The sequence below is a fragment of the Thermobia domestica genome, chromosome 2, assembly GCF_964235325.1.
Source record: "Thermobia domestica chromosome 2, izTheDome1.hap1.1, whole genome shotgun sequence".
Lineage (NCBI taxonomy): Eukaryota > Metazoa > Arthropoda > Insecta > Zygentoma > Lepismatidae > Thermobia > Thermobia domestica.
The window spans coordinates 24,413,700-24,990,415 of NC_137455.1; the positions used below are offsets into that span (position 1 = coordinate 24,413,700).

Sequence of the window (576,716 nt, forward strand, 5' to 3'; positions counted from 1 at the left end):
TTGACACATTCAGTTGATCACAATAATGTTTAAAATTGTCCTCACTATTTGGGGCCACGGTAACTCAGTGGTAGAGAATACACTTCTGGTGCATGGGGTCCATGGTTCAATCCCAGCTCGGGCCAGATGAGCTTAATGGTGTACAAACACCGTGTGTGTGGTATTTCTCCGGGTTTACCCGTTTCCTCCCACTCTCTTCATTCCAGCATGTCATTCATTTTTCATCACCACCGTCTCCTTTTAGCCCAGCCGGCATAACAATGACGGACGATAAAACTTCAAGATTTCATTACGTTTCATTTCTCCTCACTACGAAAGTTGACAGAGTTGTGTCTGGCAAGTCTTTACACGTGTTTGAAGTTTCATTTTTAATCTTGATTGATACAAGAAAAAAATCATGCATTGAAGGGTCAATTATTATTTAATTATATCTGATAAATAGCTTAATCATATCTACGTAGAATACTGTGAAATACAAGTATGAATATAGAGGATGTCCATCAAACTTCATAATATTTAATGTATGTCTTTCATAAAAGCTGGTAGACACACTTTATTCTGTATTTTCAGTATCTATATCTATATCTATATCTATATCTATATCTATATCTATATCTATATCTATATCTATATCTATATCTATATCTATGTCTATATCTATATCAATGTATACTACTGTACATACATAGATAAAACATATAAGAGGTTTGAGAATCACATTCTTGAGTTTAACGTCCCACGTTATGCGCGTTTGGCTAAGGGAGATGGATGATTAGGACCAGTAATTGATGATGGAATAATTGGTGGAATGAGAAAGTGGAAGAAAACGGGAATACCCAGAGAAAACCCACAATTACAACATTGTCCACTTACTGGACTAGGGATCGAACCAGGGACCTCAACTACCAAAGGTAAGCGCTTTACCAGTGAGCCACCGTGCCCTCCAATATCAGAAGTTTGATAATTTTTAAGGCTTATATGTGTATACACTCGTTGCGTAAAGAAGATATTTCAGCGCTGGAATACTTCCTTATATCTAGAAACCTTGACTCAATGAAAGGTGTGAAGTTCTTAGAAGCAATGCGAGGAATAATACAGGTTTGGCTATAACTTCATCCATATTGCCTCTGGAACTATTTTTACTTAAATAATTAATACTTTTCTGACCAGAGTACATACTTATTTATTGAAATTAAAATAAGTCGTAACAGTTTCAGCAAATTAACGATATCTTCATCAGACGTTAATTTTAATAAATAAGTATGTACTCTGGTCAGAAAAGTATTAATTATTTAAGGCTTGGTTGATGTGAAATGCAAACATCTAATCTGATTATGATGAAAACATGGCAACATTGCAAAAGTATAATGTTGACACTAATTCAATAATATTCCATTTATTTAATATGTAGATATGTGTAACGCAGAGAGAACTCAGAGAGAAAATACTGGAAGTGTTTTTTTTTTTTTTAAATTAATGAAATTAAAAAAAAAGAACCATTCATTTTAGTGAAAGAAAACTGCCACTGATTATAGTAAATAAAATTAGATAAAGTTCTAATACGCAAATCTCAGAAGTTCTTTCTTATTTCAAATGCGCCTTTAAATATATAAAAATCCAACAACTCTAAAGAAAATTAATTATTCCTTCCACCAACTAGCTACTGAACAGCTTCCTCTTGTCTATATGATTAGCGTACACGATATTAGTGCCGGAGATCTGGGTTTGATTCCCGGCGGAAGCTCACGTGGTTCGGATCTCGTCTTAAGCTCTAGATTCACACCTCATACAGCCTTGCTGCTGAAAAGAACCTAAATTCAATCCCAATTTGATCTAATTAGCTACATACTAGAAATGTTGCTAATCCCTAACGATATAAAATATATATTAATACAGTAACACATGTGATTTGTAACACCAGTTCAAGTGACACTCACCAACTGTTCAGAATACATTGGTTCGACACAATAACAATGTAGAAATCACGGACTTCGATAAGGACATTATTTTTTTATATATAAAAATGTAATCACTATTGCTTATCTAGCAAGTCGAAAGCAGCAAAACTTTATTTACAATCGTTCCAATCAAGGTAGATTGAGTAGCGTCTCATAGGAGAGCAACTGGTACAGTCTTGCTCAAAAAAATCTTGGCCACCAATGTTGCTTTAGAAGGTCAACCGCGCTTAGGAAATTTTAATACGTTGGCTCTAAACATATGTACCAATTAGCAAAGTAATGCCCAGATTTATTTAATTTAATTCCACACAAAGGAAAAAGTATGTAGAGTACGTAGAAACGTAGGTTACATGCGTAAATCCTGTAGTTTTTAGACTTGATATAACATCCTGCATCAAACGTATAACTGAGAACATATGTTTTATAATAGTGTCTTGTAAGTGTTCGATCTATACGTACTTTCCTTATGAATGTATATAGGTGGTCAGATTTCACATACAGATGGACGTACATAACATAGCTGGCGTATGTAACACAAATATACGTATATAATATGCGGAAGACTTAAGTTTTAGACATCCTGCTCAAGCATGATGTAACATCTAAGCGGGAAAAAACAGCATGTACCTAACATATAGATGATGTGCTCCGTACAGATTTCCTAGTAAACATATGGATTCCGTATACTTGTACTACTCACTACTGCCCGAATAACGGATTTTTCTCAGCGGAACTGTACCTAAAATTGCACAAATTTTCAAGGATAGGTGGTTATCCATATTTTTTAAAACAGTATTGTACTTAAGTTTCTTGCGCGAATCATGAAATACTATAGCGAATTACAGTCTTAATATTTTGCTATATTTACTTGCTTTGGCGTGGTGTTGTATTATCTAAACTCCATTAAATGGTTAAGTTCACAAGTCAACTAAATTTGAACTTAGCCAACCGATTAAAATAGAATATAAATATTAAAAGCTACAACAAGTAACAGTGTCAATTTAAGCCTACCTGAAGGAATTTGCTCAGTATGACGTATTTTTCTCAATTAATATTGAAATCGGAAGTTGCTGACTTTTACCACTTGCAGTTTTAGTACAGAGATTAGAATGGGAATCGAAAATTTTCTTGGAATGCTTAATTGGTTTCAACAATCCGCTTCTCGCTATCTGTTAATGCTTTTCTGAACTACAGTGATCAATGTAGGTACTAAGCATGGCATTCTTATCACTTTCATTAATATCTTTTTTTAGTTAGTCTTCGAGTACGTTAATGGAAGTGATAAGAATAAGTCATTCCTAGTATTTATGTTGATCACTATATACAGGGTGTTTCAAAACAACACCGACAACGTTTGGGAGGTGATTCCTGACACCAAGATTTAAAAAAGTATAGACTGACCTGAATGCACAAATGCTTCCTTTCGGTGTCATAGGCTGCCGAAAACATGAAAAAAATAACTGTAAAAGTACATAGCTCCAAAACTATAGGACATACCGTAGTCGGGTCAAAACTTCACTTAGGAACTAATATGTTCTCTATCCAAAAATCCATGTTTCAGAATCCTGCGGTACTTCCGTAACAATTTTTATAGAGGTAGTTGGTTAGTACTTAACCAAACTTCCTCTACATTTTTTTAAATATACCTATTGCGTAGGTCTCCCGATGTCCATCTCTTTCTATCATAGTAGAATTTATTTCTTTTATATAGTGGATACAGTAACTTCCCTACAAACGAATAGATTAAAACCAAATCTTTTGAGTTCATTCATATTACCAATATCGAATCCGATCTGTCATGCTATTTCAAAATGGAGGCTGTTTGAAAATTTAAAATTTCGTAATTCCCTTTATTTTGGGTCATATGATAAAAAAAAGTGATGAAGTGAGTGATGATTTCTAATTTTGGTTAAAAAGAACTTGGACAGTTGTTAAAAAGATATTGAGTATTTTATATGACTTAATAATGTGCGTTACGAATGTTGAACCAGACATTACTGCACTAGTAAAATCACGCAATGCTCAAGTATCTCATTAGCTTACAATTTTAATTGTTCTTCAATATGTAGGTTTTGTTGCATTTGTATTTTTCTAGTATTTCAATATGCAGTTCTCATTAGTTTCATATCGTACCTCTTTCATTTAAATTGATTTTTTAAACAACTCTGCACCTGTTGAAAATGTTTAGTAAACCTATTTTTTGTTGTTCTTAACAGAATGTATAAAAATAAAAATATGACTATCAGAACAAAATTTAAAATAATATTTAAAAAAAAATATATATTTTCTGATATTAGACTCTAATTATGTTTATCTCTTCAGCTGATCTTCGCGACCTCCAATGAAACTCTCTCGCAACCCCTCTAGGGGACCCACAGGTTGAGAAACCCTGTTCTAGGGGAGGCGTTACCTTCCTTGAAGCTACCATTTTCAAACGGGAATAAACTGCATTTTTTAATACAAATGCATGACACTGTACAAATGTCTGTTGGAGTGTGTATGTATTATTACAATCTACTTTAAAACGCCACGACAGGAACTAAATATCAAAGAGATTACGCAAGATCTTGAAGACAGTTGGAAAAGAAAACAAACGAAGAAATTCAAAGCGATGTAAGTAAAGATCAATTGGGACAGTAGTCACTCAACTATAGTGATGAATTTTGTCTTGAGGAAATACATGACAGTGACGATGTGGAAATAGGAGATAACAGTTATTTTCGTTCCAGTTTAAAATTGCATGTCTGTATTTAAAAACGACAAAGAAAGAAAAAAAAAAGCAAAAGTAAATTCATCATTTTCTACGTGAAAAAAAAAAACCTTATCTAGTCTCGTATTTCTCAACATGAAACTAGTAACTTCTTAGCAGATTTGCATTTAATCGTTCAACGAGTTCAGATACAGGGTGTTACAAAAGTTTGGGAATAGATTCCTGAGATAAAAATAAGGAAAAAAATGTTCATATGAATCTGTAATCGGAAGTTTCATAGTTACAGGGTGTCGAAAATATGAAAAAATGAATTTTAAAGGTCCATAGCTCCATACTATAGGACAGATCGTAGTCTGGACAAAACATCAGTGAGGAACTAAACCCTGTTCGGGCTAAGCTCTAAAATGCGATAAACAAAGCCACGTGAAACTAAATCTCGCTGATTTGCTGTTGTCCTAACGACACTTGTACTCCTCCGCAAAATAGTTCATATGATTTGATTATTACTTTTTACTATGAAGCTTCATATAAAACTCCTACATTATTATAAATGACAAAAATTATAATACGGATTATCTAATAAAACTGCAATCGAATGTAGTTATTGAAACGATAGAAATAAACACTAAGCATGCGCAGATATTATGGCGCCAATTCAACTGGGAAGGCGTATTCTGCTTTTAAAGTCTGAAAGATGGCTGGCATGAATCCCGGTTCCGCGAGTGTTGTGCTGAAACACACAAGGTAAACCTTTAGGTACTCACTAAGCAAACATTGGTTTACTAGCGAAATTCATTTTTTTAAAAATCTTTCGACTTTTTTCTTTCTTTTTCTGCTGCTGCTGTAAGTATCTGAACAACATGAGACAGTATTGTCAAAATGCACGTGTATAATTTGCTCCTCCCTGTGGGGAGTGGGAGTGATACATCACTAGCCAATCGTATTTGTGGCAAGCGGAAAGATACAAATATTTTGTTTATCGGAGTTTAGAGCTTACGCTGAACAGGGATAATAGTATGGGAACTATCCAAATATTCACCTTTCAGAGCTCCCGGTTCTTCCACAATAATTTTTTAGAGAGGCTGTTCGGGGAGTACTCGGTCACTCTCCATCTACCTGTCTAAAAGGTGTACAAATACTGGAGCATTCCTGAACATGGATATTTGAATAGCTCACATACCAGTTCCTCAGTGATGTCTTGACCCGACTACGATAGGTCCCATAGTAGTGGACCTATGAACTTTCAAAATTCAATGCTTTCACGTTTTCTGCATCCTATAACTCCGAAACTATGCACATTTGAGCACAGGTCGATATGAACATTTTTTCTTATCTTGATGCGAGGAATCTGTTCTTACAATATTGTAACACATTTTTTTATAACACCCTGTATATATATATATTGTTACCTTTTTGACACAAGAAACAAACAAAATATTGACTTGAACTGTGGAACTTAAAAAAAATAACAAAACCAATATTCGCGGATTAAACAATTGGGGTCTGTCAGACTCCACCTAAATGTAACTTATTTTCACTAGAGTAGTTAAGGGTTAAAACCGCCCATACTCTTCAGTGGGAGTCGAACAGACGACCTTTTTCGTGCTTCACTGCGCCGTCACTCCATTCATCCACGGAGGCTCCGGACTAGAGAGCAGAGCTCTAGAGAGGCCAGTTTTTGCTCAAGATAAAGTCAGATATAGGAACTAATTGCAGTGAATAATAATAATAATAATAATAATAATAATAATAATAATAATAATAATAATAATAATAATAATAATAATAATAATAATAATAATATCAATAATAGTAATAACGAGTCTGACAGGAGTGGCAGAATATTAGTATGGCTAAAACAACGATAATGATGGAAAATGAACTATACTACATTATATATATAAGTGAATAATAAATTAATCGTATAGGGGTCCAGAAAAGAAGAAAACGCCGAAGAAATATTGCCTATAAATTCAATTAAGAACTATTTAATTAATGAAGCAAACAGTACAGTTCCAAAATCCCTGTTCGCCTACTTGGAACATTACTCGATCTGGGAACGTTTGATAAGAAAGAAATATGGCGCTCGCCAGTCAAAAAGGAGTACGTGATATAAAAACCGGTTGACAGCAATAAAAAAAGGAAAGAAAAATGGACCAATCAGAAAATAGCGATGCTCAACAGCTGCTTAAATTAAAAACAAAGAACCTCCTGTCTATCTGGTACATTCTTCAGACCCATTCCAAACATATAGAGTGCATATACTCTTTTTTTTTTATCTCTTAAAAAAAAAAAAAGGAACCGGAGACAAGTACAGCCTGTTGCAGCAATTAATTTATGCCATCCTGTTGAAAAGCAGCATCCAGTTTAGTTCATCGTTTCACGGATGGAGAAATGGGGGGGAAATTGGGAGAAGGGGGCGGATAACGTTTAAATGTGTTGGTGCTCCATAGGGTAAATAAGCTTTTAATACGCATGCGTGCACATCAAGTGACATACATACATATATAAACGATAAAATTAAAATACAAAAAAAAAAAAAAAAAAAAATCCTTGACCACCACTGAAGTAGTTAATACAGCAATTATTGTAATGCACTTTTGTAATTTGTCTGGAGAATTGGTTTCTATTGGTGCGTAGATTCAATTTTCGAGGTTTTCTAGATCCATTGTACTTAGCTAGAGTGGTTATTTGATTCCAACATTGTTTTCATTAAGGTTGTATTATTATTATTGTTATATGAACACATATGTTGTGACTGAATTATTTATTACTTTTGTCAAATGAGGTTTTCAAAATAATTATTTAGTTCTTCCTCTTCAAACGTTTCAATTTTGAACTCGCATGAGATTTCTCTTTAACCAGAGAGAATGACAGTGACTCAGTGGTAAAAGGCATATTTTTAGTATAACCTTATGGGATACAGTTATAATTAAAAACGTGCTTCTATAATTTCATTTGTCAATAAGCTCGACAAGTACAGACTTCATCCATTTTGGCTCTGGAACTATTACTTAAATAATTAATACTTCTCTATCCACTGGCGCAAATCCCGAGAGAGATGAGGGGACATGTCTCCTCCAATCTTGGAACTGGGAAGGACTGCCCCACCTCAATAATCGGATTTAAAATGTGTTTTTGGGTGAGAAATATGATGAATTGTGTCCGATTGCCACAAAAGAAAGTGAGATGAAATTGATGTCCCCCCGCCCCCAAATCTACTCGCCTCCCAATGTTAAAGACAACTCTGCTCCCCTGATCCTCCATAGCATTGCTTTTCAACTTCATAAATATTATGAACATCGCTTAAAAAAAAAAAAAAATGTTATGAGAACGGTCTTACCTGTACCCCCAATGTTGCGCCGCTGTTTCTAACCAGAATATATGCTTATTTATTAAAATTGAAGTAAGCCGTTACACTTTCAATAACTTAACGTTGTCTTCATCAGACGTTAACTAGCAGAAATATCTTCATACAGGCACGAAAGCCAGGATTTCGTAAAAGGGGGGCGGGGGTCCGTGACATGAAATACTGTGGTCATCACACCAGGGGATTGGTCATTTAAAACTATTTTACTGGAACATATATTGGTTTGTTTAACCAGGATTTCGTAATGCGGAGGGGGGAGGGCGTGGCATAAAATACTGTGGTTTTCTCACACGGGCTCGATTATTCTAAACTATTTTACTGACAACATTAGTTTGATAGGACAATAAAATGAAGATACGTTAGTAAGTATTTTAATAACAAACATTGAAGAAATCTCGAGTAGGAGAATGTACGAGGGTCATTTAACTCGAAGTGGCAACATAGTTGTGAAATGGAATGTAGTGAATCACTCACCTCAAGAAGCTTACAGTCCTTCGATGTAGTCTCCGCCAGTCTGTTAAACCCTTCCCCAGATGTCTAGTAACCGTTGAATACCTGTCAAAGCCCCACGTTGTGAGAGGGTGTTGACAGTCCGCCCTAAGGCACGAACAATGGTGGGAATGTCTCTGAAACTGTTTGCCTCTGGGAGGTGCTTTCATTTTTGGGAAAAGATCAAAATCGCAGGGGCTCATATTCTGAGAGTATGGCGGATGCTCCAGTATGGCATCTGGCATTGTCGTGTAGGAGAATTGGTCCAGAATCCAGACGTTTGCGCCGCAATGCTGGTCGCAAATGGTGACTGAGGTATGAAGCATAGTATGCAGCATTGACGGTAACGCCCGGTGGAACTTGATGTGACAGGATAATGCCTTTCAGCTCGTATGATATTATCATCACCACCTTCATATTTGCTGTCTTTTGCTTTAGCTTTTTCGGTCGTGGAGGTTCTGGGTGGCACCATACACTCGACTGACGTTTCAATTCAGGCTCGTAGGATCTTCCCCACATTTCGTCACTTGCAATATTGAGGTGCAAGAAGTCATCACCTTCCTCACTGTAACGTTGAAAGTGGAAGCGCGCACATTCTCACCTATGTCATTTTTGAATCTCGCTCAAAGCATGGGGTACCCATCTGCAGGGGTGCCCACAAGGGGGGGCTATGACGCAAACTGCGTCATTGAAATATTTGGGGGGGGGTTAAAATCTATATAAATATGTTTGATGAGGGGGGGTAACATTAATCGAAAAAAAGATTTTTTCATGGAAGAACACCTACGGATAGACAATTGGGGGGGGTGCGTCATAGACATAAGGGGGGGTGGGCACCACTGCCATCTGGCTGCAATTATCCGCATGCTAAGATCTTATGTTAGCATTCGGAATACTGATCCGGAAGAAATGTTCAGTTCCTACGCCAATTCACTACAAGTCCAGCGCCGATCACCGTCAAACAGTGTTCGTAATCTTGCAAGATGAATTTCGTCCGTAGCCGTTCACATATGCCCTCCACTGTGCATTTTGTCTGTTGACTGTCGTCCCGCCTGAAATGCTGCAACCCATCTCGCCAGTGTCCGATACGGTAGTGCAGCCTGACCACAGGCCACTACCCATCCTCTGTGAATCGTCCTAGCATTTCGCCTTCGTGTCATCTGGAATTTGATAAACACACGCTGTTCTGCACGCGTGAACATTGCGTTAGGGCGGTATTTCACACAACAATCACTTTAACAATGTCTACTCGCCGCACACACCGTAATATGGGACTGCAGCACCGTTGAACTGACTCGTACACATCCACGGAACACACTACATTCGTCATTTGTTTCCTGCCCACACGACACTCCAATTGTAGCAGTGTTGCCAGTAAGAGTTAAATGATCCTCTTAAAAAAGGTATTTAAAAATATTTTTCAATATTTACGTTCCTTCCTCTGCTCGTTCAAATATAACAATTTTCCTTTCATTATGACCTCAACTATTATAAAAGAGTACATATTCAATAATGTCTTGCAAAATATTTTACAATATCTGCGTTCTTTTCTCTGTTGGATCAAATGTTAACATAAATTTGTTTCCACATAACTTTTTTTGATTACATAATTCTATCAACCACTGTCTGCTCCAAATGACAGGTTAAAGGAGCAGTAGAAATCTGTTTCTCAAATTATATGTCTGATACTGCAGAGAAGGAATGAAAAAAAGTTACAACAAATGTCCACGCTGCTACAGAACGGTACTATGATTTCGAAAGGTTGAAATTTCCCTGACTAGTAGCAGAAATTCTGAGAATTCCCTAACTTTTCTAGAAATTTCAGATTCCCTGAATTTTCCAGGATATCCCGCTCATTCGCCACCATATATTGCAAGTAATACAAATCTCCTCATAAGAAAGAGTAACCAAAAGCTTACTGTAGCTTTTTATTTTTAAGGCTGATTCTTCTTTTTCTCGCTTCTTTTTGTTTCATCCTTTCTTAATTTTTTCATTTCTGGTTTCGAGGGGGGGGGGGGGTTCGGACTCCCTGTACCATCCTTGCTTACGTCCCTGTCTTCATAACATTGATATTGTTATAAAATTGTAGTAAATTTTATTCGTCTAGTATTTCTAATTTGTGATAAAACAAGCTTCCGGTTATATATATATTACATTTAATGTTGTTGTATATTATAAATATTGTTGTATAATTCCAGTTATAAACAAACTTATTAATTTCTGTATTAACAATTAGTTATAAACAATACAAACAACTTACAGAATTTAAATTTTGAATTTCAATATTTCCAGTTAACAATGACTGGGATTTTTAAAATAATAAAAATGATTCAAGAAGAGAACGATGACATAAATATCATCAAAATACTTTGAAAAGCAGTTAAACTGTTGATAGGTCTATCAACTCCGCTTTTCCCGGAACGGGGTTAAATTCCAAAGTTGGGCGTCCGTTTCCAGCGAAATTTTTAAAATTTACAGTAAATATATGGATAATTTGATCGTTTGTGTGCTTGATAATATATAAGAGTCTCGAAAAATCTGTTTATTTGTTATATATAAGCGGTTATAAACATGGGACTATACGGCGAGCGGAGGGAACTACTTGGCGCAAGGTAACCGAACAGTTGCATTGTGGGAAAGAAACGAGCATTTATGTTATCAACATGGCGAATGTATTAATACCAGGGCAATGAACTAACAAATTTAACATTTGTGAAGCAATACGTTGATAACGAGCAAAATCTTTTAAAAGTTTGTGAAGAGCACGGATTAATGAACCTAATAACAAATTGCAGAAAATGTGGAAAAAACTTGACGAAAGCGGACGCCCAACTTCGGAATAAATGCCCCGGAGGGTCTTCTGCCTTCGAGATCTCCAAAGCCATACTACTTTCCTCTACAAGTTCATATCTGCAATAGGACATTACATTTGACCTGCCGTACTCTCCGTGGACAATTGGAAAACCAGAATTGGTTTTCTTCCGGTTAACATCAATACTGTTCAATGAATTGGCTAACGCTTTAACTCCCAGAAGAATTGGGACGCAGATGTATGTTATATTTCTCTAATTTTCTTTCCAAAATTTCAAATGTTGTTAGATAGAAATTCCAAAATTCCAATTGTTTCAATTTATAATTTTAATTTCTTAATATGTAAGAATCAGGTATTTTTATAATTTACTGTTTCATTTTAAATCTTTACTATAATTGCTTTTTTAATTTTTTATATTCATTATTATTCTCACTTTTCTCCTTTTATTATTATTATTATTATTGTTGTTGTTGTTGTTATTATTATTATTTTAACAAATTATTCCAAGTAGCAGTTAATTTTTAAGCTTCCTCGCAACTCAATGTTTTATCACATAATTTTATTATTATTGCTTCTCTTAATAATTTTTCACATCAATTATTATCCTTCCATTCGTTATAACAATCCATCCCATAATTCATGTATTTGAAGTTCATCTGTCCCGTTTATTAATCTTTCATTTCTTTCCCCCTTAATTCTTAGTGCTTCTTTCCATTTTCCTATTGTTCTAATCTCTTTTTCTAGACCTTGGACCTCTTCCCAGTCTGTAGCATGTCTTGTTTCTTTTATGTGTTCGTATAGATCTACAGTGTTATGCTCTCTTTTAAGTCTCACATGGTCCCTATGTTGTTGTACTCTTTCTCCTTCCTTGTTTCTCCATCGTGAACAGGGAATTGAAACAATACAACATATTACTTTAATGTTATGAAGATATTTCTGCCAGTTAACGTCTGATGAAGATAAGTTAAGTTATTAGAAACGACTTATTTTAATTTTTGTAAACAAGTATATATTCTGGTTAGAAAAGTATTAATTAAGTGCACACCAGTGGAAGCTATTATTTATATATTTTTGAACGTTTATCCTCTATACCTATCATAGTCTGGGTACTGGCTGCTCCCCCAGTTTTTCCTTCTAGATCCCCCACTAGTGCAGACTAATTTGAATGAGTTTATTGTGCAAATCTGGCTTCATATAATATTTAACACATCTGCAAGGAATTCAAATTTCTAATAGCAAAGTAATTTTGTCCCGCAATATTAGGCCTACTATTTTAATCAGCCTACTTTTGAAATTTAATTCATTATTACTGCATCATTTCACGTATACTAGATTCCCGTTTAATCGAATTTGATAGGACCAACGGTAACGAGATTCAGGTACGTACGTAGAGGTGGGTCCTCCCACGAAATGAAAACTTTCTCTGTAAATTTAGTCATTTTAGGGATAATTTTACAATTTTTATTATGATTTATCCTCATTCTGAATTTGGATCCCGAGAAAATCTTTAGACCCCCTAAAGTAAATTCATGTGTACGGTTAACTGGGATAAAGGATTCTTGACATACAATACATTATACTTGTTTACAAATCTGAACCATCAAATATATGTTGACCTCTTCAATACTCTACTGTGGCCCCGCGTAGCGTTGTTGCTCCCGCTCTCCATTTTGATGCGAGCGAGCGATATCCTGGGTTTGATTCCCGGTGGGGGACACTCGGTTGAAAAAGTGTAAAAGCTTCCTCAGGGAATCTTATTCTGAGTGAGGTTTTCCTGGATTTTTCCTCATTCATATCAGGCAAATACCGGGATGGTACCTAACAAGGATATCCCAGGCCGCTTTCTTCCTTCCCTTTTCTTGGGTAGTGTGGAATCACCGAGTGACGTCATCCCTCATACGTGACAGGCTAGTATCGTCATGTATGTCGAAAGCTCAGAATTGTAATTCCCAATATTAATACTCTACAGTATCTGTGCTAAAGAATCGACTGAGAAAGGGGAACGTGTAAGTACAGCCAAAGCTTCATAACACTGAATTTACTCTTTGATAAATAATTGTGGGACCAAAACAAATATTGTAATCGTTTTTGGTATTTTTAAATAAAAGCCTCACGCGAGTAAAGTTTTCATTTTGTTTTATTTTTAGCGATTCGGTTAACCCTGAAATTTTGTTAATCGGAAGTCGGTTAAACGGGAGAGTAATGTCTGTATAATCAATTACATTATTTATTAACCACGAAATTCCTCTATCCACCAACATTGCATTATTTATAGTCATAAATAATTATGTTATGTTCAATCACTCATAATCATCACGTCATACATGTATTAACCAAATTAACATCATTTATATTATATTACATTATATTATATTATAATCATTTATATTATAAGTTCATCTTTACATATACAGGGTGATAAGAAACTATTTGAACAAACTTCGGGAGCTGATTGCTGACATCAAAACAAGCAAAAAAGTCCTCTGGAACTTTGATCAATGAATGATAGTTTCGGCGATATAAGGTACACTCATGTCCAAAATTATTGTCGCATATCTATAACAGTCTTCTCGTAAGAATGTAATTTGATAATGATTTTGCAGGGTACTTTTAATACTGATACTATTTGTATAATCGGGTAATGTATATTTGTGGTAAATTTCATAGAACAAGAATTATAAATACGAAAATTAAAATGAGTAAAATAAAATCTTGCTAAATAGACAAGAAAATTTTATTTTCGTTTTATTGTTCTTATTTACTGTTATTTTGACATAAAATTTGACACATAGATACATGTCTGCCGATTATACACGTACTAACATTATAAGAAATACTGGGCGAATCCGTTATAAAATTATATAGCTAGAACAACATATTTATAGACATGCGACAGAAATTTTGGACATGAGTGTACCTCAATCGTGGGAAAATGAACTTCAGAGGGCTGTAATTCAAAAACAACACAACGTAGAAAGTGCGGTTTAGATCATGCCACTCGAAGTCATACCTGCTCGATTGAAAAATGAATGTTTCAAACCTCCGCAAGATGTGTGCGAGGGATTCTACAAATGAACGTAGAGATTACTTGCTAGGTTAGAGATAGTGCTCTCAAACGGGTCGGGTCAGGTCAACTCTTGTCGGGTTGTCGGGTCAGCTCGGGTCGGGTTGTCAGGTCAGGCTACTCAGGTCGGGTTGTCGGGTCGGGTCAGTCGGGTCAGCTCGGGTCGGGTTGTCGGGTCGGGTTATTCGTGACGGGTTGTCGGATCGGGTCAATCGAGTCAGCTCGGAACGGGTCAACCGGGTCAGCTCGGGTCGGGTTATCGGGTCAGGTCAATCAGATCGGATCACGGTTCGGGTCGGGTCGGGTCGGTCTTCAACCCGACCCGTTGAGAGCACTAGTTAGAGATCCCTCACACACACCTTGCGGAGGTTTGAAACATACATTTTTCAATCGAGCAGGTATGACTTCGAGTGTCATGTTCTAAACCACACTCTCTACGAATCGTTGGTTTAGAATTACAGCCCTCTGAAGTTCATTTTCCCACACTTTCGGCACCTTATATCACCTAAACTATCCCTCAGTGACCAAAGTTCCAGAGGACTTTTTTGCTTGTTTCGGTGTCAGCAATTAGCTCCCGAATTTTGTTCAATTAGTTTCTTACCACCCTGTATATTCATTTTCATTACCTCAATTACTATTCATTATCGGTACACTGTATATGGACCAATTCATCAGCAGTATACGGTACCATTTAATTCATTCAATTACGTAATAAGTAGCATTTCCAACGAGATGAGACTATAAATAAGGATTTTTTTTTATCTTGTAAATTTTGCAGAAGTCTCGTCTCTTTTCGTTTAGTAATATTACGCACAAAACTTATGTACTGATTGTTTTTATCATTTTCATCTACAAAGTTATCAGAATCCATCCACTTCATGAGAGGTCACGAAGGGCGTGATATAACAACATATAAACCTTATTTATTATTGCAGTATATTGTTTAATTTGCGTATCTTTATAAACAATGATAAATACTCTTCATTATGTTCCTACAATATTTTTATCAATTTATAATTTTGATAATATAAATTCAACATTAAAACAGTGTTTGAGATCTTGCATGAGGTACTGTTACCCACTAAACTCATAGAATTTGTTGTCTCCAAAACTTCACGATGATTGTACAGGCAATGTTGCCCACGAAACTCATAGAATTTGTTGTCTCCAAAACTTCACGATGATTGTACAGGCAATGTTGCCCACGAAACTCATAGAATTTGTTGTCTCCAAAACTTCACGATGATTGTACAGGCAATGTTGCCCACGAAACTCATAGAATTTGTTGTCTCCAAAACTTCACGATGATTGTACAGGCAATGTTGCCCACGAAACTCATAGAATTTGTTGTCTCCAAAACTTCACGATGATTGTACAGGCAATGTTGCCCACGAAACTCATAGAATTTGTTGTCTCCAAAACTTCACGATGATTGTACAGGCAATGTTGCCCACGAAACTCATAGAATTTGTTGTCTCCAAAACTTCACGATGATTGTACAGGCAATCTTGTAATTCTTCCCTCAAGGGCGCCCGAACAAAATTTTCTAGGTGGAGAGGCATGTCCATGGTTGCAATATTACGTCTGGTATTTTTGATATTTAATATACGTAGTTTGCTGTATTACGTATACATGTTGTTGCCCCCTTCCTTCGGGCGCCCATGCACGTACTTACTCCATGTTTGTCCAGTCATCTATCTTCTGCATACTGTCTAAATTTGATTGTTGAGTACCATTTCCATGCTGGTGATAAACATTATCTATTCTAGGGGGCTGCAGTGGCTCAGTAGTAGACCTCTGGTGTTTGGGGTCCCGGGTTCAAACCCTGCTCCCACCAGGTGAACTTTGTGGTGGACAAACACCGTGAGCATGAGTTTTCTCTGGGTTCTTCCGTTTCCTGCCACTTTCTTCATTCCACCATTTCATTCATCTTTCATCATCACCGTCTCCTTTAGCCTAACGGGCTAACCGTGGGACGTAAAACTCAAAAATTTCATTTCATTTCATTTTTACTATCTATTCTACACACACACACACACACACAAAGTATTGTGTGTTTTACGCTCTACCTATTCTAGTGGCTATATCTTCCTTGGAATATAGAACTGGTTCCTTATCTTCCTGAAACAGGTCTCAAAAACTCAGTTTTGAGTAGTGGTGGCCACAAAACCGGGTTTTCGGTTTCCGGTTTTTAGAAAAAACGAAATCGGGTTTTGAAAATTAAAAACCTTAACTGGTTTGTTTTCTTCAATACCGGTTCAATCCGAACCGCTTTCTTGAGAAAACAGAACCCATTTTGGAGAAAACTAAAATTTCGTTTTTTCTGGAAACCGGTTTTCGGTTTTTATACAAACCGGTTTTGCCCCTCTCTAGTTTTGTCTATAGCTAAATGCTGTAGATGCTGATCTCTGAACTTCAACCAGTCCTGAAAATGGCCAAATATTGTAGATAGTGTGTTTGTCCTTTTGATTTCAGTAAGTGCAATTTCCTTATCTTTGCTCCCTTTAGTTTCTACAGAATAAGTAATGAAGACAACCCAAATCACTACAATAACATCTATATGTTTCCCTTTCTCCTCTAGAGTTAAGTCAGTTTCTAGGCGGTAGAGTAAGTTAAGTGTTTATTTTTCGGATAGTTTAATGTGCTTTAGTTTATCAGTAATCAAGGGGAACGCATTGTCTCCTGACTTAACGGACTTTTTATTTTTAAACACGAAACTCTGGAGCAGTTTGTCAGTTTTGGTATTTTTATATATAAATAACCCGTCTGGCCTTCTTGCATTATTGAATTCTTTGTTTCTGAAACACGCATATTTTGGACTTTTCTTTCTACCTTTTCTTACTGCCAGGACTCTGGAGTCTGTTTTAAAAATCCTGTATTCTCCAACTTTGTCATTTCAGCATTATTTGCATTCTGTCTGTATCACTGTGTTCTTTTGTTCTTGATACAAATAACCTTTATAGTGCTTAAGATGATTATATTTAGGAATAAAAATTATATAATTTTGTTTTACCCCAGTAAAATTTTGTTCAAGATTATGGTTTCGCTTTTAGAGATACGAATTATAGTTGTGAACGATGTCGTCATTTTACTGTTATATCGTTAACGTTTCATAACTTCGAATTATAACCTACAGTAAATCTATAGTTACTGTAAAAGTATCACCTAAATGAACTAATAATCATAAAATGCTAATGGGAAAAAGAAGGAAGAAATATCGGAAAAAGAATCAGCAGAATATAGCAGTCGACGGAGGTTATTTAAAAATTGACGCGTAACTTTATACTATTTTCGGGGAAGAACACGCGGTAAGTTTAAAATAAGCAGTATCGTTAAGGTTAAAGAGATCACCAACCAGAATGTCAATCTCGTACGCAATACAGGGAGACATATAACAGTAATGAAAACATTTCTTGAGCACATAGATTGCATATAACACAAATATATAAAAAAAATGCTATTGTCTAACGCAGTGCTATTCAACCGGGGCGTTCCCCTAGGAGTACGGGAAGATGCTCTTGGGGTACGTAATCCTAAAAGAAGCATATTTCCAATATTTATTGAATTGTTATATAATTGGAGAAAATTTCTTTCCAATGGACGATTTTCGAGATTATGTCAAGCGCGTCTCATATTTCCAAATAGTCGGTTAATATTTATTGCATACAGTCTCAGATTCCCCCCCCCCACACACACATGAATTCATTTTTTACACCTCTGTAAATGATACCACAATTTACTCCAAAAGGGGGGGGGGTCTTTATTTGCCCCCTTTTTAATTAACAGAACATGTGCATTAAGTTTAATAAGTTAATTTCAATTTAATTTTTTTTAAACAGCTTGAGGGGTACATAATAGGATGGCAAACAGTGTCTAGGGGTACGCGAGAACAAAAAAAGATTGAATAGCACTGGCCTAACGTACACATAAAATACATACGAAAAGAAAGGAAGAAAAGGTAGAATTGACGTAGGGGAAAAAGCATGTTGTACAAGAAAGGAAAATCGTTAGCGAGAAGGGCATTTGAGGTAATGGGGCTTTCTACTACTCTTCAACCTTAGCCAAACAGAAAAGAAATTGAAAGGAAAAAGTGATAATACGGGGATCGAACCAGGTTTTTGAAGGTAGGGTAAGTAGAAGGAAAGTACTCTTGAAGCAAGAAATGGTCTTTGATAATACTTGAGAAAATTAGTAAAAAGACAATATTTCACGAAATCAAGGGACAAAGTTTCCACTAGAAAATTAGAAACAAAGGTGAAAAATCATAAAGAGTAATCTTAGTCAACGCTAAAAAATAGTCCGCTTTATGCAGAGTCGTTTTGACGTTATGATTAGCGTCATACTAAAAGCCTGACTACTGGAGGGAACATATGTTAGTCGAACTCTTTAGTATACCACTAATCACGCATCAAAATGACTCTGCATAAGGCCCAGTATCTCCACCATAAATAGTAAGGTAAGAGTTAGAGAGAATACGGAGCTCTCTCGGACAGGAAAATGTAGAATCTCCAGCTCAATCTAAACGGTGTCAGTTTCAAGATCGGTGATTAAATCACAAGAATGTCCACCAGGATCGGGACTGCATTCCCTTCAGATTTTCGAACTGCAAACAGCAGAATGATCTGTAGACATGAAATGAAAATGGTAGACGATATTTCTTGAGAAAGATAGACAGGTTGGAGGTTAGGAAAAAATTAAAATTCAGATTCCCTTGGAAGTTACCTTAGCCACTCCAATGGGTTACGTAGACTTCTCGACGTCTTCAAGTCTCGTTGATATTCCGTCGACTAGCTAATAGGTGTATCCAGGGCTGTGCCGTGGAAAATCAGCGCCCGGGGCGAGAGTATACAACGGCGCCCCCATACATATATTCCAAGCAATTTTTCTTATCTTTTTTCCTTTTTTCTCCCGAACTTTTCTCCCCCTTACTTCGACGCCCGGGGACGTCGCCCCGCTCGCTCCCCCCCACGGCACGGCCCTGGGTGTATCTACCAAAAATCAAACTGTGTCACTCCAGGGCCTCAGTACGAGTATCACAGGCTCACCATCCACTTCAGCCCAATTTATTCGATAGAGAATGATTCTGACAGGTCCTAGACTCTGCAGAAAACTCTCAAGTCCGGAAGTAATCATGATCATTTCAAGGATCCATCTAGACTAGATGAATAGCCCTTCTCGTTGAAAAGTGGCGAAGGTGAGAAAATGATTGGGTACAAGTGAGTAGAATAACTGGAGGTCTCTAGCTTTATTACAGATTATAAAACAATGTTACAATATATTATATAAAAGAAAAGAAAAGCCGGGAATCAGTTTTATTTAGTTTAATCGGTTACAACTCTTTTGGAAAGGAAGTTCCTTACTTGATTTAATCTTCGTAAATAGAGAAACACATACATTTCCAGTATGTTGACGATACGCCTCCATTCAGCATATCAATAATGTTCTCCAGCTTGCATCGATTGATTCTGTACCTGTGTAGTCGCTGGACACTCACCATTAACGCAGCAAAAACACAGACCATTACTGGTCCAAATCCTGGGGGGATGAGGGGAAGATGTCTCCTCCAATCTTGGAACTGGCAGGAATTGTCCTTTCCAATAATCCAAATCGAATTTTTTTGAAGGGGGGGGGGGGAGATGTGATGATTTTTGTCCGATTGCCATAAAGGAAAGTGAGATGAAATTGGTCTCCCAAGAATAAGCCTCAAATCTGCCCGCCTCCCAATGCTGAAAACAGTTCTGTCCCCTGATCCTCCACAGCATTGTTTTTCAACTTCATAAATATTTTGAATATCGCTTTTTTACAAAAAAGAAGAGAAAGGAAAAAGAAAAGATTATGGGAACGGTCTTACTCGTCTTCCCCCCCCCCCCCCAATGTTGAAAACAGATTTGCACCGCTGCAGACCATGGTATTCTTACTACCACGACCAGTGTGCGAATTGAAAAATTTTCCCAGGGGGGGATGAATTTCACCCATATGCGCACCCAGTCCCTCCCCCATATATATATATATATATATATATGTATATACCTACAAGTACAAAACAGTTGAGATGTGAGATCTTTCATAAATTTTCACTCAAGTAGTATTTAGGTTAGCTACGTAAAGTAAGAATTGGTCCCTTTTTCTATCTTATCTTTATGTCCATTTAAAAATACTTCAGAGGGGGAAAAAGTTATCCCTGCCAGGGATAAAATTTTTCTTCTCCAGGGTGGGAAAGATTTTTGTCAGGGAAGAAATCCCTGGCATCCCCCCCGCCAATTCGCACCCTGACCACGACGAAATGCCAGAGTCCTCAGAAATTCACGTCCCATGTCTCTCCACGTTGAACACGTGCTCCTTCAAACCAGGAATATAGTAACTAATCTGGAAATCATTTTTGATCGCCATCTTACTTGGTCGCAACATCTGGAAACGGTCACCACTAAAGCATATAATTGTCTCAATCGTTCAAAACGACTAATTGGTACCACCTGGAGTCTCAAGCCGCACACAATCCCCAACACCTGCATAGTTTTCCTTTGACTTACCTTAACATATGATTTCACTGTCTGGATAGTGCCAAACTTCAGTATGATCATAAACTCCTCATTCTTAAACGCCATGTTTTCCGTATAGCTTACTGCATTAAACTTCCTAGCCCTACGCAAGAACTGTACCGCAATATTTGCATTTCATAATACAGATGTACCCCCAAAATTTTACCTCTTAAGTGAGCCATACATTGACGTATTTTTCCGACGTAGCCATAAAATTTCATGCGCTAGTCTTGTTAGCAGCTGTCAATACGTTAAATTACTTACTAGTAGTATCGTACTCTTAACGACCTTGATAATTATTTTAGTGTTTGTATTGATTAAGGAGCCTGGGTGATGTGTATGCTTTTCTAAAAACTTTAACAGTTATTCATCTACTTTCTTAATAAATAAAAGACATTGTTTGCACTAGTTCCAGAAATCAAGCGCATAAAAATACGAAACGATAAAAACTTTTACAGAATCGAAACGAGAAGAGAAATAAACCTTCGAAAATCGAAACGAGACGAGAAAAATGCTTAGAAAATCGAGACGAGATAAGACTTAAGCAAATTATGAGACGAAGCAGAAAACCTTCTTTCTTGTCTCGTCTCATGGCCTATACTATAATCAATTGTATATTTCTTGCACCAAAAACATGTGTGCTTACCCAAATAACCACAAAAATATATATTGCTTTTCAGGGGCACCCGAAGAAAATTTTCTAGGGAGGGGCCCATCTCTATGATTGCTATATTATCTGGTATTATGGGTATTTAATATACGTGGTTTGCTATATTAAGTATGCAGTTTCGTGAGCCAGAGGGGGGCCCGGGTCCCACCCTGCCCTCCCTTTCGGGCGCCCATGTTGTTTTTGTAATCTCCAGTTCTTCCACAACTGATCAGAGTTTCCATCATCTGAATCTTCGACCCTATCATCTTTTGAAACATCTATTTTAATCTCACATTATTTTCGTCGCACTGTCTTTTTTTCTTTTGTCAACAATGGGGAAAAGAAAAAAAATACATTTTATAAATTGACTTCAGGACGTGACCAATAAAGAAAAATCGAAAGGAAATAACTGCAACAACGTCAAACAAAATAGCAAAAAATCATTTCCTTCACACGTGACAATGTGCAAAACGAAAATTCTTTTCTTTGCACAAGAAGACACTAATAATAATAATAATAAAAACGGGAAATTTTCTGAGGAAATTGGATGTCACAGAAAGTGTATCCAAACGGTGAATAAAAGAGAATATATATATGTATGTATACGGAAATTTCAATACGAAATAAAAATTATATGGAAATTGAAGACAATCATTTTGCGTGTTTACACCACTCCACCTCAGACCGGAAGAGAAACAAGTATATTAAAATGAAAGGAATAACGAAGTATGAAAAGAAAAATGATAAAAAGATTAAGAAAAGTTTTAAAAAATAAGAAAAAAAGGGTGAGAGAGAAAGGGAGAATGTTGAGGAAACGTGACGTGTGATGAGAAACAAAAGGGTTGGTCCTTGATTTAACGGTGGAATGAGAGAGAGAAGATTTTGGTATTGATCCATGAAACGGATTCGTCGTCCCCGTTGCTGACTCGAAAACCACAGCTGCCCTCTGCAAAGCGCGCGATTACGCCGGAGTAACTTTTTTTTTCATTTTTCCTTCGTTTTTTGCAACTCACACATACAGGCACAATCAGCGGGTAAGTAAAAAAAATAAATAAAAAAAGACGGAAAAGGATTCAGCATCCCTATCTCTCTCTCTCTCATGTGAGTGTGTGTGTGTGTGTCCTCTGAAAGCTGTACCATGCCATACTCATACTCCTAGCATTCTGGCAACACTGTATAATACCAATTCGTACTCTTGAGTCCCGACTGCCGAAAATTTTCCAACTTCTGAAATTCCTTTGTCACCAACTGTGATTCTCTCTCTCCAACACACAAACGCACACAGAAACACACTTTTACTTCTCGCACATTACTATTACTACTTCTTGGCTAGATGGTATATATATATATATATATATATATATATATATATATATATATATATATATATATATATATATATATATATATATATATATATATATATATATGCACCATTTAGGCAAGAAGTAGCAATAGCATGTGTGAAGACAACCTGGTGCCTCACGAACTTACGGAGACTATGTGATAAGGTGGAAATGCACCCAAAATGCTTTTCCTTACTACAGGAGATATCACTGATTTCATTTTTTAATATTTTTTAACTTTTGGATTTCCATTTTTAACAAAACTTTCTTAGAATCTCTCTCTTTGTCTCTCATTTAGACACCGGTTACAAACATAGAAAATTATGATTTAATTTCTAACTTTTCCAAAACTTTTAATGTTTTGTATGTGTAATCTTTTCTTTCTTTCTTTCTTTCTTTATTTTTGTTTCCGGTATGAAAGAGAATGATCAAAATTAGTTACGTGAGAGGAAAACGGAATGAGAAAGTTTTTTTTTTTTTTTTGCAAAATATATTTAAAAACGGAAAAGTCTAAGAAAGAATAATAATTTTGAAATTAGGTTAAAAATAGAAACTTGTTTAGTATATTCTGTGGGAAGAAACTGTATTTCTGAGAGATTGTGACTGATAGTATGATTATAAAAATATAGGATTGGGTTTATGTTTAGAATTAGGTTTATTTTTTCTGAGCTTTCGGTACCTATGGCCATGTTAGCCCGTCACGTATGAGTGATGACACATTCCGACGAGCACACTATGCAGGAAAAGGGAATGGCGAAAGGATTGGGGGAAGGAAGGAAGCTGGCTGGGACCTATATGTGAGCTACTATCCCGGCATTTGCCTTGTGTAAACGAGGAAAATCCAGGAAACATCACTCAGGAAGGATGGGCTGAAAAAACTTTTACATTTTTTCGACCGAGTGTCCCCACCGGTAATCGAAGTCAGGAGCGCTCACACCAAAGACGAAAGTATTCGCGACCAAAAGAAATAGGAGAGAAGGACAACACCATTACATCTTCCAATTTTCCAAGAATAAAAAAGGGAAAAAGAAAAAAAATATTAACGCACCGACAAATATATTGGGTTCATTTTACTGGTATGGCCAAACGACTTTCGCGTGTATCTTTTATTCATGTAGTTCCGGGTTTGATCCTCGATGAAGTTGCTTGGTTTGGATATAAATCTGATTAGTGATTCGTATCTTGCTTTCGTATTGAACTAATAGGTTCAGTCTCACATAAACTCAAAGCTAAAAATGGACATTATAGGCAGTCAAGAAATGAATCATTTATAAATAGTACTTTGTGGATTGATAAAGATATAAAATACGCGTACTAGCAGAATACCCGTTCTTCACACGGGGAGAATACGATTCACTTTAGACACAAAGGGCACCAAAATTGTCACCAATCATGTTTGGGATCTTCAAAACTACGATTGGACACTAACACCGAAAAATTTTAATTATTTTACATGTCAACATTCCTCCTTAGGAGTACTAATGGGGATTGAATATGGATTTAAACTTTATCGGAAGTGCCACTATTCATCTCAGCGACCTCAGTGTGTGTGTGTGTGTGTGTGTGTATGTATGTATGTATGTATATAAAGAGGATGTTAAAGAACTATACCGACAAACTGTAAGAGGTGATTCCTCACATCAAAATAAGATAAAAAGTTCAGATGGACCTATGGCGAAAAGTGCATAGTTTCAGAGCTAGGGCTCTCCAAAATCGTGAAAAAGCCTAATTTCAATAGGCCCCATTTTGAATTCCAGAAACTGTGGATGGTGGTTCTTATCGGCGTAAAGGAAGCCACACATACACATTCCAAAAGTGCATAACTAACTAACTCTATGGCCTATGAAACTCGAAGGTTCAATGCCGCGTTCACAAAAGCTCTCCACTGACTTCTATTCTTAGCCGATTGGATCCAGTTTCTACTTTGTATTCCTATCTCTGCGAGATCCATCTTATTATTGTCTTCCCATCTGCGCCTAGGTCTTCCGATTGGTCTTCCAGTCAAGACATTGAAAGCGTTTCTACTTTCTTCCATTCTAGCTACATGACCCGCCCAACTAAATCTCCTAGACTTGACGACCCTAACAACGTTGGGTAAACCGTATAAATTATATAGTTCCTTGTTATGAAGTTTCCGCCATTCCGCATTCCCGTTCTTGGTTGCTAATCTTTAGTTTTCCTTATAGCGTATTCCAGGACAAACTTAAATAATAATGGCGACAACACATCTCTTTGTTTCAGTGTTTCATTATTATTTAAGTGTTACTCTTACTCGAAAGTGTTAGTCTTCGCTATTTTTTTTATTTCACCGAAACTGGAAGTTGTAACGCGGAAGGCATATAACATAATACATATAGAAATAGAAATTTTACCGATATAACTTTCCCTAAAAGCAACCACAGAGAAGGTTAGGCGAAAATCTTTAACCGTTAGGAACTTTTAAAATGTGGAATAAACTCTCTCTCTATATATATATATTGCAATACTTCATATTTTTCTATGTAAATTGTTTATTTCGACTGAGAGCAGGGAATTCGTGTCAGTATTCGTTCTTTAAAAATAAAATCCTGAAACAAATATTCGAACTTAAGGGACAGGAACGGGGAATGGCAGGGAAACTCCATAACGACGAACTGCATAGTTTATACCGTTTACTAAACAACGTTCAGGTCATCAACTCAGGAAGGCTCAAACGAGCAGCTCATGTAGCCAGAATGGAAGAAAGTAAGAACGCTTTCAAAATTTTAACTGAATACCGAATCGAAAAAAAGGAACAATAGGAAGAACTTGACGGAAATGGGGGCACAGTTTAAGATTAATCTCGCAGGAATATGAATACAAAGTAGAAAAAATGATAAATGAAATAGGGTCTTTGGGCGGTATTCAGAGAGAATTCGTTAATCGAAGGTTAGTGATAGACTAGATAGTAAGCATACTAACTTCATACTAAGGAAGGTGCATTTTTTGACATTCAGACTCTACTTTGAGTACAACTAAAATGATGATTTGGGTATGATTAACTTATAGAACCTCAATGCATCGGTGAGTAAAATAAATGTGGCAACTACGCAAAAGTAGAAGAGCGCATGCGTAGTCTGTAAAAATGAAAACACATGAATTACGAAATACGAAATGTTGTGTCGCACGCTAAACCGTGGGTAAAAGATTAGACTCTGCTCTGGATTAATTAGTCGCATGTGATTAACTTCATCCAATACTACGACCTAATCAGCGACTCTGAATACAATTTTGATAAGCATCCGTTAGTCAACCCCGTAGTAAGGTGTTAATCAGACGTCAAAATAACTCTGCATAAGGGCCTTTGAGTTTAACTTCCCACCATTACGCCCGTTAGGCTAAGGGAGACGGATGATTAAAGTAATGGAATGACGATGGAAGATTTGGTGGAATGATAATGTGGGAGGAAACTGGCGTTACCCCGAGAAAACCCACGGACACGATGTTGTCCATCACAAACTTACTTGACCGAGGATCGAACCAGGAATCCCACGCATTAGAGGCGAGCGTTCTACCAGTGAACCACCGTGACCTCCGAATAGAAAGTAGAAACTGTGACCAGTTGGCTAAGGACAGAAGTCAATGGAAAGCTCTTGTAAATCTGGTATTGAACTTTCAAAATCCATAGGGTTAACTAGGGTTAACTAGTTAGCTTAACTAGGGATACGTAGGGCTAACTAGTTAGTTTAACTAGGGATACGTAGCGCTAACTAGTTAGTTTAACTAGGGATACCTAGGGTTAACTAGTTAGCTTAACTAGGGATACCTAGAATTAACTAGGGTTAATTAGTTAGTTTAACTAGGGATACCTAGGGTTAACTAGTTAGCTTAACTAGGGTTAACTAGTTAGTTTAAATAGGGAACCCTAGGGTTAACTAGTTAGCTTAAGTAGGGATACTTAGGGTTAACTAGTTAGCTTAACTAGGGTTAATTAGTTTAACTAGGAAACCCTAGGGTTAACTAGTTAGTTTAACTAGGGATACCTAGGGTTAATTAGTTAGTTTAACTAGGAAACCCTAGGGTTAACTAGTTAGCTTAACTAGGGTTAACTAGTTAGTTTAAGTAGAGATACCTAGGGTTAACTAGTTAGCTTAACTAGGGTTAACTAGTTAGTTTAACTAGGGATTCCTAGGGTTAACTAGTTAGTTTAACTAGGGATACCTAGGGTTAACTAGTTAGCCTAAGTAGGGATACCTAGGGTTAACTAGTTAACTAGTTAGCTTAATTAGGAATACCTAGGGTTAACTAGTTAGCTTAACTAGGGTTACCTAGGGTTAACTAGTTAGCTTAACTAGTGATACCTAGGGTTAACCAGTTAGCTTAAGAAGTGGTTTAATTGTGTAAAAGCTAAAATAATTAACACAACTAAACACATAATTTCAAATTGTTACTTCAGAGACATCATTCAAGGGGAACAATCGTTCCCTCTTGAGTTTGTGATATACCATATGTATTTATTTTAATCTACTCCAATAATATACTAATGAAAAAGTTAAATTATATTAGTGGACAATCTTCTTTTCCTGCACTTCGTAAACCGAATCTGAAATGACGTTCCTGGTTATATTGATGTGATCTTAGGAGGCAATGTTATTCTGCCATTAAGCAAACAGATTGGGCTACAAAACTATATAACCTACTATATGTGCTAGTTAATTCCGTGTATGAGTTAATCTGCACGCATTATCTCGCTAATGCGGATTTCCACAGTCTCCACCCACTGGTACAGAAATGACAATTAAAGCTGAAACAGCTAGGATTATTATAGAGACAGTTACTAATAAATGACTGGCTAACAATTTAGGCTATACTGTAGTAAACAGAAAAAAAATAAGCATAAACAAAAACACAATTTTTTGAAAGAAGTAAAAAGATCTTATGATCGAAATAGTAAACATGAGGGTAACTAATAGTACATTTTGGACGATTGAAAATTTATATGTTGCAATTCTATGACCATCATCTAACGTGTTTACCATATTTTTCAATTCGAAAGCAACGGGGGTAAAAAAAAAAAAATAAATGAAATTATTAAGTTTTACCTTCTATAGTTATGCCAGCTAGGCTAAATGAGACGGTGATGATGAGAAATGATGAAAGTCGGAGAAGCCCGAGAAAATCCACGCACACGGAGTTTGTTTTGTCTACCACAAAGTTCATTTGGTGCGAGCTGGGATCGAACCAAGGACCTCATGCATTAAAGGTGAGCGCTCTACCACTGAGACACCGCGGCCCGACGAGGGAATGGGGGGCGTGAAGGAGATTCAAATGAATAGTGAAAAACGTCAAATGATCCGATTTTAGGAATCGCGTACACATGTCAATCTTCTGTAAAAATGAAAAATTACATTTTCGTTAAATTAACGTACATACATTTGTATTGTAGGCTATACAAACAGTCTTTTATGTTTAGTAATAAAATTCACAAAACGAATTGATATATTGGCTCATTTCATACTTGATTCACTTCATAATAAAATTCATAAAACGAATTGATATATTGGCTCATTTCATACTTGATTCACTTCATAATAAAATTCACAAAACGAATTGATATATTGGCTCATTTCATACTTGATTCACTTCATAATAAAATTCACAAAACGAATTGATATATTGGCTCATTTCATACTTGATTCACTTCATAATAAAATTCACAAAACGAATTGATATATTGGCTCATTTCATACTTGATTCACTTCATAATAAAATTCACAAAACGAATTGATATATTGGCTCATTTCATACTTGATTCACTTCATAATAAAATTCACAAAACGAATTGATATATTGGCTCATTTCATACTTGATTCACTTCATAATAAAATTCACAAAACGAATTGATATATTGGCTCATTTCATACTTGATTCACTTCATAATAAAATTCACAAAACGAATTGATATATTGGTTCATTTCATACTTGATTCACTTCATAATAAAATTCACAAAACGAATTGATATATTGGCTCATTTCATACTTGATTCACTTCATAATAAAATTCACAAAACGAATTGATATATTGGCTCATTTCATACTTGATTCACTTCATAATAAAATTCACAAAACGAATTGATATATTGGCTCATTTCATACTTGATTCACTTCATAATAAAATTCACAAAACGAATTGATATATTGGCTCATTTCATACTTGATTCACTTCATAATAAAATTCACAAAACGAATTGATATATTGGCTCATTTCATACTTGATTCACTTCATAATAAAATTCACAAAACGAATTGATATATTGGCTCATTTCATACTTGATTCACTTCATAATAAAATTCACAAAACGAATTGATATATTGGCTTATTTCATACTTGATTCGCTTCATAATAAAATTCACAAAACGAATTGATATATTGGCTCATTTCATACTTGATTCACTTCATAATAAAATTCACAAAACGAATTGATATATTGGCTCATTTCATACTTGATTCACTTCATAATAAAATTCACAAAACGAATTGATATATTGGCTTATTTCATACTTGATTCGCTTCATAATAAAATTCACAAAACGAATTGATATATTGGCTCATTTCATACTTGATTCACTTCATGATTATTGATCTAAAATCCGCCAGTAATTTCTAGACATTTTAAAAGCTAAAAAAGAAGGAAAACTTAGGCCGAAAGTTTGTAAACCAACAGCATGACATACATACGTTGTAGATCTAAAGTTTTCAGCTTACAGGTGGGTTAGGTTCAGCGTATTTTCATTCTGAGTTTTGGTTAAGGTGTTTAATTTCATTTTGTAGCATTGAATTTGCTAAATAAATTTTGCCCTTCAACCAAAACAGCGGAAAGGTAAATGAAACTTGTTACAAAGTACACCAAAAAAAAAAAAAAAAAAAAATATGTGAGAACAAGATACAGAGATTGTTATATTAGAGGATCATTGCACTCTTCGATGCCTAAATACGACCGGAAATCTAATTTCAAAATCAGGCGTTTGACTGATAATATTAAAACAACATAATGTGATATGCTCTAAATGGTTGGATGATTGTGTAGGGTGTGGATGAGGCTCGAATTTCAGCTACCTCCACGTGGTGAGATTCTGGGTCATTTTAGCAAAAGTAATTTTGCAAAATGAGCGAAGACCTGCAAGATACTTTTTTGTCTCCAATCTGAAAATATAAATTCACTCTCTGGAGCAAAGCACCAAATAAAATGGCCATGTTATACTTTTAGTACAAAAGTGCGTCTGTTTGTAGGGTTATTATAAATGATGGACCCATTTTTAAAAATTTGTACAAATCCAAAATGAACAATCTTTATACCAATGGAAAGAGGAAGGTTGAAAGTTTCGGTGGGCAATGATGTTATCCGAAGCGGCTGGTAGAGTTTGCGCGGCAATAGGCCGCTATTCGTTTCCCTCTCAGTTATGAATGAGATGGCTACCGTGGAGCACAAGGTTTACTGCGTTCTTGAGTTCGCAGGAAGTGAGTCACAAATTGTAGTGCAGCGGGCATTTCGTACAAAATTCGGTATTGAACCACCAACTCTACCAATAACTCTGGACGATCTGCGGAACCGTATCAGAGCTGCCGTGCACTCATTAACAGTAGATACACTTGCTTGTGTGTGGGACGAGTTCAGCTAACGCATAGATGTTTACCGTGCAGCAGACGGTAGACACATTGAACATTTATAATGTATTGTAAAATGTAAAAAAAAAAAAAAAAAAAAAAAATGGTATAAAGATTGTTTATTTTGGATTTGTAGTTTAGTATATACACATCTTTAAAAATAGGTCCATCATTTATAATAACCCTGTATTATTAGAAAATCAATTTCTCATTCTCACCAAAATTTACTACTTTAGACCATATGCGCGAACTCGAAATCCAATACTGTAATTTTAAAAATATTTTTACCATTATCAAACAGCTAAAATAAACCAACTTTATGCTATTAGAAGTCATAAAGCTTAATGTTAAAATTTAAGCGTTAAAACAATTGTTCGTGATTTTGATGGTACTTTTGAAACTTTAGGCCCTTCAGCACGAATTGAAGGTAAAATAGAGAATTTTTTTCATACTTCTTCATTAGCATCCGAATAAGCTACTTTCCCGAACCTTTAGAATTCGATATTCAAAAATTCACTTTTTTCCGATTCACCCTAATGTATGTACAAGCCCATCATCAACTATTTGTCCCGGAATGGCTCAACCTATAGTTGGGAACCCTAGTGTTATTATATTTGTCAAAGGATTTAATACAATTTCTTGGTATCATAAAAATTCATATTAAATGCTTTATGAATAATGCTATTTACATGTTTGTTCTCTGCAGCAGACGTTGAATACTAGAAAATCTAACTTGCAATGTTCAAAATGCAAATACATGAGAACACAGAAAAGTTCAGTGACAACGTAAGTAAACCCATGCAATTGGTGTAATAAGTGCTTCTTCTCCAATAGTTGTACCAAGTTACACGTCTATGTGACGAACTGAACGTTCACTTATTTTGAGGAGGGTTAACCGTTTTGGACTCGACAATCCGGTTCTACCCTTCCTTTTCCTACAGCTTACATAGCATACTAAAACAGTATAGGACCACCTTTAACGCATAATAGTAGCAGAATTAAAGTATATAACTCTTGATTGTTTCCAAAGGAATAGTGGACTATACAATATGTATTACAGCAATTAATTAAATCGGTACACAGCAAAAAATAAGGTGTTGAAACAACACGAAATGACTACCCCTTTAGCTTGTTACTTCTGTCAATTTAACACCAACACGTTCACGGTCAAGGTCACGGTCACGGTAATGTTGTAGTTTTGTACAGAGTATCGGGCCGGAGCCCCTGACTCCATAAGTAGGGTAATATAAAGAATATATAGAGATGTGCTGGTAGTTCGTTGGATATTACTATTGTTTTGTTATGGACGGAAATCTACGTCTGCAACTGTCGCAGAGCAGCTGATTATGATTTTATTACGAGTTCTAGGGAGATATTAAAGACGTGGCGTGCGATAGACGTTCCGGAGTGCGCATTAAGAATCGATGTTAGCTATGGCTGGATTAATATGTCTGGTTAAAATACGCCAGAACTTACTGTTGAGATGCAGTAGAACTTCTCTAACAGTAGGTAGCTCTAAATCTTCCAGAATCTGACTGCTTCGTGTGTATCTGTAGTGACCAGTCCGAGTTTGTACATTTTCGAGTATTTTTATATGATTGTGTGAAGCATGTTGCCAGGCAGAGCATGCATAAGAGATCGTAGAAAGGACTATCACCTTGAACGTGAACTTGGACCTCATGGGAAAGTGAACTGCAGCGAAAGATGGGATATAACGCTGAAAGTTTTCGTAATACTCTTTGTTTTATGTCCCTGACGTGAGTGGCGAACGTTAGACCATGGTCTAAAGTCATAGCCAAGCACAGCGTGAGGAATGCGAGCATTCCCATAGGTTAAATTTCGCGGAGCACGGATGTGGCTTCTACTGTGAATGAAAGCACAGCTTTTGTCTGCATTGATTTTAATTCTCCAACGTCTTATCCATTCCTGAAAACCGTTTAGTTGTCGTTGCATGTAGATGTAACACTGCAAGTGAGCTACTGGTCGTGAAAAAGGCAGTATCGTCAGCATATGTTGCGAAAAAGCAATGTGGTAAGATCCGGAGATCTGCCGTGTACATATTATATAAGGGCGGTGAAAGTTCAGCGCCCTGTGGAACACCTGCTTTGGTAGATCTAGACGTAGATTTGACACCGTCAACAGGTATATGAAATTTTCTGTAAATGAGGTATGAACAAAGTAAATGTAGAAGACGATCTGCGAAACCTTGGGCGTATAATTTATATAATAGCCCTGATAACCAGACTTCATCGAATGCTTTTGAGACATGCAGGTATACTCCAAGGGTGTGTTGTTTCCTGTTGAAAGTCGCTGTTAAGTGATCCACTACTCGTAGGAGTTGCGTAGTAGTGTTATGTTGGGCACGAAACCCAAACTGGTGGAAAGGTAGAAGGTCTTTATTAACTACATGCTGTTTCAGCCTCTAGAGAAAAACACAAGTTCAAAGAATTTACTCAAGTGCAACAGAAGAGTTATCGGTCTAGAGTTTTTCGGGAGAAGTGGATTCATCCCAGGTTTGGGGATGGTGATGACACGAGCTTCCTTCCAGGTCTTGGGGAAGTAGCATAATTAAAAGATGCCATTGAATAAATAGGTTAAATAGACCCGTAGCTTTCTAGTTGGATGTTTTAGGATTTCAGATCGAAACCTATCGAGTCCAGATGCTGTCTTTCCCGGCAGACATTTTAGGTGTCTTTATCTCCCGAGGTTTTACTATGGTGATGTCATGTGTAGGATTTTGTGCCTTATGTTATATAATGTGGTTAGGATGTGCTGTTTGAGATAGGAATCGAGGCGTGCTCTATTAGGCTGGAACTGTTCTTCCAGAGGGTCAGCAAGAATGTCCGCTTGCAACTGACGATCTTGTGTCAGTCCTTGAGGTCCTTGTATGACTCTAACTTTGGAAGCATTTTAGCACGTTGGAACGATTTGGAATACGTCCAAATTTTAGGTCATTTACTGTGACATTTCGAAAAGTGTCTTCCCAGTATTGTTGATTTTGTCGCGAAGTCAGCATCTTGAGCTTTGCACGCAGTTTGTTTCACAGTGTCTTATATGCTGGATGTAGTGTCTGCTGCTATCGACGTCTAGCCCAACGTTTCAGATGAATATAGAGTTGTAGATTAAAACTGTCACATTGACTGGTTTGCGTTGGATTGATTGTAGTAGTGGAGTTTGCTGTTTCTGCCGTACGAAGTGCTAACGTGATGTGAGAAACCCCTTGATCGATGTCCTCAATGGTGGCGGGCCGATCTCGTAGATCGATCATAGTGTTTAGTTCTTGTTTAAAAAGATGCCATTCAGTTTGTATTTGCTTGAAGATAGGGGCAGAATGAGCGATAGTGCGGTGCGAGGCGTGGTCAGAATCTAAATGCGAAATGACATAAGGATGGACAGCAAATACATCTTTGCAAAGAGCGACGTCAACCGTATCGGGTTGTCCGCCGAATTTTGGATGATGAGTTGGGTCAGGTGGGGTTCTGATGATGAAGCTAGGGGTAAGTAGATATTGATGTAAAGCATCTCCAGCAGTGTTTGGATTAATGGAGTTCCATTCTCCATTTAGCATTAAGATCTCCAGCTCAGATGACTTTTGGACCTAAATTAGCAATGGCATCAAAGTATGTGGGCTCTAGTTGTGTGGCAAGGGACCTGTACCCGGTAACCAATATTAATGGAACGCCTGCGGTTATTAGTTGAACAGCAAGTGCCTCCAAAGTAAGTAGGGGTGGTATTATAATCAAACTGACTGGAAATGCCTTTTTGATTATAAGTAGTAATCCTCCTTTCTGTCTGCCCACTCTATCCTGTCGGCACACAAAGTAATTGATAGTCGGCAAGTAGTGATCCGAGCAGCAAAGTGTGTTTCTTGTATAAACATGACATCTACTCTATGATGTGTGAGAAATCGAATAAGCATTTGTTTATGACCCTCGAGACTATCTGCATTCCACGTAGCAAGGAGAAGTGTGTGATGTAGGACGTTTAATTTAGAAACAGTCATCGTCAACCATTTCCACTATTGTTTCTATTACTGCTGCAGTCTTGGAAGCTGAGTCTGCTGCTTGTCGTAAACGGGTAATACCACGTTTAATATGTGTTATTGTATTGCAGAAATTGAAGCACTTCAGGAATGAAATAACGAGCTTTATGTCCAGGTCTTCTTTAGGGACTTCTTGTTGTTGAACAGAAGTTAATTTGGTGTGGGAAGAAGTGGTAGCTTCAGCGTCTTCACCATCCGTAGTCACAGGTTGGATATTGACAGTAGCACTAGTCAACAAATTTGAACTTTTTTTTCTGTCACACGAGAGAAAACACCTGATTTTACAGGAACTTTGGACGCTGAATTCGAATCTGCAATCCGTTTTTCTCTATCACGCACAGTTTTCCCGTGACAGAGGGATTTTCGGGAAATTTCCCCCAAAATTTCCCTTTCTCTTCATTTTTGTACTTCTAGCTCGGTACCCTATTCTAGGATAGCTTGATTTATACTTAGTAAACCCTGTAAGTTTCATCTGAGTCGCATCATTCTTCATTGAGAAATAAATATATTTCTATAAATATATGCTATGTGTACTGTCCATTTTACCATATACAATAGGTGCAGAAAAATCACATGTAACTTCCACGGGAATTACAATATAAGCAAGGTTTATACTTCATTGGATTTGTAATGAAACATACTTTACAATGATGTATACACCATGTCCGCCATTTTTATAAGAGGGAACTTCTAGAGGGATTTTTCGGGAAATTCCCTAAAAAAGTAGATATTTTGTCTCATGTCACTGTTCATTTAGTGATACAGAAGCGGGAATTGCGCCAGAATATAGATTTATATCAATTCAATAAATCAATAGCTCACCAGTAAACAAGGTTTTTGCCACATGAAAGAAAACGTCTGATCTAAAGGAACTTTGGTCGCTGAATTCGAAAGTGCAATCCGTTTTTCTCCATCACCCACAGTTTTTTGCGTGACAAGGGGAGGGGGCTGAGAAATTCCCTCAAAATATATCTTTTATCCAAATTTTCGTACCACTGGGTCTTGAAATATAAATACAAAAATGACACCATATAAAACTTTGATTTATACTTAAGAAACCTCGCAAGTTTCAGAACAATCGCATTATTATTTCTAGAGAAATAAATATAGCTGCATGTATGTTGTTTGTACTACTTATGTTAAGACGTGATGTTGCGTTCTTTGCACCGAAGGAAAAAAACACAATTTCATTTACCCATACAGGCACAAATACGAAAAATGAGAGTATACGACATGGAGTATACGACATGGGTCTGTGGTTTTCTACCACCTGGCATGTGATTGCATTGATACAGCTGTACAACAACACGTGTTTAGCTGATGCAATAAAGCTGCGGAAAATCGGACTCTACTGATAAATTGTCAGGTCCATGGCAAATAGATAAGGAAGTGTTGTATAACTGCATGCATATTGTAGGTTTAGTTTTAATTTGGATTTACCTGTGACAAGTGGTCGTAAGTGCGTGTGCGTGTTTGTTTTCTTTCTCCGCTATGAAGAGATCGCGGCCTGCGTGTATAAACTCACCGAACCCCTTCTGTTACGTGTGTGGAAAATATATTGTGAAAAGTCAGCGCCGTGCATTAACAGAAACGTTAAAACAAGCTTATTATAGCTATTTTAGATGTCATGTGGGTGATCAAGACAAAGTGTGGGCTCCCCATGTGTGCTGTGTAACATGCTATTCTACTCTTATTAAGTGGAAAAGTGGCGATAAAACTCGAGCTATGCCTTTTGCGGTGCCAATGGTCTGGCGAGAACCAACCAGTCATGCTGAAGACTGTTATTTCTGTCTAACAAAAATTTGGGATCATTCTAAACGAACAAAATCTAATATTGAGTACCCAAATGTTCCATCCGCTCTAAAACCCATGCCACATGGACCTTAACTCCCAATCCCTGATCCATACGCACAGTCAGAAGAATCTTCTCCAGGCAGAAGAGCAGGTAGATGAGTTGCCCGAACCATCAACTTCCTTTGATCCAAACTATAGCCCAACCAAAAACACACCTCTTCTTGTTAACCAGTGCAGACTGAATGACTTAATGATTGATCTAAATCTGAGTAAGCAAGAAGCTGAGTTGCTCGGATCGAGACTTCAAGAATGGAACTTATTGGCTCCTACCACCAGAATTTCAATTTTCAGAAACCGACATGAACAATTTTCAGATTACTATATAATGCGAAATTTCCTCTGTGCATGTACAAATATAGATGGTTTAATGGATGCACTAGGTTTCCAACACATCCCTGAAGAATGGAGGTTATTTATCGAATCCTCTAAAACAAGCCTTAAGGCTGTTTTGCTACATAATGGGAACACTAAACCATCAATTCCAATGGCATTTTCCGTAGAGATGAAGGAAACTTATGAAAGTTTGTCTGTGTTGTTAGCTGTGATACATTATAACAAGTACTGTTGGCAAATTTGTGGTGATTTAACCCTTTGGGGATCCTATGGTACAATTTGTACCATACGCGTTTTTCATGGTACATTGCGTTATTTCTCTTCTATTTGAGCTTTTTTGTCCGTTTTTTTTCAAGTCCAGAGGCCTTGCAGAAGACATTACGTATGGTTTCAGACCGTCCTGCGTCCAGACATAGGAGGTGATGACGTCATAAGTCAAAAATTTCTTTTCTCATTTTCTAAGCCTATGTTCAATATTTTTTGGCGGGCTTATTTTTCCACGTAGAAGATTGAAATTTTGCACACACATTCAGTCCACCGAGTAGTATTTACCAGAGGTTTTGTTCCGATGTCAGTGCTAAAACAGGGGGGAAACCAGAGGGGCAAAGGGGTAAAAAAGGGATTTTTTACCCCCAAAATCCCGTTTTTCGTCATTTTCCCGCCTTACATACATGATAGGACCACGTGAATCATACCGTCTGAAAGGCAGTTCCATTCTGAAGAGAACGACGGTAGAATTATTATTCTAGGGTAATTAGGGTCTTCTCAGTGAATTTTTATCCAAATATACTTTTGTATAGGGTAAAAGTGGGGCATGGTAGGGAAATTTTTTCTGGCGGGCCTATTTTTTCACGTAGAAGATTGAAATTTTGCACAAACATTCAGTCCACCGAGTAGTATTTACCAGAAGTTTTTTTTCCGATTTCTGCGTAAAAACAGGGGGAGTCCAGAGGGGCAAAAGTTGAAAAAAGGGAACTTTTGCCCCCAAAAATCCCTTTTTTCAGGAATTTCCCGCCTTAGATACATGATGGTGACATGTGAATGGTACCGCCTGAAAGACAGTTCTATTCTGAAGAGAATGATTGGCGGATTATAGTCCTAGGGTAATTAGGGATGTCTCAGGAATTTTTTTACCCTGAGATCATAGTGTTTTATGGTAATTTGGGGCATTGTGGGAATTTTTGATGAAAATTCTCCCGCCCTTACTATTCAAGATAGAAACTTGAAATTTGGCACACACATTCAGGGGGGGCCAAAGTTCGAGAAAAAATTTTCCCTCCGAAATTTTCACTTTGACATTTTTTCCCGCTTCTGGTATATGATATGAGCATGTAAGTGATACCATTTGAAAGCCAGCTCTATTCTGAAGAGAATGAGATATGAACCATGATCCTAGGATAAATAGTGACGATACAGTAGCTGCTTGACTGAAAGTCTAAAAAATAGCCCAAAAAGCCAGGATCCTTTAAGGGTTAAAGGTCGTTGCTATATTACTGGGGCTTCAGGGAGGATTTACAAAATACTATTGTTTTCTTTGCTTGTGGGACAGTAGGGCAACTGAATCACACTACATTCAAAAAGAATGGTCCCCAAGAGAAACATATATGCCAGGGAAACACAATGTTAAGTATTCTCCTTAGTTAATTCAGAAAAAATTCTGCTGCCGCCTTTACATATAAAATTAGGCTTAATGAAAAACTTTGTTAAGGCCATGGACAAGAATGGAGAAGGTTTTGCGTACCTTAGAAGTCAGTTTCCAAAACTTAATGACGCGAAAGTAAAAGAGGGGATATTCGTCGGGCCCCAAATTCGGAAACTATTAAAGGACAACATCTTTGAGACAAAGTTAAATAATGATGAATTATCCGCCTGGAGAGCTTTCAGTAAAGTGGTGTATGGATTTTTGGGAAATCATAAGGCAGAAAATTACCGTCAATTGGTTCAAGAGCTTTTGGATAGCTATCAAAGGTTAGGATGTAGAATGTCCCTGAAAATTCACTTTCTTCATTCCCACTTGGAATTTTCCCCCTAGAATTTAGGAGCTGTAAGTGATGAACAAGGGGATCAATTCCATCAGGACATTCAAAAAATGGAGCAACGTTATCAAGGTAAATGGGATCCTCATATGATGGGCGACTACTGCTGGTTTTTAGTTAGAGAAAGTGACTGGCAATACAAAAGGAACAATTAATTGTAAGTACAAATGTTTTATTTTCATACTTTGTAAAGCAGTTGTGCATTTGATCCATTGTGAATTATTGATATTTATTTTTGTAGGTCAATATTATTTTTTTTTTTGTTTACTATCTTGAATAACGTTTAAAAGGCGTGGAAACTAAGAATTTTGTTGTATACTTTTGGAGTTAAAGATCAGTTTTTCAATAGGATTAATCTGGCGTAATTCCCGTTTCTGTATCACTATATGAACAGTGACATAAGACAAAAAATCTACTTTTTTAGAGAATTTCCCGAAAAATCCCTCTAGAAGTTCCCTCTTATAAAAATGGCGGACATGGTGTATACATCATTGTAAAGTATGTTTCATTACAAATCCAATGAAGTATAAACCTTGCTTATATTGTAATTCCCGTGGAAGTTATATGTGATTTTTCTGCACCTATTGTATATGGTAAAATGGACAGTAAACATAGCATATATTTATAGAAATATATTTATTTCTCAATGAAGAATGATGCGACTCAGATGAAACTTACAGGGTTTACTAAGTATAAATCAAGCTAACCTAGAATATAATTTGTATGTTTATATGCCTAAGGGTACCCGAGCTAGAAGTACAAAAATGAAGAGAAAGGGAAATTTTGGGGAAAATTTCCCGAAAATCCCTCTGTCAGGGAAAACTGTGCGTGATAGAGAAAAACGGATTGCAGATTCGAATTCAGCGGCCAAAGTTCCTTAAAGATCAGCATTCTTTTTTCGTGTGGCAATAACCTTGTTGACTAGTGTAGTGGGAATGGAAATTGTCTCTTAGTGTAAACTTTTCCTGGTTTTATCTGGGTGCTGTGCCGGCTATTTTAGAGCCTCGGAGTAAGATTTAAATATCGGACAACCGCGGTAATTTGCCGGATGATTTGCAGGAAAATTTGCACAAGTGGCGGGTGTGGAAGTATCTGGTTTACTGTAACACTGTGTGAAATGCAGTTACCAACATTTGAGACCCGCGGGTGGGCTTGGCAGATATCTTGGGAATGCCTGAAGCGTTGACACCTGTAACATTGTAGCACTGAGGTAGGGTTATAGCGTTCGATTTGGACCTTGTAATGTAGCAAGGTATTAATTGCATAGATCTCTTTAACAGCTGCAGTTCTCTCCAAAGCAACCAAGAGCAGTGGCAGCAATATTTTCTTGTCATTCGTCTTGCTTTTGCGTGACATTTGATGGATGCTTGTCGGTTTGTAGCCCAACCTTATAAGTTCTTCTTTCAGGTCGCCTAAGTCGGTGTCAATAGGCAGTTTTCGGACAACTACCTTAATGGGCCTTTCAGTTTTTGCTACTCCTGTGGCATATTCAGTCTTCGTTTGTTCACACTAAGTTTTGATAAATTTCACTTACTCATCCTGAATGACAAAGTTACTTCTACTGAAAATTACACCACTACTATAGTTGTTATGTGAGTTTCCTAACGATCTTTAGGAGAGAACAAATCAGTAATCAAACAGATTGAATTTTCTCAGTAAACCTCCAAACCACTGATTGTAATTAACCATTAGAAATGATTCTGTCTTTTTGCTCGTTGTATTTTTTACAAAAAAAGTAAAATGAGAAAACAACAACAACAAATGAAGGGGAGAGATAAAAGAGAGGGAATAAATGTTGGTGCCAAGGGAAAAGAATAAAGAGAGAGAAAGAGAGATTTGCAAAGCCATTTTCTACGTACATTATCTACTCTCTCTCCTCTCTCGACGTTCCATTTCCAAGGTACGTGGTAGAATTCAATTTGCAATTTCAGGTCAACCGAAAACCTTCCTCAGGATACTGGCGGATCACTAATGAATACAAATGGAATTACACTTTACGCATAGACACACACACACACACACACACACACATACACGCACGAGCACACACATGTAAGTGCGCAGTGAGTATTTCCTTTATATACACTAATAAACTATTCCAGTTGTTATATGTTTACGATAATATAATGTTTTGTTTAATTAGGCTACAAAACATTTTAACCATTTCTTCCAGAACTTCTAAGAACTTTGTTAGTAAACTAATTGTAAACTTGTTTACTTCTGAAAATTGTGGATTCTAATCACTAAGTAGAGTCGTTTCTTAATTTAAAATTTGTTTTAAATAACTAGGAAGTTCAGCGCAGAAAAAACGAGGTCCACTTTGCCATTGCTCAGATCTCAAATTAGGACGTAGATGCAGGTATAATCGTTTTGGAGACCAAAAGAAGCAAACTCAATTAATTTTTTGTAGCTACATTATATGATACCAATTACCGTACCAAGCCCAACAGCAAAACATCTGGTCCAAGCAAGTATTAAAAACATATTTGTTTGGTAATATTTAGTACCTTCTACTTTATTTGTAAAAAGTAAGTATGATATAGTAGCCTCATTTGAGGTTTTGTTTGGCGGGGGCGGGGGGGGGGGCGGTGAAGAGTGGAAAAGATTCTCCAGCAACATAAGCATACTTTTCAGCAAATGCCCTCGGTGTGCGACTGCGGGCAACATTTTGCGTTCCTTTTGTGTCTTTCGTATAAAATTCGTCTGACTTCGAAATCTCTCATAAAAATTTGAACACTTCGTATTGGTATCATAGTAAACCACTACAACCTTTTTTCTTCCCATCTCGGTGAAATATCAAAAGAGGTCGAAATAAGCGTAAAGTTATTTTAAATAATAAGTCCAAATCCCAAATTCCATGTCTGAATCTTAAGGGGATCGAAGATAAAATTATATCTTTGTATCAATTGCAACTCCTATTACACCCCTCCCGCATCTAATTTCCAAACTTTTCTCTCCCTTTTAGATCAAATACAAAAAATAAATAAAATAAAAAAAAATAAAATAAATAAAAATAAAAAATAACTACATGTTAAGTTATTTTATGTAAGGAGTCTCAATACTACATTTCAAGTCTCTAAACTGAACAGATTCCCAGATATGAAGTTCTTAATATAATAATTATAACTGCACCTCATCTCGTGAACAACTATTTTGGGGACTGGCTCAGGAGAATAATGCTCTCGGAAGTAGGAACGAAAAACAGTTCTGATTGGCTGGCGTTATCAATTTCTTGCAACGTTGCATTCAAATAGCAGAAATCAAACGTTTGTTATTGTCGGTCTTCGTGGCCGAGTGGACTAGCGCTATATGCTAGTAACAACAATCTCTTTTGGCGTGAGTTCAAACCCGGAACGAGGAAAGTTTATTTTTTACATTTCTATAACACTTTTTAAATTAAAATAGCATGAAAATAATACTCAAAAAAGTGATTTACTTACTTTTGTGTAGATAAGTAATAGTAGTAGTAGGAACGGGTTGGAAGCCCGCAGGACTCGTTTTGTTTCCCTTGTACTCCATGATATAGAGTCGTTTTATTCTCCTTGTGCTCCATGATATAAATTTTGTGACCAACTTAAAACATCTGGCTAGGAAAGCGCGTAAAACAGCTGGCTAGAGTAGCGCGCGAAAAGACGTACTTCCGGGAGCATTACCCTCCCGAGCGGGTCGTCTATTTTGAACTGTTCATACTGCATTCCTTTTGAGCAAGCTCACACCGCATTTCAGTAATGTCGCCGTCATGGCACTACTTGCCTCGAAAGGTTCTTCCTACTCTTTCAGAGCCATCTAACTTCTTAATTCAACCGTTTTCGGCGTTTTGATATGGCTTATATAGCCTTTTTCCCATATCAATGACAATGTTTTGGCCGTAACTTGTGGATAGTGGTAGAGTTCTCACCTCTGGTGTAAGAGATCCCTGGTTTTATATCAGTCCAACCAAGTTGGTGAACTACATTGGGTTGCTTTTCTTCGGAGAATTTCTTTGTTTTCTTTCAAATTCTCACCAATTTCCCATAATTATAATCGTTCATTGTCATTAACAGTTTCACTTTCAGGAACAAGTATTTACACGTTCGTGCTAAGTTTGTGGTTCGTTCCATCACTCATGGCAATGATTATTACTTACTGGTACGTCGTTCCAAACGTTAAGAGGCCTCATCCCGGCGAAATTAAAATACCGCTAATTTTACAGTAATTATGTGATATCTTCAAATAGATAAAATATAATTGAAATGTGGAACAAGAGCGCCCTAGACAATATTATTTTGCATGAGGTACCGTTATCACAAGTTACCTAGTGTTTTTCCATTTTAAGCCATTTACAAACGCGAAAATGAATGCCGATTTTCAAAATGGCTCGAAATCGAAAGCAGATAAGTGAGTCATGATACGGTATCTCATGTAAAATGATATTGTCTCGGGCGGTGTTGTTCCACATTTCGCTTATCTTTTATCTATTTCAAGATATCACATAATTACTGTAAAATTAGCGGTATTTTAGTTTCACCGGGATGAGGCCTCTTAACCATCTTCACTTCCTTCGACAAATTTCTTGTGCCGCCGTTAATTTATTCTTAATCATTCGTTATCACATAGAGCAGATTATAACGCTGAATAGATAACATAACGCCTCAGCTCTGTGGCGAGCAGCAATGGGATATTCTGCTGCCATGTTTATTTACTCACGCTTTCGGTAATCTGTCCGAGCCTTTCCAATAAAATATTTATTGAATTTTGTCCTTTTTCTATGAATATAATCAGTTTCCAAGCCCTATAAACGATTTTTAGAAACACTTCTCATATATTCTGAATATTTCCACTCTTTGTCAGGAGAAGCAGTATATAGCATTATCCCCAAGGTTTAAAGTGAAATTTGAATCTCTAGTGCGTTAGTTTCTTTCCCACCAAAAATTGAACACGAGACATCACAAAGGTACACAATTTAGCTAGTACGCCAGGAGCAAGGGTAGGACCAGGAGGCAAACTACGCACAGAGAAAAAAAAAAACGTACGTCCGTAGCGTATGTAAAAATGCGTAAATCCTGTAGTTTTCGGACTTAACACACGGCTATATGTAACTTTCTGCAGCAAACTGAAAGAGTATGTTTTATAATATTTTACGTATAAGTGTTCCATCTGCAAGTACTTTCCGTATAAGTGTTCCATCTATAAGTACTTTCCATATAAGTGTTCCATCTGTAAGTACTTTCCGTATAAGTGTTCTATCTATAAGTACTTTCCGTATAAGTGTTCCATCTATAAGTACTTTCCGTATAAGTGTTCCATCTGTAAGTACTTTCCGTATAAGTGTTCCATCTATAAGTACTTTCCGTATAAGTGTTCCATCTGTAAGTACTTTCCGTATAAGTGTTCCATCTATAAGAACTTTCCGTATAAGTGTTGCATCTAAAACTACTTTCCGTATAAGCGTTACATCTATACGTACTTTCCATATGAAAGAAAGAAATGTATATTGACGGAAAGGATATCACATACAGATGGAGGTATGTAACATATAGCTGAAGTGTATAACATAAGTACACTTATGTAATACACGAAAAATTGTTAAACATTGCAGCGGCATGATGTAACATCTATGCGGAAAAACGGCTGTACGTATGTAGAATATGGATAACGTATGCTCCGTACAGATTTCCGTAGTAAATATATGAGTCCCATATATTTGTACAATATACCGCTGTCCAGATAACGGATTTTTCTCAGTGCAGATGGTGTTCAAAGGGTTCGGAACTCACTTGTGTTTTGGTTATACTAAAGGTGCTCACGAGGGTACATCTAGTCCTGAGTTCTCCAGTCTTACTAACTCAACACATATTCTTAATAAAACTATACTTACTTTAGCATATAAATGGTGTATAGCCTAATATATGATGAAAAATATGAAAGTTTTGAGTTTTACGTCCAACGCTTATGCCGGCTAGGCTAAAGGAGACGGTGATGATGAGAAATGAATGAAATAGTGGAATGAAAAAAGTGGGAGGAAACGGGAGAGCCCCGATGAAACTCACACACACAGTGTTTGTTCACCACAAAGTTCACTTTACGGGAGCAAAGTTTGAACCCGGGACTCCATGCACCAGAGGGGAACACTCTACCACTGAGCCACTGCGGTTCCCCTAATATATGATCTTACATTATAGCTGTTCTATTTCTTTTCTTGAGCTCCATCATGTTGTTATGGTTAGTGTACGCGTCCTCGGCACGGGAGACTCGAGTTCGATTTCTGATGGGAGTTCATGTGGATCGAATTCCATGTTAAGCTGTAGGTCCACATCTCATACGGCCTCAATCCTGAAAGGGGCGTAAACTCTAATCTTACCTATCTACCTTTCTTTTCTTCAAGAAATGATCAGTCAAGAAATATAATTTTTCCTGATAATAAATAGAAGTACTCGACAATTAGTAATTTTGTTTTGAGTCGAGTTGATCTTGAGTTTAATAACGTCCCTTTCAGCAGCAAGGCTATATGAGACGGAACCTACTGATTAATGTGGAATCCGAACTACATGAGCTCCTGCCAGGAATCGAACCCGGGTCTCCCATGGTAAAGGCGCGTACGCTAACCGCTTAGCCACAAAGGAGCTCAGTACTTTCGTTTTCTTGGGTGTAGAAAAGCATCCGCTCAATAATACATAGACGTGGTGTCTTACAGTATTGGACCACTTCCAACTTTGGACCCAATCCAATACAATACAATCTGGGTGCGCAACTGCTTAAAACTAAATGTAGATTATCTTTGTGCAGCAGGAGATCTTTGTGCTAGATTCTAACTGATCAATCTTATAATTTTATTTAATTTAGCACATCTAGAGTTATTACTAAATCGTTTCTTGTTTACGCAGGTAGATAAAACATAGCAGCTAACACCAGTAAACAAAAGAAAAAAATAAAGTGGAAGCAAGAACATCTGCAAGTATGCATTATGTCTCTTAAAACATACATTCTAATGGTTCTTAAATTAGAAGTAAGCCAGAATTGGTAAGCTTAATTTCTTCTCACTTTTAGTCTGTGTGATGAGAAAATTTAGCTATACATGAAACTTATATCTTGGTGCGAGCAGTCCCGGGTTCGATTCCTAGTGGGGTCACTAGGTCGTAAAAGTGTAGGGGGGTCTAATAACTTTTTTTAGGCCAGCTATCCTGAGGGAAAGTTTCCTGGGTTTTACTCATTCACACCCAGCAAGTGCCTAACATACAGGCCCAAGGCCACTTCCTTCCTTTTACACCCTTTTCTATTTTCTCTTTCCCCGGATAGATTGATCGCCGAGGGACGTCATCCCTCATACGTGATGGGCTAACATGGCCATAGATGCCGAAAGACCAGAAATCTAATTCCTAATCCTAATCCTAGTGACGGGCTAACATGGCCATAGATGCCGAAAGCCCAGAAATCTAACTCCTAATCCTAATCCTAGTGACGGGCAAACATGGCCATAGATGCCGAAAACCCAGAAATCTAATTCCTAATCCTAATCCTAGTAACGGGCTAACATGGCCATAGGTGCCGAAAGCCCAGAAATGTAATTCCTAATTCTAATCCAAGTGACGGGCTAACATGGCCATAGATGCCGAGAGCCCAGAAATCTAATTCCTAATGCTAATCCTAGTGACGGTCGAACATGGCCATAGATGCCGAAAGCCCAGAAATCTAATTCCTAGTTCTTTGAAACCGATATGTGACTGATTTTTACAGACAAATACGAGGACCCTTTTTTACGTACAAAAGAGAGCAATGATATTTATGCAACTACCATTCCTTCCTTACTTCCTCCGGGAATTCCTCATTGTATAATTGATGGAGATTTCAATGCAATTGTTGATCCCCGAGATTCTCTGACGCCTATCACGCCTTGTCCTACTTTGTCGGAGCTTGTTTGTGTCCTAAAGTTAAAAGATGCTTTAGTTGTGTCAAATTCAAAGCATGTATTCACCCACTGCACTACTACGACAAAGAGTAGTAGAATCGACCGAGCATGCATTTCAGAGAGTTTATGCACTGCGGTGATACAACAAATTACAATTCCAGTGGCACTGTCAGATCATGCCGCAATTGAAGTAGCTTTTAAAATGCCTTTCTTGCCCGCTCGGGGCCCTTCCGAAATTAAAATACCGCTAATTATACAGTAATTATGTGATATCTTCAAATAGATAAAAGATAATTGAAATATGGAACAAGAGCGCCCTAGACAATATTATTTTGCGTGAGGTAGTTACCATAAGTCACCTAGTAGCTTTCCGTTTTCAGCCGTGTAGAAACGCGAAAATAAATGCCGATTTTCAAAATGGCTCGAAATCGAAAGCAGATAAGTGAGTCGTGATAATGGTTTCTCATGTAAAATAATATTGTCTAGGGCGCTCTTGTTCCACATTTCGATTATTTTTTTTATCTATTTGAAGATATCACATAATTACTGTAAAATTAGCGGTATTTTAATTTCGCCGGGATGAAGACTCTTAATACTGAAATCATGTCTCGCCCTCAGGTTCTAGCGGAATTCTCGCATCGATTACCTTATTGGTGCAGCATGCAGCGGTACTACCCCTCTGTTATTTCCTGGTGGAATTTATATTGTAAACCTAAACTATGCAGTTTTTTTTTTTTTTTGCAATGGCTAGGGCGAGTCGCGAGGGAAGACGACCACCATTTACAAGCATATTTATATCAAGCTCTCTGCGAATTTTGGAATGTTCCACCTTCTTTGGAATACCTGGCTTGTATTAACGGTTTCAAACAACGAATGAAATCGATTTACTCCCATACTTCGATCAGTGCGTATTTGTCGGAATACTTTTATCATCGTTTTCCGGTGGAGACTATAACTATTCATAATGTTGATTGGATTTTGCGACAACAGCGTTCCACCGCCATTCACTCTCTCATTTTGGAAGACGGTACTACCACTACTAATTGTTCGCAGATTTTACAATACTCCACTATTATACAGACTTTGCACGTACGCGTCCCATAGACTACACATATGCCCCGGAGTATTTGTCCACGTTATCTCACCATCTCACGGATGAGGAGTGTCAGACATTGATCAATCCCATTAGTGCGGAGGAAATTTACGCAGTCCTCAGGCTAACAAAGGGCCGCAGTGTCCCCGGAGAAGATGGATTAAATATCCAGTTTTATAAACAGTATTGGTCTCACCTCAGTCCCTCTCTTACCGCTTTATTCAATGCTTTGTTACGAGGCAAAGCAGTGGGTTGTAATACCGCCATCATAGTCCTCATTCCGAAATCCCGCGCCGCGCATTATGTTCAGGACTATCGACCTATTTCTGTATTCCCCGTCGATCTTAAGTTGTTCACCAAAGTGCTTACAGCCCGACTTCGACCAATCAACCGTCACTACATTAGTCCTTATCAGGCAACACTCCAAGCTACACATAATCTTTCATATACTCTCCGCTCTTTGCGCGATATTTTTTCTTATTTTCATTTTCGGCAGGTTATATTTGATCGAGTCAACCTATATTATAAAATTAAAAGTGACTGTGACTTATAACCTCTTGAACCACCCGATTGATCTCGATCAAATATTCAACATTGATAATGTTCGGACCTGAGAGTATTTCTATCTATTCGTTTTGATAGTGTTACTTAGGGGAGGAGAGGAGGGGAAACTATAAAAAATAAAGACAACTCAATAAGTCTTGAATCAAACGATCAATCTGGATGAAATTTTCAACATAGATTGCGTTTGTGGATGGAGTGCTTTTAACCATTTCAATTTGATGGTGGACTGTAGGGAAGGGGGAGGACGGGGAGATATACAAAAATCAATGTGAATAAAAATAAAAGTGAATATGCTAATGAGCTAATAAGTCTTGAACGACCGGACAGATCTGAATCAAATTTTCAATATGGATGAAGTTCGAGACTGGAGTGGTTTTCATCATATCACTTTGACGGCAAAACTTAGGGGAGGAGAGGGAAGGGAAAGATATCTAAAAATAATTAAAACTTAATAACTCTTGAACCACGTAACCTAGCTACATCAAATTGTTAACATAGATGACGTTCGGCCCTGATGATTTTTTATTATTTCACTTTGACGTTACAACTTAGAGAAGGGGGAACGGGAAAGGGATATATAAATATAAATAAAACTTAATAAGTCTTGAACCACCGTACCAATCTCAATCAAATTTCCAACCTAGATGAAATTCGAACCTGAGATGGTTTTCGTCGTATCACTGTGATGGTGTAACTAAAGGAAGGGGGAAGGAAAGCAACATTTAAAAGAGAACAAAAATGATCGATATTAATATCGAATCTATAATTTTTGGAGTCTCTGAGATGAACAGTGACACATCTGATGCCCTTTAAATCCAAATTCAGCCCCGCAGCATGGAGGAGGGGGAGACATATAAAAATGATCAAAATAACCAATATCATTGTTGAATTCATAGTTTTTTGGGTCATTGAGATGATCAATAACACTGAAGATGCCGTGCTACGCGATATGGGAAGGGGAGGGAATATAGAAAACTCATCGAGAATGACCGATATCAAAGAGCGCTTTAGTAATAGTAAAACATGACGGAATAACGGATATATTATTATATTTTCTCAATTTAGCCCAGCGAAGCGGGCAATTGATGCTAATAATAATAATAATAATAATAATAATCGCACTTGTAACAACAAAAGCTATGGAAAGGGTGCAGGGGGGAAGGAGGAAGAATGTATGTACCACAGAAAACAGCTTGGGTCAAAGGATATGATGATGATGATGATGATGATGATGATTATTATTATTATTATTATTATTATTATTATTATTATTATTATTATTATTATTATTATTATTCGCGTACTTCTGAACTTGCACGGCGAAATTACTGTGGGCACTAATTTCTCTCTAGGTCGTCCAATAAATTAATTTCGTTGTGCACTTAAGTGCAAATGACCTTACAGAAAGAAGCTTGATCGTTCCAAAGATCAAGACTAAAGTACATGTAAGTAATATTTTCCTTCTAGTTTCAGATGGCATGATAGTGTAGCGGTAACATAATGGAGTTATGATTAATACAGCTGTCCAGCATTGGTCAAATCCTGTTCACGACAAAGCTGCTTTTTTACAAAGTAATAGTGAAGAATCGATTTCTCATACTAGACGTACGTACAATGCTTAAGAATGTGGAAGCAAACACCTTTATCATGATAGAGACAATTTACGAATGTTGGTAGGGAAAGGGCAAGGGAGTTACCAGGACATTCGAAACACCTCATTGATCTGCAGTAAACACTTTTCGTGTTATCGTTCTCAGAAAGAAATATTACAGCATTTTTTGAAGAAAGTTTAGGTAAAGCAGTCGGTGGTGTAGTGGTAAACTTTTTTGCATAAAAGAATGGCTGCAAACAGAGATTCATCTTCTGTTGGATAACTTACAAAACATCAGTGCCGAGGATTCGAATAAACATTGTGTGCGTTCTTCATCATACACTGTAATGATAAGTAAGTTTCATATTTATATTCGTCCCTCTCTCTCTCTCTCTCTCTCTCTCTTTCTTGACGTTTCTCTATCCTGTTTTTGCATCTTTCACTTGTTTCCCTCTCTCTCATGCACACACGCATTTCATGTGCGATGTGAGTGTTCCGAAGTTAAAACGGAGCAAGAGACCGATAGACCTGGTCTGGAAAATGTAATTAACTGGCGACTTCAGCGTCGATTTTTTCGTGCTTTGAAGATAACATCTCCAGTCCTGGTCATGTCTGAAAGAAATACTGTTTAAACGCAAGGGAATAAGCAAAATATCTTTTTTATCTTCTGGGTTACCGAGTCTCAGTCGAATTACCGGGTCACTACGGGTTTGGATTCTCGACCCAGTGATGGTCCATAAGCTAACCAACATCATCCGACTGACACTGTGATTCGTTAGAGCTACAGCGTGTTCAATCTGCGTGCAAATTATAACGTTATATCCGCAAGAGATAAAAGTGATGCTGAATGTTCGGAACAGATACATCATCGGAAAAGAGTAGAAAATGGCAACCTCTTTGGTTATTTGAAAACAAAATTTTATTTATACTAGTTCGACACAAAATTTATTTCCATCCTATAATTCAATGTGTTTTATTCACGTTGAAATTTGAAACATGCAAGGTATGCTACATCTATAAGGAACACCCAATTTTCCATTTGAACATTTGTAACTTTTCATTATGATACGGTTTGGACTTTTAATATAAAATATTTCTGATAATAATTTAGCAGTAAAAAAGCACTCATTCAATTTTATCTTTCTTTCTTTCTTTCTTTTTCTTTTAGTTTTTTTTCTTTTTTGTTCACATTGCATTAGTAGTCTGGAACGGAAGATATGATGTACGCTACCTACTGGGTTTATTAGAATGTATTTTGAATCAGTACGTCGGATGAACACTACCGAATTCACAACCGAACCACGCGGAAATAAAGCATGTGTTAAACTTTTCACTTTATGTTAGATGTGTCTGAGATCTACAGTTTTACTGGAAATTGAATATGCAATCCTTTTTGAAAGTGACTTAATGAATGTTTCAAACATCCTCTATATATATTCGAATAGTCCTGAAAAAATATATAAAAGCAAACGTTATTTCTATATTACTGTTGCATTTCTGATAACGGAACTTCATAATGTTAGTGTTTTTTTCTTACTACGTTTAAAATTTCACATTTTTATCTGTTCTCCCTTTATTTTTTTCTTCTCTCGCTTTCTCTCTCTCTCTCTCTCTCTCTCACTCCCTGCCTCATTTTTGAACCTCTGTGACATCCATTGGTTTCAAGTTTTCATTGTGTGTGTTCCAGTTTCTTCCTACATGAATTTATGAATCTTGTTTTGTCTCGGTTTTGATATTTCAATTTATCGATACTAATACATGTGTAGTTTGAAATTAGAATTGCGCTCATGTTATTAGCTAATTTTAGTATGGGAGAGAAGAAAGGAGAGGAGAGAGGGGACCTCTTTTCCAGACACGATTGTGCGATAAGGTGTATATATTGGGTGACCTAGTTGCACGGCGTTAGCTGTCGCAATTTTTTTGATGGGCGATGTACCAGCCGCATCTCACTCGCCATATTTTCTCTTATCAAATACTTCATGCGGCAATTCAGTAAAATCACTTGTAAATAAAAAATCTGGAGGAAACAGCACTTTTCGCACTTGTAACAACAAAAGCTATGGAAAGGGTGCAGGGGGGAGGAAGGAGGAAGAATGTATGTACCACAGAAAATAGCTTGGGTCAAAGGATTTTGACAAATGAAAGAATGCCGAGGAAGGATTTCTCATTCCCTTTTTACCTTTTCGAATCACCTATTGTGTCAAAGAAGATTTTCGTTTGAAAATATTTTACAGCACGTACATTAATACTACTTTTGGCTCTGTCAGAAAAAAAAAAAGTTGGAGTATATAGGCAACTTGTCGTAGGTCTACGCAAATTGACTTGTTATTATTATTATTATTATTATTATTATTATTATTATTATTATTATTATTATTATTATTATTATTATTAATTCGATCATTTAACTTAAAATGGTGTATTTCTCACCACTGTGTATGCCTTTCTCAGATTGGCTTACGGACCCTTTGATATAGTCTTGCGGAGCCCAGGTTGGGAAAGGCTGCTCTAGAAGATAGGTAAGTTACGTATGTCAAGAAGAGGCGGATTTCAACTATCACAAGAGTAACAACGTAAGTGCATTTTCATATTAACCTTTCTGATAGTTTCAGATTCCTTGCTTCGTATCTCAAGCACAGCCTTTATACATGTTATAAGAGCAAGTAATGACATTAAAACCTCTTTGTCACCCAATTATCAGTTTCCTATTCTCTTCAATCCATCCTATGTCTCGCAACATTCTGTGAGAAGATTTAGATAGACTGAGAACTTACAATCAAGGGTTCGATTCTCAGTTTGCACCACAGTATTTAGTATTCTTCACAGAATGCCACATTAACGCTAGGCGTCCTGTTCTTTTCTGAAAGAAATAAACCAATGTTACTCGATTTGACAACTTTAGATTTAGCTACCAGCAGAAAGCAAGAGGAGTCACTCCCTGTATCACCCTTATCTATTGTCATGCGTAAAGCCATAATTCCTTTAATTGCTTATTACTATTGCAAGCCAGAAAAAAAAAAAAAAAAAAAACAGGACATGGAAAAATGAAAATACCAAAGTGATCGATAAAATTATTTATTATCGATTATTTTAGAAAACATTCATATATGTATTTGTATATATATATTTGTATAACATAAGTAGTAAATAACACATATTTACAATACTTAAATTTGTCATAAATATTGTTTATTATGAATAATAATAAGTTATTTGTCATTATATGTTTTTCATTAACATTCATAACTTTCAGTTCATTCACCTAGACTTCATATTTTTCATTAAAATTATTTTAAGAGGCCTCATCACGGCGAAATTAAAATACCGATAATTTTGCAGTAATTACGTAATATCTTCAAATAGATAAAAAAATAATCGAAAAGTGGAACAACAGCTCCCTAGACAATATTATCTTAGATGAGATACCGTTATCACGACTTATTTATCTGCCCACTTACCGATTTGCAGCCATTTGGAAAATCGGCATTTATTTTCGCATTTTTAAATTGCTGCAAACGGAACCCTAGGTAACTCGTGATAACGTTACCTCATGCAAAATAATATTGTCTAGCGCGCTCTTGTTCCACATTGCGATTAACTTTTATCTATTTGAAGATACCACAAATTATTGTAAAATTAGCGGTATGTTAATTTCGCAGTTGTAAGACCTCTTAATAAAACTACGTATCTCATGTTTTCTTTTTTTAAACTAAAACTATATAAATAATTTGTTTAAAATCTTTTTGCTTAAGAATATGATTGTAAAGACAGGTAGTTGAGCACCAAATTATTCGATTCGCCATTTCGGCAGTTCTAAAACATTTTTCGTTTCGTCTTCTTGCTATTTGCACCTTCTTTTTGCACACGAATCTTGGCAGTGTCAACAGGGTAAATAACATTTATACATACTCGTGCCACTAGAGTTCACACATGGGTGCTGCCTGTCACGTGATAGGATAACGACAATATGTTTTGCCATACATGTCCTCTTCTGGTATTATATCTTCCAATGGCGTCACGTTCGCCTTTTTCCACTCGTCTCTAACCTTAAAAGCAAGACAATAAAAATTTTAATTTTCTATGATTTACATTCGGCATTAAAAATTGAAATTGTTAGTTAGTGGTGTTATAGGATCGGTACACACCCGTCTGCCCAAACCATTTCTTAAAATTCTCTCTTCACCTGTACAGATTCAGTATTTACGAAAGAAAATTGATTTCCCAGTAATAATACTGAAAATTGATATTCAAAATAGCAACATTAAAATGCTATATGATATAATTTTAGTCATCGTTAGGCCTATTAATATCATTAGTATATACAGGGTGTTTGAAAATGAAATGAAATAAAATATTTGAGTTTTACGTCGCACTTTTATGGCGGCTAGGCTAAAGGAGACGATGATGATGGAGTAATGAATGAAATACTGCACTGTTAAAAATGGTTTCTTAAATTCGAGAAAAAAATCCTCGTATTTGAGAACGTCCGTTTCTTACCTGTGCACCGAGTAATACATTCTTAAAAGTGAGATTTCGATTTTCTCAAATCATTTTGAGAAATAATGACTCAAATGTGAGGAATTATGTCTCATTTCTGAGGGTACAAATGCTTTCTCAAATTTGAGAAAATATGTATTTCTTCTTAAAATTGAGAAAGTAACATTTCAGGAAATGAGATGTATAACCCCAATTTTGAGAAATACATTTCTCAAAAAGATTTGAGAAATATCTTCCTCAAAAGCGAGAAACAGTGCACAGAAACGGGGTTCTCAAATACGAGAAGACGTAAAAGGATATAAACTAAATATAAACATGCAAAAAATTCAAACTATTAGTACACCCAGAATTTATATTAAATAAACACCTATAGTTATAGATATTGTTTAAAACATAATACATTTAAATCTTCAGTTCAACTCAAGAAAATTCCACGAATACCACGACGACTTGTACTTTAGGTGCGTTACTTATTGATACTGCATCAGACAGTTGAACATTTTCCTTTTTATCACTGTCCACTTTCTCAAGAGTTTTATTTTTCATCGACGTGGTTTACTCAAGATTCTCCCGTTCCCTCCAGCATTATACCAACTTCTTGATAATTCAGATTCAAGAATTATCCGTCTACTTCAGAATATGTAAAATTGTTCCTAAAATTAGATAAAGTTTACATAAAAGTAGGGATTTCGGGGAAGATCCGGAAGATGACTCAGCCCCTACTTTCCACCTTCTTCATTACGGCAGGGGAATGTGACAGTTTCTGCCCCTCATAAATGTGCTGAAACTCTACTGCTAAGGATTCAATTCAGATTGGAAACAAGGTCACAAACCCATGCAAAAATAGCCAAGAAACGTACGTCCACATTTTCATTACACCATCATTATCCATTTCTATCACTATCTCTCTTAGCCTTGAAGCACAATCGTGGGACGTTTGATTAAAAAATAAATGAAATCTTTGAGTTTTACTTCCCACAGTTGTGTTGGGTAGGATAAAGGAGACGATGATGATGAGAATGAAAAAAGATAGTGAATGAAGAAATTGGAAAGAAATGGGAGAACCCCGAGAAAACCCATGTACACTGTGTTTATCCACCAGAAAGCCCACTTGCCGCGAGCTGAGAATCCTGGGATCAAAGCAAGGGCCTCATCGCACCAGAGGTGAACGCTCTACCACTGAGCTACCGCAGCCTCTACGTTAAATTAAGAGCAAATGCGTATAGTATTATGCCACAAATAACCTGCAAACGTGTGTCATTAAAACGATTACTGGTGGTGAAAGAAAGGAAGCGCCAATCTATGCTCGGTGATCAGTACAAAGTACCTTTGTATTACAATTCTAATAATAAATCGTACGCTGTTTTGTAACGCTGTTTCTAACTACACAGATGACTTATGTATTCTTTATTTCCGTACATAAGCTATTTTGCACATTATAACGAATGGCGAAGGATGTAAAACATTGACATGCCTCCCCGTTCTATTGTAATATAGAAAACAGCGTGCCTTACGGAGTTTTAACCCGCCTTCACTTGTTATTGCTGCACTTGTTATTATGTCAATTGAGTACTGAGCTTTGATACATAAAGGAGCCAACCTGACTGCTATAGTCTATATAACCTGTATGAGGGGGGGTCAGCGTTCTACACCCCAACGAAAGTACTACAGTAACTTTTAGTCTATGGTAGTATGTTTGCAATTCACCCAAACTTACGTTCGAATGTTGATATGTATGCTGCTCCTCGCCGGTGTCACATGGCATGTATCCATACGCCACCTCAGCTGCATCACCTACTGCGTACTCATATCCATTCGCACTCTGCTACAGCTTAAAAATCCTTTATCTTGTTTAGTTAATAGTAATTGAGCCCTAGCAATATTACTCCTTAGTAAAACATAGTAATATTATTTTGGTAAGATTGTTAACGTTATTTTTTAATCATCTATGATATTCCAAATCATGCACTATTCCATTCTCATTTTTAAGAAGTGAGAAAATCTCATAAATGGGAACCTGAAAATTTGCCTTGAGCTCACAAATGAAAACACATTTGGAAATAATGAGACATTTTCCCTCAAATATGAGTAAACATTACTTATTTTGTTTTGAACATGCATTTTTCTCATTTCTGAGCAAGGAAATTTTTAAGAGTGTGGACTGAAGAAAGTGGACGGAAACGGGAGAACTTCGAGAAAATCCACGCACACGGTGTTTGTCCACCACAAAGTTCACTTGGCGCGAGCTGGAATCGAAGTAGGGACCCCAAGCATAAGAGGTGAACGCTCTACCACTGAGCCACCGCGGCCCCCAGGGTGTTTCAAAACCACACTGACAACTTTTGGGAAATGATTCCTGACACCAAGATAAGACAAAAAGTACAGACCAACCTGAGTGCACAAATGCTTCGTTTTACAGTTACAGGCTACCGAAAACATGAAAAAAAAATGAGTTTTAAAGGTCCATAGCTCAAAAAATATGGGACCTACCGTAGTCGAGTCAAGACTTCACTTAAGAACTAATATTGCCCTATCCAAAAATCCATGTTTCAGAATCCTAAGGTACTCACGCAACAATTTTTATAGACGGAGTTTGGCTGTGGGCATATAATTTGAAGTACTCACCAACTACCTCTATAAAAATTGTTGCAGAAGTACCGCAGGATTCTGAAACTTGGATATTTGGATAGGGCACATATTAGTTCTTAAGTGAAACCTTGACCTGACTAAGCATTAGTGCACCCAGGTTGGTCTATACTTTTTGACTTATTTTGGTGTCAAGGATCACCTCCCAAATGTTATCGTACAGTATACCATTATACATGGTGGCCCAAATGTAGGTATACAGTAGCATATTGAGCGGTCAATGGCATTTTCTGTAATTTTCTTATTGTTATCTATACAGATTTGGACTAGTTTAGTTTATTATTTATTTTTAATTTCTTTTCAGTCATTCATTGAAACAGGAAATAGACTGAAGCAAATAAACTCATTATGTTAGTAAACTAAAATGTCATACTTGATCAATACAGGACTGTATACCTACTTTTGGGCCACTCTACATATTTAAAATGAGCATATTCCGTAAAAAACTTTCTCCACTTTGCACAAGTCTGTTCAGATCATACCAAGGAAAAGGAACTAAAATGATGTATAATAAAAAAATGTAATAGTTTACATCTGTATTATACATCAGTTTTATTGTTGAATAGTCGTACTTGTAAAGAACGATGAGAAATCAAAGGTAAGAGGGCAATAAAAAAAACTCCTTTTGCGGGAGAAATCAAAGGAAATGGCGCAATTCGAAATAATACGCCGTTTGCGGGAGAAATTAAAGATAAGAGGAAAATTGAAAAAAAAAAACTCCGTTTGCGGAAGAAATCAAAGGTAAGAGGGCAATTCGAAAGAAACTCCGTTTGCGGGAGAAATCAAAGTTAAGAGGGCAATTCGAAAAAAAAAAACTCCGTTTGCGCTTGTGAGAGAAATGGCTGAGCGACTTCAGTCTTGTGGCGATGTGTGCAGTAGTTCAGTAGACAATGAGCAGGGAAGGAAAAGGTCATGGTGCAGTTTATTCGTCCGCTATAATAATCGAAAATGAACGCTCCAATAGAAAAACCCGCCAAATGTGAAATGTGTGCGGTAATACGATTTCTGACTGCGAAAAAGAAAAAAACTTTCGGCAGCTACGATTCATCGCGAACTGTGGTGTTTACGGACCAAACGTGATGGATATCGTACGTGAATGATGTTACGTGTTTTAAGATGGACTACTGCGTGCACGATGCGGCAAGAAGCGGGCACCCACTTGTAGTCAGTAATGAACTCGGCTGGAGTTTCTGAGGCATTTGAAGCAGTGACTTGTGTTGCACCGCTTGGACAATGGCAATCCGCTTCAAGTTTCATTCCCACGCGGGAGATTGTTTTATAGAAGGAATTTCAAACAAGTACCACAATTTGAATGGTAAATATGTTGAAAAGTAATGTAATATTGTAATAAACGTTCTGTATCTCCGAGCACATGTTATTTGTAACAAAACGAGGTTTTCTCCAGAATTGCCCTAGTATTTATTTTGTTTTAATCTTACTTTGCCCTACCATCGTACAAACTTCAAGCATTCACCTTTATGCAAACTTCAACTCTCACGTTTCCTTATTTATCACCTTCGCAAATCCCAATTTCTAATTTTCATCTTAATTCGTCTCATCTGATTTGTCACGTCAACTATAGTCCTTCAACTAATCTTGATCATACGAAAATTTGTTCCTCTCATTTCCACGTAATCTTTTGTCATCTCATTCTTATGCAAACTTATACAGCCTCATCTATAATCATCCTTGTACTAACATCCTTGTCTCTACCCATTCTTCTCCCAAATTCCTATTCTTCATATCACTTTACCATTACGCAAATTATAATCTCTCACCCACATTTCACTTGACTTTGTCCCTCAAACAATGGCTGGTTATACACTTCACCTCTCTTGTGAATATAGAAACGTGATAATAACCGTTAAACAACTTACACAGAGCATAACTGTCTAAGGATTAGTTTTTTTTACCTTTTCAACTTCCCTGAAGACACGAAGCAAGTTTTTCCCTGCTAATTTCTTAATGTCATCTTCTGACCATTTTTCTTCTAGGAGCAATTCTGCTAATAAGTAAGGGTATCTGGATACATCTTCTAATCCATTTGGTGTGCTGTCGAAATAAAATTAAAAAAAAAATAGATAATATGCAATTATTTCTTTCCTTATATACGTGTTCCGTTTCAACATAAATAAACATAACATGAAGATACGAAATATTAATTTTATGTTTTCATATTATATTTATTGCTTTGTATTTATTAGTTTTATGTTTTTTTTTCTGACAAGGGAAAGTTTGAGGGACGTCCACAAAGTTATCTACCTAGAAAGGAAGGAATGCTCACCTGGTCATTACTGTTTTTCGATGTAGTCCTCATGGAGGTGTATGCACCGCCGTTACTTCGTGGACAGTGAAGAAATCCCAGAGAAAAAATAGTCTTTGTCATAGCCTGCAAATAACCGAGAAACAATCTGTTCGAGTTCTTTGTCCGACAAACAACGTTGTCCCCGCATTTGTTTCTTCAGGTCTCGGAAGAGGAAATAGTCACTAGGGGTCATGTCCGGACTGTAAGGAAGATGATTCAACACTTGGAAATCACAGTCAGCAATGGCAGCCTCATCCTTCTGCGGCGTAATACAAATACTCTACTCTCGACTACTGCGTTGCTCGAACTGACTTCAATTTGCGCAGCGGGGTTCCCCACAGTGGCCTTGGTGTGCGTGTCAGGCGTGATTTATGCTCTGCTCCTCCTTTCCTGTCTAGGTAAATAACTTATTGGATGCTCCTTGTATCTTTAGGAACCAGAAAGAGTGAAAAAAGAGGATAAGAAATATGTGCAAACGTATTTGAAGAGAAATATGTAGAAAAGTTATAGAATATTGTTGTCTTTCTCATGAATATGCTAAAATAAATAAGGGATATATATATATATATATATATATATATATATATATATATATATATATATATATATATATATATATATATATATATATATATATATATATATATATATAGTGATTCTGATTGGAGATTAAAGAAACGTAGTGTCAAGAGGGTCCTTAACCTTTCGTCCACAGGCATTACAGCTACTAAGAATGTTTAGTAAAGAAACTAGGAAGGATTTACCGTATGTTGATGTCGTTATCAACTTAAGCTGATATCGATCCACTGTTTGAAACCTTGCTTTTTGGTGTATCTCTTTGTATGATGCAATAATCTATTCACCATGTATAGAGTGTTTCAAAGCAACACCGATAACGTTTGGAAGGTGATTCCTAACACCAAGGTAAGTCAAAAAGTATAGACCAACATGGGTGCAGAAATACGTCATTTTGGAGTTATAGGCTGCCGAAAACATGAAAAATAACTTTATAGGTGCACAGCTCCTATACTATGAGACCTACCGTAGTCGGGTCAAGATTTCACTTAGGAACTGGTATATGCCCTATTCGAATATCCATATTTCAGAATCCTGCAGTACTTCCACAAGATTTTTTATTGAAGTAGTTCGTGAGTACTTCAAATTATATGCCGGTAGACAAACTAGCTCCATAAAAATTGCCGTGTGAGTACATTAGGATTCTCAAACATGTATTTTTGCATAGCGCACGTATTAGTTCCTCAGTGAAGTCTTGATCCGACTATGGTGGGTCCCATAATATTGGAGATATGGACATTTAAACTTCATTTCTTCATGTTTTCGGCACCTATAACTCCGAAATGAGACTTATGCATTTAGGTTGGTCTAAACTTTTTGTCTTATCTTGGTGTAAGGAATCACCTCTCAAACCTTGTCGGTGTTGTTTCGAAACACCCTGTGCAATGACCTTTTACACTATTTGGCAGGTGATTTCTTCAACCAGAAAAGATGTTAATTATTACCATTAAATCTTTTAGGAAAAACACTTAAATTAATAAGGAACAATCTTAATATTACGGATCATCTGACCAATGTTATGAGTCGACTGCGCATAAACTGGCTTTGTAAAGTTTGTCGTCTGAAAGAAGACTGTGCGTAAGACAGTTGGAAACCACGGAGTATGTTACAGAATGGCACATAACATTGGCATCGTGAGGGTACGGTGGCTTAGCGCTTTTCTCTGGTACCTGGGGTCCTTGACTCAATCCCCCGGCCAAGTAAGTCTGTCGTGTACAAAATCGTGCTCGTGTATTTTCTCGGGTACTCCCGTTTCCTCCGTTTTATCATTCCACCAATTCCTCCATCATCATTTTCTTGCTTTAATCATAGCTTCCTTTAGCCTAAAGGACATAATCGTGGGACGTTTAATAAAAAAATTTCATTTCATAACTTTGGCACCATTGTATTAATTTTGAAGGAAAATTCAAAAACAAGTAGCTACGAGTACTACACCTTTCCAATGAGATAAACATATGTTGGTTGTTATACACCAAACAAGTCATTCATCTTTCTGCACTACGTTTTGCTTTATCCAATAGTATTCAATTAATTAATTTCGGGATGAAGGTAATTCCTAAACATGATTTTCCAACTAATTACCCTTAATTACCAATTATTTCTCTTCTAAATTACAAGTTGACTTAACACCTTAGAGATTAAACACAAGAGAGAGGCAGAGAGAGAGCGACTGATAGTAACTTTTAGATGGATTTCTGCTTGATTGTGGCTTTAATAAGAGGGTCAGCATTAAGGCTAATTGGCCCATTAATTTTCCTTACTTTAATATTCCTTTTCATCACCATAGATGTTCAACCATAATTACCGTGTCTAGGGGAGAAGAAGAGGATTTAGTGTATCACCAACCAAGCGCCTTTCAATTGTATATCCATATTGTAAAAGAAAAAGTCAATTCTGTCTTTTTTATCAGTTTCTTTGTTAATTGATATGAAGAAACTAAGAAAGCATTATCCATACTGGAAAGGGAAAATCAATTGTCTTTTCTGCCAGTTTTTTATTAACATGAGGAAACTAAGAAAGCATTATCGATGTTGGAAAAGAAAAATCAAATCAGTCTTTTCTGGCAATTTTTTGTTGATTAACATGAGGAGACTAAGAAAGCATTATCCATACTGGAAAAGAAAAGTCAATTCTATCTTTTCTGGCAGTATTTTGTTGATTAACATGAGGAGACTAAGAAAGCATTATCGATGTTGGAAAACAAAAATCAAATCAGTCTTTTCTGGCAATTTTTTGTTGATTAACATGAGGAGAATAAGAAAGCATTATCCATACTGGAAAAGAAAAATCAAATTAGTCTTTTCTGGCATTTTTTTGTTGATTAACGTGAGGAGACTAAGAAAGCATTATCCATACTGGAAAAGAAAAATCAATTCTATCTTTTCTGGTAGTTTTTTGTTGATTAACATGAGGAGACTAAGAAAGCATTATCCATACTGGAAAAGAAAAATCAATTTTGTCTTTTCCGGCAGTTTCTTTGTTAATTGATATGAAGAAACTAAGAAAGCATTATTCTACTGGAAAAGAAAAGATCAATTCTGTCTTTTCTGTTAGTTTTTTGTTGATTAACATGAGGAGACTAAGAATCCATTATTCATACTGGAAAAGAAAAATCAATTCTATCTTTTCTGTCAGTTTCTTTGTTAACTGACATGATTAAACTAAGAAAGCAGTATTTTTCTCTTAATGTTAGTGCACTCATTGTTGCTGTAAAGAGTTTCTGGATCGGTCTCAGGAAACCTTTAAAGATGAAAGAAATCCTGAGTGAATGACCGACTGATCAGTACCCAGGCTAAATCACTTAAGTAGGAACTTGAAATTTGGACAATATACAAACTTTGTGCGGTAGTATACGGTGGGTTACGAACTTTCGAAAAAAAAAAAAAACTTGAAGCGTGAAGAAGGGTCCTTCAAGAAAACGACACACAATTCAAACTTCAGGGAATATTGAGGGGACCTCCAAGATAATAACCCATGGTTCAAACTCCAAAGAATATTGAGGGAATCATCTTTAAAGAATTATTACTTTAAGAAGGTACAGATGGTAGGTTTTCTAATTGTTATAAAGAAAACACCGAGTTATAGTTCAATTGAGAAAAAAAGATCATACATGAGAGTAATCAATCTAGTTGCAATTTCAACTTGAAAACTCCCAAGATTCTCTGCCGGACGAAAATGATATATTAATATTGTAGATTCACTCACATTTACTTAATACCTATTGTAAGGTTCCACGTTTTTCAATACCACTTGCATGACAGCCATGAAGAAGACGTCATCCACCATCGCCAACGATCGACAAGTGACGAAGATCAACGGAGTCAGCCAATGTTTCAGGATAAAAGAAGACAGCACACGACAGAAGGCATCAATCCCCACAAATTGACCAAACCACCAACTTCCTAAGACGGCTGGTCATTGAGAGCTCCACAACTCCCTAAAACGCATGGTCATTGGGCTCCTATAATTCACCAACATATTACCAAATTATTTAGAGGAACTTATACTTATTTTGTAATACTTATTGTATGCAACAGGAAACGTTTACAATAAAAGATGATGAGAAAGTCTATCTCCCGTGTACCATCTTTTAGCTCTACCATAAAAGACATAAATCTTTACATTATCCAATACAAAATAACACTTTAATTTTGTTAAAATCATTTTTAAAAAAACAGAAAATATAATACAAATAGTTGTTACTTACAAATTTATTCCATCGTATCCGGCTCCAATTCCCACATGGTCAACACCAGCAACTTCTCGAATATGATTGATATGATCTATGAATAGTAGAAAAGAAGAACATGTACAGTCATGGCTAAAATAATTGTTGTCTTCTCTCACACATACACAAACTCTAAGTAGGATACATAAGATTGTAGCAAATAACATGATATCTGATTAGTATTACAAATTTCATTTTAAATCTTTGGTCTGAAACAAGAAACCCATCGCTTAGGAGTAGAAAGTTTTCACATACGTTATTCTCAAGTTTTCTAATTTTGTTTTCTTTACTGTAAGAGATAGTTATTTAAATTAAAACCAATCCAAATATTTAAAAAGTACATTCTGCAATGTTAATTGAATTTTTTATTTTATTTTCTGATGATAACAGTGGAGGGTGTACTAATCAGTAAGAAACTAGATGCGGAAGAAAATAATAATGCACATAGTTATTTAAATAAATAATACTATTTACAAAATATTAATTTCTAACACGAGATGTACACGGTTCTTTGCATGGAATCTGGGGTCAACCTATATATGTTCAGAAAGTACGAGTCATGTAATGGAAGAACCCGCTTGCAAAAGTTCCGTCGCACCTAACCCAGACCACCCCAAAATAGGGGGTCGGACAAAAAAATTCAGCTACCCTGTTGATTTATACAGCAAATTACTTGTAGCGACCCCTAGCGACCTCTTGTAGCGAATTGTTCAGGTGGGTTTGATACGATTCTCACGGAATGACACAAATAATTAGTGTAAAAACATATTTCAGCCATTTTGTCCTATACCGAGACCTATAAGAAAACCAATCATGAATGGTTGAATCTATCCCCAAGACGAGAGGTGCAATATGTCGCATGCTATACCCTGACAGACACCTCTATGATCTGTCTTTAGCTCGTTTCAAGTATATCGCCATTGATGCGAAATGTACAAGCAAGAAATTTCATGCTGTGGTATGTATCCAAGATATTATCTGAGGCTAGTAGATGTATATTGTGTGAGGATCACATAACTCACACATCACGAGTCATTTAATCTAAATCATTATAATGAGGCTCCAGGTGTGCTCCATGTTGGCTCCAGGTTGACCGTTGTTGCACAGGCAGTGGAATTGAAAACACCAGCTGCACATGATGAATGTTCCTTGCATACAATGCTTGTCATGCGATTTGTGACACGTCATATTCTCACTGGTTTTGCCAAAACTCAAGCACAAGTCGTAAGCTGATATAACCAATCTTTCCGAACTCGTACGTGATCACGTTTCTGAATCTTGGTGACTGCAACTGCTTGCGTATCAAGCCAATCATGTGGTCGGCGAAGAAACGATTGCACATGACGAGCCTCTCATTCAATCCATGGTCTCGGATATACTTGTGGATCCTCTTCGAGGTGTACTTAACTTGAAGGATAAAGAAAAAGTCAAAGGGCTGAAATTTTGCTGTCATCCCTTCAATGATAATTTCAACATCCATCCTCTCATTTATTTATTTATTTATTTATGGTTACATGTAGATCACAACAGGTATATTACCTAATGATAGTGACCTAGTCAGTTTGTATATAGTTAGAGCATACATGAATTCACTTACATAATTACAAATACACAGTTATAGATATTTCCATTTTAATTAATGAATCTTCAATAGGATTGCACAATAGTTCTTAGAGAACGGTCATTTACGGTAAATATATCAAGTTCAGGATTACTTTCAGCATAGGAGTTAAAAATATAACACATTCTCCTAACAGGTGACATGTATAGCGTATTTGTTCTAGCAGTAGGTAAATGAAAAGTAATATTTCTAGGGCGCGTGCGTTTACATGGAACATGTAATTCTAACTGGGATAGTAAATACTCAGAGTCTATATTATTTTGCAATAATTTCATTAAGAAAATCAAATGTTGGGTGGTGCGTCTATCTTCGAGAGATGAGATATCGTGCTTACGAAGGAGGTCGGTATATTTTTCGAATTTTGGATATAGTCCGGTTTCCTTATAAGTTAAGTACCTCATAAAACGAGATTGAATCGCTTCAAGACGTGTTTTGTTCTTCTGACTGTTGGGATGCCATATGATTGAAGAGTACTCAAGTTTGGATCTAACGTAACTTTGAACAGGGTTTTAAGAACATTAATATTTGAAAAGTCAAAGCCAAGTCTGATTACGAAGCCGAGGTTTCTGTAGGCTTCACTAACAATGCGATTGATATGCTTATTGAAGGAAAAGTTGGAGCTAATAGTGACCCCTAAATCAGTTACAGTGTCCACTCTTTGTACAGGAGTGTTGTTTATACTGTAATTAAATTTGAGATTATTAGTTTTCTTAGTGAATGTAATAACGTTACATTTTTTAATGTTAAGATTAAGTTTGTTCGATATACATCAAGTATGTAGTGCGATTAGATCTTCTTGTAGTGCGAGAGCATCGGAGGGCTGGGAAATTCTTCGATAGAGTTTTACATCATCAGCAAATAATAATTTAGTACAATTTGGTAGCACATTTGGGAAATCATTTATAAAGATTAAGAATAATAATGGACCAAGGTTTGAGCCCTGAGGGACCCCTGACGTTACAATGAAACTTGGAGTTGTTATATTTTTATAAATTATATGTTGTCTGCGATGAAAGAGGTATGACATTAGGAATTGTCTAGCTTCGAGAGTGAAGTTGAATGAAATAAGCTTGTTCAATAAAATATCATGATCCAGTGTATCAAAAGCTTTACTGAAATCCGTATATATTGCATCAACTTGATTTCTACTGTCAATTTGCTCCGCAATGAAGTGTATGAATTCAACGAGATTAGTTGTTGTAGATCTCTTCGGCAGAAAACCATACTGATATGAGGATATTAAAGGACGAATATAGTTAAAAATTCTTTGATAAACGATAGATTCAAATATCTTAGCTGGGGCAGATATTAAGGCAATGGGCCGAAATTTTGAACGTCATGGTTGTTGCAGTTGCTTTCTGGTATTGGTAAAATATTCGAAATTTTCCACTTAGATGGAAACAGGGATGATGATAGCGATTTATTAAATATAGCTAGTAGTGGATATTTTAGGATTTCAGCGCATCCTTTTATTGCATATGGAGGTACATCGTCCGGGCCAGGGGACCTTCTAGGCTTGAGATTTTCAATTGCATTTTCTACTTTGGTCAGGTGTATGGGATGAAAATTTAGGTTGTCAATTATTTCAGAGGTTTCAAGATTTGAAGTGTTTTGTATGTTATAGGTAGGTGATGAGTTGCTGACGATTTTTTGAAAATGCTGCTTAAAAGCATTTGCAATTTCTAAGTTATCTTTTAAAATATTGTTTTCAAATCGAAGAGTGTTATGATCTGATTTTCTAGTTTTGTTTTTTACATACGACCAGAAAGCTTTTGGATTTTCTAGTATATTTTGTTCACAATCGTGTACATAGTTTTTATAAGCTTCGTTGATTTCTCTATTAAGGCAAGCTCTACACTGAGAAAAAAAATTGTAGGTGGCGTACTTAAAAAGATAGGTTACATGCGTAATTCCTGTAGTTTTTGGACTTAACGTACAACAGACGTATAACTGAAACCGCATGTTTTATAATACTTTCCGTATAAGTGTTCCATTTATACGTACTTTCCATATGAAACAATACAGGCGGTCAGGATCTCTCATACAAATGGATGTATATAACATATAGCTGGCGAAGGTAACATAAGTATAAGCATGTGATATACGGAAAACTGTTAGATGCCATACATCCTGCAACGGCATGATATAACATCTAAGGGCAGTGCCTATATTGCATACGGATAACGTATGCTCCGTACTGATTTCTATAGTAAGCAAGAGGATACCGTATGTTTGTACAATATACCGCTGTCCGGAGAACGGATTTTTCTCTGTGTAATACTACAAAATTTTTCGTGATGATATTCTGAAAAAACTCCTCCACGTTTCCATTTTTTATGGTGGTATTTCTTACTTTTCACAAGTTTAATTATATTACTAGTGAACCATATGGGATAGTTACGAGAATATCTTTTTGATGGAACACATTTATCAAAGATTGAGTATAAAATGTTATAGAACTCTTCTACCGCTAGGTCAACATTAGCACAATCATTTATCCGTTTCCAGTCAGCATGCGAAAGTTCATTATACAAGTCAAAAAAATTTGCTTTGGAAAAATTATAACGCGGTTTTATTTCAGAAGTTGAAGATTTGGGCTGTTGTGCCTGTCTAAATTCTATTAAGAGGGAAGGATGGTGAGGGTCTTCTGGGACTAAGGGGGGTTGTTCGTGAGAAACAGTGGCATTAGAGATATTGGTATGCACTAAGTCTAGTGTCTTGCCATAGAAGTTGATGATGTTATTAATACTATTCAAGTTGAGAATGCACATAATATTATAGAAGTCATTGTAGGTACCAGTAGCAGTATCAAATTCAAAACTCGAGCCTTGTATTTCCGGTAAGTTCCAGTCACCTATTAAGAGAAGGTTGTCATTTGGGTTTACAATAGCACATAGAAAATCAATGAATGATAAATACACTGAGGCTTTAGTGGCAGGGGGAAAATATACTAAACACAGGGTTAATGACATGTAATTATTAATAGCGATCTTAGTTATGACAGAGTCCACACCTAATTCTGGGGAAGGAATTTCGTATGTACGGAAGTTCTTTTCTACAGCCAGAAGTACACCGCCGCCAGACTTTTTGCCAGACAGAATTAAATTACGGTCAGATCTAAATATTAAATATCTTTCGTCTACAATTTCCGAATCAGTGTGGGTATTTGTAAGCCACGTCTCGCTTAGTGCTATAATATGATAATTATTACTCAGTATGTTATTATATATGTTGTTGAGTTTTGTGCGCAGACCACGAGTGTTTTGATAATAGACACTTATGCACTTGTGTTTACGATGCACTGAAGAGTCACTTATATTAAATGATGATTCTATATTTACACTTTCTTGGTCTTCCACCGGAGCCTTGTCACAGTTATAGCTCATAAATTTCATAGAGCTCTGGATCCGATATAAATTAGGCCCGACGGAATTTTTCAAAGCGGACTCTTCCATCACATGACGCGTACTTTCTGGACATATATAGTTTGATCCAAGAATCCATGTTTAGAACATTGTTCACTCATGTCCAAAATTATTGTCGCATGTCTATAAATATGTCGTTGTAGGAATATAATTTGATAACGAATTCATCCGGTATTTCTTATAATGTTAGTGTGTGTATAATCGGCAAAGACATGTATGTGGAAAATTTCATGTCAAAAGAGCAGTAAATAAGAACAATAAAACGAAAATTAAACTTTCTTGTCCATTTAGAAACATTTTGTTTTACTCATTCTAATTTTCGTATTTATAATTCTTTTCCTATGAAATTTACCAGAAATATACATTTCTCGATTATACACATAGTATGAGTATTATTAAAAGTACCCTGCAAAATCATTATCAAATTATATTCTTACAAGATATGCAACAATAATTTTGGACATGAGTGTACATCCTGTGTAAGTCGAGCTGATCGGTATTGTGTTGTATGTTAAAAAAAAAAGTCAAACAAATGTTATTAAAGTAGAAGTATTGGTAACACTGATATATTGGTAACTATGCCATCTAGTGAGAGTTTTGAACGTGAAATTCTATAGATACGGTTTACGTCAGAATTCAGGGAAAATTGAAACTGGTCGGACCTTTTGACCAAGTGTTGTTAAAGTTATAATAATGGTGTATAATATTCATCTGTTATTAACGACTAATTATTGTGATTTCCGGAATATAACTTTGAGTTAAACATCTAAGATTGGGTGAGTTTGTTCCATGATTTTGCTACTTTGAGTTAAATATATCTTTAGAATCTGTTATAGACCGTCATTCAATTAATTTGTTAACTGTAACCTGAAGGTTAAATTGCTAAACAGTCAACTTGTAAATTCAGCTTTTGTCTTAAAATTTAATTATATATATATTTCATAATTTCGATATTTCATGAGCCAAAAATTAATATTAGAAATTGTTATAATTATTAATACTTGAAATTTCATGAATTATAGTTTGAGCTCTTGGGGTAGTTGACTACTGGAACCATAATTGAAGGTTACATTTTTTGAAAGTTGTTGTACCTATTTCTTGTTCAATTCGAAAATAATAATTATTTACATTAAATTCAGAAACTTGTTATTCAACCTAATTGATTATGGATATTTGAACACTCCTTACTATTTTTGGTACGTGGAATTGAGAAGTTGAAATTAACTAACTTGATATTGTCTATGCAGATTAATAGCGTAAATTAAAAGCTGAGTGCTTATACATGCTTATATACTTATTTAAACGATTTAATGCTGATTACTCTCTACTATAATTTTTGGGGGTGGCGTATTGTGACCCTGACCAGTGACGATGCGATATTATTGTTTCAATTCTTTATCCTTTTTATAAAACGCACGTTACACATGATTTTCCCTGAATTCTCTCCTGCCAAAAAGTTGCATTTGTTGAAAATTAAAATTTTGTCTATGGTTGTAGTTAATTATTTGATATGTTTGAAATTGTGAATGGTAGGATTATCTAAGTAGGGAGTATCAGTGTGGAACTACGACTCACCATATTAGATTTATAGGTTTTGACTGGAAATATTACTAATCAAAAGCGATTCATTTTGGCATAAGTTGTATCTTATAACTTATTATATTATCTAAATTGTAAGAATGCAGGTTAACCGAGATTATCCGATTAGGCAGCAATTGCATTTAAATTCTTTCCCAAATGGCGATGGAGGGATAGTGGAACCTTATAATCCCCTTGATTGGGATTTATCATTTCTTGAAAATAGAGGAAATGTTTCCGTAAACGCTACCTTGCATAGCACAAACCCATTTTTATCTTCAACTTCGTATCAAGAAATACGAAGAGAAAGACATTCGTCCTTGACTGATAATGCCAATAGATTACGTGTCGTTGATAACCATTTGGTTGGTCAAGGTCAGTTACCTGTGCAAACAGGTGTTCAGGGCGAATACTCAAACCCGTTCTTCGATACTCACGAAGAAAAAGAAAGCAAAGGTGCTTTTGTTCTACCAGCTGGTTGTGCTGGATTAACTTTACGTACAAGTCTTTCAAATGTGACTCAGTCAGCTGCAAATGTTAGCTTTTTAGAAGCAATAAAAAGTATTCCGCAGTGTGATGGTTCACGTTATGAAGAATTATTTAAATTTTTGAAGGCAATATATTATATTAAATCCACTGAGTTATATCCCGACGAGGCCTTATATTTTTCTGCTCTATCTCGGACTTCGGGTAAGTTGCATTCGAAGTTGATAAGCGAGTTTTCAATTACAAACGATTGGTTGGTTATTGGTGTTCATATACTTAATGACATGGTTTCGGTGCTGGGTAAACGAGAATTACGAAATAAGTTTATTGATCGGCTACAATATCCTAATGAAAGTGCTTCTGAATATATTAGGGAAATACGCCTTTGTTATGAGTTGCTGGAGGGTAAATGTGCAATGGATAATATAGCTATTCTTCGGCAAGTTTATTATGGTTTAAATCCGCAACTTAGGTACGATCTATTTCGCGATAAAGAACCGGAAAGTTGGCAAACATTATTGAGTGCAGTAAATCAATATGAACTTTACAAAAACGATTTGTTGGTTTATAAAGGACTGACATCCACTTCGAGTGTTAAAGAAAAGAGGCAGTTACAGTGCTATGTTTGTGGTGGTGCGCATTCGTATAAATATTGTAATGTAAGGCGGACAGTTGGCGTGAAAACAAACATGGGCGTGAGTGATCGGCATCGCTCCTCTACTCGTAATGTACATTCCTCAAATCAATCCCGGCCTACTAATAGTGATCTGATGTGTGAAACTGGTTCTGTTAATAGTGGTCGTGGGGAAGGAACTTCTACTATAAACTGTTCTACCAAAATAAAAACTTCAAAAAAGGGGCAATTTATGTCTGAGCATAACACGGAAAAACAACGTAATATGATATGTATGGGGCGCACGAAGGTGAAATCCCGGTGTGATTCAAGTGTTGAGGAATTTATGAAACCTTCAAGTTCTGAAATTAATAAACAGTATCCAGATACCACTTTACGTCAAAAACACATCGTTGCTGTTTTTGTTCAGGCTTTTGTTATGGGACAAAAATATTACGGTGGTTTAGATAGTTGCAGTACTATTTCAATGGTAAATAAAGAGCAATTTGAACGTTGGAACTCATGCATAACAAAACCTATAACTGTGAAAAGTGAAACTTTTACTGGTGTTGGTGTGGATAATAAAACTTTGACATTAAATTCATATGTGGTGTTACCTATAACTTTCCGTAGAAGGGTCTATAATTTGAAGTTTTTTCTTGTGCCTAATTTGAGTCCAGTTTTTATTGTGGGCATAAGGGAACTTAAGCAAATTCAGGCAAACTTGGATTTGGTTGCTAACAAACTGTGGTTGAAATTAGAAGGACAATTTGCGCCTTTAACTTATTCGCCGGTAGATTCAATGAGAGGTGGGGGGTCAGAAATTTCTCCTACTTATCCAAGGAAAGACAACGGTGATGCTGGTGATTGTTTTGGTTTTTCCAGCCAATTTCCGAAGGGGTCCTTGTCCAGATGGTTTATTGGAGAATCAACATCCAATGTGAGTGGCCCAATGAGTAGCAGAGTTGCCAACTGTACGGAAGGAAAAGTACCAAATTCTTTACTGCAGAGCGGTCTTGGGGAGAATAGCTGTACAAATCCTCTGATGGTAGATCCAGTATTATTGGAACAAGACAATACATTGCAAGGGTATGTAGATGAACTTGTTAATAATTATTCTGACGTGTTTTGTAAGAAAATAGGGAAGGTGAAAGGTGTAGAATATCAAATACGTGTTAATAATGAAACACCAATTAGGAAAAAGGCGTATCCATTAAGCAAACAAGATCAGAAGCATATGGATATTATTCTAGATGAATTGTTAAAAGAGGGCGTGATTGAAAAATCAGATAGTGAATGGTGTTTTCCAAGTTTTTTGGTTAATAATAAATCGGGGGACAAAAGATTAATAGTTAATTATCAGGATTTAAATTCCCGGTTGTATTTAAATCCTCAATACACTCCTAGGATGGAGGATATATTAGCTGAGATATCTAAAGGTAAAATAAGATCAAATCTTGATGTCCGGAGGGCGTATCTACAAATTCCACTCACTGAAAATTCTAGCAAATACACTGCTTTCATGACTCATAGGGGGCTGTTTCAGTGGCGTGTTTTGCCATTTGGTTTGGCAGCAGGTTCCCATATGTTATCAAAAATTATGACAGAAATATTGTATCCAATAAAACACCTAGGAATTGAGTGGTTCTTCGATGATATAATAATTTTTCAAGATACTATAGATGAACATAAGCGTGTATTAGAATTGGTATTGCAGAAATTCAGAGAAGCAGGGATAACGTTATCTTTAAGTAAGTCAACCTTATTTCAGACTAAGGTATCGTACCTTGGATATATTATTGACGGAAATGATTTGTATCTAGATCCCTCTAGACTTGAAATTATTAAAAATTTGCCTCCTCCCAAAAATCGAAGAGGTTTATTAGCTTTAACAGCGTTTTTACAGTATTATTCCAAATTTATTCCACATTTTCAGGAAGTTCTGGAACCCATTAACCGATTAAGGTCAGCAAAAGTTGAGTTTGTATGGGGTCCTGAGCAGCAAGCGGCACTTGATAAATTAAAAGAATTATTCGAGACTCATATTGTATTATGTTTACCTAATTTAAATGGTAAGTTTGTAATTAGTTCAGATGCATCAACAAAATCCTTAGGGGGATGTCTCGAAGAATATGATAGTAATGGGGTGTTACGGCCTATTGCTTATTTTAGTCGAAAACTCCGTCCTTATGATTTAAATAAGCCTATATATTTATTGGAATTAATGGCCTTGGTTGAATGTATGGAACGTTTTAAAACATATTTACATAATAAATTTGAGGTACGAGTTGATCACCAAGGATTAGCATATGCCATACGAAATTTAAAGAAAGTAAAGAACTATGGAAGCTTATTATATCGGCTGTTAGGGTTTGATTTTGAAGTCAAACATGTACCTAGTGTGTTAAACACGCCTTCAGATTTTATTTCCAGGGTCCATGACACGCAGATGTTCGAGTCAGTTGATTTAGAACCTACTTGGAAAGATGAGGTAACAAATATGTGTAAAATTAACTTGTGGTTAATGCCATTTGCGTCTCAGGCTGTGTTTACACACCAAAGAAGGGATGAAGAGTTGATGAAAATAATTGAACAATTAGAAAATAATGTAAACGTAGATGGATATAAATTGGTAAAAGGGATATTATGTAAAAAGACGAAAGCTATTAAAAATCCCTTTAAGATTTGTATTCCTAAGAGTTTGATAACATCTATAATTGATTATTATCATAATAATATATTACCGGGTGCTCATGCTGGAACGCAGAGAAGTATCTCTAAAATATGTGCAAGATACACGTGGAATGGAATAATTAGGGACATTAGGGATTATGTTTCAAGGTGCAAGGAATGCCAAATAAATAAAAGTACTAATAGACAGCCTATGGGACAACTCATTTCTCAATATGAGAAAATTCCGAACGCCCTATGGTATTTTGATGTATGTGGGCCACTATGTGAATCAAAATCTGGCAAATACTGTCTCATTGTTGTAGATTCTTGTACTAAATTTATGTGGTTAGAGCCTTTTAGAACTTTAAATGCTAAAACGGTACGAGATAAGCTGTATAAAATTATGTGCCGATTCGGATTTCCCCATTCGGTTTCCCATGATAATTCAAGTCTCTTTGTTTCATCTTTATTTAAAGATTTTCTGTACGGACAAGGAATTAGGGATATTTGTATATCTCCGTACCACGCTGCTTCGAACGCATCGGAGCGTTATTTGCGTGTTTTGAAGGATTGTCTGAAAATTTATTTCCGGAATAAACAAACTAAGTGGGATCAGGGTATCCATGAAATTGAATTTTCTATAAACTCAGCAGAACATACTGAATCAAAATGTTCACCAATGGAGCTAGTGTATAATTATAATGTATGTGATCCCCTAGATGTGAAATGGGAAATTGATAACTATGAAATCAGACAAAAGGACAAAAATTTATTGGTAACAGCTTTAGAGAATTTGGAAAAAGCGTGGCACCGTAAGAAGAGAGAATATGACAGGAAAAGATCTCCTGTAACATATCAAGTTAATGATAAGGTTTTAATAAAGTCCCAATTTAAATCTAGTCTAGCTGATAAGGTGACTAAATCATTATGTCCTAGGTGGCTTGGCCCATTCCAGATTTTGAGATTACTTACAAAAAATACATTACAAGTTAGATCAATTGAGAATCCTAATGATGTAAGAAAAGTACATGTTTCAATGACAAAAATTTATCGTGAACCTAGATTATCTGTTAATAATTAAGATCAAACCAACTGTAATTTCGTTTCTTGGATCAACTGTTTCTAGTCAGAATCTTAAATTAAGTAAATTAAATTAAATATAGAATTATACAAATAAACAACTTGGTCAGCATATATTTTAAATATTGTATGTATGTGATGTTAACATATTTTTTGTATTCCAGGCCTGGAATGAATGTCGTGTGACTGTCCTTTTCACTTTGTACTTCGTGTATTCAATTTGGATTGTAACCTGTTTGCTGTACGCAAGTTTTGTTATCCTGTAAATTATTCATTTTGATGTTCTGAAACTACCCGAGCTAATGTAATGTAAGTTAATTTTTTCATTTTTATTATAAAATTCTGTTATTACTTCAGGAAATTTATAATTATATTGAAGGTCTCCTATTAATGGAAATTATTTAAAATTGGAAATATAATATTGTGGAAATCAGTGTTTCGATCTTATTGGAATTGTTATTATAAATTATTTTCGATTATTTACTCATGACCTTATATTACTAATACGGGGATATGCTAGGTCGGGCGAGTCAGATGGATGCATGCTAATTAAATGAGATTTTGGGGGAAAATATTTTTTTTTTTTTTTGCTTTTAGTTTTTACTTTTATTTGGTGGTGCATGAGAGAATGAGTCTGGTATTAGTAGTTGGTGGTGGAGTAGGTGTTGATATTCTAACCAAATTGACACAAGACTGCTATAATCAAAATAATTTATAAAATAAAAGTACCACTTTTATTTTATGGGGGCCTCTCGATGTTGTTGTATGTTAAAAAAAAAAGTCAAACAAATGTTATTAAAGTAGAAGTATTGGTAACACTGATATATTGGTAACTATGCCATCTAGTGAGAGTTTTGAACGTGAAATTCTATAGATACGGTTTACGTCAGAATTCAGGGAAAATTGAAACTGGTCGGACCTTTTGACCAAGTGTTGTTAAAGTTATAATAATGGTGTATAATATTCATCTGTTATTAACGACTAATTATTGTGATTTCCGGAATATAACTTTGAGTTAAACATCTAAGATTGGGTGAGTTTGTTCCATGATTTTGCTACTTTGAGTTAAATATATCTTTAGAATCTGTTATAGACCGTCATTCAATTAATTTGTTAACTGTAACCTGAAGGTTAAATTGCTTAACAGTCAACTTGTAAATTCAGCTTTTGTCTTAAAATTTAATTATATATATATTTCATAATTTCGATATTTCATGAGCCAAAAATTAATATTAGAAATTGTTATAATTATTAATACTTGAAATTTCATGAATTATAGTTTGAGCTCTTGGGGTAGTTGACTACTGGAACCATAATTGAAGGTTACATTTTTTGAAAGTTGTTGTACCTATTTCTTGTTCAATTCGAAAATAATAATTATTTACATTAAATTCAGAAACTTGTTATTCAACCTAATTGATTATGGATATTTGAACACTCCTTACTATTTTTGGTACGTGGAATTGAGAAGTTGAAATTAACTAACTTGATATTGTCTATGCAGATTAATAGCGTAAATTAAAAGCTGAGTGCTTATACATGCTTATATACTTATTTAAACGATTTAATGCTGATTACTCTCTACTATAATTTTTGGGGGTGGCGTATTGTGACCCTGACCAGTGACGATGCGATATTATTGTTTCAATTCTTTATCCTTTTTATAAAACGCACGTTACAATTGGTATGATGAAAAGTTATTACTTGGACTTTTCTTCTACGATTTTGATTTTTCTTATTTTAAAATAATTACAATTTCATCTTTTGTTGGAAATCCTTGGACAGGATGAAATTTACTAAGCTGTGGTTCTTGTTATACAGAATACAAATATCTCACTAGCTTGCAGAGATTTTGGATATCCTACTATCTATATACAGTATCTAAAATACTTTATATAGATAGATGAGCCGAAATTGGAAACGTTTTAATTTTACTTTTTTTTACCATACTTTAAATCGGTTTATCTTAAATTCCACGTAAGACTATTCATATATACATATTTAAATGTTTGGCCTGAATCTTATTCCACATTTATTCAACTTTAATGTGACAATGTTAGAATTTAAAATGTATCTTCGTGTTCTCAGAAGGGAAGATCTCTCAAATTCAAAATGTAGAATGTTTTAATATCAACGGTTCAACAGAAATGTCTCATAATAAACTTATATGTTCGCTATCGAACACAGGATGTCTAGAATTCCTGAAAGTTAGTGACATATAGTAGGCCTATTCTCTAAAACAAGAGAATTGTGAATATAAAATGATTCACGCCTTACGTCTAGTGATTCAAAAGTAATAAGTAATGATATTAAAAGTACCCTCTTCTTCTGACTGAAATATGTATGTACAGGATGTTCATGAACTCAGTACTATACATTTAAGAGGTGATTTCTTACATGAAATGAAAAAAAAAAAAAACTTGTAATAAACGTTGGTTGGAAACGCCTTTTTTCAGAGTTATAAACTTCCAAAAATACGAAACATGACGTTAAGAAACGCTCTGGTTTGAAAAATGTGGGACATCTCGGAACGGTTCAAAGAGTTGCACAGGAATTTAGTATGCGCTCTATCTAAATACCAATGTTTGATAATCTTGTGGTATACTGAGGACTCATATAAGTATTTAAAAGTGTATCCTCCTCGTCCCCCAACTTTATACAATTCGAGATGCCGGTACCGGAGAATTGTGAAACATGGATATTAAGATAGAGTGCATGCTAGTTCCTGCGTAATTCCTTGAACCGCTTCCGAGAAGTACCACAATTTTAAAACTAGTGTCATATTTCGCAATGTTTGGCAGTTTACAATTATGTTTATTAGAAGTATCCCCCCCCTGCACTTGATATAAGGAACATATAGAAGGAAAGAAAAGAAAATTGTATTGCTATAAGTGATGATTCTCAAAATACTAGAAATAACATCTTTTGAAATAAAACACCTTTCAAACAATATTATATAAGACATTTACAATACCAAATTGTGTGGTTTAATATGGTTTAATAGTACACTCGTATTTTGTGTATCAAAAATTTCTACATAATTACCAGATACCAGTTACCAGAAAAGTCCTAATGACCAGATAAATGTCCAGGTGGTGTTATTAGTAAAGATATGAAGTGTGAACGGGAAATTAAATAAAGGATACGAACAGTAAAACAGGTTCTTAAGAAGAAGATAAGAGCATGTTTAAGTCATTGAACGAAGAGCTAATGAGAGAAGTATTTAATGTTCCATATACATAATATTTTATGAAGTGAATATAATAAGAATGATGTGAAAGCGATGTGAAATTACTAAAATACTCTGAAAATTGGCTATGAAGAAGAGTGGAGAATAGTAGGTGGATAAATAGAAAGACAATGACGAAATGATGAGAAAAGTCGAGATTTAGAATATTAGAAATAAATAACAAGTGAAATAAACCGGTTAGGAAGCTAATTGGGAAGAATTGTGTTATGAAGAGCGAAATAAAAGGTATGATGAAACACAAAGAAAAAGAAAGAAAATTTGATTGGTTGATTTGAAGGCTAATATTCCTTTGAGAATCGGGGCTATATGAAACGTGTGTCTGCAGCTGAACTCTCAAATTGTGTTCTGGGATGTTTTTACGCACCATCAAATATTAAAGGCAATATGCGTAAATTATATTATGATTAGAAGCATTGATAATCTCTGTACCTTCAAATCAGTTCAAGACCAATGTGCAAAGAGAATGGTTGCACGGTGGAGTCAGTACGTCGCTCAAGAATATAAACTTTTTTTTTTTTTTTTTTTTTTTTTTTTTGTACTGGTGCCAGAAATGACCCCACATCATAGCTGCCGTTCACCTTTCGGTAATAAGACACTTTTTAGTGTTGCCTTTTGTTTAGAATTAGCTTTTTGTTTCTATTCTGTTATGAAATGTGTTACAATGGCTTTCACTTTTAGAAAACAGTTAAATGTTGATCACTCGCAGTTAGAAAACTTTGTAACTTCCGGTCTAGAGGAAATAAGTAATGGAAATGAACCGAATGACACGGATCCGGAATTTAATTCGGAATGTGATACTGGGAGTGAGCAAATATATAATAATGATTTAGATTGTGTAGGCAACAATCTAATGGATAGTAAAGAAGGTCAACTGTTGTTTTATGGGCATAATAGATTCAAGTGGTCTTCGACAGAATGTGTATGGAATATTATAACATCGAGTCACAATAGCTCTTATGGCAGAAAATGACTACCAGTGACTTTAAAAGTTATGATCTTGATGATCTAGAAAAAAAAAAGAGTATGAACATTAAACTAACATTTTCAGTGAAACAATTTGTAATAATTTCCATTATTAACGTTAGACCTCAAAATTTATAGTTTCTCTTATTGAGTTGGCAACATTGATTTGAGCGTTTCAGGAATGCCCAGTGCGGTGACCGATGACTGCTACTGTTGGTCTTCTGCTTCTTCTTCTTCTTTTTTGTTTTCTTTTTCCTTTTTTTGGAAAATGCCACATCGTGTGTGTAGATATAGATAAAGGAATGAAGGACGGGAAAGGGAGACGTGGGGATGACGGAGGACGGTGTTTCTGGTAACTTCAAAGTTCTGTATGCTTAGCTTCGTCTCTCGTATCAAATATTTCGCTTCCAGCTTTAACAGCCTTTTCCTTCTTAGTCTCTCTCTCTCTCTTGAACGTTGTCAAATGACCGCAATGAGAGTTTTCGGCAAACTGCCTTCGACGTCATCCGGCTGCTACTTAAAGAACGTTCGTTTGTGAAACGTTAACGTTTCCTAGTTTTTCGTCCAATCACACAGAACTTTTACACACTGGCACACACAAACATAATAGGACACATTCTCAGACAGAAACCCAATAGATCGACAAATGGTACTGATTGTTTTGGTTGTGAAACAGTTTGCGACGTTCTGTCGTCCGTTTCAATACATTCGAACCTTTTGTTTGAACATGCTTACAGCTTGTTTCCAGAACGTATATATGTATGCTAATAAGAGCAAACACACATTCACAATTACGAAAGGCAAAGTGTATATTTACCACTGATGAACGTTGTCCTTCAGAATGTCAATAACTATAAACACACGCGTACTTCTCTCTAGAATCGGTCATATGCACCAAAAGCTTTTGTTTCTGAAGAAGTTTTTCTTTTTTCTTTTTTTGCTATTTTATCTTTCCTCCTCACAAAAATGTGAGATGAGTTACTACTGTTAACAAATCTCTTTAAAAATGAAATGAAATCTTTGAGTTTTACGTCCCACGCTTATGCCGGTTAGGCTAAAGGAGACGGTGAGTAATGGATGAAATGGTGGAATGAAGAAAGTGGGAGGAAACGGGAGAACCCCGAGAAAACCCACGCACACGGTGTTTGTCCACCACAAAGTTCACTTGACGGAGGCTCGGATCGAACCCGGGATCCCTAGCACCAGAGGTGAACGCTGTACCACTGAGCCACCGCGGCCCCTACTGTTAACAAAGTATCACAGAGCACCGAGCACTGTGACAAGAAATACCACTGGAAATCAGGCCTAAGTACTTCTTTAGGCTATTTTTTCACAAACGATAACTTCTTTCAATGCCTCTAGGGCAACTTTATAAACTGTTTTTTGAGTTAAATACTGTCCGAGTCCATACAATAACTTTCTATTATTACTTTTATGTTTTTATTTTATTTTTTCGAAACTTTTAGTATTAATGCTTTTATTACCACTATGCTATTTTTTTCTCAATCGTCTTCGATAATCTATTTTGTAAGGCACGGTTCCTATTACGTACCGGAATATTTTTTTTTCTAAAAGCTAAGCAAACTTTCAGTTTATTGTGTATCCATAGGCTAAATTTCTTTCAAATCCGTTATCTATCTATCTATCGATATATATATATATATATATTAGGGATGGCCAAAATTTTCCGGAATCCGGATTCCGGAAATTTTGTTTTCCGGAATCGGAAAATTTACTTTCCGGAATTCGGAAAAATTCCGGATTTCGGAAAAAATCCGGAATTCGGAAAAATTCCGGAATTCGGAAAAATTCCGGATTTCGGAAAAATTCCGGAATTCAGAAAAATTCCGGAATTCGGAAAAATTCCGGAATTCAGAAAAAATCCGGAATTCGGAAAAAATCCGGAATTCGGAAAAATTCCGGAATTCAGAAAAAATCCGGATTTCGGAAAAATTCCGGAATTCAGTAAAATTCCGGATTTCGGAAAAATTCCGGAATTCAGTAAAATTCCGGAATTCAGAAAAAATCCGGAATTCGGAAAAATTCCGGATTTCGGAAAAATTCCGACGTTCGGAAAAAATCCGGAATTTAGAAAAAATCGGAATTTTTCCGAGATCCGGAATTTTTCCGATTTTACTTTCCGGATTCCGGAAAGTAAAAACTCTGGAATTATCCATCCTTAGCTAATAGCTGTTAAAAGAGAAACACAATAATGAATAGGCTATATATACTGTATTAATTTCTTGTAGTTGGATATGTCTTTATCATTTACGTAGACAATTGCTACTGCATCCTGGATCTGCCCCTGAGGTTTGCTATCTTTCTCAAAGACTTACCCTTCTTATGCACTTTAATAATTACTTTTCTTGTCTCCTCATTTGTTTCTGTTCGGTTGCTTCCCATTTCGACAGCCCACCGTGCAGTTTCTTCACTCCTATTCACAACTAAACTCATTCTGTTACTCGTCATGCTATACAGAGGTGTATACTCAGGTGAACACTAGTGAACCCCAGTTGTGGTATCTTTGTTTCGTATTCGTACGTCAGGTGTACGATCACTTTTTGCGTCTACTCTATACATTTTCTACGGAATTTATTTACTTTCTGACCATTAAACTTGTCTTTGTGGTTCTTTATTGATATATTCATAAAGCTTAGTTTTCATTATTCATATTGTGTGTGTTATTACACTTCTTAAATTTTCTGTTTCTTTTTCGCAGGCATTCTCGTTTCAATAGCATAGGTGTACGAACACTTTCTGCGCTCATTGTATGTACAGTAAATACAAATTTATAATTTTTGACTTTACGAAGTATACAATGTAATTGTTCAATAATTAACATAAGCAGGCATTCATTAATTTATATTAATATAATAGTTAACAAAACTAATAAGCGGGTGATTGATGACTCAGTGGTAGAGTTTTCATCTATGGTATTCTAACCCAGGACATGTGGGTTTTCGATGGCTAATTTTGTGTTCGAAAATTTTCCCGGTGGTACTCTTGGTTCCCTTTCTTATATTTGTTCCATCATCACTCATTAACGAATTTAGTTTATCAAAACTCTATAGCCATATATTCATTCTGTCCGTCAGTGAAACAAACAGTCTCAAGAACTATCTGATGGATTACCAATCAATTTTGGCCATGATGTACAGAGTCAATAGTTAAGAATCGAGTTCCCTGATGAATGTAATATTCAAACCGGAAGCGGTACAAATCAACCATTTCCGGTTTTAACGTTAATCATTATATAGTAAATATGGTAATAGATAGCGAGAAGCGGTTTCCAGTAATCGACATATATAACATTCATGTAGATAGAATGTTACCCAGTTTGTGCATCTGCTGAAAATAATGAGCTTAGGTATTTAGAGAGCATTTTCCGCTTTAGAAAATGTGTGCTTGGTAAAGAATGTAGAGAATTAGCTGAGTCAGGCACGTAGCTAGAATATGGTAATAGGAAGGGGGGGTCTGTCACGAAATACTGTGGTTATTTACCAGGGGCTCAATCATTCTAAACTATTTTATTGGCAATATATATTGGTTCGTTTAGCCAAGATTTCTAATGGGGGCATGATATGAAATACTGTGGTTACACACCAGAGGCTCGATCAATCTAAATATTTTACTGACAACATACCCATATTGATTGGTTAGGACAATAAAATGAGGATATATTAGTAAGTATTTTAGTAAGAAGCTATGAAGAAATCTCGAGTAAAAGAATATAAAAAAAGTATTGAAAAAGATATCGTCTTCCGAGGTCATTCGAACGATGTCGAGAATTTTGCGTCTGGGAAATTTGCGCCCTACCTCAAGAACAGGGAAAATTGCGCCTGCGATGTACCTCCACCGGGAAGTTTGAGCCCTGCGAAATAAAAGAACCTACTGGAGCTTACGCATTTCCTCGGAGGGGCTGACATTACAGCATAAACAATCCTCCCCCCACAACCATGCCATTTGTGATTTATTTTCATTGTGGCTATATAAGGGGAGAATAAATTTCAATATAAGCCAAAAGAACACAACGGATCAACGCAATCACTGCTTCTTCCAGAGATGATTTTGGGGGAACACTGGCCTCCCCAGAGCTCTCAGAGTGCCCCCTCGGAGGAGACCAAAATAATACGTCTATAATATAATAATAAATAGAATAGTACCAGCAGTGACCCCCCTCCGGAATACTAAATGTGCCCCCCGGAACATTTTTCCTGAAAGAACGACTGAACGCAATTGTGTGTTTGAAGTGTAATTCCAGCAAGTAAACACACTGTACATAGTTTTCTTGATAATATTACTGAACTGATTTTACATTCACTTTACATTTTCTTTTCTATATTTTGTGTCCTGAAAAGCCAAACAACTCGCAAGGATTGTGAACAGAGATATCTGGGTAGAGCCAAACAGCCTTTTGTAGATTAAATTATACTCTTTGATTATATTAATAAATAATTATATATCAGTCATTTATACGTTTATTGTAAATTTTGTAGTATAATGAAAAATTGTATTTGTATGGATTGCCCTTTAGTGAACGAAAATTGTATTTTTTTTTCATTTGTTCGGAATATTATAACGGATGGAGTAACTCACTGAGACGATGAGAGGCAAGCCTAGTTCAAGTGCGAGTGGAAGTTACTTTACACAATACAATAAGAAGTTGAATTGTAGGGCGCTAACATCCCAGTGCAAATATATAGCCGGCGCATTTTCCCCTCTTTTTGGGGTAGGGCGCAAACATCCTAGTGCAAATATATTGCGAGCGCATTTTTTCCTATTTTTGTGGTAGGGCGCAAATTTCCCGGGCGCAAAATTCTCGCATTCAAGGAAAATATAATGTCCGTGAAATTGACAAGCCACTTATGTCAGACTCCAATTTCGACTTTAAACGTCGCTAGTGCTACGTTAGTGTTCGATAGTGACGCAAATCGTTAGTACTCCAACTGCATGCCAACACGCCCACTTCTAAGAATCATCTCAAAAATGAGGTTAACCATTAGAGCAAGTAAGTGCTCATTGGTGCCATTAACATTAACGTTAAAGCCTCCATCGTACGGCCCTTTGAGTAATAATAACACCACGTTTTTTGCTAGTCTCAATGCGTCCCTATATTCTCGCGAACATTCTGACGTGCCCAAGTTAGTTACTTTTTTTTGGGGGGGGGACTATTGTTTATCTGTTATTGTTTATTGTTTATTGCTAGTCTGCAGAGTAGTCCTTACATTAATATGCCATTGTCCTTGATAATCATTGCGTATTTACAAACAATTTGTTATTACTGTTAGAAGATATCAAAAAACAACAGATAAAATCTACTACTTAACGGTTCATATTTTTCTTTTACAGTACATAAACGATTAATAATAATAATAATAATAATAATAATAACAATAAGACTATTCCAGCATAAAAGTTATCAATTGCATCACACTGGCAACAAGCGACGCATATTTTAACTTCATAAAAAATCGTTTCTCACGATTTTCTGGAAAACTACGTATGATAACATCTTCATTATGTCAAGTTGTTTATCTCAGTGTGATATATGTCTTACCTCTGGACAATATCACAGTAAAACAAAAATTAAATATTAGGAGTACATCGTACTTTTGGACTACATATCATTAACCATGGGAAGATTGAGTAGTGTATACTTTAGGATGTAAGTTTCAGCTTAACTTGCATCATACATTCTTAGGATTACAAAAAGGAAATTTGTTCGTTTGCATTTGAACAAAATTCTTAGGATTACAAAAAGAAAAAATAATTTTTCCGAAATCCGGATTTTTTCCGAATTCCGGAATTTTTCCGAATTCCGGATTTTTTCCGAAATCCGGATTTTTTCCGAAATCCGGAATTTTCCCGAATTCCGGATTTTTTCCGAATTCCGGATTTTTTCCGAATCCCGGATTTTTTCCGAATTCCGGATTTTTTCCGAATCCCGGAATTTTTCCGAATTCCGGAATTTTTCCGAAATCCGGAATTTTCCCTAATTCCGGAATTTTTCCGAATTCCGGATTTTTCTGAATTCCGGATTTTTTCCGAAATCCGGAATTTTTCCGAATTCCGGAATTTTTCCGAATTCCGGATTTTTTCTGAATTCCGGATTTTTTCCGAAATCCGGAATTTTTCCGAATTCCGGAATTTTTCTGAATTACGGATTTTTTCCGAAATCCGGAATTTTTCCGAAATCCGGAATTTTTCCGAAATCCGGAATTTTTCCGAATTCCGGAATTTTCCGATTTTACTTTCCGGATTCCGGAAAGTAAAAATTCCGGAATTGGCCATCCCTAATATATATATATATATATATATATATATATATATATATTTCATATCTAATTGTATTTTAGAAAGAGCTACACTGGACAAATGTTTAGTTTTTAATATTTTGAATTATCTTATCATTTGTGGCTTTTAGCTACTGACGTGTGAGTAAGAACCAGCCGTTGACGTACAATTTTTAATTGTGTAAGAATTTGGTTACTTACTTGAATGTCAAAAGGTTATAGAGGGCAAGTCAAAATGATGGACCTGATTTCAGAAATTTCTTCTTTGAAATAAAAATAAATAAATAAATAAATAAAAACATGTTTTGAGAACATGTGCTTCGAAAGGTTAACTTTTTAGTTTCCATGCAGTATTTCCACTTTCTACCGCTAAGAGTCAGGAGCAAATAGTTAAGGAAAATGGCGTTGAATCTTTCTGTATGCTTGATTATCATGTAAACTAGTCTGTGATTAGTGTGCAACGGTATTTCCGTACCAAACTTTGGAGACATCCACCTACGAGGAAGGCCATTTGTAAAGGGTATGAACATTAAAGAGATTCAGCTTGCATCTGTAAACAAAACTCGACTGGTCGTCCGTCTACCCAGGAGAAATACTATCAGCTTGATATGTGCCATGTTACATGAGATGTTCACACAGAAAACTTCTGATATGTTTGAAGAAAACTTTGACAGTCTACCTTTCTCAGCATATATCTCAGAATAACATATGATTACAATTAGATTTATGAACTAACTATCTCTATGGCCTATGGAACTCGGAGGTTCAATGCTGGGTTCACAAAAGCTCTCCACTGACCTATCCTTAGTCAACTGAATCCAGTTTCTACTTTGTATCCACATTTCTGCTAGATCCACCTTAATATTGTCCTCCTATCTGCGCCTAGGTCTTCCTAATGGTTGTTTTCCGATTTGATTTCCAGTTAAGATTTTGAAAGTGTTCCTATTTTCCTTCATTTTGGTTACATGACCTACCCACCTGAGCCTCTTGGATTTGATGATCCTAACTATGTTTGGTAAACGATATAGATTTTGTAGTTTTTCGTTATGAAGTTTCTGCCTTTTCCCATTCCCGTTCCTGTTGGATCCGAATATTCTTGTTAGGATCTTATTCTCAAATACAATGGATTTCACAGAATAAATTTCTGAAATCAGGTCTATCGTTTTGATTTACTGTGTATAACAGCGCGCACACCTGTAAGTCTCAGGCAGCTAGAAGTTTGATCAACAAACCAAATTTGTTAATTGATGCTGAGAAATTGTGCAACCACGATCAAACTATTTCTAGCGAATATTATCATGTAAATCTTACCAAATAAGAGTCCAAACAGTTTGTTTAGACAGGTAGTGCTTCGCCGTGTTATACTTAGTGTTACATGTGCAACAACTTTAAATATTTAAGCGTTAAGAATATATGCGCACTTAACAACGAGAACTTGGGTAGATCATAAGACACTGTGATACAGGTTTAGTACTTTTAATTTATTGATGATGACGATGATTTTGCTTATTTATAAATATACCTATAATAAGAAAATATGTTGTTTGTGAAGGATTACGTGGATACTTTAAGCAAACAGTAAGAGAAGTACGGCTTACAAATATATTTGGTAGTTTTCTTGTCATAATAGACTCAAAAATAGAAATTATAAATTTAAACACGTTGTAAAGAAAAAATATTAAAAGTATGATACTAATTTTCTCTCTCTCTCTCTCTACCTCACTCTCCCTTCCTCTCTCTCTTAGGAGGAGAGGAAAGCATTCCTCCTTACGGTCAGAACCGTACTTGTTACTACTGTCAATCACGTGATCATTTACAAGACCAATGTTCTCAGCGTCAGAAACGGGCCGTTGTTTCAACAACCTTAGAACACACTGACAGTGCTAAGGAATGCTCTCAAAATGTAAGGAAAATTTTCTATATTTTAAAAATAACAGTTACGAAGATATTTGCTGATATTTTAGACTACACGTATATGTTTCTCTACCTTCTCCATATCTATATTTTTATAGGATACAAGTCCTTTTCCATTGTACTTTTATCGAATCCAAGTTTCTGCTCTGTACATTAATTCCAATATTTCACTAGTTGATCCAGAAGAGTAGTTTAGAGGGGCGGATAACCTCCTGGACAATTAATGTAGCCTTAAAATATGATTTTACATAAAATCAAAATAAAATAATGCAATAATCCCTACAACGCTGTAATCTTTGAGGGGCGGATGTCCCCATCGCCCTCTCGGTGGATCTGCCAGTGCAATATTCTAAACGAAACAATTGACAACACTCCTTATTCAACTCTCACAAACTACATTTATTGTATTTTTAAATACCTTCTTTGCTTAAACACCTTGAGAGCGTAAAAGTCTCAGATGAAATTTATGACGATACCCATATTTATAAAGTTAGATATGGACGAAAGATTGTGATTATGTACACAATCACAATCCTATACCGTCATTAATTGATATTCATAACCAAAGGTTTCTCGTAACTCATTACGGTCAGGACAGTACTTGTTACTACTGTCAATCACGTGATCATTTACAAGACCAATGTTCTCATCGTCAGAAACGGGCTGTTGTTTCAACAACCTTAGAACACACTGAAAGTGCTAAGGGACGCTCTCGAGATTCGCTAAGCCGAGAGATTACTGTGGTCAAACCTGCTAATTTGCCTGCTTTGACTTCAGATAAGGACTTTCCAAAGTTAATGACTGCTCTTGTTGCCCCTGTGATACAAGGTCGTCGTGTAGCTATTGCTCCGATAGTGCTTAATAGTTCCTAACCAATCATGTTCCGGAAAAATTGCTGACAATTTCCATGCCCAGGATGTTAGTGATAATCAGAACAGGGTCTCATCTTCAGCCCCTCCAACTTTACATGGTGCTTCTCAACTGACTGAGTTAGATCTTCCACGGAAACCACACGTCTCAGTGAGCAGGATACAAAGAAGGTCTTGATAGAAAGCGTTTCCTCCCTTCCTAGTGTTGTTGATGGTAATCACAATCCAGAGTGCATCTCTAGTGTATCAGAAGCTGCCTCTGTAAGTCCCATGTTCACAGTTCAGTGCAAAGAAAAAGATCCCATTTCCTCTCTTGTAAGTGGTCCTAGTGGGAGAAAAGGAACCGATGCCCGGAATTCTCAGGGAACCTCACAAGACAAGAAACGGAAAAAGTAAGAATGGTTATAGCTTAAGTCAAACAACCTAAAAAGACTGATCACGGACTTTAAGAAGTATCACCTAGACTCACCCGGTCGTCTGTAGCGAAAATAGTGAGTACTTATACATGATACAGCAGTTCCTACTTCAGGGGAATCATCAACAGTTTCTAATCCTACCTAAACATTCAGCAGATCACTTCTTGTAGATAAACAGTAGTGCTTTTTAATGAAGTGCGTTACTAAATTTCGACACCTTTTACTACTATACTTATGTGTAACATCTTAAAATTAGCAACTATAAATATTAACGACATCCAATCGCCAGTAAAAATTGAAGCTTTCAATGACTTTCTAGTTAAATCTGAAATAAATGTGGCTTTTTCCCAAGAAGTTGCTTTACAATTGTAAACGTACATCCATCGTATTTGTATATAATAATTGTACATATAATAGTCTTGGTACTGCACTTTGAAAGAAGGCACCCCCTTTCAAATGTAGAATTGCATCCTAATGGTAAAATTGTAAAAAGTCAAGTTAATAATACCACGCTTATCAATGTTTATGACCCCAGTGGAAGTAATAATAGAAAAGAAAGAAATACCTTTTATGCAAATGAGGTAGCATCGTATTTTAATGACACAAATAATGTTATATTTGGAGGTGATTATAATTCAATCATAGCTCACGAAACGGAACCGACTTACAATTATTGTCCTACATTAAATGAATCAGTAGAGAATTGATAAAGGATAGGATGAATTAGTAAAGGATAAATTTTAAAAATGGATAAGAACTTCACCTCAGGTGCATGGGGTCTTTGGTTCGATCCCAGCTTGCTCCAAGTGAACATTGTGGTGGACAAATACCGTGTGCGTAGGTTTCCTCGGGGTTCTCCTGTTAGCTCCCACTTTCAAAAAAGATGGTAGAGTGTTCACCTCTAGTGAATGTGGATGCTGGTTCGATCCCAGTTTGCGCTAAGTGAACTTTGTGGTTGTCAAACACCGTGTGCGTCGGTTTTCTAGGGGTTCTTCCGTTTCTTCCAACTTTATTCATTCCACTGTAGGAAATGAAATGGTTGGCAACGAGAAACACAAGTTTTTAACGCCAAGTATGTGATGTTTAAAATAAGAAGAACTATGTTAGCATGTTGTTTGTGGATAATTAAGAATGTAATGGCTAATAAGCTAAGGTGTTAGGAGCTAAGTAATTTATAATAAGATGACGGAATAAGTGCTCCTCAATTTAAGAGAGAGTTTAGTGCTTGTATAAGTGTTGTTGGTAATAATAAACGCGGGATATGATCAAAGATTGAATTGTAATTAGAGATCTATAATTTAGTAATTGTCCATTGTACAAGTTAAGCCTAACCAGCACTATAGTTGAATTTTCGTCATTATCAATTTGGCGACGAGGTAATTGGAACCTACAAAGGCAAGTGAAAATGCAGTGCAATTCGGAAGAAGGAAATTTTAAAACTGAACGATCACAGAGTTATGTGGAAAATTGTTGGTTGTCAGAGCTTAAGAAACGTGATCTGTTAATTCGATATTTGGTTCGAGATGTGTGTTACCTTAAGAGAATAATCATGTATCAGGAGGCACAACCATATGAATGCTTTAGATGTTATCAAAAATCATACATATCAGCTCAGCGTTGTAAATTTTGCTTATTAAGCCATGCTGATGATGCGTGTCCTGCAAGAAATAAATTATGCTTCAAATGTCGACAGCCGGGACATTTTGCGTATGTGTGTTTATTCATTCAGAATTCACATCAAGTTCCAAACTTACCATCGAAAGTTTGTAAGAATGCTCCATCCTATACAGAAGCACAATTTCATCTAAAGAATAATCTGAAGGAGGCGAAAGAGCAGGTTGAAACAAAAGAAATTTCTGAAAAGAGAGTTATTGGAATCCACTCACTCCAATTTAACACACCAATTGAAGTGCAAATGAAACCAAAACGAATTCCACCGACATACGTACGAATACAAAAGCACAACCAGCAACAACAACAGGGAAGCGCTCAATCTATAAAATCAAAAGAAAATGATCAGACCAATGCTACTGTAAACAGACTGAATGAAGAAACTTTTGTACAACCTCAACTACGACAATTTCAGACAGAAAATAGTGCTCGGAAGGATCAGGATGAAAAGAACTTAAACCTGGCTAATCGGGAAGAAAGATTCAAATCAAAAGAGCTGAAACCAACTCAGAAATGTGCCACTTCGATCAATCTGCTTCCACCGTCAGAAGAAACAATAAATGGTGGCAAAGTACATAACCGAAGAGATCTCGGACATTCAGCGTTACGGAACAAACGTAAAAAATGTAAAAAGAAGAAGAAGGATTCTTGGTGAAGACTTGATAAGTGAAGAAAGGAGAGAAAAAAAGAAAAAAGAAAGAAGGAGAATGTTGTAGGAAATGAAATGGTTGGCAACGAGAAACACAAGTTTTTAACGCCAAGTATGTGATGTTTAAAAGAAGAAGAACTATGTTAGCATGTTGTTTGTGGATAAATTAAGAATGTAATGGCTAATAAGCTAAGGTGTTAGGAGCTAAGTAATTTATAATAAGATGACGGAATAAGTGCTCCTCAATTTAAGAGAGAGTTTAGTGCTTGTATAAGTGTTGTTGGTAATAATAAACGCGGGATATGATCAAAGATTGAATTGTAATTAGAGATCTATAATTTAGTAATTGTCCATTGTACAAGTTAAGCCTAACCAGCACTATAGTTGAATTTTCATCGTTATCATCCACCATTGCCTTATCTATCGCCACCGTCTCCTTTAGCCTAGCCGGCATAATCGTGGAACGTAAAACTTAAAGATTTTGTTTTATTTCAATTTCTATTACCTGACATTAACATTTGACATCTTTGTTAGAGCTGGAACGAGAAATTTATGAATTTGGAAAAGGCTCATTCAAATATATAATAGTAGGCTATATAAAGTAATTGTGTCATGTAATATCCACCATTACAGAATATAGTTACTTACCGATAACATCCGTGACTGTAGCAGTATCTTTGCAAGTAACAAAATACGTATAAAAGGCTACCATTACAATTCCGCCATTTTGTGCCTGAAAAGATACAAAGAATTACATATAGGAATCTTACATATAATGTATGATAAACTCACATTAACAGACCAACAATGTTTCTTCTAAATATGTTATTTCCTTTCCTCTGTTAAAATTATAACTATTCCCTGTTCAACGTAAGCTCTAAACTCCGATAAACAAAATATTTGTATCCTTCCGCTTGTCACAAATACGATTGGCTAGTGATGTATCACTCCCACTCCCCACGGGGAGGAGCAAATTATACGCATGCATTTTGACAATACTGTCTCGTGTTGTCTAGATACTTACAGCAGCAGCAGAAAAGAAAGAAAAGAAACTCGAAAGATTTAAAAAAAAAAGTATTTGAATTTCGCTGGTAAACAATTGTTACTGAGTGAGTAAAGGTTTTACCTTGTTGGTATTTCAGCACAATACTCGCGGAACCGGGATTCATGCCAGCCATCTTTCAGACTTTAAAAGCAAAACACCCGTCCACAGTTGAGTTGGCGCCATAATTACTGCGCATGCTCAGTGTTTATTTCTATTGTTTCATTAGCCACACTCGATTGCAGTATTATTAGATAATACGTATTATATTTGTGTCATTTATAATAATATAGCAGTTTTATATGAAGCTTCATAGTAAAAGTAATAATCCAATCACATGAACTATTTATATTTTGCGGAGGAGTACAAGTGTAGGAGTGGGACAACAGCAAATTAGCGAGATTTAGTTTCACGTGGCTTTGCTTATCGCAGTTTAGAGCTTACGCCGATCAATGTTTAGTATGTGCGTTACTGTTATAAGTATATACGTGACGTCAGAAAACTAATACCAATAAGTACAATCTACTAAGATATGATACTTAATCGGTGGTGTATGATTGAAGCGAATGAAACGAAACCTTAGACGCGATGTTGTCATATGACCTAAGGAAATGAAAAGAAACCTGTCAAGAGACGATGCCATGTAAGCGAAGAAGATGAAACGAAGGTTGTGACGCGATGTCATCATGTGACCTAAGCCAATGAAACGAAGCCTGTGACGCGACATTGCCACGTGACCTAAGTGAATGAGACGAAGGCTGTGATTCGACGTTATCACGTGACCCAAGCGAATGAAACGAAGGCTGTGGCACAACGTTGCCATGTAGCCGAAGCGAATGAAACGGGCATGGACGCGACGTACCCATGTGACCGAAGTGAATGAAATTAAGGTTGTGACACGATGTTGATATGTAACCTAAGCGAATGAAACGACGGTTGTGATGCGATGTTTCCATGTGACCTACGGGAAAGAAACGAAGCTTGTGATCCGAGGTAATGAAACAATGATTGACGCGACGTTGTCATGTAACCTAAACAAATGAAACGAAGGCTGTGACCTAAGTGAATGAAACAAACGCTGTGACGCAACGGTGCCATGTGACCTGAGGAAATAGAATGAATGATGTGACGCGACGTTGCAATGTAGTAAAAGAGTGTGGCTAAGCAGACACACTACAGCGCGAGCAGGGTACAGATACAGCTTCTTTCTTGCATGGATTGACGTGAATGTATGCAAAGATGTTTCAATGCCGCAATCATCTCAATTGCTAACAGTGTTTGAATAATCAAATATTCATACATTTACAATTTTTTTAAGGCCTGTTTACGATTGTTTAACGAGTAAATTAAGCTGAGATGAACCCTACACATTTATGTTCGCACTATTGTGCATCATTAGTTCAGCAGCTGCGCCACCTATTCAGTGTAGTTTGCCGGTTTCACATCTTACTCCCGTCGAAAAGGTATTCGTACATCGTAGTTTGGTTCGCAGTAAAGATACTTGCCAAGCACTTAGAGGTATGCACGGGCTCTCTATCAACACGGGCTCTCGGGCAACAAAGTATGTATCACTTCTGGCCCGTCAAGGGCGCGGGCCATAAATAATTAAATATACAACCATATTTCTCGGGCTTTTTCAAGTCTAACTTTGTAATTTTACTGTAGAACGATATTTATTGCACATGCTGGAGGATCTATCTTATTTGGTGGTCAATGAGTGCTACTGGTGTCAACAATTTGTGTTTTGTAGAGAGAACGATGGACGAAAATAACTATATCAATATTTTAAATAGAATCTTCGGCAAAGAACTGCAAAATTAGGTCCCAATAATGTCTTCATATTTTTGCACGATAAGGCTCCGAAAGATACCACATACAATACTAGGATGTAGGCACTAATAATGTACCCAAACAAGTTCATACACACATATAGCGACCTGATATCAATTCCATAGAGTATTTGTGGGAAGTTTTTGACAAAAAATAAGATACAGGGTTATTTCTAACAAAGCAGTTCTCAAAAATGATTTATTGGAAGAATGTGACAATATTTCGCAACAACTACGAACTTAGTCATTCCCATTTACAGAAGATTTCAGGCAAGTACAGCTGCTAAAATAAACCGTACAAAGTATTATTCAGATAAAAAGTGATATTATTACTATTATTTGCTTCAATGTCAGCTGTACGAATACTTTATTTCACGTACAATTTTAGAATTATTTTGTTCTTATTTTTGTTATAAAGAGAAAATAGCTTTTATTTGAAAGTCACTTAGACATAAACCATAGCCGTCTTCAGGAAGGCCCCGGCCTTCGGTGTGGCAACGCTGTTCCCCACAACACTCGACGTCCATCGCGAGCAATACGAGGACAAATCTTTTCTGCAGGTTGTTTTTCTTTCTTTTTTTCACTTCCTTTTGTCAACTTTTTGTGATTGTTTTGTCCAATAAACAAATGGAATATTCTTGTTGAATGTAATAAGCAAGAGACTAATATAGCGAAGGCTACCTAAGTTAATAATAAGTAATCAAAGAGTGTTTGACTAATACAATATAATTAGTAAGATACGTTTAAAGTACAAGGATCATGACAAGAAATGACTAAAATGATATAAAATCCATTCATAAAATAAGATTACAAAATATATTGAAAGATTAAGTCAAAGGAATAAAGGGTAAACGAACAGTAGGATAGGCTTATATAACTAAATTGACAATTAAATTGAAGTTTAGCGTCCTTTTCAGCACTGAGGCTATCCGTATGAGTGACGATGATATATGCATAAATTCCTATTCTAGTTTTATATATATTTACATAAGTATTCATAAAACATACGCGCACGAAGGTGGGGGCAAGGAGCCCGGTGCCCCCTGGTTCACGAAAATTTGTATTATAACAACAACTTCAATTTCTTAAGGGGCCGCGGTAGCTCAGTGGTAGAGCGTTCATCTATTGTGTTTGGGGTCCCAGGTTCGATAGTAGCTCGCACCAAGTGAACTTTGTAGTGGGCAAACACCGTATGCGTGGGTTTCCTTGGGGTTCTCCCGTTTTCTCCTATTTTCTTCATTCCACCATTTCACTCATTTCTCATCATCACCGTTTCCTTTAGCCTAACCGGCATTACCGTGGGACGTAAAACTGAAAGATTTCATTTTAAATTTCTTAAGGTTTTCTTAATATAAATTTTAAAAATACCAAACTAATATAACAATCAGGGAGATGTCCCCCTAGAAAATTTTCTTCGGGCACCCATGTTCTTAAGTATTGTAGATAATACATATACAGTACATTTACAAATTTGGCAGAATGGTCACAATTTTAGGTCTATTAAAGGCCGTTCTCATGCTGAAAAGATGTCTAACTTCTTCTATTCCTTTCTTTTACAACAGATTGCTTCATTAATTTTGAATAGTTATTTAAAAGAATATTACACAAACAATGTTTCCTACCAATTTTTCACTGTCGTGGTGGCATGGATTTACAATATTATTATACAATCAAGTAAGTTGTCTTATGTTATTGTCTCTACTTATCCCTAATACACTTAAGACTAATTTCTGATTATTGTTTGAAATTAACTTGTTTTCATATTCTTTAGATATTAACACTTGCATAATTGCAAATACATGTTTGCATACTCTTACAATAAAATCTGACGGTACCGACAATTTGCTTCGATTTATGTTAGTGAAATATTCATCTTTTGATTCCTCTTTATGTATCAAAATATCATTACACGCATCACAGTCAAGTTTGTGTGCTGTCTTGAAACACATATATACAGCCACATACGTACAGAAATGCAGAATCATCTAATATAACACTGCTAAAATAGTCTTTGTTTAGAATTTCAAGAAACAAACTATTAATAGATAATCTTTACTGTTTACAAATTCGTAATGATCATCCAATATTTCGCTTGAGAATGAAACGCTTTGGAAATGGGAAACTCTTTACATATTCTTCTTTCTTAATTGTTTTAGTGTAATTACGTTGATACCCAGGCATAATACATTCTGTCCGCTAACTAACTAACTCTATGGCCTATGGAACCCGGAGATTCAATACCGCGTTCACAAAAGCTCTCCACTGACTTCTATCCTTAGCTAACTGCATCCAGTTTCTACTTTGTATTCCAATCTCTGCGAGATCCATCTTAATATTGTCCTCCCATCTGCGCCTTGGTCTTCCTAATGGTCGTTTTCCGATTGGTCTTCCAGTCAAGACTTTCAAAGCGTTTCTCCTTTCTTCCATTCTAGCTACATGACCCGCCCACCTAATCCTCCTAGACTTGACGACCCTAACAATGTTGGGTAAACCATATAAATTATGTAGTTCCTCGTTATGAAGTTTTCGCCATTCCCCATTCCCGTTCCTCTTGGGTCCGAATATGCGTCTCAGGACTTTGTTCTCAAATACTTTCAGTCTATGTTCTTCCCTCAGAGTAAGCGACCATGTTTCGCAACCATACAGAACAACAGACATGATTATCGTTTTGTATATTTTAAGTTTCAAATTCCTCGACAGAATTCGCGACGACAAGAGATTTTGAACGGAATAGTAACACGAATTCCCTGCTTTTAGTCGACATTTAATTTCTCCGTGAATATGATTTTCCTCTGTTAATATTGGTCCTAGATATTTGAAAGTATCCACTTTATCAAAAGTATAATTTAATATTTTAACGCATCCATAATTTGCCGTATTACGGTCCCGACGCACTTCCATGTATTTAGTTTTCTCTGCATTTACTTCTAAACCCATGTCCCTGCAAACGTTTAATAAGATCTCTGCATTTCTCTCTATTGTATTCCTATCATCCCCTATTAAATTTACATCATCAGCATATCCCATAACCTGGTGAATACCGTTCAACTCTAGGCCCTGGTTGCTATCTTTGATTTTCCTTATAGCGTATTCCAGAACGAAGTTAAATAATAATGGCGACAACGCATCTCCTTGTTTCAGGCCGTTTTCGACGTGAAAACTCGTGGACAAAAAGTTTCCTATTCGGACTTTACTTTGGGATTCATTTAAACATATCTTAATTAATCTAATTAGCTTTCTCGGTATTCCAAGTTCTGTAAGAACGTTGTATAATGTTTCCCTCCTAACTGAATCGTACGCCTTTCTAAAATCAATAAATAGTTGATGTACCGGGGTATTGTATTCCCACTTTTTTTCGAGTATTTGGCGAATGGTAAATATTTGGTCGATAGTTGATCGATTTCGTCTAAATCCGCACTGATAATCTCCAATAATTTCATCTGCGTATGGGGTCAGTCTTGCTAACAGAATATTTGAAAGGATTTTATAAGATGTTGACAGAAGAGAAATGCCTCGATAATTATTACAGTTAGTTTTGTCGCCTTTCTTGTGAATTGGAACAATGATTGATTCTTTAAACTCTTGTGGCAATTCTTCCTTGTTCCAGATAAGGAGAATGAGTTTGTGCATCTTGTTCCACAATCTTTCGCCTCCAGCTAAAATTAACTCAGCCGGAATTTCATCTACACCCGGAGATTTGTGTTTCTTTAATTTCTTTATAGCGGTTTCTACTTCTATTCGGTTGGGTTCTGGAGTATACGGTTCTGCGGTGTGTATCTCCTTTTCTCCACACACTAGTTTTTGGTTGCGTGTTAAGCAAATCATCAAAGAAATCTTTCCATATATTTAAGATGCTATCCGTGTCAGTGAGAACTGTACCGTCAGATTTCTTTAATATATAAGCACGAGGTTGATAGCCTTTCTTAAATTCGTTGATTCCCTTATACATGTCCCGGATGTTTTCATTTTTACTATTATCTTCAAGTTCCTTAATTTTAGCTTTCAGAAAATCACGTTTCTTTGTTCTAAAAGTTTTGGAGGTTTCCCCGCCTGATATCTGCGAAATTTTGTGTAGTTATTTCATTCGGATTTTGTAGCCTGCGTAATTTCGCCTGTTTTCTCTTCTCTGCTAGTTTTGTGCATTCCTGGTAGAACCATGGTTTGTTCCTACGAATTTCCGCGTGTCCCAATTTTTCTTTTGCTGAAATTTTAATGCTATCTCTAATTTCAATCCAGGTATCTTCAACACTAGTGCACTCCGAATCTTCTAAAGCCGAGAATCTATTCGAAACTTCAATCTGGTATTTCTCTCTTACCTGGTTCTCTTCTAATTTCTTTAAATTAAATCTCTCCATTTTCGGACAATGAATATTACCTTTATTCAAAGATAACCTCTCTCGTATTATCGCTACTACCAGGTAGTGGTCAGTGTCACAATCATCCCCTCTAAACGACCGGACATCAATTATGCTAGATTGCCTTCTTCTATCTACTAAAACGTGATCAATTTGATTATGTGTTTTCCCGTCTGGTGATGTCCAAGTGTATTTATGAACGTAGCGATGTGGGAATATTGTACCCTTCACGATTAGGTTTTTGGATGTTGCAAAGTTCACGAGTCTAACACCGTTGTCATTACTTTCTTTATGTAGACTTTCGTTCCCTATAATCGGTTTGAAAATATCCTCTCGTCCTACCTTCGCATTGAAATCCCCTAATAGAATTTTCATATGGTATCGCGCGAGTTGGTCAAATATCCGTTCCACTTCTTCGTAAAAACTTTCTTTTATATCGTTATCCTTATCTTCAGTTGGGGCATGTACATTTAAAACAATAATATCACACCACCGTCCCTTAAGAGTAATAAAAGAAAGTCTGTCAGTAACAAATTCAACCCGTTTAATTGCTGGTAATATACGTTTATGAACGAAAAACCCTGTTCCTAACTGGTGATTTTTATTTCCTTCCCCGTAAAAGAACGTAAAATTTCCGGAATTCTCAGATCCATTTCCTTCCCACCTAACTTCCTGAACTCCTACTAGGTCCATCCTGTATTTCTCTAACTCACTCGTTACGGATTTTAACGCACCTGCCCCATAAAGACTTCTAATATTCTATGTTCCAAATCTCATGTCCATTTTCTTTTGCTGAGGTCGTGCCAAGTTATCAGTCCTTGTCCGAGGCTTTTGTGAATATTTCTGAACAAGTGCTTTTTTTTTTTTTTCAGGACCTCAGGACGCGCCATGCTGTGGTGACAGGAGTGACACTTTACACTATTTAAATACCAACGCCTTTTACTGACAACGTGCGACTTTCACCATTTACTGAAAGGCAAATGTTCCAGCCAATAGGACGTTCGCGCTGCGTTGCCAAGTTTCTATGGCGGGGCCTTCCTAGAGATAGCTATGCATAAACACTTACACACGTAATTTTATTACCATTTTTGCATGTTTGGTATGAATAGTACCATTGAGATTATTCGAAACCTGGGTCTGTACGAATACTTTTGGAGTCATTGTATATCGAGAAGTGGCTTGTTGCAATTGATTCAGTGTCCCAAAAATAGGTTCAATCTCTTTCATTAACCTTCTAGAACTAGTAGAAATGAGACAGTTCTAGTTTAACCGTTTTTTGCAGTTAAATGAAAAAAAGTAACAGATGATTAGAACCTGTTTCTTTCAATCGATTCAACGTCCAAAAGATGATTTCCTCTCCTTCATTCCTCTATTGAAACCGGAAGTGGTAGAAAGCAACTCTTTCCGGTTTCAGTGTTTGTTGCCACAGACAAAAACCGTAATAGGTGGCAAAAACCTTTTTTTTTGCAATCGATTCGCCAACAGCGACAACACAGTACTAGAACCGAAAGTTTTTGAAATTTATTAGCACTTCCGGTTTTAATACTTATTTTCATAGAACAAAAACTATAAGATATATTCGAAAATGATTTCTTGGCAGAGATCTGCGTTATAAGAATGAGTTTTGTCTCAAATCTTATCTGTATCTTCAAATCGGAAGTAGCGAAAATTTACGACTTCCGGTTATAACACTGACCACATAATTGATAAAACGGAAATAGATAACGGTAAGCAGTTTTTGATATGAATTTAGTACCGCAAAAATTTCTTTCACCTCTAATTTTACTCCTCTATTGCAATTGGAAGTAATTGACATGAATTAGCACTCCCGGTTTCAATATTAATCTCCATAGAGGAAAAGCAGTGAAAAATAGGGAGTAATGGATTTTTGATATGAATTCAGATTCCGAGGAATAGATTCTATCTTCGATGATAATCCTCTATTACAACAAGTAGATATGGATGAGCTTCGATAATAATGAAGTTTCAATATTCAATGCGCTTGGTAGTATTTGAGACAGTTAAGGAAACTTTCGTGTCCCTGTGTCAATGGCTAAAGGATCATTTAAAGAAATGGACCAATGTACCCCTCCCAAAAATGTAGAGAACGACATCAATGTAGAACTGTCTTACAAAAGAGAATGGATTCCTATACCCATTCACATATTCATACAAGATAAAACTGTCAAACAGGGTAAAACAGAACAAAAACCTCCAAAATTTTAAATATTTGGCCATTTTTTTACTCATGTAAGGGAACGAGGTGGACCGCTCAACTTACAGTAGAATATATTATGTTCCTAGGGAACATTTACTAATTATTGCTTAGAGTACTTACTTCTGGTGTGTGGGGTCCCTGATTCGATCCCCAGCCATGTAAGTTTGTGGTGGACAACATCGTGTCTGTGTGTTTCTTCAGGGGTACTCCAGTTTCCCCCCACACGCTCATTCCATCACTTCTTTCATCATTCAGTTGCCTAATTCATCCGTCTCCCTTAGCATAATACGCATAGTCGTTGGATACTAGACTGAAAGATTTCCTTTTCATTTACCATTACTGCTTTTTTAAACAATTCCCAAACTTAAGGGGTGGCCCTACGTACCTCTCCCAATATTTAAGAGGGATGCATTAATGTATCCATATCTTATGAAAGGGAATCGATCCCTATCCTCACCCATGTAACCACATAAGGTAATAAAATAATAAATTGAAACTTGAAACTTAAATAAACAAATTAAGAGATTAATTTATTTAATGTTCAGTGAAACAGGAAATACCATTGGGAATTCGTTTGTGTCGTCTGTATAGTATGTGTATTGTGAATTTAATATATATTCCATTTTTTTTTAACTTTTAAGTGCGACTTGATTAGGTAATAAAACCTTATGGAAGAACATAAAATATGTGAAAAACCTCCGAAATTTACATTTTTTGCCACTTTCTACCCATAACAGGCAACGAGATAGACCAGTCAAATCTACAGCAGTACACACTCCTGTTTTACACTACTATAAAAAAATTTGAAATTGACAATTTCCAAAATTGAAGCGGGTTGTCTTATGTACCCCTTCCAAAATTTACGGGGCGGGTCAAAGTACCCCTGCGAAAATCAAGAGGGTATTGACTATTATGATGTAATACCACGTGATCATTTCATATGACGTTTCTCAGCCAATGAGAGAAAAGTTAGGCCAAGTCACTCCAATACTATTAGCATAGGTTTAAAGTAAATCATAGTTTCACGGTGTAAAACGAAACTTATTTATTATTGTTATCTCGAAAACCACGCATAAGAATTGATCTTTAAAGATATAATTTTGTGAAGCTTGGAGTGACTTCTTCATTCATACATTTCTCATGTTTTGAGAATATTGTAGTTAAACAAATAGCACAGTTCAAGAGTCAATCTAATTTTGGGCGTATATATATACGCCCAAAATTAGATTGACTCTTGAACTGTGCTATTTGTTTAACTACAATATTACTATTATGTAGTAATATTGTTACTGTTACTGTATGTTACTGTTATATATCAGTAACTATACTGTGCTGCCCTTTAGGCTAAGGGAGACGGGTGATTAGGGCAAGTGAATGATGATGGAAAAATGGGTGAAATGTGAATGAGGGAGTCCAGAGAAAACCCACGGACAGGATGTTGTCCACCACAACCTTACTCGGCCAGGGAGTCGAACGAAGGGTTCCATGCACCAGAGCAAGCGCTCTACCACTGAGCTACCACACCCGACTACTCTCCTCATAGTGAGAACTTTGATAAGATTACACTTCAATATCAGTTTCACTTTAATAGATGGCGTTGTTAGTAACATCAATTTTTATGTTTACGGAAAAATCAATTTTTGTCGATTGTCTCAAAAACTACGCATAAGGATGCCCGTATCATTTTGTTATTCATCTCAATGAACAACACTGAACACTTTAGTTTCTGTGATACGCTTAAATGGTATTGTAAAAATAATGAATACTCACCACCAGCTTAAGCACATCATCAGGAACATTCCTTGAGCTGTTGCACAAGGCGTGCGCTGAAGAATGTGAGAATATTACTGGAGCTCTCGTGACCTCAAGGGCATCCCTCATTGTATGAACCGACACATGAGAAAGATCGACCAGCATCCCCAAGCGATTCATCTCTTCCACTACAGTCTGCAAAAGAAAGAGACAAAATAAATTAATCTTTCACTGGATGAGAAATTGCATTTATAGTTCTACGCAAAAATAGTATGTGTTCTTCTAGAACCTCAGGGAAACTCCAATTGAAACGAAACTTCTTTTATTCGACATGGCATTCAAATATATATATATATATATATATATATATATATATATATATATATATATATATATATATATATATATATATATATGTGTGTGTGTGTGTGTGTGTGTGTGAGAGAGAGAGAGAAAGAGAGAGGACGTGTTTGCATGTGCGCTGGTGAAAAAGACCCGCTCAGAAAGTTTACGTTAACATGAATAGCAAATGAGTAGCTCATTTTTCTAAAGGAGAACAGCCCTCCGAGGAAATTCTAGAATAGACCAGTGGTTCTCAACGTGAGCGTTAACGCTCCCCAGGGGGTGCTGGAATAACAAATGGGTGATAAACTATTTAGCGGGCTTTCCAGATTTCATAACCTGTTAGACATTTTTCTCATTATTGGTCGAAAGTCATTACAAATTTTACAAATTGACAAAAGTTTAGACTATTTTACAAATTGTAGTGATTATTACTACTGTTCAATCAGCATTAATCATCAAGATTTAATGATTTTTGGGAATAGACACTTAATAAAACTTGAGTTCATATGAATGTCGTAATGATGGAAGGTGTGCAATCAATATAAAAAAATACGGTTATTATAGCTTTTAATACTTTCGATATTAAGTCCGAGTCAGACTCGGATTGGCTGTTTATTCGAAAACGTCGAAGTCCGAGTCCAACTCGTTTTTTACGTAATAGCCCCTAAGTAACTTATTATGGGTTCCGGTCGGTTGTTGGCCGTATTAAATATTTACTGAACCTGACATCCAGCGAAGAGTAAACGACATTTTGCAGTTTGATTGTTGTGATTAACTTTCTTCGTTTGACTGCAACACGCTCGATAATATAGTGGAATATTTTGTTTAGAATACTACTAAATTTTATAGAAGTTGTCTTGTTTGAAGCAAGCAAAATGAATATAGAAGAAATATCAAAGATTTTATTAGAAGAGAACAATTTAGGTCCCGTTCGAAAGGTGAAATTGACGATTCAGATTTGATTCTGATTTGGAAATTTAAAAAGCAGGTGAGTACATGAGCAATTCCGTGCTGTGGAAATTCAGCGCGCCGGGGCGGGAGTATACGACGGCACCCTCCTCCCCGTACATATGAGTGAAGTCGACTGACCAGTCGCAAAGCGCCACCATAGCTGGCGGGAAGCGAGAAAATTTTCAAAAATAAACACTGCTTTTCCTTGATTTTGAGCACTTTTTATTACTTTTTCCTTCCATCTTTATACAAAGATCTTTCCTTTTTCCTCCCGAATCTTCACAATAACGGAACTCAGCGGTCAGTTCCCGTAGATTTCCAGCTCCTTATTACACACCATCGTTACTGTTCGCACTTCATACGCAGTGGGAGTGTGATTTTTCCATTGTAAATTTTTTTTTCGTCTGTTCAAAAAGTACATATTTCAAACAGCAGTGTAACGAACTACCTCTTCTTACATCACCAAATTATATATTTATAATAAAATCTAAAGTCCAAAAAACTTGTTTGCAATTTTTTTAGTGCGTCTATTATTATTTAGCAATGCGCTGTATTTTTTTAAAGACATAAAACCCCAGGATACTGGAACAAACAAGGTCAGATTAGGCTTGAAAGTGTTAAAAATGGCAGTCAAAGAAATACTCGTCCGACCCTTTCTTTTGACGAGTGAGGAGGCAAGCTATGTCAAAATAAAATAATTTCGTTTTATAAACATGCCTTTCAGTAGCGGAGGGGGGAGAGTGTATAGGAAAAGATGGCTAACGTAAGACAAATTATACTGTATAAAAAATTCCTCCATATATATACACAGAGCGTTTCAAACCAATACCGACAATGTTTATTAGGTGATTCCACACACCAAGATAAGAAAAAAAGGTTAGACCAACTAGGGCGCACAAATGCTTCCTTTCGGAGATATAGGCTGCCGAAAATACGAAAAAAAAGAACTTTAAAAGGCCCGGGTCACGACTTCACTTAGGAACTAATTTGTGCCCTATCTAAAAATCCATGTTTCAGTATCCTGCAATGCTCACACAACATTTTTTATAGAGGGAGTTAGTGAGTACTTCAAATTATAAGTCTGTAACCGAACTTCATCTATAAATTTGTTATGAGTACCATAAGATTCTGAAACATGTACTTTTGGATAGCGCACATATTAGTTCCTAAGTGCAGTCTTGACCCGACTACGGTAGGATCCATAGTATTGGAGCTGTGGTCCTTTAAAGTTCATTTTTTTTAATGTTTTCGGCAACCTATAACCCCGAAAGGAAGCATTTGTGCATCCAGGTTGGTCTATGTTTTTTTTGTCTTATCTTGGTGTGAGGAATCACCTCCCAGACGTTGTCGGTGTTGTTTTGAAACACCCTGCAAATATTGTGGTTAGCGTACAGTAGCCTACATTACCAGCGGAAGCTTATGTGGTTCCGATTCCATGTTAAACTGTAGGTCCATGTATAGCCTCGTGCTGAAAGAGATGCTAAACTAAAAATGAAGTTAAATATCTAGAATTAGTAGTATTGTCCATAGACAAGAAATACAACAAGGTGTCTCGTCTCGTCTCGTAGAGTTTTAAAGAAGTTTTGTCTCTTCGTTGTGATTCTCGAAAAGTACCGGTATTGCACGTCTCGTCTCTAAAATTGCCTCGTCTCGTTCTGTAAAGTTACATACATAATTTAAGCTCTCATTGTTTTCTTAATTTCGTCTTGAAGTATTCAGAAACCTTGCGCGTATCAAGAGGTCCACGAGAGGTGTGTTATAAAAACATTCAAATAAAATTCATTACAATTGGAGTATATTTTGTAACGAATTACGAATTTTTAAACATTGACAAATATTCTACATTGTGTTCGTATAATTACTTTATGAATTTATACTTTTTATACAATAAACCATGTAACATACAATAAACCATTTTTAATCTATGACTTGGATGAACTAGTGATGCCTACGTGTCTCCAAAAAAGTCTTATTTCGATTCTCGACTCGAAAACAAGACAATAATTATCACGTTTTCACCTCGTCTCAAATTTTAAAAGGTCGCTTCCTTGACTCTCGTCTCGTTTCCGATCAGAGGCGTGAAATTACTTGTCACGTGGGCAACACTACTCAGCAGTCCGGAGAATTGAAGGTTCACTGTACTTTACAATCTTTATTGTCATTGAGTTGTTACCAACAAAGGGACAACATTGAAGCTTCAAGAATTACGTATAACTTACTCTATTTTATTATTATTATTATTATTATTATTATTATTATTATTATTATTATTATTATTATTATTATTATTATTATTAATATCCTATTGTAAAATTACATTGATAAGATAGTAAATAGAGCAACTTATCACATGGGATTCGGTTTTCTCCCACAACCTTTTGTTATAAAATTCTTGATATACACAAATATAACCCATCCCGCTAAGTGAACTTTGTGGTGGACAAACACCGTGTGCATGAGTTTTCTCGGGGTTCTCCCGTTTCCTCCCACTTTCTTCATTCCACCATGTCATTCATCTCTCATCATCTCTGAGATCCCCTTTAGCCTAATCGGCATAATCGTGGAACGTAAAACTCAAAAATAACCTTTTTTTTTTTTTTACATATATAACACGCAAAATTACGATAATTGTAGTCCGAAAACCAATACAAAGTTCTCTATGTAAGCACAGATGTCCTACGGCCCAGGTAGCGAAGAGAAGGATACCCAAGAGCTCCATGCATTCTAAGTGGTAATGGTTTAGTAATGCACACTACTCGAGGCAAGCAAAGAGAGGTTGAGTTCTAGCAGAGCTGCAGGCAAGTTAAGCGGGCAAGAAAAAGGCAGTGATCCAAGCAAGCTATGTGCTTATTGTTAGGATTTCTCAGAGCTCCATGCAAGCTAAGAGACCAAGGATGACCAGCCAAAACTTATGTCAATGAAGGTCTTAATCGTGTTTTATACTTCCTTGTGAATAGTGGTGATGCTAGTGTTCCTCTTGATAATGATGATGATGTCTGTCGTTCGCTTGCTTCTAGCAGTTGTACTAAGAAAACACGTGTTGCTGTTTACAAACATATACCATGTGTAGAATATTACACTGTATATAATCGACACACATTTCTTAATAGTGAACGATCACGCTAATAGTTGTCGCTACATGCACTATCCCTTGTAAGCTGATAGATGTCTCTAGTTAGCAGGCAAAATAATTAGCATATTTTAAACTATTGTGACTATTTAATTGCAAAACAAAATGTGTTCTGTTTGAATTTGATTATTTCAAAATACCGTAACCATATTAGTATTTCTATAACTGCTTGTTACTTAGTGAGTAGATTCAAAAGATAAATAAAACAAAGTAAATATTAACTAAAACTAAGCAAATAAATAGGCATAACTTTCATGAATGTAAACAATAGTCCCAAGCTTTTAATTAAACGTGAATTTGATCTAAGTATGGCGTATGTGTTTCTTCTGCGTGACACATGACACCACAAAGTAAACTAAAAATAGGAGAAGAAAGGTATAAAGACTGATCTAGTTTCAACAGGACTAGTAATGTGCAAAATGATTCATTTTGGTGAATTGATTCATTTACTCTAATTCACTAAAATGATTCGATCACTTGATTCGTTCATATGAATTGTTTAGGCGTCAACGGATTCCTTTCGCGCACGTGCATTTGCAGAAGCAACACTTACCAATTCTCTCATTCCCACACAAGCTGGCAGTTTGTGATGTGATTCATAATTCATTTCGATCATGGCAAGTAATTCAGTGAAAAGTACAAATGATTCATTAGAAGAATCGATTCATTTGTGGAAAGAATCACAATTTATTTCATTCTCGTCATGATTCGTTCATAACGATTGAATCGTTCATGATCGACACTGCACTAAATAGGACAGTTACAGAATCTAATAAAATAGGGAAAATTGAGTATGGTTGCCATATTTAAAAAATGAAAATCCTTGACGCTACTAAATTACGAAAACGTTTGTAACACTTAAAATGAAAAGAAGTGCTATATACTAATTTACTTTCTTCCATTAGATAGAGTTGTTCAAGTATTACGTAATAACATTTTTAGTCATTTTAGTAGAGCTTTTCCCAGTGGTGGATCTAGAAGGTGAAAACTGGGCGGGGGCAACCGAATCCCAGACAATGGTACGTGAATCATGAGTTTACTATAAACTTCCAAGAATTTATAAATAATAGGCTTTAATTATTTTTGTCACTCAAAAAACTGGTGGGGCCGGGCTAAATCCGCCCGTCCCCGGGCTAAATCCGCCACTGGCTTTTCCTCCCTAGTTAAGCAAACGTAAGCAGATGATTTACCACCTCCTCTGGTAAGCAATATTTTAGTTCCTCAGGGTGTTATATTTCGTGGCTTCCAGTCTGTTTTAGTTCATACAAGTGGAGTCCCAGAAGTGGCAACGGAAGCGCGTAACCATTGTTGCGAAAAAGAAGGGAAATAATTCAAATAATTCAAAAAATACGTTTTCTCCTATCTCATAAGCTATTTTTTAAACAAATACTCCAAATATTTTCTCTTGTTGTCTGTTCAGCTTTATTAATTAAAACAATATATTTTTCTTCTTGAATAATCAGCAGAAAATTACCAAAAATAACTGTCAGGGATTATCGATTAAAATATTTCAGAAACAAGATGCAGATTGAAACAGAGTACTAAGGACAACAATAACATTGAGCAGTAAAACCTTTTGTCCCTGGCCCAATGAAACGAATGCTTCGTTTATGTCAAAATAGTTAAACAGTGAAATTAATTAAATCCATGTTTTATGAATTCAAGTTTTTTTTTTCAACTTTTGAATTGCCATACTCGGGAGTTGAAGAGAACTATTATATAACTAATCCTGTGACAAAAACAAACTTTAAAATTCCCTTCCTTTCTTCGCTCAAATTCGGGACATATAAGTGTCCCGGAAAATATTTTCGGGACGCAGATACCGATTCCGTAACAGTCCCGGATTTTGCGGGACGAATGGCAACTCTAAAATAGAGACAGTCTTGTAGTAAGATGTGTCATAGGGGATTGAACCCTGGTCTTTCGCAGCAAAAAGCAAAAATGAGTAACCATTTCCAGAGAAGAGACTTCATTCCTGTAATAACAAATCTATAATGGTATTTTCTTTTCCATATCGCTGGAGATATACCAAAACTATAATTACACTTTTCGTTTCTATATCATTAAAGAAAGCGTAACATTGTTTTGCAAGCATGACACTTCGACAACGCTGATGTCAGAGAGAATAGAGAATTGGATATAAAGACAAGGGATTTGTTTCAGTTAATTAGCAAATCATCCGTCTAATTGTAGCGAAACCTTCGCCTGCTGCGCTAGTAATACGTTAGCTTAATCTCAATGGTTATCGATTCCCTGTCAACAGCACACCTTCCTATCAACATTTGTTTATCCTCTTTCTCAGCTTCCCTTTTGTAGCTCTGTATTTAATGACGGATAATTCCCCAGCTAAGGGATACAGCATAATGGGATTCCCTTATCATAATGAGTTGAAACTTTATAACAAACTGTGATCATTAGAAGTAATATGCTATTTTTATGTTCTCCAAAATATTGAATGTTCTCCCATGGGGATCTTTTTGACGGATGTGTGTCACAGTAGTTCTTTGAATATTATACGTTGATGCGCTTTTCAAATTAGGTAAAAAAAATCAATACGCACTACAAATTTGTTAGATATTAATGACTTGTGATGTAGGTCGGGTAAATTAACAGTGGCTTGGTAGATAAAAAGTGGGTATTTATCTCTTCTCTATTTAACCATTTAAAAAGTATGTAACGAAAATGTAATATTTATAAAGTTGTTTTCATTGTTAGTCATTCTGGTGGTTTCTTCTTTATTTTATTTGTTTTATGAAATACAGTAAACTCTCGATTATCCGGCTTGTGAATATCCTGCTCAGGAATAGGAATCTAATCTATTAATATTGAGTAATTTTTTAAATACTAAAAAAAAAAGATGTAAGTTTTGACTTTTTAAATACTATTATGAACTTTGATGTTTTTTATTTATATATATAAAATAAGAAAGTTTTCTCCCCACTGTATCCGCCACTGTTATGAAGACACCTCTTGATGATGACTTCTGCGCACGTAGTCTATAAAATAAATAAAATAGCCATTTTGTAACTCGAAGTGGATTTCGTTATTTGTTTCGAGTTAAATGAGCCCCAGATAAACACCGTTCTCTCAAAATTCCAGAATCTTTCAGTATTTCGGACAAAACGTACGAAAACAGAACAATGGATAAAGGCTGATTTACAGCAAGGGTATGACAAACATTGTTAACAATGTTTACAACAAAATTTCAAATTCATGTTTCAAAATGTTAACAACATCAACATTTCTTGAAAATACACCTATCTGTTATTAACATTTGTAATGAACATTATTACACTTCTTCAAAAAAATGTTAGTAACAGTTTTGTTATTGACAAACGTTAGTAACATTTGTTATCACCATTGTTAACTTTATCGGTAAATTAATATTAACATTGTTAATAACGAGAATTTTGCGATCGCTCTGGTCCGGATCAAAGGATGTTGATAACATTTTTATTTTGCCTGGTTTGGATTGCTGGTTTTCCAGTGACAATAAATAAATAAATAAATGAAATAAAATAAAAAATAAAAAATAAAATTAAAAAAAATAAAATAAAAAATAAAGATAATGTTTTTCCGGAATATATGCACAATTTAGGTATTCTGATTTATTTTAAAGATAATGACGTACAAAAAACGAAATTAGAAGTTAATTAGGATACGAGGAAAATCTTGTTCTGTTTTTAAAATTTATATATAAATTATGGTTTGAAAATATTTTCTTTTTTTCTTTTTAAATCATACCATATAACAAAAGTTGGCAAACAAATACCCTAAGACATGTAACATTTCCTTTCAAGATAAATTTCGTGGATATATTTCAGCCTGATGCCCCTAGTGTGGGTACCAAAATTAGAAAATAAAAGACCTTGGCAAATTTTCCCTAATTCCCTGTGATTTTATGGATTGAGACACATGAGAATGACGCCATTGCAAAATCTGATTCATGCTAAGAACAATGTTGAACATACTTACCATGAATCTAAGATAACTATCATTGGATCAGCAGCTTTCTGAAGTGGAAGTCTATAATTTCTTTTTTAAAAAAGAAAAGTTACATCAAAAGTGTCAGTTTCAATTAACGAGTCTATTTGTATTATAAAGAAAATTGGGGGGGGGGGGAGAGCGCGATTGCTCAGTGGTAGAGCGTTCACCTCCGGTGCTTGGGGTCCCTGGTTCGATCCCAGCTCGCGCCGTGTGGACTTTGTAGTGGACAAACACCGTGCTCGTGGGTTTTCTCGGGGTTCTCCTGTTTCCTCCCACTTTCTTCATTCCGCCATTTCACTCATTTCTCATAATCACCGTCTCCTTTAGCCTAAACGGCATAACCGTGGGACGTAAAACTCAAAGATTTCATTTCTAAAGAAAATTGATAGGTTTTATTTTCTACACGAGTGTGTATGTAAAGATATGATGATATTCGTAATTACCTCAGAAATTATTAAGCTGATTTTGTTTAAACGTTTACTGATTTTTTTTAAAAAAAAGAATGTGTTGAAAAAGGTTTTAGGTAGAATATTCTCATTGTAGACTCTATTACGTTGATGTTTTCTGCCTTCAAATTTTTTGGTAATTACAACTACGATATAGACCTGGATAAAATTTAGCAGATTTCTTCATAATAAATTAGATAATGTTTTACGCATTACAATTCTATATTTTAGAAAGACTGGAATAGTAAATTAATAAGTTTTATTAGTTTTCTTTTAAGAAGAATTGGAAACATAATAACATTTTCATGTTAATTTGTTATGCTGTCCTGTTTTATGAATTTTATTAAATTGTTTATTTTTATTACAAAGGTTTCTCCTACTCTTAAGATTTTTATTAACTATATTTATCATTTTCCCCTTCGTGTACAGTCAGCGCCAAAAGCTCTTTACGTTTGGTAAAATTTATTTTGGGGATAAGGGTGGTATGGCTTGAAGGTACAGAAAATTACATTTTTCTTTTTTTTAATTTACTGAAAACTACTCAAATTGTCCTTCCATTCTGAAGCTATTTACGAAACTAATTTCATCAAACGGAAGGGATTTTTGTCATTGACTGTACAATGATAAGAATGAAGTAAGTGAAGGAAATATATATCTAACCCAGGGAGAAATAACCACTCGTCCACTCGCCCGGGGCGAGTGGTTTATCGGTGCGGGCGAGTATTGTATATAATACCGAAGATAACTAAATGATTTCTATTGTGGGATGTGGGCTAGTAGCTTTTTTCTTGGGCTAGTGGCTTTTTTCTTGGGCTAGTAAAATTTTGTTGCTTATTTGCATCCCTGATCTAACCCAAATCTCGAACACAGCAAATAGAGGTAACACAATATATTTCGCTATATTTTTCTTGGGAAGTTTCAGTAAATTATTCCTGAGGTTCCAATAATAATAATAATAATAATAATAATAATAATAATAATAATAATAATAATAATAATAATAATAATAATAATAATAATATGTAGTAGTAGTAGTACTAGTAGTACAGTGTATTTGTTCGTTAAGCTTATGTGTCGAGTCAAACATGTTTGATCTCCCTGAAGGAAAAATTCTGTATACGCCCCTGGAAGTGACAATCCTGTTGAAAGCCAAATTTTATTAAGCATGTTAGAGAGCTCTGTTAAAGAGTAAGTTTTCCTTATTCAGCTAACTCACTGAAATTTCGTACACCAGCTCGTTCTGGCAATTACATGAATTAATTTTCTGCGTAATTTTCTCTAAACTTTCCCTTCTCTTCCTTTTGCCGCGTCAATTATTGCTGCACAAGCTGCAGCGAGAGCTGTCTTCCACGTTGAATCCATCAATTACACGTTATACACCTGAATAGATTAATATGTTGTTATTAACATGTTACTAGCAATTTCAAGTGGATTTTGTAAAATGTTAATAAGGAAAATTGTTACCAACAACATTGTTGTCAAAAATACATATATTTTAAAATTCCTCGTTAGAAGTTACCAACATTTTTGTTAGTAACATTTCACAAAATCCACATGAAAATGTTGGAAACATTTCTGTTGTTAACAACGGTTTTGTAACTTTTGGATGTAAATCAGCCTCGTGCTCAAGTGGTAGAGCGTAGCTTCGCATTTGGGGAGATCGTGGGTTCGATTCCCACTGCTGACCATCCTGACTGTGTTTTTTCAGGGTTTTCCTCAGTTCTGAGGTAAATGCCGGGATGATACCTACTAAACAAGCTCTGGCTGATACCTTCCCAAATCCTTTCCATTGTTATTGGTGTTGTTAAATATTCAGTACAAAAAATGTCCTCTGAGCTGTATCTGATGATTGTTAAATAAATAAATAGATAGAAGGAAGTGGATTCGGCTTGCGACCAATTCATCTGCCCGCACATCTCTTTCAATCCCACTTTACATGAGGACAGCACAGTGGCTCAGTAGTAGAGCGCTTACCTCTGGTGAATGATGCCCCTGGTTCGATCCCAAGTAAGTTTATGGTGGACAACATCGTGCTCGTGGATTTTCCTTTCAATTTTTCATTCCACCAATTCTTCCGTTTTCATTTACTTGTTTTACTCATCGTCTCCGTCAGCCTAACGGCCATAATATTGGCACATTAAACTCAAATATTTCATTTCATTTTCCCACTTCACATGACTGGAAACTTATCATTAAAGATTTGCTTGATGGTGTAAATTCCATTTTTTAAAGTTTGTTGAACTTTGTTCTTCACATTTCGAGTCATTGAACTTTGTTCTACTGAGAGCACATTTCGAGTCATTGAACTTTGTTCTACTGAGAGCACATTTCGAGTCGTTGAACTTTGTTCTACTGAGAGCACATTTCGAGTCATTGAACTTTGTTCTACTGAGAACACATTTCGAGTCATTGAACTTTGTTCTACTGAGAGCACATTTCGAGTCATTGAACTTTGTTCTACTGACAGCACATTTCGAGTCATTGAACTTTGTTCTACTGACAGCACATTCCGAGTCATTGAACTTTGTTCTACTGAGAGCACATTTCGAGTCGTTGAACTTTGTTCTACTGAGAGCACATTTCGAGTCATTGAACTTTGTTCTACTGAGAGCACATTTCGAGTCATTGAACTTTGTTCTACTGAGAGCACATTTCGAGTCATTGAACTTTGTTCTACTGACAAGGGAACCTTCCGAAAATGATAGTTGCAGTGAAAGATGCGGCCTATGCCAATAGAAAGAGCTGTAACAGAGATGTTTGTTCCTAAAATATTAGCTGCCCATAGCAATAGGTTCAAGAAATATAAGTGGTGGAAGTTCGGGAAGCAGCAAGGTTGGACAAGGGGGAAAAGTGCAAATTCCGCAACAAAAAAAAGGGGGGCACGGCAAAATACAATGCTGACAAGTGATGTATAGAAAGATACTTGCCACAATAGGGAACAAATGAAGGCCACCAGTGGGGTTAACAGTGTTGCCAACTGCAATGAAAAGTACATGTTTTGCAAAGAGCACTATATGAAGTGAGTACAATATTCAGTGTCAACCTGTCATGTAGAACATAAGATATGGCGTGTATAATCAGTGGTACAATCTAACAAAAGAAAATAGAAAAAAACAGAAGTACGAAAAATACGGAAAAGACGAAGTTGGCCATAATGCGCCACATTTGATCACAAACTGTGCATATTAGAATGAACAAAACAAGAAAGCACCAACTATGTAGGAAACCGACGTACCTAGAGTCGAAAAGAAAAACTAGTTCCAAAGTTGGCAACACTGGCCATAAAAATCCAGACAATTCTAATATAGTTAGGACACTCGCTTCAAAAGAAGAAAATTCCGGCAAGAGGCATTAGCTTTCGCATCATTTGTGCATGCTCGTCAACATTGTACCGAGCTCGTCGACACTGTTCGATGAGACAATGGTCCAAACAGAAGATACATTTGCAGTGAGCACAGCGGAATACTGCCAATCCGTCACACATGGTAGAATGATCGCCTGTGAATGTCTCGAAACAGTATTCTAGCGGTGTCGGAACCTTTGGTGTTCTTTCTATCACATATCCACACCTGTAGAAAGCAAACATAATCAAAGGCTTGATCTGCTGTATGTTGCTGTCTGCAGTACTATCACCGCCTATATGATATATCCAGTGTGTCCTACCTAACTCTGCGACTGAAATAGTTTCAAAGCGAAAAAAAATGTGACACATCCAGTTGTGCAGGAATGTACCTATGTCAGCGGGCGACAAACTTCTGTGAGACGCAAGTATCCCCAAGTCCCCCATCATAGGGTCCCAGGGGCCAACTTCAAAATTTCAAATAGCACCATCGGTCGAGTTATATTTCTTTCGATAAATCTTGGAATATGCAACAACGCATATCAGAAATATTTACTATATGGGATTTCAAAATGGCCACCAAAAATATCTGCTCGGTGACAAGAACTACGTGCATTTTTGGCGGCCATTTTGAAACCTGTACTTCATATAGCAAACGTTTCTTATAGGCGGTGTTGTATCTATCCAGAGAAATATCATCTACCCCCTTTTCCCATTTGAAATGTTGCGGTTGACCCCTCGAGCCTTATGATGGGGGCCCTGGGGGACTTGCTTCTTACAAAGTTTTCTTGGCCCTGGACATGAGTACATTATTGTGCAATTGGATTTGCGACATCTCTTTTCGCTTCGCAGCAATTTGAGATTACAATGTTCGATGCCATGTTAAGACACAAGCCATTTTGAAAAACATGCTTCATATAGCAAATGTTTCCTATATGTGTTGTTGCACATTCCATGATCTATCGAGAGAGGTACCACTTGGTCCCTGTTGCCATTTGAAAGTTTGAAGTTGGTTCCTGGGGGCCTATGATGGGGATCCAGGGGGCACTTGCTTCTCACAGACTTTTATCACCCCCTGACATTGGTACATTCCTGCACCACTGGATCCGTCACATTTTTGTTCGTTTTGCAAATCTTTCAGGTCACAAAGTTTGGTGTGACACCCTGCATATTCCCACATAGGACCCAACCATGACATAATGCTTACTTCTATTATCGGTTGTTGGCTCAACCCAACCATTTCATGTTCCCCTACTTGACATTGCCTCAACCACTCTAGCATTGATGCATTCCGAGTGATGCCTGTTGCCGGAATTTTCTTTTCGTGAAGCGAGTGGCCTAACTATATTAGACTTGCCTGGATGTTCACGGCCAGTGTTGCCAACTTTGGAACTCGTTTTTCTTTTCGACTTTAGGTACGTCGGTTTCCTGCATAGTCGATGCTTCCTGTTTTGCTCATTCTAATATGCACAGCTCGTGATGAAATGTGGCGCATTATGGCCAACTTCGCCTTTTCCGTATTTTTCGTACTTGTTTTTTCTATTTTCTTTTGTTACATTATAACACTGATTATACACACCATATCTTATGTTCTACATGACAGGTTGACACTGCACATTGCACTCAGTTCATATAGTGCTCTTTGCAAAACATGTACTTTTCATTGCAGTTGGCAACACTGTTAACCCCACTGGTGGCCTTCATTTGTTCCCTATTGTGGCAAGTCTCTTTCTATACATCACTTGTCAGCATTATATATTGCCATGCCCCCCTTTTTTTTGTTGCGGAATTTGCACTTTTCCCCCTTGTCCAACCTTGCTCTTTCCCGAACTTCCACCCCTTATATTTCTTGAACCTATTGATATGGGCAGCTAGTTTTTTGGGAATGCTCATCTCTGTTACAGCTCTTTCAATTGGTATAGGCCACATCTTTCACTGCAACTATCATTTTCGGAAGGTTCCCTTGTGAGAGCACATTTCGAGTCATTGAACTTTGTTCTACTGAGAGCACATTTCGAGTCATTGAACTTTGTCCTACTGAGAGCACATTTCGAGTCATTATAGTAACGAGGGGCGTCCAAGAAGTTATCTACCTAAAGAAGAAGGGAGGGGCGGAACACAATGACGTCTGACACGCCCGCCAAGGCCACTGTAAGGAACACCACCGCCCAATTTGAGGCCAGTCAGAGCAACGCAATGGACGTGAGCGGAGTGTTTGTATTATGTGAAGAAGACTTGTTGGACTTCTTTAACGATCAGGAAAAATTCCTGGCTCAACAGGTGACAGGGGCGAAACCAGGATCCACAATCGGGATCCTAAGAGCAAGCAGGAGTCCATGCCCTGGAAACACCACGATCACCGCCACTGATGAAGTTCAGCACACAGCTTTCTGAGTGGAAGATTATGGAGAAAGCCTATTTTTTTGGGGGGGGATTTCCCCGCTGCCCACAAAGTGCCGACGGTGCATAGACCTACATCGAAAACCAGTGATGAACAAGTGAACCTATCTGCATTCCTTCCTGTCTTGGTAGATAACTTATTGGACGCTTCTCGAAACAAGGAAAGAATGGGCAAGTTTTTTTTTTTTTTTCACCTTGGCATACAACAAATTAGCGCACTTGCCCTTCCCGCTTGTGTATGGCTAGCAGGAACGCCTGGGTTTAATTCCGAATGAAAGAACATTGAAATCTGAACGTGTTACGGTAGTTCGAGTACTACGTTAAACTGTATATCCACGTCTCATATAGCCTCGGAGCTGTAACACAACGGTAAACTTCAACAAACCACGAAACAACAAATAAGGTTATTACTTTCTTGGCAAGAGATTCGACGAATCGTTGAATTATTTGTCGCCATTAGAATTCTTCGTACTCAAGGTATATCTGCTGGTACATACAGTCAGTGATGTCAACCCGTGGAAAAAAAACCCATTCTGTGGGAATTTTTGACATTATTTTTTTGAATAAGGATAAAGGGAATTTTCGCTAAAATTATACGGAATTTTACATATATTTATTTCATCAACGACAACAAAATTCTCTATGAGCTAGAAGTAGGCTAATGATGTTTGAATAAACGCGAAATCAATGCTAATTGTTAAATTTTGCCATTGGAAAGTGCAGTAGCAGGTCTTGAACATAGTCAGTAGCAGGTCTTGAACATAGTCAGTAGCAGGTCTTGAACATAGTCAGTAGCAGGTCTTGAACATAGTCAGTAGCAGGTCTTGAACATAGTCAGTAGCAGGTCTTGAACATAAAACTGGGAGGCAACCAGAAGCCAGACTATGATGGGTATATCATAAGTTTACTACAAACTTTCAAAAATATAAAAATAGTAGCTTAAATTAGTTTTGTTACTCAAAAACTGGGGGGCTGAGGCCAGGGACGTACGCATGAATTTATTTCGGGAGGGGTCCAAACACAATTTCAGGCTGAATTATATTAAAAATTGTAAAATTGCCCCTAAAATTAGAGTAAATTTACAAAAAGTCCGGATTTCGGGGGGGGGGGGTCCGGACCTCCAGGACCCACCCCCTGCGTACGTCCCTGGCTGAGGCTCCCCTGGGCCAGGCTAGATCTGCCCCTGATGCTAATGTCGAAGTGGTTTATTGAAGAACTTGCAAATTAAAAAGAGCAACAATAGATATACATGGTACTCTGGAATTTAATAATAATAATAATAATAATAATAATAATAATAATAATAATATAATAATAATAATAATAATAATAATAATAATAATAATAATAATAATAATAATAATAATAATAATAATAATAATAATAATGTTTAAATGTTTAAATGTTTATTAGGGACAAACAGCTACAGCAATAATAATAATAATAATAATAAACGGAAGAAAGCAAATTACCAAACAAGTAATATCTAATTACCAAAACGTTACACACATGGAATAAACGAGCGTCTCTGGCGGGGCGAGGACGAGGGGGACACGTTCCACTAATATTTTGACGTTCAAAATATTCAATATTTTATTCTAATTTAATTATTTACTAACGATATAATAACATATAAATAATTATAATTTTTTATTTGGAATATAATATTTAGGCTGTGATACGATTATAATAGAGTTCTTGATAAACCTCAGGGGATCCGTGAAGGTAAGCAGAAGGGTAAAAATGGAATCGAAGATAATAAACAGGTTGAACTAGGTAGTACCATTTAAATCAATTTCTTTGATGTCCCCTCCCGAATTTTACATACCAGAGACGCAGTGCATGGAATAATTGGAGAACGAAGTTTTCTAGTTTCGTTATGTTCACTAGAATACCATGACACCAAAGCGTGTTGAAAGCACTAGATTCTGACAACAAAATGTGCTTGTTTTCAACAATGTCAATAGTCTCATTCAACTAAGGAAAATACTTATTAGAAATTTAGAAGGTCGGAAGTCACGAATAATTCACTCAAATATTGGAAAAAGTAAATGACATACCGTAATTCCAATTTTCAAATTTAACAAGTCTTACAAACTTTATAATTAGTATAACATGTTGAAAATTTTGGAGTAAAAGGGTGATTTCTGCCTTTCAAGATGGGATTTTAGAAGATACCAGGTTTAGGTTAGGTTAGGTTAGACGTTCGAAACAGATGTGTGAACTTTTCTAGGAAATCGAAAAAAAAAAAAAAACCTTCACCACCAATTCACTTGGTAGTCACTCTGGCTCAAGTACCGGCTTCGGAGCCGTCGAGGGTGCGTTGATTTGCATTTAACAGTGCAGATGTACTTTAGGAGGACTTCAGTGTACGTACGCGATAAAAACTATTCTACAAAAGACACTAATCAACTTGTGCTAGGTGAGCACTAAGAGAACGAATGCTATTTATCCGAGTCAGGCCAGAAGCGCAGGAGGGCGACCCGGACAGTAGCAAGGAGCTCCGTCTGAGGGAGCAGGCGCATCAGCGAAGGTGCGTATTCTCATAAATGTTAATAGCACAAAACATAGTACGTAGCATAAAACACTTACTTTATGTGTGGTTTTGGTGGGGATACTAAATGCCACCAAACAAGTATCAAAATGTACTGGCTTATTAGGTTAGACCTTTAACCAAAGACGTGTAAACTTTTACAATTTCGAGTAGAAAATCGTGTAGAATCGTGTAGAAATGTACGTGCCATTTCCACACTGCCTTCCCCGCGACTAGATCATAACAAATGTATCTCTCTGCCAAACAGCCACTTACAATATCAAAAACATCCAACAACAAGAACCACTTTCTTAACTTTAGCTATTCCCCTCACTTGACTTTCACTCTCTCTTCCTCACAAACCAAAATAAACTCTCCAATTGTCCCGGTAAATTTTCTAAAATTGGTTCGGTGATACAGCACTTAACTCGAAGTGAGTGCTAGTTATGTTGATACAAAATATTATATGATAATTATTTCTGCTCTTTTACTATTGCTTCTGAGTAGGACACGAACGGTATAATTTGTGGTGTAATATTTCGTTTATAGATGGTGCATACAGTATGTTGCTATATTCCTAGGTTCTTCTTTTAGGACGTTTATCAAAGTTGTAATATTTCGGTTTGGTTTTTGTCTTAATGAAAGTGGAAACTGTCAACACGTACCTCATATGTGTACTTTTTCGATTCTACAAATTTATTTACTTTTTACATACTGCTCGTTGCTATTGAAATAACAAAAGTATAATAAAGTATTGCAAATGTATAATAAAGTATTGGAAACCAGGTCAGCATTAATTAGTTCAAGTTTAGAGACTTAACTTTATTATGCAGTGATTTGGAAGTGACATGTCAAAATCGTCGAATAAGTTCATGTTCAATGCTACTAGATGAACATGATGGAAATTGTTTTTGTTCACAGCGCCGAATTGGGGAACACAAAACTGTGTAAATATTTATTTTACTATAAGGCAAAGCAAGGAGTTTTAGCAAACTACAGATCATAAATAAAATTACCTCAGGAACTTGGCAACTTTCACCACTCACCAAGCTTAGGATAATATCCATAAAGCATAAATTAGCTTCAAAGTTATCTTTTCAGGACATTGTAAAAACCTTTGCTGTCAAAAGAGTCCGCAAATTTAAATTTTAGTTCCAGCTTTTTTGTTTTCATTTAACTTACATCGATTTAAGAGATTTGTAAAATGTCCGAGTATAATACTCGAGACAACAGCTTTACTGTTTATCATAATTAAGTATTTTATTCTAAAGTAACAAACTGTTGATTCATTCTGCATATGTGCACATGCCAATATAATTCCTAAAACACTGTGATTTTTAGTTATTATGGTAAGACTATAAGAATATTTCAAGCATGCTATTTTCATATTATTTGACAGTCAAGTACTAATTAGTTTGGTGTTTTTCTTGAGCTGAAAATTAAATTATGTACTGCAATTTTGAAATCAACCGTTACCAGTTGAAGAAAAGATGGATTAGGAAGATTACTGTATGCGATGACAATATCAGGTGTATGATCTTGAAGCTTTGCTGGCGTCTACTATTAATCCAATGTTCTCGGGATTGCTGCCAGAGTGAGTGTTGCTGTGCTGAGCTTTCGTTACCATACAGCGGCAACATCTCGTTAGCATATAGCTCTGAAGATGTTGCCGCTGTATGGTAACGAAAGCTCAGCACAGCAACACTCACTCTGGCAGCAATCCCGAGAACATTGGATTAATATCAGGTGTAGTCGGGGAGGGGGAAGCTGACGCAAGTTTTTGCCCCGAGAGACAAATAGCTAGTTGCGTCGCTGTTTCTTTACCGAAAGAAATTGTATTGCCTAAAAATTATTCCTAAAGAAGAAATATATGGTCGACATATGAACATATCAATATGTACTATATATATGTATATACTTAAAGAGTTAGCATTCCAAAGGTTGGTTTGCCTTTCTGTTGGAATCCTAGTGAATAAGCATAATAATTGGACGCCGTTAATACAAAACTTACTGAAGAATCCATGACGGTAGAATGGCCAATCCGCTTCCTTCCCCTAGAAGGGGGATGGAGTAAACAACAACAACAACAACAACAAAAAAGAAAAAAAGAAAAAAAGAAAAAGAAAAAAGAAAAAGTGATGATGAATATAGATAGCAGGGCAATCAATATGTTTCTTATTAATACATCGAAGACAATTTATTAGAGAGAAATAATCTGTTTGATGGGTTTTCAGTGCTCCTGCTTTCAGAAATCTTTCAGTTTAACGTCCCACGATTATGTCCATTGGGCTAAGGGAGACGGATGATTAAGACAAGTGAATGATGATGGAAGAATTAGTGAAATGTGAATGCGGAAGGAAACGGGAGTACCCGAGAAAATCCACGGATACAATGTTGTCCACTACAAACTTATTTGCCGGTAATTATAATCGAATCAGGGATCCCACGCAAGAGCGCTGACTCAACGTAGTCACTTACTGTAAAATTCAGCAGTAATGCTGTAGAATTGATATTATATCAGATACCCCCCCCCCCACCTGGGACAGCGTAACTGTCCGTGTTACCAGGCCTCAAAGTGATACCCAGATCAGGATGGCTGGACAAAAAGTTTGATTTTAGTATCTAACCCTAGTGATCCGTGTTAGGACTGCTCCGAACTTACAGAACTTATTATGACCACGTTATACTTCAAGAATATTATCGTCACACTCTTCAAACTGAAGAACACGATCGCTCATCTCTATTGGAAGGAATCTCTGGTTCGATTCCAGACCATATATTAGAATGTATCAGGTCTATAGTTTTAAAGGAGATTCGTTTATCAAAACTTCTTTATATGCTTACCTTAATTGTCCGTGTGTCGGTCCGTAAGTCCGGAAGAAAAAAAGGAATCTCAATAACTACTTCATGGATAAAAAAAAATCGACAGAATGTGGAAGATCAAGAGATAGGAATCGAGATCATTGGTGGAGGTTATCCATCCACCGAAATTTTAGAGATAAACAGTTTCCAGTCTCAATATTAATCAATATAGAACAGAAACAATGATACATAGGAAGGACAGATTTCGGTGCAATCGATTATTCATCCCCAAAATACATTTCACCTTCATCCTTAACTCTCTACTAAAACCGAAAGTGACATAAGTTTACTACAACTTCTGGTTTCAATATTAATGTACAAAAAATCAAAAATAATAAGCCTCACCGAAAAGCGTTTTTTTTTAAAAAAAAAATCAATTTAGTGTTCTAAGCATAAGTAACATCTTATCTCTCAATCATCTATTCAAACCGGAAATGAAAGAAATCTACTACTTCCGGTTTTAACGTTGATCAGTATAGATAGAAAGCGAGAAGTAATTTCTGTAATAAATTAAGAGATCTAAGAATATACTCCAACTCCTCTCTAATGTCTCTACTAAACCGGAAGTTACAGAAATCTCTATCACTTTTAATTGAGAAAGTAGCATAATAAAATAACGAAACTCCCTTACATTGTGTACACGTGACACAGCCACTTGTTTATATTCATAATCATTCATTTCTTATTGTTATTACTTACGTTTAGCGTAAAATAAATAATCATACAATGTTAAACTAAAGATTTTATTTTATTTTACACTATGTACGGCATACATTTTTCTCATGTACGTACTTTCACCATTTACAATAGTATCAACATTCTCGACAACATTAATTTACGTAATTGATTTGCTCAAGAACAGACACAATATCAGCTGCTCATCATACTTGCAACAACTTACAATAGATATGTATATTTCTTGCTCTTTGTGTACGTATCCCATCTGTGTCTAATACCACTTCAAGTGTTGCTGTTACGTCAAACAGCTATACATTACCACTCGTCCTCTGATGGTCATCTACTTAATTGTCAGTGATAGTACCCAATGGATCTTAAATGACAACAGTTATTCCGCTTATTCACGTCTATTACTTGCATCTAGATTAACATCCACGCTTGGACAACTCTCAACCGGTAATTACGGCTCCCATCTCACTACTGAATTTAACAATAATTAAGTATTCTCTATTGGCGAAGATCTTTTGAGTAATATCAACGCAGTAACCACTACTATCAACAAGATTAGTATGTACAGAGTGTTTCGTGGCTACCTTAGAATATTCTGTTGATGTTGTATGGTAAGTGAAAAGAAACAATTTTGTGTAAGAACACTTGGAACAAAATTCATGATTAGACCGTATTCACGTCGCCCTCGGTCTTAGTTTCCAAAATTATTCCTACATGTTCTTTTATCGCTATAGCCGTAGTTAGAGGAGGCCAGGGGGAATGAAAACCTATTTGAACACTGTTGGTCTTCCTAGAATCCCGCTGGACTATATGTAAGGTTCTTTCAATTCTCAGGGATAGTGGGCCATGGCCCACTAGTCACATACCATACTTATGCCAATATTTATCCTCTTGTTTATAGTAATACTATACTCTGTTACATATTCTCTTCATACTTGATCACTATCTCCTGCTTTTTAACCCACCCACCCTCAATTAAAAACATAGTTGATTAAACACTTTCATTGTCGGGTTGATACGTTTCCATGCTATAGTGAAATTTTAGCTACCGCTGGTGAAATTTTAGCTACCAGGAAAACCACTCTGCCCAATCACTCGAAATACTGTATCCGGGCAAAGCATTTCTTAGGAGAAAGATAATTTCTTCCCGTAGTCAAGATGCCAGAAATTACAGTGATTGTTACAGCTCCTTTGATATAGTTTCAAGTGCAGCTCTTGTAACTTCAATGGCTGTGACACTATGATGCGGAAAGCAAAGGAAAACTACATCATTTTTTCTAATTTGCTGAAAGGAGGGATTAGCTTATAACCATAATTTGTTGAAAGTTTCTCAACTTAAAGGTAAGTGACCTGGCAGTAATTTGTAATGACCACATTCTAAACACCTTAATTTTAATATTCTAGAGGAGTATAGTTTAGACACGTATCTACAACACATATTTCCATCATATAATAGGTGTCACCTTTGAGATAACTGTTAGGAACTTTCTCCAGGTTAAATTAGAAACTTTCATACCATCTACATATTCTTCTGGTTTCATCACTTTTCGTATAGTATCTGTTTCCTGAAAGAGGGTGTTTCCCTTTAACTGGTCGATTCTCTTAGAACGAAATTTTCAAATAAAAAGGAGAATTTTTAAGTAAACGCCCAACAGCCAGGATCCTTAAAGGATCTCTAGTTACCTAACTCATATTTCTACAAAAAAGATTAAATTTCTGCATTTGAAGTGTTAAATTCAGTGGTCGAAGTGAGACTGTATGCGGTGGTATGCCATACCGCCTCTGGTTTTTCTGTAATCAGGACATACCGTCTCTGGTTTTTCAGTGATCAAGACAATATCTAAATAGCCGGTATGTTGAGTCAAAATCCTAATAAAAAATACCGCCTCTGCTTTTTTTTCACTTCGAACACTGGTCAAATTCATGATGAACTGAAGCTTGTATATAGTGATGATCGCCCATCCTACAATATTGTCATCAGGTGGAAGACGAATTTCTAAACAGGCCCCTTACAGATGAGTCAAGACATGAACATCAATCAGTCACGAACGACGACGCTACAGTGAAGAAAATCGAAGAGCTGATTCTGCAAGATCTACGAATAACCGTTTATAACAGCATGCAGCAAAATGGACTCCGTTGTGGTAGCATGCGGAAAATAATACATAAATACAAGGTTGTCGAACGTGTATAACATGTCAGCACGTTGGGTTCCGTGTTTGTTCAAACCTCTTCAGAGACAAACATGGCGAGACATGTAGACTCACTCGAATTTTCTCGAGCAAGATGAAGAGGATTTTTTGCCTGTTTTTCGCCTGTTCGTGGCCTATGGACGAATGTTGGACCTCTCTATATGGTTCTGAGAAAAAGAGATGGGCAGGTAGCACTCTTTCCCATCTCCTTTGAAAACGCAAAGATGGAAAGCCGGTAAGGTCATGCTTTCTGTTTTTGGGGACTATCGTGGGTTTATTTTTACAATCCATGTTCAGAAAGATAGCACTAACACTGTCCCATGCTACTGTTGATTTCTGAGTAAGTTACGAGATGCTTCAAAGCAAAAGAGATCCGTCTCCATAAGAACAATGTATCCGCTGCTGGACAAGAATGGAGAGAATTAGTCGTGTCCAGGGGAAAACAAATGAGAGGGTTTCAGAAATGGTGGGGGAGAAAAGAACAGTTTTAGAAATTGAAAAGAGGAAGAGAAGGTAGCAAAATTAACATGAAGGACGTGCTAGAGGATGTGGTAGTAGAAACGAGTGGGAGGGGATGAAGAAAGCTACAGTTGATGGACAGTATCGGAACAGAAAAATCTACATGAAGACGAAGATGTTACCTGGAGACCGTACAGCATGGAAGCTTTCCAGTTGCGACAGAATACCTATAATGATGATAATTTTGCTCTTTGAAAAGAGATGGAATAATCTTAATTAATTCTTCATTTGCCATACAGAACCACAATAACCATAGTCTTCTATGGAGCATCATTAAGAGAAACAAATTTAACGTGATTGTGACATGTTTAAAGAAATGAATTTTTCTCTATCTTCTTAAATACTACTAGCGCCATGAGCTTGTAGCGGAGTTCTGAATAGCTATTAAACATATGTTTACGGAGACATGTGGTAGAGACCTGCACGGGCCGAATTTTTCGACCCGAGCCCAATCCAGCCCGAATGTATCTAGGCCCGGCCCAACCCGAGCCCGAAAAGTTTTGGAGATTTTCGGCCCGGCCCGATAAGATTTTAAAAATTCTTGGCCTAAGCCCGGCCCGGGTCTGATAAATTTTAAAAGTTTCATTTTGTAACATTTTTCACGGACACACTTCTTCAACGTTTGCCTTTATTCTAATTATCGTTTAACGAAAGTCAATAATTATTAAAGAATTGCAATTAATCGGCCCCAGCCCGGCCCGACCTGAAGAGAAATCAGTGTCGGCCTGCCCAAGCCCGGCCCGCCCCAAAGAAATAACAGAGTTGACCCGGCCCACCCCGGCCCGTGCAGGTCTCTTAACATGTGGCCGGAAAGACAAAGATAGGTCTTTTAATGTTGAAGGAAAAGGAATGGTCCTTCCGTATTGAAACGGTGCTAAAGTTGGTTTCGTTAAAATGGTTATTGAGTGTTACGTGAATCGAAGTGAATTTCGTGATCTGTAAGTGGTTATAGCTAATAACAATTGAAGCGCTTGGAGGATAAAGGTCTTTATGTTACATTTTTCGAAATATTTCATTCTGGCTGTTCATGCACGTGTTATATGCTACTCATGCTACCTGACACATTATTTGGTGAGTCCTCGTCCTAGTACAGATATTTAGAAACGATGAAGGTGGTACGTTAATGGGAAAAGTTGCGAAAGTCAATTTTCCCATCATATTCAATTTGTTACATACCATCTTTATCCTCCAAGCGCTTCAATTATTTCTGTGTTATAATAAGAAAAGTAGTATTTCGAAGATTACAATTTAAAGCATAAAATTCGACAAAATAGAAACTTTGCTCTACTCTAGAAGGTCACGTGACACCTTCTTGTTGGAAGTCAAGTGGAATTTTCTGTGGGAAGCATTTCTTAAGTTTCTGACAAATCAAGGTATTCACCCAATACTATGGATTTTATGGTAAGCAAACTTTATTATATTTAATATGGTTAAATACAAGCTATTTCGAAAAGAAATATTACAAGAACTGTTGTTATCAGTGAAAATAGACTATTTGACTTCTATTTCTAATGGTTAATATTTTCGTGTTTTGTGGAGGACTATGATTCACAGTTCAATTTTCAAGAACTATCAAATTAAATGTAAGTTGATGTTTTAATACAATTTTTCTCATCTAAATTACTGTTAAGGTGCACAGTGATATTTAAGAGCCAACATTTCATTTGGAAGAACCATTTAAATCGAATTATTAGTGACTTTACAGTGTCTCGTGCTTATTTATTAATTTACACCACATATTTTAATGTCACTCAAATGCTTTATATTTAATTACTTTGTGTTGGTACATCTTACTCGGCATCGGACGTACCCAATGTATGGAAGACGTTACATGATAAAAACACTCTTTTCCTTTAACGAACTATGTTCGCACTTAAATTGATTGATCGTCTCTCATTTGCATCCTTTGTTACCTCCAGGGCAATACAGAACTAAGGTTACAGTAAACTGGGATCTGAACTACTCTATTGCCTTCGATGGTGCTCTCCACCGAGGAATCCGGGGATCTCATACACAGGCACGTTAATATTCTTTGGTGCACAAAGCCCCAGGTTTGATAGCATTGTAGTGATTCACGTTAAAGTCCTTTGGTGTACAAAGCCCCAGGTGCGATAGCATTGTAGTGGTTCGGATTCCACGTTAAACTATAAGCCGGTATCTTATATAGTCTCAGTGCTCAAAGGAAACTACCGGTATATTAGCATACCAACTTGGGTCAAATTAACTGAAAATTCAAAATTACACCTGAACAAACACAATACTAAAAAGTTGAATGGCTTTTATCCTTAACAAGTACTGAACTAATTTTAATCTAAAGTAAAGTAATCTATCTGAGGAAGCTATTCAAACCAGGAATTACTTAAACTAACTTCAGCTTATGAAACATAATACGAACAGTTTTGACACTACAGAATGTATAACCTTCTTTCTGTGTTACTTCTGAACGATTTTATAATTAAACCATGACGAAATGTAGGTTAGAGTTGTAAAAATAGTTTGAGCGCCATATAGGTAGTTATCACAATACTAATTACCTAATAATTTACATGAATAGTACGATGTTGAACCCTCCTGACCATGCAATACAACTTACTTTTGTCGTGGGATTTGGGTATTTAGATTTTACCGGAGGAAAAGCAATATCAGTGGCGTATTTAGGGGGGGATTCCGGGCTTAAGCCCCCCCGAAATCTTACTATAGTAAAGTATATGAAATATCTTGCAAAATGTTCACATTTTCAGGCAAATCCCCCCCGAAAGTTAACAAAGCCCCCGAAACAAAATCGTAAATACGCCACTGAGCAATATATATATATATATATATATATATATATATATATATATATATATATATTAATGTAATGGAGTATAAGCTGCTTTAGCAATAATGAGGGATTGAAATATACGCCAGTCTGTTTTTAAACTAAGAATAGATATTGAATAATGCTTAAGTAGAGGGTTTGAACGAGCCAGGGTTATTATTGAAATTCATTCTGATGTACTTCAAAGCACACTAGAATATATATGACAGTGTGTCAATGGCGTAGTTACAAGGATGATCGATAATATGAAAGGGTGGCAAAATTGGGGTCAAATGTAATTTTAAAAAAATAGACCCTAATATTGGCAGAATCTATTCTCAATATTGTTTTTCTCTCTATGATTCAAAATTTTATGGCTCAACGAAAGTAAACATTGGTACATTCGTTAGTATTCATGTTAGCCTACATCTAGTTTAGTACAACTAATTCCTGCAAGTAAATCTCACTTGTCAATTTAGAACCCAGTTTCAGCTCTAATGGTGATTGTAGTTGAATGTTGTAAGTATTGAGCGTTAAACGTGAATTTGCAGTTATTTATATTTGTACAGGGTGCATCAGAAAGAACTTTACAATTTTGGGACACTCATTTGATTTATTCATTTATCCTACAGACATGGTTTTTGTGTCATTTTGTAGCAAAATACATCACGTTTTGACTCACGTAGTATACTCTTTCAGAAACAAGTAGCCACAAGCGACAGCGGCAGAGGCAACAAAGATGGTCTTTACTGGTCCCGAGCGTGCTAGCTGAGTGTTTTAGTTTGAAGAATCCAAGTCTGCGACAACTATGCAACGTAATTTTCGTACAAAATATGGTAAAGATCCTCCCAAGTAGGCCTACTATTTATCAGTGGCTTAAGTGTTTTATTGAAACTGACTGTTCGGTAGGGATGGCCAGAACCGGTTCCTGGTGGAACAGGTTTTCGGGTCTGAACAGACCCAGTTCTAGAAGATCCGGTTTTTCGGATCCATTTCTGGAACCGGTTCTTTGGATCCATGTCTGGAACCGGTTCCCAAGATCCGGTTCTGAAACCGGTTCCCAAGATCCGGTTCTGAAACCGGGTTTTCGGATCCAGATCTGGAACCGGTTCCTAAGATCCGGTTCTAGGACCGGGTTTTCGGATCCAAGTTTGGATCCGGTTCTGGGACCGGGTTTTCGGATCCAAGTCCGGAACCGGTTCCAGAACCGGTTCTGAAAACCGAATCTACGAGAACCGTCGGAACCGGAACTTTGTGGCCATCCCTACTGTTCGGTAAGACAAAACAAATCTTCAGGTTCTCCCTGTACATCTGAAGATGTTGTAGAACAAGTGAGGCTTTAGATGGGATGTATATCACATCACGAATGGAAACCACATTGAACGTCTTTAGGTATAAGTAAAAAAATATACATTTTGCTACAAAATGACGCCAAAGCCATGTCTATAAGCTAATTAAATAAATCAATATAAGTTTCCAAAGTTGTTAAGTCCTTTTGATACACTCCGTAGTTATTAAATTCATGGTTATTAATAAAACAACTGAATAACTTGAGTAATGACATTTACACATTTGATGGAGTGTAAAAGTGATCACTCGCATTTACCCTTCAACCAAAACTACATTTACTTACGTTATTCAATCTTAAGCTAGGAAACAGTAATGTCTTAATTAAATAATTACGAACTTATAGCCTATGTAACATTAATGATATTGCTATATTTTTTAGTTAAAACGAATGCTAGAAATTAGAACTCATTACCGAAAGGAACAGAAGGAAAAGCAGAAAAGTAAAAAGCTTAACCAAGGTGCATTACTGAAGTATTTTTCTTTAAAACTGGTAGTAGTCAAAGCAATGCCGGATTTAAGTATAAGCTAAACAGGCTACAGCTTAGGGCCCCGCTCTCTTGGGGGCCCCAAAATCTAAAGAAGGAACTGGATATACGTTTCCAAAGTATAAGAAATTTAAAAAATAAAATTTATATATACGTAGCAACAGTGTTTCCTGCTGTGTAATTAATGGGGCTCATTCTGCAAGTCTGCTTCCTAAATTATCTCTAGTTTCTTCATTTCTGTATGTAGGATGCCTATGTTGATCTGGACACATAGAGGGCCCAATTACTTTCAACAGCTTGAGGCCTCACTAAACCTAAATCCGACTCTGAGTCAAAGCCAGCGTCCTACCTTCCTAGTGCTAGTGGGAGTGCTGACGTGACTACTGACAATAAACGTGCGACCGATGTTGAGAATTTGGGAGGTGAAATTCGTGCTAGTGAAGAAAAAAATCTGAATGTTCAAGTGACGTTTTAATGAATCTGAAAGAAAGTCGATATCAGAAGAAATTACTGTTTCTAAAGAACTAACATTTCAAGAAAACCGTTCACGCTCAGATGACTCAGAAAGTGAACTTACTCAAAAACCTATCGTTCATTTAAGGGATGTGGCTGAATGGGCAACTGCAATTGACGATAACTTGTAAGTACCCCGGGAAATTAGATAGACCCAGAGGATGTTTCCTTCTTCTTCTATGAATAGAATAAAAGGTTACATTCACTACTAAATTTATGTGTGTATCATATCACATAAGATTCACCCGTCTGCAAATTGTTGCCATTAAAACTGCAATCAGTGTATTTTTAGCTTCAACTAGTCTCAACCTTTTTTTTTTTTTTCAGGTAAAAACGTACTCAGATAAAACTGAATATTTTGATTTTTACCTGAAATGAAATCAGTTAAGTTGAAATGAGATTACAAATATTCAACGTATGTTTGCAGGAGCTTTCATTTCAAATTTCTGAGATCTTGCACCGACATACGAGTTTCACGGTTTTTTTCCTAGTATATTAGTTGACAATCAATTAAAATATATTTAATTCTTAAACTCAGGGGGGCAATTGCCCCATGCTTCCCTGTGTTGTGCATAGCCCCTCGAAACAAAATCCTAAATACGCTACTGTAAGTATTCTTGGAATCGTTGTTAGGTCTCACAAGGAACGGACACGAACCTGTCATCCATACATTGAAATCAAATCTAGTCCATTCGATAAACGTAACAAAGATATGTTCATGCACAAAAAATTAGATATCATAGAGAACGGAGTAAGTCCCTGGAGCCCACTAATCCTGTTAGCATAAAGAAAATTGTAGTCTCGCAGTGAAATAGCTATTGCATCAACACTGTCCATTGGAAAGTTGAGGATTATAGTTCATTCTCTTCAGCATGAAACAAGCTTTCTAGTGGTGCTATTTAATGGGGCCCATAATGTACTTGAAAAAGCGAAAACTTGGAGAATATCGGGAAAAGTTTCTCCAGAAATCCCTCCTATCAGCCTTGGACCCCTCTGGAGTGGCCCCGGGTAAAAGCACACATTCCAAATATATCTCGGAAAATACTATGGGGGATAAGAAACTTGTGTACCAATTTTTGTATTGATAGACGGAATAGATATGAGGGAAAAGCTTGTATACCAATACACCTATTCCGTCCATTAATACGAAACTTGGTACACATATTTTCTATCCCCTGTAGTATTTTCCGAAATACATTTGGATTGTGTGCTTTTACCCGTGGCCACTCCAGAGCTGTACTAAGTTGATGGCATTGATTTCTGGAAGGAATTTTTTCGATATTCTCCCATTTTCCCTTTTCAAATATGTTATGTGCCACACTAAATAACACCTCTCGAAAGCTTGTTTCATGCTGAAGAGAATAAACTATAAACTTCGATTTTCCAATGAACAGTGTTGATGCAATAGCTATTTCACTGCAAGGTTACGTTTTTCTTTATAGTAACAGGATTAATGGGCCCCAGGGACTTACTCCATTGTCCATGGTACCTAATTTTTTGTGCATGAACATATCTTTGTTACGTTTATCGAATGGATTAGGTTTGATTTGGATGTCCGGATGACACGTTCATGTCCGTTCCTTGTCAGTAATTTTTTTCAGAATTGTATCGTCTAATACTCAAAACCTACATACTTATTGTAACGTTATTTATTTCCCCATATTTCGGTAACCATTAAGTGCAGACTAGCAGTTTTAGGTAAACACACACCTGTAACTTTTTTTAAAATTTCCTAAAGACATAGAAGACATATTCGAAATAGATAGAAAGATATGCTTGTGTGTGTGTGTGTGTGTGTTTCGGATTGAAATTACTTTTGAGGTTGTTATTAGACCTCAGTAATTATTTTTTCGAAATTGTATCATCTAGTACGCAAACACCATACCATTATGGTGTCGATCTTTATTTCCCCATATTTCGGTAACCACAAGGCGTACCCTGTTGCTGTTTGCGGTAAATATATATCTGTAACAAAGTTTACAATATTTTAGAGATGTATAAAGTATTTAAAATATTCAAAAATGCAAAAATTAGGTATTCCATGTACCGTCAGCCCCACTGGGGTACCCACCTACTTTTGCGTAGTAACATACTTTCAGTTGTTAAGCTCAGGGGTAAAAGGCAAAACGTCACTGAAAAGGTAGGAGGACTGTAGGTAGCGGCAAGACATCACGCCGTCCTCCTGCCTATTTTTGCCCATTGTAATTTTTTAGCAGTTGGGGGACATATTGGATATTTTTGAAGGTGAGGGGACGGGGCCTCCCCCACTTTTATCCCTTGTTAAGCCTCAATGAATACGTTTCCGAAATTTATTGTACTTCTACACGACCAAACATTCGAATACAAAATTGGAATATCAGAAACTGGAAATGATGATGATGAAATATAATACTGACTTAATATGCTTTGTTTTTTGCTATACTTGCGCACGATCCTAAACATTACAAGAAGTTTTTTATTGTTTATCTACCAGAAATTTCTCTACTTCCATTAGAATAGCAATAATTGCAATAAAACATTTTGACCATAAAATATGCAATATTATCGACAAAGCAATCTCATGAACAAATGAAGAAAGTTTAGAATTTCTTTGTTTTAAGACCAAGCATTTACCGTTGCCCTCTATTTCGAAACTTTATCAATATTATATGATACATGTGAAATTATCTGAATATTTCGACGACGCTGTCTTCTTTCTAACTATTGGCGAAATTTTGTTTATGAACACATTTGTCCTTCCTCATAACGTCATAGGTATTTTGCCATTGTTGATAGTTTATTTGCCTCAACTGAGAAGCTTGCATGCTCCACGGTCTTCCTCTAACCTCTTCGTCTTCACATATCCGTACGAATCTTCTGTTTTTTATATCGTCCACAATTGTAGCAGTCTTCGATCCCTCCATCTCTTTCTTGCCACCATACCCTCTAGCACGTTCCTCATAATACGGTTCCTTCTTAACTAATGTCTCAACCACTTTCTCTTCCTCCTCTTAATAATATCTAAAAGCGTTCTTTTATCAGCCACCACTTCTAACACCTTCTCATTCCTCTTCTGCCCAAGCTAATTTCCTCCATTCTTCTCCACACCTACATTTCGAAAGCTTCCATTCGTTTTAAATCATTTTTGCTTAATGCTCATGTTTCTGCCTCTTACAGTATAATACTCCATACGAAGTATTTTATGAGTTTTTTTTTATGAACTCATTATTCAAGGTCATGCGAAATGTTACTAGACGATAACAATAATGGATTTGGTGCTTACAGTTACACATTCTGTAAGAATGAAAGAAGAAAATCAATTTTAGTCCTATAAAATATAACTACAGTAGACTGTAATGGTCACCTAGAGTGGGAGGTAAGGCGGCAGTTGCCCCTTCCTGCACTGGATTTTCGTTGGGTGTTCAGTTTTTGGAAGTAAAACGTAACCGAAAAAGTTCTTGCCGTTTTATATGTTCCATTATTAATTATGCGCACACAGACGGGAAGTGAGATGAAGCACGTACACTCATGTCCAAAATGATTGTCGCATATCTATAACAGTCTTCTTGTAAGAATATAATTTGATTATGTTTTTGCAGAATACTTTTAATACTGATACTATGTGTATAATCGGGAAATGTATATTTGTGATAAATTGCATAGGAAAAGAATTATAAATACGGGAATTAGAATGAGTTTAACAAAATGTTGCTAAATGGACAAGAAAGTTTTATTTTCGTTTTAATGTTCTTATTTACTGCTCTTTTGACATGAAATTTGCCACATACATGTCTTTACCGATTATACACATACTAACATTGTAAGAAATAGCGGGCGAAATCGTTATCAAATTATATTCCTATAACGACATATTTATAGACATGCGACAATAATTTTGGACATGTGTGTACATGTCAAACGGTCGTGAGTTAGGCTGACAATCGTCCTTCACACAGAGCAGTCATAGCTCGTCCAGTGTCGAAGTGAAATCTAGGCATGGAAGCAGCTTCTTCACGTGTGTTTGTTTTATGACTTTGAAGTGAGCCTGTCAGTGGCCATATCAAGTCGCTGCACATGCAATGCATTTCGGAACAATGCCATGAACGAATGAACTGAGAGGTATTGGTTCCAAAAATTCTATTAGGGAGATGTGCGCCTTTCGGATGAACGTCACAGTGGACGACCACATGCCTTGGAAGATGCCCTGAAAGCAGCTATCGACGAGAGATTGCTCTAACGTGTGATGAACTTGCAGAAAGTTCCATGTTTCCGCTGAAACACTCAGACAGTACCTGTATGCGATAAGGAAGTAATAAAGTTAAACAATTGGGCGCCCAGCACATTGTCCCCTGCCAACAAACTACAATGAGTGACAGCCTGTTGGTTCTTGCTCACTAAGCAATTCAACACAGCCATCTTTGATCGTTTACTCACTAGTAACGAAAACTAGGCCCTACATCGGTTGTTGCCATGCTATCCTCTACCTCACACCTCAAAAACACATCTGCAATCACGAAAGGTTTTGTTCTCTTATGGTGAAGTTGTCGTCAAACGGTGCATTACGAACTTCTTCCAGCTGTCAGACCATCACTGGTGACCTCGACTTTCAGCAGTTGCAAAGGGTGCCTCGTGCATTGCGGCAGAAGGACCGGCATTGGTGAATCTTACAGTTGTGCTGTTTTTGATAGACAATGCCGTGCCATATGTGGCAAAGAGGACCCGGAAGACCCTTTACCAGACCGTTTGCCAACAGATTATCACCTTTTCCATTCCTCGACAACCACCTCCGTGGAAAACGCTTCGCAAATGAGTAGTACCTGCGGAACGCACTCACCGGTTATTTTTGCATCCACAACCACTGAGTTTTATCACCAGGGTATTGTGAAGCTGCAGGAATGTTAGCCAAAAGGTGTTGGATGCTGATGGAGATTACTTCGAAACCTAAAGGTGCGTACCGTTCACTGTATTACTCTTTGTTTATCACTGCCCTAGAACAGCAAGAACATTTTTGATTATCTTGTAGATGGCATGAAAGAGGATGTGTATTTGCAACTGCCCTTCTGTGTCCGTCTTATCCACCTGAGTCCCTGACTGCAATTATCACCATTACCATCAGGCATACTACTATTACCTACTATTAACAGGTCGTTTGATTGAATCAGAGAAGCTTCTATGATCACAATCTTCAGATAACACCTACGTCTTTACTTAGCTGTTTTCCTTCGCTTGTAGAATCTTCCGCACCTTTTATAACGTCTCTCATCATACAATCTCCCTAGTCAGGCATTGTGTCAACCAATACTTATTCCTCTTTTTAATTACATCTAAAATGGTTCCTTTTCTTCCCCTACCATTCCCAACACTTCCTCATATATTTCCCGTTCGACTCAGCTGTTTTTTTTTGTTCTAATCCATACACACACACTTCAAAAGCCATCAGTTTCTTTTTAAATAAAGTTAACACTAGGAACACCAAGGTATTTTTGGGTTACGTGGAACACCAACGAGGGGGCCTTCGAGGCCCACAGCATAAAAGTCATTATTTCTCACGGAAAATAATTCATCTTGTCTGATATGAACTTGGGATGTCCAAGACATCATATATTTTTATTCTATATTATTACTAGGTTTCTAAGTACAGTGTTGCAACTATATGTGTGTAATTGTTTAAGTTACCATTTTTTTTATTTATGTCAGTAACTATGATCTATTTATTTTATTTGTTTGTGTAGAAAAACTATCAAACAGATCAATATCAACCTAGTATAGTGCAGTATGTGTACAAAGGCGGTTTCTAAAAGCATTTTGGTGGTGGTGCAGTAAAGTGGGGTAAATGGGGAAGAGTGGGTTACACTTCAGTATTTCAATGAATTCAGGATTAATCTTATAATTCCATCCCGGTTATCCTTGGAATGGGGAAATTCTTTCAAATTTTGTTTCCGCGAAAAGATACACAGTGTGAGAGAGTTTATCGGACACTATACGGGATGTTACCAAAGAAGCAGTGTTGCTAACACAACGTAAGTTACAATTTTTCTAGTAGCACAACGTAAGGTTTTTGCACCTATGGAACGAACATGTAAGACGCCACCAAACAAGCTCCGACTTGGCGGTCAGTTTTCTAAACTAACACCACTACAACATCATGAATATTACAATGGATACATTGCAACATACGTACCACTTGTTACATTTGTTCCGTTGGCATTATCAAACAAAATGTTCAAATCACTATCTTTTGCATCAAAATCCGAGAGGGTTATTTCCAACTTGCTATATTCGAGCTCACTACCTTCTATGTCGGATTCATTTAAAATTTCCTTAAGTTCTTTCTCAATTGAATTTTGGCGAAGAGCACGATTTGCCATTATTCCAATGCTGCTGCAGATTCCCACATATAATTACAGTCACAGAATAACGAACTGACTATTTCCTATGAAATATGCGTCTTCAGTCAGTGTTCCAGGCTGCTGCTTGTCGATTCTATGATTAAAAATACTTGATAACACCAGTGGTGCAGCAGCACAGTTCTTTCCAGTCACAATTGGAACTTGATTCTCTCTCTTTCTTTATATATAGGTGACATATTTAGGTGTTAGCAGGTATGAAGGAATAAACTAATAGAAAATAAAATATTTAGGTGTGAAAAAATAATCAGAAAATATGTACCCAGGTATATACTAAATTTTTATAATGTGCAGTTGGCAACACTGCACCAGAATAACAGTTGAGAGTACCCCTGCATGTTGTAATACCAAAATTGTTTCGAAGGAAATTAAAATAAAAGCCAAAACACTAGAATATAACTGCGTATGCAGTGAATAGCCCCTTAGGACTACCAATATACATTTCAACATTATCAATCTGCGCCCAACAGAGTATGAGCCTTGACCAGGATTGTTATCAGCTGTTTTCTTAGGGAGTTCTTCGTGAGCCAGCACCCAAGGGAAACGGTAGGTAGCAAGTTCTATCGTATCTGTAATATATCTTACTTCTATATATCTTTTTGCATATTCGGCATAAATAAAGTATTTGCAGATGAGGAAAACTGCAAGTTATTAGTGTACAATAGAAAAAAATAATGGACCTAGGTTTGATCCTTTAGGTACTCTCGAGATAGCTCAATATTCTCATGATTTTTACTTATAGATTGCGCACAAGATTTTCTTCTGGGTATGTACAACTCAATTAATTTATTACAACAATAAAACAAAATTAAACATTTTTCATGATTTACAATTTTACTAACATCAAGAACGCTTAAACTCTTCTCTGTCTCTTTACTTTCTTATTCGCCTGTTCTACGTGCCTCTTGTTTCGCTTTGCTGGCCTCAGAAAGCTTCGTAACATACATAATTCCTTGAATTGCTACCCCTTCTGCATGATCGGAGATATTTTCCAAGAAACCACAGCTCGCATACACACCTTTGTTCCCATACTGTTTGGCAGGTAATACTAACTGCTTTCAATGGCTCCAACGTGTCATGTTATGTCACTGTCTTGACGTAGGGTAGTTTCGGTGGAATAGGGCCACCGGATGAATAGGGCCACTCGTTATGTTATTCACCTTACTTGTTTATAGAACAGAAGCAGCGAAGGGAGTGCCACGCCGTGTCTTCACTGTGAGTCTCTACAAGTTTATTGTGCAGTTAGATTGAGTGAATGCTGGACGCTGATTGTATTACAGAGCAACTTTCATAATCAATTGAAGGCAAGTGTTAAGAAAAATAGCGTATTTTTAATACTTCTGTCATGTATTCTTTCTTGTTACGCTATGTAGTTTTGTTGGAAGTGCAGAAATTTCATTTTCTTATCTTCAACAAGGTTGACTCAAGTTGTTATGACTAGCATGATAATCGTGAAGAAACTTAAACAGGGTTGCCAACTTATTTTTCTATATATTACCAATTAGGGTGAATAGGACCATATCCAGTTAGGGTGAACAGGGCCATACTTTTTGATTAGGAAGCTGCGATGGCTTAATGGCAGAACGTTCACCTCCGGTGTGTGGGGTCCCTTCATGGATCCTAGCTCGCGCCAAGTGGTGGACAAACACCGTGTAGAAGGTTTTCTCGGGGTTTTCTCGTTTACTCCCACTTTTTTCATTCCACCATTTCATTCATTCTCATCATCACCGTCTCCTTTAGCCTACCCAACATAACCTTGGGAAGTAAAAGATTTTTCCCCACTTTAATTTTGTACGAATGCATGCATCAACCACACCCCACCCATTCATCGTATCTATCGTCTTATACATAATGGTGATATAAGAATTCGATATTTTTGTCTCTCTTTCTTATTTCAGATGGGAAAATATAAGCGTTAAACACAGATGACGTACAAGAAGCAGTACAAGTTTTTGTCCTGTTGCACAATTGAAATATCTAATAAGGAAGCAGAAATTAACGCTAATAACTCAAGGTCAGCATCAGCAGAGTAAGAAACATCAGCAACTACATGTGTGATAAAAAAAAAGAGTTGAGTGTATGCCTATGTCCAAGAAGGCAAGCATTTCTTTCCATGATTTAATACCAACTCCCAAAGGGATTGTTAAAAATATATCCAGTAAATCTAGAGCTATGCAGCGTGATGAGCTACTAACATCTCCAGAATCTGTTCTAAAAGCATTATTTAAAAGGGATCGGCAACATAGAACGTCAGTAGTATGTCAAGAAGGCCTGGCAGAAGAAAAAGAATATGATGAAGATGAAGTAACAAAAAATACAAATAAAAATGAAATGATCGTGTGTTGGTTTTGCAGCATTTCCTATTACTACCCTTTGTTTTCATCCTTTGGGTACTGGATATGTTGCTACAAATGCAAAGCGTGGTATCATACGCGATGTATCGAAGGAGAACAAAAGAAAATGTTTACTTGTGGACGTTGTCTCAACAATCCAGCAACAGAACGAAATAAAAGTTAAAAATGAAAAGTTGACTGTTTTTGCAAGCAAACTGAAGTTTTATTTTTTGTACTCTTTTCTATATGATAGACTAGGCCTATAGATACGAGTTAATTAACGATTTTTTTGCTGATTAGAAAAAAGAGATCGTTCGTCTTATTATTAACACACTGTACAAGAATTTTTAGTTGTAATGTGATTATTGTGATACAAAAAGAAGGTATTAGAGACTACTTATTTGTGTTGTGTTTTCTTAAAATACATTGGAGAGAAACTTGTTCCCACCCATATATAAATATATGACTTTATGAGCAAGTAAATGTACCGCTTACATCTTCTATTATTCTAAAATATTATGTATACGAATTCTACTCTATGTTTTAGTACGACTTTACAATTGTGTGTGGTTTCAATCCACTTAATACATGTGGCCCTATTCACCTTACGAATGGCCCTATTCACCCAGATATGTTAGGATGAATAGGGCCATTCGAGGCGAGTATATATATACATTTTTATAGTATTATACAATTTTTGAAGAACATTATTTTTTGTGAATTTTGTAGTAGAGATATGGCATATTATAATTCTGTAAAAAGTTCTTTAATAAAGCACTAATTGTAGCAGTACAAGGTAATTTTCGTGAAAGTGGCCCTATTCACCCCAATCTACTATACGGTACAGCATTCTGCCGTAATTTTTCATATAAACTTATGGACTGTGAGCTGTCTCTCCCTACTCCTTGCTCGGTTGTTACATAAATTGTTGCACAAATGATGTGTTTTTACTCAAAACCTTCCTGCTCTGCAATCACAAAACTTAATTAAACTTTTAAAAAATCGTTGAGTTAATCCATATGTTGATAATTTAATTAAAACAAACTGTGATTTATTTTGTCAAATTTTTTACTAACTTCCAAGTAAATTATATGTATATCAGTCTTGTTTGAACATGAATTGTGTATATCTTGGCCGAAATTAATTAAGTTCCTAGTTGTAGATCGACCAGGGTAAAATCCACGTTGATTGACATCTCTAAAGCATTTTGCATGAATAAAAATTCCAAAACAAAGGATGTGTTCCAAAATCTTAGCCGGAGCACAAATTACAAAAGTTCTGTAATTTTCAATATTACACTTATCACCCAATTTAAATACTTTACAGAATCGTGTTATTTTCTAATCTTCACTTCACTTCACTTCACCTGAATTTGACGGATTTATTATTGCTACAGAGTCCCGGGATGGGAATCCCCTGTCTTCAATGTGTCGTGATATGTCATCATGTATTATACAAAGAACAGAGTACTATACCTAGGTAAATGGTCGGAGATCGAGGCCGATGCATTATAGAATTTGAGTGTTTTTCATAGGGTGCCGTAGATATGGAATAGATGAGGTGGGTCCACAATACATGAGTCTTGCAGTAATGGATCGTAGGATTGATGTACATGTCTAAAATATCTTCGGGACTGTTTTAAGATAACTTCTTGCAGGAATGGGAGATCCAGATCGTGTAGCTGTTGAAGTCGGGTGTAGCGGTCATTGCCAGAGATTATCATGGCAGTTTTGTTTTGGACTACTTGCAGTCTTTTACGAGGTGTTGGGGCGACGATAATCCATACCGGGGGGTCGTAGAATATGGCAGAGCAAATGTACATTTTGTGCACGAATTCTGGTACAAATACATAGTAGATGGGAATGGAGTAGGCTGTAGATGGCCAATAGGCATTGTTGAGCTTTGTGAGCTATATTGCTGAGATGTTTCTTGAATGTGAGTTTCCTATCTACGTATAAACCGAGATATTTAACTCCTGGGCGAGGTAGCAATCTATGGTTGTTGAACGTGAGATAGAAGTGATGATGATTACGGCCTCCAGAGAAACGAACCAATTCGGTCTTGGTGGCATTAATTTTTATTCTTCATTTAGATGTCCATTCTGAGATCTGATCAAGGTGACGTTGCATCTGGATTTACTCATACCGGATATTTCGACTGTAAATAAAGATGGCCGTGTCATTGGCAAATGGAGCCAACAAGGTATGTCCAGTAGTAGGAATATCCGCTGTATATAGAGTATACAAGCTTGGTGCTAGCCGTGAGCCTTGAGGAACACCCGCAGAAATTTTTCTTGAGGTGAAAGTGCCCGTGGAGAGTGTTACTTTAAAGGTGTATCCAATGAGGTATAAGTCCAACAGTTTCATATACTGTGAAGAAAATTGTTGAAGGCAGAGTGTGTAATAGGCCAGGGTACCAGATTTTATCGAACGCCTTTTCGACATCTAAGAAGAAGAAATGAAAATGAAATGTTTAAGTTTTACGTCCCATGATTATGTCGGTTAGACTAAAGAAGACGGTGATAATGAGAAATGCATGAAATGGTGCAATGAAGAAAGTGGGAGGAAACGGGACAACCCCGAGAAAACCTACGAGCACGGTGTTTGTCCCCCACAAAGTCCACACGGCGCGAGCTGGGATCGAATCTGGGATCCCAAGCACCGGAGGTGAACGCCCTACCACTGAGCCACCGCGCCCCCTGACGTCTAAGAAGAGTCCAAGGCTGTGCTGTATCGTTGAAATTGAAGGCAATGCGCTCTACTATACGTAAAAGTTGTGAAATAGTGCTGTAGCCATGTCGAAAACCAAATTGGTGAAGTGGGAGGAGTGAATAATCCTGGATATAGTTCTGTACACGCGAATAAATTAATCTTTCAGTGACTTTACTGAGGTGCGATAATAGACTGATAGGCCTGTAATTTTGGGCAAATTTGTGATCTTTACCTGGTTTTCGTATCATTATTGTTGTAACTTCCTTCCACGTAATGGGGAAATAACCAGTGTGAATAATGGCATTACGGATGCGACATTATTGAACAGCGACTTTCCCAGGAGCCTATTGAAGTGCTGACAATGAGATGGCATCAGGGCCTGCAGCTTTGTGCAGATTCAAGGCACGTAGTATGCGACTGATTTCAGCTGGAGTGGTGAGTTGATCTGCTTCCATGGAGAAGTTTGGGAGCTCGTGTCTTTTAGCTCTGTGGACTTGGCGAATGATATCCTCATTGTAGATGTCTGGATGAAGTTGAAATTGAAGCTCCAAAGGATCTGCAAGGGCGTCGGCTTTTCATGCAGGCTGAAAGAGTAGTCTTTGCGGTGAGTGGAATGGAATGTTACGTGAAGTGGGTGTCCTGCTAAGTGAGTGAGCTAACCGCCAGAATGCTGGACCTCCTTTTGGAAGTGAGACCACTTCGTTTCCCAGGTCTGAATGGTGGTTCGTTGGAGTCGTTTAATATCTCGCGGCTTGAGTTTGTTGACGAGATGTTTAAACTGCGGGTGGCGCGTGAGTTGCCACTGCTTGAGTATCCAAACTTTTAAAGAGATGAGAAATTTGGTGCGTGTGTCGTCTCCTGGGGTAGGGATAGAGTCCCCATGGCGTGAGGTAGTAGAGAGCTTAATGGCATTGGCAATGCGTTGTGAAATTAGCAACGGTTTCATCAATGTTAGATACTGTGCTAAGCGGTGAGTGCAAGTCCACAAGCTGAGAGAGCAGTTGGTGATAGGCATCTCAATCAGTAATTTTTTATGCTGACGGTCGATATAAATGGATGGTATTCAGATGGCTGAGCTTAATGTAATCTGGTTGCTACCGAAACACAGGGCGTTGATAAATTCTAATAGTCGGAGGACTCTAACATTATCAAAGAGCATGATGTCCAAAACATCTGGTAAGCCACCATTGCGAGGAAAGTGGCTTGGTTCGTATGGTGTCAAAGATGTTAGATGAAGATTTGGTAGCGCCTCTTCCAATATCCATAATGATTGTGAACTTTGAAATTGTATCGGTGGCTGATTTGAATTTTTCAAATCCGGTCTTGAGTTACTCAATAGTGCCTTGAAAATTGAGTCCTCTGAACAGATTCATTAGCTCTCCAAACGATGAAGCCAAATTACTAGTCGTAGAGGTGGTACTAGGTGCAGAAGGAGTCATGGATGGTTGATTGACACGTTGTGTGTAGGTTGCAGTCGATGGTGGAGTTATTGGAGTGGAGGCAGGTACTGTTCGAGTCAGTGGAGTTGATTTCTTGGCGGTGAGAGAATTCTTGGCTTTGGCCCGTCTTTCCTTTTAACATTGAAAGATAATGCACAATCTGTAGTTCGCCAGGTGATCCTCACCACCAGCAGGTGGCAGTATCTCTATCCTTTTTAGGGCATATGGATGTAAGATGTTGTTTGCATTTGAGACAACGTGATTTACCATGATAGCTTTTTTGTGTGTGACCAAGACGCTCGCATTTAAAGCATTGGAAGAATTCTTGTGGTTTATATGGTTCAATGGTAACTCGATATTAAAGACTGGAACACAGTTGTAAATCTTGGTAGTCGCCGGAGATTTGTCAAGCGTCACCAGAAACAGTGGTAATTGGATGCGAGAATTATCAATTTTACTACTGATTTAATCTGTGTGACCGTTTGTACTGGTAAGTCTCTGGCGAGTAGATCTGTCTTGATATCATTGGGATTTGTTTCCTCTGGAAGTTAACAAATGACTACTTTAGTCGGTTGATCCTTCTTCCGGAGTTGCAGGGCGTATTCATAGTTGTTTGTTTCACAATAAGCAATGATTTTGTCATAGTCAGCTGCAGTTTTATAAGTAAATTTCACAAAATCTTTTGCTTGGAAAAGTGTAGGCGATTGTGCACAAGTTTGAGCAATGTTGTAGGTAAAATTGAACTTGCGTTTGACATCAGAGACATATAGCCCCTTTGGTAGTGATGTTGGCTGCCTTTGGTGCTAGGCCGGGCTAGCATAATCAGCCAGCTGTTGATTGTCACTCGTAGTAGGCGGATAAGTGACGTGAGTAACAGTAGAGCGATCATTGTATGTATTTAGAACTACAAATTTGTTTGCTGTTTTAAAGCTGACACGGGAGTGCGCTCCCGTATTTTGGGTTAATTTCGAGCACTTGCAGACCTTCTTTGGTCCTAATGACATGTCTTCTGATGAGAAATCCATTTGGTCTGAGAGCAATTCTTGAGTAGGAGTAGCCAAAGGCTCATCAGTTGTCGAATTTGTTGATCCTAGCTACTGGGAGATGAGTTGGTTTAGTGAAGACATTTGAAGTTTCAGTTTAGATTCTGCAATCAGGGCTGATGCAGGTAATTTTGGCATAAGTTGGGCTGAAAAGGACGTATTTGTGGTATTAGATGCTGATATTTCCAACTTGTGTGCTGCTGAGATCCTATGTTTCGTTTATTAGAAGAATGTTAGCTTTTTCAATGTTTTAACAAAAGCGCTAGAAAACTTCGTAGTGATTGACACAGATCATGTGTTTAGTACTACTCGGCTCGTCTGTCTCTAACCTTCAGGAAGCACTTGAGCTTTTTATTATAAGATTCAAAATTGTATCTTATGTATAACATGCTTTTAATAAGTATGGAGGTTTTCCATCTGGACCACATGAGCGTTTCAGTTTCAGTTTTCTTAGAGCAGTTTTATACCCAACATCAGTAATTAGACCTATTAATAACGATTTCGGTGTTAATGAAGAATGTATATTGTTCAGAGTTATCTGTGGATACAGACTGAAAATATCTAGCAAATCCTTCCGCAAAATCACTTGTAGCATCAAGGGAAATGTCTTGAAACCTTTTTGAATAGTTCCTTACATTACGTTCTACATTTTTATTATTTAGGAAATTCAAGAGCGAATTTGGATCGGGTTTTATATTTTCTATTTCTCTTTAGTAACTTGAGTATACTCTATTACTCACAGGTTTTACCTTTATCCTTGCACGCCTAAATAATTCCTTATATTTCTAAGCTGTCTTGACATGTTTTCAATAGTCATCTTTAATTTTAGCATCTTAATAATTTCTTCCGTAAACCAACATAAATATCTTCTATTTGTTCCTTTTCGTATATTCTAAACAGTGGCGGTTCTAGCGGGTAGCCCGGATAGACGCATATCTACTCCAAATTTTGAAAAATATATAAACGCTAAAAAATACAATAAAGAGTAAATATATTTACTACTATTTATATTAATGGTAGATAATTATTTAACAAATATCATCAACCACTACTATAAAAGTAATTCCTTATTGTAATTAATAAACCAACTGTATATATATATGTATCCATAAGCGAGGGAGCGGTCCTACCCAACATTAAAATCCTAAAGCCGCCTCTCATTCGAAACCGCACCAGAGAAATCATATATTTTATTTTAAAATATACTGTTTTCTACTTCTACACAATCTACATTATGCAAGGCAGACCAATTTGTACCGTGAAACATTTTATACAATTGAAAAGAAGAGTGCTCTTCGAAAATTGTTATACAGAATAGTTTCATTCTTGACCTTACTTGTACTACTTCTTATCGGCAGAGTCGGATTTAGGTTTGGTGGGGTCCTAAGCTACAGAAGGTAATGGGGCTGTTTAGGTATCAAGATGAACATATGAATCATTATATAGAAATGAAGGAACTAGTGATATTTTATGAAGCAGGCTAGCAGAAGGGGACCCCATTCCTTACATCATAGGAATATACATGACACGAAGCACTATTGCTATATGTACATTTTATTTTATTTATTATTCTTCTTATATTTTGGAATTGTACATTCAGTTGTTTCCTTTAATTTTTGGGCGCCAAAAGAGTGGGGCCCTAAGCTATAGCTTGTTTAGCTTATACGTAAATCCGGCACTGCTTATTAGTATTTCTAAAACGAAATTTTGCTTGTCTTTAGATACCATTGGGATTAATTCTGTAGTTACTACGGTGTTTAGAACATTAGTTAAAGATACATGTAGCGTTTTGTTATTACTATTCCTAATGTCATTCAAGAAGAATAAATTAGCAAATGTTTAGCAAATTTTTGCAGGTGCTTTATCTGTCGTTTGTAGGTTATATTTCGAATTGATTAATTAGAGGTAAATTAAAATCGTCAATAAGTAGTATATTATGATATTGAAAATCCAGATGCAACCAAACATGTTAAAGACATGCTTGTCAATGGGAGAGGCAGGTATAAAATATAGTCATAATACAGTGATATTTTAGGAAGCAGACTAGCAGAAGGGGACCCATTCCTTACATCATAGGAATACAGTAGAGCGTCGATTATCCGAACGTCGGTCAACCGAACGACCGCTTAACCGAACTGTGTACTCGCTCCCTTAAAGGATTTTTTTAAACGTTAATTTTGTGTACTGTGTGTATTGTTCATGCAAAATGCGTATGTAATATGTACATATTTTTGTTTAATAAACTGTACCACATACTATATATTCCTACTAAAGTTGCCTTTGTACGTTACTTTCTAATACTTAAAGAGATGCCTGTTTTTATGAATAAATTTACTGTACAGTACTTCTTTTTCGCAAATAAACATGTACAGTTCGATTATCCGAACAAATCAGTTTTCCGAACACCCATGTCCCCCAATTACTTCGGATAATCGACGCTCTACTGTATACATAACACGAAGCACTATTGCTATATGTAGGTTGTATTTTATTTATTTTATAATACAGTATGATACATTATGTACAACTAATTTTCCAACTAAAGATTCAGTTTTACTTTAAGTGAATAAATTTGGAATCGTTTTCATCCCTTATAGCAATCAACACTCTATCACCACCATGTTTGTTTCAATTTCTATCGCATCGATATACTTTGTATTTATCATAAAATAATTCAATATTATAAAAGCTACATGCAACTAAGTTTCAGTAAGAACAAGTACATCAAAATTTTTACTTTATGTATTCAAATAAAAATTCTGACTCTTTGTACTCAAACCTCTAACATTTTGGTAGTAAATTTTCAATCCTTGCATCTTTAACCAAGTTACGTGGTAACTAGATTGTTAATGTTCTGGAGCGTTCTCAAAGCATACACATACCTGTATGTATCTTCCTTTCTCTTTTTCAATTTACATTCCCTGAATAATCAATCCATAGGTAAGGACAGTTATTTTTCCATTTTATCTTTCAAGTTTGACTAAAGATATGTTTCCTGTATGACGTGAGAGATTGATTAACATAAACTACCTGATTGTATTTGTAACCTAAACGTACTGTATTTAGATTTCCTATTACCTTTCTTTCTTTGATAAACATTTCCTTATCTGTACGCCTTAAAAATCGTACAATAATACCACTACCAGTACCAGAGAGTGAATTAGGTAATCTGTGGCAATTGTTTGTTAATTCCATGAATTTCCAGTGTATTGCGTCTATTATACAGGGTGACCTAAAAGTAGGTATACACCCCTGCATTGATCAAATATAAAATTCTAGTTTATAGATTTATTTGCTTCGACTCTCCCGGGCTTAAGTTATAAGTAAAAAGACGTTAAGAACAAATAATAAAGAAACTAAGTCTACCTGTTTAATAACAATAAGAAATGATATAAAATACAGTGAGCTCATCAGTACGGGACTGTATAACTACTTTTGCGCTACCCTGTGTTGATCTACCTCATTAACACGTAATTCTAGTTCCGCGATTGTTTAGTTTAATATCACATTTTCTTGTGTTAATTGTTTTGCAGTGGTTAAACAAGTCTATATTGTTTCAGCTTGTCTTCTAATTAACTCGGCATTCTCATCTAACGTTTTATGCGCCAGCTCTAACGGGTTTTCAAGTTCCCGTTTCGTTTCAATATTCGATTTCTTTAAATCTGACACTTCCTGCTTTAACTCGTGTAACAACTTAAACATTTCAGGGGGGAACGATGGCTCAAGGAAGAACGTTTACCTCTGGTACGTGGGGTCCCTAGTTCAATCTCCGGTCAAGTAAGGTTGTGGTGGACAACATCGTGCTCTCGGGTTTTCTCGGAGTATTCCTGTTTCCTACCACTTTCTCATTCACCCAATTCTTTCATCATCATTCACTTGCTTTAGTCATCGTCTCCGTTAGCCAAAAGGGCAAAAACGTGGGACATTAAACTCAAAGATTTCATTTAATTTAAACACATCAGAAAGAGTTGGCAGTTCTGTCTCTTGTAAAGAACCGGAGTTTAAATCCAAGCTATGGCTTCTTATTTGATCACATAATTTGCATTGCCAAGGTTGTTACATTGATTTCATGAAATCTAAATCCGCTTCTTCTAATTTAGCACATTTGAGGTAACATAACTTCAAACAGTCCGAGCACTGTAATTTAGATGGTGTTTCCGGTCTTACAATAATCTTACTACATTGAATGCAGAAACTCATTGTGAATCGATTTAAAGAAACTAACGAAACCCAATAGTTTGTAGATCAGTGTTGGTTGACAATACTGTTTGTTTACATTAAAGCCTAGTATGCAGCAAGGAAAATTGACGAATAAGGTCTTTTATTCTAATTTACCGTAGTTATACATACAGGACAATAACTAACTAACTATCTCTATGGAACCCGAAGGTTCAATGCTGTGTTCACCAAAGCTCTCCACTGACTTCTATCCTTAGCCAACTGGATCTAGTTTCTACTTTATATTCCTATTTCTGCGAGATCCAACTGCGAGATATTCCTATTTCTGCGAGGTCTTCCCATCCGCCCCTAAGTCTTCCTAATGGTTGTTTTCCGATTGGTCTTCCGGTTAAGACTTTGAAAGCGTTCCTGGTTTCTTCGATTCTGACTACATGACCTGCCCACCTGAGCCTCCTAGACTTGACGATCCTAACAATAGTTGGTAAACCGTCTAAATTATGTAGTTCCTCGTTATGGTTTCCGCCATTTCTCATTTCCGTTCCAGTTGAGTCCGAATTTTAGTCTCACAAGAGAACGTCTTATATTGATAGTAGCATTGCCAACCAAATGATGCGCAATCGATAGAGGAGTAAAGAAAAGTGAGAAATCCAAAGTTTTACGGGCCGACACCCAGAAATACAGAAGATACAGAGGAAAAGGGATCTAGAATCATGTGAAAACAGCAATGCAAAAGATTCGCTGACACAAAAAGAACTTCAAAATGATTAAAGTAATCAAAATGACATTTACACAACAGTATAGTAAGCAAACATTATACCCACAAACATACTCAATAACATCATATGTAATCCAGTGTTGCCAACTGAGCACAAAAAGTTTTGTTAAATGGCACGGAACCCAAATTATAACATCTAGCAAATCTAATTATGAGTAGAACCATACCTGTGAAGTCCTGATGTACAGTGTCGCCAAAATTTGAAGATAGGACTATATGAATTCCTTTATGAAGTTTTGTGTGTTGTGTTTGATACTATTCTTATTTTCCACTTGGACAAAATTGTTTTGACACTGTGCTTCGTCCCTTATTTTCGTACTTCAGTAATTATATTCTTGTTTGTGGTCTCATATTTTGGTTTTAACTAGTTCGAATCATGTACTGTATGTACTCTTCTACATCCAAAATTCATATAGGAATTCATATAGGCCTATCCTCAAACGTTGGCAACACTACATCAAGACGTCACATATATTGTTCTACTCATAATTAGATTTGATAGATGTTATAATTTGTGTTCCGTGCCATTTAACAAAACTTTTTGTGCTCAGTTGGCAACACTGGATTTTATATGATGTTATTGAGTATGTTTGTGGGTACAATATTTGCTTACTATACTGTTGTGTAAATGTCATTTTGATTACTTTAATCATTTTGAAGTTGTTTCTGTGTCAGTGTATCTTTTGCATTGCTATTTTCACATAACTCTAAATCCTTCTTTCCTCTGTATCTCCTGTGTTTCTGGGTGTCTGCCCGGAAAAAATTGGATTTCTCACTTTTTTTCATTCCTCTATCGATTGCGCATTATTTGATTGGCCAATGCTACTATCAATATAACATGTTCCCTTGTCAGGATCTTGTTCCTAAATACTTTGAGTCTACGTTCTTTCCTCACAGAATAAGACAGGACAATAATCTGCAATACTTAATGTGTTAAATATATTCAACAAACCCACTTACACTGTAAATGATTATCTTTTTCACGTTACACAATGATGTGTTGGAAACAGAGAAATAGCGTTCACTAACCACTCATCACAGTTGTCAGAATCTACAGAATATTGAATTAACCCTTGTAAAAAAAAATTCTGTGCTACAATAATGCTTCAAAAGACAACCTTTGTCTTGAACAATTTATAGCATATGATTAAAAAAATTCTTCTGTACATCACTTTACAACAGGCGTATACCCATAAATTTTTCTTCGCGGAGAAGTCTAACGCCGACAGATTAAACATAGTGTGGATATGGTGGAACCAGTATGACTTCACCCACGGCACAAATGGCGCTTAAACACGAATTTTCTTTAAAGTTAATCTATTCTATCTATTTTACTACTTTTCTGTTTCAGATTTCCAACTGTGCTATGCATAAGTGTCGGAAGTCTTACAGAACAGTAATGCCCGTCTGTTCGTCTGTCCAAACGTATCAGGGTAATAACGGTAGGGAATTATCAGGCGGTTTTTCGCAATCGAATCAGTGTCCGAAAAATAGATTCCATCTCCTCCGTTAGCCCTGTATTCAAAATTAAAAGATTGAAATTTATAATTACTGGTTTCAACGTTTATCTTCCATAGAGCAAAAGAAACGGTAAAAGATAGCGAAAAGCTGTTTTCTTCTTTTGCAAACGATTAAGCATTTTTAGATAACACATCATGACTGTCCATAACACTCTACCTGTATCAACTGTATTTTAAATTCACTATTACTTCCGGTCTTAATACTGATTTCTATAGAGGAAAAAAGAAAGATCAAGAGAAGTCGTTTTTGCAATCGTTTCAGCTACTATGGATAAGTTCCATCTGCTTCGTTAATCTTCTTTCAAGCTAGATGTAGTAGATGTCAACGGTTTTCTCTTTCAATGTTGATCACTGTAGAACAAAACCGGTAGTAGATAACGATAAACGGTTTATTGCAATCGATTGACCGTCTGAAGAAGACACACTACCGTAATTCCTAACAGTTTATCAAAACTGGAAACGGTTTATATTTACTATTGCTTCCGGGTTCAATACTTATTTTTGCTGAGTAAAATCGTTAAGATATATCGAAAAGTTATTGTTTTAAAACATAAATTCAGTGCACCGAGAATGAGTATTGTCTGTAGTTTTACTTGTTTGTTTAAACGGAAAGTGTTAAAAATTTACAGTTTCCGGTTACTGCTGATCACATTATGAATCAAACGGACTAGAAAACAGCAAGCAGTTTTGTTTAATTGAGTTAGTACCACAAGAATATATTTTATCTCTAATTTTATTTCTCTGTAACACCCAATACTTATAGCTGTGTTTGGATAATGAATTCACATAGTTTGAGGTCTACCGTTGTTTCAATTCTGAAACAAAACTCATTTAGTTTTTTAAGTGTTTTTTCTTCTATTGTGTATAGTTGCATTCCATCTGCTTTCCATCTTTCTATTGTGTATATTCACCCTTGCTATGGTATTCTATCTACTGTGTGTATTTGCAGATGGAATGCCATTTCAAACATATTGTTTTAAGGGTTAAGCCTAAAAATAAAAATGGCTGATCTTAGGTTTAGATACATCTTTTCTTTATCACTTTAAAATGTATACAGACTTCGTCAAAAAAACCGTATATAGACTTCTACAAATGGCATCTGTTGACGTTTTCCGAAGTTGGATCGATTGTCCGTCTCCTCAATTCCAAAAAAAATACATACCGCATCCTCAGTTCTTAAAACAATACAATGGGAAAAGATGGGCAGGGGGATGGCGTGACTTCATGCCGCTACCTCCGCCCCCCTTACCTTTTCAGATACAGTTTTGTACCCTGCGTACAACTTGACCTGTTACATAAACGTGAGAAACATTATGTTTATGCTGTGTTGAGTTTTAATTGAGAGTCTTATTTTCAAGGGGGAAAAATAGCACTGGATGTACCTGATTGTGCTGAAATATGATAGTAGACATTGATTTTGAATATAAGCGTCTGAAATATGTTGTGCGGGCTCTCATTACTGAGCCACATTTTCGAACACGACAAACCACACACCGAACTTGAACCAGGGGCGGATCCACGATTGACTTCTGGGGGTGGGGTGGAGGTGAGTTATGTAATACTGCTACTTAAAGTTACATTTAAGAGCTCCAAACTCTGGGATGGGTTTTATTTAACACACAAACATAGTCATACATCTTGCAAATAAAATCAGAAAAATAAACACACTGCTGAACAAGACTGCACTTATTTAATAAAAACACATTTACACTTGACGTTTCGATCTTCTAGCCAAGATCCTCGTCAGACGTACACTTCGCTAGAAGATCGAAACGTCAAGTGTAAATGTGTTTTTATTGAATAAATGCAGTCTTGTTCAGCAGTGTTTTTATTTTTCGGGTTTTATTTATGTATAAAATAAGAGAGTTTTCTCTTCGCGCGGGGGGGGGATCGCGGTCGCCCCCCTGAATCCGTCCCTGACTTGAACTTATTCAATCGAAATCAAACTTGTGATAGTGGGAGACTTTGACCTGCTTTGTAACAATCATGTGGATATTATGTTGTGAGGGTTTTGTTTCCGAAGTAATGAATGGTCAAATTTTAGAGCCAGATTTTCGAAAACCAAACCAAACAAAATATAAACCAAACTCAACTTTTTTTTATCAATCTTTCCATATTAGGTGACCTTGATCTGCTACACAAACGTGTGAAATATTATGATCTGCAGACTTTTGGTTCTAAATGAGTGTACTATCAAATTTCTAAATTAATCAATTAATGATAATGAAATAATAAATACGAAGTGCATTCAAGTTATAACACTTCCATTTTTTTTCTCAGCACTGGTTTAATAATAATACAATGAAACAAATTAGACATAAATATTTTACTACAGAGACACAAGAAAACAAATCCACATAAATTTAACGTAATTGTAGTCCTTCGACAGCACTTATTCGATCCGGATCTCAATTTTCATATTGAAATTCACGTATGTGACTCATAGCTTATCTTAATTCGCCGTAATGCAGTTTGTTTTAATTGGGCGTGATCGGGTGGGGAAGGTGAATTATCACATTATTTGCGCTTTGCAATAAACATATGGGGCCTTTCAGAGTCGTTCTGACCTGCGATTAGTGCCACACTAAAGAGCTCCGCTAACATATGTTTCCTGCAGTAGTCAGGCCTTTAGTATGACGTAAATCATATCTCAAAATTACTCTGCATAGAACCCATGTTGTTTAGTCTATGACTGAAACAAACCCTGCTTGTAAAATTTCGTCGTTAATTACATTCTTCAAAACACATGACAAGCATTAAATCAAGCTATTTTGTGTGTCACTTAATTCCCCTTCAAAAGTAGAATCATACTTAAATATTTTTTCATACGTTGCTCTTTATATGTCAACAACCCCAAATATTTTTTGTACCAATGCATGCAGAACTCTCTTGCCCTCTGTTATATTTTCAACACAGGCCCGTCTTCGTTCCTTAATAACACATGAATCTTCATAAGACCACTGATATAGAAGATTCTTTAATAGGAATTATATTATGTTCATGTTCTCCACTTACTGACATTTTTCTCATTCACTTTTGCGAATGTAAGAAAAAAAATGTCACTCACAATATCTCAAAAACAAACACACCCTACTCAATGTTAATGAACTCAACGAGTCTGATTTCGTACAGGCTTGCGCCAACGTAACGTAATAAAGGGGCATTAGTTTGCGATAATAGGCGTAGCACCTTTAGAATAGCTTGCTCCTGCTTTTGCGTTTCGTTAGAGTCCGCAAAATTAAGCAAAGTTGGTACGGAATGTGGCCCTACATTCTCTTGCTCATTATTTGTTTGACATATCGAATCGAAATCGAAGGTCTCGAAAGAAACGCTTTTTGTAGAAACGAAAATCGATAAGCGCAGAGGCCGGTCTCTTTCGCAGGTTAGTACCAACACGTTCTCTCGCGGGATTTTCTGAGTAGCTTGGCGGTAGTTTTACTGCTGCCTGAGACACTGCTCGGTGAGGCTCCTAGCAGTAGTGCTAACCACGATTTCTTTATCAAACAATATTTTTTTCAACTTTGAAAACTATCATACATTCTGTACAAAGAAAATGGATTAATTATAAATTATAATTTCTGAAAGTAAATGGGTAGGCCGGGCCTCAGGGCCTCTTACGACTCTTCGCCACTGAATGCTGCACCTGAAAAACGATAAGTAATTGTAAAATGTTTTCACCTATATTTTCAGAGAACAAATGATAGAATTAGATTGTTTTTATAAGAGGAAGAGTACAGTTAAAAGGAAGTTACCGTGACCCTGTATTTTTTAACTTTTTTTGGGGGGGATTTAAAATGTAGATTACGATGAACTACATCCAACGGCACCACTTTTGGTTTCTGAAACCGACCGCTTCAAGTTCAAATTAAGGGTCGAAAATAAGAAGTGGAACCATTTTGGGCAATGCGGACCAGTGACCAACTGGAACTAAATGAGTGTCATTCGATTCGTATTCACACGTACATGAATAATTGATATACCATTTTCACGAAAATTCTATTTTAACGCCGAGAATTAACCAAAATCCGGGATTTTGGGTAATTCGGACCTATGACAGACTGGGGTAAAACGGATGTCATTCGATTCGTATTCACGGATAATTGATACGCCGCATTGATGAAGTGTAAGATCAAATTTTCATGCTACATTAATCATTTACCTCTCAAATAAGCATAGTTTTATTGCGATAGTTTACAAATGTATGTTCAGGTAGGAAGTTTGGGGAAGTACGCACCGTGTGATCTCCCCCTCTCTTCACAGAAGGTGCTTCCATAGACAGACCTACACGTACACAACCACACAAATTCCAATCGAAATGAAGGCATAGAAGATTCACGAACATTCGCTTTAACTACATATTACTTACATCATCCAGACCAGCTTTGATAAATTTGCACAGATGTCATCACGTAACGTAAGCATACATTGCTAGACGGACTCTGTATATCTAACAAAGACTCAAACATTATATTAATGAAAATTAGGAAAAATAAAGAAAAAAGAAAAGAAAATCAGAGCACGTCCTTTCATACTGGCAGAAGATGGAAAGCACATATTTGTTATGAAACATAAAAGCAAGAAGAGTAGTTACGTGGACTCTGTTGCAGGAAGATTTCCTTTTTGCAATCCTTTCTACGAGGTCATAAAAAAAGCTTGTAGTTCACACACTCATAACACAAAGAGAGACATGAATTTTGGGCGTAAATTGAAACTAAGGGGAAAAAAGAGGGGAAAAATGAGTGCAGAGTTTATATGTAGCATTTTCTTTAAGGGTTTTTGGTAGCAATATTCTTGAGGTCATAAAACGGAATTTTCTGGCTAGGGTCACACTGAAATATAAAATAATCTTACAGAAAGAGAGAGAGAGAAGAAAGAAGGAAAAAAGAGAGGACGGAAGTCTTTCTGCAAGATAATGTAATATAAAAGAACAAAGGAGAATCAAGTAAAGAAGAAAAATCTGCAACAAAAAAGAAAGAAAAAATCGCATTCTGGGTCGGTGAAAAGGGACCATAGCCACTCAAGAGTGCTGAGTAGAATTTTAATATCTGCATTTCATTTTTTTAATGTAATTCTATTTGCCTGTTCTCAAATATCTTCACGATGCAACATCTTAGTTCCTTTACGAACCTCTGCTTTTCATTAATTTCTTCCTGTTTACTTTAACAAAAAACTTCACAGACTGAAAGCATCTACTGCAAAATACATAACATTATTCGAAATCTCATATCAGACTTCCTTCGTTATGTACAAGTGAAGGAGATCTTATGAAATTGTCTATATCCGTTCACCTTGGTTCATCCGCATCAGACAGATGAACAGATTTAGCAAGAACTATTTTTTCAATTGACTCTGTTCTAAAAGAGTAGATTCTTTCTCCTTGCTTAAAATCCTTGATTCAAATCTCAAGATGTTGAAGATGCTTCTCACAGTAGGGGGCTAATCACAGAAAAAGTGGATGATATTCTGCAAAAGTTGAGCAAGTCTGGCTTAAAAGCAATCATGATATCGGCAAATGATCTTGACATCCATCATCAAACCGTGTTAAATCATTGGAAAAAAGCTGGCTACAAAGATGTTCCCAATGCAACTCAAGTTACTTTGTTGATTATCTGGTTGCTGCACAATTTAGATTACTTTTCATGTTTTTTTGTTAAAATAATTAGTCAATTATTAATTTTAGAACAAACTTACATGTAACAACTTTCCTTGGGAATGGCTTATTTGATTAGGTCCTAGTTCAGGCCCCAGAGAAGAACACATCTAGTGGGAGTAGGAGGAGTGATACATAAAAATGATCGAAAATGGACGCGATTATTGTGCAAACCGTAGTTTTCGGGGTCGCTGAGATGAAAAGTGATGCTTCTGATGTCTTTCTTACATTCAAATTCAGCCCTCTTAGAACTCTTACGGAAGACTGGGAGGGAAGACATTATAGTTACTTTTAAAAATACCGATATTAGTGTCGAATTCGTAGTTTTCAAGTTTGCTTAGATAAAGAGTGACACTTCAGATATCATTTAAGTTTAAGCTCACTCTTCATTAGTGCCCGGGGAAGGGGTTAAAATTGTGACATGTAAAATAATTGAAAATGTCGAGGATATTAGTTTTCGGGGTCCCTAAGTTGATTGGTGGCACTTTTGGTGATCTTCAAGATCAGCCTTTAGTAGGAGTAACACCCAATAGCGCACTTAGGGGGAGTGGAAAGGGGTAACACATAAAATGATCGAAAATGTCTGAATTTATTGTAGGGTGGGTCCATAGTTTTCGTGGTCGCGGAAATGAACACCTGATACTCGCGATTGCGTTTAAATCCAAGTTCAGCTCCATTAGTACCACTACGGGAAAGGGGAGAAAGAGATGGAGACATGAAAATAATAATAAAAAAATGATTGATATTAGCATCGAATACATAGTTTCGGGGTTCGTAAGTTGATTGGCGAAACTCCCTATTTCATTTAAGGTTACGTTTAAACCCCATTACTATCCCTAGGGTAGTGGAAAGAAGTTGACATGTAAAAGTAATCGAAAACGACCGGTCAAATCTATAGTTCTCGGTGTCGCTGTGGTTGCTAATTACACTTCCGATAGAGTTAAATTTGAAGTTCAGCCCCCATTGACATGGAGATTGAGACTGGGTTAAAAAAAAAAATAAATGTCTCAAATGACTGAGATTAGTGTCGAATTTATAGTTTGGGTTCATCAAGCTATTAGGTTACAATCACACTGACATTTAATTCCAAGTTTAAGCATGAACGGGCATGTCCGCTGGAGTGGAAATTTACAGCAGGAACGCCAAGGACGTTGCTAGCACACATATATGATAGTGGCGTATTTAGGATTTTGTATTGGGGGCTATGCACAACACGTGAATAAGCATTTATATTTTTCTTTATCAGTGAAGACAAATTTTAATGAAGTTAAGCATATAACACATTTATTATTTCGTGGGGAGGAGGGGCTTGAGCCCGATAGAAATCCACCTAAATACGCCACTGTATATATATAAGTTATATATACATGTATATATATATATATATATATATATATATATATATATATATATATACATATGGATGTTGTATGGATGTATATTTCAGTGTAACTCCGAAACGTATTGAGTAATTTTAAACAAACTTGGTAGACGTACGAGGAACGGTTTTAAAGTAATATCCCTTTATAATACAAAAAATGTTTTAAAGTAGAAATAATTTCTGTTTTACAATAGAAAAAGCAATTTTAAAGTAATTACAGTTTTACAATAATAAAAAAGAAATAACTACTAAACATTTAATTATATTTACGGATACTAAACATTTTTTTTGGAAATTCTACACACTGTGAGCTACTTTTCAACATTTCTCGTATCAGAACAATTTTTTGTAGGTTCATATTATACAAGTTTTCCCAATGAGAGGTCCTTTCTTCCGGAATTTTGTAGAGAACAGAACGTTAAGCTTGCGGAAAATTCTCTGACAACATGGAAATTACGAATCGTCTGTTTTTACGAACCTTAATCTCAATCGTACACATACATAAGATCGTTAGTGATTACAGAAGGCTGACCCAATCGTGGTTCATCATGAACATGCTCCTACCCTTTCTTAAACAATCTCACTCAATTGCAAAGTTTGCTATTACTCTTGCCGTCTCGACCATACACTCCACAGATTTTACGATGAATTTCTGCTGGTGTTAGAGTTCTTGAGGTCAGGAATAGTATTACAGATCGCAGTGGGCCGCTCGATCTTCTTGAACTTTTCCATCACACATCACAAAACTTTTACGGTCCCGACGCTATTCCAAAGGAGTATACTTATATTCAAAGTACCCCGATACATTGAGTGATAATTACGAGCGCTCGCGCTTTACTTAGATATTGCCAAATAGATCTTACTTTTAAAGTGTTCCTCGTGTAGATACTTTTGCAGTTAGTTGATGTGATTTTCAATTGCATTTGGATAACGTTTGGCTTTTGTTTTAAAAAAATGCGTGTGTGAGTATAGCGAGGGCCTGAGAATGTCTAATCTTGTTCTCTGGAATTCGTGGAAAGACAATTTAATAATAAGTTGTAGGTGTCTTCAAGTTTTTGTGTAATTAGTAGAAATAAATATTTATTCACTTATCATAATCATCTGTTTCTGTGCGTTGTTTATTGACCCAAAAAAAGAAGAAAAAAAGAAAGAAACACCTAGTACAATCTTCAATCTAAAAAGAAAGTATTTTGAGAGTAAGACACTCCAAGGATGGAAGTTAGAAGGTGTGGTAAAAATAATGCAAAACGACTGTTTGTTCCAAGGTTGTTGTATGATATATTGAATACCGTAATTGCTACTGCGGAATTTGCTTCTCCATTCAATATGATAATTGATATTGACCATGTAAATGAAAACAATGAGTTGATTTTGAGTTTTACGTCCCGTTCAGCAGCGAGGCTATATGAGATGTGGACCTACTGATTAACGTGGGATCCGAACCACATGAGCTCCCACCGGGAATCGAACCCGGGTCTCCCACGCCAAAGGCGCGTACGCTAACCGCTTAGCGTAAATGAAAACAAATTTGTAATCAAAACCCACATAATACAAATGAAACAAAAAATTATTCCACATTGAAACGAAGGTGTGGCAAATTTTAATTAAATACAAATATTTCTCGATAAATACTTCGTGTGCCACTTAAAATCAACCAATTTACCTGAAAGCTTCCACAGTTCGAAATAAAATGAAAAATAAATCACCAAACCACAACACAAGTCACATTCTGTTTCCAATTATGTCGTCGAAAAGTCAGTTCAAATAATTATATAAATTCACTGTTTTTCGAAGAAATATTTGTTTTATTTTATACCGACCAGTTGCTCCTTTTATGTTGAATTTTGACTATAATAAAGTTCAAACACTAACAACGTGTATATCCATTCGACAGTCCATATTGTGAGATTTACGTTATAAGTTTGAAGAATAGAATTTAGTTGGATCTAGCCGTTAACTTGTTCCTCTCTCCTATGAAGGTTCGTTGCGTATTTTTCGTGATCATATATTATAGATGTCAGCACCTGTCAGCCTGCTAATACACACCCACCTGACCGCCAGGAGGCCAAGGTCAAGATTTGTTACCATCACATCTGAAACTAGCCTTACAAGTAAATTCAATTTCTTTCAACATTTCTTTTTCCTAAGGATATTAAATAAAATCGCGCAACATGGTATTAGTGTGCAATCTGTTGTTTTTGGGATCGCTCAAATGAAAAGTGACGCCCCTCAGTGCCAAGTTCATCCCCATCGGCATAGAGTGGGTGGAAGGTGAAAAATAAAAACTGAGATTTGTGTCGAATTCATAGTTTTGGGGGTCGGAAAACGTTTTACCCATTTGAAATAACTTTTAGAAGATAGTTTGTGCCTACTTTAATCTCTTCTCTTTTTTTTTTTAAATAAACAAAATCACTTTGATTAAATGTGTATTCTGACGGGATAGCATGTTTCATTATTACAGTTTAATTGTTATTGTTATGATTCATTGTTGCAGTTTAATTGAAATACAAGCTTTCAAAGAGAGGGAAGGGGATTCAAAGTTTTTGCATTAACCTATTTTCTCCCGATGCAAAGAAAGAGCATTTCAGCTAATATATATATATATATATATATATATATATATATATATATATATATATATATATATATATATATATATATATATATATATATATATATATATATATATATATATATATATATATATATATATATATATATATATATATATGTATATATATATCGGGTGTTCTTAAAATGGCGCCCACAGAGCACTATTCTACACGTCAAAATAAAACGAAAATGTTATGTGATGGAGTGGTGTTCTCCGAGGCCACTTTCAGTCGCTAAGGGGAATCAAAATTTCGCTAAGGGGCAACATCGCATATTAACTTGGAACCCCTAGCATACCCCTATTAATCCATCAAACGGTTATATCGATTGTTAATGTAATAAATGGTACTAGTGTCAACGTCTATCGACTTTGTCAAAGTTTATCAACTTTAACTGTCGTCGGGCAAGAATCGATGCAATTATTTGATAGATTGGTTGATCTAATCTATGGTTCTCTTATCTCTGACAATGCCACATAGTGCAATTCGCGTCTCCAGATGAGGATCCGAAAGGTATACAAATATATATATATATATATATATATATATATATTTGGTTTCAATCCTGCTTTACACTGGATAAAACTACAAACTATGGTTTATTCCCCCCCTTGATCATATCCAGGATCCGCCACTATATATATATATATATATATATATATATATATATATATATATATATATATATATATGTGTGTGTGTGTGTGTGTGTGTGTGTGTCATGGGTGTGTGTGTTTCAGGATATTATTTATTGTAGGCATAAAAATATTGGTTTCAATATTCTTGAAGATCTGCGTGACCTTTCTTTTGTTATCTCTTCTCTGGTGGTCTTCGAGATCCTTCACTCATGGTCCAGAAATTCTTGGTAGTTGATGGAAAAAGTTTATAAAGAGAACTGAACGCTGTAGGGCACCCGCACCGCACCGTGCTGCTGCGTATTGGAAATGGCTTTCTCTCACGTGACCCCCCCCTTCCACGAAATAACCCGAGAGAGTCTTCAACAAGGAAACCGTGGAAAACCGACTGAAAAATCTCGAAAGAGATACGGTGAAGTGTAGAAGAAAGAAGGAAGAAAGGAGGGGGGGAAGAGATTTCTGCTCGAAGAAACTAGCTCTTGTCCTCTTGCCCCCCCTGCCCCCTCCCCTTCTAGGTAGAAACAGTTAATCGAAGTACCTTCTTGGGATATTGAAAATAAATTGAGTTTGAAGACCTGAGAATGCCTTCGAGAGTTCTTCACAGTACATACAAAAGTAACGCTATATACAAGACAGACCTGACAAAAGTAATAAAAATAAAATGTGAAGCCAGTTTTTTTTTTTTCATATGCGTATTGTACTCACAACAAAGCCATCCCTTCTTACTCTCTACTTTTCATATACATACAGAAGTATTTATTTTAGAAATGTGTAAACAAGATGATTGGAAAAGAATGCTGACTTGTTTATTGTGGATATCCTACCGACGTATAAAGCTGACACAATCACAAATTCTTTCTTGGTATAACGTCTTATAATAAATCACGATTTCTCCAGGACAATCTCGGCTTTTGACTCTCTTAATACCACTCAATTCTTATCGAGGACCTTGTCGTTACTATTTTGTTCAGCGTATTAATTTTTGGCGTTCAGCGTTTTTGGAAGACATACTTCATACGAAAAGGAAATTACAATTTTCAGTTTAACGTCCCGCGATTATGCTCTTTAGCCAAGAGAGACGATGATTAAGGCAAGTTAATGATGATGGAAGAATTTGTGAAATGGGAATGTGGGAGAAAACCGGAGTACTCCGGGAAAAACCCATGGACACAATATTGCCCAAGACAAATTTACTTCGGCGGGGATCGAACCGTGGACCCCACACACCAGAGGTAAGCATTCTATCACTGAGCCACTTTGCTCCCTTACTTAAAAAGATGCCGTAGTCTATATAAAAGAGGATGTTCCAAAAGGTAAGAGCAAATTTACATTTAACATAACGGGTATATCACAGACATTTAGTTGAATCATAATGTCGAGCAGTGAGCATGCCAGAGCGAGTAATGAGGTGGAAGCCCTTGGTGACTAAGTCTGTCCCCGAGTGCCGCCTAGACATGTCGTATTGTTATAGGGCTCAAGTAGTATAAAAATATATCTCATTTGAAATAAATAGAGGGTTCTTTTATATATAAAAATTCGATATAGACTACAAAAGGATAAGAAATCTTTACCCGTACCTTGCTCCCCCATACAATTAAAGCTGGAGTTTTCACTAATATCCAAACAAGGAAAATCAACCAGATTTTTGACAGAGGGTTTAAAGCAGTGGTGGTTCTTAAGGGAAATCATATCAAAGTAAGTTAACCTAAATCAAACATAAGTAACCGAAAATAAACTAACCTTTAAGCTACACTTAGTTTAACTAAGCTAATTTAAACTAAAGTGAACTAATGAAAACTATTCTGAACTTTACTAGACTTACACACTTAGTCTAACTAGAAATGAACTAAACCATATCTATGAAAGCTAAAAGGAAGCTCAGAAATTTACTATAAAAGGCCCAAAGAAAATCGCAATAAAAATTGCTTTATCAGAGAGAAAATGTTAAAACTGAAGCTAATATAATACCAGCTTCACTTAGTTAAGTTAGCCTAAAGGGAGCTAAAATAAGCTACACTTGTTGAAGATAATGTAACCTAACCAAAAGTTTGCTAACTAAAGTTAATATAAATTAATTATAACTAAACTACGTCAAGTTTAACTGAACTGTATAACTTACCTTAAGCTACACTTACCCGACCTAACTTTAGCTAAACCTTACCAAACCGAATATAAACTAACTCTATTTTAAGCTAAAATAAAGTAACGGAAGGTACTTACTACAATTATCTAAATTAGTCTAACTGGGAATACTTACCAGAGTAAAGCTAAGCTAAGCTATAAAGTTGACATCCAGTTTTTCTTAGTAAAAATATCTTTATGTTCTGCAAACAAACTTTTTTTTTCGAAATATTCAATAACAAATAAAGAACAAACGATTAATTTAGGTATTTAATGAAAATTTGTATTTTTAGAGACCAGGGTGAAGTTACAGGTAGCCACACCCTGGCCGGTAGCCAACCCAAAAATGTAGAGGGAGCCCGGTAAAAATTTGGGGGCCTGATCCAACCATATTATAGTTCACTTGCAAGGCTATCGTGAAAATTTTAGGGGGGGCCAGGCCCTCCTAGACCGCCCGTGGATACGGGCCTGGCCACACCCCAACCTTATATTGTAAATATGTCTTTATGTTTATCGAAACAAACGACTGTTTTCTTCAAAACTACCCATCACAGAAAAAAAAAAGATTGGCTTGGGTTTTGAATCAAAATTTGAAAGTAAGGGGCCAACTTCACACATATAAACAATGAAATGGATGTTTACTTTACAAAACATATCCAACAAATTGTTTTTTGTAAGAATACATCTTTTTTTTTTCTTTTTAATAATTATGAAAAATCTCGTAGTGTTCTCAGACTTTTGACAATGACTGTATACACTTTGTATGGTTGAATATTATGGCTGAATAAATATATCAATTTTAATAATTGTTCTCACATACCTCTGTTCACCGCACAATTAGCTCTTTCTGTTGTTTTATTAAATATAATATGATTCGACTTTTATCTTTCCTTTCTACAGTTTTAACACTATATATTGTTACTGTCTATATGTGCTTCTTTACAACAACTACTACAAACAAGAAGAAGACGAACATTATCATCGTCACCAGTAAACGTGATTAAAGAAGAAAACTAGCACCACAGCTGTCCATGAAGAGTTAATAAAACACACTGCAGGACCTCCATCGGCATCGATTTCAGTTGGTTAAATCCCTTTCTTAGCTTGCCTGGAGTTCTAAGAGATCTAACCTAACACAAACTTCTTAGTTTGCCTGGAGTTCTAAGATATCTAACCTAACGCAAACTTCTTAGCTTGCCTGGAGTTCTAAGATATCTAACCTAACACAAACTTCTTAGCTTGCCTGGAGTTCTAAGATATCTAACCTAACACAAACTTCTTAGCTTGCCTGGAGTTCTAAGATATCTAACCTAACACAAACTTCTTAGCTTGCCTGGAGTTCTAAGATATCTAACCTAACACAAACTTCTTAGCTTGCCTGGAGTTCTAAGATATCTAACCTAACACAAACTTCTTAGCTTGCCTGGAGTTCTAAGATATCTAACCTAACACAAACTTCTTAGCTTGCCTGGAGTTCTAAGATATCTAACCTAACACAAACTTCTTAGCTTGCCTGGAGTTCTAAGATATCTAACCTAACACAAACTTCTTAGCTTGCCTGGAGTTCTAAGATATCTAACCTAACACAAACTTCTTAGCTTGCCTGGAGTTCTAAGATATCTAACCTAACACAAACTTCTTAGCTTGCCTGGAGTTCTAAGATATCTAACCTAACACAAACTTCTTAGCTTGCCTGGAGTTCTAAGATATCTAACCTAACACAAACTTCTTAGCTTGCCTGGAGTTCTAAGATATCTAACCTAACACAAACTTCTTAGCTTGCCTGGAGTTCTAAGATATCTAACCTAACACAAACTTCTTAGTTTGCCTGGAGTTCTGTGGGAACTTAACTCTGCTCCCCTTGCTTGCTTGGAGCACTGGAAGATCTCAACCGTCAACTATTTATCTTGCCTGGAACTCTGGAGTATCCTTCCCTTGGCTGCCTGGGTCTAGGGACCCCCAGTTACCCAACAAGAATCTATATAGAGAACGTTGTATTGGTCTTCGGACCTCAATTATAGTGAATTGTGTTATATTTCTATATAACAAAACTTTTACGATAAAAGGTTGTGGAAGAAGGTCCAAATTCCCGCGTTCTAATTACTCTACTTACTGCCTTAGCAAGGTAACTGTATAATAAATAGTTCTTCTAATATCAGAATGCATTACTTTCAATGCATTACTCTTTCTTCCCTTTTTCGTTACCGTTTTGCACTTCAAATTACAACTATCAGTTCGGTAAGAGTATAACAGAACAAACCATGAAATGAAATGTGTATTCACTTTTAATGTTCTTCTGCTCTGATGATAGGTCTAGGTAATATAATGGAAAACCACTCATATTTTTTCTCCCAACAACTTCTGCAACAAATAACACCATATAGGCTACATGTAAATATTCCATGAGTGATTCCACAAAATAAACGCAAGACCTCGTAAGATGGATAATAAATTCACCTTTGATTAGCAAGTACTAAATTAAGTCTTAAATTTAATGTTCCACATTATTCCCTTTAAGCTAGAAGAGGCAGATGAGTAACCAAATTGAATCATAATGAACAAATTGGTGGAATGAAAATTTGAGATGAAATGGGAGTACTGCGAGAAAACTGACAAGATATTGTCTACCAAGAACCCACATGATTTTATGGTGAAACCAGGGATCTATTGCACTAGACCGAGTCATCATTCCCACCTTGTTGTTTATGTTACGTAAAACACAAATATACCAATTTAAAGCATTTTGTACACTCACCGTCGGAAAAGAGGGTCTATTGCTTCAATTCTATATAAATTATATCCCGAATTGCTAAGGTAAAACACTCTGGTTATTTAATTTATTCCGAAAAATAGGTAGATTTTGCACAAGATAATACATTTAGAAAGAGATATACCAAGTTTTACCTCCGGTGTGAAGAAAGTTGTTCCCAGGAAGTCACGATTGTTGGTGGATATGATTACGAAGGTAAGTTGCTGGTGCGCAAAATGGATAAAAACGTGAAGATGAATGTCACCTACTTCTCAGAATCCATCACGATTCCACTCTATCAGAAAGACTCCTCATTTGTAGGGAGCCAAGAAGAAAGAAATACTGATCGTTATGGATCGTTATTATCGTTATGGATCGTTATTAAAGTGTTCACAAATTCCAACCAATTTTTCTCATCACATGAAGTAGGAAACGTAAATTCATGCTTTGCCCTTTCTTGACATTTCTGTCCAAAGCTCTGACGCAATAGTTTTCTGTACATTTGGACTGTCAAAATGACGTAAATATCACACAGTGTCACTTTAGGCTGTAGGATATGGTGCAATTGCCCCTGAGTTATATATATATATATATATATATATATATATATATATATATATATATATATATATATATATATATATATATATATATATATATACTATCCCTGAGTGGTATATTATCCCTAGGGAAAACATGACACTTTACTTATATCGAAGATAATCGCCGCCTTCTCCAAATAAGCCCTGGTGCTATAACATCACCCTCACTGTCCTATGAGAAACCTTTAGGAAGGGATGGGATGGAATTTCTATGCCTGTGCTCCAACAACGTAGTTTCTACAGGTGAAACTGGAAAGTCGGGTGATAGTCCATAACGCTGGTGGCCGGTAGAACAGTACCTGTAGTAGAACATTACGTCTTTTGATAGGCCAAGTATGTTTTGAAAATCTGTCGACAATAACCAGATCAACCCTCTGTGTAAACACATTTTATTGCTTATCCGTAACATAGTTTGGAAATTTAAAACTGTCAAAAGATGGAGATAAATCTGATGAATATTATGAACAAAATCAGTTTAGCCGTAGAAAGTTATACAATATAATAATCAAGTTTTATTTAAAATAACTCACATGAATATAGTTAGCTAGAAGACAATAGGTATACACACTTTGAACATGTTCATCAGTAGCATACATACATGGCTACGATTCATGAACCTTCGTGTTACATGCTAAATTATGAATTCAAAGTATTGTTTTAGTTGTTAACAACTATAGTCTATCTATTGTAGAACTTTTTATTTGGATATTATTATACATGACGCATATTCTTCTAACAGACGATGTACCTAGTACATTCATACGCTCGGATTATTAGTGAAATGTTAGTAGTCGCGAGCGCATTTTCCTGATGGGAACACGAAAGGTGATTTTAGATAATAGTATTGGCATATCCACCTCACTGTGTGTTTTTTTTTTAAAAAAAAGAAACAGAAGACAATTAGCTCTTCTTGTTTCAATAGAACGCAGTGAGTAATTTTATAAAAGCTTAATATATTTTTTCATATTTAGGATAGATCCCTGTTTTATATATATATAGGGTGTGACAAAAAGGTACTGCAAAACTTCAGGAGTGGATTCCTTATAGGTAGACAAGCAAGAAAGTTCATATGATCATATATCGGGGATTGCATCGGTACAGAGTTACGGCCATTGAGCAGCCTAATGGTGTGAAATAGTCACATTCTGGTCGCTCCTTAACATGACTCGATTTAAACCTCAATAACTTAGACCCTAATTAAGCTAGGAAGATATCTTTTGGTATGTATGTATTTCTGAAGGACGACGCTTTCCGCCGATATGTATTTTATGTAGGTGGGGGGTACCATGGCGGACAAGATATGGTATTACGTTTTTTTGTTTGTTTTGTGTTTCAGGATTTTGGAGATGGCATTCCTTCTCCATTAGAGTACACTGATAAAATGCATATAGGCGGAAAGCTTCATCCTTCAGGAATACATTGCTACTAAAATTATCTTTCTAGCTTAATTAGGGTCTGGGTTATTGAGGTTTAAATTGAGTCACATTAAGGAGCGACCAGAATATGACTATTTCATTGCATTAGGCGGCTTAATGGCGGTAACTCTGGAACGAAGCATTTCCTGACGTATGGTCATACGAGCAATTTTGCTTCTTTACCCATAAGGAATCGACCTCTGAAATTTTGCCGTACCTTTTCGTTATATCCTGTATATATATATATATAAATGAAAGTCACTATGTTGACTATTGAACCACGTGACCAATCTCGATCTAATTTTCCACATAGATTACGGTCTGGTCTCGAATGATTTTTATCATTTCACTTTGGCGATGTAACTTAGGGGAGGAGGGGGAGGGGAGAATTATTCAAAAATTATCGAATATAACCGATATTAGTAACGAATCCACAGTTTTCGGGCTCGCTAAGATGAACAATGCCTTTTAAATCCAAATTCAGCCCCACAGCTTGGGGACTGGGAGGGAGATATATATAAATGCTCGAAAATGACTGATATTAGTGTTGAATCCATAGATTGCACAATCATTGAGGGGATACGGACAAAATCTCGCGGCTGAAACATCGCCGCCCAAAATCTCGCGGCTGAAACATCGCCGCCCAAAATCTCGCCGGCCAAAACCTCGCGTGGCCAAAACCTCGCCGCCCAAAACCTCGGGGAGAAGATGTCGCCGGGCCAAAACCTCGCCGCCCAAAACATCGCTGGACAAACTCTCGCCGGGCCAAAACCTCGCCGCCCAAAACATTGCGTGGCCGAAACCTCGCCGCCCAAAACCTCGCGGGACAAAATCTCGCCGGGCCAAAACATCGCGTGGCCAAAACCTCGCCGCGAATGAAACTTTTATTTAAAATTTACCCAGTGAGTTTCTTAATATGCAATCCCACATTAAAAATAATAAGAAGAAGAATAAGAAGAAGAAGAAGAAAAAGAAGAAGAAGAAGAAGGAGAAAAAGAAGAAGAAGAAGAAGATACAAAACATCGTGTGCGTGGGCTTTCTCGGGTTATTCCTGTTTCCTCCCACTTTCTTTTTTCGATTATTTCCTTCATCCTGGTCATCTACGTCTCCTTTAACCTACAGGACATAATCAAGGGACGTCGTAAAAACTCATATATTATTTCATACTTTCATAAATATTATTAGATTTTTGCTAAAATTTTAAGTTTTTGGATGTTCTAAAGTTCACGAAACTAACCCCGTTAGTTGTTATTACTTTCCTTATGCAGACTTTCTTTCCCTATAACCAGTTTAAAAACATCCTGTCGCCCTACCTTCACATTGAAATCCTCTAATACAGAAATAGAATTTTCATATGGTATCGCGGGACTTGGCCAAATACCCGTGATACTACTTCTGAAACAGCGTCTTTTATACCGTCATCCTTATCATCTGTTGGAACATTTACATTTTGGTCAGGCGAGATTTTGGGTATGGCGATATTTTGGGGCGCAAGGTTTTGGCAAGGCGAGGTTTTGGCCAGGCGAGGTTTTGGCCCCGCGAGGTTTTGGGCGGCGAGGTTTTGGCCAGGCGGGGTTTTGGCCCGGCGAGATTTTGTCCCGCGAGGTTTTGGACGGCGAGGTTTTGCCCAGGCGAGGTTTTGGCCCCGCGAGGTTTTGGAAGGCGAGGTTTTGGGCCGCGAGGTTTTGGCCAGGCAAGGTTTTGGTCCGCGACGTTGTCGCCGCGAGGTTCTGGCCGCGAGGATTTGTACCCAAACCATCATTGAGACGAACAGTGACACATCCGATGACATTTAAATCCGAATTCAGCATTTTGTCACTAAAATGAAACGTATTCTCCCCGTGCGAAGAACGTGTATTCTGGGAGCATTAAATATACCACAAATTTTGGATGAATTGACTCTAATTTATTTTTATGCTTTAACGTTCCATATTATGGATTTATATTTCAGTTTAAAACATACTTACATTTGTAGCATATACAATTTTGAGCACATCAGTAGTCTTTAATTTACTTTCGAGTCTCACAACATATGCACGACTTCTATTTGTTATGTGGGCCCTTCTGCACGCAAGGTCTACGGGGCCGTTAGCTACGTCCCTGGGCCCGTTCCATACATAACGAATTAATTATGGGGACAATATTGACAAGTTTCAAAGCTATTTGAATATATATTATTTCTAGGGCGCAGTAGACTTTTCTACTGAAATGGGCCCACGAGTCATTTTTGTTTTATTGATATTTTGTGTGCTGTTTTGTTGATGTAATGTAGTGTATCTGTATGATGCTTCATTTATAATTTCATGTTCGTATCATATATGAAGTAAGAAAATTTTGTCTTAAAATGGGCCCCCCTTAAACGGCCGTGAGCTTCCCTGGGAAGGGACAGTTGCCCCCTGCCCCACAAGCTACGGCCCTGGGTCTTGGGGAGATTCGAGGCCTAAGCTCCTTGATAGAATCTACGACTATGAATGTGTTCATTTTAATACATAATAAAAGTAATGAAAATAATCTGACTTACCTTTCCGAAATTGGTGAGTCCTCCATGGTCTTGAAAGTGTCCGGGTGCATCCACTGTGGAGCAGTCTGCCCTACCACAGAGCAAAATCATTAATAAATTGCAACGAATGAATTGTATATTACGTAGCATCATTGTTATTTACAGTGCGAGTTAAAAATTGTGTGTATTCTGTAATGTTACGAGGCAGTGATATTTCGGGAAACAGATACAATAGAAATAGTTCAACTTGATTTATTTATTTCTAATAATAAGACGAAGAACAAATTCCACAAAATACTACAACATGAATACATATATTCAACATATTAATTAGGTGAATGACACTTAGTTCGTTCTCTTAATAACTATTAGTAAACAATTCCTGTGTATACCTTAATTATAACACCATAATAATGATTGACATTAATGAATAGGAGGGAGCGTCCTCACTGATATAGGAATTAGATTTCTGGGCTCTCGGTATCTATGACCATGTTAGCTCGTCACGTATGGAGGATTACGTCACTCGGCGAGCACACTATCTGGTCAAAGGGAAGGAAGTGACCTGGGACCTATATGTTAGGTACCATCCTGTCATTTGCCTTCGATGAATGAGGAAAACACAGGAACACCTCACTCAGAATAGCAGGCCTGGAAAAGATTTTACACTTTTTCGATCGTGTGTCCCCACCGGTAATCGAACCGGGGACCATTCGCATCAAAGGCCAGAGGGTTTGCGACTGCGCTAAGCGAGGCCATTACGTCCTCATTGAAGATGGTGTGATGAAATCAATAAACACTGTGCAGTAACATGGAAAAGAATTGCTCAAGATAGATGATTCTGGAGAAAAGTTCAAAATAGTATATTATGATTAGCTTATATTTATATAAATAACAGTGATCGTAATGATACTGGTTCACTATCTCATCCTGGACCACGGCACCAATTTTGATGATTTTTTGTACAGTACAAAATTTTTTGCCGTTGGTAAATTATTTTGGGAATAAGAGTGGTATGGCTGGAACGTATAGAAAATTACATTCTTTTTAATTTGCTGAAAACTGTATTTAAATTCTGAACATACTTGTCGTTACGAAACTAATTTTATCAAACGGAAATAACTTTTGACGCTGATTGTACATGCGTGGATCCTGACCTAATTTTGGTTTTTATCATACTTTCGGTAACAGGGAAAGGACGTGATGTGACGTAAAAAGAATTGAAAACGACCGATATTGGTCTCGAATCCATAATTTTCGGTGCCATTGATACTGATTTCGGGGATCAGCACTCCCGATGCCATTGAATTCAAAGTTCATCCTTCATCGGCATGCGGGTAACGGTAGGGTGAGAAGGGATGCCATGTAAAAATAATCGAAACGACCGATATAAGTATAAAGTCTATATATTTCGGGATCGATGAGATAAATAGTGACAAACTCGACGCCAATGAATTTCAAGAACAATTTTCATCTGCATGAGAGCAACGTGGGGTGGGAAGGGTTACATCTAAAAATAATGGAAAACGAGCGATATTAGTATCCAGTATATAGTTTTTGTACTCGATGAGATAAATAGTGCCATTGAAGCACAGTCAATCCACATCGATATGGGGGTAAGAGAATGGGGTGGGAAGGGACTACTTAATTGATCGAAACTATGAATATTAGCATCCAATCCATATTTTGAAGAATTTTTGAGATGAATACTGGTGGCCCCGATGACGTTTAAGTCCATATTTACCGCATTCCATGGGTTTCTTAAGGAGGAAAAGGTTCAAACATGTTTCATAAACTGTTAACTCCGTGAGAAGAACGAACGTTAGAGTTAGAAACGATACTAAGCAACAGAGAGAAAGTAAAGTTCTTGGAAATAAATTGTTCACAACTTAGTAAGTGGATTTTTTCCGATCGCACTAGCCGTTTCAGATCCACATTGGTAAGGCGCCGTATATGCAACGTTGACACCTGAGCAGGATATTTTCTTGGGGCCTCACTGTACCAACGATACAACATTATTAGAAAAACAATTTGAAATGTTCTAGGTTCCCTCTCAGAGCAACGTGCACGATTACCATATAACTTTTGCGTAGCCAAATTACGTTATAACATTCTTGCTTTTTGTGAAAATTGCAACGCCAAGAATAAATTATGGAAAGGCGGTCAAACACGGAATTTGTACTAGGGTATATTGGACGATTACAGCTTCAGCAGGATGATACATGCTGAGCTTCATTGCATCCTCGTTTCCGTGCTTGGAGTAGTAGTGAGAAGAATGCGTGACTATTCCTCGTTGATGTGAAAGTGGAGAATATAAACAGACAACTGTATTTAACAGGCTTATCTTGTACCTCGAAGTTGATACGTGACCAAGACATTCCACCAGTGCAGTGACATGTGTGTATAAACAATTAATACAGTAAAATCGTACCCAGTGACTTCAGTGAAAAGATCATGCAATGTGACAACACCGCGAGATGGCGAACATCCTACACGCATGTATATGACAAACCATAAAGCGTCATCCATGGGACTAATACGAAAATAGAACAAGCTAACAGATGTGAGCTTGTCAGTGTTGACGATCTGGCAGCATTTGTTGACCGTAATTCGGCGGCGCGAAAACTGCGCTAGCTTCTATTAAACCACAACCATAAACATCTCTGGACACAAAGTGAGAGTGAATATCCTCGTATGGTATCACGAGCATCGTCGTGAACAGAGATGTATCACAAGTATTAGAAGATACCGTCGTGAAGGCAAGTTGTCTGCGTGCATTACTGACTAAACTTCAAGTGTAATTGGTGGGTATAGCACATGTTCTCAGGTACAACTCATTGAGGACATTTACTATTGGGGACAATGCCCAATACATCACGGAAGTTCTGGTGCCTGGCGTTATTCCCTTCCTTCAAACCAATCCGAGTACCATATTTCATTGAGGGCAGCCTACAGAATTTCTTGTGCCTCGTGTTATGCACTTAAACAAATCCAAATGCCATATTTCATTGAGGACAGTCTCACTATTGGGGACAAAGACTACTAAATCACAGCCTCACTTGACGTTATGCCCTTCCTTCAGACAGCTCTGTACACCACATTTCAACAGAGAAATGCCACTTAACACATATCCTGGAACGTGCAAGTAGGGTTGCCAGATTTCTCACAGAAAAGAAGAAAATTTTACGATTTTTAGGGGGAAAGGAAGACACGTAATATTCAGAATTTGTATATAAAAACAAATGTTTGATTTCACATAGTAACGTAGAACAATTTTAATTGCAAACCAGGAGAGTTTCATTAAAAGTAATTACAAGACATGAAACACACACACACACAAGAAGGTTATTACAATTCCCGGTGGTAACTTACAGTTCCGATCTCACTGCAGATTAAACTACAGGTTCTCGTCTCGTATAGTCCCAGTGTTGAAAGGAAAGCTAAAATCTTATCCAACTAACTAAGATTATTACACAAACTTTTGATGCCTTTTAATTGTTTAATGAAGATTTGACCATCTCATTCTTTTTCATATTAGAATAGGACATATTGGAATTCACAACCTTGGAGTTCTGCTTTCATTATTCCTGTTCCATCACCATTTGGAAAGACGACAGTTGAAATCATATTATTTTTAAACATAATGTTGAGGTGCTGGTTTGACAAGAGATAAGAACCCAACTTGTTGCACTTTCTCTCCAAATCCATAGTTACATCGTTAGGTTGCGATGTTAACAGTAGGTGAGAAATAATTTCCTCTACCGTAATGTTTTCGCAATATTTTCTAACTTGTAAAACATTCTAAGAGTTTCCAGCAATACCATTCGTTTTAGTAATTTAAGAAAAAAGATGGAAGGAATTGTTTTACAGGCAAAATAAAAAAAAACGTATAATTTAAAATCTTACGCACAAGCATTCTTCAAGTAACGAATTTAGTTTAAATTTCTTGGAGGGGCAAGCAAAGGGTAGACTTTATTGAAGGAGGCATTTTTTTTTTCTTTACCCAATACAATAGTTTTTTAATACTTGACCTATACTACAATACAACATGTCTAGATACCCACGAGGGGTACTCCCGGCCCATTATTTTCCACTAAAGTCGTAAGTGCCGGAGATACTAATTCTCTGGCCTCCACGGTGGATTGACATGAACCAAATGTAACATGAGTGGAATATGCTTCTTACAGATCGTTGTACGTACGTGATGACCCTCTGGCAGACAGTGCCGCTGACGTAAAAATTTTACATAAACAGCGGTCCATGCGATTTCTCTGGGACGCATTCTACAACCTTTTAATTCAATTCCACGACGCAGGTTTCGATTGCAACATGTGGTAGGTTCACGCCAAACTACTGTACCGTTGCCGACCCGTAACCCCTTTTTTGGGATTCGTTTTGCTTTTCTCGTTACTTTAAAATCATTAATATTTAAAAACCATTCAAATACTCTACTGTCATCTAATTAATGCAGGTCTTGTTCCTTGTTTAATTTCTTTATTTATATTTTTATTCTTTTTGTGGGGTTAACTTAGCTAGAACGAAAATCTAAAGTTATCTGTTTGTCTCACAAGAGGAAAAGAACTTCGCCTCATATCTTTTTCTCCCCTCTTTGCTGTATCGAAACAGACATGAGTTTGTAATCCATAATCTTTGAAACGCTGCATGTGCAAGTGAATATCCAACCCATGTGTCTTATCTGAAAGTCTTGTGTTACTTTTGAATACTTCTACTGTTATCTGTTTAAACCCAGATCTTCACTGAAAACTTTTTAGACGTATAATTAACTTTCTGGCGCCAAACTTGACATTTCTAGGTGCTAAAAATCTTCACTTTGACACTATATGAATTAAGCATCTAGTGCACACTTGTGTTATTGCTATCAATTTGAAACTCATAAAATTCTGCCGGCCACGACATTACTTAAATATCAAAGTTAGAGGTGTTATAGTGTTTTGATATTGTAATCAGTTTTGTACACCCATTTAATGAATCAGTTCATAAGGTACAACATTAATTCAATTCATAAGTGGTTTTCCTGGTGTTTTGAAAGTTTAAGAAATATCACTGCATCAGTGCAATGAGAAAATACGATGAAGAAAAGGAACTTTCGAATTGCTTTAATAGTTTCGCAGTCAAGTAATTGTAGTTCTAAGTACTTAGAGATGCCATGCATTGTAGAAGCAAGTGGAAGATTTTTTTAAAAAGGTGAAAGACAAATGAAAAATATACAGTGATAAATATTTTTATCATATTCAATCCTAACTAAGACGATTAATTCTTAAGTTTCAAAGAAGAAAAAACATCACTCGAAAAATGTTTCATTAAAACGTAACTTTATAGGCTATTATTATTATTATTATTATTATTATTATTATTATTATTATTATTATTATTATTATTATTTTACAAAGGTTACTCCGCAATACGCTATAAACGGGTGGGTATGGGGGAATAACTTGCTCCTTTTCTCTTGAGTGATGTTAACCAAAATCAGTGGGTTCCATTGGGAAACTAGAAAGAATGTCACGAGCAATGTTACATCAAAATCAGGCTATTTTTTCACTTTTTTAAAACGGAAAATTATTATTAATGTGGTTTCATAAGAAGGTATTGATTCACCATCTGCCCTTTGACTATTCTCAGCCATAACAACAGAAATAAGGATCTAACCAAAAAGAAAATCTTATGTTTCATTTTTTTTAATCGCAAAATTTTCACAGAAGTTTTGCGGAACACTTTTTCTTTTAGTCGGATCGGGAAGGAGATGCTACATTTACTATCTCATTATTGACAGATTATTGGTCCAACTGGTGGTAAACATTGCGAAGCTTTAGAAAAAAATATACGCAAATATTGCATTAAAACCCAATACTTTTAAGCAAAGTTTATTTCTCATTCCTGACTGGTATCAACTTCAAGTAGTAAGGATTATGGAGAAGCCTCGAAGAGTATATGTAACATACTGAATAAAAATTGAAAAAATATTTACAAAACCATTCTTAGGACATATTTTCCAAAAGTGGCTGAGAAAAAATTTACTCGCTTATTCCGGGAACATACTTTTTAATTCTGGCGAAGAGGTAGCTCTCACTGTTCACTTTAGACAAATTTGTAATTCCTATCAGCAAGGACTCAAAGACAATACATAACATTTTGGATTAAAATCAAATGTGTTTCTTTTCAAAAATTATTGTCTTATACACACTTTTTTAAATAATGGAATTGTAGAAAATTAGCAATATCATTTTATACTTGAGACATTTCAACTGCAATTAGTGGAGATAATTGAGAATATCATATTATTTATATAAGGAAACTTCTTCGTTCTGAGAAAACACTTTCATTTACCAGTTATATTTAATCGATTGCAATCACATTCTTTAAAGAATATGTAGAGAATATCTAAACAATATAAAAAAAGAATTATTGTATCCAAAAGGCATAATTTTTAAATAAGTTATAAAGAAAATTGTTTTGTATATAGATGATTGTCAGAGCACCTGCAACACCTAAAATGCGTGAGAGTGTAATACTGGCATGCATGAAGAGCGTTAGCCGTTGTTGCTGGTGAAGTACGTGCTCGTCTGTAGTACATCAGAAAGGAAGATCAGAAGCGCTGGTTGTAAAAATGAGAATCTTCTGATCTTACAAGTGCTGTTAGATGTATTGCAAGAAACAATACCCAAAGTGATAAGGGTTTACATAAGTCATAGGATACAACTTCGACGAAGAATTTAATGGACGGAAGTGAAGCCTCAATGACAGGGATTTTTGAGCATTGAGTGTGTAGTCGTAGAGCGTTCACATTTGACGCTTGGAGTCTCTTATTCGATCCCAACTCGTGCAAAATGTATTTTGGGCTAGAAAAAACACCGTGTGCGTGGGTTTTATCGCGGTTCTCCTATTTCCTTTCACTTTCTTCATTCCACCGTTTCATTCATTCCCATCATCACCATCTCCTTTAGCCTACAGGGCATAAACGAGGGACGTACACCTAAAAGATTTAAATTCATTTCATTTCGGAACATTGAAGAAGATTGTCACCAAGGATCGTGGAGTAAATGCTCCAAAAGTAACTGCAGAGTTAAACCAACAATTGGCACAGTAATCCGCAGACGGGTTAAAATTCCCAACCTTTGGCCCCATCAACAACGCTTTTAAGCAAAAAAAGTTTCGAATACAAGTAAAAGTGACCGTCAATAATTTGGTCCAATGTGTCCTTTTTCACATTATTTCGTACAACAGGCGTATTTATGCACGATGGCAGTCATCCAAATAAACTTATACATTAAATAGTCTCCTTCTATTCATATTTGTAATGCTATAGCCACGATTTCTTGATACTTCATGGGTTCAGGGATTCCACATATATGACTCATTAAACCCTTGATTATATAGGTACTTTAGGTAACCATGTCATCCTATGGCCCAGAAGTCGTTTCCGAATAATAACGCTATTTTTCAGATGGAAATGTGGACATTTATACTGCTGGGACTATTGAGGCTTAGTTTCGTAATCATCTGGATTTAATACAACGCTTACTTTGGTCTATCCAATCCCCAGATTGTAACATTGTTAAACCCCTATGATCAGTTCTGGATCTGAGAATTCGAAGGAAATATCCATTCTTCATTCTCTCACTACATGAAGATCGGTAAAATATCAATTCCTCCGCAAACAATTCATGACTTCTTCTTCTTCTGTCAAGCAGCACATTCACAACGTAAAATAAGGGAAGTGCACACACTACCGGATGGTAATATGACAGTCCGTGTCCGAAAGACGGCCTACCCTTATTAATCATCATCACCATTGTACAAAGTAGAAGTCAGCAAGTTTTGAATTGTGCCAGTCCATTGTGGAGCGAAATATTGAAAAAATGAAATGAAATCTTTAAGTTTTCCCTCCCATAGTTATGTCGCCTAGGCTAAAGCAGACGGTAATGAGGTGAAATAATGCAATAGTGGAATGAATTAAGTGGGACGAAACGGGAGAACCCCATGAAAACCCACGCACACGGTGAGCGAGATATTGTTATATGACGATAAATTTTTGGTTTAGAGTTTTACCTACGTTACGGCCTTACGGGTAAATAGGAACATTTTGTTACATATATGACTTGTCTTATTATCTGGTATGGTAATAATATTAAGTTACGGAAAATGTTACTACGGGATCCGACGTTATATATTATGTTAATTTCCCAGTACCAGACAAGTGCACAGTTTTTTAAACAGAAATTTTGTTAGTTTCTCGTTCTTGTTGTTTTCAGGCATGTACTATCAAGATTGAAAGAAAAAATGTGGGTGGAAGGAGGATTTGAGGAAGGCGGCTCAAGCAGTCATGGAATGTCAAATAAGTCAGAGGATGGGAGCTCATCACTTTGTCATAGCTTAGAACACTGTAGGAATACATTCTGTAGGAAAGAAACAAATGTTCCCATTCATTAAATTTTTTTTAGAAGAAATAGCGATGCAGCTTGCTAATCATCTGAAGGACTTGGACAACCATTTGCAGCTGATAAAAAAAATGAGTTTTTGAAGTTTATTTTCGATTCCGTAGAACACTTCAAAATTAATTGTCAACATGACAAAGACAAAAAACATGTTGGACATAAATACTATTATAATTTCATGGAACCTTATCATGTTGCGCATTCCACAGTCGACAAGCATGCAGAGAGCACTCTAGTTTAGTGAAAATCAACTTGATTTATTTATTTTTTGACAAATATGAAGAGTTGCTTGCAAAATACAACTTTGAACCCTCTAAAATACAAAGGCCGCCAGAAAAATGTATACACTTTTTGTCATCCAATATCAGGAAACTGGAATTGAGAATTGTTTTGATATTTAGGTATGTTGTAGTATGAGTTTCCGCCCAACAGATGTCTGCATTATCAATTGTTTTCAGTTAAAATTATGTTGTAGTACTGTTTCTCGCTCAACAGATGTCGGTACTGCCAGCACGCTTAGTAAGATAAGAAATTGGCAGATGCACGCTTGACGTTCGAGCAGCGTAAATACGTTTTGAAGTGTTTTATCAGGTTTGGAAACGCCATCGAAATGCAGCGAAGAGGGGAAGTTGGTTCTGAAGCACTAACCCGCCTAACAATCAAACGCATTATTGACAAGTTTGAGGTACATAGTACGATTGTGCATTGGTCTCCACTGATACATTGATCGCTGTAGCTGTAGTGACCACTCGTCATTCTGTAAGGTGTTTGGCCGCCAACGGCCAACATTTTGAACATCCAATGGAAACATATGCTTACTTGAAGATTTTGTAACACATGTTTGAACAATAATTAAATGTAATTAAGAACTATTATATATAGTCTTGTTTTCTTAAACGGCGTATACATTTTTCTGGCGGACTCTGTATTTAACTGTGATGAGATTGGAATGCTGGTGGTTCATGATAATGCAACTCAAGTTCTCTCTCAGAAAGAAAAGAAACACACTGAGAAAAAAAATTGTAGGTAGCGTACTTAAAAAGATAGGTTACGTGCGTAATTCCTAAGATAGTCCAAAGATAGTTTTTGGATTTAACGTACAGGAGACGTATAACCGAAAATAGGGATGCGCACGAGACGAGTCAAGACAGGATTTTCCAGACAAAATTCGAGTCGAGACACGGCTCTTCCAATAGAGAAATATATATTTTTCGAGTCGACCCATCACTTTTACAGCACATTTTCGAGACGAGACAGCCACAAATCTTGTCTCGTGCACATCCCTAACCGAAAACGCATATTTTATAATACTTTCTGTATAAGTGTTCCATCTATACGTACTTTCCGTAGGAAACAATATAGACGGTCAGGATCTCACATGGATCATACAAATGGACGTATATAACATATAGCTGACGAACGTAACATAAGTATATGCATGTGATATACGGGAAACTGTTAGATGTCAGACATCCTGGAACGGCATGATGTAACATCTAAGGACAGTGAATATGTAGCATACGGATAACGTATGTTCCGTACTGATTTCTATAGTAAGCAAGAGGATACCGTATATTTGTATATACAATATATCGCTCTCCGAAGAACGGATTTTTCTCTGTGCAGTTCAGGAAAATTACTTCAGGAGGAAGAAGCGGAAACATCACAGTACTCTCTCGATTAATGCAACTCGCGATCATTTTTTTCCCGTTTTGTTTGTCTTTCCGTGGAAAAGGATGTCTGAGGAACTGAAGAAAGATGCGCCTGAGAACAGTATTCTAATAGCTGAAGAAAGCGGGTAGATAACAGTCATGGGTTTTCGGAAATATTTTGAAATGTTATTCTCTGGTGTGAAATTAACAAAAGAAGACCCTGTCATACTGATTGTTGACAGACCCACTTCCCATAAAGACCTTCTGGTTGTTTTATATGCTAAAGAGAACAATCTTCATATGAGTAGCTTACCCCTTTACACGACGCTTAGATTACAGCAATTAGACCAAGCTATAATGAAACCATTTACAGCAGCCTAAAACGAGGCTTGTTCTTTATGGATGAGACAGTATGCTCCCTTGAAAGTAACATTAAAAGACGTCCCACCAGCATTTACTGTCATTTGCAGAATGAACCTAACAAGATCAGCCTTTGACTGCACTGATCTCTACCTTTTGAATAGAATTGATTTTACTGAATTGGATTTTCTTTCATCAAAACATTTCTGTGTCGATTCAGATGGCAATTTAAGAAAGTCACTTTCTCTCATCCCAGAAACATCTTTAGAAACAACTTTACCAAATTCACAGGGTGTGATACACAGTTCTGTTAGCAAGACTTCTCGCTCAGCTCCAGAAATTTTTTTCATTTAGTCCTAGTATGTTGTGAACTTCAAGACAATTTCCGACAATAGCTAAAGAGATCTCCCTAGTCACAAGCGAAACAAATAGCAGGTTAGAGATGAGAAGAAACGGAAGTGAAACCAGCCAAATTTTAACATCAACTCCGTACAAGAAAATATCAGAAAAGAAACTTAACACGAAACAAATTAATATAAGAACACTGATAGAAGAAACGAAATTGAAGAGTGTGCAGTTTCTAGTGGGCCTAGGCAACTCAACGAAAAGGCGGCCAATGAAAGAGAAGAGCATTCCAAAACCATTGAATTTTTACGCTGGTGGCGAAGATTAGAGCAATAATGGGTCAAATATCACTACCATTACTACATGCATCATTTGCTTCGAGACCGTAAATGAAGTGTGGGTGCAGTGTACTTTGTGTCAAGGATGGGATCATACTGAATGCATAAACCAAGATAATCTTTACTATTACACATGTGATCTCTCCAAAAGATCTAGTGCTTGTTTATGTACAGGTTAATTTATATTTTCACATTCTCTGTGCAGTACTGAGATTATGGATTTATATTTATTTGCTTGTATTATTATTGTTTCTGAACCGACAATACAAGTTTTTTGTTATTTACTTAACTTTACTTAAACGCAGAGAAAAAACCTAAATACGTGGAAGTTCGTCGGAATCGTAATACGGTAAATTGTGGATGAGTTAAAATATCGAATAATACTTTTGATAAAGTAGATATTTTCAAATATCTAGAATCAATATTAACAGACGAAAGCCATATTCACGAAGAAATTAAATCTCGATTAAAAGCAGGGAATTCGTGTTACTATTCAGTTCAAAATCTCTTGTTGTTGAGAATACTGTTGAAGAATTTGAAGCTTAAAGTATATAAAACGATAATCATACCTGTTGTTCTGTATGGTTGCGAAACATAGTCGCTTACTCTGAGGGAAGAACATAGACAGAAAGTATTTGAGAACAATATCCTGAGAAGAATATTCGGACCCAAGAGGAACGGGAATGGAGAATGGCGGAAACTTCATAACGAGGAACTACATAGTTTCTACGGTTTACCTAACATTGTTAGGGTCGTCAAGTATAAAAGGCTTAGGTGGGCGGGTCATGTAGCTAGAATGGAAGAAAGTAGAAACGCTTTCAAAGTCTTGACTGGAAGACCAATCGGAAAACGATCATTAAGGTGGATTACCATCCGGAAGTCAGTACATATTTTAGCTCATTCCCTTAACTACTGTGCAATGAAATGTTACATATTATAAATATAAAAAGTGTACTATAAGATAAAGTTATGTTTCAGCTACATCACAAGACACTGATTCATTTGGTTGTGTCCCCTGATATCGAAAAAGGTAAAAAAAAAAAAAAAAAAGGAAATATTTGATTCGTTTTACAATGAGCACAGAAGATGGCACTTGCTGTTAGATCTTACTAGAAGCGCTCAATTTTATGAAAATTTTATTTGTATGTGTAAAGTATTTTAAAGTAACGATCTTATTAAGAAATAGATATATCGTTTGACCGTTTTTCGTGTTATGTTTCATATTTTATTTATTTAAATACAGTGGCGTATTTAGGGGGAGGGCTTCCGGGCTTAAGCCCCTCCCGAAATTTTACTTACTATAGTGAAGTATATGAAATATCTTGCAGAATTTTCACATTTTCAGGCAAAGCCCTCCCCGAAATTAAGCAAAGCCCCTCCCGAAACAAAATCGTAAATACGCCACTGTTTAAATATTAATTTATATTTAAGGAAAGAGATTTTGAGAAGAAACTTGCGCAGAACGGCACAATGCGTTGTTGCCAAATTTGTACGTTTAATTCCTGAATTCTAGCGTCGCAGTTCGACAAGCAGAACTTATCTGTGATTGCGGTAAGGGTCGAAAACTAGTTTCTCCAGTAAGTATCCAAGCAGAAATCCATGATTCTTCCTTTATTATCTGGCACCAGTATGCACTCAACACTACCTGGCAATGCCGCACTATTCAAGCAGCGTTTAGCATAGCACCGAAAACACCTAGTGATCCACTTTAAGAAGACCTAGCCGCATACGGGAAGACAATATTAAGATGGATCTCGCAGAGATAGGAATACAAAGTAGAAACTGGATCGAATTGGCTAGGAATAGAATTGAGTTAGTTAGTTAGTTAGTTACTTAAATATATTTAGTAATGCCTTTAGACGTGTTTTAACTTCATATTAATTTTTATTCCTTGCACGTAATAGAATCAATTTCATTTTTTTGTCTGGTACTGGGTAACGTTTTTTGTGGTGTGTGAATTTGAATCTGTTTTTCCTTTTTATTTCAAAAATATATGCTCTTAATTTTTGTAGTATTTTTTTAATGTATGCTTTTGTAATACATGTCTAACATTATTGCATTACGTTCATGATGTACCATTTACTTATCTCATGGACCCGAGAAAACCTTAGGGCCCGGTGCTGTACGCATTTGAATTACTGTACGTTGTAAAACGTCTTGTTTAAGAGTTGCCGACAATTTACACAAATGTACAATGTAAAAAAAAATGCGATAAGTACAAAAAGTTTAAAATAATAAGTAGGATGATGTGGGATAAAACATACAAAATATAAAAGATGATAAGATAAAAGAACTGAAAATTAATATTCACAATCGGCAAAGAAAGTGTAAAAACCGAGATAAGATCCAAGTTGGATAAGCTCAGGCAATGAAGGAAGTTCAGTGACAAGGCATACAGAGATAAAAATTGAGGGAAGGATTTATACATAATAGAAAACAGTACAGAGGAAAAGGTGCAAATGTATGTAATGGAACAAGAAAACGTATCAAGTGTAGTGTAAAGATAGGAACAGTCCCGCTTGACCTCTTCCATCCACGTAGCACCACGTGGACATGTGCATTTCAAGGCTGTCACTGACAAGATTCCCAGTTCATGACTTGCATTTCACGACAAATCAGTGCTGTTCTGCAGACTACTAATGATGGGCCATATTAATCAGATAATTTGCATTTCTTCTGGTGTTTAAATTATTTTTACAACCACCTGCGTATATAGGGCACTACGTATTATCGTACGAGCCACGTGGGATGCTTTTTACATCTTGTTATCCCTCTATTCTTGGCCAATTTGAACTTATTTCATAGGTTGGGAAAAAGTGACAATTTGTGTTTCATTAAAATAAGACTAATTTTGCGAGTTATCGTTGGAAGAAATACAAACGGATGAGAAATTGTCGGGTGAGACGAATGACAGAAATTCACTTCAATTAGTTCTTGACAGATTTAGCAATAATTGGGCTTGATATTTTTATAGAAGATTTAACCAACAGATACCACTCACATCCTGGCAAAATTACAGTAAAGAAAGTGGAATATTATGTACCACTTCACTTATGTTACTGAAACAATGAAATTAGATTTCAGGGTTTTCATTGTTCTCTTTGTTTTTGATATTATACTTTTATTTTTGATAATCCAGCAATCTCATTGAAAACAGTACTCGAGACAGAAAATGATAAATATTTATGTTATTTTACTTGTTTCTGTTCACATTTCTGAGCCTTTCTTTTTCTACTTCTTTCTGTTGTTTTCCCAAGATGGAATTTTAGTGGTGATCTCCAAGATTACACATTCGTGCAAAACATTTGATCTTACAACCAACTACAATAAGCCACCGAAATCAAGAAGAAATCTAAGACCGTCACAGACGCCTGTGCCTATACCAACATCAAATACTCATGAGATCCTTTCAAAAGCTATAGATAACATAGACAAAGCTTCCACTGCAAGCACTGAACTTGGGAAGGATAAGACAATAGACGACATGAAACACTGTAGCTCAGACGTGACCAAAACTTGGATATACATATGTAATTGCCCGCCTACCAAGGGCTATAATTTACAACAATTAATAATTTAAGATTGTAACAAAGCAGGCACTTTCCTATTAATGAAAGGATACACAAAAATTAAGTGCAAATATTACGAATTCGTGCAAAACTTTTGTTCCTACAAGAAATTACAATATGCCACCGAGATTAAGAACAAAACTCTGAATATCAAAGCGGTTATTCGCCATCTTCCAATTGATACTAACATTGAAAATCACAACAGCACTCAAAGAGAAAGATTACCCAATACTCTCCGTTTCACAAATGCGAACCCAGACTCGTGAAGGCGGGAAAGAGAAAGTCCCCATCCCACTATTCTTGATTACATTGAAGAATACTCTACAAGCTACCGGAATTTTCAAATAAGACATTGCTACATATAAAAGTTTGCATAGAACCAGTACAAGAAGAATTACTTGCTATGCTTCAAATGCCTAAGATTTGGACATTCGCAACCAGCTTTCCAAGCTCTGCCTCGGTGCGTTAAGTGCGCCGGCTCTCATTGGACATACCAATGCGAAAAGAAGACCAGAGACACACCAGCGAAATGTGTCAACTGTAAAGGCGTTCCTCCTGCTAATTATTCCGGATGTCCGCGAATACAACAAATTCTACAAGCAAATGGGAAAAGAACACCAGCAAGCACAATCTCACATTCATCCCCTCTTCAAGACACTACTGATACATCCGCTTCAAGACCTGAGCCTACAATATCACGCACTATAGCAGCTTCAATACCGAAGACATGCCCTGATGATAATTCATCCACTGAAAACATCATCCAAATTATTAAAGAGCGTCTGCAACTTTTGAAGGATTTAAACCTGACCAACAGAATACACACGCTAAGCACCTACATGCCAAAGCTGAAAGCTGCTCCAGATCTGCTCAGCAAATTCACCATTCTCATGGATTTCTTCTCTGAACCATTACCATGAAGTCAAGGAACCTTTTCAGCACTTCATTGCTTGTTATAAGATAGGCCAACATTTTTTCTTGTTTTACATTGTATCGTTCTGTAATTTTATATTGTACCGAGCCAACATCAATAAATAAATAAATCATGTTATCCATCTCGAAATGCAACTACAAATAAATACATACCCATGGCTCAAGAAAAGACGTTACCGTTTGCGGACTGCCCATCTTCAGACGGGAATGAAATTGCACTTAAAAATTATATTTCTGATTATTTACTATTCTATTACAGACTAATATTGTGTGGATTTATTTATTTATTTATTTATTTATTTATTGAACAAGTTCCCAGATACAGCATAACTTTGCCATTTTACACAGGGACATGCTAACAAAAGAAAGAAAAAAACAAAACAAGACAACAATAACAACAACATAGAAAAATGAGTGTAAAAGTAAAACTATTCTGTGGGATTAGCAACAAGAAAAAGAAACATTATAATTATTGCGTGAGATCTGTGCGTGATCATCAAGTTATGATTCTGACATGTGGTAATTGCATCATACATATTGGTAATTCGATTATTCTTCTTAAGTCCCTTCATTTCAACAAAACTGAAAGAAAGAAACAATGTAATGGTCTACGGAGATTGCTAGATATTCCTGAGTAAAGTTTAATTGATAATTTGGGTACCGGTACACACATCATGAGACCAAATATCACACTGTACACATTTAACAAAATAGTCTCTATTTCTTACTACGTACATGCACGAACACTCACTAAAATAATTCGGAGGTTCTTGGGCGGGAATATCCCTGTGCTACTGAGAACTCCCATCCATAGATACGTCTCATCTCAAACCTAAAGACCGCTGGCTATGAGAAAAGGAAAAAAAAATCTTTAAGTTTTACGTCCCACGTATATGCCGACTTAGCTAACGGTCATGATGAGAAATGAATGAAATGGTGGGATGAAGAAAGTGGAAGGAAACGAGGGAAACCCGAGGAAGCCCACGCAAACGGTGTTCGTCCACCACAAAATTCACTTGGCACGAGTTGAAATCGAACCAGGGACCTAAGCACCAGAGGTGAACACTCGACCACTGAGCCACCTCGGTCCCCATGAGAAAAGGAGTAACTCTATGTTGTCGCCTACAAGTTTTTCTTTGTTTGTAAATATATACTTTAAAATACAAAAATTTGAACAGGCATAGACTAGGGTTCGTCCTTGATCAATTTTCTTGAACTTATTATTCTTGTTATTGATACGGTTGTTAAGTGTTCAATTTGTCTAACACACTACTTGTGGAATTTTCTTAAATAAATAAACAAATAAATAATATAGATGTAACAAAAAGTACCTTTTATGTTCGAATTTTCGTTTTGATAGGCGAAGGAAATTTTCATTACTATCGTGATAAATTTTCGTTACTACATCTAAAAATCATTATAATTAATAACTAAGAAGTGACTCACCAAGGTGTATTGCAGCTGTGAGTTAACGTCATATATCTTACGCCTAGTTGGTAAAACATCCGAAGAACTGCTAAGCTGTTACCTATGGAGTGACCACCTTCAATTCCGATCAAACTCGCGATTCTCCCGGACCTGTGAACATCCTCTATACCTAAATGAAAATGAAACAAAAAATACGTAATTAACAATTCAAATAACACATTGTGAAGAAATGGAAGAAAAAAGTGTTCATTAGAAGTCCTATACGAATTACTTCTAGTAAGAAATCCATCTTTTAGACACTATAGCATGCTTGGAGAACTGAAATTTCATTGGAAGGAGACCTCAAGCCGTCATCGAACAACGTGTAAATAAATTGGCTTAATGTTGTCTCAGCCGCTTTTCCTGGTTGAAATTAAAATGTAATCATATAATCTTCATACAACTTTGTTTCATCTTAATTTACAGCATACGATTTCTTGGTAAATAAAAGCACAGAAATGTATGGTTCATAATTACGTCTGCCAAGTTAAAAAAAAGCGAAAGCATAGTGAATTGTTTTTAACTCATACACTGTACTCTCAAGAAGTTAAATATTCGTAATTAGGTATTGAACGAATTAACTATTATACGTACACTGAAAAAAACATTATTTGTACATCTATGAACAGAAGTTCGTTCCCCGTCGTATGAAATCGTACCAGTTGGCGACGAGTGAGCTTGAACATTTCACAAAAACGTGTTAAACTTAACAATATCTATGACAGCAAGATTAGCTTTTAAATGTGGATTTTTTACCCAAAATTTATATAACAAAAGTGTTTCATTGAAAAGAAACAAACTTTTGGTCGTGTTAATACAGCATCATTAAATAAATACTATTAAATAGACTACCCAGATCATTTTGAAAGCCTCTGAACTCAAGCTTGTAGAAACAAATGTTAAAATTAATTTTCTTTATTACTTTTAGAGGTATCTTGCATTCTCATGATAGAGCTCCTTCGTAGCTAAGCGGTTACAGTTCGCGCTTTTCACGAGGGAGACCCGGGTTAGATTCCCGTCGGGCCCATATTACGCTCAAGGTCCACGCCTCATACAACTTCGCTGCTGAAAGGGATTCTATACATCAAATCAAACAAAAAGCGTTCACATAATAAAGATAACAATTTGACTATTTGGAATGATGGGGAACAACAACATGACATGGGATTTGAAACATATCAGGTCTGTAAAAAATATTCAGCCTTTTGGATACGAGATAGCATCAGGGTCCCAAATCTCAGAGTATATATCACAGCGGGTCAGACGTAACGTTATTTGCCAGCTACAGTAAAAACTAGTAGATGTGCAAAACATGAGTTTTCATTAATAAGACGTAATATATTGCATCGTGAAGATGAGCTAACGTTCCACAAAACTTTCCTATATTTTATAATTTCATTTCGACAAAGGAATAAATGCTGTACAGGTACGTGAAGAAATTTGTACTGTTTAAAGAGCAAAATACGTTATCAAAGCCAACAGCCAAAAGACAGTTCAATCGCTTTCCTTCCGTAAATCTACGTTATCGAAACCCACAGCCAAAAGATAGTTCAATCGCTTTCATTCCCTAAATCTATGTTATCAAAACGAACAGCCAAAAGATAGTTCAATCGCTTTCGTTCCGTAAATCTACGTTATCAAAACGAACAGCAAAAAGATAGTTCAATCGCTTTCGTTCCGTAAATCTACGATATCAAAACCAACAGCCAAAAGATAGTTCAATCGCTTTCGTTCCGTAAATCTACGTTATCGAAACCAACAACCAAAAGATAGTTCAATCACTTTCGTTCCGTAAATCTTGATGTCCAAAATGCCTCCTCGTAGTAGACAACCCATCAGAAAAAAAGAGGGCGATATTCAGGAAAAATCGAGTAAGACCAGCATATAACCAGTCATGCTATCCCCAATGGCCCAATCATTCAACACCAGTGTTCAACTATTTGGAGAAAACTTCCTACAAAGAGAAACTCGACGTTTGGGTCCTTTATGATCTGATTCGAAAACATTTTCTCCATCGAATTTCCATATGTGAATGTCTACTGAAATGTAACAAACTCGAGCCATTTCTGAGGCGGTTAATCACGATGTTAATCCTACAGCAACAATGTGCGAAAAAGATCATGGAAGAAACGAGAAGATGATCCACACTAGTGGCAAAGCCCACACTGACACTCAGGAAAGTTACGTTGGGATTGGAAAAGCATCGTACATCTACGACCTGCTGCTGCCAGGAAGAACAATGCACTCGGCTCTGTACTATCGACAATTATCACGAATGCATTTAGTAATTCAAAAGAAATGGCTGGAACTGGTCAACGGAAAAAGTGTTGTATACTATAAGATGACAACCCCAGACCTCAGACATCTTTAACGGCAAATTAGAAATTTTGGGAATTTGACTGGAAGATTTCAATATATCAACCGTATAGCTCGAACCTGACACCGTCAGACTAAATATTTGGTTCGCTGTCTGCAGAATTCTCTGAAGAGTGTCAAATTAGTTTTAAAAGAGTTCTGTGGAAACCATGTATCACAATTCTTGGACCAGAAACCACAAAAGTTTTATGGCGACAGGTTTATGGTATTTCCAGAATGTATTAGAAAGTCACAGAACAAAATGGTGATATGTGGTTTCTAGTATTATTCTCAAATAACAATAAATGCATTCTCGAATTCCACCTCCAAAGGCCCAATTCTGTTTACACAATCTGATATAGACAGTAGCCAGAAATTTAACAGAGAGTGCGTGTGCTTGTCATTAAGTCATTTGATGGACAACATATGCTAATATCACCGCAAGATTTAGATCTAATTCAAGATAATGCATCATAAAGTTGTCCGTTAGCAAAAATTGGACTTGGCAAATAGATGTGGGCGTGTTCAAGTGTTCAAGTGTGCCCTTGCGCTTTGTTTATGATCACGGCGAGTTGTCTTGATTTAAAATCAATAGATTATTCTACATCATATGGCATCAAATTAATTCAAGGCTTTTAAACTCGGTTGTTAATATGAGTTCCAGTTATTATGGGTATTAAAAGGTTTTACAACCAACCTTTTTCTTTCCGAAGTCCCAATGACGGATATTAAGATTTCTTAACAACTAATATGACAACTCGTAATAAATTCGATCGAATCCAAAGTGCAAGCCCAAACAATAAACAGGAAAGGACGTACAGCATAGTTACTATCCATTTTCATCAAACAATTTAGTTGAATTAAGACAATTTACGTTGCAATCAAATCGTCAAAATATACTATTACAAAATTAAATTGCATTATCTTCATAATTTGCTAGTGTAAATTAAGCTTCCCTTAAATCGCCACAACATACCTGGTGTCAAGAATTCTTTCCTTGATTACAAACATTCATAAGGCATAAAATATAACACATAGAGAAATGTTTTTTTTCTATCTTGAATTGCATTTTAACATATTCAAGTTTTTGTGTACTTATTGCTATTTTGTTTGTACGGGGTCCAGTGACGTAACAACTGCGGAATCTGACACCATGAGCTGGAACACGTACTGAAACCAGGAGAAAGCCAAATGTGTCCCCTAGCATAATGAGACACAGTCACCAAAAACAGTCCAGAGACAATTCCAGACAACCATAGATAACCACCAAATGTTAAAAGTATCAAGATGTTATGTGAGAACTTGAAGAAAACAGGCAGTGTCAGTGATCTCCATAGAACAGGCAGGTCTGCACCTAGTGTCCAGACCATTCAGGACAGTGAGAGAGGTCTTCGTGAGAAGTCCTAAGAGGTCAGTTCGCAGAGCCTCACGTGAGTTGGCAGGTTCCTAAGACATCATTACACCACATCCTACATAAACATTTCCGCGCGTACAGAGTCCATTTCGTTCAGTCCCTACAATCAGCGGATTACATTGCTCGCTATGATTTTGCAGTTGTCATGCTGTCTGAGATTGAGGAAGGTGTGGACTGTCTGAAACGTGTCATTTTCTAGAATGAGACCACATTTTATTTGAATAGTGTTGTCAACCTACACAATTCTGGGGTCCGGAGGTCCGAGAATACCTATACTGTGTTTGAGAACGTCAAACACAGCCCTAAACTGAACGTGTGATGACGTCTTATATAAACACAATAAAATCATAGCACCTTTTTTTTCTTCAGTGAAAAGACGATCACAACCAATATCTATTTTGATATATTGCAGTTATTTGTTGTACCACAGATTCAGAACATCCATACTTAATTTTCCAACAAGATAGGTAATTTTCCAACCTCATTCGGGTTAGATGTTCTTGCCTATTTGGACACAACATTTTCGGGAAGATGAATCGGGCGTGGTCACATAAACTGGCCTCCGCGATTACCGGATTTACAACCTCTGAATTTCTTCCTTTGGGGTTATGCCAAGAATTAGGTTTACTAAATAACAATGAACAACATTGCAGCATTACTGAAGTCATAATATACATCTTCGTTATAACTTCTATCTTGACAAGCACATGACTGGAATTGGAATATCATCTGGATATCCTTTGGGCAACGAAAGGATCCCACGTATAAATTTATTAATTGTGTACACAAACACTTGAATATGTTACATGCAATCAGGCACGTAGCCAGGATTTCGTAATAGGGGAGTCCGTGACATGAAATACTATGGTTACACACCAGATGCTCAATCAATCTAAACTATTTTACTGGCAACATACCCATATTAGTTTGTTAGGACAATAAAATGAGGATATGTTAATATTTTAATATCAAATTATAAAGAAATCTCGAGTAAAAGAAAATTTTTTAAAATATTGAAAAAGACACAGTCTTCCGAGGTCATTCGAACTCGGTTCTTGTTGTCTTCTTCCTTCTTCTTTTTCTTGTCTTTGTTTAATGCCGTCAAAGATAGCAATGAGATATCTTTCGGCGGTAAACACATCCTATAAAGTAAATTAGTGTTGCCGCGAAATTGAAAATTACTTTAACAAGTGTAACTGGAATTTATGTTGCGAGGCTCTGGTGATTGTGGGCATTTCTTAGGTTCTACGTGAGAATCTATCTGATAGAACAGGTTTATCGATTGTCATTTATAGTCCATAGGATTAGCATGGAGCTAAATGGAATTCGGGACGGTCCGTTCAAATAATATCAATTTTTAGATTGAACCCCTTCCATTTCCGAGCTCTTCCGTGGCTAAGCGGTTAGCGTACTCGCCTTTGGCGCGGGAGACCCGGGTTCAATTCCCGGTGGGAGCTCATGCGGTTCGGATTCCAAGTTAATCAGTAGGTCCACGTCTCATATAGCCTCGCTGCTGAACGGGACGTTAAACTCAAAATCAACTCAACCCTTCCATTTTCTACACACAAAGTTGCTCATAATAAAGAGTAACCAAACGTTTGCTGTAGTTTTATACTTTTAACGCTGATTCTTTTTTTCTCATTTCTTTTTGTTTCATCCTTCCTAAATTTTTTCATATATGGTCTCGAACGGGGGGACGGGGTGGCCGGAACCCCCGGACTCACCCCTTGGCTACGTGACTGAGGCAATTCAAGATATAAATAGACAATTTGTTTATGTGTCATGTTTTATGACTTAGGCTATGAATGTTTATAATTAAGATCCTGCGAAATGCTGTATTACTATAGATTAAATTGTACTTACTTCATCACTACATCTTACTATAAATTACATTGTACTTAAATAATAACAAAGACTAAATTACACTTAAGTCATCATTATATGCTACTTTAGATTATGCTGTACTTAAATCGTCAGAATATATTACAATAGTAGATCAAGCACCGATACATCAAAATAAGTATGAGTGCAAGGAACATACTAAACAATTTCTGTCCTGCATGGATCAAAATAGTTTGTGGTAACTAAAAGATATGCATTCCTAGCATGAGTAAGTATATTCAGTTTATTGGCTGACTTAACATGCGTTCACCCAAATATTAATGCCTAAAGTTAAATATGGCTACGGTCTTTATCTTATTTCAAGTAATCGAAGAGAAACAATACATTTTTTTAATTGGCAATTAATTTGTCACAATTACAATCATAAAATAACAGATGCAGTGTATTACGCTACACAATGATTTTACATTTCAAGACTATTCTTAGACGTTATTTAACATGTTGTGCCACTGCCATCTATTGACAGTGAAAGTACTTACGAGCGATACACATTAGGGTGATAGCTAAAAATTAAGAGTTAACTTGATTCACAAAACTAACAGTGAGACAATCTCCTTTTATAATAAGGATTCCGCTTGACATGGAATAAATACTTGTGAATTTAGTATAAGTAATTACAGTCTTATTTACATTTTACATTTAATAGTGAGGAAGCTAACCGGCAGCGAAAACAAAAGTACAAATCCTAGGCTGTAAACCAAGATTCATTCAAGTATGGCGTAAATAGAAAGATAATGTATTTTCACTCCAGAACGTAAATTTTGCAGCTCCATTCTACCTTAAATTGTTGGAATTTTGCTTTGTATAGCATAGGTGCTGAAAAGAACGCGAAACGTTAAAAAAAAGTCAATGGTGTAGCCACGGAGGGCCTCATCGGGGCTAGGCCTCCCCAAACGTTTTCCTGGACCCCCAAATAACCTGCTTTTAAAACATCATTGTAAGATTACCTCGCTTCAGTCATTACAAAAGAAACTGTATATATAATTAGTAATTTACGATAAAATAGTATGGAAAAATACCATTTGACCATACTGACAGGGCCGTAATTTGTGGGGGGCAGGAGAGGCAACTGCTCCCCCAGGGAAGCTCCCTGCCGTTCGAAGAGCCCAGTTTAAGACAAAAATGTTCTTACTCCATATACGATACGAACATGAAATTATAAATGAAGCATCGAACAGGTTCACTACATTACATAAACAAAACAGCACACAAAAGGCAAATAAATCAAATATGAGTCGTGGACTCATTTCAGTAAAAAATATCTATTATTATGGCCCCTAGAAATAATATTTATTCGTATGGCTTTGAGATTGGTCAATATTGTCCCATTAATTAATTTGTCATATACAGAACGGGTCCAGGGGCATGCTGAAGGGCCCACAGGCTCTGGGGGCACAAAGAGTGAGACAAAGATGAAAAGAAATGGCCTATTTTTGAATTTTGCGGGAGAACGCAAAACAATTTTGCATACGGGGCCCAATTATTAATGCTTGACCCTCCAAAAAAAATCGAAGTTACGACACTGCATACCGATAAAAAATAACATAATATTTCTTCGCTATACCGATCAGAAAATAGTATGGTACTATATATATATATATATATATATATATATATATATATATATATATATATATTGTGACAGCAGATTACACAATTTACTGCGATTTATATTTGACAGTTTGAAGACAAACGTTTTAACAATTTACTATAAATACTACCTTATAAAACATTGGTACTAAACTAGGGAGTGCGGTGGTTCAATAGTAGAGCGTTCAGCTCCGGTGCTTGAGGTCCCTGGTTCGATCCCAGCTCGCGCCGTGAGGACTTTGTGGTGAACAAACACCGTGCTCGTAGGTTTTCTCGAAATTCTCCTGTTTCCAACCAGTTTCTTCATTCCACAATTTCATTCATTTCTCATCATCACCGACTCCTTTAGCTTAACCGGCATAAGCGTGGGACATAAAACCGCAAGATTTTATTTCAATGGTACTAAACTAATTCCTAAATACATTATATTTTTTTATAGTCTGTAACTAGTGTTTTGAAAAACATGTCTTTTATCAGATGGAAAATTTGGTGAAAAACAATGTTTTTATTGAGTTTGGATTTCATTTGCTTTTTAAAATGCTACTTGGTGTAAAACAGGAAGTGAGATATAGCTGTTAATAAAATAATTATGTTTTTTTTAAAAAAGTCACGAATAATAAGCAAACATTCTTGTCAGAAAATCTTAAGGAAATTAAGTGCAATTTCAAAGAAAATCAGTCTTATGTAGATAGGTTCTGTGTACAAGGGCTTAAATTGAAACAGTTATGCACAAAGGTATAACCATTGGCCCGGGACAGTAGTAAACATAATAAAAACTACCTGGAATATAATTTATGGCCAAAAGCAAAATAAATAAATAAATAAATAAATAATAATTGTAATATAATAATAATAATAATAATAATAATAATAATAATAATAATAATAATAATAATAATAATAATAAGCTAAAACTTTTTTTTTTTTAATTTTCTGGAAGGAAAACAATATTTTCCAGTTGTATCAGGCCTCAAAAACACTAGCTGCAACACATTTTTTTGGCTTTGGACATTGTAGCTGGTCCCTCGTTAAAAACAACGGGCCTCTCCTCCATAAACCTGCTGTCTACACTCTTGAAAAAAGTATAGCTATTACTACTTGCAGAGAAAGAAAATTTTCCCTATAGTTTGCGTCAGCCAAACTGGCGGATGGTGTCAACCAATGATTGCGCAGTGTGATGTTGCCAAACTTCCGGTGAGAAAGTCAGATTCCAGCGGGCGCATAATGCATGTATCAAAAGGTACTTGTTTCATTACCAACATCCAGTATATTATAACAATACAAAACTTTAACACTTATATTATTGTTAATGCATGTATCTTATTAATAATACAATTTTCCGTTACAAATATGGTATGAATACTATATTTTGGTTTGTTGTAATGATCACTAGATAGTTGCCTAAGTACGTCGTTTATAAACCCGTTCACATCCATCCAAGGCTCGAACTTTGAACAATGCAAACCGAAGGCTAATGAACTAATATTTGTTTCCCACTATAGGTAAACAGTAACATGTGGTGTTTTGAGTAAAACGGGGTCAGGAAAGCAATTACAACTTGATCAAATACATGCAAAAATAAATAAATTCAACATGCTACGTGGTCATGAATTAGACTTCGACCACCATATATTTCATAGATTTGAAACGGATTAAGGGTTCATTTAACATGATGAAGAAATAATAACAACAGTAAATGTACGAGTTATAAACAGAAGCAGAAACTGTCTGGAGCATTGGGAAGAAATTTTAAGAGACATAAGAGAAAATAAACTGTAAGGAAAAACAGAAACTACAAAAATGCTATATAAGTGATGTTGAATATTATAAAAAAAAAAAAAGGGTGAATGCTCCATCTAGATTAAATTAGCTGAGGATCGTGGTCCTAAGAAGCATTTCCAGTTTATGGCAAATCACCTTTCAACAATGGCAGAATACGCTTATGAAGGTGGTGACATATACTTAGGTATAATCAGCGGCACCATTTAAGGAGAGTGGGAGGGAGCAATTACCACTCCATCCGAGTATGAGAAACACATGTTTATTAATAAATTGTATATTAATAAAAAAAATGAAGCTCGTGTCGGTGAAGAATCGTGCTCCCCCTCCATTCCTTATAAAATATGAAATGATGATATGTATAGGCCTAGGGAACGCAATGCTGACGTAAGTTAATACTTTTTATTTCAAGTGTGCCCTCAGAAAATATGTGAAACATATTTCGACCACATCCTCACCAACCCTTTTACAGAGGAAACCTTTCCTTTGCTTTGGGGGAATTTGCTATTCAAGTCGTTTAGTCTTGAGAAGCTAAGATCGTAGGATACTTAGAATGGCTAACGAGACAGTGCACAGGGAAGTTCGTGAATTCATTCATCGTGACAACATTTTCGCATTCAACAATTAAAGGTGCTCTGCCGCAGCAACTTGTGCCTCCTCTTTCAAGGAAGGCATGGAAAGAAACGACAGCAGCGCCTGCAGGGGCACACTTGAAATACAAGGGCTCTAGCCTACGCCGGAATACAACAATGAAAAACGTATTATTACCATATGATTTAACTAATTACTAATCATGAACATACTCTACAACTACTTGTTAGTATTACTAAGATCAGTAAGTATGACCACGCTGTGAGTCTTATATTTTGAGAATATATCTTAAAGCTTTCTAAATATAGAATATTTATATAAGAATTTATGAGGAGACTTGATTTAATTTTCCCGAAATTCTGGTTGACAGTTACTACAAATTTTTATTCATCATTAGTACAAATAAATTTAATATATTGTTATCAAAATAAAGGTAAGTAAGATATAACTTGAACATGTACAGAAATATTGTTTTAAAAAATACCGCCCTTGTTTATTAGTGTCATCTCGTGATGATACAAATTACATATACCTAACACGATCCTCTTTTAGACCACAAATTCTCGGATGACAGCTCGAAGAAAATATTGTCTGTAACAATCCTTCTTACTTTCGTATCCTAGAATTGTAAGAAGAGAAACAACTTTTCTGTATTTGTCTTGTTGTTGGTATTTAATGTGTATTTAATTGGTTTCTTTTTTCAAGTATTCTAATTAAATCTCAGACTGAAAAAGGGTTATTTACTGTATTCTGTTTAGATTGAATTAAGACCTGAGACAACTTGGAAGTAGTTTCTTTCCCTTTTAATCTAAGATGTCACGACGATTACGTTTTAAGACTTTTCTTAAGAATGAATAATTAACCTTTGTATAAGTCTTAAAGGATCTTAGCTTTTGTAGCTATGACTAGGCAGTACGTCTACTAAACTCTGTCGCAACAAGGAATTAGAGAAAGTGAAACTGTAGTAAAAAAAATTCGTATCGCAGTAGAAAACATCAAAACATTATCTCTTATATAATTTCACCAAGAACATGAAGTAATTCTTATCACATGTTTTCATTTTCTAGCTTGCAATTTATTCTTTGATTTGGAATCTTACTTTAACTTCTCTATGCCCACCAGGGACTTAAATCGTAGACTCTCACGTTGGAGGCCCTGGTGACTCCCCTAATTACCACTGAGTCATGATTGATACATCATTGGGAAGCTTATTGGAATACAGATTCCAGTGAGGTAACATTTGTGCAATTCCCGCCGTATTCGTAGAATAACAATAAGAAGGAACAATAAGTCTTTAGTTTAGCTTGTAGACCAGAAAGAATGAAGTGTAATGAATTCGTTTTATGTAGGGAATATTCTCAAAAAATGTTATATATAGAAGAAAGAATCATTGAATTTGACATTGGTCCCCACCCCATTATAGTACCACGTTATATGCACATCATGTTTGCTGCACACATCATATACAACAAGAATTGTGTTCTTGATCAATTCTGTAACAATATATTTTTTTAAAAATGGAACCGTCCAGCAAATCATTGTAATTTACGCAAAAAAAAAAAAAAAAAAAAAAAAAACAGAAAAAATGACCAACTTTCTCCCCTCTTCCCCTATAAGCATCAAGTATTACTATGTAGTATGCTACTTAATTGCTTGACATACCAATTTGTACGAGTGTACCCCCAAAAAACCTGACAAAAAAAAGAACATGAACTTTACCCTCTCCCTCCGCTGTTGTATCCGTCACATACATAACCTGCATATCGGCGAACAGCTTCATCCTTCAGGAATACATTGATATCAAAATGGTCTTCCTACCTTAGTTATCGACTGAGATATTCAAGTTTAAAGTCTTAACGGAGCAGTTTCGTCAACGGATGTTGAAAGCAAGGATGTTAAAAAAAATATAGGTTCTGCCCTTATGTATCTTCATCCTACTAACTCAATTAAGCTAAAGAAAACAACCGAGCATCGGTACGTCTGATTGGCTATTCTCCCGTCTCCGCCATGAATGTTGGCTCAAACTCTGCGATCTTATTGGGCGGAGCGAACGGAGTGGGGGTGGCGAAACTGTGACATATGGCTTCATGATTTTGTTGTATAGACAGATTCTTTATTTTATAACAGCCTTGGTTTCAAGGTTAAACTGTTTTTCCCATTTCTCATACAATCTCGGTGTTGGAAAGGGACGCTAAACTCTAATCATCCGATCCAATATCTAATTAACTATTTATAATATTCATTAATAATTGTTTATTTACCTATACATATTTCTGGTCATTGTTGGCATCTATGACCTTAAGCTCGTCACGCATGAGGGTTGATGTCTTTCGGCGATTATCCGGGGTAGAAGGGAAGGAAGAAAGGAAAGAGAATGGAAGGAAACGATTAAAACATGAATACTAAAGCAAACGCGAAAACTATAGGCGAGTTGCGCGCGCAACAAAAAGTGGGTGGAGAGAGCAACAGCCTACTAGCAACCTACGCACTTGCCACATTTACATTTGTCTTGCTCAGTCACTGTTAAGGCTTCATGTTTCGCGCGCGTGTTGAAGATTGGTTACAGCAGAACGCAGGCATTGAGCTGTGGCTAGGTAAAAGACTGTCGTCTGGTTACTCCTGCAACAGGAGGGGAAGGAGGTGGCACATGACAAGGGAGAATTGACAACAGCGAGCTGTAAGGTGCGCGCGCAACCCGCCTATATTTTTGGTGTTTGCTTTAGGTACCATTCCAGCATTTGCCTCTATGAATGCGGACAACTCAGGAAAAAAAACTCTTACTCCTTTTCGACTCAGTATCCCAACAAGGAATCGAATCCGGAACTACTCGCACCAGAGATGAGAGCATTAGCGACTACGCTACGCAGTACCACATCAATATTTGTTAATGATAACATTGTTGTAATGTCCGATTTCAAAGGAAATATAACACACACAGTACACGAAAGGAAGAAATTTAATATTTTTCTAATTGGCATTGTAAAAGTTAAGTTGTATAAACTCTTGTTTCGTTATGAGGGCACGGTGGCTCAGTGGTAGAGCATTTATATCTGATGCGTGGTGTTTCTGGTTCGATCCCCAGCCAGTGGACAACATCGTGTTCGTGAGTTTTCTCGGTTACTCCGTTTCCTCCCACTTTATCTTTCAACCAATTCTTCTATCTTCATTCACTTCCCTTAATCATCGTCTGCGTGGCCTCATAGGCATATTCGTGGGACGTTGAACTGACAGATTTCAATTCATTTCATTTTCTTTTCTCGTTATGTCATTATGACATTTGTCCTGTAATATACTGTAAATCTTACGAAGTCTAAAAATCTACAATGCTATTATGATGTCATTACGTACGAGTTAGCTATATTGAATTGTTCCACAAAAATGCACTTGTAGAAACCCCTCGTGGCTATATTGTTTATCGTACGCACCTTCAACGCAGGTAGCGTTGTCTATGAGAACAGAAATTTCTCACCCGGTGGCGTCATTTCAGATTTTTTGTCAGAGAATGTAAGCTTGTCCACAGACATAAACTTTGAAGGTATTTTTGATAGTATATTAGTACGTATATTATATCTTCTAAAAAACATGTGTTTCTTAAACCCATTGGGGACTTCCTCAAATGACACACTTGTCCTCATCTCGTCTTGATTCTTGTCTCGAAAGCGAGTTTTTAAAATTCTAATCTTAGATTTCAAACAACTGTTTTAAGTGCTACACTATTCATAGTACAAAAACTATAAATTCGTAATGATATTGTACGACTACAATGATGAAGATTTACCAACGTTTAAAGACGTCATTACGCAATTTATTCCAATGATACATACGATTTAAATGTTGTCCTTGATACACTTCGTGAACCTCTCGTGACGTCAAAGGACTCTGTAGATTTTGAGATGAGACAACAAGAGCTTTTAGAGGATCGAGAACAAGAGGACAGAGAATTCTTTGAGGATCGAGACGAGATGAGGGTTGTCCAAATTTAACGAGACGAGACTTTATTTCTCATCTTGTCTCGTCTCGTGGACAACAGTAAACACAGAAAATGTAGATTCCATTTCCCATGAGAGCTTCTTTGGTTTCAGTCTCACATTCAGCTGTAGGTCAACGTTTCATATATCCTTGGAATTCTCCCTGCTGATCTGTGGCCCTAGGATAACAAGAACTGTGATAGATTAATTACAAGTTAACAGGATGGTAACACTGCTGTTTACATTTTAGTTACAAAAATTGGCCATCTGCACTCGTTTGCTGGTTGGAATATACGTAATAATTTTGAATGTAGAAGTATGCTCTTCTGCAGTTTTTTGTTTGTTTGTTTGTTTTCACTGTTCAAGATCAACCCTTGTGTACGAAATTCTATCAGTAAAAGATACATTCAAAAAACTCGATGCTCCTAATTCTGGCTCCTGTTAGTTTCAACATTGGAAAAGGTTAATAAATAAAAATCTGGTTGTTGTAAAAGGTATATATATATATATTCCTCATTCGAAGGAAAAGGACACAGTATAAACTATACCTTGCTGGACTGCCAAATTATAACACTTTGCCTGTTCAATATGTTTTATTATTTTTACTACAGTTCAATCTATAGTCTTGAATCCTCTAGTAACGAACAAATTGACTCACAAACACAATTTCCGAACACATTTTGATTCGATTCGCGAACACCGTATCGGCGCATAGACGTACGCACGTGGATTTGATGTCTTATTCTCGGCCCGCTAACATCAATAGTTCTGTTCAAGTTTCCGGTCTATGCACATTGTTCTCATTGCGTTGTTCTTAATACTTATTTTTGTATTTGTTTTTGTGTCTTTTATTATGGTTTCTCCTGTCATATACCTGTGTCAGCAACTATCAACCACTCCAGTAACGTTATACTACTGTATGTACATTTTATATTACTGTATATTTTTGCCAGAAGCAACTCTATAAATAATTCAGAAAACAATGCAGACCCTCCCTGATTACAAATATTAATTGCATGGAAACTGTTAATGCCAGCGAATAACGGTTTGCGGCATCTTGAAGAGCAAATCAAATAGTTTTTTGGTTGTTGATTGTTAATTGTTGTTATTTGTCTCGTTATTTGTATATATATTGTTGTTGTTATCTGTAATAAAATGTATATGAATTTTTGTTATCTCTTGCCGGTGTTCATGAACAAAGATGACAACAACACAAAAGAGAGTGCAGTGTGTGGTGTGGTTGGCTGAGAAAAGGGACCGTGCAAAGGAACTTCAGACGAAAGTACCAACGTGAACCACCAGACATCAAGACCATTAAAACATGGTTTTAGAAGTTTTTAGTTACGGGGAGTGTCAACCGACAGCGATGCATCGAACACGATGGACTCACTCCTTGGCCACCGTGATCTCCCGACATAACCCATATAGATTTATTCCCATGGAGCTATATCTAAGATAGAGTCTACACTACTCACAAGATTGAAGAAGCCATCAACTCGATCACACATCACAGGGCGAGAGATTGAATATGGACTGAACATTCTGAGAACTACTAACGGGGCCCATATAGAAATGCATATATAGATTTAAAAAAAAAAAAAAAAACTGTTTGAGTTGTTCTTCAAGATGCCGCAAACCGTTTTCTCTGGCACTGATAGTTTCCACGCAATAATATTTGTAATCAGGGACATTTCATGTGGACAGCCTGAATTTCTGGCATGGGCGATCGGATTAATTGTAATTGCATTAGTATCAACTGTAAAAACCAGGCCCGTATCCACGGGGGCTAGGTAGCCGGGATGCCCCTAAAAGTTTCACGCTAGGCTTGCAAATGAACTATAATATGGTTAGATCGGGGCTCCCTACATTTTTAGGCTGGCTACGAGTCTGGTAAAAAACAATTTTGGTTCAGGAACAACGTTACGGAAGAGATAAAATTCTTATCGAGTTACTGCTGTATTTTGAAAACCTTATCAAACTATTTTCAATAATCATTATTGTAATAGTGCAACATTGCGTAGGTAGGATATAACACTTACAAGAATAACACAGAGCTCTCTCGTGGCTAAGCGGTTAGCGTACGCGCCTTTGGCGGGGAGACCCGGGTTCGATTCCCGGCGGGAACTCATATGGTTCGGATTCCACGTTAATCAGTAGGTCCACGTCTCATATAGCCTCGCTGCTGAACGGGACGCTAAACTAAAATCAACTCAACTCAAGAATAACACATAGCAGTTCTGTAAGGTTGTGATAAGATTTAAAACAGTATTTGGAGTAAATTTAAGTTTTCTGATCATTTGTATAACGTAAAGATTTTCTTTATTGCAAAGTTTTTTCAAAAATCCAATACATTTCAAAAGAGCGACCCACACAACATCCTACCCAAAACACACGATCCGAAATTGTTAATGAAGTTAGAAGTATTGTATTGTATACCAGGGTCTCCCAACCTGGGGGGCTGAACCCCTAGAGGATTGCGAAGAGAAGTAAAAAGAAAACAATTGTAATCAGGACCTAGTAACGGTCAAATATTTTTAAAACTATTTTTTTTTAATTTTCTCTTTTGATAGATCTATTTATATATTCATACTAATTCTTAAATACAGCTGACAAGCTTAAACTATCAAAGATTTTTTTTTTAAAAAAAAAAGAAAGAAAAGTGGAATGAAAGAGGGGTCAAAGTGATGAAACACTGCATATTGAAATACAAGATAAACTTAAATACAACATAAACTGCATGGTAAATAATAATAATATGTGTGTCTGTTTGTGTAACAGCTTTTGGTTGTTCAGTTTTCCACATAGAAAGCAATCCCGTACGCGATATCTTAGGTACGTTTCCCGTTATACCTATGTCTAAGAATGCCTTGCCTATATGCAACACACAATGCATCACGAATGTGCAGACTTACATAACATCATAGGATAAACATCAGGGAAAAGAATAAGGATACCTTTTCCCTGTCTTGTAACCGTGGTTCTGAAATACGAGTAAGATTCAGCAACAATGGGCGCTTACTCCTTTTATGGATGTTCTGAATTAAGAACAGGCAACAACAAATTCTTGTAGCTAGTTTAAAATAATAGGAACTGGATTAAACTGCGCCTGGGTTCCACGAACTTGAATTTCCAAAATAATTTTTAGCAATAAATACCTTGGATTTTAAGGTAAAATGTGAACAAATAATAATGTTTTATTATTACTGTATTTGAGAAAGTGTATAAATTAATAACATTAAACATATAAAAATCTATATGTTTCAAAAAAAAATCCCTAAAGAGTACGAAATTGGCAGTGAAAATCAATCGCATACAAAATTGCGTGAATTACGTTTCCCTACATCTTTGGTTAACGAACTGAACAACAAAGTGAATGGGTAGTCCGAGTATTGAGAAACGTAATCGAAATCACGAACACACATAATTAACCTAAAATCTTTAAGTTTTACGTTCCACGATTATGCCGGCTAGGTTAAAGGAGACGGTGTTGATGAGAAATGAATGATGAAATGGTGGAATGAAGAAAGTGGGAGGAAATGGGAGAACTTCAAGAAAACAGACACATACGGTGTTTGTCCACCTCAAAGTTCACTTCGCGCTGGTTCCGAATCAAGAACCTCAGGCGTCAGAGGTGAACGCACTACCACTAAGCCACCACGGTCCCCTCACACAATTAATGTGTTTTGGATTTGGATTTTATGGCGAAATTTATCAATCTTTTTTTTGTTTGTTTGTTTGTTTGCATTGCAAATTGTTCGAGTTTCGGGGAGCTCTGAATCCGTAGGCAATGTAGTAGTTGTGAGACATTCTTTTTTTTTTAACCCTGGTTGGGAGTAAATTTATGTTACTAATGCAGCACAATCCCCAGAATTTATCCTGTGGAATGTCATTACTCAAAATGCTTTAGGGTTCTCGTTGTGACGAAGAGATAAGTATAATAGCAATTACACTTTGTTTCCTGTTAATTGTGAACGGCACTAAACAACTATGTGTATTCTTCCGCTAATATGCAGCATAAAATTGGCAACGTTTTTCTAAAGTGATGTTCTTTCATTCTACAAATGTCAACACAGTTTTCTTTTTCTTCATGGGTAATTTCAGCGTGCTGCATAAAGTGTTGCAGCTATTCAAAGAAGAGCTTTCCATTGCTTTAACCATTATCAAAAGCACTTGCGCCGTACTAAGATCCCTCGGGGCCTCCTTTTTGGCAGTTGAGGCAATATCTGCTTTTGAGGGAAGATGAATAATAGATGAATGGACGATCCAGATGTGCTTAGTGTGCAATATGCTGATAGTTCTAGCGTAACGCCGTCTAATGGCTTTAATGTACCAAGTTATAGCGATGACTTCTTCTTTTCCTCTTTAGAAACTTAAAGTTTCTTCTTAGTATCAAAGAATGCTATGCATAGTACATGGAACAACTGAGTCTGTCTGTCAGTCTGTGGAGATACATCAGAATAAAAGAACAGTTATGGAAGTAGTAAGAAATGTTTATTCGATACGCATTCAACATCTAAACAATGAATTTAACCTCTCCCCTTATTCCTACGGTTTATGAGTAGTTAGAATTCCATTAATATGAGTTTGATAGCGAAAAACTACTAGGATGATGCTTTTGTGCTATAAGAGACTGTAATGTTAATACATGTGACTATCTATCCCTTGTTTCACGCAGTAACTTTTGCATGAAAGTGAATTTTCGCATGATGTTAGTACGTGCAACCATCTGTCCGTTGTTTCACACGGTAATTTTTGCACAAAAGTGAATTAACCTGTAATGTTAGTACATGCAAATATGTGTCCGTTGTTTCACACGGTAATTTTTGCACAAAAGTGAATTGTCCTGTAATGTTAGTACATCCAACCATGTATCCATTGTTTCACACTGTAATTTTTGCACGAAAGTGAATTGTCCTGCAGTGTTAGAACATGCAAAAATATGTGTCCGTTGTTTCACAGGGTAATTTCCCGGCGAAAGTGAATTGTCCTGCAATGTTAGTGCATACAAATATGTGTATGTAGTTTCACACGGTAATTTTTGCACGAGAGTGAATTGTCCTGCAATGTTATTACATACAAATATGTGTATGTTGTTTCACACGGTAATTTTTGCACGAGAGTGAATTGTCCTGTAATATTAATACATGCAACCATGTGTCCGTTGTTTCATACGGTAATTTTTACACGAAAGTAAATTGTCTTCTTATGTTAGTACATGCAACCATGTGTCCGTTGTTTCACGCGGTAATTTTTGCACCAAAGTGAATTGTCTTGTAATATTAGTACATGCAACCGTGTTTCCGTTGTTTCACGCGGTAATTTTTGCACCAAAGTGAATTGTCTTGTAATGTTAGTACATGCAAACATGTTTCCGTTGTTTCACGCGGTAATTATTGCACTAAAATGAATTTTTAAATCAGTTTTCCTTTAAAGAAAAATACACATCTCGAGCAATTATCTCGGCCGATTTTGTTAATGAAGTCAATCCGCCATCTTCCGGCATCAAAAGGCAGCAGCCGAAATATAATTCAGTCATTTTCATTCTGTAAATTTTGATGTCTGAAATGCTACTCTCAGCAGGGAAAAAATCACAGAAAAGTGCAGGACGTTCTGGCAAACTGGTGTGTAGGAATAACGATATTGCTAATGACCTAAATAACCATCACCAAACAGTGATAAACCCTTTTTAGAAAGAGGTTATAAAAGAAACTCAACATTTCAGTGTCACATAATCTGATACAAGAGTATCAGTCGATGAAATTTCTATATACGAATCTCTATTGAAAGGAGCGAATTCGAGCCATTTCTGAAGCGACTTGTTCACGAATGACGAAAAGTTGATACCCTACATCAATGTGCGAGAAAAGTAGCAGTGGAAGTGAAGAGAATCTCCACAGTCTATGGCAAAGACAATACTGCTGTTTAGGTATGATCATGCTGCGCGTTCGGTGGAATTGGAATGTTCTCGTGCATCACAAGCTGCTACCCCCGTGCAAAATTATAGACTCAAATCTGTAGTGTTGACACACAGCGCGAGCGAACCTAATAATTTAAAGGAAATGGCCAACAATGGTCAACGCAAAGAGTATACCACGCTGGTAACACCAGAACGTGTACATCTTTAACGAGCTATCGGAAGTCGAGAACATGGCTGGGAAGTTTTAATGCACCCATCGGATAATCTCCTGAACGTGGCATCGTTAGACTATAATTTGCTTCGGTTTCTGTGGAATTCTCTGAGCGATGTCAAGTTAGTTTCATACGTTGCCAGTAAAAAACTACATATCACATTTATTTTATCCACAAAAAAAATATAGCCACGGGATTATGATGTCGGAATAATAACAGATGGTTATCGAATAAAATAGTCATACATGGAATAGCCATACATGGCTTGGTAATGTTATTATTAAATGATTATAATTGCCTTCCCAATTTTGATCCTCAAATGCTCAATACGTTTTAGACAACCTCATATTACTAAATCCTAACTCACGAATACTCAATATTACTATTTTTTCTTCTACAATTGTCCCGCGTGGCGTAGTCGCTAACGTTCTCGACTTTGCCGCGAGCAGTAACGGGTTCGATTCCCGGTGGGAGCACTCGGTCAAAAAACTGTAAAATCTTTTTCAGGCTATAACGATATTGTGTAATCTTAAATATCATTTCTTGTATTTACGGGCAATATGTGCTATTGAAATATGCACAAGCTAGTTAGAAGAAGAAGAAGAAAATATGAAAAGAAGTATTAATTAATTATTTTCTGATATTATTATTGATATTATGTTAACATGGTAATCTGACGATAGGTCGTCATAGAAATTAGAAACATAATATATAACAGAAAATCCATCTTGTAGAATCAACATGTATGTTATTTAAAAGGTGTAAATGTTTAATTCATTACATGTTATAATAAAAAGGTAACGATATTGTGTATTTTACATGTAATCTTAAATATCATTTCTTGTATTTACGGGCAATATTTGCTATTGAAATATGCACAAGCTAGTTAGAAGAAAGAAGTAAAAATTAATTATTTTCTGATATTGTTTGTTATTGATATTTTGTTAACATAGTAATCTGACAATATGTGTTATTGGTCGTCATAGAAACGAGAAACATAATATATAACAGAAGATCCACCTTGTAGAATCAACATGTAGCCTATGTTATTTAAAAGGTGTAAATGTTTAATTCATTACGTGTTATAATAAAAAGGTAATATCAAGATGGTGTGTTCAAATGAATTTCAGAAAAAGGTAGTAGACTAGATTATATTTATTCGAACTGTGGGCTAAAGTGTAACATTGAATATACTAAATAAATATATTGGTTACAAGCCCTGTCATCCTGAGTGAGGTTTTCGTGGGTTTCCCTCATTCACACCAGGCAACGGTACAGCTCACAGATGACGAGAAGAACCCTAAAACAGGGTTAGCGGGAAAAGATCAACGACACGGTCAAGTCCATTTTCGGTTTTTGAGGTGTGGTCTATACTTAGATGTCGTCTGCTACTCCAGGTAATTTGTGTGCTATTCCGTGGTGTCATTTGAAACCCCCGTGCGAAAAGTGGGCGAGCCCATACCTACGTCACACTACTTCTGCTAGGGTTCTTCTCGTCATCTGTGAGATGTACCTAACATACAGGTCCAAGACCTCTTCCTCCCCTCCCTAATCCTTTGTTCTTTCCCTTTCCTCGGATAATGTGAACGCCGAGAGACATCATCCCTCCCTTATACGTGACGGGCTAACATGGACATAGATACTGAAAGCTCGAAAATCTAATCCCTAAGCTTCTGCGACAGACTGTCCCATACTTGTTACTGTGTTAAGTTGATTAATTAATTAATTAAATAATTGGGTTTTAATGAATCTTTTCAGCACTATTTTTTCATATATAAGAGGAGACTTTAGAGTGCAATAAGATACAGTATTCGCGTTCAAATTCAAGTTAAGCTCCTTCCGCAGAAATCAGTATTAAAGACGGAAATTACAAGAACAAAAACGTTAAAAAAAATGCATTTATTTCTACAGAAGTTATGATTTTACCACTTCAAAATGCATGATAAGAAACAAATGAAATATTCTATTTCTTAAGTAAACATTGAGAAATTATTTTATGTTATGACTCACAAGATTATACTGTTAATTAGAGTTTAGCATCCATTCCAGCACAAGCCTAATTAAGACGTGAACTGCACATTTAATTTGGGATCCAAAACATACGAGGTCATAACCGAAAATTGAACCCTGGTCTCTCGAGCAGTGTTCTTCAGAAAACTTCCCTCGACTCAGAAATTGTTCTCTTTGCTTTTCAAATTTTCACATGTTAGTTGAAAAAGAAATGAAATATTTAAGTTTTACGTCCCACGATTATGCCGGTTAGGCTAAAGGAGACGGTGATTATGAGAAATGAATGAAATGGTGGAATGAAGAAAGTGGGAGGAAACGGAAGAACCCGGAGAAAACCCGCCAGCACTGTGTTTGTCCACCCCAAAGTCCACACGCCGCGAGCTGGGATCGAGCCAGGGACCGCAAGCACCGCACCGGAGGTGAACGCTCTACCACTGAGCCACTGCGCCCCCGTAAGTTTGTTGAGTGTCCAATTCCTATGAAAGAAGTTACGTAATAAGATTAACTGAGCTGTATTAAAGGAAGTACCATTTTTATTCATTTGCTTTTTGCTTCTTTTTTTAAACTTCTTTTTCCTTCACTTTTTCACCAAAAAATATACACAAATACCGTACTACAGTGGGTGAAAATTGTGCCACTTTCAACACACACGCATACTATGGCAATTTTATTAGATTATTTTTGAAGAACGAAGAAAAATTTAAGTAGTTTTATTAGTTAATCAGTCAGCACGAGAATTTCCCTGGATTTTCGCATTTATCTAAAAGAAAAAAACCTTTTACTCATTTTGCTAAATTTACCTACGAAATTTTGAGATTAGGGAAATTTACTTTAAACTACGAACACTGCTCTCGCGTATGAGAGGGTAATAGAACAGTGAGATATTTAATACAGGACATAGTTCATATCTCATGATTTCGACATCATATTTGCATGTTTAAAATACAGTACATACAGTAATGACGCATAAAACAGTACGCAGCAAAAGTTTCAAAGTTTGTTTCTAATCTCACTATATTGAATTTAATATCAAAGAATACTCATTTATTCTGTGACAACTGACAAAATTATGGACATACCTGAGTTACAATAGCTGACAGATTCTGCCAGGTAATATTGTGTTATTACACTTAATTACGGGGAAAATGTTTGTTAATATATTTAAGACAATATAGAATAATGGTCAGGAATGTAGCAACTTTATATTAATGAAAAGTAAACCATCTCTTGGTTTAACAACGAAGTTTTAGATTCTAAGCGTTGAAAGTCCTGTTACTTGCAATTCCACCGAGCAGGGATGAGAGATCAATTTTCCATATAACCACAATTTAGGAATAGCGAAATTTATGACATTGAAATTTATCATATTGTTCTGTTAAACTGCAGCAAGCAATTTAATGGTTTGTTATATGGTAGTCGCCAGTGATGGATGTAGCCCTGGGGCCTAAACTCCCCCAGATTTTTGAGTGACAAAAATAATTTAAGTTATTATTTATATATTTTTGGAAGTTTATAGTAAACTAATGATATACATATCATAGTCTGGATTCTGACTGGGGCCCCCCAAGTTTTAATTTCTAGATCCGCCACTGGTACCCATCACATATAGTATGGCACTCCATCATCTGCGAATACCATTACGTTTTCAGTTGATAAGCATCACTCGGTTTGATTCAATTGATAAGCGTTTGCTAACAATATATGTGGAACCAAAGTAAAAAATAGTGGATACAAGGAGATGCAATGCCGTCAGTTATTATTATTACATCATTATTGAGCTTCTTGTCCTACGATTCTACCCAAGAATTAAAACATTAGATAAACTTTCTTCCTTCGGTTGTAACAATAAATTTGTAATTATTACCAATATGGCTTCCCTTAAGAGCCGCCACTATTTCAATTTCTCTTTCAATCATTTTTCCAGAACCACTCTCATACCATTACGACCGTCTTTTGTATGCATACTTGTTTTGTAATTTCGCATTACTTTCCCCACCACCTTTACAAATTTCTATTAAATATAGATAATCGTGATTTATTTATTTCTTTTAGAATTTAGTTTTTTTTCCTATACGTAAGATTGTACAGTAAACGACAAAAGCAGTTGAACCCCTGATTGCTATACAGTTCCGTATCCAAGGGGTCTAGGGGGGCCGCCCCCCTAAATTTTTGCTGCCCTCCCTAAAATTTTCACGGTAGGCTTTCAAATAAACTATATTATGGTGATTAACTATAATATGGTTGGATCGGGCCCCCTAACTTCAGCCGGGACCCCTACATTTTTGGGCTGGCTACGGGCCTAATGCTATAACTCGATTAAGTTGGATCCAGTAATTTTGTCCATTCCACAAACGCCTGCACAGATACAACCCAACATACACGTAACTTTTCAAGTAGTTGGTAAGCCTGTCGAGAATTGAAACACGCTTTTGCTGTGCATCTTATACACGAAAAAAAATCTCCATTCTTCTATTGTTTTGAGTGTGTTGTGTAATGAGTGCCATATATCAAAGACAATATACCTCTTTTTGTGTACGAGGGGTGACGCAATAGAAATCGAATTAAAGGAGCTCTGCCGTTTCTAGGCGTAGTAGAGAGTTCTCCAGCTAGGTGGGTCTAGTAGAGACCTTCCCAAGCGGCGTCTGCGTAGGAGGTTGATCATACTATTGTTTTTCTCAATTGTTCTCGTTTGCTACCTGTGGAATCGTTATGGCAGATTCAAAAAGCAAAGAGCGTGTTTGAAATTTTGCTTCCTTCTTGAAAAATCGGAAATGAAAACTTACGAAATGCTTCAGCAGGCTTTCAAGAAGGATACAATGAACAACACAGGCCCAAATCAACGAGGATCCTCGTTTCATGATACGATGATATTTCAAAACAGACAGAAGTGAGTTGGAGCTCGTGTCAGCGTGAAGTTTTGCACATGAGACATGTTGCGGCTAAGTTCCTTTCTCGCTTGCTCATACACAAGATCAAAAACATTCGTCTGAATTTGAGCTAGGACTTGAAAACTCTGATTGAAAGTGATCCAAACTTTTTGACCAACGTGATTACAGTTTCAGAGAATTAAGCAAAATCTAAAACAAAAGTGTTTTGATGGTGTAGAGGCTGTAAAGACAACTTCGCAGAGCTCACTGGATGGTATAAAAGTTGAAGACTTTCAGAGTTGCTTCAAATAGTGGGAAAGAAGACTGGAGTAATGAATCGCATTTAACGGAGAGGACCCTGAAGGAGAGTCAAAGAATTTTGTAAAAAAAAAATACTTAATAAATTATATTTTTTAGAACAAGAATCGGTTTGTTTTGGGTCCTCCCTCGTATAGTGTATTATTTCACTACATATTGTATATAAGAAGAAAGACAAATAGAAATATACTCATAATACATCACTTAGAAAATTGTTGAAATAAACTGAAAATACCAAATCTGGAACAATAGAAATAAATAAGTTTGTAAATCTCTATCTCCATTCATGGTCCTCCGCCAATTCCCTGTTACTCCAACAATCTCTTTTCTTCTTCACAGGACAAGATCTTGCTTATCGTACTGAATATGGATTGAAATAAAAAATTGAAGCATATTAGAAGTTCAGACTAGAGGTCTGCAAGGGCCGGAATTTTTTACCCGGGCCAAGCCTGGCCTGTGGGTTTATAATGTGAGGCCCGACCCGAGTCCGAAATATGTTTTAGCATTTAGACCCGAGCTCGTGCGATAATGAAATAAGGCCTAATTGCAAAACTCAATAATTAACGCAAAATTGTATTTTTATTTACAGCAATAAGAGGTTTAATTTTGCAGTTGTACTTTAAAAGTTCTTCAGAAAGAATGTTGCAATCGTTGTACAGTATATTTACAAAGTTAGGTCCGAGAAATATGGTTGCATATTTAAAAATCTACGGCCCGAGCCTTCCCGGGCCCGACGTAATATATGCTTTAGAGGCCTGATCCTGTGCAGACCTCTAGTTTAGACTTGCCAATTCTTGAATCGGGTCTTCTGCTTGGAAGTCTAATGCACTAACAATTTACCTATGCTAATAAATACTTTTGTTTACAGAAAAACCATTAGAAAGAAATTGATCTCCTCCCATTTGCCCTATATTTGCCATAACAAGCTTGAAATTATGACAGTAGATTATTTTTCAATAAATTATTCAAAATTAAGTAATATTATTCAAATAATACGATCACAACATACTGAAGTTACATTAAGAAGATTAATTATTCGATTCATTAATTGTTAATATTAGTTCTATCTGGCAAAGATTGACAATATAGATAATACGAATACGCTTTTTTCCACAAAATATGGCTGTAACAGAAATCATTGCTGTACATTACAACTGTTCAGTAATTAATGAATTGACGAACTAACAGCGGCACTGAAACGTACTATAGCATGTAAGTTCGGGGTGTATGAGATGGCCTTCTTACAATTTTTACAATGTAGGGTTATATAGACAGAGATTACCAGTACGTTACAATAATTTTAATAATAATAGACCAAGTCGACTGAGGAGATACCTTTTCTATTATCGCATGCATAGTTAAAGGAACGAAATTAATAGGCATAAACTCGAGTAATAGTAAAGAGGCTTAAGCTCCAATTACAGAATAGCAACCACGTTGCTGATTGAGGTAGCAGATTGATTCAATACATCGAATATATCGAATATAATGTAAGAGGCGTATCCGGAATGTAAGTACCGTTTTGGAAAACATACAGTAAACTTTTTTAAAATTTTATTGTCACAAGAAAGAGCATATCTTACACTACTTTTCCACATAGTTTCCACCGTTGTTGAGGGATTTGTCGTAGCGGTCGATCAACTTATCTAGTCCTTCCTCATAGAACGATGCCGCCAATGAGTTTGACACTATATTCCGCCAGTGATGAGAACCATTGCTGCACAGCGAGTTTCACTTCATCGAGAATTCGTCTGAAAGTGTTGTCATAGTGAAACGTCTGTTCTCAGGGATTTTTTCATCGATTTTCCTCACCAAGTCATCGTTGACAACAGAAGGCCAGCCACTCCGGGGCTCATCGTGGACATTAGTTCGACCCTCATTAAACATCCTTACCCACTTTCTCATCATTCCATCAGTCACTGCGTTTTCACCAAAAACATCTTTAATTTGACGATGAAGTTCTGCCGGTTTCACATTCTTTGCGTTTAAAAATCGAATTACCGAACGAATCTCACAGTCGGCGGGATCGACAATTGTATTGACATCTTAAATTTGCACTGTAAACAGACAACACTACGCAGAACAAACAAAATGGCGTCAGTTGAGAGTAGACGAACAAGGACGACTAGCGCGCATGCGCGGAACGCCGATCGCAGCGCAGCAGCGGTACTTTACGAAACGGCACTTTCTTTCTGGATACGTCTCGTAGTAATCACGGCTCAAAATAAACACAAATCTCAAATATTTAAATACTGGTAATGGCAATACAGAAGATTCCTCATAATAGAACAAATACGATTTAAATCTCAAATTTCAAGTTGTTATAACACCTCAGCAATACTTCAACTATGACACAGCCTCACTAATGCTATGGCCTATGGAACCCACAGGTTCCATGCCGCTTCACAAAAGCTCTCCATTGACGTCTATCCTTAGCTAACTGATTCACTTTCTCCTTTTTATTCCTATTTGTGCAAGACCCATCTTAGTATTATTCTCCCATCTGCATCTAGGTCTTCCTAATAGTCACTTTTCGACTGGATTTTCAGTTAAAAATTTGAAACGTTTCCTACTTTCTTTCCTTCCGTCCTCATGACCTGGCCACTTGAGCCTTCTAGACTTGATAACCCTACCAGTGTTTGGTAAACCGTATAAATTATGTAGTTTCTCGTTATGAAGGTTCCAACACTCCCCAATCCCGTTCCACTTGGGTCCTAATATTCGTATGTTCAGATAGACTTCCAGTTTGCGTTCTTCCTTCAGAGAAAGCGACTATGTTTCGCAACCATACATAAAACGGGCACGATTATAGTTTTACATATTTTAAGGTTCACATTCATCTACAGCATTCTCAATGACAAAATATTTTAAACTAAATAATATCACAAATTCCTTTCTTCAGTCAATATTTAATTTCTTCGTGAGTTTTAGTTGTTAATATTGATCCTAGATATTTGAAAATATCCACATTGTTGAAAATATTGTTTGATATTTTCACGTATCCGTAATTTGCAGTGTTACGATCCTGACGAACTTCCATGTATTTAGTTTTCTCTGTATTTACTTCTAATCCCAAGTCCCTGCAATCGTTTAATAAAGCCTCTGGATTTCTGCATATGTTGTCCTCTCATCCCCTATTATATTTACATCATCAGCATACGTCATAAACTGGTAAGCACAATTGAGCTCTAGGCCCTGCTTACTATCTTTGATTTTCTCATAATGTTCTCCAGAACAAACTTGAATAATAATGGCGACAACGCATCTTCTCTTCTCAGACCATTCTGAACGTAAAAGCTCATGGCCAAGAATTATCCTACTTCGATTTTACTTTCGGATCCATGTAAGCATATCTTAATTAATCTAACTAGCTTGCTCGGAATTCCAAATTCTGTAAAAATGATGTACAATGTTTCCCTCGTAACCTAATCGTAAGCCTTACTAAAATCAATAATCAATTGATGTACCTGAGTATTATATCCTCACTTCTTTTCGAGTATTTGTTGAATGGCAAATATCTAGTCAATAGTTGATCGATTTCGCCTAAATCCGCACTGATAATCTCTAATAATTTTATCTGCGTATAAGGTCAATCATGCTAACAGAATGTTTTAGAGAATTTTGACAGACGGAAGATGTCTCTATAGTTGTTACAATCAGTTTTGTCACTGTTTTTGTGAATTGGAACAATGATTGATTCTTTCCACTCTTGTGACAATTCCTCCTTGTTCCAGGTAAGAAGAATGAGATTGTGTATCTTGATCCACAAATTTTCTCTCCAGCTAAAATTTACTCAGCCAGAATTTTGTCCACACTCGGAGATTTGTGTTTCTTTAATTTCTTTATAGTAATTTCTATTTCTGTTTGGTTAGGTTCTGGAAAATACGATTCTGCTGTATTTCCCTTTCTCCACGGACAATAGTTTTTGCCTGTCTGTTAAGCAAATCCTCGAAGAAATCTTTCGGTCTAGAAAATAAAATTGTACCAATGATATTGATACGTCGACTTTCTTTAATATCTATATAAGCACGAAGTTGATAGCCTTTCTTAAATTAGTTGATGCCATTATACATGTCACGAATAGTTTTATTTTTACCATTATATTCAAAATTTTTAATTTTCGCAATCACAAAATCGCGTGTCTTTGTTCTAAAAGTTTTGGAAGTTTACCACTTGATGTAAACGAAATTTTGTGTACTTATATTGTTCGGATTTTGTACCCAGCGCAGTTTTGTCTATTTTCTCTTCTCTGCTACTGTAATGTATTCCTGGTCGAAGTATACATTTAGTTGACTAGCGACTGAAAATAAGTATAAAAAAAAAAAAATCTCAAAAAGGACTCTAACAATACACATGTTTTTCACAACATTTCTGTAACAACTCCATGATAAAATATAAGGAACATAAGTAATTTTTCTGCATAAAATTCACAAGGAGTTGTTTGTTCTTTGGTGTCATTTCTTTCAAAACAATTTTCTTTAAAAAAAAATTCGATTCTGCCCATACTTCTTTAACAAATATTTATTTAAGAACTTTACAGCATTGTGTATGTACTTTCTCATGAGTTAAAGTCACAAAGAGTAGCTTATTCTTGAGGGGAGCTTTCTTGTGACAATCTCGAAAAGTGTTCATGTGATTTTGTGGGTCTATAATTCTTAAATATTTCTCTAATTTAATCCTTATATCGTAGTGTAACTAATTTCCCATGAAAAAAAAAATCCACAAAGGGTAGTTTACCGTAGGGAATGGGTATCTTTCGCCAAAAAAAAAAAAAAAAAAAAAAAACGTAAACACACACACACACACACATACACATATACATATATATATATATATATATATATTATAAGGTGGTCCTTACTTTACAACATTGTAATTTTTTCGGGACACCCCTTCATTTGGTGCCACTTGTCGAAAAACTATCCTGTGCAAAATTCATTCTAATCGAATGGGAATAAAATGGTGCCGCAAAGGGTCTAAAGTTTTTGTTCATTTATTGGGAGCTTTTGAATAATCCAATAGATGGCAGCACCCATGAAGATATAATAACAAGCACGTACAAGCGACATTTTCAAATTCTTTCCTGTAAATTTCAAGAAAAAAATAGTAAGTTAAGTTGTGCTATGAAACTAAATTATTTCGTTTGAATAAATGTCATATATTACTATGAATGTTTTGGGGGATATAAACAGGGGCGTCATTTAGGGAGGGCAGGAGGGTGCAATTGCCCCCCCTCAAGATTTTGAGGAATACATGTACATTAATCAATTCCCTACTAATATACTAGTACAAAACATGGAAGTCTTATGTTGGTGGTGCTTTTGCCCCCCCCCCCCCAAACGAAATCTGAAATGACGCCCCTGGGTATAAAGTTTATTTAACCACCTGAAACGACATTCATTTATTGTTTACTTCTAATGCGCTTGAATTTAACTTTCAGCTGAGTTCCCCCAGTTCTGGTTTTAGTTGAAGGTCAGTGAAGTAAAACGAATATCTTACATCAATGGAAACTAGAGTCAGAGGAAAAAAGGACGACCTGGATGCATGATTAAAGCTGACATTGCCCTACTGGAAAAAGAGAAAAAGCAGTGTGTTCGCAAAGAACAAGAGGATCTTAGAAGAAAGCTATCCGAAGAACAGCAGACACAAGTGTTACAGACAGCTCAATTGTGGTCATCTGACAATGAAGAAGATGATTCAGCATCTGTCCAACAGGCCCGTATCTACGGGGGGTCTAGGGGGGCTGGCATCCATAAATTTGTAGTGGCCCACCAAGGGCGCCCATGTTGTGATTTCCAAGAGGGGGCAAATATAAGCGACGTTTCAAAAATAGTTTCAAATTTTGCTGTAAAAATTCTATTGGATTTTCGATATTCTGAAGTACAATTTCCTAATGGGGCAATCGCCCCCTGCCCCCTGATGGGCGCCCTTGGGCGCAACTTAAAATTGTCACTATATTCTTGCAAATGAACTATGATATGGTGATAAACTATAATGTGGTTGGATCGCCCACCCCCCGTACATTTTTGGGCTGGCTACCGGCCTGCTGCATAAGAAGAGGAGTTGAGCAGTTCAAGTTGTTTAAATACTCCTGGTGATGGTGATGGGCGAAAAAGAAAGTGTGCAAGTAGAAATGTAATTAGATCGAAACTTGTTGCAGTTTTGGATAAATGGAAAGTTAGTGACAGAGATGCGGTTCATATTTTAATTGCTGTTACCGAAACATTGAAGCAAGATGTAGATGGCTTGGTTATAAATAGATCATCTGTTCGCCTTTGTCGTCAACATTTGCGTCAATTAGAAGCTGCAACTTGCAAGAAGTTTTTGGCTGAATTTGAAAAAATAAATGCTGTTACCGTGCACTGGGATGAAAAGATGCTTCCTGCATTAACAAAGACAGAGTTCGTTGACAGACTACCAGGTATTGTTACTTTCAATGAACATGAACGATTACTAGCAGTTCCGAAATTACCAACTGCCACAGGAGAACATTCAGCAATTGCTGTGCGTAATGCTCTGGAAAAATGTGGTCTTGTTGATAAAGTCCAAGTACTTTGCTGTGACACAACGTCCGCAAATACTGGACGCATAACACACGCCTGCAACTTGTTGGAACAATATTTAGGAAGATACGTTTATTATGCAGGCATTACATTTATGAATTCGTTTTAAAAGTAGTTTTCGAGTCAAAGATCAATGATCGTTCCTTACCAAACATTTCTATTTTCAATCGTTTTAAACAAGCTTAGAGTCATATTGACAAAACTAAATTCAAGCCCGATATACAAGATGAATGCATTCAAGAAAAACCACACAACACTGCCAATGACGTTCTTCAAATTTTTATGCTGAGTATCTAGAGTAACTTACGCAGAGAAGACTACCTTGAAGTTATTGAACTTGCTGTTATTTTTCTCGGAGGAGTTCCACATCATTACATTTCCCAAGAAAATATCATTACATTTCCCAGGAGCTTATCATCATGCCAGATGGAAAGCAAAACCCTTGAAGAGTTTATTTTTCCGTGATTCATTTTCACTGGAGTGAAAGCCTGATCCACTTTTACTTACTACTTGTGATATTACTCGTGATTCACTTACTATTCTTTCTTGAAAATTACAGGAAAGAATTTGAAAATGTCGCTTGTACGTGCTTGTTATTATATCTTTATGGGTCCTGCCATCTATTGCATTATTCAAAAGCTTCCAATAAATGAACAAAAACTTTAGACCCTTTGCGGCACCATTTATTCTCATTCGATTGGGATGAAATTTTGCACAGGATAGTATTTCGACAAGTGGCACCAAATAAAGGGGTGTCCCGAAAAAAATACAATGTTGTAAAATAAGGACCATCTTAATATATATATATACATATATGATCGTATTTCGCAAATAGACGTTTCCATAACAATTGCATAAGATATGGGAGCCAGAAAGCTTAGAGCGATAACCCGTATCTTTAATTTATTTATATATTATTCTTATTATTGTTATTATTATGATTATTTTGTGATGACGGGAGTCAAGACTGTGCAGTGCTTCTGATTATGGAAGTTAAGCTGCAATTTTGAGTTCGATGACTTGAAGGGTGGAAACAAGAGTGACTCGTAAGGGTAGTTTCTTCGGAGGAAGTGTTTCAATATTTTCGAGGTGATTCCTTTGAGAAAGGAGGAATGAATTGCAAAAAGGACTGAATTGACATCCTAACCTCTTTTAGTGCGGATTTTTGAGGCGCCGTTTTTGACACTTGATGCATGGTAACCGCGCAAAACCAAATTTAATACCATCAATTATTATTTTTTTTTACTATGGTTTATAATAGTCTTCGTTCTATATTGTGACTGGAAACCAGTGGCGTATTTAGGGGGGTGGCTTCCGGGCTTAAGCCCCCCCCCCGAAATCTTACTTAGTATAGTAAAGTAAATGAAATATCTTGCAGAATTTTCACATTTCCAGGCAAAGCCCCCCCCGAAAGTTAGCAAAGCCCCTCCCGAAACAAAATCGTAAATACGCCACTGCTGGAAACATTGACCATCCTCCCCTAGGGGTCTTAATAGCTGACCACATAACATCTCATTAAAGATTTTTAGTGACCACTGTTACCTTTTTATGCCTCTTTCTTTATTATATTGGAAAGCACCTGTAAACTTTCACGCATGCACTTAGGAGAAGGTTCAAATATACTCCCTGAATGAAAACAAACAGCGCCATCTTGTTGTATTAGAGCAGAAGTAGAAGAAAGAGAAGAAAAAAACTACCTTTGCCAGAGAAAGCTTCTTCTCATAACGAAGTTATAAAGTTTCCTGAAATTAAGCTTGTTTTTCTGCCACACACACACACTCACACACATGTGAAAGTATCTTCTCACTCTCAAAATGGCCCTGGGTCTCTTTTCTTATCTCTATCGTGTTGATGCTTCCTTTTCGGGTCGAGGCACCATTTTACCAAATGTTGCATCAGCGTCTTCCAGATGGTCATTAAAGAACTTTCATATAATAGATAAAAGAGGTGATAGTTTATAAGTAACAAAAAAAAGTAAACTTCTAGTGTCCTCATATATCTTAAGCGGATAGACGTTGCTCATACACGTTATCACACATTACTTGGTAAAAGCTTCTAATATAATATTTTTATCCATTAACATTGTGTGCATTATTGAACAAAAACCCATAATACATAATACTCGGGTGACCATATATAAAACACTTTTGGACTCGGGGTGAGGATAAAATTCTAGTCCGATAACTTTCAGATTATGACTTATAATATTAATTTATTTATTTATGACTTCTTTTACCTGGCGTAGTTAAGGCCCTGTAGCCTTCTTAGAGCACATAACCATGTGCATACATTGTTTTTTTTTTTTTTAATATTACTACTCAGAAAATATTGTATACACGACTCCAAAAGTGCATTACCACCTGCAATTCTCCTTTTCCTGCAATAGCAGGCAACCCAAAAAGCTCGGCGGTTCTGTTGGTTACGAATTCGAAAGGCGTTGGACTACACCTCAATTTTGTCACAAATATATCAGTGTGGCAAACTGCAATTAAGGGAATAAAACAAATTGTTAAAAATGACAATTTTATTATTGTGACGGGGTTGGATGACATCAAAAGTTACAAAATGACTTACTTAAGCACTTCAACAAGATGAATGGTAAGATACAGATATCAGAAGGAAGCATTTCTCTCTTTACCCCCACCCCACCCCAAAAAAGAAATTCATAAAAAGAAAAAATTGCATAATATAAAAGTTTCATATAAAAGCCTAACAGCACAAAAACAAACATCTACGCGAAACGAAAAAGAGACAAACAGAACAGGGGACACCAGTGGCGTAGCAGACTTGCGGCCCTCCCATGCAAGATTAAGAGACGGGACCCTAGTTGTAAATCCCATAATAATAATAATAATAATAATAATAATAATAATAATAATAATAATAATAATAATAATAATAATAATAATAATAATAATTATTATTATTATTATTATTATTATTATTATTATTATTATTATTATTATTATTATTATTATTATTATTATTATTATTATTATTAAAAGGCCGTTTCCTTTTCTAAATCTCTGACTCTGCCTCAGAGCATGAATGCATATAGCGATCATATGTGCACCTTTTGTCAATTAGCAGTCCCAAAGGCCAAAAAGGATGGAAATCTCCAAGAGAGAGAAACAAAAATCTTTATTATGGTAAATTCTAGTTCAAAGTTCGAAGTACTTGCTTTTGCACGTGATTTTTTGTTTCTTTTTTCAGGGAACAAAAAAGTTCTGGCGCCTAAGAAATTACATCATATAATATTGCAAATTTGCAAGTAGATGTATTTACATTGCAAAGTTTGTTAATAAAGATATTATGATTAGAAAACAATCTTGGAAAAATTAAGTTTAATTTCTTCATCCATCGCAAGTCTTAGGGGACCTTTATACCTCGCCTCCCCAATCCTCGAATATCGGTATCGAAAATTTAGAATGATATATTCATGTCCATATATCTGCGATGTCGAATGTTGATATATGATAATATAGATATCTATGATAGCGATATATCGACATATCACAGGCCCAGATTCCGAGAAGTGATGCTTGAAATATACTGGAATCAACAATCAAATTCTAAATAAGTTTTCCATTTCCGTATCCAATGTTGAGGGAGAAGGGTGGGAGTCTACTTAGCTACACAGGCCATATCAATTGTGTTCTTAAATTAGCCATTACACCCGCTATTATCAAAGTGTTAAGTCAGTCACTGTCTGCGAGTTACCCCAGTTTCATTTGAAGTTTGAATTGAAGGCATGAATTGCAAAACATCCAAAGTGCAATTTTTTTCTTCATATTTTTCGTTTTCTGTTTTTTATGTTAGCATCTATGTTCACTTGCATAATACGTAAGTCCAAATCAAAACTTTTAAAAAAAAATTTAAAAATTTCAGCTAAACATAATAGCATTCCAAGTATAATCTTCTTGCTTTTCTTCTAAGATTAAAATAAAAAATGTAGATTAAAATAAAAAATGAATTAATATATATTCTTGGGAACTTACTATTGCACCACACACATATATACAGAGTGTAACAAATAGGTACGGCAAAATTTCAGGGGTGGATTCCTTATGGGTAGACAAGCAAAATCGTTCATATGACCATATGTCGGGAAATGCATCATTACAGAGTTACGGACATTGAGCCGCCTAATGGTGGAAATAATCATATTCTTGTCGCTCCTTAATGTGACTCAATTTAAACCTCTATAACTGAGACCCTAATTAACCTAGGAAGATATTTTTGGTATCTGTGTATTTCTAAAGAACGATGCTTTCCGCCTATATATATATATAGGGTGAGTCAAAATCTTTCGACACCTGCATATGTTTTAAAATCGACGGAAAAAGTAAAAAGTGATGATGGGAAAAGAGGTTTGATGAGGTGCTGCAACTTTTGGAGTATATATCATTCATGACCGCCATCTCGAAATCCGCCATTTTGGATCCAAGTCATTTTTTAAATGGGAAGAGGGTGAATGTCACATCAAATAACACTAGATTGAGCTCAGAAATTTAGTGGTGTAATTTGTTTTTTTTTCTATCTTGTACACTTTAGAAGTTATTAATGTTCAAAGGTGGGAAATTTTATTGATACTGACCCAGTTCTCTCTGTTCCAGGTGATCTAAAATAGGTCTGACACGTGAACAGAAGATCGAAATCATCCTTATATCAGTGGAACGCAGCTACCGAACAATAGCAGCTGACTACAACCGACGGCACCAAACAGAGAACCGGTATCACACAGCACGGTGGCTCACGTGATCACCAAATTCCAAGAGATGGGCTCTGTTCAAGATAGGGCACGTAGTGGGGGACTAAAGACTGCCACCAATGAGGAAACTGCAACGGCGGTTGTTGCGTCGTTTGTGAAAAGTCCTAAACGAAGTACCCGTCGTGTGTCCCTAGCATGTGCAATAAACCAATCCTCCGTTGTCCGGATATTGCACGCCAATCAGTGGCATCCTTACAAGCTGCACATGCAACATAAACTGAACGAGGATGACCCTGATCGCCGGTTGGAGTTCTGCATGTGGGCTACTGAACAACATGAACTGGATCTTGCGTTTGCCAAGGGCATACTGTTCAGCGACGAGTCGTATTTCACTTTGAACGGGGAGGTTAATCGACATAATTGTCGTTACTGGTGTGACGCAAATCCGAACTGGGTTGATCCGAGTCGAGAACATAGTCCAGCGAAAGTGATGGTGTGGTGTGGCATATGGGACACCCGCATCATTGGGCCATTTTTCATTTACGACACCTTAACTGCACCACAGTATCTGATGCTGTTGCAGGACTTTGTGTTCCCTGCCACACTGAAAGGTGACGGCATTTTCCCATCTTATTTTCAGCACGATGGAACCCCTCTACACTATAGACTTGGTGTCCGTCAATGGTTGGATGAACAACTTCCATGGAAGTGAATTGGTCGCCGTGGTCCCGTGGAGTGGCCGCCCAGATCCCCTGACTTAACGCCCCTTGATTTTTATCTATGGGGACATCTTAAGCAGATAGTGTATGCTGAGATAATCCATGATTTGAGACACCTGGAGGAACGCATCCAACAAGCCTGTGACCAAATTTCAGGAGACATCTCCTCCGTGTGCAGTGAGATTGGTTGCGGTGACTACAGTTGTGCATTGCACGGGATGGACAACACGTAGAACATGTATTGTAGCATTCAGTATCAACGTAATTTCCCACATTTGAACATTAATAACTTCTAAACTCTATTAGATAGGAAAAACAAGTTACACCACTAAATTTCTGAGCTCAAGCTAGTGTTATTTGATGTGTCATACACCCCTTCCCATTTAAAAAAATGACTTGAATCCAAAATGGCAGATTTCAAGATGGCGGCCATAAATGACATACATTTCAAAAGTTGCGGCCTCTCATCAAACCTCTGTTCCCATCATCACTTTTTACTTTTCCCGTCGATTTTCAAACTTATGCAGGTGTCCAAGGACTTTTGACTCACCCTGTATATTTTATGTATGTATGTTTGAGTACCACGGTGGACATGGGAGAGTAATTACTTGTTTTTTGTTTGTTTTTTGCATCAGCATTTTTGAGATGGCATTCCTTGGGGATACACTCATAAAATGCATATCAGCGGAAAGCTTAATTTTTGCAGAACAAATTGCTACTAAAATTATCTTCCTATCCTAATAAGAGTTTGATATATTGAGGTTTGAATTGAGACACATTAATGAGCGTCCAGAATGTGACTATTTCACACCATTTGTCGGCTCAAAGGCCGTAACTCTGGAACGATGCATTTCCCGACATATGGTCATCTGAATTTTTTTGCTTGTCTACCCATAAGGAATCCACCCATGAAGTTTTGCCATACCTTTTAGTTACATCCTCTATATACAAGATCCGTTTTGTAGATTTACGAAACCACTCTTTTTTCCTCAATCAATTTACAAAACGGGACTTGAATGAGGTGGTCGCACTAGTAATGACATCCCGTAGCGTCGTTACGTAACACACACAGTATAAATAAAGCTTCGAAACCACAAATTGCAAGTTCTGCCCCAGATAATTCGGTAAGGTGTCTGCTTGTTGAGTGGGCAACCCAGATTCATATCACGGCTGGTACGGTTGTTTTTTTTTCTTTCAAAATACATTTCTATATGTTTATATTTCTTCTTAATAATTACTTTCTTGCAATCTTAAATTAGTCGGGGTTAAGTAGTCAGAAGATTGAAACACATGTATGACTACTTTATCAGTGTATGTGTACACATATATGTATCTTTACATATTTGTTTCTTTCTTGGGGCCGTGGTGGCTCAGTGGTAGAGCGTTCAACTGTGGTTCTTGGGGTTTCGGGTTCAATCCCCGTCCCCGACAAGTGAACTTTGTGGTGGACAAACACCGTGTGAATGAGTTTTCTCGGGGTTCTCCCACTTTGTTCATTCCACCATTTCATTCATTACTTATCATCACCGTCTCCTTTAGCCTAAACGGCATAATCGTGGGACGTAAAACTCAAAGATTTCGTTTGTTTCTTTCTTTCAACTAGTTTCTTTCTTTCAACAACCAGAGGTTTTGAAAAAATGATTTCAGAATAAGTGGGGAACGCTTGCATTTCGACTGTACCGACGATATTGACAAATATTCCTGTCGTAATAATTCATTACTGGAAACCCCAACCACGGGCGCCCAAAGAAATTTTTAAGGGGGTCATCTCCTTGATTGCTATATTACGCCTAGTATTTAATATACGTAGTTTGCTATATTACGCATACATTTTCGTGAGCAAGGGGGGCCGGGACCCTTCCCCCTCCCTTCGGGCGCCCGTGGTCGTAACTAAATAGTTGTTGTTTTAAGCAGTGTTTCTTCCAGACATGTTTTTGGGGTGCTGCCCCCTGGAACTCTGAGAGTGCCCCCCACAGGGAGACAAAAATAATACATCTATAATAGAATAATACCAGCAGTACCCCCGGAATCCTAAATATACCCCGCAGGAACATTTTTTTCTGAAAGAAACACTGATTGGAAGATTGTAGTCGTGTTGTGTGTGCTGTGCTGATAATCAAACGAAAGTGGTTAAAACTGAAATTTTAACCACTTTGTATAACAGCTCCTTTTTGTGGGCCTCATCCGCTCTAGTGTTGCCACGAGACCAGACATTTCTCGTGTCTTGTCTCGCGAGAAGAGATATGTGACGAGACGAGACAGTTTGAAGTCTTCTCTCGTCTCATCTCGTAGAAACACTACTTTCGACCATGTGGGCTATTGCCCCGATCTTGGAAATGTCCTCGAAGGGATTGTGCTACGAATAACAGATTTTATTCGAACTAATTGACTGACTCCGATGCAACATTGTTCCAACTTCGCCTATTCGCAATGTAATGAAATAGACAAACATACGTTTAAATGGTTACGTGAAGGCGGTCCCGTGTTCGATTCCTGGTGGGGGCACTCGGTCGAAAAATTTAAGTTTTTCAGGCTAGTCACCCTGAATGAGATTTTCCTTGGTTTTCCACATTCACACCAGGGTGATGCCAGGGTGATACCTTAGGTTTCAGATCACTTCCTTTCTTCCCCAATCCTTTCTTCCCTCCCTTTCCCCGGAAAGTGTGTTCGCCTAGAGACGTCATCCCTCAAACGTGACGGAATAAATGGTCTCAGATGCCGAAAGCCCAGTAATCTAAATCCTAAATTTACAAGGTTACCTCTGGGGAACACTGTTCTTTCAAAATATATTTCTATATGTTGATATTTATTTTTATTAATTGGTTTCTTGCATCTTTCCTACATTATTCTAGATTAGTTACCATCGGTTAGTTTAGTCAGGTTATGTATAGTTAAATATGGTTATGTATGTTTACCGTTGCTTTTCTTTTTTTTTTCAAAAAACATTCCTGTCTGATCACATGTATTGTTAATAATTTATTTGTTGCATTTTTTTAATAATTTTTTTCATACACACAACAGATAAAACAACTCATACATTTTAATTACACAGCACATAGTTCTTTGATATGGAGGGAAATCTCCTTTGGTTATAGGTACATATAGTATTACCATTGGGGATTTCCCTTATCCCCCTTGAAATTCGCACACCGTCAACACATATAGAACATTGTTGAACATTTCTCGAACCACTTCATCACACTCCTGGCCTTGTGACATGGTGCATTATTTTGTCCAAAAATGCCGCTACCGTTGGGAAACATGGTCGTCATCAAGAGGTGTACGTAGTCTGCAAGCAGTGTGCGATACGCGTCGGCCGTCATTGTGCCTTGCTCGAGCTATACTAGATACATGCTCACGTGTATGTACCCCAGAGAATTATTATTATTATTATTATTATTATTATTATTATTATTATTATTATTATTATTATTATTATTATTATACTATTATTATTATTATATTTGAAGTACAATCAAATATCACGACATTACTTATTAGTTTTAATTAACTGAATTGACCTGAAAATTAAATCTTGATTTCGAAAGATTAACCATTAAGTTTAAGCGTTCGGTACCTTTCTAAAGTAATAAATGCTGGAATTGGTTTCAAGGCTGTTTCTGACTGAATACTTTCTTCAAGATAATATTAAAAATTATAGAAAGATTTTCGAGACATTCGAGTCGAGTCGAGATTTTTACGAAAAGTCTCGACTCGACTCGTGTCTCGGCTCGAAAATTAGGGTCGAGAAATAAGTTACTCGTCTCGAATTTTACAAAGTGTGTCTGAACTCGAATTCCAGTCCAGATTCGAGACATGTCTCGACTCGTGCGTATCCCTAAATATTTATATTTTAAATGTGCAATAATACCTCGCGAAAAATGACCCCGAAGTTAATTTACCAAATTCTAGTTTTTTCTTGTTAGATTAGTGATCGTGATTTAGGATAGATTATGTAAAGTCAGACATGGTTATGTATCTTTACACTTTCGTTTCTTTCTTTCAAAATGCATTCCTATCTTTTCCCATTTATTATTAATAATTTATTTCTTGCATTTATTAATGATTATCAGAAAAAAACATTATTCGCATTGTGGCTGTATTTGTAAGTCAACGTCTGTATTAGTAGTATCAACGTTGATTTCACCGAGTGCGAAAACTATGGATTTGACATTAATATCGGCCATTTTGGATTATTTTTATATGTTAGGTATCCCCTCCGGTACCCCGACCCGCAACTAAGTGGGGTTAATTTGGAAGTTAATGCAATCAGAGTTTCACCATTGATCTCAGCGACCGCCAAAACTTTGAATTCGACACTAATATCGGTTATCTTCTACTACTTTTACATGTCCCTGTAAAGGTCTCCTGAGACCCCCCTGGTTCGATTAAAAAAAACGCTTCGTCTTGATCTGGAACCTGGGCCAAGGTACCCAAGATCAAAATTTGGTAACTCTCGGTCCTGTCGTCTGGTCTCCAGGCAGCACACAGATACATACGTACATACAGACAGACACACAAACAAACTTTTTATTTTATTTATATTAGATTAGGTGTATTTCAAACAGTGTTTCTTCCAGAAGTATTTTTAGGGGGTACTGCCTGCCCGGAGCTCTGAGAGTGCCCCCGAAAGAGGCCAAAATAATACATCTATAATATAATAAAAAATAGAAAGTTATCAATAGTGCCCCCGGAATACGAAGTGTGCCTCCCCGCTCCGGAACATAGTTTCTGAAAGAAACACTGATTTTAAACTCAACAGATAGAACCAACGGCGCCGACTTTCCAAAATGTGTGTGGGTGCATATAAATGGCGGGACGTGTTATATGTTTTCAGGGGAGTCTCGATTTTTTTTATTTCTTTTTAGTTAAAATCTTTTATGAACACTGTCATAAAGGGCTGTGCTGTGATAAAGTAAAATATACCGGTAATATAAGGATAAGTTGGGACTGTCCTAGCTCAGTCGGTAACACGGCTGACTTAAACGTAGAGAAACAGGTTTAAACCCGGGTTCAAGTTTAATTACTGTAATGCATATTCTCAACATATACAATCGTGGTATTTAGTGTATATTTTCAACTTACATGATGCACAATGAGTGCAAGAGGCAGTGATATCAAACGTTAATAAAAGAAAATACTACATTCATACAAATTAAAATGAAAACATCATCATAAAAGAAAATAATTTTAATGATATTGCAAAAAGAACTTGCAAGGATTTTGTTGTGGACATAAAGTATAAAGTGACTAACTTAGTGTGTTCCTTGGTTACCTTTGCACAAACACATTTGAAACAAAGAATTATGTTTTAGAGGTGTTTGTTATGTTTGGAAACTAAAAATCTTGCCTGCAGCGCCCTGACAAGATTATTTGTGTGAGTGCTGGAACCAGGGAACACCAAGGAGGCGGCGCGCATGGACAGAACAACCCCTAGCATTTCTTACACAGTACAACGTTGTTTGGCATATAACGTTGCTACTGTACTAGCGAGTTCCAGCTAGTTAAGCCTTTTATTAACAGCCGGAGGCAGCATTCTGTTATATCGTTGTAGTGAGTGGCGTGTTAAAATACTCCTAGTATCAGTTTTTTCATTGTTCGATTGACCTTGAAGGACCAACAAATGCCTTTCGAGGAATACAAGTTCCCTTTAATTCATGAAGTTAATATAGAAATGACCTTCAAACCTATGCTGTGCATAAATGCTGGAAGTCTTATAGAACGGTTTTATCCGTGTGTTTGTAGACAAGAGCCCTGCAAAGCCAGGCCCGAAGACAGCCCGAATGGATCTGTATTCTGTGTCCGGCTCGACCCGATCCGGCCCGAATCTGAGCCGGGCAGAGAATGGGCCGGGCTCTAACCGGGCCGGGCACAAACGGGCCGGACCCTAAACTGGCCAGGCACAAATGACCCGGGCTCTAAACGGGCCGGGCGTAACCGGCCTGAGAACAACCAAGTTGATAAGTCAAGTCAATCCTTCAATATGCAATAGAAAATGGGAAATGTGTCGTCACAATATTGCAATGTCTATTTGTCCTTCTCAAATGGGAAAATCGTCTAAAAGTTACCCAAAAAGTATTTTCTATATCCCTATACTGTCTGTCTATTTGTTACTTGTGCTTGCTCTGGACAGAGTCTATGTTTATTATACAATAATACAGCTCATGGACGTAAAAGTCTTATACTACACTCATTAATGCATTACGAGTAACAGAGAAGATATGTAAAACTTCTACACCGTATGTGATACTAATACTACAACTACTACTGCTAATACTATTATTACGATTACGAATGCTAGTGCTAATTCCACTATTGCTGCCACTGCTACTACTGTTACTATTACCACTACTGCTACTACTTACTACTGTACTAATATGACAGCGAATACCACTTCTGCTATTACTAGTAATACGAAAACAAAACAATGCAAATGAAATCTTTGAGTTTTACGTCCCACAGTTATGCCGGCTAGGCTAAAGGAGACGGTGATGATGAGAAATAAGTGAAATGGTGGAATTAATAAAGTGGGAGGAAACGGAAGAACCCCCACACACGGTGTTTGTCCACCACAAATTTCATTTGGCGAGACCTGGGATCGAACCAGGGACCCCATCCACCACAGGTGAACGCTCAATCACTGAGCCACTGTTCCGGGAACACCTAATCGACCCTGGCGTCTTGGTGATTTATTTCATCATAATAATTTGTTATATTTGTAGTATCATACTATGATATAAAGAATACAGGAACATGTAACATCATTTGGTATTTGGCTTGCTAGTTGAACATAACTACAAATTGCACTGATCTTATGAGCCCGCCAGTTCACGGCTTTGGCCCCCTGGTCTAAAGGTAGCGTACCAAATTCTACTTAGTAGGTCAAGTACTTGACTTTGTCATACGTTCTTGAAGTAACTACTGCTCAGGCCGTATGGATGACGATGGGATGAATTGGTGGAATGAAAACAGTGGGGGGGGGGAGGAAGCGGGACCACCCCGGAAACCCCCACGCACACGGTATTTGTCCACCACAAAGCTCACATAACATCTGGGTGGTAGTTCTGTACGGATCCAATGAACTACGGAATAACGTAGCAGAAACTCCCTACTCTGTAAATATATACTGCTAATATTCGTAAGTTTCAAGCTTGTAAAAGAAAGTAGCTGTTTTGTCTTTCTATTAAGATTTACAATATTTCCATCGTATCTTGTCTGAGCTGCAAAACGAGAGCTAATACATTTATCGATTTATGGTTAGGGATTGGTCCTTTAAAATATTTAATTAAATCGAGAGGTGATAGAAAGATACTATCCCGCGAAAAACGTGCATTTTCTTTTGTGACAGATGATAACACTACTTCAAGTTTCACTATTGAATTCATATAGTTTGGAGATCTCCGTTTCACACTGTGAAACGATACTCACTTCCTTTATTTTGGTATTGGTTCTGGTAACTCGTCTAATATATGCTACAAGTTGACACTCTTAGTCATAGATTAGAAACTTGTAGCAATACACGTTGAAACCGAACTTGGCTAACTTCAGCTACTTTTGGTTTGAATAGGGATTGGTGGAAAATATTCTTGGTATGCTGAATTCTTGGAGGAACATTTCCTTACGACCCTGAGTTGATTTTAAAAAGCCGTATCTTGATATCTCCTATTGTTTTGATTCCTGGAAACAAGAATTGAAATAGGAAATAATAGTTAATTTGAAACACCTCCTGTTGATGGTAAAAAAAAAAAAAAGCCGTATCCTGATATCTCCTATTGTTTTGATCTATGGAAAAAAGAATTGCAATAGGAAGTAATAGTTAATTTGAACCACTTTCTGTTCCGGTAGGGTGTTGACAATAATTATGGTATGTTGCCTAGAGACGGTAAATCGTTTGGACAAAAATGATCTAACTGTTACTATTTTTGCTCTATGGCGAGGAACGTTCAAACAGAATATGGCTAATTTAACAAATTCTGCTTTGATCAAAGCTGCCACGGAGATGGAGGAGGCTGTTCTTGAGACGATGAATCGATTGCAAAAAGCCACTTTTTAATATCTTTTACCATTTTTGCTCTACGGAAATCAGTATTGGAACAGGAAATACTAGTAAATTTGAACAATTTCCAGTTTTAGTAGAGTTATATGGATAGTAACGATATGTTTGTTGAAGGTTGAATCGTTTGCTTAAGACTGTTTCTAGCTATCTGCTGCCGTTTTCATTCTATAGCGATAAACGTTGAAACCGTTATTGAAACCAGAAGTTATAATAAATTCTAACTACAGCCGAATTTAGTATTGTAGATATTTGTCTTTAGACTCTAAATCGTTTGTAGAAACCACTTCTCACTATCCGTTATCATTTTCTTTATATATCGACAAACGTTGAAATCGGAAATGGCTAATTTGAAGCAATTCCGGTTTGAGTAGAAGGTTAACGGAGGAAATAAAATATATTCTTTGGATACTGAATTAATTGCAAAAGACCACATCTTGAAGCATTTACTATTTCTATTAGGCGGAAATTGGAAATTGAAACCGGAAGTAATAGTAAATTTCAACCATTTATAATTTCGGTAGAATATTTTGTGTACTTATGATGTTGTCTCTAGATGGTAACTCGTTCTCAAAAATCAGTTCTCGCTATGTTACCGTTTTATGCAATGACGATAAAAGTTGAAACTGTTGTTGAAACCGGAAGTAATAATAAATTTAAACCATTTTCAATTTTATTAGAGATAGTGAATTACCATGATATGTTGCCTATACAAGCGCAATCGTTTACAAAAAAAAAGTTTTCATGTATGTTACCGTTTTCATCTATGGGTTAAATGTTAGAACCGGAAATTGCTAATTTGAACCACTTCTGGGTTCAATATAGAGTTAACGGATGAGATGGAACCTATTCTATTCATTGGATGAAGAATCAATAGCAGAAAACCATTTCTCTATATCACTTTCTCTTTTTGCTCTGGTATCTGTTAACAGACACACTGATGAAACCACTCTATAAAATTTCCGACTTTTATGCACAGCACATTTTGGAAGTTTAAAACCTGTCTTAGGTTCCATAAATATTATTAACACTAACATATCAATGATACTCTTGTGTATGATTCAAAAAGTTAGCCGTGAAATTTAATCTAGATTGGAAAGTAGTTGTGGAAAGGCCTCTTGCTATAACAGATTTGTGGGTGTTCAGATAAAACCAACTTAATCTTGCTATTTCACAACGGGTGAGTAATGCATAGGTCATTTCTACTGTATATCAACTTCACGGACCAAAGCGACTTGTGACTTCATGAGAAACCATTTGTTAGTTCTTCAAGGTCAATAACAACAAAATTGCTAATACTAGGACTACACGCGACCCATTACTTCGATAGAAGATTCAACAGACGTGTTTACGTATAAAAGAAGCCCTCCGGCACTTAGGCTGGGTGGAAGCAACAACATTCTATGCGAAAGAACGCTGTTTGTTCTATCTGTTCGAGTTTGCTTGTGTGTCTGTCTGTGTGCGGCCTGGGGATCAGACGAGTTGACAAAAAGTTACTACATTTTAATAACGGATACTTTTGCCCAGGTCCCAGACCAGGACCAAGTGTTTTTTTTTTTTAATCGAACCAGGGGTCTCAGGGAAGGGAGACATTTACTGAGACATGTAATAATATTAGAAAATGGCCGATATTTGTGTCGAATTTTTAGTTTTCACGGTCACTGAGATCAATGGTGACACTTCAATTAGCGATGACTTTCAAAATCAGCTATCATTGCGTGCGGGTCGGGGTCACCGGGGGGGGGGGAGATGTACCGAAACACGTAAAAATAATCCAAAATGACCTATATTAGTGTCAAATCCTTAGTTTTCACGGTCGCTGAGATGAATGGTGATTCTTCTAGAGTCTTTTACTTCTAAATACAGCTTCCATCGCTTGGGAGCCAGAGGCGTTCTTTTTAAATTTTGAACCAGGGGGTCTCAAGGGGAGTTTCCCGCGATATGTAAAAGTAGTAAAAAATTACCGATATATTTTCGTTTCGTTGTTCAGTTTGTTTACATATATATTTTATCTGACCCATGCGAAAAGTTGTTATTTTCAGCTAGTTATTATTAAATACAAGAAATAAAATATTAATAATATACAGGGTGGCCCAAAAGTACGTATACAGTACCGTACTGATCAGCTCATTGCATTTTATATAATTTCTTATTTTTATCCATCAGGTAGACTTAGTTTCTTTATTATTTGTTCTTAATATGTTTTTACTTACCTCTTAAGCTCAGAAGAGCAGAAGCAAATAAACTCATAAACTAGAATGTTATAGATGATCAATACAGAGGTGTATGCCTACGTTTGGACTACGTGAACGGATAGGAGTGCATTTTGAAAGAAAGAAACGAAAGCGTAAACATACATAACCGTATTTGACTTTACATAATCTATCCTAAACCGCGGTCACTAATCTAAGATAATCTAGGAAAAAATGCAAGAAAGTATTTAATAATAATAATAAATATGAACATATAAAAATATATTTTAAAAGAAAAAAGTTCCCCTGGCAGAACTTGTTTACTCCAGACGCCGAAGCGTTAACCAGAGTTGGAGTGGGTCAGTGGGTCGGTGGGTCAAGTGGGTCCAGTTTTCTGAGTGGGACGTGGGTCAACAGCATGTGACCCACTGCGACCCATCACCCACCATGACCCGCTCTGCTCACTGCATTGTAAACAGCATCTTTTGAACAGCATGTTTTTTTTTTCACCCTCGACTCTAGAAACTGAAAACTAAAAAGAAGAAGAACATTGAAGAAGCAGTTGAAGTTAAATTTATATCATGGCAGTCACGGTGGTTCATATCAAGGACTGCCTAATATCAATATTAGGCAGTCGACTAATATCAATCGTTTTCGATTACTTTTAGAAATCAATCCTATATATAGAAAAGGCCCCCCCCCAACAAAATTGTGTTTTTAGAAAAATGATATTGAGATTAGAGCCTAACTATGTATATGGCAAATGTCATTTCAGTTGACTTTGCAATTTGATCATGATGATCACACATACATAGTTATATTCAATTTTTATATAATAATTCATACATTATAGGTGATTCAAACAAAATCCAGTAGTTAGCTCCTCTAAAAGCTCTTAGGCTGTGTCTGAAAACTCAAGAAGTAAGTCCTATTGCTATTATTACAATTGCAAATATGATCAATTTCCTGAAGTTCTGCAAGAGTGCCTGAAGTTCTTTCTTCAATAGAAACAAATGAAAAAAGAAGAAAAAAGAAGGCCTTGAAAGTAAAACGTAGACAAATTCACCAGTGCCCAGAAGAAGCTGTCTACAATGCACTGAGCATAATGGGTTGGTGAGTCAGAATGGTTCGGTGGGTCAGCGTGGGTCAGAATGGATTGTTGGGTCAGAGTGGATCACGGATGGTTGTGTGTCGCAGTGAGTCATATCCTGTTGACCCACAACCCACTTAAAAATCTTAATCCAATTGACCCACTGACTTACTCCATCATTTCAGTCATTTTTACCGAAATCCAGAACATTACCATTTTCGATTACCTTCCAAAATTGGCCCTGTAGTGGCGAAACGGTCAGTGATTAGTGGTTGTGCCTATTAAATCCTTTTCTCACAATCACAATATCTACAACATATCACAGTTTCAGTCATTTTTACCGAAATCCAGAATATCACTATCTTTGGTTACTATCAAGTGGCCTGGTTGTGGCCAAACGGTCAGTAATTATTGGTTGTACCCATTAGGACATTTTCTGAGAATCACAATATCTACAACATCTCACAGTTTCAGTCATTTTTACCTAAATCCAGAACATCACCATTTTGGCCTACTTTCAAAAAAGTGGTCTCCTAGTGTCCAAACGGCCAGTCACTATTGGCTGTGCCCATTAAGACTTTCTCTCATAATCACAATATCTACAACATATCATAGCTTCAGTCATTTTTACCGAAATCCAGGCCATCAATATTTTCAGTTCTTTTAAGAAAGCGGCCTGGTTGTGGCCAATGGTCAGTTATTAGCGGTTGTGCCTATTAAGACCATCCCTCAGAATCAGCAATTTACAACATTTCACAGTTTCATTCATTTTTACCGAAATGCAGGACATCAACATTTTCGATTACTTTCAAGAAAGTGGCCTGCAATAGCAAACGGAAAGTGATGATTGTGTGTGCCCATTAAGACCTTTTCTCGGAATCACAGGATCTACAACATATCACAGTTTCAGTCATTTCTATCGAAATCCAGAACATCACCATGTTCCGTTACTTTCAAGAAAGTGGCCCGGTAGTGGCCAAACGGTCAGTAATTATTGGTTGTGCCCATTAGGACATTTTCTCAGAATCACAATATCTAAAACATCGCACAGTTTCAGTCATTTTTACCGAAATCCGGAACATCAACATTTTCGATTAGTTTCCAAAAAGTGGCCCTGTAGTGGCCAAACGGTCAGTAATTAATTGTTGTGCCTTTTCTCAGAATCACAAGATCTATAACATATCACAGTTTCATTTTTTTCGAAATCCAGAACATCACCATCTTCGGTTACTTTCAAGAAAATGGCCTGGTTGTAGCCAAAGGACAGTGATTAGTTTGCGTGCCCATGGAGACCTTGCAAGATCTTCAACATATTACAGTTTCAGTCATTTTTACCTAAATCCAGAACATCGCCATGTATCGCTACTTTAAAAAAGTGGCCCTGTAATGGACGAACGGTCAGTGATTAATGGGTGTGCCCATTCAGACCTTTTCTCGGTATGACAAGATCTACAACATGTCACAGTTTCAGTCATTTCTATCGAAATCCAGAACATTACTATGTTTCGTTATTTTCAAGAAAGTGGCCCGGTAGTGGCCAAACGGTCAGTAATTATTGGTTGTGCCCATTAGGACATTTTCTCAGAATTACAATATCTACAACATCTCAGAGTTTCAGTCATTTTTACCTAAATCCAGAACATTACTATTGCAGCTTAATTTCAAAAAAAGCAGTCTCGTGGTGTCCAAACGGCCAGTGATTATTGGCTGTGCCCATTAAGACCTTTTTTATCAGAATCAGCAATCTACAGCATATCACAGTTTCATTCATTTTTACCGAAATCCAGGACATCAACATTTTCGGTTACTTTCAAGAATGTGGCCTTTAATGACCAAACGGAAAGTGATTATTGGGTGTGCCCATTAAGACCTTTTCTCGGAATCACAGGATCTACAACATATCACAGTTTCAGTCATTTCTATCGAAATCCAGAACATTACTGTTTCGTTATTTTCAAGAAAGTGGCCCGGTAGTGGCCAAACGGTCAGTAATAATTGGTTGTGCCCATTAGGACATTTTCTCAGAATCACAATATCTACAACATCTCACAGTTTCAGTCATTTTTACCGAAATCCAGAACATAAACATTTTCTATTACTTTCCAAAAAGTGGTCTGTCTAGGTAGTGGCCAAACAGTCAGTGATTAGTGGTTGTGCCTGTTAAGTCATTTCTCATAATCACAAGATTTAGAACATATCACAGTTTCAGTCATTTTTACCGAAATCTAGAATATAGCCTTCTTTGGTTACTATCAAATGGCCTGGTTGTGGCCAAAGGTCAGAAATTATTGGTTGTGCCCATTAGGACATTTTCTCAGAATCATAATATCTACAACATATCATAGTTTCCGTCATTTTTACCGAAATCCAGAAAATGAACATTTTCGATTACTTTCTAAAAAGTGGCCCTGTAGTGTCCAAACGGTCATTAATTAATGGTTGTGCTCTTTTCTCAGAATCACAAGATCTACAACATATCAGTTTCATTTCTTTTGAAATCCAGAACATCACCATCTTCGCTTAATTTCAAGAAAATGGCCTGGTTGTGGCCAAAGGTCAGTGATTAGTTTGTGTGCTCATGGAGACCTTTTCGTGGAATCACAAGATCTACAACATATCACAGTTTTAGTCATTTTACCTAAATCCAGAACATCACCATGTTCCGTTCCTTTTAAAAAAAGTGGCCCTGTAATGGGGAAACGGTCAGTGATTAGTGGTGTGCCCATTCATACCTTTTCTCGGAATCACAAGATCTACAACATATCACAGTGTCAGTCATTTCTATCGAGATCCAGAACATCACCATGTTCCGTTACTTTCAAGAAAGTGGCAGGTAGTGGGCAAACGATCAGTAATTATTGGTTGTGCCCATTAGGACATTTTCTCAGAATCACAATATCTACAACACATCACAGTTTCAGTCATTTGTACCGAAATCCAGAACATCAACATTTTCGATTACTTTCCAAAAAGTGGCTCTCTGGTGGCCAAACGGTCAGTGTTTAGTAGTTGTGACCTTTTCTCAGAATCACAAGATCTACAACATATCAGAGTCTCAGTCATTTTACCGAAATCCAGAACCTCGCCATCTTCGATTACTTTCGAGAAAGTGGCCTGGTTGTGGCCAAACGGTCAGATATTAGTGGGTGTGCCCATTCAGACCTTTTCTCGGAATCACAAGATCTACAACATACCACAGTTTCAGTCATTTCTATCGAAATCCAGAACATCACCATGTTCCGTTTCTTTCGAGAAAGTTGCCCGGTAGTGGGAAAACGCTCAGTTATTGTTGGCTGTGCTCATTAGGACATGTTCTCAGAATCACAATATCCACAACATATCACAGTTTCAGTCATTTTTACCGAAATCCAGAACATCACCATTTTCCGTTACTTTCAAAAATGTGCCCCCGTAGTGTGCAAACGGCCAGTGATTATTGGCTGTGTCCATTAAGACTTTTTCTTAGAATCACAATGGATACAAAATATCGCAGTTTCGGTCAATTTTACCGAAATCCAGGCCATCAATATTTTCGGTTACTTTCAAGAAAGTGGCCTGGCTGTGGCCAAAGCTCAGTGATTAATGGTTGTGCCTATTAAGACCCTTTCTCAGAAACACCACATCTACAACATATCACAGTTTCAGTCATTTTTTTACCGAAATCCAGAACATCACCATGTTCCGTTACTTTAAAAAAGAAGTGGCCCTGTAATGGTCAAACGGTCAGTAATTATTGGTTGTGCCCATTAGGACATTTTCTCAGAATCACAAGATCTACAACATATCACAGTTTCACTCATTTTTACCTAAATCCAGAACATCACCATTATTATTATTATTATTATTATTATTATTATTATTATAAAAATTTGGTTTACAACTAGGGTCCCATCTCTTTATCTTGCATGAGAGGCCCGCTAGTCAGCTAAGCCATTGGTGTTCCTTATTCTGTGTTTCTTTCTCTTTCTGTGTCGTGTGGATGTTTGTTTTGGTTTTGTTAGGTTTTTATATTAAACCTTTACATTATATAATCTTTTTCCTTTTTACGAGGTTTTCTTGTGGAAAAAGGAAAGAAACTGCTTTCCTCTTATGTCTGTTTCTTACCATTCACCTTGTTTGAACTGCTTAGGTAAGATGATTTTGTAACTTTTATGTCATCCATTGCTATCATGATAATAAAATGGTAAGTCTTAACAATTTATTTTATTCTCTTATTTGCAGTTTGCCACACTGATATATTTGTAACAAAATTGAGGTTTGGTCCAACGCCTTTAGAATTCGCAACCAACCCAACCGCAGAGCTTTTTGGGTTGCCTGCTATTGCAGGAAAGGGAGAATTGCAGGTGGTAATGCACTTTTGGAGTCGTGTATACATATGAACAATTAAAAAAGGAAAGGACTTCAACCACATAAAAATCAATGTGCTGCTTAATTAAAGAAAATAGTTAACTACTACCAGTGGCGTATTTTCGATTTTATTTCGGGAGGGGCTTTGCCTGAAAATGTGAAAATTTTGCAAGATATTTCATATAGTTGACTATAGTAAGTAAGATTTCGGGGGGGGCCTTAAGCCCGGAAGCCCCCCTAAATACGCCACTGACTACTACCAAACAAAATACAAGAGGAAAAGAGAAAGAAGACATCTATTTAGGAAGAATAGAATACAGAATAATAATAACATAAACAATGAATTAAATACTATGTATAGCGATACTAGAAATATATATATATATATATACAGATGGTGATCAGAAAAATGAAAACACCTGAACGAAATTGCAACTTACCAGATTAATATGGTGTCGGGCTACCTTTCGCCTTCAGAACAGCCTTGATGCGACGTGGGATGGAGGCATAGAGGTCGTGAATGGTAGCAAGTGGAATTTTACACCATTCCTCGTGCAGGGCATCGGACAGTTCTGTGAGAGAGGATGGAGCTGGAAATCGTCGCCGAAGTCGTGTTTCCAAGACGGACCACAGATGTTCAATTATGCTTAGATCTGGAGATTGGGCGGGACAGGGGAGGTGTTGAACTTCATCCCGATGTTCCTAACACCACGCTGCAACAACGCTAGCTGTGTGAATGGATGCATTATCATCCTGGAAGATGGCGTCATTGTCCGGGAACAGCATCCGGACCATAGGATGCAAGTGGTCTCCTAAAATTGCGACATAATCGTTGGCAGTGATTCGTTCGCTAAGTGTGACCACAGGACCCAATGAAAACCATGATATGGCAGCCCACAGCATCACCGAGCCGCCGCCATGTTTCACAGTTGGGTGGAGACACTGCAGATCATAAGCTTCTTTGGGCGTTCTCCACACATAAACACGGCCCGTGGTTGGGAATAGGGTGAAGGATGACTCATCCGATCATATCACACGTTTCCAGTCCTCAACGGTCCAAGTTGCATGGTCGCGGCACCATTTGCGGCGTGCGAAAGCGTTATGGTCCCTGATGAGCGGTTTGGCCCGTGCAAAACGACCCCGTAAGTTCATGTCATGTAATTCGCGGCGGACTGTGATTGTCGAAACAGGGTGGGGGAGGTGCTGATTGAGTTCCTCCGTCACTTCCTCCACAGTGGCACGACGGTTCTGCGTGACAATGCGCTTTAATACCCGGCTTGACCTGTCACTCATGATTTTCTTCCGCCCACTGTTCCGCTTCCCCGATGTGGTTTTCCCGTGTGTTGTGTAGGCCGTCATCACCTTCGACACTCTCCCACGCGACACACCTAACAGAGTAGCCACTGCCGTCACACTCACTCCACATAACCGCGCACCAACAATTTGCCCTCTTTGAAAATCTGAGAGGTCTCCCATTTTACACTACCTCCGTCTGCTGCAGCCACTGGTCACTGCTGTTCCATTGCGCCTAACGTAGTATGGAGACCGACCTAAAACACCAGCACCAGCGGTCCGGCGCTGCGGGCGCCACGACAACAATGCCAACCCATACATCTGACGCGTTGCTAACTACAGGTGTTTCCATTTTTCTGATCACCATCTGCATATATATATATATATATATATATATATATATATATATATATATATATATATATATAGAGAGAGAGAGAGAGAGAGAGAGAGAGAGAGAGAGAGAGAAAGAGAGAGAGTTTCAAAACAACACCGAGAATGGTTAGGATGTGACTTCTAACACCAAGATAAGACTAGACGCAGAAATAGGAGTTATAGGCTGCCGAAAACTTGAAAGAATAAACTTTAAAAGTCCATAGCTCCAATACTATGGGACCTACCGTAGTCGCGTCAGACTTTATTTAGGAACTAGCATGTGCCCTATTCAAGTATTCATGTTTCAGAATCCTGCGGTACTTCCGCAACAACTTTTATAGAGGTAGTTGGTGAGTACTTCAAATTATGTGCTAAGCCAGACTCCCTCTATAAAAATTGTTGCGTGAGTACCTTACGGTTTTAAAAGATATATTTTGGATAGCGCACATATTAGTTCCTAAGTAAACTCTTGACGCTACTACGGTATGTCCCATACGTTTGGACCCAGGGACCATTAAAGTTAATCTTTTTTTTTATTTTTTCGGTAGCCTATAACTCTGAAAGGAAGAATTTCTGCACCCAGGTTGATCTATACTTTTCGTCTTACCTCCGAAACGTTATCGGTATTGTTTTAAAACACTATACGCTATATATATATATATATATATATATATATATATATATATATATATATATATATATATATATATATATATATATATAGAGAGAGAGAGAGAGAGAGAGAGAGATAGGTATAGATATAGATATATGAACTGTTGAAATTAATAGTATTACTAATTAGGTGTTTCTTCGTTCATAGGTAGTACATAATCTGGTAAGACGAAAATGCCTCATGGTCCACTTATATCTTTATTCTTGCTTAAGAAAGGGAATTCACAGATTCTTTTATTTGCAACTGTTCAAATATTATGTATTGAGGAAAACTGTTCCAGAGGCGTGTAGTACTTATTGTGAAGGATTTGGAGTATGAACCCGAATGTAATATATATATATATCCTCCTACTTTTTTTTTTGGTAATTTATTGTTGAACTTAAGATCTCAATCTTTTTTACCTGGCTTCTCATTTATAAATAGGATGGTAGCTCAGTGGTAGAGCGCTTACCTCTGGTGCCTGGGGTCCCTGGTTCGATACCCGGCCAAGTAAGTTTGTGGTGGACAGCATCGTATCCATGGCTTTTCTCGGGAAACTCCCTCTCCTCTCATATTTTCATTCCACCGATTTTCCCATCATTATTCACTTGCCTTAATCATAAAGGGCATAATTTCCCTTAGCATAAAGGGCATAATTTCCCTTAGCATAAAGTTCATAATTTCCCTTAGCATAAAGGGCATAATTTCCCTTAGTATAAAGGGCATAATCGTTGACCGTTAAGCTGAAAAAAATTCATTTTATCTATAAATACTTCATACTCCATGTTTTCCTTTTGTTTCCGATAATCACAAGTCTATGCCTCCTTTCAGTGCATCAACTCTGAAGTGGTTAATATACGCAACTTTGGCGCGGGAAGCTTTAGTTCGATTCTCGATGGGTGCTCACGTGTTCCAGATTCCATTTCTAAGCTGTAAGTCCATGTCTTTTAGAGCCTTGGAATACTAAACTTCCATTCAAACAACCAATACATTTCGTGCCCGGGACTGAAAGTTCAAAGAATGCTTACAAGGCTGCGAACTCTCGGATAAATAAGTAAATATCTGCTTAAGCGGATAAAAAGGATGTTCTTCGATACTTTTTTTTGCATTTTCTTAAAGAAAACCATTGAACATTTAGTGCTCAGAATTATCTGCTATGAAAGGAAGCTTCTATTGCCTATAAGCTTCATTATCATGAGCCCTATCAACTAAAGTATTTCTCTTATCAAAATGTTTGTGATATTTTCCATAAGTAGAAGCTTTGCTTTGTATATAATTACATTTTATACTAATTGTTTGTTGAGCAAAATCACATATTTTCATTAAAAATTAAATATGTGTTACAGTTTCACCAACTAACTCTTTGGCTTCATCAGACGCTATGAGATACAGGATAACTGTATGTACAACACCTGAAACATCTTTCTTCTGATTGGCTCCTGGTAGCAGCAAATCTCCTTCAAGTATACTTATTTGAAAATTCCTATATAGATGCTTTCTATTGTTGCTAATAACACAAAATGACGATCTTAACTAAACTAATTTAAACTAAATTAATTAACTTTAAAAATTAAGTAAATAATCAGAAGCCAATCAGAAGAAAAAGTTTGTACAGTTATCTACAAAATGATTGGAATTGTTGGTAGAATATACTGGGCATGATAGGAAAGCCTCCAAGAAAATTACCGTAATCGAACGGCATTTACAGAAATAAAATAAAAATTATTTGGTTACCGGATTATGTATACCAGGTGTTAAGACAATATACCAACAAACTGATGGAGGTGATAGTAAATATGAAGATTAAAAAAAAAAACGTCTAATGAACGAAGTTCTAAAGCTGCACAATTTCCTTGTAAGAGACGTTTAAAAAGCGGCGAATACGCTGACATAATGCTGAATATTTTTTGAACGAGGATACAGCTGTTGGGTCAAAATATCACAAAGAAAATAGCACTTAAAATTATAATGATGTACTGATGGGGGAGGAGACGTCACTGTTCAACAGACACGCGTGGATATGTATAAGCTTTGCACAAGGGGTTTCCTTCTATTATATAAAATTATAGGAAATAAAAGTAGCTATATTTAAAAAAATGAAAATGAAACGTAATATCTTTTCAACTTTCCTTTAGTTTACCTAATAAAGGATAACCTTTCACCAAATAGTCTAGTAAATACTCAAAATAATAACACAAGAAAACAAGATAGTAACAAAGGTTCAACATAATATTGGTCACTGATTTCCCTGATGACCCGCTCCTTATATTCCTAATGGAAATTCAAATCTTTCCCACAATGCAACAAAAGTAACTTGGCGACACTATCGGCTGAAGTTGTAACTAGCTGCATCGTCTGCTACTGGTAGTAGCTTAGTGTATCATTGGCCAATTCTTTCAGAGTCACGCGCTCTAAATGATTTAATTCGTTCTTGCTTTTAGTAGTTCGTGGTACTACTTGAGTGTCGGCGCCACAGTTTCCGGGAAGAGCAGCTGAAACCTCTTATACTATTATATTGGTATCAATATTAGATTTACAAATATACAGGGTGTGCATGAACTATACGGAGAAAGTTTGAGGTGATTCCTTTCTTCAAAATGAGCTAATGTTTATATGGACCTGTGGGCAAAAGTGTATAGTTTCTGACTTAAGGCAGTTTACAAGCGTGAAGGAACTCTATACATACATTGTGACACGCGTTATTTTGAAGACAAAAATCTATGAAATAGCAGTTAACATTAGTGTAATGGATGTTACCCTAACGACTTGCAAAAATGCCTACTTCACCAATGTGCAAGGTATTTTATACAGGGCATTACTTTCAGACTGACCAACAAATCTTCAGATATGCTCTTACATAAAGTATAACAGCATCAGGGTTCGATTCTTACCTGTCCCTGTTAGGGAAAAGCCAATATATGACAGTCCTGGGTTCGATTCTGAGCAAATGTATTAATACCTTCAAAAGAAAGCTTGAGGTGGGAACAACTATCATAGGTAACACCAGGCCCGCAACTAGGGTTTCTGTCACCCGGGGCAAACACACAATTCGGCGCCCCCCCCCCTCCCTTCCAAGGTTTAGTCGAAAAGTATCACTTATGGATTGCAACTGTAAATAACATTCTTAATGAAACTAGTTATATCGATTTTTAAGTACGCGCGGGCTACCATTGTAGCCCAGCGTTTTTATTTTTTTTGCCGCAAAGTAATTCGAGATGATAACTCAAAGGGTGTCTGTGTACCTTTCTATCAACTATCATTCTGCGTGTTTAGGGTGTGGTCAAACGTAAAATCGAAAGGATCTCATTGTTATTCTACTTGAAAGTTTCATGGGCTACATCTCTGCCGTGTCATGACAAAACGCTGTAACATTGGCGGAGCAGTTTTGCGAAAAAGAGCCGTAAAGTTTTCATCAGAAAATGTGATCTGTATCGTGTAGAACCTGTGTATCTTGACTTTGGAAACACGTGGTTACATGTAATGGTACGTAAATGCATGTTGTGTGATTAAATTTGGTGAAAATTGATTGGTTGACCATTATTGCCTAGTTACACTCGTTCTCCACGATACAGATCACATTTTCGGATGAAAACTTTACGGCTCATTTTCGCAAAACTTCTCCGCCAAAGTTATAGCGTTTTGTCACGACACGGCAAATCTGTAGCCCGCGCGACTATTGATGTCACGGGTGTTCCAAAGCGTCAAAGTTTTTTCATTATAGTTTGAATGTTGATCAGATGGTCAATGAGTTTGCAAAATGCCAATTCTGATAAGAAATGTTTTTAAAACCAATATTTACGATCCAAAATCATTGAGAACATAACAATGCAACAATGAAAAGCTTATTTTTATTTCTGTAAATTTTTCGGTGTAATCCTTTGATGTGGAGAAAAGAAGAAAACTTTCCATCAACAATGAAGCACACAAGAACTCCACACTATATTGTTATGTGTACCTCTCGAACTTGAGCACTTTCTGTACCTTTTGGGCACCTTTCTGTATACTTTCTGTTTCTGTATATATGCACCTCTAAGGTGCACACAAGTGATAGAAAAAACTGATTCGAGCAAAGCATCTCTCTTTACAGTGCATTAACTAGAAAGTTCATTAAATATGAAAGAAATTGCTTCATAAAATATTAATAAATAGATCAAGATATTTAGATTATTTAATGTATAGTAAATATATTATACATTATACACGATTAATGTAAAAAAATGATTGAAATTAACAATAAAGCATAATAAAGCATAAGTTGGACTGATAGATAACAATTCAAAATGCCTCCGAAAGCTCTCAAGCAAAACTAATAGATAAAGCTTCATACAGCCTTCACTCGCAAAATCTCTTGGTAGGCGTACAAGAAACAAGTAAATTATCTTTTCCGCCACAAAACTGCCCTCTAGTTTAAAAACATTACAGCAATTGCGTAACATTACAGGGGGCGCGTCTGAACTAAACTCTTCAACCACCAGCAAGCAACAAAAATCGGGAACTTTTCGCCCCCGCCCCTATTGATAACAGCGTTTTAAACTTCAGAGCTGTTCTCAATGGAATTATACAAACAAACAGCTCCTTGTGGTAGGAAAAGGAAAGGGGGGCGGATTCTCTGTGGTCGCCCAAGGGAACAAATGCATGCAATATTAGGTTTTTAATGTATGACATTACACCTATTTAGATGAGACTCTCTCTCTCTCTCTCTCTCTCTCTCTCTCTCTCTCTCTCTCTCTCTCTCTATATATATATATATATATATATATATATATATATATATATATATATATATATATATAAGGTAAACGCGCCGGATTTCGACAGGTTAAGGACCTTTTTCAAAATCAATTGCCTACTGTGACCATAATATTGGTCGGTGTTGGCCCATTTTTTTCCTTGAAATGTACGGTCTCTACCAATACTAAAAGTTACTTCAAGGCTCAAATGCTAATGTTAAATTTTTTTATGAAACTGGAACTCGCCAATGGTACCCGAATTCGACACACTTCACCTGGTTTCGACAGTTGCGGTATCTGAATTCGACACCTGCAGTTATATCCATGTAAAATATTAAGTCGGCAGTATTAGTAGTAGTAATCTCTTCTCAGATTCAAATATTGTTTTATTATTATGCAGAAATTATCAGACGGGCGAAAGAAAACAACTTAAATTTTCTGAACTGAGTAGTTATTTCAATGATCCTCAATTCGACATGCTGGAACCTGATTTCGACATTCCATGTCGAACTGAGGTTACAACTTTCGGAGAATTATGCAACAAATAGCTTTATGAAAGACTTTGAACATACTTGTACGTTTAGATATTCAGTTAAAATTATATTTGCACTACTGAGAATGAATTCGACAACCTTGTCGAAATCCGGTTCACGTTACAAATAAAGGATCGTGTTTTGACAACCCCCCGTTCATGTTACATCACAACCTTTGTCCTCACAGAAGAAAACAAAACGCACTGATTGAAACTCCTTTACAACATTAAAGTACCACTATTTGCTTGAAGCAAACGTAACTTTAATAAAAGTCTTACGAAAATAACCTGCCGTCTTATGATTTTCTTAAGATTATGTGTTTTTTCTCGAAGAGTGTGTCACACACACAACAATGTACTTCTTCTCTCCATACATATGACTCATCTACTGTAACCGCACTTTTGACACGAGAAAGGACACTCCCATAATGTTGCCACTTCTATTCGCGATTGCAGGGATGACATCTTACGCTTATTTCACAACATTTAAACACAGGTATGTCGAATTCGGGTGCCTGTCGAATTCAGGCGCGTTTACCTTATGTATATATATATATATAATCAACGAAAAGAGAAAAGGAAAAGGCCAAGTGAACTTTTGATTTCTTTTAACCTCTAGAATAAGTTCCTCAAGGGAAAGGGTGCGATTTTTAAAACAATTGATATATCTTCTTTCCGGCGCCCCCTCCAACCACGCGCCCGGGGCACGTGCCCCCTCTGCCCCCCCCTAGTTGCGGCCCTGGGTAACACCAGATGGTTGCAGATAGACAAAATATATCTTTGTACTGCGCTACTTTTGATGTACTTTACCTGTAAGCAGATGCTGAACTAAATTATGCACATAGTATGATAAGATACTTCTCTTTCACCAATTAAAAGAAAACACTAAATATCACACACAATAGCACTTTTAAGTTATATATGATCTCATGATTCATAAAAGTATCTTGTGCACCAAATACTGGATAATCGTATTTATATTTCAACTTTTACGAAAACAAGAATATACGGAATATCACTAGCATGACATATATATATATTAATCAAAATACTGAAAAATAACGACGATGGCCCATAGAAATCGATTCGGACGCGCACGAAACGATACCGATAGAAATGTACGGATTTCACGGTCGAAAAGCCACAATAAATTTCGTGAGGATTTTGAAGTTCATCCCAAAGGTATTTTCTTCTTTTGCGTCACTAATAAAAAATATTTCTTACGATTACCAGCATAAGAGTCCTCCTATGTGCAAATTTCATATGTTGTTTAATAGTCCATCTTCGGTTTCATTTTGGTGGGTTTATGAAATTATTCCACTTTAGAAGAGTGTTGAGTTAAAATTTTTATTTTGTTACTTGCATTATTAACTACTTATTGCGTGCTTTGACTTTATATAAAATATTCACACGATCGGATAGACGCGTGTTGTAGCTGTGAGTTCTTGATGAGCACTCTCGCGCCTCTTTTGAGCGCCACTTCTCTTGGTTTGTTTCAGAGCGTATGAATATAATGGTGGAACAAAAAATAGTTCACATAAAACATTTGGTTTTTATATCACTGTTTCAATAACAAGAAACAATGGATTGATTACCTTTTGATTGAAAGCACATTAATAATATTGACGTACATAACAGTGTAAAAAAATAAGTAATTATTCACAAAAATTCACATTATGACGCATGATCTAATAATGTTGCATTGGAATCAATTCTGCGTGGGTGTCGGTGAGGGAACGAACGAATACTTTACTAAATAAGGACCGACAAGAGGTGCTGAAATATCTTGAAGAATGAGGCACCTTTTGGGTAGAAAAATTCCACTGTTTCGCTCTTCTGCGAATTTCGACTGGCTACACATCAATTCCAAGAACTAGCATTGGAAATATGAGGGTTGGTTAAAAAGTTGTTATAACAATATCGTTATAAAAGGTAAATCCAAAGTAAACAAAAGGTACACTTTGACTTCGGTGAGTAGGGAATGCGTCAGCGGAAAGTCAGAAATGATATTGACTGTTAGCTCCACGATTCTTTGCCTTCGAAATAACGCATGCCCAGATATTTTATTTCACATATATGTGTGAAAACTCTGAAACAAACCGTACAACAATATATCGCAACACGCGTTATTCATAACACAAGGAATCGTGGAGCTGGTAGTCTCTAACAGTTCCAACTTATTACCGACGCATTAAGTATTCGCTGCTGTATAATTTTAAGCATATCTGACAAGTCCGTTGGAAACATGTATGAGAATTATGTCATATCGGAAGTCCCTTGAGCACACACTGCACTAATATATATATATTTGGATTGCTTATTTGTGACTTCCTTTACGCTGTTGTGAACCGCCACTCCACGGGTTTTAGCATTCGAAATAACACGGGATTCAATATAGTTTTTCCACATTATCCTAGTTCTGTAACTGTGCACTTTTGCCCACATGTCCATAGAAAATTTTGCGCATTTTGATGTGTCGGTATAGTTCATTAACACCGTGTATATACATTTTTTTAAAAAAAAATCACATAGTAATTAAATTTCTTCTCTAAATTTCCTCCGCTTTTATTTATGTAAAAATCTTTTATTTTTGCCATTTAAATAGTAACAAGAATTAGACAAAAACAAAGGTATTTATTTCACCTAAAATTGTGAACAAAAAATCCTATCATTTATCTGTGATAATTGTACAAGATATTTGGTAATAGAAACCATGCGTTACGATTACGACTAGAAAGTTATTCTTTTTTAAGATAGAAAATTGTATATTCATGTTTAAAAGCATTTATGAAACCCAGAGCACTCAAATGTGTTTGTATAATTTAGGGTAAACAAACAGATAATTCAACTTTATTAAAAAGGTAGGGAATTCTGGCTTAGAGCAACTTAACCCTAAGCTCTATTTTAATAACAAACGACAAATGGTTGTCGTTTTTCTATAATTTACTGAACCTAATCAGCTGTGTTTGTTTAAGTGAAAATAATCTTCTGGAGCGTGATAGTTTTTATAATATTAATTATATGGTAATTACTATTATTGTTTGGAAAATATTTTTTTTTACATACCTCGAACAGAAGTGACAATCTGCATATGTGCTGGGTACTTATCGACCAGTCTTTGGATTACATCAATTTGCTCCAGCGTCAATTGAACAGCATCCAAATACTGTGAACTACACGGGACGTAGGCGGACCAGAACTGTAATGAAATAGAATATACATATAAATTAAATTTTTTACTTTATTAATTCGTTTATAAATTTCTTTCATTACGCTGGAAACATTAACAAGAAAAGCTTTTGGGACAGGAGATAGCCGGAACGTATGTATTTAAAGAATTCTAACATTAATTTTCTAAAACTGAATTGGAATCATGCAGAAACTTACTAGAATGACTTGCTGTGGACCTTGAGGTTAACATAGTTTCGAATTTAACGTCTCCATAGACCGCTGAGAATGTATGAGACTGGGTTACTGCTTAAGTATTCTGATAGATATCTCAAAAATGGAATATATCCTAAATTACCAGAAACATCGACTTGACTCTCTTGTGCACTGATCACGCCATATGCTTTCGTTTCATAATGGATCTTAGCTGGCAGTCGGTAACGCTCTCGCCTTCGGTGCGAGCAGTTCCGGGTTGGGTTGCCGGTGAGGACACTCGACTGACAAGTTGAACAAGTATTTTGAGGTCAGCCATCCTGATTTAGATTTCCCTCCTTTACACTAGGCAAATGCCGGGATGGTATCTAACACAATAGTCTTAGGCTACTTCCTTTCTTCCTCATTCCTTTCCCCCTCTTCAATTTCCCGATAAGTGTGATGGCCAAAGGACGTCATCCCTTATATGTGTGTGACGGGCTAACATTGCCATACATGCCGATAGCCCAAAAATCTAATTGCTTACCCTAATCCTAGAATCAAAGCTGTTTTATAGGGTAAAGGTGGTCCCACACCATATCAAGCAGGTAAATTCCATTTTCATCAGATATGTCCATTCTTTTAATCATCTGCTGGCTGGCTGGCAATATTGAATTGTGAACCGCAGAAAAGAAAGATATTGTATGTATTGTTTTATGAAATATTTTTTATCCTGAGGGTAGCAGCTTAAACGATTCAATTTATGTTATTAATTTTAAACCTCTGGGAGCAAATGTAAATATGATTAGCAAACAATACTATACCACTCGACTAATACATTTGATCAATAAATATGTATATGATTGTAATATATTGAAAGTAGAATAGGAAAACATGTTTTTATACAATGCTAAATGCTTAAGTTGCTAGAGGCACACAAACTTACTAACCAGGAAATGTTCCGCTTTATGTAGAGTCGTTTCAAATTATGATTAGCGTCATACTAAAGGCCTGACTACTACATTAAACATATGTTAATCGAACTCTTTAGTATGGGACTAATCACACTTCACAACGACTCTGCATAATGCCCGTTATGTCAAGCAGGCTAAAAGAAGAAAGATAACCGTGGCACAGTCGCACAACCGTGATCATTTCTATGATGCAGGGAACATCTGGTACAATCGCAGGATATGTGCGTTTGTGGTGAAGAATATTATGGGCCTTATGCAGAGTCGTTTTGACGTTTGATTAACACCATACTACAGGGTTGACTAACGGATGGTTATCAAAATTGTATTCAGAGACTCTGATTAGGACGTAGTATTGGACGAAGTTACTCACAGGTGACTAATTAATCTAGAGCAGAGACTAATCTTTTACCCACGGTTTAGCGTGCGACACAACATTTCGTATTTCGTAATTCATGTATTTTCATTTTTACAGACTACGCATGCGCTCACCTACTTTTCCACATTTATTTTACTCACCGATGCATTGGGGTTCTATAAGTGAATCATACCCAAATCATCATTTTAGTTGCACTCAAAGTAGACTCTGAATACCAAAAAGTACACTTTCCTTAGTAAAGAGTTAGTATGCTTACTAACTAGTCTGTGACTAACATTCGATTAACGAATTCTCTCTGAATACCGGCCTATATCTATATATTTCCTCGGAGCTGGGAGCTCTCCCTTTTCCTCCGACTTCCTTCATTTCAGCATTTTGTTCAATATTATCATCAATGTCTTCTATACCAGGGTTAGAATTAGGAATTTGATTTTTGAGTCTTCGACAGGTACGGCTATATTAGCCCACCACGTATGAGGGACACGTCTTTCACCGATCACACTGCTCGTGGAAATTGGGAGGAATAAAGGGAGGTGAAAGGTACGTAGAGGCCTGGGAAGGGACGTAGAGGCCTGGGAAGGGACGTAGAGGCCTGGGAAGGGACGTAGAGGCCTGGAAAGGTACGTAGAGACCTGGGAAGGTACGTGGAGGCCTGGGAAGGGACGTAGAGGACTGGGACCATTATCTTAGGTACCATCCAGGCATTTGCCTTGAGTGACTAAGGAAAATTCAGGAAAACTACACTTGGGATGGATGGTTGGCTTGATAAAACTTTTACACTTTTTTGGGCCGAGTGTTCCCACCGGGAATCGAATCCGGGACTGCTCGTGCCAAAGGCGAGCGCCTTAGCGACTACGCTATGTGGAGTCATGCGTCTTCTTTAGCCTCAGAGTATAATAAATGTAAACGTAAAAGGAAGTTTCTGTCAATTAAAACTGATAATGAGTAGCTATGACTCAAAATGGCCAGTTATTGATTACGTCAATACTGATAAGAAAACTTCTTCAGTCTTTAAAATATTCATAGTTGAAATGATCAGGTTTTCTTGTTGGAAATAATAGTTGTCTGATATATTGTCTGCTATGCTCTTCTGCCATCTCATAATAAACAATTTTCTTACACGTTATCCCTGTGCTTTATTTACTGTAGACGTTATGCATGTTATCAAGATATAGCTATATCTCCTAAAACCTTGCTTGTCAATACCTTTTTTGCCTGGATTTACAAGGGAGTAACGGTGGGTCAGTGGAAGAGCATTCAACAATGACGCTTGAGATCCATGAATCGGTCCGAGTTCTTTGGATCGGCTTTTGTAGTGGACAAATACCGTGTGACTGGATTTTTGCAAGGTTTCCTTGTTTCATCGCAATTTCCTTATTCATCAGGAAAGTAAGGCTGGCGTTATGACTCAATCGACAAAAATTGGCTGAGAGACGTCACGTGATATGATGTCATAGAGGTCAATGCAATCTTGATTTTGACAGGGATCACCCCTAAACATCAGGAAAGAAACAATCCTTAAAATTTGGTAATTGCCTTTTTTTTTTAATGTAAGGTAGCATAGAACTGGGAATGTACCTCGGTAAGTTTTAGTGGTTCATCTCGTTCCCTTTTGTGGGTAAAAAATTGCAGAAAATTCAAATTTAGGACGTTTTTGACCTATTTGACCCTCTTTGATGAGGTTCTATTATCTTATGTGGTTATATGTGTGAGAAGACCATTCCTTTTCATAGGGCATGAGTATTGATGCTCCCCTCTTAAATTTTCGGAGGGTGCATAGGACCACCCTTTAAATTCGGTAATTGTAAAGAAATAAAATTTGGTAAATGTTTTCTGGCAATCGAATATATAACTTAGTAAAATTTGAGTTGTTCTGTTTATCCTCTTTTAGAGGTAAAAATTACCAAAATATTCATATTACCACGTGCTACTTTATTGACCCATCTTATCTTCTTAAATGAGACCTTACTATAACATAAGATTATATGTTTGTGTACAGAGGTTGTTTTCCTTTCATATATTTAATATTGGTACTGATGTGATCTCCTCTAATAATTTGGGGGAGTACATTGATCCAACTCTTAAATTTGAGGATTGTCAAAAAATGTATACTATCATTAGTAAATGTATACTATCATTAGTAAATGTTATCTATGACATGGATATATACTTCTTTTAATTTGATTGTTTCTGTTTATCCCCTTTTATGGGTATAAAATTGTCAATAATATATTGTCAAAAGTCTAAAGTCATCAATCTTGGTGGAATCTGATTGGATGAAAAGTGAAAGGTGATGCAATTTGTTTGGCTGATCACTTTCAATTTTTTTGCTTATTATTTTTCTTAAAGTTTAAAAAAAATGCTTACTTTACCTATCATTATTTTGTCTTGAATTTTGGTTTAAAAATTTTAGCTTCAAAATTTTTAGTTCAAAAAGTTTGGTTTGAAAATTTTTAGCCTCAAAACTTTGGTTTAAGTTGGAAAAAAAGTCAAGGCACAGAACGAGAATATTCGCAAGTGAATGTTGTAGAATTATAATAATTTCAGAAATGTCTGTTGCAGTAGACGAAAATGACGTGAAGAATATGCAAGCCTAGCTTGAAGGACCATAGAGTAAGTTACGAGAGAATAACTTTGCAGAAGTGAAGCCCATAGACGTGTACAGCATTGCACATGGCTACTGCAGGAAATCCTAAGCGATTTTCTGGATACAAATCTTTATTTCGTGACAGGCGAGGACTAATTCCTGCTCAGTAGCCACCTTAATTCTTCTACGGACAGCTCACGGCAAATATTCGAGCTAAAGCTGCATAATGTGAAGATTGGAGTGTGTTACGATGCGTTGGGTACGGACGACAACTATGAAATCTTATTTATTGAAGCCATAATGAAGTCAACGCGTTACATTACCGACACATTCCAGCCTTTCGTGAATCAACTGACGCCAGACAAACGACATATCAGCAGTGCACACAACACAAGCATCTTTCGAAGCAGTCTGCTCTGTTTTACAACTGTCAGAATTGTGTCAAAATTCCAAAATTGCCTGATTTAGTCAGTTGCAATATTTTTCTGAGTCAATTTGAAGATCAAATAGTAACGATTCACGGGTTATTGTCCAACTTCAGAACATAGGCAACGCTATCGCGTATATCTGACGGGACAAATTACAACAAATCATTCATCGGGCTAAGCTGTGTCTGAAACATGGGGTCAAACATTCCAGCAGTACTTGTAGAGATGGAAGAATGCATATAAATACGCTATTTGTCCATGGTCTGCTTGCTTAATATCGCATTGCAGTTCATACGTTCATAATTTGGTTTTGCTTGAGTTTATCTTCGTCCGCCTTATTATATGCCTAAATGAATAGTAATCTATAGCTTACAGAAGTAAATTCTTTACATTTTACGACTGTGCGTCATCTCCATACTCTTGGTAAAAGCAACAGAAGTTATTGGGTGCTACAAATCGACTCCTTCACCTGCTTGACTTTAGGTGGAGGTAGGTCATCAGCTTCTTGAAAACTTATGGAAAAATCATTGTTAACTTCAGATGAAAGATGAATCTTTAACCGCAATCCTACATTCGTGAGCAATGGTTGGACTCTGAACAGCTGGCACAACCAGCCATCCATAGGAGAAGATTATAATACATGATGTGTCTGTGGTGGAATTGCGAGAGCGTGATATACCATGAATTTGTTCTTGGTAGGTGGTATCACCTATCACCTTTACTTCATCTAACTACACTGAATGATTTGTCTCAAAAATATCAGTCGTTGGTTACCAAAGTAAGTTATCACACAGCATGGCAACGTTACAATATGTGGTACATTCAACCCCAATTAGCAATCCAGAAACTCGAAACTACACAGTGGCTCAATTAGCGAATAGGAGTCTACCGACATATCCATTGCCATCACTGGAGAGTTTAGCATGGAAAGGCGTTCTAACACCACTAGGAAATAAATTCCAAAACTTTGACAATAATCCAGTAGAATCTAACTCAATCCAAAAGCTTCAGGAAGGAGATCGAGACCTGCTTTGTCTTCATTATGTTTGTGTAAAGGTGCTGTATTCCTTACTAGACTTAATGACAACTTCATCTATTTTGGAGCACAATGCCCAAGAGGGACACATTGCCTAGAGTAGAACCAAGAGATTTTGGAACAGAGATGAAAACATTGCGACTGATTCATCTTATCCCTTAAGAGATCAAAAATTATATTTCTCTTTTACTCAATTTGTTTGTCTGTAGGCCATTTTAGTGCAAGAAGACACGACTTCCATTCCCTGAAGGAAACTGTCTTCAATTCTTTCTTAACACCGTGAAGCAACGGTGGGAAAATGAAAATGAATTTTTTCAGTTTAACGTCCCATTTATGTCCTTTACGCTAAGGGAGACGATGATTAACGCAAATGAATGATGATGGAAGAATTGGTGGATTAAGAAAGTGGGAGGAGACGGGATTACCGCGAGAAGACCCACGGACGCGATGTTGTCCACCACAAACTTACTTGAATCGAACAAGGAATCCAACGCACTACAAGTAGGCGTTCTAGCACTGAGCCACCGTGCCCCCAAGCAATAGTGAAGTTACTTGAGTTAAAAGTAATGATCCTCCAATATAAAAAAGTTAAAAATAGCATTTTAGAGTCATAAAGTAGCATTAATTATATTTAAAAGTAAGCCTAAGCTCTTTGAGAGTTGTATTACTAGAGACTTTAATGTAGTTTAGTGGCCAGGATGTAATTTGTTGGAAAATTAACCTAAAGGAAAGAAAGTTCTCTTTGACGAGTAACTATGCAATTAAAAACGAAAGCACTAATTTAAATTCAAATCAAGCAAACTTGTAATTAAAAAAAAAAAGAATGTTCCTTTCAGCTTAGAACAAAAAGTTTTGCATAATATATGTTCTTGCTTCCCTAAAGAGAAAATATTTTTAATGGTTGATAAATGAATACGAAAACCGATGAATAGATACATACTTAGCTAAGAACCGTAAGCTAGTAATTTGCTGATAAAAGGAAATTCTTTACTAAGCAACGAATAAATAATAACCACGACGAAGAAGAGCAACGTTAAAAAAAAAAGAAGATGCGAAAAGAAATTTGTGAAAGATATAAAATAATAATAATAATAATAATAAAGACGATGAAGAAATACGGAAAATAATTTTGATGTAGCTGACTTTGTATTAAAAAGGATCTTTTTAGAGGAATTTATATTTATATTACTTTGCATAAAGAACAGAATATAATCAATACAGAGAAAGCTTCTGCTAGCAAAGGGATTATGGTGAAGGGATTCGCGCTTTTAATCCTATTAAGGGTTAACCAACAGATGAAAAGAAGCAAAGCCGTCTCAATTCCAGGACAAAAAAAGTTCTTTCTCTTTTCTTTGACAGAAGGATTGAAGAATGACAAGTACTATCGGATTGAAAGAATTTTCTTCTCTGTAGCTTATGCCTGTTACTTTTCATTGCTAACAAACGAATATAAAATACAATAGCACTGCATAATCAGTCTGATTCAATATATATATACACACAAAGACTGACACATAACACAGAGAAAGATAGATAACTATGTTCTTATCTCAAAGGAGAAATTTAACAAGTATAAAAGGACGAAAATGAATATAAAGGTATGGAAGAAGTCGGCTTCAGTTCCAACAGTCTTAATAATCACACGCAAAGATAGATCAAAAATACCCATTAAAACGGTCAAATTCCCACAAAAGAGGATAAAATCTTCAACCTTGTATATAGTCATAATGCTCATAACCAAATGTAAACGTCAAAATAAGATAAAATCCGCTACTTAAAAAAAAAAAAATCATAACCCTCACACGTAAGGAAATGTCCATATTCCACATGGTTTGCTTGGTTCGATTTACAGCGAGGTTAGTCTGCCTTTTAATTCATTCACAGCCTTTTCATTAAACTTCCTTTCATTAGTACGATAATTTCTCTCTCAGCCTTTTGAACGCCACTCAGAGATCTCGGATGTCATTATTTTTCATTGATGGATGCTCCAGCGATCATTTTGCTGCTAGCGAACGCTTGAAAATCAACGAACAACTTACCTGGCTCCATTATGCAGCCGCAAGTCTCGTAACACAGAGTCTAGACACATGTATTGACGCACATGAATCGTAAAAAAAAAAAAAAAAAAAAAAAAAAGTTTAAAAGAGTGTAACGTTTTAAAGACAACTTGTTGTCTGTGCTGATTTTCGTGTGTGAGGCTGACGAAATAAAAGCTGTATTTATCGATTAAAGTGTTGAGATATCTTCACACTGTGATGTTAGTACAAATTTTCTCATGACGCAACGCGGTAATGGCTCATAACTACTGTCTTTTTCTTCAGCATTTTTGTGCAATGAGTTGTATTATAAAGGAAGCAGCGGAACGAAATATGTTCGTAAAAAGAAAATGCCCTGATATTAGCTTAAGCCGGTGGTTCCCAACCGGTATGTCGCGCACTCCTATAAGGTGTTTTGCACAATTTTAAAATTTAAGCATTATGAAACATTTAATAATTAATTAGCCAATTTTGAGACAGAATTGACCAGTCAACGCCTTTAGCGGCAAGAATGTTCAGTACGTTATGATCGCTATTTTTATAGAAATTTATAGTCAAATCACTTATTTTATTAACAAAAAGTTAAATAAGTATGTCGCAATGTCGGGAACGCCTAGTAAATGTTTCGTCAGTCAAAAAAGGTTCGGAACCACTTACATACCACAAATTTCAGATAAGGTTGGCTTATAGACGGTATTATATCTGAGTTTTGACTTAAGTTCACATGTTTCTTAACAGAAAATAAGTTATTAGATTGTAGGGCTAAGCGACACTCACCTGAAATTTTTAACAACCGTAAGTTACCATTGAAATGATAATGTTAACAAATAAATACAAATATTTATACAATCTCTGTTCAGAAAGTGCGGTGAATGTGTCCATATTTCTTATGGATTATTGTTTTACCTGAAACAGCAGTTAGCTACTGTCTTTCGAAGTAATAATCTTTGTTGAGGGTAATTTCGGACTCATTGCTGGTAGTTAAGTTCCATTTGGGAACTTGTTCAGATACATCTTGATCTGTCAAGCGCAGAATTCTGCGGCGGCGCACTTTGACGACTGTGAGTAGTATCATGTCATTCACCGAATTTTCTGGACAAAGATTGTATATTTACTGGTTTGTTTGTCCCGCATACAAACCCACACCATTGATTTGACATAACTTCAAGAATAGTAGAGTTTACATTGGTATTTGCATGTGAGAATGTTGTTCGTTTTCATATGTAGGAAGTTTGGGCGGAATTTGAATGTTTCATTGTACAACTGTACAATAAGAGTGTTTTTTTACAACTTATTCTTTCGTGATCATTACCCATTTTACACGTTTTGCAAGTCAATGCAGCTGGCGAAAGTAAACGAGGTCATTGTGCGTAATGTTTGTCCTAGGTCGGTTAGTGCACACTGTCTAATTAAGGAGTCAATTGTATCTTACGACGACGTGAGTACTCACACTATAAAACGACTTTAAGGTTAATGTGTATACGAATGGTTTTGTCAATTATATATTTCTTGTATTGGAAGTGTTCACCCAAATATAGTCGTCCTTGTAAGTTTATTTGATTTGATTTTCAGTTTACCGTCCCTTTCAGCAGCGAGGCAATATGAGACGTGGACCTACACTAGTGTGTTGTGGCATGTGTAAATATAACGAAGTCCGTGGGAATTTTAAATGAAACAATTACATGATTGGTGGCGATGGATAGGTAGGCAAAAAATTCTGGAAAAATTCGGATGAACTCTGGAAACACCAGCATTGGCACAGAAGGTTGCTTCAAGAACAGAGGAAAACAACCTTTGTGGAAAGTTTTTGACTCTTCTAAAGAAAACGTTCTAGAGCCATTTGATAGATTAGGCTGCCCAGAAAGTTTTACATCTGAAGATGAAAAATTAATACAAAGGTTCCTTTGTCGCATGTATTTACAAGGTAAACAATTTTCAGACACTGGTAAGCTCTAGTGGTGTCTGTTTACCCACAAAAGACGTTCAAAGTGAATATTTGCGGTCAACTAAGCCAGTTTTACATCAACACATCTTAAGAGTCCCTATCACTGCGAAATTAAAATACTGCTAATTTTACAATAATTATGTGAAATCTTCAAATAGATAAAAGATAATCGAAAAGTGCATCAAGACCTCAGTAGACGATGTTATTTTGCATGAGGTACCATTATCACGAGTCACCTAGTAGCTTTCCGTATGCAGTTATTTAGAAACGCGAAAATAAATGCCGATTTTCTAAATAGCTAGAAACTGAAAGCAGATAAATGAGTCGTGATAACGGTATGTCACGCAAAATAATATTGTCTAGGGACGTCTTGTTCCACTTTTCGATTATCTTTTATCTATTTGAAGATATCACATAATTACTGTAAAATTAGCGGTATTTTAATTTCCCAGTGATGAGGCCTCTTAAGAACTTACTTTCAAGTGATGGAGCGGCGACGGGCTAATCTTCCACATCTGGATCTGACCATCTACGTTTTGATAGGAAAAGAGGGGACATGAATATTTTCCTATCATGAGTCACGTACCATGCGCTCCAAGAGTTATTTTAAAGTTTGTATGTTGCGGTTGTGTCAAAGGACGATGTGCTGTCAATAGTGTCAATTGCAAAACCGTGCTCAATCACTTAGATGTCAGAACTGTAGAAATGTGGGACAGAAGAAGAACATTGTGCCAACAGTGAAAATGACAATCAATTGGAACTGTCGGACTCAGATGATGACTCGTAAGTCGAATTTCTATAATTAATTTCCTTTCCAAACAATTGTGTAAGGATTTGTTTGCGTATTTAAAGTATTTTACTATTTGTTTTGTTTTTACAACCCAACATTTTAGTAATTTTCACTTTTGTTTAATTAGGACGCGTACCTTTTATTAACGGTAATATGGAAGTTGTCCACAACAACATGAAAATTGTTTAATTTTCCTTATTTATCGGGTTAATGATTTGTTAACATTTTATACCTCACACCACTTTCATTGTCAATATTTGACTGCATATCTCTAAAAAAAACTCAATTTTAAATCAATTTTTCCGACTTTTTATTAAATTTGTAAATCAATAAAATTATCTATTTGGCAAATATCTATACAATATGCATACATAATAGCCATGAAGAAAAATGAGACACTCATTAAAACCCATTCTCTAGTTTAGTCGGTATACTCATTAAAGTTCGAAAAATTGATTTAGTTTTCAACAATTTTGATGGTTTTGTTAATTTTTGAAGTAGTGAAGCTATTTATTTGGCAAATATCTATGCAAAAGGCACCTGCAGCAGCCATAAGAAACAAAATTAGCCACCTCCCATGAAAATCGGTTGAGAACTTTAGCCTGTAGAGCGTTAAAATGACATGTATGTCAGCGTTAGCGCCCATCTTAGAAGTATGACGTTATACATCGCCTCGGCCACACTTTGAGACAAAACACCCGGTAGTACATGATTCTATAGCTTATTACCTATCAATCGCCACCATTCATATAATTGCTTCATTCAAAAATCCCACGGAATTACATATGCCTCTCAACTATACAGTTTAACGCCGCCGGGAATCGAACCCGGGTCCCCTGCGCCAAAGGCGCGTACGCTAACCCTTTAGCCATCAGGAGCTCTGTCTTTCTACGTCTGTATAACTAGGCTTGGCAACCATACGATAATTTATCGTGATATATTATAATTTAAGCCTTAATGTCTTATGCGATAACCTTTTTTCATTATTAAAGTTTTTATACAGTTTATACATTAGATTATATATAACTAATGTCTACTTTTTTTTATAAGTTGGACCTTTTTCCCATAGCAGCGCGAAGGTTTACTATTGTTGATTAGGAACTTTTTACTCGAAGCAATGCAGATGTGGGATAATACTTTTTGCCCAGTGCAGCGCGAAATGCGTAAGGAACCTCTTACCCGATGCAGCGCAAAGGTAAGGTAGGGCAGTTTCTCCCGCCCAGAGCAGCTTGGAGAGATAGGTAGGATGCGCTTAGCTGATGACTGATGTTTTCTGTCTATGTTCTCTTTTATAACCAATCTTTTTAGGGCGGAGTGTACGGAGGGTATGAAGGGTCCTCTTTGTGACTTTGTGTTTCTTGTGTGCATATGTTGCAGTGTGTACTTTTTCTTGCAATGTTTACAATATATATTGCAATGTATACTTTTTAAACTGACGTACTGTGTATTATGAGATAAATTGCAGTGAAAGTGTTGCATGATGACGTAAAGAAAGAAAACTAGTAGTTAAATAAAATTATACCATTTTTTATATTACTATTACTACTACTTACTTACTTATCTACTTACCTACTTATAACGAAAGCAATGGTGAAAATGAAATCTTACAAATAATGCAGAAAACTGGAAAAAGGATCATTGGTTTAAACCAGTTTTTAAAGAACAAACAGCGTAAGGAACCGGCTAATTCTAGAATCATAAGAGAACTCCGGGATTCGAATAAAAAAAAAAGATAGAATATTTCAGTTTAATGTCGCACGATTAAGCTCTTTAGACTAAGAAAGACGGAGATAAGAGAATCAAAAAAGCACAATATAAGCATAAACACAAAACGGAAAACTAGGGGCGGATCCAGGACGGACTTCTTGGAGGGGGGCATTGGGTTGTAATACTGATACTTAGAGCTATTTTTAAGAGTTCCAAACTCTGGGATGGCTTTTATTTCAGGGTACCCCCTGATATGGAGAAATCCATTTCCCTGACTTCTCCCTGACTTTCCCTGACCTTTGGCAGGAAATTCCCAGACTTTCAAAACAAGTGTCGGATGTCGTTGACATATAAATAAGGAATAATTAACGATGAATATTTATATATGAGAACATTTATTCTATAGAGACAAATAGTAATTAATTGTTCAAATGTACATTCCACTTACTTCCCATAAATAGGTATTATAATGGTTGGCTAGGCTGAAATTGGTGTACAATTAATGTTAGAAAAAATATATTTTATAAAATTTCCCATTCTTCTCTCATTTCCCTGACCAGTAGAAACCCTGTATAAAATAAAAAAGTTTCCTTTTCTGGGGGAGTGATCGCCCCGATCGACCCCCTGGATCCGCCCCTGCTGAAAACAAATGATGAATGTTTATTTAGTTATAAGTAGAGTGTGTACTAATTATTTCTCATGACAGAAAACCCTTTCTTTTTTCTCATAAAGAAAAGAAAAAAAATAATTTCTTTTGCAGAAGAAAATAAAATGAAGATAATCAGTTGAGTAGATACGAACAAAATGAAGGCAAACACCCTAATTAACTTAATTAATTTTCTGTTTACTTTTCAACAAACACTTTAAACATATCTTTCAACAGCTCTATTGTAAGCTAAATCTACGTTTTAATTTTTTGCTTCATCTTCCTTTAAATAAAGAAAAAAAAGCAATTTTTTTTGTCATACTCTATATGGAAGTCTCACTTCTACCTCAAAAGCGGTGTCAGAGAGTTGCGCTTCGCTCTGATTCCCCTGCGTATAGATGATCTCGGTTAGAGGCAGGAACCTTGCGGAACTCAGGCTGTGATGAGATGATGATGCCACTTTTTCTTTCAACTGAACGTCTCGGAAAATTAATACTACATGGTAGAGATGTGTACGTAAAAGATGAGACGAGACGAGACTTTATACAGTCCCAGTCTCGTCGTGATTGACAAATAACTATCTCGATTTAGGTTTTGAGGGTTGTCTAGATAGTCTCGATGTCGTATCGGTCCTGTCTCGATAGTATCGAAATAAATTATGTGATTCGTAGTATCATCTTATAACTTGCATTTTTGTTGCACTTTTCATTTTTTCACTTCACTCCTGACTGAAGAATTACTGTAGATTGCGTACCCTTTCATAGCTAACGTAAGTGGCAAACGCTTGTGCTTTATATGTACGTGTTCACAGGTTTAGTTCTTAGTAGTCATATCAAGAATGGGCTAAAAACCGACTACAGATCCAAACCCTACTTCAAGCAATATATAGCCTCATATAGTCTTAGTATTTGCTATACAATTAAGCTCTAATCAATTAACCGAGAATCCCAATACTATTTTCAGTATTTTGTACCCTTCATGTTGAATCAATAATTCCACATAAGTACTACATAACGAAGTTGATAGAGTAAGAGACAGACCCGCAACCAGAGGGGGGCTACGAGGGGCCTGCCCCCCTAAACTTTTCGTGGCCCCTCCAGACCTCAATACAAAATGCTATTATTTTTACAAAAAACAATTTGTAGGATAACTTTTAATGACTTGCCCCCCCCCCCTAACATATCCATGCTTTCCCCAAAGCTCTGTGGCTGGTATCGGACCTGGTAAGAGAGTACTTAATCGGATCTAAATTCAAATTTTACGTTTTTTTTCATTTATTATGCGTTACATTCTTTTTGGCCTGATGTGTTCACTACAGAAAATAACGCACATTATTTTAATGCACATCAGCTTTTGTCAATACCGAAATCTTTGAGTTTAACGTCCCACGTTTATGTCCCTTTAGGCTAAAGAAGACAGGTGATTAAGGCAAATGAATAATTGTGGTAGAACAGGTAGAATAATAATGTGGTAGGGAAAGGGGGTACTCCGAGAAAACCCACGGACACGATGCTGCTCACCACAGACTGCTTGGTCGGAGATCGAACCAGTGACCCCACGCACTAAAGGTCAGCACTCTACCACTGAGCCACCGTGCTTCCTTGCCAATGGACAGATCATGGAAGTATAAACTCGTATTATACTTAGGTTCAACCCAACTAGAGAACGTACCTTCTACCTTCGGGTATCTGTTCTGAACTGTAACTACTGCACTAAAGATGCACAATAACTATGTTATAGAGTAAACGTGAAGATGCGTTTCCTTATTCCATGCACTGAGAAAAATGCGTTATCCGGAAAGCGGTATATTGTACAAATATAAGGAATCCTTATGTTTACTACTGAAATCTGTACGTAACATACGTTATTCATATGCTACATACCGGTACGTACTGACTTTTTTCTGCTATGATGTACTCGTATGTCGCTGTATGATGTTTGAAATCTATCAGTCTTCCATATATTACATACAAATACGTATGTTACATACAACAGTAATATATTATGGGCGTCTATCTGTATATGATATCCTGACCGCCTACATACAGTTCTTTCTTTCATACAGAGAATACTTATAGATGGAACACTAATACGGAGAGTACTTATAGATGGAACACTTATGCGGAATGTACTTATAGATGGAACACTTATACGGAAAGTGCTTATAGATGGAACACTTATACGGAAAGTACTTATAGATGGAACACTTATACGGAAAGTACTTATAGATGGAACACTTATACGGAAAGTGCTTATAGATGGAACACTTATACGGAAAGTACTTATAGATGGAACACTTATACGGAAAGTACTTATAGATGGAACACTTATACGGAAAGTGCTTATAGATGGGACACTTATACGGAGAGTACTTATAGATGGAACACTTATATGGAAAGTGCTTATAGATGGAACACTTATACGGAAAGTACTTATAGATGGAACACTTATACGGAAAAAACTATAAAATTTATACGGAAAAAAACTATAAAATACACGTTTTTAGTTGTACGTTTGATGCATAATGTTACATAGAATAATTCGTTAATTCAAAAACTACACGATTTACGCATATAACCTACGTTTTATCTACGCCACACAGGCTACCTTTTCATTTCTCTGTAGGGACGTGGAAACGCCTGTGTAACAATCAACGTAACTATTTTATTATTAATGTTTATTTAAATAAGCAGAAGTGAAGTTCCTCTTTACAATTCTACAATCAGGAAAAATAATTTTGAATTATAGGTAAATTATAACATTGCTTTCCAAACTTTTTTGACCGTCGACATACTTTACTGATCGTCACTACATTGGGAACCACTTGGTTGAGTTTTTTAATAATAATAATAATAATAATAATAATAATAATAATAATAATAATAATAATAATAATAATAATAATAATAATAATAATAATAATAATATAAATTTTAACAGTGTAGCTCTCTCAGTTGCTATACAGTAGTTACACTCTGTAGTACTGAGCATTTCCGCAGTTCAAAGTTCGTAATTTCACAACAAATATTAGGATTGTACCTCAAACTACAGTCCGTGCAGAGATAAAGAAGAGAAAGCGAATGTTTGTTTGTTACTGCTAAGTAAAAATACTTGTTTTTTTTAAAAAAAAATACTAGGTATTAATATACATTTTATTATATATTTTAAATGTAAAATATTGGTTACTAGCTCTTTCGTATTTCATTGGTTTAATTTGATATTCTTTCCCCATCCTTGATTTTCAATATCCTATTCCAAAGTGCCTCTTCCTACTGTTCTGCAGTTTAAAGATCTTGAGTTTTAACCGTGGACAACTTTTATTTTCTAGAAGTGATAGGACGATAAGTTTTCCATGTTACGAAACACACCCTTAAAATGAATAAATAAAAATAAAAATTTGACTGTAATTCCCACTCCTTTAGTGAAAAAGACTCATGGATGTAAGGGGAATAACGATTCCGAATGGAACAAATAAGGCCATAGTTAGGCCATTTTGACGGAAAGACTTAGGCTATAATTCCTATTGTTCAAGGAAGGAGTTAAAGTTAAGTCTGTATCGTTGCTTATATGAGCAGTTGTAGTAAAACAACAAGAATTTTTAAACATGTTCTTGATTAATTGCTGAATTGTATGGAAAAATATTTTTGGGAAATTGAAACTTCATGTATTTGCTTTACAAAATTACGTTTCGGAGTATGTTGCCAACATGTTCTTTGAGTAATTAGAATGACTGGAAATAGAATAATATATATTGAATTCCAACTCAAAGTTGTGTGTTGTTTACAATACTTTCGATATATCACGTGATCAGAGGTGGCACTTGCATTATATTGTCCCATTTATACGCTCATAACTATGCCTACTCAATGGAAATTGTTTCATCATCTTGTATGGAACTTAACAGAGCACAAATGGTGAGTCCTGATAATTCCAGTATTTTTTGGCAATATTTGAGACGAGATCGAGACTTTTAAGAGTGGGCTTAGTCTCGTCTTGGTATTGTGTCAAATTCCAACTGTTTGTCTTGATCTTCCTCTCGTCTCGACTAAGTCTCGATATGTCAAGTCTCGGACTTGTCCGGATTTACAAACGTCCATCTTGATCTCGGTACCATCCCTAGTAGATAGTAGGTTGATAAAGGCTACTGCGAATTGTTTAGGATACATCCTATAAATCATTCCAGACTGTCACACCTTGTCAACGTCCAGGAAGACAAGGGATGGACTATGGAATTAAAGTTGACTGGAATCTTCCCCACAAATCTCGGTGACAGAAGAACAAATAAGTCACTCCGCTCGTGTAAAAGATGCTCATGAGCTTCGAAACACACTTTTTGGCGTAGCTTCGGCTTCGGATGCAGCTTAAGAGATACTTGAAAGAAGTGTATACAAATTCAGCAAAAAATATAAGAATGAACTGATGCCTATAGCCTTTCTATATTACATTGTACGTTTATCCGTAGTATATTTTGGAAGTCTCAATAACATTTCTGGCAATGTCTCAGCATGAAGATACAATATCAAAACAGCGCCTTTGGTGTGGGAGACCCGAGTTCGATTCCCGGCGGGAGCTCATGTGGTTTGGAATCCACGTTAATCAGTAGGTCCCGTTTCATATAGCCTCGCTGCTGAAAGGACGTTAAACTCAAAATCAACTCAACTAATATCAAAACGGATGTGGTAAAATCAACTCTTCTCCTTCCCAATAGAGGGATAGGAACAGAAGTAAAATACATTCTTTGGAGGCTAATTACACATCAAGAAACAATTTTATGAAACCTATTGCCTGTTTTGTTCCGATACCTTTCGACAGAAAAACTATGGGAATTGTTCTATAAGAGCCTTCTTCCCCTAGTCCACTGACTAATACTCGCGACTTCAATGCATGAGGTCCCTACTTCTAATCCCGGTGGGGGATTATTGAAATTTAAATGCATATCGTTGGCTCAGATTACACCTTAAACTACGGAGTTTGTGCCATATGGCCACGATATTAACCAAGGTCACCAAACATAAACAAATAAAGTTCTATATGTTTTCCATTATTTATAAATAGATAATTTTAATGCTTAAAAGTACGACTTGTAAAATCATTTTTTTCAGACTTTTCTTAGATATATGTTTATTCCTTACCTGAGCACCAACCATCCCTTGTTTCAGTCTATAGAGATCTGTGTGAGACCAGGAACTTCTTGCCCAGGGATCTGCTTGCCTTAAATCCTCCCCAAATCGGAAATCTCGTATCTGGTTTCGGAGAAATTTTCGGATGTTCCAAGGCAAATCGTTGTGCCTTAAGAAAGATGGAGAGAAGAAGAAATAATTGTTGGAACAGAAGCGTAGCAAAAAAATACATGCTGAATGTAAATGGTTAATCTTCCAATGTCTAACTACACACAGTATATCTCTATAGACTACTGTATATAATGGCAAACTATGTCATCTTTTTAACATTTTCTGGTTTCTTGCCACGGTACTTGACCATATTTAGATCTGTATGCTAAAAAAATCCATGCTAATGGCTTAACTAAAAATGCCCTATATATCAGTATATGGAATTTCTGAAATCTGAAATTTTGTTCAAAAATTTATATTTTTCCGGTTGAATTTTTTAAAAAACGAATTTCAGAAAATTTCAGAACTATTTTGTGTCACGAAAAATGTAACTAGTGATCTCATTCTGATCAGCACGAAACTTTCAGAAACAGAATTTTCACATTTTAAAATTCAGAACTATATTTCAGACTTCAGAAAAAAAATAATTAAATAAAATTTTGTAATCGAACAATTTTTAAAGAATGTGTAAAAAGAAAAGCTTGAAACAAAATTCTGTTTCCAGATTTAAAAAAAAATAATCAAAACTAATTTTTCGTCTCAAAACATCTAACTGTTATGTTTAATTAATTATTGAAATATTAAACACACAAAAAAAAACTTTGTATATGAGTGTATAATTAAGTGTATAATTTCATTAGTGTTGTATTGAAGAAAATAACGTTAGACGTCACAAGACAAACAACTTTCAAAGAAAAACCCACAACGAAAATAAGTTACAGAAACTGATTACGTACAAGCTGTTTGTCACATTTTCACTCTCTCAAACTAGTATAAAAGTTTGAAAAATTGGAACTATGGAGGAATCATTCATTCAATCTCTTTCGTTATCTTGCGACTTGCAATTGGACTTTGAAGCTTCGACGATGATGGTTAACATCGAGCTGAGAGAGAGACCTCCTAACGTTAAATGTAAGTTCTAAACCTTTTGAATAATCAAGTCTCTTTGAAGAAGTTATTTCTTCTGGCAGTCTCCTGCTAAGGCCTCAATGATAACAGCTCTTAAAGCAGAATTTATCATTGATTAATGAATTAATATTGTAATACTTTGCAGACTTCTTGAGCTCACTTAATATTTGATATTTGATAGTATCATGTCTGCATATATGTAATAACGATATAGAAATCTTTTGTAACAAACATATATTTTGAATTTCTTTTCTTTCACATATACTACCAATTTTATCTTGACTAAAAGGATACTAACCACTATACGCATTTATGTCTAAGACTAATTAGCATTTAATCAGTAGAAAAACAGTTCGTAGATTTGAATAAAGAACAACTTTAAATTAAACATAACTGGTCCGATCAGGTAAATCGATTATCTCTCTCTGATAAAAGTAATTTCGTGCTGGTAAGATTGAAAAATCGCAACAAAATAACAACGACTTACTTTTGCCCTACGTCACGATAGTTGATACGAGCGCTCTGTTTTTGTGAATTTCCTGCTCCACAGTGTTTTTCTTTCTAACACGTCTGGGAACATACTTGTACTCATATTTGTGAAAAGCCCTGTTAGTAAAGACTTTCGTGACAGGTAATTCTTATTGTACTTTTGTTTTTACGATCGAAATTTTTCGTTGCATAGGTAAGGCAAATGAAAGTTTACAGTATGTGTGTTTTCCAAATGTGACTATTTTCCATAATTCCGGAAAGATGATCGGATAATGATCGGATCAGGTAATGTACGAAAAATGTGATCAAAAGTACTTAGATTTTTTTTTGGAGAAAGAAAGAGCAGAGAAGAAGAATTCAAATCGAAAAATCTCGTATAGCTGACTCTCATAATAAGTTTTTTTTTTTTTTGTTTTCTTTCTTTTAGGAAATATCTGGATAGAATTTAAGAAATGGGTGGATTTTATCTGGATTGTTGGAACAGATAAGTTTTCGGAAAGATGGAAGTCTACCACATTGTACATTACACTTTCGAGATTCTTGAATAAGACAAGGACGTGTATCGTGGTCATCTAGACATAACTGCATTGGACTTCTTCCTTTGCAGTTATGTCAAAGACAGTTTAACGGGTTAAGTGCCGCATACGTGCCACGTTGGTCTCACATAAGACATTTCCTTACGGCCACGTGGTACTAAGTTGGCCTCACATTACCTCATGTTTTAGCTTATGGCTGTGATGACTTTTTACATTAAAGTGCCACTTTTTACTTTTTACATTACTGCAATAGGTGCCACTTTTTACATTAAAACCTATTACAGTGTCTAGTAATCGGTCTGACAGTACGAGAAACATCCTTGGCCCGTGGAATAGTGAATCCAACGTGTCTCCCGTGGCTTTAGCCAAAGTGGCAAGAATAGATCGTGGTTTCCACATTACTCAAAGGCTTAAGTATTATTCAAGTCACTCTAAACTAAGGCGAGGTGGAATAAAAGTACAACAAAACGTTCAGAAGTTGCCGTTATACTAAGCTCGTTACTGATGCGTTCGCATTTTCCCGCGAAAATCCGGACAACAATCGACTAAAATTTGCGCGGTGACGTGTTGCTCTCACACAACCATTAAACCTATTCTGGGTATCAGTCTATCTGGGGCCGTGTGAGACTAACGTAGCATCACAAAAAAAGTATCAATATTACATAGTACCGATACTACTAAATTACATAAAATGATTAAATTACTAGTTAGAAGTGCACACACAAACCAGAAATAAAGAAAATACATTTTTGGCCATAGGAGATGTTTTTATTGCAATATAGGTGGCATTTTACCTTTTAAGTAAGTCATTCATCCCAAACTATACAGATTAGGGACAAGGACGACGAACAGTATTGGAAGTGCTACCTAAAAAATGTTGCAAAACTCATAGCGTGAAATCGTCATTCCTTTAGCGTGCTGCAAGCGACAAACTACGCAGACGTATTAACACGGGAATGAAACTTTGTGAGTTTGTATATACATTTTTCTTTGCCACGCGCCAATCATTTTAATAAACATCTTCCTGCGGTCCTGATCTCCTTTGACATTGAACGGGCTTTTGATACGGTATGGCATGAGGGTTTGCTTTATAAACTACAAAAGCTTCTACCTCTTCCATATGTCCGCCTTATTTCCAACTTCTTGTCTCAAAGGCATGCTTTCATACAGATTAATAGCGCCCAATCTACTGCCTTCCCCTTAAAGGCTGGCGTACCTCAGGGGTCGGTTTTATCCCCCCTCTTATATATCCTCTATGTTTCAGATATGCCTCTCCCACCTTCACCTATACATGCTTTTCAATATGCTGATGACACGGCGTATCTTGCCCTGGGATCGTCCGTGGATCGTATCACCACACAGCTACAAACTGCCATAGATGCTCTACTTGCCTGGTGTCTAAAATGGAAGCTCAAGATAAATCCAACCAAAACGCAAATGACGCTCTTCGGGCCTAAAAAACATAAATACTGTCACTCAAGGAATCCGGACCGCTTACACATCACTGTCATGGGCTCCACCATACCTCTCAGCACTAATATTAAATACCTCGGCGTGACTTTCGATAGCCATATGACCTGGCGCAGTCACTTACGAATCTTGGAGCACAACATCCGCAAACGATTGTATTTACTGAGCCGTTTAAAGGGCACCACATGGGGCTTAAATTCCAACCTACTGCTTTATACGTATAAGGTATTTGTTCGCCCCGCAATCACATATGGATATCTCGCCTGGCTCTCGGCTAATAAATATTACTATGACCGCCTTGAGATATTGGAACGCCGAGCTATTCGCATCGCCTTTTCCCTGCCACCCCGCACACCAAGAGCCCTTGTCTATTCACAAACTACAATGCCGTTTCTCCTTCCTCACATTTATCGTCTTCGAACCCGTTATATCCTGCAACACATTACAAACGCTCATCCGATCGTTGCAGACCTTTTAGATCAGATGCCTACCTCTCCTCGACGCATCTACCCACCTGTGGACCATCTGCTGGCAATCTATGAAAGAGAGGCTCACACAGCGGATTATAATCCAGCGCGCCGCATATACCAAACAAATCCGCACATATACCCTCCTTAAACTTTCTTTTCTTGGCAGCTCATTTCTCCACTGCACTTCGTCGCCTTTTGTTATGCCACACTAATTAACAATCCTACATCACATTAAGGCTGAATCTTTTACTTCTATAAATTCGTACATTTCCTGATTTCCAACTATATTTCGTTGCATCTCCAATCAATCAGACCTCTGGCCAGAGAGAAGGCGTAACCTTCTGTGGCCCGCCCATCTCCGGATGGGAATGAAATGCTTTATGTATGTATGTATGTATATGTATATGAGTCACACTGTGCTGTAAACAATTCTTTTTGTAAACAGTTTACGTAGTGTGTAAAAAGAGCTTATGAGTAACTAGCAGCATAACTTCGTAGATCTAGATTATGTATTTTTATGCAATAAAAATATCTGACGTTAATACTTCGAAATTCGAATTCATAAGATTTTAGTACTTGAAAAGCGAGATACAAATTATTGCGCTGTTAAAGATCACTTATGTTACTACTAAAGTACTTCAATAGGATGTAGACACAAAACTAAGGTTTACAAATAACTAACACACATAAAAATAACTTACCCATCAATTAAAGGTACTTCACGCAGTATTCTTCTAACAGTATCCATTCTATCTTCTAATGAACGGCCAAATCGAAATCTGAAGTCTATAGGCATTCCCAATGGAAGTTCAATATGGAAAATCATAATGAGAAATAACAATAGCTCTAGGTAACATGTCAAGTCCATATCCCACCCTAAATAGAAAAAATAAATAAAACTTAATAATAACATACAAACTCTCAAATCACACAATTTTGAGTATCAATAAAGCAATATCTAGTATACATAGAAATAAGTTACATTATTCTATGCTATGGGTAAACTTGAGAAGTCCTTTAGATTCGCTACGTCTGCCTATCTTTCAACAAGTGTTCACACAGATAGTAGGGTCCACCAAGGGCGTCGATTTCTCTGTAAATTTGGGGGGGGGGGATTCAGATGCAGAAGGTATAGATATGAGGATTTTAAGACAAATTGCATTCAAATTATGCCAAATATTGTATATTCATAAATACAATAAGGGAAACTCACATGATATTTAGGGGGGACCCGGGCGCCCTTGAGGCCAGAATCGGCGCCCTTGAGGTCCACAGTGGTTCAATGATAGAGATGTAACTTCTTGTGCTTGGTTTGATCCAAACACTCAACAAGTGGGCTTTGTAGTGAACAAACATTGTGGATGCATAGGTTTTCTCCCGGAACCTATTGTTTTCCCCCAATTTTCTTACTGTAAAATTTCCTTTATGATTATTATCATAACTTCTCTTACCGTCTGGGCATAAAAAAGCAAATGCTAGGGCAATAATACATCCATTTTGACGGTTTGCTGTGTCGGTTCGTTGTTGGCAGACATTTTAATCAGTTTGAGATCGTATATTGCCAGCGTTGTCAGGCCGGAAAGCCAAAATATTTGTATACCGGTATCTACCAAAAAATCTGTAAAAAATTCCTACCCTTCAGACCTGATATTTTTTAAGCTTGTAAAAAATTATTTGTTGTGGTTTTTAAACGCATTGGGGTCTTCTGATGTCATTTTGTTTGAAATTTTGTTTTTGTTACCCTTAGTTCTCCAGATATTTTATGTGTACAAGTGTGTACATCGGGACTCCACTGTCATATAAATTTTTAGTTTTTATATAGCATTGGTGTCCCGTTGTACACATTTGTGTACATTAAATATTTAGAAGGCTATCGGTCACACTGATATTTTTTAAAAATAAAATCCAATAAGTATATTTCTTTGTTTATTGACATTATAACATACATTTTTATATGCAAGAGAGAGTTTAGGTTGTGGAAAAGCAGTTCTTGTGCTGAAAAACAAATAAAAAGACAAAATTTAAGTGATTTAACGTAGACCATTAGGCTATAACTGTGGAACGAAATTCAACACTTCCTAAGGCTTCACATGGAAGTTTAAGAAACAGTTTCTGCCTTTTTGGAGACAAAGATGCACTTTACATTTCTGACACTGAATCCGTGAACGTCCTGTACATTTTGGAAACTTTGGTTCATTACGATCCTCTTGGGCACAATTGTGTACATTATATTTCAACAACAAATAAAGTTATAACGAATTGCTTGTCATATTTGTAATTTTACCACAAAAGATAACAGATATTCACAAACACACACAAACACTTCAAAAAGATAGTTCAGAAACGAGAAACTTCTAATTATTGTAATAAAATCGACGAGGTAGTACCTGTTGATAAAACTGCAACACCACAGACTATTTACAATACTTTTATCACATACTACTCACTAGAACGCACCAGCTACTTGTATAACAGTGAAGCAAAGCTACACAAATGTAAACAATCGGCCTGTATGCCCACAACCAGGCCCGTGCTGGCCCACCGGGACACCGGGACGTGTCCCAGTGCGCCCTCCGAAATATCACAGTATAAATAAAGGTACAAGTTTTTAGCAATAAATTCTTACAGTTTTGTTGGTAAAGAACCCGTGAAAGGTGCAGTGCGCCCTTTACATTAGGCGCCCTTCCGAGACCACATCAAAGATGAACAATGTTATTTACTCTTCTGTGTAGCACAGTTCTGTACAATAAATACACACAGTTACTGTTGGCGAAGAACCCGTGAAAGGTACAGTGCGCCTTTTACACAAGGCGCCCTACGAAACATCACATTATAGATAAGTGGTTTTAGTTGTCCTGTATACCACCTTTGTTTAATGAATCCAAATACTGACTGGTAGTACAGAACCTGTGAAGAATACAAGGCGCCCTTTACATAAGATGCCCTGCGAAATATCACATTATTTTTTTAAAAATTTATTCTTCTGTATTTCAGATTTGTATTATAAATTCATCCAGTTGCTATTGTCAGAGGACAGGTAAAGAGTATAATCTAACTAACTAACTCTATGACCCGGAGGTTCAATGCCGCGTTCACAAAAGCTCTCCACTGGCTTCTATCCTTAGCTAACTGCATCCAGTTTCTACTTTGTATTCCAATCTCTGCGAGATCCATCTTAATATTGTCCTCCCATCTACGCCTAGGTCTTCCTAATGGTCGTTTTCCGATTGGTCTTCCAGTCAAGACTTTGAAAGCGTTTCTACTTTCTTCCACTCTATCTACATGACCTGCCCATCTAAGCCTCCTAGACTTGAAGGCCCTAACAATGTTGGGTAAACCGTATAAATTATGTAGTTCCTCGTTATGAAGTTTCCGCCATTCCCCATTCCCGTTTCTCTTGGGTCCGAATATTCGTCTCAGGATCTTGTTCTCAAATAATACTTTCCGAAAGTTATATAGGTATAAAACGAAACAATGTGATACATCAAGAATAGTTCGGATAGTCAAACGTACGATGTATTTATGTAATACTACACTGACACTAGTCTCTAATTTACGATTTTTACGCCATCAAAGCTTTCACAGTCTTAATATGCATCCATATATCCGAGCATATTGATTGTTCCTGTGTGTTTTAAAGCAGTGTTCGGATAATCCGTACCTGATGTATTTCTGAAATAAAGCTGTATTAATTTCGGTAAAATGTGGTCTTCCTGTCACCACGGCACGGCGCGTCCTCAGGTTGTGGATCGAGGAGAAGGCCTCTGGGATATAGATGTTAGCTGTGAATATACTGAGTAAGCAGTCGCGGACAGACAAGGGGTGATAATCCAGCTTGAGAATTTGGTGTGAGGCTTAATAGGACCCACACACGGTCCACGGTTTGCGCAAACAAGGCTGTTTCTGCAAACAGTTTGACCGTATGTGGTGCTGTATGAACTGTTTAAGCAAACGTTTGTGCAAACATTTTTCACATCGAACTCGTTCGAAAATTGTTTACACGAACATGATGTTTGCGCAAACACGTGGACCGTGTATGGGCATGTTTGTGCAAACACGAGCTTTATTTCCGAGTAGGAAGCCTAGTGTACAGACGCTTATTTCTTGCGCTATGGCTCAATGAATAGGAATCAAGAATTCTGGCGAGAATTTATTGACGTTTTTCGAAATATACCTGAACTGTGGAAGGTAAAGAGTGAAGATTATAAAAACAGGAATTTGAAAAATGTGGCATATGAGAAGTTATTGCAGATTTCAGATGAGAAACGACATGGCCTTGAGTTGGCTTCACACGGCGTCCAATTGGCATTGAGCGGTGTTGACAGTTCGCGACAAGCAGTTATGCACGCTGTCTTCTCGTGCTACTGTGAATCTTGACAATATCACAGGCGCTACTTAGAAATATTGTACTAGCACATTAACTGCTCACTTTACCAAGTAGAGAAAAGAATTACGAACAAATACGTGAAAACTACATCTTTCTATGTCAACTGGTTGTCATGATAGACGCTTTGAAAGGTTTCCATATAAAACAATTGGTAAAACGAGCGTTGAGTCCTGAATCTAATTTCCAGTGGATTTTGTTTCGATTTGCAAATAGAACTCACAACTTTTATTACAGGATAATCAGGGGTGTATCCAGCAAGTTGTTCTAGGAGAACATTACTTTCAGGGGGAGGCAAGCTTTTCACATATTAAAAGCAGAACAAATTACCTCTTTCACAACATGAAAGCATTTTAACTCACCATACATACATGCATACTATGCGCATATTATATTTTCACAATGCTTCCTTATCAAAAGACGGATCGTGACAGTACTGAAGTTAAAAACCGGAGTGTAAAAGATGAATCAATAAGCTATTCATAAGAAAATAAATGCTGTTTATAGCAGTCTGTTTATCTGACTTTGTGTTTATGTAGGTTAAAATACTAAAGAGGAAAAAAAAACTCGAAAAATATTAACTCCGATATTATTATGCAATAATATAGTAGTGAGTTCACAGTGCACACAATTAGGGAAATGAGAATATAAATCATATGATTAATTTTAGTTGATTCAATTAGGTATAGAAACCGTATTGATGATGAATGATTTTTTAAAATTTTCATATTTTATTATAAAGTCCTTCATTTGCATTAACTGTTAAATAAGTTTATTAAACATATACCAGACGAACCTCATTTTGGAGCTGGAAATAGTTCGGAAAGACAGAGCCCCTCTTTCCCCCGTGGCTACATACCTTTGCAATCTTTGCAATCATCGTAAGAATAAAGCATGGGAAGTTTGTAATTTGTTTTGAAATTTACTTCAAGATATACCCTTTCTTATTCGACAGAAGGAACGCAGTATGTTTTCTGTTTCTTTTTTTCTTTCACGTTCCACTGCCTTATTTTGTGCGACTTTTAACACCCTCTTTTCTCCTCTATAAGGGAATCAAAAGCATCAGGCGTCTGAATGGTGTCATAAATTATCGTAACCCAAAACAAACTCGAGCATATCGAGTTGCTTAGGAATCAGATGGATTACTTTCGTGGCACCTACACGAAGCCAAAGCGTGCTACTTGTTATGAAAACGGAGAAGGAAACAAAGGGGCTAGTTGTGTAGAATTCATCAGTGTCTCGTTGCTTTCTTTCGTGGTAGTTCGTTTATTCTCCAAAATTATAGTTGACAATGTCTTTAAGCAAACCGAGTACAGCAGAAGTTTTATTTTCTGTCTTCCTTTTTTTATTTTTCTTTCAAGTGCTACGAAGTCAAGCTCGAAGAATTATTTTTTGTGTTTACAGTTTTTGGAACCCATAAAAATACATTTACAAGAGTCAGATTCAGACAAAGACGAAATATTAACTGACATAGATGATAGTGAAAGTAGTGTTGAAGACAAGTGTTTAGCAGTTTCACTGGAAAAGTTAACATGTAAGTAATTTAGTTGCTATATATACTTCTAGGATACACAGTCAAAATTCTTGAGTTTGCTGGAATAGTACATTTACATTGTGAAAAATGTTGCCAATGTATGTGTCATAATCAACCACTCTTTCATCCACACCCTCTTCTTTCTTTTTGGTTTCGCGGGTATTTCCGCTTCCAAAGCACAAGCAATTACTATTGCTAAACAAGCTGCTTCAGTGGAATTGCTTACGCGATTAAACTCAACATTGAACTGAAGTTTGTGCAAACAGTTGAATCGTGTATGGCCGAGTGTTTGCGCAAACACGATGTTTGCACAAACCGTGGACCGTGTGTGTGCCCTCATCCATTAAAAAAAAGGGGGGTTCAGATAAGTACGCAGAATCCTCGGATCAGAACTGATAACTTGGCACGAACTCCGCAAAGTAAAATCGACATGAGATTTGGAACATAAAATATAAGAAGTCTCTATAGGACATGCGCGTTAAAATTTGTAAAAAATGAATTTAGAAATAGAGGTTGGACCTAGTGGGATATCAGGAAGTTAGATGAGAAGGAAATGGAGGAGTCAAGTCGGGAAATTTTACGTTCTTTTACGGGGAACAAATTTAAAATTATCAACTAGAAACAGGGTTTTCCGTTCACAAACGAATACGTAATATCAGCAATTACATAGGTTGAATTTGTTAATGATAGATTTTCTTATACTTCTCTTAAGGGAATATTATTATTTTAAATGCACATGCCCCAACAGAAAATAAGGATGGCAATTTAAAAAATACAGTTTTTACGAAAGAATAGAACGGGTATTTGATCATCTCCTGCAATACCATATGAAAATTCTGTTAGTCGGCTTCATTGCGAAGGTAGGACCAGAGGGTATTTTCAAGCCGATTATAGGGAATAAATGTTTGCATAAGGAAGGTTGTGAAAACGGCGTTAGACTCGTGAACTGTGCAATATCCAGAAACCTTATCGTGAAGATTACAAAATTCCAACATCGCGACATTCATAAATATACTTGGACCTCATCAGATGGAAAAACGCATATTCAAACTGATCATGCTTTAGTAGACAGAAAAGAACAATCTAGCACAACTGATGTTCAGTCGTTCAGAGGAGTTGATTGTGATAGTAAGAGAGAGACTATCGTTGAATAAAAGAAATATTCAATATCTGAAAACGGAGCGGTCTTTTTTTTTTTAATAGAGGAGAGTCAGGTGAGAGGGGAGCCAGATTGAAGTGTCGAATAGATTCTCGGTTTTAGAAGGTTCGGAGTGCACTAGTGTTCAAGATACTTGGTTGAAATTAGAAATAACATTAAAATTTCAGCAAAAGAAATATTGGAGCACGCAGAAATACGTAGGAACAAACCATGGTTCAGTCAGGAATGTACTAAAGTAGCAGAGAAGAGAAAACAGAAGAAACTGCGTTGGCTACAAAATCCGCACGAAATAACTGCATAAAATTTCATTGTCATCTGTCAGAAAACTTCTAAAACTTTTAGAACAAAGAAACGCGACTTTTGAAAGTTAAAATTAATTAAGTTGAAGATAATAGTAAAAACAAAAACATTCGGGACATGTATAAATGCATCAACGAACTTAAGAAGGGCTATCAACTTCGTGCCTATATATTAAAGAAACCTAAAGGAACAGTTCTCACTGATACAGATAGCATCTTAAATAGATGGAAAGATTTCTTTGACGATTTGCTTAATACATAGCCAAAAACTAATGCGCGTGGAGAAAGTGAAATGCATGCAGCATAACCGTATATTCCAGAACCTAACCAGACAGAAATAGAAATCGCTATTTTTTTTTTTTTTAAAAGTAAACACATCTCCGGGTGTAGACAAAATTCTAGTTGACTTAATTTTAGCTGGAGGGGAAAAATTGTAGAGCAAGATACACAAACTCATTCTCATTATCTGGAACAAGGAGGAATTACCACAAGAGTGAAGAGAATCAATCATTGTTCCAGTTCAGAAGAAAAGCAACAACAAAAATTTAATAATTATCGAGGCATTTCTCTTCTGTCAACATCCAATAAATTCTCTTAAACATTGTATTAGGAAGATTGACTCCTTACGCAGATGAAATTATTGGAGATTATCAGAACGGATATAGGTAAAATCGATCAACTATCGACCGGATATTTATCATTCGACTGATACTTGAAAAGAAATGAGAGAATACAACATCCTGGCACATCAATTATTGACTTTAGACTCTAGTAGGAGGGAAACATTGTACAACATGCTTACAGAATTTGCAATACCGAAAAAGGTAGAATAATTAAGGTATATTTAAATGAATCCCGAAGTAAGGTTCGAGTAGAGAAATTCTTGTTCACAAGCTTTCATGTTGAGAATGACCTGAAACAAGGAGATGCGTTGTCGTCATAATTATATAACTTCGTTTGGAGAACACTATAAGGAAAATCAAAGACAGCAATCAGGTACTAGAGCTGAATTGTATTTGCCAGGTTATGGCGTATGCTGATGATGTAAATTTAATATTGAATGATAGAACAATAGAAAGGAATGCAGAAATCTTAATTAACGCTTGCAGGGATATAGGCTTAAAAGTAAATGCAGAGAAAACTAAATAAATGGAAGTGTGTCGGGATCGTAATACTGCATTTTCTGGATGCGTTGAAATACCAAATAATATTTTCTTTCGACAAAGTGGATACTTTCAAATATCTAGGATCATTATTAACACGCCAAAACCATAATCACTAAAAAAAATGATGTCAACTAAAAGCAGGGATTTCGTGCTATTATTCAGTTAAAAATCTTTTGTTGTCGCTAATTCTGTTGAGAAATTTGCAGCTCAAAATATAAAACGATAATCATGTATGTTGTGCTGTATGGTTGTGAAACATGGTCACTGACTCTGAGGGAAAATCGCAGACTGAAAGTATTTGAAAACAAGATTCTTAAACCAATATTCGAAGAACGGGAATGGGGAAAGGCGGAAACTTCATAACGAGGAACTGCATAATTTTATACCGTTTACCAAACATTGTTAGGGTCATCAAGTCTAGGAGGCTCAAATGGTCAGGTTATGTAGCCAGAATGGAAGAAATTAGAAACGCTTTCGAAGTTGTAACTGGAAATCCAAATAGGAAAATGACCGTTAGGAAGACCTAGGCGCAGATGGGAGGACAATATTAAAATGGCTCTCGCAGAGATTGAAATATAAAGTAGAAACTGGGTTCAGTTTTATAAGGACACAAATCAATGGAGAGCTTTTGTAAACGCGGCAATGAGCCTCCTGCGTCCATAGGCGTGCTATATTAAGTTGTTGATACATTTAGCTTCTTTTTATTTGACAGAAATGTTATTATAGGAACTAAAAAGTTTTTCTGTAGTAAAGAGTATTTCGATTCGAGGTTATCTATTTACGTTAATACTAAAACAAATTTGGTGGTGATTTTGATATAAAATGGCACCCATACTTTCTTTCAAAGTCTCTCTCTCTCTCTCTCTCTCTCTCTCTCTCTCTCTATATATATATATATATATATATATATATATATATATATATATATATATATATATATATATATATATATATATATATATATCCGTTTGTATGGGCGCCCTTTTAGTAGACTTGTCCACCGCCCTCATTAGTATCCCAGCACGGCTCTGCCCACAACAATGCTTTAAATAGAATTAATGCAATAGAAATTTAATGTACACAATTGTGACCGCCAGGTCTGAACGGGTTAAAAGACCTGGGTAACTATAAATAATTGTTTGCCTTCTCCTCAATCTACAACCTGAGGACTAATCACGACGGTTTCTGTAGTTGGTATACTCCTTGCCTCTCTCTCTCTCTCTCTCTCTCTCTCTTTCTCTAGACAACATGAAGAAAACTAAGGCAAAGGACCGGTATTTATCTTACATGGTCTTTTAAGTTTGGATAAATATACTAATAAATACACTCAGCTAAAGTGGTAGTCGTTATCTTACGATGCATTTTTTCTGCATTTTTTCTTTATTGTATTTATGTCTTAAACGTGTATAAGGCAATAATATAACCACAATCTCAATCGCATAATTACCAGATTCTCTGCCTTTATGTCCATTCCTTTGACGAAAACTCTTCATTGCATTGCGAGCGCTACCTACATTTAAACTAAACAAGTAAAAGGTTTGCTATTTTGTCAATTTTCGTGCTTTTATGTATACTAGGGACCTGCACGGGCCGAATGTTTCGGCCCGAGCCCAATCCAGCCCGAACGTGCCTAGGCCCGGCCCAGCCCGGGTCCGAAAATTTTTTGTGATTTTCGGCCCGAGCCCGGCCCGGCCCGATAAGTTTTTCAAAATTCTTGTCCCAAGCCCGGCCCGGGCCCGATAAATTTTAAAAGTTTTTGGCCCGATCCCGGCCCGATAATTTTTTTAAAAAAAATTAGCTTGAGCCCGAATCTTTCTCAAAATTTAGTACTAAATTTTACCTAACCCTCAGAAACATTTTCTAAACTTTGGTTCACAACCTGACGGTTGCCTTCCGAATCGTACCATTGCCTCCTAGAACTTTGCCTGTCATAGAGAGAACAAAAACTCCATTCCCTGTAACAAAAATCTAACTTAATTGATTTCTAGCATAAAGTGAAGATGGCCATATTATTTAGCGACAGGCAAAACATTCCCACCCCTTCTTTTTATATTTTGAGTTCAGTAAAGGTCAAGGTCAGAGCTCAATTTACCGCATAATGCCTGCAATCCTCTATAGTGAAAGTGGAGCCGCTAAGCAACACAAACTGTAAATAGCTATTGCATTCTTTGTAACATTTTTCACGGACACACTTCTTCAACGTTTGGCCTTATTCCAATTATCATTTAACGAAAGTCAATAATTATTAAAGAACTGCAATTGATCGGCCTCAGCCCGGCCCGACCTGAAGAGAAATCAGTGTCGGCCAGCCCAAGCCCGGCCCGGCCCAAAGAAATAACAGAGTCGGCCCACCCAAGCCCGGCCCGTGCAGGTCTCTAATGTACACGATTGAAAGTACTTTGTTTGGTCCGATTAAAATAAGCGATTATGTGTGGATTACTTTGAAAAGCAATAATTAAAATAAAATAAAGAACGTGAGCTGAGCTGATTGAAAGAGAATGTGTATTATTCTGCTTTGCGATGGATCGTTTTAGCGCATTTCTGAAGAAGATTGAAGAAATAGTCAAGAAAGACGCGGTTATGAAAAATAAAATAGTAATATACTAGCGGCAAGGGAGTCGATTTCCCTGTAACTTTGGGGGAACACATTCATAAAAGATGCATGTAACAATACATATATCAATAAAAAATACATACAAAAATATATATTCTTAAAAATACATGGGGCCCACATTAGCTTTGGGGGGACCGGGCTCTTTGACCCCCCAGGATCGGCGCCCTTGACTAGTGGCGTATTGTTTATTAAACGATGCGCGAAGCATAAACACCTAATTATTAAAGAAGACTCACAAGAAATAAGTCACCGGTTACATGACTATTATACAAAGAAAGAGCAAGAATAGAAATTAAGTACGACGTATAGTAACCAAGTTGCTACCGACAACACAGTAAAAAGTAAACGCAAGGAATATAACCCAGAAGAATTGAGTCCCGCCAGTGAACTACGGGAATCAACATTCCAACTGTCAAGCGACCTACGGAATCTAGACAATTAACTCCTCTTCTAGTGCCCACCAGCAACACATTCATGCCAGTGGAAAATTTAGATGCAGTTCCGCCCTTAGAAGAAGATTCAAAAATGGATATACCGGGATCAATTAAAACCAATAGTCAATCACCCACAGATGACTACTTTGGCCAAACACCGTCAAACCAAGAGGTCAATAGGTTTTATATTTATGATTAGGCCTACTCAGAAGCGAAAGGATACAAACTAAGCCATGAGGCAATTTCAGTGTGCAAAGTCTTGCCGTTTTGCACAGTCACCAATAGTAACATTAAATGCCTATTGGTGCCCGAATCAAGAAAATTACGGAGCACTAGAATAGTTCTGTCAGTTTCAGCTCTCCTATTCCATGGGAACAGCCAAACAAGACTTATACTTCAAAGTTGTAATGAGAAGACTGACAACTGACACTTAATTGGACAACATTCGGACTGACCTCATAAATGGTCAGATAATACGAACTTGTAAACGTTCAACAGATGAAGGGGAAATGAAAATGTCCATTGCCAGTATTCCTCATTACAGTAAAGAAGACGCCTGGAGCAAAGGCTATTCATAAACTGAGATTTCTGGAATTCTACAGAATTGCAGTGGAACCCTATCGCCCTAACCAATATATACAATGATGCCGATGAGAACGATTGGGCGAACGAACTAAATCCTTTGGCCAAACTACTCTTAGATGTCATAAATGTTCTAAACATCATCTTTAGTACCAGTTCACAAGGGAAAAAGATGCATACTACAACTGCGCCAACTTTGAGCGGAATCACCAGGCAAACTTCCGGGGTTGCCCGATGATTTAACTTATCAAAGCAAGACGAGCTCCGAAAAAAGCACCGTTAAAGGAACAAGATTTTCCATCACTGATTAACGAACCTGCACCATTGCTCAAAAACAGCACCTCTGCGGAACTACCTACCAAAACACAATTCATCAAAGAAGACATCTTATCGTACCTAAAGATCGGCAGAGCCGGCAGATAATACCAGTTTCATCATAAAAGAGATAATATTAATCTTGAAGGATATCAAACTTTCGGCATTCCTTCCTGCAGTAAAGAAGATACCTCAACTTCGCCAGGCACAAGACATCTTCAGTAAATGCCCGATTTTGATAGAAATTCTCGCTCACATTATTAAAGAAAAGTCTTTAAGATAACAAAGTCTGCGACAGCTGCGTCGGGTACTACTTCATCTTCAAAAAATATTACCTCCATCAACATATGTAAGAAGTAGGAGTTATCGGTCCACAGTCATCGATTGGAGCACCCATCTCAAGGAATTGAAACTACCATGGCAAACTTTGATCTTCGATAAAATAAAACACAGTATTGGCTGATTTGGGTACCGTATCTGTTTGAGGTCGCATGTGTTATCGCAGCTCTCTTGAAAATGTCATAAGCGAAGAATTGCTTAAATAGCAAGATTTAAACGAAATTAATGATTGAGAAGCATATGGTTCAAGGTGGAAAATGAAAGAAGAAAGAGATCAAATACATGCGTTTGTACCATGACTTATGATTTGCAGCTCTACCCAAACTCACAGCTGCTCAACAATCATTAAACTGAACGCTCTAACGCTAAGGAAGCATTTCCTACTGAACCTATACCTGAATTTGAGAGAGTATATCTCCAAACGGCCCTTATACGGACCAGGGAACGTTTGCCGGCTCTCACGCCTCGAATGAACAGGCACCCGATACTGAAATGCAAATGGATTTGGTTGACAGTAGAATATCTACATCTACAGCTGAATGTATTCCATTGCAGCAACCTAAGAAGACAATAAAGAAGAAAAGCGATTCTCAGGCTACTGGCCATGCTAAATTCTTTTCAGCCTTTGGCATCAAAGAATGATAAAAAAAAATATGGCATCTGAGCCATAATCCAACAATCCCATTATTAAGGGCTTGGTTGTTTATGACATTTTACATACATCAATTCACCGAGGTTATCTCTCAAATTGTGAGAATACTCCTACATTTACTACCACAAAAGATTATTGAGTTGATTTTGAGTTTAACGTCCCGTTCAGCAGCGAGGTTATATGAGACGTGGACCTACTGATTAACGTGGAATCCAAACTACATGAGCTCCCGTCGGGAATCGAACCCATGTCTCCCATACCAAAAGGCGCGTACGCTAACCGCTTAGCCACGAAGGAGCTCTACACAAAAGATTATATTCCGATTCACAGTGCAAAAGTCAGGAGAGGGGAATTGAGGAAATTCTGTAGCGAGACGGCATAACCTATGCCAAAGAAGACTATTCCTACCCAGAATGAAATCTAAATTTTTTGTACTGTAGGAGAGAAGCATAATCTTTAATCACGAGAGAGTTATTTTTGTTTATTTGTTTTTTGTTGTAACGAGTAGCTAAACAAATCCTTTTCTATAGATTTATATGTCGAAGAAGGTATCTCCAACAAGCTTGAGAAATCAATTGAAAGAGTTTTCGGTTCACTATTCGTGCGTTACTTCCTTTTATTTCCAGTGGCGGATCTTGAAGGAAAAACTGGGGGCTAGCGAGAACCCTGACTATATAATAGTTGTATCATGACTTTACTATAACTTTTCAAAAAATTTATAGGTAATAATGGCCTCAGTTATTTTTGTCACTCATCTGGTTAGATCTGTCACTGTTCATATCCATTTCGATGGTGTTCTGAAGACGTTTATAAATTTTCTAAACGTTAGCAAAGCGAATTGAATGTAAAAGTAAATGAAAGAAGAACGAGGTACGAAAATAATTTCAATGGATTCATAAAATAAAATCTTTAAGTTTTACGTCCCACATTTATGCCGGCTAGAATAAACGAGATGGTGATGATGAGAAATGAATGAGAAGGTGGAATGATCAAAATGTGGGAAAACGGGAGAGCTCCGAGAAAACCCACGCCCATGGTGTTTGTCCACCACAAAGCTCACTTGGTGCGAGCTGGGATCGAAGCAGGGACCGGATGCACCACAGGTAAACATTCTACCACTGAGCCACTACAGCCCCTTCAATTGATTTATTTTTATCTTTGATGAAAATGCACAAATTATGTATTTCGATGTAATATTACGACAATACAAAAATGGTAAATTTAGTCTGTTATGAGGCAATAATTTTATTGGTAGGCTGTAAACATTTTTTAGTCTTCGGGATGGTCTCTCTAACACGTCGTTCCATACCGCGATTAATTAAATGCTTTTTAGGTAGACCAGACGCAGTGAGAAAAATCCGTTATCCCAACAGCCGTATATTGTACAAGTATACGGAATACTTATGTTTACTACGGAAATCAGTACGGAGCATACGTTATCCATATGGTACATACACACTGCGCTTTTCCCCGCTTAAATTACTAGATCATGCCGTTGCAGGATATCAAACATCTAGCAGTCTTCCATATATTATTATGTTCCAATGGACATAAATAATGAAAAAGTCAAAAATTTCTATATTCACAAAAGTAAACCAAGAACAAAAAAAAAAAAAAAAAAAAAGCGATCCAAGTATAAAATTAAAAAGAAAACAACTCGCTTGACCTTATTGTAAAAGAACTAATAGACAAATGGAATTTCCAATGAAAGTCATAAATATGTTACATAAACACTTTCAAGGTCACTATTTTAAAGAAAAAGGAAAACATACTTTCCTTTATTTCGAAAAACAAGCGTAAACATGTGGTTTTCCTTAAATCCGAAATAGTCATTGGTTTAGTATAAAAACTGGCAATTTCCAGGAATTATCATTCATTCGATAGCCATCATTCGATCGACGTTCGTCAATAGTGTGTATTCGATGCACTTCGTTAGTAACTTCCAGGACTTGCAAGATGTCTCCGCTGGAGCCGACGTCCATTAAGGTACTCTTTGGTTCGTGAGTATGCAATGTGCCTGTTATCATTACATGACAAGATATAGTATAGATGGGGCGGCATAAACTCATGAGAACACACTAGAGCCATCTAGGACAGACTGTTTGATAAAAACCCCGACCATTACACTATCCGATTTGATTTTGTAAATTTGTAAATATCATTTGCGTTATTTCTATTGTTTAATTTTTAAGAGATGGTTATATTAATTCAATAAATGTTTTTTTTTTACATAGATGCTGTCTTGCTCTTTATAAGGTAATGCATCTTCTATAATATATTATCTCTCAATGATATAACGTGACAAATAAACAACTTTCAGCAACACTTTAATACTACATACGTATATGTATGTTACATACATCAGCTATTTGTCACATACATCTATCTGTATGTGAGATCCTGACCACCTATATAAAATTCTTTTATCTCTACGTTCGTAGAAAGTATATTTTATACGTTTGATATCAAATAATACTTTTGATAAAGTGGATAGTTTCAAATATTTAGGATCAATATTAACGGAGGAAAATCATATTCACGGAGAAATTGAATGTCGACTAAAAGCAGGGAATTCGTGTTACTATTCGGTTCAAAATCTCTTGTCGTCGCGAATTCTGTCGAGGAATTTGAAGCTTAAAATATACAAAACGATAATCATGCCTTTTGTTCTGTATGGTTGCGAAACATGGTCCCTTACTCTGAGGGAAGAAAGTAGACTGAAATTGTTTGAGAACAAGATCCTGAGACGAATATTCGGACCCAAGAGGAACGGGAATGGGGAATGGCGGAAGCTTCACAACGAGGAACTACATAAGTTATACGGTTTACCCAACATTGTTAGGGTCGTCAAGTCTAGGAGGCTTAAGTGGGCGGGTCATGTAGCTAGAATGGAAGAAAGTAGAAACGCTTTCGAAGTCTTGACTGGAAGATCAATCGGAAAACGACCATTAGGAAGACCTAGGCGCAGATGGGGGAACAATATTAAGATGGATCTCGCAGAGATTGGAATACAAAGTAGAAACTGGATGCAGTTTGTTAAGGATAGAAGTGAGTGGAGAGCTTTTGTGAACGCGGCATTGAACCTCCGGGTTCCATAGGCCATAGAGTTAGTTAGTTAGTTAGATAGGTATACGGTAAGTCTAAAAACTACAGGATTTACACATGTAACCTATGTTTTTAAGTACGCCGCATGCTCTTTTCTTCTTCGTGCACTCAAAGAATGTAAAGAAGTTTTGTTTATGTGTGAAAAGACAAAGACAATGAGGTTGGAAGACAATATGCTGATAATACAACATTCAAATAAAAGCAATCTGGCAGGCCTTTACCTTTTTCACCAGAATCTTTGTTCACATTTAGTTCCTTAGAAATAAAATCCTGGCTTATCTTCTTAGAAAATGGTATATTTTTCCCTCTGTATCCTTACAAACTTTTTTTGGGCTTTACTAGAGTCCAAGATGCGTTTATTTTTTGTCTATGTAATATCTATACAATAGAAATATATCAATATAAAATTGTTTATGCATCCATAAGACTCGTACACTTTATAACTTCCTTGATATGGAGCTTTCACGGAATCAAAGTGAAAAGAGAGTGATTTCAGACGCATAAAGGTTTCCGAATCTCTCTCTCTCTCTCTCTCTCTCTCTCTCCCTTTATTTTTTCATAGATGGATGGCTCCCTTGTCGCACACATCTCTTGCCTTCCTTGTCACATCTCTCTGTGGATGAACTTCCGTCTGACTCGCAGTCTGGGTCGATTTGAGATGTCATCGTCAAGAGAAGTGTGCTCCGAGAATGAAATTCTGCGAGCGTTTCGCATCGGAGAAGAAAGAATTTTTCACAATTCTTGATATGACCAGAAAATGCGAGAATGCTAACCGTGCTGCGCAAAAATACGACAAAACAATTTGGTTATCGTACATAAGATATATGTAAGATTTCTTTGAAAGGGTGGACAAATCTTTTATTAATATTAAATAAGTCTTAATACTACTCACAGTAAATTTTTCATGAATATGGTTTACCAAAACTCCTTGTCCATCATGGAGTAGAAAAATAAAATCTGAAGAAAGTGATGAATCGTCGCCAAACTTGGTAAATATGTAAAGGGTCAAAAAATTAGAAATAATGCTGACTAAACCCTTCTCACAAGGAAAGTACTTGGGCTCGAAAAGATGAACAGGCACAAAAAGGAGGGCATGTGTAATGTGACCACACCGGAAGTAAACAGTGATGTCCGTTTTTCTGCAAGATGGTGTATACGTCTGCAAGAGCAGGGCAAAGTAGACCACATGCAATAATTACGGGGCGTTATAATGTCTGACTCCGAGTCATTTTTGCGGAAACGGTTAGGTGGATGGAAAAATCTGGCGAACACGTATTTCGTTATTTTTAGAGGCACAATTTTGAATGAAAAAAGTTGTGTACCACGGTCCCCTGAAGGGTCCCAGGCGGAGTCCAACAAAAATTTTAAAATGTTAAGGGAGGTCAAGTAGTAGATCGTTGAAAAGGAATTGTGAAAAGAAACAAGCTGGAACAAGTGCCGATTCTGTATGCGCACCCTATGCCAAATGGTGGTCACAGACTTTCATGACAACTGTGTTGACATTTTGACTGCTTACCAAGGGCGCCAGTTTCACTGTAACTTTACGTGACCCATCAGATGCAGAAGGCATATATGAGGATTTTAAGACAAATTAAATTCAAATTATGCCAAATATTGTATATTCATAAATACAATGCGGGGGCTCACATGAGCTTTGGTGGGCGAGCCCCCTAGGATCGGCATCCTTGCTGCCTACCATTTTGTACAGGGTGAGCGTAGAAACTCAGGATTTGCTACATCTTGTTTCTTATCACCAGTGGCGTATTTACGATTTTGTTTCGGGGAGGGCTTTGCCAACTTTCGGGGAGGAGGTTTTGCCTGAAAATGTGAAAATTCTGCAAGATATTTCATTTACTTTACAACCGTTAGTAAGATTTTTGGGGGTCACTTAAGCCCGGAGGCCCCAACCCTAAATACGCCACTGATTATCACAATACTTTTTCAAAGATATACTACTTGACCTCCATACCATTTGAAAATTTTGGTTGGACCTTGCTTAGGACCCTCCAGGGGACTTTGGAACACAACTTTTTCATATTCAAAATGTGTGCTCCTAAAAATAATGGGATACGTGTTCGCCGATTTTTCAATCCACCCAACCCTTCTGAACAAAAATATCCCGGGGTCCGACTTTATAACGTGGCACGTGCTCTACTTTGCCCTGCTCTTGCGGAAGTTTACACGATCTTTCAGAAAAACGGACATCACTGTTTGCTTCCAGGGTGCTCACATTACATATTCTCTCCTTTTTGTTCGTATTCATCCGTTCGAGAACAAATACTTTCCTTGTCAGTAAAGCTTTAAAAACACATAATATTAATATCTTCTAAAGCTGGGACTTTAGAATTAGATTTACGTAATATGTTAAATTCTCTGTTGGCCAAATATTGTAAAATTTTCACTTCTGGTTCCACAAGTTTTGGGTGAAGTTATCAATGGATAGGCATTTGAAAAGACTTCAATATCTCTTACAAACGCCGATGTTGATTGGTTTTAGGAAGGGAAAAAGGAAAACATCAAAACATTTGAGGTTTTGTTTATTTTTATTTTTAATTATTGCTCTGCTCAGTGGCGTATTTACGATTTTGTTTCGGGAGGGGCTTTGCTAACTTTCGGGGGGGTTGCCTGAAAATGTGAAAATTCTGCAAGATATTTCATATACTTTACTATAGTAAGTAAGATTTCGGATGTGCCTAAGCTCGGAAGCCCCCCTCCTAAATACGCCACTGGCTCTGCTGCTGCTCTTAGTACGTCAGATTAGTCGGAAGAATTTCACATGTAGGCTATAGAAAATTGTTGAAAAAAAAGCAGTCATTCACTTCGTGTTTTAATATTGATTGTCATAAAATGAAGACAGCAATAGGTAACGAGACACAATATTTTATAAAACCAATCAGGCGTAGTATTGATGTTGACGTTCCCATTAACGCTCAATGAATCAATTAAAATTCCATCAGCACTGTAATCTCTCTTTATTAAAACGGGAAGTGGCAGAAATAGAAAGAAAGAAACTTCTGGTTTTAACGGCGTTTGCTATATATAAAAATTGAAATGAAATTCTTGAGATTTACGTCCCATGGGTATACCATGTGGGCCAAAGGAGGCGGTAATAATGAGAAATGAATGCAATGGTGGAATGAAACGGAAAGTGGGAGGAAACGAGAGAACCTTGAGAAAACTCATGTATACGGTATTTGTCAAACAAAAAGCCCACCTGGCGCGAGCTGGGATCCTACGCACCAGAGACGAAATCTCTACCACTGAGCCACGAGGCCTGCTATAGAGTAAAAATTGTGACAGATACTGAGAAACGGTTTCCTACAACCAGTTCATTGTTCCTGACAAAAATATTCCATCTCCATTCAAATTTAACTACTAAAACAGGATGTGGTAGAAAACCACTACGAATTCCGGTTTCAATGTTAAATTAGAAAATAGTATTCCATACAAACTAAACTCCATCACATGATGTAGATGAAGCAGTGCTCCGTGTTGGGTGACCCAAAGGTAAGTATACAGTTCCGTACTGATCAGCTCATTGCATTTTATATCATTTCTTAATGTTATTGCTTAGTTTCTTTATTATTTGTTCTTATAGCCTTTCACATATACCTTAATCTCGGAACAGTCGAAGCAAATAAACCCACAAGCTAGAATGTTAAACTTGATCAATGCGGGGTTGTATACCTACTTTTGGGCCACCCTGTATATTTTGCTTGCAAGCAGTAATAGAAGAGATGATGGTAATCATCAAAATCTCAAATATTCGTGATTTCTAAGGATTTACATGCTTATTGGCCTTTATTACATGTCAGTAAAAGAAGTTTTGGATTTTTATCAGTCTGTTTGTCCCTTCATCGCGACACGTACTTAAGCCCCATAAAATTCAATATATATAGGGTGTTTCAAAACAATACCGACAACATTTGGGAGCTGATTCCTAACACTGAGATAAGACAAAAAGTATAGACCACCCTGGGTGCTTTTGAAACACCCTGTATATATTAAAATTGAGGCTTTTGGTAGACACTGAAGAAGGGTTTCGGATTTTCTGTAGGCACTAAAAACGATATTTTATGAAAATTCTTATTAAGCTATGTCATTTTTTTTAATGTATATTTTGCTCTTGGGAGTGAGTTTTATCCACACGATTTTCTCAAAAACAACACAAACGAATTTGTTCACAATTTATAAACAAATGCTTCATTAACATTCCTATTAGAAAGGATTGTTTCTCTTTTTTTCATAAGATGAATTCCTTCTGCACGATCTTGTCAAAAAGTAAATCTCTCTATTTACTTCATATTTCATAAATTAATCCTTCATTAACATAGATGGTAAATCGTTTCTCATTTTGAAAACAAAGTAACCAAAAATCCAGAAGATGTGGTTTAGTTCAGTGGCGTCTTCATATCGGAGAGGGGTGGCTCAGTGGTAAAGCGCTTACCTCTAGTGCGTAGGCTCACTGATTCGATCCCCGGTCAAGTAAGTTTGTTGTGATCAACATCGTGCCGATTTTCACAGAGTATTTTCGTTTCCTCCCATAATCTCATTCCACCAATTTTTCCATAATCATGCTCTTGCCTTAATCATCCCGTCTCTCTTAGCCTAAAGGGCAAAATCGTGGGACGTTAAACTCAAAGATTTCATTTTATTTCATTTTCATATGGAATGAGTTATTAAAAAAAACGAAACATGTGATTCGATTCATATTTCATTAATCTAATCTAATATAAAGAAAATAAAGAGTTTGTTTGTGTATTTGTCTCTCTGTCTGTCAGTCTGTGTGCGGCCTGCGGACCACACGAGTGGACCGAGAGTTACCAAATTTTGGTGAGGGGTACCTTGGTCCAGGCCCCAGATCAAGACCAAGCCCTTTTTTTCAAATGTCGAACCGAAGGGGGGGGTGTACCGGAACCGGCTTGGGAACCAGACAAATTGACCAAGAGTTACCAAATTTTAGTTACAAATACCTTGGTCCAGGCTCCAGACCATAGCTAAACATTTTTTGTCAAAATTCGAACCAGGGGGTTCTCAGGGGAACGTTTACCGGGACATGTAAAAGTAGTAGAAAATGACCGATATTAGTGTCGAATTCATAGTTTTCGCGGTCGCTGAAATCAATGGTGAAACTCCGATTGCATTAACTTCCAAATTCACGCTATTCGGTTCCGGGTCGGGTGTCACCGGGGGTGTTAGATACCGAGACATATAAAAGTAATCCAAAATGACCTATATTAGTGTCAAATCCATAGTTTTCGCGGTCGCTGAAATCAATGGTGACATTTCCATTAGCGATGACTTGTAAATTCAGTTACAATTGTATGCGGTCGGGAGTAAGCGGGGGGAAGGGTACCGAGACATGTAAAAGATATCCCAAAATGACCGATATTAGTATCAAGTCCATAGTTTTCGCGGTCGCTGAGATCAATGGTGATACTCCCACAGGAGTTGACTTCCAAATATAGCCTCCGCGACCGCATGGGTATATTCAATAGTAATTCTATAATGTAGCAAAAGTATAATTTCTCATTTAAAAGCCAACAAGCAAACACTATTCTAGCAATGTTGTTCATGTGTTAGAAATAAATATCTCTTTTATCAATCTTATAATGTGGCATAAGTCATTTCTCATGAAGGTGTATTTTATTTTTTGAGCCTGAGATTTTTTCGAACAATATTCTGCAAACTGCTTAATTGATATTGCTTATCCAATCTATACTTACTTATATATCAGGGATGAAAATAAGCAACACAATTTTACTCACCCAAGAAAAAAGCTATTCGCCCACATCCCAAAATAGAATTGATTTAATTACCTTCGGTATGACATCAAATACTCGCCCGCACCGACGAACCACTCGCCCCGGGCAAGTGCTTATTTGCATCCCTGTTATATATGTTCGCTTAGAAAGGAACGAAAGTCGGTTCCAATTACATCCTTATCGGATCTAGTTCCGTACCAAGCCGTTTTTTTTTTAATTTTCTGTTCGGTGGCTCGGATTTAGGAGGGGAAAATGTATTCGAAAACGAATTTTAAAAAAATATAGGAAAAGAAAAGATTCTCCTCTACTCCCAAACTCTTATCATTCATTGTTATGTAAGCACACACAATCACGACGTAATGCAGATTGTATATGTACATAGTTTTATAATAAAACGGAGAAGTTGCTCATTACTCCCAGCTTTGGAGACGTTAATCTCATTGGTATCAACAAAAGAAGAACTGAGAAGGACAACTCGTTTCAGTTGACTTCGGAGAAGCCCCTCCCCTTTGGAGTAACCACACCTCTATTCTCGAGCTGAGTAACTACTCCGCGTTTGATATCAATAAAATTCAGAGACTGCTCTCTGGTGCGAGTAACTTCTCCAAATTTGTTGAGCAATCTCAGTAGGTGGATCCGTGCGAGACATGCCAGAATACATGATTGTTTTCCAGCACAGAAAAACTTATAAACTGCGTAGAAATGTTGCAATTGGTGATTACAAAATACTATATAGTTTTAAGAAAGAAAATGTGGAATGTTTAGCACAATATTTTTTAGGAAAATCAACCGAAACCGGGATTCCGGGTCGGAGTGTCAGAAAATTCTAGTATGGCTCAAAGAACTGTGTCTGACTATTACAAGTGTAATGGATACGATTATTGCGAAATCTGGTAATTCGATTATTTCCTTGCGTTCGCAGCAGACTTGAATATGATGATGTGATGTTCTGCCCGAAGGCAAGTCTTTAAGGCGCCTGAGGTGCCTAGAGGTCATAAATACTTAAAACTAAAGAAAAAAGACATGTGGCTTTTTTTGAAATGAATTTATGAATACATATCAAACGTTTCAGCTTCAGAGCGATAGAACTTATCTTTTATTCATGATATTGCTGGGTCCAAATCATCGTCCATCAGCTCCATTAGTGTTCGTTCCCATGGTCTCAGTATTATTTTCTTGTTTCCCTTTTTTCAAATCAGTTTTTTTTTTGCTTTTATAGATTATTTGATATTTCAAATATTAAAAATTCGTTTTAATTGATAACACATTTTAATTGATAACGTTCACTCGCGTTTCCTCTGCGCGTAGCAGTGAGTCGTATCAATAAAAGAAGTAGTCACTCATTTCTCCCATCCGTCGCGCGGTCATTTCGTTGTTTTTAACCTATGGCGTAGTATCCTAAACGCCATGGAACGTGCAAGTAGCAACGACAGTTTCAATCAAAGTGCATTTGTGGATATTATAAAAGAGATTCCAGTGGTACTTTCAAAATCACAGTTACCAGAAAGTAAACGAAGGAAAGCCGAAGCTTTGAAGGCAATTACAGTGAATTGCAACGAAATATCAAATACGTCTACGACTGAGACACAAATTCAAAAGAGAATCTTTAATATTCGAGCGAGAATAAAAAAAATAACAAAAAAGGGAAACAAGAAAGTAACACTGAAACCATGGGAACGAACCTATTGGAGCTGATGGATGTTGATTCGAATCCAGCAATATCAGGATTAACACGACAAGCGCATATCACGTGTTGTCCAAGGTCTTTGTAGATTGTTTGGCTTTGAGAACGAAATCAGACACTTGGCCCCTTTGTTTCCCTTTTAAAAAAGTCCAGCCACTCACGTCATAAAGCATGTCCATCTGATTGCGTTTTCTACACCATACGTGTCCCCTTTCGCCTTGACATAAACAAAATACATTCTCATGTATACACCCTTCCTATCAATATTGAGTTAAGTTGATTTTTAACGTCCTTCTCAGTAACGATGATATATGAGACAGGAACCACTGATTAACGTGGAATCTGAACCACATGAGCTCCCGCCGGAAATCGAACGCGGGTCTCCTATGCCAAAGGCATGTACGCTGACCGCTTAGCCACGAAGGAGCTCTTCCTATTAGTGTATTCGTATCCAAAATACTAGGTTTCTTTATTGCTACATGTGTATGTCAAGTGCTTCGAGAGCACCCTGAAATGTATATTGTTCTAGCCACTCTGTCTTTGTTGTTTGCATATTACGCACACTTCCGGAAACAATCCATTTTCAGATTTCGCAATAATCGTATCCATTACACTTGTAGTAGTCATAGGCACAGTACTTTGAGCCACACCAGAATCCCCTGACATTTCGACCTGGAATCCCGGATCACTCATGTAACGCAAGAAAAAACCCGCATCTTTTCCTCATTACGTACTGCACCATCTCAAATTTCCGTTGATTCTCCTAAAAAATGTTGTGCTAAAACTCTACATTTTCTTTCATGAACCTATAATATTTTTGTAATCTCCATTTGCAACATTTCTATGCAATTTATAAGTTTTTCTACGTAGCAAAACAATCATATACTCTACCATATTTAGCACGGAGTCACCTATTTAGCTTGCTCCACAAATTTGGAGAATTTACTAGCATCACAGAGGAGTCTTTGATTTTTATTGATATTAAACGCGGAGTAGTTACTCGGCTCGAGAATAGAGGTGTGGTTACTTCAAAAGGGCGGGGCTTCTCCGAGGTCAGCCGAGACGAGTAGTGCTCAGTTCTCTATTTATTGGGTGATATCAATAAAAATAAGTAACTACTCCTGAGAAGTCCTGCTCGAGAATCGGAGTAACTACACCTGGAGTAATCTCCTCCCTCAATTTCGTATCAATAAAACAAGCCACTACTCAGGTCTGGTCTGCTCCAGATTTATGAACGTTTACTCGCGCTTCCTCTGCACGTAGCACTGAGTCGTATCAATAAAAGAAGTGATTACTCATTTCTCCCATTCATCGCGCAGTCATTTCGTTGTTTTTAACCTATGGCGTAGTATCTTAAAAGCCATGAAACGGGCAAGTAGCAACGATAGCTTCAATCAAAGTGCATTTGTGGATATTGTAAAAGAGTTTCCAGTGGTACTTTCGAAGTCACAGCTACCAGAAAGTAAACGAAGGAAAGCCGAAACTTTGAAGGTAATTACAGTGAAATGCAACGAAATATCAAATACATCTGCGACTGAGACACAAATCCAAAAGAGAATCTTTAATACTCGAGCGAGAATAAGACAAAAAGAAAAAAGAAGAAAAAAATTTTAAAAAAACGGGAAAGAAGAAAGTAATACTGAAACCATGGGAATGAACCTATTTGAGCTGATGGATGTTGATTGGAATCCAGCAATATCAAGATCAACACGACAAGCGCATATCACGTGTTGTCCAAGGTCTTTGTAGATTGTTTGGCTTTAAGAACGAAATCAGACACTTGGCTCCTGTGTTTTCTTTTTTAAAAAGTCCAGCCACCCATGTCATAAATCACGTCCATCTGATTGCGTTTTCCACACCATACATGTCCCCTTTCGCCTTGACATAAACAAAATACATTCTCATGTATACACCCTTTCTATCAACGTTGAGTTGAGTTGATTATTAGTTTAACGTCCTTTTCAGTAGCGTGCCTATATGAGACAGAACCCACTGATTAACGTGGAATCCAAACCACATGAGCTCCTGCCGGGAATCGAACGCGGGTCTCCTATGCCAAAGGCATGTATGCTAACCGTTTAGCCACGAAATAGCTCTTCCTATTAACGTATTACTCTCCAAAATACTAGGTTTCTTTAATGCCACTGTGTATAGTCAAGTGCTCCGATAGCACCCGGAAATGTATATTGTTCTTGCCACTCTGTCTTTGCTGTTTGTATATTACGCACACTTCCGGAAACAATCCATTTTCAGGTAGTCATAGACAGTACTTTCAGCCACACCAGAATCTCCTGACATTCCGACCTGGAATCCTGGATCACTCACGTAACGCAAGAAAACCAAGGGCACCGATTTCTCTGTAAACTTAGGGGGGGGCATTCAGATGCAGAAGGTATATATATATATCAGGATTTCAAGACAAATTGCACTCTAATTATGCCAAATATTGTATATTCATAAATACAATAGGAGGCCCACATGAGCTTTGGGGGGCCCGGGCCCCCACAGGATCGGCGCCCTTGAAGAAAACCTACATCTTTTCATCATTACGTAGTCCACCACCCCGAATTTCGGTTGATTCTCCTTTAAAAATCTTGTGCTAATCACTACATTTTTTTTCATAAACTTATAATGCTTTTTGTAATCTCTATTTTCAACATTTCTATACATTTCTATGCAGTTTATAAGTTTTTCTACGTAGTAAAACAATCATATACTCTGCCATATTTCGCACGGAGTCACCTATTTAGCTTGCTCCACAAATTCGGAGAAGTTACTAGCATCACACAGGAGTCTTTGATTTTTATTGATATCAAACGCGGAGTAGTTACTCGGCTCGAGAATAGAGGTGTGGTTACTTCAAAAGGGCGGGGATTCTCCGAGGTCAGCCAAGACGACTAGTGCTCAGTTCTCTTTTTATTGATACCAATGCGAGTAACTACTTCAAAATTGGGCGTAATGAGTAACTTTTCCGTTTTATTGATATCACCCATTGATACCAATGCGAGTAACTACTACAAAATTGGGAATAATGAGTAACTTCTCCGTTTTATTGATATCACCCATTATGTCATGGTTATGCGTGCTTTCTTAACAGCAGAGGATAAATTTGGGAAGAAGAGTTTTTTTTTTCATCTCTTTTAGTCAGTGTTCTGAATTAAGAACCGATAACGACAGTGGTGTTTAGAGCTGGTATTTCAGAATTTTTTTTTTTTCGCTTGTGTAGCATCGATACTACATAAGTCATGATTCTACAGCTTAAGATGGAATCCCAACCATCATTATGCTCTCCAATTTCAGTGCTCTTTCGAAGGAAATCGAAACTGTATTCTCTTTGAGCACTGGTGCGAACCGTAGACACTAGGTCAGCGTGATGGGAAAATAAATATTTCAATAAGAAACTCAGCCCTAATTAAGAAAGTATAACGATACTTGTATTTCAATGTCTTTATTATATCTTTATTTGTATTTGTGGGCAGGATATACTTTTAAATTATGCACAAGCTGTTTGAGAAAACAAAAAAGAAGAATATGAGAAAAAGATCTAGATGTAATTTCATTTTGGATTGTTATGCGATGATATTTTATTATTAGTGATGTAAGTTAGTTGTCATAGCAACAAAAAATCAATAATATATAATTGCGGATCCATCTTGTGTAAACTACATGTACAACTTTTAGATTGTGTAAATGTTTAATTTGTTACGTGATATAATAAAAGGTAACATCTTCATGCAGTGTATAAAATGGTTTTTGATATCTCAGTAGCCTTGTATTTATATAAAAATATATGAACTGAGGACCTTTGAGTTTTATGACGTTTAAAAAGTTACGACGTAGTTTACTCTGAGAGTGAATTTTCTTCGGTCAAAGCTTCGGGAAACCCCTATTAATATATTGCTCATGTTTTATAAATACTTGTTTAAAGAAATAATTGCAGTAATATGGAACATCAGACGAAACGAGAAGAAATTTTCACGAAATTTACTCGAAGAGAAAGCATTATTTCTTGTGTCATTTCGTCCCGTGGGGCGCACGATTGCTCTGCCGTGTCTGGTCCCTGGTTCGAACCTCGGAAAAAGTAAGTTTCTGGTGGACAACGTCGGGCCCGTGCGTACTCCAAGTTCCTCTCATTCCATCAATTCTTTTGTCAGCATTCACTTGCCGTAATTATCCATAATCTCCCTTAGCCTAAAGAGCACAACGTGGGACGTTAAACTGACATATGTCATTTCATTTGATTTTCGTCTCGTCTTTTCTGCAATACTAGTTTAAGAGTCTTCATCCCGGCGAAATTAAAATACCGCTAATTTTACAGTAATTATGAGATATCTTCAAATAGATAAAAGATAATCGAAATGTGGAACAAGAGCGCCCTAGACAATATTATTTTACATAAGAAACCGTTATCACGATTCACTTATCTGCTTTCGATTTCGAGCCATTTTGAAAATCGGCATTTATTTTCGCGTTTCTAAAATGCTGAAAACGGAAAGCCACTAGGTGACTTGTGATAACGGTACCTCACGCAAAATAATATTGTCTAGGGCGCTCTTGTTCCATATTTCAATTATCTTTTATCTATTTGAAGATATCACATAATTACTGTAAGATTAGCGGTATTTTAATTTCGCCGGGATGAAGACGCTTAAATACAAACACTAGCTTATTTTCTGACCTGTGTTTCTTATTGCCATTCATTGTAAAATACTCGAATTAACATTCAATGTTAAATGGTGACAGAGTCTAAGGAAATGAAATGAAATAACATCTTTCAGTTTTACGTCGCACTAATTATACCTTGTAGACTCAAGAAGACGACAATAATGGGAATAAACGAAATGGCGGAGTGAAGAAAGTGGGAGGAAAAGTGAGAACCCCGAGAAAACAAATGCACATAATATTTGTCTAGCAAAAAAGCGTACACTGACAACGATATATTGTGCAAATATACGGAATCCTCTTGCTTACTACAGAAATCAGTATGAAACATACGTTATCCATATGCTATATACGCATTGCCCTTAGATGTTACATCATGCCGTTTCAGGATGTCTGACATCTAACAGTTTACCATACATCTCATGCATATACTTATGTTACATTCCTCAGCTATATGTTTTATACCTCCATTTTTATGTGAGATCCTGACCACCTATATTGTTTCATACGGAAAGTAATTATAGATAGAATACTTATAAGGAAAGTATTATAAAACCTGAGTTTTCAGTTATACTTCTGGTGTATGTTATGTCCAAAAACTACAGGAATTACGCATGTAACCTACCTTTTTAAGTACGCCACCTACAATTTTTTTCTCAGTGAACTTGGCCTGAGATGGGATCAAACTAGGGACCGCACACCACAAGGGAATGCTCTACTACTGACTCAACGCGGCCACCATCACAGCCTAAGCCTGAACTCAGCGTCATTTCATTGCCTAAAATCTGATATGATAACGATCCTTGGAGCTAGGATTAAGCACTCAACCTATGAACTATTAACTGTCAATAACAAGGAGGGGGAAATATTAGAATTTCAAGTGGCTAATGAAAATCTTAGGCCAGAAAAACTGCCTATAGAAGTAGTTACAGAGAAGTCTCGGATAAGAGAATGAAGAGTTAGCTTCATTCTTATGCACTAACGAATGTCAACGCATTTTTGTTACTTTAAATTATTGTATTTTAATTCTATTTACAATTTTAAATTTAATTTCATTACTGTCCTCCCCGCTGGTCTAGTTGTTAGTGCGGTCGCCTTTATTGCACAAGATTTCGGGTTCGATTCCTGGTGGGAAATATTGACATTTAAACGCACTGCGATTGTTCGAATTTGAAATTAAAGTATAGATCTACGTCTTATAGTTCCTCAGTGCTAGAAAGTAACGTTGTCAACAACAAATAAACAACTACTACTACTTTAGTACTGTCATTGCAAGAATTTCAAATACAGACACACTTTTTTTATGTGCTGATAATATTTAAAGGCACCATATCCCTTATTAATATTCATAAGAAACGTTTCGTCTTGTTTTACTATCGTACACTTAAGAGGAAAGAGCCTTCTTCGCATTTAGAAAGAAAAACCTTGTTTACTTGTTATGCTGTCCCGAGAGACTGAAGACCTATTAGGTGTACCGTAAATAAATAATTTTCTCAAAGGAAGCTTATTAGATATGCCGCACATAAAAGCATTTCTCAAAGGCATTTCTTTTATATATATACTCTTGACACCCGAAACTTTTCTTATTTTCTCATGAGTTTACTGATCAACTCCTTGTCTAGTCTTCTTTAGGATAAGTTTATTTTTCTTTCATCTTCTCTGCTCTTCTAATTTTTCTCTTCTCTTCCAAGTCTTCTGACTTTTTTTTTTTTTTTGTGGTTCCAAATGCATAACGTTCTTTCTTGAGAAAATGCGCTTAATTGAACACAAAAGTAGATGCATTTACAACGATGCTTTTATCATGCGTAGTTATGGAGAACATGCATTAATTTTCAAAGAAAACACTATATTTTTATTTATTTATTTATCCAGGAGAAAACACTTAGAAATTATGTTTTTGGTAAGTAAACAATAATCACCATAAACAGGTTATTAAAACAAAACATCATTTCTGAGTATTTGAACTGACGAAGACTGTAATGTTTGTGAATGATCTTTTAAACATACATTCAAGTGTATGCTAAGCAAATAGATTATAATCATTAACTGTTAGTAATTACACCTAAAATTATTTTATTCTCTAAATAGCTTCCAAGAGTGAATATGCATGGCAAGACAATGGGTGATTACCTGAAATTACAGTGTAATTATGCTTATTACCCTGTGCAGTATTCTACTAATAGCCTTAACTAAGGTAGATGATTATCTATTTGTAACGTAGATGAATGGTATCACTGTTGTTGGGCTTATTCTCCTGTAGATGTTATTAGTAGGTTCCTACTGCCAACCAAATTTACTAAGGATTATGAAATGCAGAGACCTTGTAAGTACTAGATGTAAGTATGGTAAAGAAATTATGAAATGTTATAACCTTATAAGCAATATTTTTTAGTTTCGATTATTTAACTAAAAATTAAAGAATTTGGACCTGATAATTATAAGTAGTGCTGCCATATTGGATAAAAGTCATGAAATATCTTTGTGTTGTGTTATAAATCCAAGATTTCGATCATTGACTAAGAATTCTTGTATTAGGATGCATTCTCAAGTTTAACTCTTTCGCTGCCACCTTGAACACTTTCTCTCTTTAAGTTTTACATCCCACGGTTATGCCTGTTAGGCTAAAGTAGACTGTGAGGATGAGAAATGAATGAAATGGTGGAATGAAGATAGTGGGAGGAAACGGGACAACCCCGAGAAAACCTACGAGCGCGGTGTTTGTCCACCACAAAGTCCACACGGCGTGAGCTGTGATCGAACGAGGGACACCCAAACCCTGGAGGTGAACTCTCTACCACTGAGCCACCGCGCCTCTTGGCTGACAGCTTGATTTCAGTACCCCACCCAACCCAATGTGTGACCTACACTTTTGCAACAAACTAGCTACATCTAGCGGAAACCAAGCACACTACAGAAAATGATTATTCCAACACTGTGTGCCACCAGAGTATAAAAACTCTATACCTGCGTGCCACTAGAAATCTGCACGGGCTCCGGCTGAGCCCGCGGGAATAAGCCAGCCCGCGTGCCGGACTCCGGCCTACAAAGCAGATGCCACTTCGGGTTCGGGCCGGGCTCGGGCAGTAAATTTTTAAATATACAGCCATATTTCTCGAGCCTTTACGGGCCTAACTTTGTAAATATACTTTACAACGATACTTGTTGGACCGTTCTTCATGGAGAACTTTTAAAACACAACTGCAAAATTAAACCTCAAATTGCTGTAAATAAAAATATAATTTTTCGTTAATTATTAAGTTTCTGTAATTCGGGCTTACTTCGGGCTCATTTGATTATCAGATGATCTCGGGCTGGGCTCGGGCCTAAATGCTAAAACATATTTCGGAGTCGAGTCGAGCCTAACATTATAAATTCCGAGCCCGTGCAGACATCTACGTACCACTTTACTGAAAATTTCTACGATGAGAACTACCTCTCGAAGCCAAATAGCGCCAATGACACACAGCAATAGGTATGAATGACGCTATATGGCGTCAAGTGACAGCGAACGAGTTAATATATCAAAATTCTTGGCATTTGCCTTGAATTTATAGTAGGAAGGCTTTGTAAATGTTGTATCCCAGATTTCGGACATTGACTAAGAATTTAAGAGGTAGAATGGCCTAGCAAGTTTAACGTATATCCCAAATTCTGGACATTGCCTGAAATATGGTTATCTTGTAAGTGTAATACACCCCATATTTCGGACATTTGCTTTGAATTTATAATAGGAAGCCTATGTAAATGTTATATCACAAATTTCGGACATTGACTAGGAATTTAAGAGATAGAATAGTCTAGCAAGTGTAATGTATATCCCAAATTCTAAACATTGTCTGACAATTTATCAAATATGGTTATCTTGTAAGTGTTAAACATTCCAGATTTCCGACATTTACTTAGAATTGATACTAAGAAGGCCTTGTACTGTATATCCCTGATTACGGACATTCATTAAGAATTTATGAAGTAAGATGAACGACAGTATTCATTGATTATTTTGGATTTAAATGCACGAAAAATAAGAGAACAAAAGGAGCTCCTTCGTGGCTAAGCGGTTAGCGTACGCGCCTTTAACGTCGGAGACCCGGGTTCGATTCCCAGCTGGAGCTAATTGGTTCGGATCTCACGTTAAGTTGTAGAGCCTCGATTCTCATTTGGCCTCGCTGCTGAAAGGAAGGCTAAAATCAATCAAAGAGAATAAATAGAATCGAGGACAAAAGAAGTGAAATTCGAAATTCAAGAAAGTACTTAATGACAATTATTATCATTAAATAGATACAAATACTTATATTACAGAATACTTTTGTACAGAAAAGAAAAAAAGATTTTAGGATTTGGAATTTAGATTTCTGGGCTTTCGGCATCTAAGGCCATTTAGCCTGTCATGTTTGAGGGATGACGTCCTTCGGCGAGCACACTATATGAGGAAAGGGAAGGAAGGAATCGGCCTAGGACCTGTATGTAAGGTACCATCCCGGCTTCTGCCTGGTGTGAATGAGGAAAACCCAGGAAAATTTCATTCAGAGTGGCTGGCCTGAAAAAGCGCTTTATACTTTTTCGACCGAGTGCCCAACGGGAATCGAACCCAGAACCGCTCGCACCGAAGGCGAGAGCAAACGAAAAAGAAAGAAAAAAACGAAGATGTCTATTTTCCATAATACACCGATATGCCAATCATATTTATTGTTTTGAGATTAAAACTAGTTACGAAAGTGTAAAAGCGATAAATTCCATAGCAACATGGAAAAAATATATATATACAAACCGTAATAAAATATTTTATGGGATAATTTTAGGAAATGTACAAGATTTTGATGCAATATGGTAAAATTTATTTTGATGCCTTTCCATTATATCCGCTACTTGGAATTGAAAATATTTATAGGGTCAGTTTGACTCATCTTAAAATAAACTTTACTGAGTAGTGATAATTTTTCCCCAGAGATTTCCTAATTTTCATGAATTCTGATCTGTTCTTCACTTCTCGTTTCATAGTGGACCTATTTTGTAACGATAAAATCAGTCAGGACAACAAAGTAAACTTTCCTAACTTTAGGTAAATTATTTTTAAAAGCAAAATTCGTATAATTACCCAAGATTCATTAAAATATGCACAAGCACGGTTCTGCGATTCTTTACGACTCTTTCTATTCTCTAAGATTGAATTCGAACATGAGTAAAGCATTGAAATCCCTCAACTGAAAATACAAAAAAACTACTACTACCACTATTATTGTTACTAACAGAAAAGATCATACATGTCTTTTGCAAATCTTGTGGTGACCTCCTGTATTTTAAAATTCCTTCCTTCTTGTTCTGAGTTCGGTACGGTTATCTACTAGTTCTTCGAAGTCCAACTTCATAGCCATGGACTTATCGATAGGAAGAAATTTTAAGGCTGATTTACACATAGGGTGCCGTGCCCATGTCGTCCACCTGCCATGCTTCGTCCGACTTTCCACACACACCATACCGTGCTGTGCCGTGCCATTACTACGTTCTACATCATTTCCCAAGCTGGATTGCAAGGAGGAAAATTTCGTGTCGCTTCGTGTGCTCCGAAGAGAACCGAAGGATCGCGGCCGACGAGCCACAACCGTACTCGTTTTTCTTCAAGGCAGCCTATCAGGACACGGTATGGGAATGGCACACTACAGGGTGTTTCAAAACAACACCGACAACGTTTGGGAGGTGATTCCTCTCACCAAGATAAGACAAAAAGTATAGATCAGCCTGGATGCACAAATGCTTCCCTCCGGAGTTATAGGCTGCCGAAAACATGAAAATAAAAAATGAACCTTAAAGGACCATAGCTCCAAAACTATGGGACCTACCGTAGTCGGGTCAAGATTTCACTTAGCAACTTAAATGTGCCCTATCTAAAAATTCATGTTTCAGAAACCTGCGGTAATCACGCAACAATTTTTATAGAGGGAGTTGGGCTACGCTTATAATTTGAAGTACTTACCAAGTACCTTTATAAAAATTGTTGCAAAAGTACCACATGATTCTGGAACCTGAATATTTGGATGGAGCTCATACTAGTTTCTAACTCAAGTTTTGACTCGACTACAGTAGATTCAACACTTTTGGAGCTATCGACCTTTAAGGTACATTTTTTCATGTTTTCAGCAGCCTGTAACTCTGAAAGGAAGGATTTGTGCATCCAGGTTGGTCTATACTTTTAATCTTATCTTGGTGTCAGTAATCACCTCCCAAACGTTATCGGTGTTGTTTTGAAACACTCTGTATATGTGAATTAACTTTTAATCATTTCATTTCAACTTTTTTTTTTTTTTTTAGCTACCGTGCTCCTCATTATTTTATTATTAAATCTGGCATTTGTAATAAGAATAGTCAGCAACAACACTAAAGCTGTACAGACCTCCGGGAAACTAGATGAAAAAATGAAATGAAATGAAATCTTTAAGTTTTACGTCCCACGATTATGCCGGTTAGGCTAAAGGAGACGGTGATGATGAGAGATGAATTAAATGGTGGAATGAAGAAAGTGGGAGGAAACGGGAGAACCCCGAGAAAACCCACGCACACAGTGTTTGTCCACCACAAAGCTCACTTGGCGGGAGCATGGTTTGAACCCGGGACCCCAAGCACCAGAGGTGAACGCTGGAAACTAGATGAAAGGAAGTTATGTTTCACTATAACAAGAGAAGGTAGTCCACTCATTGTTGTCACTTTATCAATCTAAGTACAAAGTGCTGACCGAATACTTAAAACTTCTCGCGAAAAGCTTAGAAGTTCCTTATATAAGATTTAAGAACGGCAAATAATGATATTATTGTAGAAATGAATATCATGTTTTCAAACCTTATTATAATACTAAGGCGCGCAGACTGTCAGTCGCGCTCTTAATAATTGTCGCTAGTTGTGCTGCCTCCTACCTGACGCCAATATATGTCGCTGTCGTGTAGGAAATTTAGATACAAATTGAAGGTTTCGGGAGGGCAACTGTTTTTTTCTTTTTTCAATGTTAAGAACACTTTAATAATAAGATTAAGAATAATGACAGTGGCAATAAAATCTGGCGAAGACAATAGAGAAGATCACCCGAAATATTTCTATCTATGGCATATGGATAGTCAACGCTACCCGTTCAAATGTTAACGGATTGACTATATTAACGCAATTGGCCGAGATAACCTTTCTAGCTATCTATTGCAAGAATTGAAATTCTAAAGTTCGAGTACATGTATTGGATATGGGCTAATGGTAACTACTGTTAAAGTTGCTATTAGCCGTTAATACGTGAAAAAAATTATTCTATTAAGGAAATCGGCCGAGATAATCTCTAGATATTTATTTCAAGAAATGAAATTCGAAATTTCAAGTATATGTATGGACTAGTGATAACTACTGTTAAAGTTGTCGGTAGCTTTTAATATATGAACCGGTTGATTCCATTAACGAAATCGGCAGAGATAATCCCTCAGCTATTAATTGGAAGAAATTGAATTTAAAAATTTGAGCACATGCATGGAATATGGGCAAGAGATATCCCTCGTTTAAATATTCGATATTCATTAATGTGTGAACAACTTGACTCCATTAACGAGCTCGGCCGATGTAATTGCTTTATATAGCTATCTATTGTAAAAATAAATAAATAAATGAATGAAAATACGCGTCCGTTCAAAAGTTATTGTGTGTAGTACTAGAAATGCATTTTTTAAAGTCTCACTGCGAAATTCAAATAATAATAATAATAATAATAATAATAATAATAATAATAAGGAAGAAGAAAAAGAAAGAAATCGTTCGCTCGTATGGTTTCGCATTAACATTTACGTAAAGAAATACAGTCAAATGACACGTTACATTTGTTGCAAACATATAACTCTTTAACGAAATAATTTCATATTCTTAAATTTTCCTTATTTTATATATATATATACTCATGCGTCACTGAAGTAAAATTTCTTTTAATTATGTTTAACATGTTAACTGTAATTTTCATAATTACTTTACTGCTACAATATTATTACCTTTTAATGAATAAAAAGTCCAAAAGTTAAACATATTTCGAACGATAGAATTTAATGAGGCGTGTAAAGTGATATACTTGAAAAACTAAACGTTCAGGTGTATTTTTTTTTTTTTTTTTTTTTAGCGAAAATACAGGAAAGTAAATTTCTTTGTAAACCTAATAATTGATGCTATACTATATAGTAGAAAGATGTTTTTTTAGAGATGAAACTGATACTTAAGCATACATTCATTATGCTCTTTATTATGGCAGTAGCACGTCGAGAGTACGACGAGTAGTATATTCCTAGCATGGTTAATAATGTGATACAGCCTAAAAGTACAAATTAACTTTTACATTTAAATTTCTAAGAGGTTGTCTAAAAAGTATTGAGCCATTGAAAGTCAAAATTAAGAAGATATGCAGGGTCGGATTTAGGGGAGGCAAAGGAGCAAGTTTACCCCTCCCCCCTTCGTTGTAAATATACATTATCTAAAATAAGAAGCTTCCAGTGAAAATAGCAACACTTTCCGAAACTGTCTTCCATCATGTTTCCGCTTGGGGCAGAGCTTTGCACAAACAATAGTTTTAACTTAATTTTCTAAAGGTTGAAGGAAAAGGATTTAGCAAGCAAAATAAGAACACATTTCTCAAGTACGGAAGAAAACAGCAACCAGGAGGAGAGGACATTTTTTCCTGCGTAACACTTGCGATCCTCTTTAAAATACTCCCCCTTCCCCCGTTCTATAGATCAGTTCTCAGGGGTAAAGAATATTGTCGCACGTCACTTTGAAGAGTTTCAGTGTGATTGGTTATTTTGGTAGATATTGGTGTACCCTCCCTCAGACAATCCTGGATCCGGCCATGAAGATACGTATTGTTATTTTTTTTAAAAGCATTACGAAACCACGCACTTTGGTCGATGATATTCTGTAGGTGCGCATTTAGAAATTTTTGTTAGGAGGAGTCAAAGTTTTGAGGGGGGGGGGTTTCAATACTTCAAGCCACTACCTCTATGTTATGTTAAACAGATATTATCCTGCACCCGAAAAGACGATAAATAATATTGTAAAATACCTCCAACTATATTTTCTGAAAAAAAAGATAATAAAATTTGATTGTTTTCATAGGAGAAACAGTATACATGAAATGTAAGGTCAAATTTTGATGCTACATCAATTATTTCTCTGTTAAACAAATACAGTTTTATTGAGAAAGTGTACAAGTATATGTTCAGTTACAAAGCTTGGGGAGGGGGGGGGTTAGACCCGGTGGACGCCTCCGTCGATACGCCTCTGATCTTCCATTTTTCCGGTAACACCATAATCTCGTCGCTATAAAGCTTCCGTAGTTTCTGATAATAATATTAAAAACCTTCTCATTTGAAACTAAGCTAACACCATTCAGAAAATTCTGCAGAGGCCAAAACAAATGAAATTTCACGGTTCCAGGTACGAGCTATATAGTGAAAGCATTAAAATCTCGCAGCTAATTTCTCTCAATTCCAGACGAGTTGTTAAAGACATACTTCTATGTGGTCTGACGTTGTTATACGGCACTCTTTTTGTTGGCCTGTTATGGCCGTTTCTTTTGAGTTGCCAGGTGCACACGCGTTAATTCTCGATACTACAGGTACAAATCTATTGTTCTGTCTGGTGGCAGAAGCTTTTGATCCACGATGGAATTCCAATCTAAACAAACGCCACAGCATAACCTTTATAAGCGTCAGTGTGAGCATTGTCAAAGACTTTTGAAGTTTTTCCTCACTTCGACCCTCCGCATATTGCCGTGGTAGGTCATCCTCTTTCCATCTGTCATAATCAATCGCATCAGAAACGGCTCGAGTTCATTTATTTTAGTAGAGATTAACAGATATAAATTCGTTGCAGTAAATGTTTTTCAGTCATATCATGTGGCACATAATGTCAAGCTGCTTTTTGTAAACCAACTTTCTCCAAATAGTTTAACTCTGTTTACTGACACATTTTACTGGCGATTTCCTACACGCCGGTCTTATCAACTTTCACCAGAGTATCACCACTTTTGCTGTGTTTGCTCGTCCTCTCACATTCGACATCGAAATTGCTAGAACGATCGATTTCTGGCGATTTCAAACCTTCGACTTTTGAAACCAAATGTAAGCGCTCTAGCAATGTGCTATCGTAACTATATAGGTTAGTTGTTAAAGGCAGCCTCATATTATACTTTGCCCGGGTTCGGGGGGGGGGGGGGGGGGAGAGACTGAGATTTTCCGCCGACATAATAGTTACATTTTTTATTAGTAAAACATGAAATGAAATCTTTACGTTTTTCGTCCCACGATTATGCGGGGAGGATAAAGGAGACGGTGACGATAAGCAGTGACGGAAATGGTTGAATGAAAAAGTAGAAGAAAACGGGAGAATTCATACTCACGGTGTTTCTCCACCACAAAGTTTAGTTGGTGTGATCTGGGATAGAACTTTTTTATTATATTACTACACATTTGATCAAACAATATGTATTTCTCAAGGTCAAGGTAGGGGGCAATGACACCCTTCTGTCCTGACCAATTGACGCCAACTGCAACATTTGCTTACAATTACTGACAAGAAATGAATAGCACTCATTTCTGTCAGTTCTTGTTAGAGCTCTGCGATCGCATTACAGACTGGGAAGCACAAAACCTACTGCCATGATTAACAATTTCCATAGAATTCACAAGGAGCATCTTCCTAGGTTGACGCTATATGCAGCCTTTGAAGACGGGAAAGAATGCAAATAAGGGTGTTAAGAAGCTATGGGATCATTTTGTGATGTTTTGTTTTATTCAGGCTTTAGAAAGGCATTTCAGAACAAACGAATGAGAGAGACGGTTTTAGAGCGATAAACCTTTGTAAACTGTTTTTTCTTTCGTCTGAATGGAAAGAGTACGTCACACACCGGTTTAGACAAGGATAGTTGGAGAAGGGGGTGGGTTGGGTTGAATACCGGAAGTAACTAGTCGATGAGAAGTGTATTTCGGAATGCATAAGCACAAGGCGCAAAAGTTTGTTCCTAAGTTGGACTCAAACTTTTTGTAACATTTTCTATGCTTCGAACTGTACCAATAATAAGAGACATGTGACTTGATTATTCCCCACAATGAGTTGTTTGGTGTAGTATGGTCCAGGCTTCGTTGGAGCCATTTCAGTGATAATGGAGATCCTGAAAACCCAACACAATCCAACAGCCTCCAATTGTTCTTTACTAAAATGCTCCACGTGACTCCGCAAGTGCAAGTGCACCCCCCTTCATTGTAAATATACACTAGCAGTGAAAATAACATTTTCAGAAAATTTCTGCTGTATTGTTTTCGTTTGGGCTTAAAAGAAAGACAAGTTTTTGCAAAACCAATAGTTGAAGTCAATTTTCTGAAGGCTGAAGGAAAAGAATTTATCGAGAACAGACATTTAGCATTTCTAGGTGAAATTCCACATTCACACAGATTCCTAAAGGTATTTAAAAAAAATTCAAATGTACCGGTAGTTATTGGTGCAACCCCTCTCAGAAAATTCTGGATCCGTCCCTGCTCATATCAGTAACATTACGATTACGTTTGATTGTCTCAGTATTATTGAAACTTTTCTTGTGAATATGGGCCTTTAAGGACCCTCACCAAGGGCCCTCAACTTGGTCAGTCCGACAGTGCAGCAAAGACAACAGATGAAAATCGTAGAACGTTCAATGCTGTCAACTTACTATAACAGAAATGGCGAACATTTCAAAAATTGCATTCATTATGGGATACCTTTGAAGTTTTATTTATGTTTATTATCAATACATTACATACATATACAATCACACAAGTATTATACGAGGTGTGCAATTAAATAACGAGACTGCCCACCTCCTGTCGCACAGGATGGTGGAGAGAAGGTAGCTAATGATATGTGTTGATTTTGAACATTCATGAGCAGCCACTGTTTGTTCCATGATTCTGAAAGTTTTTCTTTCCTTTGCAGGGTTGCATGAAGAGGACAGCGTTCTGTAGTAGTGCCGTAATCATGGTGAACAGTAAAGTTGAGCAGCGCATTAACATCAAATTTCTGGTGAAATTAAACAAAACACCGACGGAATGTTGTGCAATGTCAAAACAGGTGTATGTTGATCATGTTATGTTACGTGCGCGAGTTTTCGAATGGCACAAACGATTTTCAGAAGATAAGGAGGAGGTTGAAGATGATGAAAGCGCCCGGCCGCCCGTTGAGATCAAGAACGGACCAAAATGTTCAAAAAAAAATTAATTAAGTTGTGCGGAAAGACAGACGTCTGGTCATTCGGATGTTCGCAGACATGACGAATATTAACAAAGATATAATAAGACAAATTTTGCATGACAATTTAAACATGACAAAAGTTTGTGCAAAAATTGTCCTGAAAAAACTCTCTCAGGAACAAAAAGACATTCGAAAGACCATCTGCTCTGACGTCATGGAACGACTGAAAGCAGAACTAGACTTGCTAACACGTGTCATCACATGTGATGAAACATGGACTTTCCAGTATGACCCCGAGACTAAGCGTCAATCCATCCACTGGAAGACTCCCACATCGCCAAGGATGAGAAAAGCATGAATGAGCAAGTCGAAAGTGAAGGCAATACTCATTTTTTTTTTACGATATCAGGGGCATCATCATGACTGAATGGGTGCCTCAGGCTCAAACGGTGAATCAGATCTACTACAAAGAAGTCCTAATCAAGCTGAGGGAAAGAACAAGGAAGAAGAGACCGGATATGTGGAAGAACGATGCATGGATCCACCACCAAGACAATGCGCCTGCCCAAAATTCCCTTTTCTGTGAAGCAGTTTTTAGCAGCCAAGCGCATTTCTGTGCTCGACCATCCTCCGTATTCTCCAGACCTACATCCCAGTGACTTTTATCCATTCCCAAAAGTGAAAAGTGCATTGAAGGAAACACATTTTCAGTCTGTGAAACAGGTGAAACGAAAAACGGCAAAGTTGTTGAACAGAGTGGCATCTGATGACCTACACCATTGCTTTGAACAATGGAAGGCACGTATGATGAAATGGGGGAGTATATTGAAATGGATAACAGTAAATTGTAACTTTCTTTGTAACAATCACATTTATGACACGTCTCGTTATTTAATTGCCACACCTCGTATATATATATATAAACACACACATTTAAACTGACGATGCTAAACAACGTAGTAGTTCGTAATAAGTAATGTTAACAAACCAGAAACACAAGGACACTATAAAAAAATTCTCAAATTAATATAATTAACACCTTGCTTATTCCTCCATGCACGTCTAACGAACGTGTAATTAACATCGTCGGAGGAACTGGGTGGAGGGAGAAGAGATTGTATGTTGTGTGAAAATTACATCCTACTAACTCATATGTAGAATAGGGTGAGGAGGCGTTCTATTTTTAACGGAATTGTCTCTCTTTTGAGCAAGTTGCCCAGTGTTTAGAGGAAAATGCAAACGAGACACCTTTTTTTCAAAAAAAAAAAAAAAAAAAAAAGGAAAGCGTCTCGTTTTGAGTTCGTAGTTATGCAGTATACAAGTAATTTCTTGTATGGACCTCAACCGAGTTTTGAAGGAAAGACTAGCACATCTACAAGAAATTCAGTCGTAGAAAAATATGAGTTAAAGACAATCCCCTGATTGTGGTTCTTCTTAAACGCCAAAATATAATGTAAATATCAAAATTGGAATAAGCTTAAATAAATATAAATAGATGATTTAAAAGGAAAACTACTTGATACTTTTTCCTCTCTGGGGTAGATAATGACTTAATGAATACACTTAGGCGGATTACCAAATTATGGCAGTTTGCCGAAGTGTACTGCTTTCATTATTATTATTATTTTCTAAATCTGGTTCTCTAATCTTAGATGACAGTTGTCTTACATCTATAAACTTAAGATGCATCTCAGAGTTTCATTTTCTCCATCTCCTTTGGTATGTCTTCACAGAGTGGAGAAGAATGGAAAGAATTAGTTGGATCAAGCGGAAAACGAAGGAGAGGGTTTTAGAAATGGTGGGAGGGAAAAGAACAATTTTAGGTATTATTAAGAAGAGGAAGAGAAAATGATTGGGACATTGGCTAAAAAGAAACTGCATCACAGGGACGTGCTAGAGGGTATGGTGGCAGGAAAAAGAGGGATGGGGCGAAGAAGACTACAATTAATGAACGATATCAAAATCGTACGTAAAGACGAAGAGATTAACTGAAGACCGTGGAGCATGGAAGCTTCTCAGTTGCAGCGAATGACCTGCCAATAATCTCAAAATACCTATAATGATGGTAATTGAAGACGATAAACCGATGAAATTGTCCCTTGCTCTTCTCTGAAACTTTCTTCTTCTTTCAAGGTCAAAATATGTCATTAGTTTCCTATTTCCTTTGTTTGTACGTCTTTTCCTTCCCTCACAACTAGCGACAAATTTCCCAGATAGAAATCGTATCAATGTTATGCTTATGGTTTAATATATAATGTTTCAAACCGCATGCTGAAATAGTGTGTTATTTGATTGAAATTTTACTCCAACGAGTCCATCTATTGAGGCTCATCCACCTTTACTTGCTAAGAAATACACACAATAACGTTTCCCTTTCTATTCATTACGGTACTCACCTCCCGGAGTAAAGTCCGGAGACCCCACGCGAACCGATGACCACGACGTTCGGTCATCAAGGTTGTATCAATTAAAATTTTGGAACAAAATTCCTCTCGTGGTTAATGAGGAATCAAGAAGTAGAATAGTCATAAGTACTTGATCTCCAGTACCTGAAATTAAATTAAAAGAAGGTATAAGCACAGATAATAAATAATATTATTTATTCAACGTAGATTCTGAGGAAATGTTTATCATATAAGGAATAAACGTTCTGATCTTAAAATGCACGATTTCCTTTTATAAATTGAAGTGGAGGAAAGAAATAAACTTTCTGATCTTAAAATGCCAGATTTCCTTTTATAGATTGAAGTGGAGGAAATAAATAAACTTTCTGATCTCAAAATACAGGATTTCATTTTATAGCTTGAAGTAGAAGAAATAAATAAACTTTCTGATCTTAAAATGCAGGATTTTCTTTTATAGATTGAAGTGGAGGGAAGAAATAAACTTTCTGATCTTAAAATGCAGGATTTTCTTTTATAGATTGAAGTGGAGGGAAGAAATAAACTTTCTGATCTTAAAATGCAGGATTTCCTTTTATAGCTTGAAGTGGAGGGAAGAAATAAACTTTCTGATCTCAAAATGCAGGATTTTCTTTTATAGATTGAAGTGGAGGGAAGAAATAAACTTTCTGATCTTAAAATGCAGGATTTCCTTTTATAGCTTGAAGTGGAGGGAAGAAATAAACTTTCTGATCTCAAAATGCAGGATTTTCTTTTATAGATTGAAGTGGAGGGAAGAAATAAACTTTCTGATCTCAAAATGCAGGATTTAATTTTATAGATTGAAGTGGAGGGAAGAAATAAACTTTCTGATCTTAAAATGCAGGATTTCCTTTTATAGCTTGAAGTGGAGGGAAGAAATAAACTTTCTGATCTCAAAATGCAGGATTTTCTTTTATAGATTGAAGTGGAGGGAAGAAATAAACTTTCTGATCTCAAAATGCAGGATTTAATTTTATAGCTTGAAGTGGAGGGAAGAAAAAAACTTTCTAATCTTAAAATGCAGGATTTCCTTTTATAGATTGAAGTGGAGGGAAGAAATAAACTTTCTAATCTTAAAATGCAGGATTTCCTTTTATAGATTGAAGTGGAGGGAAGAAATAAACTTTCTGATCTCAAAATGCAGGATTTCATTTTATAGCTTGAAGTAGAGAAAATAAATAAACTTTCTGATCTTAAAATGCAGGATTTTCTTTTATAGATTGAAGTGGAGGGAAGAAATAAACTTTCTGATCTTAAAATGCAGGATTTTCTTTTATAGATTGAAGTGGAGGGAAGAAATAAACTTTCTGATCTTAAAATGCAGGATTTCCTTTTATAGCTTGAAGTGGAGGGAAGAAATAAACTTTCTGATCTCAAAATGCAGGATTTTCTTTTATAGATTGAAGTGGAGGGAAGAAATAAACTTTCTGATCTCAAAATGCAGGATTTAATTTTATAGATTGAAGTGGAGGGAAGAAATAAACTTTCTGATCTTAAAATGCAGGATTTCCTTTTATAGCTTGAAGTGGAGGGAAGAAATAAACTTTCTGATCTCAAAATGCAGGATTTTCTTTTATAGATTGAAGTGGAGGGAAGAAATAAACTTTCTGATCTCAAAATGCAGGATTTAATTTTATAGCTTGAAGTGGAGGGAAGAAATAAACTTTCTAATCTTAAAATGCAGGATTTCCTTTTATAGATTGAAGTGGAGGGAAGAAATAAACTTTCTGATCTTAAAATGCAGGATTTTCTTTTATAGATTGAAGTGGAGGGAAGAAATAAACTTTCTGATCTCAAAATGCAGGATTTCATTTTATAGCTTGAAGTAGAGAAAATAAATAAACTTTCTGATCTTAAAATGCAGGATTTTCTTTTATAGATTGAAGTGGAGGGAAGAAATAAACTTTCTGATCTTAAAATGCAGGATTTTCTTTTATAGATTGAAGTGGAGGGAAGAAATAAACTTTCTGATCTTAAAATGCAGGATTTCCTTTTATAGCTTGAAGTGGAGGGAAGAAATAAACTTTCTGATCTCAAAATGCAGGATTTTCTTTTATAGATTGAAGTGGAGGGAAGAAATAAACTTTCTGATCTCAAAATGCAGGATTTAATTTTATAGATTGAAGTGGAGGAAAGAAATAAACTTTCTGATCTTAAAATGTAGGACTTTCTTTTATAAATTGAAGTGGAGGAAATAAATAAACTTTCTGATCTCAAAATGCAGGATTTAATTTTATAGATTGAAGTGGAGGGAAGAAATAAACTTTCTGATCTTAAAATGCAGGATTTCCTTTTATAGCTTGAAGTGGAGGGAAGAAATAAACTTTCTGATCTCAAAATGCAGGATTTTCTTTTATAGATTGAAGTGGAGGGAAGAAATAAACTTTCTGATCTCAAAATGCAGGATTTAATTTTATAGCTTGAAGTGGAGGGAAGAAATAAACTTTCTAATCTTAAAATGCAGGATTTCCTTTTATAGATTGAAGTGGAGGGAAGAAATAAACTTTCTAATCTTAAAATGCAGGATTTCCTTTTATAGATTGAAGTGGAGGGAAGAAATAAACTTTCTGATCTCAAAATGCAGGATTTCATTTTATAGCTTGAAGTAGAGAAAATAAATAAACTTTCTGATCTTAAAATGCAGGATTTTCTTTTATAGATTGAAGTGGAGGGAAGAAATAAACTTTCTGATCTTAAAATGCAGGATTTTCTTTTATAGATTGAAGTGGAGGGAAGAAATAAACTTTCTGATCTTAAAATGCAGGATTTCCTTTTATAGCTTGAAGTAGAGAAAATAAATAAACTTTCTGATCTTAAAATGCAGGATTTTCTTTTATAGATTGAAGTGGAGGGAAGAAATAAACTTTCTGATCTTAAAATGCAGGATTTCCTTTTATAGATTGAAGTGGAGGGAAGAAATAAACTTTCTGATCTTAAAATGCAGGATTTCCTTTTATAGCTTGAAGTAGAGAAAATAAATAAACTTTCTGATCTTAAATTGCAGGATTTTCTTTTATAGATTGAAGTGGAGGGAAGAAATAAACTTTCTGATCTTAAAATGCAGGATTTCCTTTTATAGCTTGAAGTGGAGGGAAGAAATAAACTTTCTGATCTCAAAATGCAGGATTTTCTTTTATAGATTGAAGTGGAGGGAAGAAATAAACTTTCTGATCTCAAAATGCAGGATTTAATTTTATAGATTGAAGTGGAGGAAAGAAATAAACTTTCTGATCTTAAAATGTAGGACTTTCTTTTATAAATTGAAGTGGAGGAAATAAATAAACTTTCTGATCTCAAAATGCAGGATTTAATTTTATAGATTGTAGTGGAGGAAAGAAATAAACTTTCTGATGTTAAAATGCAGGATTTTCTTTTATAGCTTGAAGTAGAGGAAATAAATAAACTTTTTGATCTTAAAATGCAGGATTTTCTTTTCTAGATTGAAGTGGGGGAAAGAAATAACCTTTCTGATCTTAAAATGCAGGATTTCATTTTATGGATTGTAGTGCAAGTAAGAAATAAACTTTCTGATCTTAAAATGTAGGATTTCCTTTCATAGATTGAAGTGGAGGGAAGAAATAAACTTTCTGATCTCAAAATGCAAGACTTTCTTTTATAGATTGAAGGGAGGAAAGAAATAAACTTTCTGATCTTAAAATGCAGGGTTTCCTTTTATAGGTTGAAGTGGAGGAAAATCAGAGTTAGTCTTATCATAACAAATAATCATATATATAGAAGATTAGTTAGAACACCAGCTCTTTGTTCGGTAACATATATCATACAACTAGCAGGGAAATGTTACTAACATCTGAAGGTAAGTTTGAGGTAAAAAAAAAAAAAAAAAAAAAAAAAAAGTAGAGTTAAATTTGAATGTACCGGACCTCTAAAACTCTGTCACTGCATTCTAAAGTCATCGTTAAATCCAGCTGTTAAAAAAAAAACTACGGTACCTTCCCGTGTTTCCGTCATATCAATCCCTAACCCGTTTCGGATGGAACTTACAAAATTCGTCAAAATGAATAACATGTCTGTATTTTGTATATCAAAAAGAGCCTATACATCGTGTTTCAAAACAACGCCGATAACGTTTGGGAGGTAATTCTTTACACCAAGATAAGATAAAAAGTATAAACCAACCTGGGTGCACAAATGCTTCCTTTCGGAGTTATAGGCTGCCGAAAACATGAAAAAATGAACTTTAAATCTTTACAACTCCAAAACTATGGGACTTACCGTAGTCGAGTCAAGACTTCACTTCGGATCTAACATGCCTTATCGAAAAATACATGTTTCAGAATCCTAAGATACTCATGCAACATTTTATAGAGGGAGTTAGGCTACGGACATACAATTTGAAGTATCACCAACTAACTCTATAAAAATTGTTGCGGAAGTACCGCAGGATTGTGAAAGTTGGATATTTGGATAGGGGACATACTAGTCTCTAAGTGAAGTCTTGACCCGACTACGATGGGCTTCCATAGTAGGCTATTGGAGGTATGAACTCTTAAATTTCATTTTTTCATGTTTTCGGCAGCCTATAACTCCGAAAGGAAGCATTTGTGCACCCAGATTGGTCTATACTTTTCGTCTTATTTTGATATCAAGAACCACCCTCCAAACGTTGTCGGTATTGTTTTGAAACACCGTGTATACGAAGTTTCATGTATGTTCATCCACAGTGGGGCACGTTGAGTCATTGGTACGAGAACGCTCACCGCAGGTGCTAGGTTTTTGATTCGATTCTAGGCCAAGTGAATTTGTAATGGACAACATCATATTCATGTGTTTTTCGGGATTCTTCCGTTTCCTCCCAAATTTTTATTCCACCGAATATTTCATCATTATCATTCCTTTTCATTATTTATCCGTCTCGTCCTTAAAGTGCGTAATCGTGGGACATAAAACTGAAAAAAAAATTATTTTTTGATCATCCGGCAGTATAGTTCAAGAAAAAGGGAATACAATTGCTATGAAAGCTATCAATACCGATTCACTATAAATATTATGAAATAACATTGCTATGAACGTTGTGAATATCACGGAATTGTTTGCCAATATAATTCAAATCCATAGTTTTTACTTTTTCAGATATTTATCAACTTTCTTTAAAAGCAAAATAGTATATATATCAGTGGGAGTGGTTTGCCCTTTGAATGCTTCTGAGGTTCCCACGTTTAGCTATAGACAAACGTCTCATAAAACGTTGATGTTGCTGAGAAGGGTTGTGTAACTAAAAATTAATGAGCCAACTTATCACGTCTCTTAGATCTGAAAATAATTGTATATAACCTTAATCTCGTTAGAGATCAATAAATCAAGGCGCAAAATTTGCGGTCGCCAGGTCGCCATTGGCGACTAGCAATTTAGAGCTGGCGAACAGTGTTCAATAGAAATGGTTTCTTCCTAAACTTACAGGGCTGCGCAGTTTCTGTTTCGCACGAAAATAATTATCACTGAGTGAGAGAAAACACGGAATGTGAAGTCTTCACAACGTTCCTATCCCATCCTCTATCGAAATTAATTGCCTCCTGGATTCCTGCTTCACGTGATTCCCAAACTTGCTTCCAATTGTCACATTTTGTATAGTTTTCCCTGTGAGTACGGCTTCATGTGAGAGAGGCTTCAGGAGTCCCAACAGTGTTAAATTTGCCTACAGGAATTCACTGAAAACGGACACATTGGAGATTTGCTGTTAATTTTCTTCATGCCCTTCACGTAAGGACTTTGATCCAAAAACTGCAATCAATAAACGGTGCTTCAGTGCAGAGAGAGAGAGAGAGAGAGCGTTACACCAATTCAAAATTGATTATTTCTGAATCTAATTGTCTGGTTTTAAATTTTATGCCTTGGTGTAATTTCTTTCTTTGTCCAACCATAGGCCATGGGCAGTAGCATAAGCAGGAATTTATTTCGGGAGGGGGGGGGTCCAAATTCAATATGACGATATTTTATATTAAAATTCCTGAAATTGCACTTAAAATTAGATTAAATTTACACGAAAGTCGAAATTTTTGTGGGGTCTGGACCCCCAGAACCCACCCCCTACGTATGTCCCTGGCCATGGGGAGAGGGGGAGGACCTATCATAATTTGTACGTGAAAGATACCGACGACAATCATTTTTGGATTGGCGAGTACGTCTGGCTTTGAATTTTGCGCCCTGCAATAAATACATTGCTAAAATTTCATAAAAAGTAATTAAAATACATTTTTAAGTCACTAAAGGGAAGAAAGTATATACTTTACTTGTTGTTAGAAATTGAATGAAAATAAAATCTTTCAGTTTAACGTCTCACGATTATGTCCTGCTAATCCGAGACGGATGACTAAGAGAAGTGAATGATGATAGGAGTGAAACCTACGGACATGATGTTAGTTAGTTTGTTTCTTATTGACAAATCTTGCCACTTGAATTTCATGCACTTTCATACTAACTTGAACAGTAGAATTTCGTACAGATACCGGATATCACCGGATAACAATACAATACTTTGACATAATTTTCACTCTAGCTTCTCTTTCTAGTATAAAATTAACTCCTAATGCCGTTTACAAGTGTTATATACAGGGTGTTTCAAAACAAGACCGACAACGTCTTATCCTGACACCAAGATAAGACGAAAAATATAGACCAACCTGGTTGCACAAATGCTTCCTCTCGGGGTTATAGGCTGCCGAAAACATGAAAAAATGAAATTTAAATTTCCATAGCTTCAATACTATGAGACCTACCGTATAGTCGGGTCAAGACTTCACTTAGAAACTAACATGTTCGCTATCCAAAAATACATTTTTCTGAATCCTAAGGTACTCAAGAAGCAATTTTTATAGAGGGAGTTAGGCTACTGGCATATAATTTGAAGAACTCTCCAACTATCTTTATAAAATTGTTGCGAAAGTACCGCAGAATTCTAAAACAGATAGCGCACATACTAGTCCCTAAGTTAAGTCTTGACCCTACTACGGTAGGTCCCATAGTATTGAATCTATGTAAATTTAAAGTTCATTTTTTTCATGTTTTCGGCAGGCTATAACTCCGAAAGGAAGCATTTGTGCTCCCAGGTAAGTCTATACTTTTTGTCTTATGATGGTGTCAGTAATTGTCTGAAATGGAAACACTGGATTGTAGGGATGGCGACACATCTAGCCTTCAGACATTTAACAGCAATTTTCTAGTGGAAATAAGTTTTTCTTGATATAAACTTGGTGTTTAAAGTGACTATGAAGGTTTGGAGACCTGATTTCGACAGTTGGTTTGGCAAAATTCTTTGTTTTTAACTTTAAAATCGAGAACAACTGGTGCTGTTAAAGTGCTTCGTATACATTTTGATTTGTTGATAATAATATTTGTTGAATAATTAGATTTGTTGATATTTTCAAGAAACTACTTGTTTATGAAATTTTTATTAGTTCCGTAATTGTGATTGTGCTGATATTTATTGAACTACTTATTACCATCATGAAGATGAATTCTAGGAAGTTTTTTGGATGTCGTGCATTTAGTTCTCGAATTATGGATTAATAATCACTAAATATGGTTGATGCAGCTTGTTGACAAGTTACAGAATCTGGCTTTTCTCATGTTCTTGGAGTTTTGTAATTGTGACGGCGCTGATATTCATAGCGTTTATTAGTGTTGTATGAATGTTGATTTCTGAAATTTTCAGAGAAATCGCACGAATAGGTGCTGAATTATGAACTTTGATTTGTGAACTACAAAAGACCCCTATCAGAACAATATGGCGTCGAATATGGTTGTATGTTCATGTTCACCTGATGGAAGAAATCGTGAAACTCAGGTTAAGAAGTGTCATAAATGTAAAAAAGTAGTAAAAACAGTATACGCTGTGATGTTTGTAAACATATATTTCATATTGGCAAATGTAGCGGTGTGAAGAAAACTGACATAAAAAATAAATGGTCTTGTATTTCACGTGTTGATACTGTAATTCCAACAAGTGATAATCGACATGAGGTCTCAAATTTTCAAGCAGTGTTATATGAACTTCCTAAAATATATGAAGAGATTGCTACATTACGTAAAATAATTGAGATTTTAAGTAATTATGTCCACAAATTTCACCAGTATTATAGTAATGAATCGACTAACACAAGTGAAGTAAACAATACGTGGAGTAAGGCTGTGCAAAAAAGTGCTAAGTCCAGTGGCTTAAATGGTAACAAAAAAGTAGTAGACCTAAGCGTTGTGAGTAGTGAAAGCTGTAATATTTACAATAGTACCAAATGTTCTTCCCAGCTACGAAAAAATGGTATGAGCAGTACCCTAAATTCACAGGATCTAAGTGCAAGGGTGCAAAATGTGTCAGCTGCAAAACTGTCATGTACATCACCAATGAAGAGTGCAAATAAGGTAACTAATGTGAAAACAGTTGTAGGACCTGTTACTGAACTGACTAATGCTACAAGAGCTGATAAGTTAATGATACCTACACAAAACTGGTATAGTATGTTGATGGAACCTAGTGTTGATGAAGTACAAGGAAAGATATCTCCTACACGAAGAATAGTTCGGGTGAAGTCATCTGTGAATAATGCAGTGAAATCTACACCAACAAAGGAAGTAGCAGGTAAAATTGTTATTTACTCTGATAGCCATGGTCGTAATATGTCCTCTATACTACAAGATAAGGTAAATAATATTGGTGTACAAGGTTTAATTAAACCAGGCGCAAATCTTAAAGAAGTAACCCAACCTATCATGCCATCTGTTGATAAACTCACAAAAGAGGATACAGTGATAATATTCGGAGGCACAAATGATGTGTCAAAAATGAGTCAAAAAATGTTATAGACACACTGCGTCAAAGGTTGCCTTATATGACACATACAAATGTAATAGTTGTAAATTTGCCTTATAGGCATGATCTAGCTCATTTCTCGTGTGTAAACAAAGTGCTGAAAACAAACGAAAGTTCGAAGAGGTTGTGTAAGCACTTTGGGAATGTAAGGCTGTTAGATGATAGTAGTATGCCAAGGGAATACCACACAAGGCATGTGTGCATTTAAATCGTAATGGTAAAGATTACATTTGTAACAGACTAAGTGAAATGATAAAACGTAACATAGTAACCTGTCCTATTCCGTTCCCTTATCTAGAAAGTAGGAATGAAAATATGGTAAACTCCTTTTCAAATGTGGAAGAACTTCCTTTTTTAGTTCACAGCCAGAAAAATTATGCAAAGGTCCATTAAATATTTATCATCATAATGTACAAGGGCTTGGTACAAAGGTTGAATTATTAGAAGTGCTCCTGGATAAATTAAACAATATAAACATTATATGTCTTTCTGAACACTGGCTTGATAACAACACAATAAAATTAGTGAATTTTAGTAAGTTTAAGTTAGCATCATTCTATTGTCGTTCGGAAAGGAAGCACGGCGGAGTCTGTATTTTTACAAATGATAATGTAAACTATACTGAGTTAGATATAGGTCAGTTCATTTGTGAAATGCACATTGAAGAAACGGCTCTGAAACTAAATGAGTCTAATGCTTACATAATATGTCTATATAGACCTTATGCTGGCGATATGTCTATCTTCTTTAATAAATTAGAATCCATGCTGAATCATTTGTTTGTTAAGCCTCGAAATGCAATTATTTGTGGTGATGTATGGTTAATTGACTCGAAGTATAAGTCTCAGTTAGAAGGTTTGCTGAACACATTTAATATGCATGCCGTTATAAATGAACCCACGCGATTTGGAAAAACAGCTTTAGATCAGTTCATAATTATGAAAAATCAACCAATAAATGTATCACGTGTTTTCAATCCTGGTTTTTCAGATCATGACGCTATATACATACAATTACCATTGATAGATAAATTAGTTAAAAATAAAAACTATACAGCCTTAAAGAGATCCTTAAAGAGATCCCTTAAATGTATCACGTGTTTTCAATCCTGGTTTTTCAGATCATGACGCTATATACGTACAATTACCATTGATAGATAAATTAGTTAAAAATAAAAACTATTCAGCCTTAAAGAGATCCTTTTCAGGGTCGAATATTCAATATATATGTTATTTAATAAGTCAAGAACCATGGGAGGAGATATATAAATATAGTTCCATGGATGAAAAGCTTAAAGGTTTTATGGACACATTTTTTTATTATTTTAATATTGCTTTTCCCCTAAAAAGTTTCACTATTTCGAAACGCATTGATAAAAGTTGGATTACAAATGGAATTAGAAAATCCAGTACAAATTTGATAAGATTTAATAAAATCTTTAAATCTGATGATTTAAAGAAATACATACAACTGTATAGGAAAACCTATAAGAAGGTCATAAGGGCAGCAAAATTAATGCAAAACAATAGCTTGATTTTAAATGTCCGAAATAACACTAAAGCAATGTGGCAAATAATCAATAAAACTCTTGGCACAAGCAGGCCTAAGAGTGTAGAATATCTTAAACTAAATGGTAAAGTTATAAACAATCCACAGCAAATTGCAGATATATTTAACGATCATTTTGTGAATTCAGCTGATCAAACGAATAATACTGATCACTCAAAAATAATGCAGAAACTCCCAAATCAAGGAGAAATAAACACAAAGTCTATGTTCTTATATCCAGTTTCTGTTGATGAGTTAATAGGAATAATTAAATCCTTATCAAACAGCAGTTCTTCAGGTATGGATGAAGTTCATTCCATTGCAATTAAAAACTGTGTGAAACATATCACACATCAACTTTGTTACCTTATAAATTTCTCGTTAGAAAACGGTATATTTCCCACACTACTTAAAAATGCTAAGGTTCTTCCAACTTTTAAAAAGGGTGATGAAAATGTCGTGATAAATTATGGACCTATTTCAGTGTTATCGATATTTTAAAAATATTTGAGTCAGTCATGGCAAAACGTCTTAGCAAATGTTTAATAAATTGTAATATTATCTCGACTTTTCAGCACGGATTTCAGAAGAATAAAGGTATTGACACCGCTTTATTTGATTTTCTTACAGATGTCCTGAAATCACTCGATAATAAGAATTATGTTATAAGTTTGTTCATCGATCTGTCAAAGGCATTTGACAAAATTGATCACAATATTATGCTAAATAAATTGTCTCAATATGGCATACGTGGCGTAGCAAACCAGTGGTTTTCATCCTACCTAACAAATAGATGAAAAACTGTTCAAATTACAAACGTTGAATCAAATCAATCCTGCACTTTCTGATAAAAACTTTACACCCCGCAAAATACATGTTATATGCTGATGATATAAATATAATTACAATTGAACAAGACCCAAATTTAGTATTGGTAAAGACAGAAAAGGTTATAAGCAAAATAGTTACTAGGTTGAATGCAAATAACCTTCTCCTAAATACAGATAAAACAGTCGCAACAAACTTTCGTTTTCGAGAAAATAATCCATCCTTCCCTTCGCTAAACATTAATGGAAAACAAATTGAGTATTCTAATGCAACAAAATTACTTGGTGTTTACATCGATGATGATTTGTCTTGGCAAACCCATGTTAAAACATTAAATAAAAAAATGACTACTTTATGTTATGCTTTCTTTAGGTTACGAGATACAGTTTCACGAAATAGCTTATTATCGATATACTATGCAAAAGTCCAATCACTCCTCAGTTTTGGAATTATTTTTGGCGGGCCAGCCGCATGCAGTCAGGAAACAAAAGAAAATACTACGAATAATATTCAGACTAAATAAAAGAACATCATGTAAACAAATATTTAGATCACAAAAAATTTTAACCCTTCCAAGCCTATACATATATAAATCTATACACTTCGTGAAACAAAACAAACAGATGTTTATACAAACAAGAGATATTCATGCGTACAACACGCGGCAATTAAATGACATTTACGTAGTACAACAAAATTACTCCAAGTACCAAAAAAAATTTTATTTAAATTGTACGAGACATTATAACATGTTACCATCACATTATAAAGAGGTAAATTTTAATACTCAAAACAAAATTCGTACTCTGTTACTTTCTAAAGCATATTATTCAGTTCAGGAATTTGCAAATGATAACGATGTATGAATATGATGTAATTATGTAACAAATTTAACATGTGATGTTTGTTATAATTTTGTACTTCAAATGGTGTAATAAGTTGTAATTACAATTTGCATTTATATACATATGACAACTGTAGAACTTATAGGAGATACTCTCCATATTGTAAGTCAAAACAGGCTAAATAAATAAATAAATAAATAAATTACCTCCCAAACGTTGTCAGTGTTGTTTTTAAACTATATATTGCCCTTCTGAAGAACTATGCAAATTAATTGTTATAGTTGTTTTAAATCTTCTAAAATGTCCTTACGAAATAAAATATTTAACTATTCACACTGAGCTTCTTTTTAAGTTACAGTAGTTAAATGTAAAGAATGAATTGCAAGGTGTTGGATAACAGCTAGAGACTATATAAAAAAACCCGAAAAGACAATGCTTTCATAATAAAACTAAACAGGAACACACACACACACACACACACACACATATATATATATATATATATATATATATATATATATATATATATATATATATATATATATATATATAATTAAAACTAAAAGCACTTGGCGCGAGTTAATGTTTAAGTGAAGTGTCTATTGTATTATCAATCATCATCCCAAATATATATAAAAGCTTTGGCCCCAGTTTTAAAAAGACCACCCAATGTTTTCAGTCTTAGTACCATTCTTTTATTTTATCTTCCCACGCCCTCGCAAAAATATAAATTTTAATGAATTTTATAAAACATTGTTTTTAAAAGTTTTTTTTTGTTAGGTGTATTTACTTTTTTTATTATGTACTCTTTCTAAGCTTTTGTTTCCTTACAGATTAGCATTTTAAGTCCCGAAGCTGTAAGATGTGTACCTACAGTTACAAAAGAGACCCAAATCACTTGCACTCCCGAAAATCCAACCTGTGTCTCTCGCAGAAAGTCGCGTACGTTAATTTAGACTTAACACAATTTTTTGTAATGTTTTTTCCCCATAACAAAAGAACCACAGAGACTATAATGAAATCATTACAAAAAGCACCATAGGACAAAGAATGGAAAGACAATATTTTGATACATAATTTAGCTCTTTTCCTCAAGAAATCCATCCCTTTTTGTTGTCAGTAAAACAAGAAAATCGGATCAGCGAAACGATTTCATTCTTGAAAAGAACGACATCAAATTCACATTTTCTTTCAGAACGCAAAGAAAATTTCTTGTTTGTTGTAAAAATAACTTCAAATTCTGAAACAACATTCAAAACATCTTCCATTTTCTGGAATTCAAAACAAGAATTTTACTTAAGACACAAAACAAAAGAATTTTGGACCAAAGAAGAAGAGAAAAGAAAGTCAAGAAGATGGAAGAATGGTTAACCAGAAACCATTGCTAGTAAGGGCGAACCTCAACGCATCTATTTTTTTCTTGCTCTTTTTTATGTGCGTGCAAAATGGTAATTCTCTTCGACATGGCGGTCGCTGTTTCTCTCTCTCTTTCTCTCTCTCTGGAGAAGCGACGAACGCTCATTACCCATTCTGATGAATATGGTAATCTGTGGGAAGTGAAGCCCTAGTACTGAAAATCCTACACAAATAATTGAGTGTTGTGTGGTAACTGTGATGGAAGAAAGAAACGAAAGAGAGATGAAAAATAAAACACATAATTACGGAGACAAATGATGTTGGTTTTGTCTTCTTTTACTTGAACAAGTAGAGAAAAGCTCTTTATCACTAGTATAGCGGCAAAGATTTCTTCCCAACGAGGACAAGTTTAAAAAATGATTTCACGTCTGATTTAGGAATTCTCGCATTCAGTTTGGCATCTAATACTCGACGTCTTAGTGCTGAAAATTGTCACATCTATTTTAGTGTATACATTATTTAATTTTTAAGTCTTCATCCCGGCGAAATTAAAATACCGCTAATTTTACAGTAATTATGTGATATTTTCAAATAGATAACAGATAACACTCTTCAACAATTTTTTATCGAAAGTATATAAATTCTTTGAAATTGCGATTTTTTCATTCATTTAAGCATAATATGAAAGGAAATGATAATAGAAGAATTTTTTTTAGCTCAGGTTGTGAAAAAAACGCCCTTGTACAATAGTAGCTGTATATATACAAATGTATTAATATTTATAAAACATTTAAGCAAAATCCTTGTAAAAACCTACATTTCACTTTTTTTTTATCTATTTCACTGTGATGTGATAAGCTGGGGAGTTAAGAAGTACCCTAACCTATAGCTTTCTATACCCTTGTACTTCCTTTTTCAAAATTGCGCAAATACCAGTTTCACAGCGATACAGAAAATAAAGTAACCGTGGTCAAGTTAAACATTAACAATTCCGTAATAAAAATCAGTATTAACATCAAAACATGAAAAATATTTACAAATACCTTTTCGTGCAAGAACTACACTGCAATGTAGACAAAAGTTTCAAGTGATCCCTTGTACAGGATTATGTTTATTTTATTTTGAGCGTCTTCGCTTGGCTTGCCTTTTGTAGGTTACATCTGGAGCATCCCTTGCAATAGTCCAACAGTAGTCGGCCAATATGTTAGAACTCCACTTTCCCTCATATCTCTTCTCCATAGCTGCAATATCTTGATGGAAACGCTCACCATGTTCGTCACTTACTGCTCCACAATCTTCGGGAAAGAAGTCTAGATGTGAATGAAGAAAGTGGAGTTTCAGAGACATATTGCAACCAAGATTTTCGTAGCACAATAACAACTTTGCTACTAGTTGTTTATAATTTGTTGCTCGGTGTCTTTCCAAGAACTGTGAACAAACACTCTTCAAGCTTTCCCACGCAGCTTTCTCCTCACCTTGGAGAATTTCGTCGAACTTGTGATCTTTGAATAGTTGCCTAATCTGTGGCCCTATGAAAACATCCTCTTTAACTTTGGCATCATTTAATCGAGGGAATTGTCCTCTTAGGTACTTATAGGCCTCATCCTCTTGGTTTATAAGGACTTTTCATAAGACCTAATTTAATATGTAGAGGGGAAGCAAAATTCGGTTGCGATCTACCAGTAGTTCATGCTGCACATTTTTCACTCCCGGCTGAAGAGTTTCTCTAGTACTCCAATCACTTTTGCGGTAATGAGATCCACGATATCTACTGTCCCATTCACATATAAAGCAACAATAATTTGTATACCCTAACTGCATACCTAGCAACAGTGCTATTACTTTAAGGTGACCACAAATGAGCCACTGAAAATCGTAATATTTAATGGCTTGAAGTAAACATTTCAAGTTTTCTTAAGATTCCTTCATATGAACTGCGTAACCTACAGGAATTGAAGGAAGTTCATTTCCAATATGTAAAAGCACTGCCTTTAAACTCACCTTGGACGAAACTATAAAGAGCCTCCACTCCGTAGGTTCGTAATTAATTTTAAGTGCCCTCATGAGACGATTTACATCTGTACATGCAACAAGTGTGTCTTCCATAGTAAAAAATGAAGTGAACATCTTCTCCCTATTCCGATACACTGAAATATGTACTTTTTCCTGCAATAAATTCCATTGCTTTAAGCGTGACGCTAAAATTTCGGCTTTGCTTTTCGAGAGGTCCAAGTCTCTGATTAGATCACTTAGTTCCTCTTGAGTAAGTCTATGTGGTTCACATGGAGGTTCTTCTACAACAAACGTAGGGTCCTTCGAAGTACTTGATTCAGGAGCTTCAACTTCTTGATCATCATCAGAAAAAAGATCGTATTCTTTAGGTGGGTCAGGAACAGGTAGTCCTTCTCCATGTTGAACAGGGCGCATTGCAGAAGAAATGTTAGGATAGATCAAGGCCTGCTTCTTCTTCGTGCAAATTCTCTTCTTGACGGAAGGAACCATACAAAAATAACAGTCTCTGATGTGGTCGCTTGGCTCCCTCCAAATCATGGGCACTGCAAAAGGCATTGAGCGCCCCTTCCCTTTAATCCAATTTCTTAGATTGCTGGCACAAGTGTTACACACAATGTGGGGTGCCCAAGATTTATCTTGGTCTCCAATTTTACAACCAAAGTAATATTGATAGGCTTTTCTTATTAGTGGTGTTATAGTCTGCTTTTGTGAGGAAAATGTCACTTCCCCACACACGTAGCAGAAGCTATCCACACTGTTTACACAATTTCGCGGCATTTTTGTTTATTGAAATCCTCAAAATGTCACTTGAAATAGTTCCTACAACTATTTAAAAATACACATTCGAAATACCAGTATTTTTGCGTACTTGTAGTTGTATTTTTATGTCCTGCACTACACAAACATCACACCCAAAACGCTGATAACTGCACTAAACCTGTCTTTTCTAACAATAGCAGAACACTACTGAGATAAGGAACACAATGAAACCAAGCGTTCATATAGTTTCTCCAGTGTTGCCGGATCAGTGTAACATTTTACCCCAAACGAAGCGAATATATTTATTTTTAAAGCGTTATTATTAGACATGCCTGTAAAACGAAACGTAGAGCTAATATTCGAAAATAACTTTCAAATTCGTGATCAGCACCACAAAATCAATAAGAATTAGCTGATTTTATTCAATTTACATTTTCGTTGTTGAACAGTGAAATTGAAATATGAAACAAAAGCGCCCTAGACAATATTATTTTGCGTGAGGTACCGTTATCACAAGTCACCTAGTGGCTTTCCATTTTCAGCTGTTTAGAAACGCGAAAATAAATGCCGATTTTCAAAATGGCTCGAAATCGAAAGCAGATAAGTGAGTCGTGATAACGGTTTCTCATGTAAAATAAACTTTTGTCTATGGCGCTCTTGTTCCACATTTCGATTGTCTTTTATCTATTTGAAGATAACCACATAATTACTGTAAAATTAGCGGTATTTTAATTTCGCCGGGATGAAGATTCTTAAAGAGTTTGGTTTGCATAAATCTCATTTATATATCTACTTACGCTGCCTTTTCGTGTGTCCACCCCGGAGACAAAAGTATCTCAAGAACTACTTGATGGGTCACCATCACTTTTAGCCAGCCTGGAGATGGTCAAAAGTTAGACATCGAATTATTTGATGAAGGTGGTTCAATCCAGTTGATTCCAAGATATGGACAGTCAAAACTGATTTCTCATACTTTCCTATAGGAGCAATTACATAAGTAAAAGTGACTGTGTTTGTAACTTAATAACTCTTGAACTACGAGACCGATCTTGATCAAATTTGCCACATAAATGAAGTTCGGGCCTGGGACGGTTTTTGTCATTTCACTTTGAAGGTGAAACTTTGGAGAGCTTTCGACATCTAAGGCCATTTAGCCCTTCACGATTGAGGGATGACGTCCCTCGGCGAGCACACTATCCGGGGAAAGCGAAGGAAGAAAGGATTGGGGAAGGAAGGAAGTGGCCTGGGACCTATTAGTTAGGTACCACCCCGGCATTTGCCTGGTGTGAATGAGAAACACCCAGGAAAACATCATTCAGGGTGGCAGGCCTGAGAAAGCGTGTTACACTTTTTCGACCGAGTGACCCTACCGGGAATCGAACCCGATATGTTTGCACAAGAATATACCGTGTTTTACTTAAATTAAGACGGCGGTCATTCATACTTTTCTCCATCCAAAAGGCAGATTATGGCTTCACGTTTTGAAGACACTGTGTCTTTCTAAGCTCAGAGTGTAACCATGATTCGTCATCTGCCATTATTGGCAGGTCACTTGTGCAACCATGAAGCTTCTGTGGTCCACGGTCTTCAGCTAACCGCTTCGTCCTCACGTATTTTTTTTTTTTTATTTCGTCCATCAATTGTAGGTTTTTTCGCCACCTTCCTCTCGTTCCTGCTACTATACCCTCATGATATAGGTCCTTCTTAGGCAATGTCCTAACCAGCTTCTCTTCAATTTCTTAATAATATCTAAATTTGTTCATTTCTCCCTCATCATTTCTAATACACTTTCATTCGTTTCCAGCTCGATCAAACTAAATTTCCCCATTCTTCTCCACTCTTACACTTCAAAAGCTTCCAGTCGTTTTTCATTATTTTTTGCCTAATGTCCATATTTCTGCTCCATACAGTACAATACGCCATATGAAGGAAGCCCTTTATGAGTCTTTTTCTCAACTCTATTCCAGATCTCACAAAATAGACTTTTTCCCTACCTAAAGGCTTCTTTCGCCGTTCTTATCCTTGCATTAATTTCACATTCGCACTTCACGTGCTCTCTAATTGTTATCAAAAATGCACAAAATAAGTTCTGTTAAGAGGTTTGAAGTCACGCTTATACTTGGAGTAGGATAATCTGAGAAATTATGCTAGGTATTATTTTCTGGTTAAGTCTTATTATCAGGAAAACACGGTGAGCATACTACGAGTAAGTAAGTAAGTAAAGGTATATTACATCTGTGCCAAGTTTAGTAAAGATCGTCTGAGAGCTCCTCCGTAGCTAAGCGGTTAGCGTACGCGCCCGTGGCGCTAGAGACCCGGCTTCGATTCCCGGTGAAAGCTCATGTGGTTCGGATTCCACGTTAATCAGTAGGTCCACGTCTCACATAGCCTCACTGCTGAAAGAGGCTGCTAAGCTGCAATTCAACTCAACTCAAGATCGGATGAATTTTGGAAATCAAATACGATTGTGGCATCCTTGTGATCATTATTTTATTTTTAAGGAAGATCGGATGAATTTTTGGAATCAAATACGATTGTGGCATCCTTGTGATTATTATTGATGTTTAAGGAAGATCGGATGAATTGTATAAATCAGTATGCTATCCTAGAGTTTTTTATTTGATTTCCAAGGAAATTGGTTAAGCATTAAAAAAGATATAAACAATTTTCAATGAATTTCCCGCCCACCCTGTATACACAAAACTCATGCATGTTCTACACTGCAATTGATACTACTTGTCCCTTCTGATAGCTCGCTGCGCACACGTGGTAGGTGGTACTCAATGCTCTGTTGCCAGCTTTTGTGTCGAGTATTAAAACACGAAATTATTCACTGTGAGCAAATCTCAGTTTTATAAAATTAAATCACACAAAAGAGAACTAAAAAGAATACTCTCAATAACCAGCAGGTCCACTACTCAAGTTGATATTCGACTAAAACAATGTGCATTTGTTTTTATTCAAATTGGCAACGTGCGGATAGGGTGAAATGTTTACCATTGCAGCGCGAGAAAAATGAACCACTATAATTGGTTGAACGTGCTTTTGCAATAGAAAGAGTTCTTCTTGCCTGATTGTTATGGCCACGTGCAGGAAGGAAAAATCAATTGTCAGAAAGGACAAGTTTTTTTTTTTTTTTAACGGACTGTAAAAGGATATAAAATTGACTGAATGAACCACCCTTTCGTAAAGAAATTCTGCATACAGCACTGCTCGTACTCGTCTCGGATATAAATGCGAGTGAAGTTCAGTTTTCACTGTAAACTATGAATTCCATTATGGGTCACCTTAAACACTTGCCAATCAATTTTCCTATCCGGTTTAAATTGTTATATATATATATATATATATATATATATATATATATATATATATATATAGAGAGAGAGAGAGAGAGAGAGAGAGAGAGAGAGAGAGAGAGACAGATAGACAGAGATAGAGAGAAGGTGAAACAAAAAGGTGCGCAAAATTTCAGACTGTGGATTCCTTATGGGTAGACAAGCAAAACGTTTATATAAAAATATGCTAGGAAACGCATCTTTACAGAGTTACGGCCATTAAGCCGTCTGATGCTGTGAAATAGTCATATTCTGGTCGCCCCTTAATGTAACTCAATTTAAACCTCAATAACTGACCCCCTAACAAAGCTAAGAAGATAATTTTGATATTAATGTGTTCCTGAAGGATGGAGCTATCGCTTGATATGTATGTCATATCATGTATGTGGGGGTACCACGGCGGACGAGGGAGGGAAACCACCTGCTATTTTGTTTTTTGCATCACGTACTTACCCTCTTCCGTCCACCGTGGTACCCTCCACATACATGAAATACATATCAGTCGAAAGCTTCATCTTTCAAGAACACATTGATACAAAAATTATCTTCCTAGCTTAGATAGAGGATGAGTTATTGAGGTTTAAATTAAGTCACATTTAGGGGCGACCAGAATGTGACTCTTTCACAGCATCAGACGGCTCAATGGCCGTAAGTCTGTAACGATGCATTTCCTGACGCATGGTCATATAAACTTTTTTGCTTGTCTATCCATACGGAATTCACAGCCTAAAATTTTGCCATACATTTTCGTTACACACTGTATATATTCTTAACACTACGTTTGACTTTTTAACACATGTCCCGTTATGAAGAATTTATGAAATGACTTCGGTGCTCATAGAATGCAATACTACGTTGTTTAATCTTCGTGTAATTTTACATAGGATGTTAATTTACATGGATAAAAATCTGCTTCACTTTTCTCTTTAGAAAATAGGCAATTTATATGTCTCCTCTAATGGCAAACTTTTATCCACTATCCTGTTAAGTTCCTTATACCTGATTTGCATGTAAATAACTTGCTTTATTTTTTTACCCTTCTTTCTAATGTTTGAGCTTTTAAACAAATAATGTATGCACTTTTATGGGAATCGTTACTATCTTTGTGGAGCCGTAATTAACTTAAATTTGAATCAGTTAGAAGGCACTATTAAAATGTTATATAAATACAGAATATGTAAATACGCATATATGACGAACATAGTATTTTCATGTCACTGTACGGAATAAATATTCTTTCATATGGGATAGGCTATGTGATGGTAGGTAGTTTGTTTGAACCCCGTTCTTTGAACCAAAGGCTTTCATTAATTTTCCATTCTCCTATATTATAAAATCTGTAAATTATTTATTTGAATACAACGTTTGTTGTTGGTCTCGAGGTTATTTCACATACGGGAAAGTAAAAAAGTGAATCAAATTCACTTTTATAAACAATAATATCAAAAGAGTTGCACAAAAATATTTTATTGTAAGTATAAAATACGAAACATGTTTTACAAATATATTCTTCATGGTAAAGAAAAAAAAGCTCATGATTCTAAGCGCTATGTAGCAAAATATATATATATATATATATATATATATATATATATTCTTTCATTAACATTCATAAATATACATTAATAAAAAAATAAAACTTGAGTGATAATCGTCATTTTATGTTATATCTCATTTAATGATATACTGTACTGTCATAGTAAAAGGCTGGATGGATGAGCCTATATTTTATTGCCAGTTTCAGCACGATAAATGATGTATTTCCTGTATAACATCGATTTATATTTTAACAAAACAATTCGTTGCTGTCGATCTTTTGGAATTACCCTTAAGCACCTAATGTTGTTCAGCACAAATATAACTATCGGTACACACACATACATACCTACACACACACACACACACACACACACACACACATATATATATATATATATATATATATATATATATATATATATCAAAAAGGTATCACAAAATTTCAGAAATGGAATTTTTATGGGTAGACTAGCCAAAAAAAGTTCATATGACCATATGTCACGAAATGCGTCGTTACAGAGCTACGGCCATTCAGTCGCCTGACCGTGTGAAATAGTCACATTCTGGTCCTCCCTTAATGTGATTCTATTTAAACTTCAATAAAACTCAATAACTCCCTACATATGCTCATATGAACTTTTTTCGCTTGTCTACCAATGAGGAATCTATCCCTGAAATTTTGCCGTGCCTTCCTTCCCCCAAAAAATGATTCTAAAAACAAAAGAGCACATACTTCACCCTCCTTCGCGGTACCCGCACATACATAAACTGCATATCGGCGAAAGGTTTCGCCCTTCAGGAATACATTGATACCAAAATTACCTTACTAGATTAATTAGGAACTCAGTTATTGAGGTTTAGGTTCACTCTCAATGAGGGGCGACAGAATGTGACTATTTGACACTATCAGGCTACTCAATGGCTGTACCTCTGTAACGATGCATTTCCTGACATATGGTCAAATGAACTTTTTGCTTGTCTTCGGCTCAGTGGTAGAGCGTACACCTCCGGTGCTTGGAGTCCCTGGTTCGATTTCAGCTCGCGCAGTGTGGAATTTGTGGTGGACAAACACCGTGCTCGTGGGTTTTCTCGGGGTTTTCCCGTTTCCTCCCACTTTTTCCATTCCACGATTTCATTCATCTTTCATTATCACCGTCTTCTTTAGCCTAACCGGCATACTCGTGGGACGTAAAACTCAAAGATTTCATTTTCCACCCCTGAAATTTTGTTACACCCTATATATATATATACCTGAATTTGCGTTCTCTATACATCGCATAATTCACATATGAGCGTGAATCTCCTTGTCATTCCTCACATCTGTACATGTCCCTTTAGAGACACAAGTGAAAGACGTCTTGACAAAAATCTGAAAAGGGTGTCATAAAAGAGAGATTTTGTCGATTATTTTTTCAATATCTCGCACCGTTTGCAAGAAATTTACCCTACTCCCACTTGGAATTTCTGATTCATGTATGATCAATGTTCTCTTTTTTCTTGCATGCAGTATGTAATAAGCAAATACATTATACACACAATTAATTGTAATGACACTGATACGGTGTTCATTGAGCAAGACACTCTAAACAGTATAGATTCATCTTAAACTAAAGAAATGGTTATCCTTCGTTTCTCATTATCATTTGGTCATGAAACAAACGCCGGAGCGATATACTAACCCCGTATACAAATGTGTGGTGATGGAATACATATCTCGTAGGATATGATGCTTTATTTTTTGAAATTTCAGTATTCCCAGTGTACCCCTAAAAAATGTAATAAAGAAATAACGGACATTTTTTAAATATTCAATTAGAACTGAATAATACACAAAATTTGCAATCGATCTGCTCTGAATCTTTCTAGAGCTTGTGGTTTTCGAGATATCTTTTGAGAATTGGCTACAAACATATAAACCTAGCATTTTAATATATATATATATATATTCCCCTTCCATAGCGTCTAATTCCATGGTTTGAAGAGTGACACCTCTCTTACACCCTCCATTCCAAAAGAAATCGAACTTTTGAAAACAAATAGTACCACTAGTGCAATCTGTTGTAATATTTTACCAATAGATGGCGTAGTCCCTCATTGACAACTGGTATAAATGTCATGACATTTGGATGCACGGCAACAAAGTTATCGCGTTTCAACTGTCAGTGTGTTGTGTACATCGGTCGGAAAATGAGTTTCAAACAACGAGCTGCAATTGAGTTTTGTGTTAAACTGGGTAAAACTTTTAGTGAAACGCACCAAATGCTACAAACTGCATATGGTGATGAGTGTCTATCCCGTACGCAAGTTTACGAGTGGTTCAGGCGATTCAAATCGGGTAGAGAGACGCTGGACGATGACGAAAGATCAGGCCGTCCCAGAACCGGATTATCGGAAGAAAACATCGAAAAAATGCGTGAATTCATCAAACATAACAAAAAATCGTCGGTAAAAGTTATTGAAATGGAATTAGGCATTCCTCAAACAACCGCATACCGCATTTTGACCGAAGTTTTGGGCCTTAAGAAGGTTAATTCGCGGTTTGTACCACACAAACTCACCGAAGACCAAAAAGTTGATCGACTTGCGCATTGCAAAGACATCGTTAAAAGTGCTCGGCAGGATCGAAACTTCTTGAAATCGATTGTAACTGGTGACGAGACGTGGTGTTTTGAATATGAGCCCGAAACAAAGCGGCAAAGTGCTGAATGGAGAGCGCCGGATGAAGGAACTCCCAAAAAAAGTCGCTTGGTGAAGTCAAAAGTTAAGGTGATGTTGATTTGTTTTTACGATTCAAAAGGAATTATCCACAAAGAATTTGTTCAGCCTGGCCAGACAGTCACTGGAGAGTTTTACTTGGGCGTCATGAAGCGTTTGCTGGCAAGAATTCGTCGTATTCGGCCCGAATATCGCGAAATCGGCAGTTGGACTCTTTTGGACGATAATGCACCATCACATCGTTCGCGACTTGTAACTGAATTTTTGGTCAAAAATCACATTATTTGGTTGCATCATCCGCCCTATTCACCAGATCTCGCTCCGTGCGATTTCTATCTGTTCCCGAAACTGCATTTGGCGATGAAAGGAAAGTGGCACGCATCGATTGATGCCATTGAGAAGGCGACGACCGCCGTCCTAAAGACCATTCCAATAAAGGACATGGAGAAGTCGTTTGACAACTTGTTGGAGCGTGCAAATATGTGTATCGATGCAGAAGGGGAATACATTGATTAATAAAAATGATTTGTTCCAAAATGTACATTGCTTTTTTTGTTTTTTTAAAACGTTCGGTTTCTTTTGGAATGGAGGGTGTATCTCTGTCCCTTGTTGCTCAACTTCTGGAGTTTAGGCCTGGTAGATTGGTTCTTAAATTCGAATAGGTGAATTTTGAAAAATGACGCTTTAGCGTCACAATCTCTGTCTCCTCGCGCTCCAACTCAGAGTTTCGAGGTGATAGACCTGTTCTCGTTAAACTCTTAACTCGAAAATTTCAGGAGTGACGCCTTTGGTGCAATGTTCTTCTATGTCTGTCCCCTGGCTCCTACTGAGGCTAAACGAGCCAAATTCCGGTGTGGTAGATCGGTTAATCTTACATTCTGATATCTCAGGTTTTGAGGAGTGACTTCTTCGCCGTCACGGCTTCCACTTTCTTTTTTCTCTGACGCCTAAGGCACCCATCACCCCGAGTGCCGACGTATACTAGGGCTTCAAGATTCGCCTTATACCTCCTAGCTATGCAAACGTCAATCAAAGCGATGACACAGCGTGAATTTTTCTTAAACCTTGGTTTAGTCTAACCTTTGATATTGGTAGTTGCTCTTAAATCATTGTCATTGTCATTGTATATATCATTGTCATTGTCATTCTTCTTAAATAGCCAACATGTCATAATTACAATTGATATATACAAAATACGGTACATTTAAGAATAATAAGGCATTATAATAAAGTTTCTGTAAATTTATTTAGCAACATCGTCCGTAGGGAAAATATTATTTAAGCAAAATTCTGTTACATATATATAAAACACAAAAATTAACCAATCCGTAGCACTGTGCACTGTTGGAGCATGAACGATACGGTTGGATTGGATCTGACCTGCTGCTGCTTCAGATGAAAAAAATCATTGAAACAACGAGTTTTAAAGAGAGCGTTTATATTTTAATAATTTAGATTTCGTATAACAATCTTTGCTTCCGTCAGAACAGAAAAGATACCTACTACACGGAAAAACTAAAGAAAAAAAGAAAGAAGGAACTTCGATTGATTCATAAAGGTAATGATAATTCGAGGGTAGTTTATTACTAAGATTATGCCAACATGTCACTTCCGTCTTGTTTTTTTTTTTTTTATTTTTTTTTTATTATTTAAAAATGTGATTTCCCTAAAATTAATGCACATGTCTGAGTAAAACAATCTCGACCAAGAACAGTTGAACTAAGTGCATGAGGGTTTTACATTTGCAATACTCCAACTTCAGAAAATTTTGATACTGGTATGTCCAAACAAGTAATTTGGTAGCATCCTTTATTTTCTCCTCCAATCTCCAATCAATTGCTGTAACAGGCCCATATCCAGGGGGGTCTAGGGGGGGCCGCCCCCCTAAATTTTTGCTGGCCCCCTCTAAAATTTTCACGGTAGGCTTGCAAATGAACTATAATATGTGATGAACTATAATATTGTTGGATCGGGCCCCCCTAACTTCAGCCGGGCCCCCCCTAAATTTTTGGGCTGGCTACCGGCCTATGCTGTAATATCTTGCTTCAGCTGAGTTTGCTTCTGATAATATACCTCCAATACATGTCGTCTGCTCGCACTTGCTTTTAAACTAAGGGATGAGTGACTAGTGTGAAATAGTACATAAATTACCGACATAAAGCCAGTGCATCACTATCATGAGATGCATGAAAGTGTAATTGGAAATATTACCGTATCTCTCCCTTAATAGTTCTTCATGAATCGTAGTAGATTTGTCGAGTATACTCACAATCTGTTGCAATTAACTGTATATCTCTCGAGTAGTTTCTAACAAGTTTTCTTCCCTTTCTGGAACAGAGACAAAGTCATGTCACTTTTTGAAAATTCATGTAAAAATAGTATCACATCATCTACGTTTCCTCCTGTATTTTAATGTGTTTAAACATATTGGATGGTTGATGAAATCTGCTTTCATTATGAATCTGTTAAAACAATCAGAAAAATACAGTTGAAAGAAACAGATACAAGATTAAACGGCACAAGCCTGTCATTTGTAACATTATATTTACCTAACCTATAGAGATGAATTATATATCAAAGGAAATTTTATTTACAAACTATTTTTTTATAAGTTTGAAGACCATAAATTAAACCTAAGGTAAGAAATCAAGGAAAACATGATTGTTCTATACATGACGGCGGCTTGAATATTATTTATAGATCTTCTGAAACAGCAGCAAGCAGAAAATGAAATGACAATGTATCAACTTCACTTGGGACACATCGCTAAATCAAAGAAAGCAAAGTGGTGTCGTCTTAATCGGCGTATTGTGGAACTTAAAAGGAAGGTTGAATCACAAGAAGTAACCATAATATAGTACGTTGATGCAGTGTCGCACTGCATTTCATTTTTGTGTGTAAATAGTGATTCTTGGTGCTTTGATTATTTTATGATTTCGGCAAACTCTCGTAGGATTTCTGTCAGTTCGCTTTATGTTTTCTGTAAAACATTTCATAACTTCATGTTACATTATCACAGGTTGATGTCAAGCGTATACTATCTATTCACATGCCATAATTGTGCTTATACTAATTCTTGGTGCTTTGTTTGATTTTATTTTATGATTTATGCAAACTCTGGTAGAATTTATGTTACATCATTTTATGTTTTCCGTAATACATTCTGTAACTTCATGTAACATTTTCATATCTCAATGTCAAATATATTCATATCTAGTCACATACTGTAATTGTGGTTATACTATTAAATATTTTTTTTTTTTTAATTTAGAAACTACAAATTTTTTGTGTATCATTTTTTGTCAGTACTACCAACATAATTTCACATTAGACAAATCTTGAAAGGCGAATCTTGAAATCAAGATTCCCCTATACTTTTTCTTGAGTTAATATATGTAAGTTCCATTGCCTAAGGTTATTAGGCGAATCTTGAATAGGCGAGTTGAAGTCCCCACGTATACACCTACGGCATTCAATAAGCTTGATCAAATGAGCTATAGTTTCTTTCATAAAACTCATTGCTAATCAATAAAATTAACAATTACCTGTTCATAAAATCATTTAGCATATGTTATGTACGGAAAACATGGAAATAAATAGTCTTGGTCTAAAGTGCTTTTTCTTTTTTTACAATTTACTGTTTGGAACTGCCCTAACAGTAACAAAATTACACCAAATTAGGAGAAAGGACATATTTCACTGCTAGCGTGATGAACGACTGGCAATAAATCATCTAAGGTTTGTTGTTAACCTTCTCAAAACAAACATCAAGAACTTTTTAGTAATATATATCAATAATTACGCTATGGACCATTTAAAATTACAATCAACCTTTAAATGGTTAATATTAATAAAATAAATTACCAAATTTATATGGATAATAATATAACACTATAAAATGACATTCTATTCCCGGTGGGGGGGGGGGGTACTCGGTCGCAAAGGTGTTAATTTTTTTCCAGGCCAGGCATCCTGAATGAGGTTTTCCTGGGTTTTCCTCATTCCCACCAGACAAATGCCAGAGTGGTACCTAACTAATAGGTCCCAAATCGTTTCCTTCCTTTCCTTTCCCCGGATAGTGTGATCGCTAAGGGACGTCATCTCTCAAAATGTGACTGGTTAAATGGCCTTAGACACCGAAAGCCCAGAAATCTAATTCCTAATTCTCATCCTATAAAAATGACGATGTTCCAATCATGATAAATCACGAAATAAGATTAACACAGAACAAACAAAATCTAAATCAAGAAAAACACGTATACTAACGAAATTACTTACATAGCAAAACAGAAAAAGAATATGAGAAAAGAAAAAATGATCCGAGCATAGAAGAAAAGGAAATCAAACTTACAGATCTACCCCAGATACATAAATAGCATTTCAAAATTAAAAAAAAAAAAAAACTATCTGATAATTATTCATCAAAGCATAGGAGGAAACAAGGATTTAGGTGACCAGGATTAAATCCTCACTAGTAAATGTAAGCGAATTTTTATACCAAAATTAAATTAGTTTTATGTGCTTTTCTTGGTTTATGATTCTCTTTTTCTGTCTGCCAAGTTCACTTTAGGCAAACTCGTAAAACGTAAATCATTGCTAGAATAACGAAGAAGCTGTATCTCAAATTTCATCACTTTCATTATCTTAACTTTCGTCTTGTGGGGCGGTACACGGTGGTTCAGTGATAGAGAGATTACGTTTTGTTCGTGGAGTCCTTGATTCGATCCCCGGCGAAGGAAGTTTGTGGTGGTGAATATTGTGTCCATGGGTTTTCTCGGGATACTCCTATTTCCTCCAATATTCTCATTCCACCAATTTTTCCATCAGTATTCACTTGCCTAGACTATCCGTCACTCTTAACCTAAAGGTCATAATTGTGGGACGTTAAACTGAAAGAATTTATTCCATTTAACTTATGCCTTGTGGAGATGTACCAAATCTGCTTTCACATTGAGATCCGCTCCTCATAAACTCGATATCTCAAGAATAAAGCTACCCTCATCCAAGGGCGCCGATTTCTCTATAAATTTGGGGGGACCCATTTAGATGCAGAAGGTATATATATGAGGATTTTAAGAGAAATTGCATTCAAATTATGCCAAATATTGTATATTCATAAATATAATAGGGGGCCCACATACGCTTTGGGGGGCTCGGTCCCCGGTCCCCCAGGATTGGCGCCCTTGCCCTCATCTATGACTCTTACAGTGACCGGTAGATGTTGTAAAATTATACAACGTACCAGTACCAGTATTAACTCAAAACGCAATTTGGGGCCGCGGTGGCTCAGTGGTAAATCGTTCACCTCTGGTGGCTGCGGTCCCTAGTTCGATCTGAGATCGCGCCAAGTAACTTTGTGGTGGATAAACAGCGTGTATGTTCCCGTTTCCTCCTACTTTATTCATTCCACCATTTTTCATTCATTTCTCATCATCACCGTTTCCTTAAGCCTAGCTGGTGTAAACGTAGAACATAAAACTGAAAGATTTCATTTCTTCATTTCAAAATGCAATTTTTGAGATATGCATATTTATTATTCCAATGACGATATGATGAGATGTATAACTGGAAGAATTTGATTAGGTGGATAGGCAACCAAATTGACACTACTGTTAAGTTGGGTTGCATACGAACTCTCGCTGCTAGCATAAATAATGCAATGCCATTTTGAAACCCAATCGATAAGTAATCCGAATTGAACATAAGACCCCCCAAGTAATGAATGTTGTGAAGGCACTTTCTTTCAAATTGTAGAATCCACTACAAGAAAACAAAGTTGCTACATGAGTGAGAAAGTCACATAAGGCCAATAAAGTGATAATTTTTGTTTATTTATTCGAAAAAAAGTAGACAGCTTTGTATGGGGAAAAACCTGAGTCCCAAAAGAAGGCTTTCTTTTCTTTCTTTTCTTTTCTTTTTTTTTTTTTTTTTTTTTTTGCTTGAAAGAAAAATGAAAGTGACTTACTAACTCCTGAATCACACCAATCTCGATCAAATTTTCAACATAGATGAGGTACGGACCTCGGATGGGTTTTATAATTTCACTTTGATGGTGCAACTTAGGAGAGGGGCACGGAGGGAAATAAATAAAAAAAAATGATCGAAAATTACTAATAGTAGTGTCGAATCTGAAGTTTTCTGTGTCACTGAGATTGACAGTGACACTTCTCATGCTGTTTAAATCCAAATGCAGCCCACAATATCAAAGAACACTTCAGTAATAGCAAAAAGTCTCTGACTAACAGAACATATTACTAATTGTTTCTTATTTTAATTCAGCGAAGCGGGAAATTGGCGCTACTTCTAAATAAACGCAATTCAATAGATTGAAAAGGGCTAATAATCCAAAACAGTTCTATTGGTTTAGTTGTCTCGGTTAGAAAATTCAGTGAATGGAGTGGAACCTGCCTTGATTTCTTTAAAAAAGCTTTTGTATTTTGAGCTCTCATGCTCAACACCGACGTTAAGAAAGACGGGAGCGCTCAGGCCCGTAGCCAGCCCAAAAATTTAGGGGGGCCCGGCTGAAGTTAGGGGTGGCAGATCCAACCATATGATAGTTCATCACCATATTATAGTTCTTTTGCAAGCCTACTGTAAAACTTCTCGGGGGCCAGCAAAAATTTAGAGTTGCCCGGTCCCCCTAGACCCCCCTGGATACGGGCCTGGGACCACCTACTGTTGACATGGATCCGAACTACGATCGCGAATTGATTTTTGCTGCAGTTGACTAATGAACCAACCATTATACAATACTTACCCTAACAATGTAGTAGGCAGTTACCCAGCACACTACCTTGGCTCCAAGAGGGATGAATTAGCAGGATCATTCTATCGGCCTCAGCTCGTCTTCGACTAAAACACTAGACAAGATCAAGAGTAACACCAAAAAGTAATCATGAATACTGAAAGAAAACGTAGTACTCAAGTTGAGGGATAAATTTGTAATAAATTGAAACCAAATTGAGGTAATCAAACTTCCGTAAGTTTGAAATCCCAACATTTCCATGAAATATTCTCTCGTTACGTAACAATCTCTCTGTTTAAGAATCTTTACGAAGTCATCTATTCGTAAAGGCCTTTCCTACAAGAGACAAAGTTAGCTGTTTGTCACTTTGAGTAAGATCAGGATTATGTAAGAGAAGGAGGTGCTTGCATTAGCGACGCATCGTTGAAACAGTAAAGCGCAGAGTTCTCAATCTTCTCTAACCGACCCGGTTCCGTCTTAAACTCTCTTCGAGCAATCAGCTTCTATGCTCTCTTTCTCTCGGTCATACTGTCTTCAAACTCCACTCTCCCGGTTTAGCAATTATGTTGGATACCTATACCACGTTGGGTTCTTACTCCGTTGATTTATATAGGAAACTACAGGGTTGTTACAACGTTTGACTCGATTTCACAAATTTACTGTAGTTATTTATTAGATATATTGTCACAAAACTTTGCAAACGTATGGAAAAAGTTAAAAGGCTCTATGCAGGTTTGCTTCTGTTTTTTGCCACGAGAGCGCAGCAGTGAGCATTTATTCAAGATGGAGACAGATGCAAAGAAAGCTTATATTGTGCTGCAAATTATGCTGTGCTTATGCTGTGCATCCTTAAGGTGTAAACTACGCATATCATCGCCGAATTGACTTGGCAGTCGGTGGATCTTAATTGGAAATGTAGTTGCACTGTTAGGACAGAATGATATGAATGAAACTAGAGGATAACAAAGTTTCTCGGAATACTCGGAGTTAAAAATGTATAAAAAGAAGCTTTTCACAGTTCGTATGTATTTTTTTTTTTTTTTTTTTACATACTTCCACTGCTTTCCTGAGGAGCTCAAATGAGCATGATATTGGTGAGTGCTCATGAAGCTCATTTTGCAATGTTGTGCTCCTTTCGAAAAGTCAACGCACCCTTTTACCGTTCATTCACCATTCGTGCAATGTAATAAATGTTTTGTCTTTACCTGCTGTATAGAATATCGCAACTTAAATTCATAAAGAAAAATAGCTACTCTCCATTTCAGCGTTATAGACCCCTGGGTTAAAACAACTATATCTTCGAGCCCAGTTAAGGTAGAGACATGAGATATGTACAATTTTACTCACTGAAGTGTTTACTATAACAGGTTATTTGCTTGCAACTCTCTGCTTAACACTTTAGGTTATAAAATAAAAAATGTATTTAAAAATGTAATTTTTTTTTGAAATAAATTGGTTTCCTTGAAGTTTAAAGAAAAATATCTTAGTTATTATTTGCAATAGAAAAATGAAATTTTTACTGAATATGAACGAAAGTATACTAAACAAAAGTGCAGTAGTATTTTTAAAATTAATTGTATAGTTAATGTACAATAAGTTATTTTGTTACATGTACCGATCTCTGCTCGTAACTCTATTAGCGAAGAACAGAAAGCACTGAAGTACACTCCATTGAATGGCAATATTAACAACATATACAGTTTTAGTTCAGATAAAGACAAAAGGTCCGAAATTACAATATGAAAATAGTCATATTTTTTTACGATCAGTTACCACTCAGCTGTTGCGACGTTGCCGCATGGAACTTCATGAGTCAGCGTTGCGTGCCGCGCGGGAAACAGAAGTTGTGGCTGTGTTTGTTCTCGTGTCGTTGTTTTTTCTCGTGTGGTTTCTTTTTTTTATCTTTGTGTGTTTTTTTGGTTAGGTTGTGATATAAACAATGGAAAAGCATCATTTTCTAAGTTACGAGAAACAGTTTATAATAAATGCAAGATCATTTTTCGATTTGGAGAAACAAAATTACGCTCCGCAATTTTCGTTCTCCCAATCCGTCAAAAGAACTGCCGAATGCTTAAGGGTATCTGAAAAAAAAACTTTGAAGTGTGTTTTAAGTGAGTATCGCAAAAATAGTGTCCTGGAATCCCGGGAAAAAACAGGCTCACCTTCAATCAAATTGGTTATAGATGAATTTATTCAAGGGTGTATTCACCGGAAGCTCTACGAATTTTATGTACGAAAAGAGTATCGAACGGTAAAGAAACGCTTGGAACAGATAAGAAAGGACTTTACTGATGCTCCAGAAATGAGTGAAACTTCGTTATGGCGTGTGTTGCAAAAACTGGGATTTCGGTATAAAAAGTTTAACAAGAAACCAGTTCTAATAGAAAGTGATAAGATTGCTGGGCAAAGGGATCAGTTTCTACGGTTATTGAAATTTTACAGACGTAATAATTTTAGTGTCTTTTACACCGAAGAGTCTTGGTGCGGTGCGAACCATTCTGAAAAGTATGGATGGCAAGAGCAAATTCTGCCAGAAGAAGACACACCAGTGTATGACTACTACCGGAGTGCTGTTCAACAGGTTTCGGGTTGGAGAGGGGACATTCGTACTCCTTCCGGTGCTGGGAAGATAATAATTATGCTGCATATTGGTAACGAGGAGGAATTTCTTGGTGGAGCCAAAGTGTTTTGTTGGATAAAAGGGAACTCAGGATTACCATTCCGAGATGAACGCCAAGCACTATATAGAACGGTTTCAACGTATCATTCAGCTTTTGCGGGACAAATCAGTCGTGGTTTTAGATGAAGCACCATATCATACTATGCTGAATCCTGAAACTCGAAACCCAACTATGCGATGGAAAAAAGACGACATAATTAAATGGCTGGAGAAAAATCAAGTTCCTATTCCGTACTACGTTCAAACTTTCAGTGAACTTCACAAAAGTATGCTATTGAATATCGGCAGGCCTTATTTCAAAGAGCAGGAACGTCTTCTAGAAACAGTTGTGCGAAATACTGAAAACAAAACAATCAAACTTTTGTGGCTCCCTGTGGCACATTGTGAATTGAACCCTATAGAGTTGATATGGTCTTATATAAAGAATGAGGTTGCAAAGAAAAATAAAACATTTCGTGTCGATGATGTGTGTGTTCTTTGCAAAGATGCCTTTAAAAATGTTCCCGTCTGTGTATGGAGAAATGCAGTTCGTCACGTACGAAAAATAGAAGATCACTATAACTGTACGCAAGAGTATTTGGACGTTGCCTTGGTACCCTTTATAATCAACACACAAGATTTGGATGAAGCTTCGAGCAGTAGTAGTGACAGTGAAATCCTGGATTCGGATGAATAAACAAGTAAGTATTTAAAGCAATTATTTAAAAATGTATATGCTCGATTATATGTGTGCAATTCTCTTAAAAAAATGTTTATAGAATTATGCACAGCGCTTATTTAAAAGTAGAATTTGTTACATATTTTTTTCTCCTGTTAAATCACGCTCGCCTTCTTCTCACAAGAGGTAGAATGTCCGGCAACAGAGGGTCTGCAGCGTTGCCACAACGAAGTCGGAGAAAGCCCCTCTCTCATACTGGTGATGCGTTAGCCTTCTGCGTAGGCGAATTGTGTAACAACGTCGCAGAAAGGGAATCAGCTGGCAGTGAGATTTTTTCCGCGAAAGAGCTCGGAACTTTCTGATTAAATAAATAATTTATTATTTGCGATATTACAACATTACACTAACTTCTGTTTTATAGATATAACATATTTTATCTAAATCGTTTTAATATGCCTGCAGCTTTGTTGGATTCGGTAATCGCATGGGATCACAATATCGGTATTTGTATAGAAATGAAAAGAGTAAACATGACCAAACTTGCTCATTGCAATCAGTAATAATCACATGTTGAACTGTGTGAATGGCGCTTTTAAGAGGCCCGTCGTTTCTGAAATATATCATGTGAAACTGGTTAGTTTATGAAAATGGCTAAAAAAAAACACAGTTTTGAGTACATTTTTACTCATAACTTTATCCTAGTTACACGTAAAGCTCTTAAATATACACCAATTTGTAATAAATACTTTAACGATTAAAACAAGGTATAAGTATAGAATAGTTGACAGCCATTTTAGCAATACAAGGCTTTAAACACAGGGGTCTATAACGCTGAGTTACGTGTTACGTGTTTCCCATAGTGCACTTTCACACGATTTTGTTCAACAATGCAATGCCTTTTGCTTAGCAGCGGATCCCAGCCTATTTACTATATGAATATATGCACAGAGTTTGTGACGTTAAATACGTAAAAGTGGTCAATCCGTTTGTTGTATTGCTGAGACAATTTTCCACCATCAAAACGGACATTTCATTCGCACAGCCTAAGTGCACTAGAACAGGTTAAATTTAAATGTATAAGACCATTGCGTCGAATATGCTCCCCATAAGGATGAAACGAACTCTGAGGAACATATGGAAGGAAGGAATCCGAAAGTCAGTGTGCAGTTGGAAAGTTAAATACCTCCGTAAACAATTCCATTAGCAAGCATGAAGGAAAATGGTTACAGAAAGGCGATCTTTTGTTACCACTGAAGTACTTTCTCTGTATTAATAAATCATAAACGTAGTTCAAAATCCTTCTTTCAAGTATTATAGCTTCTAACATAGGAGTGGAGCATCTGAACTCTCTACAAACTCTTGTGTTGGTATAACATGAATTGAACAGTTACAAACAAAACACTATCACAAGAAGTAAAACTACCTTATTTGTGGCACTGATCACAGACGAAGGAGATCATGTGTTGGGCAGATACGCACGAAACATGATACCACAGTGCATATCTGATACACTGTATTCACTCTTGTCCGTTTTCTTCTGCGTAAAATTATCCATTACAGGCACCACAATAATTGCTTTTGTTACTAATTGCCGATTATGAATGACCATGCAATGCAATATTTTTGCGTGTTTGTGACTTTCCTATTTTACCTTTCTTGTTTTCTTTCAGAAGCAGTAGCCTTAGTACTTTTTACCTGGCGTAGCACAGTCATATAGAGATCAGATGTAAGAACAGTAGCACTTACACGTTTTCTTCCCAGGAGATGATGTGTCATTGTAGCAATAGATGCAATGACGCAAATGATGTGGTTGGCGATTGCCATTGAGATGTGGAGCTGTTGTCATCGGACACACATGAAACATTGTTGCATAACACACTGGATTCAGTTTAAGGCAATGATGCAATTCTCATTATTCACATTTCGTACAAACTGGCTCTTCTACTAGCATTGGCGATTGTCTTCTTCTGTTGGAGATCGTAAATCCGCAAATCGACTGTTAGCATACGCAGGAACAGCATCTGCGTTTAACGGAAAAGTACCGGTCGCACGAAAAGCGCTGAGTGCCTTACAAACAATTGCAGATTTATCCTTGCGACTATACGCACAAGGAAGTAAACAAATACCTTTCGACCTAGCCTACAAGCTGAGGAATATTCCAGCTTTTGTATATTGAAAATATATATATATATATATATATATATATATATATATATATATATATATATATATATTATAGATTTGAGTGCCACTCACGTTATGCAATCCATTTTGAGATCTACGGAGGTCTAGGTACCACGAAACGAAAAGTTACGTAGAAAATTTCCGGAAATCATAACATGGTAACAACTGTAATAGGTAGTACTTCTTTCGAAATCTACCAACAAAAGACATTTGTGGATTTTTAAAGGTTAATTCCACCTTCCGTACTGCTTACAATTGTTATCGTTTTGCAGTTTCATAGGGAATTATACTCATCTTATTGTTCTGCAGGGTTCGCATTTTCCCCCAAAGTAGCAGGGCGCATATTTCCCCAAACACAGTACACACAATTATATGTCGCCCTGCAGCGAGACTAGCATGCTGCTCCGAAAATTGCCAACTCCCTGTGTAATCCATGAATAGTTTTCACAGTAGCTACCGGAATCGTAATCCTCTTTCCTTTGTTTTTCTTCTAAAGCACAATACACAAACACTTAATGTTAGATCTGGCACTTTTTTGATGCCACATATACACATTCATACAATAAATTGCCAACAACATAGCTGTAGTTGTGAGCGAAATTGTCCTTTTTGAGTACCAATACATAGCAGCGGTATGAACGTCCTGCTGTCAGATAACAACAAAAACTTAACATAGCAGCTTCTACCACATGCTGTCCGTTTTCTTACGAAGTGCGCTTTTCCCTCCCGGGACGCATATTCGACGCCTTGACCTTATTTACTACAGTTTTTAAATAAATAGTTATTAGCTTAAGGAACAAATCACTTTAGGAAATAACTTTAAAACTAGTTGAGTCCAGTGTCGTAAAAACTACAAACCAACCAACACAATAATCACTGCAGTTTTCTGTAAAACATGAACATAGGCAGGTATATATTGCAATGTATCGCTGTATGTTTCAATAGCAGCGGGGTCCAATTGGCAGAAATCGATCCAATTGTGTTAAACCCAACTCAGATGAACAGCCACATGTATAAACAAATAAGCATGTCCCACCAGTGTCTGTTACTCAAAAGTTTCGAGTGAGGTTAAATTTACATTGAAGTTGTACCACCCGATCGTGACGTAATGTCACGTGGTATTAGTCCACTTTGCACATTTAAAAATAGTGATTTACGTACAGTACAAAACATAGCTGAGCGAGTGTCTTCGAGCGAAGTGGGTTAGAAGCCCCGCAGGGCTGGTTTTACTCCACCTTTATCACAGTTCATAGACCACGTGACATTACGTCACGATCGGGTGATGCAACTTCAATGTAAATTTAACCTCACCCAAAAGTTTCACTAGTAATGCCAAACGCGTGGGATTTTTGACATTTAATTTTTCGAAAAGTAATAAGTGGAATTTTGGTTGCGATTGGCAACATATATTTGATTTCTCATACTTCATCTTCAGCAACAAAATTCTCTATTGTCATGAAGACTAAACGGACACTACTGCAGAAGTAACTTGTGCTTCTCAAAAAAAAAAAAAAAAAAAAAAAAACACTTCAAGAAACATAAACTGTGCTGTGCTATTTAATAACTAAAGTTTAAAAAAAGAGACTAATTAATGGAAGAGGTAAAATACAAAAAAAAAGAAAAAGAAAAAAAGAAAAAAGAAAAGAAAACAGCTTAGAAAATATTCCTCACACACTTACTGGAAACTTAAATTTCTCCATATTTTTACGTTCATTGTAAAGTGATCTCACAGAAACAGGATATAAATACTAAATTTCGACAAAAGTATACTTGCTTTCGTTCAACGGCATCATTTAGGGGGACAGGAGGGGGCAAGTGCCCCCAGAGTTTGAGTAATACATAGACTTTTATACTTTAATCGATTGTGTGCTAATAGACTAGTACAAAACATGAAAGTCTTATGTCAGTGGTGCTCTTGCCCTCCCTCAAGCGAAGTCTGAAATGACGCCACTGCTTTCGTCCATATTTTTTTATTTTTTTTTCGTTCAATTAAGGAAAACACTTGTTCATAAATATTTGATAAATGCAGAGATCGAAATTTACAAAAAGGCTGGTTCACTCATATTTTGAAGAAAGCGAGTGATATATTAAATTCTGTAATTACTTTAGCGTGGGAAATTCAGGATCAAAACGGGAATTTCTACTTCTTGAGAGGGATTTTGTAATATTTCAGGTTGGCATCACTGAGTTTCACTCTATTACGCACAAAAAAAAAAAAATAATTTTAACTTTGTTACATAGATATGATTAAACTTCCCTCAAGGGAAATTAATTAACTAATTGTCTAAGGATCAATTTCAATTTAATTGTGTTCATATTCCATTTAGTTTAAATTTTCTAGTTTTGTATCTCTTAATTGCACAAGGAGGTTATCTTTCTCAATGTAAAAATGATTTTTCAAATTTTAAATCTTTTTTCTATTATTGTAACCATTACCATTGTATAATACTTTTATTTGACTTCAATTTACAAAATTGGAAAGAAATATATTGTTTATTTGACTCTCTCTCTCTCTCTTTCTCTCTCTGTGGCGTGAACAGAGATTGACTGTCCAACGGAACAGTAATATATTCAATTAACACGACGTAGCAAAAATCGATTCTGGTCGACCGCGCTAACTACATTCGAAAGGAAAACAAAAAAAAAAAAACTTCTGGTATTGGAAAATTACACGCCTGCCTGTCATTTGTCATTTCTAGGTGACGATAGCAGATGATTCAACAGCGGTGAACTAATAACAAGCTCAGTTACTCGCCAGCAATCAAATTGTCCTCATCATATAAAAGCTAAATGGAAGGATTTTATTTTAATTGAATTTTGAATAATAACTTCTCCAGTGTGATTCGATTTCCATATGTTATTATTGCTGTTAGTCAAATCTGTGGTTCAAGAACGGACACAAATGTCTGAGTTAATTTATATTAACATATACTCTATTATATGCGTAAATTAGTTTTCCACTATAAATATCGGTACTAGAATGAACAATTCCGCACTCCTTTATTTATTTATTTTTGTACTATACACTAGGTTGGTCATTTTATATGTCACGACAGCAACAAGCAAAATACAGGATGATTGTAAATAAGGGCCCACTTTCAAACTACTCTAAAAAAAAAAAAAGAACCACTGGTCAATATGACTTCAAATTTGAACTGAATATACTTGAAGAAGGGGGAAACGTTATGGTATAAGAAAAAATCCAAAGTATATCAATAAATGGCGCTGTATGACGAAAGTGGATTCGGCTACAAGCAGCGCCGTAACTTAGAATGTTTTTTTTTTGGGGGGGGCAATCATTAATACACGTATTTGGGTCCCCTAGAAAAAGTTGTTCTTCTAAATTTGGGCCCTCTCTTTCCATGTTTCTCTTACTCTTTATGCCCCCCCCCCTGGAGCCTGTGAACCCTCCTGCATGGCAAGGTCTGCGGGACCATTTGTTACGCCTCTTGTCCCCTTTCCAAGCATGACAAATTAATTAAGGGGACAATATTGACAAATCTCAAAGCCATGCAAATAAATATTTTTTCTAGGGTCCTTAATAGTAGACATTTTTTTTTTTTTTTTTTTTTACGGAAATGGGCCCACCACTCATTTTTGTTTATTTACATTTTGTGTGCTGTTTTGTCTATATAATGTAGTAAACATATTTGATGCTTCATTTATAATTTCATGTTCGTATCGTATATAGAGTAAGAAAATTTTGTCTTAGAATGGGCTCCCCGTGACCGACAGGGAGCTTCCTTGGGGGGACAGTTGCTCCCTGCCCTCCACAAGTTACGTCCCTGGCTACAAGTGACATTTTGCATCAAAATACGACGGCTTTGGCGTGAGTTGCACAATGAACCAACTGTTCAATGAGCATGTTGTTTCGCTTTTGTGACAAAAAAAAAAAAAAAAAAAAACTTGTGACAGTGGCAGTGTGACAGTCAACAGGTGTGACAGTGTTAGTGGAAATGAAAGCCCATCCGGTTAATCATTATGTGCTTCTTAGGCAGTGTTTGGCCCAAGGCCAATTCGAAACCGAATCATTATGTGCATTTTATGTGGTTTTTGGTCTAAGGATAATTAAAAACCATTTTTTTTTTTCATCCAATGTGGTACGACCTTGCCGTGGTGGATGGGCTTTCCACTAACAATGCCACAACTGTTGAATAACTTGGAAGTCTTTTTTTTTCGCCACAAAACTTAAACAATCGTGTATTTTGAACAGTACAGTTGGTTTAATGTGCAACTTATGCCAAAGCCGTCGTATTTTGATGCAAAACGTCACTTGTAGCCGGATCCAATTCTGTTCCTTACAGCGCCATCTATTGATATACTTTGGAACGTTTTTCTTATGCCATACCGTTTCTCCCTTCTTCAAGTATATCCAGTTCAAATTTGAAGTCATTCTGACCAGTGGATCCATTTCTACAGCATTTTGAAAGTGGGACTTTAATTATAATCACCCTGTATAACATAACATCAAACGTAACAAAAATTTGCTTCAAATATTGAATATTACAAAATTTCGATCTGAAAATTGTTTCTGGGTCGCTGTGACTAAGTGGTAAAGCCTTCATTCCTAGTGTATGTGGTTCTTGGTTCGATCCCAGCTCGTGCCAGGTTAACTTTGTGGTGGATAAACACCATGTACGTGGATTTCTCGGAATTCTTCTCTTTCCCTCCACTTTCTTCATTCCATCATTTCATTAATTTTCATCATCACCGTCTCCTTTAACAACGCCAGATGGCGGCCGTGTGCAGAAAATAAAGGCAGAAGGCAATGAACATTGGTTTATATAAATTGATCATAATTTAATATTGCACAAATGAACGCAAAACTACAATGGTACAAGAAGGTAAGTAAACGATGAGCATATAGCAAACAACCTTCAGATTGTCATCTGCGGCGTCTTCCGCATTCCTGGGATTAAAGATGTGTTCACGCTGGGTTGACTACTCGAAGATATTTGCTATTTTCTACCTACGTTCCATGTTTTTCTTTGTGCAAAAAACTTGATCGAGCAATTACCGGTAATTCTTACGTACGTATTTTTTCAATTGTTCTGTAGCGAAATTTCTGCACATAGAATTCATTTGTTTGTGGCCTTGGAAAATTCCTGTTGCCTTTAAACGCATATAGAGGATTTCTGTTGTTGGCACAATTTTACTTTGGCGGCGATAGCACAGTTGGTATGACTTATAAATGACTCTCGTATATATATATATATATATATATATATATATATATATATATATATATATATATAGAAAGCCTCAAACCATTAACTTTCCTCGTTTTCAACTTGCTTCTGTTTTTAGCCACCTATATAACTGGTGCCTACTGTAACGTTAATGCCTAACAAAGAATAGCTTCTGAATTTTTAATGTGGTATGATGCAATGGCAGAATTCCCTTTGCAATGAAAAACCTTGTGCATAGATGCGAAGGGGAAAAGAGTCCCGCGAGGAAGATGTTGGCTCCAAATGGAGTTCGGGCTTTTTTCAGTTGAATAAATGAATTGTTGGGTCCACTGCAGCTAACCAAATTATCTCTCTCGTACAGTTTCTCTCCCTTTTCAGTCCATATTAATTAGCAATGGGAAGGCGTTAACATCCAACAAACACCACAATCTCTATGTCTCTGTTTCTTTCTCGCCAAACATATATATATATATACTTACTAAGCTCGGCAACGTTCGTACAACAATGATACACGTAATTGCGATAATATGGAACAGTAGCTTCTCAACCTGTGGTCTGCGAATTGTAAGGGTCAACAACTTGAATGAAGGTAACGTCTACAGCAGCTAATTAAGTCTATGGTCTATGGATGAAGTCACATTTACAAAAGCTCTCCATTGACTTTTGTCTTTAGCCAACTGGATTTAATTTTTTACTTTGTATCCCAATTTCTGCGAGGTCCATTTTCGTATTGTCCTCAGATTAGTGCCTAGGTTTCCAGTTAAAAAAAAAAAAAAAAAAAGCTTGAAAGCGTTCCTACTTTCTTCCACTCTAGCAACATGATCTGCTCAACCAAGCCTCCCAGGTAAATTACTGTATAATTTCTTTATTCTGTTCAAATCCTACTGTTACGGTTCAAATATTTATTCCTAAAGAGCGAAAACGGCAATAGAAGCCTACTTGGATTTTCTTTTTAATGAAATCACACAAAGAAAAATGTATGCGACGTACGTGAAAACGTTACTTGCGTAGATCCTGTAGTTTTTTAACTTAACGTAACACCCTATGATATACGCCTTCAGCAAATGAAAAAGTATGTTTTATAATACTTTCCGTATAAGTGTTTTCGGAAAGTACTGTACGTACTATACGTACTCTTCGTATGAAAGAAAGAATTGTATACAGGGTGTTTCAAAGCAACACCGACAACGTTTGGGAGGTGATTCCTGATAACAAGATACGACAAAAAGTATAGACCAACCTGGGTGCACAAATTCTTCCTTTCGGAGTTATAGGCTGCCGAAAACATGAAAAAAGGAACTTTAAAGGTCCATAGCTACAATAGTACGGGATCTACCGTAGTCGGGTCAAGAATTCACTTAGGAACTAGTATGTGTCCCATTCAAATATCCATGTTTCAGAATCCTGCAGTACTTCTGCAACAATTTTTATAGAGGTAGTTGATGAGTGCTTCAAATTATATGCACCTAGAACAAATCCCTCTATAAAAATTGTTGCATGAGTACCTTAGGAATCTGGACCATGTATTTTTGGATAGCATATCTATTAGTTCCTAAGTGAAGTCTTGACTCAACTACGGTAGGTTCCATAGTTTTGGAGCTATGGACCTTTAAAGTTCATTTTTGCATGTTTTCAGCAGCTTGTAACTCCGAAAGGAAGCATTTGTGCACCCAGGTTGGTCTATACTTTTTGTCTTATCTTGGTGTCAGGAATCACCACCCAAACGTTACTGGTGTTGTTTTGAAACATCCTGTATAGGCGGTAAGGATCTCAAAGATGGATGTATGTAGCATACAGCTGTCTTACCTAACATACGTATACGTATATAATATACGAAAGACTGTTAGAAGTCAGACATTCTGCAGCAACTTGATGTAACATCTAAGTGGGGAAAAAGCAGTGCGTTTTTACATATGGATAACGTATGACCCGTACAAATTTCCGTAGTAAACATATGCATACCGTATATTTGTACAATATACCGCTGATCGGATGACGGATTTCTCTCACTACAGGATCCCAAAAATAGATTTTATCCAATGTCTTATTCTTTTTCTGGACTAGAAATAGAAAAAAAGGACTAGTAACGCTTCCGTTTCAATATTGATTCCTATGTAGTAATAATTGGGAGAGCTGTAAAAAAAACTGTTGGAAATATTAGTTCTTAATTTAGAAAATGTTGGAAATAGTTTTTTTAAAGTCTAGTTTGAACCTTTCAAATTAGAAATCGAACAGCAACGTACTTTTAAGAACAAGAATATTCCTCTATTAACCCTCTATGAGAAAATTTTGCTCTTAATTTTTGTGTTTTCGTTTACACTATTACACTAGTGGGCCAGCATGGAAAATGAACCATGTAATATCACTCAACAGGATTATAAACTTACTTACTTCGTCACAGGTAGATCATTTCAGAAGGCCAAAACTTACAGAATGAACAGTAACTTTCAGAGAGTGTTGATGTAACTCAGTACCCGAAGCGAAGCGCTCTTTCCAAAAACTTCGAGCTTTGTTGATTAAAGTCTCTGCTCTTACTTCCCCACTATCACAATCGATTACTAACTTCCACAAAGTTTGTCTTTCTGTTCTCTTGTATGTGTTGAAACTCCTCGTCATCAATTTGTGATTGTCCTCTCTTCTGTAAGGACAAAAGGCTTTATCTAATTTCAAGTGGTCAAATGTTCAAAGATTTTGGAATAGCACATGGGAGATTATGAGTTCTCTTACACTTTTCGGTGCTCTGGATTTCAGATTTCCAATATCTATGCATAGTATAATTAAGGAGTTAGTTGATTTTGACTACCGGCACGTATCAGAGCAAAAATGGTAAAACATAGCGAGGACTTATTTGTCTTATACACAGGATGATAAGAAACTATTTGAACCGTGGGAAAATGAACTTCTCAGAGGGATTCTCTACAATCTGGCAAGTAATCCCTACGTTCCTTTGGGGAATCCCTCGCACACATTTTCTAAACTTTTGAAACATATATTTTTATATCGAGCAGGTTCCACTTTCAGTGTCATGTTCTAAACTGCTCTCTCTACGTTGCGTTGTTTTTGAATTACTGCCCTCTGAGGTTCATTTTCCCACGGTTTCGGCATCTTATATCGCCAAACCTATTCCTCACTGACCAAAGTTCCAGAGGACGTTTTTGTCTTTTGCTGGTTTCGGTGTCGGGAATCAGCTCCCGAAGTTTGTTCAAATAAAAGGTTATATAATACTTGTCAAAAGTTCCTGGTAAAAGATCTTCCTTGTTTCCGCCAGTATTGTGTCATGAGGGGTGTTGAGGAGAACAAGTTTCTCGTGGCCTACTGGTAGGATATTCAATATTTCGAAATTTTTAAGAGCAGTGCTTCTACTGCTTGCATTCGGAATATGGAATAGTTTGCTCACTCTCCCATGTGAGGTTTCAAAGTCAAAGTCAAAGTCAAAGTATGTTTTCCCCGAATGGGAAGGACGTCTAGCCATCAGGGCTACTTTGTCCATAGTGTTAATTGTGTTTTGTTTGTGTGGTGCGAGTTAGAAGGCCTAGGATTTGGGTATGTGATAGGAGTTGGGATTGATGGTATCGGATTTCCACTGGAAGCTAGCGCTTTTCTTTACATTACTTCTTGATCTTCCCTGTAGCACAGCTTGGACGTCATCCAGTGTTGAAACGCTTGAGTCCGTAAGCTCCGTTATTAAGTCCAAAAACTATTTTTTGGCTTTATTGATATTTGCGTTCGTAAGTGCTAGTATTTAGTCAAGTGCTTAACCATTATATTTAGTTGATTTGATGGAGTACTAACAGGTTATTTACGACACCGAAAGGATATCAGTAACAAAGGAAACAGTGATTTATTTTTTATACTTTTGAACAACATATTACAACTAAGCTCTCGACAATGTACCATCTTTAACTAGTATAAAAATTACACAGGCTCCATCGGGCACGACATCATAAAAGAGCAATTAGTCTTGGAAAAGACTGTTTGCGTCAAGGACTTTAAATCAGTCCTCATTGAAGTGTGAGCAGAAACGTTCTATGGTGGTAGATGGTATTATTATCTCAATTTGAGTAACCAACGAATTAAAGCAGGAAAAGCGCAACACATCTCATATAATAAGGATCTCAAACGACTATTTACCAGAGGACAGAAATTAGGTCCCGGTTCAAACCAGCAAACTAATATAGGGCGATTTCTTTAGAACAATAATAAGAGGCGTTAGTACGCAAGACAGCAAAGGTGATTACAGTGAGATTATGGGGTGGGGCTTGATCTCATCGAATGCTACCAATTATGTAGGGTGTTTAGATAATGATTGCCCCAGACACCTGCAGTTTATGTAGTCTAGAAAATTATCATACCGCTCGTTATCAATTTTAAGTATGAAGGAGGCTAAGAATTTCACCGCTGCCAACCAGTTTTATGTAGGCTACCGGTTGCGGGGCGTTCTTATATCGCTTGATAAATTATGGATACATCAAAACAAAAGCAAAAGAAAGTTTCCAAAGTAATTTCTAAATTATTTGGGAGGTGATCCTCATGAGTTAAGCGACTTGATAGTAAGGAATGCAAGCAATAGGTACATGAAGATACAAAAATGAGAATATAAAATAAATTCTTATAATCCACCTGAGAACGCAGGTCCTACCGCGGCGTCTCTGAGAGTTGAGATGTAGAACTCTTGAGGTTACCACCGTCACTGCTGCCGTGGTAGCACGATACTTAATCATTTAGAACACAACTAGCGATGGATGATACTCACTTGTGTTTCCAATGGATGAAACACAGGTGACGTTTGGGATGTTGTTACCAGGTCTTCGTACAGGATGACATCTTCTTCTTAGGACTTCATACGGAATGAGTAATTCTTCTTGTGGAGAGGACCTCGCACAATGTGGTCTTCTCCTGGTCTGAGCATCGGAAAAAAATGGTGACGAATGCAAATAAGAAAATTTCGAAACCAAAATAGAAACATAGTATACATGGGCGAATCGTGGGTAAATATTGGGGATAGCCGTGGATAAAGAGTGGAAAGAAAAAACATATGGAAGAAATTGATCCTTTGGAGTGCAATTGATTCAATGTGATAAGTTGTTTATTATTATTATTATTATTATTATTATTATTATTATTATTATTATTATTATTATTATTATTATTATTATTATTATTATTATTATTATTTATTAATCATCGTGGTGGTGGATATTTTACGACGTGAGTTGGCAACATCAGCCGGCAGTATAATAGAAGCGCGATCCATTCTGCATTTGTTTTTAATGTTCAACTTGGCATCGCTGTTCCCATAAGACCAACAGTCCACTCTTAAGTTTGGATAAGCTATAGTTCTGCAAGGATCAGTGACGGATCTAGAAGGTGAAAGCTCAGGGGTCTGCCAGAACCCAGATAGACATATCATGAGTTTACTATAAACTTTCAAAAATATATAAATAATACATTAAATTATTTTAATTACTCTGAAAACTGGGTGCCTAGGTTCCCCCGGCCCAAGACTAGATCCGCTACTGGCAATGAGGTTGCTCAATATAGGTTAAAGAAGTGGTTGATACAGTAAATCGCAAAAGATGAATCGCAGACATAGACGGCATCACTTATACATTGAAATGTGTTACTTTTCTAATGAGTTGAACAATATATAGATTAATAAGGTAAACGCATTTATTGACATACAAGGGAGAAAACGGGTAAATTTGAAGAAAAGTAATAAATGATAAATAGAGGCCGCAATTAGCCTTATTAATTGAGAAGTGTAGATGTGGATAGTAGAAGTGATTGAATGTAAGATAACTGGGTATTATTTTAACTAACAATTTATATTTTATTTTTTATTTTATTTATTTATTTATTTACCCCTAACAGAGTACAAGTTCCAGTTATAGGAGGCTTACACAAGGTACATTTGTATACATATTATGCAGAAACACAAAAATACAAAAAAATAAACAAAAAAACACACACACAAATACAAAAAATGAAATGAAAAAGACATATAAATTTAAACAAACTAAAATATCCATATTATTTGTAAGAATGTAGCATCTAAAAAGCTTCACTTTTCACTTCTACAAAAACTAAGTAAAAATAAATTTAAAAATTCACTTGATGTTAATAAAATCATTATGTACTCATTTACAAATAAAACATTTTATCAAATCAGTTATAAAATATTTTACATTTTATAAAACTTGTCTAATTTCTTCTTAAAATTCCTGATATTTTCGCTAAAATCCAAATCTATCTCTTTCTTTGTCGAAATTATTAAATTATACTTCGAACACATTCTTATAAGTGGCGAATTTCTATACATTTCTGTTTTGGCTACCTCACAATAAAATAGATCTCTACTTCTTAAATGATTTTGTTTTACATTAAAACTAATTTTATGTAAAAAGGAACTGTTTTGTATTGCTCCATTTATGATTTTATAAAGAAATAGTTGTTCAAAATATTCTCTCCTGTTAGTTAACGATATAAAGTCAAACTCTTTCAATAGTGCAACATACGTTATTTTATTTTCATAGGCAGACATATTGTATTTTTTAAAATATAACCATCTTAAAAATTTCTTTTGAATTTGTTCGAGCTGTCCCTGGAGAAATTTCTGATATGGATTCCATATAAGAGAGCAATATTCTAATTTTGATCTAACCATAGCATTATAAATTACAATAATGGTATACAAGTTATGAAAATATTTTGAATTTCTAATTACAAACCCTAATCGTTTATACGCATCTTTTATAATGTTTCGTATATGATCATGAAATGACAAATTAAAATTCATTGTAACTCCCAGCTCTTTTATTGAATATACTCTTGATATAGCATTACCATTAATTGTATATGTACGTCTTTCATTGTCTGTTTTACCTACATACCTTAAGTAGTAACACTTTCTGAAATTGAATGGGAGGTCATTATCTACACTCCAATTGTATATAGTAGTTACATCATCTTGTAGTAGCAACGTATCTTCGTAACTATTAATTTCTTTATATACTTTGATATCATCAGCATATAGGAGACATTTTCAACTTTTAATTTTGAACGGAAGTTCGTCTATAAACAACAAGAAAAATAATGGTCCCAAATTGGATCCTTGTGGAACTCCTGAGCTTACATCATATTTAAAAGATTCTACATATTTATATATTACATGCTGTTTCCTATTACTAAGATACGAAGCCACAAGCTTTAACATTTCATTAGACATACCAAAGTTAGAAAGTTTTTGTAATAATATATCATGGTTAATTTTATCAAAAGCTTTAGCAAAATCTATATATACAGGGTGTCCGAGAAGTCCTTCCCTGATTACAGAAATTGATAACTCAGGCTAGAAATAAGATAGAAATATGAAACAGGTGTTGAATTGTTTACAAACTATAAAAGTTTTTGTCTGTGTTAGGTTTGTTCTGTTTTACCAGGTCTCATTTTTTTTTGTTTTAGGCTTGTAGTACGTAAGTAAGAAGCCTAAGAAGCCATGCCAACCAACCAGGAGAAGGCACAGTGTGTCCTGTGGTACCATGAGACACGATCATCAACCACGGTGCAGAGACAGTTCCAGACAACATTTGGGAGGACTCCACCTGATGTCAAGAGCATTAAAGTCTGGTATGAGAAGTTCAAGAACACAGGGTCTGTTGCTGACCTTCCGAGGTCTGGTCGACCAAGAACCTCAGCAGACACGGTGGAGGCTGTGCGGCAGTTTTTTCTGAGAAGTCCTAAGAAATCGGTACGCAGGGCCTCACGTGAATTACAGATGCCAAAAAGCTCTATCCATGACATTTTACACAAACGTTTATTGTTTCGTGCTTACAAAGTGCAACTCGTTCAGGCCTTGTTGCCCGACGACGGTACACGTCGATATGACTTTGCGGTCGAAATGCTATCACGTATTGAGGACGATAATGGTTATCTCAGACGAATTGCCTTTTCCGACGAAGCGACATTCTTTGTCAGTGGAGTAGTGAATCGCCATAATGTACGCATTTGGGGTTCAGAACCCCCCAGGGAGGTCAGAGATTTCACCAGAGGCAGTCCAAAGGTGAATGTTTGGTGCGCGTTATTGCACGATCGAATTATCGGGCCATTCTTCTTCGCTGAGGATACCATCCCATCTGCAGTGTACCCGGATATGTTGCAGCTGTATGCTGTTCCTCAGCTGCTTCAGTATCGCCCCGATGTCGTTTTTCAGCAAGACGGTGCACCACCTCATTGGGGTTTGGACGTCCGTGCCTATCTCGATAGGACATTTCCTGGGCGATGGATTGGTCGTGATGGACCAACAGCTTGGCCTCCACGCTCTCCTGATATAACCCCATTAGACTTCTTTTTATGGGGTTATGTCAAGGATGAGGTCTACCAAACACGTGTACCAGATCTTGAAACCCTGCAGCAACGAATAACCACAGTCGTTCCATCGATCCCTCCAGTGATGTTGGCTAATGTGTGGATGGAAATTGAATATCGCCTAGATGTGCTACGTGCTACCAAGGGTGCTCATATGGAAGTGTACTGATGTGACCAAAACTTTTATAGTTTGTAAACAATTCAACACCAGTTTCATATTTCTATCTTATTTCTAGCCTGAGTTATCAATTTCTGTAATCAGGGAAGGACTTCTCGGACACCCTGTATAGTATCCACCTGTATTTTTCTATGAAATGCATCATAAACATCCTGGGTAAAATTTATTAAGTTAGTTAATGTTGATCTACCCGGGTAGAATCCATGTTGGTTTTCAGAAACAAAACATTTGATATGATTAAAAATACGCATATATATTATTTGCTCTAATATTTTTGCAGGTGCACATATTATGCTTACAGGTCTATAATTTTCTACCTTATTTTCTTCTCCCAACTTACAAATTGGACAGACTCTTGTAACTTTCCAGAGACTGGGAAATTATTGTGTTTTCAGGATTAGATTGTAGATTGTACATAAAGGATACATCAATATTTCAGAGCAAGCCTTAAGTACATATGGGGGTATATTATCAGGTCCACTTGCCCTTTTGGGTTTTAATTTTTTTATTGCTGCTTTATATTAATCTATCTTTATGGCGTGTAACACTAACGAATTATTTACGTTCATTTTGCTTTTACATATGCTGTAATATGCTTTGTTCTAAGAATACACTGACCTAAAATATGTTGCAAAACCATCAGCTATATTTTTATCATCACATAAATTCTTATTATTTAATGTCATTGGTTGATTTATAGAAGATGACCTTTGTTTTTTATTTTTAATAAACTTCCAGAATGCATTTGCATCCCCTATAATATTATCTTCCATTTCCCTTACGTACTCTTTATATGCTTTATTCAGCATTATATTTAATCGTTTCCGGTATTCTTTATACAATATTGTGTTATATTCAGATTGTTTTTTGTGTTTTCTATAATATTCCTTTAGCCTAATAGTATCCAGTATACCCTTATTGAACCGACAGAGAAATGTTTTACTTGAGTTCGTTTTCCTTTTGGGTACGGTTATCCTAAAATTTTCTTTTATTGCTTTATTAAACTGCTCTACAGCTATATCTACATTATCAATTCTCTCCAGAAATGACCAATCCGTTTCCCGAAATATTTCATATATTTTTTTAAAAATCCGCTTTTCGAAAGTTATACCTGTACTCTGAACTATTTTTCGTGTACCGGTAATCGTTATTTTTATGAAAGTTTACTTCGATTATTAATGGAGGATGATGTTCATCTGGTCGAACTATTGGTGAGTCGTCTTTAGTTACTAAAATGTTTTGTCTTAAATTTGTTAGAACTAAATCCAAAGTTCTTAAATTTTGTTCCTAACATTATTAATCGATCTTAAATTTTAAAAATTCATAAAATTATCAAGTGCTCTATAACTTGGTTCTTGAAACTGTAGATCGCATTCGACACCCGTAATTAAAGGAAGATTAAAAATCACCTGTTAGTTATAATAAAACTACTATTATGAAATGGTACATTATTTTCGAATGAATTGAAAAAACTAATATAATCTTTACCTTAGATCCTTTAGTAAAATACACAATGACAATATAATAGTATTTTCCTCGAAAATTCACCTGTACACAAAGATTTTCTAATTTGTCATTTAGTGTACATTAGAACACCTCCTCCTCTATCTTTAACATCTCTATCCCGTCTATATACTATATAGTTATTACTAAATAGCTCGCCATCATAATTACTATCATTTAACCATGCTTCTGTTACCAATATAATATCATACTCATTCAAGGACGTATTAGCTAAAAATCATTTTTTTCGTTCTTAATCCCCTTACATTCTGATCATAAATTCTGACTTCATTTGTCTGATACATTTAGTACAAATTCTCAATATCTTCAATCGCTTTTATTACAATTACATTATTATCATTTTGATTTTTCTTTAATTTAATTGATCCAGCATGATCCACCCAAAAATATGCAAAATTCCTATCACGTTTTAATTTCCTAGCTTGATCAAACAAACTCTTGCGGTAAGGGGTAAGGCTATGATTTATATACACAACTTCACTGGATGAAAAACCCAACTGTCTTGCGTTTAGATTTCTTTTTACCTTTCTCCTTTGCATGAGCCTATCTTTATCCGTTCGCCTCAAAAACCTTACAATAATTCCCCCTGTGCTCTGGTTTGGAAGTTTGTTTAACCTATGACACTCGTCGATCATTTCATTCGTTATTTCTATATTCGTTATCTTCATATTTTACTCGTAACATCATCATTTATTGGATCCCGTCTTTCTAATAACTACAACATGGAGCAAAAATCATATAACTTTTTCTTCTTGACGGATACCGATCAGTGCTAGGTATAGACCATCCCACCAGACAAGGCGTTGCCAAAAATTGAAACTACTTTACTTCACATTGAATTTCGATTTTAAAATTTCTTGCTTTTCTTTTTATCCATTGGTAAGTTTGTTTAATAAAATTTACTCCAGGTTGTTTCTGCTCTTAGTTAACGTATAAAATTATTGTTTTCATAATAATAAAAAGTAGTATTTTATTTCATGATAATAAATAATATAAAATATTAATAACAAATGACCCTCTAGTTTCATGTCTTCCCAGCGTCCATGAAACAATTGGGGGTACGACGTACAATCGTAACTCCTCTGGAGCTGCCAGTAGTGACAAAGAGATGTCTCTTGGAATATCATATCTTGCTTTGTTACAAGTCCGAAGGCTTACACCTATTTTACTCCAACCAACATTTCTTCAAGAAAGACTTTCATCGTCACTCAAAAATTTTGGACATCGAAAGAAGTTCTACCATACATTCATAAACACTGTTAGTGACTTGATTGGTTTCGTATTCAAACTTGAGGTATCAGTAAGCGAATATTGTGATTCTGAGCATATAAACGGCTAAAGCACGGCACCAGTTTCACGTTAACTAACGGAGGTAAGAGTGTTTGTAATTCGGACTCTGCAGTCAAGAGATCATTGGTACTTACTAGCCATCGACAAAATAACTAGTACAATAAGCTGCATTGATTCAGGACAAAGTCAAAATCATTCTACTGGTAAAAAAGATTGTGAATGATTTCCGTCATTTCCTGAGAAGTTGTTATCAAATGAGAATAATTTCCGTCATTTCAAGAGAAGTTGTTATCAAATGAGAATGATTTCCGTCATTTTCTGAGAAGTTGTTATCAAATGAGAATGACTTCCGTCATTTCCTGAGTAGCTACTATCAAACGAGAATGATTTTCTTCATTTCGTGAGAAGTTGTTATCAAATGAGAATGATTTCCGTCATTTCCTGAGAAGTTGTTATCAAATGAGAATGATTTCCGTCATTTCCTCAGAAGTTATCAAATGAGAATGATTTCCGTCTTTTCCTGAGAAGTTGTTATCAAATGAGAATAGGACAATGTACATCGTATGCCTGTGTTTAATTTCATTTTCGATAACCTTAACAAACCTTCACAAAGTTACAATGATGAATGTGCTGATTATGTTAAATGTGCTGATTATGTTGAATATGCTGATTATGTTATGTCTCTCTATAAAATAATATCTCTAAAGCTGACTATTCACAAAAGTGCGGTAATGATTCAAGATATCCCAGAGCTTCGTGCTTGATTATGTTATCAAATAATACCTTTAATAAGGCTTACAAGATTGATTCATATTTTCTAACGTTGTTTTTAACATACAGATTGACTTCAATGAAAAATAACACTCGATATAAATTGCTGAAAATCTATAACATCATAAATTTTGATATTGTTGCATAATTTTTTCTTATGTTTGTGTCCAACCTATTTATCGTTCAGCTCACAAACTGTGTTTATGAACGAACGTGTTATGAGTGTTCTGGCAGCGACCTTTCTCAAGAAAATACAGTCGAATCTCAGCCGACGGAACACGCTCCCAGATACATGTTAATAGTATCTAGTTAAATGATGTGACAAACGAGTTTTGATATAGCTTGAAAGTTAAAAGAATAGATTTAATCTCATATTTTATTCTTCTACTGAAACAGGAAGTTGTAAAAGTTGTCACAACTTCCGGTTTCGGTATGAATTCTTATATAGTAATAACTGTAATAAATAGCGAGAAACTGTTTTTTACGTGTATTTAGTGTACGAAGAGCAGGCTCTATCTCTAATCTTATTCCTCTATTGGAATTGGAAGTTATAGATCTGTTAGTCCTGGTTTGAGTATTGAATTCCTATATAGTAATAATTATAAAAGATAAGGAAAAACTTTCTGAGATGGATTCAGCGTCTGAAGAACAGGTTCTATCTCTGACTTTATCCCTCTATTGAAGTTGGAAGTTATAGATTTAGTGCTTCCGGTTTCAGTATTGAATTCCTATATAGTAATAATTATAAAAGATAAGGAAAAACTTTCTGAGATGGATTCATCGTCTGAAGAACAGGTTCTGTCTCTGACTTTATCCCTCTATTGCAGTTGGAAGTTATAGATTTAGTACTTCCGGTTTCAGTATTGAATTCCTATATAGTAATAATTATAAAAGATAAGGAAAAACTTTCTGAGATGGATTCAGCGTCTGAAGAACAGGTTCTGTCTCTGACTTTATCCCTCTATTGCAGTTGGAAGTTATAGATTTAGTACTTCCGGTTTCAGTATTGAATTCCTATATAGTAATAATTATAAAAGATAAGGAAAAACTTTCTGAGATGGATTCAGCGTCTGAAGAACAGGTTCTGTCTCTGACTTTATCCCTCTATTGCAGTTGGAAGTTATAGATTTAGTACTTCCGGTTTCAGTATTGAATTCCTATATAGTAATAATTATAAAAGATAAGGAAAAACTTTCTGAGATGGATTCAGCGTCTGAAGAACAGGTTCTGTCTCTGACTTTATCCCTCTATTGCAGTTGGAAGTTATAGATTTAGTACTTCCGGTTTCAGTATTGAATTCCTATATAGTAATAATTATAAAAGATAAGGAAAAACTTTCTGAGATGGATTCAGCGTCTGAAGAACAGGTTCTGTCTCTGACTTTATCCCTCTATTGCAGTTGGAAGTTATAGATTTAGTACTTCCGGTTTCAGTATTGAATTCCTATATAGTAATAATTATAAAAGATAAGGAAAAACTTTCTGAGATGGATTCAGCGTCTGAAGAACAGGTTCTATCTCTGACTTTATCCCTCTATTGAAGTTGGAAGTTATAGATTTAGTGCTTCCGGTTTCAGTATTGAATTCCTATATAGTAATAATTATAAAAGATAAGGAAAAACTTTCTGAGATGGATTCAGCGTCTGAAGAACAGGTTCTGTCTCTGACTTTATCCCTCTATTGCAGTTGGAAGTTATAGATTTAGTACTTCCGGTTTCAGTATTGAATTCCTATATAGTAATAATTATAAAAGATAAGGAAAAACTTTCTGAGATGGATTCATCGTCTGAAGAACAGGTTCTGTCTCTGACTTTATCCCTCTATTGCAGTTGGAAGTTATAGATTTAGTACTTCCGGTTTCAGTATTGAATTCCTATATAGTAATAATTATAAAAGATAAGGAAAAACTTTCTGAGATGGATTCATCGTCTGAAGAACAGGTTCTGTCTCTGACTTTATCCCTCTATTGCAGTTGGAAGTTATAGATTTAGTACTTCCGGTTTCAGTATTGAATTCCTATATAGTAATAATTATAAAAGATAAGAAAAAACTTTCTGAGATGGATTCAGCGTCTGAAGAACAGGTTCTGTCTCTGACTTTATCTCTCTATTGCAGTTGGAAGTTATAGATTTAGTACTTCCGGTTTCAGTATTGAATTCCTATATAGTAATAATTATAAAAGATAAGGAAAAACTTTCTGAGATGGATTCATCGTCTGAAGAACAGGTTCTGTCTCTGACTTTATCTCTCTATTGCAGTTGGAAGTTATAGATTTAGTACTTCCGGTTTCAGTATTTAATTCCTATATAGTAATAATTATAAAAGATAAGAAAAAACTTTCTGAGATAGATTCAGCGTCTGAAGAACAGGTTCTGTCTCTGACTTTATCCCTCTATTGCAGTTGGAAGCTATAGATTTAGTACTTCCGGTTTCAGTATTGAATTCCTATATAGTAATAATTATAAAAGATAAGGAAAAACTTTCTGAGATGGATTCATCGTCTGAAAACAGGTTCTATCTCTGACTTTATCCCTCTATTGCAGTTGGAAGTTATAGATTTAGTACTTCCGGTTTCAGTATTGAATTCCTATATAGTAATAATTATAAAAGATAAGGAAAAACTTTCTGAGATGGATTCATCGTCTGAAGAACAGGTTCTGTCTCTGACTTTATCCCTCTATTGCAGTTGGAAGTTATAGATTTAGTACTTCCGGTTTCAGTATTGAATTCCTATATAGTAATAATTATAAAAGATAAGGAAAAACTTTCTGAGATGGATTCATCGTCTGAAGAACAGGTTCTGTCTCTGACTTTATCCCTCTATTGCAGTTGGAAGTTATAGATTTAGTACTTCCGGTTTCAGTATTGAATTCCTATATAGTAATAATTATAAAAGATAAGAATAAACTTTCTGAGATGAATTCAGCGTCTGAAGAACAGGTTCTGTCTCTGACTTTATCCCTCTATTGCAGTTGGAAGTTATAGATTTAGTACTTCCGGTTTCAGTATTGAATTCCTATATAGTAATAATTATAAAAGATAAGGAAAAACTTTCTGAGATGGATTCAGCGTCTGAAGAACAGGTTCTATCTCTGACTTTATCCCTCTATTACAGTTGGAAGTTATAGATTTAGTACTTCCGGTTTCAGTATTGAATTCCTATATAGTAATAATTATAAAAGATAAGGAAAAACTTTCTGAGATGGATTCAGCGTCTGAAGAACAGGTTCTGTCTCTGACTTTATCCCTCTATTGCAGTTGGAAGTTATAGATTTAGTACTTCCGGTTTCAGTATTGAATTCCTATATAGTAATAATTATAAAAGATAAGGAAAAACTTTCTGAGATGGATTCAGCGTCTGAAGAATAGGTTCTAACTTTCTCTTTATCTCTCTAATGGAATTGGAAGTTATAGATCTATTACTTCTGGTTTCACTATTGAATTCTTATATACGTAGAAATATGTGGAAGAGGTAGCGAGAAATTTTCTGAGATAGATTCAACACCTGAAGAACAGGTTCCATCTCTGACTCTATCCCTCTATTGTAATCGGAAGTTATAGATTTAGTACTTGTGGTTTCAGTATTGAATTCCTATAGTAAGAGATAGTGAGAAACTTTCTGATATGGATTCAGGGTCAGAAGAATAGGTTCTATCTCTGTCCTTATCTCTCTACTGGAATTGGAAGTTATAGATTTAGTACTTGTGGTTCAGTATTGAATTCTTACTCAATAGTAATAATTGTAGTAAATAACGAAAAACTGTTTTTGATATGGATTCAGCTTCCGAAGAACAGGTTCCATCTCTGGCCTGGTACCTCTATAGTAAACAGAAGTTTTACATCTATTATTTGCCGTCGATATTCAATACACCAGCATTTGGAAATCTATCATAGTGTAACAACGTAAAGCGAAACTCACTCCCTTCTCCTCCCATTTGCTTTTGTGTCAAAAGATGCCTTATTAGGAAACGAAACACTAAATTATTTCGAAGTTATGCAACACAGCATTCCATTCCCGATATCTTCTACTGTACCAGATGTTATGAGAGACGTACATTATACGTCATATAAACTTCTGTGTAAATGACGATGGCATTATTAAATTGAAATTAATATTGCCTAACGGTAGTGATAATATTGTCAATAAATTATTGATAGTTTACATTCAATTTACACATAATTTGTATAAGCAAACAGTTCTATTTACTCAGCTTGTCCCATGTGTATCACTCAGAATTTAATAACCACAACAGAAAGTAATTTATTCTAATAATTCAGTGTACCTGCTTGTTGTATGATCATTCTTTCAAAACGTAATAAACTAAAACGGAAAAAATAACGTAAAGTGCGTATTATTTGCACAGAATTTTCGACCAAAATATTATAACTCTTACTCGGTTCTCACCATTTTACAATAAAAAAAGGTTTGTTTTCATCTTCTTACTTTAAGCATTGAAAAGTACACGCATCATGACCTGGCCATTACTATAGCTTAAACAGATGGCGGCATTGGATTTAAAAATCGGTGCAAAGTAACCCATATGAACGTGTAACTTACCACCAGTACAAGTTTGTAATCTCTGTATTGTTGTATACTGCTTGCTGTGGAGCTATAAAGTGTGTTACGGATATTTCCATCAATATGGGTTACAAATACACAAATAATACCAGCAGAAGTACGAGGTCGGGCGAAAATATAACAGGATTAGTGCCATAAGTACGGTTTATTGTCACAAATTTACGAACTAAAGGTGATCTCATTCAACATAGTCCCCCTCCCCTCTCTATACACGTTTACATACGAAAATGCCATTGTTGGTAGCAGTTGTGGAAATCTTCAGATGTTACCTCTCGCAACTGACAGGTCGCTGCTCGAAATACGCTTGTAACCGACGAACACACTACAGAAACTCTTCTCCTGCATTGCCGCCATCTTGCAGAGTACGTCACAGGCCTGCCATCTAGTGTGCACGCGACGTACGAGACGGGCAGTGTATCTAGCTTTTCATGTATCGTCCGTCTTTGTACGCCGTATACTTGTCATTAAACAGTGCTTTAAAACCCGATGAATCATTTAGGCTCACCCTGTATAATCACCCTCGTGATTGGTTTTCTTTTCTTCTTTCTTTCGAGAAAATCAAATAAACAATATTACAAACAAATATTTTTTTCTTCTTTTCCTCAGTAAATTATTTTCTTTGAACTGAAATTATACATATCATAATAAAGCATACCTAAACCATAGGAGCAAGTATTGATGGCTGTTATTGAATTAAAACTGATAAGTTTTATTAAAATATTAATAATAATCATCATGAGTGTGCTGTGGCTCACTGACATTGTGTTCATGTCTGGTTCGAATGGTCCGTGGTTCGGTCCCAGCTCGCGCTAAGTGGGTGGTGTGTTTCCGGAGATCCTTCGCTTGTCCTTTTGGTACAATTTAATTCATTATTGCCATCATTGTCTGGCATAGCCTCGTTAGATATAATACTAAATATTATTATTATTATTATTATTATTAATAATAATAATAATAATAATAATAATAATAATAATAATAATAATAATAATAATAATAATAATAATATATGACATTATTCCATGTAAGCTTGAGAATTTTAGCGAGAGGTCATTCCTTTCATGTAATTAATGATTTGTACTTCAGAGTATAGGTCCTTCAACAGAAAGATAAATGTTTCATTTTTTTAACGTTACTGCAAATAAGAAAGAAAAACTTCCGTAAATGTGGCGTAATATAAAATAATATTAAGTTCTAACTTGGACCGTTACCACAGATTACAATATAATCTCCTTGCCATGCAGTCACTTTTCATGAAATTCGCTCTCATAATTGCGCTTACATTATGATCGTAATTACTGATATAAAGCGTGGTACCATATCCAGCAAATGAAACATTACATCCAATTTATTTTCTCCACCCTACTGACGATTAAGTGGATGAAGATGGAAGTAGCGAATAATGTGCTTTTGTGTACATGTGTGTGTGTGTGTGTGTGTGTGTGTGTGTGTATGTCTGCAAGAGAAATATTTTTTATTGGTTGAAGCTAGGACTAGACTCTAATATATTTTTTTTTCTTTAAGCAAAGAGCAGGAAAAAAAGGAATAAGATTTATCAAGACATTTATATGAAATACAGCCCCTGTAAACGATAGCCAGAGTGCCTGAAGCAGGCGATGACATGAAGCGGCTGTAAACATGTCACGTTGGAAAAAATATATCGTGTAATAATTTGATAAATTGCTCCTACGATTTATACAAGTAATGGAATATATATATAAATATATATATATATATATATATATATATATATATATATATATATATATATATATATATATATATATATATATATATATATATACATATATATAACCTAAAAGTAGGCTAGGAAAGAATTTCATGTTCTAAAAAATCTAGTGTCTCTCCTTCATTCTTTAAAAAAAATTATAGTCTATTTTTCTGCCATCGTTTATTTTATGACTCTCGTGTTGCTAACTTCCAAGGTTGGACTTTTTTTTTGCACGAAATTCCAATTGTCTTCGTGGTAACAAGATCTGTCACGCGAATAATCTATTTTACTGCACATTTACAGTTATTTTTTTTCATTTTACAATTATTATGAGACATTATTTATGTCCTTTTATGAGTAAACTGCAAATCTATTGTAAATAATGGGAAATAATCACAAACCAGATGCATGTAGTAATGCACATATACTCTGTAGTGCTTATGCTCTGGGCATCTTATGACCATTTAGCCCGTCACATTATATGATGGATGATGTCCCTCGGCGAGCACACTATCCGAAGAGAGGGAAGACAAAAAGGGATGGGGTAAGGAATGAAGCGGCCTGCGACCATTATCTTAGGTACCATTCCGGAATTTGCCTGGTGTGATTGAGAAAAACCCGGGAAAACCTCACTCAAGATGTCTGGTCTGAAAAAGCTTTCACACCTTTTCGACAAAGTGCCCCCACCGGGAATCGAAACTGGGACCGCTGGGCGTGGTTTTATAAATACATAGTGCTTGTTATCTGGTTGCACTGTGGCTCAGTGTTAGATTGCTTACATCTGATGCATGAGGTTCCTGATTCGATCCCCAACCATGTAAATTTGTGTTGGACAACATCGTCCTCTTGAGTTTTCTCGAGGTACTCCCGTTTCCTCCCATTTTCTCATTCCACCAATTTTTTTCATTATCATTCGCTTGCTTTAATCGTGGGACATTCAACTGAAATATTTCATTTTATATTAAAAAGATTTTACCTGTTTATAGTGTAGGGAAAAGCAAACACTTCTATTTTTTGAGTACAGTATATAAATAGTAAAGTTGTAAAATGTCACAATATTCGAGAACAGAACTAATAAAGCACTAAAAATCAGTCAGAGATAGACACTATTTGCAACTGCAACACTAAAGTTTCAAAAATTGCAAATAATAGCCTTTTTTTTTTTTTTTTTTTTTTTTTTTTTTTTTTTTTTTACAGATTATCAATGCTTTATCAGTTCCGGTTCTCAAATGTTTCGATGTCTTATACCTTTACTATTTAATATTGTACTGAAAAGTGGAAGCTTTGACTTTCCGTAAGCCAAGATGATATCAAAAGCTCGTTAATAGAAGGAGTTTAATGTTATTCTGCGGAAAGCTCTGTCAGATGAAGTTGTCTGATAGGACTTGATAACAAAATATCGCAGAAGATAATAAATAAACAAAGAAACATAGGTAAGACCAGTTGAGAATGCTCCAAGAGCATTGCTAGAATTAAAAAGAATCGAGAGATGGAGCAAGAGGGTTAACTGTGATTGTTCCTACATGTAAAAGTAAATCTATTTATCTGCAACTTCTTCTGTTTCTCGTAAAAATTCGCAAAATATCAGCTCTCTACGTCTTTCTGTTCCTCAAACATGGCTCCTTAAATCTCTCGAAAATCGAACTTTCTTTTAGCCATTATCTTGAGAACGGTGTCCAGCTGGTCAGTGACCACCGGTTACAATTGGATGCCAAAATGTTCTTAGGTATTCATTAACCAATATGATCTCTCTATACCTTTTGGTTTCTGAGATATGGCTACTAAAATCTCCCGAAATCGGGAACTTTTTTCGCCAATATTAGGGAAACGGTGGCCAGTTGGCCAGTGGCCATCTGTTACTATTTGATATCAAAATGTTCTTAGGTATTGATAAACAGCAATATGATCTCTCTATGCCTTATAGTTTCCGAGATATGGCTACTTAAATCTCTTGAAATCGGGAACTTTTTTGGCCATTATCTCGGGAACGATAAGAGTGACGCGAAAAATTCCAGCACTTCTTTCAAATAGTTTTTGATACTCTATTGAATGGAGACCTCAAAATTAAAAAAAAAAATCGCAAATAACAGACCGATATATAGACAGACAGACAGATAGACACACACACACACACACACACACAAGCACGCAGACGCAGAGAAAGAGAGAAAGAGAGTATCCAGTAACGAACTTTTAAAGTTTATTGAAAATATTTTATAACTTATTACACGTAAAAGTATATTAATACGCAAGCACTAACATATAATCTGAACTGAATTTTAAAGAAATTTGACTTAACAAAAACTGTTTTACGCGGGTATATTCACTCTGCCAAGATAAACAAAACTTGAACTACTTGATGGATCATTATGAATTTTGCCCAGGATTAGTTGATCAAAAGCTAGGAATCGGGTCCTTTGATGGAGGTGATATTAAAACCGGAAGTTATAGAAATCAGCCATTTCCGGTTTTAAGGTTGATCACTATAGGGCCAGACAACAGCAATAAAAAGCGAGAAGTGGTTTCCTGCGTAATCGACTAAGCGTCTCTCAAGAATACATTACATCTCTATCTCCTACTCTCTACTAAAACCGGAAGTGGTACAAATTGATTACGACTTCCGGTTTCAATATTGATCTACATAAAGAGAGAAGGATAGAAAATAGCGAGAAACGTCTATTTTGTAGTCGATTTAGCATTCTAAGAGTAGGTATCATCTACTGTAATTTTTCTACTAAAGCAAAAAGTGACAGAAAATTACTACGACTTCCGGTTTCAATATTTATTGAAAAAAATAGCATACAATGCAAACCAAATTCCTTGACGAAGTGTACACGTGGCACTGCTACTTGTATAGATTGTAGGATTATGACGTAGGAGCACGCTTTTATGCTTGGTGGAGCTGGTGTGAGAAATGTGTAGGACAAAGAATGGGAGAAAGGACGGCAGTATAGTGAACTAGAGAAGGGTTTGCAGTATACAAGGGGTCACAAATTTAAAGATAAAGAGGTTGAGCGGAGCAGAGTAGGGAACAAGAAACGAAAATGAACTAGAGAAGGGTTGGTTGTGTACGAGAAATCGATGAAGTAACCACATATGAATGGAGAGAAATGAAACGAGGTAGGAGAATTAAGTAGAGAACGGTTTGCAGTGTATGAGAAGTCATGACTCTGAAGGTTCACGGTTAGAAATGAGCAGGAGAGGAAAGAAAAAAAAGAACAAGGGTTGATACTGTACGGAGACTCATGCATCTACAGAACAAAGGAGAAAAATGAACGTCCAGGAGAGTGAACTAGGAAAGTGTAGACAGTCTACCAGGAATCATGAATCAATGAAGAAAAAAAAAAATAAAATGAAATAAAATAATGAAAATGAAATCTTCAAGTTTTACGTCTTATGCATTTTCCGGCTAGGCTAAAGGAGACACTGGTGATGGGAAATGAATGAAGTGGTGCAATGAAGAAAGTGGGAGGAAACGGGCGAACTCCGAAGAAAACGCGCACACGGTGTTTGTCCACCACAAAGTTCACTTGGTGCACGCTGGAATCGAACCAGAGACCACATGCACCTGAGGTAAACGCTCTACTACTGAGCCACCGCGGTCCCAATGAAGAAACCTAGTATGAATAGAGGGAAAGGATCCAAGGTAGTAGAGTTAAGTACAGAATGGTTGGCAATAAACAAGGAGTCATGAATCTGAAGAGTACGAGAAGAAATAATCAGAGGAAGGACGAAAAAAGTACGGGATGGTACTGTACGAAGACCTATGAATGTACGAGATACATATATAGAACAAAGGGGGAAAAAGAACATTCAGGAGAATGAACTATTAAAGGATAAGCAGCCTAGCAGGAATCATGAATCGATGAAGAAATCAAATATGAACAAAGGAAAAGTATGCAACTTAAGAGAATTAAGTAGAGCATGGTTGGCAGTGTACAACGAGTCATGAATTTCAAGATTCATGGGTAGAGGTAAGCAAGGGAAGCAAGAAGAAAGAGCTAGGGTTGGTACAGTATGAAGACTCATGAATGTATGAGACAAACATGTAGAAGAAAGGAGGAAAAGAAACAGGCAAGAGAATGAACTAGAAATGAGTTGACAGTGTATGTAGAGTTGTGACTCGAAGAGTGAAGTATTTGTAAAACATCGATTCTGCCATTGATGTTCTAATTTCCGTGTCAGCACTATATATTTGAAGATCAGGTGTATCGTTTGTGTAGTGTAGCAAACTGTGACCTCAGAAAACATCGAGTTCAAAATTATTGATGGTAAGCCCGAAAACAAGTTGTATCGGTTGTAGAAAAATGGGAATCGGTTTTTGAAAATTTTCAGAAAACGGTTTTCTTAAATTGGTTTTCTATTGAAATAGGTTCAGTTTTCAATCAAAACTGTTTATGGTTTTATATCCAACCTGTTCCAATTTGCTGTCAAAAACCAGTATCGGCAAGAAACTTAAACGATTTTAGAGAGAAACGAAATGTGGGTTCTTCGGTTTTTTTATACACACAAATCGGTTTCCAGTTTTTAAAAATCTTGCTTTGCTCGCTCCAAGTGTTTACCACATATTGGCAACATTGTCCACAGCTGGGAAAATGTTTGTAACCTCTTTAACGTGAAGTATATGTTAATGTAATTATATATACAATATTGTTATTAATGTGGAAGTTACTGAAAATATAGTCAATTCGTTTACTCTCCAATAAGTTGTTAGTTTGGGAAATTTCCTTCCACAATTATTAAGGGGAAATTCACCCCAACCCCCAGGATTTAGCACTCTGGTAGTTACTGCTTCAAACCTACGTTATATGTGGTGTGAAGTGAGTTGAGTTGATTTTAGTTTAGCGTCCCTTCCAGCAGCGAGACAATATGAGACGTGGACGTATTGCTTAACGTGGAATCCGAACCACATGAGCTTCCGCGGGGAATCGAACCAGGGTCTCCCACGCCAAAGGCGCATACGCTAACCGCTTAGTCACGAGGGAGTTCTGTGATGTGAAGTGAGTATGACAAAATAACATATTATTATTATTATTATTATTATTATTATTATTATTATTATTATTATTATTATTATTATTATTATTATTATTATTATTATTATTATTTTGAAGATTCTTAATAAGATAATTACTCTATTAAATATACTGTGTACGTGCAATCAGATATATGAAGAGTGTGATACATCGCTAAGACCTAAGAAAAAGTGTGATCAAATCCTACGAGGAAATTTGTTAAATCTTACCTCAAAAAAACATTGTAGAAAAAAAGGAAACGGGTGAAGAAGGAAGATGTTCTATTGATTAAAATTAAAAGAAGTCCAACGAAGACCATATATTATTTACGGAAGTAAGTTGTTCTTTTTACAAAAGTTATATATGAGTCAACAGTGCGACAAAATTGAACGGAAAACATGAAAAACGTTGCTAAGAAACGACCCTCTATTAAGAAACGACAATGTTGCTTAAAAATTATTAAATAATTCCCTCTGGAAGGGAATTATTTTTATGTACGGTTATAGTATATGTTATCATTCCTTTTTCGTAAATCCGACAATAAACCGCTTTGAAAACCTTACATCTAGCAGAGTGATAAATCCCTCGTAAAGCAAATGAATTTAACAACGTCTCCTTTAGCCTATTTGGCATACATAACTGTGGAATGTAAAACTCAAAAGTTTCATTTTTTTATTTTTTTGTTTTTCCTATTATGATACACGCCTATTAATAATGATAACAGAGCTCCTTAGCGGCTAAGCGGATAGCGTTCGCACCTTTGGCGTGGGAAACCGGGTTTCAATTTCTAGCTGGAGCACATTTTGTTTGAATCCCACGTTAGGCTGTAAGACAACATCTCATAAGGCCACACTGCTAAACGGAAACCTAAACTAAAAATCAAATCGAATCAAGTATTGATTACAGACATGAGGAAATAATGAAAAACATATTTGTTCATTGAGTGCCCAGCTTCTGAACTATTTTATTTTATTTTTTATTTATTTATTTTTTTTTAGTCGTCTACCCGTTTAAAGGGTTGTGTTCTTTCTTCGGGGAAGTGTTGCATTAGGATTGTAGAGGCAGCAAAAATTGTGGTTGGTCTAAGGGGTTTTCCTTTATTCATTCATTATTTTATGCAAATAACATATATACATACAGTAGAGATAAATTTGAACAGGTGACACAAATCTAATAATAATAATAACATAAAGAGAATAAATGCATGGAGGCTTAAAGAATATGGAACAAAAAAATAAAATTTTCAGTGCATTCTGAACTAAAAATAATGAACGTTAAGAGAAGAAAGACTTCTCTACAAGATGTGAACACTCTTGTACATCTAAAATTGTTACAAAATATTTCGTCGACAACTATTTTATTTTGTACGTCCAGCGGCGTAGGAATTTCAGTACATACGAGGGTTTTTTCAAAACTTTTCGAATTTACACTGAAATCTGGTGCCACTGGCCATAAGCTGCTCATACTAGCACGTAGTGCCATCTATGAGAGAAATAATGTATTAGTTTCAGCTGTCTAGCTGTGACACTTCATTGGAGACAGTCATGATTTAAGTCAAGTTATGCAGCGCGTTGAGATCGCATATTACATAACATTGTTTCAGCCATTATGGCTCTTGTTCCAAGATTCCAATGAAAGATTGTGAATTTCAGGAGATTTAACCCTTAAGGGATCCGGGGTTTTGGGGGTATTTTTTAGACTTTCAGTCAAGCAGCTACTACATCGTCACTATTTATCCTAAAATCATGGTTCATACCTCATTCTTTTGAGAATGAAGCTGGTTTTCAAATGATACCACTTGCATGCCCATATCATATACCAGAAGAGGGAAAATTGATGTCAAAGGGAAAATTTCGGAGGGAAAATTTCTTTCACACTTTGGGCCCCTCTGGAGCGGCCCTGTGTGAACGTAGAGATCTAAAAAAATCTGATAAATAGTACTTGGCAGACTAAATGTGTGTGCCAAATTTCAAGTATCTATTTTGAATACTAAGGACGGGAGAAATTTTATCAAGAATCCCCACAATGCCCCAAATTACCGCAAGAGACCATGATCTCAGGTAAAAAATTTCCTGAAGCATCCCTAATTACCCTAGGGTCATGTTTTGCCCATCATTCTTTTCAGAATAGAACTGCCTTTCAGACGGTACGACTCACGTGTCTCCATCATGTATCTAAGGCGGGAAAATCCCGAAGAAATGGATTTTTTGGTAAAAATATCCCTTTTTTCAACACTTTGCCCCTCTGGATCCCCCCTGTTTTAACGCAGAAATCTGAAAAAAAAATCTGGTAAATACTACTCGGTGGACTGAATGTTTGTGCAAAATTTCAATCTTCTACGTGCAAAATAAGCCCACCAAAAAAATAATTAACATAGGTTTAATAAGAGAAAATATATATTTTAAAATTATAACGTCATCAGCTTCTATGTCTGGATACAGGAAGTGTAAAACCATATGTAAGATCTTCTAATATGCCTCTGGACTCAAAAAAAAAAAAAAAAAAAAAAAAAGGAAGAAAAAGCTCAAATAGAAGAGTTATAACGCAATGTACCATGAAACACCTTTTCCACGGAAAGTGTTTTTTTTTTTTTTTTAATTTTCATAACACTATTTTCATTGAAATAAGATTGAAAATTATACTCTAAAAAGTGATTTATCGAGCGAGCTAGTAATGAAAATCAATTTTGTCGTGGGTTGAAACCCGGTCCCCTAGGATTTTTTAAATTCATAACACTTTTCCCCATTAAAATAAGCGTGCAGTTTTACTATACGGATCCGTTGTATAAGTAGTAATAGCAGTAAAACTAGTAGTAATAGTAGTAGTAGTAGCAGTATTATTATTATTATTATTATTATTATTATTATTATTATTAATAATAATAATAATAATAATAATAATAATAATAATAATAATAATAATAATAATAATAATAGGAACGGGTTAGAAGCAGGGGCTGGTTCGGATCTGTTCTCGACATCAAATGGGCAAATTAAAGACTAGGACAAATTTTTCAGTACATTTTTCATAACCAACTTAAAACAGCTGCCTAGGGTAGCGCGCGAATCTGAAACGTTTGGGATCGTCAAAAATGCGGACAGTGGTGCGATATTTTAATTGTCATTTGTAATTATAACAAACAGCTAGGACTTACTGTATTGATACTTAAAAGAAAGACCTTTAGAACATATTTAAAGCCGATATGGTAAAGTATCATGCACTTTCTAACAACAGACTAATATCTTTCTATGATTCCATTAGACGCAAAGAATTTGCTCTAATGGCTGTATGTAGTATTTAATATACTATAATACTATTCTATAACGTTGCCGCATTTAACTTGTTTTAACGTTTCACCTTTTACATTTTTTAAAGTCTCTTCAATTTATCTATATTCTCAATGTATAAAAATTGCTTTTAAATTTATGAAATTTTAATTTCCTGCTATATACTTCACGTCATGCCGAATTCAAGCGTAAACGTAAGATGACACTATAAAGATACTAGAAGCGCTTATGACAACGAAATCAATCATGACTTCGCTTTTCAGTCTAAGGTGATGCGTGGTGACTCCCATAAGCTGTTAAATTTCACTACGTTTAGCTCGCAACAAAGCTTGCTCATTTTCCAGTTCTGCTGTTCTATGGAGCTCTTGAGCTCTGTCTCAAATGACTGAATATGTTTACAAATTACATGATTATAGTAACAATTTATGCTATATTATTGTATAGGGTTTTGCACGTGACGAGACGAAACATAATTTTCTTGACTATATTTGAGACTAGACAGAGCTTTACTACAGATGTTGATTCATTTATATGGAGCCGAATTTGAACTTACCATTTACTTAGGTAATACCGTGTACTGGTACCCATGTTTCCATCATCAGTTGTGCTCAATCTGCAGGTCATCTCTACTTACTATGTACCGGCATGCAAGTTTCATTGCAGGGGAATGCGTTGCAACTACATTATGGGTATTGCATCCTACTTCTCTTTACAGGCTTTTCACAGGCCGGAAATGGTGCGGGCTTGACGATGGGACAGGCTCTGCTTGACGAGTCCGTAATCACAATAGTTTATTTGGACTGGCATCTGGACGCTTGACAGGGATGTCAGGGAAGAGAATTGCCGCAATTCCAGTTTCTTGTGCCATATGCCGATAGAATTTCAGCGAATTCTCTTGGTACAGTTTAACCTGGTTCACTTCTTGCCCGTATAATGTAGCGGGTTCAGTCCTGTAGTATGTAGCATTGATTTTGACGTTTCACTCCACCTTTCGGAGATGCAATTTGTCCCTACACGAAAAACCGACCACAATCATGAACTCTTTTGGGAAACTCTCTGCGCACTGGCGAAAGAACGTACTTTGGTCCTAGGCATCAGCAGGTCTGTGTGTAATGGTGTGAACTTTACCACAGTCTGTGAGATTAATCCACGCTTCAACAAGGGTAACAACAAAATTCCATCGATAATTCGTGACAGGATGTTCATACTAGTGCTGGGCACAAAAAACGCTTTTTCACCGAAACCGGTTTCGGTTTTCTTCAAAAGCGGTTCGGTTTTCACCGGATTCGGTTTCGGTTTTCTTCAAAAGCGGTTCGGTTTTCACCGGATTCGGTTTCGGTTTTCTTCAAAACCGGTTTCGTTTTTTTTTCAATTTGTTCTATTTCTGACCAGAATATTGTTTCGTTGTTCTCCGGAAACCAAATACGTTTCCACAGAAATAGTTTTATGTGTTTTCCAAAAGTTTTCACCGAAACCAGTTTCGGTGAAAAACCGAACCGGTTTTGCCCATCCCTAGTTCATACAGCCTCCTGCAATTCCTTTTTCGCTCAGCCACATGACACGGTTTCAAGATGTGTAGCGACCGTGAGGCGTAAATCCCTACGAATGACCCAGTTGATTGTAATCTGTGATATGCAGCATTTGCTGACCATAGCACGCTGTGTGTTGTGATTTTAGGAGCTAGCCGTATACCGAATCATACATAACAGTGGTAGGGTCTCCATCACAGAGCTTGGTTTCTAGCTGTTCGCATCAGTGTGGTGGACCCAAGACTCTGTTCCACATAATTCACTTATAATACGATTTACAGTAGCAAGACCTACATAAACATTACGCACTTTACAAATTTCCACGCCCTGAAAGAGCCGCAATGAACCGATCCCAGAATCTATTCAGTTTCGGCGGCACTAGATTACGCTCGACTACATTTTTCTGGATTGTAGAGGGGATGACATTTCCCCTTATCACAGCACAAAAAATTAAAATACATCATTCGAAAGCATATCGTTTGTACCGTTTGTACCGAAAAATGTTTTGTTTGTACCCTGATAGTTTTCGAGAAAGAGGGGATGACATTTGGGGGGCTATCTTGTACGCAGGCTAGGCCCCGTAATGTGTACTTTTTCCATGCTCATTAATAAGTATTATGTGTTTCTTCATGTGAATTTGTGCATTTAGAACTCTCGTTGTGCATATCAAAAAAAAAAAAAAAACCTTTTTGGGAATAACTTAACGTTAAAATTGAATCGGCGAATGGGAAAACAGTGTGAGTCCAAAATAAGCTATTTTGAAGTAAAGGTAAAAATAACACTAAAGATGTAGAACTACAAGTTGTAATGAAGAGCAGTACAATTTGCAAGACCTCACACGTTATAGCAGAATGCTATAATGGCGACTGTACATTTGTGGCATTAACAAACGAAAGTTCTTCCTTCAAATATCTCAAAATGCGTTTTGTGGACTAGTAGTGTTTTTCCACTCACCGATTCAATTAAGTTTTCTCTATTTCCGCCCTTTTCCGTAAGTAAATACCCATATTATTCAGCAATGGTCTACTTGCTTTCGGCTATTGTCTATGAAAGCGTCAAGCTTGTCGAGCCCTTAATGTGACAGATATAAACAGTTAATTTCTTCAGTTGGTGTAAAACTGAAACGTGGAAGGACGCAGTTTAAGTGAGTTAATATTTCATTTTTTATTTTTCTTTGTTTAAGATTATTTCTGTAAATCCAGTTTCTTTCTGAATTCGTGCACAATTTGTTATTCTTTTTAGTTTTTATTATTTGGATACAAAGTTTATGTATCTTGTTTCTAAATAATCGTTTAATTTACAGTTTTTCACTCAATCTTTTCCCCACTAGTGATAGCCTTGCGTCCTTCCACGTTTCAGTTTTACACCAACTGAAGAAATCAGCTGTTTATATCTGTCACATTTTTTTGTGCTGTGATACGGGAGGGGGCTATTTTGGCGCCAAGATTGCCCCCCCGAAAAATGTCACCCCCTCTTTCTCAAAAACTATCAGAGTACAAACAAAACTTTTTTCGGTACAAACGGTACAAAAGACTTGCTTTCGAATGGTGTACTTCAATTTTTGGTGCTGTGATAGGGGGGGGGGCTCCCCAGTTGACCTCTCAAATACCCTATAAGGAAAATGGTACAAACGGTACAAACGTAGTACAAACGAATGACCTAGTCATTGTTTCAATTTTCTAAAGTCGAGGTGCTATCTTGCCATACGTCTTCCTGTTGATCTGTGAGACGTAAAAGCCATTGCGATATCAACACAAACAGCTGGACGTGTTTTTAAATCTGGCATTTAAATGACGTCACAGCTCCCATGTTTGCTGCAAGATGCTTATTAAGGATTTAAAAGGCAAGTATCTCAATAACGAATCAAAATAAAGCGAAACAAAACATTATTTAAGACTTTGTATGCAGGGAATAGCATTTTGGTAATCGCCCTTAAGGGAAATATTAAGCCCTATGTCTAGAGATTACAGCAGTTGGCAATTAAAAAGTAAGTATGAAATTTAAAACGAGAGTAACACGCGTAATCAAGTCAATATCGGTTTGGGGGAGGGGAATGTAAATAAGTAAAAAACTTGGTAAATATCATTTCTTGTGAGGAGAGATATCATAATAATAATTTGAGAGATGCGTCAGGGAAAAGAAGGGATGCGTATCCCTGAATTATCTGCAAAAATTTTATTTTTAATTTTTCTGCCCTTCCAAATTAGCAAAGTACCCACTCTCCTCTCTTTTACATCGATCTCTTTGATGTCAACATAAGTAAACTTTGATTTGGAAGAAAAAAAAATTAATTCCAAGTTGCTAAATGATGTGGTGGGTACAAGTAAACAAAAAAATGTTTAATCAAAGAGCAAGATTGATTGTGTTTTGTTTGTCAGCAATGTAACAATTTGCTAATGATTAACGGATTTGGAGAAAAGGAACGCACACACATTCTCTCTCTCTGTATATATATATATATGTATGTTACAAATACAGCATAATCGATCACCGGAAGTTGACGGTAGCAAACAAGACCACATCACTAATTCCTTGTTTGGCGAATGGAATTTCATGGTTATTGTGTCCGCAGGGTGAAATGTTTTGAGACCAAATAACAGAAATGTTTTCGCCATGAAGACAATACCTTTGTGGGTATTGGGTCAAGAAGGAGACACTGTGTAGTGAACACGAAAATATAACTTTTTATTTTGTGTGAAGAATGTTATTGAACTTTGTGATTAAATTTCCAGAAAAAAATTGTCAATGGTATATAGTATTTTTGATTCTGTTCCGTAGATGAATTTTTTAAAACACAAATAGAATTTTCTATCAGCTTCAGCATAAAGAGGTACTGGTGTTCATTCCAATGAGAACATTTCTCCCCGCTTGGATAAAATTCTAATTACGCATTTTATACTAACGTAAGTTTAAAACGTTTAATCGAATGAAACTACCTTTAACCATATTTGCCCATGGGGTCACGAGATAAACGACCTGGAACTTGAGATAAGTAAATATAAATACGAGGTGTGATCGAAAATAGAGTGAATAATTTTATTAGCAACAAAGTAATAAGCTTACATGGAATTTGATTTAATCTTCTTCAGGTGAATAATTTTATTAGAAACAAAGTAATAAGCTTACATGGAATTTGATTTAATCTTCTTCAGGTGAATAATTTTATTAGAAACAAAGTAATAAGCTTACATGGAATTTGATTTAATCTCCTTCAGGTGAATAATTTTATTAGAAACAAAGTAATAAGCTTACATGGAATTTGATTTAATCTTCTTCAGGTGAATAATTTTATTAGAAACAAAGTAATAAGCTTACAAGGAATTTGATTTAATCTCCTTCAGGTGAATAATTTTATTAGCAACAAAGTAATAAGCTTACATGGAATTTAATGTAAGTACTGTACATGGAAGTACTGTGCTTGACTAGTAATGTACTTACTACAACGTTGAAGCCATGACTGGAAATGTTTCTGGAAGACTTCTGTTGGAAGGGTGTTCAGCTGCTCTGTCGTGACCCTCTTAGTGTCAGGAATGGTGTCAAAACGTTTTCCACGGTTTTAATTTGTAACGATATCTTGGTATTTTCAGTGTAATTCTAAATATATTTTATTATACTTCTGAGCAATGTGTAACTTTAAAATATGTACTAACTAGTGTGAAGAAGAAGAAGAAAGTACGAAATAGAATTAAAAAAATGATTCTAATATGTGGATTGGATGAGTTTTTGTTCTTACATTGTCATGACGACGATTAATCAATAAATTATTACTCCAGAACCATCTTAAGAAAGGGATTGACATAAAATCTTTTGAGGTGTAGTTATTTTAGTGATTATGTGCCAAAATAAAAAGGTAATGTTCAAAAGCAAATAAAGAAAAGGTTTTATGTGATTATCGTCACCTTATCATTATAAAAATCTGGTGGACATTCTTCGCAGGATCATTTATCGTTATAAAAATCTGGTGGACCTTCTTCGCAGGATCATTTATCGTTATAAAAATCTGGTGGACCTTCTTCGCAGGATCATTTATCGTTATAAAAATCTGGTGGACCTTCTTCGCAGGATCATTTATCGTTATAAAAAATTGGTGGTCCTCGCCGCAGGATCATCATTGTTATAAATTTTTGGAAGAGCTAGAAGTCGCATGGTGCTATATCTGGAGAGCACAGCGAATGTGCACTGAATTTTTTCGGACAAAAACTCGTGGATTAAAAGCAAGATGTGGCACGGTGCGTTTTCGTAGTGAAGAAGAAAGGTATTTGCACATTTAATCGGCGGTTAAAATGCTTTCCATGGACCCATACGAGATGTTTTGTTCAGCCGAAAGCTCTTGAATAGTCATTCATCTGTTTGAACAAATCATTTGTACCACTTTTTGCATGTGTTTATCTGTTTTTGAAGTCGAAGGAAGTTTCGATCTTTGCTCTTTTCAACTGACTCCTTGTTGCTTTTGAATCACTCATACCGTACCACTTTTAAACAGTCTTCAATGCCACTGCTTCTTCGCTATTCACTGATTTTGACATTTCATGAGCTTCCTTCGCGTTCTTTTGCAGCTTAGAACAAGGTGGGCGACAGACACTTTTAATACGTCCTCACTCATCTGCCTCTGGAAGCCAACTAATAGTATATCACATCTCGTTCCAACTCGGCATTGACTCTACCAAAGGTTTAGGCTACCGTGCTTACTACACGTAGTTGAAATGGAACACCGATAGATGGCACTGCGCAACTAGATTCACCTTTTGATCACACCTTGTATTAAAACTTTGAGATAATGAGATCCCATTAGTGGATATGTTCAACTAGTGAAGTACGCATATGCCTACAATATCACCTTTCGTTTATTTATTCTGTCCAAGACTGGCGTTTAATTGTTACTTAAGCAGTATTTTTATTGCGTTTTAGTTGTGACTAATGAAGTGATTGAGAAATTTGGTTGTCCATAACTTAGGATCCAGAAGCCTAAATTTTCACACAGTTGTACAACAAGTAAAATGTACAGTCCGCAGAAAAAAACCAGCAACATGAGCATGTAACTTAATTGTGAAATTACGCCTAACAGCCAAGGGAATCAACATAACGTCTAAGTGGCAAGAAGGCAGCAAAAAACCTTGGCGTCCTCCCCTGTACACTTATTTTGGAGCAAAATACATCGTCGTTTCACAATAAACTTACATGCTCACGTTGCAGGGTTTTTGCTGCGGACTGTACCACTACCCCAAGATCGATCCTGATCTGATGAGTTACGTTGAGCCCCCTCCTGAAAATATAACTCGGGTAGCAAAAGTCTAAACAGCATATTTTACGCGCTTACGTTGCAAATTAAAGTACATTACTATGCCAAGTTTGATCCCGATCGGATGAATTGGGTTTTTCTTTTTAGTTTTCGAAAAGATGACTCAAGATGTGACCGCCCATAACTCAGGAACCGAAAGCATGCACAACTTAATATTTCCCATACTTATATTGCATGTCAAGATCAACTACCATGCATAAGTTGATCTCGATCGAATAAACTCATACGATATATACGTAGTTTCCTTGATTTTTCCTCTATCCCACACCAAGTTTGACTCCAATGAAATAAACTCGTACGGTATATAGTTTCCTTGATTTTCCTCTATCGCACACCAAGTTTGACTTTATTCAAATAAACTCGTACGATATATAGTTTCCTTAATTTTTCCTCTATCCCACACCAAATTTGACTCCAATGAAATAAACTCGTACGATATATAGTTTCCTTGATTTTCCTCTACCCCGCGCCAAGTTTGACTCCATTCAAATAAACTCGTACGATATACAGTTTCCTTGATTTTTCCTCTATCCCACACCAAGTTTGACTCCATTCAAATAAACTCGTACGATATATAGTTTCCTTGATTTTTCCTCTATCCCACACCAAGTTTGACTCCAATGAAATAAACTCGTACGATATATAGTTTCCTTGATTTTTCCTCTACCCCCAGACCAAGTTTGACTCCGATTGAATAAACTTGTACGACATATACTTTTATTTGCTTTTTCTTGTATCACCACGCCAAAGGTTGACTACGACGGAATAAACTCGTACGATATAATTTCCTTGATTTTTCTAGGAAAAATCAACTGAAGGATGTAAATACGTATTTCCATTGAATTCAACGTCCTCAATTGATATGAGAAGCAAAATTTATCGACGTGTGGGGTACCGTTATCGTTGATATGAGTAATTAGTCTTTATACAGAGTCACTCAAGTAAAATCTCCTACATTTTAAGGGCTAGAAAAAAGTTTTATAGGTAAAAAGTTGTTTATCAAAAATATAGAATAATATTGAAAAGAGTTTGTAATTTGGTGACGAATAGATCAATAGCGAAAAATTTGTTTGTTTACAGGACCTTTTTAAGTGGAAATGTTCTTTACTACTACACAGAAGAAAGTTTCTTCTGGTACATTTTACACTGATGCTCTCACATGACTTTTAACGTCTCAAAAAATCTACTAATTTAAGTTCTTGGAAAATGATAATTTTATAAGGGTGAAAGTACAGATCTTTAAAAATTCATTTTCACTCTCACAAGGAAACCCACTCCAACAGCATGATTCCTTATCCAGATGATCATTTCAATGCTGAAGAAAGGTGCTCGAACTCATGAGGTCGGCGCTTATGAGTTCAGAACTCACGCTCACTTGACCTCACCGTCACGAAGTGAGCATGATGTCGGAATATTGTGAGGGTGAGGTCGGGTGAGTGTGATGTCGAAATGATGTGATTTTGAGGTGGTGATCGTGGGGTCGAACTGATGTTGTAAGGGTGAGTTTGAATGAGGTTAGTCCAAAATTCACACTATTGATTTGGAAATTCTCGACCAACTGCAAGATGGTCTTCCGAACAGGGGTGTTTTCATTACTTAATGACAACTAAAACGGCAGAAGAGTAGTGAGCGAAAACGACATGCTTCAAGTCAGTGTATTCTTATATTAGTATTGGTTGCCTAGTTTTAGCGACACATTTTCCTCTGTTTTATACTATGGTTTTATTGTTACTTTTTAGACTCGCCGTATTTATAAGGGTGTCAGTTCTAGGGCATTAACATTCATTATGATGAGAACAAATGAAGAAATTAGAGGAAAAAGGAAGGATGTCCATTTTTACTAACTTTTCAGGAAACGATTTTCAAAATTCAAAACATTTTATTACCTATACTAATCGTGGAAAATGCTTCAAATTTGGTTTACAAGTTCGTTATTATATTGGAAACTAGTTTCCAAAATCTTTGCTCAACGTGTATTATTGTAAGGAAAAGAGTGAAAAAAAATACATATGAGGTTGATTTGTACTGCGGAAAAAGGGGTTTATTGCAGGCAAATACAATGAAAAAAGAGGCGATTGTTTTGTTTAAATTATAACCAATATTATTAAAACGAGATTTTTTCTTCTTTATAGTTTTTATTCTCCTTTACTCCGCTAATTACTTCTTTGGGAGTTCCATATAGAAGATTTGAGCATCTGGGTTGTGTAAGACCTTCAAACGTTGCAGATCCTGCCATTTTCCTTCCGAAATAGAACTTCCCTTTAAAGTACAGGAAAAGATCTTGTAAGTCCCACCAATAATTATCGTGTTGGTCATAGCATCCTATTCAAACTGTTCTCAACCGATTAAACCTAGTACTTTATTATACTACGAAAATTTTGGAAAAGTACTTTTATCCTTGAATCAGTATTAAATATGGTAGAGTGGGGCAAGGAGAACAAGTGGGACACAAAGGTTCATTGACTTTGTTGATTTGATAGTCAACGTCATATAAACGTCTGTCTGACATTGCTTACGGAAAGGTGCAGTTGCTTAAGCAAGTTTGACGACATTAGAATGTTAAAAATCAGGTTCTGGGGAAAAGGTGATATATTGTAAACTCATTTATTATATAATAATTCATTGAATATACCTGTATTGCATGCATGTCCCTGACAGAACAAGATGGCATGAAAATTTAAATTTTGTCCAAAGTGGTCATCCCCCCTTTTCCCACTATAAGTGATGACGATATCTCCTTCTTCCATGTTACAAGGATTTTTAAACGGCTATAGCAGGCTATCTGTAAATATTTCCCCCCTTTTTGGTATATTGAATTAAATTACTCAGTGTGCTCTACAAGATGGCATGAAAATCTAAATTTTGCCCAAAAGTGGACATCCCCCCCCCTTTTTTTTCCTCTGGACTCTTGAAATAATTCCTTCGCTGAATTTTACATTATTATTTCAATCAACTAGTCATGGATTTTACTCTCTCGGGAAACTTATAATTTGAAGTGTATAATTTGAAGTTTTGCTCAAGATGATCAAGTGTGTTGAAAATACATGTGAAACAGATAGTGAGATTCTATAACCATCGTCAATTGGTATTTAAAGGGGAGATATGGGGCTCAAATTCCCCGCCCGAAATAAATTTGTTAGTTTTTCACATTCCACGTACAAAAATAGTCCTTCTTACCATTTCTAAGAATTTTATTGACTTTCCATTTCCTGGTGCTCTTTGTTCAGAAATAATTCTGTATTTGTCAAATTTCATTCCATGTAAGAACTGCGTTCTTATTTTCTTTGTTTCGTCCATTTTACTCTTCTGTTTCTTTTTTTCTTAGGTGTTACTTTCGTTCGCTTCTCCTATCATACTTTCTACCGTTGTTAGTTCTGATTGAAGTCGACCGTCGGCAGTAACTCCAAAACTAAGAGTAGCTGATAAACGAACCTAGTGTTCCACACCAACTTGAACGAATATCAACATAACGGGACTTCAGTTATTATAGCAAAGGAAATGAATATTTACATCGTTTAATTATAAACAAAGGTAAATATTTGAATTAAAGAAAACAAAGGGGGAATAATAAGTAGCACGGGAAATTAGGTAGACCAAGAGGATGCTTAATTTTCATTCTATGAACATAATAATAGGTTAGATTCACTGCTAAATATGTGTATCATGTCACATAAGATTCACCTAACCTGCTATTCTTGCCATTAAAATTCCATTTTATGCATAAATTAAAACCTCGGTAGTATAGTGGTTAGTATCCCCGCCTGTCACGCGGGAGACCGGGGTTCGATTCCCCGCCGGGGAGCCATAATCTGTTACTAATGTATTACTGAATATAGCAACAATCAATTGTCACGTTAATTAATTAGAATGCTAATAAAAGGACAAGTGTCATTCATTTGGGACATTTATTAGAACCGTCACCTTAGATGCTAACGATATAGAAACAAACAATATTTACAAAATCATGATATAAAACATAAGAAGTACAATGGTTGGGGTTTATCAAGGAGAAATCCCTGATACTCTCGTGTGTTTTTAAATGTTACGTAGTCCTCCTTTCACGACAATATGTCATGCAAAAGTTCATAAGCACAGTGCATATACTCACAAACTGAGGCCTCCCTTCACGACTGTCAGTCCTGGTTGGTTCATCCTGGATGCAGATTGAATATACCAAACTACACTATTAGCAGGTGTAGGTCGAATGAATGTCATTGTTTTAAAACGCTAGGTTTTATAGTATCACAAAAACTATTTAGCAAGGCACTGTTTATGGTGGTTTGTTTTTACTATATGGAAAATATGTTTTTTCAATTTCTTTCAAAATAGACACCTTGAAAGTTTTTATCTTATATATTTTGACACCATCACCTTGAATATACTTTGATACCATCACTTTGAATGTTTTTATCGAATATATTTTGATGCCACTGTTTGCGTACTAGTTTTTCATAGGACGTGTTTTTTTTCTCTCTCTTCTTTTCCGTAGTTGGATCGTGTTGTTAATCTTGTTCTTTAATAGAACTTTCACAAGGAGACATCACAAAGTTTATGAGTGTATAATAATTTTAAACTTTTCTTCGTTTAATGATTTTGGGAATATAATAATATAAAGTTATCAAACTCAGGTGAGCAACTGCCTCCACTATGAATCCTCGTGTTGTGCATAGCCCTCCCGAAACAAAATCCTAAATACGCCACTGACTATCTTGTATAATATTCTTGTATCTTCAAATAAATCATATATTTTTATTGTATTTTATCCATGTTACATTCATTTTGGAGGAGAATGCGAGAGGGCAGAATATTGTTTAATGAAACAATTTTGCAAGAGTGATAGGGTTGGGCATCGAGGAATTTCATTAACAAAGTTACGCAATTCTCTCTTCACACGTCCCAGGACTGAAATATGTAATCATGATATGAAATGCTCATTTCTGCACCAAGGGAAACTGTTATGAACTCGGCGATACAATAAATACTGCTTCTTCCAAATAATACTGTACATTAGCTATATCATCTAAAAGGCAAAAATAGTTTCGAGCGACATTGCAGTAACAGCCACGTACAACAACTAACAAGGTTACAAGAAAAAGAAAGAAGTAAAAAAAATCATTACATGTACGGAGTCCTATGTGTATATTATAATTATGTTCCTAATGAACACCATTTTCGATGAAATATAACATTGATTTCCTATTGAACTATTGCATTATGTAGAAAACATCTCCCAGTTCAGCTATAATGAACCAATTTACATAACGAACACTGAAAGAGCTAAATATTTTAGCAGTCTACGGGAGCTCCCAATATTAACGTATTTTTCTTTCCTGTTATAACTGGAACAAACAGCTTCGAAACTAACTCTTTACTACAACCTATGAAACAAATCAACCATATGATTCCATTGTTCTCTCTACAATTCGATTTAAAATTTAGGATTTAGATTTCTGGGCTTTTGACATCTAAGGCAATTTAGCCTGTCAAATTTTCGATCAACTGCTCCCACCGGGAATCGAACCCGGGACCGCTCATACCGAATTTCCACAATTCGAATTTGACCTCAGAATTTTAAGGTGGTAACGGCGCAGCGTAGTCATCAAATAAAAGTAACTATTAAAAAAATCCAAATTTGGAAACCTCTCTTCACAAAATTGGTCACTCCAACTCCACTTTCCAGTGGCGGTTCTAGGAGGTAAAAACTGGGGCTCTAGCCAGAACCCATACTATGATAAGTATATGATGAATTTACTATAAACTTGCAAAAATATGTAAATAATTTTGAATTACTTTTGTCAGTTAAAAAACTGGAAGGCCTAGGTCTCTCCGATCCTGGGCTACATCCGCCACAATCGCTTTCAAAAAATATGGCATGAATTCATTTACCCCGTTTTGCACTCAATTCTTTTTTTTTTTTCATATTCTCAGTATACATTTTATAATTCCCATAACCTATACAAAAGTCATTTTAAAATTTGACAAGTTTTGAGATGACCCTCTTAAATTTTACAGGAACTACCTTTTCAAATTTAGTTTGTATGTTTAATTTATCCTTGTCGTACTCAAATTTTTTTGATAGAGGTATAATGTGAATCAGATTGCTTTAAAATTAAAATTCTCAAATTTTGGAAGATGTACAATGTAAGTTAAATTTGAGTTTATTCGAGGTCATTTTATTTTGTATTGCCCCACCTGCTACACTTGCTCACTCAGATTCTAATCTTTCCTTCCTTCTACATGTCCTACAATGACGCACAATGTGAGCATAAATTCTGCATATAAGTATTTAAATATAAAGTACTGACTTGAAATACATTACTTTGATTTCCACGATTGTAGTAATTAGACAAAGAAATCAGATTACACTATGTGTGAAACATTACTGGAAATGAATGAAATGAAATCTTTGAGTTTTACGGCCCACTCTTATGCCGGTTAGGCTAAAGGAGACGGTGATGGTGAGTAATGAATGAAATGGTGGAATGAAGAAAGTGGGAGGAAACGGGAGAACCCCGAGAAAACCCACGCACACGGTGTTTTTCCACCACAAAGTTCACTTGGCGGGGGCTGGGATCGAACCCGGGACCCCAAGCACCAGAGGTGAACGCTCTACCACTGAGCCACCGAGGCTCTTGAAACATCACTGGGTCTATATCGTCATATTGTGAGGTATTGGAAATATTTAAGACTACGGGATCATCGAAGAAAAATCAAATGAAGTGAAATCTTTAAATTTTACGTCCGACGGTTATGCCGGCTAGGCTAAAGAAGATGGTAATGATCAAAAATGAATGAAATGGTAGAAAGAAGAAAGTGAGGGGAAACGGGAGAACCCCGAGAAAATCCATGCACATAGTGTTCGTCCACAACAAAGCTCTCTTGGTACAAATGGGATCAAACCAAATATCCCATGCATCAGAAATGAACGCTCTACCACTGAGCCACTACAGCCCATTACTGGATCGAATAGCATAATTTGAGAACACCCTGTAGCTATCTGTCTGGACAGCAAAGAAACTCAGAACATTATGTGAGGAATACGTAATCTTGTATGCAACAATTTAAAAATAAACATGATTTGTTTCTTTCCAATATCAACAAGTGCAAATCTCTATTTTACCTAGTTCATCAACCTAATTTTGTAATCATTCCTGTCTTGATTTCCGGGTCAGTTAAAAATCGAGGACATAGTTGGATTTGGAAGAGGAAAGGAGCATGCGCTGTGGAGTGGCAAGTATTATCATCACTCAGGAAGCCGTGGAAGAACAAAAATTTACAAACTGGGAGTTGAGAAGAACCGACTCTGACCAGTGACCACCCGAGTCCTTCTCGTTCATCGTCCGAGAAGAAATCAACCGAAGGACAGGATAAACAAGTCAAAGACAATAAGCAAAAGAATACATTTTAGGAACCTTTTCTAAAGGCTTACTCGTATAATCCGTCTGGTCAGCCATATCCCTCAAGGTCGTACAGAGACGGAGATTGTGGTGATTCCTAGACGAGAAAATCCAATTCCAGAGTCAATTCGGAATGTAAAGGTATTCTGCCTGGGATCTTCCTGAATTCCTCTGTTCTCACTCATCCCCTTTTATCTCCACTCTTGCCTGATTATCTTCCTTAAGTATTTTGTTTTATTTCGCACGCCAGGCTAAATATTTCTATACATATTGCTCGACAATGAAGAATGTCAGCTTAGTTTACCATATATACCCGAACGTTCTACAGCTGTAGATTTCCGTGGTGATAACGAAGAATGAATTGATATTATTCAATTAGCACACTGTCTAATTTCCTCCTGAAATTTTGACCAGATATATTCTATGCAATGATATTGTTCTTGCAGAAAGTAGGCAGTAAATAAGCAGAATTTTTGAGTCTAAAGCAAAGAATACTCTTATTTTGAAGAGTACAAAAGTAATTTCATCTGGACCATGTTTTAATAGCTGCTGTGCAATATCAACCTTCGTCCAGTATTTTTACTGTGGACATTGCAAACGGTCAAGATTGTTAATACTTCTGTAAATCTGAATTAAAATACGTACAGTATTGCATCAAAATCGATTTTAAAAAATAAACAATGTTTCGGTGATTTTTTCTGGGGGGGTGTAATAGATTGGAAAGACTATTAATCAGTCTTGACAGACTTCAGATTTCAACCCCAAGAAATAAAGATGACTGGAAAATTTGAAGGAAACTATACAGTAGTACCTGAAGGGAATAGATAATAATTCGAGTAATCGAATTTTTCGAGTAATCAAGGTTCGAATTACCAAAGTGGCCACAACAAAAATTCGAGATATATAACCCCTATAACTCGAAGTTTTATTCATTCTACCTCTATAACTCGAAGTTTTATTCATTCAACCTCTATAACTCGAAGTTTTATTCATTCTACCTCTATAACTCGAAGTTTTATTCATTCAACCTCTATAACTCGAAGTTTTATTCATTCTACCTCTATAACTAGAAGTTTTATTCATTCAACCTCTATAACTCGAAGTTTTATTTACTCAACCTCTATAACTGGAAGTTTTATTCATTCAACCTCTATAACTCGAAGTTTTATTCATTCTACCTCTATATCTCAAAATTTTATTCATTCAACTTTTATAACTCGAAGTTTTATTTATTCAACCTCTATAACTGGAAGTTTTATTCATTCAACCTCTATAACTCGAAGTTTTATTCATTCTACCTCTATAACTCGAAGTTTTATTCATTCAACCTCTACAACCCGAAGTTTTATTCATTCAACCTCTATAACTCGAAGTTTTATTCATTCAACCTCTAATACTCGAAGTTTTATTCATTCTACCTCTATACTAGACATGAGTAAAATACTAGACATGAGTAAAATATAATTACAGTACACATTAGCTACAATGACAATTACGTAAAAGCATAGAACTATAACTTCGAGTTATCGAGGTCACATTTAAAGAAATTCGACTCGTAGAGGTTCGCAGGTACGGAAGTTCGAGTTACCGATGTTTTTAAACATAATTAGGAAACTTGTAAAATTCGACTTATCGAGGTCGTAATTTTTAAATATTCGAGTTGGAGAGGTTATTTTGACATTGAATGTTATTGAGAGTTGAAGGGAATGTATGAAAAAAAATCGAGTTATCAAAGAATTCAAGTTATCGTGGTTCAACTGTACAATATGCTACGTCAGTGTTGATTTGTGTAACAAAAGTTACATGCAAAGTCATTTTCTTATATTATTACACAGAGCGTTCAAAAAGTCTCTATACACCTGAATTGTCACACATTCAAAGCACGAGAAAATTATTTTACCCAAAATGTATTATATTTTATGGCATAAAAGCACTATGTACAGGGCGTAGCATATACACACACATTTTAAACACACATTTTCACAGCAAATGTCTCCCATGAACCTCCAAACATGCTTGCACACGTTTCAGGTGTATAGAGACTTTTTGAACGCTCTGTATAATGTACTAAATCTGGTAATAGGAGGGGAAATTATCTTATATACTCTATTGATTTATTTGCTTACAGGAGAATATTAATGGACAACCGTTAAACATAACATACACCGTTTTACTTCAAAATAGAATAACGTTTTATCAGAATTAAACCAAGAAATATTTGTTATCGCATTAATTACACAGTCACACACAGATACACACACACACAAAATAAAAGCTCTGTCCACCGGACGCCAGGGTATTGATTCGATGTGTTTGCTAAGCAGAATCCAAATTTCGAAACTCCAACACAATCGACCGTGTCATTTTTTTTTATGGGTGAAAAAATTTAACAATTTTGCATAGGGAGAATACAGCCATACCCCCCCCCAAAAAAAAAAGTTATGCGCAGTAGACCCTAGGGCATGGATTCGATGTATATTGGTACATAGAATCTAAATTTGGAAACGATTATCGACTACTGATTGCGTCAATTTTTTTATGGGCGAAAAACTTCAGCGAATTTTTGTACGTAAGAAAGCTCATAACGTTTTCCGTCCATAAAACAAAATTGTTACGGTCAATCGTCCTAAGGTTTCGAAATTTGGATTCTGTGTACCAAAATGCATCGAATCCATACCTGGGGTACCCTGCACAGAATTTTTATTTTATCTATTTATTTATTTATTTATTTATTTGTGTGTATGGTTGTATTATTAATGAGAACTTATAATATATAGTATTCTATCTCCTAATTTTTGGTAATTTTAATCCCAGATAATGGACTCATTTCCTCCAGTTAGAGGAATGTTCACATCATGTGTAATTAAAATGTTATGTACTTTACGACAATCATTATAGAAGTTAGACAAAGTGTCACAGAAATGTCAGTTGGGTGGAATGATAAGAAACTCATTTAAATAGAATTACGCATTATCCATGTCGGTCCCGGCGTCCCTCACAGAGAACATAAAATATGACAAAATTATTATTTCTTTACAATTTTAAAATCAGACTGGCAACATTGAAAAACTGTTTGAGAGGATGATCATAGATGGGGAGGCTATAGAAGCGGAGAGAGGAGAGTTGATCTTCCTAACAAAATTAATGATGCAAATTATTTTCTTATGTTATTTATATAGAGTGGTAGGTAACTTCACCGACAGACTTTGGGAGGCGATTCCTTATACGAAATGAAAGACAAAAGCTCTAATAAACATGGGCCGAAAATGCCTCCTTTCAGAGTTATGAACCGTCGAAAATTCGACAAATCATTTTTCAAAACTCCCTAACTTAGAAACTATAGTGCCTATCCCAAGCGGTTGAAGGAATTACACAGGAATTGGTATATGCTCTATCTAAATATCCATGTTTCAGAATTCACCGGTACCAGCGAAATGAACGCACCATTAGTACTTAAAGGAGTATCCCTATACTTCAACTTCCTTTTCACAGTTCCTTTCACCGATAACGGAAGATGATAAAACATGGATATTTAGATAGAGAACATACTAGTTCCTGTGTAATTCCTTAAACCGCTTGGGATAGGTCCTATAGTTTCTAAGTTAGGGAGTTTTGAAAAATGATTTTTCGAATTTTCAATGGATCATAACTCTGAAAGGAGGTATTTTTCGGCCTATGTTTATTAGAACTTTTTTCTTTCATTTCGTATAAAGAATCGCCTCCCAAAGTTTGTCGGTGGAGTTACCTACCACCCTGTATAACGAAATTTGGCAGTAGGAACGGAAGTTATTCTCCTTTTATCCGTTGACTACTCCCTCTTAATTGAATAATTTCAGTCTTATGCAGTAGAGATTACAGAAAGACATCATATAACATCAAAATCGAATAATTATTACGAAAATAATCCTGGATGTATTTTCTAAATTGTAAGCAGACAGTTAAATTTAAACGCTTTTTAAACTTTTTACGTATTTTAAATCTTCAATATATTGGTTAATTTATCAAACAATCGCCAGATTCGTCTCAGAGGCCATTTTATACCGGACATCTATCAACAATAACAATGGAAAGGATTTGGGAAGGTATCAGCCAGAGCCTGTTTAGTAGGTACCATCCCTGCATTTGTCTGCTAGAACTGAGGAAAACAATGAAAAACCACGGTCAGGATGATCGGCAGAAGGAATCGAACCCACAACCACCCGAATACGAAGCCAACACTCTACTACTTGAACTATTTCGCTCGGTAAGGTGGAGTGTCGTGGTAATTAGGAACCCTAAAAGGAATATCCACCATATTCCATCGAGGTCAAAATATTTTTTTATTTTTTATTTTTGTTTTTTACAAAAGTTATCCATTAATAATTATTAAAAGAGTAATTCACTCTTAGTTGGAAATCAGTTTCCGTCATTCTTGCCTTAATCTAACGCTTAGTAGTGGGGATTACGAAAAAGCATAAAATAAAATATGCGTCATATTGTACGATAATAATCGAATACATAGAATGTTTGTATTATATATAACGGAAATTATCGTAAAACTTATTATGAACTCAGAGGGAAGGGGTGTAAACTTTACCTTTCATTGTCGACATATTTCAACCAGAATGATTCGGAAACCTTAAATAAAATACACGTCGTATTGCATCAAAATATACGGTGTAATTGTGACAGAAGGTATAAGCTGAAAACTGCTTTCAATTGTTTACATAAGAAAATTTCGAAGTTGAGTTACGCTTATACCCTTATATCCGCTTATCTTTGAGTGCAAGCAGTGAAGAGGGTTGGAAAACACTAAAGAAGCATCTACTGTACACTATACCTATTGTGTCAGAATTGGATAGTTTTTTGTAAGTTATACTTTAAAAAAGAGACATCACATTAAATACTTCTACAAACTTGCAACCTGGGATGGATTTTTCTAACTTTTTACTGTTATATTCTTTGATGAATTTCAGGCCCAGAACAACAGTGCTAATTCTGAAGAGTGGAGAAATGTACGTAGCAAGGTTCATTAAAATCAGATAAATTTTACTGAAGTTAGCACAGAACAGAAAAATTGATTCAGGAATGTTAGTTGAGGTGAATGATAGAAACTCGTTACCCTTGTCTCAATAAAGATTCGTTATGAATCCAAAATCTGCCTACCTAGCTAACTGACGTATTAAATCCCGCGTTTTCTTTTATATGTTTAAGAAACAAACTAAATTTCCCATCGCTACACCCCGCGAAGAGTTATATTGGGCAAAATGGCTTGATATGCAACAGCATTACTTCCGGCATGAATAAGATTGATTTCAGGTTAAATAAATTTCCTATTCTAAGGCCGTCTGTAACAGAACCTACTGTTTAAAGTGAGATTGAATTAGTTTGATGACATGTTACGTTCCATTAAGGCACCCAGGCTACATGAGATGGATCGACATTTTCAAAGTGAGATTGAATTGGATTGATTGAATTTAATGTATGTTTTCGGCTGTATGGGACGGGAGCACCCATTTAGAATTGGGTTGCATTGATTTGATTTCAACACCTATTTAGAATGCGATTGAATTGATTTGATTTGAGCAGATATTTAGAGTGGGGTTGTATTGATTTGATTTCATCACATATTTAGAGTATGGTTCTATTGATTTGATTTGAGCATTTATTTAGAGTGGGACTGAATTGGTTTGATTTGAGCATCTATTTAGAGCGGGATTGAATTAATTTGATTGGAGCACCTATTTAGAATGGATTGTATTGATTTGATTTCAGCACCTTTTTAGAGTAAGATTGTATTGATTTGATTTTGAAGTCCCTTTTCAAAACAGGGTTTATTTTATATTGAATCTACTATTTGAAGTGGGACAGTATTAGATTGATTTAAGTTTATCAGCCCTTTTCAGCGCCGAGGCTATAGAAGGTGAGATATACTTTTAATTACGATCCGAATCACTGCTTGGTATCCGTGCAAGTACCTCCGGGAATCGAACACAGGACTCATGAAAAGCATGCAGCTATGCTACTCAGACCACGAGATGTTACTTTCTAGATTCGATAACTTCTAATTCGGAAGGTTAGCTAATTACGTTATAACATTCCATCAACTCTCAAGATTCTGTAGATTATCACGACTTAAACTTGGCATCACGTGCTACACCATAGATTCACAAGACTCCTAATGGTTACAAGAAGCCGATGTAATGCACATATATCTTGCGAAATGAGGATTAAGTCTGCTTAATTTTTCCTTTGCTCCCTAAGGAATACGATAAATGCTTATCGGCAATCTCCTCTAGTCTATTGACTAGCCGTTCATTTGGTGTACGAGGTCCTGTGTTCGATTTCCGGTGAAATAGCATATTAAATGCATTACTGTGATTTCGATTCCATCTGAAACCGTAGATCCACATCTCATGTAGCTCGATGGTGAAAAAAGACACTCAAGTTTATGAAAAAAAAAAAAAAAAACAAGTAAACCAACAATTTAGATAATCCATATATATAAAAATGAAAGTGACTATGTGGCCTCATACCTCGGCCGATCTCGATCAAACTTTCAACAGATATGAGGTACGAGTATGTTATAGTTTTCATTATTTCACTTTGACGGTGCACTTTAGGAGAGGGGAGGGGTAGATATATAAAAATGATCAAAAATGATCTATATTAGTGCCAAATCTACAGTTTCCGTGGTCGCTGAGATGGACAATGATACTTCCAATGCCGTTTAAATCCAAATTCAGCCCCATAACTTGGGGGATGTGAGAGAGGGAGATACATAAAAATAATCGAAAATGACCGATATGTGTCGAATACATAGTTTTCGAAATTACTGAGACGAACCGTAAGACTTTCGATGTCATTTAAATCCAAATTCACCTTATTGTGTCAAAAATGAAACTGTTTTTCCCGTGCGAAGAACTGGTATTCTGCTAGTGCAAAATATTGGAAACATAAAACATTCTTTAATCTGATTTATAGTACATTATGTTGTTTCAGCAGAGTGACTATGGGACACGTGCATCTACAGCTTAAAGTGGGATCCGGAGCACATGAACTTCCTCCGGGAATCGAACCCGGCTCTTCCACGCCAAAGGTGCGCAATCTATCCACATAGCCTAAAGAAAACTCGAAATGAAATGAAATGAAATATTTCAGTTTAACGTCTTACGATAACGCCCTTTTAGGCTAAGGGAGACAGATGATGAAAGCAAGTAAATGCTAATGGAAGAATTGGTGGAATGATGAACTGGAAAGAAACGGGAGTATTCCGAGAAAACCAACGACCACGAGGTTGTCAACCACAAACTTACTTGGCCGGGAATTGAACCAGCGACCTCACGCACCAGAGGTAAGCACTCTACCACTGATCCAATGTGCCCTAAACAGAACTTAAGTCTGACTAAGAAAACTAGTCGAAGAAAATTCTAGCTCACTGGCTTTCTGTACCCTTGAATTCTTCCAACAACTGATGCAAAAATCGCTTTCTTGTCGTCGGAAAACGATAAGTTTACTCTGTTTTAGTGATAGTTGTTCAGCAAACTCGCTTGAATTCTAAATTAGTTGTCCCTAAAGCACATGTAAATGATGTTTTCCAGAAGTTGCAATACAATTAATTTACCGCCTTGTACGAGAAGGCAGTACATTCAACCCATTCAACATAAATTTTCATGAACACATTTACCCCTTCAACCCACAACCTGAACAAATTTTTCCCTAATCCACTTCTTAATGACTTATCTCAGTGGAGCCGCTCATTGCATGATGAATTCAAGTACGTTTTCTTGTAATTTTAGACATATTTCGTATTATGGATCTTCACGTGACACTCCTTTCGGTTTTTAAAAGATTCATATTCAGATATTGGAAATAACTATTGTAATGTTATAAAAGTTAACTTTTGCGCAAGGGCGCCCATGTTGTGGTTTTCGAGGGGGGCAAATATAAGCGACATTTCAAATATAGTTTCAAATTTTGCTGTAACTATTCTAAAAATTCAATTCAGTTTTCGATATTCCGAAGTACAATTTCTTCTAGGGGGCGAGCGCCCGGCCTTTCCCCCCTAATGGGCGCCCTTGCTTTTGCGTATATATAAACAAAGATACACACTTTTCGACCGTTATTCTGACAGTTTGGTAATTGTACTCTGAACGCCACAGTCTAAATCATTTCCGTGAGATTTTTCTCTTACGTGGAAATCGATAGGAATTCAGACGTATTGAAAAGATTAAATCAAAAGAAATTAGTTATTAATACCATTTCTGACACATTTGATACATCTTTTCAGTTATTGATGATTATTTTCGATACTCATTGAGCACCGGGTAAGGCAAATGAGAAACGTAAGCCAAAGTAACTTTCTTATTATTAGTACAGTTCATGAAACGGCTATTGAACCATATGCTACACGTTTGAGCGGCTGATCTGTGGTCAAAGAATGGGTTCCCAAATGTATTTTATATGTTTATTACACTTGAATTCGAAAATGATCGTATTAGTGTCGAATCTATAGTTTTTGGACTCTAGGAAGGACACTGATACTTTCAATGGCCGTTGAAATCCAAATTCAGCCCCGCAACTTGGGGGAGGCGGAGAGGGATATATATACAAAAATGATCGAAAGTGATCAATACTAATGTCGAGTCCACAATTTTCGGGGCCACTTAGATGAACAGCAACATTTTTGATGCCATTAAATCCAAATTCAGTTCCGCAACTTCGGGCAGAGGTAAGAGGGATATATATATATGTATGTATATATATATATATATATATATATATATATATATATATATATATATATATATATATATATATATATATATATATATGTATATATCGGGTGTTTCAAAACAACACCGACAATGTTTGGGAGGTGATTCCTGACACCAAAATAAGACAAAATGTATAGACAACCTGGGTGCACAAATGCTTCCTTTCGGAGTTATAGGCTGCCGAAAACATGAAAAAATGAACTTTAAAGGTCCATACCTCCGAAACTATGAGACCTACCGTTGTCGGGTCAAGACTTCTTTTTGAAACTAGTATGTCCCCCATCCAAATATCCATGTTTCAGAATCCTAAGGTCCTCGCGTAACTATTTTTATAGAGGGAGTTAGGCTATGAGCACATAATCTGAAGTACTCACCAACTACCTCTATAAAAGTTGTTGCGGAAGAATTGCAGGATTCTAAAACTTTGATATTTGGATAGGATACGTACTGGTTCCTAAGTGAAGTTTTGACCCGACTACGGTAAATCCTATAGTTTTGGAGCTATGGACCTTTTAAAGTTCATTTTTTCACAATTTGGGAGCCTGTAACTCCTAAAGGAAGCATTTGTGCACCCAGGTTGGTCTATACTTTTTGTCTTATCTTGGCGTCAGGAATCACCTCCCAAACGTTGTCGGTGTTGTTTTGAAACACCCTGTATATATATCAATGCCATTTAAGTCCAAAATCAGTCCTCCAATTGTAATCCTAAGTGGTGATGGTGATATATAATAATAATAATTAAAAATGACCGATATTAGTGTCGAATTCGTAGTTTTTGGGATCCCTAAGTTGATTGGTAACAGTTTTGATGCCCTTTATGTCCAAAATCAAACTATTCTCCCCATGCGAAGAACGCGTATTCTGCTAGTATACCTATACATAACGTGTTTTACTTAATAAGAGAGTTGGGAAATTTGAGTGGCATTTGGTGTAAATTCTGCAACATATTTTCTCCTTTAAGTTAAAAGAATACAATAAAATAGTTTTTTGTAAAATAATAATAATAATAATAATAATAATAATAATAATAATAATAATAATAATAATAATAATAATAATAATAATAATAATAATAATAAACTTCTTGCTGTGGAGGTTCAATTTCACTTGCTTTCACCGTTTCCTCCTTAAGATTCATAGTTCGTAAAATTCCACCGTATTGTCAGCATAGGGTACATGAGGAATATTTATAGAAAATTTCGAAGTTCTTTATCTAGTGGTTGTCGGAGATCTGAAAATCGCCGAAAATCCTTCAAGAACCACTTTCTACCCTTTACGTATCGTATTTCGTAAAACCCTGTAGTAACGGCATAAGGAAATTGTTTCTACAAAAGTTCAAAGTTCTAGACCAAAGAGTTTCAGAATTCCATAGAATGAAAGGAAAAGCAAGTCCCCTTTCGTTCCTCAGAAGTTGCATTTCACAAAATCCCATGTTACATATATATACAATGTGAGGTATAAGGAAAGTATTATTTATACACAATTTCAAGGTAGTTGCATTATATAATTTATACAAAATACTACATTTCCGTTAATAGATTCGGTAATTCAGTGAAGAGGGATTACTAAGACAGGCAACGAATTAAATATTTTCGCTATATTTTCTTAAAAAAAAAAAAGACCAGTGACAAGAGTTTTTTATCTACACCAAATTAAATTATACTGTAACGCGTTAGAGACAACTGCAGTAAAGCAGGCTAACTAATTACAAAAAAGAAAATATATGTCATCAGCAGAAATGAAAATACGCCCTCTGCTTCTGTACGGCCTTTGGTTAATAACTTCGGAAAGAATAGACCAACTTAAGTGCACTATTAATTAATGTGGAGAAAATCTAGTTGTCCGTACAGAACGGAACACTGAAACATTTCAATTTCATCAATTCATTTCTAAAGTTATGAATCTAAAAATATATGTGATGAATATGTGTTCACGTTCGATAGTGAGTGTATGCACATAAGATATTAACTTAGTCCCTTAAACTATGATGTTTCTTTGGTAAGAGTGCACTTTGAGCAGAGCAAGTGATTTTGTCACAGGATGTGGCATTGTTCATATAAGGCAAGGTAGAGATAAGTAGGGTAGGGTCGGGTTAGGTTAGAGTTAGGGAAGGTTGGACTCATATTGTTAAAAAAAAGAGTACAATTCCTCGTATTGCTATTTATTGTGAATGAGTTCCTAGGAATGTTCTGCTCAAATTGCACTCTTATCGTTTCTTTATCTGCATTTCAATGCCAATAATAAAAATAAGAAAAACTTACCTGCTGTCAGAAATGTCATGTTATTATATATTTAATTACTGCTTGATCCACGTACGTAAAACACTGTCACATTTGCAATTAATTAACCATAAATTTTGTTAACACTTTGCGAATAAGTTTTGTTTAGTTTCATGTCACACTAAACGCGTTAGGATATCTGAGAGAGAAAACTGAAATTCACATTACACAAAGAAATAAAGTTCCGTTTGTTTTGAACATGTTTATCACTTTTTCTAGATTTTCTTTCTGAAACTTTGGTGTCGTCGTTTATTCTATGTACGTTTAGTTCGATTCTTTTTAACGACAGTTAAGTCGTAAATTTACTTTTATAAGAATATATAATATAACTTGTTTTTTCTCTTTTTCACTATGCAAATTTTATAATTCCATATGCAGTGCGGTTGAAAGTTCAACAGATATACTGATCAAGAATTGCTGCGGTCCGGTCCTAAGCTACTTGTCCAGTTGGAAGAACTGCGACTTTCCCGAAGTAGTTCGGTACGGCACGGTATGACAAAAACACACACATATATATATATATATATACATATATGCTAAGCCAGGTTCGTAAACATTGAAAGCAGGGGCTTGGAAGACGCGAAGTGCGGGGAGGGGTGAGCGCGGCACACAGGGTCTTTGTAATGTTCACCGTGGAAAACTGTGTTCTCTCTCTTCCAGCTGAGTTTGGCGGGTGGCCGCGAAAGAAGGATACACATAACTATGCTTTCCCATAATGCGCAGATGCGAGGGCAGATCCGCTTGGCGAAAAACGATAACAGCCGGAAATATCCGAAACACAGAGATTCGGATCGAAGAAGTGGCAAGCTGAATAATAACGAAAAAAAAAAAAAAAAAAAAGGTTTGCGAAAAATAAGAAGGGGATCTTTCTGTCAATGAACCAGAATCGCATCACAGAGTTGGAAAAAAGGAAAAAAGAAGAAAACCTGATTAATCTACGGATGAAAATGATAGCTCTCTTTTCTTTGGTTTCGTTTTTATCATTTCAAATTTAAACAAAGAAAGAATAGGGTCATGGTATTGTGAATTAGTGAAATAATACTGCATTTATTTTTTCTGTCTATGAACCTTTCAATCTATTAATTTGTATAGATTTTTTTTAGGTGTTCTCGGAATAAAAATGAAATGGAATGAAATAGGAATAATGAAAGGTCTGTGGAAGTTGATTTTAGGTATGCCGTATATACACGTACATTCCACAGCTGGTTGATAAAATATTTATCTTTCTCGTGAAAATATATTTGTTAAATTTATTCTGCTGACTTGTAGATACTTTTCCTAACTTGTTACAACCGGATTTTCTTTCGTCTTCAACCAAAAATTAAAAAGAAAATACTTGTTTTCGTTTTCTATTCTTTCTTTCTTTTGTTCCTTGAATTTTCCTCTCTTTTAACTTTTCTTGTTTTCACTTTTCTTCCTCTTTCCTTTTTCTTCTTTGTCTTTCTTTCTTTTTCATTTCATTTTCCGTCTTTCTACTTTTCTTTATTTTCCTTTTCTTTTTGCTTCTTTCTTCTTATTTCCTGTTCTTTCTTTCTTTTCTTTTCTTTCTTCTTTTCTTTTTTCATTATTCCTTGTTTTCTTTCTTTTCCTTTTCCTTCTGCCTCCGTTCTCTTCTTTATTTTCCTTTCCCTTCTTTCTTCTCCTCTCCTTTTCTTTCCTTTTCTTTTTCTTCGTGCTTTTCTTTCATTTATATTTATATAGATCAAACTGATAGATGGTTAATATTGGTGGCTTTCCTTGATATCTTTTAAATCAGTTACTTTCGACTGTCCGATATATATATATATATATATATATAATGGTACAGGGTCCGGAAAATCCCGTTTTATGAATTCCGTACCATCAGAACTTTTGAACCGTAAGTGTATCACACAGGGAAGGCCTGTTTATGTAGATATTTTTTTTCTTTTTTGGATCAAAACCACGAGGATTGAGGGCAACATTCGTCTTAACGATTGGTAGAAACACAGGATGATGATGATTTTTTTCAAAAACGAAATTTGAAAACTCCTGCATAGCGTATAGATGTGGTATTGTTTGTGGACAAATATGAATGTCAATTCGTAAGATCTGCCTGGAAATGTATCGTTTACGAAACAGTAACGACAGATTAACACCAAGTGCTTACTTCCCACGGCCATGATAATAGCATGAAGTAGAAAGAATCCATTTTCCGACATTACGGCGTAATATAGCAAACGTAGACGATACCAGACGGTTGCAACATAGGTAATTGACTACAAACAATTTTACGGATAGGCCGTTACAAACAAATTTGAAAGGCAATTTTTAAAAATTTTCATATAATTTAGCCTCAAATTGTATTTGGATCCCCCCCCAGAAACGCTTTAGACCCCTCCCGAAATAAATTCCTGCGTACGTCCCTGGTGAGGCTCCCTATTAATCCGACATGGCTCCGTGTGACTTTTGGTTATTTTCTTAACTTCGACTTTGGTGCACCGATTTTGATAATTCTTTTTTTTTTTAAAAAAAAAAAAAAAGAAAAATAATCTAACAAAGGTCTTTTTTAGGTATACCATGAAACTCTTCAATAACTAAGTATGCTCATTATTAATTTTGTGCATGATCACATATAAATTCGAGAAAAGTGCACCAATGTAGATATTTCTTCCTTTGATTGCAAGAAGTCGCGAAGTGTTTCACCTCCTCGGTTGAAGCGAGACAACGGCCTCCGAAGTGCTCCTGCAAGTGCGGGAATAGGAGAAAGTCGCATGGAGCAAGGTCCAGTCTGTAAGGCGGATGGTCGATGATGCCTCAGCGAAACTGCTTCAACAGCATGGTGAACATAAATGCGAATCTCTGACATCATTCTGCGACATCCTGACGAGACATTAGAGCCTCTTCGTAAACGTCTACTAACTGCTGGTGAATTTCAGCTGCGGTTAAATGTTTTGCCCACAGAAATCGAATAACTAAGCGGACTTCTTCGTGAGACCACTTTTCCAAACCGGTCGACACCATTTGTTGCACAGTTGCGAACTCCATGTAATAAAATTACCGCACATACCTGATTCCTCTATAGCAGGCAAAACTCTAGAAATTTCAGCGTTGTAATTTTAGTTTCTGATTCTTCCTCTTATCTTAACTGATTTCATAGTATGCATGTTCACGCATAATTTGATCATAGATGAACTGATTTTAATTATTATTTTTCTGTTTCAAGGAATATACTTATTCGTAGATCCCAATCAATTTTTTATCAGGATCTGATTATAATCTTTGGAATTAGGGCATAAAAGTCCTCAACAGATGATGGTGTTAATATTATGTGTATATTCACTGGCCACGCATACTTCGTAGGTTGACCCACTTCATAGGAAGCTAATGTCCTACCTTATGTTTAAGTATCTAACTAAACCACCGAGACAACGAAAAAGTAGAAAAATCAAACAAACTTTAAAAAATAATAACCGACTTCCAAAATGCATTAAAAACCAGAAGATAGACCTTTTTTCTAAAAAAATAAATAAATAAATAAATAAATAAATAAATAAAAGAAACAATATTAAGAACCTTCAATAAAAAGCTTTAAAAAACTAAAACTAAAAATAAAGCGTTTAGAAAACAGAAAATAGTGATAAAGCGTTTAAAAACAGAAAAAATATAAAGCTTTTAAAAATCATAAAATAATAATGATAAAATGTCTGAAAAGCAGAAAATAATGATAATGTGTTTAAAAAACGGAAAATAATAGTGTTTAAAAGCAGAAAATAATAATGATAACGCTTTTGAAAAGTAGAAAATAATAATAATAAATTGTTTAAAACACAGAAGATAATAATGACAAAGCGTTTAAAAGCAGGAAATAATTCATTACTATTATCTATAAAAAATGAAGATTTTTGTGCTAAGACAAACGAATTAATGAATCTTAAATTTATCATCGAAATTAATTTTATATTAGGTATTAATTTGTTTGGCTTGGCACAGACTTCAAGTGTTTTCGTAGGTTAGGTTAGGTTAAGTTCGGTTAGGTTAGTGCTTTTCAAACGCTTTATCATTATTATTTTCTGCTTTTTAAACACTTTATCATTATTTTCTGCTTTTTAAGAGCTTTATCATTATTATTTTATGGTTTTTAAGCGCTTTTATTATTCTTAGTGTTAAAAAGATAAGTTTGAGCTGTACATTATTTTGTCCTGGATAAAGTTTTGTCCTGAGTAATTTTGGTAGGCTAGGTAGAATAGAATAGAATAATTTATTAGCCATTAGACAACATAGCTACAATAAACTCCGACAAGAATAGTAGAATTACTAATTGACAGTTAATAACTAATTAAAATTATTACGAAGTAACAGTTAAATTAGTATGCTTAACTAATATAATTGCAATTTATACCTCACGTGTACATTAATGGCATTACCACACAGCAATAAGCAAAGGCTAATTATTACCATTATTATAGGTTTTCAGTCCATTATTACATCTCTGAAACTTAGGATGAAGTTCCATAGTAGCAGTAACAATAGCAATAGTAGTGATAGTTTAGGTAAAGCAGGGGCGGATCCAGGACCGATTTCTGGGGGGGGGCGGTGGGTTGTCATACTGCTACTTTTAAGGGCTCCAAACTTTGGGATGGGTTTTATTTATGTATATAAAATAAGAAAGTTTCCTCTTCTGGGGGGGGGGCGATCGCCCCGATCGCCCCCCTCTGGATCCGCCCCTGAGGTAAAGATATGTTCAGTTGCGTACTACTACCATGTTTTAATTCCTTCAAGGAGATATTCCATCTTCGGAACTTTACTCTATAGATTTTGCCAGTAAACATCTACGTTTTATAAATTACAAATACATTCCTTATGTTCAGTAATAAGTAAATTAACAATTACTTTCGTGTAAATATTCCTTCAAACTGGTTCCTTATGGCATGGTTTTGGACTAATAGCTTTCCAAAGTAAGCCACACGAAGTTGCTTTTCGGTCTTGCAGATAGAAGATATAAGACAATGTTTCATTACCCGTTAAACCACTCCGCAATCTTTTTTTGTTATAGCAGAAGTTGTGACCAAGCTCCATACGATCACAAAAAAAAGAAAAAAGAGAGAGAGAGAGAGTTGAATGAAATAGCTTTAACTTGTTGCAGGCTGTGAGCTATACGGTAGAGGATTAAAATAATCAATAAAAGTAGAAGCTTAGTTTCAAAAAAAAAAAAAAAAAAAAAAAAAAAAAAAAAAGGAAATCAGAAAGGCACGAGAAAATCCAAAAGGCAAGATGTTACACACCACAAATTCACATTCCACTGGATCGGATCCAGGGACACTTCGCAGCTTGAGGCATCGTTCTATCGCTGAATCTCGTTCTCCAAATCATTATAGGTTCTCAGTGTGTGGATAAACATTCTACAGGTTAAAATTTTAATCTCGTAACCTTTCCTTTGGTTATGTCAGACATTTCTGTGACGTTTTTATAATATCGAGTAGCAAAAGATATATATATATACTTTTCCCCTGCCTTTTTCTTGTAATAAAAATAATGTTTTTAAATAAAGGTAACTTTATTTACCTCCATGTTAAAGTCAATATCAGGTGAATACTTTTCTGTAGCACCTTCGTGGTTAAGTAGCAATATCATATGTACACTACAGGAAGGAATTTGGTTACTATAGCAGGATAGTTTCTCAATAATATTTAGTAGTAAATTTCTACCTCTTCCGGTTTTTAGTAGTGTTCAAGATAAACCATATATAGCATATAGATCATATTGAGTGAACAACATAATATGCTTGAGGGTATATTCTAATGTGTAGTTTTCGAGAAAAGAGAAAAAGTGTTGTGGTAGAGAAACACCGTGTGCTGTGGGTTTTCTCGGGATTCTCTCGTTTCTTCCCACATTCTTCATTCCACCATTTCCTTCATTTTTCATCATCACCATCTCCCTTAGACTAGTCGGCATAACTGTTGGGCGTACAACTTGAAGATTTCATTTGAAGAAAAAAGTATGGTAATGATGAATGGATGATGTGAAATGACAAAAGTGGGAAGTAATGGGAGAATCCAGAAAAAGACCAACACACACACATTTTTTGTCCATCATAAAGCTCAATTGGCGGTAGCTGGCATCGAACCAGATACTGCGTATATTAACATCCCAAACTATATATATATATAGTTTAGGAGACGTAGAGAAAAAATTGATGCAAACAATAATATTAATGTAGAGTTTTGATCAAAAATACGATTCTTTCATTATTTTGGCCGTGTTTAACATTCCTTATTTAATAGACACTATGTATATGAGATGTGAACGTAAAATCATGCTGAGATGTAAATGGCATGTTCTGAAATGACGATGAGATGAGTGTTGATTCTTTTCAACGATACCGTGTAATAAATAATAAGGATAATGACTCTGAAATACACGCTTATAAAATTTCAACTCATATAACACCTTTGATACGAAATTTCAATAAAAAAATATAAGGGAAACATTATATATGTATGTACTATATACTTAGCAGTTATGGGACATAATGCAGTTGAACAATTTTCCGAAATTGTTCCCATATTTTCGCATATTATTACGTACTTGGGTTTAAGTTCTTTCAAACTTATAAATTCTTTGTTCTTCGCACGCATGGGCACATGAAATTCTCTTCCCCATAGGCACGGAACCAGTATTATGTTATCTCAATTCATTATTATAGCTAATAACGCAGTGAATTTAAACTAAGCGTCGTCAATATAGGGTTACGTAATAAACCAAGGTGCTGGGGTTGGGTCGCTTGTTTTTCGTATCATCATATATAACGTGTTGCAACTACTTCTTCTTCCGTTGGAAACTGGGAATATTAATAAAGAATGTACAATTTCAGAATGGAATGCCGTAACGTAACGGCTTTCTCAGCTGTCGTTTATAGTTAGCCGTTATCCCGGCTTCGTTTCGTTATATACATTAACTCATAATTCCTCGCTTTAGTCTTTTGGGAAGCTGGGAAGCGAGGGTGAAAGGGGGATCAGTACCAGAGTTGTCTACCCACATGGGAAACACCCAGTTAGATCTTTATATCTGCCTCTATCCCTCAGAGCGTTTTCTCACTGCACTCCCTTTTATCATATTGATTTCCAGGTGTACCTCCCAAGAATTCTCGACCTCCATTTACTGACGGACTGGATAATTTATATACGTCAGAGTGTTGATGCAAAGTCTGAGGCAACGTTTCTATTAATAGTTTTTTAGAAACAGAAAAGAGAAAACTTACAATTGTAAAATTAGATCGTTAATTAATTTCAAATTAACTCTAAAGACTCGATTTTTTACAATTCCATTAAGTTTTAATTTCTTTTTCAACGCGTAGGCTGCAATATACAGGATCTAGTAATCATATACATAACTATAGAGGTGCCAGGAGGGCCAAGTTGCTATTAGAATTCCGTTGCATCATAGTAAGGTCAGGCCCGTATCCACGGGGTGTCTAGGAGGACCGCCCCCTAAATTTTTGCTGCCCCCTCTAAAATGTTCACGGTAACCTTGCAAATGAACTATTTTATGGTTGGATTGGACCCCCCTAACTTCTACCGGACCCCCTACAGTTTTGGGCTGGCTACAGGCCTCGGTAAGGCTCTTTCAATTGTCAGAACTAAGAGACGATGCCTCTCCTAGTAAAATATCATACACTGAGGGGGAAAATCCGTTATCTGGACAGCGGTATATTGTGTAAATATACGGAATCCATACGTTTATTACGGAAATCTGCACATAGCATACGTTATTCATATGCTACATAAGTACTGCCTTTTTTCCTGCTTAGATGTTACATCATGTCATTGCAGGATGTCTAACCTCTTAGAGTTCTCCGTATATTACATACGTATACCTATGTCCATACGTCAGCTATATGTTATTACTGTATATACATCCATCTGTATGTGAGATCCTGACTGCCTGTATGCAGTTATTTCTTACGTACGGAAATACGTATAGATAGAACACTTATACAGAAAGCATTAATAAACATACGTTTTCAGTTGTATATTTGCTGCAGAATGTTACAGAGTCTTCATCCCGGCGAAATTAAAATACCGCTAATTTTACAGTAATTATGTGATACCTTCAAATAGATAATAGATAATCGAAATATGGAACAAGAGCGCCCTAGACAATATTATTTTACATGAGAAACCGTTATCACGACTCACTTATCTGCTTTCGATTTCGAGCCATTTTGAAAATCGGCATTTATTTTCGCGTTTCTAAACAGCTGAAACCGGAAAGCCGCTAGGTGACTTGTGATAACGGTACCTCACGGAAAATAATATTGTCTAGGGCGCTCTTGTTCCATATTTCAATTATCCTTTATCTATTTGAAGATATCACATAATTACTGTAAAATTAGCGGTATTTTAATTTCGCCGGGATGAAGACTCTTAAGTCCAAAAGCTTCAGAATTTACGCATGTAACCTACGCTTTTACGTACGTCATATAGGGTTTTTTCTCTCTGTGTATAGTTACGCCACTCTCTACTCTTTAAACAAGCATAGGAAACAGAAATAAGTTTTTCACTAAGAATACTACCTCAGGTATTTAACACGGGACCACTCGCCTATAAAATATGCCTCTCTCATATATTTTTTCTGGACTCTACTTCGTATTATCCCCATTTTCTTCTTGAGTTTATCTCTGTATTTGAAAAATGAAGTTTTTACTGAACCACTGAGCCAAATTATTAAGCTAGGAACCTGGACGGTACAAAAGGATTTGCAACATAAAATACTACTAAGGAAATTCGACGTGTAGGGGATGAGAAACTAGCATTTCAGTTACTGTAATAAGTTGCCCGATATTTCGAAATCGCTTAAGAATAAACACTTGATTTTTAGTATTTTGGACTTTTCGTTTAAAATAATTAAACATGTTTCAGAGTTTCTTGATATTCGACCTAGAAGGCAAGGAAAAGTGTGGGACTGGGGTTCACTAAGGTACCCATATGTCGGAATTTCTTAGATTCAGCGCAATGACTTATTAAAACAAAGCTGACCAGAACACTAAGTATATATTAATAAAAAAAGAATAAATATTAATATATTTATGTATAATAAATTATATATTAATATATAAATAAATATTATTACTATACGTATATGTCATACTTTGGTTAGTGTTTTTCATTAAGGTTTGTGTAAAGGGACAAGTTTTGCCGATAGATGTCACTACAGTCTTCCTATCTCTCCCATATATTATTTACCTTTAATGAAAATTTACAATTTCTCTTACAAATGTCAACCTAGAGAGTTCAAATTTTTAGAGAAGGAACTTCATAACCTATCAAAGGGAACAATCCGTGCCGATTTTTTATTTAGAATTTTCTTCGTTGTTGAAACAGTTACATTGTTATAGATTTGGATATCCATTTGAACAATCAAGCCATTTCAACAATGAGGAAAATTCTAAATAAAAAATCGGCACGGACTATTGCCTTTGATAGATTATGAAGTTCCTTTTCTAAAAATGTGAAGTCTGTAAGTTGAAATTTGTAAGAGAAATCGTGAATTTTAATGAAAGATAAAAAATACATGGGAGAGATAGGAAGACTGTAGTGCCATCTATCGGCAAAACTTTGCATTTAAACCAACCTTAATACACATAGAATATCTCCAAAGCCAAGATGAACAATATATATATCTTATAAGCGAAATTAAATTTTTTAGTTAAGACTTTTCAGTTAAAAGAAGTGAGTTTCGTTTCACAGTGCAAAACTGTGGTAGACTTCCAAACAACAAAATTCAATACGCAGGCTTCAAGTAGTATATTTATAAAATAAAATTAAATCTTTCAGTTTTACGCCCCAAGGTTATGTACACACATGTCCAAAATTATTGTCGCATATGCATATATATAGACATGCGACAATAATTTTGGACATGAGTGTACATCTGGGACTACTAGTTGAAATAGATCAATAAGATCAAATATAGAACCTGTTTTTCGACAGCTGAATCCATTCAGAAAGCTATTACTCGCTATGGTTTAGCATTTTTATTCTATGATGATAAAAGTTGAATCTATTGTTAAGGAAAGAGATAGAACCTACCCTTGGGAGCTGAATCGATTGAAAAAAAAAACTGCTTATCGATATCTTTTACTGTTTTTGCTATACGAAAGTCAGGATTGAAACCGGAAATAGTAGTAAATTTAACCACTTTCGGTTCTGATAAGTGTGTTGGGGGTTGTGACGATATGTTCTCCTGTTACCCTAAATTGATTGTGGGAAATCACTTGTTGCTATCAATCAACATTTTTATTTTATGACGATAAGTGTTGAAACCGGAAAGGGTTATTTTGAACCACTTCGGTTTCAATATAGTGTTAATGGAAAAGAAAAAACCTACTTCTGAAGCCATATTGAACCTATTTGAATAGAGGATTAGTGGAGAAGATGAAACCTAGTTTTGGGACAATGAATTAATTGCAAAAAACCATATCTCGATATGTATTACCGTTTTGGCTCTGTGGAAATCAGCATTAAAACCGGAGGTAATATTAAATTTGAACCACTTTCGGTTTTGTTAGAGTGTTCGGGATAGTCATGACACATTTCCTTGGGACGCTGAATTGTTTGAAAAAAAAAAGGAGTATTGTTATCTGTTACCGTTTTTGTTTTTTGCGATAAATGTTGAAACCGAAAATGACTAATTTGAACCACTTCCGGCTTTAACCACTTCCGGTTAATGAAGGAGATAGAACATATCCTTGCGGTACTGAATCAATTGCAGAAAACCGCATCGCGATCTATCTTACCGTTTTTGTTCTGATGTCTGTCGGACGGACAAAGCTGTTCTATAATATTTCCCGAGACTTATGCATACCATAGTTTGGAAGTCTAATAGGGATAATTAAACATGTGTTACAGCGTTTATTAAAAATAAATAGTGTTTCAATGTTTTTTGAATGCTTCAGCTTGTAGAAGTTAAGTAAAACTGGTGAGGGAAGTGAGATGTCCAAATTTCGTAAGAGACATCAAGTTTAGACGAAATATATACTAAAGAAGCAGTAGAAGCAATGCAAAATATTGCCTACATTTCAGGCATTTGCTAGTCGAAATATATTTTTCCAAACAATAAATAAATAAATAAATAAGCAATCAGCTCTGTACAATACAAATATATTTTCCAAGTTCCCCATCTTTCTATGACTTCACTAATCAGCCCAGAGGCTATACCAGATGAAGACCACATTTATATGAAATCTTGATACCTAGTCTAGTGGCTAATTTGCGTGCCTTCCATTGGATGTCCAAACTCGCGAGCATAACTCTCGTACTCAATTGTCCTGGAACTCAAAAATCGAGCACGAATTTTAGATTCTAAGTATATCTTGATGGCTGTGTAATATGAACTCCGAGTTTCGTTGTATGATTTTTTGCCTCGTATTTGATGTCGTTGTATAGTAATGATAACTTTGAGATAAGTGATGATTGTTTGGATTTGACTATGGTAGTCAGTCGGTGGATTAAGTAACTTATTTCTCTTGTCTAACATTTTATTGTGTTTGCATTCGATCCGTATATGTATTTTCTTGAAACAAGTCGACCAATGTCTTGTTAATATATAATGAAATGAAATATGTAAACGTCTACAGCGCTTTCGGGATTCTTGTTACATAATTTCTTCCAGGTATGATAAGTTAAGATTTTCTGGAGATAATTATATATCGAAGGAGTTCCTAGCAGTATGCTTGTGGACTCTCTGGAGCTGCATTTTATATAATAGCGGTGTGTATTCCCAGGAAGAATGTGTGAGCATGGATTTAAGTGAATGTAGTAATTCAGAGCCCGATCGGTGAGTACTTCAAATTATATGTCCTTAGCCAAAGATCCTCTATAAAAAAAACTGTTGCGGAAGTACCGCAGGATTCTGAAACATGGATATTTGGATAGTATATATCTTAGTAGTAGAAGTGGGTGCGTATAGATGGCCGAGTCAGCAAAAAATTATCTTGTTTTCCTAGAAATCGATGTCATTTCCTGGAATTGGGAGGCAAGTTTCGACAAGCCTTTAGTTGCTATGTTCATAGCCTTTTACGGCTACCAGAGAAGTGCGTGGGAAAATTTTGGTTTATCTGAACCTGTATGAGAACAGTTTGTTGTTATGGTGATAGTCTTGGATGGTCATACTCTTGGAGGGATCATAGTCCTATCAGTTATCATGATCGAAGCTTCATGATTGATTGATTGATTTTTGCTTTTCGTTAGCTAGATGCTCTTGGCCTTCATAGTCTTGGATGTTCATACTGATGGACGGATCAGAGTCCTATTAGTTATCATGATCGAAGCTTCCCAATGGATTGATTGATTGATTTTTGTCTTTTCGTTATGAATTTGAACCCCCAAACCCCTCCACTCCCTCCTGCGAAGAACGTAAGGGAACGTTGTTACTATGCTCATACTCTTGGACGGCGAAGCTTCCCAATTGATTGATTGATTGATTTTTGCTTTTCGTTATGTATTGAATAGCTAAATGCTCTTGGACGGATGAGAGTTCTATTAGTTATCATGATCGAAGCTTCCCAATGGATTGATTGATTGATTTTTGTCTTTTCGTTATGGATTTGAACCCCTCAAACCCCTCCACTCCATTCCCTCCTGCGAAGAACGTAAGCGAACGTTGTTACTATGCTCATACTCTTGGGGCGGCTACCGGATCTTGATGAGAGTCCTTTTAGTTATCACGTTCGAAGCTTCCCAATTGATTGAATATCAAGTTCGAAGCTTCCCAATTGATTGATTGATTTTCGTCTTTTCGTTATGTATTGAATAGCGAAGAGCATACTTAATATCTTAAAATATTCAATGCTTTCTCATCGAGAATCGAACCTGTACACTAAACGCAAGACCAGTGCTTTACGATTTAGAGTTGAATTAATTCTTGCATGAAAAAAAAAAAAAGAATTTCATGTATTGGTTTTAGCGTAGCATATGATATGTACATTGTTCGAAGCTCTTCATTTCGAAGCACTTAGCTTCGTTAACTTATGAAATAAAGATTGTACATCGGAATCGAACGCGAGACCAGTACTTCACGATTTAGAGTTGAATTAATCCTCGCACGGAGTAATCCAACTTGAGGTGAGCACTCTATCACTGAACGTCAGTGCCTCGCATATAGATTAGATTTTATTAAAAAAAAACTTTTCGTCCTTTTTTTCTAGTCGTCTTGTATTGGGTAGCTAGATTCCCCCTCCACCTTAGCCCCCACCAGACCCATCTTGTAATACTAAGAATAGAAGCTCCCAGATTTTCTGCGAAGAGTTTGAGAAGTTTCTTACGAAACGTCTGGAAAATTTTCGTCTGGAACCTTCTCAGGAAATTGAGTTGATAAGATGATTGTTGTAGTTCCTGGATGTTTTTTAAAGGTATTGGTAGCGGAAGCACTTCTCATAGCATATCATAATGTTTTAAAACGTAGGATGAAAAAATGTGTATGCTCAAATCAGCAGGGTTGATTGTATTGCATGTGAAAAGTATTATATGAATATTCACATGATGTTGTCTGCTATGACAAGTAATTAAAATCACTTAAGTTGAAGCCGTGATGAAATATTGCGCTATAACATTCCCATAGCACAAAAGATTACGCCCCACGAAATGTCTGTAGGTTATGAACTATTTACGTTATCTAATTTGGTCTTGGGATTCTCACGAATTCACTTGTAAGTGTTCATGGGAATAGAATTTGTTTGCAGACTGTTCTTTGATCGAATAGACCTTAGTTGCTCAGGGGGAATATCGCATTGCATGAATCGTGAATATCGTATTTTCAAACGTATACAGCATTTGAGATTACATGTATGTTTGTTGTCGTCTTCACATACGAACATACTCACGTGCGACTGAAGATAGTGTAATCTGAATGCGAAAACGCTGAGTTTGTGTAATGAAAAATAAGTCTGTTAATAGATAAGATTTACTAAAGATGATATTTTGATACATCTATCAAATAATGTGTGTGAATAAGGAAATGAAATTGAATAAGGATATTAAATGTAGCAGGGGGAGAGGTGAGGAGATTTTAGTCGTTTGGAAAAGCTCATATGTTTCTTGAAAACAGTTATCATAATAAACTTGCTTTATTTTTGACTTCCAATGCTCTCCCATCCGTAAATCGAACTCAGGATCACGTTCACCACATGTCCGTGTTAGCTATTAGAACAGCTGGAGGTGCTGAAAAGATGAGCAGAAGGCACAGCGGCAAAGCGCTTACATTTGGTATATGATGGTCCCTAGCTCGACTACCGAATATATTAGCTCATGATGCCTTAGCATAATGGGCATAATCGTAGGACATTAAATAAATAAATTTGTGTTGGACAACATCGTGTTCGTTGATTCTCATGTGGTATTTCCGCTTCATCTCATAATATCATTTCATTTAAAATACCTTAATCATCCTTTCATCTTAGCCTAAAATAGATATTCGTGGGGCGTTAAACTGAAAGATTTCATCTTTATCGTTGCACACAATTGTTTTCCCGATCATCATGTGTAACATTCTACATTTAGTCGTGTTTCTGTTCTTATGGCTAGGTTTGGAGATTTACATTTTAATAAAAAATAAAAGAAACGAAAAATCGTCTTAGACGTTCCTTAAGTAGAATTACTTTGAACAAGAAATCTTAATTCTGTGGCGAAGGGTACGTCCCTCATGATATAGTTCATTCTCGAGACGAGATAGAATACATCGAGAAACAAGATCGACGATACTTTTACAAAAATTTATGATGAGATCCAATGTCGGACAGAACTCCTTATAAAAGTCATAGAAAAAGGATTCATTCTGTTTTCACTGTTGTAAATTAAGGCTTTAATTGGAAGATATCCGTTAAATCGTGTAATATGGCAACTCGACTTGGAAGTACAAGACATCACATACAAATTTTGCCTTCATGTGTTACTAGACTAGATGCTCAGTATAATAATAAGGGCGTCAACGCTTCTCTCTCTCTGTTTCAGACCAATCTCAAAGTTCGTGAAGAAAAATTTATTACTTTTAGATTCATTTAAATATATGTTAATTAGTTTAAATAACTTTTTTCGGTATTTCAAATTTTGTTTCCCTCATATTCGAGTCGTAGGCCTTTCTCAAGTTAATAAATAATTGATATGTACGGATATAGCATTAGCCCTTGTTTAGTTGTAAAATTAGTGTAATAAATCTTTTGTACCCATGATAAGTAAATTCTCTTATTACACTATTCGTTAACTTACTTAGTTGCAAATTTCATTATTTATACAATTCAGCTTATTTCGTTTACGATTTACTTCCTATGTGATCAAAGAAATGATCTTTGTTCGTGGGATTTCTTAAGACATCATGTTCTCACACAATGTTAAGGAAAATCGATGAGCTTGAAAATTTTCAATCCTGTGTGAATGTATTAAGTTTTGTGTCTCACGCAGGAGAGTCCTTTATTATTATTATTTCCATCGAGAGATAAGAAAGGTATCCTGTGATTTCTTAAGATAATGAGGACAAGGTGATTTAATGGTCATACATATAGAATACGTCTTCGAGAGTGAACATATTATTCATTAGTTAAAGGTGGCATCAACGACAATGGTGACTAAGAGAGAGTGTTTGCTGTTAAGTGTCCAATATGGACTTAGTTCAATGAAAACAAAATTAATTTGTATTGGATTGGATAGTGATACATTTGAGCCAGTGATCCGTATTGGTAAAGGAATTATTTTTGGAGTCGAGTTAAATTTGTCGGAGTGGGGAAAACTTGTACATTTGATCCCATTTGTTTCGGATTATTTAAATTCGCAAGTTGAAAGTACATCTATAAATTCTCTTGGACGAAATAATGAACTGCTGTTGCGAAACTTGATGGGTGAGAAAATAGTTATAATAGAGAAAAAAGGTACACTTCATGCTCCTCGAAACAGTGTATACTTAAATTCAAGCGAGTGGTTTCATTTTTTGGAAATATTACCATGTATTGAGCATGCTGTAAAAAAAAGTAAACTTTGCATTGAGGTGGTACGTGAATATTTTCAATTGTGTACAGTGACTATTCGCAATCATGTAGAATCGCAATGTCTTGCATGTACTGGACTTGAGGCAATTCATACGTGTGTAAATGAACAAAATATTACTAGTGAAATGAACAATAGTTTTCCGAATGTATCTTCGGCTTTGAAGAAGGACGGTGATATAAACATTGATGATGAAAGATTAAAATTGGAAATGAAAGTATTATGTAAACAAAAAATTATAGAAGCAATCAGGGATGAATTATTTGACACAATTCAAACACAATCATGGTGGGGGGAAACTGATACTCAACCTGTGGATGACATCGATGAGATGGATATGTGTTGATAAAAAAAGAAGAAAAAAATATTTTTCAGCGTAGTGGTTTTAGTGAAAAGTGATATATATTTTTATGACGTAAATTGAGTGACAAGAGGATATCTAACTGTCTGAAAATTATATACATTATCAAGTTTACTATACCAATAGTGAAATGAAACACGCAAAGAAAGAAAACATATGTTTCAGTCTAGTGATTTTATTAAAGTGATATATTTTATACATTTCTGAAAAATGTATCATTCATTAGTGAGTAATATTTTACGTTGTATGTAAAAATCGTATTTGAATTCATTATTATGAAAAGAAAAAAATATTTTTTTTCAGTGTAGTGATTTTAGTGAAAGTGATATATTTTATACATATCCGATTATGTGTCATTCATTAGTTCACTAATATTTTACGTTGTATTAAAAATCGTATTTGAATTCATTCAACAAAAAAAAACTAATTGAAGATAGAAAGAGAGAGAGAGAGAGAGAGAGAGAGAGAGAGAGCTAATAGGTTTAGATTTAATCTTGTACATTTGTTTGGAAGTTTTACATTTTAATAAAAGTAAAAGAAACGAAAAATCATCTCAGACTTTCCTTAGGTAGAATCACTTCGAGCAGGAAATCTTAATTTTGTGAAAAGTTATGTACTAAATTCACCGTTTGAATATTATTATTATTATTATTATTATTATTATTATTATTATTATTATTAATTTGGGGAGTAGATTCGTTTGATATAAATCGACAAGTACATTTTTTTTTCAAATTCGAAATGAAACAGAAACATCCGAGTCTCATAGACAATACTAGTTCACTCAAGTTTTAGTCCCAAGAAAACAGCAAATTGACGCTGGTTTAAGCCATATGAAGTTGATTTAAGAACATTGTCTATGTGAACTATCTTTGAACGTATCACAAAGTGACCCAAAGTAGGTATACATACCTGCATTGATCAAGTATGACATTATATGATTCGGTCTATTCCGAGTTTAGGCATAAGTGAAAAGGAATTAAGAGCAAATAATGGAGAAGCTAAGTCAATATACTGCAATGCAATAAGTAAATGAAAATTCCATGAGCTGATCAGTACGGGGATGTATATATACTTTTGGGCCATTATATATATATACGACTACTTCTTTCTTGTTTTCTGAAGGTGAACCAATGGTCACAAAGAAATGATTCAAGGGCCACATGCAACTCACAGTGATATATATTTTTATGACGTAAATTGAGTGACAAGAGGATATCTAACTGTCTGAAAATTATATACATTATCAAGTTTACTATACCAATAGTGAAATGAAACACGCAAAGAAAGAAAACATATGTTTCAGTCTAGTGATTTTATTAAAGTGATATATTTTATACATTTCTGAAAAATGTATCATTCATTAGTGAGTAATATTTTACGTTGTATGTAAAAATCGTATTTGAATTCATTATTATGAAAAGAAAAAAATATTTTTTTCAGTGTAGTGATTTTAGTGAAAGTGATATATTTTATACATATCCGATTATGTGTCATTCATTAGTTCACTAATATTTTACGTTGTATTAAAAATCGTATTTGAATTCATTCACCAATAAAAAACTAATTGAAGATAGAAAGAGAGAGAGAGAGAGAGAGAGAGAGAGAGAGAGCTAATAGGTTTAGATTTAATCTTGTACATTTGTTTGGAAGTTTTACATTTTAATAAAAGTAAAAGAAACGAAAAATCATCTCAGACTTTCCTTAGGTAGAATCACTTCGAGCAGGAAATCTTAATTTTGTGAAAAGTTATGTACTAAATTCACCGTTTGAATATTATTATTATTATTATTATTATTATTATTATTATTATTATTATTATTATTAATTTGGGGAGTAGATTCGTTTGATATAAATCGACAAGTACATTTTTTTTCAAATTCGAAATGAAACAGAAACATCCGAGTCTCATAGACAATACTAGTTCACTCAAGTTTTAGTCCCAAGAAAACAGCAAATTGACGCTGGTTTAAGCCATATGAAGTTGATTTAAGAACAATGTCTATGTGAACTATCTTTGAACGTATCACAAAGTGACCCAAAGTAGGTATACATACCTGCATTGATCAAGTATGACATTATATGATTCGGTCTATTCCGAGTTTAGGCATAAGTGAAAAGGAATTAAGAGCAAATAATGGAGAAGCTAAGTCAATATACTGCAATGCAATAAGTAAATGAAAATTCCATGAGCTGATCAGTACGGGGATGTATATATACTTTTGGGCCATTATATATATATATACGACTACTTCTTTCTTGTTTTCTGAAGGTGAACCAATGGTCACAAAGAAATGATTCAAGGGCCACATGCAACTCACAAGTTTGAAATACTTGTTCTACAGTTACAGGTTAATTCTGTTACCGGAAAAATGGCAGATCATTTGTATTTGAAGTTTCATTGCGTTATTTTCAAATCACAAGTGTATTCTCAATTTTGAACTTCAAAGGACAATGCTTTTCAGACAACTGATATAGATCTACCAAAATTTAGTTTTATTAAGTAAGGAATATTTTAAGAAGATATTAGTAGAATAAATTATTAACATTCCAGTTCATTTCAAAGAAGAAAGAAAAATAAATCCTCTATAAGTCAATGGGTAAAAAAAGATGACACACAACACTCAACATTATCCAACATTTCTCAAATTGGGTTAAATTTCCATTATATGGACGGAAGTTGAGGATTTTGAAAGACTTTGAGGCTCAATATGAACCAATTATATACAGACTTGATGCCACAAAGAAAAAATCTATGTAGCGTACGTAAAATCGTAGGTTACATGCGTAAATCTTAGGGATAGGCGTAAGTCGAGTCAAATGTAATTTTCTCGAGTTGAGTTTCGAGTCGAGTTACTGTTTTCAGGCCGAGTTTCGAGTCGAGTCGAGTTTCATAAATGGCTCGCTCCTTCAGTTCATTTTAAGTCGTTTTGGAATCATGGTCTTATTAGACTGGAAAAGGAAAACCATGAGAAATATAAGCAATAATGTGAAATACTTTTAGTGTTTCTCACGACTTTTTTTTATTAAATCCATGTTGATAGAGAGAAAGGCAGAAGGACGACCAAGCATAGAATATCTAGATCTTTGATAACGTCACAGATTATAATTCCTCTTTGTAAAATAATCCATTCAGTGGTTCCTTTGTTCCTATCTTCACTGTCTGACAAAATATGACACGATTCGAGAAACTTTTCGGTACGAAAAAGAGATAAGTCGCAAATCGACAAGTACATTTTTTTTCAAATTCGAAATGAAACAGAAACATCCGAGACTCTCATATATTTCGAGTCTTGGTTTAAGTGGGATAGTTCTACAATTTGTATTCTCGGGGACAGTCAATAGCATCTTTTCGTTAAGTTGTAAAGGAAGCAGGGGATTTGTGGTCAATTTTGAACTTCAAAGGACAATGCTTTTCAGACAACTGATATAGATCTACCAAAATTTAGTTTTATTAAGTAAGGAATATTTTAAGAAGATATTAGTAGAATAAATTATTAACATTCCAGTTCATTTCAAAGAAGAAAGAAAAATAAATCCTCTATAAGTCAATGGGTAAAAAAAGATGACACACAACACTCAACATTATCCAACATTTCTCAAATTGGGTTAAATTTCCATTATATGGACGGAAGTTGAGGATTTTGAAAGACTTTGAGGCTCAATATGAACCAATTATATACAGACTTGATGCCACAAAGAAAAAATCTATGTAGCGTACGTAAAATCGTAGGTTACATGCGTAAATCTTAGGGATAGGCGTAAGTCGAGTCAAATGTAATTTTCTCGAGTTGAGTTTCGAGTCGAGTTACTGTTTTCAGGCCGAGTTTCGAGTCGAGTCGAGTTTCATAAATGGCTCGCTCCTTCAGTTCATTTTAAGTCGTTTTGGAATCATGGTCTTATTAGACTGGAAAAGGAAAACCATGAGAAATATAAGCAATAATGTGAAATACTTTTAGTGTTTCTCACGACTTTTTTTTATTAAATCCATGTTGATAGAGAGAAAGGCAGAAGGACGACCAAGCATAGAATATCTAGATCTTTGATAACGTCACAGATTATAATTCCTCTTTGTAAAATAATCCATTCAGTGGTTCCTTTGTTCCTATCTTCACTGTCTGACAAAATATGACACGATTCGAGAAACTTTTCGGTACGAAAAAGAGATAAGTCGCAAATCGACAAGTACATTTTTTTTCAAATTCGAAATGAAACAGAAACATCCGAGACTCATAGACAATACTAGTTCACTGAAGTTTTAGTCCTCAGACACTGTTTTAATGTCACATGTGGTATATATAAAAGCTTTAAATTGATATAGTAATTGCACGAACACGATGTATTTTCAAACTCAAGACAATACAGAAACATCCGAGATTTATGAGCATTACTAATTCACACACATCCGAGACTTATGAGCAATACTAGTTCGCCCAAGTTTTGATGAGGAAGATGCCCACATTAGACAAAATTTACAGAAAATTCGGAATATTAAGGAATGTTGGTGATCTGACCTAGAACATACCTTTTCATTACAGTAAACAAAGAACAGGAATGAACATGAATTGTACCTCAAATGATGTGTACGGGTTCGATTTTAATCACAGTTCCCATGAAGTGAACTTTGTAGTGTACAAACATCGTGTGTGCGTAAGTAGAGTTTATGTTTCTAACTTCTTATTCAAAGATTCACAAGATAGGTTATTTCTTATTTAAATGCTTCTTTCAATATTCCTACTCTATCTTTGTTTTTAAATCACGTTCACATTTTATGTTTTATCTAATAACTACAGAGATATAAAAGTAGAAACAAAATGTACAAATGAAGGGGGATTGAAAGATTTATTATGAAGATCTAACGCTGAAACCTCAAAATACTATTACTATGGTAACTAGTATTGCCAACAAAACGAGAGAAACTTCTCGATACAAAAAAGAGGCAAGTCTCAATTCAATAAGTACATTTTCAAATTCGAGATGATACAAAAACATAGGTACGTTCAAAAAAGTTTGCGATAACTTGATCCAAGATCCAATATATTTTAGAAAAAACGATATCGAAATTAGAAATTTGTACACGCAAGCCCATTATCAGCGATGATTTTTGATTTATATTACACCTGTTAGCAGTGACTTTCGGGAATTGCTAGAGTTAGGAGGATATAGATATTTTTTTATCCGTAGTGTCATCACTTATCAAAACTTGTTGACCATTACGTGATGCAACTTTTTTTTCGCATTAAAGATTCATCTGAAAATTTCAGATTTGTGCAATTTTTCGAAGTGTAAGTGATCAGTTACAGTTACAGAATTGATTAACCGAATATAAGTCTAGGTACATCTTTAATAGCGTAATTCAAATTGTGGACCTGATGTCAACATGTGCAGAGTTATGAAAAATGCATCATGTATTATATCACAGAATACTACATTGCTAGATCTAATCACTTTCTCAGATTTGTTCAAAAAACGTAACACAAGACTATTGTAATTCGTCATCTGAATTACCTTTTCTTATTTGTCTTAAAAAGCAATACATCTTCGCGGATAAACATTTAGTGCCCATACAGGCAGTTGAGAAAATTTCTTTTCCTACTTCAGTACCGACTTGACAAGTTATCAAATTATAACTATTCCAAAGATAACGTGAAAACAGATTAATTCATTTGTTCACGAATTAGTGCGAAAAAGAAAATTTGTCAACTGAAGAATACTTTCTTTTTCGTGTATACAGGAAGATTATATGGCTATACGTAATAATGATGCTACTGTATCTCCAACAAATATAGATCAAAACTTATTGGTCATTACGTGATGCAACCTTTTTCGCTAGTAATTCAAATTGTGGACCTGATGACGGCATGTGCAGAGTTACATAAAAATGCATCATGTATTATGTCGCAGAATATTACATTGCTACTCCTTCTGTATATAGGATAGGTCAGTGTTTCTTTCTTTAGATATATGCTATCTTTTGCTGTTCAGCATTACGTCAGAACATCACGTTAACACTTCTCAGTTTTGTTGATGAATGTCTTGGTTTAATATTTATCTTCACCGTATGTAGTTCATTTTTTTAAAGTAAACTTGCGATGTTTAAAGATGATGATGGTGAACATGTACAATAGATTTCAATCTTTTAATGAAGTCATTCGATTCATTTTTATTGTTAGACATTCGTTTTGAAAAGTAATTAATTTTCTAAGAAACGATTACATGTTACTCTTGTGTACATCACATCTTTGCAAATACTATCTATTGTAACCACTATCGTTTTGAATCAGGTCCAGTTGGAACAAAATTTTCTAAAAGGGAGCATGGACATACCAATTTTTGGTTGCTAATCATGGCTCACATGTTCGCCAAATATTAGTAATTTTAAGCATTACCTCATTAGCCTCCTGTCTCCTTGGTATTATCACAATGGAAAGTTCGCTGACGGTATTCGTAACTTTTTGTAAAAGAGTGATGAGTAATCACAATTTAATTTTTTAACGGCCATGATGGATCAATGGTTGAGTCCCATTGGTAGATTGGCAACAGTCAGTCCCAAATGTAGGGAGATGGGCAGTAGAAGTTAGGAAAGACCCAATTCAATCATATTTTAGTTCATTTGCAAGTCTACCGTGATAATTTTAGGGGCGCTCGTCATCCCTGTGGATAAGGGCATGGCTAGAGTGATTACTTTTGATGCAAGTTCATGTTAATAGGGAATTGTGGTAAACAAAAAACTGTGAGCATTAGCTCTCCTGTTTACTTCTACTTTGTTCATTCCTGTATTTTTTATTTTTATGTTTGTTATTTTTCTAAAGCAATTATGTCAGGTTAGAAGAACATGTATCTTTTCTTTCTAGTACGTGTATTGTTCTTCTACTCATAAATTCAATGGATTTCAGGATGCATGATGACTCAGTGATATAACGTTTATTCATATTGTCATTCTATCAACTAATATTTTTTCGTCATTCATTTGTCTTAATCATATGTCCTTTTACCGAAAAAGGGTATATATGTGGGACGTATCTTTATTTCTCCGGGGATCTTTACAAACCTATTACATTTTAGGTTTGAGGAGTATGGTGGCTCAGTGGTAAAGGATTTACAATCACTACTTCGTTTTTCAAATGCTGAAGCTTCTTGGTATGCATCCTGTACAAAGCAAGTGCTGGAACTTAATGGCGATCCGTGCCTCAGATTTGGCAATCATCACACTTTCAGTTAATTACTCTAAAAAAAAAGAAAGATAATGAATTCGGAATTTATTAGATTCATGTTTCTTCAAGGCTGATGATGATGATGATGATGGTAATGTTAGGTGTTCAGTATAATAATAATAAGGGCATAAACACATCTCTCTCTTTGTTTCAGACAATTCTCATAGTTCGTGAAGAAAAAATTATTACTTTTAGATTTATTTGCCAAGAATGAAGAAACTTTTCGGTACGAAAAGACATAAGTCGCAAATCGACAAGTACATTTTTTCAAATTCGAAATGAAACAGAAACAGACGTGTAGTATTGTCACTAATGTACCTTCAAAAAAACATGTTATGTTAAAAGAAAATGGCATGGCAACGTTGATTTTCACTGAAGAGTGGAAATACGAAGAAATTCTGTTAGGCGGAACGTTAAACTAAAAATATTTCATCTCTCTCTCTCTCTCTTTCTCTCTCTCTTTCTTACGAAGGGCATGATGTCTCAATGATTGCGAAAACTATTACTTAACACAATATGATGTTCTTATTCCGTAGCAAATAGGAAAACTCAATTTAGAGGTACGTTCAAATCAGTTTAACGTACCACGACTATGTCCATTATGCTGAGGGAGTTGGATGATTAAGACAAATGAATGAATGAATACTTAGTAGAATGAGAATGTATGAGTAGATCATGAAAACTCATGGACACGATGTTTGGAGATGAAACTAGGGGATGCATGCACTTTGTCACAGTGCACGACAATTAGTAATAAAAAATTATAAGCTTATTTGATCGGAGATCGAACTAGGGACCGCATGCATTGGGTTGCGGAACAATACTCTACTATACTAAGTATTCATCTGAAAGAATAAGTCATTGCTTTATCACTGAACCACACACAAACTTTCACATATTTCTTACGTTCGAAACGTAAGAAAATATTTCAGTTTAACGTACCACGATTATACTCATCATACAGATAGACAGACAGAAAGATATACACTTAGATAGTACTTATTGTCTTTTCGAGTGCAAAATAATACGCGTTCAATACTACACAGAGGCTTGTAGTGTTTGAGCCCCGTCGCCCAAAGCTTGGACCTCTCCCAACAAAAAATTTCTTGATGTACGCCTGTGTACATAGCTAGTATACGAATTCTATGACGGAATTCTGAGCATTTTAAAAGAAATTGATGATAATAATAGGGAATATTTTAACTACTTTCGTCCTTTTAAAGTAATATCACATACAGCTTAGACTATAATATAGAGAAAACTATACAAAGTTCAACTTCCTAGATCAACTTAAAGAAATAGAGAAATGTTCTCTTATTTGAGAATAGACAATTGTTTTAACTTGGAGATTTGTGCCCCATGTTGAAATCGTGGGGTGCTGTGGATCAGTGGTAAAGCGTTCACCTTCTGTGATTGGGGTCCCTGGTTCGATCCTAACTCTCGTCGTGTGAACTTTGTGGTGCATATAGCCTCGCTGCTGAACGGAACGTTAAACTCAAAAATCAATCAACATCATGTGTACATAGGTAACGACATCCGAGATGTATAAGCAACACTAGTTTTGTCAAGTATTAGATCTCAAACACTGTTTTAATATTACCTAAAACACACACACATACATATCTTCGCTTCGTGTTGTCTGAAACCATGACCTAAGATAATGTTGACGCGACAGCTGGAGAATAACATTGAAATACAAAACATGTTCTGTTATCTTATTTTTCTGCTCTTTGCAAGTAGACATTGCAGATACAGAAACTCTCTCTCAGTTCGTTGACTTATGTATGTGTATTTAACGTTAGATTTCACTCTTATTAACATTAGAAAATTATGAAATTAACTTGAGTGACTCAGTGGTAGAGTGTTTACCTCTGGTGCATGAGGTCCCGTGTTCAAATCACGTCTTTTTTTTCCTATATACTTGTCATTAATTTTAGTGACCACAAATCCCCTGCTTCCTTTACAACTTAACGAAAAGATGCTATTGACTGTCCCCGGAAAACCGTCCTGATCATTTCATTTTTACGTTCCAGAGGGCATGGTGGGCTCAGTGGTAGAGCGTTCACCTCAAGTGCTTGGGTCCATGATTCGATCCCAGTTCGTGCCCTATGAACTTTGTGGTGGACAAACATCGTATGCGTGGATTTCCCTTCGGAGTTCACCAGTTTCCTTCCACTTTCTTCATTACATCATTTCATTCATTTTTTTCATTATCACCTCTCCTTCATTAGCCTAGTAGACGTAAACGTAGGACGTAAAACTCACTTTTCACTTGTCCCATCGCCGTCACTCAGCCTAACCGGCATAATCGTGGGACGTTATACTCAAAGATTTCATTTCATTTTTTTCGTTCCAGAGGGCAGGGTGGATCAGTGGTAGAGCGTTCACCTTAAGTGCTTGGGGGTCCCTCGTTCGTTTTCCATTAGCATAGTACACATAGCCTAACCGGCATAATCGTGGGACGTTATACTCAAAGATTTCATTTCATTTTTTTTTCGTTCCATGGGGAACGGTGGCTCAATGATAAAGCGTTCACCTTAAGTGCTTGGGGTCCCTCGTTCGATCCCAGTTCGTACCCTATTCGTCTGGACTCCACGTACTACAGATACATAGACAAACGGCGAAACAAGTAGACATATTATCAAAAATTTAAGACACACAAGCTATGATTATTATTACATCATTCACATCATAAAGTTCCGTCTTTCAAAATCATTAGTTTAACAGTCATAATCGTGGAACGTAAAACTCACTTTGTGTGTTAGACAACATTGTATCTATGAGTTTTCTCTTTGGCTCTCTTGTCAAACTATGATTTGACCTCTCTCTCTCTCTCTCTCTCTCTCATCACAGGTGGGGGACCCTAGTGAATCAATGGTACAGCGATAATCTTTGATGTATGGTGTATCCAGATTGTAATCCAGCCTAGACAAGTGAATTTTCTGGTAGACAAAATTACTAGTTTAACAGACATAAAAATTGGACGTAAAACTATGATTTGACTCGAACGAATATTTCTGATGCATTGGGATCCCTAATTCGATCCTAGCTAACAACAAGTGAAATTTCTGGTGAACAAGAGCGTTCATCTTTTGTGCATAGGTCCTTGAGTTGAGCATGAAGCCCTCCTTCCCCCGTGTTCAACTTTTGCTTTCAACAATTGAATTTTAAGGTAGACAAACACCGTATGCGTGGATTTTCTTTGGAGTACTTTCGTTTCCTCCCACTTTTTGAGTGTACGTTGATTGAATGGTACAGCGTTCACCTCCGGTGTTTGAGGGGGGGCCCTGGTTTCAAACCCCTGCTCCCTCCGTCAAGTGAACTTTCTGTGTTGGACAAACAACACGTGCGTAGGTTTTTTTCGGTGTACTTTCGTTTCCTCCCACTTTCTTTATTCTATCATTTCATTCATTTCTCATCATCACCGTCTTCTTCAGTCTAGTCAATATATTCATGAAACTTAAAATTGGAAGTTATTATTATTATTATTATTCTTATTATTATTATTATTATTATTATTATTATTATTATTATTATTATTATTATTATTACTAAAAATAAACCAAGAAGTTCCGTTACTAGTGATATACATATATCCTAATTACCAGTCTTATGACGGCTCCCTTTCCTAAATTTAGGGGGACACAATGACTCATTGGTCTATTCATCTTCCTAGCATATGCTACAGACAGACAGACAGACAAACGTCAGCCGGTGTTCGCTGACATTTTGTCACTTCAATGCAACGTTTTCTTATCATCGCTTGGTTGATAAAGCGGTAGGTAGGTCAGTGTTTTGCTTTCCGATAAGCTAATCTTCTCTTCTCTTGAATACGAAGCAACAGACAAAGAAAAAAAAAAGATACTGGGAAAACACATTTCTTTGACGCTGTATATATGTATGACTGTCTGTGTCTGTAGAATCTGGTTTCTTTATCACACACGAAACAACTATGAATAAATACACTTTATAACTTTATTCTTTTTTTTTAAAGACAAAGACTAAAAAATAAAGACAAATATATTATTTTACTCTAGTTCGATTCTTAGTGAAAGAGCATTAAATAGTTTTATCTTGTTTATTCATGTACCATACACTTACGAAAGACCACGATCGTTTGGGATCCGGGTTCGATTCTCGATGATAAAGCATTCTTTTTTTCTTCGCAGAAAATCTGGGAACTTCTATTCTTAGCATTACAAGATAGGTCTGGGGGGCTGAGGTGGGGGAATCTAGCTACCCAATACAAGACGACTAGAAAAAAAGGACGAAAAGTTTTTTTTTTAATAAAATCTAATCTATATGCGAGGCACTGACGTTCAGTGATAGAGTGCTCACCTCAAGTTGGATTACTCCGTGCGAGGATTAATTCAACTCTAAATCGTGAAGTACTGGTCTCGCGTTCGATTCCGATGTACAATCTTTATTTCATAAGTTAACGAAGCTAAGTGCTTCGAAATGAAGAGCTTCGAACAATGTACATATCATATGCTACGCTAAAACCAATACATGAAATTCTTTTTTTTTTTTTTTCATGCAAGAATTAATTCAACTCTAAATCGTAAAGCACTGGTCTTGCGTTTAGTGTACAGGTTCGATTCTCGATGAGAAAGCATTGAATATTTTAAGATATTAAGTATGCTCTTCGCTATTCAATACATAACGAAAAGACGAAAATCAATCAATCAATTGGGAAGCTTCGAACTTGATATTCAATCAATTGGGAAGCTTCGAACGTGATAACTAAAAGGACTCTCATCAAGATCCGGTAGCCGCCCCAAGAGTATGAGCATAGTAACAACGTTCGCTTACGTTCTTCGCAGGAGGGAATGGAGTGGAGGGGTTTGAGGGGTTCAAATCCATAACGAAAAGACAAAAATCAATCAATCAATCCATTGGGAAGCTTCGATCATGATAACTAATAGAACTCTCATCCGTCCAAGAGCATTTAGCTATTCAATACATAACGAAAAGCAAAAATCAATCAATCAATCAATTGGGAAGCTTCGCCGTCCAAGAGTATGAGCATAGTAACAACGTTCCCTTACGTTCTTCGCAGGAGGGAGTGGAGGGGTTTGGGGGTTCAAATTCATAACGAAAAGACAAAAATCAATCAATCAATCCATTGGGAAGCTTCGATCATGATAACTAATAGGACTCTGATCCGTCCATCAGTATGAACATCCAAGACTATGAAGGCCAAGAGCATCTAGCTAACGAAAAGCAAAAATCAATCAATCAATCATGAAGCTTCGATCATGATAACTGATAGGACTATGATCCCTCCAAGAGTATGACCATCCAAGACTATCACCATAACAACAAACTGTTCTCATACAGGTTCAGATAAACCAAAATTTTCCCACGCACTTCTCTGGTAGCCGTAAAAGGCTATGAACATAGCAACTAAAGGCTTGTCGAAACTTGCCTCCCAATTCCAGGAAATGACATCGATTTCTAGGAAAACAAGATAATTTTTTGCTGACTCGGCCATCTATACGCACCCACTTCTACTTTAGTTCCTAAATGAAGTATTGATCCGACTACAATAGGTCTCATGGCTTTCGAGTTCATGGCTAAAGTTCATTTTTTCACGTTTACGGCAGCCTATAACTCCAAAAGGAAGCATTTGCGTACCCTGGTTGGTCTATACTTTTTGTCTTGTCTTGGTGTCAGGAATCAATTCCCAAACGTTGTCGGTGTTGTTTTGAAACACCCTCTAAAACTGAAAACTCGTAAATTAACTAAACACAATGATTGTGAGTTTTACTCATACTAATAACAAGTGATGGAAACATTACTCATAATAACTTGGCAGTGTTTTAATTCTAGTTTTTATTGTTTAAAAAAATAATCACTAGTCAACAAAATTAAACTTTTTTTCTTCCCCACCATTTCTACAACCCTCTCATTCGTTTTCCGCTCGACCAGGCTAATTCTTTTCATTCTTCTCCATACCTGCATTAAAAGAAATCTTCTAGTAGTTTTTCATCATTTTTGCGTAATATGTCCATGTTTCTGCCCCATGCAGTACAATATTCCAAACGAAGCATTTTTATGAGTCTTTTTCTCAACTCTTGATTTAAGATCCCACCAACCAGTCTTTTCTTTCTCCCAAACACTACTTTCGTCATTCCTATCATTGCTTTTGACTCACGTTCGCATCAGGGGCGGATCCAGGACCGACTTCTGAGGGGGGGCGGTGGGTTGTCATACTGCTACTTTTAAGGGCTCCAAACTTTGGGATGCATTTTATTTATATATATAAAATAAGAAAGTTCCTGTTCTGGGGGGGGGCAATCGCCCCGATCACCCCCTGGATCCGCTTTGGTTCGCATGTCATACCGAAATATCGAAAATTAGATATCTGTTCTACTTTCTCCTTTCCGACTTCTATATTTGACACTAACCGCTTCGTTCCAATCACCATAGCTTTTGTCTTTCTAACATGTATTTTCATCCCATACTCTTCACAGTTCTTCCTCAACTTTTCTAACATCTTATTGATTTTCTTTTCCGATGCCGCAACAAGCATATACAGTACAACCATTCAAATCCGAACCCCGGAAATCCGAAAACCCGGCAAATCCGAACACGTTCTCAGGAGAAAAAAATAACTACAGCTGGAAAATGAAAAAAAAATATTTAATCACACAAATTTAGTATTTTTAAGGTTTTAACATTTTTAGACTTAATGCTTATTCTAAATCATTATCTAATTATATTCTTACAAGAAGACAGTTATAGATATGCGACAATCATTTTGGACATGAGTGTTCACCCGCCAGTCAAGGTCACTGCCCTTTCGACCACTGGGCCACCCTGTCTAACCTCAGTCGTTGTTTTACCGCCAATTCAGTGACGAAATAAGTACGTAATATTATTTCCCGGGTAATCCGAACCCCACGAAATCCGAACAGGCTTCAGCCCCAATTAGTTCGAATTTGAGAGGCTGTACTGTATCATCTGCAAATCATATAGATCCACACTTAATCATTCTACCTCCTACCGAATTACTATCCCGAACATTATGTATGTATATATATATATACTCCTAAAATACTGAAATTCCAGTGTACGAATATAGTCTAAGTAATTTCATTTGTGCTGTTTATATAGAAGCATCATAACTTTGTAATTAGTGAGATTCAAATCTCTCACTAAGTTGTTCCAGACTGGAAAGTTTGGTAAGAGAAAAAGATAAACTTTACACTTTCTGGGATATAGTTTAGATCAAAAAACGTGAGATTCCAAGTAATTAATTTACCTATTGAGATGAGAAGAATTTCAGCTTTGAAATTGGGCTAAGCTCTAAAGTTTATGTGATATGGGTTTTATAATGGATGGAATATTATATTTTGTTCTTTTCGAGTATCACTACAATTTCTGTAGACAAAAGTATCAGTCTTCACTGCGGAGAATACGTGTTTAAATTCATTTGAAATCACTTGTTAGTGGACACTTAAGATCTAAAACAGCGTTTCCCAACCGGTGTGCCGTGAATGGGCCACTGGTGGCCGCGAGTAAATCGAAACAAAATTATTAATTATACAACAAAATTAGCAATTAAATTGCAGGACATAGGGAAAAATGTATATTTATATTTCACATTACTATGAACCTCTAATATGAATCTACAGTTTTAAGTTTCATACCGCGTTACTTTTCTATACATTTTTAATACTGAAAAAGGTATTTGTTATTGTTATGACGTTATGACCATTATTGCTTCTTTATTGTTGCAGACTATTTCGTAACTTTAAATTTTAAAATACTCAATCCTTTCGACAAAATAAACATGCATACGAATTAGCTACATTTGTGTTTTAAAAGTAAAAGAGATTTGTTTGTTCGTTCCTTATTTACTGATCTTCCTTGTTAGTGAAAGTTTGGATGCAGTTTTCGGAAAAGAAAGCGTATTTTAAAAACCTAAGTCCAATATTTCATTAGAATTGTTTTCTATTTTTAAATTAGAATGAAAAATAAGCATGATGATTTACCACGGGGAAAAATCAGTGATCGAGCTTTCTTCTCTGTGAGCAGATCAGTAATCACAGTAAAAGATACCGTGGTATTTTATATTTAAAATAATAAAATCTATGAGTGTGCCGCGAGAATTGAAGTTACGCTCATAGTGTGCCGTAAGTTGAAAAAGGTTGGAAAACGCTGATCTAAAATATGAATTTTTACACAAAAGAAACATTCTCTTAGCGCTTAGCCAATCCTTGTTCAACAGGCTAATTGAACAATAAAGGGATAACACTTGCTAATTTAAACAATATCTTATCATGTGTTATTTACTTTGAATGATCAGGGCACGGTGGCTCAGTGGTAAAGTGTTTACCTCTGGTGCATGGGGTTCATGGTTCGATCCCTGTCCTAGTAAGTTTCGGTAGATAACATCGGTCCGTGTGTTTTCTCGGGGTACTCTCGTTTCCTCTCACACTTTCATTCCACCAATTCTCCCATCAACACGGTGCGAGCGGTCCCGGGTTCGATTCCCGGTGGGGTCTCTCGGTCGAAAAAATGTAACACGCTTTTTCAGGCCAGCCACCCTGAATGAGGTTTTCCTGGGTTTTCCTCAATCACACCAGGCAAATGCCGGGGTGGTGCCTAACTTATAGGTCCCAGGCCGCTTCCTTCCTTCCTCTATCCTTTCTTTCTTCCCTTTCCCCGGATTGTGTGCTCACCGAGGAACGTCATCCCTCAAATCGTGCAGAGTTAAATGGCCTGAGATGTCGAAAGCACAGAAATCAAAATCCTAAATCCCTAAATAATCTCCCATCAACAATCCCTTGTGTTAATCATCGTCTTTCTTAGCCTCAAGGGCACGATCGTAGGACGTTAAACTGAGAGATTTCATTTACATTGAATGAATAATTATAATCACTTGAACATGTTTTTCTTAGTTGCCTATACAAGCACATGCTATTAGGTGGAAAAGAAAATCATACTATATCGCTTTCTTCGAAATAGCTTTGTGTGGTAGAGATTTCTTTCTTTGTTGATGACGTATTATTATAAGCATTATAAATGATGGTATTATTATAAGAGAAAGAATAAAGCAAGAAATCCATTCGAGGTGTTTCTCTACGATGTTTATGTCTTTAAAATACTTAACCGTTTTACTTCGTCGTATTCTAATATGGATTAGAAAGCAGTGTTTCCATCTGGGATATAACATTTCGAAATGAAATGACGTTTCTTCTTCAATATTTGTGTATTCGTCTGATTAATTTATTCGATATTTACGAAGCTTTTCAAAACTGTTATTGAGGGAACACAGTATTTTGAAGACAAATTAGAAGCCATGTATTCTTATTTGTTGCTGTTGGACACGGGCAAAATAGTATAATAAAAATAGGAATTTATGTTTGGGAATTTCATAATTTTTTCTCAATTTTAGCGCAACTAGCCATTTTTAAAAATATCTTCAGTATGGTAAGAGTTTAATCAATTTGCGGTAGCATAAAATGAAAGGAATAGAATATTTTGCATGTCCATTTTCTTTAATATCACACAGAATTGTCCTACGGTTTTCTATTTTCATCTATTGTAAAAACCTTGTTAATAACTACTGTAATTTGTATTTTTTAAATATAATGTGTATAGTTTATTAGTGTAATGTATCATTAGAGTAGCTGTCATTTTCGAAATTGACATTTGCGAACTTGGCTGAAAGATAAAATAATGAGTATGACTGTAACAATAGAGATTGACTGAAAGGTCAAATAATCATTGTAGGCGTCAATGTGGCAGTATTTCTTCCAGACATGTTTTTTGGGGGCACTACCCCCCGGATCTCTGAGAGCTCTCCCGGAGGAGACCAAAATAATACATCTATAATATAATAATAAATAGAATGGTACCATGTGAAAATAATATATGTCCTTCCGAATAGTAATTGTGCCCCTCGGAACATTTTTTTTTTTTTTTGAAACAAGTACTGAGTGGGTATCATTTATCAAATTTACTAAAAGAAGGACTAATGAGTGTAATTATAATGTTTGAAATCAACTGAAAGAGTTAATTGTTAGTGTAGTTGATATGTTCGAAATTGATTGAACAATGTAATCAGTGTGGATGTCAGTGGCGGACCTAGCCCCCAAATTTTTTGAGTGACAAAATAATTTAAGCTATTGTTTAAATATTTTTGAAAGTCTATAGTATCATGACTCATGATGTACTTATCATAATCTGGGTTTCAGCCCCCCACCCTCCAGTTTTTACTTTCTAGATCCGCCACTGATGAATGTAATGTTTGAAAGTGAATAAAAATACTGTATATTCTTCAGTGTAGTTAGTCTTCAAGAAATTGATTGAAAGTTGTAATAATGAAATGTTATTGTCATGTTTGAAATCAATTTTAAAAAGTGATAATCAGTGTAGGTGTAATGTTTGAAATTGACTGAAAGATGAAATAATGATTGTGATCGTTATGTTAGAGATTGACTGAAAGTTATAACAATCATTTTGATCGTCATGCTTTACGTTGACTGAAAGATGTAACTGTCATATTTGATACTACTGATGCTGAAAACATGCCGGAAATAACTGTGTGGTATTAATAGCCTACCTGGCATCGGAGTCAATGGTCATTGGTGACAATAAAGGACACCATGACAGAAGAATACAAACTGTGAGGACAGATAAAATAATGTAGTTTTGGGGTACAGTGGCTCGGTGTTAGAGTGTTCACCTCTTGTGCGTGGGGTCGCTGGTTCGATCCCAGCTCGCGCCAAGTGTGCTTTGTGGTGGGCAAACACCGTGTTCGTGGATTTTCTCAAGGTCCTCCCTTGTCCTCCAACTTTCCACCATTCCACCATTTCCTTCATTTATCATCATCACCATCTCCTTTAGCCTAGCCGGCATAACCGTGGGACGTAAAACTGATACACTTTATTTAACTTTTTCAAGGATGTATTTCTTTCAAATATAGGCTACAATAAACTTAATTATGCAATCATTTCACTGACTCTTAAAAATTAAATGTAAAAAAATATTTACAGGCGAGAAACACTATAATTATTTAAAGGTTGTTCGGGAAAGACACCAAACAGACATTGGGAATTGTATCATCACGTAGAAACATCAATGAAATTATAGGTTAACATGGGTGAATCAATGTGTCATTACGAGTTGTAGACCCCGAATATTTGGTTGTTCGTTTGATTAGTTTTTAGCGTCCATTTCAGCAGTGAGGCTATGTAAAGTTTGAACCTATAGCGAAACGCAGCTTCCACTGGAAATCAAATCTGGGTGTCCAGTACCAAGCCACTAGCCACTTGCGATCATCTTCATCATCTCTGCTTCCCATAGTTAGCCTCGCAATATTATTAGAAGTAAGTTATTTGCTTCCATTTGCTTCAAGGATTTGCAATACAGGAACAGAATCAAAGCACTGTAAGTTTCTGTTTGTCTGTGAACTATCATGTGAGTCACTGTTTGTCTGTGAACTACCACTGGATGGAATATTGAGACAAATTCTGGAGTCATGCTGATTCTCTTGGGAACTAACATCGTTCTCCGCATTCTCGTTGTTTTGATCCATTGCACTCAGCTCTGTATGATCATTAACTGTAACTTCAACTTCTGTAGAATTTGAAATCTCGGGTAACCCATGTGAAATCTGTTCAAATTGTTGATTCATTTTTTGGTCTAATTTTTCAAACTGTTCGTCACTTCGTCGAGCTTGATCCCGAGCTTGATCCCTAATTTGCCGTAATATTTCATCACTTCTTCGAGCTTGGTCCTTAATTTGTTGTAATATTTCCCTTAAGGTGTCCATCATGTTCTCTGGAGAATTCATGTCAGTATGTATAGTTTGATTATCGGCAACTTCTTCTTATTTATTTTCTTGCCACTTCTCAAAATAGTAAGATTGATGTTAGGCTCAATGTTGATAGTTTTACTATTCTTCTAAACGACATAACTTTTTCTCTCGGTGTTTCGGCACCAATTTATAACGATATTTCTTTCTGGTTCTTAATCACATTAAATATTGTTGAGCCATTAAAACACATAAATTTACCCTTTTGCACACTTGGTTTAATAAAAATAATGGAGAAGCGTACAGCTTACTTCTACACAAATTTCTAAGATGTCTGCTTCATCAACTGAATAATAATTCTATTTAATTTCTGTTGTCATGACAACGACATCGAGATTAGATTACATAAAAAACATTTGAATAATCTTTTTTATATATTAACATTATAACTATATTATTTCTTTTTCTTTCTCTTCTTCTATTAGCAGAATCTGCCTAATATATATTTAAAATACATTATAGCTCAAGATTACAAGTAAATAATAATTGTTACAAGTAAAAATATACAACATACCGTTGTAAGCTATCGCTAAGATATCAGAAAACTGAAAAGATTGGCGCCGGGAAACAGAAACTCAAATTCTAGAGACTTTATCATAAAAATGGCTGAGTATAGTACAGACATTTCGCCTGAAAGTGTTCGATGGATTCTGTGCGCTGAGCGAATAAAAGCATGCAGGCCAAGAAAGAAAGTAAAAATTATTCCAATCATGGCAAAGAAACACCTCGAATGGGAACGAGGCCTAGAACATGGGAGTGTTTATGATTGCAGAAAAATGTTTTTCAGTGATGAATCATGTGTCTGTGTGTCCGATGAATGTTCACAATATGTACGATGTAGACCTGGGGAGGAATTCAAGTTGGAATGTCTCCAGCAAATCGTGATGCAACCTACTTCAGTCATGGTTTGGGGTGGGATGTCTCTCTTCTGGCCTGGGAGACTGTATGTATGTATACGTATAGTAGAGGGAACAATGAACCACGACCAACAACTTCAAGAAGAACTGTTTCCCTAGACTGGATCTTTATTCATGATGAAGCTCCATGCCACCGGCCAAGGCTGTGACAAAATTGTTTGAGTACAAGGAAATTAGTGTTCTTCCGTGGCCGGGCAATAGTCCTGATATGAATCCGATTGAAAACTTTTCGAGATTCATGAATGAAAAACTAAAGAAGAAACACATTAGAAACAAGCATCAATTTGTGATATCATAATGCTGAATTGAAGGCAAAATGTGCTAACTACTTATACATATCATACCACAAAGGACAAAAAGACTTAATAAATAATAAGGGATTTCATATGAAATATTACTCTTTGTGTGAGAAATCATTTTTTGTAAGTATTCTATTACGTTTTTTTGTTTCTAATTTGGATATACACACTGCATAGTAATTACATTTGAATGTCACGTACGCCTTTGTTTTATTGATATTGAAAAGAATGTGCCACACCCACTAGCAATTAGAGAAAGTTACAAAGCAGTAATTAGAAGTAAGTTCGATCGTGTTTTCTCACGTAATATTGTAAGTACAGTAAAATATTCAGAAACTGAATGTTGAGTCTAATAATTCGAAAATGTCCGTATTATCACAATCGCATTATCGTGAGACACAGTAAAAGATTGTTTAGCTTTTCAAGTTATGGTCCCTTTATTTTAGTTTCTCGACAAATTCTTGGTGAACTATAGATACAAATAACCCACTTGTACACTTACGGTATGTTGGCTTATAATTATTTTCATATTTCCGACGAGGGTTTATTTTTCAAATTTTTTTGTATTGTTTCCGAACATCCTGTGTACGGGCAAAATAAGTACCTGCGTAAATCAGATTCCTTGAGTTGGAGCGCCATCTCTTGCTGTTCTATCTGCACTTCTAGATTCGTTATTTGTGTTAATATTCAAACTCTTAAGAATACTCACAACCACTGGCACAAATTCCTGGGAATTGAGTGGGACATGTTCCCCTCAATTTTGGAACTGGAGGAGTATTCCCCCAATAATCTGATTTGAAATGTTTTTTTTCTTTTTTTTGGGGGGGGGAAAGATTATTTCTGTCCGAAAGCCACTTCATCTACACCTGATATATAATATACAACAGGTTCACCTCAGAAAACCGATTCATCTACCGTAATATGAGCCTTGAAGACAACTCTGCTCGTCTGATTCTTCACAGCATTGTTCTGCAACTTCATAAATATTTTGATCATCGCTTTAAAAAAAATATGGGAATGGTTTTACCCCCTCCCCCCACAATGTTGATAATAGATTTGCACCGTTGCTCACTACTAACAGAGAAACTCAGTTGTAAGGCTAATGCCTGGAGTATAATTGTTAAAACAATATAACTCTATTTTAAAGTAGTATAAAACAAGTGTTTTTATTACGCGTATGTTGAATCTCTCCCTTTGGTTATTACAAAAGAAAGAAGAAGAAGAAAAGAAAAGTTTTCATAATGCCAGTTGCTTTCTCCATATACGTTAGATGTCAGGAAGAATCTAAAATTAAATTTTTATATTCATATCTTTTTCTTTCTATAGTCTTTCTATGACCAAATTTTCACATTGATTCAAGCGGTACAAACAATGAGTTTTCACCACTATTTACGAATACTTATGGTCTTACTGGTGGTAAGATTATAGTTATTAAATAATAGAGAATATAAATTGTAAATATAGACTTTTTAAATGGAACTTCGTCTTGTTGAGTTAGTTTTGAAATAATGAAAACTATAAGGTAGGCAGTGGTGCCCACCCCCTTATGTCCATGACGCACCCCCCCCCAATTGTCTACCCGTAGGTGTTCTCCCATGAAAAAATCTTCTTTTCGATTAATTTTTACACTCCCTCAAACATATTTATACAGATTTTTACCCCCCCAAATATTTCAATGACGCACTTTGCGTCATAGCCCCCCCTTGTGGGCACCCCTGAGGTAGGCCCAATATATATCCCCATGCCGTAAGCGTCGGCGGACCACCGATGGGCAACTAGCTACATCTCGCCAAAAATTGGCGGCTCCGCTGCGACGATCCGCATTGTTGTCCCCATGTTTTAAAAATTATACCAAGAGCAGCAGATACGCGACGAAACGCCGATGAACCTCAAAATTTACTCTCTCAAAATATGTTAAATCGCCTATATGTGTGATTTGTTTACATTAAGGTGAGTCTAGAAAACACTAAAATAAGATACCATGGGGTGGGCAAGAACCACCAACCGTTTCATTATTAGGCGCGTGTTCTTCCGACTTCCCCATGGAGGCGATGAAGTCGCTTGTAGGGGGAGAAATTGTTGAGGTCTTTCTAACTTGGCCAATCAGAGTGCTCCTTTAACCGTGTAATTATCTTCGACGATAACAATTTGGAATCAGATACATTGCGTTTGAAATGTAATTTTATAACAAAATGACGCGCGTCTATTTAATTTATTTTATAGTTACTTTCTAATAATTGGCGACAGTTGCCATCTAAACTCATACAATTATACACCCTCATTTCAAGATTTTTCACTTCATGATGTAGAGGCAGGAGTTACTCTTGACCAATAGAGCTCACTTTACGAACAATTCGTCAGGAAACAATAAATAACCGCATGCACATGATTGATGATACTTCGTGTTGGCCCCTTCTAGATTCTCCGCGGTGAAGCGAAGGAGCGCGGACCAAAATGAAGTCATCTCTGCTATGCGGAGATAACTTCAACACCTCGACTCTAGGTATCTCTTTCGACTCGATGAAACGTTGCCGCCAGTGACACTAGCGGCAATCCTTCGACACGTCGGTATATTGACGATCGACATTTACCGGAAGTGGGCCACTTGGTGTTGGCGACGTTTAAGGCATGGGAATATACGGGGTGTTTCAAAACAACACCGACAACGTTTGGGAGGTGATTCCTCACACCAAGATAAGACAAAAAGCATAGACCGACGTGGCTGCACACGAACTTTCAATTCCATAGCTCCAATACTATGGGACTTACCGTAGTCCGGTCAAGACTTCACTTAGGAACTAATATGTGCGCTATCCAAAAATACATGTTTCAGAATCCTAAGATACTCACGAAGCAATTTTTATAGAGGCAGTTTGGCTACAGGCGTATAATTTGAAGTATTCTCAAACTACCTCTATAAAAATGGTTGCAGAAGTACCTCAGGATTCTGAAACATGGATTTTTGGATAGGGCACATGCTAGTTCCAAAGTGAAGTCTAGACCCGACTACGGTAGATCCCATATTATTGGAGCTATGGACCTTTAAAGTCCATTTTTTCATGTTTTCCGCAGCCGATTACTCTGAAAGGAAACATTTGTGCACTCAAGAGATATAAATTTAGATATATAAATTTAGATATATGAATATATTTTTTAAATTCAATCAAATGTTAGTTCATTAGTGCATCCTCAATGCTCGCATAGTTCTTATTATGATCCAAAATAAATATGGCAGAATGCTGGTCTCAAGCAACTATTTTTTAATTTCTTGTCAAAAGTTTCTTGGTACTTAAGAGTATTTATGAGGCGAGTTCGGAAAGTAATCTCCTATTGGTCACTATGCGTGAAGTAGTGAGAGCAGCACTACCACCTTTCCACAAACGTGCGTGGTAGATCAGTCTGCATCTAGCCCTGGTAGATCGAAGGTTGTCTGATCACTAGTTCCACTTTTGTAGCGTCTCAAAATGTGTGCTGCAATATAAACCCCGCCAAGTGCGAGGATAGAGTTGTTATACGTTTTCTTACAGCAAAGCAATATTCGTCATCAAATATTCATCGGAAACTTTGTGCCGTGTATGGACCAAATGTGATGAGTGAAATGTCGTTGTTTTTGTACAATCAGCATCTGCTATTTGTACTGTATATGCCATGTTTTTCCGAATAGTATTCGTTGTCTTCTTTTTTCTCTTCTTACATGTGTAGTAGTGAATTCTTCTATTGCTTTGTGTGAAAGGCGTCGTTTGCGAACGCTTTTATGAATATGCGTGTTGAAACTTCGTTCTGTGTGTGTTAGCGGAAAATTCTGTTTCAATGACAACAGAGGTATTTAGTGGCGCATATACGAGGGAGCAACTTCATAGGCAATTAGAATCACAACGTAGCATAATGACTAATGCAAATCGGAATAACTTTCTGGAATATATAGGACAGTTGGTGAAAATTCCGTTTTATAATGGTTATAAACTTCGTAAAGTAGATTTATTTTTTGAACATTTAGAAAGTGCCAAGATCATAATATTAAAGAAATAAGGCCGAGTGTTCTCTTTGCTAGTCCATAAACAGTTTACACAGTTTTCCACTTCATATATCCTTATTTTAAGTACTTAATTTAAAGGTTCCTTGATCATTTAGGAAAATATTTAAATTTTATTATTTTTTTTTGTTTCTTGTAAACATAACTGCACCCTTTACCCTGCATTATTTTTAAGGGTGGACAATGTTTTATGTATGGAAATTTGGCAAACTTCATTTCTTGTTGTTTCTTTCATAATAAAATAATTCTAAAGAGTAAAGAACACACAGGATTTAGAGCAATGGAGAGATCCAATTTAAATATGTCGTAAAAGTTTTAATAAGGTAGCAAACAAATAACCACATTTTAAAGTGATATTAAAATCATTTTCGTATCGTTTTAAAGCACTTGAGAAGATATACACCGTCCAACAATTAAATATACACACTTGGTTTTAGTCCAAATATTTTTGAACAAGTACTGGTCAGTGAGCTGGTGCCTTGTTGTGGATAAGGAACTAGCTACCTGGGGCTACCTGGGGTCGAACACGATGAATTATCTTCATAAAACGCTCCAAAATACTTAATAAAAACTGGATATTCACTGTGACCTCCTGGTAAAAATTCATCATGAATGATACCCTTATTGTCGTAGAAACACAGGAGCATTATCTTCACTTTTGACTTCTGAAGTCAAAGTTGCCCCGTATTCTGACATCTCCATACCACTCTACGGACCAAATCAACAGTCTCTGTGACACTTTGACCCAGTTTAACACAGAATTTGATATTCGCTTTCTGCTTCATACTCCTAGCGTGACGAGGGTCTCTCAGTGAATGGCAGCGTTGCCAACCAGATTAGAACATATTATCGTACGCAGCACTTAAAATTATTGTATTTGACGTAAAATTATCGTATATTTTGTTTTCAGTCTCAATATCAAGCTTTATTATATTATTATTATTATTATTATTATTATTATTATTATGAAACTAACATGAACGTTTGCAGCTAAAACTATAATTAACAATCTTGATAAAAGACAAAAAAGCGTATTTCTTCACCAATCTATCGAAAATAATCTAACTTTCCTTCAACACTTTATGCATTTACTTGCGAAAACTTATCTAAAATACATTAAGTAGTTAGTAATTGCCCCATTTTGATCGGTTGCCTGTGTGCGTCTTCGTGGTACTCAGTTTGATTACAGGTGGAATCATGTGTTTACAGTACAAATACTAATACTGGTTTGGATTAATTTTATAGTACTATGTTCCATCTCACACAGTATCGGTATTCAAAATGTATGTTAAACTGCAATGATTCAATCAACCAATTATCTAGTAATAATGAACTGTGTAAGCAGGTGGATTCGTTTCACGTTTTTCAAGTACGATAAATGTAAAATGTAGTTAACAGTGTAACAAAAATATTTAAATTATTAACCGATTAACTTTAATTTGCTTGGATTATTTACCTTCTAGAGGCGGTTTGAGTAATTTTGTTACACTACACGTATGTTGCCAAACTACTCGTATGTTGCCAAATTCATATTCTTTTTTCATGCAATGAATAAAATTTCTTTCGAATTTCAAATGCCTGCAGAACTGTCTTTGCTTCTTGAAAAGAGTTGCTAATTATCGTATACTTTCCTATTATCGTACAGCGGCTATCCTACATCGTACAAGGGTCAAAATTATCGTATGATTCGATAATTATCGTACCAGTTGGCAACACTGGTGAATTGTGGTTTTGGCGTCGTATTTCCCGTCATGCTTCGCGTGCTATAATGCAGTGTTGCCAGATTGTAGAAGGGATTAGTCTTTCGAACGCACAGATTGCCTTACCGACTGCATTCACTGTTTCGTCACAACAAAATCAGTCCCATTACTTAATTGTCGGATTGTGTATAATTATAGTGCACAAGCATGTAAAAGTAATTTATAATTACTTGAATGTATGCACTTAAATATTGAATAATATACCAAAAATGGTCTCTTTTCAAGTTCCTATTAGTATATCTAACAACATACCTCAATGTGCTGAATAAGGCACTCCAGTGTCTACACTGGGTTATTAATTTCCTTGAGTATGTTACAAGAAATATGTTTCTTCATCTACTCTATGAGAAGTTGTACTCGTTTAACCTTTTGACTACCAATTTCTTTTAATGTGAACATTCTTTTATATGTACGACTCCTTTAATGTGGGATATTCCTAACATCTATACACAGTTTTTGAAACTAAACACAGTCTCCTGGTCACATCTGACCCGATGGGAAAACAATATGTATTTTTTTTTAGAGTTTTCTAAAATCAAATTCCCAACGATGTTTGAATTATTCGCATGGGACACAGTTGGTAGTCAAAGGGTTAAATGATGTGAAATAAAATCTTCCAATTTTACGTACTACAGTTATGCCAGCTAAGCTAAAGAAGACAGTGATGATGAGAAATGCATAAAATAATGGAATGAAGAAAGTGGGAAGAAATGGAAGAACCCCGAGAAAACCCACGAACACGGTATTTGACACACCAGAAAGTCCACTTGGCGCAAGCTGGTATAAAAACCAGGGACCTCGCACACCAAAGGTAAAAAGCTCTACCTCTGAGCCACCGTGCCCCCTCATAGTCGTTTAAAATTACCCCACAAATTCTGACAGCAACCATATTGATGGCATCATTTCGTCGCATGAGATAAGAACCAGAGGAACGTAACTCCAAAAATGCTGTTTTTGTTTTCTTCATGTTAGGACATAATTTTGAAAGCCCCACGTTGTGTATATGGAACTGAACGCCATCTGTTCTTGTCGATCATCTGTTGTAATATAGCTCAATTGTGGAGCTTATTATCAAAACGTCCCTTGTCCATCCAACAAAAATGTTGGCAAATCGAAACAAAACTAATAATTATTTTAAAAGGTTCTTAAATATTGTAAGATTTGGTGTAGAAATTCTTTAAACCATTATTGCCTTATTTTATAAACAAATTCCATTATCCAAGACAAAAGTAATGAATAATAAAGGTATTTAATTTGGACAAGAGACATTTTGAAACTAAAAAATGGACAAGGGACGTTTTGAAAGCAAATCTATCGGACAAGACACAATTTGATACAAAATAATGAAAATCTGGAATTATTTTCTTCTTCTTGATTACCACTCATATCTATGAAAATGAACTGCGATGCCCCACAGACGTCTGACAAATAACTTTTCTAAGTGCTTTCAAACTTCAAGCAACAATTTTACTAACGTAAGAAATAAGTGGAACAATATGGCTGATATGACCTCAACAATGTAAATCACCATAAAATATAAAGTTATCGCACAAATCTTTTGTCAATTATCTCGGTTGAGCCAAACGTACCAACCAGCTAGTTTGTGGACTTAAATATCCATTAAATGTTCTAGAAAGCAATAATTAATGCACTTTTGTGTCAAGTAATTACTGAGGAAAATCCATGGACAAGAGACATTTTGAAATAAAACAGCAAGAATCGTATTCAAGTGGAAATGGACATAGGACGGTTTGCTTCGAAAATTTATTACTGTAAGTTGTCGGCCATTTTGCAGTAGGCAAGAGACGATTTGAATACGAGGGTCACTACGAAAGTTTTGAGATGTGAAATAACTTACATACTTAAAATCAATTTAACACTTACATTTTCTCAAAGTATTCACCATTACACTGTGCACCCTTTTGCATCCTCGAAAACCACTTTTTGAAGCAATGTTGCCAGGCTTTTTCAGGAAGCAGTGTTGCCAGGCATCAAGTGATGAAAGTTCACTTTCGTAAGCCACTACAGCTTCTTCAGGGCTGCAAAATCTCTTCCCACGCATACGATTTTCGATCCTGGTGAACAGAAAAAAATCACGCGGGGCCAGGTCAGGGCTATATGGCGGATGAGTCATAAGTTTGACCTCCGTAGATTCTAAAAATGAATTGTGATCTTGGCCGTGTGTGCGGACGCGTTGTAATGATGAAGCAAGATCCCACGTAATCCAGTTCTTGGACGCCGTTCCCGAAGATTGTGGAACACTTTTGTTAGGCAAACAGTGGTGTACCACTGAGCAGTAACAGTACTTTGTTCTTCAAGTGGAATAGTTGCAACATGGCCAGATTTGGAGAAGGAAGTTGCGACCATCTTCTTCCCCACACTTCGCGGTCGCTTCACTTTCGTGGGTGGATTTTCGTCTGGAAAGATCCAAACTGTAGACTGGCGTTTATTTTCATGGTCAAATTGATAGATCCAAGTCTCATCACCAGTAACAATGTCAGAGACGCGTCGAGAATTGCCTCCATCAAATCTTGCAAGCATTTTTTCACACCATTCCACACGCATGCGCTTCTGCTGTTCAGTCAAAATGTGAGGCACCCAACGAGATGAAACATTCCTGAGCCGAAGATGATCATGAAGAATTTTTGTTACTGCTGGCGATTTAATGTTCATTGTAGATTCAATGTCCTTGAAAGTTGTTCGAGGATTTTCTCGAATCATTTGTTCCACAGCTACAATGTTTTCATCTGACACAGCTCTTGCCGGACGTCCAGCTCTCTCTTCATCTTTAAGCGATGTCCGGCCTCTTTTGAACTCACCAAACCACAGAAAAATTGTAGCACGGGAAGGAGCAAGGTCCCCAAATGTCTCCCTGCAAAAGATCAAGGCTTTGTGTCTCGTTCAAACCACTTTTGAAATCGTAAAGGATCATTGCCTGAAAATGTTCCCTTTCGAGCTCCATTCTAGAGACAGGCGAATACTGCTCAGATCAACAAACAAGTGAAGGCGATACGGCCACGCCGATAAGCGAGACGAGTTGAAACTTGCTTCGGTTCTTTGCTCTGGATACCACTACCGAACGCAATTGTTGGAATTCAAATACTGTGCCACAACAATGCGTATTTCAAAACTTTCGTAGTGACCCTCGTAAAAGTGCATATTTCAAACACATTTTTCTCTACGTTCTGGGACGTTTTGACCAGAAATAAAGGGTGCAAAGATGTAAATATTATTCGATGATTCCGTGTATATTGATATCTCTGTTTTCAAAAAAAAAAAAAAAAAAAAAAAAAAAAAAGACAAGAGACGTTTTGATAATAAGCTCTACATACCATCTTATTAAAAGCACATCTTTCTAAGAAAATAATATTTTTGTCCTTTGGCCTGTAAACTTACGAAAATGAAGTTACGTTACTCTGGTTCTCATGAGACGATATCTTCTAATCTCCCTAACAATCCAGGGACCATAAATTGGAGAAGAGTGTTTATAGAAGTTAAAAATTATAATACCTAAACAACCTAGCACTAGTGAGATTTAAAAAAAAAAAATATGGACACCGCAATGACCTTTATACGGTAGATTAACTTTTGACTAGATTTAGTTTTTCAGCAGTTAGATTTCTACCATTACATGGAAAATAACTATTATTTCTAATGGCGTTACCAAAAAGAGATTGAATAATTAATTTAAATTTCATAAAAAAAATATAATGGATCTAATGTACCCTTTATTGACTAATTTATATCCATTAATGCAAATTAAATATTCGAACTCATATGCCGGCAATGTTAAAGGTAATACAAACATACATGTATCATATATTCTAAGTCAGTGTTTATGTATATATGTTTAAGTGTGCAAGTGAGCGAGAAAGTGTGTGTGTGTGTAATAATGCGTTTATTTCCTGAAGCACAATGACATTATATCATTTCGAGCATTCAATTATTCATAATAACGATAATGTATTCAAATGTTAGATGACAGATGCTATTAAGATCTAGCATTTATTGTTTATGATTTTTCGTCTCTTTTCTTTCCGTATGAAAGCATTGGAAAGCGACAAAATTAATTATGGTAAAAACATGTCATTTTCAGTGTGTTAATGTGTTGAGTGTACACTCATAAGCACGATAATAACATTAATGGAAAACCACGTTTCTCTGTTAAATGGTTTGCATATTATGTTTCTTTCTTCGTTTTGAAACAGTACTATTAATTTATTGTTGCTTGGGATAAAGCTACTGTATTTTTATATCAATATTTCTATATTTAACACTGGTGATTTAAAGAATAGAAAAAGAAATAGGCTAAACTAGGAGTGCTGCCTTTCATGATCACTGATCCATGTCTAAGAACAAATTTTGAAAGAGTAGCAAGTAGCAGTGTCTCAGAGTACACACCGGGATAGAGTTTGGTTTGGTTTGTGCTAAACGAAACCCTTTAACATGTTAGTTTTAAAAAGTCTAGGCTTAAATATAGCATTTTTACCTTAAATTAAATTAAGTTCACTTTTAGAAAAATGACTATTTGAAATAAAAATATTTAAATCTTGTTAGATTTTCTCAAGTAGAAGGTCATTTAGTTTCAGTTTACATTATACAGGGTGTTTCAAAACAACAAACCCCCCGACAACGTATGGGAGGTGATTCAAGACACCAAGATAAGACAAAAAGTACAAAACCAACCTAGGTGCACAAATGCTTCCTTTCGGAGTTATAGGCTGCCGAAGACATGAAAAGAAAAGAACTTTAAAGGTTCATAGCTCCAAAACTATGAGACCTGCCATAGTCGCTCAAGACTTCACTTAGGAACTAGTATGTGCACTATCCAAATATTCATGTTTCAGAATCCTAAGGTACTCAGGCAACAATTTTTATAGAGGGAGTTTGACTACGGGCATGTAATTTGAAGTGCTCACGAGCTACCTCTATAAAAGCTGTAGGATTCTGAAACAGGATTCAGAAATGAGCAAGGAACATTAACGAGGGTGGTTCCAAAAACTATATATATACATCATATTGCATCAAAAACTAATATATTTTTTTTTTACGAAAGTTAGCATCACCCAACACCAAAGACCTAAATTTTCCGTTCCATTTTAACTGCGTGGAGCATTGTACTATATTAGGCAGAGATGTGGATACTACGCAAAAATAATTTAAAACGACTGGAAAAATGAAGAGAATAAGAGAACGTGCGGAAAACGTATAAGAGGGTGTTAGAAATGGTAGGGGAGGAAAAAATAATTTTAGATATTAAGAAGAGAAAGATAAACTGATTGGGGCACTGGCTAAAAAGGAACTCTGTCATGAGGGACGCGCTAGAGGGTATGGTAGCAGGAAAGAGAGGAACAGGGCGAAGCTGGCTACAATTGATGGACGATATGAAAACAGGAAAAAAAAATCTTATGAGGAAACAAAGAGGTTAGCGGAGGAACGTTGAGCATGGAAGCTCCTCAGTTGAGACAAGTGATTTACAAATAATGCCAGGTATCTATGATGATAATGATCATTAACACTGAGGGTTGTATATATTCATCCGTATATTCTTCATTTATTTTAACTGATTCCAGAAAGGTATGACTTAAAAGCCTGAAATAAAATGTGTGCCATATTACATCAAAATCAAATTTTTTAAAATAAAATTATCGTGTTGTTTAAATTCGGAGGGAAAAACGGTAAATTCACCCTTTCGTTCTTGGTAGTAGATTTTAACCTTAGGCTATAGAGATCACCCAAAATTCTTATAAAGAAATTATATATTACGTGTTGTTGAAATCTAATAATTTTTACGTAGTTTACCCTGCAAAATTGTGTTGTATGCAAATGCAAAACTTCTAACGTAAGATGAATTTGAACGTATTATTTTTAATGGATTATTACCACAACAACATGTTTATTTTGCATGGTTGGAGGCAGCTACATTCTAAGTATCATTAAAGTCTGGTAAGTTTTAGAAGTGTTATGATGGAACAAATATGCGGAGAGAAGAATTGTGCATCTCTCTTGGATTTTTACAATATCTTTCATTGTTTAGGAACTAACATTAGAAAGACCAACGGGTTTAACATTGGAGTGAGGAAAGAACTGCTCAAGTACTTATGGAGTATGGTTCGGTGACCCAGACATTAAGGAAGATTGGGAGACATTTTTTTTTTTTTTTTTTTACAGAATTTCGAAATGTGGTGTTAAAGAAAGATGAAAATAAAATGGGCGGAGAGAATAACAAAAGCAAGGTGTTTTAAAATGAGTAGAAGAAAAGAAGACACCTTTAACCAGTATCGTTTGAGGGAAAGTTGCAGGAGACGCGAGAAGCAAGGAGATAAAAAACACAACAAATCTATGATTTAAAGAAAAGAAGAAAATATTGGAGTTAGAGGACAAAGGTGTAGATCGAAAAACATGGAAGAAATATTTCCAGATCTAAGTCTAAGAGGGAAATCTGCTATTAGTCTCAGGAATTGTCGATAGGCAGAACCATTATTATTAATATTATTGTTATTATTATTATTATTATTATTATTAATAATAATAATAATAATAATAATAATAATAACAATAATAATAATAATAATAATAATATTGAAAAAAAGACGATTAACTCCAAGTCTAAGAACAGATAAGTTGATATACAAAATTCGATTTTGCTGAAACTTGGTTTTTGTCTGCGATTGCAAACAGTACCAGGTAACCAAGAAAGTTCGTGTGGTTTCAGTACAAAAAAGAAAAGTTCCAAAAAAATGCGTTTCCCTTATGTTTATTCCGCAAAATATCCACTATCCGCTTCTACAACTTTCTCCCATCGTTTTACAAGCCTGCAGATGCCATTTTTTGAAGAAATCTTTGTTTGGGACTCAAAAAACTGCACCACTGCGTTTTTAACCTCTTCTAGAGTGTCGAATGCGCATGCGAATTGTCGATTGCGCATATAATTGTCCATAGAAAAGAAAAAAAGAAACGATTGTAGTCTGATGGAACAATGTCTGGATGTTTCAGAAGTTCCAAGCCGAGAAAAGAAATCACCTCCAGGGGCATCTTTGCTGTATGAGGTCTAGCGTTGTCTTGGTGGACAAGAACACCCTTCCTATTCACTAGTGCAGGTTGTTTCTTGCAAGCTGTTAGGCTACTATTTGCAATTGTGCTGACAAGGGACATCACCAAATTGTCCGGCTCCGATTTCAATGAAATACTTTTTGCCTGATCGAGGATATATATTCATTATTTGTGATGACAGAAATTTTTGCCATGGTACATGTTTTCTATTTTTCTATAATTTTAAGTGTTGTGATGTGATTATTAGAGATTACTGCAGAAGTCCCTTACTACGCTTTGTAAACGGAGTGTTAATGAAAGAACATCCATATGGATACATATAGGCCTACGGGTAAGTCTTATGGTACGTATGACCTTGACGGCAGCCATCTTGAAATCCGCCATTTTGAATTAAGGTCAAGTTTTTTAAATAGGAAAAGAGTAATATGATACATAATTTCGGGCTAGAATTTAATCAGGAAGACAATGGTGAGGTTAGTTTTAAGATACGACCATTTGGGAAAAAGTTATAGGCATATTAATTGTTTATACTTACTATGTGCGTAAGTTCCTTACCTCTGCCTCTAACCCGCGTATTAATAATAATAAGTGGATAAACAGAAAGTCTTCAAAAATCAAAAATCAGAAAGTCTTTGCTATAGTCTTCAAAAATCAGAAAGATTGCTGGATGCTTATCCCAACACTATTCACGAACTGACAAATCGTAACTTTTAAAAAATGTAAGACATTTAGAAAACATGAGCGATAGCAACAATTGCAAAGTACCAGTTGGAATCTTCAAACATGCGGTGAAAATTAGGATGTTGCCAATTTGAAAAATCGAATAATGGACGTTTGGTGCACATTAAGAGCAGTCCTAAATTCATACTGGTTAACTATAGAACAAGAATAAGAATACCATTGGCTTTTTGGAAAAATTTGCTATAAAAATGAGGTGTCACATGCTATGGTTTTCATTTACCAAAACTTCACTTTAATTCAAAATGGCGGATTTCAAGATGGCTGCCGTCAAGGATACCCTTACCATATCACTTTGCTCTAGGCATAATATGTATTACCGAAGCTTTTATCCACTTATTATTATTAATACGTTGGTTAGAAGCCGAGGTAAGGAATTTACGCACATATTAAGTATAAACAATTAATATGCCTATAACTTTTCCCCAAATGATTGTATCTTAAAAATAACTTCACCATTGTCTTCCTAATTAAATTCTAACCCGAAATCATGTATCATATTACTCTATTCCTGTTTAAAAACTTGATCTTAATTTAAAATGGCGGATTTCAAGATGGCTGCTGCCAAGGTCATATCTACCATACGAAATATTCCTCGGCCTCATATGTATCTACATGGTTGTTCTTTCATTAACACTTCGTTTACAAAGGGTAGTAAGGGACTTCTGCAGTAATCTCTAATAACTAAAACACAACTCTTAAAAAATATAGAAAAATAGAAAACATGCACCATGGCAAAAATTTCTGTCATCACAAATAATGAATGCATGTTCTCTATCAGGAAAAAGAATTTCATTGAAATCGGAGTCGGACAATAGAGTGATATCCCTTGTGAGTACACCTCTTTGGTTATGGTTTTACCACTTTCCAGAAATTAAATGCCCAATCCCAGCAGTAGTCCACCATACACACAGCATCACCTTCCGCTGATGAAGAGCAGGTTTTGCACTTAAAGGCATGGAATCATTTGACAATAGCCACTGGAACGAGCGTTGTTTGTTATCGTACATTACCCACTTTTTATCACACGTCAAACTGCGGTCCAAAATTGGACAGTTGTTGTTCCTAGTTGGCAAGGAAAAACAAATGTTCAGTCGTTGGAGACGGTTCGCAGCAGTCAGCACGTCAGCACGTTAGGAACCCACTTACTCGATTTCCACGACTTTTCAAGCTCATGCAAGTGCACACGAACGGTTTCATTAATTACCCCAAATCGTTGAGCGAGTTCTTGACACGTTTGGCTTGAATCCTTTTCAATTGCTGCCTTGAGTTGGTCCAAATCGAGATATTTTGGTCTGTCCGATCAAGGTTTGCCTTCAATTGTCTCACCGCGGGTCGAAAAGGACTGAAACCACTTTTGAGCTGTCCGTTCACCAATTGTACTTCTCCAAATGCTGTACATATTTTTCTTGCTGCTTCCGCACCTTTCGTACTCAACTTGAACTCATACAGTTAACAAGCCCTGATTACTGCGTTCGACACAGATATGCATCACTGCAAATACTTGATCTAGAACTGTCAAATACGACCTGTTACCTACGTTCGCCGACGTGCTAAGAACTCAGCTTTCAGACACTGTCACACACAGGTACTCCTGGCGGTAGAAATGATTACTACTCCACGAAAAATAACAGCAGGTATAAAAACCGCACGAACTTCCTTGGTTGCCTGATATTTGAAATCTTGGGGGTTAATAAAATTTCCCCCACTTAACATTTTTGGAAGAAAATTCCTCTTACTAATGTTTTCCTGGGGGTGAATACAGTGATACTGTTGCCACACGCTTGCAAATTAAATATAGTACTGCATAAATATTTCATACGTAATTAATGGGTAAACTGGTGGAGCGGCATTACAAATCTTACATAATTTAATAGTTATGAACGTGTATGAATCTTATTTTTATTTTCCCTACGGTGTTAACTTTTTATAATATTACAGTATTATATTTCGTTGTTAATTTTTGGATATTATTAATATGTATTCAATTTCCCCAAGTTTTTGTTTACGTCAAACAGTTAGTAATGTCGTTATTTATCTTATATGTTGGCGTAGCGATACTAATGATCAAGTTTGTTACGAATTTAAATGCATATTTAGGAAAACTATTATCAAGTCTGTGAATTTATATTATTTTTGTATTTTCGTATTCTGAATATTCGATTTCGTTAATTGTGATAAATATTTTCAAAATTATTTATTCAGAAACTAATATTATTGTTAAAAATAGGCGGATTATATTCATAGTCTTTCTCGCGTTTACACTCCCATATGTTTTAATGTAGTGTTGACATGGAAACAGGCATGAGAACCTCTGATTGGCTGGACATCTGGGGTTTAGATTAGATATATAGGGTAATTTTAAATGGGATCAGTCATACGAAATTTCTGCTCCTATATGCGAGGTGTGATCAAAAAGTGCGGTGAATAATTGTATTAGAAACTAAGTAATAAGCTTACATGGAATTTGACTTAATCTCCTGCAATTCATGACTGGAACGTTGAATTCCAACGTTGAATTCATGACTGGAAGCATTTCTGGAAGGGCGTTCAGTTGTTCTGTTCTGACCCTCTCAATGTCAGGAGTAATGTTAAAACGTTTTCCTTTAAGCACAGTTTAAATTTTTGAGAAGCGCCAGAATTCATATGGTGCTATATTCGAAGAGTACGGTGAATGTGGACAGATATTTTTTTCGGCCCAAAACTCCCAGATCAAAAGTGAAGTGGAAAACGAATTTTGAACTCACTCTTTTCATTTGCAAAGTATTGGTTAAAATGTTTTGCACGGACCCACACAAGATGCTAAATTCTTCTGTAAGCTCTCGAATAGATATTTGCCTGTTTGAACGAACAATTGTTGCCACTTTTTGCATATTTTCTTCTGGCTTTGAGGTTAATGGACATCCCGAACGCTCCTCGTCTTCTACCAACGCATTTCGCTTTTAAATCGCACATACAATTTGCAAATAGTCTTCAGATTTACAGTATTATCATATACGTCAATTTCAACATTTTATGAGTTTCGAACGACGCCGTTTTGCAACTTGAAGCAGTACTTAATGTTCACGCGATGTTCGAAATCCATGATGCGCGACAGACACGGTAAACACAACCTCACTCTAGCGGCTCTGGACGCTGACTGGTAAGTCAGAACGTGTTCCAACTTGATGCTGCCTGTTTCAGCGGATCAGGTCATTGGACAAATCACATCAAATGTTGTAGCGTCAGCAATTGCTGCTAAAAAAACTTCATTCGCTGTATTCTTTTTATCACACCGTGTATATAGTTTTCAATTTCGCTTCTGTTAGCAAAACGAAGATAAGTTATACACTTGAAGTTTAATTAACAAAGTACAAAAGCAAGTATTGAACCGAAATTATGAAAGTTAATTCACTGGATAAAACAGTTACAGAAATATCTCAAGAGCAAAAATACCTCCAAATCATTGTTAGCAGATCGGTTAAAATTTCATCAATAACTTAATTTGTTTTATCTGCTTGCTGATTAGCTAATCTTGAAGAATACAGTAAACAGAAACATTATTTTGGTTGAGACTGTCCTTAAAATTAAAGTAAAACTAGATATAACGTTTTGGAAGTTTTAATAGTGCAATTCAAAATTATTTTTACTAGGCAGAAGTTAAATTTTGAGAGCAGTGAAAAGGCGACGAGTATAATTCGTGTCTAGTTTAATTTAAATTAGACACTCCGCGGAACTCACGGACTTCGAACGTGGTCAGGTGATTGGATATGACTTGTGTCAGAAGTCTGTATGGGAGATTTCCACATTCCTAAACATCCCTAGGTCCACTGTGTCTGATATGATAGTGAAGTGGAAACGTGAAAGGACACGTACAGCACAAAAGCGTACAGGCCGACCTCGTCTGTTGACTGACAGAGACCGCCGACAGTTGAAGAGGATCGTAAAGTGTAATAGACAGGCATCTATCCAGACCATCACACAGGAATTCCAGGCTTCATCTGGACCCACTCCAAGTACTATGACAGTTAGGCGTGAGGTAAGAAAACTTGGATTTCATGGTCGAGCGGATGCGCATAAGCCACACATGATGCAGGTAAATGCCAAACGACGCCACACTCGGTGTAAGGAGCCTAAATATTGGGCGATTGAACAGTGGAAAAACGTTTTGTGTAGTGACGAATCACGGTACACAATGTGGCGATCCGATGGCAATGTGTGGGTATGGCGAATGCTCGGTGAACGTTATCTGTCAGCGTGTGTAGTGCCAACAGTAACATTCGGACGGAGGTGGTGATGTTATGGTGTGGTCGTGTTTTTCTTAGAGGGGGCTTGCACCCCTTGTTGGTTTGCGTGGCACTCTCACAGCGCAGGCTTACATTGATGTTTTAAGCACCATCTTGCTTCCCACTGTTGAAGAGCAATTCGGGAATGGCTATTGCATCTTTCAACACGATCGAACACCTGTTCATACTGCGCCTGCCTGTGGCGGAGTGGTTACATGACCGTAACGTCCCTGTAATGGACTGGCCTGCACGGAGTCCTGACTTGAATCCTATAGAATACCTTTGGGATGTTTTGCAACGCCGACTTCGTGCCAGGCCTCACCGACCTATATCGATACCTCTCAGTTCAGCACTCCGTGAAAGAAACCTTCTAGCAGTTGACTGAAAGTATGCCTGCGAGAGTGGAAGCTGTTATCAAGGCTAAAGGTGTGCCAACACCATATTGAATTCCAGCAGTACCGATGGAGAGTGAGTGCCACGAACTTGTAAGTCATTTTCAGTGAGATGTCTGGATATTTTTGATCACATAGTGTATGCCATAACATGTGTAGAAAGGATTCAAATCTATTAGTCTACAGTATTTTTGATTTGCTATGTATATTAACTTTGCATGTACAGAAAACAACAATTTAATATTTTATAAACTATGCATATGAAACAGGCCCGTAGCCAGTCCAAAAAAGTAGGGGGGGCCCGGATGAAGTTAGGGGGGCCCGATCCAACCATATGATAGTTCATCAAGAAATTATAGTTCTTTTGCAAGCCTACTGTAAAACTTTTAGGGGGCCAGCAAAAATTTAGGGGGGCCCGGCCCCCTATAGCCCCCCGTGGATACGGGCCTAATGTGAAAACTTAAGTACAACCTTAGATGTTCCTCACTAATTACATGTATGTTTATGTGTTACAAAGATGGTAGCAAAATTGAATAACTACTTGTTGTAGAAATGAACCACGTAAGATTATTAAAAGTGTTATTGCTGATTGTGAAATATAATTGCACTGAATACATGCGTAATTTACATACGTATAATATACATACACACACGTAATATAATAATTGTGTAAGATAGAAATTTGAGAATAAGCAGACAACTATAATGAAATTTGTACGTTTCTCAGAATTCATTTCAAACACCCTTGCTTCAACTGTCTCTGAAAGAGAAGAAATAATGTTATGGAACTATATAAACTCCACAATGGCTGCAGACAGTACAGTAACATTGTGTAATGTTCTTATTCGGCGATAATTAGACATTATTAGCTAGCATATAGAAATTTTACCACTTATAAGTACACGGTAGTTACACGAACACACCGGAAACATAACTTAGGCTATTTTCATCCTACGAGAATCTTCTGAGGCGGCTTTCAATTAGGATGTTCCACCAAGTTCTCTAACTACGTAATAAGCAACTGTTTGCAATTAACAAACAAAAACCTAAATGTGTCATTTATGTAAGAGATAACAAAAAAAAAAAAAAGATAATATCATTCCCGTCTTTACCATCATCTTGTTCAGCTCCGCAAGGGAATAAGGAGTAATAATCACATATAACTTTATTAGGGAGTAATTTCGTCTTCATTAGACGGTATCACTTCTGTAAGAAGCTCACACGCTGTGGTATGAAATTAATTCACTCCAAGTAGCAAAAGATGTTTGAAGACGCCTCCAGTAGATGTACGCTTGGTAATGGCGTATCTTTTATCTCACACTGTTCATAATTACATGTTTAAAGTTCCCTAATAGAATGAATAGTTTTTCCTCCTTTTTTTTTCACGACTGAGAGACACTCCTCGTCCTTGTTTCATCATAGTTTCTTGTCAAGTTGAAAATGTAATTTTTATTTATCCCTATTTGTTTTGAAGATATATCATTTTAAGTTGTTTTGTTATTGCACCTGTTGTAGACATGTATAGGTAACAGGAGGCACGTCTTGAAAACTTGATTTGCACTGTTTGTTAATTGATTTGTATTACACAAATAAACTGATATATTACATGAGGAGCTCCACAAGCGATGCCGATCTGAAGCTTCACATTCGTTTTTATTCCTTTATTTATCATTTTGATACGGATACGCAGAACTAGCCAGAATTCTCATATGAGTGTGCACAAAGGGAAGTAAGACAATTTTGATATGACTGTGTACAAAGGAAATTTAACAGTAACTTTTTTCTATATGTGTGCACAAAGGGAATTAAAGCAATACTTTTTATATGGGTATGCACAAAGGAAATTAAACAATAACTTTTTATATCGGAATGCACAAAGGAAATTAAACAATAACTTTTTATATGGGTGTGCACAAAGGGAATTAAAACAGATCTTTTTATATGAATGTGCACAAATTTACATGGGTGTGCACTAAGGAAATGTTTTAAAAAAGAGCTTTTCATATTCCTGTGCACAAAGGAAATTAAAACATAAATTTTTACATGGGTGTGTACAAAAGGAATTAATACAGAACTTTTTATACTGGGTGTATAAGTGTGCATCAAAGGATTGATATGGAACTTTTGGTATGAGTGTACACGAAGATAATTAAATTTCACTTACCCCTCAGTATAACATTTTTACGTGCTCATATTATTGGGTTTTAAGTGTATCAAAAATTAAAACAAAAGTTATTTCAACAAATTGAAGAACAGATAACAACATAGATCAAAACAGATAACAATATTATAAAATGCATGGCAATTAAAGAAAGAAATCTGCTTTGTTAGGATATGCATAAGCTTACCCGTCACACTCAGTAGTTACTCCTTCCGCCTGCACTGTCCTATTTTCTCAGTTACATATTTTACAAAAAAACTGACTGAATCACTGAGCCGCTTTGGAATGGAATAGAACTTGAAATATATCCAGCCCCATTAGATACGGAACTCTGGCTGTCTATAGATAAATCGTTTACTTACTACGTCACAGCTGGACTCAAAACGGCTAAAGAAATTAATAATAATAATAAAAATAAAGGTCTCAGTGGTAGGGCGCTGACCTCTGGTGTGTCGAGTCCCTGATTCAATCCCATCTACTCCAAACAGGTTTTGTGGTGGACAAATACTGTGTGCATGAGTTTCTTCATGGTTCCCTGTTTTCTCAAACCATCATACATTCTCCCTTAGCCTCGGTACTAATCTGGGACGATAAACTGAAAATTTCATTTCAATAATAACAGAAGATAATTCTTACGTAATTTCTGACTCCACTATAAAAATGGCGCAAAATTATTCGAATCGTGGATGGTGCCCTTCACTCCGGGCCTCCAAAACTAAAGTTAGATTCCTGTCCCAATTTTGGATTACAAATGATCAAATAACTTCAACGTGAAGTCACAAGGAATTTCTGGTTTTCTTCCGCCAATCAGTAATCTAAATAAAGAAATTCTTGCAAGATATAAACGAAATTCACAGCATTGACCATTGGATTGTGCTGCATGGTATCCGTATTTCCGCTTCAAACACAGCAAGGACAGCACGATCTAGTGCAAATGAGTAGAAATGCGCATGCGCATCTTCTTCAAGTCTAGCGCCAAGCGTAAGTCCAAGGAGAAAGATACCAACAAAACAGTACGAGAGAGTCTGTTCTACTACTGTAACAAAGCTATATACCCAATGCACGTACAAGAAAACCTTGTTTCTCATTTTTTTTCTTCCTGTGAACAATAAAACAAAGTTTATGAATTGTTCATGAGTGCCATACGTACCAAAAGAAAGAGACAAACTTCAATTGAACTTATTTTGCCCATTTTTCGCACATAAAAATAGCGTATTTATAGCAATACGATGATTGAGTAGTTATAAACAAGGGTCACCTTGAACAAAGATATCTGTATTCACGAAACAATAATCTATATTTTGTAGAGTTTGGGAGGTACTTGTTATTTAAAGTTTAGCATCTCTTTTCAGCAAGAAAGTTATGTCAAACATGAACCTACAGTTTGAAGTGGAATCCGAATCACTGTAATGCTTTCAATGCTCTCCAACCAGGACAAGTTCACCAAAGACGCATGCGCTAGCCATTAGACCAGGAAGGAGGACAGAGTATTGTCAGGGCAGGATTAACCCATCCGGGGGTCCGAAGATAGAAAAAATATGTGGTCCCTGCTGACTTCACCTAATACGTTTCTACCAAAGTACAGTCGGAAAGTTAAGGGAATATGTTTCATATTTTTGGTCATATTTTATTTTATGATTATGATTGTATTTCCATGATTCCTTTTAGGTAGCCATTTGAAATTTTGACCAGAATGGAGGCCCATGTTTACACGGAGGCCCGGGGCTAGAGCCCCCTAAGCCCCCCTTAATCCGGCCCTGGGCATTGTCAAGCTGCAAACAACCATCCAATGCTTATGCAGAGTTTTTAAATCAGAGAATGTACAAGTTCAAGAAGGAAATTCACCTGAAACGACCTGACCGAAAATATGGCGTTGTTCTTCTACATTACAATATTCCAGATTTGCTTGGATAGTGTATGCGATATTGCCACATGAAGCATAGCTTCCGTTCAAACTGGGAGCTCATATGATTCGAACCCAACTGTATGTCCATGTATTAAACTATATGTCCATGTCTCATATAACTTCCATGCTAAAAGAGATAAAAAAAAAAAGAAAAAACTCCAATTCTATTAGTCAACCAACTACACTGCTCGCCTACAACTATGTAAATGTTACCATAACATTTTGAGATGAGTTCGCGAGCTCCTTCGTGGTTAAACGCTTAGCGTACGCGCCTTTGGCGTGGGAGACCTGGGTTGGATTCCCGGAAAGAGCTCATGTGCTTCGGATTGCACGTTAATCAATAGGTTAAGTCTCATATAGTCTCGCGGCTGAAAGGGACGTTACACTCAAAATCAATTCAACATCTTCATGAGTTAACTAGGAAGCTTTGTTGCACCTACCGTATTCTCCTGATCTACCACCTTCAGATTATTACTTCTTCCGGTCGCTATTGAACAATCTGGGACAAATTTCTTTGAATTGCGTGATGGATGTGGAAACGTGATTTTGTGTCGTTGAGGTAAAAATTAAATATTTCAGTTTAACATCTCATGATTATGCGATTAAGGCTAACTGAGACGGAAGATTGAGACAAATAAATGATGGAAATATTGGTGGAATGAGATTGTGGGAGGAAACGGGAGTATTGCGAGGAAACCCACAACACGATGTTGTCCACCACATACTTACTTGCTCGGGGATCGAATCATGAACCCCACGCTCTATAGGTAAGGATTCTACCACCTTTGAAATTTTAACATGCCAGTGATACTCTCATAAGAAATGGAAGCTCGGAAACAATATATGCCAATTCATCGAGTCATTAAACGCTTTTCGTTTAAAGAATAAATATATCCCGTAACTGAATATTAAGCGTTTCTATTAATTTATGAAGTCTAGAGGGGGAAAAACGGGCAAATATACATACTTCAACTCTTAAACGTGAAGTACATAAATAATAAATTCTATAAAATGTATCTACTTGTTATTTTAATGCCTGATTTTGGAAATTAATGCGAACCTATGGCTCGTCCTTTTAAAGTTACAAAACACATAAAAACTGATAATTCCAATTTTCTCTCAGACTGTTTGATGAAGGTACTATATATAATCCAATGTATTTGAGTACAGAGAGATAAGGGCCATAAGTAAATTTATTCTCTGTGCTTTGATAATATGTTTCGAAACGTTTTTGAATGAACGCCAAACGTTTTAAGAGGCGACGGCGGCTATATATGTCGTTGCGGGGGCTGGTTATACACACATATATACGAATGAAAGTGTCTACGTATGAATGGATGTGTGTGTTCGGGCGTGGCAGGGTTGTGTAGATGGGGTGGGGGGGATAAGAGGAACGCTTCGGGATCAAATATTGATTACCAGGGCGTAGGGTATAATCCAACCTAAACTGATACTGATACCGAAAAGCAAGCTGTGGAAATCACTAAAGCTTACACGTCTGGCTTTTTCTAATGGTCTTTTCTTCTTTGTATAGACAGTGAAATATGGTACACGCTCGGTCTGTTCTTTTTTTCTTTTTCCTATTGAATTTTTTTTTTAAAATACTTTCATTCATTCAGGTTTTTGTAACCAATTCGTTCACGTTAAAAGAATAAAACTTCTATTCTAGTGAGCAGTGGGGTGAATCTATCATCGGATAAACCACGTCCTCGTATCACTCCACAGGTTCCTTTTAATAGTGTGAAAATGAAACGACGTAAAGACAAAAAATCTATTTTATTAGTAATAAGAATGGTATTTTATTTACGCCCAACATGAGTACTGTTAATAGTTTAAAATAAGAAAAGCCTTTTAAGTTTAAAACGTGAAGCCATAGAGAAGTTTTTTTCTCTCTTAAATCATGAGTTTCGGGCTCAGATGTTCTTCTATTGGCAGAGGATTAGGGTATATATAAGTTCTGTGACCAGTAGCGTACGCAAGAATTTATTTCGGAGAAACGGTCCAAACTCAATATGACGATATTTTGTATTGAAATTCCTAAAATTGCCCCTAAAATTAGGCTAAATTTACACAAAAGTAGAAATTTCAGGGGGTCCGAATCCCCAGGACCCACCCCCTGCGTACGTCCCAGTCTGTGACTCCCACAAAATTACAATTTGGATAGATTTGTATACTTGTTGGTATTATCTGTTGAAGTTTAGCGTCATTTTTCAGCACCGCAGTTAAATGAGACGTGGGACGTACAGGTGAAATCCAAACCGCTGTAAGGTGTTGAAATTCTAATGCATTCCCACTGGGACCAAAGGCGTACATGCTAAGCCTCTATACCCCCTATGAGGGCGATAAATTTTTAATGTTCTACTATGATGTACGTATAACATATTGACTAGAATATATATGATGAAACTGCTTTTTTTTATGTTCAAAAGAAACCGCTCAAATACTGTAAACTTTTGATAATCCGCGTACTGATTATCACCTTTGCGGATTATCCACAGATTTTCCTTTTTGGTCCATTCTTGTTTTTTGCTTCTTTTTTCATAAAATGTTTTAAAGAAAACTTCAATCGTAAATAAACAAAACATATCCTGACGCGACACTACATAAAATTATACACCAACTTTTTGTGTGTGGAAAAGTAAACCAACAAACTTGTAAGTACAAAAAACCCTACTGTTTATTAAGTCAAAATTGTGTATGTAGCATCCTGCAAATAATAATAAAAAATATATATATTCAAAAAATGTTCATGTTCTAAACCTATCCTGGTCATTTTGTGGGTTATCCGTAGTTGCTGCGCCACCCAATCCAGCGGATATCCGGGTTTACATGGTTTAAAGTCATGAACAGAAGAATCTGATGGTTATCGCTGTGTCGGAGCAAAAGAAGTCACCTAGCAGCAAGCACGTAGCCAAGGTGGGGGGTTCGGACCGCCCTTTGAAACCACAATTGAAAATATTAAGGAAGGATGAAACAAAAAGAAACGAGAAAAATAACAATTTGCGTTAAAAATAAAAAAGTTACAGCAAACTTTTGATTACTCTTTCGTTTGAGGAGATTTGTGTTACTTGCAAGACATGGTAGTGAATGAGCGAAATATCCTGGAAAAGTCAGGGAATTTGAAATTTCTAGAAAAGTTACTGAATTCTCAAAATTTCTGCTACTAGTCAGGGAAATTTTAAACTTTCGAAAGCTTAGTTCTGTTCTGTAACAGTGTGGATTTTCTTTAAATCATAAATTTTCGTCATCACTTCTCTGCAGTATCAAACATGTTTTCTACTGCTCCTTTAACCTGGCATTTGGAGCAGACAGTAGTTGACGGAATAATGAAAACAAAAAGTTATGTGGAAAGAAAGTTCTGTTAATATTTGATTCAACAGAGAAAGCAACGCAGATATTGTAAAATATTTTACAAGACATTATTGAATACGTACTTTTTAATGTACTTTTTATAATAGTTGAGGTCATAACGAAAGGAAAATTGTTATACTGTATTTGAAGGGTAAGGGGAAAGAAGAAGGAATTTCACAAAATTACGTTTTCGAGAAAACGGCTTTTTAATATTGAAAAGGGCGTACAAAATGAATAGGATTGAATTACACAAATGACCACTTAATAAAGTTAAAGCTTAATGTCCATTCGTTAAATTGTACGCAGTGAAATAGTACCAAGAATCACCAACAGATAGACCAAAGTACCAAAGCAAACATATGGACATTCCTTGCTTTTTCCCCTTTCCCCATTTTTATGGTCTGCTATCCTTGAGATACAACTTTTGACCAGACTGTATATACATTATTGCCGCAAAGTATGAAAAGAAAGATTATACAGGTTCAGAATGCTATGTGCACCATTTAGTGCATTAGCTATGCTTTCTTCCCTTAACTTTTCCCAATAAAATTTATATTTTTAGCAATGTGATCTCCCTCAAGAGCCGCCACTCTTTTGAAGTTTTTTCTTTGTTTCATGTTCCTAATAATGTACGAAGCCTTTTCTCACAAGTAAACCTTACGTTTGGGTGAATCGAGTTGCTGACTGAGACACATATGAAAAAGTAGTACTAAATGTGGTAAGTATTTCAGTGAAGTTTTAGGTGCGAAGCTCCAGGGGTTTAGGAGATACAGCTACCAGAACATCACATGGAAGTACACAATAGTCTTCATACAGTTGGAGGTAAAAGCCCTGTAAGACCTCTTGTAACGACAAAAGGTGAATAACAAATATATGGGTACATATTAGGACTAGGGGGAAGTCATATAGTAAGGGTATACCTGACGGCGGCCATCTTGAAATCCGCCATTTTGAATTAAAGTTAAGTTTTTAAAATAGGAATAGGGTCATGTGATACATGATTTAAGGCTCAAATTTAATCAGAAGAACAATGGTGACGTTAATTTTGATTTACGCGCAATTGTTAAAAAGTTACAGGCAAATTAAATATTGTTGCAGCATATGTATTAGTCCTTTATCCCACCTTGTAAATTTTGTGTTAATGATAATAATTAAATAAAAAGGAGGTGGATAAATATTAGGTCTATGGTAAGAGTTGCCTTGATGGCGGCCATGTTCAAATCCCCCATTTTGAATCAGACAAAAGTTTTAAACAAAACGCATGACAGTGACACCATATTAATAGCAAATTTTACCGTAAATCCAACAGTATAACCATTTTTGCTTTATCATTAACCAGCACAAAAGTAAATGGGAATAGAGTAATGCAATAGATGACTTCGGGCTAGAAGTTAATCAGAACTACAATGGTGGCGTTACAATGTTAGTTGTTTGATGCTGTACTTGCACGCCATTTCGTTGTTTTTCGTGTATCCTGTTCACATCTATTCCTCGCTCGCTCTTGTCCTCACTGTACTATTGCTCACCTTGTCTGTGCCACGCACACACGACAACATCTTTCTTGTTTGTTGCTATGCTGTTTGTTTGTTTTTTTTTGTTTGTTTGTTTGTTTGTTTGTTTGTTTTTGCTTTTTTTGTGAAAGGGTAAGATTAATGGGTGTGTGCGTGAGGGGATGGTTTTATATTAATGTCTTTTAGTTTTGTCTTGTTGTTGATATTCTGCACCTGTTTAACCCGCAAGTGCTCGCGTGGAGGTCTATTTGACCCAAAGGTTTTATGCAGTTAAAATTATAATATTGTATACGAGTTTCAGATCTCTTTCTTTCAGCACCTTCCTGTTAACCTTCCTCCTTGAAACAAACAAAACAAATTCAATATTGCTCGAGAGCTTGAAGTGTGAGGACGGTTTAATTTGACTCTTGGGTCAATTTACCCCCATGCGACTACTTTCGTTACTTTTCGCATTTTCAAAGTGCGAGTAGTTCAATAGGAATGTGACTGTCAACGTCTGGACATTCTTTATGAAGTGCTTCATTAGATTTAAAATTGCATATTGACTGTGAATTTTGCACGCGAGTAGTTACGAGTGAAGTGCATTGAAATCAATATTATTTAGTTTCTTCCATTCTCATTTGAGATGGATCCTGCAGTTGTTGTGGCAGCACTGGCCGCAAAGTTTGGGACGAATGAAAGAGAACTTACTCGGAGGGAAGATATCATGTTCAGACAAATTGTGGAACTACTACAACAGGATATGGACGTAATTGAAGAGATCATGACATTAGGATTTGCGTGTGACAAAAACGATCATGATGAAATGGATTTCGGTGACAATGCTGATCAGCAGGAAGATGAGGAAGTCGCTTCATTGTCACAACAGTGCCAATCACCGCATGTATCGAGTTCCAGCGCATCGGAATATATCCCTTCACCTCCAAAGAAGGTAAAGACATTAGATGACGACTATAAGATGAGAGCATACATGTTCTGGACCACTGGTGAAAATGGCGAGTTGCTGGTTGAGCGGCGGAAACCATCATGTGTGAGGAACAAATTTCGACTGATAAAGAATGTGAAGGTTCTTTATGATTTCGAACGTCGTTTGGCAAAACCGTCGATGCAGAAGATAAATGAACTTGTTCTCGAAAAATTCCGTGAGATGGTGGAAAAGTGCGCGATTATTCATGACCGGACAATACGACTTTGGGCCATGCAAATTAAAGCAGAACTGGATCCGGGAAACACGATTGCATTCAAAGCATCGCCATCGTGGCTGGACAAGTTTAAAAGGCGTAATCACATTGTCAGTCGTGCAATTACTCATCGCGTCACAACGACATGGAAGGAAAAAGAGGCGAACTTGATGGCAGAAGCAGATGACTTCGTGGCATCAGTACACGAGCTTATGATTACTGATGACATTCCAGCTACAAATGTCTTCAATGCTGATCAAAGCCGCTTTGAGAAAGAATTACATTCGTACAGGACGTTGAGAATAAAAGGATCAGTGCAGATCAGAGCAGCAGTTGGATCTGTTAGTGCAATATCTCATTCCTATATGATAATGCCTATTGTGTCAATGGCAGGAGAAATTCTACGTCCCATGTATGTGCTAGTGGCTGAACCAAAAGGCAGTTTCCCTGCATCAAAGCCGGCCGATCCGGTTAATATAATCTCATTTGCTGGTAAAACAGCGAACATGACAAAACAGGATCTTAAGAATTTCTATACAGAAGTCATGTGGAAAAGCATTCCACGTGATAGAAAGACAATCTTGCTATTACTTGATTCGTGGACTGCAAACAAAGACGACATTCTTTCGTCACAGTGTGTGCCCGAAGGAGTTACACTGATCAAGCGACTGATACCTAGTGGTTGTACTGGCATGATTCAGCCTCTAGATGTTCACTTCTTTCGCCCGTACAAAGCATTTGTTCGTTTCATTACTGATACAGCAGTAACAGAAACTGACGTGAACATATGGCATCGTGATAGGTTCATACAACTTCAGTCGTTTACAATTTACCAGTTCAGTGCTCCTCGTTTTCGCAATATGATTCGATTCGCTTTCAATCAGGCTGGATATTTGAATGAAGAACCTGGACATTGGATCGCTCCTTACGATTACTGCTTTGACGGAATTGTTAACGACAAATGTGTGAAGTGTAACTCGATTGCCTTTGTCAGGTGTGCTCACTGTGAGCAGAGCATTTGTGCAAGTCATGCACTCTTTTCTGAACTACATATCGATTGTACTAATTGAGGACTTTTCTGGAAGAAAGACCCAAGTTCAATTATGACTCACTTCCACTTTGGTCATTTTTTCTTAAATTAGCAACTTGTTTATGCGATAACAAATGCTGGTTCATGATAAAGTAAAAATGGTTATACCGTTGGAAATTTGCTATTAATAAGGTGTCAATGTCATGCGTTTTGTTTAAAACTTTTGTCTGATTCCGGATGGGGGATTTGAACATGGCCGCCATCAAGGCAACTCTTACCATAGACCTAATATTTATCCACCTCCTTTTTATTTAATTATTATCATTAACACAAAATTTACAAGGTGGGATAAAGGACTAATACATATGCTGCAACAATATTTAATTTGCCTGTAACTTTTTAACAATTGCGCGTAAATCAAAATTAACGTCACCATTGTTCTTCTGATTAAATTTGAGCCTTAAATCATGTATCACATGACCCTATTCCTATTTTAAAAACTTAACTTTAATTCAAAATGGCGGATTTCAAGATGGCCGCCGTCAGGTATACCCTTACTATATGACTTCCCCCTAGTCCTAATATGTACCCATATATTTGTTATTCACCTTTTGTCGTTACAAGAGGTCTTACAGGGCTTTTACCTCCAACTGTATGAAGACTATTGTGTACTTCCATGTGATGTTCTGGTAGCTGTATCTCCTAAACCCCTGGAGCTTCGCACCTAAAACTTCACTGAAATACTTACCACATTTAGTACTACTTTTTCATATGTGTCTCAGTCAGCAACTCGATTCACCCAAACGTAAGGTTTACTTGTCAGTACACAGGAATTTCTTCCCCTCCCTACTTTTTTTCTTTGATCGATAAGCGTGATGAATCTTTATCATACGACTTCCGTGAATTTCTTTCGAGGTTTCCATTCCCAATCATCTTTACTGCATGAACATAAAATCCATGAAAATTGAGAGGTATACCCAAATTAATATATATACCGGTATATATAAGGTATGTTAAAAAAGCATCGATGGAACTAGGGATGGCCACAAAGTTCCGGTTCCGGCGGAACCGGTTCTCGGAAATCCGGTTTTCAGAACCGGTTCTGGAACCGGTTTCGGACCTGGATCCGAAAACCCGGGTCCAGAACCGGATCTCAGGAACCGGTTCCAGATCTGGATCCGAAAACCCGGTTCCAGAACCGGATCTTAGGAGCCGGTTCCAGATCTGGATCTGAAAACCCGGTTCCAGAACCGGATCTTAGGAACCGGTTCCAGATCTGGATCTGAAAACCCGGTTCCAGAACCGGATCTTAGGAACTGGTTCCAGACCTGGATCCGAAAGCCCCCAAAGACCCGTAAAGGAGGCACTAAGTTCACCTTAAAAAATAATGCAAAGAGGACCATGCGCTTGTGCTTTCCCCGCCCAGACCCGCTTGTGCCCCCAGAAAAAAAATTTGGTCTACCACTGGGTGTTTAGCCAAATGAGTTCGCCAGTTTACCTGTTTAGCCAATGAGTTTGCCAGTTACCCAGTTTATTTAGCCAAATGAGACAAGCTGCCGCCGCCTGGTCGCCTGCCTGTCGCTTCCACCATTTTATCTAGCATACTGTTCACAGCTTGCCAGCAGCTCGGGTTTAGCGCAGGGATGGTCACAAAGTTTTGGTTCCGGAGGAACCGGTTCCACGAGGAACCGGTTCTGTTTTCAGAACCGATTCCAGACCTGTTTCCGAAGAACCGGTTCTAGACCTGGATCCGAAGAACCGGTTCTAGACCTGGATCCGAAGAACCGGTTCCAGACTTGGATCCGAAAAACCGGTTCCGGAACCGGATCTTCTAGAACCGGATCCGTTCAAACCCGAAAACCGGTTCCACCAGGAACCGGTTCTGGCCATCCCTAGATGGAACCTTATTTTTCTCGCGTGAACCAATAAAACGGGAGAGGGACTTTCTTTATTGTAGATGTAGAGGGGACACTCATGCACAGTCGTGAATTTTCTCCCTACCACAAAAAGCGTCAGTTGCTGGTAGTCAATGAGTGAAGACATGTAGTGAGCGGTCGTGTAAACTGACACAAAAACTTGAGCAGCAATATTGCATCAAATTTTGCCAGAAGTTTGACGATACCCAAGCGGAAACCATTCGAAGATTCAACAGATTTCGGGAACGATACCATGAGCACTTCTCGCATACAGGACTGGTACAACTGCTTCGAAGATGGCCGCACATAGTGGACAGTGAACCACGTTCACTTAGGGCCTCAACAAGCTGGAATGGCAATGCCATTGAGCAAGCACGTACTGTGGTCTTGTAGGATCGTCGTAGCGGATCGGTACATTCACTTTTGAACGAGAGTTTGGACATGAAGAAAGTGTCCACGTAATTTGTACCGAAGCTGCTAACAATGGAGCAGGAGCAGTGATATCTGGACACTGCACAGAATCTCTACTCACCCGACATGGCTGCGTGTGACTTTTGGTTATTTCTCAAGCTGAAAATGCCACCAAAAAGGGGCTCAATTTAAGTTAAGAGAAGACGGGATGCGACGGCACGGTTGCTCACCATTTCAAAAACTACGTTCAAGAAGTGTTTCCAACAATGGGGAGAGTACTGGGAGGATTGTGTGCATTACCAAGGAGACCTTTTCGAAGGGGATTAGTGTTTCGATTTTCCAAATCAAAAATGTATTTTTGCGAACCAAATGTTACATACTTTTTGAATACACTTCGTATATGTATTCCATGTTATCTTTCGTGGAAAAAATGTTAGATTTTGTAGAAATATGTCACATATTTTACCCTGAGCTTTCCCAATCATCTCACTACTCGAGTATAATCGGTCAATACTGACCGATTAAATATATTATTCCTCCGATTAGGTTCCGCAAAAATATGTTACCTTAAAAATTTGTTTAACATTCTCTGAATTTTAAGAAACAGTCAAATTGGTAAAACAGGAAGACGATAAATCTTCATTAAAAATAAAACAAGAATTTTCGCTCGATTCTACAATGCATATCACTAAAAAGTTATTTTCTTTCATGTCCTGTTCCGGTTCATTGCTAGAAAGTAAGTTCTAAAACTGTTGAGTCTGCTGCAATATTTCCCAGTGGATTTTTTTACAAGTTTCCTGGTTTCTTTCTTTTCTTCGCGCTAAGAGCGCTTCCCATTGGCTGCTTAGTCTTTCCTCTGTCTTTTGAAAATCCCTTGCTTTCTTCAGTTGACCTTCTCAAGAGATTAGTGGCCAAAATTGGTGATAAATTACTACCGGTAGGCTCTTATGCTTACACTGTCTCCAATATACTTTGTGAGTTTTTAAACAAGTTATATCTTCGCATTCCCCTCTTCAAACAAAGAATACAATAGCAAATCACGAGTGGTTAGCCTTTAATCTAAAGGAAGAACAGGTGGTAAGATAAATAAACCTCTAATCCGCATGACTGTCCATTCTTGTAGTTTATAACGCACTAAGGAGTCAGGACAAAGTAGGATCAATATTTGGGGACCATTTTCCATGCTTTCTTTCTTGAAGCGACAGTTCATAAGTTTACCGAATTTGTGTTCTTTGCTATATATTTGGCTTCTTCTTTCATATATGTAGGCGAATTAGAACCTGACCTAAAAAAGAAACATTTAAAAGTAACTATGAAATCTGCATTTTTCTTTAAAAATGTCTTCGTATGAACAATCTAACCTTCAAAAGTTGCTTGATAACCAAAAGTGTAATGCAAGTTTTTAACAGTTAAAATTCAAGTTTCAGTTTAAGTGTAATATGATGGCTAACTATAAGTTTTTCCGGTATATTGTGACGGCTAACAATACTTCTTTTCTTTTCGGGTATATTATGATGGCTAATGTACTTTTTACCTGTTACGTATGGAATTCAGAAGGTATTAGTACCACGTGTACACCGCGTGAAGGATGGTGTGATATTTGTTTCAATTAATATTGGGACCGGAAGTGGTATAAGACTTCTACAGGGTGATTTCTTAAAAACTCCCGGATTTCATTTGGGCCTAGAATTTCTAAAAGTCCGATTTTTATGGGATTTGTAGCAAATGATCAAGGAAGGATGGGAGATTTATGGAACTATGTTGACTGGTTTAAATTAATCTGGGGTAATATCGGTCACTCTTCAAGAAAAAAACAGCAAATATTCGCCGGTGTACCGCACAATTGGAATGAGTTGCCGTGCGGTGTGGAGATTCGAGTTTTCTTCGCTATTTGACAACCTCACCAAGATCAATAAGAACAGAAAACTAGACCGTTTGGGAATTGTGCTGTATAGTTCTGTGCTACGGTGTGAGTACAATCAGGAATAGTGAGAATAGTGTACTCTTTGGAGCAACATGAGTTTATCCTTAAAAGTTTTTGGAGAACGAAATCCGTTGTTGCTACGCAAACGACATTTAGAAACAAATTTGCCTCATGTTCTGTCCCAGACAGGAACACAATATTGCTGTTAGTGAGTAACTTGGAAGAAACATTATCGCTTCTGAAGGAGACAGGGAAGCATCGGATTCCGCATGCGGGTGTTGTGGAAGGTGTCAGTTATAGACTCGTTAGTTCGAACAAGAATTCTCTCCGTTGTTTGTTACAAGAAACTGGCTATAGCTATACAACATATGATTTATGGGTATTACCACTAACACTTAATTTGTGTTCTCACTAACACTTAATTTGTATTCTGCAATTCCGTTTCAAAAATCCAAAATTTCATTCCAATTCTAAGATACCCTGGTGAATATTTGCTGATTTGCTTCAGGCGTGATCGATATTACCCCGGATGAATTTTCACCAGTAAACATAGTCCCATAAATCTCCCATCCTTCTGTGATCATTTACCACAAAACGCATGAAAATCTAGACCCGACCCAAATGAAATCCGTGAGTTAAAAAAAAAAAAAAAAAAAAAAACAGCCTGTATTACTTCCAGTTTTAGTAAAAGGTTAGAGTGTAGATGAAATATATTCTTGGGGCGATTAATTGAAGCTCCCTAGATGAAATATATCCTTGGGTTAGAAATTCTAGACCCAAATGAAATCCGTGAGTTAAAAAAAAGCCTGTATTACTTCCAGTTTTAGTAAAAGGTTAGAGCGTAGATGGAATATATTCTTGGGGCGATAAATTGAAGCTCCCTCTGCAATAACAAGGTAAGTAGAGTTATCTCGATTCCCGGTAGAACATAGATAAGCAAGGATCAGGACAGTGCAGTTTCTGGATTTTGTTGCCTACAAATTTCAGATTAATGATATTTTGTATTCTCGTATGTTACGAAACGCATAAATGTTGACACACACGTCGTTATGTATTCCTATTGTCCTTCTCTATTTTTACCATTGATTTAGGTTATGCAATAATAAGGTCAATGCTTACTTTTCCAGCTTCGTTTCTTATTATTGCGCATTTTCAGGATTCACCATTTTATGCTTCAAAGCACACACCGGGTGCTACACCAGTTTCCACCATAGACATATATACACAGATTTACTTCTGTTAACTATCACGTTGCACTTTAAGTTTATAAGCTTTGTAGCTGAAAATGTCCATTTTTCACTTACCTTATTATTGCAGAGGGCCCTTCAATTGATTGCAGAAAAAGATTGCTTCTCTCTATCTACTGTACGCTTTACGATTTTTATTTTATAGCAATCATCGTTAAATCGGGAAGTGGATAATTTTTGTCACTTTCGGTTTTAATAGAGAGATTAGAGTTATGATGAATATGTATACTGGAGACCCTTAATGGATTATAGAAAAAAGGTTCTCGCTATCTAATTACGTTTTCATTCAATGGTAATGAACGTTTAAATCCAGAAGTGGTTGAATTTTCCCACTTCCAGTTTGAATACGGGGTTAAAGGGGAAAATGATACATATTCATCAGAATGCTAAATTGATTTCAAAAAATTTGCTTCTCGCTTTATCAGATCGTATTTGTTCTGTAGATTAATATTGAAACCGGAAGTTGTAGTGGATTTCTATCACTTCCGGTTTTAGTGAAGAGTTAAAAATGGAGATAAACATTTTCCTGGAGTGTTTAATCGATTACAGAAAACCTATCCTCGCTGCCTGTTATGGTTTTTAGTTTATAGCGATCAACGTTAAAGGTAAAAGTGATTGATTTCTACCACTACAGTTCGAATATGAGATTAAGAAAGAAAGCGGTATTTGTTCTTAGAACACTTAAATCGATTCCATAAAGTAGCTTCTCGTTATGTAGATCAATATAGAAATGGGTGTTGCAGTGGACTTCTAACACTTTCGGTTTCAGTAGAGATTAAACATGGAGATGAAATGTATTCTTAAGATGGTTATTCGATTGCAGAAAACTGTTTCTCCTTATCTGCTACCGTTTTGCTTTATACTGGTCAACGTGAAATGTCGGATATGGCTGACTTCAATCACATCTGGTTTGAATTACGCCATCATCACCGAAATAAGTTCCTAGCTCTTAGCTTACTTCATCCTGACTTGGGATTGGTTGTCTTCCGGGCAGTACATGGATATAGATGTCTCGACTATTCATCAGCACTAATGTTTGTCAGTTCTGAGCTAGGATAATCACCTTATACTTATAAACCAGCCTTAATACTTATGGCTGGCCCACGTAGCACATACTCTTATAACAGCACCATAGTGCTAAGAAATACTTAGGTTCTAACCTTAAGCATTACACCTTATCCCTGTAAGAAGACAATGAATTAAGTCATCAAACTCGATGGCCCTAATAATCAACCTACCATACTAGATTGATCCTGGTATCTAACGAGGGTTACCATCATAAGCATTGAGGTATAAAGTAAACTCACCTCCACCTTGGAGTGTATGATCTCCAAGTTACTGAATCCCACAGTATGACCAGAGCCTGGCAGAGCTCAACCCAAACCAGGAACCTTAGGCTGATCCGTGGGGTCGAATCCTGGCTGAGATTCGACAGCTCTAAGAGATACCACACATACGTCCAACCTTCACCTTCTGAACCCAAAGGCATGTATTACTCGCCGATATGGAACATATCCCCAAGTCTCCCTTTTTCCCGGTAAGAGTGACAGGGTACACTGAGAAAAGAATATATGTGGCGTACGTAAAATCGTATGTTACATTTGTAAATCCTGTAGTTTTAGGACTTAACGTACAGCAAACGTATAAGTGGAAACGCATGTTTTATAATACTTTCTGTATAAGTGTTCCATCTATACGTACTTTCCGCATGAAACAATATAGGCGGTCAGGATCTCACATACAAATGGACGTATATAACATATAGCTGAGGAATGTTACATAAGTATATGCATGTGATATACGGAAAACTATTAGATGTCAGACATCCTGCAACGGCATGATGTAACACCTAAGGGCAGTGCCTATGTAGCATACGAATAACGTATGCTGCATACCGATTTCTGTAATAAGCAAGAGGATTCCGAATATTTGTATAATATACCGCTGTCTGGAAAGCGGATTTTTCTCAGTGTATAAGGGAATAATACGTGATTATTTCTGCCTTCCTCATTTTACGGAAGAGGTATATCGTACATTGCCGTTACCAATAGGTGACGTAGTTCATCTCCTTGAAGCAGATATTCCAATTTCGGATGCGCCAGTCGACCTCCCTGGAACGGGCGGCATTAATAACCTGCCTCAAAACCATAAGGTACAATACAATTTTAAGGTACCACACACACACTCCGGGCTCAATTACCAATTTGGAATTCAAACAAGATGCTTTTAACACTGATCAGCGTATTTAGGTTTGAGTCTCTCCGCCATTCTCAGCACGGGAATGAAACTGGCCATTGCGGGATTGGACACATGGACCAGGAAAATGTATAAAGGATTTTGGTAAACTCAACTCCTCATTAAAAAGAATACAAAACATTTCTATTCGAGGTACCACCATTCGGCCAATACAGATTTAGATGAAACAAAGGATATTGTTAAAGCAAGAACTAGTTATATTTTAACCCAATCATACACACCTATATCCTAAAATAAGATAAATGATGTCATCAAAATTTATTTGCTAAATTCAGTCACACAATATTAAAGGCAAGGATGAAAACCAATAGTACCCAGTAGACCTGTGTAGCGGACGGAGGAGAATCAAGTATGCATAGTACTATACTCAAACGACTAAAAAGTTAGAAGAAAGGAGCGAGCGAGAAAGAGAGAAAGAGAGAGATTATTATTTTACTATTTGATATTTATTTGCTTATTTTTTTTTAGCTGATATGATTTTTGACATCCTAATTAGCTAATGGTATGCAACACCTTCTCAATTTTACCACTGCACAAGATAATAGTTAAATTTTCTTGTTTTCTGTCATGTTATACTGCCTTGAATAGCGCTTACTTTATTTTAGATATTGGATTGACAACTTTGAATATTCATTTGCAATAATATTTTTAAAAAATCATGTCTTTTCAGTTCTGAATATACTATCTCTCTTCTTGATCATAACACTATATTTACTATCTTTGTGAATTTATCCGATGATGATCTGGGTAGTTTCAGGAATACTCACATTCTCTTCTAGTTGGTCGAAACAGTTCAGATTGGGATAAGTTACTTTTCCCTTGAATAATCTAGATTTCCACACGATTTTGCCATCCTATTTAACTTTCGTTTTCTTCAGTTATTGTTTTATGTACACTTTATTACTCATTGTTAAATAGACACATGTTGTATTGTAGTATCCGTTTACAATATTGTAGTGTTCAATCAAATTTTCTTTTGTTTGACATGTTTTAGCTTCTATTTATTACCAGGGTGTTGTCATGCCCATTTCCTCTAAGAGCTTTTCTTAAAAACCAAATATGTGGCATTGACCTTCCATTCTTTGGAAAATCGTACTGAGATATTCATATTTATTTTGTTTGCCATGGCTAAAATTTCCGATCAACTTTTCGTTTGACTCTTGTTGTCTGATTCTAGATTTCAAGTCTTTCATGATCACCATCATAAGTATTCTGCCATTATTGGCAGTGCTTGCTGCAACTGAGAATCTTCCATGCTCCGTGGTCTTCCTCTAACCTCTTTATTTTTCACATACAATTTTTCTGTTTTGATATCGCCCATTAATTATAGTCTCCTTCACCTCCTCCCAATCTTCCCTGGCACCATAATCTCTAACACGTTCCACATGATATAGTTTCTTCTTAGTCAATGTCCAAACCAGTTTCTCTTTTTTAATACTATCTAAAATTGTTCTTTTCTCACCTATCATTTCTAACACCCTCTCATTCGTTTTTCGCTCGACACAGCTAATTCTTTCCATTCTTCTCTACACACACATTTCAAAAGTTCTTTTTTGCGTAGTGTAAATGTTTCCTACACATATAGTACAATACTCCACACGAATCATTTTATCACTGAATCTCTTTCATGATAAGCTTGGTTTAATAGTTTTCTTTGGTGTTAAATATTCTAATTTCTTCATAGAATTATTTTAATAGCGGTTCTGAATGGCTCATTGCAGGAACCATCAGGAAGTGAAATTTTTGACAGATATAACTGTGATGATATAGTAGATAGGTTGGTTGGGGGCAGTTTAGGTTCGTTTTTCATCACCTAAGCTATATGAAACGTTTATAATGTGGAATCGGTATGACCTTAATGCGTTCACATTTCAAGGATCTGCCACCGGGAATAAAGCCGGGATCCCGTTTATCAAAGTAATTGGGCCAGCGGGGAGGACTATGATGATAGAGCGCATGTATTGATCATAATGTAACGATATCCTACGTTCTGAGGCTCCTGGTTCAATTCCACGGACGGACTTTTGAATTTACATTATCTATTACTTCTAAATACATTTACATTATCTATTAGTATTTATTTTATTTTTAAATCACAGAAGACCTTGAGTATATAGCCTAAAGCATCCTGAAATTATTTCTGTAAACTTTTTGACCTATTAAATCAGTTAAATGGAAGATTCCTTTTAATCACAATCATGTTTCGTCAACCTTGCTCGTTACTTTTCACTAGGTGTATCTGGCAACGTTTCCCAGTTTCACTAAATTGTGCTTGAGGACAACGGTCATATGTTAAGGTGGATCACCACCCGCAAGTCAGTACATATTTTAGCTCATTCCCTTAACTACTGCGCAATGAAACATTATATATTATAAATATTGTACTATAAGATAAAGTTATGTTTCAGCTACAACATAAGACACTGATTCATTTGGTTATGTCTTCTGATATCGAAAAAGGTAACAAATAAAAGAAAATATTTGATTCGTTTTACAATGAGCACACAAGATGACACTTGCTGTAAGATCTTACTAGAAGTGCTCAATTTTATGAAATGTTTATTTGAACGTGTAAAGTACTTTAAAGTAACGATCTTATTACGAAATAGATATATTGTCTGACCGTTTTTCGTGTTATGATTCACATTTTATTTAAATTTTAATTTACATTTAAGGAAATAGATTTTGAGAAGCAACTTGCCCAGAACGCCATAATGCGTTTTTGCCAAATTTGTACGTTTAATTCCTGGATTCTAGCGTTGCAGTTCGGGAAGCGAAACTTAGCTGTGAATTGCGGTCAAGGTCGAAAACTAATTTCTCCAGTAAGTATCCCAACAAAATTCCATGATTACTTCCTTTATTATCTGGCACCAGTAAATACTTGACACTACCTGGCAACGCCGCACTATTCAAGCAGTGTTTAGCATAGCACCGAAAACACCTAGTGATCCACCTTAAGCTTATTTTTAAATCTATCAGCGGCCACCTAGCAGTCTTTAAGCTTGGAACAGCAATTTCATCAGTTATAAGAATTTGTTAGGTTACTACATCTGGAATGATTTCGAAGTTGGATTTCGTTTTTTTTTTTTTTTATTATTCCTATCTGCTTTCCAACTTCGATTCCCTGAGTAAGTTATCATGCATGGAATTTTATGTTGTTCTTCCGTAGCTTTGGGGTCTATGACACACGAAACATCCTGCCATTCTCATATCACGAACATGTTGTTGAGAGGAGATCTGAATGTGAAGGTTTGACCATATGTGGAAATGATGAGGACAGAAGGTATGGTTCGTGTCTTCGTCCGGAAGACTAAACCGTTTGCTTGCAAAGTTTTTTGGGACTACGTTCAGTTATCTCATATGAGCAAGTAGGTCTACACTGAGAAAAAAGGGACTAGGATTTCCGTGTGGATACATCGTATTTATGCGTTTGCACTCCTTAAGTAAAGTAATTTCATGTATAAGAGTACAGCAGGTGGGAACACCATGCCAAGTCTGGAGTTCGGCGTCGTGTTAGAAACATCTTTCCTCTCTTTCCTTCTCACAGAATGATATGACGTCTTATTACTCTTGTAAAGTAGGGAGTCACAGATTTAGAAAGAACCAAGAGGGGACAATCGTAGGAAAGTTCTAACAACATTATATACATAAGTTACCACAGTCGGAATGGGTATGGCGTTAATTCTAGATTTGAAATTGTAGTCCCACAATACAAAATTTTCGCTGGACGGTGGTGTTGATCGTACTACGGATAAAACAACATTACTTAATGTGGTGACGCGCGTAACCTGGTAAAAACAGCATTTACATGCCGACTGGATTATGCATTTTTCTCTGTGTAGACAAAGTGTAAGAATGAACTTACATCTATTGAAGAAGATAAAGTAATTTCTTCGAAACAGTTTAGTCACAACGCCAGTCTTATGTAAAGGTAACCAAGAAAATTCTGTTACTTTATGTGAAGGTCTGTGTTCCATTGCCCTCACACCGTGAGTTGAATGGTTATGGAGATAAGGCCTAGATCAGTTCTTGGTGTGGGTATATTCAAAATATTGCATAGTTCTGGTAGTTCAGTTACACCATGAACTTGCATAAGGACAGAGTGAACATGGGGTTTCCACAGAGCGTCATAAGGGCTGTATGCTGAACGGGTTCAAACTGGGGTCAAACGCCGCTGCAGCGGAGCAGAAGATATGCCAGGCCTTTGGTCAGGGTATCGTGACTACGCGGACAGTGCAGCGGTGGTTTAACAAGTTTAAGAAACGTGACGAAACAATCGAAGACGCACCATGTGCCGGAAGACCAACACATGTCCAGAATGAAGATCTTCAGACAGCAATTGAGGCGAAAAGTGGCTAGATATGTGAGGAACTGGGAGTACAATTCTGTGTGAGTAGAGAAAACATTCGACCAGCACCTCCATCAACTTGGGAAGCACTACTCGTTGGGTCCTACATGATTTCACTCCGGGTCAGAAGACAAAGCGAGCAGACAAATGTGTTTCTTTGCTGTCTCGTTTGAGGAAGGAGTCATTTCTGAACAGGGTGTTGATACGTGATGAGAAATGGGTCCCGTACGAAGCTCCAAGGCACCGTCATCATTGGTTAGCATCCCATGAACCAGTTTCAAAACATCCGAAACCAGCACTGCATGACAAGAAAGTCCTCCTGTGTGTTCGGTGTACTGGTCGCGGCATCGTGCATCGGGAACTGCTACCAGCTGGTCAGAGCATCAATGCAACTGTATACTGTCAGCAGTTGAGCCGTGTTCAAGAAAAACTCAAAACTCTGGATCTAGCACTTCTGAATCGCAATGAGGTCCTCCTGTTACAGAATAACGCTAAGCGCCACATGGCTAGGAGGACCCGGGTCATGAATGAGAAAACACTATTGCACCTACTCCGCACATACTCACCGGACATTGCACCGTCCGATTATCACACCTTCCATTCCTTGAACAATCACCTTCAAGGACGCCAGTTCAAATCTCTAGTAGAGGTGGAAAATGCACTTAATACCTTCTTCGCTTCACGGCCCACTAAGTTCTAACGCGATGGAATCCATGACCTTCCAAAACGTTGGTAGAATGTCGTCGATGTTCATAGGGACTATTTTTGATCTTCCAGGTATATCTTAGGTGACATGTCTATGTTCGAAGGTGGTGGGGAAAAAGCGACAGAACGCTTTTAGTTACCTTTATAATATTTTCTATCGCCTTTACATTTATCCACATCTGCCGTACTTTTATAAAAATGAAATTTGTGTACCTAGTTTATTAACTAGTTCCTTTGAGCTACATTTTCAATATTTATTTTAGTTGAATTACTTATTGTATTTAGTGAATGACTAACACATTCACTTTCTAGCTCTTGAGGCTGGTGATGGAGACGAAATCCCAAGGATTAAGATATTTTAGGTTGAAAATTAATAAAATTTGTGTCCTTTATTACTTTAAACATAACGGCAAGCCCGTCATGTTACAATACAAATAGACATTAATAATGACTTCTCAATTTCGATGAAGACATATACCAAACCACTTCTTACTAATGCATAAAGTCCGAAGAATATAATGGAGATTAGAAACACGTATTTTAAAATCTCAAAAGGCGAGAAATCAAGGTTTGATTACATTTAGTTAGATACTCCAATTTTGTAGTTTCAAATACATTCATCTAGTATTTCGGAATGGTGGCAAGATTATAAGCTTTATATTTAGTTGTATAAACCTTATATCTAAACTGAAGATTCTACAACAGAAGATTTACGGCGATTTGAGTGAGAAAATACACGAAAGAAAAGGAAAAGGTGAGGGATGCAATGCTTAGAATATATAATTGTCTTCCATGGATTCTGCTTTGGAACTCAACCAGCTTTCTGAAACTATTTTTACCCCCCACAAATCCAATAAAATTGCCTCTAAGTTGACGAGGATTAAAACCAGAAAAAAACATATAGCTTGTTTTTCTCTACTAACAAGAACCCAAAGGCATACATGTGAAATGTGCAGTTTATTGATTGAAATTCTGGGAAATAAGACTTGGGAAATTGTATGATGATTTCCCTCGGGGATACTGGAGCGTTCTTTTGCCTGAATTATTTTCTACTTACTGAATTGAAATGGAAGCATAGACATATCGAAATAATGGGGAAATTCCAGTATTTCCTAGTTGGAGGTTGTTATATTTGACCAAAATCATTAATTGAGCAAAATTGGTAATTTTTTTAAGTTGTAACGCCAGTAACTTTACTGGTGAGTAGTGGTTCCCAAACCGACTGAATCAGCTACTTTTTTTGTTTTTAACACAATAGACGTAATGAACATAATTTCATCCGTTAAATCTTCACAAATATAACGTATAATAATATTGAAATAGTTAATTGACAATATCAACTTGGCAGCCAAAATATGCGCCTAGAATAATACAAAAACAAGTGAATACATCATAATTACAAAATAGAAAAGTTTATAACATAAAATCATAGTAATAAAAGAGACATACTAAATACAACATGATAAATAAATATAACAATAGAAAAAAAACTTGTATATTTGTAATTTAAAAACAATACAGTCAAGCACGAAAAAGAGCACCATTGACAGCAATTGTAGGAGTTTCTTGGTAAGCATAGCATTGAATTTGTGAATTGTAAAATCACTTAATATGTAAAGCTTAGGGTTTTCTATTAGTGTTTATATGTGTACTACAGTAGCAACATATAACCAATAACGTTCTATTTGAAGAACAATATATATATTAAATATACTCCATGCTTCTGGATAATCACAATAACATTTTAAAACACATTTTTCTGACCAGAACAAAATGAATTATTTAATAATTATACGATTTTTGTTACAACATGGGAAGGGGCTAAAGGTTTAGAAAGAGAAAAAAGAAAGATTATTAGGAAGTGGAAGGAAGCAAGAAGAATAAAGAAAGAACAAGAGGAGAAATTAATGAACTGGACAAGTGGTATAAATATACATGAGCAATGGGAGAAATTATTAGAAGTGATAGAAAAGAAAAATGCATAAGACTATTAGTGCAATTTGAATATTTCGAAATTTCTGTTATTTTATTTTATTTTATTTTATATAAAGATAAAAAGAATTGTAAATTGCATTGACAATTAACATATATTAACAATGTAATTATATGATATTGTTACATATTACAAATTTAAATTTTATATATATAAAAACAACAACTAAAATTATATAAATGAAAATGCTAACTAACGGCTGAGGAAGATATAAGATTTGCTGTCATCTGTCTTTTCTCAATGTCTGATGAAGAGGACGTTAGGTCCTTGAAACTGTAACAAAAATCGTATAATTATTAAATAATTCATTTTGTTTTGGTCAGAAAAATGTGTTTTAATATATATAAGACAGTGGCGTATTTAGGGGGTGGCTTTCGGGCTTAAGCCCCCCACGAAATCTTACTTAGTATAGTAAAGTAAATGAAATATCTTGCAGAATTTTCACATTTCCAGGCAAAGCCCCCCCCGAAAGTTAGCAAAGCCCCTCCCGAAACAAAATCGTAAATACGCCACTATATATATATATATATATATATATATATATATATATATATAAGACAAGCAGTAACAAAACTAAAAGTAATATATAGACATTTTAAAGACACTCATCTGAACAAAACTAGCAGCTGCTAAATAGTTTAAAGAATTCATAAAGAAGTCTGCAGTTAGTCACAGCGATACAGAGAACAACTGCATAAAAAAAAAAAACAATATAATACTACAGATATGTTAGATATAACGCTGCAGTACAAAGCCGTTAGACGTTCTACAATACCCCTATGGACATCTGTTGAGCAAAATAAGTACTTCGAACACTAATGGACGTCTTCTTTCCTGATAAGTACGAAAGAATAAGAAAGTTACAAACGCAACGAGATAACTCGGAGAAGAAAAATAATTACATTTATTTTAAAATAAAACGAGATAACTCGGGATATGTCGTTAAGGGATTAAATCATGTATAATGGAACGCAGAGATCAAACTGTGTGTGTGTATTCGTAAATATGCTTGTGTATCGGACTTCTGTCTCATTCGAATAAATATTTTGGCTCTCCTTGAAAAAAAAAAAAAATCGGAGTGTGTTCCTGCAGGTAATTAGCATTTTTTTGAGATGTTCCCATTGCTTCGACAACCATTTCTATATTTATGAAAGAACGTTATATTTATGAACACGTTTACCTTTCTTCCCAGATTGCGTCACTAGTTCCTTCAGGAACTTGATTCACAACGATGTTGACATACCTATGGATGCTGTGAGCTTGTTGACTTTATGGTTCTACAATCTTATCTAAGGAAATGTTTACCAAATATTAATCACGCGCTAGTACACATGAGACAATTTTGTTTCTTGTAGATGGAGTAAATGTTGTCCTTGTGTCCACTTTCGAAACTTTTGCTTCCGAACTCTTATTTGTCTAAGTGAGGTAACAAATTTATTTACAATTACGTCTTTATCTTCTGCATTTTGTTGTAACAATTGCAAATATGCTGTTCGAAAGCTGAACACCAATACCTTTTTCTTTATTGCGGAATAAATTAAAGCATATAATCAATTAAATACAGTTATTTACGGCATGTTTCAGTGTACAATATAACTCCACTGAGTTCATTCTGAAGAGCAACCTTATTTTAATAACAGAGTATCATTACAGATGAGTTGTGAGATATTAACGTTGAAAAATTAATTGTATGTCATAGAGGAGGCATACAAGTTTACAATGTATACATTTTATTTTTCCCGGCGGGAGCTCATGTGGTTCGGATTCCATGTTAATCAGTAGATCCACGTCTCATATAGCCTCGCTGCTGAAAGGGACGTTAAACCCAAAATCAACTCAACTCAACTCAACATTTTATTTTTATCATGAAGGTTTCAGCGATAAGTTAAAATATTTTTGAAGCGCTTGAGTTCGATATAGTATATATTAGTATTTGGAACATACAGAGGGTTGATTAATTCGTGTGTCAATTTCATTTGTTCACTGTGCAAAAGTGGTGTGAGGTAAAGCCCTGCAATTTGGTGTAACTTTAGACGAAGGACATAAGTTTTGTTTCGTCATAGAAACATGTCACTTGCACTAAAGATTGAAAAGATATAGCGTCAAAGGTCAAATTTCGATTTTTTCCTTATGGGATTGCAATGGTAAATTCTGAAAGAGCCTGGATAAACGTAAATCGAAGTGATAACAAAGAAAAAGCTGTCTGGTATGATTCTATGTTGCAAGCCGACCAAATATGAGTCAATCAAGTGGTCATGGTCAGAGGTCACTGTCAGATCAAGTTCACAGGTCACCTTGAGAACACATTTGACATGATGAGGTACGGACATTGCGTTGTTTTCAGAGTATTCAAATGGGTTCTCAAGATGACCTGTGACCTTGATATGACCGTGACCTCTGAACTTGACACTTGATTGACGCATATTTGGTCGGCTTGCAACATAGAATCATACCACAGAGCTCTTTCTTTTATATCACCTCCATTTATGTTTTTTCAGGCTCTTTTAGAATTTACCATTGTAGTCCCATAAGGAAAAAATCGAAATTTGATCTTTGACCCTATATCTCTTCAATCTTTAGTACAAGCAACATGCTTCTATGACGAAACAAAACTTATGTCCTTCGTCTAAAGTTACACCAAATTGCAGGGCTTTACCTCATACCACTTTTTTGCACAGTGAACAAATGAAATTGACACACGAATTAATCAACCCTTTGTATAACCAGTGTTCGAAGTGAAAAAAAAAAAAAAAAAAAAAAGCAGAGGCGGTATGATTTTGACTCATGGCCGTGGCCGTGGGTTTTTTCGCGGCACTCCAATTTCCCTTCACATTCTCATTCCACCAATTTTTCCATCATCATTCACTTGCCTTAATCATCATCTCTCTTATATTAAAGGCCGTAAGCGTGGGACGTTAAATTGAAAGATTTGATTTCCTTTCAATTTCTAATTCAATCTAACCCTATGATCCTGAATCTGAAAGAAGTTTGCAGGGGTCTGGAGGTATTTGTGTAGAAATAGCACATATCCTGTGTGTAAAAGCCACATTCTCGATTTTTCTATTTCGAAAATACACGTTGGAAAACTACAAGCCCGGTTGATTGACTTGCTAAAAATAGTACAAAATTTACTATTTTTCTTTTCCTTGTTTTTCATAAGTAAAAATAGATAATGAAATGCAACTTACCACAATCATGAATAATGTTATTCTACAACAGAAAATATGAACCTGAAGAATTTTCAGTGTTGCCATCCATAGAAATTGAAGTGTGGCTAGAATGACGTTTCCTCCAAAGTTTAAGTTAAGGCAGCGACTAGAGGAACGAACTCAACTGCATTTGATTACGTATCATGTTCTTTTGGAATCCTTGGAACTACTTTTTAAATAACAGTAAATTTAATTATAATATTTGTATGTTAAAACTATTTTGTTTATCACAAACTAAATACAACTATTAATTCAAACATAGTTCATAGGATTCAAAGACAATATAATACGCAATCATATGCAATTAAGTTCGTTCCTCTAGTCGCTGCCTTAACTTACAATTTGGGGGAAACGTTATTCTGGCAACACTATAATTTCTATGGATAGCAACACTGAGAATTCTTCACGTTCATATTTTTTGTTGTAGAATAACATTATCTATGATTGTGGTAAGTTACATTTCATTATCTCCTTTCACTTATGAAAAATAAGCAAAAGGAAAATGGTAAATTTTGTATTATTTTTAGTATGTCAGGTTCTTAACATCTTTTTCAGCACTAAGGCTACATCAGGCAGATCCCACCGGGAATACTAACCTTACAACATACTCTGAATGCTTATCAAATGTTCTATAAGCAACAGTAAGGAGCAGATAGTGTCATATCCCCTTCCAAAGGAACATTATATACAATGCAAAAAATAAATAAATAAATAAATAAATAAATAAAATTAAAAAATAAAGAAAAAAGAAAAGAAAAGAAAGAAACAAACAAACAAACGTAAATCTGAATATTAAATTATATCATCAAAACCTTTATAATTCTTACGAAATTTATAACGTAAAGACGAGTGAATTAGTTAAGGTTGGTTCCAACATCTTTTTTCATTTAAAAGGAATTTAAAAGCAGAAAATTTTAATATGGGTTCTATGTTGTCGTAGTAACTCAGTGGAAGAGCGTTCACCTTTAATGTGTGAAGTCTCTTAATCGATCCGAGCTAGCTCCAAGTGGGTTTTGTAATGTACGAACACCGCACCCGTGGGTTTTCTCAGGATTGTCCCCTTTCCTCCCACTTCATTCAGTCCACCATTTCATTCATTCTCAACATCACTGTCTATCATAATTTTTATTTACAAGAATGTTTGTATTGCGCTGTCCACATTCCCCAAGTATCAACAGTCACATGACAGTTTACTACAGACTGATATTTATTTCCAATACTTAAGTTGGTAAATAATAATACATAGTTAGGTTACCATGCTGCAAGAATCTTGCTGCTGTCATTAACCTATATATGCTCCTATCTTTTTTAAGTTTTGATTTACTTTGGAAAATAGATAGTTTTAGACCTATTCTTGGTGAATTTAGTGTCATTAGTTCTGCTGATCTCCCATTGGCTAATTATGATACTGGGTCGAAAACGACCCGGGGCAAATGTGTAAGCTTTAGCAATAACAAAATTCGTTAAATGGGTCGTTTTGGACCCGGAGGACTTAAATCGGTTAAAAAATCTTGCAACCCCATCTTTGTTTTTACTGTATACACAGTACAACTTTCTGAAAGCAAGAAAATCTCCATTCTTGCAGCACTACAGTCTAGTGGACAAGTAGAGAACCTCCTCGTTAAAAACGTGTATTTTTGCGCGCTTCCCCTCCTCGTCCAAAAGAATCCTTCGTTTTGGAAGCGGTGAAACTGTTTTTTTTTTTTTTTTTTAATGTCAGTGGGAGGCGATAGCAGGTAGCAAACAAGATGGCCCAGAAAGTTGCACATGGTTGGACCCCTTGCAAGATGAAAACATTTTTGCATGTCCCTTTCAAGACTATATTTACATCGGAAAATATTGTAGGGTTGCAAGATTTTTTTTTTTTTTAAATAAGTGCTACAAGATTCTTGCAGCATGACAACCTTGCTTTAGAATACAACATTGCAGAGTGGAGATATTTTGTTGACCTGACAACATAAACATCACTACATTATTTTTATATTATGCCTATCTATTTGGAACTATGCGTATTATCAAGTAACAAAGGAAAAAAAAAACACAAATTTATGTCACTTGGGTTTGAGTGACAAAGAATTTCCAAATCTCGCTTCTTCCATTAAAAATATTTTCTTCCTTTTTTCCAACTAGCCACATGCTTGGACTTTTATGTTATTGAAAAAAAAAATATCACATCGGTTTATCAGTTGGATTATGTGTTGTTTACAAGCCTATAATTATAGTCTACCTTACTTACATTGTCTGCGTGTTGTAAATGTAGATGATCGATTTTTATTCCTAAAAGCATATTACTACTTGTAATATAAGACCAGACTAATTGAGCCAAGAATACCTACAAACCATGACTAAACATCTGACCTGTTCAATCTATAAAGTCCTTCAACAGTTTGATATGCAGAGTGTATCAAAAAGAACTTTACAACTTTGAAAACTCATGTTGATTTCTTCATTTACCTTACAGACATAGTTTTGGTGTCAATTAGTAGCAAAATACATCAAGTTTTGATACACGTAGTACACTAGTTAGGAAATAAGCCACCGCAGGCGCTAGTGGCAGTTGGAGAAGAAAAAATGGCTGCCTCTACTGGTTCCGAGCATGCTAGCTGTATGTTTTGGATTGAAGAATCCAAGTCTGCGACAACTGTGCAATGTAATTTTCCCTACAAAATATGGTAAAGATCCTCCCAGTAAGCCTACTATTTATCAATGGCATAATCGTTTTATTGAAACTGGATGTCCGGTACCACACAACAAATCTTCAGGTCGTCCCCGTACGTCTGAAGACATTGTAAGCAAGTGAGACAAAGCTTTGTGAACAGTCCTATAAAATCAACCTGGGGTAAGCCTCTACAGCTGGGCGTCCCACATATGACTTTTTGGGATGTTTTAAGAAAACGATTGCATCTCAAACCATACAAATTACAAATGGCGGAAGAATTAAAAGACACTGATACAGTTGCTAGTAAGGAATTTGTTATGGAAATGCTACATCGACTTCAGATGGGATGTGCTGCATCACCAATGGAAGCGACATTAAACATCTTTAGGTATAAGGTGAAAAAAAACGTGATATATGTTACTGCAAAATGACACAAAAGCCATGTCTGTAAGCTAAATAAATAAATAAATAAATATGATATTCAAAGTTGTAAAGTACTTTTTGATACACCCTGTAGATTTTATGTGGGACCGCGATGGCTCAGTCGTAGAACATTTACTAAAAAGAACTTATTAAACCTCGTATAAATGGTCACATACTGTATTACAGTGGTTCTCAAAGTGGGGTGGGACCTAGTTAGAGGGTCTGTGGCGCCTATAAATTTTAAAAAGTGTTGTAATAAAATGAAACTCAAAGCTGTTATGCAAGAAGAATTTTTTTAGACTAAGAAACTGCAGTTGTGGGTAGTACGAGTACAAAACAATAACTATTCATCATTGCCAGTGCTCAAGGATTTCATTGAAGCTTCAGGTGAAAAACTCTACTGAAATGCACAAAACACTTGTAGGACACTTGAGGCCATTAGCTGCAAGTTTTCGAGAATATTTCCCTGTCCCACAACCTGGCAATAGTTGGATTGAGAATTCTTTCACTAATGTAGAAATCCACGGCATACAAGGTATGACTGTCTGTAACACAGAACAAGAACAGGTATTGGATCTATGCTGCGATACTTTATGGAAAAACGATGAAAGGAAAATGAACTTTGTAGCTTTTGGTTGCGTCTGCGCTGTGAGTATGAAGAGTTGTCTGAAAAGATATTGCAACATTTGATATATTTCCGTACCACTTAGTTATGTGGGCAGACCTTTGCTGCTCTTTGCAATATTAAAACCTTAAAGCGAAATCGTCTTAATGTGGAATCGGATCTAAGATTGATGGTGACAAAACTTATTTCAGATTTCAATTCAATTATGGAAGAACACACAGAATTTCATACTTCACATTAGTGACCCCACATTTGAGAACATTGTTTATCAAGTGGATTTTTTTTTTAAAAAAATCTTTGTTTATCAAGTGGATTTTCTTTTTAAAAAATCTTTGTTTATCAAGTGGATTTCCTTTTTAAAAAATCTTTGTTTATCAAGTGGATTTCCTTTTTAAAAAATCTTTGTTTATCAAGTGGATTTCCTTTTTAAAAAATCTTTGTTTATCAAGTGGATTTCCTTTTTAAAAAATCTTTGTTTATCAAGTGGATTTCCTTTTTAAAAATCTTTGTTTATCAAGTGGATTTCCTTTTTAAAAAATCTTTGTTTATCAAGTGGATTTCGTTTGTAAGAAATCTGTCTTGAAAGGTACTGTATTTTCAAATGAACTTTCGTTTACTAGGAAACAAACATGTATCTTTAGAATAAACCACTTATTGCATTATTTGTTTGATGTCTTTCCTGTCAGTGGTAATTCTTATATTTTTAATTCCATGTGAAATTTTATATAGCATTGCAAGGGGGTCCGCAGATCACTTTCCGACTGAACAGGGGGTCCGCGTTATCGGAAGTTTGAGGAACCACTGCTGTAGTATATAATTGTTGTCATGCTAGTGTGTGTATATGTGTGCGTACTCACAGAACAAAAATACTTAAAGGAGTTTTCAGAATGTTTAGGTTTGTGTACGTACCATCCATTATTTTGTATAACAAAAGTGATTGTCAACTGTTTCTCCGCGGCTAATGCTTGAGTAAGCTCTGCGTTGATTGAACAGTTGTTGAAGTACCGAATACACAAGTCCTCTTCAGATCAAATATGTTCTATTGTGCATCAGAGACCATTAGAATGAGAATCGAGGGAAATGGGTTATGGACACAAGCGTATAAAGGGATATTGTATCGTGAGCTCAGTCAGGGAGAGATAGATAGAGAGAGAACAGGGGCCAAAGTTTACGCACTCGATTGGAATGTGTTCCATTTGATTATTAACTGAGATTAGTGCGGCATTGGCATTTCACAGATCAACATGGTTACAGCTATCAAACCTCTATACTGTCCATTTTATGTAGTATACAGACACTGTCTTTGTGGGGAACCAATAAAATCACTCTTTGTGATTCACAAGGGTATCACTTCTGACATTTTGTTTGGGTAACGTGTGTCACAGGCAATTTGAACACATCTCAGATTTTTATCAAACCTGCAACTCGTTCTCATTTCTGGCATTATTACGATTTGATTCTGATCAAAGAGTAACACCCTTTACACGTGAGAGGTATAGTGTGTCTGAAAAATATTTGTATTTCTTCAGCAATTATAGATACAAAAGGTCTGTTATAAGGAATTTTATAGAATTCTTCACAATTTATATTTGAGGTTTTTTTTAAAAAAATATTAAGAAGTATTCTCGAATTAAACACATTGTCGAATTAAACATTCTTCATTAATTTATCAGAGATAAGTAGGCTACATATAGGACTTTTGTGCTTCCTAAAAATACACAGTATTATAACCGTAGGACATAAAATTAAGATATTTCATTTATACAAAGAACCACTGTAACTCAGTTTTAGAGCGTTCACATTTTGTGCAAAGAGTTTCTAGTTCGATCCCTGGCCACGCTAGTTGTGGTGGACAATCATGCATTTTCTCGAATTTCTCCCGTTTCTTTCCATTTTCTAATTCCACCATTTATTTCAAGATCATTCATTTACATTAGTCATCTGTTTCCTTTAACTTAAAGGACATGAACGTGGGACATAATACTAGAAACTACACTTCATAATGTTTTGGGCATAATCAAAATCCAGAAACTCGCCATGTACAAAAGCAGTTAACATTTTCACCCAATAAGATACATGTAATCAAAAACAAATCATTTAACACATTTCGAAATAATGCGTATGCTGATTAGATGTACCCTTAAAAAAATCGCTTCTTTCTTAAATGATATATAGTTAACCATTAATATCTGAACTCACTCACCAAACTTAATTTATAATTCAGAACTCTTTTTCTTTCTTTTCGAACTATGAAAAAAAATCTTCTACATACTTTTTTTGTCTTTAATTGTCCTGAGGAACAAAGTTCAGTAACTTTCTTGTATATATGAAACCCCTTTATGTGAGTGATACTTTAACTTGGAAACGTAACGGTTTTAAAGACACTTCCAAAATACATTAGCGACAACTTTTAAGGGTTAAGTCATGAGTCATTGCAACTATTTTTTACTTTCGAATGGGGCATAATAGACCAGTTAGAAGATACACGCTGCTAACAAAGCAAATATTACGTGACAGCATTACGACGCAACGTGGCTCATGTTAGAGCTTCACAAAAGTAGATGGTAATCATCGCCTCCCTCATCACTGGCAACAGATCATCGATGAGCTTGAAGAGCACTTCGAAGGTTGCTAAACATCCAGGATAACTTCCAAATTCTGTACTGAGTATGATTGTAAAGCCTGTGTAAGTAGTTTTGTGTAAGTGCTGTTCACACGACTGTTCCTCAAGAGAGTCTATTTCGTCCAGTCTTCTTTTGGTAAAGATCATTCGACAACTCTTGCTATAAGATTTCCAACGCGTATCTTCGATATGTCCTGTTATATCCCATTCGAAAGAAAAAAAAATGTTGCCATGACTTACGAGTTAACCCTGAAAGCTATGTACAGTATATCAACATAATCAGAATAGCAATATATGGCATACTTTCTAGTCCCATTTTCTTCGATTTTCTCAAAACATATATCATATAGGAAGGTTTATCGAAATGCAATTTTGTTCAGTTTAGCATGACTTATTGATTGACGTGATATAGTAACCGTTCAACAATATGTTATTTGAACAAAATTTAAGGTTTAAGAGTTTATGCTATATTTCATAAGCCATATTAAATAGTGTGGTATTGTTGGCATCGTATTATAGAGGTTAATGAGCGTTTGCTTCAGCACCAGTTTCAATTAACAAGTGTAGTAGCTCTTATACAGTACCAACGTTTAGCTTTACAAAGAACAGTGGTCGAGCGCCCACAATACTTATTTGATTCCTTCTGATATGCACAAAGAACGAACGAAATTTCAGTACAATTAAGTCATATTTACAGGTCACTCCATTTTGTCTTTTTTTCTCAGTTGTCGAAACTTTTAGAAAAAATGTTACTATTTATATTCTCAATTTACATAAAACGCTTTCTTCAGTTGAGCGGGAAAATTTGTACGATGATTTTCAATCAATCAAAGAATAAAATGCTTCTGTTCCTCATGTTTTGTCAAGGCTTTGTTATACTTTAGGATGCGTCTTATACATGTATTACCTACATCATTCACCACAGCCATTTGTATTGATAATTCGCAAAATTCTTGGAGAAAAAGTTTATCTCACCAGCAATGTTGTGGAGTTTGTTTGAGAACATACTGAGACTTCCCTTTGCCTTTTTTCATTAGGATATCAAATATCGATAGTGTTCTCTGTGTTACTAGATTCTCAAAATTAAGTTCTTTGTGTTTCTTTGTCACCTTAAATCGTCGTGGAATGTTCGATAACGCTGGCCGCTGCAGGCTTTGGGATATTTGTTCCTTTGTTTCTTCTGATATTCTGTCATCAAAAAGTGCTAATTGTGATAAATGTTCAGACAAAAAGCAGAGATGTCTTGAAAATGATGCATATGCATTACTGGAAATAGATTCGTCTAGATAAGTTTTCAGAACTGACAAAAAATTTAATGTAATTGAGAGGAGATCGGCTGGCAAGTGAAGCTTCCTGAACTATCACTTCTGTCGCCATCTAGTGATTTTATTGAAAACTACGAACTTATATCTCTCCAGTTATTAGCACAGCGACTATGTTAAATTACATTGAAGTATTGACAACTATAATGTAGTATACAGGAATATATTGAGGCGTATACCCATTACCCAACTAATATTTTTATGGTGCGGCATATATTTACCTTAAATGTACGAATCAACAAGTATATACAGCGGTGGGTATAAGCAATATTTTTGAAAACGGTCCCATGTATATCTTCCAAAAAGTCTAGCATTAGATCATTGGTTAGATCTAGCATTAGATAGATACATGAACAAAAAGGTTTAAAATGGAGCGAGCTGTAAATATTGAGCAACAGGGCTGAAATTTAGCAGGTAAGTAGCCTATGACTAGAGGAACAAAATAAGCCTTATGGAGGATTATTTTGATCAAATTGATTTTTTGCGTTTGGTTTTGGACCACCCAAATATATATATATATATATATATATATATATATATATATATATATATATATATATATATATATATATAGTTAGTTAGTTAGTTTAATCACTATCTGTTTATTTATAGACAATTCTTTTCTTTATACTGTTTTGTAAGTTATAAGGGTGATTCATGGTGAGGCACTGTTTTTAATACGGATTTTTTTAACACCTTCAAATAATTCGTGTCATGCTGTCATTACGGTGAAACTCAGTGTTGAATATTATTTCATCATGGAAACACTGATACCGGAACAGGGTGTCCAAATTGTCGAGCTGAATTACGAAAGTAGGCGGTCTGTGAAGCAACTGTTTCGTTTCCTTACAGCAACTTCCAGTCGAAATAATGGACCGTGAACGATTGATTCTACGCCGTTCTCAACATCTTGATTTGTCGTATGTAACAACTTGCCATATTTGCCAATATGCCACCGTCAGGATCGTGGTTTATAAGCATACAAAAATCCAACTGGTAAAAGTATTGAATCCCTCAGATCTTCATTTATATCGAATTTTGAGTGAATGCAATGAGAGAGAAAAAAAGTATGTGGCACACGTAAAAACATAGGTTATATGCGTAAATTCTGTAGCTTTTAGACTTAACGTACGAATATATGTCACATCCTGTAGCAAACATATAATTACCTAAAAACGTATGTTTTATAATAATTTCCGTAAGTGTTCCATCTTACATAAGATGAACGTATATAACATATAGCTGGCGTGACTTACATACGTATAAGTATGTAATATACGGAAGATCGTTAGCTGTCAGACATCTGACAGCGGCATAATGTAACATCTAAGTGGGAAAAGGACAGTGCGTATGTAGCATCTAGATAACACTTGCTGCGTACATATTCATAAGTTTTTTTTTTATATTTATACTGTAAATCGCTGCCCGGATAACGGATTTTTCTTGATGTGGGCTCTGGAACAGCTCGATGAAGAACCGCTATTTCATTGCATAATTTTGTTCAGTTACGAAGTTATGTCTGGCTCAATGGATATGCTAATAAGCAGAATTACCGTATTTGGGCAGATGAACAACCCACCAGAGAAACGCACGGTGTATTTTATGGGCATTCGGAAAAATCAGTTCATAATTCTTCAAAAATGAGGATGGCAGTGACGTACTTGTCAATAGCACCTGCTACCGTGACATGATAACGGACCGTTTGTTGCCTGAAATCCAAGTCTTTTGTCGATGACACCTCGTTTTGAACTAAACGGCACTACTTGTCATACAGCCCGTAAACAATGGACTCATTTCCAAATCATTTCGATGAGCAGGCGATTTCACGTTTTGGACCGGTGAATACGCCGCCTACATTGTGTGATATCACGACTCTGAATTATAAAGATAACCAAGAAAGTTCAGTCGCTTTTTCAACCACCGTCTTTGAACATCGATATGTCACCTAAGAAGTATATGAAAGATCAAAAATAGTCCCCATCAGCATCGACGACCTTCTGCCAATTTTCTAGATGGCCACGGGTTCCATTGCGGTAGAACTTTGTGGGCCGTGAAGCAAAGGAAGTATCAAGTGGATTTTTCACCTCTACCAGGGATTTGAACTGGCGTCCTCTAAGATGATTGTCCAAGAAATGAAACAGGTGATAATCGGAAGGTACAATGTCCGGGGAGTATGGCGGATGCAGTAGTGTTTCCCACCAAAGGCGTAGAATGGTGTCCCGAGTCATCCTAGCCACGTGGGGCTTAGCATTGTCATGTAACAGGAGGATCCCTTTGCGATTCAGAAGTGCTGCCTCCAGAGTTTTGAGTTTTTCTTGAACATGGTTCAACTGCTGACAGTAAACTATTGCCGCGAGGAGTCCACCAAACACATAGGAGGACCTTCTTCTGGTGGAATGTTGGTTTCGGTTATTTTGGAACCGGTTCATGAGATGCTAACCAATGATGACGGCGCCGCGGAGCTTCGTACAGGACCCACTTCTTATCACTTGTCTACACTTTGTCTACAAATGGCTCCTTCCATAAACGAGACAGCAAAGAAACACAGGTATCTGAACGCGTCGCCCGATGTATTGCCGAATGGTTTCCCTACTCACACTGAATTGTAGTTCCATTTCTCACATGTCTGGCCACTGTTCGACTCAATTGCTGCCTGAAGATCTTCATTTTGTACATGTGTTGATCTTCCTCCACGTGGTGCGTCTTCAAGTGTTTCGTCATCGTCCTTAAACTTGTTAAACCCCACCACTGCACTGTCCGCGTAGTTACGACACCCTCATCAAAGGCCTGGCATATCTTCCGCTCCCTGCAGCGGCATTTGATCCCAGTTTGAAGTTGTACAGCACACACGCTCTTATAACGCTCTGTGGAGGTCCCATGCTCAATCTGTCCTTACGCAAGTTCACGGTGTAACTGCCACAACGAGGTAGTATGTTAGATATACCCACATTAACAACTGACTTTCGCCTTTTCTCCATTTGCATTCAACTCACGGTGAGAGGGCCAATTGAAAACAGACCTCCATAAAAAGCGACAAAAATTTCTGGATTATCTTTATATTTTCTTTGAGGATAATTGAAGTCGTAAGTGTATGCGAGAGGCGGTCATTATGCTCCTTCGAATGGCTGAACCTTTGGCCTTTAGAATGGATCACTTGAAACGTAGCTGTAGCCAATACTTGAATGAAATATTCTTCAAAATATAAATTGTACCGATTGTTCTTTTGGTTCATAATAAGTTTTTAACATTACACTGATTTTTGTGTGTTTTATTTTAAATATTGCAAGGTAGTACACAATTTGTAAGTAGTATTTGGAACAATAACAAGGTAAAGTTCTGAAATTATTCTTTCTGGATAAATAGCTCGGAAAGTCTGAAAAAGTAGTAGCCATAAGACATAAACTTCACTATTACCTGAAGACATATATTTTTCTTCCAATGAATTTGTTTCTGAAATCCTAAAAGATAATAAAGTACTCATTTTTTTAAAAGTATAATATGGCTTTCTTAACATTGTGGATTGTAACTTCTTTTGAAAAGAAAATATTATCTATCAAAAGAAGTGTTTTGCACAAGTTACTTTACGTTTTCGTTTTACATGTTCGTGAAAAGGGATTTTCACAGAGGGAATTTCTAAATGCCTTTTCCTAGTCTACACTGAAGTTTGTTATTTCCGCCTGCTTACACTTCACTGGATCGTTGAGTGCTGGCCAGGAAAGTTTCCCCTTCTGTTATTACTTTTACTTTTTGGGGGATTTTTTTTTCTTTCTCAGAGAATATAATGTTCTGCTGCAATAGATCCCTTTCCCTCATTTATATTTTTTAAAAATGGAAGAATGATTTTAGATGTTACTTTCTTTTGTTGATGAAAGTGATGAATTATGGGTAAAAGCAATTACTTGTCTCTCTTCTGGAGCAATAAAAGTCGTCAGTGGCGGCTGTACGAAAAGGTTTTCTCTGTGGAATCTTTATCTATAACTTTTGTTCTTTTAGTTATTAGGATTACACAAGTATTTCTTACGCTTACTTCTGGGACGTGGGGTCCTTAGTTTGATCCCCGGCCAAGTAAGTTTATGGTGGACAACATCGTGTTCATGAATTTTTTCAGGGTAATATCGTTTCTTTCCACTTTATCATTCCATCAATTCTTCCCTCGGGGTAATGTCGCTTCTTTATACTTTATCATTCCATCAATTCTTCTCTCGGGGTAATATAGTTTCTTTCCACTTTATCATTCCATCAATTCTTCCCTCGGGGTAATATCGTTTCTTTTCATTTTATCATTCCATCAATTCTTCCCTCGGGGTAATGTCGTTTCTCTCCAGTTTATCAATCCATCAATTCTTCCCTCAGGATAATGTCGTATCTTTCGACTTTATCATTCCATCAATTCTTCCCTCGGGGTAATGTTGTTTCTTTTCACTTTATAATTCCATCAATTCTTCCCTCGGGGTAATGTCGTTTCTTTCCACTTTATCATTCCATCAATTCTTTCCTCGGAGTAATGTTGTTTCTTTCCACTTTATCATTCCATCAATTCTTCCCTCGGGGTAATGTCGTTTCTTTCCACTTTATCAATCCATCAATTCTTCCATCATTATTTAATTGGTTTAAGTTCGTCTCCCTTAGTCTAAAGGGCATCATCGCTTGAGGTAGTATCTCTGCCAAATTTGTTCATTGAGTTACCCCATTTACACTTTCACGTAAAACGGTAATTTAAATTAAGGCTATTTATATCGTATTTTTCTACTATTGAAACAGGTATATAATTCTATAACATAAGTCGCATATCGCATAAATATATTTTCACGGTATCGCGGGTGTGGACTTATTTTATACCTCTGATAGTGACGTAGAAAGGAATGGTGGTCCAGCTCAAGCCACTTAGCACAGATTATTCTTTGTACAGATACTGAAAATGGATTCTGCTTTCATGGTGTGTTGCTCTTGTGATTCCTTATGTTATTAACGCTTTTCAAAAACAATTTATCACAAAAAAAGTAGAGCTATTGTACACTCATGTTCAAGAAACCTTTTCCAGAAGCTCCAAGTTTAATTCTAATTTTTTTAGCAAATTATTATTATTCATTTTTTTGAGCTCTTTATCATATAAATGAATATTTAGAATATAGACGAATATTTATTTTAATCCTAGGTACATTATTTAGACCATATGCCAGAAATGAAATCTTTAACTTAACATCACACAATGATGCCCTTTAGATTACAGGAAACAGATGGTTAATGGAACTGAATAATAATGATAGAATCGAGTGGTTTACTTCCACACTTCAGGCGCTGGCAAGACGTGTTGCGGCCATTTGGCGTTAGTTTGGATCTCCTCCGCCAGATGCATCCTGCTCTGGGTTCTCAAACAAGGTCAATTTGTCCGCTTGCACGTAGTGCACCGTCAGGGTATGTCCCTTAAAATTGATTCGCAATTGATTCGCGCGGCCAGGCCGAAGTCCTGAGTGCATGGTGCTCAAGATAAGATCATCATAAGATCAACAAAGGAAGTTGAATATAAATTCCTTTGATGCTGCAGCTAAATAGCTACAGGCAAATGGTTATGGATCTGAACCTAGGTATTTACATTTTCAATATCTTGAAATGTTAGGTTTATGTTGAATTGAATCGGATCCCACTGAGTGCCCAAAATGCAACTTTGTGGTGTTTTAGTACACATGTAAGAGTACAATCTGGACAATTATGAACAAATTCACAGGATCATTTCTGTGCGAAATTAAAATTTCAAATTTGAATTTGAATTTTTGAAGTGTTATTGTTTATTGTACAGGCTTCTTTAATATACTACAACTTATAGAGCAATATTTAAGCTTTCCAATGGTGTTTACTTCAAGTCTCTAGTGCAGATATTAACCATTTTATGACAATTTTTAATAATCACTGTAAATAAAATGCCCTTTTTTGAAACTTTTGAACACTCTATATGTGGACACTTTCAGAAGGAGAGAAGTAATATTTGGGATTTTTTCATCTCCCGCTGTAATAAAGCTGTGCACCAATTTTTACAAAAATCTGAGCTCGTCAGGTCAGATTTTGTCATTTCATTGGTTGATTTTACATGGAATGCCCTACATCCGTTTTCGTTTTCTTTTGTATGTCATTACCTCCCACGTGCTTTCAATTATCCATTGTAACTTAAGGCGATGGGCACGGTAATCTCAGTGATACACTGTTCAGGTCTACTGTAAATGAACCCAGTTCAATCCCAGACTAAGTTAGTTTGTAATGGACAACATCATATGTCTGTGTATGTTTCTAGAGGTACTTCCATTTACTCTGACAATCTCATTTCATAACTCTTCCATAACCATTGGGTTCCCTTAACCACGTGTCTCATTTAGCCCACATATTACGATTATAGTATTAAAGAAATTATTTTATTTAATTCTATCTACTACATTCATTCAGTTAGGTTAGTAAAAAATTAGTGCAAGGTATTTATTTTTAATTAACCTTCTAAACTACTGTAATTCCCAATGAATGTCAAAGCAACTTCCTGATTACTTCAACTCTTTAATGCACTTGTATATCTCTGGCTAATTAACATACACTTTACAACCACTAAGGTTCAGAGATAACTACACTTCAACTAACTTTGATTATTATACAAAAAACTTCAGCCACTTATGGCTCCATTCCAACCTAAAAACATTTACACATTATTTGCATTACATAGTTACACCAGTTACGCCCTTCATTTGTTTTCACCATTACCTAACACCTTGTCGGATTATTCAATAGCAAACATCTTGCCCCAACTAATTGGCATAACCTAACACAGTCCTTTGTAGTTATGCAACCATGCAACAACACGTCAAAATACTTTCGGTATCTTGATTCTATTCGAGTTATCGACGTCCTATTAACGAATTTCTATTACTTACTGCAACCTTGTTTCATTCGTGATCAATGAAATCCGTCTTTGCTAACGAACTATCGGGGAATCCCTTGGTTGCTTTGGGGAATCTCTAGTCACTAACACAATCTGAATTATGCATTTTGGATAGAGCAGATTCCAAGTCTAGATGCGTCCAGGTCTTTGGTTCATAGTTTACGATAAGATGCCGTCCAGGTCTTTGGTTCATAGTTTTTAAGACATGCAATCCCATAGATTTTCTTGCACTATCGGCAGCCATACACAGAAAAAAAAAAGTCACTGCTGTTCAGTACCAGATGAACCTGACAAAAGTATGGGTATGACAACTGAATATAGTTAAATGTCTGTTGAGAAATGTGCAGTAAGCAGTGTACCAGACGTTATATTGCCCATGCTATTGGACGCATATAATCCAACAGTATGGGACAAAGGTGCTTACCAATCAGTCTGGCTCAGACACTGGATAAGTTTGGCTAAATACCTTTAACGAAATATATTCAGCTATCAACGACATACGTTTGACAGATTCGTCTGAAACTGAACAGCAGTTACATTTTTCTTTGTACATAACTGTAAAACGAAACAATTTCGATGATATGTTTAGTGGGACTTTTTCTCTTGTATCTATGAATAGATTCTCCTTAGTATATTTCAAAGTGGTAAAAATGAAAGTGTGTGGTGGTATACTATTGATTTATAAATGTCTTTACTAGTTTTTATTATTTATTTTCCATAATTTCCATCAGCTATGTTCTGGTAGAAGTTTTGGTAGGTAGACGCTCGAATGTTTTCAAAAATACAGCTTATATCTATCCTTTTATCACCATTACATCTTTCAATTAAAATAAACAATTGCTGAACTCCAAAGGTATTAGTTGGATATATTCCATTCTTTTTAATTATGGAACATAAAAATACAGATTTTTTCCGCTCTCTTCTTCAATCAAAAGATATCGAACACATAATAATAATAGTTTTCTTTTGAGTGGAACTTTTTTTTTTGTTTTACAGTGCTCAATTTGAAAGTACTTCCGTCTTAAAGATGTTTTCCTACATGTTATAGAGAGATATAGCTAACTCAAGTGTTGGCTTCTCACCATTGGCAAGTCGGCTATTAAATGGAAACCCAAATTAGTTGAATTGATTTAATTTGTAGTTGATGATTGGATAAATTGAAAAATAATGATCATTCGAATATAAAATTGAAAGATGCGAATATTGGAATAAGCTTCATTGGTCAGATCGTAAAATATAAGATGCTGCAACGAATTATAAGGATAGCAATTTAGTGGCAGTTTTTAAAGGAAGTCACGTAGTAAAATTTTATTGATACGAGCTAAGCGGATCAGAAAGTATGTAATGTTACAAACTTCATGTAATAATTAGTACATGTGTTAAGTCACTTCCCTTAGCTTTAGTACCAGGGTCATTGTTTACAAAATAATGCTCTGTTTCATTACTCCCACCCAAAAATAGACAATTTGCAGAAGGTTGCCTTCTCTCTAAGGCGAATAATATGTAAACGTTTGGTGATTACTATGAGCTCTCAGAAAACTATCAAATATAAATAGAAACTTTATCACGTAGTTCTAGGTTAACGAATTCATATTGCCATACTTAACGATATGCTAATGATTCATATTGTCTTCTCTTCCAAAAAGTTGTTGGGTGTGGAGAAATATAGTTATTCAACAGGAAAGGACAACAACATGTGAAAAGAAAGAGCAGAGAATATCACATGTACTCAATAATACCCAAATTAAATGTGAGGATATTTTGCACTTTCCTATTCTAAGAAATAAATTTGTCTTCATAAGGCAATTTCGACATCTAGGGTGTTACGTTATCATATAAATAAATAAAATGCTTTTTCAGGTAAACAGTGTTTCAAAACAACATCGACAACTTTTGGGAGGTGATTCCTGACACCAAGATAAGACGAAACTTATTGACCTATCTAGGCGCAGAAATACGCCATTTTGGAGTTATAGGCTGTATAAATCATGAAAAAAAAATGAATTTTAAAGGTCTATAGCTCCAAACCTAATAGGACCTACCTTAGTCGGGACAAAACTTCATTTAGGAACTAATATGTGCCCTATCCAAATATCCAAGTTTCAGAAATCTGCGGTACTTCCGCAACAATTTTTATACAGGTAATTGGTGAATACTTCAAATTATATGCTTGTAGCCAAACTCCCTCTATAAAAATTGTTGCGTGAGTACCTTTCAATTCTGAAACATGGATTTATGACAGGGTGTTTAAGTGAAGTCTTGACCTCACTACCGTAGGTATCATAGTATTCGAGCTATGTACCGTTAAAGTTCAGTTTTTCATGTGTTCGGCAGCCTATGACTCCGAAATAACGGGTTTCTGCACCCAGGTTGGTCTATACCTTTCGTCTAATCTTGCTGTCAGGAATAATTTTCCAAACCTTGACAATGTTGTTTTGAAACACCCTGTATATGCATATTATCTTCCTTGACTTGAGTAGAAACTAGGGCTGTGGAGCAACGCTATTATCTGACGAGAAAGAATGACATTTGGTAATTTTTCTCCATGGAAAGTAAACAGTCATCATCGGAAAGGGGAAGGGGCTGATAGGGCAGGTTCATTCATAATTCATTTGATAGCCCGCAAGTATCAGTTTTGCCTGTCCTTTCAAGTTCGAATTGTGCTTCTAGGTTCATGGTAGGTTGGGGAGGATAAACACGGGACGTCTCCCTCTCACAGAAGTGAATGTGAAGCGCTTCAACACAATTTCTGTACGAACCCACTGTTTTGATTACTTTTGTATGAAAATCTTGTAAAAAAACTTAATAAATAAATAAATACTTATGATGCTAGTATAAGATGTTAATCGTTTTATTTGTTAATGATTTGAGATTTGTATTTAGTTAATTTAGTTTTTCTGTTCCTTTTCTACTTTTTTTTTTTTTTGCCAATCTTATTTTTTTTCTTCGGTGTTATGTACTTTTATCCTCGGAAATGGGAGATGGAAATAACTTTCATTTTCCGTTACCGCTTTCGCTCCATGCTGATCCTTCGATGAGGGTGTGCGTATGGATTTCTAGGGGAGTAGTGCCAGTTTCCTTCATGAAAGCATCGGTGTGGTGTTCCGGCGATCACATGCTTTTTTCATTAATGTTAAAAAATAAAACACCCGTACGTGTAAAGCACCGTTAATTCTGAACTGGGCTCCGTCTTTAGAATAGAATCCAAATCTGATGTGAAAAATGATGATTTCAGACAGTGGCCGAGGGATTTTTCCCCGTAACCATGGAATTCCCCACCCTGAACCATATCGTTGCATGAAACTAGAGACACGTAGCTCAATTTGTGTAGGTTTACAGGCGAGAGGACAAAAATATTATTTTCTTAGAAAGGTGTGCTTGTAATAACATGCTAATTAGGCTACATTACAAGGAGAACAGATGGTGTTACGTTCCATTTACATCAAGTGGGACTTTCAAAATTATGTCCAAACATGAAGAAAACGAAAACAGCATTTTTGAATTAAGTTCCTCTGGTTCTCATGTGACGATATATTCTATTGTGCTGAATGTGGATTCCCAGTATTTCCGTAAGATATTAGAATAGTAAGCATATGACGTGGATGAACTAGATACTGATTGGCTGCGGGACGTTACATGATCTGTGGGACGTTAAGAGGGCCGTCCAGAATGTGAAGAATTAATGTGCATCGCGCGTGGCGACCCCCCCCCCCCCCATATTACTGCGATCACATGAACGGCAGTTACCTCCTTCGTTCACCTCAGTATGAGCCGTGTCTCAATGCTATGCAGTAGCGCTACTTGGTTTTGCAGCCATTCAAAATAGCAGCGCCAATCAAAAATCCCGCCAAAGGTGAAGTACGGAGTGTTATTCGTTTACTGTACTCGCAAAAAGTTAAGCCTATTGAAATTTATGGGCAAATAAAGACTGTTTATGGTGATAGTGCAATGAACGAGTCACCAGTGAGGAAATAGTGCATTGTGTTTAATCAACGTAGGACAAGTGTGCATGATGTAGGTCGGAGTGGGAGGCCATCAGTTGTTACGGAAGAATTGAAGGAAAAACGTCGAAGTATCAGTTTTGCCTGGCCTTTCAAGTTCGAATTGTGCTGCTAGGTTCATCGTTTGGTTGGGGAGGATAAACACGGGACGTCTACCTCTGAAAGAGGTGAATGCGAAGCATTTCAACGTAATTTCTCTACAAATCCACTGTTTTGTTTACTTCTGTATGAAAATCTTGAAAAAAAAAACTTTATAAATAAATATATAAATAAAATGTGTTAAAAAATGATGTTAGTATAAGATCTTAATCATTCATGTATTTAGTTAATTCAGGTTATTTATTTTTTTATTTTATTTTTTTTTCGGTGGCTGATCCTTCGATGACGGCGTGCCTATGAATTTCTAGGGGAGTAGTGCCAGTTTCCTTCATGAACGCATCGGTGTTGTGTTCCGTCGATCATATGCTGTTTTCATTAATCTTAAATAAAATAGAACACTCGTACGTGTAAAACACCTTTAACTCTGAACTGGGCTCCGTCTTTAGAATAAAATCCAAATCTGACGTGAACAATGATGATTTCAGAGAGTGGCCGAGGGATTTTTTCCCCGTAACCATGAAATTCCCAAGCCTGAACTATATCGTTGCATGAGAACCAGAGACACGTAACTCAATTTTCGTAGGTTTACAGGCGAGAGGACAGAAATATTATTTTCTTAGAAAGATGTGCTTTTAATAAGATGGTAATTGGGCTACATTACAAGGAGAACAGATGGCGATACGTTCCATTTACATCAAGTGAGACTTTCAAAATTATGTCCAAACATGAAGAAAACGAAAACAGCATTTTTGGAGTTACGTTCCTCTGATTCTCATCTGACGATATATTCCATCCTATTGAATGTGGATTCCCAGTATTTCCGTAAGATATGAGAATAGTAAGCATATGACGTGGATGAACTGGATACTGATTGGCTGCGGGACGTTAAGAGGGCCGTCTAGAAAGGGAAGAATGATTGTGCATCGCGCGTGGCGACTCCCCTATTCTGTGGCGGAACCAGGGGGCAATCGTCCCCCCCCCCAGAAGAGGAAACTTTCTTATTTTGTTATATATAAATGAAAACCATCCAAGAGTTTGAAACCCTTAAAAGTAGCTCTAAGTAGCAGTATGACAACCACCTCCAGAAGTCGGTCCTGGATCCGCCCCTGCCCCTATTACTGCGATCACATGAACGGCAGTTAGCTCCTTTCTTCGCTTCAGTGTGGGCCGAGTCTCAGTGCTATGCAGTCGCGCTACTTGGTTTTGCAGCCATTCCAATTAGCAGCGCCAACAGAAAACCTCACCAAATGTGAAGTACTGTTCCAAGGTTATTGCATGATATAATTATACCGTGGTTGCAACTGCGGAATTGGCTTCTCTATTCAAATAGACATTTGAAAATGGCCAATTAAATGATAAGTTTTTAATCAAAAACCAAAGAGTACAAACAAGACAAAACATATTCCGCATTCAAACTTAAGTATCGCAAATTTTGATTCAATACAAATATTTCTCGTTAAATACTTCAAGTGCCACTTAAATCAAACAATTTACCTGAAATCTTCCACAGTATATAATTATATGAAACATAAATCACCAATCCACAACACTTATCACTTTCTGTTTCCAATTACGTCGCCGAAAAGTCAGTTCAAATTTAATATAGTAAGTTAACTGTTTTTCTAAGAAATATTTGTTATATTTAACACCGACTAGTTGATCCATTCTTGCAGAATTTTTGACTATAACAAAGGCCAAACACTAATAACACATATGTCCTTTAGACAGTCCACATTTTACACTTGACGTTATAATTTCGAAGAATACTTTTAGTTGGATTCAGCCGGTAGGTAACATGTTCCTGGCCATAGGCGTGCCCAACAAAATTTTTCTGGGGGGATAGTACCCTTCAACATTGTGGGCCGTTTTAAAGAAAGGTTGATGTCATTGCACCCAACCCCCCATTATAAATTGTCATAAAATGGTTAAAATGTGCTCCAGAGACATGCAGTAAACACCATTGGAATGGTTAAAATGTCCCTGTGAATTTGTTCAAAATTGTCCAGATTGTAGTCTCATATGTGTACTTGAAACACAACAAAGTTGCAGTTTGGGCACCTAATGGGATCCGATTCAAAATTCAACATAATCCCAAAATTTCAAGATATTAACCATGTGAATACCTAGGTTCAGATTGATAACCATTTGCCTGTAGCTATTTAACTGCAGCATCAAATTAATTTACACTCAAATTCATTTGTTTCTTGTTGTATTCATTTGAATTTACACAATTATCCACCTTTCGAGTTATTTAGATGGGTATTACGCTTCCGAACAGTTCAGTACAGGTCATTATTCTTGTTAGTCATGTTTCTAAATTTATATTGGCTACATTGATATATGTTATTTTCATTTCTTTGTTTCAGGATTACTGTTATGGACATGTGCAAGTGCACCACTAAAATAGGAAAAAAAATTATTCACAAATTGTGTAGAAAGTATGCGAAGTGATTGTGAATCGTGCCACTGTTTTTCATAATACATTTGATACAAATATTGTAAAACGGAGAGAACTATACCCCCCTTTCATAATAAGTTCTGTAACAGCAATTGCAAATCAAAAGAATGAAAATAACATGTTTCAATGTAGCCAATATAAATTTAGAAAAATGAAATACTGACTAACGAGAATAATGACCTGTATTGAGCACTGTTCGGGAACGTAATACCTGTCTAAATAACTGGAACGATGGATAATTGTGTAAATTCAAATGAATACATCAAGAAACAAGTGAAGTTGGATATAAATTCTTTTGATGCTGCAGGTAAATAGCTACAGGCAAATGGTTATCGATCTGAACCCAGGTATTCACATTTTCAATATCTTGCAATGTTAGGTTTATTGTGAATTTTGAATCGGATCCCAATGAGTGCCCAAATGCAACTTTGTGGTGTTTTAGTACACATATAACACTATAATCTGGACAATTTTGAACAAATTCACAGGGACATTTCTGTGCGAAATTCAAAATTGAAATTTTAATTTGAATTTTTAAAGAGTTATTTTTTATTGTTTTTTGCTATAGGTTTTTGCAATATACTATAACTTGTAGACCAATGTTTACGCTTTAAAATGGTGTTTGTTTCATGTCTCTAGTGCACTTTTCAATAATTACTGTAACTGAAAAAATGCCGTTTTTTGAAATTTTTGAACACCCTGTATGGAGACACTTTCAGAAAGAGAGACGTAATACTTGGGATTTTTTCATCTACCGCTGTAATCAAGCTGTGCACCAATTTTTACAAAATCCAAGATCGTCAGGTCAGATTTTGTCATTTCATTGGTTGATTTCACATGGAATGCCTCACATCCGTTTTCGTTTTCTTTTGAATGTCATTATCTTCCACGTTCTTTCAATTATCCATTGTAACTTAAGGCGATGGTCACGGTAATCTCAGTGATACACTGTTCAGATCTACTGTTAAGGAACCCAGTTCAATCCCAGACTAAGTTAGTTTGTGATTGAAACATCATATGTCTGTGTATGTTTCTAGAGGTACTTCCATTTATTCTGACATTCTCATTTCATAAATTCTTCTATAACCACTGAGTTCCCTTAACCACGTGTCTCATTTAGCCCAAATGTTACGATTATAGTATGAAAGAAATTATTTTATTTAATTCTATCTACTATGTTCAGTCCTGTTGTAGTTATACAATCATGCCACAACACGTTAAAATACTTTCAGTATCTTGATTCTATTCGAGATATCGACGTCCTATTACCGAATTTCTATTACTTACTGCAATATTGTTTCATTCTTGATGAATGAGATCCGTCTTTGTTAGCGAACTATAGGGGAATCCCTTGGTTACTTTGGGGAATCTCTAGTCACTAACACAATCTGAATTATGCATTTTGGATAGCGCAGGTTTCAAGTCACGATAAGATGCCGTCCAGGTCTTTCGTTCATAGTTTTTGAGACATACTTTTTTTCTCTGTGTGGCTGCCGATAGTGCAAGAAAATCTATGGGATTGCAACTGCTGTTCAGTACTAGATGAACCTGACAAAAGTATGGGTATGACAACTGAACATATTTAGTTAAATGTCTGTTGAGAAATGTACAGTAAGCCGTGTACCAGACGTTATATTGCCCATGTTACTGGACGCATATAATGCAACAGTATGGGAGGAAGGTGCTTACCAATTAGTCTGGCTCAGACACTGGATAAGGTTGGTTAAATATCTTTAACGAAATATATTCAGTTATCAATGACATACGTTTGACAGATTCATCTTAACACTTAACAGCAGTTACATTATTCTTTGTACATAACTGTAAAACAAAAAAATTCGAAGATATGTTTAGTAGGATGTGTCGTAGTGATCTTTACTTTTGCGTATTTATTGGTATTATAGAGTAAAATGAATGGAAAAGGGATTTAATTGAAAATTAGAAACAGCGCTGTTTCCTTCTATATATATAATTATTTTTTTTCTTGATATCCTATTCATCTTCCTTTTTCCTCCCTGTATTCCACTACAGTATATTTTTGGGATATAGAGTTTGGTGTTTTCTTAATTTAAGTGATCTGGTATTATGGTTAGTCTTTTGTCAATATGTCATGTGATTGCTATACTTGAATTTGATTGGTTGTTTATCCTTCCGATGCAGGAGCCTTGGAAATAAGTGATTGGGCCCGTCACTTGTTCTCTTTGCGAGGTATGTGTAATACCATATTTAATATTGTGTGTAGTATAATTTCTTTGTGAATTGAAAATAATATTCTGGGTTTTCCGTGAGTATATATAAAAAAGAACATGTAGATAAAAATTTGTTAAATATTCGAATTGAACCATCAGTTCAAATATTGTTATTGAATTTCTGTGATATAAATAATTATATTTCAAATATGGTTCGTGATGAATATGACTTGTTGTAAGGCAGGAGCCATCTTGGAATTTCACTTCATATAACATGTGCCTGGTGAAGTTTTCAGTAATTATAATTTTCTTGTGGTTTTTGCATGAATCGAATTTATTTAAATCTACTAGTGGTTGAAAATATTTTTCAAAATCGGACAAAACTTTTTCGAATTTCACAAATTCGTTGTTCTATTCAACATTACGTATATTTTTTTGTTTTATTAAAAATAAAATTTGTTAATGTTATCTGAATTCGTTTTGTGTTGTTTATCAAGTAGTGTTATTATGTTCCTGCAACCTTTGAAGACATATTATTTTTTGTTGAACTTTAGCATACCATTCTTTTTCAGTAGCCTACATTTTTACGTGCGTTAAGCGGCGTTGTAAACCACATACCTGGCCGGGAAACTCTTCTCGGAGGGGTTACTTGTTTGAGTAGAGGGAAGGGAACGTAAAACTTTCTTTCCTGATTTTCAAAGATATAGTTTTTCTGGGAAGGGACAGTAATGGTAACATTACCCACCTTGGCTGTTACAAGGACTGTTCTCTTGTATCTATGAGTAGATTCATCTACTAAGTGCTGTGTGCACGATCTTCAGAAAAAAGCCTGTATCTCATACCAACAATTCTTGATCTTGTTAATAATAAGAAAACTTGTAAAAATTTACGTAGACCTACTTATGCTGTAATGACTTTCCTAGACAAAATTCGAACAACTACATTTTTGTTATCATTGGCCTCGAACCGATAGCTGTATTTTCACACTAATACAATTTGCCTATCATATCTAATACAGTCATCCTATTTATTTCCTCGCGGGGCCCAAATTTACAAGCTTAAACTTGTGATCCTTTGTTAGATCCAAGTCAAGATTGGGAACTGGGAAAGGTAACTGGAAAATTAAATTTTGAGAAATTAAAGTTTATGATATTGTTCATACCTGGTAATTACAACATTGTTTCATACTTGTGTAACTCATGTGACATCTAATGAATTATTTAGAATTTACAAAATATATACTGTAGGTAAATAAAGTAAATTGAATCATTGGACATAGTGTTTTTATTTGAATATAGTCTGTTGTTATCACTTGAAACAAATTAAGTTTAATATAGTGATCTATTTTTGACGTTATTATATAATTCACCTTTTGTAAGTTTTGTGATTACTTTATATATGATAACACTAGCCAACAGTGAAAATGTAAGTGGAATGAAATTAATGTTTTTTTTTTTAACTATATCGACCACGCTGATAACGAAAATGGCAATGCAAAACTCGAATTAGCTGTTGTTTCCAGGTTAAAGAGCGGGTGCATTTAATTATAAGTATTCTATTTTATTAACATTGATTTTAAATTCCTTTTCATATAGACTTCGAAATCCCGTTGATGGTAGACAGAGTGATTAAGTTTCCTACAGGCAACGATAGCTGTGTGTATTGTGTCGCTATTTTTAGCCTGTTCTTGTAGAAACAAGGGGAAGGGGTGGGGAAGAGAAATAGGCAGGGAGGAGCGGAGCATGTTTCATTTAAGCGTAGTTTCAGTCTGTTACAAACTGTGTTTTGTTCTTGTGCTGGAAGAACGTGTTATTGAAGTGTAGATAGTGCGTGTGATCATTGTAATTCTTGTGATTCAATATGCCTCGCAAATGCGTAAACAGTGCTGACAATTTTTGCTACATTTACGGACAGGCTACATTGAAATCGTAGAGAAGGCCAATAACGCCATATGTTAAAAAAAAGGCGTACAGACTGTATTTTGGACCTGAAATCGGGGACCAGTACAAGCTCTGGGCTCCCCACGTATGTTGCTTATCTTGTGTCTCGAATCTTCGTTCATGGTTGATCTTCCATGGGCGTTGCTATACCCATGATCTGGCGAGAACCATCAAACCATGTGAATGACTGTTACTTTTGTATGACAACTCCATTAACTCACGGCATTTCGAAGAAGAAAAAGTCTTCCTTGACATATCCTAAGATACCGTCGGTCATGTGACCAGTGCCTCACGGAGACGGACTGCATGTTCCTATCCCATCTGCCTTTATTCAAGTGTCAACAAACTTTTCAGGAAATAAGAGGGCAAAAAACTATAAGGACCTTGTGCCAAATCTTCTGCACTGCTACGATAGATTAATGTGCAATATGTCTTTAAAGTAACATTTCTTAGATTCCCACTTGGACTTCTATGTTAACAACTGTGGTGTTGTAAGCGACGAGTACGGAGAATTTTTCTACCAGCAAATTTCGAACATGAAAATGAGATACCAGGGAAAGTGGTGTGCTTCAATGTTAGCCGATTACTGTTGGAAACTAATAAGGGAATCACTAACAGTAACTTACAAACACCAGGCAAAGGGGTTGCGCCTTCAGTGATCTTTCTCCGAAGAAAAACAACAAAATAAATACATGCAGAAGCTTATATAGGCAATAAAGTTAAGTTGTCATAACTTCAAAACGAGAGCTGATCTTGCATTTTCATTAACATGTTCGTTTTCAGCACGCCCAAAAACATAAAGATTAGCTGTTCTCATGTCAGTTACAGAAAAAAATAAAAGTTTGTTGGCTAGTGTAATTTGGCACGTTTTGAGGGAATAAATTCTAAATGTATTTATTACAACGACATATTTGGAGGTTTCTGAAAGAAAGTTACAAAGATAGTTTTGGTATATTTGGCTGCGGCTTGGTTTCCTACTGCGAATCAATGACATGAAAATGTATACGTATCTTCGTTTTTTGACATCATAGAAAGTCTGACTAAGGGAACAGGGGGAGCGACAGGTGGTCGACGAGATCTGAGAAAGGACAGAGCTCGGCTAACGAGACTGATGTTGATAAGATCATAGAAAATGGACTGGTCAACATGAGGTCGGTGTGGATGACTTTGGTGTCTGTGTTGAGAAAGCAGCAGTAGCGTCTCCTTATTCAGATCACAAAAGCACGTAAACCACCTAATATTCGCGCTGTTTGTTGCTCCTTAAGATACATTAGAATGTTATTGTGTTATCGTTTCGTTTGGTCCTTGCATTTCTTTAAAATAGACTCTACACTTGCTTTACTCCTTGCGTATATGTATTATTCCATCATCAAACCACGTTCACAACGCCTGCGAACGTAATAGGCTACTTCGTGTATAATACAGAATGGAATCGCTGGCAGCAAGGAGAGGAAAGGCGGTCTCCTGACGTTCAAAAGATCTGAACCTGTAGCGTTGAAAGCTGATGTTGACTAACTTCCAGTAATGTGAAGCAGAATAAACTTCTGCAATTGAAAATAAAATAATATAGTTGAATATAACTCATTTTATCAATCACTTATCTACGTTCTTATCTCAATTTCTTGTAATAGAAGTGAACTATTTGAACAAACAAAATAACAGCTTTCCGAGGTCGCACCGAGGGGAAGGAGGGATTTAGAACCCTTCCCCATAGATTCTTAAGATAAAGCAGAACAAAATTAAATTTTAATTTATTTTTGAGACTTATTTTTAAATACGTGTAGTTTCTGATTTTTCTTTAGGGTATGATTTACCTGCCTAAATAAACTGAATGTTTGTAAGAGTGAATAATAACTTATCAAAACAAACTGTACTTTGTAACATTGCTACAATGGTAAAATCTTACCTTTTGTATTGTGGGAACCTGAAGGAAATTTTGGAACTGATTTTTCTATTTCAATATTCATCTTTAACACATGCGAAATAGAAAAAGACGAGTATTGTGATTTGTAGTAAAGGGCATTCATCTGTAACATTTGTGAAAAAACTGCGGCAATGTTTTTTGTTGTTCTTTGTTTTGAGAGGGGTCATTACTTCAGTGCAATGATTGTACTTTATGCGTAGAAACATAATTTCCTTAGTGTATTTCTAAGTGATAAAAGTGAAAATGCGTGGTGATATACTGATTGATTTATAAATGTGTTTGCTAGTATTTGTTATTTCTTTACCATAATTTCCATCAGCTATGTCCTGGTAGAAGTTTTGGTAGGTACACGCTCGACTGTTTTCAAAAATACAGCTTATATCTATCCTTTTATCACCATTACATCTTTCAATTAAAATAAATATTTGCTGAACTCTAGAGGTATGGGATATATTCCATTCTTTTTAATTATGGAACATAAAAATACAGATTTTTCTGATCTCTTCTTTAATCAAAAGATATCGAACACATTATAATAATAGTTTTCTTTTGAGTGTAATTTTTTGTTTTTTGTTTTACAGTGCTCGATTTGAAAGCGCTTTTGTCTTAAAGATGTTTTCCTACATGTTCAAGAGAGGTATAGCTAACTCAAGTGTTGGCTTCTCACCATTGGCAAGTCGGCTATTAAGTGAAAATCCAAATTAGGTGAATTGATTTAATTTGTAGTTGATGATTGGATAAATTGAAGAATAATGATCATTCGAAAATAAAATTGAAAAATGCGAATATTGAAATAAGCTTCATTGGTCAGATCGTAAAATATAAAATGCTGCAACGAATTATAAGGATAACGATTTAGTGGCAGTTTTTAAAGGAAGTCACGTAGTAAAATTTTATTGATATGAGCTAAGCGGATCAGAAAATATGTAATGTTATAAACTCCATGTAATAATTAGTACATGTGTTAAGTCACTTCCCTTAGCTTTAGTACCAGGGTCATTGTTTACAAAATAATGCTCTGTTTCATTACTCCCACCCAAAAATAGACAATTTGCAGAAGGTTGCCTTCTCTCTAAGGCGAATAATATGTAAACGTTTGGTGATTACTATGAGCTCTCAGAAAACTATCAAATATAAATAGAAACTTTATCACGTAGTTCTAGGTTAACGAATTCATATTGCCATACTTAACGATATGCTAACGTTTCATATTGTCTTCTCTTCCAAAAAGTTGTTGGGTGTGGAGAAATATAGTTATTCAACAGGAAAGGACAACAACATGTGAAAAGAAAGAGCAGAGAATATCACATGTACTCAATAACACCGAAATTAAATGTGATGATATTTTGCACTTTCCTACTCTAAAAAATAAATTTGTCTTCATTAGGCAATTTTTACATCGGATGTTACATTATCATATAAATAAATAAAATGCTTTTTCACGTATACAGTGTTTGGGAGGTGATTCCTGACACCAAGATAAGACGAAACTTATTGACCAATCTAGGCGCAGAAATACGCCATTTTGGAGTTATAGGCTGTATAAAACATGAAAAAAAATGAATTTTAAAGGTCTATAGCTCCAAACCTATAGGACTTATCGTAGTCGGGACAAGATTTCACTTAAGAACTAGTATGTGCCCTATTCAAATATCCAAGTTTCAGAAATCTGCGGTACTTCCGCAACAATTTTTATACAGGTAATTGGTGAGTGCTTCAAATTATATGCTTGTAGCCAAACCCCCTCTATAAAAATTGTTCCATGAGTACCTTACGATTCTGAAACATGGATTTTTTTATAGGGTTTTTAAGTGAAGTCTTGACCCCACTACCGTAGGTATCATAGTATTCGAGCTATGTACCTTTAAAGTTCAGTTTTTGATGTGTTCGGCAGCCTATGACTTCGAAATAACGGGTTTCTGCACCCAGGTTGGTCTATACTTTTAGTCTTATCTTATTGTCAGGAATAATTTTCCAAACGTTGCCAATGTTGTTTTGAAACACCCTGTACATGTATATTATATTCCTTGACTTCAGTAGAAACTAGGGCTGTGGAGCGACGCTGTTATCTCACGAGAAAAAATGACATTTGGTAAAGTAAACAGTCATCGTCGGAAAGGGGAAGGGGCTGATAGGGCAACTTCATTCATAATTCATTTGATAGCCCGCAAGTATCAGTTTTGCCTGCCCTTTCAAGTTCGAATTGTGCTGCTAGGTTCATGGTTTGTTGAGGAGGAAAAACATGGGACGTCTCCCTCTCACAAAAGTGAATGTGAAGCATTTCAACCCAATTTTTTTCTGTACGAATCCACTGTTTTGTTTACTTTTGTATGAAAATCTTGAAAAAAAAAACCTTAATAAATAAATAAATAAATACTTATGATGTTACTATAAGATGTTAATCATTTTATTTGTTAAGGATTTGATATTTGTATTTAGTTAATTTAGGTTATTTCTTTTTCTTTTCTATTTTTTGCCAATCTTTTCTTCGGTGTTATGTACTTTTATCCTCGGAAATGGGAGATGGGAAAAACTTCTTTCATTTTCTGTTTCCGGTTTCGCTCCATGCTGATCCTTCGATGAGGGTGTGCCTATGAATTTCTAGGGGAGTAGTGCCAGTTTCCTTCATGAACGCATCGGTGTTGTGTTCCGTTGATCTTATGCTGTTTTCATTAATCTTAAATAAAATAAAACACTCGTACGTGTAAAACACCGTTAATTCTGAACTGGGCTCCGTCTTTAGAATAGAATCCAAATCTGACGTGAACAATGATGATTTCAGACAGTGGCCGAGGGATTTTCTCCCCGTAACCATGGAATTCCCCACCCTGAAACATATCGTGGCATAAGAAACAGAGGAACGTAACTCCATTTTCGTAGTTTACAGGCGAGAGGACAAAAATATTATTTTCTTAGAAAGATGTGTTATGTTTTTAATAAGATGGTAATTGGGCTACATTACAAGGAGAACAGATGGTGTTACGTTCCATTTATCTCATACATCAAGTGGGACTTTCAAAATTATGTCCAAACATGAAGAAAACGAAAACAGCATTTTTGAATTAAGTTCCTCTGGTTCTCATGTGACGATATATTCTATTGTGCTGAATGTGGATTCCCAGTATTTCCGTAAGATATTAGAATAGTAAGCATATGACTTGGATGAACTGGATACTGATTGGCTGCGGGACTTTACGTGATCTGCGGGACGTTAAGAGGGCCGTCTAGAATGTGAAGAATGTTTGTGCATCGCGCGTGGCGACCCCCCCCCCCCATATTACTGCGATCACATGAACGGCAGTTACCTCCTTCCTTCACCTCAGTATGAGCCGTGTCTCAATGCTATGCAGTAGCGCTACTTGGTTTTGCAGCCATTCAAAATAGCAGGGCCAATCGAAAATCCCGCCAAATGCGAAGTACGGAGTGTTATTCGTTTTCGGAACTTGCAAAAAGTTAAGCCTATTGAAATTTATAGGCAAATAAAGACTGTTTATTGTGATAGTGCAATGAACGAGTCATCAGTGAGGAAATGGTGCATTATGTTTAATCAAGGAAGGATGCATGATGAAGGTCGGAGTGGGAGGTCATCACTTGTTACGGAAGAACTAAAGGAAAAACGTCGAAGAAAAAAACTCAGAAATACTGACGTTTCACTTCTTCCTGAAACTTCAGATTCTTCATCCCGGCGAAATTAAAATACCGCTAATTTTACAGTAATTATGTGATATCTTCAAATAGATAAAAGATAATTGAAATATGGAACAAGAGCACCCTAGACAATATTATTTTGCGTGAGGTACCCTTGCTTGGTCTATTTGCGCCCTTGCTTGGTTGTATAAACTGGAACGATATATTATTCTGTTGTTTACCTCATGAATGATGTGACACGGTGTTTCACGTATAACGCTTTCCTCTGGTGCGTGGGGATCTTGGTTCGATCCTTTTGCAAATAAATGCCTGGTGGAAAACATTGTGTCCATGTTTTCTCGGGGTACTTCCTTTTCCTCACACATTCTCATTCCACCGATTCTACCATCATAACTCACTTGCTTTAATTATATATCTGCCTTAGCGTAAATTGTATCCCCGTGGGACGTTAAATTGAAAGATTCCATTTTTCATTTTCTTTTGAACTGAAAATGTTAACTTTCGTTCTTTTAGAAAAGATTGTCTCGGCGCACAAATTAGAAATTTTCTTAAATTTAAGAAAATAATTTCAACAATATAGCATAACTACAGGGTGCCCCACAAAAAAAAAGAAATTTATTGTAGATTCCGTAATATAAGGTAGACACACATATTTTCATTTATATTTTACTGACACTGTCACTTGAATGTTCATAATCAATGGAAGTGCTCAAAATGATTCCCTTTGGCTTCCGCACAGCGGCGTAGGCGTTGTAACCAGTTTTCGGTGGCATTCTGGATAGTTTTAAGTGTAACGTTGTTCCAGGCGTCTGTCAGTGCAGCTTTCAGGCCATCAATGTTTGTGATGTCTTTCCTGTGTTCTTGAATCTTCTATAGCATTATACCCCGAATGCAATAATCCATCACGTTGAGATCTGGACTTTTAGACGGCCAGTCGTCAGGTTCGATGAAGTCAGGAGTATTAATTCTTATCCATGTCAGTATCGATTGCTGTATGCCCCTTTGCACCGTTTTGTTGCCATGTCCATTCGTGATCACCCATAACTGTGTTAATGTCTTGGAACATCTGGGTGCACATCTCGTCTCTATACACTGCAAAACTATACAACAGCACAAAACTACACAACTGCACAAAACACACATTATTGCACATACAATCGCTCTTAATGTAGAAAATCCAAATTTCCTGCTTTTCTTTGTGATACGCTCCATTAGAAGTTTACTAACAGTATAAACTCTCGCAATTGCTGTAAAAGATATATTTAAGATTGTTTCCTGTTGTTCCCGTAAATCCCGTAAACAAAAGTATCAAAATTAAACATTTCAATGAACATAAAATCACATCTAAAACAGTAATATTTAGATCGCACTGTTTGTAATTTGTGCTATTTTTCAAATTATGCTCCTGAATTCGTATAATCGGCTAGAAGCCAAAATAGTAGAATAATTAATATGTTGACATCTATAATTTAACATTATTAGTGTCACTCTCCAAGCTGTCTGGTCGATGCACACTGAGATCTAAAATCATGCTTAATTAAAATCTCTAAAAAGTAAATCACGGTCTGTTCAACGTAATTATGGGTTAACTGCTGTGTCGCTGGATCAATTTTAGAAACTACCAAAAGAATTGAAAAATTGAGCTATTTTGGTTTGTGAAGAAAAGTGAATGAAAGTCAGTTGAAGGGAATAGTTGATGTTAAGAAAATACTTGTTGTTTTTAGTTGTTTTTGATGTTGTAAGAGGCGCTACATATGAAGGCGGAAGGAACTATTTGACGGAGAGGTACACTAGTTATGATTTATGGGAAAGGCAGTGTGGAAATTGTATGTAAATGACAAGATTGTGATCTTATCGTGTTTGAATTTTATTGAATTATACAAAAATAAGGAGTACCAGTTGTTGAAAGTGTATGAAAGGCATAGTCTACTAAATAGTCGAAAAGCTTATCGTAAGTGTGGATACGAATTGCAACTACAGAAAAGAAGAGAGACATTTAACCATTCCTAATCGAATCTAGCCTTATTTAGTACATGTTGGTACTTTTCTCGATGGCATTTGGTATCGCCCCCAAAGGTATGCAAAACATAAACCATACATCTTTTGACATATAAAGTCCACTATCCACGTCTATGCGTATACCCACCGCCGCTGACGCACCTACTCCCTACAGACGCACTCATTTGCTATCTCTCGAGTCCAATGCTACGCTCCTGCTCTGACTCTGTTAGATAGCATTCGTGTCTTTTAGTGGCTACCTCGCACAAATTAGTTCGCATTTTGTGCGCTGGTTTTTATGTCATACGTCCACAATGTATTTCGAACAAAAATTACTTCCAAGTGAGCCATGGTCACAACCTAGTAGAGAAACATAATATGTTTGTTTTCGATTATCGTGTCATCCGGCGATACGGCATTAATGCTGTAGTTATATTTATTTTATAATAATTACGTTGAAACAATACAGTTCAAATTGCAATTACTTCACCACAATATATAGAGTACCCACAACAAACACTCCTTGTTTCGAAATAACTATAAAATGCATTTTTTTAAAGTTGTGGATAAAGTTTAATCAACGTAACATGTTTTATGTGGTAATAGCTCATTACGACGACTTCCTGTGCTTCCCACTTGTAACCACGGTCATTGGCGCAATGACTGAGCTCGGAGTACACGTATTGAAGCATATCCAGCCTGATCGACCTTAGATCTTCCATCCTTCAGATCAGCCATAGTTTGAAGTAACAGTGAACGCACGTTTATTCATTTAGTCTTTGACATACTCCTAAAGAAAAAGCCACAAGTAGTAATATCCGATGGTCGCTGGGACCACGTGGTCATTTGATTTATAACGACCAATTCTTCTGTTCGGATCCTTGTCATAAAGAAATTTACGGATATCGCATCGCAATGCCACTGTGACAGTGTACATATCTTGTACAAGAATGTTGTCAGTGATTCTTTCAGAGAAAGAAATGTTTGGGGGGAGGGGGGAGTCACACTTAGTATTCAGAGGGGCACATTATTTTCACATGGTACTATTCTACTCATTATTATATTATAGTTGTATTATTTGGGTCTCTCCGGGGGCACTCTCAGAGCTCCAAGAAGGAGGGCAGTGCCCATCTCAAAACACGTCTGGAAGAATCACTGCTTGTCATCTATCCTATTCACGTTGTTCTGTACCATATCCGACTAAGGTCATTTCAATATGTATATCTAACTTTAGCAAGTCACAGTGTCGTTAGAATTAAAAGAACAATACAATGTTTGTTCTTATCTGGCACAAATTATATTTCATTTTAGACACATTCAACTTCCAATGTTGCATGTAGATCTCTCTCTCTCTCTCTCTCTCTCTGTCTGTCTCTGCTCCTGTATCCGCAGACTCTTCCTGTTCACTTTCCCACTTATGTGGAATGTCATCTGATCATTAATAATTATCTCTGACAACATTTTCTATCGTTGTCTTTTAATTGCTGGATATCAGTGCAGGATTGAAGTCTCGTTGTAATCCTATCCAGTTCTAAGTTCTGCACCAGATACTGCTTTTAGGAATGGAAGTAAAAGCGAATTAATGTCTTATATAGCATAAGATGATAGTAACCATCCTTTTTGACAAATCTAACTCTCAGGTCACGTTGATTTGCTCCGTTTCCGGAATGAGAGTCTGTCTGACATGATTAACAATTTGATTTCAGGCCGGTAATCGTCTTGAATGTACCTTTCTCTGGTCACAGATGCATTCCTTCTCAACAAAAAGTTTGTATCACTTCAAAACTAATGGGGGCGCGGTGGCTCAGTGGTAGAGCGTTCACCTCCGGCGCTTGGAGTCCTGGGTCGATCCCAGCTTGCGCTGTGTGGACTTTGTGGTGGACAAACACCGTGCTCGTGGGTTTTCTCGAGGTTCTCCCGTTTCCTCCCACTTTCTTCATTCCACCATTTCATTCATTTCTCATAATCACCGTCTCCTCTAGCCTAACCGGCATAATCGTGAGAAGTAACATTTAAAGTTTCCATCTAATTTAATTTTTTCAAAAATAATTTCTTTGTAGCTGGATTTACATCACATTTACCTTTTAAAACACGAACATTGACACTTAAATCAGACTTTAACACATATCTATTGCATTGCTGCCAGGTACATTTCTGGTTTTGAATGTATTTAAAACCAATGTATTTACACTTCGTCACGTTCCAGTACGTTCTCACTTTATAGTAACCCCAAAAAGTATATTTATGTGCACACTATGTCATAGTAGAAATACGAAAAAATTGGTACTTTATTCTAAATATGTTTATGATAGCCTTCACGCTATTTTAAAATAATTATATTGAAAATGCAGTTTTCTAAGTTGCAGTTAACTCGTAACAGTAATTTAAATTTGCAATTTCCTTGTATGCTACCTCCATCTCTACGGCGAGGCTGTTAACTGTATCATATAATAAGTGATTTATTATAACAACGCATGGATCCAAGGGAGGCGATCCCAGGGGGCCGGGAGGCCAGTCCCTCCAAAGCTCATGTGAGCCCCAGCATTGTATTTATGAATATACAATATTTGACATAATTTGAATGCAATTCGTCTTTAAATTCCTCATATATGCGTTCTGCATCTGAATGCTCCCCCCCCCCAATTTCCAGAGAAATCGGCACCCTTGCATGGATCATTTGGGTAATGGTCTCCATGGGACAGGCAATGCACTATAACTATACTACCGACTAACCGATCCATTATTGTGATATACTAATATACATTTACCTATTACACTGTTATGAATCTAATGAATAATTTCATTTTGTTTAAAATATGTTAACTGTTAAGAATTGGTGTTATGCACATCCTGTAGTGTTTCTTTTTTATAATAAGGATGAGAAAAAGATATTTAAATTGAATGAGATTTCATTTCTTTTTCTGCAATTCTTTTTGTTCTTCATGCTATAGATTCAACATTACTATTAAGTAAAAACAGTGTGATATTTAAGCCAAGGGCGTAACCATAGGGGAGCCAACGGAAGCAGATCCCTCCCATAAACCACCAAACTCACCATTCATTTGTACAATTTCCAAATAAAAGTATAATTGCTTAACAGGGAAATGAATTATGTCAGAGGCGCAAATCTCTCTTCAAGATTGGGAAGGAAAGGGGGTAGGACCATTCCCATAGCCTTTATTTCAAACCGATGTTCAAAATATTTATGAAGTTCAAAACCAATGTTGTGGAGGATCGGGGGAGTAGAGTTGTCTTCAACATTGGGAAGCGGGCGGGCAGATTTTAGACTTATTCTGAGGAACATCAATTTTATCTCACTTTACTTTGTGGCAATCGGACATAAATCATCACATTTCTCACAAAAAATCACATTTTCAAATCGGATTATTGGGAAGGGGAAGAGTCCCTTCAGTTTGAAGATTGGAAGGGACATGTCCACCTCATCACCCCGGGATTTGCGCCACTGATTTATGTAGGATGAATTTTTGATGTTACACTTAATGTATACGCTTTCTTATATATAAAAAGTCCAGTGCTTTATTTTTTCTCTGAAAATACTGGTAGAAGTACTTTACAATTACTTATCGTCTTTTTGGGTTGCAGAATAATACCCGTTCAATACTATACAGACGTAGTGGTTTGTACTATCGGACACACCCCTCAAAGCTTGGACAGCTCCCAGCAAAAATTTCGGGGTGCGTCATTTTTTAAGCTTCGTTTCATACTCTGAATCTACTCTTAACTTTTATATTATATGAATCTAATGTGACATCCGAAAATGATAGATGCGCTATAGAAGAGTGACAGTGAGTGTAGAACATGAAACATATTCTTCACCTCCATCAATCAATATTGAAAAATTCACAAACAAAACTCTTTGTGAAATTCCGTTACATTTCACAAAATATTTTTTTACTGTAAACGAGTCGAAATTAAAATGCGATTTGTGTGGTCACATACAGAATAAAATTACAAAACTTTAAAATTACAATTGCTAGGAATTAACGCTGTCCCCATTTCGAACATTTTAGAAGCACATAGCTTCTAATGTATTGAAATTTCATTTCTTGTCGATAGTATGAAAGTCGCAAATAATTATAAATTTTCACAATTGTTCTTCAAGTGGATTTGTATACCAACCAAAGGTAGTTTTGTCAAAGTTAACAAGAAGTTCAAAACAAGCCTCTTGAAAACAACTCTTATTTGTAAAAGAATTCATAATGATGCCATTTATCTGTTACAGTGTTCTATCCAAAGAAAATGTTTAAAATTTAGGATTTAGATTTCTGAGATAAATTAAGCGTAGCATAACGACAAAAGCTGTTTCTCTTATATGTAAACAAAGAAAGGGAAAGGAAACTCTTGGTCAGGTGATTGTAGGGGGCCACCGAGTTCTACTTTACCCCGGGCGCTGGAATCTCTATTTACGGTTCTATCCTAGCTACGAGAGAGTTTCCCTGATTGGGTGATTTCTCGCAACGGTGACATGAATTGGCCAACCAGGTCTTGTGATATTACACCACGTGATTTCTTTCTGTGAGTGTATTTGAAATGTCTATAATAAACCATCAGTTCCAGAGCTCAGCCCGAGATTCAGCGTGTAATTTAAGAACTAGAGATATAAGTAAATATGTGGAAAAGTTAAGAAAAATTTGATCGAAAAAACGAGAGTCTCAATGCAGAGTAGGATCGCTGATTTGAGAAACGTCATAAGTCAATAATGTCAATAATGCCGTAAGTCAATGATTTGTGACTTTTTTAACTCAGGGACACTTGTTGCACCTTGATATTGCACAAACTATTACCGTGACTTCTGACACATCACAACCCAACGGCGTAGCTACCCTTTAAGAATCAAACCAGCATGTGAACTAATTTTCGGCATATGGCTGATTTATGACGTTTCTCAAATCAGCGATTCAGTTGTGCGAAATAAAAAATGTGTAATATGTAAATTACTTAAATTTCCTGAATAAATTTGTACGTGTTTTTATTCACACAAAAGTGTCGTTCTTCGTAGGACATCTTTCGTAATACTCGCATCGGTACCTAAGCCTACTGTTTGTATCTCATTCAACGGATAAAAAAAATTGTTTGGTGTTCCCACAAAACCATGTTATTCTGCGGCTGTGTATTAACTTATAATAAGAAAATGTTTAAAATTTAGGACTTAGATTTCTGAGCTTTCGGCATATATGGCAATTTAGCTCTTCTTGTATGAGGGATGACGTACCTCGACGAGCACACTATCCGGGGAAAGGGAAGAAAGGAAGCGACCTGGGACAAGTTAGGTATCACCCTGGTATTAGCCTGGTGTGAATGGATGAAGCCCTCTTTTAGGATGGCTTTTTACACTTTGGCCCCACCGGGAATCAAAGCCGGGATCACTCGCACCGAAGGCGATTACGCTATGCGGAGGCAGTCTTACCAAAATGTATTTACGTTGAAAGTAATCGAAACCAACTAATCTTGTACAGGTTTATTTATTGAACGTGTCGAGCAGTACTCAATCAGTACTATGTTTCCAATAGAAACACAAAAGTGCATGGACCTTTTGCTCAATAAGTAACAAATATGGTGGTATCTACATGTACAGTGGCGGGTCAACGCCAGGGCCTGCGGGCCTAGGCCCCCAGTTTTCAGAGAAACGAAAATAATTTAAGCTATTATTTATATATTTTTGAAAGTTTATAGTATACTCATGATATACCTATCATAGTCTGGGTTCTGGCAGCCCCCCCCCCCAGTTTTTACCTTCTACATCCACCACTAGGATTGTTTTTACCAATTTCTGCGGAAACATTGCGTTAAATTTAACTCACATTCAATGTTGTGGTGATACGATGTTGTTTTATTATTATTATTATTATTATTATTATTATTTTACGACTAAGTCTGTAAAACAAGCAACCAACCTTTATATTTAATATAAGAGAAGAAAAGAAAACAAAAAGCTGCTTTAAACTTTCGAAACTTCTTGACGGAGCTTCTGAAAATTTCCTGTGGCGCTGAGCTCATTAAGATTTCTGTCTATAAAATTAACTCAGCCTTCGATCACAGCCGGAGTTTCAAGTAACCTACGTGTTACACACTTTGTTGAAAGAAAAAGTTAAAAAAGAGGAACTTGAATCATCTTCCTTTGGCGGCGGCTGGTTTCTTTTAAAGTAACTTTTTTTCCTTTGATATTCTACACTAATTGAAAGCATAACGCTAATCATTTTAATGAACTTTGTGCTCATTAGATGGCGCTAATAAGTTTCTGGATGAAGTGGCAGGATTTCATTAAAAATATTGAGAAAGTTGAGACACTTTCATTAACCCTTTTTAACTTTACAATAACTGACCTACCTCATCTCTAATTGTGTTCATTGTTCAATGGTTCTATTCTCTTTTCAGCGTTTACATATACTTAATTACTATGAAACTCAAATGCTTTCAAGTATAAAGTCCTATACGGTTAAAGAATTGTTCGAGAGACTCAACTTCAAAATTTATATAAAATGATGAGTAATGCGCATTTAAACGTGGTAAGTACAACATTATGACCAAAGAATATTGACATAGGAGTTGAAATCTATCAGAGGTAACAGAAAAAAAAACTGTTTTGCAATGACTAACGGGTTTGTTAATTGAAATTACTCATTATATTGTTCACAATAATAATAATAGTTTAGAGATGAAAATTGATAACTGTAGTTCTTCTGTTGAAGTGACTCAGGCAAAAGACTTCCTTCCGCCATGAATATACTCAGCGGCGCAAATCTGTCTTTAATATTTGGGTGGACGAGTAAGACAATTCCCATAATCTTTTTTGTTTTTATGCGATGTTCAAAATATTTATGAAGTTGAAACACAATGAGGTGAAGGATCAAGGGAAAAGAGTTGTCTTCAACATTAGATTTGAGGCTAATTCTGAGGGAACATCAATTTCTTCTCACTTTCTTTTGTGGCAATCGGACACAAATCATCACATTTCTCCCCATAAAACACATTTTAAATCGGATTATTCGGGGGGTGGGGGACAGTCCCCAGTTCGAAGATTGGAGGGGACATGTCCTCCTTATTCAGCCGGGATTTACGCCAGTGAATATATTATATGTGCAATTGCGTTCCATCCGTCAAGGGAAAAGTTCGCATAACAAAAGCGAAAAGCAAATTCAACAGGTGATTCAAAGGTTCGGTAACCTGTCTTGTGAAACGCAAACTGAAACAATCCAATGTATCAGGATGATCGGAACTGATTCCTTAGTATGGACGAGAACTTTATTTGTTTCGTTGGTACATCATAAAGTTCAGATGAGGAAGTTTTATACAATGTACACATCTTCTGCCATAATCTTTAGTTGTTCGGAATCCAAAGCCATCAAATGGTTGTACAAATCATGTGCAAATCGCGCATGCTTAACCTTTCGAAAAGTTCTCAACCGTACAGGAATTTTATGAGCTTGTTGTGATCAGCATAAATTGGACTTTCAAATTGCTTGCTTGATTTCTCTGCAGGCGAGTGTTTTTTCCCCAACTTCCCTTGTAAGAGTTGCATTAAAATCTCCTGCATTCCGTAAAGTCCATACAGAACCGTTTCTGCTAGTCTAGTGGTTACCTATCGAGTAGGTGGAAAATCAGGTTTTAAAAATTGAACACTATACAGTGGTTTGATTCAACCCCGATGTGTAGGTTCACGCCTCGTTTAGCCTTAATGTAGAAAAGGAACTTAACATGAACATCCAACCAAACGGCTTATAGGCCAATTTCCTGTTTTTGTTTCCTTGTAGCAAAATCAGTTGACCCAACGTTGGGAAAATGGTGGCGATAAAACGCACCAGTGGTGGCCCAACGTCGGGTTTCCACTTTGGCAATCTTTTCCCACCCAAACCATTTCCCAACCAAAAGAGCGGTTTCACGACGTTTAGCCAACTATAAAGAAACGTATTTCTTGGTTGGAAAAACAGTCAATTCGAGTATCGTTGCGGCAGAATAGTTAGAATAGTTAGTAGTCCAACCATACATCTAACTAACGTTAGGCTAACGTAAATGTTTTCCGCTATAGGCTCATACCGACCATCACCCATCGTTTTGACCACATCCCACTCAATCCCCAATGATGGGCCAACCAACCTTGCTACTAGAGTTTATCATCTATAGTCTTTGGAAAACTTGTCTGTTTCAAGAGTCATCCTTGTTCAACTAGCTGAGGAAGCGTTAATCATCAACTCACCGTAAGGAATTTCATTTGCACACAGATTTAAAACAGAAAATAGTAATAATAATAAAAAAATATTCGATTGTTGTTTCCTTTATATATTGCTCTTAATAAGACAAAAGAAATAAAGAGCTTGTTAAGTTTAAGAATCACAAAACAATTACCACTTGGCTATTTAAGCGTCTTCGTCACTAGGGCCCCGGATTCGATGCTCGGTGGGAAATCGTATGATTTGGACAACGCGTAAAGCTGTAAATCTGTGTCTTATGTAACGTCAATGGTGAAAAGTGAACGTTACACATAAACGAATCAATCAATAACAAAAAAGAAATAAGCCATGAAAAGAAATAATATGTTCTTCTGCCCGTCCGAGTGTATCTGTGTTGACAGGTAACAGAGTAGAAACGGAAGACATAGCCCAAAGAACTAGCTTCTGCGTATTAAGAATTCATTTTTTGTTAAATATTTCCCCTCTTTGTTCTTATTTATGTATTCCAGGACTACTTACAGGCAGGCCCGTATCCACGGGGTCTAGACACACCGCCCCCCCTAAATGTTTACCCTAAAATTTTTAGAACAGGCTTGAAAATGAACTATAATATGATGTTGAACTATAATATAGTTGAATTGTACCCCCCTACATTTTGGATTGTTATACCGATTACTGTTTTGAAGGAAGTTTAAGCTTTGAATACTAGATGATGCTTGAGCATGCGTACTTTTTACTATATTGAAACTCACACTGGTATACCGAATCAATTTCCAGTGTAAGAATTTGCTTTGATACTGTTATATTTAAAAAAGAAGAGTCAGAAATATTCTTTTAAACTGGACTAAACGTCCCAAAAGTAGTATTAATTTCAACATTACGATCTCAAAGTTGGACACTCATTAAACAAAAATTATAAAAGGACGCCAGAAAAGGTATTATCGGTTGAATGTGTGTGTCATTTGTAGTTAGAACATGGAAGACACATAGTTTTTGCTCGATTTCCTAAATCTATCAAGTTAAACAAAATTCAGTTTATTTCACATTCGAAAATAGAAACTCTTCCCTATATATCTAATGCTAGAAGCTTCGGTTGTAGCATTCGATGTAGTGGAGTTTCTACTTTTCCTTTTAATCACTGAGGATATATAAGTCACGGACTTCCAGTTTAAGGTGAAATTCGGAAATATGTAATGAGTTCAAATGTCTAGGTTCTCAAACCCAGGACCTCGTTCACCAATGATACGTCAGCTAACGACTAACGAGGATAGAATCAAGTTGTAGTGCTCATGCAACATCAGTTATAAACCGCTCTCCTTATTTATTTAAAGTAATATTTTTCAAGAAATATGCTAATGTAAGTCTCGCTCTCAAGATCGAAGGTACTATTTTCCTCAAACATTATAGCGAACACGACACTCGTGAAGCCTGGGCTCTATAATAATTGTAGAATTGTGTCCCCGCGTAGCGTAAACGCTAACGCTCTCGCCTTCAGTTTGAGCGGTCCTGGGTTCGATTCCTGGTGGGGGCACTCGGTCGAAAAAAGTGTAGCAAGCTTTTTGAGGCCAGCTATCCTGAGGCATTCATCATTGAAAGCAGGCAAATGCCAGGATGGTACCTAACACATAGGTTCCAGGCCTCTTCCTTTCTTCTCCAATTCTTTCTACCTTCCATTTCCCAGGATAGTGCACTCGCCGAGGGATATCATCCTTTCTTCCTTCCCTTTCTCCAGATTGTCGCTCGCCGGGGGATATCATCCTTTCTTCCTTCCCTTTCTCCGGATTGTTGCTCGCCGGGGGATATCATCCTTTCTTCCTTCCCTTTCTCCGGATTGTCGCTCGCCGGGGGATATCATCCTTTTTTCCTTCCCTTTCTCCGGATGGTCGCTCGCCGAGGGATATCATCCTTTGTTCCTTCCCTTTCTCCGGATTGTCGCTAGCCGAGAGATATCATCCTTTCTTCCTTCCCTTTCTCCGGATTGTCGCTAGCCGAGAGATATAATCCTTTCTTCCTTCCCTTTCTCCGGATTGTCGCTCGCCGAGGGATATCATCCTTTCTTCTTTCCCTTTCTCCGGATTGTCGCTAGCCGAGAGATATAATCCTTTCTTCCTTCCCTTTCTCCGGATTGTCGCTCGCCGAGGGATATCATCCTTTCTTCCTTCCCTTTCTCCGGATTGTCGCTCGCCGAGGGATATCATCCTTTCTTCTTTCCCTTTCTCCGGATTGTCGCTAGCCGAGAGATATAATCCTTTCTTCCTTCCCTTTCTCCGGATTGTCGCTAGCCGAGAGATATAATCCTTTCTTCCTTCCCTTTCTCCGGATTGTCGCTCGCCGAGGGATATCATCCTTTCTTCTTTCCCTTTCTCCGGATTGTCGCTAGCCGAGAGATATCATCCTTTCTTCCTTCCCTTTCTCCGGATTGTCGCTCGCCGAGGGATATCATCCTTTCTTCCTTCCCTTTCTCCGGATTGTCGCTCGCCGAGGGATATCATCCTTTCTTCTTTCCCTTTCTCCGGATTGTCGCTAGCCGAGAGATATAATCCTTTCTTCCTTCCCTTTCTCCGGATTGTCGCTAGCCGAGAGATATCATCCTTTCTTCCTTCCCTTCCTCCGGATTGTCGCTCGCCGAGGGATATCATCCTTTCTTCCTTCCCTTTCTCCGGCTTGTCGCTCGCCGAGGGATATCATCCTTTCTTCCTTCCCTTTCTCCGGCTTGTTGCTCGCCGAGGGATATCATCCTTTCTTCCTTACCTTTCTCCGGATTGTCGCTAGCCGAGAGATATAATCCTTTCTTCCTTCCCTTTCTCCGGATTGTTGCTAGCCGAGAGATATAATCCTTTCTTCCTTCAATTTCTCCGGATTGTCGCTAGCCGAAAGATATCATCCTTTCTTCCTTCCCTTTCTCCGGATTGTCGCTTGTCGAAGGATATCATCTCTCAAACGTGACGGGCTAACACGGCCATAGATACCGAAAGTCCAGAAATATAAATGCAGTCGTAGAATTGCTTTCCCTTATGTGTGATGCATCGGAAGAACTCGGGACAGTTCGTGGAGCCGCCTTTCGAACGCACACTTGAAATAAAGTAAAACAGTAGAAGTGCACCAACAATGTTGGTGGAATTAGAAGACATGGCAAAACGAGCAACAAAAACAGCACTTAAAGAACTAAACCAACGAGCTCACAATTATTGGAGCTAAGCGATAATAATAATAACAACAACAAAAATATAAAATATCGACCAGAATAATAAGAACAAAACGAATCCGACAACACTGTACCCTGAGATGTTCTTTGTATAGCGTGAGAAAAGACAGTGGCAAAATTTCATGGATGGGGTTGACGACCGGGACACACTCTCGTCCTCTATTTGGTGGTGTAATTGGTAAATCTAGGTCAAGCTTCACGACTCATCGCGACCACTGAAAGCATTCTTGAAGGTGCATGCGGTTATGCATTCATGAACAGTAATAGCTGCACTTGCTCTTTAGGTTTGCCGACCAAGATCCCATTTTCATTTCTAGAAATGCGAAACCCAAGCAAAGGCGGATCTAGCGTGTACTTCTGGGGGGCGGTGGGTTGTAATACTGCTTCTTAGACCTACATTTAAGAGCTTCAAACTCTGGGATAGGTTTTATTTATATATAAAATAAGAATGTTTCCTCTTCTGGGAGGGGGGAGCGATCGCCCAAATCGCCCCCCTGGATCTGCCACTTAACCCAAGGTTATCTTTTTAATATTAATATAAAGTACGCCAGGTAGATATGCTACTGAAGCCTTGAAATCAACTCAACTTCATTAAAGTTAGAGTTTTTATCCCATTAAATAACAAAAGATGGCATACAAGATGATTCTTGCCATAAAATTTGCTCGTCTTTGTAACAAAACAAGCTTTTCAACAAAACTAATAATATGTATATTGCTTAATTTCATTCTCCATAATAGTTTAAAACCTGCTTATACGCCTACAAGTTAGCCAATATTTTGAATTTCTCCTTTTGAGTCTTCCGCATGGAAGTTGTCTTAACTCTTATATCATGTATAGAATTTGAACACCTTTGTGTCATCAAATGTAAATTCTGAGAATCTTCGGCTAAATTTAGCTTATTTAGAGAGGCATCTAAACATAGAAATCTACGAAATGCTTATAGCCTTAAATATAGCTTATTTTATGAAACTTTGCATTTTTGGCATTCTTATTTGCCGTTAGATTAATCTAAAAATAATTTTTCCTTTGGCTTTTTTCGTTTGCGATTAAATTAATTCTAGAAATAATTTATCTTTGAAAATAAAAACGTAATTTTTAAAAATTAGCTTATTTGTCAATATATATTATTGTATTAACTGATTTTTCTAGACAAAGAGTGTTTTATTACGCAACAAACACTTGTTTTTCATTCTTCTTCCCTCTCCCCACCCACAGATTTATAATTACGTAATACTTATCGAATCAGAAACACTTTGATACTGCTTCCAAAACGACCCCACTTGCTACTTTTTAATTATTTTAATTTTCGCATTTTATTCCAAGAATGAAGGTTTTCTGCTGTAATACAAATTTAGTAAACTGTTTGGTTCTTCAAGTCATAGAGATTGTTTTTGTTTATTAAAGGAAAAATAGGGTATCTGATAGTTTGAAAACTCTCAATGCAATCATGATTCGTGTAGGTGTACGGAGAAATAAGAAGTGTTTGTAAGGACTATGACCTGCCGGAAGAAGTATTCTACTACTGAAAATTGGGAAAATGGCAGTTTACACAAACACAACCAATCTACTATCCAACGATGGTGCATCCAATTGTAGCGCCTCGGCTAACTGCGAAGTTATCGATGATGACATTTCAATTCAACTGATAATATGGCTGTTGCCTTCAAGAATCAGATGAGTTGTTGATGAATTTTATTGTAATTTAAAGTCATGTGTGTTGTTTGTTGGGCTTTAGCGAATAAAATTCAACATTTCAAATTTTACTATAACTCACTTATAATCCTACACACAAAAAAGGGGTTTAAAATCTACAATGTGGGTTATAGGTTACCAGTTCAAAATATAGTCATATTTTGCGTAAAAAAGCTTATTTCCGATGGGCATCCATCCTATTTCCTTCGGAGGTTGTTGGCAACACTGGTGAACATCTTGATAAACGATTTTATGCAGTTTTAGATCAAATAACTAAAAACTTAAATATAAGAATCAAGTCTAAACATTATCGTAAAACCAAGGTGACTCACTCAGTCTATCTGTCACGCTTCTAATACTAGATGTATAAGCTTAAATCCACTGTTTGCTCATAGATGGCGTTCTTGCGAGTGAAGCTACCATGGGCACGCCATACTTGTTGCTTGTATGCGTTGGACATCTGGTAACACGAATAAGTGTGCATCGTCAGCAAGTGCAGACAACACACAGTTTCGCGTTGGTCCTTATGTCTAGTTTTGTGCCAGACAAAGAGCATTATATGCGGGAAGCTTTGCTTTTCTGCTACCACTTGAAGAAATTGTATGCTAAATCACATCGAACGCTTGTGTAGGGCTATGGTGACAGTGTTGCATTGGAAACAACGTACCAACATTGGTTTCGTCGGTTCGAACACGACAATTTTGACCTGAGCGACAAGAAAGGTGAAAATACGTCCCGGAAGCTTGAGGACTATCAATTGCAGGTTCTTTTGAACGAGGACGATACCCAATCCCCAAAAAAAGCTTGCCGAGCAATTGGAAGTTACTTAAGCAGCCATTTTCATGCGTCTACGTGTCATGGAAAAGGTTCAAAAGATCAGAAAATGGACGCGGCATGAATTAACCGATGAGCAGCTGAAAAGACGCCAAACCACATGCGGAATCTTGCTCACCAGACAAAAAAGGGAGTCATTCCTGTATCGGATTGTGACAGGCGATGAAAAATGGATATATTTCGGGAATCCTAAATGCAAGAAATCGTGGGTTGATTCCGGTCAACCCTCAACATCTTTCTCGAGATCAAATCGCTTCGGACGGATTCGTCTTTGGTGGGGTCAGCACGGTATCGTCTACTTTGAACTGGTGAAACTATCAATGCCCAACGCTACCACCACCAATTGATCAAATAGCACTGTTCTCTGTGTGAAAATAGGCCATAGTATCAACAAAGACATGACAAGTTGATTTTCCTCCACGACAACGCCTCATCTCACACGTCGACCGTGATACAAATCTACTTGGAGACACTCAACTGGGAGGTGCTACCCCATCCCGCTTTTTCATCAGACCTGGCTCTTTCCGACTAGCACCTGTTTGAGTCGATGTGCCACGCCCTCGCTGAGCAGCACTTCGATTCGTATGCAGACTTCCGCAAATGGCTTAATGAGCGGTTTCTTTCCAAAGAGAACCTTTTTTGGCATGGTATCCACAAATTGCTAGAGAGATGGACAAAATGTGTAGCTAGCGAGAGCAAAAACTTTCAGTAAAATTCTTTTTGCTTTCTATGAACAAAATATATGTTTTTCTGCCTACAAAACTTCAAATTTAAGCTTATACCCCTGGTAGGGCACAGTTAGACTAGCCGCACTGCCTTCTATGAAACACCGAGATGTGTCGCTAGCAACTTGTTTACAAGCGGAAGGCTTCGAAAGAAACTAGGTATTTGTAATAAAGCGTCCAAATACCAAAGTTAATATCTCTAACCATAAGAGTGTCCGAGATGTGGACGTTTTATAGGGCCTACCTCAATATCTTTTTCTTCCCTTCAGGCTCAAATAAATCAATAAATTAAATTAAACAAGTATTTAATTATTTTAAATGAAAAGTATGAAGGCCAAATTTCATGTTTGACATTTTCGGATTCCGAAATGTGGTTATCTTATTATAGTAAACTACAGCTTCTCATCCCCTCTTCAACGTCGAATGATCGAAAATCCTTACTTTGTGCTATCGTACGTCACAACACCCGTGTACTATATAAATTTAAAATTTCTAGATTGAAAAGGTTAGAGTTTGCACTGCAACAAATACACAACAAGTGTGGTATTATATGTTTTTCTTTCATATACAAATTGGAAGTATGTAATAATGTGATGTAGTCCCATTTGAAAGGGGTAAAACTTTATGGTGAATTAGCAACACTGTTAACCTTGTGGTATCGTAATGTATGCCAGACAATGTCGTCCTGCCGATGTTTGCACAGTTTCAGCGTTTCTTGTCCATTAGTTTTAAAATTACAAGAGTATGTCATATATATTAGGGTGGGCTGAAAAAAATAATTTTTCTTTGAAATGCTATACTGCGGAAAATTTGCTTCTATGGTAAATAAAGGAAATGTAATAGAAACATATATTTTTGTTTAAGTCTCGCGATAGCGCAACGACCCTAAACTTTGTGAAAATAAACGATTTTCATAACTTTTCCAATATATGAAGAAGATTCAAATAACTTTTATGACAAGTAGCTATAGGCATATTTCAATAGAGGAAATTATAGAAAAGATAAATAAATAAATAAATGGAAAAGGAATACATTTCACAATTTAATAGTAGCGTATTACACTTATAAAAACACATTTTTTAACAAAAGGCAAATTTCCATTGAAACAAGCATTTTTTTTCTGATTGTGTAAAACTTCATTTTGTAATGAAATACAGTCTTTAACTTTTTGTGACGCTTCAATTACCAGCTTCACGCATCTTCCAATGCTTGGGTGTGACATGGGAATTTATTAGAGTTCCACTCAGCCGCTGTTTCACCTGATTGGACCTTAGACCAAATCTCTTGATCGGTAAATCTCCTCAGTAAAGGCAGTGGTGAACGTGTAATGTTCCAGTGAATCATTTCGGTGTGATTCAATGTTCCAGTGAATCATTTCGGTGTAATTCAATGTTCCAGTGAACAGGCACGTAGCCAGGATTTCGTGAAGGGGGGGGGGGTCCGTGACATGAAATACTGTGGTCATCCTAAAAGGGGCTCGATCCTTCTAAACTATTTTACAGGAACATATATTGGTTCGTTTAGCCAGGATTTCGTAACGGGGGGGGGGGGGAGAGTGACATGAAATTCTGAAGGCACAGGAGCTCGATCAATCTAAACTACTTTACTATCAACATATATTGCGTTGTTAGGACAATAAAATGAGGATATGTTGGCAAGTATTTTAATAACAAACTATGAAGAAATTTCGAGTAAAATAATAATAATAAAAAAGAAAAAAAGTATTGAAAAAGATTTTACAATATTTACGTCCTTGTCCTGTTTATTCAAATATTACAATTTTCCTTTCGTTATGCCCTCAATTATTATAAAAAGTACATACTCAATACTGTCTTGTAAACTATCTTCTAATATAAATAAAATAAAGAGTTTGTTTGTGTGTTTGTCTGTCTGTGTGCGGCCTGGGGACCAGACGAGTGGACCGAGAGTTACCAAATTTTGGTCAGGGGTATCTTGGCCAAGGTCCCAGATCAAGACGAAGCGTTTTTTTAATTTTAAACAGGGGGTCTCAGGGGGCGTTTACCGGAATCGGCTTGGGAATCAGACAAATTGACCGAGAGTTACCAAATTTTAGTCACGAATACCTTGGTCCAGGCTCCAGACCAGAGTTAAACGTTTTTGTCAAAATTCGAACCAGGGGGCTTTCAGAAGGGCGTTTACCGGGACATGTAAAAGTAGTAGAAAATGACCGATATTTATTTACTTATTTAACAATCACCAGATACAGATCAGAGGCCATTTTACACTGGATATCCAACAACATTAACAATGGAAAGGATTTGGGAAGGTATCGGCCAGGGCCTGTTTAGTAGGTACGATCCCGGCATTTGCCTGGTAGGACTGAGGGAAACCCTGGAAAATGTCAGTCAGGATGATCAGCAGCGGGATTCGAAGCCACGACTAGGGATGTGCGATACTTCGATATATCGATCGATCGATCGATATTTTGTGAATATCGAAATTTCGATATTTTGTAAATATCGAAATCGATATATCGATACTTCGATATTTCGATACTTCGATATTTTTCGATATTTCGATATTTTTCAATACTTCGATATTTCGATATTTTTCGATACTTCGATATTTCGATATTTTTCGATATTTCGATACTTCGATATTTTTCGATACTTAAATATTTCGATATTTTTCTATATTTCGATATACTTCGATATTTCGATACTTCGATATTTCGATACTTCGATACCATTCGATATTTTGATAATGGAGGTGGTCTCCATAATTACTAGAAAACATGTTTTAATTACAAAAAATAAACAAGAATGTTGCGTGCAGTTTGCCCGTAAATAGATGGCTGAGCGCCGCAAATCAATAACTGATATCAAGGCATATTTTGAGTTTATACTGAAATGGCTGTAACATATTCTGTGTGCCAAACATGATCAAAGCCCAAACAATATAGTCAACATGATGCCAGAATCGAGAAAATGTGGCGATCCATAAGGGCGCATATAATCTGCAAGCCTTATCCTTAGTTATCTCGAAACTTCCTTGATGTTAGTCACCTGTGGCGCTGAGCCGTTCAAACACGACATTGTGTCACAGGAAAAGAGTTGAATAATGAGTACCTCCTGTGTTTATAAACTCTGGTATAATTGGATAGAATAGATATATTTATACAATATTCCAGATATATTTATACAATTTCTACATACTACTCCTCTTATGTTGAAGGAAACGCAAAAATTACGCGAACTACAACTAAATTTACACACAAACTTTTATAGTATACATACTACGAATCTTTGTTTCTTACAAATGAGTATAACTGGTGAAAAGGAAACTTATTGAAGTGAATATACAAGAGAAAATGAGATTTTCGTAAAAATAATTCTCACCATCGTGATAGTAATAAGAATTTAAGTAAATGCTCAAAACTTGCACTAAATAGGAATTAAGATTAACTTTCTCTTCCTTACACAAATCTCATTTAAAAAAAATGTTATACCACCGGACTGGATAAGCGAAGTCTTACTTAAATGTTACAGTGCTATCTTTAAAAATTACACAGTACTCTTCTGAAATCTAACATGCTTTTGTAAACCTGACAATATTTCAATTCTTTTTTAAGAGTAGGTAATAAAACCTTACCAATTTTTATTTTGTAAAGCATCATACAATTATCATATTTCTCCTATTCAAAATATGTTATGACGTGTTCACAACTTCAAAAAACAAATATTTTAATATTTATAAAAATGATAGCTACATTTTACTATATACCAAATAATTCAATCAGTTCTGCTTAAAGAAATTAGTGATGTAATATAGACAAATAGACTTGTATGCCAGTATATCCATAAAGTGTATAATTTTACTTATAGGGTGTGACAATGAATCTGGTCATTTTAAAAACGTTATTAAGAAGAAATTATGAAATTTATTTGGGTATAACAAACTGGAATATAAACTAGATATGAAAGCATTTACTAATTTGTGAATTTAAGTCACCAGACAGAAAACAATCTTGCACAAAAAAGAAAAACAGTGTTGCACCCTCCCATGTTTCTCCCTTGTCCCATCATTGATAGTATTTGATTTCATTCTGTCGCATAAGCAGTTTGTAAAATATTCAGCCCTGTCCCGACTTACACTAATACTTTGTACTTCGAATTTGATGGAAATGAACGGCAAAGTCGAATGCCAATTATTCCAAATTTAAGCTAAACACCAATTTTATTTTTTCTTAAAAACTTTTCTCACAGCCAAACCACAGCAAAGCAGCAGAAATCGAAGGAACGTATATTGTGGCTAGGTACCCCCTATAATTTGGGCATAATAACGCTTCACTACTTTACTCTTCATTTTTGTCCGAATTCTTTTGCGGGGTCCTTTTGGAGTGGAGGAAACTGATAACATGTAACAAATTATTGTCCAGAATCTGATCTGCAAATAGTCTTATACATTATTTTCAAGACATCAGCAAGCATCACCTACTGATCAGTGGTCAACACTATTCTAACCAAAACAATGAAAATATAGTCGCTACCACATGTGTGCCAATTTACAAGTCTATCAATTTAAATACAAAGTCAAAAGGTTATACTGATCTTGTAGCGACTGGCTGTGTTACTCAATGGAAATCAGACTATAAATTAATATTTCGACTATTCCCAGCATGAAAATGAAATGGAACATTATCCACTCTCTATTTTACTACTGCTGCTGTCACATAACGTTTCGAGGGAGCACCATTTCTCTCGCCTTTAGGTAGTCTTTTTAGTTTTCATTTTTTTTTTGACTAACTTCCAGGAAACTAATAGGGGTGACAGGAAACTAATAGGGGAGGAGCCAGAGGGCCTCCATATGCACCACCACCCTCTGATCCTTTGGGACATATATTTCTGTATTACCTACAGTTCAAGGAAAAATTGTAACCATGTTCCCAAAAAATAAAACTGATGCTACTATAAAATCGCGGACTTTTCTTTGTTAACCAACAGTGATTTTACGAAAAGCGTATACCTTTACGTTGACGGTCCTAGAAATTCCCTTAAATATGACAGTGCCATGAAAAATACCTACCTCGTTGGAAATCTTTTTAATTTGAAACCCTCTTCTTAAAGAAATCAAACTCATGAAAACGAACATAGTTTTGCTTGCAAGTAATTAAAAAACAGCAAATGCAGATAAAAGTAAGTAAAATGTCAATAAATAAATAAAAGCACTTAATAAATAACTACATAAATAAACGAATGAAATAATATTTTTTTGCAGAATACCAGAAAAGTTATGGAACGTAACAAGATTTACTTCAGATGGTTCTGCCAATTCTATGTATGTTTTGTTTGTATTTTCCGTTTTAATGTACATTATCCGTGTGCTTTCCATTAATATCTGGAGGTAATCCGGAGCTACACCATGCATACCTTTGTCCTGTATTAAACGATTTGACAGGAATGAAATATCATAGATATATGAACACCGCAGGCAATGCATTGCTGGTTAACTTCTGTACACCTTATGCATTCAGAAATTGTAAAGAAACCGTTTATGTTGACAACCAATCGTGATTGGACTATGTTGATATGTTGTATTTATTAACGCATGCGATGGATCAACGGCAAAGACAGCACTTTTCTAGACATCATCTGATATGTAAATTAATCCTAGAGCAATCAGTTAAAGTCAGGGTGCTCACGCAATGTGCTTATGATCGAGAATGAGAAAAGATTTTGTAACACACTACGATGAAAACATAAGAAATATATAACAAATATATATATATATGAAAGTAAATTATTCATACCTTAAATCTGCACCCTGCTGTTCTCTTTCTGAACAATCTGGATCTCCAGAAGAGACTTCATCTTCAGCAGATACATCCAGAATTAACCGATTCGCTTTTTGAAGCTCAGAATATTGGCGCGGGTGATGTACACGCAGGTGTGACTTCATGTTAGAAATATTTCCACATTTGTGAGACACAGTCACTAAACATTTTGAACATCGCACACAAGGCCCACCATATTTAGTATCTGTCCATTTTTCAAAATATTTCCACAGAGATACATTTCTTTTTCCTGTTGAACTACCACAATCTGCGTTTTCTTCAGCCATTTTTATGATCCCTGCCTCTCGTTCCAAATAGTAACTACTGGTATGGCACTTCAATCACAACACAAAGTGTGAGAGCCAACAACAATCACAGAGAAGATTGTCACGGTTACCAAATTTACGAGGGAGAAAATTCGCGAAAGCACTGGATTCTTTTTGCAAGATTTTGATTTTCAAAAACTCTTACTTGATACATCTATCTGGAAGAAAAATAATAGTTCTTATCTTTGGGGGGGGGGGGTAGGAGGCGTTTGATAGCACTTTCTTCTTTAAAATGAAGAAACAAAGATGTAGGCGCCAACAAACAATTTGTACATTAAAAAATCACTGTTTTGCATTAGGTGGCCTTTAATCAAGTTGGCAGAGACAAATTAAATCATACAACAATCGAGTTGAAAGCCAAAATGTTAAACCGGATTCTGAAGTTGTATTGTAATCCACATGTCTTAGTTGTATAACCCTTATCTCTGACCTTTGAAATTTCCCACACAGAAGCAAAGTGCCCTATGTGGCAAAGAATAGTAATGATATTGGTTTGCTTCATAGAGAGAGGTGTCCACCTTTGCTGCAAATGTTAAATTTGTCTCTCCCCTCCATAAGGCTAAAGACAAGCAGTGCTTAAATACAGCGGGTGCCTCGAAATGCTGATAACCATGAAGGACCCCGGCACTTTTTTTCGTCGTGAATTTAACAAGTATAAAAGTCAATCAGATGCGGTATTGCATTTGTTAAGGAAGGTAGAGAGGCTTATTTCATATATTTATGTGAAGAAAAGCAAAAGTTTTTATCACGTGGAGGGAGGTAAAAGAGTGTTTGTTTCATGACTTTTTGTGCAAGAACAAGAAAAAAGAGCCAAGAAACAACTTGGACTTTAAATACCCAGTGCTTTTATTACATATTCTTTCATCATGGTCGAGAGAAAAAAATAAGTAAAAAAAACGAGAAACAAACTAGTCTCTTTTTAGTAGTACTGCTGTAGTTTTAAAAGAATCGATTCTCGTTATCTGTAAGCAATCACCCTACTAAAGAATAAAAGGTTTAACAAATGCAGTTCCCCACTCCGGTGATATTTTGCATCTCTTGTGCCCTTTGAAGTGTGTTTATGAAGGGAGGGAAGATAAATCTAACAGCATTTCTATTACCGCGAGCCCGTCCTACAATCCCTTGATATCTTTAACCGTCAGATAAGTTGGAAAGATGTCGCGGCAGTAGCGCTGAGCGCTCACTTTACCCAAAATAACACATTAGTACTGTGATCGGTTGTATCATCCCGTTGCCTTATCTGACGGTTAAGAGATATCGAGACATTTTATTAGAACGGGCCCTGAAAGTGGCTCGAAAGCTTAGAAGTAAGTACTGTCATGCCCTACTTTCTAATATGCATAGTATTTTTTCTTCGATATTTTTCGATACTTCGATATTTTTCGATACTTCGATATTTCGATACTTCGATATTTTCGATACTTCGATATTTTTCGATATTTCGACACGCGATATTTTTCGATACTTCAATATTTTTCGATATTTCGATATTTCGATACTTCGATATTTTTCGATATTATCGACCGATATATTATCAAACCTTCGATATTTCGATATTCGATATATCGATCGACTTTCGATATTTGGTCGATATCGAAGTTCGATATTCAAAACCGGATATCGCACAGCCCTAGCCACGACCTCTCGAATGCGAAGCCAACGCTCTACCACTTGAGCTATTAGTGTCAAATTCATATTTTCGCGGTCGTTGAAATCAATGGTGAAACTCGGATCGCATTAACTTCCAAATTCACGATATTCGGCTCCGGGCCGGGGTCACCGCAGGGGGGTGAGATACCAAGACAGTAATCCAAAATGACCGATATTAGTGTCAAATCCATAGTTTTCGCGGTCGCTGAAATCAATGGTGACATTTCCATTAGCGATGACTTGCAAATTTAGTTACAATTGTATACGGGCTGAGAGTCAGCGGGGGTGGATACCGAGACATGTAAAAAATAGCCCAAATTGACCGATATTAGTATCAAATCCATAGTTTTCGCCGTCGCTGAGATCCATGGTGATACTCCCACAGGCGTTGACTTCCAAATACAGCCCTTGTGGCGAACCATGTGTATGTTCAACTAGTTTTACAATATATACGTTCCTTTCTCCGTTGAATCAAATGCTAACAGAACTTTCTTTCAACATAAATTTTTGTTTTTATTATTCCGTGAATTATTGTCGGTTCCAAATGACAGGTTAAAAGAGCAATAGAAAATTGTCCTTGAAATAACATGTTTGATACTGCAAGGATGCGATGACGAAAATTTATGATTTAAAATATCCACGCTGTTACACAACGGCACTATGCTTTCGAAAGCTTGAAATCTCCCTGACTAGTAGCAGAAATTCTGAGAATTCCATAACTTTTCTTGAAATTTCAAATTCTCTGACTCTTCCAGAATATCTCACTTATCTCGACACCATATTGCAAGTAATACAAATCTCCTCATAAGAAAGAGTAAGCAAAAGCTTCCTGTAGTTTTCTTTTTAATTTTTAACGCTGATCCTTCTTTTCGTCATTTCATTTTGTTTTATCCTTCCTTATTTTTTTTTCATTACTGGTCTCGAAGGGGGGGGGGTCCGGACCCCCCGGACCCCCCCTTGGCTACGTGCCTGCAGTGAATCATTTCGGTATAGACTGTAGCTAGGAAATTAATATTAGGTAGTCGGAAATTCCTTATTGACTTCCTGTTATAAGTTAAGTTTCAAGTCTTTATAATTCTTCAAATCGTAACTCTATTATATGATACCTTGTATCTACTATCATACTTAAAAGAAAGTTCTCCGGATGGGCAAAAAATACGTTTCACTCAATTACTGGGTCAATGGCTTTTAGCAAGTTTTCTGGCAGGTATCTTGACGATTCTATAACGTTTCTATAAGTGTAATACATGTTTTGGTCCATTTGTGAAATACTTACTTTTCTTCATATGAAACCATACTGTCATATAAAACCTTAAGATAAAATAAACTTGAAACCACACTGGCATATAAAATGTTAGGATAAAATAAACTAAGTTCTTGTGTTCATCTGTTGGGTTTACAATACTTAAATATAATCGGAGAACTCCGTCGTTGTTAACCATCTTGAATGGGAAAGTTGGCCTGTTTTATGAATACCTAAATCTTCAGGACAGCTTTCTGATTTTATAGCGGAGTTTATGTCCAGCAGGTACTGTTGATCTTTGCTTAAAATATTTCGGTCAATATCTGGAATCTCACACTCAACACTTTCAAAATTTACCACTGGTAGTTTCTCACATTTACTGAGTTGTGTGTCAATTGGACCAGCAGATGATTTTGGCTTAGTTGTTTCACCATTTAAATGTAAAATCAAATGCCGGAATGGCAATTCATTAAAGTGTAAGAGGCACACACACCACTGTAATGGGTTTTTAATTTGTTTTTCAATTTGGAAAATAATACTCGTTTTACACCCTGTATTGACAACTATGCCATCACATCTAATTACGTCGAGTTCATGAAATGAAATTCCAGCTTCAGTCAAATAAGAAAGAATGCTATTGGCAATGTTTTAAGCAGACCCAGAAGAGGGTGAAACATGACCAACGAACACAGAATTAGGTTCTTTTAAAATTGAGTAATGTTCCTTTTTTATAGTTCTTCGAAACTACTTTGAGTTTACTTTCTCAGTCACAAGAGTGTCTTCCTTTCTTCCATCAAAATATAGACCTTGAAGGAGATTATGCTTGTCCTTATTCTGCTTTTGGAGTTCTGAGCAATTAGCATTTTGTTTTCTTCTAAGTTTATTTTTGTCAATAACGTGGATGTGGCCATCATCAGTTACTACACCAAAATCTTGCAACACACTTGAAGTGATAACTGCCGTTGTTCTATCTTATACACCAAAACGATCACTAGTCAGAGCAGTATTTTTCCATTTAATGCACATCTGGCATCGTGACCACTCTCAGGCTTAAATTCTTCGAAATCTCCATCGTTGATATCTTCTATCTCTTCAGACGAATCACTGAATACCTCTTTTGACAGGAGAGTTTCTGCATTTATATATTTTGAACAAGCGGGCTTGATATTAAATTAGCATTGAATTGAGTTCTTTTATGTTCAACCAACTTCTTTTCATATCTTTGGGTAATGTTTTTGTTTCCTTTACTTCCGCACTTCCAATTTTACCTATATCAAACTTTCATCTGGAGTACAAGAATTTTAGTTCAATGATAAGGTATTTTTATTTTTTTATTTTTCACAGTTACAGATAGAAGTCACAGGACATTCATAAACCTCACTATGAGTGACCTTTTGACAATTGTAGTCCAATGCTCAGAGACATCAAACAGTAACAAAGATTTTCTTTTGAAATCTTCAACTCTCTTTTTGAACTTTTCCTTATCCTGCTTAAAGGACTTCATAGAACTACTATAACTGAACAATATATATTTATTAACTGAACGATTCCGTAAGGCGTTACTGTTTGTATTGAAGCTTTATCAAACACAGACTTAACTTGTCGTGCAACAATATTCTAAATCATTTTTCAAACTACCAAAATAAATTAAAGAGAAGTAAAAGACTGTATTTCAATACAAAATGAAGTTTTACACAACAAGAAAAAATGTTTGTTGCAATGGAAATTTGTCTTTTGTTTTAAAAAAGTGTTTTTATAAGTGTAATATGCTACTATTAAATTGTGAAATGTATTCCTTTTCCATTTATTTATTATTTATATAATTTTCTCTATTGAAATATACCTGTAGATACTTGCTATAGAGGTTATTTGTATTTTCTCCATGTATTGGTAAAGCTATTAAAATCGTATATTTTCTCGAAGTTTAGGGTCGTTGCGCTACCGCCAGACGTAAACAAAAAAAAAATTTTCTTTTGCATTTACCTACCATAGAGGCAAGTTTTCTGTAGTATAGCATTTAAACAAAGAAAAATTTTTTTTCGGCCCACCCTAATATATATATATATATAGGGTGTTTTATTAAATATAGCACCCACCAACAACAGAACGCTACTCTTCAAGTCACCAAAAAGCGAAATATATATTGGCATGCCATCCAGGGCTCCTTTAGCCACTGTAAGAAATCAAAATTTCACTATGTGGCAACGTCTCAGATTGACTTGGAACCGTTAGCGTTCCTCTACGAATTTATTTAGGAGTTATTATTGTTGTGTTAAAAGTGCTGCTAGTGCCAATGTACATCGACTTTTACTGCCATCTGGAAAGAATCGTTGTAACTATTTGATAGACTTTTTCATCTGCTGTGTGGTTCTTTATCTGCGACGTTGCCGCATAGCGTAATTCGCGTCTCTATACCCGTATTTCGCGTCTCTGTATATATTTGTTTTATTTTGTCGTCTAGAATAGAGCTCTGTAGTGCGTGGGCTCCACTTTTAGAACACTATATATATAGACGTATTCAAATTATTAGACTCAAGCACAAAAAATACAAAGCTGATGTTTCAGTCTTAATTTCGGAGTTGTAGAACATGTAATTTAATTGTTAAACCACCAACATAGGATCCTTCATTTGTTTACTGTACAGTTGAAGTGGTGATATCACCGTTGAACAGTAGATGGCATTAGTGAAGGGGAGGGAATTCTGAAAGGGGTTTTTTAGTTGTGAAGAGCTATTGTGGTTTCTATCAACAAGTTACAATCTGAAGTATTGTGGTTGCAGTCCTAAGCAGTTACGACATTCAAATTGTTCTACAGTTCGAATGGGACAGTTCGAATGATCGTGTCATGTTTTGTGTATTAATATTTTATTCTGTGAAGTCCTGTAATCGTGGCATAATTGGAAAAGCCAGAGACCTTTTTCCGCGTAAAATGGAAGTTGTCAAAACACTTCCAGCGGGAGGAAGATACAAATTGCTAGTAGAGTTGGGGTAGGACAAAAATTTGTGATTAGAATCTCTCTTGCAATGAGCAAGAAGCAAATGTATCAGCAAAATAGGGTTGGGAACTGTGGGTGAAAATCAAACCAATCGCTAAGAGATATCACAAAACTAAAACGAATGGCTCTGAAAAACGGCAAATTTCTGAGTATGGTGTAGATATTTCGCCTGAATAAAGGCACTTAGATCAAGAAAGAAAGCAAAAATACTGCAATCACGGCAAAGAAGTGCCTCGAATGGGCACGAGGCCTAGAACATTGAACTACTGACGATTCAAGAACAGTGTGTTTCAGTAATGAATCATGTGTCTTCGTGTCTGATGAATGTCCATAATATGTGTGACGTCAATCTAGAGGAATTCAAGTTGGAATGCATCCAACAAACCGTGAAGCATCCTACTTCAGTCATGGTCTGGAGTGTGATGTCTGTCTTCGGGCCTGGGAAACTGTATATAAAAGGGGGAACAATGAAGCACGAGCAATACCTACAAGTTTTTCAAGAAGAATTGCTTCCCCATACAGCAGTCTGGTTTGATGGTTTAATGATAAAACTTCATCCTTATGCATGATGGATACCCATGCGAACGGGGCAACACTGACAAAATTTTTCGAGAACAACAAAGTAAATGTTCTTCTGAGGTCGGGTAATGGTCGTGTTATGAACCCGATTGAAAACCTTTGGAGCTTCATGAAGGAAAAGCTAAAGAAGAAGCATATTACAACCAAACATCAATTGATCGAGGAAATCAACAATTTGTGGTATCATGATGCTGAATTGAAGTCAAAATGTGCTAAACTCTACCTAGCGTGCCACAGAGGATAACAAACGTAATAAGGAATAACATATTTCATACAAAATATTAATCTTTGTGTGAGAGATCGTTTTCTTTTAAGTTTCCCATTTCATTTTTTTGTTTCCAATTCATACACACACTGTATAGTATTTATACTTGAATGTCACGTACGCATTTGTTTTATTGATATTGAAAAGCATGTGCCTAATAATTTGAACACGTATATATATATATATATATATATATATATATATATATATATATATATATATATATATATACATAGGCGCCGACTTTGGGGGGCCAGGGCACTTTTGGCCCCCCCAATATTTAAAGGTGGGGTCGTCCCCCCCAATATAATCCAGTTGAGGAAGAATTACCAAAGAGGAGCAAGAATTTCTGTCGTAAAGTACGTCGTGCCTTTAATTCAATATTAGGAACAACCTTCTTATTCGATAAAAAGCACCGTTTTCAAATCGGCGTTTAACCTTTTTAGTATTGCCACTTTTTTAGGTAAATTTTAGACTTTCACTCAAACAGCTACTGCTTCCTTACTATTTATCGTAGGATCGTGGTTCATACCTAGTTTTTCTCACGATAGATCATACTTTCCAACGGTACCACTCTCTTGTCCATATTATACACTAGAAATAAGAAAATTAAAAAAAAGAGATTTTTCGAAAAAAAATCGAAATTTTTGTGCCCCTCTGGCCCGGGCCTGGGTTCACGTAGGGATCTGAATCTTTAAAAAACATCTTGTTATATACATAATACGTGCACAAAATTTCGTTCTTGTATCTTGAAAACTGAGGTCGCGAGAAACTTTTGAAAGTCTGAAGGTGACTCATCTTTTCACATATGGATATAAACAGAGGAAGTTCGGGTATTTTGGAATAGTCGGATAATATGGAATACCTCATTAGCTCGCCTGTGAGGTGTTGCTTCCAAGTGGAGAGAAAAGAAACTACTACCTCACGTCCCCATGATGCTCCACAGTCAGTCTCCATATGATTGTGACATTCGTTGTGTTGGTAGACGTGAAAATCTGATTTCTTATTCAGGAATACTTTTACAGGTAAGCGGTTTACAACCTGTATTTTCCTACTGAAATGTAATAGAACAACAATTCTTTATTTACTATGACTTTGGATATACAGAGTGATAGTTTGATAAGCGCTATTATCCTATACGCCTTCGAATGCGTTTAACAGCTCTTTCGTTTCCAAGCTGGCGAGGACAGGGCAATATGGAATACCCGCAAGAAAAACATGGTATTCCGTATTCCGTATGGTATTCCGATTACAAAAATATCTATCGGTATTGGGCAATTAAACATACATTTATGATCACAACAATGCTAAGTGTTTTTTTATTACAGCAAATTGTCTGATGATACAAGGCGTGAGCTTGGGTCCAGCGTTCATCATGTTTAATGTGAGCACACAATGACTGTGCCGATCCTGAAGCAGAGTATTATATTTATGACTTTTGCAAGTAATCAGAATCAGCTATGCCTTGGCATTCAGAATTTTCATATATTGTCTATATATTCATTGTATGTTCAGCAGAAATCTTTTTTCATTTCCATATAGCATTTGTATCCCATATTACCCGACTATTTCATATTACCCTCCAAAGTGGTTTCTTTACAAATTATAAATTTTACCCATCCCTGTAACGAAACTTCTATATCAAGATATACATAAATAAAGCCAAATATGTAAGGCGTATACTTGTTTTCCGTTTTGTTTCAATGTGCAATTTTTAACTGAATTACAAGCGAAACAAAAATGGTATTCCATAATACCCGAACTTCCTCTATATATACCTAGGTATAAAATATTTTAAAAATGTACTGCGTCATTCCTATTTAGCCTAGAGTCATGGTTCAAACGCCATTTTCTTCAGTATAATAAGCCCTTTCCAACGGTATCACTCACATGTCCATATCATACACCTAAACCAGCTAATTAGGGAAAAACTCGGAAGTATTTTTGCAAATCCAACCAAAATATTTTGCCCCTCTGGTCTAGGCCTGGGTTGACGTAGGGATCTGATTTTTTTTCTAAAAAATACATTGTTATGTACATAATACGTGTGCAAAATTCCAATCTTGTATCTTAAAAACAAAGGGCACAAAAACTGTTGAAAATCTGAATTTAGGCTCTCTCTTTATAAACACACATACGTATATACTTATTATAAAAATTTACTGCGTTATTACTATTTAGGCTAGAGTCATGGCTTAAACGTTATTTTCTTTAGTATAACAAGCCCTTTCCAATGGCGCCAAACACATGTACGTATCGTATTCCTGAACCGGAAAAATCGGGAAAGTGATTTTTTTCTAAAAAAAAAATCAGCCCCTCGGAACATTTGCGGCCCTCGTGTCCGGACTCGGCTTCACGTAGAGATCTCAGAAAAATTTGAGAAATATCCAAAGGTATCTACATACAATTCCAATCTGATATCGTGAAAACTACAGGCGAGAAAAATTTTTGAAATTTGCCTTAAGAAAAAGTAAAAAGTCACGCCATTCCGCACCCACTTGAGGCAGCCAAATTGACTATCTGGTTCCAAAACGCATCTGGGGTGTTCTTTGGTCCATCCTTGACTTGACTAATAAAAAAACTACTTAAGTACCTGTTATAGAACCTAAATAAGAGGTCAAAGACCATAGTACGCCATGGTAACAAAAGTTACCAAAAATCCTAAAAGAATTAATAGAGCACTGAAGCTTCAACCTACACTATGGTAACACTGATATGAGAAGTGAAGATCAATGTGGTGCAGTGAAGTTCCCAGAATTTGAACTTGAATTTGTTTTAATGCGTTCACACAAATTTGACTTAGGTCATGAATTTAGCAGCGGAGCGGATGCAGCAGACCGAGATCTGGAGGGAAGGGGGCCTTTATCCAGCAGTTGGTAGAAAACGGCTGAATATGATTATATATTTATTCGTTTTGGCCCCTCCAATATTTTCTTTAAGTCGGCGCCTATGTATATATATATACACTGTCATACCGTCTCTTATATATACAGTCATATATTCGTTACTCAACTAACTCACGTGTGCAATCTGAATAATATAAATAGCAAATTCTTAACACAGGGCAACAATTATGCCTATAATGGTAGGTAAGTAATTGTATCGTGAGCAATTTAAATCAAGTGTTTAGAAATCTTTTCAATTTTTATAAAGAACATGACGCCTAAAGAAAAACTTTATACAAAAGTATATTCGATTACTATTGTAACGAAAATTTAACAGAGTATGTTACGTTGGAATTTTCAATTGATTGAGTAAAATTAAATTGAGAACGAAAGAGATATGAATAATGGTCCTAAATCAAATGTTTTCAATAAACATATGCAGACGTAGAGTGCAAAGTACGGTTTCTCGAAATAGCAATTATGTGTTTAGTTCTGCAGTATCCAGAGCTTTATCCCTTAGTGCGAGAGGTCTCAGGTTATATTTTCAGTGAGTGCAATTAGCTGAAAAGTGCAACCGTTTTTATTTAGTCCAGCCATCTTGAGTGAGTTCTTTCCTCCATCTTCCTCATTCACAAGAAGCAAAATATTTCAACGATACCTAACATGTAGATCCAAGGCCGCATTATTCCGTCCCTCTTCCCTGGATAATGTGCTTACTCTGGGACAACATCCCTGATACCAGGGCCGTCATATAGGGGGGCCAGGAGGGGGCAATAGCCCCCATTCCCAAGAGTTTGAATAATACATATACTTTAATCGATTGTCTACAAATATACTAATACAAAACATGAATGTCTTATGTCTGTGATGCTCTTGCTCCCTCTCAAGCGAAGCCTGAAATGACATCCCTGCCTGATACGTAACTGGCTTAAAGCCATAAATTCGGTAATGACCATAATTATACATAGATAAATAAACCTCCCCTTTGTCAATATCGAGTCACTGTAGTTCTAATAAGATGGAATTACGCCTCATACAGCCAAACAATCTAAGGCAACTAGCCGATGAACGCCTTTCAATTTAGAATTATCCATTAAATCCATTTTTCACACTTTCTAGACCCGTTTTCATTTTGTATCACTTATTGTAATCAGTAGCGTCTTTTCTGGGTGTGCAAGTCGTGTGTTAACGCCCAACGAAAAATGAAGAGAAGAATATTTTAATTTAATTAAACGGTTCGTCAGAAATTGGGATTTTTTATTTTCAACGAGACAGAATCAACTGTTGAAGTACAAAAGGCCAGAGACGTGCTGTGCGGTCTCCGTCATGTTTTGAGGAGGCAACTCTGCGAGTAAGTCATTGGCAACGCCTTAGCTGAATTTTCACTGCTTTAGAAGACTCCTATTGCGCATGCGCTTCGTGTTTCTTACCTCATGCTTGTGTGATCCAAGGCGTTGGTTAGGAAATCAACGTCTTGAGTTTTCTACTTCTCTCAAGCGTTGCCAAGTCTGTAAATTTCTTTGTGGATGTGCTGATATTTTATAGCAATACGGAAAACATTTTTTGCGGGGAGAGGGGGTATGATCTACGCACTTTTTTTTATTGCTAAACATGTCATTCAATTGAAAAGTTAATGGTGCAATCGAGTTCTTCCTAAAATACGTGTAAGGAGTACGGTGAAAAGAAACATAATTTTTTTCTCGATCCAAGTTGTGTTGAAAGTGTCAGTTGATGCAAAAAAAAAAAAAAAAGCCTGGACGTTAGCTACAGAACGATTTTCCATTCTTCCTTTCTATTTCTCTAATTTTCACTTACTTTGTCGTTAGTTGGTCATCCTCAAGACTTACGGTTTCGGGCCCGTATTAATGTTTCTAAAGCAGTAAATCAGAGGCTTCTACGCAAAGATAGACGACTTGAGCTGAAATTCATGTAATTGTAAGTAAATATTTGCTTTTTTTAAATTTTCAGTTTCATATTTTGAGGGTATATTTACTTATACTATAATTATTATAATTAAATGTATTCCTTACGTAATAACATCCTCCCTGATTCCTCTTTATAATTTCCAGACTAAATTGTTAGAAGTAAATTGCTATTTATAGGTTGGCGTAAATAGGACGTTATGCAGTGACGATCATAGTTCCTTACTTTCGAAAATTGCGAGAACTTCCAGGTACAGACTATATTCAGGAAATCGATGGGTGGGCAAAGTATAGTCACTATTAAATACTCGTATGCTGAATGCGAATGCCATTAAAATAGCTAAACGTAAATTGAGTTAAATTTATCACAATATTTTTGATCAGTAAAAAATGTGGGTGGGCCCATCTTTGCTCCTGGGAAGAGGGGGTTTCCCCTCTAGTATCGCCTATGGTTGTGAGGGTTAATATATTTTTCCTTTCTTGCCAACGCCCTAACATCCACGTCAGAAGACGCTACTGATTGTAATACAGAAATAAGATGAGTAAATTGTTTCATTGAGGAATACACATTGTCGAACGACATACGACTTCTCTAGATGGCTGACTGGATCTCTGGTGATATATAATCTAAGATTTATGTTTGAATCAAGCAAAAGCTTCACTATAGATGTAAATATTATGGCTGCATAGACAAACTTGTTAAGTTCCCAGTGATTTCTTCACGGGGATGTTCATTGTATTGTTTACTAATTGTCCCAATGTCTTAACGTGCATGAAGATACTTTGATTTGAAAATACATCTTCCAATTAACTTCAAACAGTTCGGAGATGTAATTTCGTCATTGTTTTTTTTGATATGTGTATCGTAAACATACTGGTAACTAGAAATAATTTGATAAGTACGATAGCTTTAGTGTACTTTGGGCAAGGCAGTGATATCCTGTCATTGTTAGTATTGTTCCTAATTCACATAGTATTGCCGAGCGAGCGTTAGCGAGTGAAGGCAGGTTAGAGCCCCGCAGGGCATGTTGTTTTGTGTCTTTCTTTCTTCGGAACTGTAAATGTAACTGCGGGAACCGGTTCAGATGAATCGGTTATTGTCACTGCCTTATCTAAAGTAAAGACTTGCCAGCTTTAGTGGTGCAAAAAAAAAAAAAAAAAAAAAAAAAAAGGGGGCAAAATGTTTCCGGTAAGATTTTGTGTTCGAAAACTAGCGGTCTTTCTTATTCGGAAGGGTAAGGCTAACTTCCTCATTTATATAATGCAAGATATGGAAATATTCTTTTGTAGGTTTGCTGACTTTATTTTCTTAAAATTAGTTTTCATAATCAATAACAATATCATAATAGTAATAATAAGAACAACACGATAATTGTCCCGAAAACATTAGTAGGCCACTTTTATTAGAAGTAATGTGTGTTAATGTCATGACCAAACCTATTCGACTCCACTCAAACTATCTGTTTTAGTCGTAGCGCTGTCCAACAGTGGTTTATAGTTTACAGTTGTTTACAGTTTCTACTTGTCCTTCTGTCCTATTTCTCTTATCGTATTTTCAATAACTTTTCTCTCAGCAAATTTCCTTTTCCTCTGACCGATTACTCCATGTTTCTAAAAAATGTTCCTTATTCTCTTTATAGATTACTTGTATCAATTACCCACTTCGCTTTATTAAATTAAGAAAAAAGTTGTAATATGTTCTGTTAGTCAGTCAGTTTTTACTATTACTAAAATGATCTCTGATATTGGCCATTTTCGATCATTTTTATATATCCTCCTTCCCTCCAAATGTTGCACAGCACGGGATTGGAAGTGTCCCTGTTCATCTCAGTGACCCCAAAAACTATGAATTCGACATTGATATTGGCCAATTCAATCATATATATATAAATCCCATCCCCCTCCCAAAGTTGCGATTCTGAATTTGGATTTAAACAGCATCGAAAGTGTAACTGTTCATCTCAGCGACTCCAAAACCTATAGAATCGACACTAATGTCGGTCATTTTCGGTCCTTTATAAATTTCTCTCCTCCTCCCTTAAGTTACGCTGTCAAAGTGATATGACAAAAGCCATCTCAGATTCGAACTTCGTCTAAGTCGAAAATTTGATCGAGATCGGTCCGGTGGTTCAAGAGTTAAGGTTTATTTATTTTTATATATCTCCCCGTCCTAAACCCTCACCTAAGTTATACCGTCAAAGTGAAATGATTAAACTTATCCCAGGTCCGAACGTAATTTAAAAATTTGATCGAGATCGATCGGGTGGTTCAAGAGATTAAGAGACAACCATAGTCATTTTATAATATATAGATTGTGAGTGTTTGCATTCTTACTTTTTAACATCAAAATTGTAATTTCATAGTATTAGGATATATTATTGCTGGGTAATTGAATGAGAAACAGGAAATGACTGTTCAACATCTAGCAATTTCTACAGTAAGAGAAAAGCAGAAACGAGATTGGAATTATGCCATTCCTCAATTAAATGAAATAAAAATAAAAAAATAAAAACACGATAAGATCAATCAGGCTAGAGTGTTGGATCGTTTGATCACAAATTTGAAAAACTACATAATATAAATCATGATGTTTTTGCACTACCGGAAGTTGATAGTTTTCATTTACAATTGGTATACGCCTGAAATATACAAATAATAACATATAATTAACAAAAACATAAAACATAATTAACAAAAACAACAATAATGACTCAAAGTTGAACATATATCAGATCATTAATAACAATTATTAAAAAAACTGACTTCTCGAACATATATTACGGAATAAAGACAATATGTGAAACTAAGAATCATTTTAACAATGCAAACGAATTGTTGAAAAACTCGTACGAAGTGTTTAGCACTTCGATATATACGTTACCGTACGATACAATATTATATTGCAAAGAAATTCTATAACTAAAACACAAGATACAAGAATTTGTGGATGAGCAGAGAATTAAGCTGATTAATAATATATATATATATATATAACAAATGCTTTGCAAAATTCGAACAATCAATCAATTGTGGTATTACAAGAACTTTGAGTTGAGAAAAACTGTTAAAAAGAAATACCAGTTTCTTGAGCCAAGAATATCAAATTTTTCTAATCTGGATAACAGTATTACAGTAATCTTAAGGCTTCTTACAGTTCGAAACAGCACGTTATATATTGATGGCGCTGCTACCAAAGGCTCTACAATCACTGAGGCACATTGGATGATCCAAGGGGGCTGGGGGGGGGGCGTTCGTTTCCCCAAGGACTATTTTTACTTTCAGTGTTTATCATTGAGACATACAAATATGGTCTTTCCTCGACCGATCCAATCTGTGTGACAAGCCTAGCAGAGTCTAATCAAAATGTGGGGCACTTAATATTATTTAATACAGACATATTTGAATTGTGAATACTTCTGTCGTAGTTCCTTGAGTCGGTCACCATAAACCGCAAAACAGCGAGAATATGATTCATTCGTTGGAACAACTGTAGGAAGGATAGTATGACGGCTCACACTTTGAACTAAAAATGTTTATTTTAAAATTGTGTCCGAGGAAAAGATATGAAAATGGAATTCAGGTCCCGAAACTTCAATTACCTTTACCTTGAATAAAGAGAAATTTTCAGTGCTCGTTACTGATGATGCTCGCTGAGATGAGAGTTTCCAGTTAGTTGACTGATTGATACGTGTTTACGTCATTTGTCAAAAGCGGTGCTTTACAGAATGAGAGCTAAAGTTTAAAGTTGGATCTGAACCACTGTACTGCTTTCGATGCTCACTCACCGGAAATCAATCCACAGAACCTTATGCATCAAAGATGAAAGGTACGTTCGCTAGCTACTAGATCAACAAGTAGAGCCGTGATTTTTGGGGTTCAACACGGAAACATTAGGAAGGCACCAGGGATTCGTTGTGACTTTTAATGGCATTTCATATTTTCATGGAAATCATTTATAAAAGATCAAGTCCTGAGTGAATAAATAATCTTCGCAAAAGCCAAACCGCTTAAGCTAGAAATTCGAAATTCGGACAGTAGATAAGATTTGTGACGTAGTGTATCACCAAGTAAGGACTTTTTGGGAAGTCGAAGAAAGGAAGGGGGACGGGGTGGAATTTATTTTAATAAGATGGCAATTTTTCCAAATCCCTTAAGGTTAGAGACTTGAAATTTGGCATTTGGACTTCTCATTTATTACTAGACTTCTCATATCAGGATGCCTTCAAGGTAACTCTGGGGGAGAGTGAGTTTGCCATTACCTTCCGGTAAATTCTTACTGCGCAAGGGACCTTTCTCTACTGTACATTTAACTGTGAGAGATTTGTCTGTTGCAGGGCCGTCGTGTGGGCGGGGCGACCGGGGCGACAAATAAACACAATTCAAGTAATTCAGATTCTTCTGTCATCTTAGGAAATGATTTTTTAAATTTAATGTTAATTCAGATATTTTATTAATGATCAGTCACGGCTAAGTTAAATTACCGGTAATGTAAAAATCGTCTAGGATTCGGGAACTCTCTCCAGCCAGAGATTTTATTTTATGTGACAAGAGATTTTATCTTGGAAAACTGACCGAGATCCGCTAGTACTTACGCTTTATCCGCAACACAGTTTGGTACAAAGTGAAGAAACTTCAGTAGAAATGAATAAGATATCATTATTGCTATTCCGTCCAAGAAATGGTCAAGTAATAGGCATATTTACACTCAGACATTGGTCCAGGAAAGAATTAGTTGGCGATACTAGCTATTGAATAATGATGCCAGAAACTTAGATTGTAAAGGGATATTGTCTACATTTTCTCACAGAAACGTAGGGGGGCGCGGTGGCTCAGTGGTAGAGCGTTCACCTCTGGCGCTTGGGGTTCCGGGTTCGATCCCAGCCCCCGCCAAGTGAACTTTGTGGTGGACAAACACCGTGCTCGTGGGTTTTCTCGGGGTTCTCCCGTTTCCTTCCACTTCCTTCATTCCACCATTTCACTCATCATCACTGTCTCCTTTAGCCTAATCGGCATAAGCGTGGGACGTAAAACTTAAAGATTTCATTTCATTTCATTTTTCTCACAGAAAAGTCAGGAGAATGGAATTTCGTGTTTAAAGTATGTATATGTCATTATGCAGTTACTTTTGCTTACATCTATTGTAATATATTAGTATTTTTATCTTATCATTACATGATCTTTACACTACATGGTTTGGAATAACGTATCGTTAACATCGTCTTGCAGAACAAACAATAACAATCCGCACATTTTGAATTTGAACATAAATTATAAATGTAGGATTGAATTGAATCAAATACTCACAAATAATTACAAACGTCACCTGAAAAAAGTTATTTAAGTTATCCAACGCTATGATAAGTTTACTAAAAAATGTGTATTAATCGCAAGGAAAGAAAAGTTCATTTTGCTGGATTTTAGCGAAAGTCAGAAAACTACAAAGTTTTTGTCATCACTTACACGTTGGGTTTTAATATTTGTATCGTTATTTTTATGTCCTATGCTATTATTAAATCTAGGAGTACAGAATAAATTGTGGTTGTTTTCCATTGGGGGGGGGGGTGGCGGGCGCTTGGGAATTCTCGTACCGGGCGCTTATAACCCACGCGACGGCCCCGGTCTGTTGAACTATCGCGCAAAGAACCTATTTCGATATCCTTCGGAAAGGTATTAGTGGGAGATCTCCATTGGCCTCTTTAGAAATGGATACAGATCTCCATTGGGATGCAGTAGGATGTAAGCAGAAATTTTCCAAGCAATATATAACTGGTAGGAGTACTTTGATGGTGTACTTGTCTTCGCGTATCAGGTTCCACTCTATCACAAGGTAGATGGATCACAAAAGCGTAAGGTATCTATACATCCCGAATCCAAAATGCCTGGATTTCAAGAACATGCCAGCACCAGTACTAGAGTTAGTATAAATTCACAGGAACAAAAAGCACCCGTATTACAATGTTGTCACGCTTGTCTACATTTAACTATATAACACGATGCTTAAATGCAAAAAAGTGTTTTTACATTAATATTGGACCTACTCTGTTTAAACGCAGAAAAAAAAACAGTTATAAGAAGAATTAGCTTTTAAGAAAGTGTTCTCAATTTGAAACACCCTTCTATTGGTTTTAAAAATTAAATTTTACCACAGGGAAATAAGTAGAGGGACTTTGTTTTTAGTAAAATTGAATTGGGGGAAACATCTTTTCACTCTCCCTCTCTTTTGTGTAACTGATAACTTGATAAATTGATTCACTGCAATCGATATATTGTTAAACCTCAGATGGTCTAGCAGAGTAGACTTGGTGGTTTCTTTGAGAACTTCTCCTCCCTCACTTTTTTTCAATTTGAGAAGGAAACGCTGAAACTTTCAATCACGTCCACTCTTACTGCTATTGACCTTCCGTTGATCGATTCGTTCCTTCTGAATTCCCTGAGAGTCTGTTTAACCACAAGTGACAGATCTCCTCTACAGAATCCCCTTTCACATCGTTCAGACGGAGAGAAGAATGTTAATTTGAATAGCGGGGCTTGAGAGGTCCTTCTTCTAACAGCAGGCTTGATTGACATTAAGTAGAATACACTATAAAGAGTTGAAATATCCGTAGAAGGTAAAAGGGAACACGATATCTAATTTAATGTTATTCTTCAGTTACTACAAATAATATATTATTTAAAAAATAAAGAAGTCTTAATCTTTTCATGGTGTTGTTTGCTAAGCATATTTTCATTTCTTTCTCCATTTGTGCGTAGGTATGAAATACGAGGTGAGATCGGAAAGTAAGTTTACAAAGCCTGCTGTGAAACGTGTATTATTTCATACAGCTAATACAGCCAACATACATTACGTTATTTTTCGACATAGTTTCCATATCAATTGAGATAATTGTCGCATCGTGGGATGGAATTGAAGAATTCGTTCTGGTAAAAATCCTATCATTACGTGTTCAGCCACGTTATCAGAAAGTGTTTCACCTCCTCGCCTGAAGCCAAGCGGCTGCGTTTCAGCATCAGACGCCGTAACGTTATCCTTCTGTTGTCCTCCTGAGTCAGGTCCTTCACGCGAACTGCGTTCAAATCTGTTGATGTCGTGCTGAGTTGGCCACTGCGTTCCTCGTCGGTGACCCGCTTTCTCTACCAGCCGCAAACTTTCGATACAATTCTGCGACATGCTCACAAAACGTTACATTCTTTCATTGAACCTCTGCCAGCTACAGGTGAATTTCAGCCGCGATTACATGTTTAACCACAGAACTCGAATAACTGAGCGGATTTCTTCGCGAAACAGTTCTAAAAGAAATCGCCATTTGTCTTTATCTACAACTATCGCTCTAGATGGAAGGTGACTGAAACTCTGCACAATTGCCAACTCCATGTATTACAATTAGCCCACAGTCCTCATTCTTCTATAATAGTGCATAGTTGCCACCTCCACATATAGCGGCCTTCGAACTTTAGTTTCTGATTCTACCTTGTTATAACCATAAATATATTGTTTGATTCGACTAACTTCACTTAAAGATGCACAAGGAAATGGTTAATTTTACAACTTGAAATATTGTGTAATTCTATAATTAATAAAAATATTTTGGAGCATCTATGTTTGTCTGTCTTTCCTTGTGTTGGCAGATATCAAATTAAGAATGGTAAGATATAGCAAGTATCTGATTCGTATGGACTTATTGTCCCTCAAAATATAGGTTACATTACATCCCTTAGCATCTACTCAGACTGAAAAGAATAGAAATCAAAAATGTCTAGTTTGAACGTTGACCTCTATAGGGCAAAATAGCGATAATATAGATGAGAAGAAGAGGTTTCTAATTGGATACAGGATATTAGCAATAAACATGATTTTCACTCTGATCATTCTCATAAAAGCGAAAATTGGTAGAAATTTACTTCCACTTTCTCTTATATTATTAGTTTTCATAGAAGAAATGCTGTTAAAGGAAGTGTGTAGTACTCTTTCCGTTCCGATATAGATTCATCGTTTGAATAAAATGTTCTATTTACTCCCTTATCTCTATTTAAATTGGAACTGTTTGTTAGGGTACTCCAGCGGCGCAAATCTGTCTTCAATATTGAGGAGGTGTAGGACTGTTCCTATAACACTGGTCCGCATGGGTATTACTGTTTTGGATATTTCATACGTGGTTTACATGTTTTTGAGGTCGCTCATTCAGAATCTGGCATTAGTTATTTCCTATCACGCTAGAATTCCTAGCAATTCACTAATACTAATAGTATCACAACACTCAAATCTAATAGAATCTGTTTGCTCTGTAGTTCATCAAGAGGTCCCTAGATAGTAGCAGTGCGTCTGTAAGCAATTGAGTCTAGGTCAAAACTCCCACAGCAAAAACTCCTACACTCAAGAAATGTCAAAACGCCCACACATTCGGCCATAACTCCCACACAATCGGACAAATCTCCCAAATGCACGCCGGTCATAACTCTCACAGCCAAAATCCCCACATTCAAGAAATATCAAAACGCTCACACAATCGGTCACAACACCCACACAAACGGGGGGCGCGGTGGCTCAGTGGTAGAGCGTTCATCTCCGATGATTGGGGGATCGTTCGATCCCAGTTCGCGCCGTGTGGACTTTGTGGTGGACACACACCGTGCTCGTGGGTTTTCTTGGGGTTCTCCCGTTTCCTCCCACTTTCTTCATTCCATCATTTCATTCATTTCTCATTCTCACCGTCTCCTTTAGCCTAACCGGCATATTCGTGGGACGTAAAACGCAAAGATTTCATTTCATTTCATTTCATTTTTCCCACACAAATTTACAAATCTCACAAATGCACGAACGGTCATAACTTGCACAGCCAAAACCCCTACATTCAAGAAATGTCAAAACGCCCACAGAATTGGTCATAGCTACCACACAAATGGATAAAGCACCCATACATAGCAAGGGTCAGAATCCCCACATAAATTGACAAAACTGCCACACAAATGGACAGAACTCCCACGCAATCGGACAAATCTCCCACACTTTGAAATGATACTGCACGTCTTGTAAGTTTCAGAGGCTAAAAATAATAAAAAGAGTACAAGGGTGTTTTGATCGTTCGTGCATTTGGGAGATTTGTCCATTTGTGTGGGAATTCTGACCGATTTTGTGGTCCTTTTGACATTTCTTGAGTGTGGGAATTTTATCCATTTGTGTGGTGGTTGTGACAATTTCTGCGTGTGGGAGTTTTGCCCATTTGTGTGGCAGATTTGTCCATTTATGTGGGGATTCTGACCGTTGCTATGTGTGGGTGTTTTGTCCATTTGTGTGGGAGTTATGACCGATTCTGTGGGTGTTTTGACATTTCTTGAGTGTGGGGATTTTGGTTGTGGGTGTTATGATCATTTGTGCATTTGGGAAATTTGTCCGTTTGTGTGGGAGTTGTGACCGGTTGTGTGGGCGTTTTGAAATTTCTTGACTGTGGGATTTTTGGCTATGGGAGTTTTGACCTAGACCCACAAAACTCTCCCACAATCGGACAAATCTCCCACACTTTGAAATGATCCTGGTTGCGCATCTTGTAAGTTTCAAACGCTAAAAATAATTTAAAAAAGTACAAGGGTGTTTTGATCGTTCGTGCATTTTGGAGATTTGCCCATTTATGTGGGAATTATGACCGATTATGTGGTCGTTTTGACATTTGACACCCACGCTCAAGGAACGTCAATAATAGAATAATAACGAAGAAGTTTGTTGTATTTGTGGCAAGTTCTGGAAAGATAGAGGGTCATGGTACTAATAGTCAAACGCCTATTGCACGAACTGAACTCATAAAGCTTGCAGTTCTGTAATTCGAGCTTATTTCGGGCTCATTTGATTATCACAGGAACTCGGGCCGGGCTCGGGCATAAAAGATCTTTAGGGCTCGGGTAGGGCTTCACATTATAAATTTCAGGCCTGCCATAGTCCATAAGTCATAGTCCCTAACTTAGCCAGATACGATTCTCATTCATTTATTATAAAAGAGCTTGAACGTATCAAGTAATAAATATATCAAGAACCTAACAATGAAGAACGATATATACCCTTGAGGAAAATTGTAGGAAATATCAAATTAAAATTTAGATTCATCTACATTTATGGTTTCTAATTTAGACAAATTTCCGTCAAAGTTGACAACAAAACAAATGGTGCATACACAACACTTCTATTCTGATAAAGAACAATTTAAACTTGTATTAACAAATATGTTTATCCATACGATTCTGTTAATGATTGGTATAACAATGTTAATGGTTCAGAAAACAATGTTTACCTCCAAAAGAAGCGTTCTTCAACATGCTTAACCATACAGAAATAAGTGATAAAGACTACTAATATTTCAAAACGATTTTGGATAGGGGAAACCGGGGTATTTTTGAACACTGGGGTAATGCTGAACACCCAACTTTACGCTCAAGGAAGCTTGTTAGAAAACAGACGAATTTGCTGTACGCTAGCAGGCAGACCTGGGGAAGTGTATCATAAATTTTGTGACAGTCAATTGAGTGGATTGCCAGGAAGAAGACGTTTTGTTGTTTTTGTTGATTCACATATGACGTTGATTCAACAAGCTGGGCAAGGTAAATTGGCTCTTATTTTACCTATATTGTTACAGATAAGGCTATATATTCCCCTATATTTGAGCGTTAGTTGTTTGTATTCTTAGTAGCCTCTATGCAGTCAACAATTAGTTTCAACTACACCAATTAAATTGCATTCCATGGGGAAATGCCAGGCAGAATGTTTGCCATTACCCCGGAGTGTTCAAGATTGCCCTATGGTGTGAAATAAGTTGTCAAAAATTTTTAAATTGTTCTTTTTATTGAAAAGTAAGTAATAAGTTAATAAAATTGGTTTTGGAAATATATCATGTCTTGGTTATAAGCGTTATTAGGTTAATTAATTAAAACATTTACAAGATTTATTGTTTTAGACCTTTAGTAGCCTACTTCATTATCCTATAGTCACTTAGTCAGTAACCCTATTTTAGATATGTGATGGTTCACCATAAGCTGCTATAAGAAGTTTCTTCTTTAGATGAAGGATGTATGAAAAGCAGCTCCTGCATTGAAACACACAAAGACTGTCAAAATATTCTTTTCACGCCCTCTCTGATGTCACCCGATATTTCTTAAGAAGAAATAGATATGTCTATAACATAAATCAGTGACGAGGAAAGCGACGTCGAGGACATTTTGAGTTTAGATGGAGTAGAGGAGAATAACGAAGAAGTTTGTTTTATTTGTGCCAAGTTCGGGAAAGATAGAGGGTTATGGTACTAATATTCAAACGACTATTGTACGAACTGAACTCATAAAGCTTGCAGCACTTGAGAACGAAAAGCTAATGCATATGTGTGTGATTCTGTTGGGCTACTTCAAAATAATGTTTTCATTCTTATGAAAGTATTTCATGTGATTTACAAGAGTGTTTTACACATTTAATTAGCCTAGTAGCGTCCGTCAGCAGTTAGCCATTTTTGCTCAGCCTACTAATAGCATTTGAGCATTGGACTCTTAAAGAATACTGTCCTTGGGAGTAAACCATCAAAGCGTATATGTGTAGTTTTTACAAATTGAAATAATGTTTGCATTTTAATGAATATTTTACTTAATTTACCATTAATTCTGAATTTGTTTATTCAGAGTACATTTAGTTTAGCCTATTTCCAATTAACTTTCAATTGTAATAGTTTCAAAGATGATGAAGTCTGGTCATGTTTTTCATTAACTTAAGTTATGTTTGTAATTTTAATAGATCTAAATATTAAATTATGGTATATTGTGTATGCTTTTTATTGCATTTTTGCTTCTTTCGTAAAGGAAAGCTTGAAGTAATCAGTATGTTCGGGATTACACCGACCACTGGAGCAATCCCGAACATAGGTACATTTTTAAAACATCTCACTGATTTGTTGAAAAATGTTACTTTTTACTTTCCTCTGCACTTTAGTGGACACGAAATACTTCAAGCTTTCCATACACAAGAAATTATAACTTTATCTCCAAAAATAAATGAGTTATTTATAATCAAAACTTAAGTGTTAGTGGATACCTCGGTCTCCCCTAAATTTATGATCTGCTGAGGTAATGGCTACAATGCTACAGACACACAACGTAAAAGAATACTGGCACGTGCCTCTAGATAGAGTATTCGTTTCTAAGATAGATAATGTGAAAGCAAATCATGGAGGATTGCATCTGATCAAGAAAGATAGGTAATCTAGACATATCTATTTTGCTCTAATAGATTGGAATCTATCTCTAATTATGTGAATATGATTATGTGAGAATTAGGTGGACCACAATTAGCAAACGAAAATCTCTCTCTTGTGGAATTGGAAGTCTAATGAAATAAATATATCTGCACCATCTTGTATATTTATGTTTTGTCTTGTAAGGTAACGTAGGCCTATTTAAGAGTTTGGAACATACTCTCAAGAATATAGTGATTACTCATTGTGAATATAAGATACCATAAATTGGTGGCACAGTTACATATTATACGTTCCAGTTTCTTTTTTAAGTTTTAACAAGATCAACAATCTTAGGCAATATTATGACTTGTATATAGAATGAGATGTGTTATTATTAGAAAACGCATTCGAAAATCTTACAGACACATATATGAAAGCTTAACAACTTGACCCAGTTTGGTATATGACAGCTCCTCCTTTTGCTTGAGATGCAATGTTAAATTGATGAGCATAAAATTTGAGCTTTTAAGTGGTTATGCTATCATTTTGATGATAAGAAAGGTATACGAGGAGGAATTAGTCAATATTTAGAAATATATTACAAGCATATAATGAATATATGGAAAAATAACTACAATTAAAATGACTGTAATCTATTTGAATGCAAATAATCTATTGGATGCGTGATGAGTCAATATCTACCGTAAAAAATATTAAATGGTTATATAACGAAGATATAGAAACAATAAAGTTCACAAATATATCTAACAATTACGATAGGGTCTACTGGTTATATATTAGAACCAAATCTTAAATATAGAAACAATATTGCATGACCATCACAAAACCCGTCCTTTACCTCGTGAAATTATCTCCACCTGGCTCAAAACAATCTAAGCCAGGGAGCAAAATGTCAAAGTAAGACGCACATTTTGTGATGGTTGCCAGTATCTATCACGTACAAATTATAAGAGGACCCATTCCTAGTGAAAACTGATCGCCAGCTCTAAATTTCTAGTCGCTAACGGTGACCGGAAATTTTGCGCCTTGATCTAAGCTATTAGCACTCTATATAATAAGAAAAACTATGACAGAAGTGTAAAACTAAGTCTGTCACTTGGATTAAAATTTAAAAAAAAAATCATCGAGAAATATAGTTTAAACAATCAGATTGGTTAAAAGACTATATTGGTCAAACACACAGATTGGAACGAAAGCAGCAAATGATTTTGGGAAAGATATTTATAACTTAATTAACAACTCAATGTTTGAAACGACAATGGAAAGTATAAGGAAAATAGTTACTAATAAACTAGTAAGTGATGGAAAGAAATATAAGAAGTATGTACCGAAATCACATTATAAAAGCACAACAGTGTGTACAGAAGACAGCTGTGCATATGGTTGTATGTTCAAAATATTATTTAGTAAGCTAATGTGGATATATCGATATAAGGTTTGTAAAAAATATTTAAGCTATGACTTCTATTTTAATGTGATGGAACCAAAATATCAAGACAAATAGCAAAATTAATAACTTTATAACTTTATATAGAAAATATTTAATCAGAGAGTCTTATATAATTCATAAGTTAATTTAATTTAATAGTAGAGTTCGGTGCAGTATTTTTCGTAAAAGGAGAAAAACTAGGCAAAAATAATTACACATATATTGTATGATAAATAGCACTCCAATGGTTTGGGAAGTTTTAGCGTCGTACACCATATTGTATCTAGTTGTATACGTATCATCAATGTGTGACTATTGCTCAATGAGAAAGGAACGCTGTTGAAGCTTTACGCATTCATCTGAAGACTTATTTCAAATGGATTCTCCATTAAACTGTGGCTCTTCCTGACTTCCAAACTGTTGTTTTGTGAGCATATGAGGCTAAAATCCCTAGAACAGATAGGCCTGTATTCAACTACTACAACTGTCATGTGGGTGAGGGGAGGTTGAACTCTTGTGCAAAATTGCCTTTAAATACATGAAGTAAACACATCATACAGTATCAACTGCATGGGCCTGATTTATTGTGTATCCAGTTTTTGAGTTGAGTTGATTTTGAGTTTAACGTCCCGTTCAGCAGCGAGGCTATATGAGACGTGGACCTACTGATTAACGTGGAATCCGAACCACATGACCTCCCGCCGGGAATCGAACCCGGGCCTCCCACGCCAAAGGCGCGTACGCTAACCGCTTAGCCACGGAGGAGCTCTATATTCAGTTTTTCAGCTTCCATTCGCAGTTCTACCGGTTAACCAGGATTATTTTCCCAGTTTCCTGGGTTTTAGTCAACTTCTTCCTTTTCTGAAACTGCTAGTCAACGTTGTTTCACCATTTTCTTATGAACCGTTGGTAATATTACGGGTGCCGATCCTGAGTAAACGTGTTCGTTTGGAATTTACGATCGTGTATCGTATTCCATTTGACATCTATTCGCATCAATGACGTACCAGAGAGCCCAATCACCACCGACTGTTGTCATCTTGAGTTTGCGATATTTATCTTCGTGAGAAAACAAGTTCCAATGTATTACATTCTGGCGTGTATGACCAGAATACATAACTTTCAGGTGCTATCGGAGAACGATCATTCTACTTCCGGTTCGACGACGTTTGCGAATCGTACGAATGAGCATATTTCCATCTTTGAATATGTCCTTCCACTTGTGCAAGTTTCAATGAGATGCTCGTCGAGGAGTTTGATACCTTTCCTTGTTAGTGTACCCATCAAGATGAGAGTAGGAGAAATGTAACTTCAAATTCATATGACATTATAGTGCATGCGTTTTTTTTTTTTTTTGTGACATGTTTTCTGCAATCTGTATACCGGTCATGTTTGACATTGACGAAAGGTTGACAACACTAATAATGAATTCCATGCCTGAAACTGAACACTATTTATATTAATTTCTGAACGCAACATCTTTCGTGATCTACAGATTCTGTATGGCTTATCAAAAACTGCATTCCATAATCTCAGCTTGAATGCCTTCTTGAAAATAATCTTCATAAGTAGACAACAAGGTAAATGTTTGAGAAGAACCAACTATGTCAAACGCATTCATAAGTTCCTTCATTATGATATACAAAATATAAAGGGCAGAAAACAGGCATTTCTAGTGACAATTAATAGGAAATGCAGCTATTTTCTATACCATTTAAGATCGATGTGCTTTTCATAATGGTACAAAAAAATGGACACTCAAGCACTCACACCCTTCAGCATCATTAACTTCCACATTGCACCGAATTTTGACATTATTCCTTTTGCATCATCTCGTGCGTTTCTTGCGCTAATATCCATTATTTGTATGTCAACAGAAATGGGTCAAATATGATCTCCAGAATGGCCGTGGCAACGTAATGCTATTCTGTCACAGAAGCATGTCAACATTACTACTTTTGCAAGGTTTTGCGATAATTTTCTGTGTCCATTTCCTCGATTTGTGCAATAGACAAGTGGATGAAAGAATAACTGCAGAGTGGAATAATAGCCTAAGACTGTAATATCAAAATTAAATTACTAGACCATTCCTTTTACAATGTATTACGCTTCCCTTGGGTAATTTTGTGCGCCTATACACATCTATATTTTACACTCGACCGAACTTAGTAAAACGAACTTCCAAAATTGGCGGAAAACAACACTATTACTACAAAATGCTATTTCAAAATTACTTTTCTTACACTGCATTGCGCCGCTTGGTGTGCAGCTAAAAGTGGGCCGTAAAGGACCTCGAAAATTAGCAAAAGGCAATCCTGTTACCATCATGGAATTTTGAAATACAGTAGAGCGTCGATTATCCGAAGTAATTGGGGGACATGGGTGTTCGGAAAACTGGTTTGTTCGGATAATCGAACTGTACATGTTTATTTGCCATGCGCGGAGCGGCACGCCTCAACTCTAAGCTGGCGCAGCTGTTGCTGTGAACAGCTTTGACACTGCCGCTACTTCTACAGCCAGTGCCAAACCGACAGAAATGTGCTGATTGTTGAAACACAGCGACTGGCGGCTTGGCCGGTCAGCAGCGCCTTTTGAAGGCCCCATTAGAAGCAATGTTCCGCCAGCGGTGGCTCAGTGCGGCGACTACTGTGAGAAACTTGGTTTGGGAGTAAGGGGGATGATGGACGGTAGGGTGGGAGAGTAACAGGTGCGAGCGAGTACACAGTTCGGTTAAGCGGTCGTTCGGTTGACCGACGTTCGGATAATCGACGCTCTACTGTAATTTCTTTAGAATCCTATTAGGTTTGTTTTGTGTGTTTATTTAAACACTTTGTGCGCCATCGGATGTAGTTCATAAACAACTTACGAAATGAGTGGAAAAGGAATACTTTTCAGCCATCATCGAATACGAGATCATTCCTTTTCCATTGTATTGATCCAGTTTGTGCGATTTAAATGGTACTTTTTCACGTTTTGTGTGCACCAAAAGTAAATAAAGTAAAACATCGTCAATATAGATGGAGCGATTTATATTCTGCCAATATGGAATGCTAAGATTATTTGTTTTACATGGGTTTGTTTGCACATGATGTGGATCATTAGAAATTGATCAAAATTTATCTTCAAAATTGTCGAAAACAAAGAAACCAGTAAATTCAAAGATCGTTGCTTTTGTATAGTTTAGTTCGTTTTTTAAAAATATTTTTTCGTTCATTGTCAAATTTCATAGGTTATTAAAATTTAAAACGTACTCCAAATAAAACGGAAAATGAACGTTGTTTGATAACTATGGAACTTACAAATCATTCTCTTTGCATCATTTGTGCGTTTTTCTCCGGTAATGCTTTCCACCGAGACATTCCTCTCGTTTCTTCTTCAAACTCGGTGGACCCCCCTGAGGATGCACCCTTGATCAGGATTTAAAATCGTTCATATATTAATTTTGTTCAACTTAATAAAATGAATTGCCTGGAATCATGGATATCTTTAGCAGGTCACAAATGGCCAGTTGCCTCCTAGAAGTACATATCAAGACATTTGTTCTCACATAGTCTAGTACATAATACACTACATTACAGTGCTATAGTTTATTTACTGTGGTTAATAAGGACATGTGCATGTGTCGTATATGATATATTATCCACACGAGTGCGTCAATGCGTGTGTATTGTGTGTCGGTACTTTGCAACCGCCTAGAATTGATTCTCTGTCCCCTTGAAAGTTTAAGGTCCAAAATTGATCGTCCGTTTCTAGCAAAATTTGAAAATTTACCGGGAAGAAATGGATAGTTTGCTTGTTTGTGTGCTTGATGATATGTAAGGTAAGCAGAAGATGTGTTTAGTTTTCTTTATAAGTGGTTTTAAATATGGAACTATTTGACAAGCGGAAGGAACTTCTCTGCTCAAGGTTTCTGCATGGTTGGATTCTGTGAAAGTAACGAGCATTTGTATTCTGAATATGGCTGCAGGAGTACAGAGACTTTCC

General features: G+C 36.2%; 2 protein-coding genes and 1 non-coding gene across 5 annotated transcripts; 2 read left to right on the plus strand and 1 right to left on the minus strand.

Moving 5' to 3' along the window:
* Window positions 1–53,047: 53,047 nt before the first annotated feature.
* Window positions 53,048–410,624, minus strand: LOC145671283 (dipeptidase 1-like). 2 transcript variants are annotated; one of them, XM_081740243.1, is made up of 12 exons: window positions 409,929–410,624; window positions 316,703–316,855; window positions 274,089–274,263; window positions 269,316–269,472; window positions 251,365–251,497; window positions 188,098–188,248; window positions 171,020–171,089; window positions 102,426–102,602; window positions 91,860–91,944; window positions 63,690–63,765; window positions 59,016–59,154; window positions 53,048–54,005 (listed from the first exon to the last, which is right to left on the minus strand). In XM_081740243.1, exons 3-12 carry the CDS (start codon window positions 274,253–274,255, stop codon window positions 53,904–53,906), a joined length of 1,257 nt encoding a protein of 418 aa, XP_081596369.1. In that variant the 5' UTR covers window positions 274,256–274,263; window positions 316,703–316,855; window positions 409,929–410,624; the 3' UTR covers window positions 53,048–53,903. The 2 variants fall into 2 exon arrangements, with proteins under 2 accessions (XP_081596369.1, XP_081596360.1); XM_081740234.1 differs by lacking the exon at window positions 316,703–316,855.
* On the plus strand, window positions 69,732–76,796 carry LOC145671272 (uncharacterized). Of its 2 annotated transcripts, none has more exons than XM_081740223.1 (2): window positions 69,732–71,024; window positions 75,351–76,796. In XM_081740223.1, the coding sequence occupies exons 1-2, from the start codon at window positions 70,436–70,438 to the stop codon at window positions 75,359–75,361; spliced, it is 600 nt and encodes a 199-aa protein (XP_081596349.1). In that variant the 5' UTR covers window positions 69,732–70,435; the 3' UTR covers window positions 75,362–76,796. The 2 variants fall into 2 exon arrangements, with proteins under 2 accessions (XP_081596349.1, XP_081596340.1); XM_081740214.1 differs by lacking the exon at window positions 69,732–71,024 and adding an exon at window positions 71,041–72,522.
* TRNAD-GUC (transfer RNA aspartic acid (anticodon GUC)) lies at window positions 395,245–395,316 on the plus strand. The gene has a single exon. It is a non-coding gene; the product is annotated as a tRNA-Asp (tRNA).
* Window positions 410,625–576,716: the final 166,092 nt, after the last annotated feature.

Bases quoted from the DNA above. Each gene is read 5' to 3' on its own strand.
- LOC145671283 (XM_081740234.1), bottom strand. The intron at 251,498-269,315 runs GTAAGGAATAAA...ATTTCATTACAG, and splicing joins AAGGGATGGTTGGTGCTCAG to TTCTGGTCCGCCTACGTCCC. The intron at 188,249-251,364 runs GTATGTAAAAAA...ATTTTCATTTAG, and splicing joins GATTGTCACTTCTGTTCGAG to GTATAGAGGATGTTCACAGG.
- LOC145671272 (XM_081740214.1), top strand. From the start codon at position 71,105: ATGGTTTCGGTGCTGGGTAAACGAGAATTACGAAATAAGTTTATTGAT. The intron at 72,523-75,350 runs GTATGTAGATGA...TTTGTATTCCAG, and splicing joins CAAGACAATACATTGCAAGG to GCCTGGAATGAATGTCGTGT.